The 576,716-nt window shown below is 43.4% G+C and overlaps 1 protein-coding gene across 1 annotated transcript; it reads right to left on the bottom strand.

The window, feature by feature from the left end:
* Positions 1-122,975: 122,975 nt before the first annotated feature.
* GRPR (gastrin releasing peptide receptor) lies at positions 122,976-567,772 on the bottom strand. The gene is made up of 3 exons (XM_078656075.1): positions 566,981-567,772; positions 289,586-289,937; positions 122,976-124,481 (listed from the first exon to the last, which is right to left on the bottom strand). Exons 1-3 carry the CDS (start codon positions 567,388-567,390, stop codon positions 124,089-124,091), a joined length of 1,155 nt encoding a protein of 384 aa, XP_078512201.1. The 5' UTR covers positions 567,391-567,772; the 3' UTR covers positions 122,976-124,088.
* Positions 567,773-576,716: the final 8,944 nt, after the last annotated feature.

Here is a 576,716-nt window from a genome sequence, read left to right as displayed (position 1 = left end):
ATAATCAGCAAAAAGTCGGTTGGGCTCTTGTTGTTTTCTTCTTTAATTCCACCACATTCCAATCCCTTTGTGCCAACACGTTTCGCCGTGGTAGAGTTAACCTAGGGCTTCATCAGGGCTGGAAATAATACAGATTGCACATATGTAATTACATACTGCAGCACTTACATCAGTGCCAAAAGAGCCCACATTATTTCAACCATATGCAAAGGGACTATTCAAACATACAGTGAGTGTGCTATTTTGCAACAATCCTCTACTTTGTTATACCATGTTTTAAGAAATACAATATGATACATGATTTAATATTCAAACTTCCCAATTGTTTTCCATTTTGTTCTCTTTACATCTAGTTCAATGTGACACAGTGATCACTCTACTAAGAACCCTGGATAAACCATAGTGTTGTTATATTAATATAGCCCATGTGAGAATATTTAATACATTTAGCATCAATTGATGCAGGTACCTTAAAGTTTCTCAAGAAATAATCCTGTTAAAACAAAGTAAAATAGAGTACACTGTTATTTCAGAACATGCGAGGCAAGGCTTCATCAATAAGGTGCCTAGTTCATTAACCATCATATATATTTAAATCATATCCTACCTTGCTGAAGAATTTCGTGCGTTGATAATTCTGTCCACATGAATGTGTTATCTTGTGCAGCTTAGTTCCAAATTCACTTTCAAGTTACCACGGACCATGAATAATATGAAATCCAATCAATTCAGGGGGCGAGTTGGGTCTAAAATGAGATTTTCAAAATAGAACCTATAAGCTAACCTTATTTCTACTCCAAAAAAGGGGGACATGATATAGGCAAAGATACCAAAAGAAGGAGTTCATCCATTATACTTTCCTCTTACCTTTCAAACAAACACTATGAATTATATATAGTCCCAAGGTTGCCTGCTTGCCAAAGTGCCCAATTCAAATCGTATCAAAATCCAGACTCTCTGTAGTCTATGTAAAATTCATGCTGCCGCGGTTATTGTGCCTTAGTCTCCTAATAAAAATGAAAGGGGGAAAGGCGAGTTACCCTTATTCCTCTCATTATCAAGTTCTATCTATTTTCACACTTCCCACCGCTCACCCCTCTTACCTTATTTATTTCTTCCCCGGTCTCCCGATAGCGTCTTCCTCAAAACACCCGAGTACAGGCAAACAAACTCTGGCTTCCGGGTTCGTGGTAATTGAAGTGTGCTGGAAAAACTAAAAACGGACTAACTCTAAACAAGTCCCATGTTTGGGCTCCTACTTAGTCTAGTGTTTTGGGACCAGCATCTCACTCCTTTTTGTTTGTGTGGTTAGTTCTCTATTCAATAAACAAATAATTATCATATGTGCCGACCGCTTGCACATATAAATATACTGATCATCTGAACGTAGCAGACGGCAACTATCATTGATAGTTCCGATACTCCCATTAACTCAAGCATCTAGGGTGAGTCTATTTGTGTCATTCCTAGTTGTTATGCTAACAGTATAGTGCCCCATTGTTACCAACAGGATACACTATCTCTTGAGATTCAAGTGGTTTTAAATATTCTTATTAATTCCATCAATACATGTTTATTGTAAATAAATCCAGTTGCTAGAATTGTACACCCTCTCCCTTCAAAATCCACAAACTAGAAAACATCTGAGTTGCCACACTGCTAGCTTCTGAGAGCAGATATGTTCAGATGTTCCCAATACAATATACCTAAAAAAATACTTGATCAGCAACTAGAAGTCCATACTGACTCTGTTACAATTATACCAATAGAGGGGGATCAAAGTCTCAGCTCGCACAACTCTGATCCAAATAGTAACATTCTTCCTGATCAATTCTATATCTCATAATCAGTCACCTAAGAAGTATTGTAGTTCCTGATCAAAATTCAAGCCGTCCTCTACGGCTCTCAAACACGTAATCCACCTTGCCTCGCACCTCCGCAACACAAGCTCCCTATTTCCACCTCGTGGACCAATTTTGATATGTTCTATCCCAAAGAACCTGAAGCTTTTGCTATAATTTTGGGCTGTACAGTTATGCACATGTTCCGCTATTGGATACCTGATATCATTCTGTTTAATTGCTCTTAAATGTTCACCAATACGTTCTTTAAGCATTCGTATTGTACTTCCCACATATATATACTCTGGAACATTTGCATTCGATTACATAGACAACATATTTGGTGCTGCAGGTTATATTTGTTAATATTTCATAAATTTTTCCATTGTTAATCTGAAATTGCTTTGTCTTATCTTTGGCGCATTTGCATACCCCACAATGCCCACATTTAAAGAAACCCTTGGAGTGCTGATCTAACCATGTCTTGGATTATTTCCCCATTGGATAAGTTGGACTTAGCAGTGTTCCTGCCTCTGCGGAATGTAATCTGGGGTTGCACACCAATATTCCCTCTCTAGAGCTTGGTCCAGTTTTAATATGTGCCAATGTTTATTCATACTCTTAAGTAGGGCATTACCAATTGGAGTATAATTAGTAATGACCCTAATTTGTTGCGTACTTACAGTTTTTTTTTTCTGGTTTTAAGGTGGCTATGCGGTTAGTATTCAATGCCCTCTCTTTGGCTGCTTGTACATCTTGTTGGCAATACCCTCTCTGGAGGAATCTCCCCTCCATATCCTTAATACAATCTTCAAAATGTAGGTTCTCACTACAGTTTTTTCTTGCCCTAATCATCTCTCCAAAAGGAATAGCTCTAACTTGGTGTCTTGAATGAGCACTCTTAACATGCAAGATTGAATTACACGAAGTGGGTTTCCGGAACATCCTTCTTTGAATAAGATTCCCCTTCATGTATAGTTCCACATCTAAGAATACTATTTTAGTTGTACTGTGATTCATGGTGAATCTAATGTTTATATCATTATCATTTAGGTAATCATAAAACTCATTTAGTAATTGCTCTGGTCCTGTCCAAATCATAAGGCAGTCATCAATGAACCTCCCCAATACAGGATATGTTCATTCCAATAGCTTGACTTTGGGCTCCAGACAAATACCTCTTCCATCCATCCCATAAAGATGTTTGCGTATGCTGGGGAAAATCTGGAGCCCATAGCTACACCCTGGGTGTGTTTAAACCATTCCTCGTTAAACAGAAAAAAGTTATTAGATAGTATAAACTCTGTCAAAATGTATGGTGTATTTGTTTGATGCTCGATTAGAAATTAATTTTGTTATGATTTGTTCCACTTTTAATTGTTTCCCCTCCTATTGGACCCATATATTATTATTATAGGCTGTGATTTTTGGATTTGTGCTTTTATGAATATTCATTGTATCCGAATAAAGATTTTGAAATGAAAAAAAAATAAATGCGTTTAAGCTTCCTTACGAACACCTTTGATTCTGGCGTTATTAACCCTGGGGAAGTTTTTTAATCTTCCTGTGCTAAACTGCATGTCATTCTTCTTTTTAATATTTAAATAACAATATTGTGATATGATTTGCAGCTTATTCAACTTTGTTGCTCAGGGTCGTACTAGAGAACCAAAATCAGACTGAGCAAAAATTCTCAAACCATAACTTCTCATTTCCTCTTATTGCCCTACCTCTGTCATGCTCTCCATCCATCCATCCATTCTCTTCTCTTCTCTTCTCTTCTCTTCTCTTCTCTTCTCCACCTCTGCCTCTATTCTTCTCTCTTTTTTTCAAAACTATTTTGTTAAACTTTTTAGTAATTCCAATAATGCCTCTCCATGCCTGCAGCAACTAGCTGCAATTAGCTGGTGAAAGTGACAGAGGCACCAGTGGTGGCTTTCCAACCAATCACCAGTGAATAGAGCCCACCAGGGAAATGCCCGATGGAATAAAAGGTCAGTTCGGCCGTGCTATTGTTTATTTGATCCATAATTGTCCTAAGAGCTTGCAACCTCGATTTGTACTGTTGGTATCTCATACAGATTTCCGTAAGCATTCCTCATCTCTTGGACTGTCTCCATGCTTCTAGCTGTTTCTTTTACTATATGCTTGATGCGTGATGAGAGTACGTTGTATTGTACCCATGCCATCTTCTAGTTAAGGTGTAGGTCCACTACTGACTGTGGAACCTGCACCTCCCTCTGAAGGAGAGATTAAGGAATATATTTTAGGATGATCACTAAAACCATGGCTGACTCATTCTGTATATTTTCAAGCAGTAGTCAAAATACTTGGAACAAGAGGTATGGTCTGATAACTTCATTTTTAGTATTTCATTCTCCAGCTCACTTCCTTGGGAGCATAAGCTTGTATTATCTGATATCGACCTCCAAGAAGCTATTTACAACTAGCGTTTCATCAGCCTTTCTATCCAAGTTCCAAGATGTTCTCTCTTACCTGTGCAAGGGTCTCCCCTTCTTAGCAGTGTCATTTTGCATGTCTTGCCTCTTATACAATTCCCCCCTCAGGACCAATAACAGTTGATTCAGATGTTTTCCTCATCCACATCATACATATGTATGGTGCCTCCTAGTGCTCAGGCCACGTACGCAGCCTCACTATTCTTGAAGAAGACACGTTTCTTGCAATTAAAAAACTATGGGGCATATTATCAAGAACGGGCGTTACATTATCGCCGCTTTTACCGGCAGGAAACTGCCGATAAAGCAGCAATAATGGGCTTGATAATATGCTCTATGAATACCAATCGAAGCCCATGTTAAATGTGAAGACATCTAACATGCGCTTCGATTGGAATTCCATAGAGCATATTATCAAGCCCATTATCGCCGCTTTATCGGCAGTTTCCTGCCGATAAAAGCGGCGATAATGTAACGCCCGTTCTTGATAATATGCCCCTATGTTGCTTCAGGTGAGTGGGGCCCTGGAAAATATGAGGCATGGGGCGATAATTAATACATTGCCTCACTTGTGACAGCCCTACCCTCTTTCCCCATTCATAGCGGTTACCTGCCAGCTTTCCTGGCCACATTGCTTCCTCCTGCTGGGGTGGGACTTCAACCCCCGGCCTGCACCAAGCCTAAAGTGGTTCCAGAGTATCCCGGCAGTGCTCTTAAGCGCATCAGCTTTCCACATCAATGGTGTGAGTCACAGAGGTTTCCTGCCCGCTTTCCTGGCTTCATTGCATCCTCTTGCTGGGATGTGACTTTATCCCCCAGCTTGCACCATGCCTGAGGTGAGCCCAGTGTCTCCCGGCAGCGCTCTTAAGCACATCAGCTACCTACCGCATGGGACACACGTGGGGCGCTCTAGTGCAAAGACCAGGCCAAGACAGGCAAGTCTTAGCCCGTCATCGCCCAAAAGAGGCAGGGCCGGGCTTACTTTCTTTAATCTACAGCTCGCTGACCCCACCTTTGATGACCTGAGTCTTCTGGCTGTGCAATTTCTTGGTAGTCGCTGGTTCTAGTGAGCATAGTACTCTTATGTTATTCTTATTTTAAATTTATTTGTGGCCCTTGCACATTGGGGACAAAACCATGGGGACACAGAAAATCCCAGGGGACAGAGGTAGTACTTGTGCCAGCACCTCGGGTGGTACAACACTGGACTCATTACCAGCCCGTGCAATCAATGTTTCTAGGGAAATTGGACTGGCCTAAAGGCGTCTCTCCCAGGACTTTGGAGTTTCCCCTGGTTGTCCGATTGCTTCCCCAGCAGGTCAATCTGAAGGTCTCACCACTGTAGTTCCACCTAGCACAATGGGTCTGAAGCCTTAAATGTCTAAAGGTCAGATGGCTGCCCTGCCTGCTTCTACATCTTCCTGTAATTCGGACTCCTCATAGATCAGTGACAGTGAACTCTGCGCTAAAAGGACGTGAAAAATGAGGTCTGGGGGCAGTGCTAAATCACAACCTAATCTCATTTGCAGTACTAGTCATAAGGAGTCTGTAGACCTCTCCTTGGGCAGGACTCAATCAAGCCTGCAGTTGAGGCAGGTGTACCATCACCTATTGACTGGGATGGCATTTTGGACAGAATTTCATCATCTGTGCATGTATGTTTTTCTCCCTTGTTGGTTAAGATTTGTTCCCTGGAGCATGCTATTAGTCAGTTGATTTCCTCCTTAAATGTTACTCTTGGTAAGGCGATCTCGGCAGAACCGCAGCCAATTACCTCTGTTTGTAATAGCACTCCTCCAATTGTCCCTGTTAAGTTACCGGATAGTGTAGGTCCTAATCTGCCCCCCCCCAAAGCCTGAAGTGATTTATGCCCTGCAAAGTCGGGAGCAGGAGGGGCATGTGGTTCTGCGGTGCAAAACTTAGGATTGGGAGCCCTTGAAAAGTGACTAACATGGATACTCTAGCCTCTCCCCCTATCCTCAGTCTCAACTGAACCTCCCCCTGCCTACTGTCCATAGGGGTAATTTTAACTAGAGTTCCCCCACCTCAGGAATCTGGTGAAGAGCCTTATGAACACCTCAAACATAAAGTTTGATGCCAGTTGACTCGCCTTATGGATTTTAAAATACCTAATAATGATTACATCCTATTGGTAAGGAGGGTTGGCTGGGTGGGTCCATCTCCCAAAAACATTGGAGGGGATTGTGTGGTTATAAATGGTAGGAGCCCTGGTCTGGCCCAGCGATGGGTCAGAAATGGGGCTAGGGCATGTTTGATGAGAGAAGACATTAACCTTGTTCCCCTTGTTTTTTTTATAAGCACTTTGCACCCAGTGTAAGGGTAGGATCTAGGTCCCTGCCTCTTGGCGTTGAAGCTGATGATAGGTTTTCAGTCTCGCCCTCCAATAGATTTTCTCCCCTATATGACTTCAATGGTTTAGACTGATGCCCAGCATTGCTTACTAGCAATAGCAATATTCTGGCAGTTGGGCTAGTGGAACGTAATCTCCCCCTCACCAAGGCGGGGCCATTCCACACTATTCCCATTATTCCCACATGTACTGACCCTATTTCTTTTGAAGAGTAGGCCTCTCCTCATAGTCATCGTAGACCTCCTTGTGTATCCCCCATAGCTTGGTGACTCACATTTGGGGTGAATCTGCCTCACTTTATCCTTCCATACTAAAATCATCTCCTGGAACGTTGCTGGCTAGATGTCTAACCTTGAGGGCCCCAGTTGGGTATTTTTCATAGATAGATTTGATATTTGCCTGTTCCATAAGACTTGGGGGCATATTATCAATGCCAGAAACCGGTCCCCGGAAGCTTGTCTCCTTTCTGGTGAAGAATTGGCTTGGTAGTTTGGTCTGCCCTGTTCCCATGATGCACTGGGCCAGGGACAGACTAATTTGCATATAGCCAGGTTCTGAGCTGGGATGGGGCAGTGAGCTAAATAACGGTGATGGATCAAGCCCTGATCTTTGGACTGGGTAAGAGTGGTCTGCTTAATTCAGACACTCTGTTCATCACCACCCCCTTTTCTGAATCGTTTTTGGCCACTATAGGTGTGGCAGGGTATACTCAAACATGAGTCCCTTGCTCACTGCTCCATCAGGATTCAAGCAAGCCGGGCCGACGACGGCTGAAATGCCAGAAACCGGTCCCCGGAAGCTTGTCTCCTTTCTGGTGAAGAATTGGCTTGGTAGTTTGGTCTGCCCTGTTCCCATGATGCACTGGGCCAAGGACAGACTAATTTGCATATAGCCAGGTTCTGAGCTGGGATGGGGCAGTGAGCTAAATAACGGTGATGGATCAAGTCCTGATCTTTGGACTGGGTAAGAGTGGTCTGCTTAATTCAGACACTCTGTTCATCACCACCCCCTTTTCTGAATCATATTATCAAGGCCAACAACGCCGCTTTAACAGAAGTTTTCGGTCAAAAAGCGGCAATTGAATTACCTCACTATTAGCAATGATACGCTAATAGGCATCAGCTTGTGTTTCCTGGTGTCAGCCGCCGTTTCATTAATGCCTCGCATCGCATCTCTAATGAGATGCAAAGAAGGCGTTCCCTCTGAAAACAACACTGAAAAAGTCGCTAACCGCACATCGCGGTATCAACAAGCTGGACCTGACACCCATAGCGACATAAATATCTGCGCTAACCACGATTAACCCAGTCAGCTAACATCTGCTAAATTTCAGACTTAGCTATGTGTATAAAGAGAGGCAGATTGTCTGCCTACGACCACAATGGCGTATCAACAATGGATTCCCTATTGCTGCAATGTTATCGCTGGATTTCCAGCGAAAAGCCCGCATTTCGCCGCTATCGCTGCATTATTTATCGCCTTGGAGATAAGCGCTGATGATAACGCGATATCTCCGTGATGAAATGCAGAGATAGCAGCCGATATTCAAAACAGCGCTAATCGCGCTCTGCGATGATTATCGCAGCTCCTTGTTGAAATGCCCCATTGTTGGTTGCACCACACACCGAGCAAAGTTTGTTCATTTTTCTCTGGCTGCTTCCATTTCAGGGAGGGGCAGACTTCCGGCAGGGTTATCAGTTTGTCTGCTGAACATCTAAAGAGATTGCATTAGGTAGCACCAGCGCACAGTGTGTTTCCCTTTTCTTCCCATCAGGTCAGGTATATTACTGATATAATGTGTACTGCAGGCATGGGGTAATTGTGTTGAGTTACATATATTTGATTTGATTGGTACACATATGGCTGACTTTTAGAATAGTGGAAGGTGATTTTGATTGCAAATTCTAGCAGGTTGTCTTCTGCTGCACTTTAGCTAAATGCTTTCTCATTTAGCAGTGGTCTCCAGGTGGGTAATGGGAGAACCAAATCTGATCGAAAAGGGAGTCATATGTATTATCCCCCACAGTGTGCTAGCCCTATGGGTATATCTTATTAAATAATAGGCTATGGCAATACTTGGTAAACATGGCAGTAGTCCCCAGGCAGGATAGTGATCATAATGCCTTGGGACTGGCGATGGTACTCTGGATATTACTCTCTTGAATACTCTGTATGAGACACTTGGCAGAAGGTTGGTATCAACCAATAACCGGCGTAGGCTTAAGTGGAGCTTTCTGGCAGGTTCAGAAGTAGCTTGGGGAAATATGTTTGAGGTTGTGTCTATAGACTTGGATGATGTAGCTTCAGAAATGAGGAACTTAGATGGCACAGCTTCATTTCTAAGACTAATCAACATCCACAACCATATGTTTGTCTCACAAAGGATCATATTCTTAGTAGAATCTAAGTCCATTCCCAAGAGGAAGGAAGAGGCCCCCTGGTACACCAAATCCTGCAGACTGGCTAGACACATCCTTTCCCGACCCATTAAATCTGGTTCTAGAGCCGCTATCCAGATAGCCGGGTCTCTCTCTAAAGATTAAATCATTAATGTCAAAAGAAATTGGGTATGTTCAAAATGGATTATTGTTCCTTTTGACACATCATTATCAATAAGGACTCTGGCATCCTTGCCCCATTGGACAGTAGCTTTTATGCTACTGCTTGGGCTGATCATTTCTTCCAGGTATATTTGGGAGTTGTCTACCAGGGATTGCCTCAGGCTGTCCTTCATAATATCCAGGCCACATGGTAAGTGTTAACTACTCCCATGACCTTATAGCTGAACAGTACACTGATCCAGCGACACAAATAGCCCCATATTTCTGGGATTGAGATCTCTAAAGCCTTATACTGGACTATACCAAACAAGGCTCCAGGGCTAGATAAGGACCCTGGTGATCTTTTTAAGTCTTATAGAGACGTATGGTCTTCCTTTTTTCCTATGTCCCCTACTGCTTTAATGAATGGAGCTCCTATGCCTCCCACCTGGGCAGGGGCTGAGATTATCCCAATTTTCAAAAAGTGTCCATGTCCCTACCCTCCAACTATAGACCGACCAACCTCAATCGCAGTTCACAAAAACTGTTTAGGCAGAATATTTTGAATAGATTGAGTGAGTGGATGTCTGACATAAATGTGTTAATTCCCTTGCAGACTGGTTTTAGTGACAACAAAAGAACTAATGACCCTGTGTTTCACTTACAATTGTTTTTTGTTGTTGTGTATGTTTGTCGTCATTTGTCAGTTTATGCTAGGGTATCAAAGAAGATCTTATTGACTACGACAAGGAGTACCGGGTATCTCCAAAAGGGAGGGATGTAATAAACATCCAGAGTCAGCCAAAAGACCTCCTGCCCAGTCGAAAGAGCTGACTCCTCCGTACAGATGCAAATAGATGACCGCAGAAACCATTGCAACCTGTATAGAAAAACAATGCGAGGGGATTCAATTAATAACATGTGACTTAAACCACTCATCTCACAGTTCCCAAAATGTTGTTCTCTTGACCAACTTAATAGCCCGGTCGAGAGTTGCTGGTTTTGTTCCTGATCAGATCCATTCTGCCTCTAAGGAGGGGCAGGGAAGGATCCACTAAATGCACAACTCCCTGTGTGCAAGGACAATTAAAACGAAAATTAGGGCTTTGTTGATTTTAAGGAGACCCCGTTTTCCTTTCTTCCCAAAACCAGCCCAAAAATTGCCAAGCTCACCTTAAAATCTCGACCCAGGATTCCCAAGATGGTATTGCTCACTTTATGCCAGAAGATCTGGATTGAGGGGCACTGCCAGAACATTTGAACATCATTCGCATTTTCTTCTCCTCACTTGGGCCACTACTTTACTGGCCGGTTTCGCATCTTCGGTAGTGTCAGTGGCATCCAGTAGGCCTTATGCACAGTAAAAAGATGGTTCTTCCTTAGTGGAGCAGATTTCACGTATGATCATAAGTAAGACATAGATACTTGCCATAATAATTCAAGATCCTGGTCTGGCAGTTCTCTCCTCCAAATCTCCATCAGAACATTTTGTACTTCTTCCCCGGCCTGAATTAACATCCAGTACCATTCTGTGACTTCTTTCCGCAAAAGGGGTTGTGAGCGTGTCCTAACCTCCAGTTCTGGGTTCCCTTTACCATCATTTCCCAAGGTATTTGCCCAGTTTGCCATTTGGTAATATTTAAATTTGAGACCAAGTCCCTAGAGATCTCCGACAATCGCTGCCACAAGATTAGTATGGTGTCTTCTATAAGCTGACCCCAGTAATAGATACTGCACTCTCACAAAGGAGTTGCTAGTGAATCCAGAAGGCAGTCGGGGTACAGTAGGGATTCTCAAATGGGAGCAGAGCCGCTATAATACGGTATTTGCAAAGAAAGTCTTACTTGATACCAGATCTTAGATGCACCCATGACTTTTAAAAAAAATTGGGGTGGCCAAATTTGAGGAGGAAAAAATCTGCATGGTCTGGGGGTCTGCAGTAAGAGCCCTAAAGAATTGGGACAGGCAAGAGCCACCCGTTAGAAGCTGTAAAAAGTTCTTAAGATGGAAAGAACAGTAAAACTGATAAAGATCAGGTGTAGCAATACCGCCATGTTCTTTCTTTCTTTGTAGCTTCTTCCAGGAAATTCTGGGATTTTTTAGTTCTCCAAATGAAGCTAGTAAACTCTCCTTGCACTTTCTTGAACCAAACTTTGAACAATTCTAGTGGAATAGCATTAAACAGAAAAGTGATCTTCAGAAGGATAAACATTTTCAAAAGGTTAGATCTATCTAGGAACGACAGTGGAAGTGCTACCCAAGCCAACAACTGCTTTTTAACACCTGTGACTAACTTATTGAAGTTCACCTGAGCTATATTCTTCAAGTTATGTACTACTTGGACTCCCAATATTTGTTTTTTTGGCTCTCTAGGTTGCTCCTGTAATGGCTATTCCACTGCATCAAAAGGATAGATGTTCCGGCATACCCTTCGTTTGCAGGCCAATGGCTCAATATAGATGTTAAACAGAAGGGGAGAGAGGTCCCTTTACCACTATTTATTGATTTAGTAAGGTTCCCATTAACCAAGACCTTCGCAGATGGGTTTTTATATAGTGCCTTGACTGCTGCCAAGAAAACGTCTCCTTGGTTGAAACGTTCGATAATCTTATACAGTAATGGCCAGCTAACCTTGTCGAAGGCCTTGGCAGCATTGAAGGTCATCACTGTCATCACTGTCAATGGATTCCCCCATTCCCTCGCCAGGCCGATTGTCCCTATTAATTAATGAGATAACTCATTAAGTTGTCTCCCCTTCATAAAGCCTTTTTGGTCCGTGTGAATTAAAGTACCCACCACCTTATCCAATCGTTTTGTTAAAATCTGAGTGTATATTTTATAGTTACTGTTACGAAGGGAGATGGGTCTGTAGGATTTGCAGGCCCTCAGAATCTTATTTTGTTTTAGAAGTATAGTTATGGTGGAAACGTCCCAAGATGTCGCGGGATTCTGTCTGTAGATAAAAGCAGAGTTAAAGATGTGTCAAAGTATTGGGGCAAGCTTGTCACTCAATATGTTATAAATCTCATTTGGGAGGGGATCCAGGCTAGCAGTTTCCCTTTTTTAGGCAACTGATAATTTGAAGAGTTTCCTCAAGACTAATAGGGCAATTAGGTTGTTTTTCTTTGTCACCTGGAGGGATGGAAGCTTCGAGTTGTTCTTCACCCACCCTCACATCCTCTGTATAAAGGTCTTGGAAAAACTGAGCAAATTCATTCTCCATCTCACCATCGCCGGAGATTATGCCACCTGAGTTTTGACACCTAAGATCTTTAATTTTATTCCTTGTTTAATTGGCCTTGGTCTTCCAAGCAAGCAGTTTGCAAACACCCCTCTCCATATTTGTGGTGCAACAACCTGCTAGAATCCAATTGCCTACTAATAATGACGTCAAGATAATGGGCAAGCTCCGATTTTGCTAATTGCAATTTTTTCCTGATCTGTGACACATTTGGACGTTCAGGGCTTTGTTCGAGTTCCAACTGGTGGATAAGTGATGTGGCTTCAAGCTTTTTAATCTCATCCCTTACTTTACGATTTTGTGCAACAGACAGGCCGTTTAGAATGCCCCTTAAGATGGCCTTATACGTATCCCATACGATATGGAGGGGAGCTGAATCCACGTTAGAGAGAAAAAATCTTTTGTGGCGGTTTTAAGTTTCTCCACTACCTGAGGCTCTAGAAGTAGAGAACAATTTAAAATCCACCTGCGGGAAAGAGGCCTGTTCTAAAGAGTAATCTCTAAGATAACTGTGGAATGGTCACAAAGGTGTTCCAGGGCGTGGGTGACTATAGTGGTGCTTTACTAGTGAATGAGTCCACAGGGAAAAGATCAATCCGGGATCGGTGGCCACATTTTTTATTGTTACAGGTAACCTTTCCCCATACCGTCCCTGCCTTGTCTACCATCAGCCACCAAATATCTGCGAGGCCAATGTCCGCCATCAGTTGTTTCATGGTAGTTCTCATATTGAGGGTCGCAGCAGCTGCCATCTTAGAGGTTGTGTCTTGAGTTGGATCTATGACTACATTAAAATCCACACCTAATAATATAGGGTCATTGATATCAACCAGATGGAGGAGTAGAGCACGTAAAAATGTAGGATTGTCCAAGTTAGGGCCCTAATACCCCACAAAAGTCAGCAGGATCCGTAAATTTTAGCCCTAGCTATTGCCCATCTACCAAGAGGGTCAACCGTATAGTCCCCTAAGGTAGCTTGGATATTTTTTTAAAAAAGAAGTGCAACTCCCTTCGCTGGACATGCTTGGGTAGTACACACACAATGTGTGGTCAACCCACTTTTTTCCTTTATGTATCGCAGCCTAGTCCTCTTTAGATAAGTGAGATTCTTGTATTAAAAACATCTCACTGTCTGAGAAGCTCAAGTACTCTAAGATTTGTTTTCCTTCTAAGGACAACTCTAAGGTCCTTGACATACCAGGATTATATTTTCAGTTGCCCAGACCTATCTGGGTTCATCATAGAGAGGATAGGTAAATATACAATAACCTGATTTGCCTGGGTCAGTTGTGCCTGTCTGGGAGCCTAAAACTTTACCATGGCCAATTTGAGACAATTTAGCAAATGAGAAATTATTTTTTAACCCAAAAGCTCCCCCACCCTGACCCCACCATCCCACCCTTCCCTCCCATGGGAACATTCCCGATATCCAGAGGTATTCCGAATGACTACCTTTAATTTGAGCTCTCTCGCTTCATCACGGTACAAGCAAGTTATTTTGAATGTGAATAATAAATTTAGAAGCGTGGCTAGGTTACACCTTGCGCAAAACCAATATTCAAGTAACAATATGACCAAAATTCTCTCGAAATTGCTTCAGGGAACAAAATGGAAATGGCCACTCACATCCCAAAAATCCTCTGTTACTAAAAGTACACAGTGGATAAACAGTAAACAGAATATCGCTCCCGAGCAGAGAACAAATTAATATTCAAGATTGAACCATATTAAATCATCAGTCCAATAAAATGTCCAAATTCAAGATGTTCTCAAGTACTTTTATTCTCTTTATTTTCTTGATTTCCTAATCATTATCATAAACATAGATGTATTATACATAAATTCATAGTGAGTAAGTTGATGTAGATGACAACACCAAAATGTAGCCAACAGCCGACACGTGTTTCATCTCGGGGAGATTCACCAGACGACTTCCTCAGGGCAAGCGCAAATCTCTGTGAACAAATTCACCACATTTCCAGGTAGAACCTGTATGTGGTCCCATAAAGAAATGGGTCTAAGAGAGATACATACAATACATATCCTTCAGCATTTTGACTAGTTTAATTAATAAATATCTAGTTCGGACTTATAATCTGGTCCAGATTAGTATGTATGAGAAAAATTCATATGGAGGAGAGTACTCCCGCCGTCATCATGGGTTCAAAAGTCAATGAATAAGGATAAAGAAAACAAGAAAATAAAGAGAAGAAAATTACTTGAGAACATCTTTAATTTGGACATTTTATTGGACTGATGATTTAATATAGTTCAATCTTGAATGTTAATTTGTTCTCTGCTCGGGAGCGATATTCTGTTTATTATTTTGAATGTGCTTTAATCTGTTCGATCAGGCTACTAACTTTGTTGGGGTCTCTAATGTTGTGCATTTTATTATTCCACATCACCTTTAGATACGCAGGGAACTGGAGGTTGGCAGTAGCCCCAGCCCTCTCAGCTCTTGAATGAACTTCCCTAACTCCCATTGTCTATCTTTTGAGGTGGTGAGATATCTGATCTGATGCTGAAGGACCCATGTCCTTTCTTGTATGTTCCTGCTTTAAGGGCGCCGGCGAGGATTCTCTCCTTAATGGAGTATGTCTGAAAATGTACCAGAATTCACCTTGGGTTTTCTTTCCTTAGTCTTTTAGTGAGAGGGACCTGGTGGACTCTCTGGATGTCGTCTTCTAGGCTATGCTCCTCAATGTCCATGTTATATTCTTTTAGGAGACTAATTGTAAATCCCCTGATGTCTTCTCCCTCGAGACCCTCCGGGACATTCAGGATCCTGATGTTGTTTCTCCAACAGTTATTTTCAAGAACTTCTAGTTTATCCCGGAGTTCTTTATCACAGTCCTTCAGTTTTGTAATCTCGTTTTTATTGGAGTCCACTTTTTTTGAGAGATCCTCAAGAGAGACCTCCATTGCCCACACTCTATTTTTCAAGTTATTGGTCATGCCTTCCAATACCTCACAGGTGCCCTGAATCTTTTGCTGATTTAGCTCAGAGACAACAAACGTTTCCCTGACTTCTGTTAACAGGGTAGATAGCAGTTTCACTATGCAAGATTGATCGCTCTGACCAGATGATGCAACAGGTGGTTCTCTTTGTACAAGTGGTTGGTTTAAGGTGTTCACAGAACTAGAGTTTCTCTGATCTGATTTCTCATTCTCTGCTGCTGCTAGGGAGCTAAACCTATTTTCTAGACATAAGGTGTTTTCCATGCTTTCCATAGTAGAAATACCCTCCATAGTACACAGAGATCCACAAACTACGGAGGTAAGTATAGACTTGGGGCGTGTAGACGTGGAGGTGGGGGTAGGCTGCACTGTTTGACATTGCACTTTAAAGTAGGAGCGAAGTGAAGGTGTATACATTCAGACATCCTTTTAAGTTGCCCTTCCCCTACACTCAAAAGAGTTTTATCTGTGGGTGGCCTTTTAGTCGTAGTAGATGAAGGGCTGTGCAGGGAAATACAAGAAACCCTTATGTCTAAATTATTCTGAGGGGACAGAGAGGTATTCTTTTTTACTGGAGGCCCAAGAGTATTTTGACCTTTTCTCCAGATATCCCTTTGTCTCAGGTTATACCTTTTTGTGAAGCAGGCAGGGCTTTCACGTAAACCTTCACCCTATGTTAAGGAACCTTCAAACAGCTTAGAAGCCCCATCTAAATCATCTTGGTGCCTTTTCCTCTTCTTTCTCCTTACTGGGGTCATCAGGGGCGTTGAGCAACATCCTCCGGTTTTGCTTTCCTGGTCTCTCCCCAACCGCGCAGAGTAGGTGTTGACCTGGTAGGGAAACACGATCCTGAAAGCAGGCAGCCACTCTGCTGCTCCAGCTGCCCCAGAAACCGATCCTAGCTGTGGTGCGCCGGCCCCAGACGAGCTGTGCTGCCACCTCTGCCCACACACTGCTCTCCGGCTGCACTGCCGTCCTGAGAGCAGGCGGAGCACAACCCTGGGAGTTTTTCCGCTGGAGCTGCAGAAAACAAAAATAAGACCCTCGAGGATTCTCCATAGCAGCCTCAGATTACTGCTGTATCGTCACAAGGACCCCTGACATTCAAACACAGGTAAAGCTTAGTTTCAATTGCAGCATGAGCAAGCAAGCAACCCGCACTAGCTGGCGGCCGCCATGTTCCACCGCTTACAATTGCTGTATTGAAAAATTTTTCACTTGGGGGCTGGAAGACTTTATGCTATTTTTGTGGACTGTAGGTCTGCTTTTCATTTAGTTCCCAGAAAATCACTGTGGAAGGTGTGGACGGAGATGTGGGTCCCTGAATATCTTATAGAAGTTTTAAGTAGATTACATTCAAACTACTCTGCCCAGGTTAGATGCTGGCCTTAGGGCAAATTGACAGACCGCATCCTGGTTAATCTGGGAGTAAGGCAGGGGTGTGTGTTATCTCCTACCCTCTCTTTCTTATACATTAACCCCTTCGATGCTCATGACGGAACGGTTCCGTCATGAGCTACGGTTGAGCTGTGCTCATGACGGAACCGTTCCGTCATGACCACGCCCGTTTTTATTAGGGCCCAGCACCGGAGGGGGAATCGCGGTCGCGCTGAAAAGGTTAATGATTTAGTGTACAGCTTGCTCAACGTGAGGGAAATGGCTCACATCTTGCCAGGGTTAAGAGCTTTTCCCTACTGTTTGCAGATGATACCCTCTGGTTATAAAAAATCTATATTGAGATCCAGCCCCTTCTGGTTTGTTTTGGGTCCTTCTCCAGGCAGCAGGGGCTGGAGAGCAACATCGGCAAGACCAAATATATGTCCAACTATTTGTGCAAACCCGATGCTCAATGGAGTGGCCCTGGAGAGAGTTCAGGTATTCGTTTATCTTGGTGTTATGCTAACAGAACAATTTGATAGGTCTTTCCATATTTGGGTGCATGGGCTCAAACTAGAGCAGCACTGTGGGGGTATTTTTAGGGCTCACCGTAGCTCCTTCTTTTACCCCGTGACTCCAGCATTCGAAGTCTACAAAACGCAGGCTCTGAGAGCTACCCTGTATGGTTGGGAATTTTGAGGCTGTCAAGAGTCTAGGCTCCTAGAAATTATAGAAAATCATTTTGTGAGGAATCTAAGCAGTCTATCAGTTAGTACCCTGATTGTCCCCCTTTATCTAGATTATGGTCTTGGATGTATTAATGACAGCTGGTTGAGATAGCTTTGGCATTGGCGGAGATTATGGGAAAACCAGAGTTCATGCCATTTCGTATGGCCTTAGAGGGCGTACTGGGGTTGTCCAGGGCCAGTAAGATTGCTTGGCTTTTGACAAAGAAAGAACTACTGGGTCAGATTAGATATAAAAATCCGTGGTCTTCCCCTGCAGATGCTGGTTTAGTTTTTAAATCAGTGCTAAATGGTGCCTATTGGTGTTATATTTAAAGCCAAACTAAGGGGTAGATGTATCAAGCTTTTTTCTTGTCACAAACGCTGCGATTCGCAAAATAGCAGCGTTTGCGACAAGAAAAACGGGAAATGAGATGTATCATGCAAAAAGTTTGCAATATTAAGGAATCGCAAATTTTGCGATTCCTTAAAATTGCGCAAGCATTTAAGAAATCGCAAATTGCGATTTCTTAAATGCTATGTATGAAACATTTCATTTTAGCGAATTTTGGCTAGGAAATCGCAAATTACCACCAACTTGTAGTTGGTATTAATTTGCGAATTCTTTTACAAATGCACTTTATGCAATTTGTAAAGGTGCCAAGTGATGCTCATACATGCCCTTAGGGCATGTATGTGCGCCATATGCGCACACTTGTCGTTTTCAGGGGTGCAGCAGGGTGTCCTTGAGACACCCCTGCACCCTTGAAATAATTCTCAATTTGCAATTAGCAAATTGCGAATCTCAAATTGAGAATAATTTCACATTCATTCCTATGGGCCTCCTGGCCCATAGAAATGAATGGGAAATTATTCCTTATTTGCGATTAGCAGTTTGCTAATCGCAAGTAAGGAATTTTAAGAAATCGCTAAAAAATTGCGAATTTCTACATACATGCCATTTTGCAATACCCAAATAGCGATTCCTTAAAAATCGCTATTTGGAAATCGCAAAAGGGTATCTTGATACATCTGGCCCTATGTTCTCTCAGGTCTGGGTCTCTTACTGATGCCCACCTAGAGTTTAAAGTGGATTATTACTTGTAAGCATACTTGGAAGAGATTTAACCCCCTCCTGCAAAGTCTTTATAAGTTAAATTTCCCTTGGGGATTTTGCCTATTCGCACCTTTAAGGCAAAATGCAATTGTCACATCAGCGAGTGTGATAGGTTCTGCCCGTTCTGTTCTCATGTGGCTGAAACTGCTGAGCATGTCAAAAGCATTAGAAGGAAGTGGAGTGTACCTGTTTGTTGTAATCTGGGGTCTAGAAATTTGAGGACTGTATCTAGAATTTTAAGAAGCGATACCAGTCAATGCATTGGGTTTACTGTCTCTCGAGTTTTGATGTATATGTGAAGGCTTAGACAAAACAAAACTCAAGTTAATGGTGTAAGTTTTACCTTGAGCCGTCTCTTTTTAATTGTATTTTTAGCTTGATACTGTTTTTAATTTTGTTAACCTGGTTTTGTATGAAATGCTCTATGTCTGATTGGCTTGATAATTTTTATGAACTGAAGGATGGAAAGCACTATGGTAAGATAACGTGACTGCTCAATGAAATGTCGTTTTTGTACCAAAGTTTTCATTGTTTTATTTCTTAGATTTATGCACAGTGTGGTTAATCTGCTCTTTTATGGCCAGTGTGCCGAAATAAAGATTTTTTGATACTTGATACATTCCCCCATCCTTCTGTACTGGTGTTTGAAGAGAGTACATGTGCTCCCCACATACAATAAATCGGCCTCTAGGGCCCATGTGACCCAGTGCTTATGAACCATGAATAGCTAACAAGACATCCAGTTGTAGCGAAATGCAGAATATGTTAGTTTTTTCCCGTGGAATTAAAAAACTTGAAAAAAAAATACATAAGGCATTTTTCCATTTTATTATGCAGAATATGTTCAACGACTCAAACATAAAATAATGTGCATTGTTCTGTGCCTAAAAGGAAATGAGTCAAACGGAATGTACATTAACATTTATAGAGCACATGAATGAAAGTGATATTGTCTCACTCAGGAAATTTGAAGCTTAAGCATAATTTAGTCCATAGAAGTAAACGTTGCATACAGCTCAATGCAAAATCTAAAGCTTAAGTACAAAGATTCCTTATGATTATTTAAATTGAAAACGAATCAAAGATCATTGTTCTATCTTTCTTTCAAGTGCCCCTTGCTATACGATGCTACATTGTTCTACTGCAGAGTATTGTTTCATATAAGTACATTTGAGCACACTGTAAAGCTAGTGTCTTTTATATATTTGACTGCTAAACAAAGGAAATTTTCTGCCAATAGGGTAATGCATTCAACGTTTTTCGTATGGATAAATGCTGTTTTTATATTTAGAACAAATCAGTGATGAAATGTCATATGAGGTCTAACATCTTTGTAACACAGCATGGGCTATACCCTTTGGAAACCACATGTGATCACTATGTACAATGCTTCAGAATATTTTGGAAAGCTTCTATAAATATCTCTATTAATTTTAATAAATATAATAATACAAGCATTGCACATCACCGCTACCCTACTACCACATAGCTGTCGTGTCAGCGTATAGCAAGATTTGTAGCCACAACTGCGTGTGAACACATCTAGCTCCTGTTGAAAGTAAGGTTAACAACAAAGGCAACAGTTGTGGTGAGTATTACTTCGTTTGGCCACGAAAAGATCTTTCTTTCACTGCCAAAACATTTGAAGCATAATCCGAGATTTACTGTCCTTCACACAAGGGCGTGCTGCTCTGAAAAGGTCAGTGCTGCATTGTGTGTAGGGCAGGAAATAGGGCAGCACCAGATTTAGTAAGACTCGCCTATCATCTTCAGCACTCACACTAAATCTGGCTATTCTGTGCGATGCAGAGCCAGAGCCTCATGCTGAGGTGCTTAGGTAGGTCTGTGCTGCCTAGAATAGCCTTTGAACCGGAAGTACAGCATCCAGTACAAATGTGTATGCGTAGACACAGGCACAATGGTAAGACATGTAAGGGGTGTGCTTCAGTTTAAAATACACATTACTTGTAGGGAATTCAGGCGACACCTGACCCCTTGCTTGCATCTGCTTTTATATGGTATTAAAATTAGGTGGAAAAGATAAATCACGCTATTTTAGTAAATCTGCATTTGCACCAAAACCTAAGGGGCCTTATTTATGAAAAGTGACGCATCGCTGCGTGAAAACAGCGATGCGTCACTTTTCACTGCGCTCTCCCTGCGACATGATTGATGCGTCATATTTATAATATGACGCATCATGTCGCAAGGAGTTACAGATACGTCAGTATTTCTGACGTATCTGTAAGCGCAAAAGTCACGCATTGCTGGGGTGTGTGTCACAAAAGTGACGCAACTCCAGCAATGCGTCCTTTCACATGGGGAAAGCCCCATGTGAAAGGGCTTGCGTCAGTCTTACGCCTGCTGTGAGGCAGGCGCAAGATTTTGACGTAACAGCGTCCTAAAAGTGACGCATAGATTTCACTGCGTCACTATTACGAGGCTTTTTGCGTGTGAACGCCCCCTTTGCATACATTATACCTGACGCAGGTATAATGTAGCGCAGGGGTTTACAAAGTGACGCATCTACCTAGATGCGTCACTTTGTAAATATGGCGCAACAAGGCGCATTGTTTACGCCACTGGTGCGTCACAAAAAGTGACGCACTGGCGGCGTAAAAGGCACGCACGGCCTCATAAATGAGGCCCAAGGTGTTTGTGCTATCTCAGCTAGACTCCCCACCTCCCTTCTTGCATACATTAGCAAGGGAAACGCTCAAAGGGGTTTGGGCTCAGTGTCAGGGTCATCTTTCAGTGCAATATCTTTTGTGCATGAAAGTTGATCCATTTCTCTTACAATAAGTAAGTGGCTACAACTAAATCAAAAAGAGGCGTGTGCATCCTGCATAGTTTTAACAGCCACCCATATATATTTGATAGCAATGTATCATCATTCTTATAGTGAATAGGAATGATGACTATTGAAATTGTGACAAAGAGTTTTCCCAGGTGTTCTATGGGGTCAAATTGATTTCACTGTTGGTGCCTTGAGAAGTATAAATGTGCGATATTGATATCACAAATATGTGTATAAGAAAGATTGCCAATTTGTTGTGGCTGGTAAAGAGTTTCAGAAGGCTTTATCAGGATGAACAAAAGTACATGGTGGCACAAATGAATATAGAGGCATTGAAGCCTTTGATGTTCACCTGGAAGTACCTAACAAGGAAGAAAGACCAACAATTACACATTCCCAATAGCTAACTTGAAGGTCAAAAATACTACGATCTTTAAACTCAATTCAATTGGAACAGCCTAGAGAATTAAGTGTAACAGCATGAATGCACACTAAATGTTATCCCATTACCAATAAGGGTTATAGGAGAGTAATACCTAGAAAATGTTTAGGGACCAATGTTAAATTTAGAGGATGCACACAATTATTTGCATTATTGCATCTGGCGGTGCACTTGCCTGCAACTTGCATCATTGTGTTTCTCTGCAACGGACTGGGGTGGGACTTCGTCCACAGTTGGCAGAGTGGCAGCGAGCAGCCAGAGGGAGAACATCATGTTCTTAAACGCAACACCGATCCCGCAGCGCAGGTTGTATCTGGCTGTTTCCCAGCCCACATCTTGCTTCACTGCGTTTCCCTGCGCGGGAACATGGTGGGACTTTGTCCCCTAGTCGGCTGAGCAGCAGGAGGGATGAGAGGGAGAACATCAAGCTGTTAGCGTTACACCGATCTCGCAGCGTGGGTTGTATCTGGCGGCTATCTGGCCCATATCTTGCTTCATTGTATTTCCCTGCATCGTCTGAGCAGCAGGGCACGGCCAGAGGGAGAACATCATGCTTTTAGGCGCTACATCGATCCCGCAGTACGTGACGCATGGTGGTCACACTCAGGGCCGACCGAAGACTGGCCCATCTTCGCTCATCATTGCCCAGAAGAGGCCGGGCCAGGCCTATTCTCTTTCGCCTGCAATACAGTGATCATTGCTGTAACTCCATTTTCTACTTGGATCATTCAACTACCCTACTTTGGCATTTCTTACCGTTAAATAACTATAGGGAAATGGAAAGCCAGGAAAGCAGAGAAGGTTTTGGTCCACGTGAAATAACCTAGGAAACCTTCAGGGGGAGATTGGGGCCTCCAAAGCCAAGAGTAGTGCCTTCACATTAGATTATATTGATCACCTAATTGAATAGGTAGAGGCACTATTGAACGCAAAGGCACCTGTACCTAAAGACAAATTAACAAAGGTGCCAGACATGTTTGAGAGAACAAAGTGTTCACAAATTAATTTGTACACAAGCACCAAAGACTTAAATTATTATTGTCAGCCATGATACCCTAGTTTAGAAGAAAGGGGTCCCTTGCATGCGAATAACTTGCCAAGGGCAATGAATAATTCAATAACTGTCTAAAACAATATCTTAAGCAAGAGAATGTATGGACAGATTGTGGGCACGGAACACAACAATGATAGCTTAATGAAATGATCAAACAATAACATGTACAGTACAAAACATGTCAGATGCTATGTATTTTTATTTCAAAAGCAGAACAATATTTATTTAGTGCAAATTGTTAGTGGTATCGAAATATCCTATAAAAACATATTCCGCTGACATACTCATATTCACACTTTGTAACATCATGATCTGTTGCTGTTTGATGTCCTTACATTTTGTGTCTAAAGGATACAATAAATATAAATTTGTCTAATATTGGACTATTCAACATAATGTTCAATATTGCTAACAATTCATTATAATATTCCCAATGTGCAATGTTGCTAGTTCATGCATAAGAGGTAACCATAAGACTTGGTACTGGAGGGCTTAGATGTTCCACTACACGCGTTTTGGCGAAATGCCTTCATCAGGAAGACGTCAGGAGAATGTCTGTATGTGGTTAATTATGTTGCTAGATGTAGCTCACTACACGATAGGAGCCGCAAAACTGGTCTGATCAGGGAATAAAAAAGGAGTGCTCAATGGAGGAATCTCAATGTCCGGTACATGTAGACACACAAGATGGGAAGCCTATGGAATCTGTTTTACAATGATTTGACGCTCTGAGGAAATTCAGCAACAATGAACACAGCTGTTGCTGCGGGTGAGGCTAAACACATCCTGGTATGTGTGAGCCCATTGCAGGGTAGGAATGTACTTGTGTAGAGCGGTGCGATGGCCTGTTTCGGCAATGATTATGGGAGCTAAAGGTCCAACTGAGGCTTGAATTTTCCCGGGGAAAGATCCAGCATCTCAGGACGACTCAATACCACTAACAATTTGCATTAAATAAATATTTCTCTATTTTTTATATAAAAAACATAGTATCTGACATATTGTGTGCTGCACATGTTATTGTCAGATCATTTCATTAAGATATCATTGTTGTGTTCTGTGCCCACAATCTGTCCAGACATTATCTTGCTTAAAATATTTTTCAGACATCCTTGATACCCTACACCCTGTGGAAACAGATGAAGCTTGATCCAGTGAACCCTCTAAAAGTGATATTTTGCTTCCACCTTAACATCTGTTACCCCCTAACATTGTAATCATTCTGAACATTCCATATTCTCATAAATTTAGCTACCAATGGGGGCATTGGCAAGCCCCACCCAGAACTAATGGAACCTACTTAACCTAAGGATACATGGCTAATCAATAGTGGCCCTAATGTTTCCTACCAATCACTCCATATTAAGTTGGATCATTTAAAAGATTAAGTCACCCCCTGGTTAATCAAATCTCAACTTTACAAAGCAACAAGTGCTGCAGTGAATGCAAATGCAGCATAGGGACTTTGAGAACTTAGCATACGTCAAACACTGGGCCAAAACTTAATAAGGGTGAATCCTCCAGCCAAAAATACATTTACTGAGCTTGGGCTTAGATTCAATGGCTACCAATCAGTTAGCTCCATTGGGAATGAAGGATTATCCTCCTGTGAAAGCCTCAAGTATGACATTATCTTCGGAGGCTCTTACCTTCCTTCTACCAGGGGCAAGCCATTAACCCACCAGGCCAGCTATCAATCTTCTTTTCCCTTTCAATATATCAATCATTAGCCATTTCAACTGTTGTTAGGCAAGGGTAAACCACCCACTATAAGAAATATGCATTTGCAGCACCAGCATTCCCTGAGGCCCCTAATACAACCATCGCCAATTAAACATGACATCAATCACAAGAGAACTATCTATATCACCCGGTACCTAAATTATCCCCAGGTTGGTTTGAGGACAAACAAAGTTATACATTGGCTGAGGGTGAAACACAATTGTCTTTCGCTAGTTAGATCAGACATTGCTTATGCTTAGAAATGTTCGATTGATACATCTAATTTTGATTATATTCTTGTAACAATGATAACTGACCTGCAGGCTGAGAATGTTATACTTTCTGAATTAGGTACCTGCCAGCGTTTTGGGTTTTTCAAGACTGAAATCAGCCTAAAGGCATTACCCCGGATCAACAGTCTAGTATTAGATTTCTCTAGGAATCCCATTAAACCCTGCTAGCAGAAGTCTAGCCCTTCCAAACAACAAAAGGAGGTGTCCAATCTGAATGATGTCAATTGACTAAACCCCCATGATAATCTAGGTGCTTGTTTTATACAGGGACATTTGCCTAGTCCGGCACTGACACTGGCATAGATCTAACTTCCATCTAGGACACTATTGATGTAAACTTGGGTGGAAGGGTTGGACATATGCCAAGGGTAGTTCCTGGGTAAGTTGTACTTCCATTGAATATTGTCTGTCCCAATGGTGGCTTCGTTTCTCATTCTAGTATAATTATGATGTATTGGAATTTGGCTGGCATTAAGCTAAAGCTAGTCGATTCTGATTGGATGTCTTATATTTGGAAATATGATGTTTGCATGTGCCAGGAGACTTGGGCTATCAATAAAGTGCATTTAAATTGGTTTACAACTTATAGTGTGGAAGATCAGCCCCAGAGAAGTCAGGGAGGGTGATTTGTGGACTTTTAATTTTAATCAAAAATGATCTCTCTTGCTCACGCATTCCACTGAAGGTTGACTGTCCTAACATAATGGGGGATCAAAATTAAACTTCCATCTGGTATTTGTCTGGTATTCAGAAACGTTTGTTCAAGACTTGTATCCGCCAGTAGTGAGTCCCCCATCTTAGCTCTTCTGGATGAGCTAATTGAGTTTTCTCAAATAAATGCCAGGGTAATAGTAGTGGGAGATTGTAATACTTCCTATGATCCTTCCTCATACATTAATGAGATAAAAGATGTAGAGGACGAACAATAGAATAGTCTCCTTTTGATGGGGTGCAATTTTACAGTCACTGCTCTTAAATCAGTGTAGTGATTGAATGTAAAGAATAATAAAACACCATGTAGTTCAAGTTGTAGGTTTATTTGCCACAACATCACATCAGCCCTCTAGTCAACTCCCTCACATTGAATCCCAACTCCATCAACCTGCATTCCATCTTCCATGGAGAAAGCACCAGGAACATGAAAAGTGGAAGTCTAGAGTAGAGAACATCACCACATTAGCTTCTGCAACAGTTGGTAGAAAGCTAAGGGCATACAATGGACGCACCATTTCAGATCCAGGGAGGGCTCCTACTTTTAAGAGGGTCTCCCACTCCAGTGTCATTTACTACGTCCTTTTAGATGAGAGGTTATGGCCATTACTGGTCGACTTGAGAGTTCCATACTTCTTTAATTTTAACCTTCACTGGAGAAGCTCTGAGAATAACAGAGAACGTCTGTTATACCACAGTTCCAGAATTTATTTCAGCCAACAATCTTGGATATGTTTCTTGGCCAAAAATCATATCACATCAGAACTTGTATTCGGAGATCTATGACCTGTTTGTGGCCTTGTTATCTAACTATGAAAGTTTCCCTAGTTCGGCCATTCCCATACTAAACATCCACAGTCAGATGTTTACCAAGATGCACTTTATTCACCATAAGAGAATAAGTAATAAGAAATGTCTCCAGGTAAAGGAGGTAACATGATTTATTGTGAAGTGTAAACTAGCTAAAGAAGCCATAAGAACAGCTGTTAAGGGGTGTAATCAGACAATGATCTCAGAAGCCAGGTACACCTATAAATCTGCCCTCAGTATAGCCAAAAGTAATTGGGACAATAATATCTGGCATGATATGTTTCACACAGCCATAATGAATGACAATTGCTCCTTTTGGCGTATAGCATCGCAGCATCACACTGATATTGTGAGGACATACCATCATCATATCCAGCCGAATAATTGGGTCACCCATTTTACCATGCTGTATGCTACAACAAACTTGAATAAAGTGTTCTCGAGTACTGGACAGGAGATAGATGAACTTGCAATGGATAATGATAAAATAGTTTTCAGCTTAGAAGACACTGCTGGAGCAATTGATCTTCTAAAACCTGCCAAAGTCCCTGGGCCCAACAAAATCCCTGGTGATCGATACAAAAAGAAGCCCCAAGTACAGACGACCTATATGAACATATGATCTAATGCCATTGCGGCTGGTGGGGAAATCCATGACTCATGTAGAGCAGTTGAGGTAATCCTGATCTATGATAAGGGTGATGCCCACGTTCCTTCTAATTATAGGCCAATAAGCCTTAGAGATAATTTACAAACAATCTTTGCAAGGTAAGTCCTGAATAAATTATTTAACTGGGTGGAAGAAGAACAAAATATCCCCCAGATTCATCAAAGTCATGTTTTGCGAGTCCTTAATAGCGAATTTTAAGGATTCGCTATTAAAGACTCGCAAAACGGGATGCATGTAGGAATCGCAATATTTTTTGCAATTTCTACTGATTCCTTATTTGCGATTCGCTAATTGCGAATCACAAATAAGGAATGGCTTTCCCATTCATTCCTATGGGCCTAAAGGCCCATAGGAATGAATGGGGAGTCATTCCTTATTTGCGATTAACAATTAGCGAATCGCAAATAAGGAAGCAATTTCAAGGGTGCCAGGGTGTCCAAAGGACACCCTGTTGCACCCCTGAAATGGTAATGTTCACTGGTGTTGCGCACACACATGTCCCGGGGACATGTGTGTGTAACATACAACTTAGAAAAAAGCACTAAAGTGCATATTTCTAAATTTTTGCTATTTACCACGTAGTTAGACTTCACGGTAAATAGCGGCCCCAGATTGCGAATTTGCAATCTTGGAAAGGTTCATGCATTGCATTTAAGGAATCACAAATTGCGATTCCTTAAATGCAATCGCAATTTGAGAACTCGCAATTATGTGCGAATTCTCAAATTGCGAGTGCATGTACCCTGATGCATCTCTAATGCCATTTTTGCGGGCGCAAACGGCCGAATTTTGCGATTCGCACCGTTTGCGCTCGCAAAAATGCTTGATGCATCTACCTGTATGTCCCTTCTCCAAGCTGGAATCCTCCCAAAGACAAGCACCTCAGATCAGGTTTTTAGATGTGCTATTCTCTATTGGAAATATGCTCGATTATCAGAGCAAAAGCTCTACATGGCCTTTGTAGACCTTAGAACAGCATTTGATCTTATCCCTTGTGACAATCTATGTCGAGTCTTGGCCAATATGGGTGTTCAGAGGAATCTGCTTGATCTTATCATAAGACTCCATACCAAAACTTATGCCCAAGTCTTAAGGGGCAGTACGGGAGAAATAACTGACCGCATACCAATCATGCGAGAAATACGCACAAGGTTAATTCTTGCTCTAAAACTGTTTACTTTATACATGAATGATCTGGAGGATGAACTCCAGGGCTGTAGGAACGACTCCCCCGCTTTAAAGAGCAAAAATGTTCTCATCCTCCTTTTCCCAGAAGACTTGCTCCTGATTTCCAAAACACCTATGGGCTCCAGATTTTCCTTCATACATATTTCAGATTTGTAAGTATAGGGGTTTACAGCTCAACGCAAATAAAACAAAAAGCATGCTATTTTCAAGTTACACCAGTAGGAAATTTGTCATTCGAGCTGGCAAGGAATTACTTGAGAGAGTACATAGGGGCATATTATCAAGGGGGTTTATCTCCGCTTTTTTGGCTTTAAAAGCCAAGAAAGCGGAGATAAAATTATCTCCCTATTACCTAGCTGTCGTTAACACCAGTTAGCGACAGCTAGTAGGAGATAGCGACCATCTTGGGCCCCACTTTGCATGTCAGTGATATTTATCACTAATGACATACAAAGTGGGCGTGCCAAGATGTTAGCGACTGGAAACAGTCGCTAACATCGCTATCTCCTATTACCAACTTTTGGAGATATTCGCGCTAAGAGCGAATATCTCCAAAAACTAACACCTGCCCTGAGCAGTTCTTAGCCATGTTATCCAATGGGAGGTGGATAACATGGCTAAGAGCATTAGCTCGGTAATGCATGAATATCGCTGACTTTTCAGCGATATTCATGCATTGCGGACGTTTTTTATCGCATTTGCGATAAACCTTGATAATAGCAAGGTTTATCTGCGATAATTTCTGACGATGCTTAGCGTTAACAAATTCGTTGCTAAGCATCGTTAGCGATAAATATCGCTTAACGTTGGTAATATGCCCCATAGTTTTGATTATTTTGGGGGTTAAATTAAAAGAAAAATGTAAATGGGAAGCACGACTCACCAAGAGCTCACTGATAATTAAACAAAGAACTAACGCCATCTAAAGCCTGTATAAAAACCTGAGCTCTGGCTCGATATCACAGGCACTGGAAGTTTATCGGGTTAAAGCACAAAGGGGAATATTATCAAGGGGGTTTATCTCCGCTTTTTTGGCTTTAAAAGCCAAGAAGGCGGAGATAAAATTATCTCCCTATTACCTAGCTGTCGCTAACACCAGTTAGCGACAGCTAGTAGGAGATAGCGACCAAATTGGGCCCCACTTTGCATGTCAATGATATTTATCACTAATGACATGCAAAGTGGGCGTGCCAAGATGTTAGCAACTGGAAACAGTCGCTAACATCGCTATCTCCTATTACCAACTTTTGGAGATATTCGCGCTAAGCGCGAATATCTCCAAAAGCTAACACCTGCCCTGAGCAGTTCTTAGCCATGTTATCCAATGGGAGGTGGATAACATGGCTAAGAGCATTAGCTCGGTAATGCATGAATATCGCTGACTTTTCAGCGATATTCATGCATTGCGGCCGTTTTTTATCGCATTTGCGATAAACCTTGGTAATACCAAGGTTTATCTGCGGTAAAAATCGCCGCAGCTCTGCGGTAAAATTTTGTCTCTAACCAAGCAATAGCGATAATTATCGCTATTGCTCGGTAATATGCCCCACAGTGCCTGCGCTTTTTGGGGAGGAGGTCTGGGGTTGTGCTGATGCCTGTCAACTGGCTATTGCAGTGAACAACTTCGCTAGCAAGCTGGTTTCTACACCGGCCAGCACCCCCCTTATCCCATTCTTTTTTAGGTTTGAAACGAATCCCTGATTTGGCTTCACTTAAGCCCTTATTTTATGGGGTTCGTCTTTGGTCTACACTTGAGATAAGTGACTACAGGAACTCCCTTGGGGAATTAGTGAACACCACCTACGCCATTCGGGTGCCCTGGTTGAAATTGTATTTAACTGGTTCCAAAGGTTGTGCTTGCAAAGATTGTGGTACGGCCCAAGATCCCTTACCAAAGCTGAGCGTGGTGGCTTAAGATCCTGCTACTGGACGTATGTCCATGAGCAATATGCAATAAAGGGGGAAAAGAGTCATCTAACGAATACGTTTCTTGCATTCAAGACTACCCCCTTTGTTTGAGACATTTCTGGATGTCATTACTCTGTTGTTATCTAAGAGCTTGTATGTTCGTTTCCACGTTGGCACCCTACCGCAAAGATCATTCACAAGTAAATGAAGAAAAGATATGGTTTCAAATCGGTGTCTAGCTTGTGGTCTGGCTACCGAGACGGAGGAGCGTATCATGTTCTTTTGCCTGGTGTACTTGGGCACGCCTTCAGTGGATACGCCCAAACTGTTTGAATCTGAGGTGACTTGTTATTTTGTGACCCAAAGGATTCTGAAAAGCGATACTTCACCTCCAATTGTTTTGCAGTCAGTCGTTTTTTAGCAAACGTTTGATATAGGCATAGCAAGTTCTTATTACACACAGTCTCTTGAATATTATTGTGTCTAATTAGCATCTTGGATATTTATGTACTGTGGTTACCTGTGTAGTAACCTAATGATACCTGAATACGCATTGAAAATGCATTTCTGCGCACCTTTTTAATAATGTTTACAGCATTGGCACTTTTTTAAATTGTACTATATGCCCTGCATGTTTAATTAACTTTTATACATTATGATTGATTTTATACTAGCGACGCCCATGAATTTGTCATGACCATTACCATTGCAACACAATAACCAATATAATTATAACACATTTTTTATTAGAACAGCTTATATACAATGAGATTGCTTTTTACTAGTATCCTACAAGTATTTTATGTCTACTTTGATGGGTTTTGAATAACCAAATAAAGTATTTCTGAATATATCTATTTGGAATATGAGTTTATGAATGTACATATTATAACGGTATATAATTGCTATTTTGTGCCTTGATTGTACGCCATCAAGCACAAACTGAAAATGAAAACTGGTTTTACAGAATTATGCTTGGACCCTGCAAGTAACCAGCAATCCTTCTCATCAGAGAGTATGGAATACTAGGCTTGAATTTACTCTGGGATTTGCTTTCCCCTTGCGGGAGGGAAAACCATACCTTTCTTATTGCTACAATAGCAGAACTTTGTCCTGGTAAAAGGCGTATAACAACTGATTTATGTCATGCGTAGGAATCATTCTAGAAAACAGTGATACTCTTATATAATTCTACATTTCATGCCAGTCTACTGAGGCGTCAACTTCTGACCCTCTTGGTAATAATGGGGCCCGATGTAAAGAATACTCTTAACGTCAGTAACACACCGTGCAATATTTAATGGACCTTAAATCCAGGCAGTTAATAATGAGAGTCCAAGTGATAATAAAATGGCACCTGCAAGTAAATAAATGTTGCTGTTTAAACTTGTGTTTCATCTACTGACTGCCATTTAAACCTTTCTCACCTATGAGAGCTCTGGCAACATTGTTTATTTACATATTCATTCATTTTCTTTTCCCGAATACATTTTAGAAACTGGCTGTCTTCATTTGTTCTGAGCTCATCAAATCTCAAACTTCCGCAGTCAGCATCTAAACTCTTTATGCTGAGCCAACAGCAGCAGTGCCGGATTCAGACTTGATAAGGCCCTAAGCTATTTGAAATATGGGGCTCTTTATAAGTCCAGATATTCTATGTGACTATGTCAGTGACAATTTTGATTTTCGGATACCTAGAGGGTTAAACTGAAATAAAATTAAGATGTATATTGATAGTGAAATAATAAATCTTTAACTTAAAATCATTTTTATTCATAACAAACTTAAAAATGCAAACTCTGGTAAAAGAAACAAAAGTTATTTTAAAAGGCACAATTTACAAAGGCTTATTATCTAATCTCTTGAAACATGTTATAAGGATAAAGGAATTATATTAAACTAAAATATTTTCTTTCTTGCCTTTGCCAGAGCAAAGTCACTGATGGCATCATCAAATGATAAACTGCGTAGTTTGTCGCTTTCTATGCACATGAGACTGAGGGAACATAATTTATTTTGAGTCATTGTTGTTCTAAATTCATTTTTTATCCTCTTCAGCTAAGAAAAAGATCTTTCTCCAGAGCAATTTGCAACCATCAATACTACGAAACAATCTCAAAATTGCTTCTACATCAGGGAATGCTGATTGGACACGATCGTTAAATATTACCCTATACAGTCCTGATGTGTCAGACTATCTTGTTCCGCTGAACCATGGGCTTGACTATGTCTAACATATTGATGAAAATGCTTGACTTCTCCTACAAGATTCATGTCTACAGCTTCAGGATTAGTTGGGCATAAAGCACTAACTCCTTCATGAATCTCTCCTTCTGTAGCTTCTAGTTTTGTTAAAAATAAAAACTTTTTTGCAGCATCATTGTATACTGAGGCCCTCTGTGCCAGACTTGACTCTAATGCATCCATCACAGGTATAAATGTTTTGATTCTGAACTTGTCTCTTGGCTCAAGGTTCTCTAAAGCATCATCTTCATCATCATTGATATGCCTTCTTCTATATCTTCTTTTCTTGTAATCAACATCAGGCAATTTTTTCTTTGCTTCTTCTTCAAAATGATAGAAAAGATCCCTGGAACCTTTAACAAAATCCAAAAGTAAAGCATACAATTTCCTACATACATCTAGACTAATTTGGGGGTCTTGTAGTGATTGACTAGTCTTGTGAAAATAATCCAGCAAGTAACTCCACAAATATAACAATACCATGAATTCAAACTCCTCTATTTTATTCAAAATGTTTATGGCTTGATTTCTTGTTTTGCCTTTCTCTATAGTATAAATATGCAGCTGATGCAATGCAGAAATTATTCCATCATAACTATCAAGCATTGCACTTGTGGCCATTGAATGTGCTTCCCATCTAGTCTTTGACAAAGACTTTGGAACTTTTGAATCATCTTTGAAGAATGACAACAGTACTGCCCATCTATGTGTAATTGATGAAAAGAAATGATATATTTCTTGAACAATTCCAAAAAAGTTTACTGCATCTAAACAACAGTCAACTGCTGCTATACCAACAAGATTTAGGGAATGACCAGCACATGGAATATACAAAGCATACTTGTTAATCTTCAATAATATTTCTTGCATACCCTTGTATTTGCCAGACATATTGGCAGCATTATCATATGACTGGCCTCGACACTTACTAAAATCTATTGTGCACTCATTTGTAAGGTAGTTGTGCACCATCTTAGCCATACTTTCCCCTGTGTGGCTACCCATCTCTAGGAAAGTTAGAAAACGTTCAATAGGGAGCCCATCATCTGGTGAAACATACCTCACAATAACAGTGAGCTGATTAATATGGGACCGGTCTGGAGTGGAATCTACAAATACACTGAAATACCCTGCAGTTCGTAAATCATCCAAGATTGAGTCTCCTATTTTATGTGCCATAATTTGGATAAATTCATCACATATTGTTTTACAAAGATAAGATGTGACACCTGATCCTTTATTCCCAAATTTTTTTGTTTGGCTTGCTAGAAAAGGATAAAATTTTGCTATAAGTTTGAGTAATCCAAGGAAATTGCCATTGTGAGGAGAACCAAATGTTTCCTTATCTCCTCTGAAAGGTAAACCACGCTCTGCCATAGTAATTATGACTGCCACAACTCGTTCAAGAACATTTTTCCAGTGCTGCCGTTTATTATTTATCTGTTCTACTAGTTGGCAGTCAATTGTTGAGCCACGTTTTCTTGTAAGATGTTACCGAAGCTGTTCCATGGTCTACAGAGTTTTCATGACTTTGAACTAAATAGGTGTTGCGCCAATCACAAAATCCATCAGATGATAATGGTGTAGAAGAATTTGAAAAGAGTTTACACACGAAACAGTATACACGACCAGTTGCTGGCGAATATACTAACCATTCTCTGCAATATTTTTCACCATTAGCCCGTTTGGGATAGAACAAGCTTTTGGAGCAATATCTGTCTTGGTTTGCAAAAAGCTTCTTTGATTTTTCAAATGAGCCATTTGAGTGCTGACATTCTGATGGACCTTTTTCTACCCAGTATAAAATCTCATCTTTACTTAAATCACCCCATACCCCAACATCATTCTGTTTGTTTTTTGATGCTGAATCTTTTGTGCTTGTACTACTCTCTGGTTTATAAATATTAATATTTGTTGCTTCATTCGTTGAAGTAGATTCTATACAACTAGATGTACCAGGCTCTGTACCAGGAATAGGGTGAATATCCCGTGACTGACTCACTGTGGTAGAGGCTTTTGGTTCATCAGGCCCATATCTATCTTCTTCTTTGTTAAGAAACTATCTAATTTTGTTAACTTGCTAAGCTCATCTTCAGCTCTCTGCTTCTTCTCCTCTTTTGAGCTCCACTTTTATAACTTCTGGTTGACATCTTGCAAACTGTGGGCAGAATATTTAATACAACTATAAACATACTACATTTAAAAGTAATATAATGCATGACATTTTTTTTCATTTAAAATTTCCTGTGATATTACCATTACTAACCAGAAAGCAATATTTTTGTAATAAATAAACATGCAAAGAGAAAATTAACAATATCCTCTCAAGTTTTAATATTAGTTTAATTAATTAAATTAACGAAGAAAAAACAATTAACATATACATTAATACTTAATTTAATACAATCAAAACAAAATAATATGTATTTTTTAATGTGCAGTTCTTTCAAATATATATTTAATAATAACAAATTGTAAGTTTATATATTAAACTTACAATTTGTTATTATACTGACAAAAAAAACGTTAAAAATATATATGCTATAAGAGCAGTCAAGCACTTAGGATTTAACACTGTGTTAACGGAAAGTGCCTGGCTGTAAGGACCTTTGATGTGGATGTATGACATCACAACGCATTCTTTTACTCCGCATGCCATTACAACGCAGTTTTTACAACGCAAGTCGTTACAACGACTTGCGTTGGGGGGCGCTGCATAGTGGAATAGTTTAATTTTTTATTCCAACTCCAGTCCCCGTGGATAGTAGGGAAGGTGTTGGATAGAAAATTAAACTATTCCCTATCCTAGAGCGCCCTCCAGCGCAAGTCGTTGTAACGACTTGCGTTGTAATAGCTGCATCGTAATGGTAGTGCGGAGTAAAAGTTGCGTTGTAAAGGATGTTCCCCTTTGATGTTAACCTCTGCTTCCACCATGCGTTATTCCTTAACGCAGATGTAATGCATGGTGGCATGGCAGCCGATGTTAAAATCCAAGGTACTTGCATGCACTGAGCCGGTTTCACCGACTACTACGCAAAGGCAAATTAAAGCGTGGTTAAGTCAGTGAAAGTGGATTAGTGCAGACAACAAACTTGCATTTAACATCGGATGCCCAGTACCTAAAAGGACTTTTAATTTTAACGTTACCTGCCCCTGCTCTCTATTACTGAAGGCAGATCTAAAGTGCAGAGGCAGCCAACGTTAAAATCAAGGGGCCTTTCAGGCATTCCTTCGATTTTATCAACGCTGCTATGGCTGAGTTAAAGGCCCACTTACCTCATAACTGCCCGATTTTAGAGACTCTGCAACTGCTCGATTAGGGGCCCACTTCACTCACAGCTGCTCCGGGAGGCCCAGATCGAAAACAAATGCAAAGTGCGATTCCAGGCTGCGATGTACTGTTTCAGGCTGCAAATCGCGGTGCCAGCCCGGAAATGACAGGTGGCGATGACTAAGAGGAAGAACATCACGTTCTTCAGCCCGCCCTGCCCCAGCTAAGCTCACTTCAGCCAATCGGAGCAGCTGGTTTGTGTGAGGGCGGGCAAGGGCGATGATAGCTGTGAAAGACAATAAAGGATTACAAAATACAATGCATATAAAGCCTTATATGATGTCTCAATAATTAGATAGCAGCGCGAGCTACTCTCAGAGGGTCGGCGAGCTACTACTGGTAGCTTGCGATCGACCGGTTGGAGTTGGAGACCCTGCCCTGCCCTAGGCAAAAAGCGCTTTGTTCTTCGAAAAGATGCGCTAAAAAAATTGGGTGAAGAGTATGGGAAATCCCGGACGTGCATCATTGGGACTAATAATATTTTTGGGGGCCCTCAAGAAAGTGGGGGCCCCAAGCTATAGCCTGTGTATCTTATACGTAAATCCTGCGCACAGCTGCATGAATCTAAATAGCTCACTTCTGCTGTTATACCACATAGTTAAGGGTTTCATTGACTCCTTTACTCATAGTCAGTACTTCAAAGGCGATGTGTTGTGAATGTATTTTAGGGGTTTGCGAAATTCTAATTTCCTCCAGGGTATTAACTAGAAATTTTGGAAAAATTATGTGAAATTGGTGTTAAAATTTTTTTGCATTTAGTGCTATAATTTAGCAAGAAATGCTTCCTCCATTCCATTTCAGGAATGAGAAAGCATTTAATACTAAAAAAGCACAAGCAACGCAATTGCTGTGACCAACAGCCACTTGAGTTGTGCTTGTTTGCATTATACAACAAATGTGCCAACGGATGTTGACAGACATACTGCCAGCTGGATAGTCAATCAGTATGACTTTTTTTGTGGATAATCACTATCAGCATAAACTCGCTCGGTAAGCTTTATGTGACTACCAGCTCCCTGTGTCTTCTTGTGTGCTAGAATGCTCTATCCTTGTGGGCACAGACTTGCCCACACCTCTTTTCCCCCTGTCGAAGGCAGTTTATTTTAACCGCTTATTAGTGTGAGAGGTAAGGCCTGCACAACATGATAGAAGAAAAAAGAAGCTTCTTGGTACCACTGTGCTGCTTCACTACTCTCTTTCTTTTATGTCATTGTGTGCCATTTCCATCCATTGCTCCAAGAGGCAAAATCAAACCGAATACTACAGAGCAGTAGTAAAAATAAGCAAATTGATTTCCTTCCCCAAACTACTTTTATTAATTGATTAGTCTTTCTTTCCCCACAATGAAGCAAGAGTTGGAGACTGCATACAGTGGCATCCAAGGGAGGGTGGCTCTTCGGTGAGCTGTGCATGCTAAAAGAGAGCTGAAGCTCTGTAACAGTGTAAAGAAACTACTATAGGTGGCCACCCAGGATGTGCTGGACTTCCTACTCAACACTCCCAGTGAAAGTCAGCTCCTGTTACCTTTGTGCTTCCATTTTTAGGTTTTGCCTACACTGCACTTGCATTGTGTTTGGGAAAGCTTTTGTATTGAATATATCATAAAGGGGCTTGCACCCCGCTCCCTGGTTTTCATTGATTTTCATTGGTACCTGGGCTTGCCACTTAGTTTTCCTCTATGTCTATTGGCAGTAGCATATTTTCCTGCATTTACCAATACGTTTTCCTCCTGTTGCTTCTCTTATCAGTTTTTCAGCGGCAAAGTACTGAATTCATTCCCTTTTGGGGAACTATTCTCTTATGTTTTTGCCTGCACAGCACTTTCATTTTAAGTGATCACACACAAACACTGGATATAAGTGATGCACAGAAACACTGCAGTGTTCTCAACGTGCTGCTTTTTTCCGCTGTGGAGATCCTCTGACATAATTTTATTGTTTTCCCTGCTCCGGACAAGCGAGCACAACCATGTGTCCCAGGGGCAGAAGCAGGAACATAGTTGAGTGCTTGCAAGCTAGCGTGCACTCAGTAGTCCCTTCAGGGCAACTGAAACTCGAACCGGGATGCCCAGACCCTGAATCAGGAGGGTCCAGCATCTGTGCCACATCCTACAGCCCGATTCTCCAACGCCTTCAGAGGACCATCAGGAGATAAATGGAGCACACAAAGCATAGCACTTTGGTGGCAGACCGGCCCTGTTAGCGTATGATGGGCCATATTATCAAGCCTGGCGATAAAATTATCGCCGCTTTATCGGCAGGAAACTGCCGCTAAAGTGGCGACAATGGGCTTGATAATAGGCTCTATGGAATTCCAATCGAAGCTCATGTTAGATGTACTTCACATCTAACATGGCCTTCGATTGGAACTAACATGGGCTTCGATTGGAATTCCATAGAGCCTATTATCAAGCCCATTATCGCCACTTTAGCAGCAGTTTCCTGCCGATAAAGCGGCGATAATTTTATCTTCAGACAGCAGACTGCAGCTGCCTCTTCCAGTGTGAATTTGTAAGCTGACTTGGTGGCTTTAGAAATCATGTGTCAAACATTGTTGTCTGAAGTGAGATAGTTGAATAGGACGATGAATATAAAATGATTCCCCTTTTTAGATTGCTTAACGTCTTCTTTAATATTCTATCACACGCGGTATGTCCAATTGAAGAGACTTGTGGTGGTCTTTCAATGGAAAACTGCTGTTTTGAAAAATAAGCTCAAACCTTTGTTTTTTAGTCCCGAAAGTATATTTTGATGTGACATTTGACAATTTTTTTGTTTGATGTGAATTGTACATGTCTTAATTGTCGCAAACGTTCATTGAACAAAAGGCTGACTAATGCTTTCAAATCATTGCTGACAGCAAATGAATTTTACATCTGCTCAAATCTTTTGGTAAAACACTTGCTTATAACCGGCATGCTCTTTTTTCGATTTATTGGAGTGAATTTGAGTTAAACTCGTTGTGGGTGAGCCGCGGGAAATGGGGACTCTCATTCTGCCTGTCCATTCTTGTGTGCTCTTCCTGACCAGTCCAGTGTGATTTAAAAGTGGCGTGTTTGCATCAATCAGTTGGTCCTTTGCATGCCAGTCACAATTCTTTTATTCTCTAAATGGTAGGTTAACGTCCTCCCGATGGTCCTCATATGTATGTTCTTGGCTTTCTGACCCTTGCTGGGTCAGAGAGCCCATTTGTCCTTAATACTACCCTGTAGATTCTGAACACTTTTGTACTATTTTAGTTGCAAAGTCCAAAGAAGGAGTCTATAGGAAAAGAGGGAAGGAAGGGACTTTCATTGATTGATTCTTCATTCCGATGTCAGCAGTTTTAATGCACACTAATCCACCACTGGTGTTTCATTTCACAGTCAAGTAAAGAATGCAGTTTGTTTAGAACTATGAGCCAAAAGATCAGAATACTGTTAGGACTGGATAACATTTTGTCAGAGTCTTTGTAAATAGCTGCACAGCAAACATAACGATAATGCAAGTTTTAAGTGGTGGCTATTTTCTGTGTCCCACCTCACCACCAAATGAGAACATACTGATTTCTGTTGTGGTTTCACTTTGTTCTTCGTTGTGAAGTTCAAGGAAGGCGTGGCTTGGAAAGAGATTCAGAAAAGGGGGTGGTGATGAACGCGATTCAGAAAAGGGGGTGGTGATGAACACGATTCAGAAAAGGGGGTGGTGATGAACTTAATTCAGGCACTCTGTTCATCACCACCCCCTTTTCTGGCTTGGAAAGAGAGACTTATTAAAATTATCCATATTTGTCCAACCCTCAGGGCCTCATTTACGAGGTTTTGCCGCAGGGAAGCGCAGCAGGCCTTCCTGCTGCGCATTCCCTACGGCAAAAGATAAGGGCAGAAATGCGCCGTATCTATAAGTTACGGTGCATTCCTCTCCTTTTTCCCTGCGCCAGCGCAGGCACCTTTGCACAATTGTGCAAAGGGGCCGGCCTTAAGGGAGGATTAGTACAGGAAGGGAAATCTCTCTGTGCAAAAATAATCACAAGAGGCTTTTCCTCTTTCACACATAGAAAATGGAAAAACAAGGAGAAATAAAGATATTTCTCCCCGTTGCGCCCCCCCCTTACGCCTCCCCTGAGAAGGCGTAAACTTTTGGCACTGCTCTAGAATTACGATTTCTCGTAAATCTGGGGCAGTGTCAAAAGGCCATGGGTGTTGCTGGGAACGCCCCCAGCAACATCCATTGCACGCCCCTTTAAACGCAGAACACTGCGTTAAAATGGACTGATATTTATCATGCAGCAGTACGCCAAAAAAAGTGGCTTATTGCTGACTGATAAATATCACGAAGGCTTCTGCGCCACGGAACTTCACAAAAAGTGAAGCTCCGATGGCGCAGTTTTCTTCCTTTATATCCATTCTATGATGGGAACCTTCAAATCTCCATTTCACTATATAGATTTCTACAACTTGTGTTCTTAAGTGTGATTAATTAGAGACATAGGAAGTATGTAAGAATAACTCTCATTTTAGTTCACATTCTCAACATTGTCACAGACTTAAAAGCCTTACATTTTCCAGCACTCAGCTACTTCTTGTTATTTCAAGTGCTCAATTTGATGGCATTTAGCATGTTTTAAACTTTTCAACATCAAGATGAAGGTACAGTTTTTAGCAGAGAAGAAAAAGAAACCGAAGTAAAATCTCTTGGCTGATGGGAAAAAAACGACTCAAAATGCAGTATGCCTCACAGGTTGGTTCTGCATTTTAGCATTGTAAGGATTAAAGGCTTACAATGAAATGCTTTTATTTATTGTTCGGTTTCGCCTACACAGCTCTTACAGCTGTGTTTGTGAAAGCTTTTGTATTGAATATATCTTAAAAGGGGTTAGCATCCCGCAACTAAGGAGAAACTGTAAAGTGAAGGACAGTTGTAACAAGAATTGGTAATGCATCTGTTTTGCCTAAGTGATTAATAATTAGCTGGCTTTTGTTGTAAGTTGTGCGATATAAGTTACTGATACATTAACGCTTTCCAGGGCACTGCATTGTAGTTTTTATAGCACCAGTCTATTTGTTGAGAACTATATTCCTCTATACACACTTTCAAACAGATTCACAATTACAATTGGCATGATCTAGTTGACTTATAGTAGTGCACAATATATTGCCTTTGTCCGTAAACAAAATAAATAAATAATAATACTTTAACAGAGTGCTATGGAGTGCGCGCAACAAAATTTGTTTTATTTTTTTATATGTTTACTTACCTTTAAAACTCCGTAATCCATACATTACTACCCCCCACCCTGCCCCTCCCCACATCACTGCCCTGCAGGAACTCCTACTGCCGACCGCGGCTGTGGGGAGGTTCCACCCCAGCGGCAAGTGTTTTGGGGGCGGCGGCCTCCCCCTGGCTCTTACCTGCGGCCGTTGTGGGTGGCAAGGACAGGAATCAGCAAAATTCCCCCCACCCTCCCCCGGCAGTTACAGGCTCCAAACTCAGGGGCGGCCACGGACGTAAAAAGGTCTTGCTATGCCACTGTCTATTGTGCTTGACTGTGGCTCTCCCCTTCTTTATGGTGCTTGTCTGTGGCTCAGCATGATCATTGATAGCACAGTTCATTAACTGCCATTATTGCCTGACTTGGACCCAGTTAGAAACCCGTACATAATGATGAGATTGAGCAATGCATAGAATGCGGCACTTAATGCTGCTATTTATCTACATTCTAAATTTGGTGACAGTATGAAGTGTAAACTGAATCTGACAGCGGCGTTTATTATTCAATCAGTCTGTGTTGGGTGTCATTAGGGTAATGGGTGCTCATAACTTTAATGGCCGAAAATTGTTAGGCATTAGCAGCTATTAATTGCTCATCCCCTTATTATGCGCCACCCACCACATTTAGGTCTATTAATGTACAGTACGCAAGCATAATGAATGCACCAGGCAGAGGCAAACAATGTTAACGTCCTGAGCAATTTGAAATATTGTTTGTTTTCGCCAGAGGTTAAGATGAAGAAATACAATGTGAAATTTAAATAGCATTTGGATAATGCGGCTGAACAACATTTGATAATATTATTTAGTTGCTAAAATAATAGCTCGATTTTTGTAAGGCTGATTTCAGATCTCACCCTCGGCACAGTTTCCAGCGTTTGCAATCTCCTGAATTAACAGACAAAATAGGACACAAATCGTACATTTATTTGTAGTTGTTCAAAATAATCATATGTCATGCAGCATCAAAATAATGTTTTGTCTTACATATCCATTCCATGGGAATATTAAATTTAATTGCACATCAACACCTGTTTGTTAAAAAAAATCTAAATCTAATCCTTTTACGTGAAACGGTTAATGCAGTCATTGTATATGTTTAGCACATCGAAAGCTACGTCACCTAGCACAACACAGAGCAATTTACATTATTTGAAAATGCATCTTTATTTCTCATAACTTTGGCACACACATTTCACTTGTGTCCTGGAACATGAAAAGACATCCGGGTGTGTGTTAACGTCTTTCATCAAACACACCGTGATGGGCGGAGAAAAGATGGCTGACTTCCATTAGATAAACCAACGGGCAGCAAGTGCTAAATGAACACATCTTGAGTAATGCAGCATCTGTGACAAGTGCACTCTGGGGAACAGGGCGTAATCAGTCTCTTAGGGTTCATGCTGTCCCTTAATGATACAATACACACTGGTTTCAATCCTGTGTGTTTTCTTTTGAAAGGAAAGCTTTCTTTAATAAAAACAAAGTGAGACTGTTGTCACAGCGTGGAAATAAAAAAGAAATCAAGCATATTTTTTTATAATACCAAGGAAATATGTCAAAGTGTTATTTGTTACAGAACCTTAAAGAGCCAAAGGAACATGTTTTCATGCTGACATCTCTGTGTTTAAACAGCTTAGATAAACATTGTTTTAAAATGGAACCTATGCTGTACATGTTGATAAAATGTAAGGACAAAAGCAGAATAAACAAATGCAACCCTTTATCCGAGGTACAAGGCTAAGCCAGCACTGCAACATACACTGCAATGGCATAGTAGGCATAATAGCCAAAGTCTGACTATACTATAGAAAGGCATTTCCTGCAAACTGTGATAGAACAACCTAACCGGGATCAGCAAAGCCTATAGGTCAGCTTTAATGTGTCAACGCATGTAAAAAGTGATACTCAGCAAAGCCTATAGGTCAGCTTTAATGTTTCAACGCATGTAAAAAGTGATATTTATAAATGCTGCTTACATGCATCGCACTCACGTATCATATTAAAGCCTATCCTTTTGATTTTCAATACTGGGAATAACTAGCGAAAATGTATGCTTTTGGTGTAAATGTAAATGTAAATGTAAATGTAAATGTATAGGCATTTATATAGCGCACTACTTACCCATAGGGTCCCAAGGCGCTTCGACCGCTGCGAAACCCTTCCTGGCTTCCCTGAGAGATGGTCCCTTAATGGGTATCTCCAGGGTGAGACCAGGCATCCCCGGCGGTCTGGTGGGGCCGTTAGTGAAGATGAGGCAAGCTAATGCCCAGAGTTGCCGAGTGTGATCGCTGATCAGAGTGGGCACCGAGGCGAGAGAATTATCAAGTCCGCTGACCCTGGTCCAGAAACCTGCCGCGCCGGGAATCGAACCCTGGTCCCGGGCCGTCCTCTGCTCTCGGGTCTGCCGCCTCTAACCAGTGAGCCACACTACTTCACTTAGTGTAGTATTCATATAGAAGATACATAATTGAAAGCAACAAACAGTATGGCAATTGGGTGAACTTTTCAGATTTTAAATAGGCACTCATGCATTTGAAAGGAACAGCCTCCTGGAAGGTGGAATGGGACACCAATTAGGCAATAGAACAAAGTGAGAGAGTGGTACTCCCACTCTATGTACATTTTAAAGAAATGGTAACACTAAGGGCATGATTACGAGTTTGGCGGCCCAACTGCCGCAGTGTTGTTGAATTAACTACCACCGACTAAGCAGTCCACCCGCTGTATTATGATGTTGCCGGATTTCTGAATGAAAGACCAACGGAGCATCCATGACACCAACAGCCATTCATCGACGACTGTGGCGTCAGTCAGGGGAAAGCAGCTGCCGTAGGGTGGTACAGAGAGGTTTCTCCGCCATCTGAATTATGAGCTGACTTTCCAATGAGCCGACAGTGGTGGTGGGCCCGCCTGTTTGAGTCATCGAAAACGAGGGATTTGGGGTGCATACCCACCCATTTCCTTTTCTTCCCTTCAGTCTCCGATGTGGATCCCTTCTTCTAGGTCCTGCCTTCACGGCTGCATCTTGACCACGAGGAAAACAACCCTTTCGGTGCCGAGACCCAGGTAAGCCCAATTTTGCAGTATTTACCCATTGACTGGTGCAGGCACATATGGTCCAGACTCCAACAATGGGTAGAAGGTATTTTTTAACATGTGTCATACATATGTGTATATTCAACATTTGTGCAGTCAGAATATACACACATGCATCAACAAATATGAAAAAACATTCTCCGCCATCAGAAAGATCGCTGCTGGCCAATGGGAGACATCGTAATATGGGGGTCGGGTGACTGTTGCTGCAACAGTCTTCTTCGGACCGCTGCGATGGCAGTATTACTGGCAGTCTGCCGAACTCGTAATCAAGCCATATGTCTAGACAGCTGTGCTGTCAAGCCAGACCTAATAGAGCCAGTGGAAAAAGGAGACACATGTGGTGGAAATTAGCTGGGTCGGAATTGCAAATGTATTCTCTTAGTTGCAGGATACCCACACTCTATACAAATAGCTCAGTGGGATAAATATCAATTGATACTCCTGAGATCATGTCCACAGTTTCTCCTTCCAGCATCTGCACCCTAGCACATATCCCTTAACCACCACCTGCCAAGCACAGACAGAATTCCCTGCTGCAGAAACACAGCGTTTACCCTGTCTCCACTGATACAGATGGTGAGATATGAAAGTTACTCTGCCCATCTTTTCTAACTTCTTAATTGCTTCTTGTGTTCCTTTTCCATGTATTCCCTTCAGCTGTGTGCCTTGTATGTTTTTTGTAGTCCTGATTGCGATACCTTCCTTACCTAACCCAAAGACAGATCCTTACAAGCTTCTACAGTGTTTATTCTGATTGTTTTAGTTTGATTTTATTTTTATATGCTGCCAATGGTTTGTGAGACCTTCGAAATAACCAGCACTAACATGTTTTCCTAATTATCCAGGTTTTGCATTCACTTTCTTTGGAAATGTTATCGTCTAGGAGACCTTGCCGAAAAATAATTATATCTACTAATTAGCTTGTAAATCAGCTATTAGCCAATTCATAAGCAGTGAATGTTCCTGTGTGACTTGCTTGGTTGGGGTAGAAGCGGATGTGATTACAGGCAGTTTTTTGACATTCTCCTATTGTACAAGTGATTGGCATGCAAGTTCAGAGATTAGATGCAGTGCTGTGAAGGCAATGAAGAAATGCACATCTTGCTGGTGGATGCAGTAATCATCAGTGCAGCAGGTGCAGTTGCACCTGGATCCAGAGGTGTAGAGGGCTCAATGAACTCCCAGTTATTACTCTCTTTTAAGTGGCTGCTGGAGAATTTTACTTTCTTGCATCGGGCGTGGAGGCAATTGCACCCTTGCTACCCACTGCTTGGCCTTTTCTTCAAGCGCCTCTCTGCTCATATTTTTCTAGTTGTTAGAACAAGTTTAGTTTTATTGAAAATTAGCAGAGAATTGGTTCCTCTCCATAAACGAGTTTTGGTTTACATGAAGGTGGAGTCTTGGCAAGCTTTTTATATTTAATTTCAAGAGGGCGCCACAATAAGAAAAAAAGGCACTCTCTAAGCTTGTCTGCCATATGCTTGCACCAAAAAAGTGAAATAAAAATAAAAATTACTATCACATTCAATTTTAAAAGAACCGTATGGATGCTTCCTACAGACATACATGCTTAGAACTACTGGTGAAGAAGCCTTTATAATTTTAATGAACATCATAGGAAAATATGATTCCTGGTAGCTTTGAGATGTGGTAAATAATAGATATAGTTTAAAAACAAAATGTCGATTAAAAAACCTATGAAGATAAATAATGGAAATGGAAGCATTTCAAAAGTTAGGTATGGACCCACCCGCCCTAGCACTGACATGGGTGAGGCTTGTGTGGACATGTAATCGGGAAGAATGTCATCACTCTCAATGGAAGAGAGCCACTGACTGAAATGAGCTGAGCCATTGCCACATTCTGTATACTGTGGTGGGTGGAACCAAATGTGATTGACAGCTGAACAGCCAAATGTATGATCAGGGTTGGCCCAAAGTCCCTCTATTGCACTATAAATGTCTGTATTTTGTAACTTTTTTTATTACTGGAGACTGGAGAACCTACGAAAGCAGTCTGCAGGACAAATCTAAAAATGATCCAAGTAAATGAACATTGCACCCTGAAGTTACACTGCCCACCCTCTGTGCTGATTAAGATGAGTGAAATAGCATGGAGCAGTTGCACGATGGACTTTTCTGGGGCAATGCAGACCCTAGTGCCTGTTTAATGAACCTGCAGGGCATAGCATGAATTTGCTTTATCTGAGTTAGTGCTTTATTTTCTGATAGTACTGCTTAGAAACAGTTATCAAGGGTTCCCCTTCTCTGTTCCCACAGCTGTAGTTTGTTTATAGGGGCACAGGGGCTATAGCCCCATTCTGCTGTGAGCCAATCCCTCCCAGACTCATTATACAATTTAAATTAGCCCCTTACGTACCTCCAATCATTTTATTTGCTTATGGGCGGGGCTTCAGAACTCTCAGTGGGGTGATGCACCGTTACATCGCAACTTTTACAACGGGAGTCTTTTACAACGGAACTTTTACAACGCAGGATCCATTACATCGGATGCCATTACAACGCATGGCATTACATAGCAGATGCTATTACAACGCATGGCATTACATCGTAAGTATAGGTAAGTATTTAATTTTTTTAAATTTTATTAATATTAATTATAATTAAATATATTTATTTATGTTTTTTAATATTATTAATTTATTATTTATTATATTAATGAAAGTAATTTTTAAAATAAGTACAGGTGTACAGGGGTGTTTTTAGGTTTCAGGGTAGGGTTTGGGTTTTGGGGTACAGGGGTGTTTTTAGGTTTCAGGGCAGGGTTTGGGTTTTGGGGTACAGGGGTGTTTTTAGGTTTCAGGGCAGGGTTTGGGTTTTGGGATACAGGGGTGTTTTTAGGTTTCAGGGCAGGGTTTGGGTTTTGGGGTACAGGGGTGTTTTTAGGTTTCAGGGTAGGGTTTGGGTTTTGGGGTACAGGGGTGTTTTTAGGTTTCAGGGTAGGGTTTGGGTTTTGGGGTACAGGGGTGTTTTTAGGTTTCAGGGCAGGGTTTGGGTTTTGGGGTACAGGGGTGTTTTTAGGTTTCAGGGTAGGGTTTGGGTTTTGGGGTACAGGGGTGTTTTAGGGTTCAGGGTAGGGTTTGGGTTTTGGGGTACAGGGGTGTTTTTAGGTTTCAGGGTAGGGTTTGGGTTTTGGGGTACAGGGGTGTTTTTAGGTTTCAGGGTAGGGTTTGGGTTTTGGGGTACAGGGGTGTTTTTAGGTTTCAGGGCAGGGTTTGGGTTTTGGGGTACAGGGGTGTTTTTAGGTTTCAGGGTAGGGTTTGGGTTTTGGGGTACAGGGGTGTTTTAGGGTTCAGGGTTGGGTTTGTGCTTAGGGCTAATTAAATTATATTTACCATTTATAAATTAATTAAAATATATTTATTAAATTAAATTAATTATATTATATTAATTACATTTTTTAATTAAATTAATTAAATTAAATAAATTATTTTAATTAATTTAATTTAATTACAATTTTAAAAATATTTAAATTAAATTAATTTCATTATATTAATTAATTAAAATTACTTACAATTTTTATTAAAATTAAATTAAATAAATAGATTTAAATTTATTAAATTAAATTAATTACTATTTTAAAATGTATTTTAATTAAATTAATTAAATTAAATTAATTAAATTAACTTAATTACATTTTTTTTAAAAAGGTATACTTACCTATACTTACGATGTAATGCCATGCGTTGTAATAGCATCTGCTATGTAATGCCATGCGTTGTAATGGCATCCGATGTAATGGATCCTGCGTTGTAAAAATTCCGATGTAACGGAATGCGTTGTAAAAAACCGCGTTGTAGTGACACCAATCCCTCAGTGGGTGTGATTAGCAGCTGAAGCTGAAACTGAGCTGCGCATGCCAGATTGGCTGGTATTTTTGCTCGGGCCAGCCTAACATGTGCAGTTCTGGCTTCCACATTGAAGGCCACCATGGACCTGCCTCAGCAAAGACATAGTCCCATTAGTTTTCAATAGAACGTTGTGCTTACATGCTCCAGCCAATCCTAGCACTGCTCATCTGCTGCTTAATATTAAATGCAGCATAAGAGCAGTACTTGGATTGGCTGGGGATCTCTAGCGTATTGTCCCCAGCCCGAAGGAGTGAGAAGTTGTGCAGGGAACTGTCCTAGGCTTCAAAGCCATTTTGAGGAGGCGAACCATGGTCTAAAGAGGCTACATGGTAGTTTTGGCCCAGTGCACGTCGGCACAGCTGCAGCTGTGGTCCAGGTAGGGCATCCCACCCGACTACTAATTTCGGGGATAACCATTGGTAAACATTAGTATGCCACACATACTATTGTTTTTTTGCACATTTTTCCTTTGCATTTACCACAAGTGTTTTGCTGGTGGTAATGGGACATGGTTTTTATGTGTTACAGATGCTGTAAAACCACTTGATATAAGTAGTTTTGCAGCTAAAGTTGTAAAACACAATTGTGTATGTTTAGAAATCTGGTTTCCATACTGACATACTGCTTGCAAAGCCCTATAAATAAGTAACAATTTGTAAGGAGAAACATAAATGGATTCAAGTGCACCTCTTTCCTGTTTCTGATACCCGCACACCCATTTTATCCTGACCCAGGCCAATGTTAGTGCAGGACATCTGTCCCACTGCCGACCTTGTGCCTAATCATCTCCAACTAAAGAAACACTGTAGAGTTGGAAAGATATGGAAGTCTTAAAGACCTTCTTGAAATTCCCAGAAAGACATGTGATGGTTCTGTTTGCTCAGCGCAAAGACTGTGGGGCTTATTTACAAGGCTCTTGCGCTGCCGGTGCGTCACTTATAATATGGGAAAAAGTGACGCACCCACAGTGCAAGGGGCTTGTAAATAAGCCCCTGAATGTTCAGGCCCCTAACATCTGCACTGGCTGCCCGTCAAATTTAGAGTGCAGTTTAAATGTCTCTGTGTGGCCCACAAAGCCATTTTTGGTAAGGCTCCTAAGTATATTAAAGAGCGCTTGAGGAAGTATATTCCAGGGAGAGCCCTACGGTTGGGCAAAGCCTGCAAATTGATTGAACCTAGATTTAAGCTTAAATCCTCTAATAAAAGAGCATTATTTATACCTCTAATAATATTTAATTTGTTTTAGAGTATTCTGTGTGACACCACAAACCTGCAAACATTATGAAATTTGGAAGAAAAATGTTTCTCACATACTTATTTTCCCCTTCAACTTAGTTTTCGCTGTCTCCTTTCTGCTCATACTTCCCTTCATCTCCTCCACTTCTCTCTCTCCTATGCTCAGGAAAATACCCATTCCACTCACCTGTGAGCATAGAATGTCTCTTTTCCGGTGTACATATTTTGACAGCTGTGTGACCTCCTTTACGTGCTTTCACAAAATTGGCATGTTACCATTTTCAAGGTGCTCTGCAGAGAGGCCAATGATTAAATGTACCTGTGGTGTGAACACTTTATGACACACTTAGAGGTGCTCAGCTCCAGAGTTCTCAATACTGCCCTGTTGTAAAGAACCTTGAAACCTTGAACTAACCTTCCATTTTGTCCGTCGGGCTACCTCAATTTGCTCGCTCACTACTTAAAACTCATCCTTAACTTTTAGACCTACCATTTTAAAACGTCACCAACCGCCACTAACTGAGAGAAATATTGGTTAAATGTAGTAATTGTACACCCTGCAGATGCATAAAACTGGTTCCACGCTGCTCTAAAAAAATACCAATCTGGTAGGCCCCTAAAGATTGTTTTGAAATGGAGATGTTTTTATATATCTCCTGTAACACTAAATAATTTAATTTAACTATAGTCAACAGATGCCAGACCTGTTCAAGCTTGTTTCAGTAAACAAAAGTTATGAGGTACTGGATCACACGTTCGGCACGTGTGTGTACTGAGAAGGATAATATTCCAAAGCACAATCACTGCTGTAATCTATCTCAAGGTTGTACTGACCCAGGGCTTCATTTGACTCTACAGAATCTGTGCTCTTGTTGAGCTTAAACAGAATTTGTAGTTTTAGCATGCAACAGCAATATTCATCCCTAACAGTATATCTGATTGGTCCTAAAGGAGCAAGAAAGGGCAGCCTTATGTTACTCGACAGTGGCTCATCCTTCAGAAAGAGCTGCAGCCAAGCCATTCAGAAACCTGGCTGAATCATTCTTGTGTGTGCTCAGCTTTCACTAAAGCAGCACATCATCAAGCCAACAAAATATTTAATATCTAAGATGAAAGCTCCCACAGCTTTCTTATTTACACATAGCCACCTCGAACACCCCCATTTCACCTAGGGAGAACCAAAGCTCATTTAAATATGAACTACTTGACTGACAAATACGATACAATACTCACCTCACTGTACCTGTGGGATTAAGTCTAATGGCACCTCCCAATTATTGTCTTTCAGTCTGCCAAAATGCTCTACCAGGGAAGCATTTGGAAACCAGAAGGCAGCTTGCACTGGTGCAAAGTCACAAAAAGTGACGCAAAATGGTGGTAAGTGTTGGAATTCTATTTTCTTTTCATTGCAAAAATTTTTAAGCACTGGAAAGCCACCTGTATCAGTGCATGGACGTTCCCACGCTACCGCCATGGTTTTTGATGCAAAGCTCTATATACTAACTATGGAAGACAGAACTTTATGCCAAAAATAAATATTTCCTCATGGCAGGCATTACGTTAGAGAATTATTTTTAATTCCTCCAAACTTTTACCATATTGCATATTTGCTATATTTACACCACAAATATGATGTGGAAGACATTGTAAACAATGTCTAGGAATAGTATTTTGTACTGGAAGTGTGTACTTACAGTGAAAACCCTTCACTAGTCAGTGCGCACACAACTTTGCACTATCATGCAGGAGTGGGAGCATTGTGTTAGGCAGACACAAAAATCGCTAGTGATAGGGAAAGAGAGCAGCCATGCCACTTTCTGTAGATATGAATCTGCAATGCTCTCTTTCACAGTGGACTGAAGTGCCTCAAATTTGGACACTGCATTGCGCTCTTGTAAATGTGATAAATGTGCCCTTAAGTTGCAAATATACGAACTTCACAACATAGGCTACCAACATCTTGATCTCACATAGATATGACTCAACAAAAATGTTCACCTACACCCAATCTCAATATCAAGCACTTACCTCCAGAGTCACAATAACAAACTAACCTGTCCTAATATATGTAAGAAGTGAATTTTGCCGGATGTGGGAATGAAATATAAGCTGGAATTATTTTAGAGAGCTATGTACACTTGGTTCAAATTTTGACTATGTTTTGACGATTATGTTGCATAAAAAAGATCATTTGAAGTTTGTTTTTTCAGTGGACAGCAGGCACATTGACAATGACAAAGGTAGGCAGGCATCATCTAACAACTAACAAATGTGTATGCTGCCATACAGTGGTAGTCATATTTTTTTTAACTTGACAAGTTTGTCATGAACATTGCCATACACATCCAAGAATGAAGAAGCTGCTAAGGGATCGAGTGGTGTTGACATATGACTATTTTGATGAAGGACCATTTTGAGTAAATGTTAGAATCCTGGATAGGAGGAAAAAAGTTGCTTGTAATACCGTGTGAGTAATTGAAACTTGCTAAAATAAAATGTAAAAATGCAAAAAATATCCTGGATAGGAGGAAAAAAGTTGCTTGTAATACCGTGTGAGTAATTGAAACTTGCTAAAATAAAATGTAAAAATGCAAAAAATAAAATGAAATATTAAGAAAATATTGGGTCATATTAGTCCGCTTTTAATATCTATTAAGGTACCTTACAAAGTCCTCTTTTTGTTTTTACCATGGCTAGAGCTCGATTCACAGGCTGATCATGGAGTGGAAAAAGCTCTCAGGAATGTTTCAGCATACATGACATCAGATCCAATTCAGGTGGAAGACTCATGACTTTTGAAACCTAAAATTACTTTATTCTAACTGTCTCCCACCTAAAATTGCCTCTGCTTAAAAAGAAGTGAATAGGGAAAATACAATCTCCTGATTTTTCTTTTTTACAAAATCTCCAATTTTCATGTCATAAAATGTTGGCCTGTATGTGACAGATTAGTTAATTTACTCAGGAAGGATGGAAATGGGAGGACGATCAACACAAAAAAATATAAGGATACAGAACTGGGGCCCTGGAGGGTGAGGTGAGAAAAAAATCATAGCAAAATGCAACTATCAAAAAAAGGATATATTTGTTGTATTGATTTTGTCAATATGAATTTGTAAGAGTTGTCGTTTGCCAACTGTGATTTTACCAACACTTACGCGGGATAAAATGTGGTCTAGTGGCTCGATTGCTGATTTTACAACCTATAGATGGTGGCTCTAATCTTGTTTTGACCAATAACCTTGCAATTCAATACCATTTAGTCAGGGATGGGATAACTTCTCAAATATTTACCACAATTATGGCTGACAATGTGAACAAAAGTTGTAATAAATTCTTGGCAGCGAGGAGTATGGAAAAGTGAAATCTTTGAGTAATGTAATGCAAAATGTGTAAAAAAATATGCAGTACACAATCTCAAAATGCCTTACAAGCACATGTTATAGCTTCTCGCACCCAAGTTAAAGTCATGTAGTATTAACACCCTCACATACATGTAATAAGCATTACAACACATGATCAATGAAATAATTCCTTCTACAAATACTTAAAACCTACTGACATCCACTAGTGACACATTCCTAAGCTTGTGTCGAAAGTGAAGAACAAACCTCACATAAACACCAGATAGGAGACATTATAACAATATAGCAGCATAGCAGGGCAGGTACATATTTCTCGTTTGCACAAGACTAAGTGACCAATAAAAACAGACGGGAGAAAAATGGTGATAAGATTTTTTTTAAAAACATAGAAGAGTACTAAAGAAGAGCACACCATGCTATTTAACGAGATTGCACACACATGATGACTTTAAAGGGACGAAGCACAAAATATTTTGAGTGGTGGTAATTAATGTAATTGGATGCAGGTTAAGGCAGTTCTTGGTGCAGACACTTTTTTACCAATCTATGATGAAAACAGTCTTACGAGGCTGTAATGTGTGTCAAGAATGTTTGTGTGTATTTGCTTTGTAGCATTTTGTTGTGATGGTGGTGTGTTCTGTTTTGTATTTCGTTTGCTGCCTTTCTATATTATATGTATTATTGTACTTGTATTTTGTATTTTTGTGTTGTATATATAATGTTGTTTTGTGTTCTGTTTTGACTCTGCAGTTTTTTATGTTTTAAATGTCTTGGTATGTTGTTTTGTATAAGATCTGTTGTTTATTTTAGCTATGATAAACAAATGCTACTATAGTTCCAGCGAAGAGCAGCAAATGCTTTAAAGTTTTTGTGACAAGCAACTATTTACCATTATCTAGGTAGTAAAAAAGCGCTACTCCATTTGTCATTTATTTAAGACACCAATCAGCCTACAACTGTGGGAGAGACCGTTTCCTAAAAAAGCACTTGCTGTGCTCACTTTATAAATGAGAATGTCTTAAGAGGATCCCATTATTTTCAAGATTAAGGAAGGGCTGCTGTAAGAAAATTAGAAATATTGTCAATATATTTGTTGGGAGCCCTGGGTTTCTTTAGCTTCTGTCATTAAGATGGCCCCCTATATTAACCTTCTTGCAGTAGCAACAAGGTCAGACCTATCAATGTTCATATGATAACTCTCTACAAGGATAGGTTTGAGTTATGTCCTTCCTAATGTAAATAGTAAGATTCGAAGAGGCTGGGGAAGTAGGAAAATAAACATCCACAGTCCACACTCTAGGCTTCAATTAAGATTAGTTAGGAAATACTGATTGACCGGTACAAGAGTTAGTGGCAACATCGGGATTCCAAATTGGACAAAATTACCGCACCATCAGGTTTTCCTTAGGCATATTTTGCCAAGTAAAACTAGGTAGAATTTATCTGGGGAAAATTTCCATTCAGATTAATAATTAAATATTCCCATAAATCTTTAATCTAGATTAAAAACGTTCCAAAAATATTATTAAACTATCGTAACTGGTACTGAGTTCACCCACTTAAGAGGGATGAACTGGAGTCAACTTTGTTGGGTTTCCAACCTGCAAAGTGCTGATTATGTGCAGATCTCAACTATGATCTTACCGGCTTACTGTGCTATTGTGCTTTTCAGAAACATCAGCTCACTCATTTATGCCTATTTCCAGACACAGTTGCTCAGATTTATTAACGCTTTGCACCAATACAAAGTCACTAAGGCGCTTATTATGAGTCTGATGGTCCACAGACTCACGGTGGTGGTCTCCCGACCGCCCATTTGCAACTAGGGCAGTCGGGCCGTCCTGGGACCACCATAACCACCAGGGAACCGCTATTTCGTGGCGTTGATCCTGAGGCTTCAATATGGTTGGGGGGACCACAGTAGTCCCACCAAGCATATTACAAGCTTCCTCTCTGCCACAGTTTTCATGGCATCGAGCCTGCCATTAAAACCGTGGTGAAGAGGAATGAAAGGGGGCCCTATGGTGCTGCCAGTGCCTCACGCCATGTGAATGCACACAGGGGGGTACACCATGTGCCCCCTGTGTGCATGCACCCCAGTACCTGCACAGCATGGACTGCAGCAGTCCATGTCATGCAGGTACTGCCTTTGATGTTTCCATTGCGGTGCCTATTTCATAGGGTTTGGTGGTACGCGAGAGGGGCAGTCCTGCTCCCCCGCCACCAAACTGATAATAAGGACCTAAATGTGAAGTAAAGTGTTGATTTGTTACTTACTTTCCAGTGCAAAACTTGTTTTGCTCTGGAAAGTTGGCTAAAAGCAACATAAAGTAGCCTGTTTCGCAGTTCTGTATTACTTTGCATCAAGAGGGCATTCAATGGGTGACACATGGGAATTCCTATGCTACCACTTGTGGTTTTTGATGCAATACTCTTTCTATTAACAATGGTATGCAGTGCCAAAATATTTACACATCCTCAAGGCAGGTGCAAGGTATGAGGATGTTTTTATTTTTCCAAACATTTCACTGTACAACACATACACGAAGTGGGAAAAGATTTCAAGTTAGTCTAAGCATAGTAATTTGTACTGGAAGGCTACCCTTTCAGTGCCAATCACAATCATAAGCTAAATTCACTCACACACCTTTGGATTGTGGTGCACAGGTGTGTGCATGGCACAAGGGCCCTGACTGTGCATCAGTGCTTGGGAAGAGAACAGCAGTGCGAAAACCCGGTAGATATGGAGCTGCCCTGCCCTCTCCTGTTCACCCAGCGCAGCACAGCGGCTTTGATTGCTGCATGCATTGTGTGAATTGACAGCAAATTTCCCCCAAAACTCTTAATAATGCAGTAATACTGCACTCTGAATTAACCACACCCTGTGGGTTCAGGAACTTGAGGTGCAGTATACTGCATCAGAAGTTCAGCCACACCAGTAATGCGGATCCAAACCTCATCTTTGAAAGAAATTGGAGCAGAAATTCTGCTGTTAGGGGCAATGCACAAAGTCAGCACAGCAAAATCATGGCTGGCATTGTCCAATCTTTATGGTTACTCTGCCCATAATCATTAAGTGGTGTTTTGTTTGTGGCAAGTAAATTGCCCCAGTTGAATGAATTAGCAGTAAATAGTGAAAAATTGACTGAGACTCTTTAAACCAGTTAAACAAAATGATATGTAAAAGGCTACATAAGCACCTGGACTAGAAGGAGGTTTTTATTGGTGCCATTTTGTCACTGCATCGATTCATATTTACTACTATGTGACATGCAAGGGAATACAATTCAGGCTTACAAAAATCTTGTGTGTTATAGTGTTATTTTGCTTCAGGTGAAATAATTAGACTAACGCAGCTGAAAACAATTACTTGAAGGTTCAGGTCTGGAGACACAATCTGTATTGAGCTGGAGCTAGCTGGGTCCCTAGTCCTGCAACTTTGATTACCTGTACTTGAAATTGAAGCGCTGTGATAATTTCCTTGAGGAAAGCTGATAATGTGCAAATCAACTCCTCATTTTGTAGAAATTGTTCAGACTCTTTAACATAAAAAAGGCTGAGTTCTGGTGACATATTAGTACATGCTCAGCATTTCAATTATGTAGTACACTATTTTATAAAACCTCAACTAGTACTGCATTTTTGTTACTTTTTTCTTCTTTTCTATATTTTTTATAGCTTTTTTTGCTTTTGTATGTGCAGATGATGTGCAAGTGCATTCATGTGAAGGTTCCAGGTTCATGTGTGATGTGCTGCTCCATTCCAGGTTTTTGCTAGTTTTGGTTATCACATTATAAAACACAAGTCTCAGAATCCAAAGGTAAAAATCTGAACTTGAGCAACAAATCACAAATGGATCTGGGAAACGAGGCAGCTAGGTCAGTGTGTTCATTTGATTGATGTTAATTTCAGCCCTAAGGGCCTTGCCTTAATCCCTTTGTACAGAAAATGGTAACTCTGAGTTAATGGTTACTGTGTGGAGTGAAGGGTATTAATAGTGGGGCACTGAGAATCCCTTTAGAAAAGAGGGATTATGGGGGGAGGTGAAGGGTTTAGTGATGAAGCTGGTGGCTCTCATTACCAGTCCTACAAGAGTTAAGTAGCCCCTTGTAATTGAGGCTAAGTACCAGGAAATTAGTGGATTTCTTAATCACCTCAGCAGTACAGTCACAGTGGTCCTGATTCCTGCACATGGCCGACAACATTGATAATTTATTAAAACGTCACCGTATTGGCTGTTTTTATATATTTTTGTTTCTTTGAAATGAGAATTAGATACAGCTTCTTGTAACCCATTTAACGATGAAGGAATCTTGAATCAGTTGAGCCTCTACAGCAGTAAGGTCCAGTATCAAGGTCAAGCAGCAGGACATCATTTGTTGAGTTAAATCCACTCATGATTCCTACTGATAATGGAGCCAAATCTTGGATTACTGAAATCTGAATAGTAACAGCAAGTTATCTATGGGATATAATAGTAATACGGTTCAGTGAATATTGAAACCATAAATATTGTGATCCCAAAATAGTGTGTAAAAAATATTGATCCGAAAAAAAAAATATTTTTCTATACTTCTAATGGTAAGAACAAAAATATAAAAAGAAATATCGATATACAATAATATCGAAAAAATATATACAAATATATTGTATGTGTGTGTGTATATATATATATTTATAATGTACTATTAATATAATGGAAATTACAAATATACTTATTTAAACACACACATATCTATATATTTATATGTGTATGTTGATGTTCCCATCTCAACTAAAACGTAAATTAAAATATTCATCATAATTTATAATTTAAGTTTATTTGTTTTTATTTACTAACAAATGTATATATATATATGTATATATATATATATATATATATATATTTTCATACAAATATAAATCCAAAATAAAAATTATACCAAATAAAGTAGAAAGCAATCAAAATTACAAAATAATTATACATAAAAAATAACCAATAGGAAAACATTAATTTTTTATTTCTTTAAAATTAAAATAAGACATGTTTTTCTATAAAAATATATAATTAAATACATAAACAAATAATAATTAAACAATACTTACAAAATGAAACAAATAATAATACATAGTTAAACAGTTAAACAAAACTATTACATTTTAGAAAAAATACATATACTATTCCCACTCCAGTCGATGCAACAGGATGAAAAGCATTGGACACAAGAAGGGTAAAAATGTATATTCTCAGTCCAGTCTGTGCAAAAGACGGGAAAGTGCCATATTTCAAAACATGTATTGAACAAAAATGATAACTATTAACATAAAAAAGTTATATATATCTATATATATACACCAGCAATCTTCACCACCTACGAACGAACGAGTGAAATCTATATATATATATATATATATATATATATATATATATATATATATATATATATATATATATATATATATAGGGCATAATCAATAAAAGAAAGAAGATAAAACTTTGAGATTGCAACAACGTAGGCATCTGATGAGACAACCGCCGAAACGCCTCATGCCAATACAAAATAAAGAATTCCTTTGAAACCCTGCCGTGTCCCCTCATCTTTTTCAATGGAGAAGGGTAGCTGTGGATATGTTAGCGTGTGGCCAGTGACACGCAGAGGGGACCCTTCCAGAAGTGTCTTCCGGGAGTGTTTAGGGTTCAGTGGCTATAACCCAGACCGCCCGCACCCGATGGAGGTAGACTTCTTGCTGTCAGCTGGCAGTCCGTGACACGCACGGAGAGACAGAGTTACTTCAACGGCATCTCCAAGCCTCACCAACAGAGGATCTGCGAGGTTGGAAGTGCAGGGGCAGGAATTTACGATCTTCCAACACAGTGTTACAAACTCAAGCCTACCACTCTCCAAACTCAGTCACTCACCGCGAGTAAGAAGAAAAAATCCGACTGTGTGGGAGCATTCGTCCACATTGAGAACCAACTGCATGATGGGATCTGCAGTTCGCATAGCATGAATTGGCCGAGTGCTCCTTAACGAGATGTGGTGCAGGTGAGCCCTACGCTACTTTAGAAGGAGGGGCATAATCAATAAAAGAAAGAAGAAAAAACTTTGAGATTGCAACAACGGAGGCATCTGATGAGGCAACCGCCGAAACGCGTCATGCCAATACAAAATAAAGAAAAAACCCTGCCGTGTCCCCTCATCCTTTTCAATGGAGAAGGGTAGCTGTGGATATATATATATATATATATATATATATATATATATATATATATATACATATACATGTATATATATATATATATGGAAAACAAATTGCCCTTCAGCAACGGGAGGGCACTCAACGGCGCTCTCTGTTGTGTCAGCCTCGCTGCAGCTCGCCTCTCTGTGCCCCTCAATTTTGTGACAAAGCCGACGCGTTTCGAGGCATCACGCCTCTTCTTCTTAGGCAGACTCTGAAACACTGTGGGCTCACCATTGTATTTTCTTTATTACTTTTCTCGCATTAATTAGTGGGCGTGGCAACATTCAGCCCGAATGCATGCTGGGACTTATAGTCCTATGGTGAGTACAAGTGACTGACCTTTAGTGGGTACAATATTTCAAGAGTCAATTTAAGTCCATTTAAATCCTTAGTAGGACGGGATGCAGAGATGCAGGCTTCCTCTTATGCATGGGAGCGACGTGCCTCGTGGTTTTGGCAAAAGTTCCATCCCACAGCCTTTTCATTCCTTTATGAAAATGGTGCTCAATCCCCACGGCACGGGCCGCCGTGAATTTTATGGAAAACAAATTGCCCTTCAGCAACGGGAGGGCACTCAACGGCGCTCTCTGTTGTGTCAGCCTCGCTGCAGCTCGCCTCTCTGTGCCCCTCAATTTTGTGACAAAGCCGACGCGTTTCGAGGCATCACGCCTCTTCTTCTTAGGCAGACTCTGAAACACTGTGGGCTCACCATTGTATTTTCTTTATTACTTTTCTCGCATTAATTAGTGGGCGTGGCAACATTCAGCCCGAATGCATGCTGGGACTTATAGTCCTATGGTGAGTACAAGTGACTGACCTTTAGTGGGTACAATATTTCAAGAGTCAATTTAAGTCCATTTAAATCCTTAGTAGGACGGGATGCAGAGATGCAGGCTTCCTCTTATGCATGGGAGCGACGTGCCTCGTGGTTTTGGCAAAAGTTCCATCCCACAGCCTTTTCATTCCTTTATGAAAATGGTGCTCAATCCCCACGGCACGGGCCGCCGTGAATTTTATGGAAAACAAATTGCCCTTCAGCAACGGGAGGGCACTCAACGGCGCTCTCTGTTGTGTCAGCCTCGCTGCAGCTCGCCTCTCTGTGCCCCTCAATTTTGTGACAAAGCCGACGCGTTTCGAGGCATCACGCCTCTTCTTCTTAGGCAGACTCTGAAACACTGTGGGCTCACCATTGTATTTTCTTTATTACTTTTCTCGCATTAATTAGTGGGCGTGGCAACATTCAGCCCGAATGCATGCTGGGACTTATAGTCCTATGGTGAGTACAAGTGACTGACCTTTAGTGGGTACAATATTTCAAGAGTCAATTTAAGTCCATTTAAATCCTTAGTAGGACGGGATGCAGAGATGCAGGCTTCCTCTTATGCATGGGAGCGACGTGCCTCGTGGTTTTGGCAAAAGTTCCATCCCACAGCCTTTTCATTCCTTTATGAAAATGGTGCTCAATCCCCACGGCACGGGCCGCCGTGAATTTTATGGAAAACAAATTGCCCTTCAGCAACGGGAGGGCACTCAACGGCGCTCTCTGTTGTGTCAGCCTCGCTGCAGCTCGCCTCTCTGTGCCCCTCAATTTTGTGACAAAGCCGACGCGTTTCGAGGCATCACGCCTCTTCTTCTTAGGCAGACTCTGAAACACTGTGGGCTCACCATTGTATTTTCTTTATTACTTTTCTCGCATTAATTAGTGGGCGTGGCAACATTCAGCCCGAATGCATGCTGGGACTTATAGTCCTATGGTGAGTACAAGTGACTGACCTTTAGTGGGTACAATATTTCAAGAGTCAATTTAAGTCCATTTAAATCCTTAGTAGGACGGGATGCAGAGATGCAGGCTTCCTCTTATGCATGGGAGCGACGTGCCTCGTGGTTTTGGCAAAAGTTCCATCCCACAGCCTTTTCATTCCTTTATGAAAATGGTGCTCAATCCCCACGGCACGGGCCGCCGTGAATTTTATGGAAAACAAATTGCCCTTCAGCAACGGGAGGGCACTCAACGGCGCTCTCTGTTGTGTCAGCCTCGCTGCAGCTCGCCTCTCTGTGCCCCTCAATTTTGTGACAAAGCCGACGCGTTTCGAGGCATCACGCCTCTTCTTCTTAGGCAGACTCTGAAACACTGTGGGCTCACCATTGTATTTTCTTTATTACTTTTCTCGCATTAATTAGTGGGCGTGGCAACATTCAGCCCGAATGCATGCTGGGACTTATAGTCCTATGGTGAGTACAAGTGACTGACCTTTAGTGGGTACAATATTTCAAGAGTCAATTTAAGTCCATTTAAATCCTTAGTAGGACGGGATGCAGAGATGCAGGCTTCCTCTTATGCATGGGAGCGACGTGCCTCGTGGTTTTGGCAAAAGTTCCATCCCACAGCCTTTTCATTCCTTTATGAAAATGGTGCTCAATCCCCACGGCACGGGCCGCCGTGAATTTTATGGAAAACAAATTGCCCTTCAGCAACGGGAGGGCACTCAACGGCGCTCTCTGTTGTGTCAGCCTCGCTGCAGCTCGCCTCTCTGTGCCCCTCAATTTTGTGACAAAGCCGACGCGTTTCGAGGCATCACGCCTCTTCTTCTTAGGCAGACTCTGAAACACTGTGGGCTCACCATTGTATTTTCTTTATTACTTTTCTCGCATTAATTAGTGGGCGTGGCAACATTGTTTTCCATAAAATTCACGTCGGCCCGTGCCGTGGGGATTGAGCACCATTTTCATAAAGGAATGAAAAGGCTGTGGGATGGAACTTTTGCCAAAACCACGAGGCACGTCGCTCCCATGCATAAGAGGAAGCCTGCATCTCTGCATCCCGTCCTACTAAGGATTTAAATGGACTTAAATTGACTCTTGAAATATTGTACCCACTAAAGGTCAGTCACTTGTACTCACCATAGGACTATAAGTCCCAGCATGCATTCGGGCTGAATGTTGCCACGCCCACTAATTAATGCGAGAAAAGTAATAAAGAAAATACAATGGTGAGCCCACAGTGTTTCAGAGTCTGCCTAAGAAGAAGAGGCGTGATGCCTCGAAACGCGTCGGCTTTGTCACAAAATTGAGGGGCACAGAGAGGCGAGCTGCAGCGAGGCTGACACAACAGAGAGCGCCGTTGAGTGCCCTCCCGTTGCTGAAGGGCAATTTGTTTTCCATATATATATATATATATATATATATATATATATATGTATATTACCTACTGGCAGTCGCCAGTAGGTAGTTATAGTTAGGACCTAGTTTCCATAGGAAATCCTCAACATTCTATTTGGATTAACTTTGGCCCTGGTAGATGAATCTTTGCGAATTTCTCAAAGAAGATGGCTCTGTCCGCTGCGCTCCTACCCTGAAAGTTTGGGGGGGGATTGGTGAAGTGGGGGCTGAGATAAAAGGGGGGTCCCAAAACGTGTTTTCTCCATGTTATTTTCCATAGGACGTTTAGACACGGCTACAGGTCGAACGGCTGAATGGATTTATAAGAAATTTGGCAAAACTGTAGAGTCCGGCTCGCAGATTACGCTTTTTTTGGAATGGTGTAAATCCGTTCAGTAGTTGATGAGAAAATTAAAGTTAAAGTCAATTATATATCTGTAAGCGCGGACGGGTGCGCGCACTCAAGCGGCTGCGCGCGAGCGGAATTTTTTTTTTGCTGCGTGACGTCTGTTAACGTTCGATTCGAAGGAAATCAGGAAGTGTTGACCGCCATTTTGTAACTGCGAGTAAATATATTGTTCATTTCAAAGCGTTGGAACATGGAAAGGGGAGAAGGTAGAGATTGCTTTGCTGCGTAGATTTTCTCAGGGTGTGCAGTAAGGTCCTTAAAGGCGAAAATATATATATTTTTCTTTTTGAAAAAAGTTGCGGGGTGCGCGCACTCGGGCGCGCACACATATTTACAAGAGTGTGAAAATGGAGATAAATCAGAAGTTTCAGTGCTTGGAAATAAGGTGGCTCTGAAAAGAGCCCTTGTGTTAATTGAGTTTTTTCTGCAATGTATATGTACATAAGCGGTGTACATTTGTGTTCACCCTCGCATTGCTCAGTAGTTGGTTCAGCCCGGACCATTTATTAGAGGTAGACCACCTGGCTCCACCGGAGGACACCCCTAATAAAAAGGACATATATAAAGAAAATGCGGATTAGCCGCTGTATCGTGCTAGCAAATAAAAGAACATAAAAATCGTTAGGAAAAACAAAAGGAATCAAGTAAAATCAGTAGGCCACTGATGGGAACTCTTTTCGACCTCACTGAAATGGAAGCATTAGGAACAACCCCTCAGGAAATATGAAACTAGTAAAACCGAACTCAACGCCATGATGACTGCGAGACAGCTCGGCTTCACCGCCCCACCCCGCCCAATTAACGACAAACCCTAGGCAAATATTAGAAATATACAACACTATAGCAAAGTGACAGGGTGCCGCTCGCAGAGGAGTGCTTGTTCGTATCCTTGCTCTGGGAGACTTTGCCTGCAACAGAGGGAAGCGCCGGTGTGGAGAGACGCTGCACAGAGCAGAAGTGCGGCTGAAAGGGAGTCGGGACTGCGAGGTCCAACAGGCTGTGCGCTCATCATCCAGCACACCTGCAGCCTCTTCCCGGGACTCCTCCTCCTAATCACCTCTTGCCAACAAAACTGTTTCGAGCACGCGTGAGCGGAACGCGTGAGCGGGACGAATCCCGGGATAAAGCCCGGACTAAGGGCGGACCCTCTGAGACCCTCCGAGACACGAGGAGACCGGACCGGGCATATCTCCTAGTTTCAGGTACTGATTGTTGTTTTTATTAAATCATTTTCCCCACCATCGCTATTTGTTTCACCAATCGACCTCTTTCAACAAAACATGGCAACCGTTAATGTTGAGCTGCACGCGCAGGACAAACAGGGTGTGCTACTTAATGGGACTTTGGATAGTTACTTCACCAAATCCTCGCCTGATATTACTAGGGAGTATGTGTTAGCAGAGCGGCGGGCAGACCGCCGCCGTTCAGTGGAAAGCATGAAGAATGGACCAGCTTTGCCATTATCATCTCCCGCGATCGGACCCTCTGTTAATGCTGCTGGGGTACTAACAATCGATTCGACTCCTCTTTTAGACAGTTTACTCCCAGAGGTAGACACGGTTGTTCTTTCACCCGAAACCGTGCCTGGAGTTGACATGATTGATTTGTCCGCATCATTTACTGGAAGTGGCCTGTCGACTCTAAAGGGAGATGCCTTGTCACAACAGCTTGCAGCCCGTGCTAAGGCAAAAAAATTACCAACGACGGGGAAAATTTATGGTCCCCCGCCGAACAAAAAACGACGGAAAAGGAGGGATCCATTGCAACCTAAACTGAGCTGCCGTGACTTTGGCAAAAATTTGTCTATAGTTGTTAAGAATCCTTGTGTTATTCAATCTGATTCTGAGGGGTTGGATATTATTTCTGCATCCCCAGTCCCATCTAATCCCCCTATAGACAAAGAGGTCAATAGGGAGTCAAGCGAGTCAGTCAATGTTCATACTGAGAATAGGGGCCCCGTGTCCCTCCAGGATATTGAGAACTTGATTAGATCATATTCTGTATCTATCTTGGAGAGGTTAACGGAGGTGGAGTGTAGGCTGTCTAAAATTGAGATTGCACTGCCTAAAATAGATCCCGTAGGCCATATAGATGTTAATCAAGCAGACATTCATGCATTTAAGGGTGTATCTCAAGTTTTGTCATCTGTTGTGCAACCTCCTCCCCCTATTGCTGCTTATGTTGTTCCCACCCCTCCCTTAATTTTACCTGTACCAAAACCTCCGGGGAACCCAGTGCCAGCTATTGCTCACCATCAAGCTAATTCTAGATCTTCTCATGAGAAAACTGGTGATCAAATGCTGGGGTCTGTTGTTAGCAAGACCAGTGCTAATACATCTAAAAATTCTGGTAACACAACCAACCTAGCTTTAACAGACCTAACACGGGAAGCGAGGGAAACCAGACGCACCTGGGGGAAACCTAAAAGGGTACCATTGCCTGAACTTCCACCAGAGGCAGTACCCTATGTGGTAGTCCTAACAGGTGTGCCGGCCCTTGAACAAAATAAGAGGGAGGGTTTCTTTCAACTAAAAAATAAGATAACACACTGGTTGAGAACACATAGGCCTATTGCAAACTATGTCAATGGGGACATAGTTCATGTCCGACGCCTCGAATGGTTGGGGGGTAGAACCAAAGATATTGAAGGAGATGTAGTGGTTGTTAATTTTAGGGATCCAAATGCTGTCCACTACATATTGAACTGGCAGACGGGGAGTTCTAATAGTATTATAATCCCTAGACCTCTAACATATTTTTACCCAAGGTCAGTGGTTTTTCCATCTCATCTTCCCCTTTTGCAGGGGTCAATTCAAACCCAGCCACTCAACCGCTCAACTGTACAGAATGTTGGGAACAGTCATTGTTATCAGTATCCCCTGATCTATCAGGGTATGGGAAACATGCCTTGCGCCCCTTGCCCTGCAACGGTCCCAGACCCCTTGGGGTGGTACTCTGTCCCAGCTAGTCATCATAATTCCCAAAGCCTTCAAGACAGAAGGATGGACCATCTGAAACCCTTCACGCCACTTGAGACGTCCAATCGCTTCGATGTCTTCAGTGGCCTGGATGGCTGTGATTGAAGTTTGTTGGGTGGGGGGGTCGAGGGAGGGGACTCAAGGAACCATACTGAAACGAAGGTTGGAACAGAGTGTAATATATTGCCAACTGTTGTATCTCGAGCCTTGGGTAGCAATGTTACACGTTGGGACAACATTCCTGAAGAACGGGCAGGACTAATTCCCACTATAAGTTACCTGCCCTCTGAGGGAATATCTCTGGGAACTCAACAAGTAACATGTACTGGTGATGAAATGTCAAGGGTTAACACTGCTATGTCTTCTGCATTGGGGATTTCGGTTAAGCTTGTTAGCTGGAATGTAGCTGGGGTAGCCAGCAATTTGAGGGACCATGATTGGGCTGCTTTTGTGGAATCCTTTGATTTTTGTCTACTTCAGGAGACCTGGGCAATCGATATTCCACATAGGGTGGGCTTCAAGACTTTTGGTATTGGAGCAATCCCATCCAAAAGTGGTAGGCCGTCTGGGGGCCTCCTGATCTGGACAAGGATCAACTTAAGGGTCGATATAGAGGTGATAGACACAAATTCGGTAGATATCCTAGCATTAAAAATAACCATCCCCAATGGGAAAAAATTAATCCTAATAAACATCTACAATAGGCCAACACCGTCAACAAAGGAATCCCTTATTGTTTCTAAATTGGATTGCTTTTTGAGGGGGTTGAATTCTGGGGAGGATCTTATCATCTTGGCTGGGGATCTAAATTGTGACTATGAACCAGTGTTGGGCATAAGTGAGATTTTTGAGGAGGAAGATCAGGCGAATAAAATCCCCCTCCTCGAGAGTAGTAAATCTGTGAAATGTTCCATTCTGGCTCTGCAACTGATCAAATTATGTACAGAGCATCACCTTAGGGCCTGTAATGGCCGGTTACCGTCCGACACAACAAAAAAACCAACCTTTAGGAGGAACACATATAGGAGTATCTTGGATTTTGTAATAGTTTCTATCCCTCTTTGGTCGTATCTCATTGATCTTGAAATAATGGAGAGGGCCGAAAGTGACCATTTCCCACTTAATTTGTCACTAAATGCTGCAATATTTAGCGACTCCTCCCCTCCTACCTCCTTTGAGGGGGATGCTGGGGACGGTATTGATATTCATATCAGTAACAACAGGAGATCGCTCAAATGGCCATTCATTTTGGATCATGGTGATATTCTAGGTGAAATATATTCACTTTTTGCTGGCACCTTTGTTGCGTACCTAAGCTTAACTCCTGAGGAGGAAGCAAGAACTTCCTTCCAGACCATACATTTGGAGTTTTTCAGAAAACTAAAATTATTGGTAACCAAAATGCCCAAAAAATCCCAGCAGAAGACCCAGAACTTGTCACACAGCAAGCCCTGGTACGACAAACTGTGCAGAGAGTCCAAGAGGGAAATGTTACTCGCTATAAAATCCAAATCGCAACTGGATGTTAAGATAGCTAGAAGTAACTACAAAATTACCCAAAGGACTGCGAAAATTGAGTGGGAGGAAGCAAAGTGGGCGGAATTACTGTCAGCTGCAAGATCACGAGATACTGTATTATTTTGGAAGCTGATAGCTAATGGGAACAAGGTGGGAAGGGTGATTAGAGACACATTCTTAGACGAGCAAACGTGGGTAACCCATTTTACTAATTTGTATATGAAATATGATGATCCTCACACAGCATCTACTGTAGCATGCTATGAATCTCCAGTGGATCCGCTGGTTTTTACCTTGGGGGAAACAGAGCTGGCTATCAGCCAAGTTAAAAATGGGAAAGCCCCAGGTTTGGATAAAATTCCTGGGGATCTTTACAAGCACGACCTGAAAATATGGGCACCATATATCAATTATCTATGCAACGAACTATCTCAAAGTTTGGAATTTCCTGAAAGCTGGAAAGGAGCTGAAATTGTTTTAATATTTAAAAAAAGGGACAGAAAGGACCCCTGCAATTATCGTCCAATAAGCTTAATGGACATCCTTCAGAAAATTTACTCACGCCATATTTTATTTAGAGTGAGTAATTGGTTGGACGAAAATTCATTTTTAACTAAATTTCAAGCCGGGTTCAGAACTAAAGTCAGCACTATAGATCAGTGCTTCAGATTCTGCTGCCTCTACTGGAAGTACGTAATGATAAAGAAGGCCCATTTGTATGTTGCCTTTGTTGATTTAAGGGCAGCATTCGATTTGGTGCCACGTGATCTTCTGTGGAAGACGCTGAGTGCAGCGGGCTTGCCAAACAATATAGTAGCTCAAATCATAAAATTACATGAGGGGAACTTTGCGAGAATTAGATGGGGACAAAACGGCGAACTTTCACGGAAAATCCCAATCGAACGTGGAGTTCGCCAGGGATGCGTTCTGGCCCCCACGTTATTTTCAATTTTCGTGAATGATATACCCTCTTACTTAGATAAATGTAAAAATGATGCACCTAAATTGAATGGCGAAAGGGTAGCATCTCTATTGTTTGCTGACGATACTATTCTGATATCCCAAACTAAAAATGGCTTGCAGATTTTATTGAATACTTTTAATAATTACTGTTGTGAAAAGGGGCTTGAGATTAATGTAAAAAAAACGAAATACATGGCCCTTAACCCAACCAAACCAGACAAGGGTTGTCTATCTTTGAAAGGGATAAAGTTGGAATCAGTGCCTCACTTTTCATACTTAGGGGTGACGCTTGACTGTAACTTTACCTGGAAAGCTCAAATGGAAAAAAGCAAATTGCTATTTGCCCAGAACGTTAAACCAATTCTCAGAGAGCAAAGCTCAAGTACCAGCAAAGCGGTACGTCCCGTTATGGAACTTTTTAAATTTAAGGTTCAGTCCTCAGTGCTATATGGTGCTGAACTGTGGGGGCCAGGCTCCAAGGAGACTTTTAGCATTTACGATAACAACTTTATGCGTAGCTTGGTCAGGGCTCCGAGAGGAACCCCATTAGTACCCCTGCAACTGGACCTTGATTTTAAAAGAACTGACCATCATGTTCTTATTAGGCCGCTCATGCTCTGGGTAAGATTGTGGCACGTTCCTGAGCTTCAGGTATACAGAGAAGGGCTGATAGAGATTGTGGGGTTGGATAGTAACAAAAAAATCCCTTGGCTAACACATGTTAGGACTTGGCTCAATTTTATAGGCCTGAAACACTTTTGGGAGCATCCCGATCAGCTTCCATCTAATCCCAAGTTAGTCCTGAAAAAAGCCTTTTGGTCCTATGTAGCAAATATGGCTGCAAACTCTAGTACTAGTGGTTCATTAGTATCAAAATTTTTAAGTTTTAAGGGTGAACCCCTGTATGAGTCCTTTATGGACGAGATAGAGCCTCCACTTGCCAAGACACTTTTTTTAAAGTTCAGATATGGAAATCTTCGACTGAAATCAACTCTGTCATGTTGGGCAAGGAACCGTGACCCATTGGCTGAGGAATTGGACAAAGTTTGTTCACTTTGCGAACGCAACCAAATTGAGAATGTGCAGCACATTCTCTTTTTTTGTCCCATCTATGCCCATGAGAGGAAAAGATGGATTAAGCCGATATGCCTTTTATTAGGCTTGAGGTCCTGTGATCAGGCTCTGAGAATTTTGACCACTAATACTTCTCAACAGATTATATTCAGTGTCAGCAGATTTTTACTTGCCATTTGCTATCGTAGGAAAAAAATAGGTCTTCAGCTGTAAATTTAACCTCTAATCTCTATCTATATTGTCCTATCTATGGAACTGATTTGTTAAAATAGCATTAACTGCATTAGTCAATTGAATTTGCTTATAGAATTACTGAGGTGTCCTTCCGTCTCATTTGTTTTTTTATTATTGTTATGCTCCATGAATATTCAACTTTTGTTGTATAGTCAAATAGATTGTATTTTACACTTTATCTTTAAATGATTGTCCTAATTTTATTGAACTGTAATTTTTAATGGAATGGAATGTTCAAATTGTTCTTTTATGGCGTAACGCCGAAATAAAGATTTGGAATGAAGGACAGGTTAAAACGTTTTTATTTGAACAAAAATATATTAAACAACTATTTACATAGCAAACGGCTGCAACAACAAACCCACAATGCATTTCGCCGTCTGCTTGACGCCGTTCCTATCCCTCCTTCCCCAAAAGTAGCAATGTTGGGCTACTTTGGGCTACTTTCTAGTAGGTTTTTGGGCATCAGATAGTCTACAAAAGCCGTCGGTGGCGGCCTGGGGTGGAAGACCATTACGCGAATAGTCCAGAGGCGACACCACGTGCCAAGGCCTGCCCCCAGGATGTCCGGAGGAGGCGCGGACGACCCCCCCCTTCCCCCTCCGGGTAGGGGGTCGTCTCCAATGCTAAGATTGCCATTAGCGTTCCACACGACGAGCCCGCGGTTGGCTGACCGGGGGACCCGCTCCTGTGGCCGTGGCGAAGAACGGCTGGCCGCCATTGGCCGGAGAAGTCGTGGGGTGAAGGGCCCGGCCCGGGAATGTACTGGTCCTCCCATTCCCTTCCTCCTCTGACGCCTTGCAGGCCACGGGGGGGGGATGTCTTGCTCATGCCTCCGACCCCCCCCTCTTCTTTCATCGCCTGGTTCGGCCATAACAAATGTCAGCAAGACGCTGTGGGGTGCACTGGGAGGGAGAGGCGGCGCGGACGAGCCTCTCCCGCCTCCCCAGGTGGAGGCCCCTCAGCTGCACCCCCAACGCTCCACACACCCGGCAACGGGTTCGTCCACTCTTGCGGTGCAGCGACAGTCCACGCACCCGGCAAAGGGTTCGTCCACTCTTCCAGTGCAGCGGCGCTCCACTCGCCCAGCGGGGTCTCGTCCACTGTTGTGATGCAGCGACGTTTTGCCCGAACCAGCCGAATTGAGAGATTGGGCCTAGCGTGCAAAGATGGCCTGGTCGCTTGTCAATTAGAAAATGAGTCCCCCATCCAGAAGCGTTCTCCTCAGCTTTGAAGATTCTACGAGAACCGCAGGGGCCCCCGACTCCCGCGGGCCCCCGATGGAGAATGACTGCCATGATTGCCCGCAGAACGACCAAAGCGTAGCCACGAGACGTTGGCGCTCTCATGCTGGCGCCGGCTTCAGTCTGAATGACCAAAAATCCTGCAGACTACTGATTTGATCAGTTCCGGTGGAACACCAGTATGACTCGGTAGGAAAGATTGTGCCCCCTCCCTTTTCTTTGATTGATGGTTCATGTCACCAGTCCCTTCTGTTGCCCCTTAACGAAACTTCTGGACTGCCGAAAGAGGTTCTGGTCCAACCCCGAGTTGGTGGAGACATTTTGACTATACTTGGACCCGTCTGACCCCACCCAAAATGGCACCGGTACAAACAAAACTCGCAACTCCCCGTTGTGTTCCGGATGCTCAGACTTGATATCATGAGATATGTATGCAGTTTTTTTTTAAGCACATGGCGGGAGGGGATGAGTATTGATTGAACATTCGGACAATGATTTGATATTAAGTTCTGACGCGCCATTGATTACAGTATTATTGAAAGGTCGATTTTTCAACACTTATGGTACTTGCCCACAATGAATTTTCGATATGATTCTATTGCACTTATTGTACCTTGATGAAATAAAACAACCACCGACTCAGTTATGTTTTCCTCAAATAAATATGCCCTCATGTACAGTTCCAGTCTGCTCCGTGGCTGGCCCACGTGGTTGTAGGCCTGCATTTGTACGTAAACATTTTTTTAATAAAGATTTTGTGAGAAACAAATATAGTCGTAGCTCTTGGATTGGTCAGTTCGAATACACAGCCATCGTTTCCGAGCTATGTAAAATACAGGCGAAATAAAGCAAGTCGATTACTGAAAGGTTAAAAAGCAAAGTACCCAGAAATATTGAACATGTGAATGGTCCAAGTTTGTTGCGTGTGTTCTTTTTTACTTTTATGCAACGTAAGGCAATCGATAAAGGTCCCGATGTTCTGTTTTACTTTGTATGCCACCTATCTCAGGGAAATTGTTTCAGATGCCCCTAAACCAGACCCGATACCACTGTAGACCACCCCTCCTCCTCGAAGGAGAACACGAGTACACCCCACTTTACACTGACTGCCCTTTTGTTTCGACACCCCCCCTACACAAGATCCGCAACACCACACGTGGGCGATCTATGCAATGTGCAGTCCATCAATGATTATGCCTCCCGCACTACCAGTCCCTCTGGGCTTAAACCGCCGAGATGGAAGGGACTGCACCCGGTGGAGATAGGTCGGATACGTGGTAAGTAAAAGCCTTTTGGGTTTATGCGCGCGGATGTGCCTTAAAACGCTGCCCCCACCCCCTTCTTTTTCCCCTTCTTTCTGCAGGTCACATCGGAACATCGACTAAAGAATGGAGAAGACCTAAGCAACACGACATGGTTTTGCGGGGACAAATGATACATCATCCATGGGGACTGCCCCTGAGGACATGACGACTTGGGTGATGTGAACGCACGCGTGTATGACCGGATGTGTATAACTCGACTGGATATACGTTGCACGCGTTGACTCGATAGGAGAGATGTTTTTGTACGACTTGAATGATGAACGAACGACCGATGGAATGGGGAAAAAGGGGGGTCTGAGCATGGCACCTATACACGACGAGCAATGCAACCATGAATGACGTGCACCTACGAGTAGGTTCATACGGTAACTAAGTAGGGGAAGGTTCAGGACTATTCCAGGGTGAGGTTTAACCTGCGCGCACTCGGTCGAGCACACCTATTTACAAGAGTGTGAAAATGGAGATAAATCAGAAGTTTGAGTGCTTTGATATAAGGTGGCTCTGAAAAGAGCCCTTGTGTTAATTGAGTTTTTTCTGCATTTATAAGTAAGTACCGATGCAGAGTCCTGATGTTGCAGAGGAAGATTCTGTTTCCCTCATCCGTGAAATGAACACCATCTGTCCTATAGATGTCTTGCATGTGGTAACGCAAGTTGTTGTGGTAAATAGAACCCATGCTATAATCTCTGAGGAAAGCAGAAACAGATTTATTAACATGTCTCCTTGCTTTCTCAATTTGTGCACAATGTTGATTGGACTAATTCCATTTCTGTCTTTGGCATATATTGGAATATACCAAGGCAGTTCTGGCTTCGTTATTACGAGCACTAGAAAACAAGACATTCTGGGCAATACCATCCTTGACGCAGCCCTTTATTCTACAAGATGGTGTCTTTCAAAAGCCAGGGGTATAGGAGTATGTAACAAGCGAACCATTTAATTGAAAAAACTAAACGTGACAAACGGTTGCAGGATCAGTGAAGGTTGATTTTTTAATTGAAAGTATAACAGGATCAGTTACAATAAAATCGTCAATACGCATACCATGGGTGAGTATCATGGGTAACATTACTTCGAAACTTTATTAATACAATAATCAATAATGAAAAATCGACATCAATAGGGTTGTCCGTATTCCTAGTCAGTACCCTTCCCCGCCCGCAATGTGCATAAAGACCGCATACATCCCCCATAACGTCAAGGCTAAGTAACTAGAACGTCATAAGGAGTTGCAATTCGCTCCCATACTGGCGCCATTTTGGTCGAAGTCAGGCAGGACCAGAGTATAGTTCAATGTGTCCAATAAGTAGCGGCAGGACCAGAATCCCTTTCAGCAGTTCTGGCTTCGTCATTACGAGCACTAGAAAACAAGACATTCTGGGTAATACCACCCTTGACGCAGCCCTTTATGCTACAAGATGGTGTCTTCCATTCAGAAAATATTGTTGGCAGCATTTTGAAAGGAAAGATAAACGGCCGTTCTCCTAGTGAGTCTCACATTGTTACATTTATGAAGAAAAAGCCTGAAGAATGTACAAACTGAAAACCAGTTTTTGTCTGCATAGCTTCAGCAGCAACACTTGAGTCAGCTTTGTGTGAAGCGGCCATCTTGATGCAATCAATACCGTCCCCCTGCACACATTCAGGGACCAGGCCGCATTGCGAGGGCACCGCAGGACGTGTCTTCAGGTCAAACGGATTGTGGGACAAGGTCCAGAAGACAAGAGTCACCAAAAGGCTAAAAGTCCCGCCGGACCCTGGGAGCCGGCCGCCTATGTCGGGGGCGATCTCAGATGGTGTCTTCCATTCAGAAAATATTGTTGGCAGCATTTTGAAAGGAAAGATAAACGGCCGTTCTCCTAGTGAGTCTCACATTGTTACATTTATGAAGAAAAAGCCTGAAGAATGTACAAACTGAAAACCAGTTTTTGTCTGCATAGCATCAGCAGCAACACTTGAGTCAGCTTTGTGTGAAGCCGCCATCTTGATCCAATCAATACCGTCCCCCTGCACACATTCAGGGACCAGGCCGCATTGGGAGGGCACCTCAGGACGTGTCTTCAGGTCAAACGGATTGTGGGACAAGGTCCAGAAGACAAGAGTCACCAAAAGGCTAAAAGTCCCGCCGGACCCCGGGGGCCGGCCGCCTATGTCGGGGGCGATCTCAGATGGTGTCTTCCATTCAGAAAATATTGTTGGCAGCATTTTGAAAGGAAAGATAAACGGCCGTTCTACTAGTGAGTCTCATATTGTTACATTTATGAAGAAAAAGCCTGAAGAATGTACAAACTGAAAACCAGTTTTTGTCTGCATAGCATCAGCAGCAACACTTGAGTCAGCTTTGTGTGAAGCCGCCATCTTGATCCAATCAATACCGTCCCCCTGCACACATTCAGGGACCAGGCCGCATTGCGAGGGCACCGCAGGAGTGTCTTCAGGTCAAACAGATTGTGGGACAAGGTCCAGAAGACAAGAGTCACCAAAACGCTAAAAGTTCCGCCGGACCCCGGGGGCCGGCCGCCTATGTCGGGGGCGATCTCAGGCCACACCAGGGCAACAAGACTGAGATCAATGTGCTCATACTGATCCATAACGCCCCGGCCTCTCCATGTCGTAGGCCGCAAGAGTGGGCGAAACTCAGCTGGCCGAGCGAGACTTGGGGAGGGCGCAGGAGCCAAGCGCCCCATCCCAGTCCGCGCTACCACACCGTCCCTCGGGGGCCTCCGTTAAGCTGTTCAGGGAGGCATCGCAGGCAGCGGTTCTTTAGATCAGTGGCTCTCACCGGCAAGGCTCCCCTCCGTCAGCAGCGATCGTTGGCGCTGTGGTTGCGGCCGGAGGCTCCGCCTAGTCAACGCCCCGGCCTCTCCATGTCGTAGGTCGCAAGAGTGGGCGAAACTCAGCTGGCCGAGCGAGACTTGGGGAGGGCGCAGGATCCAAGCGACCCTTCTCAGTCCGGGCCACCACACCACACCGCCCCTCGTGGGCCTCCGTCTAGCGGCTCATGGGTACATATGAAAGTGGTCGGAGTCTATTGCTTTCCTAAGTCACAAATGTCACAGAAATCACACTTCTAGGGGAAGTAAATTGAATCATATATGGTCCATGAATGTCACTTAAAACATAGGCAGTCCATACATCCAGTGCATATTTTATTTTAACACTTCTTAAAAGGAAAACTATGTATCGAATAATCAATAGAGTGTCAGATTTGGACAATCCGAATTGAAAACATCACAATTACTTCATTGGTACCGAAATTCAATTAGAAGAGGACACGTTAAAACGAAACAGATACATTTTGGTATATCAACGCGCTCACGGTGCACAGAAATGGAAGTAGTTAGAGGGGATGGGTGTGTTGGGATAGAAGTGGGGACCGGGTAAAGGTGTTGTGACTTTGTTACAATCACAGTGAGGATTGGATGCAGCCTTTACAGTCTGTTTGTAGATCAAAAAGTCCCAAAGGACTCTTAAGCACAGGATCTGTAGTAATCCCTTGTTTGCTCCTATGCTTAGAGAAATACAGTGGGTTGGTTGTCAACGTTTCGACCCCCGGAAAGAAGGGTTGTTCATAACCTCAAGCTGGGGTCTTCATCAGGACACGGAAAAAGAAACTGGAGCGCCTATAAGCAATATAATGACAATGAATGTATCTATTACTGCCAAGCAATATTCATGCACTGGGGATAAATATAGAAATGAAGTTACATACTTAACGTGGGGCCAGTTGATTGGCCGTGGGTTTTGGGACCTTCCTGGCTTCCTACGGTATAGAATTTAGCCTGTAATTGTGTAAATTAATCACGATTACAACAAGATGTCCAAGGAGAAAGCAGGTCTCCAAAGTGAACAATAGTAGTATAGGGGGAGTACTTACTGGGAAGTAGGCGCTTTCCAAATTGGTATTGTTAAGGTCTGTGGCCAGCTAGATGTGCCGGTGCGTGGAGAAATCCGATGGTTTCTAGAAAGGTAATATAAGCGGGTCAGTCTAGTTACTGGATTGTGAAGTCAAGTAAATCTCGCGCCCAAGGCGCAGTGCATGTCCGCGGAGGCAGACTGCTCTAAAATACAATATACGGGTTGGGACCGGTCACCGGATAGGCCCGGTGTGCACAACCGTGACTGGCTTAATCAACACTTCAGGGAATAATGAGGATTGTGTTACGTGGGGCACATCTCTTGGGATATACAATAGGTCCGGACTGTGTGTCAGTGCCGACCGTGTCTAAGACATGAAGAAATCAAGAAATCACGCTAAGGAGATCGTACATTGAATAAAGTCGAAAAATTAGGGAGAGCTCTACGTGGTAAATGTTAGAGGTTGTTGGCGGTCATATGGGCAAGGGACATGGGAAAGGGCATCCGTGTCTTACCTAATCTTCATCAGGATGCGCATAAATCATCTTCTTCCTGCGGCTGCCGGTGCAAGTCTGGGCCCCCTCGAGGTGCAGACGCTGAGTACTGCTCGGGGGCTCGACAACGCGCAGCCAATCAGTGAAAGGATATCTTTAGGGAGCGTGGTAAAAAATGTCGTGTGTTAACCCTTGGGCCAGGGGAACGTACAAAACTACAACAAACGTCTAAGTGAATGTCAGTACGTCTGACTTAGCTCTGCAATCGCGCCTAGACTTGTGGGATGAATAAAGAAAATTATCGCATAGTCGTTCCAGTACAACATTATAAATAACGTCGTAAACTGGGAATTGGTGATGACTCTCTGTTTGGGGAGCAAGAAAGGTCTCATATTTTATAGGTATTGCAAAGGGATATAAACATGGAAGTGTTCCCATGTACATTGCCGCTACAGGTTCACTGCGTTATAATGAGACATTGGTTTAAACACATGTATACATCATCTCAGTGCCTTGATTTTAAAATCCAATTGTAGACCATCGTACAAGTAAATCATTGAACATAAGGTCGTGTATATACATATATAAAAACAGGTGGTCGCCATGCAGGGATGGTGTGGTCTAAACGAAGAGTAACCTATGTGTCTGGCCTGACAGTTAGTTACTAAAGATGTACACTTCTAATGTAGAGGCTATCGTTATGAGTAACTCTGAGTCCACCTGCGTTATAATGAGACATTGGTTTAAAGACATGTATACATCATCTCAGTGCCTTGATTTTAAAATCCAATTGTAGACCATGGTACAAGTAAATCATTGAACATAAGGTTGTGTATATACATATATAACAACAGGTGGTCGCCATGCAGGGATGGTGTGGTCTAAACGAAGAGTAACCCATGTGTCTGGCCTGACAGTTAGTTACTAAAGATGTACACTTCTAATGTAGAGGCTATCGTTATGAGTAACTCTGAGTCCACCTGCACCAAACAGGCCAGGGTAGCCTACAGTTCATTTGAGCCAGGCTAAGCTATGGTTATACACTTAGAATATGGGGCCCATCATTACAAGTCAATCAGGATCTAACAACGCCATCTGGGTGAACGTGGCTTCCAGTTCATTTAGGCCATGCTGAACAGAGTTAAAGGACTGCATCCATTTACATTCCCTTAGATTCAAGATGGAGTTTAGGTTGCCGCCATGTGGGCCTAATGTAATTTTTTTAATGACCACCCACTTCAAAGATTCTGGTGTGTGGGTGTGAGCTAGAAAATGTTCTACCAAGGGGGCTCCTGGTGTTTGGCATCTTATCCTGCTGCAATGTTGCAGCACCCGGTTCTTAATTTTCTGCTTGGTTTGACCTATATAGATGAATCCGCAAGGGCAAAAGATTGCATAAATGACTCCATGACTATTACAGTTCGTAAAGGACTTCAGAGTAACATCAAATTGTTATGTGTTATTATTTTTGTTTCTAAACACAGTGAACATGCTTTACAGTTGCCGCATTTGTAGTTTCCGAGTGTGATGGGTAGGTTCCACATTGTTTGAATGGTGGGAGCCGCTGGGCTGTCAAGTAAGGAACACACTACATAGTCTCTGACACTCTTTGCTTTTTCGAAGGCGTGCATGGGCAGATGGGGCATTTCGATTGCGTCTGCCACTACATTCCAGTGTTTATTCACAATCTTGCGTATTTCATTGCTCTTGCTGCAGTACGTGGTGACACAGATCATCCTGTCTTCCGAGGGTTGTCGATCTTTGGGTACAAGCAAGGATTCTCTGTTGCTGAACCATGCCCTCTTGCGTGCTCTCTTTACAAGTCTTTTGGGATATCCTCTTTCTAAGAGTCGGGAGATGAGTTCATCTGATTCAAGAAAGTAATCATCCTTCAGGGTACAGTTCCTTCGGGTCCTGAGGAACTGGCCAAAGGGTAAGTTGTCCCGCAGGGCCCGTGTGTGATGGCTGGAATACTGTAGCAGCGTATTTCTTTCGGTTGGTTTTCTGTATAGAGTGGTATATAACAGCCCTTCATTATCTTTGATGCTAATATCCAGAAAATCGATTGTTTCATTGCTGCAATTGCTGGTGAATTGGATGTCACATGATTGGGTATTGAGCCACTGAGTAAATGCTTCCAGTTCTTGTTTCTGTCCTGTCCATATGATGAGGATATCGTCTATATAGCGACGGTATTCTAAGATGTTGTCAAAGTACGGATTCATAGGAGAGAGAATACGATGTTGCTCGTACTCATTCATATAAAGGATAGCTAGATCCGGGGCAAAGGCTGCCCCCATAGCTACTCCTTTCATCTGCATGAAGAAATTATCTTGAAATATGAAAAAGTTCTTCGTCATCGCGATCTCCAGTAGGTCAATTATGAATTCCGTTGGGACTTCTGCTGGTTGTGTTCGTGATTCCAAGGCTCTTCGTATTGTTACCAGTGCTGGTTCTTGAGGAATACTTGTGTACAATGACACGATGTCCATGGTTACCAGCAGTTGATTTTCTTTGTCAAACGGACGTTGGTCTATGAGGTTGATTACCTGCATAGTGTCCCTCAGGTAGGTAGGAGTTGCTTCAGCCAGCGGTTTCAGAAAGACATCAATATACTTGCAAAGGGGCTCCAAAAGGGACCCACAGACCGATATGATTGGTCGTCCAGGAGGTTTGGTAGGATTCTTGTGAACCTTGGGTAGGACATAGATCGTGGGGGTGCGTGGTTGATTCACATTTAGATATAGGTATTCTTTTTCAGTTAGAAACCCGGCTTCTTTCCCTTTTTCCGTGATTGCAAGGATATGACGTCTGATCTCATTTGTGGGGTTGGTTGCTATCGGCCGATAGCTCACGTTATCTCTCAACTGCGAATATATCTCTTGTTTGTAGTCGTCAACCTCCATGATTACTATAGCTCCCCCTTTGTCCGCTGGCTTGATGACCAGCGATTTGTTGTTCTTCAAACAATCCAGGGCAGCACGTTCATTCTTCGAAATGTTGTGTCTCACATAGGGGCGTTCTTTCCACATCTTGTGTACATCGTTCAATACAAGACTTTCATAGGTTAGGATTCGATGGTTAATCATGGCAGTATGTGGTGTGAAGGTGGACGGTGGTCGTAGGCTGGTGAATGCTCTAGACGTGGTGAAGGGTTTATGTAGGAAGTAATTTTTCAGACGGATCTTACGGAAGAATTTCGCCAATTCGGTTTTGATGTTGAACAAATTGCCATGTGAAGTCGGGACAAATGAAAGGCCCTTACTCAGGACTCCGATCTCATCTGAGGATAATGTCTGGTTGGATAGATTCATGATAGGGTTTCCTCTGGTTACCAGCGATATGTTTTCCTCCGTGTGCTGATTTCCCCGTGGTTGTCCTGCTGGAATCTCACCTGTTTGCTGTTGTAGCCTTGCTGCCTCTGTCGTGTATTTCTATAGGTTCTGATTCGATCCCCCTATTCCTGACCCTATTCTGGTTAAACTTACTAGCTAGTTAACTAACAGTCAGCCCATGAGGCAAGAAATCCCCCATGATGCAGATACCGTTATCTGACGCAGTCACACTACGGCACAGGAACGTGTTATCTGATTAGGTCATAACGCTTGAGATCTAATTAGACAAGCGATATTCCTCCAGCCCCTGATAAGGCATACGACGTTCTCATAACAAATCAAACCTATGACAACCTGGATAATCCGTGCGGCCATTGTTTTGATTTCACAGAGAACTTTAGTAAAGAATGTGCTAACGAGCAAGTCGTATGACATCTTTATTGACGTACCTATGTCCATCCTTACGTCAATCCCGGCACCTTTAAGGTATAAATATTGCCGACCTTGCCCTATGCAAACACACGCGTGGTGACAAGACGGAGCAGCCATACTTGCCGAAGCCGAGAGCAGAAGCAGACCCCGCAGACAGCAGCCCCGCCTTCCTGACGCGCTGAGAGACGCGCTGCTATCTCAAGCCGAGAGACCCAGCACCGGCGCTTCTGGGCAGCCCTCGCAGGCAGCCTGGAATATCGAGAGCAGAGAAAGAGATACCATTCCTCATTCATCCTAAATTCCAGGTACAGAACTGAATAACCCCTCCTAGAGAATTCTTTAGTTATTCACTTGGCAAAAACAAACTTAAACTAAACTGTAACTTTCTATTCCCGCCCACGCATTTAGACTTAGGTCAGGTACACGGGGTAGGCGTATTTAGAAACACCAGTTGAGTACGTTTAGTCAAATGTATATGTGTATGTAAATATATTTTAATCATTTTAAACATCATATGGCTCAGAAACCATATCAATGTTTTTACAGTATTATTTTATACTATTGCTTCTAATGTATGCACTTTACTTAACTATAAGTATTGCAATAATATCGATCCATTTCTCTTGTACGAGAAAAGAGACTGATCAATAAATAACATCTTTTATTGAACACGCCCGTCTCTTCCTTTTCTCTACATTCTGATGGGACTAAGAATGCACGTACTGACTGAGTAAAATAATTGCCTTGTGCTCACACGACTCTCGAGATTGACTCTTGATTAGGGGAGAGCAAAGTTGTCATGTTCTATGGTTGTCAGAAACTAAATCCCTTCTTGTCTAATCAGGGGAGTTCATCCTTCCTTGAACATTCGAGAAAGTTTCTAGCGAACTCTGAGCTTAGCTGGCAAACCCAAAAATTAAGTCTAGTATCGACAGTAGTAGACCTAGTTAACGTCTGGCCTAGGCCTTTACTGCTGTAGGTACTATTCCAATGCGCAGAGCCTATTGGGAAAATAGGAGCTACACTACATGGCGCCCAACGCGTTTGGAAAGGGCGATAAAACTAACGTAAGACATTTAGAGTAACTCAGTCGTGCTTTCTCACTCAGACCCCTTTTCCCAAAAACTCCAAAGACGTCTGGAGTGGGTGAAAGGTTATTATATCCTCCAAAACCTCGCAGGAGGGAACTCCTATGTATGGTTCTTGGTCTAGTCAACGTTGAAGGATAAAACAGTTCCAAAATATTGTGCATCTAATCTTTGTTCCATAAAGAAACCTGATCTGCAAACAAAAGACATAAGCTTCCTGTCGGTAAAATGGCAGAGAGTGATGAAGAAAGAGAGGCAATTAGATTAGCTACTGAAATAGCAGCAGCTGATACTACAGCACTCGATGCAGACCCGGATATAATACTCATCCAGGTCGCCAAAAGGAGAGCTATAACTCTAAAACTTATAGAAAATGGACTGACACCTAGAGGTGGCACAGTCATATTCGTAATCGAGGCACACGAATATCGGCAGACAGAGGTATACTATACATGGATAAATTTTCCAGCAGCAAATGCTGTAACAAAGTACTTCCACTATTACAAAGTAGAGGAACCTCCTAATGAGTACACTCCTTTCGAGGAGGTGGAAGTACCACTCAAATTCCAAGAGCATTTGCTCTTATTTGATGGCGCCCTAAAACATAATAATCACATTACAAGGCTCGGTCCTTTAGGAAGACCAGGAGCAACGTGGCCGGTCCTAGCCGGATACACACCACATCCAGACATCGAAAGAATGCCTGCAGCAGAGCTGTTAATACAGCTAAAACAACTACTAAAAATTCACAGACAATTAGTTCAGTATGTAATGCGGACTTCAACAATTCAGCCAGCGATTAAACTTCCACAGCTGACCCCTCACCAGGGGAACACAAATAAAATTACACCACAGAACATCCAATCCTGCCTAGGTAAAGTTCCAGCTAAACGGGAACAAATACCATTCTGGTTGGCACAGAAAATCACCCAAATAGAGGCGGTGTTTCCTGACACCACCCCGCTGGAAAAACACAGGATTCTGACTATATGTCTCCCAATGGGAATCGCACCACACATTGAGGACTGTGACACTTGGGGTACGGTCTTTGCTTCAATCTACACAAAAACGCACGGTGTTCCATCCATTTCGGTAATACCAGATGTGCTAAAACAAATTCAAGATGAATACGGTCCAGAACCTGCTTTAACTCTTGGTATGAAATTACTGAAAGACTTCAAGCAGGTCTCGGCTATATTACTAGCCAACATAAAGGGTGAAGCAGCAAACGTGGCGATCCGCCAGAGGTTAAAAGAGACAGATATAGCAGACCAACCAGCTGAAATTGCCAGAATCATAGAAAAATCCTATGAAGAACTAGGCAGAGATAGTCTAGGTGGAATACCAGTAAAACCGCAACTGACTACAGGTCCAGAAAAAATATTTTTTAATAATAATTCACCAAAAAAGAACTGGGATGGAAATAAACAATCCAATCCTAAAGAAAAGAAATTCCAGTCCAGAGGAAGGTCTCCTAGGCGAAGAGAGAAATCTCCAAACCCGAGACAAAGGTCACCTCAGAGTGAACCCTCTGGGAATAGATATAACCTTAGAAATAGGGATAATATTAAAAAACCTGATAGATATCAAGACATTGATACACGTCCGTCTCAATCTTTTCAGAATTCCTCGCAGAAATCGGAAAGAAGAGGACGATCAGAAGAGCACGCCAAGTCCAAAGACAAGGAACCTGCTCAACTGAAAAAGAAATCACAATTTCCAAAAAAGAAGGTAGCCAGTATCAAGGTAGTTAACAATGCCGAGAATACTGAGGACACAACTGAAAAACGGAGAATGGGCTCAGACAATGCTAGACAGCGCAGCAGAGGTGAGCATAGCTCGCAAAGTCCTTATGGATCATCTGGAGACAGTGGACACGAATGAATACCTTCAAGTGGAAACTGCAGATACCAGTGTTAGCAAGCCCCACAAAATATACGAGATAACATTACGTATAGAGGGAGATAAGACTAGGAAAATAAGGGGACTATTTTGGGATAACCTATCCAAGGGCTATGACATCCTTCTAGCTGAAAAAGACTGGCCACCGGAGTTTGTCAGGGAGTGCCCTCATGGCGAAGAAGTAATTATGCCTGCCTTCTCGAATCAAATACCGATTCATAAAAAATATACACTTGCTAGAAAGTGGGCAGTGGCCTTAGCACCTGCTTTATATAAAAATCACGTAGGATGGGATGAGGATTCTCCTCCTCACAAAGTCCAATTAAAATCACAACCTACTGCACAAAGGCAGTACCCAATTAAGCAAGAAGCTAAAAAACAAGTAAATGAAATACTAGATCAGCTAGAATACCAAGGGGTGATTGAAACTTGCACCTCACAAATGAACAATCCTTTGTTTCCGGTCTCCAAACCAGACAATTCATATTGTCTAGTTTTGGATTACCGACACCTTAACACATGTTGCAAAACTTTTGCAGTGCAAAACTCACACAGTGCTGCACTAATGAATAACATAGTGCGCAAAAAATACAAAACAACCTTGGACATCTCCAATGGATTCTTTTGTCAAAACATAGCACCAGAGAGCAGATATTTAACTGCATTTTCAGTAAATGGCACTCAAAAACAATTCTGTCGGTTAGCCCAGGGGTACAAGAACAGCCCGGGGGTATTCTCAGCGAGAGTAACAGAATTACTACAACTATATGATGATGAAGCATTATCTTATGTCGATGACATTTACTTAACAGATGATGACTTGGAAACTCACTTGAAAAGAGTGAACACCATAATACTTGGTTTCGCTGCAGAGGGTTACAAATTCAACTTCAAAAAGTCCAGAATTGCCCATCTGAAAATCCAGTACGGAGGATATGAATTATCAAGTATTGCCTGGTTAACAGTCTTTTAAGAACTAGAAGAATTAAAAAAATCTAAAATATGAAAAAACGTATCCTCTGCCAATCGACATTCTGCCTCTACGACATTACGCCTGTGTAATCTATACAGACGGACATGCTCAACCCTCCGTTTGGGGAGAACATGCATACAATCCCACATGTGAGATTACAAAAGAAGTGTGGCACGGAGGTAAACTAAGACCTCTATTAACAAAATCACACTCAGTAGAAACTAATTCAGAACTACAAACTGAAATATTAGCTTTGAAAATGGCGCTAGATAATGCGGATCGCGAATTCCCGACACTTATAGTGTCAGATTCATATTTCTGCGTCAAAGCATATAACAAGGATTTGCAGACCTGGATTCAGAACGATTACAAAGATGACACGGATGCACCAATAAAGCAGAGACTGCTCTGGGAACAGGTAGCTCTTTTGAAAAAAGAACTACCAAAGACTCACGTGACACACTCACTGAGTCACCAGCGTGATGGCGTTCACGTTGTAGGGAATTCATTGGCTGAAACAGCCGCAGCGGCAGCCAGTAAACCGGCTCCCGTAGATCGAAAAAAGCGTACATTAAAATACATTGACGGCGAAACAGTGCTGGCAGTAAAAACGTCATCAAAAGGCGACTGCTCGGCGTTACCGATCAACTATCCACTCAATTACACATACATCATAGATGCAAACTCCATTCCTTTTGCTCGAATCCCTGGAGTGGGGGATAGAGTGATTCCAAACATGGACAGGAGAAACTTGTTAATCGCAGACGCACACATGGGCGAGGGTCTCAGACACCTTAAATTAAAAGATTCTCTGGAAGAATTACAATCACGGTACTGGTGGCCAGGCATGAGCCTGCACTACACCATGTTTGTAAAAAACTGCCCAAACTGCAACAGAGATCGCAGTGGGGAGAGAAGCAGTTTAATACCTCGTCGTATCAAGGCAGATAACATCACCACTAAAAAGAATGGCTTGCGATTAACATATACAGGCTAGTTCCCACTTATAATGTAGATCCACAGCACTCGGCTGACGTCCGGACTGTTATACAAGATTTGCGAGTCTAAATGGCATATACGCTAAGAGCATGCTACGTTCGACCATTTTTTTTTCTTTTTCTCAGGCAATCCAGCCTGGGGGGGGGAAAGAATGGCCAAATGAGCACAGCCCAGCGGGAATCTTCTCACTTCCTTCCTGAGGGTATGGGATGGTGTAAAGAAAAAACCAAGACAGAAAGCAATCTATAATAGAAAGGATATTAGGTTCGGGAGCTGGGTGGGTCAAACATCTAATAAGTGTCCAACGTAGTCTAAATAACTTGCCAAGAAATTCTCTGAAGGGATTCAGTCCGTACGAATTATTATTCGGAACTAGGATGTTGATCTCTGACCTTGATAGTCAGACTTCAGTGGTAACAGAAAAAAGCTTTGATGTCAAAGACCGTTTGGCTATTTTGCAGGACTTAAACAAAACAAGAAAAGACCTGAGCAACATACAGTTGAAAGAACAGCCAACGACCACTGAAGAATCACCACCTGTCCCAGCAAGACCTGTCTGGATTCCAAAAGTCGGGGATCTAGTCAGGGAGAAGATCGCGGTAAAGAAGGAATTTGGGCCTTCTTACAGAAAAGCAGTTCCTGTATTGTCTGTCAACGGGACAAGATCAGTTGTACTACCGCCACTTGCTGGAAAAAAGGAGAACAGAGTTGTATCCATCGACCTGGTAAAACCACAACATGTGGCCGATAACAAACAGTAGGCCAAGTGGACTCCCAATAAGTAGCAGAACACCAAGGTTTGCTACCAGTACAGAGGTCCTATCAAAGAGGCTCATCACATTCGAAACGCCTACAGAAGAACAACAAGGACTATGCAACAATGCAATAGAACTTAGACCTCTGAAAACCCAAATAAAGACATTTAGCAGAGACACACCAATCTATACAGAAGTACCAAGTGAAAATGCAAGAAACAAAAATCCTGAACCAATTGGAACAATTGACAGAACTGCATCCGGTTACTTCATCAACTTCGATGATTCCTCTGAAGGCTTCAGCGAACAAAAGACACAGCCATCATCAAAATCCTTTAAAGACAAAGCTAAGGAACTTTTGAAACAACTAAAAGAAACATATCTGGTTTCTCCATGGATTGAATTTTGGGTGGGTTTTGGTGCATTTATCCTCATACTTTGGCTCATCATGGTATTTACCTTGGGACGCTTCATTGAGGGAAAATATGCTAAAATGGACACAGCAAGTCAGAACATCAACTTGGTCCTCAAACCACACACATCTTCACACGTCGAGAAAAGAGAACTTTCTTCAGAACTTTCTTCAGCCAACTTCACAGCAATTCCAATATCTGGTGGGGTAGCCTGGGACAACACTGACTATGAAATTTATGGTCCGGTCGAGATCCTGAAATATCCACACCAAATCAAGATCTCCTTGAGTGACTTTGCAAAACCAACTCATTTGCTGATGATTGGGACTTTGAAAGTATAAACAATATGATGTCTGACTTAGTAATGTCTGCTAAATTTACAAAACATGATTATTTGCAGGGTTCTACAAATTATGACAGCATGTACTGCTATAACCATTATGGTAACCATTTCTTGCATAAATCTGCACAAGCTAGAAATGTTTTAAATTATAATCAATGGGAACATTGTGCTACACCTCCAAAAGGGAGCTCTAGAACCGTTTATGACAAATATTCATATTTTTCAGGTTTTAACATAACTAATGCTGAAACATTTTATTACAAATTGTCAAACAAGACAGGGATGAAAACCATGATAACCAACACAAAATTGATTTATTCTGATTCGTTCTTTGAAAAAATGAATACTTTTGGATTTGATTATTGGGACAAAAATGTTGATTTGAAAAGTGTTTGGGGTACAAAAGAATGGCAAGTACAGGGTTTAGAAGCTTTGTTTAGAGCCTGCATGATCCCAGAACAAATGATATTTTTAAATGACACCGTTCAACAAACCACCTGTCTTGGCTTAGCCAAAATCAAAGATTTAAATAACCTGTCTATTCCAAAGCCAACAATGTTTAGCAATAACTCTGAAACAGATGAAGAAATAGACATAAACCATATACTTAACCAAAACAGAACACATCCTGATTGGAAACAATGGTTGATCTGGCCCACAGATACAAATAACTGTCAAGATAGATTCCTGAATAAAACACAGGGTTTCAAAATGAACAGGCCAGACCCTAGATATCCCCAAAGACATCACCCAGGGATAATAACAACCTACAGTGTGGGCAAATTATGCCTTCAATGGCTACAAACTTCCACACTGCCTGAAATTAAGCAACACCTAACTTTACTTACTGATGGTGCTGACTTGCGTGATTTCATACTGGGACCACGCAAACAGCGTCAAAAGCGTTTCATAGCAGCCTCTGTATATGCAGCATACAATGAGGCCTGGAAGGTTACTCAAATTGAGACAGCAGAGAGAATACGTGAAATTGATCGTATTAATTTGGAAAAATCACTTTCTGTAGTGGACAATGGGTTAATGACTCTGTCCTCCAGAATTTTTTCATTGGACAGCATTGTGTCTTCAGCAATCGATATATTATCGCAAGACTTACTGTTATTACAACATGGACAGTCACAATTGCGTTCTATTGTACAGCTTGGCTGGACGTTACAAAATCTGCGTTCAGGCTATGTGCCTTGGCGTTTAATCAACACAACGTCACTATTCCAAATCTTTAACCTTACTGATAGACAAATCGGTATGGCGCAGAAGGGTGCTGATTATACAATCTTGAGCATTGAAAAACTAGAAAGATTACCAATGACAATGTCAGAACGACCTGTCAGTGAATGGATAATCCACGGAATCATAAATATTCCAATCTCAACCTTCAGGTTTCAATACTGCCAAAAATATATACAGGCTGGCATGTACGAGAAATTGGGAAAGGGGTACCTTAAAACAACATGGAACCTGCCCTATTCACATGCATGTGTCAGTAACAAAGGACAGAAAGTGTTTCTTAGTGGCAACAATTGTGCTATGTCACTAAGCGGCACGCTTCTGTGTAACGGTATTAGTTTGCACGGAGCCTGTGAAGGGAATTCATACAACCTTTCATGTCACCAGCAAGGCGCACCTGCAACTGAAATAGAACCATTCTTTCAAAGACTCTATAATGGGAGTTACATTCTTATTGTAGACCGCAGATGTTGTAGTCTTATGCCCGGGACTCCTTATCTCGTCACTACGACGGCGAAGGTCAAGTGCTGTGGACGTTCTTTGTTCCCCAGCTCCTTTCCAGACAGGGAGGCGAGGGCATGGCCCAGTTTGAAAATTACTTCTATTCGAATAGACACTTTAAGCAGAATGAAAACAGTGCTTCTTCAGACGCCTACAAGGCTCACGTCATCTAAAGAAACGTATGATCTACAAGTCGCAAGGACGACTGCAGAGATACATACATTATTATCAACTAATTCCCCCGTACATTTCGCGGAAATCCTGAGCGAAATCTTAAATATTTCTGATACCACAGGGGTCTCAAAGGTATTTAAGACAGTATTTTCGATGGCATTAACACCATTCAAAGCCATACTGGGTATTTTTCCAGACTTCGTCCATTCGATTTTTGGCGGACTTCCCCTGATCCTAGGACTAATTGCAGGAATCCTATTCCTAGTCCTTATTTTTCGTTATGGCAACCCATGTCACAGATCAAACTCTCGCGACAATGGAAGATACGATCCTAGCCATTGGATACCGGGACCGGATATCAAAAATCCTGGGACTATCCCGGCTTAGAGACCTAAACATGACTTGGTTTCTATCATTTCGACCAATGTGGCAAAGGTGTGTTTTACCTGTACTAAGGTGTCTGCTATGCGGAGAAGAATGCGTGTTAGACACCTGTCTGACGCTACAATCGGATGCGCCGGTGGATGCAGATACACTGTTGGTTCCTACCAAGGTTCACGCACTGTGCTGCCCTCAAAGGCTGCCAATTCTGATGACGGCATTCCTGGAATCTTCACCACTGCGATTGAAGAGTAGTGAAGTTCAAGATGAAAGCAGCATCGAACAGGTACGGCCTTCTGTCAGCAATGCAAATCAGAATGTCAATGGAGACAATCATGCGCATGAATGCATGGTTACCCCTATTTCCGACTTAGAGGAACTTTCCCATGAAGCTGTTGACAGTTTTTTCGAAAGCCTGAATGATATGATGTTCTCTCCGGAACAGAAATAGAGACTTTTGAGTAAACTCGCACACGGCGTTCCCTGAATTCGGCCTTCAATTAAAAATAAAGTCACATGAACAATTACAATCCAGTTCACGGACAGCAACTTTTTTCAGCAAGCCCCTAAAATATTTTTCTATATATTTTTTCCCGGGACACTGATTTTCTGCTTAAAGTAAGAGACTATTCCTAGAGAACTAAGATTTCTATTTTAGATACTTTATAGACTTTATAGACTTTAGCTGCCCGCTGGTATGTTCGCAATAGATTTTATGTGATGAAATGGTTTCGACTTTTTTTTCTGTATAGCCATATTAAGAGCCATTTCATGTGTATTTCTCATATACCAACAATCAATAATGCATAACAATGCGTGTTCACTTTTGCATCTAATTCATAGCTTAAGTGCATACAATATATATGACTGCAATTTTTCAGTATATTTGAAAATTTCGAAATACATTTATGTATTTTGGGGTGGTAAGGTATACACTATACTCTATAGTATGTTGTACTATGTTATACTATGCATAGATTAGTAGATATGACCATAGTTAGCGTGGAGTGGGTGTCGTGTATTTCTATAGGTTCTGATTCGATCCCCCTATTCCTGACCCTATTCTGGTTAAACTTACTAGCTAGTTAACTAACAGTCAGCCCATGAGGCAAGAAATCCCCCATGATGCAGATACCGTTATCTGACGCAGTCACACTACGGCACAGGAACGTGTTATCTGATTAGGTCATAACGCTTGAGATCTAATTAGACAAGCGATATTCCTCCAGCCCCTGATAAGGCATACGACGTTCTCATAACAAATCAAACCTATGACAACCTGGATAATCCGTGCGGCCATTGTTTTGATTTCACAGAGAACTTTAGTAAAGAATGTGCTAACGAGCAAGTCGTATGACATCTTTATTGACGTACCTATGTCCATCCTTACGTCAATCCCGGCACCTTTAAGGTATAAATATTGCCGACCTTGCCCTATGCAAACACACGCGTGGTGACAAGACGGAGCAGCCATACTTGCCGAAGCCGAGAGCAGAAGCAGACCCCGCAGACAGCAGCCCCGCCTTCCTGACGCGCTGAGAGACGCGCTGCTATCTCAAGCCGAGAGACCCAGCACCGGCGCTTCTGGGCAGCCCTCGCAGGCAGCCTGGAATATCGAGAGCAGAGAAAGAGATACCATTCCTCATTCATCCTAAATTCCAGGTACAGAACTGAATAACCCCTCCTAGAGAATTCTTTAGTTATTCACTTGGCAAAAACAAACTTAAACTAAACTGTAACTTTCTATTCCCGCCCACGCATTTAGACTTAGGTCAGGTACACGGGGTAGGCGTATTTAGAAACACCAGTTGAGTACGTTTAGTCAAATGTATATGTGTATGTAAATATATTTTAATCATTTTAAACATCATATGGCTCAGAAACCATATCAATGTTTTTACAGTATTATTTTATACTATTGCTTCTAATGTATGCACTTTACTTAACTATAAGTATTGCAATAATATCGATCCATTTCTCTTGTACGAGAAAAGAGACTGATCAATAAATAACATCTTTTATTGAACACGCCCGTCTCTTCCTTTTCTCTACATTCTGATGGGACTAAGAATGCACGTACTGACTGAGTAAAATAATTGCCTTGTGCTCACACGACTCTCGAGATTGACTCTTGATTAGGGGAGAGCAAAGTTGTCATGTTCTATGGTTGTCAGAAACTAAATCCCTTCTTGTCTAATCAGGGGAGTTCATCCTTCCTTGAACATTCGAGAAAGTTTCTAGCGAACTCTGAGCTTAGCTGGCAAACCCAAAAATTAAGTCTAGTATCGACAGTAGTAGACCTAGTTAACGTCTGGCCTAGGCCTTTACTGCTGTAGGTACTATTCCAATGCGCAGAGCCTATTGGGAAAATAGGAGCTACACTACACCTCGAGTCGTCCCAGTTCTGAGGGTTGTGGCCTCTGGACGGCCGTCTGTTCCATCCACCGCCTCTCCCCCGGGGGGGGTCTCCATGTGCTGTCCTCTAAAAAAGGCTGTTGTTGTCTGTTCGGAGGGTCCTGTGGAGGTTGGTACCATTGTTCTTGATTTTGGTAATTACTTGGTCCAGCTGCTTCGTTGTCACTACCTCCGCTGTATGAGGAGTCCGAAAAATTTGTGTACCTTCTTCCACCTCGTTGGCCGCCCCTGTATCCCCCTCTACCTCTGTAGAAAAAACGGCCCTGGTTATCTTGTTTAAAATAGTCCTCGGCCAAATACGGGTAGGTTTTCTTCTTGTTATAATATTGGATATCTTTGGCTAGTTTCTCCAATTTTTTGTTTTGTGTTTCAACATCAAAATCTTTTAATGGGTGTCTTTTGCACTTGCAAAGGCTGAGTGGCTAGTAATTTCCGCCTTGAGTTCCTCTATTTCCTTGCTTAGCTGTTCAACCTGGTCTTGTGCGGTCTCCACACCAAGGACCATCCAATGGCGGGAACAGTTATTTGCCACGAAGCTGAAGCCCTCCTTGAATTTGGGACTGTCCACGAATATGGCCGGCTCGTTGCGGACCTGTAGTCCTGTTGGTATAATGTTGGCCTTGAGATAGCCTGTTAAGAGATGGCCATGTAGTTTAGTGCGTACTAATTTCTTTTCAAGTCGCTCTAATTTGTTGATCTTCTCATTGAGCCAATTTGGAAAGCGCCTACTTCCCAGTAAGTACTCCCCCTATACTACTATTGTTCACTTTGGAGACCTGCTTTCTCCTTGGACATCTTGTTGTAATCGTGATTCATTTACACAATTACAGGCTAAATTCTATACCGTAGGAACCCAGGAAGGTCCCAAAACCCATGGCCAATCAACTGGCCCCACGTTAAGTATGTAACTTCATTTCTATATTTAGTCCCAGTGCATGAATATTGCTTGGCAGTAATAGATACATTCATTGTTATTATATTGCTTATAGGCGTTCCAGTTTCTTTTTCCGTGTCCTGATGAAGACCCCAGCTTGAGGTTATGAACAACCCTTCTTTCCGGGGGTCGAAACGTTGACAACCAACCCACTGTATTTCTCTAAGCATAGGAGCAAACAAGGGATTACTACAGATCCTGTGCTTAAGAGTCCTTTGGAACTTTTTGATCTACAAACAGACTGTAAAGGCTGCATCCAATCCTCACTGTGATTGTAACAAAGTCACAACACCTTTACCCGGTCCCCACTTCTATCCCAACACACCCATCCCCTCTAACTACTTCCATTTCTGTGCACCGTGAGCGCGTTGATATACCAAAATGTATCTGTTTCGTTTTAACGTGTCCTCTTCTAATTGAATTTCATTCCCAATGAAGTAATTGTGATGTTTTCAATTCGGATTGTCCAAATCTGACACTCTATTGATTAATCGATACAGAGTTTTCCTTTTAAGAAGTGTTAAAATAAAATATGCACTGGATTTATGGACTGCCTATGTTTTAAGTGACATTCATGGACCATATATGATTCAATATACTTCCCCTAGAAGTGTGATTTCTGTGACATTTGTGACTTAGGAAAGCAATAGACTCCGACCACTTTCATATGTACCTGATTGACTGACCCAGGTCAGAGAGTTCTTAGGGTCCACCCCGTTGTAACTCATTACTAGCGGCTCATGGGGGCACCGCAGGCAGCGGTTCTTCAGATCAGTGGCTCTCACCGGCAAGGCTCCCCTCCGTCAGCAGCGATCGTTGGCGCTGTGGTTGCGGCCGGAGGTCCCGCCTAGTCAACGCCTCGGCCTCTCCATGTCGTAGGCCGCAAGAGTGATCAGAACTCAGCTGGCCAAGCGAGACTTGGGGACGGGGCAGGAGATAAGCGCCCCCTCCCAGTCCGCGCCACCACACCGCCCCTCGGGGGCCTCCATTAAGCGGTTCTGTGAGGCACCGCAGGCAGCGGTTCTTCAGATCACAACAGAGTCTCATGCTCGATCGATTGAGCTGGCCGAATCAGGCAACATGAAGGTGGGGAGGGGGGGCACCTCTTGCTCAACCACCACCTGAGGAGGTGTGGTTTAGTTCTAAACCAATGAAAAGTGTTACTTTTAGGTCACATGACCTAGCCTTACATCATTAGGAAACCAAAAGTGAAATGAACCAATGAAAAGTTTTATTAACAAGTCACATGACCTGTTATGCTTACGTTACGCGCTTTGCGCCGCGCCCCGGATCGCTTCCGGGAAGCTGCGCTTCGCGCCTCGCTTCGCGCACCGGATGCGCTAACACGGCGCGTCATATGACGCATTACGTGACAACGCGATACTACAGTGTTTCTGGATGTTTCAGACTGAAGCTGGCGTCAGCATGAGAGCACCCCGTGGCTACGTCGTGGCCATTCCGCGAGCAATCATGGCAGTCGCTCCCCACCGGAAGTCTGCGGGAGTCAGGGGCCCCGGTGACTCTTGTAGTATCTTCAAGGCTGAGGGGACGCTTTTGGGAATGGGGCCCATGCCCTAGCAGTCAAGCGTCCGAGTTCCAGGGTTGTCCAGAGCCATCCTTGCAGGCCAGGCCCAAGTCTGTGGAGCCGACCGCCATTTCGTGAGCTCCGTGGCAGCCGCCTGTCGCTGTACCGCAAGAGTGGGTGCAATTCAGCCGGATGGCGGGTGAGACGATGTAATAGCAAGAGCAGGCGCAACTCAGCTGGCCGAGCGAGGTACTGTGCCGCAAGAGCGGGGGCAAATCAGCTGGCCGAGTGAAACGCTGGGGTGCAGCTGAGAAACCTCCACCTGGGGAGGTGGGGGAGGCTCCTTCGCGCCGCCTCTCCCTTCCAGTGCACCCCACGCCGTCTCCTGGCGCAGGTATATGTGATGGTCGGACCAGGGCAACGCAGGACGTGTCTTCAGGTCAAACGGATTGTGGGACAAGGTCCAGAATGGAAGAGTCACCAAAAGGCTAAAAGTTCTGCCGGACCCCGGGAGCCGGCCGCCTATGTGGAGTGAAGCGCTGGGGTGCAGCTGAGAAACCTCCACCTGGGGAGGTGGGGGAGGCTTGTTCGCGCCGCCTCTCCCTTCCAGTGTCACCCACCGCCGTCTCCTGGCGCAAGAGCGGGCACAATTCAGCTGGCCAAGTGAAGCGCTGGGGTGCAGTTGAGAAACCTCCACCTGGGGAGGTGGGGGAGGCTCGTTCGCGCCGCCTCTCCCTTCCAGTGCACCCCACGCCGTCTCCTGGCGCAGGTATATGTGATGGTCGGAGCAGGGCACCGCACGACGTGTCTTCAGGTCAAACGGATTGTGGGACAAGGTCCAGAATGGAAGAGTCACCAAAAGGCTAAAAGTTCCGCCTGACCCCGGGAGACGGCCGCTTATGTCGGGGGCGATCTCAGGCCACACCAGGGCATCAAGACTTGGGGAGGGGGCAGGAGTCAAGCGTCCCCTCCGAGTCCGCGCCACCACATCGCCTCTTGGGGGTCTCCGTCAAGCGGCTCAGGGGGCACCGCAGGCAGCGGTTCTTCAGATCAGTGGTCTCACCGGCAAGGCTCCCCTCCGTCACCAGCGAATGTTGGCGCTGTGGTTGCGGCCGGAGGCCCCGCCTAGTCAACGCCTCGGCCTCTCCATTTCGTAGGCCGCAGAGTAGTTGGGGAGAAATACCGGGAGAGGCGGCATGCATTTGGATCGATGTTGCAGCTGGCTGCCATGTAAATAGTTATTTAATAAAACGTTTTACCCTGTTACTTTGCTGGTGTGTTGTATATATTTATAATATTTGTATAGGGTTTGTCGTTATTTTGGGCGGGGTGGGCGGCGGAGCCGAGCTGTCTTGCAGTCATCATGGCGTCGAGCTCGGTTCCTCTCACTAGTTTCATATTTCTCATGAGGGGTTATTCTTAATGTTTCTATTTTAGCGAGGTCAAAAAGAGATCCCATCAGTGGTCTACTGATTTTGCTTGATTCCTTTTGTTTTTTCTAACGATTTTTCAGTATCTGCAAAGACTAAACAGAGTATTGCGACTCTGTGCTTGTTTATAAATAGAGAATGAACCAAAGAGAACCAATTCCAAAACAGGAAATGCTTGGATAACAATCAATCAAATGGAGAGGGAAGCAGGCACGACGGATTACAACGGGGGCAAAGGCCTGCGTTACCTACCCTTCACTATCTGCAAAGAGAGTATACTCCTAAAAGAAAAGAGGGGGGGGGCAGCGTTCAAAGTACATCAGCGTGCATAAACACGAAAATGTTTTTACCTACCACGTACTTGACATTTTAAAGCTTTTGATATTTGCTATTAAAAAACATTGAAATTCACTGAAAAAACCATAGGTTATAGACCATATATAGTTAGGAATTAGCATTTACAAAACCTTATTTTACTCACACAAAACCATTGAAATTCCATATATAGTTAGTTGCACTAACTATATATTGCGCACCCGCAATCCACTGCTGATGATGTCACATATTACATCATTCATGACATGGTCAGTGACATCACTGATGACATCTCATTTGACATCAATGACCACATCACTGATGATATCATTCATGTGACAATACAATGCATCTCCTCACATTTTAATATAACCTCTGTTACAACCAGTGTTAAATACAGAGTATAATTTTTGAAACCATTGACACACCAATACTAGTTACTACATACGCACTCACTGATTCCTACGTCTACACACACATTCACTCATTCACCCATACAATCATTCATACATACAATCACTCATCTTTACAACACTATCATATGCACTCATACACCTATACAAACATTTACACTCTGCCACTCATCCATGGAGTTACTCACACACCTAGTCAGTCATGCAAAGAATCAATCACACCTCCATTTTCTAATCTATACAGTTAAACATAGAGCACCTTAAATTTTCAAACATATACTAACACATACTTACTCTCTTATACAATCATTGATACAAGTACACATTGATCTGTACAGAGTCACACACCTCCCAGCCAGCCACACACACACTCAGTCTCCCATACAAATACTTGAGCAATCAATCAATAACCCATATAGTTACTCATATAGCTACTGATCAACACATGCAGCAGTTTACAGAACAACAGACATAATGATGCACAAATTAAGACAGTTTAGTCACTAACCCATGCACTCAATGAGACACATTTAATCCCTCACTCATACAGTCAGTCACGCACCTACTAAATCCTTCATCCAGACACTTATACATCCACTCATTCTTCAATATGTAAGACATATTTTAACTTTACAGAAACATGCAGTCACTGGAGAACTGTTGCCGAGAGTGCGCACACCGGGTCCTGCACGAAAGTTTAGAAAGGCTATTTTTATTTACAGACAAATTTTAATGCGTTGAAAAAAAGGCAAGGTACAGACTTTCTAATTCTGTATCGCTTTACAAGGAGTCTCTATGCAACTTGAACAGTGAAGAAAACGGCTTGTTTCAGAAAAAAATATTGCCAGAACTTTATTGACAAAAGTATAGGTTGTATACACGAGATATTTCTGAATTAGCATTTTAAAAACCTATGAAATTCACTGAAAAAACCATAGGTTTTACACACGTTATAGTTAGGAAGTAGCATTTACAAAACCTATGAAATTCACTGAAAAAACCATAGGTTTGACACCAGTTATAGTTAGCTGGAAATTTTACTGATATAAAACCAATGAAATGCCACGTTATAGTTAGTTGGACACACTATAACTTGCGCGTGTAATGCACTGCTGATGACGTCACATATTACATCACTCATGACATCACTGATGACACCATCCTTGTGACACAGTGACAGACCTCCTTTCACTGTAATCTAACCCTTGAAACGCATATTCAAAAATAGAAACTAAAATGTTCAAAAAAATGGAGATACCCATACCAGTTACAACAACCAATTCAATAATTCCACCATCTATATACACATGCACTAATTCACCAACAGTTCCATATAGTCACTCATACATATATTCACTAATCATATGTAGTGATACACCTACACATCCTGTTACACACCGACAGTCATCCAAAAGTTATTCACACACATACTCACACATGCAAATAAACTATTGAACATACATTTATTTGCATAAACAAATATACACACACTACCACTTTACTTCTAAGGAAACTTACACATACTTACTCTCTTAAAAAATCACTTCTAGAAACACATACTAATTTAAACAGGAACTTTTACAATCCCTCACTCTCACATATAGTCACTTATATACATCAATATTCACATATACTACATTAAAACATATGTAGTTACTGATTAAGACACTAATAAGACAGTCATTCACTCACTAACACAGACATATGCACACGAATCCACCCATACAGTCCTGCACATATGCTGTCTTCAAAACACATACAAACAGAGACTCAGTCATTCTTGCATCTATGTAGTAAGTAATACCCCCACCAAACCATGCAAACACTCATACTGATACTAAGAAAAACATCTAATAACCTATATACATACACATGTACCTACTCATCAACCCATGCAGCCACTTATACACAAAGTGAAACACTAATACATATATTTAAATATTTAAGCATTACTCAGTAATATATGTATTCACTAAGATATTCAATAATATATACATATATAACATATTTATTTTTCAGAAAGACACACATTCACTGGATGGTGTCATCAGTGATGTCATGAGTGATGTAATATGTGACGTCATCAGCAGTGCATTACACGCGCAAGTTATAGTGAGTCCAACTAACTATAACGTGGAATTTCATTGGTTTTATATCAGTAAAATTTCCAGCTAACTATAACTGGTGTCAAACCTATGGTTTTTTCAGTGAATTTCATAAGTTTTGTAAATGCTACTTCCTAACTATAACGTGTGTAAAACCTATGGTTTTTTCAGTGAATATATATATATATACACATTTTGAAAACAATGAAACAATTTACACAATATCAAATTTTAAATAATCAATATCAGTCAGTCAGTTAAGCTTTGTTCGATTATAAAATATTCATAGAAGCATATTTATAAAACAGTAAAATCGCATGTTACAGAGAGATGGGCAACCACAAAATTATGGGTTAAGTTATAATGTGAACAAAATCTTACATCAGGATCGTTTTTCTACGCTTCAAAACAGACTTTAAAAACAATAAAACAGATAAAATTACAAATTCTTCCCCAAGGGATTGCATGACTATGAATGCAGGACGGCATTGTCGCAGGCCTAGTTTTCTAAGCAGCGGGAGAATCCACCTTTTTCTCTGGACTGTATAAAATTTACAAAAGAATAGAACATGCATGGTTGATTGTGCTGACATATCATCGCATGGGCAATTAGACAGCTGCCTAGACCAATCGTTAATTACTGGAAAGCTAAGCGACCTATGAACAATGCCCATCCTGAAACATGTTAATAAAAATCTTTCAAAGTCAGAGGATACTAAAGTTAAATACAACTGCATTTTAAAAGTAGTCAGGATGTTTTGGTGAGCAAGAACAGAGATTTTTAATATCTCTATATTTAATCTAATATTTTCAAGATATTGCAAACAGCTAAATTAAAAAACGTTCCTATTTACTTTAGTCAAGGTATTGAGGTTATCAAAATATTCTTGATGTCCTAATTTACAAAAGAATTCCTTGACATACCTGAGCCAACTTATATGTGATACCCCATCTAACCCACAGCAATCAGTAATGATTTGACGATTTAAAATGTTCTTCTCTGAAATCCAAAATGATGCCAGAGGAGAATTGGTCAAATCCCAATGACATCCCCTATATAAGATGTACCTAACTCTGAGTGGCAATTGAAAGTAGAGACACTAACCGGGACGACAAGCAGGTATCTGAGAAATCTGTTTTTGGCCCCCTGTGAGGATGTCACATCTACATGTTCCCAAATATCTGCTCCATAGGTCACTATTGCGTCACATTACGCCTTGTAATTTGAAGTATTTCTGAGGGAGGGCGTCTGTCAAATTTCTTGCTATAATTAACCAGTGCTGCCAGTGACTTTGAGAATAACAGTCTCCTTAGATTAACAGCCAGTGTCCACGTGCCAGTATGATCAAATAAAACCCCCAAGTATGAAAAGGTATTGGCGTAGCATAGACGAACGGGCGACACTTTTTGCTCTCTGGGCCACATTTTAAAATGAATGTTTTGGAGGCATTTACTGTAAGGCCCAAGTTGGACATAAAGTTCACAAAACTAGATAATACCTTCTGTAGACTATTCGGAGTGCGGGCAATAAGCACCGCATCATCCACATACATGAGCACAGGAAGTGGGCACTTCCCTACCGCCGGGAGGTCCTGGCACTCATCTCTCAGAACCCCGTCTAAGTTAATAATATACAAGGTAAAAAGAAAAGGTGCCAGGACACAGCCCTGCCTTACACCTCTTACGACTGTAAAGGAATCAGTGCACTCACCCCCTATCCCGAATCGAACCCGAGCCCTGGCCCCAATATAAAATTGTCTCATTCATTAGACTAGGGATGGTTCCATGTCCAACCTCTCCAAAATCGGCCATAGTTTTTTATGGATGACACAGTCAAAGGCCACAGACAAATCCACAAAGACTAATATCAAAAAACAAATGCCATTAATTGATTATTTAATCAATTTCCCACACTATACTTCCACATACCTAGCAGCCCACATTTAAAATCGATTTCAAATACAAAATTATAACACAATTAACAAATTAAGTAATACATACAATAATTATTATTAAATGAACAATTAATTGGTAATTAACTATTGCATAAATATCCTCCTATTCTATCACCCTAAAAACACAATACACCTAATATATAACATAAAAAATATATTATGTTAAATATATATAAATATATTACACATTTTAACTAAAATGATTCATTAATTAAGATGTAATATTGACTTATTTAACTAAACCTCACAAACCCAGCAAACCACACATAAAATATAACTTCAAATAATTTATAATTACAAAATTTGCATAATTATTTATCAATTAAATAATTCATAATTTAGTAATAATTATTCTGTTATTACTTATTAACTACCAACCATATACCCCTACAAACTCAACAACCTGCACCTAAAACATAACTTAAACAAATAACAATTACACAATTTACATAAGTAATTAGCAAATAAATAATTAATATTAATAAAAAAATATTTACTAATTAATTATTCCTAATTTACTTCCCACCCTGTATCCCTATTGCCCTCACCACCTGCTACGGCACTATAAATTACTATAAAAGATATAGTTAAAATTATAAATAACTTAAACTTACAAACTATATTAAAAACATTAACAACAATTATACAAACAATATATAACATATACAATTACAATATAATTTAAAACACATAACAATTATTAAAAAACAATATATCTACAACAATATTATTGTAAATGATACTAACAACAATATTAACAACAATATTCTTGAAAAGATATTACGTACCTTAAAAATCAATATTTTGTTAACGATAATCCTACATCATGATATTTCTGTGACACAATACTAAAAGCTTGATATTACTGTCACTCAATATTTATGACTCAATGTTTTGACCGAATAGCTGGTAATACTGCTCAGTACCAACAGAATAATGCTGAAGTTGCAGGCAGGTTCTACTTGAGGGAAATTTCATCCAAAGAAGTAGCCTAGCTCATAAATACCATTAGTCTTATCACATGTGAGGGCAGGGCCGGACTGGCTACCGGGCAGTTAGGAATGCTGCCGAGCTGCTGCCTGATTTTACTTCAGTGGAGGCTGATTTCGTCTATGGAGACCTGCGTGCGCTGCCAAATACTGAATGCAAAACGAATTTTGTTTAGCTCACGCAGGTCCCCATTAACAAAATCACCCCCCAGCTCAGCAGCATTCCTAACAGCCCGGTAGCCAGTCCGGCCCTGTGTGAGGGCGATTCTTTCCTGTTTAACGTCATCAAGACTTGTAGTTCACTATTGGCTCAGATGATTACTCAGATCTGCACAACAATTTTGAAAATCATGGATAAGGGACGCCTAGCCATTATGATGCCTCTGGACCTCTATGTGTCTGTTGACACCTTGGACCACAACATAGTGCATCAAAATCTAAGCAGTGTAGCCGGCTGTCAGAGCTGGTGGGAGATCGTTCTCATCAATTCTGGAAAACAGAGAACCCCACATTATACAATAGGATTCCTGTTTAACAATCAAACTAATTCAGTTCAAATGTTTTTTAACATTCAATCATGGTTGATCGAAAGCTGACTTAGCCTAAACAAAAAAAATACAGAAGTTCTGTTGGTAGGGGAAAGATCACTTGAAACAGTTAGTAAGACCAATTTGTTTAATTTGCGCAGATCAAGCGTGGTTCAAGCATGACGCAAATCCCTCATAAATATGTCCCACTGTATTTTATTTTAATGTACTACAAGAGTCAATGTGTTTCTGGGTGGTTTTAATAACTGTCCAAATGATAGAGCAGGTCAAAAACGGGAAAAATCATTAGCACTTCTTTAAACTTGTGGGTTTTTCATTAATTGCTCATTATTTTTGTGGGACAGCCATAAACTAACACAACATCCTTGTAAGATATCACTCCAGGCAGTGATATGAGAATCAAATATCCATCTAAATTTTAGAAGAATTAAAGAAGGGCAGGATGTTAAACTAAGACAAGATACAATGAGGTGAACATTTTTTACTGGAGCTACTATTAGGTGGTCTTAGAGTGAAAAGTCATGTATAGAAAGAGAACAATATTTAACTATAACCTTTGTAACTGACTCTCGGGTTGGGACCCGACGCAACCCTGGCATTAAAACTCATGCTTCATTGCTTTAAACTTAATACTTATTTGAGCCCCAACTGCATTTTTTTTTGTTAATAGCCACCAAATAGTCAGCCACACTTTAGAATACATGACTGTTGTGCTGCCCCAATTAATAATCAGTTCATTTCTCCATATGTTATAGTTAGACATAGCTCCCCTGAATGTTCCAATGGATCAAACATCTTTCACTTTTACCCTTAGCATTACTTTATTTTTTTGACTGCTGCCCATGAACAACTATTACCTTTGATCAGAATGCTAATTAGCAGGCATGTACTTCTGGAATGCCATGAAGCAGCTACCTTCTGGGGAATCTGTTCTTCCCATGCTTTTCAGCTCATTATACCATTAATTTGCCATCTTCTGCCCCCAAAGATTGTTTTAGATATACTGTTCCCTGATTTTGATTTCAGCAACCGTTTGGCTTCCACTTCTTTTACATCAATGCTGTGTTTTTGTTTCAAAGGTACTCTATGGTTCTTACCTATTGGGTCCCTTGAAGGGTTGCACTGGAGGGGCTGCAGGGGAATGCTTCTACCCTGCCTCAAACCTGTTTCAAACTGTGGTTGTAAATTAGAGAGCAAGTGATGATGGTCTTGTAACCTGAAGATGGTATTTAAATTGATAAGCAATCATAGAAAGTAAATATTTGCTGCTTTTTTAGTAAGTGATGTTTAAGGAACATGGACTGTAACCTACTGCTCTTTCACGATTTTTCTTGATTTGTTCCTTCTTCTATTAATGCCAATCATGTTACCACTTTTGATTTGCCTATGGAGCCCATGATGGTTAAACCTTTTTTACGTTTTAAATGGCACATTATTGAAAAGATGTCTACAGCCATCAGTTTGAAACTCATGAAATGAGCATCGTCTGCAGAGTGAGTGCTGTTTTGTAAATTATAGTGCTGTCACAGATCTTTGCAAACTGTACATTGTGAGAACTGTCAGAAAAGAGTGAGAGCTGTCACATCTCAATGCATGGTGTTCCATCAGTTGAGAGGGGGGGTAGCATTGGAAAGATCATTATGAATGCTATCACAGCACTGCTCACTGATTATGACCCTCTCAGAGAATACTGTTTCAGTTGTTTAGTTGCTTAGACTGATGTGTACATGTGTACTTGACGGGGACAGTGGCATATTGTCAGACACCCAACTTACAGCCCAAGAAGCAGAGAAACAAACAAATATGGTTTTGTTTTGAACTGCCCAAAAATGCCCAGTGTAGAAAGACAAGATGGGTACGGAACTAAAAGACTTGAAACACACTACAATCTTCAGAAAGTTAGAAATAACATCTGTAATCACCCTGGTCCTCCGACCTTCCACCGATACAATGCCAGCACCGTCCTCGCCCTCATTACTGGACACCACGCCTAAATAACCACACACTGAGGGTAAAGGCTATACAAATCCGCACCTGACAATATAATATCTGAGTGATGGGTGACAGTGCAAAGAACCAAGAAGCACTTCCCTCTATACTCCTTAATAAGGAATGAGTTCCTATACAAACATCAAAGCAATAGGTTCAGCACTCCATAGTATGTAATCAAAGCAAGTTCAAAGCAGTGAGCACATAAAAGGACTTCCAGACTCCAGTTATTTTTTTTTTGTTCCAAGGCGTTCTTTATTAAATTTTAATTAAAATTCAAAGGACCATAGCCGACGCATTTCGTCTCACAACGTTACTTCTTCAGGGCTCATTAGGGTCACAGTACGTTTTCAAGGCTGATAACTGTTTCATCAGTCCAACATTCAAAAAAGAATCTCATATACTAATTGTTTCCATAATTACGGCTTGGTAACCGGCAGCATGTGCATGCATCTGTTTGAAAGTCCGACTTTGAAACAGATGCACGCACACACCACCGTAATTATGGAAACGATTAGTGTATGAGATTCTTTTTTGAAAGTTAATAAAGAACATCTTGGAGCAAAAATAATCTGGAAGTCCTTTTATGTGCTTACTGCTTTGAACTTGCTTTGATTACATACTATGGAGTGCTGAACCTATTGCTTTGATGACTGGACACCACTTCGCCTGCCCCCTCACGTTGCCAAAGGACACCTAAGGACCTTTTTCCTGCCAATACTGTAGCTGCAACTTCTCCCACCTCCGCACTCCAGCTCCTCCCACCGCACACCAACCAACAGCGGACCCGACCGGCTCAGCTGCATCCTGTTCTACAATTACACCCTCCACAACAGAAATCTGGGACCTCCATGATTGCATCCCTCCCAAAATCGCCTTCCTCATAGAAAACTTGGAAAAACCTTACCTCTAGCCAGAAGACCGCCACTGCCATCCCCAAAGGCTAAAAGATCACCCGCAAGGACCGCACTAATCAACCAGGAGGAGGCATTGTCATCATCCACAAAAACACCCTCCGCCTGACCATCGGACAACTTGACGACACCTACACTCCCACCAGATCCAGACCAATCCCAGCACCACCTTCTACGGCACCCTCATTTAAAGACACTCTGCCCCCTCCCGCTCTTCTCCGACACCATTGTCGACTTCATTGCACCCCAGACTCTCACATCTACCAAATACATCCTACTCTGTGACCTCAACTTCCACCTGGACAACCCCAGCCACCAGAACACCGAATCCCTTCCAGAGAACCTCATCAAAGTAAGACTCAAGCTGCTCTTCACCACTCCAACCCACACAGCAGGACACACGCTAGACCCCATCTTCTCTGCCAGCAGAAATGTCACCTACAGCCACACCACTGACCACTACTGCATTCACTTTGCCTTCACCAAACCCACTGCACACAAGCGGCCTCACCGCCCCCTCGGCTGTAGCTGGAACAAGGTCACTGAAGAACATCTCACTGCTTCACAGCACTACCACACCTCCAACATCCGTCAAAACTAATACCAAAGCATTGAACCTCCACCGATAGATCTCCAACTGCTCCGACACTCTGGCATCCCTCAAGAAGGCACCTGGCAAGCAACACTTCAAGAAAGCCAGTTGGTTCACTCCCACCTTCCATGAGTCCAGACGCACCTGCAGGATACTAGAGAAGAAAAGGATGAACAACAAAACCCTGAAGACCCACACAACCTTCAAAGCCGCAATCACGGCACACTACATCCTCCTCAAAACCACAAAGAAAACAGCCCTCCAAGACAGAATAAATGTCAACGCACACAACAGCAAAGAACTCTTCGCCATCATTAAGGAGTTTGCCTGACCCAACTGTGAGACCACGGATGTCCCACCACCCAAGACCTCTGCAACAAACTCAACACCTTCTTCCACCACAAGATCAGACAGATTTACAACAGCTTCGACACCCAAGACCCTCCTACCAAGCCAGACACTGCACCCAACCATGCCACACCCCAACAGATCCTGCTCAACTGGACCCGACTCACCACAGATAAAATACTCAAGACCATGAAGAGCATCCACTCCAGAGCCCCTTGGACCCATGCCCGTACCTCATCTTTCATAGAGCAGCCACCATCATCACCCGAGCTCTCATCGAAGAAAACCACATCCTGGAAATCTCCCAATCTGACTTCTGAAGAAACCACAGCACCGAGACCGCACTTCTCACTGCCACCGATGACAACCCCTCCTTCCTCGATCGGGTTCAAACCGCAGCCCTCATCCTTCTGGCCCTCTCGGCCACCTTTGACCCTGTACCCTAATCACGAGACTCCATTATGGCGGCATCCAAGACAAGGCCCTGGACTGGATCTACTCCTTCCTCACCGGTCGAATACAGCGAGTCAGACTACCTCAGTTTCTCTCTGAACCAACAGAGATCGACTGCAGAGTATCCTTGGGCTCCTCCCTGAGCCCTACCCTCTTCAATGTCAACATGGCTCCACTCGCGACCATCGTCAGGAACTACTGACTCAACATCTCTTATGCCAATGACATCCAACTGATACTCTCCCTCAGCAACGCACCCACAGCTGCCAGAAACAACTTCCACAGTGAGATGAAGGCCGTTGCCACCTGGACGAAAAACAGGTGCCTCAAACTCAACTAGGACAAGATTGAAGTCCTCATCCTGGGTCCCACCCTCTAAGCTTGGGACGACTCCTGGTGGCCACCACATTGAGAAACGCCGCCCACCCCCATGGATCACACATGAAAATCAGCATCATACTGGACTCCTCGCTCACAAAGAACAGACAGATCAACCCATTCTCCTCATCATGCTGCCTGGCACATGCTTTGCCTGCTTCAAAAGACAGTCAGGTGGATCCCCACTGAATCCATAAAAACGGTCACTCTTGCACTCATAGGCAGCAGACTCGACTAAGACAACGCACTCTATGCCAGCAACACCCAGAAACTCCTCAGGAAACTACAGAACTTTCAAATTGCCGCAGCCGAATTGGTCCTCGACATCCCCTACAACAGCCACATCACTGAACATCTCTGAAAACTCAATTGGCTCCCAGTCAACAAAAGAATCACTTTCACGCTCCTCGTGAACCCCTCAAAGCCCTCCATGATGCAGGACCAGCATAACTGAACCACCGCCCCTCATTCCACGTACCCAATAGACACCTCCCCTCCAACCAACTGGCCCTGGCCACCATCTCTTGTACCACAAGACTAGAACCGGAGGATGATCCTTCTCCTATCTCACCGCCAAGACCTGGAACACCCAGCCTCTCCACTTCTGACGATGCCAGTCATGACCCAGTCAGGAAGAATCTCAAGACCTGGCTCTTTGGCTGAACCCCCAGCGCACAGATGGATCAGCAGTCCCATCTTCTCCCCCCTGGCACCTCGAGACCCTCACAGGTGAGGAGCTGTGCTCTACAAACCCCGATTGATTGAGTGATTGATTGATTATGTGATCATTGCCAAATGTGACTCTTTCCTGTTGGGCGCCACACTTATTAAACTCTTTGGTTCTCAATAGCAGACCGCAAACAGGTGATTTCAAGGCACCCATCAGCACAAACCAATAGAAATAGTAAGGAGCAATGTTTTGACAATGCAAAAAGTGGGGAATCCTGGGACCTGATGTGCAGTTATTTCACTGCAGTATGGATATGTTGAGCGCTCTCCAGGACTCTAAGCTCTAATCCCTTCAAATGGGAACATGAGCAAACCGAAGATCAGTTTTGACATATTTGGATCTTGTCAGTGGGGTATAACTTTAGTCCTGTGGTCCAGCGAGCATGTGGTCCATATATGGGTATCCCCATCACACTTAAGGCATCTACTACAACAAACCACATGATGATTAAAGGAATGCTTAATTGAATCTGAGTGACTGGTGATTGCCGTTTTCCAGACTATTATTTGATACCCTCTATACCACTCCAGACAAAGGACTGCTACATGCAAATAATCTTAGTCCTGCTGCAATGGGAACAGTCCAGTCTACTAGGTCGGGTTTCTTCAGACAGAGACACAATCAATACCCACAAGGCAACACAAGGTTGCTTGTGCTCCCATCTGGAGGGGACCTTGCCTAAAAGTTTGGGTTGGACTTTTCTTATTCATAATGTCCACTTTAGCATAATTTGTGGAGTGAGGAGACTTCGTTGCACTTGTCTGAGAAAGACGCAAACTCCTCAGATAGTGTAAAAAGGCCCTTTATTTACTTGTCAGATTAAATATTTTTTCAAATTATAGTAGTTGGCTCAGCTGCTTCTCCGGTGGGTTTATCCTCCGCATTCGACCCCAAGGATAATATTGCCTTCAAAAAGCCTTGAGATAAAAACCTAGCCAGTCTTAGCTCTTTCACTTTTCCATCCACATATGTGCAAATTGACCTTCTTTGATGCAGAGGTCCCAATGACTCTTCACGAATAGACTTTTATACTTTTTGGGCAATTGTAACCTATTTCTATAGCCTAACATAAAATGGCTGATTGGCATTGCTCCGATGGAAAAAAATTTGAACTTTATTGACCCCTCAATTGATTTTTGACTCTTCGTGCCCTAGTCTTTTATTTTCTTTGTTCTTTTAACTGTATTGAAGACTGCTTTGTTATACATCGCATCTCACACAACTTTTTTTGTGGTGCTTTACATTACTGTTCATTCCAAGCTTCCAAAGGCGAGCCATGGATAGATAACCATAAAGAAATCTGGTTCACCTTGAGTGAACTATGAAAAATTGACAGACAGTACTTATTTAAACAGTAGTTTATTAAAGAAGAGGGGGAACCTCGAATTAAAAATCAACTGAACTCTTTTGACGCAGTTTTACACATGCACGATTATTCACTTTTCCTATGTTATTTTCTGAATTCCTAGGGGCATATTTGTGAGTTCTGGCGCATCTCTGCAAAATAACAGGGATGTGCCAGAACAAAAACGTCACGCAAAACTACCCGTAAGGAATTGACGTAGCAGCGTCGCACAAGTGCCTGCGTGAAATCTTGTAGATTTCACGCAGGCACTTTTGCGAGGCACACCTGCCCCGGAACGCCCACCCTGCACCGGAACGCCCACATGTGGCGCAGGGCTTTACAACGTGACGCACCTGCCTAGATGCGTCACGTTGTAAATGGGTCGTAGGGATGCGCCACGTTTACGCCGCTGTTGCGTGACGCAACAGCGGCGTTAACGTGGCGCAAGTGCCTTGTAAATCTGCCTCCTAGTATCCTTTCCACTAACTTTCCTTATAATAATTTATATTAATTCTATCCATGCTCTTTCTCTTCTCTACAATTATTTCCGTTTTGATATATTTATTTCTCTCTACAAGAAACAATTTATTAGGTCATATCGTGTATTTTATTTTTGCCTGAATATTTAATTGAAATGTGAACAATGTAGACTGCTAGCGGGAGCTTGAGGATTACTTTTGCATGGGAACGGGACAGTAGTCGAAATTATTTGGGAGGAAAATTTGTAGTGGTTTTACGACTTCTAACTATCTAATATAATCATGTTGTTTTTCTGATTGATAGCCTAAATAAATGTGTAAGAAAACCTCAAATGCCTTCAATTCACAGCAGTTTGGTCATAGTTCTCGCACTGGTATTTTAAGTAAGTGCAGCAAATTGGAATTTGAGAACCACCAGTTTATCACTGCTTGAAAAATTTAAGACGTTTGACGTTTGGTGCTGTACTTTTAGAATACCAGCCACATCTGCATTTTAGCAAAGGGATTTGATCATAGCTTAGAGTTCAAACAATTACACTTTTATTATGTGTTGTGAACCATTTCCAAAATACTGCTGATAAATGAAAATCAGTTTTTACCGCCTAAGTTCTATCAGATAAATCCTAGGTCTTTTTTTAAACAAGCTCTGAATTCCTTTAGATGTAGCAACTCAAGCAAGTTATTGTTGAATGTTTATTCTAGATATGGAGGTCAATTTCTTTTTTGCTCCACTTTTTCCCTTAGATATCAGGTCTTGCGTACTTTTGTTTACTTCCTTTGTGTGCTTGAGCCACACGTTATGAAAGGATATAGCCCATTGTTTTACGGGTGCAGTTATGCACTTAACAGATTGAAAGAACATTAGTATATCAAACACCTACTTTAAGAACACAGTGAAGTAATTGCTTTACAAATGCATTAATCATTTAACAAACAGGTTAAAAGTGTAAACGTTAAACGCCATAGGTTTTTCATGGTGAGCACTTTTAATCTAACACAAAAAGCAAGTAATCAATCCCACTTGTTTAATAAGGAGAAAAGTATGCTACTCATACATTAAGGCCCTCATTATGAGGGGTGGTATTCTGCCAGTAGTAATGAGTCCAACTAGAATTCCATCACTTACAATTCTGAGTGATTCCAGGTCAACATTATTTGTTCTGTAAAGTTCTACCAGGGTAATCTCCCGTTTGCAAACTCCCAACCCCAGAATTCCAGCCTCAGAGGCACCCGGAAGAGCACCCGGAGAAACCACTGCAGTGGACAAAGGCTGCTGGAAGTAGCACAGCATAACCTGCACCAAATACTTTCAGCAACACTAAGGACAATAAAATATCCCTAAAACACTCTCCTATCCCACACTTCTGCCCTCCCACTCATCCTCTATGCTGTGAGGTTCCATTAGACCATATGCATAGACCTTAGCCATGGGATTTGGCCTGGGGCTGATAGCCCCCACTACCCTTCCCATTTATGGATTAAAAACATCCCATGCCAAGAGATTTGCAACTGTGTTGGGGGAAGAGCAGTGCCCAGTGCTGTTTCCGCCCATTTCTGCGCTGCCATTTTCTGACATCAACCCCCTACCCTACAACACCTTGACCTTAACCAGTGCTAGTGCTGACAACTTCCACCTGCTCTGAATAGGCAGAAAAATATCACCAAATTTGTCCTTGGAAGAGTGGAAGCATACTCGGCAAAGTAAATGGCATTCTCAGATCTATGTAGTTATTCCCAGTACATAATTTCAGCCAGTGGTTGCTGGTGAGGGCCACGGCACTTATTTTTGAGGACCCACACTTATTTTTCCTCATCAGACACTTACTGAGACCAGAGAGGGAAAACACACAAAGTGCAAAGATGGAGGAAGAGACATATCAGCAGGGATGCGCCATTTATTGTGTGCCATGCCTACGCCACAATAGATGCGCCGCATTTATAATGCGGCGCACCATGAGGCAAAAACAGCACAGATGCGTAAAGTGGCGCATTGCTGGAGTTGCATCCAAGCGCGATGCAGCTCCAGCAAGGCTCGAGGGTGGCCTATCCTTCAAATGCTGCGTCAATCCTTACGCCTGCTTTAAGCAGGCGCAGGGTTTTGACGCAGCATGGGCCCTAAAGAGACTGAGTGAAATCTTGTAGATTTCATTCAGCCACTATTAGGAGACGTTCCTGCGCCGGAACGCCCCCCCTGCGCAGGAACGCCTCCTTCTGGTGCAGGGCTTTACAACGTGACGCATCTCCCAGATGCGTCACGTTGTAAATCCCCTGCACCATGGCGCAACTTTTGCGCCGCCGCTGTGTCACAAAAGTGACGCAATGGTGGCGTAAAAGAGGTGCAAAGTTAAATGTTAAATGTTGAATGTTGTATACTTGTAAAGCGCACAGCTGCCCCAGCAAAGGGGCGTCCCGGCGCTGTATACCGCTGGGGAACCCGTCCTGGCTTTCCCTGTGGGATGGTCCCTACTGGGAATCCCCAAGGTGGAGCCAGGCATCCCCGGCGTTGATGGGGCCGTTGTGGAGATTAGGCAAGCTAATGCCCAGAGTTGCAGAGTGGGACCCCAGGTTAGAGTAGGCACCGAGGCGAGAATTGTCGAGTCCGCTGACCCTGGTCCACGACCCTGCCGCGTCGGGAATTGAACCCTGGTCCAGGGCCGACTTCTGCTCCCGGGTCTGCCGCCTCTAACCAGTGAGCCACACCACTCCACTTATATATATTTTTACACTCCTAGTTGGTTTGGTCTGGACACGTTTTTCTTTCTTCTTTTGAATTTGAATGACTACCAATGATGAGAAAGGGGGCATAATTTGGTAACATCTCCCATCTGCCCCGAGGGTGGTGCGCCCGTGAGGTGTCATTCTTTTCATCACATATTTTTCACAGATATTAAGTGTGGGTGGATGTACTGTCTCAGTGGAGCAGACATCGTATAGTACTCTGTGTGACTGTCTGTTTGAACACCACCAGGAAATTCCCTTATTTTCGCAAAGATTTGTTTTTGGAGGATACACATATAGCACACCCAGCTACATATAGAGGGGGTGCGATACTGGATTTTGACAGTGGGCTTTTCCAGTGCATGAGATGAATAAGATTGACGTGAAGTAATTAGAGCGTTATCCAACGTCCTGGGTACAGGGTTTTTGGTATTGACGCTTGTAAATCTGCCCCTTAGTTTCTAAAACAAAAGAATGCATCTGTGTGCAGTGTCAACCACTGTGAGTAGTGGCATTCATGTCAACAAACTAAAACTATCTAAAATTAAATTTTGAGGTATTATTCATTGAACTAAGTAGCATAGCGAATTCGTTTTAAATTGCTGTTAGGACTAAACCACCAAATACTCCTCATTGGCAAAAGTTCCGTTTTGGTTTATTGGACTAAAAGGATTTACAAGGAGATTTGTGGCCTAATTACAAGCTGCCATCAGTTTCCCTGCTGAAAAATAGCTTTTTATTTCAAGGTCTCATGGGAAGAGGATTTAGCCTGTATTTTAAATGTCAGACTTCTAGGTTTTTGGACGAAACAAAATAATTACTGTATTGGCGGCTCACATCTACAGCAGCATATCTCTGAAGTTGCTTAACTGTGTATGAAACGGAATACCAAAATCTCATAAGGAGAATAGGAACAACATCATATCATTTTTTGAGTAAGCCGCTTCTAGGTAATGGTTAGGCTATTGGAGCAGCATTAATTGTTATTTAGTCACATAAAAAGGAAGTATGAATGAGAAGGTCAATATATGCGAAAAAATGACAAAATGTTTGATATATGTATGTCAATTCCTCACAACTAAATATTATTGGTGCATCAAAAATGTCCCTATGCAAGGGTGGGCGAAATTGATTTTTTAATGCCTAATAAGTGTTAATCTAATGAAAATTTCAGGAGTTATGTCTGTAGTGCAAGGGAGGGCCTCCAATGAAAATCATGAGTGAGATGAATGCTCAAACGATACCAGTCCCAGGGTATGTCTGTCCAGATATTAAAGTCAAGCTGTGAATGCTGCTAGATTAACACATTTAGCTGCAGCACACGTCTAATGTTACATTTTCTGTGCATAGGAAGCTTTGCTCAAGAGCAAGGCACGCAGGGGAACTGAAATTATGAATGCTAAACTCTGCCAAATATTTTGGCTTTCCATGAGATTATATTGGCATAAACACCTTTCACATAAGCCAGGGTCAGACAGAAACAGAAAATAGTCCCGGGCACCAACATGAAAGTGCCCCCTATTAGTAAATTAGGTAGCTAAAAAAGGGGCTCACATTTGCAAATCTGGGACGTTTTGAACTGTCAAAGGCACACTGTATAGTTGTTTTGCAATAATGTGGGAGATTGCATGTATTTGTGCTTGCTGCGGGCAATGTTTGCAGTAATTTTAGGGAAGTCAACAGTAACACTAGCCCAAAAGACCATGAAACAGGCCCACAACCAGCCAAAAAATGGCCCACACACTGACTTGCGAGACCAGCTCTTCTAGCACTGCCAGGTTGCCCTGAGGGCCAATCCGAACTTGGCACAAGACTTTTCCTAACCATATTTAAACAATACTATAGTATCTTGCTATGTTAATGGCAGTTTGGTGCGACCAGAGCCAGCTATCTGTGGTTTAGACAAATACTTTAAAAAAATTTTTTTTACTTTGCAGGACTATAACAATTATAACTTAGTTTTGTATCTATTGACACACTCGCAGGCCATTCTCAAACTACTAACTAAACTTATTGTAGCTGCGTATTCTTCACTTTAAGACACTTGCGCAAATGTTGGATGGAAATATTGTGATATGTTTTCAATTCTCCTTGACACGGATATTCCTTTACCTATAATTGTACATTTATGCATTTATTTATTTATTACATTATATAAAGCGCACAGTGCCCCAAATAGGTACAGTCTGCATTTCACTAAAAAGATGCGGTAGAATCAAATTTCTGGATATAGTTTAACATCTGGCGGCTCGCTAAAGTGCAGGTTTTTACAATTTCGTGATATTGAAGGGATTTAACTTTCTTCTGATCCAAGAGGGGGTTAGTTACAAGCCATAGCTATTAGCAAATTGCCTGGCCTCCTTCTCTGACTCCACTAATGTTCAGCACTCTTAACATATAAAGGGAGGGGGATGGAGTGATCTTGAAAAGGTTTGCTCCATGAATGATAAATTATACCTTTATATCATGCCTGATATATTATCATGATGTGCATGCCTTTTCTGGGATTATGAACTATACACGCATTATGAATTTGAAATAATGAACAATATATATGATTTGTTCAACTGGCTAATAGTTATCATTTCCTAAAGAATGATCTACGTAGGGACCATTTGACCTTTGAGGTTATTGGTGATCTGCTGATGGGTGATGTAGCAAAATATATAATCTGGCAAGTATGATCCCTGGATGAGTTACACAGATATATTGTGACAAACAGGGATGTCTGCTTATGCTGTGCAATACTATTGTGTGTGTTAGAGCTAATTATATCAACAGCACAACCCTCAGGCCGGAAGTAAAATACTGAAAAGATGGTAGGGCAGCACCGAAACCCAGAAAAACACTCATAAAAAATGACATACAGCGAGGCCGATGCAAACAAAACAGCATAAAAGAGAAGGGATGGGCAGTAAACCTAAATTGAAAATGAGGGCAGGGGTAGGACATCGAGTAAAGGAGTTGACAAAACAGAGCCACAAGAGTGGTTATTGGGTTTAAATGGAGTGTTCCACATGTATGCAGAAGGGGAAATGGGTGCGCCACTCATCACATGCCATCTGTGACCAAATGAATCCCCTCCTATTATTCATATATCCCATTATCCTATTATATTCAGAATGGCTAGGATATGGGCTGGTATTTCCCCTCTGCAGAACTTATCGATACCAGGGTCATCCGTTACTCCAGGGTCTGAGAAAATCTGAGCCATTGCATGTTGGACCCTGAAGATCCATTAAAAATGTAGGAAGGACTGGTTGACATTAGTAATTTGAGTACGATTCTCTCCCCATTTACTCATATTGCCCCAGACTTCCACCCAGAGTTTTGTTCTGGTGAAAGACAATAGATTTCAAAGGATCTCAAAAGTGTGGTGGGTCACTAACTGCGATCACCGGCTCCATCGGAATTCAGAGTCCCCTCATGATGTGATCTACTTCCAGCTTCTATGGTGCTGGAGATTTCCACTGTGGAGTATACGTGCTTGCTTTCATTAATACTCACAACCTTCAGTAAGCTTTTTTTAAATGATAAGGTATTAGGTAAAAGACTCGTTGCTCTGATTGGCTTCATTAAGTTTTGTGAACTGGAAGTAAGGCACAAAGACTTGCAATTAAACACAACATGGTCTATGGCACAAACTCATGCAAAGTATCTACTTGTCTGTCTTCCTCGTTCCAGTCCTTACGAAATAGGCTTTGTCTATTTCAATAGACTGTGAAGAAGGAGACTAGAACTTGAGTAATGATTACGTATAATTAATCAGGCATTTTTCGATGGGCAAAAATATTGCGAGGGATTTGCTCCTGTGAATACATTTCTGCGAAAATCGATCTCAGAGTCCATCTTCTTGCCTGAAATTAAACAACAGACTCAGATCTTGGCAATTTTACAAATATTTTTTTTTCTTGTTTTAGAACCCCTAATCTGTTGCAGTTGTTTCTGGCACCTTAATGGCATACCTTGTTTATTTATAACAACACTGTTAGAAATATTAAGCAGGTTCGTGGTGTTAACAATTTGGTTTAAAGAACACTTCTTCTGGGAGGAGTGACTTAACACCTCATCTGTAACTGAAAAGAGATAACTGCTCATGGCAACATTATTTTTTAAAAGAGCAGATTTTAGATTGTAGGAAGACCTTTGAACCTGCATATGGATTGCGATTTTGTTTATCACATGTCTCTCCAAGGTAAAGATAAAGAAATAATCTTCGCCAGTGTGCAGCTGCTGGTGAAGACAGCTGCACATCCAGGCAAAACTTACTAACTCCATGAGTAAGTGCAGACAGAAAACAACAGAAACATGGAAACCGTGCTTAATTTCAGCCGTGATTGCAGGTCGGGGCCAATGGCACTCATTTTTGGGGACTGGTTCTTATTTTTCCTGACTGGACATTACCTGAGAGCAAGAGAGCGAAAAACACACAAAGGGGAAGAAGTAGGAAGAGAAGGATGAAAGAATCGTCTCAAAGGAAGAAGTAAGGCACCTGCAACAGTGAGTTGAAGGGGCAGGGAGTGTCTGACAGTGTATAAAAGAGGCATGATGTGGTTTGAAGACTGCGCAACCTTGGTATTTGGTGCTCTGACATTTAATAACGGGAGATGAGAGTTTCTGAGCATTGCAGCGGTGCAAGAAGAATTTTCCGCTGCTTCACTGCCGCTGAAGAATCAACGCAGTACCTGCTAGCGGCTGAAGAGTCTGCTGTGCGACGAATACTGTGCACCGATCTCTGACGTCCGAGATCGCCGCACCGATTCTGATGCAGACCCGGTTGGGGAAGAGCCAATGCATCGAACAGGATCATCACGCATTGCATCGAAGCGTCAAGTCTATTGCATTGTTGGGGGACGTAGTAAGAACCCGACATATCACCTCCCCATGCAGTTAGAAACCAACGCATCACCTCCTCTCCGGTAAGGAACCAACTCATCACCTCCCCTATGCAGCAGTAAGGAACCGATGCATCACCTCCCCCAGAGTAAGGAACTGACGTATCACCTTCCCTGAGTGTAAGGAATCAACGTATCACCTTCCCTGCGACCCTTTTTGCTTGTGTTTTTCGGGGCATTCAAGGTACTTTGTGTAAAAGTGTAGCATCCCACATTTTCTTTGAACAGAAATATTTTTACCTTTTAAAATTCATATATTGATTACTGTTTTGTGGATTTTTGTCATTTTGGTCTTGTTTGGTTTAGATTAGGATTACTTATTTTTCTAAACTGGTGTGGTGTCCATTTGCAGTGTTTTCACAGTATTACTTTATGTGTGCACAAAGGCTTTACACACTGCCTCTGAGATAAGCCTTTCTGCTCGTGCCAAGCTACCAACGGGGCGAGCACAGGGTATTTTAGAAGTGTATCCCCCTTACCCTGACTAGGAAGAAGGGTCCTACTTGGACAACGGTGCAAACCATTACCAACTAGCAACCCCCATTTCTAACTGTCGCGATAATGAAGAATACTTGACAAATGAAGACACTTACCCTATTGATACCCCATTGTGGAAGTCCTCTAGACCTCAGAGATGAATCTGAAAATAGAACCCCGTAGTGGATATTTCAATTGTGCAATGTTTTAGCTCCTGATTAAGAATTAAGTGGATGAAAGCAGAAAGCAGCACAAGGTAACCATCATGCACCTTTTCACTAAGGGCAATTATCAAGAGCATTTTGTTAGTGATAACAACTATTTTATTTGTTTTTTATCATCTTACTTGGGTCAGTGATGCAGAAACCACAACAACCCCAATTTTTGCACAAAAGTTAAAATCTGTGCAAATAGTGCAATGAGGAGAAATCCAGTTCCATCTTGCAATTGTCTGTTTACGCATTTGTGTAGGTGAGCTTGATAGTCTTTGGTTGCCCAATTTCATAGTTGAAATTGTCTTCAACGTAATATCCTGTCTATCACGTCATTCAGCCACTTTTTTTAATCAGGCATTAATCAGGCATTTTTCGATGGGCAAAAATATTGCGAGGGATTTGCTCCTGTGAATACATTTCTGCGAAAATCGATCTCAGAGTCCATCTTCTTGCCTGAAATTAAACAACAGACTCAGATCTTGGCAATTTTACAAATATTTTTTTTTCTTGTTTTAGAACCCCTAATCTGTTGCAGTTGTTTCTGGCACCTTAATGGCATACCTTGTTTATTTATAACAACACTGTTAGAAATATTAAGCAGGTTCGTGGTGTTAACAATTTGGTTTAAAGAACACTTCTTCTGGGAGGAGTGACTTAACACCTCATCTGTAACTGAAAAGAGATAACTGCTCATGGCAACATTATTTTTTAAAAGAGCAGATTTTAGATTGTAGGAAGACCTTTGAACCTGCATATGGATTGCGATTTTGTTTATCACATGTCTCTCCAAGGTAAAGATAAAGAAATAATCTTCGCCAGTGTGCAGCTGCTGGTGAAGACAGCTGCACATCCAGGCAAAACTTACTAACTCCATGAGTAAGTGCAGACAGAAAACAACAGAAACATGGAAACCGTGCTTAATTTCAGCCGTGATTGCAGGTCGGGGCCAATGGCACTCATTTTTGGGGACTGGTTCTTATTTTTCCTGACTGGACATTACCTGAGAGCAAGAGAGCGAAAAACACACAAAGGGGAAGAAGTAGGAAGAGAAGGATGAAAGAATCGTCTCAAAGGAAGAAGTAAGGCACCTGCAACAGTGAGTTGAAGGGGCAGGGAGTGTCTGACAGTGTATAAAAGAGGCATGATGTGGTTTGAAGACTGCGCAACCTTGGTATTTGGTGCTCTGACATTTAATAACGGGAGATGAGAGTTTCTGAGCATTGCAGCGGTGCAAGAAGAATTTTCCGCTGCTTCACTGCCGCTGAAGAATCAACGCAGTACCTGCTAGCGGCTGAAGAGTCTGCTGTGCGACGAATACTGTGCACCGATCTCTGACGTCCGAGATCGCCGCACCGATTCTGATGCAGACCCGGTTGGGGAAGAGCCAATGCATCGAACAGGATCGTCACGCATTGCATCGAAGCGTCAAGTCTATTGCATTGTTGGGGGACGTAGTAAGAACCCGACATATCACCTCCCCATGCAGTTAGAAACCAACGCATCACCTCCTCTCCGGTAAGGAACCAACTCATCACCTCCCCTATGCAGCAGTAAGGAACCGATGCATCACCTCCCCCAGAGTAAGGAACTGACGTATCACCTTCCCTGAGTGTAAGGAATCAACGTATCACCTTCCCTGCGACCCTTTTTGCTTGTGTTTTTCGGGGCATTCAAGGTACTTTGTGTAAAAGTGTAGCATCCCACATTTTCTTTGAACAGAAATATTTTTACCTTTTAAAATTCATATATTGATTACTGTTTTGTGGATTTTTGTCATTTTGGTCTTGTTTGGTTTAGATTAGGATTACTTATTTTTCTAAACTGGTGTGGTGTCCATTTGCAGTGTTTTCACAGTATTACTTTATGTGTGCACAAAGGCTTTACACACTGCCTCTGAGATAAGCCTTTCTGCTCGTGCCAAGCTACCAACGGGGCGAGCACAGGGTATTTTAGAAGTGTATCCCCCTTACCCTGACTAGGAAGAAGGGTCCTACTTGGACAACGGTGCAAACCATTACCAACTAGCAACCCCCATTTCTAACTGTCGCGATAATGAAGAATACTTGACAAATGAAGACACTTACCCTATTGATACCCCATTGTGGAAGTCCTCTAGACCTCAGAGATGAATCTGAAAATAGAACCCCGTAGTGGATATTTCAATTGTGCAATGTTTTAGCTCCTGATTAAGAATTAAGTGGATGAAAGCAGAAAGCAGCACAAGGTAACCATCATGCACCTTTTCACTAAGGGCAATTATCAAGAGCATTTTGTTAGTGATAACAACTATTTTATTTGTTTTTTATCATCTTACTTGGGTCAGTGATGCAGAAACCACAACAACCCCAATTTTTGCACAAAAGTTAAAATCTGTGCAAATAGTGCAATGAGGAGAAATCCAGTTCCATCTTGCAATTGTCTGTTTACGCATTTGTGTAGGTGAGCTTGATAGTCTTTGGTTGCCCAATTTCATAGTTGAAATTGTCTTCAACGTAATATCCTGTCTATCACGTCATTCAGCCACTTTTCATATGGCAGATTGGTCTTCTTCCTGTTCTGGTTGCATTATCACATATCACAACAAAACCAAAATCACTTTTGGTAACCCATGCTTCTTCTCTAAACGAGTAATGGCAGATATAAGCTGACAAACCAAAGTGCTCCTCTAAATGAAAATGACAAAATAACCAGGACGTGTAAAGCACTGAACGCCTGGCACCATGTTATTAGGAGGTAGTTGTATTAACTTGAAAGGAATACCTCCTGGCTTCACTTCATGGAATCAAATAAGAGATGGTCAATAAAGATCAGAAACTATTTGCTAAACTCGAAAAATAGCACTCTATTGCAAAATGAGCAGACTGAATGGAAATTGTGGCAAAATAATGTGTTGAGTGGAAAAAGCTGCTGAAAAAGTAACACTTTTTTACAGTATTTTGCAACTTCAAAATGACATATATTGTACCTAATATTTCTGGCAAAATTATTCAAGCCTTCATTTGCCATGTTTGTGAAGGCACATACTTTTTTTATTGAAAGCTATTTTGCACCAAAACATAGTTCGAGTGCAGCTCCACACCTAGAAGCATATTTAACAAATAACCATGCAGCACAGCAAGTCACCTTGTTGTGCTACACAGAGTGATAGGGAAAAGGCAACATGGCTGTACTGTACTTTTCATGTCATTTACCAGCACTGGAGCGCAATTTGCTGCCTAACACCAATGCAAGCACCTTTACACAGTGGTGCAAGGGTTCCTGCGTTGTAACAAAGGTGCCCACACAAAAACAATCACCTGGGGCATTTTTTGCAGCACACATAGAAAGAGGAAGTAACAAGGAGAAATAAAGATATTTTTCATTGCTACGCCTCACCTGGGAGGAGTAGCATTTTGACACATTCCCAGGTCTACCACTAATCGTAAATCTAGGAATACACCAAAAACCATGAGTAGATGCATGGGAACAAGCATGCTCCACCCAGGGAATGACTCCTTGGAGCAGAATAACGCAACTCAGCGATTGGTGCTGCGCTATGTTACTCTAGATTTATCAAGCCACACAAGGCCTCGCATGATGGCATTGTGTGGCTTGATGAATCGAACGTAAGAGTTGCGTCGCTGTTGCTTCCTTCTGCGTGGCTCAAGGGTGACACAACTCTTTCATAAACATGCACCTTACTTTGTATCGAGAAGTGCCAAACGCCCATTCGTTAATGGATAGAGGGCATAAAGGAGTGTGAAAAATTCAAACAGCCAAAGGTTTTAATGCAAAGCAAATTAATTAAAATAGTCTTTGCATCCAATCCTATTTCAAAAGGAAACCAGATGCAAACAATGGGTAACAGAATATTTAATGATGTTCCTACATGTAAGATAGGCAACTGGGGGAAATCACACAGCTTTCAAGGTTCACCTCTCTGTGGTTTTCACATTATAATTTGTACTGGAGGCTTTACCTCGAGGGCAAATCGCAAGCCAGGCGCCCCTGAGCCATATATGCACCCTAACACAACACCTAATATCACACTAAAACAGCTTGTTTTGCTTAAACATGGCTGGTGACATCAGTGATGTGTGACTCTTTCTAACTTGTGCAGCACAAATTTTTCTCATTTCGGCAATATGGTGCTGTGGCGAAACATCCTTTACCATGCAACTTTTACCACGCAGTGCTTTTACAACGCAGGTTTTACAATGAAAACCATTACAAAGCATTGCACTGGGGGGGGGCTCTAGGATAAGTAATAGTTTAATTTACTATCCAACACCTTCCCTACTATCCACGAGGACTGGAGTTGGAATAGTAAATTAAACTATTCACTATCCAGCACCCCCCAAAGCAATGCGTTGTAATGGCTTGTGTTGTAAAACGTGCGTTGTAACGGCATGCGTGGTAAAAGCATGCGTTGTAACAACGTACATCTGGTGCTGTGTGGCATGAATGATAGTAAATCCGGGGCTTAAGTTCTAAAACATTGGGCTTTGTGTATTTTATGATGTTACTATTGAAGGAAAGCCACAATAATTATTACAACTCCGTTTTCTTTCTACTTATGGTATGTATTTTGTTTTGGTTAGCACTACAACATCCCCAACTACCAAAATGAAGCATATAAAATAGGAATGAGGATCATCACTTTATTTTAGATGACCATTCCATATTGGAGCTACAACAATAATCTTTGAATATTTTTAAGGACATGTATGCAAAAACTCCTGGACATCTGTAGAATTTGCACAGAGGCTGCTTACATCTCCTGCAATTATTCGAGCTGGAGTTCTTGACTCTAATGCAAATTTTGCATAAAGAATAATTGGTGCTGTTACAAAGTGCACTTGTGAACACACAAATATTACCCTACCAACCATGCTCCCAGGGATGTAGTTAATAATTGTGCAGCAGGTGCCGTGGCACCCGGAGCCAGCGCCTTGAGGGGCCCACTGCTCCCTGGTTGGAGCCTCCTTTTAGTACCCAACCCAGGGCCTGTGAGACATTTTCTGTGCTTAGATGGGGTCCATGGTACCCTTGGTATGCCACTGCACCGTTCATGTGTGCTATGCATTTGAGACGCACTTCACAATCACAACATTGTGCCTCCATCACCTGTTGCATCACTCAAATAGCATTCGTTCAATAGTCAGAAATTCGTAAATGCTAAATGGTTTATTTTCAGATTTGGGAAGGTCAACCTTTCTGCTTAGGAACAGAATGAAAGTTAATTTATGTGCCAAGCTTTTGCTTTGTGATCGGATGTATGACATTACAATGCATGCATTTACATCGCATGCCTTTACAACGTAAGTATTACAACGCAGTCCATTACAACGCATAGTGCTTTGGGGTGCTGGATAGTGAATAGTTTAATTTACTATTCCAACTCCAGTCCCCGTGGACACTAGGGAAGGTTATTGGATAGTAAATTAACCTATTCCCTATCCTAGAGCGCCCCCCAGAGCAATGCGTTGTAATAGTTTGCGTTGTAAAAGTTGCGTTGTAAAGGTAGTGCGTTGTAAAAGTTTTGTTGTAAAGGTTGTTCACATTTTTGATCGTGTAGGGATACAAAAGGGTCACAGATATTTTGATTTCCCTTTCAGGGACGAGGAACTCAGATCACATTCATACAGTCCCTAACAACGGATACATGTGTTCCATATTTGCAAGATAGAGACGCATTTTATCCCCTTAAATCCATGTATTTGAATGGTAGCACCAACCAACCAAGCATTCACATGGAGTTACCCAGATAATCTGGTTATATTTCTTATGAATTATCACCCCATCAGAGCCGAAAGTAGTTTTGAATCCCATTTTACAATAGGAAATAATTTTAATGAGTGATATAATCAGTCATTCTCTCAGATTTATGAACACACTGGATCGCACAGCATTAGTTTCCTTCCACAGCTACATTCTACAGTTTACCCAGGTTGGCATTGTGCAAAGAGTATCACATGTGGCAATGCACCAGGTAGGAGTTATGAGGGCTGGCAATAGCCAGTTTCATGTAGTGAGTCAGTTTGTTTCTTTCATGCCCGTGCAAATATAGTTTCTACCCACTCTAGATTTAGAATATCAAATGCCCTATTATTTATAGTGCCCCGGGGGGGCACAACTGGCATGTTTGCCTGCTTTCTTCACCCCAGGGCACTATTGTATTTCAGTTTTGTGGAACCTTCTGTAATTCTGGTAGTGCTGACTGTCTTGGAGAGGGCACTCTCTTCGGCTTGAGGCATGGCTCAATGCAAATGAGGAAATCACTTCGCCTGTGTGTCAGCACTCTATTACGGATGTGTGCTTAGCGGCAAACATGCCCTCAGGAGTAACACTCATAGTGCACCACAAAAAGGTGGTTATTTTTAATTCACTGCCTGAGGCAGCCCTCTGGAGAGAAAAAGGGACTCACATGGAACTCCCAGAAATTTCCCACATATCTGCCCCCTATTAAAAGTGCCGGTGGTTGCTGCTTGCACTGCGAAACATGGAGCGGCTTGGAAGTAGCTGATCTTTCTTTCCCTGAATGAGTTCCCTCCAGACAGTACATTCATCCTAAGAGGGTACACAGCCCTGATATGTTCCAGACACACTTTGTGAAAGGGGTGATTGGCACAGCCCAGGGCAGTGCACACATTGTGTAATCGTGGCCCAGAATACTTTTTTAACAGCACATAAATAAAGCAGTGGTAAATAGTACATTCTTGGAGCATACTGGATTTCATAATTGAAGATAAAACAGCTGCTTGAATCTTGTTTACAAATAATACAGTCAGGAGTTACTCTCCTTTGGATTGTCTGTACACTGCAAAATTACACACAGGATTTAGGTAAATTCCTTTCTGCTACCTCATTCACATGGCACTGCTCAAATCAAGGAACCAAGGTCCCTGAGTAAACATTACTCTGTGGTACATTACATCAATTTAACACGATGAATAAATATTGTAGTCAATAAAAATAGACATAAATACTTCACATTTCTCTTAAATACTCTACTGCATATTTATATTTTGCAATCAATTCTTCTTGGAATACCATGTTCTATCCTTACTTGGAAACCAACAAATGGCCTGTCCATTGCTCTTTGGAGGATTGATCCATTAAGTTCCACAGATTTCCAAAATATGAATCTCACCAGCCCATATACATGAGTCATACCTCTGTACGCTGTCCATGATCGTCCATAGATTCGAATTCTTTAGCTTACCTTTCCCATAGCATAGGGCATGCTCTAGTGGCAACAAATGTCAAAGTGACATGAATTCTTTTGCAACTCTTTTGAAATTTAAGCACAGCCTTCCTGACACATATGCTTCCCATTGATTAGGCTAAAGCTGGCCACTGAGTGGTTGGTGCTCTTGACGGAAGTCATCCGGGTGGTGCTTCTCCCCATGCTTTGTGATCGCATGAGAATGCGGGTCCTGCAGCAAAAGAGTTGGTTATTGAACTGTTTTCTGAAGCTCTTGCTGAGCATGTAGAGGGCGAAAGGGTTTACGCAGGAGTTGGTAAAGGCGAGGATCCTAGCGCAGATACTGGTCACAAAGTGTAACACAGAGGTGTCCACCTCGGAGTAGTGGTAGGACCGGTACAGATAGATGACATGGTTAGGAAGCCAGCAGAAAGCAAAGAGGCCCACGAATACCAGCACAGTCTTAGCAAGCCGCTTCCGGGATTCAATCTGAAAAAGAAAGAGTAAACCATTTGTGAAATATAAAATGCGAGCAAAGAGCTTCAATCCATGAATTCTCTAGGAACAGTCTGCTATTCTTCTTATTAAAGAATTATAAACTTCAATTGTAGGCAATAATGTCCCTTCCAGGCAATATTGATAACCACTGAAACATATTCTCCCATATCACATTTGAATTTCATAACTCCATTATCTTTGTTCACACTGGAGTTTAATCACTAACGCCCCGAGCTGCAGTATTTACTTTTTTTGTTCAGTGAAATCAAGTACAATTCACTTCGGGTGGGTGAGGAGTCTTAAGGGTAAGGTTCTTCGTTCATTCCAAAACGTTATTCAGTGTTACAAAAGTAGTGTTACTACTTAATTTATATGTCTAACTCTTGACCAACTCCTACAGACCTTTAACACCATTTTAATTGATGATAATTCGTTTTTTCGAAGTCCAAATACAATTTAACTTTTAGAAAGTAGCCTGTTTTTTCAACTGTTCTAACCAGATTTTGTGCAACATAAAATGTTAGGCATGTTTGGTAAAAATAATTATAGATTTGAGGTGATATTTTGTGGGATGGAAAGTTCAAATTCTGTAGTTTAATTTTCTTCAGGTTTTTCATGGTTCAGATTAACATGTCATTAGGGCACTTTCAGGCAACATTTCCCTGAAAGAGGGAAGAAATCAATCATTTCACTCAACCCCAAATAAGTAGGCATCATTGCGTCAGAGTACATCATGTTATCCTCAGACTATTACATTTAGAGCGTATAGGGCTGAATGTCAGATTTCCAAATGTTGACATTTTTCAGTGTCATCTTCGATCATCCTCTTTTATAAAAACAAGTCTAGATTGACTTATTATATATTGTGAAGTTAGCTTAACATAGCCAATCCACATGGTTGGTTCTAAAGAGAAAACAAAAATATGGCACCTGTTTTAGTGGAATTGAACCATTTTATTACGTGACTAATGTCGGGTTACATAAAAATAAAGGCAGAGAATTTGAAAACACACTGCATTAGGGCCTGATTTTAGTTGATGGAGATAAAAATCTATTGTAACGACGATGGATTTGCCTTTCCACCAACATTATGGTCTGTCGGCCTGCTTTAGAGATGTGTGGACAACAGGTTTGACGAAAGTGGAGACTACTTCATCTCCACAGTGGCCAAACCCCTATGACTGCCCAACGGAGCTTTAGGTATATGCCCCCATACCAAAATTAGATTGCCAGACATACATCCGATTTTCAATGCCCATCACCGCCAGGGAAAAACTAATGGTAAGGGGGATTGAAAAATGCTCAATGCCCACCTCACAATGGGAGGAATCTCTCATGGTGAGGTGAGCATTCCATGATGAGGGTTTTTTTTGTTGTTTTTTTTCTTCAAAAAGAAAAGCTCACTTTGGGATTTTCTTTTTGAAAACAAAAAATGTAAGATTGTTGTACAGCTCCGTCATGTTGACAGCGATTCCTGAAAATAAAATAGATTTCCGCAAGTAGAGTACCCTCTTCATGGCAGGAGTACTGTACTCCGCTATGGTGACAGTAATTACTCCATCCACTGATATATAAGTCCACCCCACAGTAATTTGTTAAAAGCTTCAAATTCCAAACCAATATCATACATTTTAGCTTCACCAATTGCATTGCCGATAAAAAGTGCCAATCTGTTAAACATCTTTATGCCAACAATAAAGCAAACACTTCGGAATGCATTTTAGGTGGTAGAGAAAATATTTCTTCAATGTCAACTGCACACTTCCCATCCCTCTTCTACTCGTTATATATTGAGCTTTCGTCAATTGCTTGCTTTTCTGCATCCCTCCCACAGTTAACGAGCACGCCAGGCACTTCCTGTGAGAACGACACCCTGCCAACAAATGAATGCATACAATATATTCAAGGTGAAGAATGAATCATGTAGTCATACAAAAATAACATATGCCTCTTATGATCACACACGTTTGGAATAATGGAAAGAAAATTCATTTCACCACGGTGTGGCCCAGACACCTCTCTCCTTGAAGAGATGCGACAGGACATCTGCGGCATGTTCATCTTTACCTGGCCAGGAAACGCCTCCATTGCTCGCCTGCCAAATATTGCAGTGTACTCTATGCGCCCTCTCGTGCCTTGCGGTTCATTCAGGCGTCTAATTGACAGTATACCTACCAGGCTGGTAACCTATGAACGTGAACTCTACGCTGTGCGTTATTTTTTATGGCATTTGTTTTACCATCTGCTTTGATTGTTTCCTTTCACCCTCTCAGACTTTAGCTGTTCCATGCATTTAATCTCTTTGATTTTTGTTCATAGCTCCTTCCAAATTGGCAAAGAAAGAGAACAAGCTGAACGTACTCTATGGATATCATCAGCTACACAGTCTCTTTATATTCATTCCATGCGGATTTCACATTTCTACAATGGATTTAACGTGTCGAAAAGAAGCCTGCACACACAAAGCAGCACTATTCAGTGAAATACGAGTGCTGCCATTAAATAATACATGCCAACTCGGGATGGTATCTTTTCCTTTTTTATATATTGCATAGGCTTTCTAAATATAATGTTCCTGTTTGCTGAAACTCACGGGGCCTCATTTATGAGGCCTTGCGTCAGTTTTGCGCTTCCGATGCGTCACTTTTTGTGACGCATCCGCGGCGTAAAACATGTCTCCTGTTGCGCACTATTTACAAAGTGACGCATCTAAGCAGATGCGTCGCTTTGTAAACCCCTGCGCTACATTATACCTGCGTCAGGTATAATGTATGCAGAGGGGCGTTTCCCCGTAAAAAGCCTCGTAATAGTGACGCAGTGTAATCTATGAGATTTCACTGCGTCACTTTTAGGATGCTGTTGCGTCAAAATCTTGCGCCTGCCTCACAGCAGGCGTAAGACTGACGCAAGACCTTTCACATGGGGCTTTCCCCATGTGAAAGGATGCATTGCTGAAGTTGCGTCACTTTTGTGACCCACCCCAGCAATGCGTGACTTTTGCGCTTACAGATACGTCAGAAATATTGACGTATCTGTAACTCCTTGCGACATGATGCGTCATACTGTAAATATGACGCATCAATCATGTCGCAAGGAGTGCGCACTGAGAAGTGACGCATCGCTGCTTTCACGCAGCGATGCGTCATATCTCATAAATGAGGCCCACAGTCTTTATGGTTTGTCTTTAGCATGCTAAACAGGCAGGGACAATGTTCATATGTCCAACTGTTTCCCCTTAAATTTCTCATCCCAGCTGGCAATTTTATTCTCCTATCAATATATGATTTCCCCATTAGGCTTCCTTTTATTTTCTGTATTTGCCCACCCTTGCTTTTAATAATACACCCAACAGCAGAGACCATCTCAAAAAGAAGACTTAACCACCTGTATCCTATACAAGCTACCATTGTGGCTTCCAAGACCATCACAGAGTTCAAATACATTATCTTCCACATGGGGCTTTTGCCTCTTTCTCCGGAGCATAAAGATGGCAGTGTCAGTCCATTCTGTGCCATCATTACATGTCCCACTCTTACTGTTCAACAGGGATGAATGTAATCTCTTGCTTTATCCAACATCTTTGTTGTTCTTGAAGGACCTGTTATCCTATTTTTTAAACATTTTATGGTGTAAAACATATGTTAACCATATCGGGCTGTTTGAGCTTCACGTCAATTTCTTTACAAATAAGCTTGTGAAATGGGTTCGTGAGCCTCTCTCCAAGAGCATATGCGCCCTCATTTTGAGAGGGTTAGAACCTGGAACGCCTGGGTTCAGTATAAAGATGTCATATATTGATGCTTTTTGTCTTTTAAGCAAATGTGAATACTTCTGAATTAGAAATGTGGTAATAACATATTTCGGGACTGATAGCCATGCTCTTTAGCACCAGCAACAAATTGCTGCCAAATCGAAACCTTGTAATGTGGGACAAAATTGTAAAATCTCCGGTTTCAAATCATGCTAATCTTTCTTTACTGGTCTTGTAAATTCTAAAAAATGACCTTGATGTTGAGAAAAATATCCACCTCTGTATATGGTAAATCTGAAAAGGCAATGAAGTGGGAACAAGTTTGAGTTCTGACAGGTGTGGGATCGGGTGTTGAGCAATTATTAAATGGATGAGTGGAAGAGAACAGTTCATGTGGTATGAGTAGTTTGATTCAAATTATAATGCACAATATGCCCCATCCAGTATTAGTCTGTCACTATGTGCCCCCTCAATATGGAAACCACAATATCGATGGGACAGAATATCGAAGTCAGAATATCAAAAATAAAATATCGACAGGTAAGTAAGCTTAGATTTTCTATACTGATTTCCATGCATAGGTACTTATGTGGTACATACATCTTCAGGGTACATAGATGAGGAGATAGGAATAGTAAATCTATACTTCCCTATAAGCACTTACCTTTTGACATGTTGTCCCTCTATATTGTCTCCTCGATATACTTGCACCAGTATATTGTTGGTGTAGATATTTAGTAGTACAATAATCAGTGAAGGTTTTCTATAGTATCGATCATTAATTATATTATTTTTTGGTATTTGCATTGAACACATTTTATTTCCACAAATAATCTAGATGGAAAGTAAGAAAATGGGTAATACTTCAGACAAGGTTTTGCAAACTTAGGCCAAGATGACAAGTGGGTCAAATAATTCTGATACCTCTGCAACCCTTGCTTGCCTAATGGAGGCACTTTCCTAATACAGAAGAGGAAGCAGATGATTGTGTGGTTGGTCCATCTCTGGTACCTATTGTGGAGACACACATTTAGTCCCCAAGGAATGTGAACTGCTGTTCCCTCACAAGTGGGGATGTTAGTCTTGGCATCCTTGGCGTGGTTTCCCCTTACTTTTTGCCTCTACCTACTGTATTTTTGATGCAGTGCTGGATTTCGGTTTTGCTGGCTTAAAAGATCTGGGTCCTTTGACAGTGCTGATCCCATGGAGGTCCCGGAGACCGGGAGATATATCTCAGAGCGCTCAACACCCCTCGTGAGGCGTTGCTAGAAAGAAATGAGAGACACATGAGGCCTGTCTACCAGTGGTCACTACTTTTGACCCCCTGTCTCCCAAAATTAGACAGATTGTTAGAAAGCAGTGGACGTTGCAGGACACTATTCAGGCCAAAATGCCTCCCCCAAGGTTTGCGTTTAGAAGAGCACCTAACCTAAGAGACCGGCTGGTCCACACACACTTGAACCCAACATAAAAGAGAATCAGGCATACCATCAGGGCACTTCGCTTGTGGGAGTTGCACAGTGTGTGAACTCACTCAGGCGTCCAAAAATGTCCAGTTGACGGATGGCAGAATCTGGCATCAAAATAAATTTAGCAACTGTAACACCGCAAATGTAATTTACAGACTTACCAGTGCGAGTGAAGTGCATTACATTGGCCTTCATGTCCCGCAAAGGGAAGGTGAGAATACAAGAACATACCGGCACCCTTAAGGCAAGGAAACTGACTACACGACTGGTCCGGCATTAGCAGGAGCAGAAACATAATTTCAGGGATATGAAATAGACAGTGTTGGAGAGAGTAGTGGGAGACATACATAGCGCTGAAGGCATACTGATCAGGAAGGAAGCTTCTTGGATTTTTATGAAAATGGTGGACAAATAGGTTTGAACAACTGTATTGAGTGGAATAAGGTTGGCAGGTTGGAACTTGTCCTGTTTGGGGCACACCTGAGACACTGGCATGTGACGGGCTATGGTGAGAGTAGTACGAATATATGTCCGTACCACATAGGGCTGCCTGGGAAGTATAGGATGTAGTCCCCATCAAGAACAAAAACAGAGGCTCTAATACATGGTGGGCAGGATATGGGTATACACAAATAAACGCCTGCCAGTGTCTGTGTCTGTCTATACTCAGAGCTGAGTATCTAAACTATGACCATTGGGGCATCGGCATGGATCTCAGAGTTATGAGATACATCGCAGTCATATGTTTATGTTATTGTGGGGACTGCATTATAGGGAGGATTTGGATAGACACTGTGTGCGATGCTACACCATACCCCACCTTCGCTCCTGATTACTCGCTTGGGGCATACCACACAGGACACCTAGGGACCTATATGGGTATCAGGGGGTGGTGATCAATCTAATCCTTAGTGGTTAGTGCCCGATATCACAACTCGATAGAGATATACATATTTCTCTCTTTCTTAATTACTATATATTACATCAGGCATCATATAACTGCCTGAGTCGATACACCTTATTTAGGCAAATGTGCCGACTTCCTTCTAAAATACATGAGGGCGACAGACCTACAGTCATTATTTCCCTGTTACGACCCACTGCGTCATCTGAGATCCACTGACACTAGACTACTACTTCTTCTGAGGATAAAAAGAGTAAGATGAAGAGGAAAACGTTTTTCATTCCAAGCAGCCAAATTATGGAACTCCCTCCCCATCCAAATGCGACTCCAGTCTTGCTGCACGCTTTTTAGGAAAATTATAAAAACTTGGCTCTTCACGCAAATCTAATCTTTTTAGGCTGCCCCGGTTCCACATTACCCAGCGCCAAGACGCCCCGTCAATAGTGTGCTCTACAAATATCTTCAGTCAGTCAGTCATGATCTGTACAACAGGCTCTTTATATATAAAAAAAAGGCTTTATGAAATATTGAAATCTTGAGAAAATTGAGAGAGGAATCAAAACATCACAATCCAGGTACCTCTTGTATGTAAATACTACCCCTCAAAGATCGTACCCGTGTGTGAGCAGGATCCGTCCGCATCAGTGTCCTCTCTCACACTACAGGGTGAACGTGAATGCTGATTGAGGTCAGGGGGGGGCGTGCTTCCGGGGACGTGCTTCCTGATGTCCATCCGGGACGCGCTTGTCACTCATTAAGGAGCTCATGAGCACTCTCAGCATCCTGGATAATTGTATGGCAGAGACGACCATTTGTACGGTAATGTTAGGTTACCACGGATGTGCGGAGTGGGGCTGCCCCATAACGATCACTTAACAGCTTGAGACCGACAGTCACAGTAAAGTAGGGTGGGGTGCTGTGGCAATTCAATTGGTAGTTCCCCATAGACTGGAATAGTACACAGTACAGTTAGTTATGCTTTCGTTGTTGTACGAATGTATTGCGAGGCTGCAAGGTTTGGCACAATCCCTATCAGGATAGGCTTACGGATGTGAGGTGGGCACTCATTGATTATGGGGTGATTATGGGTGACCCTCTGGCAACATGGTCAGTGCACATCAATTAAAATGAATGTTGAGGTGTACATATCCAAAGGTTGAAGATCGGCAACTGCTACTTTTTGCAGGGGATGCGCAGCAAAAAATTGTGCGAGCTCCCCTAATGTTGTGTTGCTGGTACGAGACCTGTTATCAACCACTGGGTAATTATGGCATTACCTCGTACAGTTGCATGCATTGATGTCTTGGCAATATTGCCAGTTAAACACAATTTTATTATGTGATTGGATTTTTGGCACCATCTTTCTTTTATTGGTTGTCAATCACCACAGATTATGCTTGAAGTATTGGTGAGTTGGAGACCAGTCCCCAAGCCCTGAAGAAAATTGCCGAAATTAAGCGGCAATGAAGCATGTCGGCCTTTCTAACAGAAATGGTCTAACATATATCATTCTTTTAACCTGAGTGTGATCGCTGCGATCAATAAAGTATGTATAACTGCAAGTGAGTCACAACTCATTTTAGCTTGGAGAAGTAACTTTCTTCTTTCTCACCACGGAGTCCAATTGGCTAGGAGTGACATAAGCATCGACACTGAATTGTTTTTCGGCTTCCATTTCTTCACCTCTTAAAAATGAAGGCACTACTTTTTCTCTTTCTTCACGGTCATGAAAGTTACAATGATGATAGCTTGAGCAAATTGGTGAGTACCAACCAGCAGCTCCTTTGGTGATGCTTAAGTGAGGTACTATCTGACCTCTCACACCTTCTTCTGGTTTTGCTCATGAGATGAGACGATATTTGGTGGATTGGCAAACATATTACATTTGAACACAGGGAACTAGGCAAGACAGGCATTGTGGCGAAGCCAGCTTCTTGGCAGGGACAGTTTCAGACTGCCCGATGTACTCTAAAAAAGTATAGTGTTCCCCCACAATCAGGTCTTTTGTTGTATGGCCAACAGGAAACAGAGCAAACAGTGCAAGAGTTATTGCTCAATACCCGCAGTAGTTTGAAAGATAATATACTGCCTTTTGGTTGGTTTATCAAGTTCAAAAAGTCCCTTCCGAAATGGTTAACCTCAATAAAAGCACGCTTTACCTAAGATTTCTCATACAGTGCTGGGGATAGCGAAGAAGGAGGGCCTGCCCAATCAGCCAAAATAAATTTTAACATACGATCGCCAGTGGATTGAGATCCCTGGGTCACACCTAAGAAAATCCCTGAATATCTGTTAACTAGAAGTTGCCTGGGGGGGGGGACTGATAGAAATTCAGAGCAGCAGAGGAAAAACTTTTAATTGTTCCTTAATATAGGATATGCCTAGTTCTTGGCGACAAACACATTTCGAGCAATAAAGAAGCTGAGATAAAAGTTGCTCACAAAACCGGTCCTCTTCATGTTGAATCAACAAAACATTGCCATGCTCTCAGACTCCAGCACCATAGAGAGCAACAGGAACACATTTTGTTTAATGAATATCTAAAAAAGCTAATATCAGTCCCCCCTACTAATGGGATCAAGTTAAAAGGTGCATCAATATATTCAGTGAATTATTGCCTCCTGGTATTCACATTAGACTGCCAATTACTAGAATAATTAAACCACAACCCCCAAATAAGGAAAGCTAGTTACCTTAGTCAGCTTGTTCTCATTCATTTGGCTCAAATTCTGTCACTTTGGGCCACACACCATGATATGTCACTTAGGGTAATTGATATCCATATCTAGACCAGTCATAAAGTCAGCACAACCAATAACTGGGTTTCTCAGACTCCTAGAGGTGCTTGCCAACAATACAACGCTATCTGCATACAACAAAGCAGGTGTGGCTTACCCATCGATCACAGGGATATCCTGCCCACGTTCAGTCAGAAAGGAACACAAATTTTTAATTTCTATGATAAAAAGAATAGGCATTAGGACACACCTTTGTTTTCTGCACCTCCAATCCAGAAAAAATGATTCTGTACACTTTCCATCGGTGTAACTTTAATATAAAATAGACCACTGCTGGATCCAACTCAACTCAATACCAAGTAACAAAGACCAGAGATTAGACATGTTAACGTGATCAAATGATTCTGTACACTTTCCATTGGTGCCTTATCTGGCTCTGGCGGACAAATTCCTGTGTAACTTTAATATAAAATAGACCACTGCTGGATCCAACTCAATACCAAGTAATAAAGAGATTAGACATGTTAACGTGATCAAATGCTTGTGACACGTCCATGAAGACAAGGTACAAAGAGCAGTGGCTGGCAATGGTATACATTCTAGTTATTTTTTCTTTCAATGAATTTATTTACATTTATATAATTTGATCAGCAGGGTACATATAACAGTTCAAGTATATACAAGCATTATAAGACATTAAAACTAATGTAGCTAGTGATCAACAGGGGTGGTTTCTCCATAGAGGCATGGGGCCATTGACCCCCTTACTGTGAGCCCACCCACATTAAATGAGCTTATTATATTTCCCTCAATACGTCCCCTGTACTGCAGTTCATTTCTTCTCTATTAGGGGCAAGGTTGCAGTGCTCTCTCTCCCACGTTGATAGTGATGACCAGGAGCAGGTGAGGCAGTACTAACTGAACTTTGCATGTCAGATTGGTCAGTGTTTTTGCTGTGGCCAGCCTAACAAGAGCAGTTCAGGCCTGTAGAAGAAATACACCTTGGAGTTTGAACAGCAGAGGTACATCCCTTTTGGATTCCGACGGAGTGTTGTGTTTGGCTGTCCTAGCTAATCCTGGCACTGCTTTTATGCTATTTTACTGTTATAAGCAGCATTAAAGCAGTGCTTGGATTGGCTAGGGCGCTTGGTGCTTACTTTCTATGCAACCAGCAGGCATATATTTACAAGGAGGCAGCATGATGTACAAGAATTGAACACTCAAGAGTTTGCAAAGGCAAGCTGAAGGTAAGATGACTTTGTTTATTTTTGACAGTTAAATGGGAGTAAATGTTTTTTTAAATAGCTCACCTCTGCATTGCAAAATGGAATTCTTAATGCAGAGGTGATTAGGGCACTTTTTATTTATAAAACATTTACCGTCCATTTTAAGAATTTTTAATTTCTACCTGCCTCGCCGCATGCAAAGTCACCAGTCACCACTGATGATTAATACAGAGTCTCGCTATAACATCAAAACCAAAACTCACGGTCAAACTTCTGCCTAGCGGAACTCCCTTTTAGTAGCAGGCGGGCCTTTTCATTTACGCTTATTTGCCCGCAGCCTGTCTACGTGGGGTTTGTTTGTTTCATGTTATCTTTGCTTTGTATATGATTTTCCTTCGTAATTTGACTCACAAAGACACAATTCATTGCTTTTCTTCAGAGGGTCTTATCACTGATTTCCACTGTTTGATGCTAACATTCTTTCGGACTTTGCAGTAGTACCACTATACTCTGTGACATGGAACTATTACAGACGTTAGGATTTACTGATGAACATAGGTAACTAAAGCAATTTTGACCAACAAGCATCTACCAATACCAACTCTGCAAATAATGAAGATATTAACAAATTACTTTCCTTGAAAAAGAAAATTAAAGGAATAGAATTACATGGACAATATATGGTCGAGTACTTAAAGACAGGGGTTATTCCCCAAGGCCTAAGAGTCTGTAACATCCTTGGATTATTTATCCAAGTAAGGCAATCCTTCGAAAAATGGTCTTTAATTGCAAATTGATGTTCCAGTGATTTGATGGTCCTCATAGTGGAGAAAGCTAAAGAGCTTGTGCAGCAGGGGCGTAGCTAGAGCTTGTGGCGCCCGGGGCTATCCCTCAAATTGCCACCCCCGGGGTGGGTGGGGGGGTGCTGGGGAAAAAGGACAGCGAGCACTTGAAACAGGTCAGAGAGACACGTAGTATCGCTGCTGATAGTTACCTCGATCATGCAAGTTACATGCACATACATGACACGGTCCAAGGCTACACAGTTGAATACACTATATAAGGTCTACAGTATGAATTAGCTTCCAGTGTAGTAGTGTGATGTTTAAAATAAATGTCCTCTACTCAATTTGTTTGACACCAGGTTTATATTAATGTAGAGCAGCACAATTGGCCAGGCATTATCTTTGTCACTGCTTGGACCATTTTGTTTCCCAATCTTGCAGCAAAATCAAAGACTGCTGACGAGGACCTTAAGAGCAGATTTTATTTTTATATTAAAAGCGGAGACCATGAACCACAGTAGTCACCTAATACATAGCGGAGATCTCCGTATATATTAATCAACTTAGAAACATAGACAGAGCACAACACAAAATTAAGTAAACAGCTGATTGATCCCAACCAGCGAAATTATTTTAATACAAAATTCATGGAGTAAATTCTGTTCAGCAAACAATCTTCATGATAGTTGTTCTGTGGTTACAACATTAATTCTGCTACAGCCGACACGTTTCGTCGCCATTCGCGACTTTTTCAAGGCTGTTAAGAAGATCATATAGAATATTAATTTGTTGTGATTTATTAGGTTAGATGGAGAGAATGCTGAATTTGTAATACACAATTCAATTTTAAAATTTTAAATTTAGAGTACCCCTAATGTGCTTAATCAAAAAGTTCTTCTCCCTCGTGTTAGAGTGTTCATGCAAAAGAAGTAATCAAGACGAGAAATCTTTTTACTAATTAGTATGTGACTCCACTCAGTCCAAGAAGTGAAATAATCAAGGACAGTGTGTCAAATAAAAAATTGGTAAAAAAAGAAAGTGAAAAAAAAATGATAAAGAAAAAAGAGTGGAGAGAGAAAGAATACGGAGAGAGTGCCCAGAAGAACACCCAAGTCAATGAATCCAGGTAGCAATATTAGAAACAAAAATATATAAATACCTTCTAGAAAAAGCAAAGGAGGATCAAATATTGCATCCAAAATAGATTAATCAAAGCACAAAAGAGTCTGAATACGATAGTCCAGAACCAATAATATGGGCTTGTAATGTAAATCACGTCCACACGTCGGTTTCCTTTGCAGATATGAAAAAGATTGAATCAAAAAATAAGAACCAGAAACTAATGTTGGCCAGAGTATTACAAAATAATTCCTTTTCTAAAACAGTCATAGTGGGCTCTGCTAAATGGTAAAAAGGAAATAGCTTCCATTACATATACAGGTTTTAGCCAATTCAAATGTAAGACCTATTCAAAAACCAGTCTCCAAACGCCTGAGAATTTACCTGATCATAAACGTCAATTGCCCCTACTCATGTATTCTATGAGATCAAAATATCATTAATTGACAATCGTCAGCAGCAAGTATTAAAATCATCATCGATAATCTTTGTTTTACTTACTTCGTTTTTTTAAATTCAATAACCAGAGGTCTGCATCACTGCTGGTAGACGTCCCCGCACCCATCATGCCAGTCATGCTACAGTACAAGCAGCCGCCTCGCCTGTCGCAATCAACCTTGCGGAAGTTTATTCTGCCTGCGACTGGCCTATTCTAGGTGGTGGCGTGGCGCTGCACGCACGCGGCAGGAAGCAGTTTGCACTTTAAACGGCCTGCACGCGCAGCACTGGCGGCCCGTTGCGGTGGCCTTTATGATTTATTTGGGGACACTACTGTAAAGTAGTAGTGTCCCCAAATAAATCATAAAGGCCACCGCAACGGGCCGCCAGTGCCTCGCGGCTGCCGCACCCCCCTCGCCCTCTAGCTACGCGGCTGTTGTGCAGATTTTAATGACAGGAATGATAGCCCTAGAAGATAAGATCAAACAGAGCAACACTCTTGATGAAGCTAAAAGGAAATTAGAGGAAATTAATAAGGAAGTAACATTTTATTCAGACTACTTCCTAAAGGGAAAAACAGACTAACTTCAATCAATCAATCAATCAAAGCATTTGTATAGCGCACTACTCACCCGGAGGGTCTCAAGGCGCTAGGGGAGCGGGGGTCCGCTACTGCTCGAACAGCCAGGTCTTGAGCTGCTTCCTGAAGGCGAGGTGGTCCTGGGTCAGGCGGAGGTGGGTCGGGAGGGAGTTCCAAGTCTTGGCGGCGAGGTAGGAGAAGGACCTTCCCCCTGTGGTGGCTCTTCGGATGCGGGGGACGGCGACTAGGGCGTGGCCGGTCGATCGAAGCTGGCGTTTGAGAGCGTAGAAGTTGAGGCGGCTGTTGAGTTTTCCTGGGCCTTGATTGTGCAGGGCTTTGTGTGCGTGGGTGAGGAGCCGGAAGGTGATTCTCTTGTTGACCGGGAGCCAGTGCAGGTCTCTCAGGTGACCGGAGATGTGGTTGCGATGGGGGATGTCCAGGATGAGTCGTGCTGAGGCGTTCTGGATCCGCTGGAGTCTCTTCTGGAGTTTGGCGGTGGTTCCGGTGTAAAGGGCGTTGCCGTAGTCCAGTCAGCTGGTGACGAGGGCCTGGGTGACCGTCTTCCTGGTCTCGGTGGGGATCCACCGGAAGATCTTGCGTAGCATGCGTAGGATGTCGAAGCACGACGAGGAGACGGTGTTGACTTGTCTGGTCATGGAGAGGGAGGAGTCCAGGATGAAGCCCAGGTTGCGTGCGTGGTCTGTTGGTTTGGGTGCGCTGCCTAGGGCGGGGGGCCACCAGGAGTCGTCCCAGGCGGAGGCTGAGGTTCCCAGGATGAGGACTTCTGTCTTGTCCGAGTTCAGTTTCAGGCGGCTGTTCTTCATCCATTTGGCTACCTCTTTCATCCCTTCGTGTAGGTTGGCTCTGGCAGTGGCGGGGTCGTTGGTGAGGGAGAGGATCAGCTGGGTGTCGTCGGCGTAGGAGATGATGTTGAGGTTGTGCTGGCGTGCGATGGCTGCGAGGGGACTCATGTAGACGTTGAAGAGGGTTGGGCTGAGCGAGGAGCCTTGGGGAACGCCGCAGATGACTTCGGTGGCTTCTGATCTGAACGGGGGGAGGCGGACTCTCTGTGTCCTTCCTGCGAGGAAGGAGGTGATCCACTCCAGTGCCTTCTCCTGGATTCCGACGTTGCTGAGGCGCTGTACTAGGGTACGGTGGCAGACAGTGTCGAAGGCTGCGGAGAGGTCTAGGAGGATGAGGGCCGCTGTTTCTCCGTTGTCGAGCAGGGCGCGGATGTCATCGGTTGCTGCGATCAGGGCGGTCTCGGTGCTGTGGTTGGCCCGGAAGCCAGACTGCGAGAGGTCGAGGGATCCGTTCGTCTCGAGGAAGGCGGCCAGCTGCTTGTTGACGGTCTTCTCGATGACTTTTGCGGGAAACGGGAGCAGTGAGATGGGTCGGTAGTTCTTGAGGTCGGTGGGGTTGGCTGATGGCTTCTTTAGTAGGGCGCTGAGTTTGGCGTGCTTCCAGCTCTCCGGGAAGGTAGCTGTGTGGAAGGAGGTGTTGATGATGTCCCGCAGGTGGGGTGCGATGACAGCGTCGGCCTTGTTGAAGACGTGGTGAGGGCAAGGGTCGGTCGGAGATCCGGAGTGGATGGAGTTCATCGTGCGGATGGTGTCTTCGGTGCTGATCGGGGTCCAGGCGCGGAGGGTGGTGGTGGGGGGCGGTGGTTCGGTCGTGGCGTGCGTCGGTTGAGTGCTGAAGCTGTAGTGTATGTCCGCGATCTTGTTGTGGAAGTAGGAGGCGAGGGAGTTGCAGAGGTCTTGCGAAGGGGTGATGTTGTTGTTTCCGGCGTTGGGGTTGGAGAGCTCTTTAACAATGTTGAAGAGTTCCTTGCTGTTGTGTGCGTTGTTGTCCAGTCGTTCCTTGAATGCAGTTTTCTTGGTGGTGTTGATCAGTTGGTGGTGTTTTTGGGTGGCAAGCTTGAGGGCAGTCATGTTGTCCGGTGTTGGGTCTCTGCGCAGGCTTTCTCAAGGGCTCTGCAGTCCTTCTTGGAGCTCTTGAGTTCGTCGGTGAACCATGGGGCTTTCTTGCTGCCGGGTCTGCCAGGCGGGGTCCTCAGAGGGGCGAGGTCGTATGCGCAGTCGCTGATCCACTTCGTGGTGGCTGCTTGGCTGGGGTTCGTTGCGCTGGTGGGTGGGTTCTTGCTCAGGGAAGTCGCGAGCTGGTCGGCTGTGATCTTGTTCCAGCTTCTGCGTGCAACCTGTTGCTGTTGGTGGTGGATCGTGGTCCTTTTGAAGCTGAAGTGGACGCAGCTGTGGTCCGTCCAGTGGAGTCCGGTGGCGTGGCTGATGGCGATGTCCTTGCTGGATGAGAAGACGGGGTCGAGTGTGTGTCCGGCGTAGTGGGTGGGGGTGGTCACCAGTTGCTTGAGTCCGAGGTTAGCGAGGTTGTCCAGCAGGGTGGTGGTGTTGCGGTCGTTGTTGTTCTCCAGGTGGAAGTTGAGGTCCCCGAGGAGGATGTAGTCAGCGGAGGGGAGGGCATGCGGGCTGACGAAGTCGGCGATGTCCTCGCTGAATTGTGTGCGTGGTCCCGGGGGTCTGTAGACGAGGGTGCCTCTGAGGGTGGTCTTGGGGTTGATGTGGATCTGGAAGTGCAGGTGCTCGGCGGGTGCGAGGGTGTCGTCGGTGTTGGTCGTGATGCGGATGGAGTTCCTGTGGATGATGGCGATGCCTCCTCCTGTCTGGTTGATGCGGTCCCTCTGGATGATCTTGAAGCCGTCCGGGATGGCGATGGCGATGTCGGGCGCTGAGGAGGCGTTCATCCAGGTTTCCGTGAGGAAGGCGACGTCTGGGGCTGTGGTGTCGAGGAGGTTCCAGAGCTCGACGGCGTGTCTGTGGACGGAGCGGGTGTTGAGCAGGATGCACTTCAGGTGGCTGCTGCTGTTGCTCGTCGAGCTCTTGGGCACTGCTGGAGTGGTGCAGGTCCGTATGCAGGTGAACTTGCAGGAGTTGCAGCAGAAGGGCCCGTGGGTGCGTCTCGGGGTGGCTCGGTAGCAACCCGGGAGTCGGCCGGCGTTGAGTGCGTTGAGTTCGGTGGCGGCGTAGGTCCGGCGGGAGGGCTGGTGACTGCGGGAGACAGGCGTCCGGGCGCTGGGCGCGGGCCAGGCGCGGACGGGCGCAGACGGGCTTACCTTTGGAGCGCCTTCGGCGCGCTTAGGGTGCGCCCGCTGCGCGTTTGCCACTCTGCCATATGTGGAGAGTGGGGGGGCGGAGCGAGGGAGGAGCAGCTGGGAGGCGGGAGCGGGGCGGCGAATGGGAAGGGAGCGAGAGGGAAGGGGGCGGGGCCGCAGGGGGGCAGCGCCGGGGAGCGGGCGGGAAGCGCGACCGGGGCTGGAGGGGAAACAACGAGGGAGAACAACGAAAATCAGAGGGCACAACAAGCGTACAGCATAGAAGGTAAAAAATGCACAAAACAAGATACTAAGAGCTGGGGGCAACGCAGGTAGTAAACGAAGGGGAAAACAAACGGGGGGCAACGCTGACACAAGCGACATTGATTACCGCAGCGCAGCAGAGGAACTACCGCTCCAGCAGACCAGGAGCACGGCTGCGGGCAGTGGCGGCAATCGGCAGGGTAAAAAAGACATACAGTTATATACTAAAGAATAGGCATATCCATATTTGAATGAACATTTTTACTCTCAAGGAGAATATTAAGATCCTGATCCATCTAGTAATCTACAACCTAGACAGAAGATAACCACCTTTTCAGACACATCTGATTCAGGCAATGAACACAGTCCCCAACATTTTAGTCATGAGGGTGAAAGACCCATTCATTAATATAATTCTACAACAGGGGGAGACTTTTTCAGGGAGGCGAGGAGCATGACGGGGTCCCTGGAGACCCAGGTACCAACCGAGATACAAGGGCAATTTTAGCCATTGCAACTTTCAACAAAACAATTCTCAATGTCTTGTCACTCTCAATGCCCAGTACTGGAGAACCAAAAAGAAATACCATCTTCTATCTGTCAAAACATCCCCTTGAAACTACCACAACAACTTTGCTTTCCAGAGCTTTATTTTTTGTACCCCATACTGGGGCCAACATCTTTGAATTGTTTCAGGACATTATGGCTTTTTTTTTTAAACATACAGCTAAAGAAATCTTTTGAAGGCACTTCTGCTATTAAAAATAATGAGGAAAATCGTTCTGGTTTATGTCCAGTTTCCACATTTACTCCCACCCTTGACCAAGTGGGCCCAGAGGTAAGAATCTTTGAGAATGTGGTTATGTCTACACTAAAGGCAGCTACTAAATATAATATACGACCATCTCCAAATCTGCAAATAAGTGAGCTTAATGCCCTTTGCAAACTCAAAAAACCCTCAGACATAACCATCGAAAACTGTGACAAAGGGGGAGGAATTGTTGTACTGGATACTGATGAATATTCTAATAAAATGCAAAAACCTCTGAACAACACAGTACTTTACTTACCAGTGAAACTGGACCCCACTGTTAGGGTACAAAGAAAAATATAAGTCCTCACCAACAAGGCCCAAGAACAAGGGACCATATGCCAAAATGAACATGACTTTTTAAATGTCATTCATCCTCGCATGGCAAGTATCTATGGGGTCCCCAAGATACACAACGACAGCAAGAACACCCCATATTGCCCAATAGGTACGACTACAGGGTCAGTCACAGAGTATATTGACTGCATACTACACCCACACATGCCAAAAAACGACTTCCCATATCAAGGACACTAAAGAAATTATCAATAAAGTGGAAGGCCTTCCTTTCATTGCTACCAGAGAGACCCTAGTATCCTTGATATAGAGTCTCTCTACAGCAACATACCTCAATAGGGGGTCCAGGTAGCAGTTGAATGGTTTATCACTCACTACCACATAGACGGTGATCTCATATTCATCTTAGACATTCTCCGTGTGGTCCTAGAAGAAAACACATTTGAGTTCAAGCTCTTTAAAACAAGTAAAATAAGCATGGGAGCCTTATGCACTCGCTCGGTGCCAAACATCAATATGGCCCATTTTGAACAGTCTTTTATTTACAATGAAGTAGCCCCCTTTTTTGAATCCATAAACCATTAGTCTCGATACATCGATGACATGTTTTTTGTGTGGTGAACCAGATGTCCTCACAGAATTTCTGTGGATTAATATTTGCAATGTAAATCTCAGATTCACAGCAAATATGAGCACTCACAAAATAGAATTCCTTGATATTGAAACCAGAGACTGTGATTCCAAATTAGAAGTGGATGTATATGTTAAACCCACAGCAAGAAACACCTTTTTACACTTCGATAGTTACCATGCAAAAAAACAGAAGAAAAGCATCCCTATTGGTCAGTTTTTGCGCCTGAGGCGAAACTGTACTAATCTTAAAGACTATGATCTTAGAGCAGTTGCCATGAAAGCCACATTTATCACCAAAGGCTACCCTAGGAGTTTGGTACCTGAAGCATATAAAAGGGCTTGTGTTTATGACAGAGACCACTTATTACAGACCTCTTGTCCTGTAGGTGATCCTAAACTGGTCTGTTTAATTAGACATTCTGTCTTTAACGAAAAGATACGCCAAATTATAAATGCCCAGTGGCATATTCTAAATGCAAACAGTGACCAGAGTGCCATTTTACCGTGCCCCATGTTTGCACATGGGCGCAATACAAATCTTAGAGACCTTGTGGTACACTCTAGGATGACGACTAAATATAGGATTTTTTACATATCTTAAAATTAATTTAAAACTAATATAATAATAAATATAATTAATTTAAACATACTTAAAATACTTAAATGAACTTAAAATTAATAAATAATTACTGTAACTTTAAAAAAGAAAAAAATATATTTTAAAACATATGTATATATATATATTATTAACAAAAAATATACAATATTTTTTCCGTAGAAGAGCGAGAGGGTTACATTTACTATTCCCACTCCAGAGAGTGCAACAGTAGGGAAAGCGTTGGATAGCGTAGGGGTAAAAATTACTATTCCCACTCCAGAGAGCGCAACAGTAGGAGACTTTTTTAGGGAGGGGAGGAGCATGACGGGGTCCCTGGAGACCCAGGTACCAACCGAGATACAAGGGCAATTTTAGCCATTGCAACTTTCAACGAAACAATTCCCAATGTCTTGTCACTCTCAATGCCCAGTACTGGAGAACGTAAAAGAAATACCAATCTTCTATCTGTCAAAACATCCCCTTGAAACTACCACAACAACTTTGCTTTCCAGAGCTTTATCTTTTGTACCCCATACTGGTGCCAACATCTTTGAATTGTTTGAGGACATTATGGCTTTTTTTTAAACATACGGCTAAAGAAATCTTTTGAAGGCACTTCTGCTATTAAAAATAATGAGGAAAATCGTTCTGGTTTATATCCAGTTTCCACATTTACTCCCACCCTTGACCAAGTGGGCCCAGAGGTAAGAATCTTTGAGAATGTGGTTATGTCTACACTAAAGGCAGCTCTAAATATAATATACGACCATCTCCAAATCTGCAAATAAGTGAGCTTAATGCCCTTTGCAAACTCAAAAACCCCTCAGACATAACCATCAAAAACAATGACAAAGAGGGAGGAATTGTTGTACTGGATACTGATGAATATTCTAATAAAATGCACAAACTTCTGAACAACACAGTACTTTACTTACCAGTGCAACTGGACCCCACTGTTAGGGTACAGAGAAAAATATAAGTCCTCACCAACAAAGCCCAAGAACAAGGGACCATATGCCAAAATGAACATGACTTTTAAAATGTCATTCATCCTCGCATGGCAAGTATCTATGGGGTCCCCAAGATACACAACGACAGCAAGAACCCCCCATATTGCCCAATAGTAACGACTATAGGGTCAGTCACAGAGTATATTGACTGCATACTACACCCACACATACCAAAAAACGACTTCCCATATCAAGGACACTAAAGAAATTATCAATAAAGTGGAAGGCCTTCCTTTCATTGCTACCAGAGAGACCCTAGTACCCCTTTATATAGAGTCTCTCTACAGCAATATACCTCAATAGGGGGTCCAGGTAGCAGTTGATTGGTCATCACTCACTACCACATAGACGGTGATCTCATAGACATTCTCCGTGTGGTCCTAGAAGAAAACACCTTTGAGTTCAAGCTCTTTAAAACAAGTAAAATAAGCATGGGAGCCTTATGCACTCCCTCGGTGCCAAACATCAATATGGCCCATTTTGAACAGTCTTTTATTTACAATGAAGTATCCCCCTTTTTTGAATCCATAAACCATTAGTCTCGATACATCGATGACATGTTTTTTGTGTGGTGAACCAGATGTCCTCACAGAATTTCTGTGGATTAATCTTTGCAATGTAAATCTCAGATTCACTGCAAATATGAGCACTCACAAAATAGAATTCCTTGATATTGAAACAAGAGACTGTGATTCCAAATTTTAAGTGGATGTATATGTTAAACCCACAGCAAGAAACACCTTTTTACACTTCGATAGTTACCATGCAAAAAAACAGAAGAAAAGCATCCCTATGGGTCAGTTTTTGCGCCTGAGGCGAAACTGTACTAATCTTAAAGACTATGATCTTCGAGCAGTTGCCATGAAAGCCACATTTATCACCAAAGGCTACCCTAGGAGGTTGGTACCTGAAGCATATAAAAGGGCTTGTTTTTATGACAGAGACCACTTATTACAGACCTCTTGTCCTGCAGGTGATCCTAAACTGGTCTGTTTAATTAGACATTCTGTCTTTAACGAAAAGATACGCCAAATTATAAATGCCCAGTGGCATATTCTAAATGCAAACAGTGACCAGAGTGCCATTTTACCGTGCCCCATGTTTGCACATGGGCGCAATAAAAATCTTAGAGACCTTGTGGTACACTCTAGGATGACGACTAAATATAGAATTTTTTTAATATCTTAAAATTAATTTAAAACTAATATAATAATAAATATAATTAATTTAAACATACTTAAAGTACTTAAATAAACTTAAAATTAATAAATAATTACTGTAACTTTAAAAAAGAAAAACTAAATATTTTAAAACATATATATATATATATATATATATATATATATATATATATATATATATATATATATATATATATATATATATATATATATATATATATATATATTCACTGAAAAAACCATAGGTTATAGACCATATATAGTTAGGAATTAGCATTTAAAAAACCTTATTTTACTCACACAAAACCATTGAAATTCCATATATAGTTAGTTGCACTAACTATATATTGCGCACCCGCAATCCACTGCTGATGATGTCACATATTACATCATTCATGACATGGTCAGTGACATCACTGATGACATCACTGATGACATCTCAAATGACATCACTGATGACATCACTGATGACAACATCCAGTGACTATGTTTCTGTAAAGTTAAAATATGTCTTACATATTGAAGAATGAGTGGATGTATAAGTGTCTGGACGAAGGATTTAGTAGGTGCATGACTGAATGTATGAGTGAGTGATTAAATGTGTCTCACTGAGTGCATGGGTTAGTGACTAAACTGTCTTAATTTGTGCATCATTATGTCTGTTGTTCTGTAAACTGCTGCATGTGTTGATCAGTAGCTATATGAGTAACTATATGGGTTATTGATTGATTGCCCAAGTATTTGCATGGGAGACTGAGTGTGTGTGTGGCTGGATGGGAGGTGTGTGACTCTGTACAGATCAATGTGTACTTGTATCAATGATTGTATAAGAGAGTAAGTATGTGTTAGTATATGGTTGAAAACGTAAGGTGCTCTATGTTTAACTGTATAGAGTAGAAAATGGAAGTGTGATTGATTCTTTACAGGACTGACTAGGTGTGTGAGTAACTCCATGGATGAGTGGCAGAGTGTGAGTGTCTGTATAGGTGTATGAGTGCATATGATTGTGTTGTAAACATGAGTGATTGTATGTATGAATGATTGTATGGGTGAATGAGTGAATGTGTGTGTAGACGTAGGAATCAGTGAGTACGTATGTAGTAACTAGTATTGGTGTGTCAATGGTTTCCAAAATTATACTCTGTTTTTAACACTGGGTGAAACAGAGGTTATATTAAAATGTGAGGAGATGCATTGTATTGTCACATGAATGATATCATCAGTGATGTGATCATTGATGTCAAGTGAGATGTCATCAGTGATGTCATTTGAGATGTCATCAGTGATGTCATCAGTGATGTCACTGACCATGTCATGAATGATGTAATATGTGACATCATCAGCAGTGGATTGCGGGTGCGCAATATATAGTTAGTGCAACTAACTATATATGGAATTTCAATGGTTTTGTGTGAGTAAAATAAGGTTTTTTAAATGCTAATTCCTAACTATATATGGTCTATAACCTATGGTGTTTTTCAGTGAATTTTCAAGGTTTTGTAAATGCTAATTCCTAACTATATATGGTCTATAACCTATGGTTTTTTCAGTGAATTTCAATGGTTTTTTAATAGCAAATATCATAAGCTGTCGAATGTCAAGTACGTGGTAAGAATTTTTTTTTTCGTGTTTATGCACACTGATCTGCTTTGATTGCTGCCCCCCACCCCTCATTTCTATTAGGAGTACTCTCTCTTTGCAGATAGTGAAGGGTAGTTAACGCAGCCCTTTCCCCCTTTGTAATCCGTCGTGCCTGCTTCTCTCTCCATTTGATTGATTGTTCTCTTTGGTTCATTCTCTATTTACAAACAAGCACAGAGTCGCAATACTCTGTTTAGTCTTTGCAGATAGCGAAAAATCGTGTAAAAAAACAAAAGGAATCGAGCAAAATCAGTAGGCCACTAATGGGATCTCTTTTGACCTCGCTAAAATAGAAACATTAGGAACAACCTGTTGAAAATAGCAATGCGTATGTATATAAGCGGCGTTCATTTGTGTTCACAGTACCCCTTGTTGATTGTTTCAATCGAGCATTGAATTGTTCGAAGTTAATTCTCTTAACGATCTTCTCTACCTGCAAACGAGGAAGAATAGGAATATTCTATCTCCCTTTGCAGATAGTGAAGGGTAGGTAACGCAAGCCTTTAACACGTCGTACCTATTTCATTCCTCATTGATTGATTGATTGTCCGAACATTGACTGTTTGGGAATTAGTTCTTTTTGGAGGTATTCCCTGTTTGCAAATAAACGTAGGAAAATCTTTGCAAGTAGTGAAAGGGTACGTAATGCGGACCTTTCTCCCCCGTTGTAATCTGTCATGCCTATCTACTCCCCACTGATTGATGCACCTGTTTCACCCGGACCATTTACTAGACATACGTCATCTGGCCCGACCAGAGAGCACCCCTAGTGAAAAGGACATATGCAATAATAACGAAGTGATCACTGTATCCTGTTAACAGAAACTTTAGCATGAAACAACCTGGAAAGAAAAGAATAGGAAAACGAAAATCAGTAGGCCACTGATGAACATGAACTTTTATTAAACAACGAACAAAGAAACGATAACATAACGTAATGATAAAACCTATTAATGTCCTAGAAACAAGAAAACGTTAAAATATGCCAGTGGTGAGAGACCAGAAAAACAGTAAGAGAAACCAAATCACCCCTCGCTGTCCCACCGCCTGCCACGCCAAAAAAATCGATAGACTAGGGAAAATGCAAGTCAGTAGAACATCCACCCCCACTCTGGAAACTTCCAAGGTGGGGCAGGGTTCCGGCTACGCCCAGCCGGGAGCAGCCCATATAAGGCAGGTCCTGCTGCCACGCCTCGGCCAGGAGATCCTAACGTAGGGTGTAGCCGGAGGAGAGGCCGAGACCAACGGGACCCGGCCAGGGGATTGCCTTTACAACGCTGAACAGTTGCAGGGGGGGGGAATGTCTCCTCGACCCTCCCCTCTCTCTCCCAGTCCGGCCGCGGTGGCCCTTGAGAGTTGCAGGTAGTCCCGCCACATGCTCTTCCGGTCCGGCCACCAACGGTCGGGGGGCCGAGGCCGACGGAATCCGGCTGCAGCCGATAAACCAAGAAACCCGTTCATGGGGCCAGAACCAGGGGCGTCCGGCCGACATCTACCGGAAGCCCGGCCCGAAGACGGACGGGACACTTCTTCTTTCTTGTATAATTGCTGCAACAACCCTGGGGGGGGATGTCTTGCACATGCCTCCGACCCCCCCCCCTCGTCCTCATCGCCTGGTCCGGCCATAACAAATCTCAAGCGAGACGCCGTGGGGTGCACTGGGAGGGAGAGACGGTGCGAACAGGCCTCTCCCGCCTCCCCAGTGGAGGCTTCCCAGCTGCACCCTCAGCGCTCCAGGCGCCCGGAAAAGAGTTCTTCCACTGTGGCCATGCTGCAACGTCTCGCCCGGCAGGGTGGAGCCCGTCCGCTCATTTGACCCCGCGATCGCCAGTAGCTACCGAACTCTCAAAATGGCGGTCGACCTGGCAAGAGCGGGCCCAGCATAAAGAAATGGCCCGGTCACTGGTTGACTCCACCACCGTAGTCCTCCACGACCTTGAAGATTCTAGAGGAGCCGCGGGAGTCTCCGACCCCCGATGGGGAATGACTGCCATGATCACCCGTGGAGTGACGAAACTGTATCCGCGGGACGTCGGCGCCAGCCTCACTTTGAATTACTAGAATCCTGCAGACCTCACTTCCGGTGAAAGCACAGTGTGACCCGGTAGGAAAAATTGTTGCACCCCCTCCCCTTTTTGACTGATAGTTCAAACCACCGATCCTTTCCTTTGCCCTTTTAACGGAACTTTGGACTGCCTCCCCCTCTTTTACATTTTCTAGAGAAAACAAAACATTAACCACTACATTAGCATAGCAGTTGACACCAGAACTGTTTTCAAATTGAAAACCAACAACATCTTCAACAGAATCCTTTTTGTTTCTGCTGTGACCCTGCTCCAGCACAGGCATTGTCCCCAGCAGTAATTCTGCAATGCCGGTAAGAATAGCTGTGGTGCCTACTGGACTCACTCACCCCCGCGGCGCCCCACGCCGTTATTTGCTGGGCGGCAACTTGCTAGACATCACTTTCGTGCCATCTAGATTTCAGCGCGTTCTGCTGCCTTGGAACTATTCGCACAACAGACCGCTACTGACAAGAATATTTCATTATTGGTGCTGTCAATTTCAATAAATCTATTGGATAATTCAAAAGAAATTGCCACGGTCTCTTCGTTGTTTAAATGTTTTTACTGTTTTTGTTTTGTTGTATATATTTATATGTTATTAAAGTTTTATATTCCTACTACTTTGTTGGAGTGCTATATATTTTTTATGTGACACATAATTGTAAAAACTTTGATGTACAAAGAGTCATTCCTGGAATCTTCCGCTTCAGGCTCGGTCCCCTCCCCAATCACAATACAGGATAGTTTTCAGATAGTAGGAACACGTGTGGTGTGACGGATCTCATCGGGTGTGGGCCTTGATCTACTATAACTCCTTTGAAGAGGGGTGATTCTTTACAGCTGGGGCCATAAACTACATCTGCAGGGCTAGCTGATAGCCTGGACAATCGGACACAGAGGAAGAGGAGTGTCAGAGGGTGCGGTAGTGAATAGGGCGAAAGGGAGGTGTCGGGCGGGCACAGAGTGTGATTCTCAGGGAAGAGCAGCGCAGATGGGGGAAGGTTTATTGCCCATGCATAAGACAGAGAGCGGTGGTGACCAGTGCCTGGGGGAGATGCTTACGAGGGTGAGGAGCCATGCTACGAATCGACAGCGTGCAGAGAGTGGGTCTGGTCAAGACATCTAAAATGGCTGCCGTGCACGACAAAAGTGTGGCATTTCAAAAAAGGCAAGATGGCGCAGACAATGTTTTTCAACACTTCCTCATTTCCTTCGAATCGAACGTTAACAGACGTTGGGGCATATTACCAAAGTTAAGCGATATTTATCGCTAACGATGCTTACCAACCAATTTTTTACCACTAAGCATCGTCAGAAATTATCGAAGATAAACCTTACTATTATCAAGGTTTATCGCAAATGCGATAATAAACGGCCGCAATGCATGAATATCGCTAAAAACTCAGCGATATTCATGCATTACCGAGCTAATACTCTTAGCCATGTTATCCACCTCCCATTGGATAACATGGCTAAGAACTGCTCAGGGCAGGTGTTACTTTTTGGAGATATTCGCGCTTAGCGCGAATATCTCCAAAAGTTGGTAATAGGAGATAGATATCTTGCATGTTGTAATGCAAGTTATTATGGTATATGGAACTCATACCATAATCTCTCAGGAAAGCAGAAACTGATCCTTTTGGGACCGCCTAAAAAGGCCTAGGGGGTGAGGAGTACTCTACTTTGCCCCCTTTTCACGTTCCGAACTATTTTATTTTACTCTCTTCTGTAATTACACAAAATACCAGCGATAAGATGCATCGGAGACACACAGTGAGAGAAAGGAGGCCGGAGATGAAGAAGACATGTCAAATACACATTGGAGATAATATAGTGGCAGAAGGGAAGTAAATATGAGTAAACTTACCATGTAACATAAAAATGTTGCACTCTATACTATAAGTCTCATTTTATACTACAATCACTTCGCTACAACCTCATAAATTAAAAATAAAAATAAATAATGTCTCAAACAATTTTTGATTTCTAAATATAAATTTATTCTTCAGAATTTTCTAAATTTGAAACAACTAGTAACATGTCCTCATCAGTAATTTCCTCTTCAATCATCTCATCTGGAATCTCCTCATTAAAAGTCTGCAATGATGATTCTTGTAACTCTATGGTCTCCAAACACTCGATAAATTCGCCATCAAGAGATTGATCAAAAAAATCATTCAAGTCATCTCCTCCTTCTGACAATATTTCATTATTGGTGCTGTCCATTTCAATCAATGTAGTGGAATCATTCAAGTCATCTCCTCGTGACAATATTTCATTATTGGTGCTCTCAATTTCAATCAATGTAGTGGAATCATTCAAGTCATCTCCTCCTTGTGACAATATTTCATTATTGGTGCTGTCCATTTCAATCAATCTAATGGAATCATACAAGCCATCTCCTCCTTGTGACAATATTTCATTATTGGTGCTCTCAATTTCAATCAATGTAGTGGAATCATTCAAGTCATCTCCTTGTGACAATATTTCATTCTTGGTGCTGTCCATTTCAATCAATCTAATGGAATCATACAAGTCATGTCCTCCTTGTGACAATATTTCATTATTGGTGCTCTCAATTTCAATCAATGTAGTGGACAATTCAAAAGAAATTGCCACGGTCTCTTCATTGTGAGCCATTTTATTTTGAAATTGCTTGCTGTAAATTGCAGAAAAAAATAATCACTTTCATTTATCGTTTTTAGTAATACATAATATAAAACTAACTTCATCAAGTATTTAGTATAACAGAAGGACTGCAAATAAATAACAGAAAACATTTTTCAAATTATCTTCAAGTGTACAACATAGTTCCCCTTACAAATTAACAACTCACCTTTTTAAAAGTAGCAGAAGTGTTAGTACTGTGTAAATCAAACACCAGAAATTCACCACCAAAAATTCCTCACAAATGTACCTCAGACAGTAGTATCACAAAATGGCTGTGGTTTCCTCTCATTTGACATATATACATAACCAATTAACTTTCATCACACACAAATACAAAACCAAAGTAACATTTTAATTGGTTCTAAATTTCAACACTTTCAAATGTGTTTTCCCCATGCAATTTTCCATAGGACATTTACATACGTCTACAGCCTGAATGGCTGAACGGAATTACACCAAACTTGGCAAAATGGTACATCAAACCTAAGAGGTCAGGAAGGATCTACTATGCCCCCTTATGGTCATTTCCCCCTTCGCTTTGGCCTCCTCTTGTCTCTCAATCCTACCGAGAGACAAGATGGCGGCCGCTACGGACTGTTTGGAATGTTGACAGACGCCGGAGAACCAATCAGCTTCGCAAAGCTCCGTAACGCGAAAAGTACGCGAAGCGGAGCGCTGTTACAGATATATATCTTTTTTTGAACGTTAATTTCTCAAAATCCACTGGAGCACATATATTGAGACCTAGCAAAGGCACATCGGGCTACCAGTCCCTAATATTTTACCAAGTTTCGTGCAAATCCATTCAGCCGTTCGATTATTATTATTATTATTTTTTTTTGCCCCGCGGGGCCCTTTTAAAACCTCCACATCAAACCTAGGGGGTCAGCGAGGATCTACTATTCCCCCTTATGGTCATTTGCCCCTTCGCTTTGGCCTCCTCTTGTCTCTCGATCCTACCGAGAGACAAGATGGCGGCCGCTACGGACTGTTTGGAATGTTGACAGACGCCGGAGAACCAATCAGCTTCGCTTCACAAAGCTCCGTTGCGCGAAAAGTACGCGTCCTGGGACGCTGCCCGGTCCGCTGTTACAGATATATATCTTTTTTTAAACGTTAATTTCTCAAAATCCACTGGAGCACATATATTGAGACCTACAAAAGGCACATCGGGCTACCAGTCCCTACAATTTTGCCAAGTTTCGTGCAAATCCATTCAGCCGTTCGGGCTAAAAGTGAGGCCAACCGCCCTATGGAAAACTCAATGTTAAAAACACGTTTTGGGACCCCCCTTTTTTCTCGACCCCCCCTGGACGAAACCCCCCCCAATTTTCAGGGGCTGCTCAGAAACAAAATGTGCCATTTTCCTGAAAATTTCAGCCAATTCCGTCCACAAACGCCAAAGTTATTAGACATAGAATTTTCAAAAAACCCATAGAGAAAAAATCCTAACTATATATACCTACTGGCGACCGCCAGTAGGTAATATATATATATATATATATATTATTACCAAAACATGTACAATATTTTTTCCGTAGGATAGCGAGAGGGTTGAATTTACTATTCCCACTCCAGAGAGTGCAACAGTAGGGAAAGCGTTGGATAGCGTAGGGGTAAAAATTACTATTCCCACTCCAGAGAGCGCAACAGTAGGGAAAGCATTGGATAGCGTAGGGGTAAAAATTACTATTCCCACTCCAGAGAGTGCAACAGTAGAGAAAGAGTTGTATAGCTTAGGGGTAAACATTACTATTCCCACTCCAGTGAGTGCAACAGCAGGGAAAGCGTTGGATAGCGTAAGGATAGAAAATTACTATTCCTACTCCAGAGAGTGCAACAGTAGGGAAAGCGTTAAATAGCGTAGGGAGAAAAATTACTATTCCCACTCCAGTGAGTGCAACAGTAGGGAAAGCGTTGGATAGCGTAGGGGTAAAAATTACTATTCCAACTCCAGAGAGCGCAACAGTAGGGAAAGCGTTGGACAGCGTAGGGATAAAAATCACTATTCCAACTCCAGAGAGTGCAACAGTAGGGAAAGCGTTGGATAGCGTAGGGGTAAATATTACTATTCCCAGTCCAGTGAGTGCAACAGTAGGGAAAGCGTTGGATAGCGTAGGGGTAAAAATTACTATTCCTACTCCAGAGAGTGCACTAGTAGGGAAAGCGTTGGACAGCGCAGGGTTAAAAATTACTATTCCCACTCCAGTGAGTGCAATAGTAGGGAAAGTAAATACATCATATATAAATATAAATAACATAAATATTAATACCAATTACAAATTATTTAAAATATTTTACAATTGTATAAAATATATGAATTAATCAATTAAAATTACAAATAAAAATTAACTAATAATAAAAATTACCTACTAATAATAAGTATTTGCCAATAACCATTAAATTATTTAACAATATAAAAATAATTACAAATTAGACACAAATAAAAATATTTAAAAAATGTAATTACTTACAATTAAATTACTACCCAAACGAATCCCCTATAAACACACAACGCACTACAGAAATAAATTACTACAATTAACATATTTATCAAATAATCAATTAAAATTATTTACCAATTATATTTTAATTAATAACCAATTAATAATTAATTGTCAATTAATTTTTAAATAAATACCAATATATAAAATAACATATTTAATTAATTATAATTAAATTATTTCCCACCCTATTCCCCTATAAACCCACAACCCGCTACAGAAAACAAATTACTAAAATGAACATATTGATCAATTATTCAATTACAATTAATTACCAATTATATTTTAATTAATTACCAATTAATAATTAATTGACAATTAATTTTAAACAAATACCAATAAATAAAATAACATATTTAATTAATTATAATTAAATTACATCCCACCCTATTCCCCTATAAACCCACAACCTGCTACGGAAAACAAATTACTAAAATGCACATATTTATCAATTAATCAATTAAAATTAATTACCAATTATAGTTTAGTTCATTACCAATTAATAAGTAATTGACAATTAATTTTAAATAAATACCAAGAATGACTCTCATCTCACATTTTTAAATCACTTCGAATTTTGATTTTTAAATCACTTCGAATTTTGGCGACTTCACCTATCCATACGGCGTCCATCGCTGCTTGTGTTGTATCCTTTTTACACAACACACATATTGGCTTGAGGCACATCAAATTAGAGACAGAATATACTGAAGTTGCCTGAATCTTTACATCGTCAGCAATGAATAGAAGATATAGTAAGTATGGGCATATTTTATGATGTAGCTCTCATTTCATCTTAAAGTATCTTAACATGAGGTTGCTTCAGACTATTCCTGTGCTGCGATCTAGCATTACTCTTCAAGTGGTTTTCTTCCACTAGTCTTAATGACCTTATTTAAAGAGCACATATTGCCCATAGTCCGTTTTGTTTATCAGGCTTTTTAGGGTAGACATACACTCTGAGGCTACCTTCATTTTTCAAAACATACTGCAGCTAGATTTTTCTGCCATACCTTTGTTAGTCATACTCTCCTTGTGGGCCATGATCTATTCGGGGTTTGAATTAGATCAGACCCACTGGATAATGGTGCTATATTGGCCGTATTAGCTGCTTTATCGGGGCAACTGAAATCTTAGGCTCTATTATCGATAACATAATCTGTCACAATATTAGCACCGTTAAGAAGACCTGTCTGGTAGTTATCAACAATATCTGAATTCTGTCTTTTTGTCCTATTTAGGAACGTTTCCTGACAATCGTTACTATGATGTAAAAAAAAACATAAATTAAACATCTTCTTAGCGGGCCCTGTTCATTCTAATGGTAGATATGCCCTGGTAATCTAATAAGGCTGTTAGAATATAAGTAATTTAAATACAGAATATCTGAAGCTCTTCTATTGCCTTATTCAGAAGACGAGGGTTTTTTCTCCCAATTCCAGCAGTATATCGTTCAGATCCTTGAGAACCCAGGCGGATATTCTCCGTAGTATATGGTAATTAAAGCTTAACAAGCAAAGCATGGTTTAAGAGTAACGCATGTAAGGTTAATTTAAATTATCACTTAGGGTGACGTCTAGGCACTTTTAGCATGCAAATACACTGTTGTCACTTTTATGTTCAAATCTTTACCCTTTCACTACTGGCACGGTGGGGTTATCTTTGCAATTGACCTTTCTTCTCTATCTCTAGAGGTGATGGGTCTTCAAATACGAAGCAATAGTTATATGTTAGATATCCTTTGTGTTTTTATGCCAGGAGGGATGGCAGATATGTTCTTTTGAATTTCTATTTACAGATGTTGCCTTTTCTACTGTGCCTTTTCCTGAAGAAGGCATGTTTATGCCAAAACGAGCGTAGCATACTATCCGGAGTTATAGCAACTCTGTGACACAGACGCCAATTTAGGAATTAAAAGCCTGAATCCATGGTTTATTTGTAAAGAGTGTTTAAATTAATAATTATTATATTGGCAATATATTTTTTAATATGAACTTAATGGATCTAATGATATCTGTTTCAGGGGCTTACTTTGCCGGAGTTGAATTTATATTATGACTGTTTAGTTTGAATGATGACATGGATGTGGTGTGTTTGTGTATTGTTTTGGATTTGTTTTGTATATATATTCATTTACATTTTCAATGAAGAACTAGTTTTTTACTTTCTAATATACACATTTTTGTCCTCGTCCCTCCATATAATAGGAATGTTATAATTTAGTGTTGTATCAAGCTTGAGTTGCCCTAGGAATTTACACTATGTACAAACTTGGGCACACATGCAGAGGTCATCCGGTGTATAAACTGCAATCCTGTTTGTAAATTCAGAAGTGTCTAACACACATCCATCAAGTCTCCTAGCAGAATGCCACAGGTCTCTCAGTCAGCATTCCCAACAAAAGCTCACAGGATAGTTTTCCAGTGATCTGCGAGAGGTTGGTGCCTCAAGTCTCACCATTCCTCATCTCTCAGCGCTGACTCCTCTGCTAGTGCCCAACCCTCGACCTCCCACTTTCACCTACAATGGTGGGGTCTTCGGGTGATCTCCCGTGCATGGCAAGAGACCACCTGACCAGAATCAAGAACAATCCCATGAATCCAGTACCTGCTTCCTTTGTTTTCGATGTAGGGGAACGTCCTAAATGGTCCACTCCCAATTTTAAGATGTCTGTCCAGACAAATGTTTGCTCCAGGTCTGTGGTCACCTTCCGCCAGGAGCAGGCTATCCTGCGGCAGGACCAAGCCATGTGTATGAAATCGGTGTCTAGTTTGTGGCACTAGGACAATGGTTAGCAGCCTTTCTCTGCATTGTGTTAGCTTTGTGCGGAGTAATGCATGTCATATGGAGGTGGTTTAACTGGGTATACCGGAATCTAGTGTTAAGCAATACTATGTGCACCTGCTCTAATGCCCTGGTCCAGTCCTTGTCAGTAAATGTCCCTAACTAGGGCAGACTCCTCCCTCCACCAAATCACCTCCAGATTAGCCTGAGTTTAAAGTAAGGCCGAATTGTACAGCAAGGAAACCAGTTTGTGGCAACCCCAAAACTAAGGTCAATTTGCAACACTTAATGGGTCAGCGTCTCGGTCTGTCCCGCCCTCTGCAGCATATGTATCACTTGGGTTATTGTTGCATACATCAGGAATTGCAAAACCAGTAGGCTGACATCTGTCATTAACATATCCAGCATTTGCAGTCTACCCTCATCATAACAATTTGTCAACTGTAGTCAGGTCCACAGCTGTTGAAGTGGTAAACCTATTTCTCATGAGGAAGCCACCGTGGGAGGTGGGGAGGCCAACCAAGCGGCAGCCTGGGCATAGGGTCGGAAACTTACCACAGACTTAGAACATTACTTACAGCTTTGCAGGGCTATCCATAGTAGTTTAGAGGGTGGACCCAGAGCGAAGCATCCTTCCAGTAAAAGGGATATCAATACTAAAGGAGGTTCTACACCTGCTCCATGTTCTCGTACCATGCTGTCTAAAGTGCTGAACCACGACCAGGGAATCCAGAGAGGGAGGTTCACCAAAATATACAGTACTCTAGACAATAGGATCATCTTTGTAAGTGCTATGCTCATCATTATAGAAAGGTTCAATGGGCACTAGAATGCAATGCTACTCTGCAGCGAACAGAGTAATCCATCAAGGTTGTCCCCTCTGCTATCCTCATCCAAGTGATGAATTTTGGCGCCAATATAATGGAGAACCAAAGGTTCCTGTGGTATACCATGGGATTTTATTGCCCACTGGAATTTTGCCATTGTCTCTGCACACCAGGAAGATGCATGACTTCTCCCAATTTGTGTTTAAGCCCATTATTTCTCCAGAACAGCACAAAATGGATACTCCTAAGAGTGTACCTGACTCCCAGACATGCAGGAATACCAGCATATCATTTTTGCAGAGGGAGATGCTATGTTTCTCGGTCATGCAGTGGTATGCATCAACCTAGGTCCTCCACCCTGACGATACTAACAAAGGGCTCAATAGCACTAAGTATGGGCGGAAAATTCGTTCCGCTCGCGGAATTTTGCGTTTTTTCTGCGATTTCGCAATCCGCGAATCATGCGAAATCGCGGCAAAGTTACAGACACACGGGGTCACTGGAGACAACTCTTCTGGACCTTTACACAGCTGTAGTGCAGGAAAAGCACAATACATTTACCCAATGAGGTAGCACTTACTGCTTTCTCCTCATCTGCTGCGCTGATTGGCCTCTGACCTTTATAAACAATACTCTCAAGTTTTAATATTAGTTTAATTAATACTTAATTTAATACAATCAAAACAAAATAATATGTATTTTTAATGTGCAGTTCTTTCATAATATATATTTAATAATAACAAATTGTAAGTTTATATATTAAACTTACAATTTGTTATTATACTGACAAAAAAAAGTTTAAAATATATATGCTATATAAGAGCAGGCAAGCACTTTGGATTTAACATTGGCGGCCACTGTGCTAACGGAAAGTGCCTGGCTGTAAGGACCTTTGATGTTAACCTCTACTTCCACCATGCTTTATTCCTTAACGCAGATGTAATGCACGGTGGCATGGCAGCCGATGTTAAAATCCAACATACTTGTATGCACTGAGATGATTTCACCGACTACTACGCAAAGGAAAATGAAAGCGTGGTTAAGTCAGTGAAAGCGGATTAGTGCAGGCAAGAAACTTGCATTTAACATCGGATGCCCAGTACCTAAAAGGACTTTTAATTTTAACGTTGCCTGACCCTGCGCTCTATCACTGTAGGCAGATATAAAGCGCAGAGGCAGCCAACATTAAAATCAAGCGGCCTTTCAGGAATTCCTTCGATTTTATCCACGCTGCTACGGCTGAGTTAGAGGCCCACTTACCTCATAACTGCCCGATTTTACAGACTCTGCAACTGCTCGATTAGGGGCCCACTTAACTCACAGCTGCTCCGGGAGGCCCAGATCGAAAACAAATGCGAAGTGCGGTTCCAAGCTGCGATGTACTGTTTCAGGCTGCAAATCACGGTGCCAGCCCGGAAATGACAGGTGGCGCATGACTAAGAGGAAGAACATCACGTTCTTCAGCCCGCCCCACCCCAGCTTAGCTCACTTCAGCCAATCGGAGCAGCTGGTTTGTGTGAGGGCGGGCAAGGGCGATGATAGCTGTGAAAGACAATGAAGGATTACAAAATACAATGCTTATAAAGCCTTATATTACGTCTCAATAATTAGATAGCAGCGCGAGCTAGCTACTCTCAGTGGGTCGGCGAGCTATTACCGGTAGCTCACGATCGGCCGGTTGGAGTTGGAGACCCTGCCCTGCCCTAGGCAAATAGCGCTTTCTTCTTCGAAAAGACGCGCTAAACAAATTGGGTGAAGAGTATGGGACATCCCGGATCCCCGGACTTGCAGCATTGGGACTAATATTATTTTTGGGGGCCCCCAAGAAAGTGAGGCCCCCAAGCTATAGCTTGTGTAGCTTTATACGTAAATCCTGCGCTGCATACGATCTCAACCCAATAGTGAAACAAATCTAGAAATCCCTTTTTTCGTGGGTGTGCAACTACACAATACTGTCTATAAATATGCATCAATCTCTCATAAAATGCATGCACCAATATGGTGACTCAAAACGTACCGCAGAGAGCTGGTTGCACCCACCTGAGTGCTGGATGAGGTGGACTCCGGGGTCGTGACTACAGGGACAACACGCAATAGGCTGCCACCCGCGTGGAGGGCTGAGATGACTGTGGAACCCAGAGATTGTGGTTCACCACTGATGACAAATCTGATGAGTGATGGGCGTAGTGCAGAGGGCTGTGAGGGGCACCGGTCCCTCAGGGGAGCAGGCCCGGGACCCCATAGGTAGTGGGGGCGTCATTAGGGAGTGGACGCTGTAGCCGTGGGGGCACGGAATGCTGGGCTGGGACCGGGTCTGGGGCCGGTGTGTGTCAGAGCCGTCTCCCTTCTAGGTGGAGGAGGAGACCGATGCCTTCCCCGGGCCCGAGGCACCTCTGCATTGGGGGCGGCCCTCCCTCTTGACTTCCTGCTTCACCACCCCCACGGCGGGCTGACCCATGAGCGGAGAGAGGGGAAGAGCCTCACAGAAGGGCAAACAAGGAATTGGGCTGTGCTGGTGCTGCACAATGGTGTAGGCCTGAAATGTGAGGCCTACAAACAGATCGTACTGGCCCCACGCACTGCAACCAAGGTGAACAATACCACTTAATAAAAAGGGAGTGCGAGCGAGGAAAGACAAACTGTGAGAAGGGAATGGGTACTGTTGGACTTGGCCCTTTTGGCAGGTTCACGCCTAAACTTTTTGCCTGGTAATGGGACCTGATATTAGTAGTTTTTGGCCTCTGCGCACTTTAGCACTGGGTCCCAGTGTAAAGTGCGTGCGCACTCTGAGTGCGTGTGGTGAGATTGGCCTGCCCTCCCGTAGGAATGCATTGAGGAAATGTGTGTCCATGGTAATTCCTGGTGTGAGAGGAGTGCAGGGTCTAGGTTAGTATGTGTGAGCTCATGAGAATAAAAGCTGCGCAATGGTGTGCGCAGATTTATTGTGACTGGTGGAGAAGTGCCACTTTTAGATGATGGCATTTCTGTGTGCTGTGTGCCTGCCTGCCTGATGTGGAGTGCATGTCTGGCTTGTGATTGACAGGGGCTGGATGGTGTGCTTGGCTCCAGGAGCCAGGTTGAGTCTGCCCATTGATGAATAGGGAGATATGCATGTAGGTGGGAGGGAGGAGTTGCACCTGGGACCTGAATATGGCTGTGCCCTCCCTCCACAATGCTGGCTCCGCCCCCTGTGATGTGTCTGAGCACTGATGGAGCGAGATAGAAAACAAAATTTTGTTTAAACTCGCAAAGTCACATTTCCATAACATGAATAAAATTATTAATGATTTGTGATATGTCATGCTAATACAACTTAGATTAAACTTTACACGTGGGGGGACTAACATGTGTGCTCATAAACGTGCATATTTGTTGCATCTTTTTGTTCGTGCAAAATAATAAAATAATTATTGTTTTCGTTTTTGTCATTACTAACTGCTGCAAACTTAAATAAGCATGTGCTTGTTTTGCTTTTCCTTGTCTGTGTAATGTCATTTCTACTATTCTAGGTGCATATGGGTCTCATTGAAAAACGGAGACTGGTAAATATAAACGCTGCTTTATTTGTTTGCAATGGCTAGGTAACATTTTGATTAATAGGGTGGGTTAATTAATTAGTAAACCATGGGGTGGATACAGAAAATACTTTATTTCTTACATTAATACTTTTCTTGTGTTTGTTTTATACTAGAATTCATAAGTTGCCTGCTTTTGAGGCCTAGCTATTTGAGCCGCAAAATAAAAGCTGATCTAAAATTCTGCAGAAAATCACGAGACGCCCATTCTGAATTAAAACGTTTATTGAAGCTGCATTCACAAAGCAAAAACTGATGAGCTGACATCATTCTGTCGGACATGGCCAAGGTCGAAAGTGAACTTTTTGTCAGTCCTTAACTTGGCATCCGCGGAAATCGCGCTGAAAGACTATGGAAGCTGCGAGGATGTCTTAATACAAAGTTGCAATCGAAGGAAGCCTCTGGCTTCACGTGGAAGAGACAATGGTCTTTGTAAGACATGATTTTGTGGAACTTTTTAAGAATCGGGTGACTTGTCACTTGTCACTCTCAACCAATGGGACGTCGTAGATTTCTGAAAACTTTCCTTTGCTAGTTTAGTTAGCGTAGAAAGGTATAAAAAGTCATGCCCTTAGGGTTGGGCTGGCTGCTGCTTTCTGACTTTCCGATGAGGGTGATGTGCTGCTGGACTTTGCGTGGAGCACGTAAGAATCCTCAAAGATCTTTACTTTAATTTCTGTCTATTTAGCTCAGTTAGGGAAATAGGTTTTAGAAATGCTAAACTTTATATAATTTCTTTAAATTTAATTCAATTGCTTAAATTGTGTCTTTCCATATTTCTTACCAACATGCTTGCTTTATTGCAAATAAATTTCATTTGTAAAACTTACAACATATATATCATAATTTAGAAAATAAAATCTTACTTTTGACAAACAAGCTGGTCTTGGTTATTTAGAAGTATAGGTTACCATTAGTTAGATCACGTCACCTATGGTGGTCGTTTAAATGGTTGAATTTTATTCTAATGACAATATTCTTTCTGCAAATGTATAAATATGTATATAGTTTGTAGATAATGTGTATATAGATTTATTCTGACCACCTGATTCAGTAGGCCCCAAATATATCAGGTTCATAAATGGGTCCATATTTAATATAGAATTTTGTTTATAGGTTATGAAGTTGGGTAGCGTAGTTTATGATATATTTTCTATAGCCCGCTGGATCAATTATCTGGTAGCAGAGGATGGTTGCTAAGAGGTAACCAAGGTAATATGTTGGTTGCTAAGAGTTACGTCATGGTATGGAAATAGGATCGATGTTTTAACACATGTTAAGTTCGTTTTTCGTGCCTATCTGTAAGCTATACCGGTATAGATTGTGTGGCGAGAAATTAGTCACGCAAGCCATCTGTTCTGTTTGTAGTGATATCGCCGAGTATCACAAGAGGTATCGCCGTGTACCATAGTGTTGTCGCCGAGCAGCACAGTTTTAGGGCTAGGTCTGAATCTTGTATAGTGAGGATTTTCTAAGAAATCAAAGCAGCATGAGAATAGGGACAAAGCGCCTTCCATAAAACTCACTGTGATGAGAGTATTAGTTATATCCGAGCTTGAGTGAAGGGTAAAATTAACGTCGGTGCATGATTATCTATAAACAGGTTAGAGTCCTGTACGGATACATGTTTCATATCTATAAACAGGTGAGAGCCCTGTACGGATAACGTCGTTATTTTGCTAACGGTGCATGAATTCTATAAACAGGTGAGAGTCCTGTACGGATTTCATGTGTGTTTGAATTTAGGGAATTTTCCGTGTAAAAGTGCGAGTTTGAATTGTATTTTATGTTCAAGTGGAACTCTTAGAACTTTCACTTCGCGGTGGGTTCAGAGCAAAGCGAGTTCATAATTATACGTGTTAGAAGGGTGGGGTAAGGTTACTCTACTGACAATTGAATATTATCCTTAGTGTGAATAGCGCCGTCTATTCCGAAGTGTGGATACTTGAATGTATGCAAACTATTCTAATTAGTGAAACGAACAGATGTTGTCTTTATAGTCATTGTTAAGAATTAATTTACACTGAAAAGTGTTCTTAAAATGGCGCTGTGAAAGGATTTTGTGAAGGAGGGGTAAGCGCCAGGAGTGAGAAGCGAGAAACCGCAGCTGCTGTGTACGTCACAGAGCCGCGCTGGGATTGGGTGACCTACGTCACAAGCTGTATTCTGATTGGCTCTTGTGTCTCTGACGGCCTGTGAGTTGATTGGTCGTTGGGAAAATCTCCAAATTTATTGGTTGAGCAGGAAACTGACGTAGCTCAACTGCCATTGGCTTGTTGGTGTGTTTCGCGCACGGATTGGTTGTTTTGCGGAACATCCCGGAAATATTTTACGAACGATTTTGTGAATTAAATTTAACTCTTAAAAATGAGTTATCATTTTAAATATGCTGAAAAAAAGACAACATTATTTCAGAAATTTAAGAATTTATTTTCACCTGATAAGAAAATCGAAACGCGAGGTGGTAAACTACTTCATAAGTATAAAACACCTGCAGCGTACATGGAAGGCGAATACGGATATCATACTGTCTTATGGTTCGACAGTTGGAAACGTTATACTAAAAACGATGGTGTTTTGGCTTGGCCTGATGATGGTTCATTTAATGTAAGAGTTTTAAGAAACTTACGAGAAAAAATGAATGCTCTTGTTCCAAAACCGAGACCAACTCAATTTGAAGCTTTAGTTGAGTGGGAAGATGAGATGTATCAGTTACAAAGAGAAGCTAGTGGAATTAAAAGACCTTCTAAAAATCCATCATGGAAAAGAGAAACTCATGAAGATAGATTGCGAATGTGGAGACAGGGTAACATGAGTGAAGGATTGTATTTAATTCATGAAATGGTAATGGGTTCTCCTACAGGAAAATCTATGGAAAGTGAATCTGAGGATGCAGTTATGGAAGAAATATATACAACTGCTAGAAAGAAACAGCCTAATCAGCCTTTGAGACCTCCTAGATCATGGTCTACTCCGGTGGTTTCTACTGAAACTTCACCGAGTGCACCTCCAATTAGCGAAGCTCCTAAACTTTACCCAAATAATAGTGAAATCACTGAAACTCCTAGAAGACCAGAATTCGAGAATGCTCGAAATGAGGGTAGACATTTTTCAATGACTCCAAGAGCAAGGGAACCTCCAAAAGATTATGCAAGAGAGACAAGGAATGTTGATGATGTCGATTATAATGAATATTTAAGGTCTAAAGAAGAATTAATTAAAAGAATGACAAAAGGCATGGAAGCTGTCACAGTTCCAGTAACAATAGGTCCTGTTCAGCCTGTATTTGATCAAAGAGATACAAACAAAAATGGATTAACTATTCCTTTAAATACAGAAATTCAAAAGCCTGCTGAAAAATTTTATTCAGACTTGACTGAATTAAACACTTCTAGATCGAGAATGCCTGATTTAACCTTTAATGAGGAATTATCTCCAAAAACACCAATGGGTGCTATGTCAGATGTAGGAAGTCCAGAAGTTAGGGTAACCACACCAAAACTTGATGTGGCCAAATTAAAAGCTAATATTGAAGAATTGATAATTGGAACAATTGGCCCAGATAGTTTAAATTACTATCGGGATGATGAACTACTATTCATTTGCAAAAGTATTCAGTGGAAAACGAAAAATAAATATGATCAATTAGAGGATCTAGCTGCAGAACTTGAAATCGATGTAAGTAAACAAAAGAATTTTGCAAAGCATTACAGATTAGACTTTTCAGAAAGTGACATTGAGAGTTTGAACTCAATGGGAAGAATAGTTCACATTAAAGATTTGATTGTCTATATCAAAAAGCTAGGAGAACTGAACAAATGGAGAGTGAAATGGACCAAAAGAAAGGAAGATGAAAGATTGGAAAAATTGTCAAAACAATTTCCAATGAGAGAAGTTGCAGGTGGAGGATATGTTCATGTCCCATGGTCAAGACAGGACATTCTGTTATTCACAAATGACTTTCCAAAATTAAGAGAGAAACCTGTTGAGTGGTACAGGCAAGTCGATAGATTTATCAAAGTGTCAAAAGTTCTGTGGATTGATTTAGATGGATTTTTTGACATTGTAGTTCCATCTGATCTTTGGACAGAATGTAAAATATCTATTAGTTGGCCAAAAGCAGAACCTGAAAGAATTAAAGAAACAGGTGCCCCAAATCCACTTGTAATGGATTTTTATGAGAAAGTAATTGTTTGGATGAAAAACAAAATTCCACCCAAAGAAGTTGATTGGGTTAAAATAGAAAGAACAGAACAGGAAACAAAAGAATCAGTTCATTCTTTTTATGAAAGACTATTGTTAATATTTAAACAATACAGTGGTTATGAAAAATTAGATGAAAAAGACATGAGTCATTTTATCTATAGATTTGTTTATGGACTAAAACCTGAAATTGGAGAAATGATCAGAACTAGTATTGTCGGATGGCAAGCACTATCTGTAGATGATATTCTAAGAAAAGCAAAATATTGTAGTGATGAATTAGAAGTAAAACAAAAGAAGCTGAATGAGAAAGCCATGTGGGCTCAGGTAAAGGTGGCTGAGCAACAGATTGCCAGCATGGGAAACAAGAACACAAATTTTGTTCAAACTGGAAATACAAACCAGATACAAGGAAAGTTTAAAGGTAATAATTTCCCAAAGAAATTTAGCCCAAAGATAGAAGAGCTGAAACAAAGATTACCTTGTTTTAATTGTGGCGAAATTGGACATTGGAGGGACGAGTGTCCTCATCCTCCTAGAAACTCAAAGAATCCCTTATTGAATCCACAGATGCAGAATGGTGTTAACCTGCAGCAACAGCTACAGATGCAACAGGGGTTAAATGAATTTAATATTCAGCGACAGTTACAACAACAGCAACAACAACAGGTGAATAATCGTCAAGATCAATTGCCACAACCACCTTTTCCGAATTGTGGGGGAGTTCAAAAATATAATCCAAACGTGGGATTTCAGGGATGTGAACAGGTAATAAAACCACAAAAACAGCAAAGGCAGCAAAAGGTTCAAATGCAAAATGCTTCACAACAATTTTTATTAACAGAAAGTCAAGACAGTGATTCTGATGATTATTGCTGACGGTGCCCGAGAGAGGAGGAAGAGTGTGTTGTTGGAGCCACTCTTGAGGTTGACCAGTCAGGTCCTTATGTAAACGGGAAAGTTAATGATGTAGACATCACTTTTCTAGTGGACACTGGTGCTACCCGTTCTACTGTTAGATCAGTGGAAATTGAAAACCTACCTCTCTCTGGGGATACCATCCAAGTTGTCGGAGTAAGTAATCAGCAAATTAAAACAGACTTAACTGATCCAGTACCAGTCGAAATTGGAAATTACAGAGATAAACACAGATTTGTGGTTTGTAACAGTAGTCCAGTAAATCTATTAGGCAGAGACATCCTATGTAAAATGAATTGCAGAATATATTGTTCTCCTGATGGAGTTGAGTTACAAACAATGGAGGAAGATGGTTTATACAGAATGACAATGATGATGATGGAAGCAGAAGAAACAAAATTGTTTCCTGCTTTTGAAGAAAAAGATTTACCTGAAGAGCTAAAAGAAACAGTGAAATCTGAAATATGGGATTTTACTGGAAATGAGATGGGTCTAATGAAAAATGTAGATCCTGTAAAAATTGCATTGAAACAGGGAATAGAATTTCCAAATACTCCACAGTATAAAATGAAAACAGAGACAATTGAAGGTATTACACCTATAATTGAAAAGTTAATCAAGCAAGGTGTATTAAAAGAAATGAAGAGTAGCTCTTGTAATTCACCAATTATGGGAGTTAAAAAGGCTAATGGAACATTTAGGATCGTACAAGATTTGAGAAAGGTTAATCAAATTGTCATTCCATGTTGTCCTGTGGTTCCAAATCCAGCAGTAATTCTATTTCAGATTCCACATGATGCTGAATGGTATTCAGTCATTGACCTTTGCAATGCATTCTTTACTGTTCCCTTACATCCAGACAGTTATGAAATCTTTGCTTTCAGATTCCAAGGTAAGACCCTTGGATGGACAAGAATCCCTCAGGGCTATACAGAAAGTCCTTCAATCTTTAATGAACTGTTAAAAAGATCACTAGAAGATTTAGACTTACCAGGTAGGTCTACGATGGTGCAGTATATTGATGATTTGTTAATAGCTGCAAAGACAAGAGAAAATTGTGTAACAGACACAATAATTCTGTTGAATCGCCTTGCAGAAGAAGGACATAAGGTGTCCCCAGCAAAACTACAGTTTTGCAAACAAGAAGTAAAATATCTTGGTCACAGAATTGCAAAGGGAAAAAGACAAGTAACAATAGAGAGAATAAAAATGATTCAAGCAATGTTACCGCCAAGAACACAAAGACAGGTCAGAATGTTCCTGGGAATGGTAGGTTACTGTCGACAATGGATAAGTGGATTTTCAGTAATTGCAAAACCACTACAAAGACTGACCAAATCAGATGTAAAAGATCCAATCATTCTCAATGATGCTGAGATGGAATCTTTTGAGAACCTGAAAAAGAGCTTATGCCAAGCTCCTGCTTTGGGTATGCCAAATTATGAGAAAAATTTTGAACTGTATTGCAGTGAGAGAGAAGGATGTGCATTATCTGTATTAATACAGAGACATGGAAATTTAAAGAAACCTATTGCATACTTCTCTGCAGTTCTTGATCCAATCGCAAAAGCATTACCAGGTTGTTTGAAAGCAGTTGCGGCTACAAGTATCAGCCTTGAACAAAGTGAAGGAATCATTATGGGATTTCCTGTGAAAGTGTTTGTGCCTCATTCAGTTGAAATATTACTGACAAGAGGTAAGACTCAACATTTAACAAGTAGCAGATTGACAAAGTATGAGAAAATCATACTGGGAGCAGATAATGTTTCGATTTCAAGATATCTGAATCTGAATCCTTCTACATTATTGCCTGATTCTGAAATTGTTGATGACATTGAGACAGAACATGAATGTTTAGATGTCATGGAATTCTGCACAAAACCAAGAAAAGACATCAAAGACAGACCTTTGCCTGAATCGGATTTTGTCTACTTTGTAGATGGCTCATGCTTAAGATCCGAAGGAGGTGTCTTGAAAGCTTCATACTCAGTCTGTACAGTCGAAGATGTTGAAGAAGCATCATGTCTTGAAGGAGTTCGTTCAGCACAAGTGGCTGAATTGATTGCTTTAATTCGTGCATGTGAAATATCAAAGGATATAAGAGTTACCATCATTACTGATAGTCAGTATGGGTACGGAGTTGTGCATGATTATGGACAACTCTGGTCACAGAGAGGATACATGACATCAACAGGATCACCAATTAAAAATGCAGTTTTCATTAGAAGATTAATTGAAGCAATACAATTGCCAAAAGAAATTGCCATAGTCAAGTGTGCAGCGCACACTAGAGGAACTGATTATATTTCCAAAGGAAATGCCTTCGCAGATGAGACAGCAAAGTACTGCGCAAGGAAAAATTATTCTTACAATCGGAATAGAAGTACAGAAACTGATTCAAATTCATTAATGCTAACAACTGTTGTAGAAACATGGAATGAGATTAGAGATTTACAAAACAAAGCAGATGATGAAGAAAAAGACCTATGGTTAAGATCAGATTGTAGACCACGTGATGAAGATGGAGTGTGGGTTTACAAAGATGGTAGAGTAGTTTTACCAAATTGTTTGATTTCTGATATGGCCAGATTATATCATGGTCCTGCACATTTAGGGAGAGATTCAATGGTCAGACTTTTTAGAGAAACATGGTTCAATACCAAATTTAGAACCATTGCAGAATCTTTTTGTCAAAGGTGTTTGTCATGCCAACAAATGAATCCAAACAGAAAATCAGTGGTGGGGACAGGAATAATTGGTCGAGAGGGTGGTCCCTTTACCAGGTTACAAATAGATTTCATTGAAATGCCCTTACACAACTGTTTGAAATATGTACTTGTAATTGTATGCTTATTCTCAAGGTGGGTAGAGGCTTTCCCTACACGACATTGTGATTCAATTACAGTAGCAAAACTAATGCTCAGAGAAATCATCCCAAGGTACGGTTTTCCAGTCACTATTGAAAGTGATGGAGGAAGTCATTTTGATAATAAACTGTTGAAGTTAATTTGTGAAGCTATGAGCATTGAGCAGAAGATACACTGTGCATACAGACCAGAGGCATCAGGTGTAGTTGAACAAATAAATGGAACTATCAAAAACAGAATTGGAAAAATGTGTCTAGAGACAGGAGTTAAGTGGACTGATGCTCTTCCACTTGTTTTGATGTCATTAAGAAGTACACCAGATAAAAAGACAGGTCTGAGTCCTCATGAAATTTTAATGGGAAGAGTTATGAGGCAAGCTTTTGTACCTGTAGGTAAACTGTTGAGCATAAATGACAGTGCAATTTTGGATTACTGTAAAAGGTTATCTGATATGGTAACTTCTGTGTCTAATCAGGTGGGAACTGAAGCTCAATCAAATGACAAAGTTTTGACACATGATCTGAGACCTGGAGACTGGGTCAGAACGAAAGTACATCGGAGGAGGAATTGTCTATCTCCTAGATGGCAGAAACCTAGGCAGGTAATCTTGATCACTACTAATGCTGTAAAGTGCAGAGGATTAAAGCGCTGGATTCATCCAAGTCATACTATTCCAATACCAACTCCTGAGAATTCTGATGTTGAAAGTGATACCACAGATGATTCTGATTCTGAAGCAGAAGACAGAACAGAAGGTGAAGTAATTCCAGATTCTGAAGATCGACAAGAAAGTCGACATCTGGAAACTGTGCCAGTGAATGGAAACCTGACAAGAAAAGACTTAGAAATAATTGAAATAGATTCTGAAGGTGAAGAGAATCTGCTAAAAGGAAAGATAACTGAGGATTCGGTTGTCTATATTGAAGACAAAGAAGCTGAACCAAAAGAAGTTTCAGACCAGGAGAGTATCGAAAGGCAGAGAACAAGCTCTGAAGTAAGGAACAAAAATCCGAAATCTGGGAAGCTAGAGGTAATTGAGGAAGAGGAAGAGAACGAATTACCGAGTACCAGTGATGGAAGACAAAGTGAAGTTCCTGAAGGAGTGAAATTGCCGAATAGAGAAGTTCCTGAGTCAATTGAAATTTCAGACTACGAAACTGAAGAAAGTGACGTGGAAGGTGGAAGTGAAAACGGAAAGAAAAGGACTTGGAAGTCAGAATCAAATAATTCTGAACCAAAGAAAAAGTACGTGAGAAAAGCAGACTTCTGGCCTGGTGGAAGATTGAGAGTGAGATTAATCAAAAAGCCAATAGAACAAGTTGAAGAAATAAGTAGTCAAAAGAGTCCTGGAAAAGAAGTTGGAGTTGGAAGAAAAATAGAAGTGATATCGAGAAAAGGGAAGAGAATAATTAGACCAAACCAGAAATACAAGTCTCCTGAGTGGACTTACTTAGTAATTCCACCTGTTATTGACATATATGATAGTAGTGAAGAAGAAAACGAAATCCAAGAAATTAGTGACAATGATTAAAGTACAGAATTATTAAATTGGCAAAGGCTGAAGAAATCCTGTTAGTTGACACAAGGTCGAAGAAAAACTGTTTAGTTAAAGAAAACTTATGTATGACATAAGGTCGAAGAAATCTTGTTTAGGGATATAAAAGAAAAATATATTTTAAAAGGGGGGTGTATATAAATTTTAAAATTTATTTTTATTTTTGAAGCTAAAACTAACCTAAAAATGCCTTACGTTAAGGAGAGCACTTCAAGATGTTCTGTTTTTAAAAGATGCTGTAAGATGACTCTGGTGTGTCTGCTCATTTTAGTTCTGCTCTGGTTGGTACTAGCTGTGATTATACCTTTAGAAATGAATAGAGAATTACACAAAGTTAACATAACAAGCAAAGCTCTGGTTAGCCAAACTAAAAATAGTGCATCTGCAAAAGTAATTGATCATCAGCCTAACATTCATCAAGATAAATCAATAGGTGATTTTTCAAGCAATACATTCACAAAGCTTTTGAGTGAATATGTAAAGGTAATGGATGCAAAGGATTGTTATGTATGCGTTAAATTACCCGCTTCTGTTTCTGAGGGAGTAACATATAATATGCTTCCTCTCACTTATGCTGTTACATGTAGTGTATTAACTAGTTTATTTTATCAAACTGGTCGTTTAGAATATTACTATTCAAATTATGATGAGATTTTTGCTAATGTTAAGATTGATAATGCTTTAAATAAGCATAAGAAAGCTAAACAATTGAGAGAATATTTCCTTGTTACTAACGAACTCACTTATGAGTATGCTTACAAGAATAATCTAACATGTAAATTAAGTGCTGAAGGAAAGACATTTTTGAATATGGTTGAGGAGAGAAGAGCAATTTATAAGAGAAATGAATTAGTCAAGCAGACTAAGTCATCCTTCTGGCAAAAAGAGGATGAGAAATTAAATGGCAAAATGCTTGAAAATATTGCAATTCACATAGACAAACCTGTTAGTGGAAAGCTTTGCATTAGAAGAGATAATACACTTTTTGATAATTATTTTGTAGGTGCGAGCAACTGTGAAGATACTTATCAGATTATGGGAGGTTGGGGATTTAAAGGTGGAAAAGATCCTATCTTCCCTGGAATTTATTTTGTTTGTGGTGACAAAGCTTACTATAACCTTCCAGACCATTGGTATGGAACTTGTTATGTGGGAATTGTTTTTCCTAAAGTATTTCATGTTGACAGAGATTCAGAAGGATTATTTAAAATTCATAATTATGTAAATAGAGCTAAAAGAGAAACTTTTACTGAAGTTCTGGGAGATATTTTTCAAGCTGTAATACCTTTTGTTGGTATAACCCTAAATGCAGGGAGAATCAGAAAATTGTCCACTATAGTTGATAGATTATCAACTGACACTGCTGATGGGTTTCAATTAGTGAATGTTGAAGTTATTGCTATTAGATCCATGGTAATTCAAGATCGTCTTGCTTTAGACATACTCCTAGCAAAAGAGGGAGGAGTCTGTGGCATTTTACATGTCCAACATTGCTGTACATATATACCGGATGAAAGTAAGAATATTGAAATGTATATTAAGAATATTACACAAATGCATTCAGAAATAATTCCTTTAGAAGAAGAAGATTTTACAGGGAAACTTTCAAAAAGGTTTCAAACAATTAAAAACTGGTTTCATAATATCGGAAGTTCAATTCTTGGCAAGATTCTGGCACCTTTGATTATAATAGTATTCATTTTTATTTTGACTAAAGTAGGTTGTTTGTTACATAAAAGAAAGAAGCACTTAAAGGAAAAGAAGAGAATCTATAAACTCAGAAAAGAAGAGGAAAGGGAGATCGAGTTACAGGAGTTACATAGAGAGCGTCATGTTAATTGCAAAGATTATGCTGAAACAGACTTTTAGGTTTACTAATACAAATGAATTTGAATCGATTTCTTAAAAATTTAATTTACCAAAATTTTGAGTGCTGGTGTGGTGATTTGTTAATCACCAGATGAGGGAGTTGATGGAGCGAGATAGAAAACAAAATTTTGTTTAAACTCGCAAAGTCACATTTCCATAACATGAATAAAATTATTAATGATTTGTGATATGTCATGCTAATACAACTTAGATTAAACTTTACACGTGGGGGGACTAACATGTGTGCTCATAAACGTGCATATTTGTTGCATCTTTTTGTTCGTGCAAAATAATAAAATAATTATTGTTTTCGTTTTTGTCATTACTAACTGCTGCAAACTTAAATAAGCATGTGCTTGTTTTGCTTTTCCTTGTCTGTGTAATGTCATTTCTACTATTCTAGGTGCATATGGGTCTCATTGAAAAACGGAGACTGGTAAATATAAACGCTGCTTTATTTGTTTGCAATGGCTAGGTAACATTTTGATTAATAGGGTGGGTTAATTAATTAGTAAACCATGGGGTGGATACAGAAAATACTTTATTTCTTACATTAATACTTTTCTTGTGTTTGTTTTATACTAGAATTCATAAGTTGCCTGCTTTTGAGGCCTAGCTATTTGAGCCGCAAAATAAAAGCTGATCTAAAATTCTGCAGAAAATCACGAGACGCCCATTCTGAATTAAAACGTTTATTGAAGCTGCATTCACAAAGCAAAAACTGATGAGCTGACATCATTCTGTCGGACATGGCCAAGGTCGAAAGTGAACTTTTTGTCAGTCCTTAACTTGGCATCCGCGGAAATCGCGCTGAAAGACTATGGAAGCTGCGAGGATGTCTTAATACAAAGTTGCAATCGAAGGAAGCCTCTGGCTTCACGTGGAAGAGACAATGGTCTTTGTAAGACATGATTTTGTGGAACTTTTTAAGAATCGGGTGACTTGTCACTTGTCACTCTCAACCAATGGGACGTCGTAGATTTCTGAAAACTTTCCTTTGCTAGTTTAGTTAGCGTAGAAAGGTATAAAAAGTCATGCCCTTAGGCTTGGGCTGGCTGCTGCTTTCTGACTTTCCGATGAGGGTGATGTGCTGCTGGACTTTGCGTGGAGCACGTAAGAATCCTCAAAGATCTTTACTTTAATTTCTGTCTATTTAGCTCAGTTAGGGAAATAGGTTTTAGAAATGCTAAACTTTATATAATTTCTTTAAATTTAATTCAATTGCTTAAATTGTGTCTTTCCATATTTCTTACCAACATGCTTGCTTTATTGCAAATAAATTTCATTTGTAAAACTTACAACATATATATCATAATTTAGAAAATAAAATCTTACTTTTGACAAACAAGCTGGTCTTGGTTATTTAGAAGTATAGGTTACCATTAGTTAGATCACGTCACCTATGGTGGTCGTTTAAATGGTTGAATTTTATTCTAATGACAATATTCTTTCTGCAAATGTATAAATATGTATATAGTTTGTAGATAATGTGTATATAGATTTATTCTGACCACCTGATTCAGTAGGCCCCAAATATATCAGGTTCATAAATGGGTCCATATTTAATATAGAATTTTGTTTATAGGTTATGAAGTTGGGTAGCGTAGTTTATGATATATTTTCTATAGCCCGCTGGATCAGCACCTAGCCCCCACTTGACAAAGAGGAGAGGAGCTGAGCACAACAAAGTGCTCCAAAGCTCCTCCAAACCAGTTGCATCTGGTTTTCCCCCAGCCCTGTGCTGTGGAACAAAGGAAACATGTGTATAAAAGAAGGGGCTGTGACCCCATGAAGACGTTCTGTTGTGCTTGTGTTCTTGAGGGTACATGCTGCCAGGAGGAACCGCCGCGGGACCCAGCTGCTGTTTCCTGTGGGTCCCTGCGTGCTGGCCTGCCTGGCTGTGCCTTGGTGGGGTCTCCCCAGCACCAAAGATCCCCTGATTCTGCCTTCCTGGAGACTTTGTGACCCAGCACCTGGGAGCACTTTCATGCAGACCTTGACTCTTTTTAATTGCAGCACGGAGCTGCAAGCATTTTGAAAAGAGGATTACCCCGCTTTTGTGATTTTTTTAATACGGGTGCCCACCCCGCTTTTGTGATCGTTTTAATATGGGTGCCCACCCCACGTTGCTTCCGTATTTCGGCATGTGCCCACCCCGCATGATGGCTGCCCTTTTTTTAGTTAACTCCTACAAGCGGGTGCCCACCCCGCGTTTATGCGCTTTTAGCGCGAGCCCACCCCGATACTGAATTTATTTTATAGAAAGCGGGAACCTACCCCGCAATTACAGATATCCTCGTAGTGGGTGCCCACCCCACATTGCTGCCTTGAAATCACCACTGCAGCCCGGGATTTAGAGGAGGTACTGCCATGGCGTGCAGGAAATCAGGCGGGACAGCCCTGGACGGCCTGCTTGAGGACGGGCCTGAAAGGACTCCAGAAGCCTGCACACGTCGAGCGGGACTCCCATGAGGTGAGGAGAGCCCCGCTGTGCTGGCCCAGGAGAAGTAAGGCAGGGACGTCTCTCCGGGAAGCAGCCTGTCTTGAGGCGGGGCTCCCGTGACCACGGTGAGAGCCCCGTATGCTGCCGACGCCGCCAAGCCTGCCACGGAGATCTGAACAGCGAAGGGAGGAAGATGCTGGATCCGGCAAACTGGTGAGGAAAGGAGCGGAGTCCCAAGAGAGCAGCCCGGTGAGTGAAAAGGGATGGGGGGCTCCGTGTGTGCATTGTTGCAGAGTGACACTGCCCATGTCCTGAGCTGGCCCGCCGTTGCGGGCGCGCCAATGTGGGGGGCCTATTTAGTTAAGAGGCCCCAGTGTGGGCCCTGAGTCAGAGCGGCCCGTCTGTCAGTGGGCCACTCCTACGTGGCCATAATTGTTTAAAGGGCAAGAGGGGCCCGTGTTCTCTCCCCGTGTTGTACCCCACAGAGCCATTGAGTGAGGGCTCTTTGGAATAGAAGGCCCAGAGGGGCACATTCTTTTTCCCCCTGAGGGCCACAGTGCTTGGGGGCCTTAGTTGCCTTCAGAGCCCCGTGGGGCTCCAACGCTCACATATTTAATTCCAGAGCCCCGTGTGGCTCCAACGTTGGGCATATTTGTGTTGAGGGCCATTGAGAGTCCGTTCCTCCTTTTAACATTTCCAGCTACCCAGCAAGTAGTGGGCAGCTGCACCATTTAGGCGCAATGTTCTTTGGGGGCATGGTTGAAGTTAGGAGTGAGACGCACTCCTTCGGCCCCATCCATTCCCAGCTGCCCAGCAAGTAGTGGGCAACTGCCACGTTTAGGCCTGATCTTTTGCTTTGCTGCTTTTGCTGTGTGGACAGCCAGCCCAGACATTCTGGACATCGGGCATTTGAGCCCCTGTGAGAGGCCATTTGGCCTGGGGCCAGGTTTAGTGTGTTGTGCCCCCAATTGGACAACACTGCTTTTATGCTAATCTGTTGCCTAAGGTGTTTATGCCTTTAGTGATTGCATACTGTGTTTTAGGCCTAATGTGATGCTATGGTGCTTATGCATAATGTATTTATGCCCCTGAGGTTTATGCAGGATATATATTATACCTAATGCTAAGGTGATAATGCTCAGGTCATTATTACCCCAGTAATTACTGGTTGTGCACTATGTTTATCATTTGTGCTACAATTAGTATATGTTCTACATTTGCTAATTTCATTTTGTGACTCTTCTGACAGTGGCCCAAGTGGCCCTGTCATGTGTATTTAATCCCCTGTAGATATTGCCCAGTGCCAGTTGGCACAGTGTACATTGTGTGATTATGATCTAATGTGTTTATGGTAATACAAAGGCTATTCTTATATATAACCTTGTGTGGAGTTCTTTTTATGGTGTGCCTAGTATGATGCTACTGTGTGTGTGTGTTGCGCAAACGCTTTATACATTGCCTCCGGGATAGATGTGGCTGCTCATGCCAAGCTACCAAGGGGGTGAGCAGGGGTTATCTTTGGAGTGTAACTCCAAGCCCTGACTAGAGTGGTGGTCTCTGCCTGGCTTTGGCGCAAGCCTTAGCCAACCAGAGATCCCATTTCTAACAGGGACCACCACCTTAGCCAAGGGCTGGTGCGCTGAGGATACCCCCATATGAAATCAGGCAAAGAAATAAGCATGAAGTGGACACTGGCAAGGTATCACCATCCCCTTGGCTGCAACCCAGATAGCCTCAAGCCCCACACCCATAGACACCTAGAGAGGTGACCCACCTGCAAAGTGCGCAAAACCCCACAGCACGGCTCAACTGGGGCCCACTGAAACCACCATGGGTTAAGAGAAAGCCAAGCAATCTAAACTCCATTTCGAGAGCAGGTGGCAAACTCGACAAGAGGAACTCCCCCTTGAGGCGGAGGAACAAGCAACACAACCGGACAATGCAGCCTCTCATGACAATTACCTTTGTTCAATGCTCCTGGAGGTAGAAACCAGCCTGAATACAATCAACTCAAAGTTGGACCAGCTATCAGCCCATCTCGACCAAGTGAAAAAGAGGGTGGGCACCCATGATGCTAAAATCATTCAGCTGGAGGCTAGAGTCTTGGACAATGACAATGCCCTGGCGGAGGGCAAACAACAGATGCTAAATATGGACAAAGTACTTGAACTGACCAAGGCCAAGAATGAGGACCTGGAATCGCATTCAAGAAGGAATAACCTCTGCATCATGGAAATACCGGAATCCACTGCAATATCACTGAGGGAAGATTACATGAAATCATTGCTGCTCAAACTCTTCGGAACAGTCCTCTCCTCAGTATTCACCGTGGATCGAGCGCACAGATCACTAGGGCCCAGACCGCCACCTGGGACCCCCGCTCATCCAATAGGGGCTAAAATGCCTCTACCGGGATGCAGTTTTGCGCTCTGCATGAGAGATGGAGAAGTGAGACACCAGGGGAATGTTTTATCCTTTTTCCCGACGTTCACACTGGCGGTCCAGGCTGCACACTGCCAATTCCTCCCTGCTAAGTGCATTCTCCAAAAACAAAAACTACTGTACACCCTGCTCTACCTGGTCAAATAGCGCACAAAGAGGGGGGGACAATATACCGATTTTCACAGATCCTAAGGCAGCATTAACATTTGCTAAGAAACTAGAGAAAGCACAGCGATCACCCGCGAAGACCCCGGACCAGAATGAAGGAGGCACCACCAGCAATAATGATTAACGAGCCTCCACTGGCAATATAGACTGACTGGTCTAAACATGTGCCAAACCGAGACCTGAACCACATTTGCTGGACTGAAATGCCCCTTGGGCAGGACACCCACTGTAGATGACAGGCGTGACCGAGGGGAAAAGCCATGCCCCCACGGTATAAATCCAGAAGTACTTCTATGGGACCTTGCACATTTGGGAAGAGGAGGAGGGAGGAGGGAGGAGGGAGGGCGTATTGTCACAACCTAATTGGGGGTTGGTGTGGGGGGATGGGGAGGGATGGGGAGTTTGAAGAGTTTGGGATGTTTTCATAATGAGAAATTGTCTTGGGGTAATGTGTGGGAGGGAGGAATTTGCTTGCGAGTTGAGGACAAAGCTTATAGGCCAGCGGGGTCAAAAATGCACTTGATAACATACTTGCTACATATGTGGGGTAAGCGAGCATACCCATGCCCTCGGTGTAACGTCAAATACTCCCCTACACTGCTACATGCCCATGATATGCACTGGCTCACATGGCTAAAATAACTTGGATTATGTGGAATGTCCATGGTATTAATGACTTCCAGAAATCTAGGCTGGTGCATGCTTACCTCGCTACACAGGGGGTGGAAGTGTGACTCCTGCAAGAGACCCACTTAACAGAGACCACTGGGGCCAGACTTTCTAATCTGTATGCTCCAATTATGGATGGGGTGTTGCTATCTTACTTAGGAAAGGGATACCATGGCTTACCACCCACACATTCATAAACAAGGAGGGGAAATATATAATCATTGCAGGGAAGCTCTTTCACAAGCCCATTACACTGGCAGCAGTGAATGAACCAAACCAGGGCGACCTGGAATTCCTTCTGCGGGCCAGGAGGCTGGTGGCAATTCTTGGCCCGGGGGCCGTGTGGGGCAGAGATTTAAATATTGAACCAAATAGCCGGTTGGATCCTTCGGCCGTCAGACAGCATCATCCGCAAGCAGCGGGCCCTCTTAGCACCATAGTTAAAGACAGCAAGCTGCTGGATATCTTGTGACACATACATGGGGAACAGAAAACCGGCACTTGTTACTCTACAAACAACAGCTCTTCGTCATGCATTTATATCTGCTGATGACTAGGGACGCGGTCACTTGGACAGCATCGGTGGATCCCCCAGATGCTCTTGGACCACGACCCGGTACACCTGATGCTGACCATACCCACGAGCATTCTCCTAGTGGCAGCCCCCACATGCCTTATGACTACTTTGCAAATAAAATACACATTTTGGGAGGCTTTTAAGGTTGTGATAAAAGGAGGATGCATTGGGAGACAGGCAGGCGTCCTGTGGGCGATAAGGAGCACCTTGAGCAGGCTGGAGGCCAAAATAGGTAGACTAGAGCTTGAGCAGGCTGTGTACCGTTGCCAAACCACGCTGGCGGACATCAGAGACAAGATATTGGAGTATAACGAAGAGGCAGAGAGGGAGGTGAAATATCTTAGGAAGGAGGCAGCAGCACAATGATATGGGGAGGGAGACAGACCAAGTAAAACCCTGGCGGGACTGTTGCGCAAACCCCATGCCTCGGCCTATGTGGCAGAACTCATAGATTGCAATGACAGGGTGGTCACCTCACTGACCGAATTACTGACTATTATGTCTTCTTTTTATGCCAAATTATACATGGTTAGCCCGACTGTGGGCTAGCTGGCATTGCAAGAATACCTTGAAACTTTTGGACTGCTCTGGCTGGAAACAGGCCATAGGGAATATCTGGATCCTCCGATAACCCCGGAGGAAATAGCTTGAGTTATAGCTGACCTGGCGGCTGGCAAGGCTCCTGGCATGGACGGGCTTAAGCCCGCCTTCTATAAGGAATATGCTGATATATTAATCCACACCTCATCAAAATGTATCCCGAGTCACTGACGGTAGAAAGGCTTCCCCCATCCCTGCACAAGGCCATCATTGTCAAGATCCTCAAGACACAAAAACCACACGGTCAATGTTACATGTATCGTCCCCTCTCTTCCATAAATATCCATGCCAAAATGTATGCAAATCTCTTGGCTAGCCACTTGCTGCCGCTCATACCCCTGATTTCACGCCCGGACCAATCGGCTTTATACCCGTGAGTGGGACTTCACATAACCGGTGTACCGCATTCTCAATCATGCATCACATACACCCGTCGATATCGGCGGTGGTGGCTCTCCTTGATGACACAAAGGCGTTTGATACGCTAGAGTGAACTTTTTTTTCAAGCTGTTGGCTAGATTTAAAATCAGCAACAGATTCATCCAGAAGGTCCAGCTCTTATGCTCTCAGCCCACAGCCCATGTGTGCCTAAATGGGCAAGTATCTGAGCGATTCGAAATCACCAGAGGTACCAGACAGGGCTGCCCCCTGCCCTCTTTTTTTTGCTGTCACCATGGAGCCACTAGCCGCTAGGTTACAACAGCACCACGCGGAGCCTCGAAATTGGATTTACCACCTGAGCGCTGGTGGAATCAATGTATGCAGACAATGATACCCTTTATGTCTGTGACCCTAGTATCAACCTTGCACCTCTGACGCAGAGGTAATTCATTTTGGAGGGCACTCAGGCATACAGATCAACTGGGCCAAATCAGTGCTCTTCCCACTTACTGAGTTAACTGCCACCTGCCCCTTAGACTTTCCATTTTAATGGGCCACTAATCCAGTCAAATACCTAGGAATCGTATACTGGTCTGGACTAGACTGCCGCTGTCCCTTGCTGAATGCATTGTAATAGCAAAGATGGTGGTCCTCCCCAAGTTTCTATATCTTTTCACAAATATTTCGATGCCCCTTAAGGCGCATTTCTTCAAAAGGCTGAGGTCCAATCTGATAACTCTCACTTGGGCAGGTCGACAGCCCAGGGTATGATGCGAGGTGCTGATATTGCTACTGGCAAGCAGCAGGATGGGCGTACCAGACGTGCAGATATATGCCCTTAGTGCACAGGTGAGCTTCCTACAACACTGGCTGTACCCCAATCCCTTTTTTTATAAAGTTTTCTATAGCGCAAACTGCACCCGAGGATATCAGGTATCAGAGCGCTTTACATGAGCACCAGTTTTGTTACAGATGGACACATTAATTTTGCACAGGGAGATTAAGTGATTTGCCCAGAATCACAGGATGTTGAGCGTGGTTGCCGAGACTCGAACCCGGTTCCCCAGTTTCATGGTTGACCGCTTTAGCCGTAAAGGCTACATCCTCTTTAAGCCCCAAGTAGCGGTAGAAAGAGATCGGGCGGCACCTTGGCCGCTAACGGCAGTCTTGTTCGACAAGTACAAAGCATCTCAAGGACAAATATACCCAGTAGAAGTATGTGATGGGCGTGAGATGGACTCCCTACCATCTTGCAGATCGGGGGACCCAACCAACCAGAGTGAGGCATATGCTCCCTCCCTCTGGATGGTGGCATAATAGGGGGTGGACCCACCCCAAGGAAAGGACCCATTGGTCCCACCCTTTACTTACCTGTAACGCTCCTAAATTTAGTATTTAGGGGCAACTCCAAACGTTGCCTCCTCAGACAAGAACCGACTAAGAAGAAAAGAAGAAGGAGGACCGAAGATGCCGTGCCAAAGCTAAGAACAGGAGGACACCCACTGATTTGGCCCGAGCCCTACTAGCTAGTCCCCAACTAGAACCTGCAGAAGCAAAATCCCGGTGGGCCCTGCATCCAGCAACCTCAGAACCCTGAGGACCTGCCCTGCCTTCCACAGAAAATACGCTGTATCCCGTGAGCCCCGGATTTGCTCACCCACAGGCTCTGGCCCCGGCCAAATCTGCGTGTCTGCACGACTCTGCACCCAACACCCATGGCCTGAGTTTGAGTGGCCCAACACCATGAGGAGGTCTCCCCGGTGATCCTGTCCTGAGATCTGGTCATCTCGGACCTACTAGGCATCTCCCAGTGAAGCTTGCGGCCTCTTTCTGGACGATCCCCAGGACTGGGACTGGAGCTGGTAAGGAAAACCCATCTCCTAAAGACACCCCTGCACCCGAAGTCCAACGGTCTTGAGTGGACAGACCGACGGTGTCCCAGCATCCCCAGGCATCCCAACTTACCTCTCCAACTGGTGGTCACCTCCAGAAGATCTTCGCCTGAGCCTGAAGTCTTTGTTGAAACCGGAGAATCCCTATTGAAATCAGCAGGGTACCCGACACCAAACCAGTACCCTGCACCTAGCAGCTCCTGCGCCGCTGTGGGTGTACTTTGGATACTAAAACGGATCCCCCTTTGCACTGAGGTAAACCCCAGGAGCTTTGCTCCCACAACCTTGTAGCCTGCTCGTGAGCAGCCACCAACCGGAGGCCCCCTATCCTCATTGGATAACACAGGGCCTCGGCACTCTGCACCCGGCTACCCTTTTGCCGCTCAGGGTGTTTTGAGAGTGCATCTTTGACCCGAGAGGGAACCCTGGTTCCAACCCCAGGACACTAACATCCACAACACAGTACTTAACTGTTAACCGATAACTTCATTTCTCTGCATAGGAATACATTGACTGTTTTTCCTTGAAAACATTTCCAAGTGTGGAGTTGATTTTGTATTGAACTTTGAAAAACTGCAAAAGAACTAAAAACTGCTTACTTACCTTTTCTCTAGGAAATGTCTCAGTGTGATATCTAGGTGTATCACATTGAGTAGAAAAAGTAATCCAGAAAGTAATCTGCAAAGAATTTCAAAGTAATCTAACAGTAATTTCCACTGTATTGAAAGCATTTACAAACCTGTAACAAAGTCATTTTTATTCAGCTTGCTTGTATTGATCAACCTGCATTTAAAATTATCCTATACACTTACCTGTGTCAGGCTTGCTTGGTTCTAGGAATAAAATACAACTAAATAATATTTTTATACTAATCAATTTGGTATGAGTTCAGTCTTGAGTGCATGACATTATTTGCTGATTGAGTGTGTACAACAAATGCTTAACACCAACCTCTGATAAAGCCTTACTGCTCGCCCACACTACCACAAATAGAGAGCAAGGTGTTATCTACTTTTACCTCTGCCTACCTTTGAGGTTCCACTGGACTCTGTGTGCACTATACCTCATTTGGTATAGTATACACAGAGCCAGCTTTCTAAACAGCCTCCTACAGATGTCTAAATTTTCTGCTCCTCAAAGTTGGACATTTTGAGTGGTGTAGATGAGAGAGTTGAGCAGCGACACATATATCAGTCTTTCCATTGACTGTCTCCATCCTAACTCTCACACTTCTCTGTCACCTCCTCAAATTCCCTTTAAAGCCAAAGCAAGCGAGCCAGATATAGCGTTATCTCCTTCAACAAAACTGTGACATAATCTTTCTACAGGAAATGCATCTGCCTAAATAAGATCACCAACACATTTGCCATCAGAAATACCCGCACCAACACTGGGCTTCCCGTTGTACTAAAACTTCATGAGGTTTCTTGTTGGACAGAAACCCAGCTCCGTTACAAAAAGACCTCTACTTGAAATTGTTCTTTCAAAACAGAAGTTACACCAGACATTCTTAAACGTATAAGCTCCTGATACCGCACAGGTAATTTACATTTCTTCTCTCCTGGAACACCAACTTCAAGCCGCATGTGGGACAATTATAGGAGGGGGTGACTTTAATTTAGCATGAAACCCGTATAGGTGAACACATTCCAAGTTAAGGGTAGCGACGTTTGCGTTCCTTAAAAAGGAGATTACTGAACTAGGTTTGCTTGATGCCTGGCGCCATCTGCATCCAACATAAGGATTATTTATTTTTCTACCATGTTCATTCCACCTACTCACATATAGACTATGCCTTTATCATTCATGAACTTCTCCCCATGTTGAGGGCATGTCCAAGATGGCGGCCGGGGTGACCACGTAAAACAGAGCTCTGAGCCTGGCCTGCTAAAAATCCTGCATTTACTCCATTAATCCTGCCATGCTTTTACAAGTGAAGCTACCCAGGAGCCTCACACAACTCAGAGGCACCACTTGCTGCTTTTCCTCATCAAAGGGGGTGATATCCCGGTGCCTCTACAGACTGAGTGGTGAGGCCTGCTTACAATGCTCAGGTGCTGAGACATGTGCGCCCGTTTGACACTGTGGGTTCTGCTGCCTGATTGTGGTTTCAGGAGGGTGCTCAGAGGATAGAGGTGACCGAACCAGCTGTTGTAATCCACTTTGGAGCTCCTGGGGCATAGCGGTTGCTGGGTGTGGCCTGCCCAGCAACAGAGGCGGCTCACAGGCTGTGGTTCCAACGGCTGTACTGCGCTCAGAACTGCAGAGAGGGATTACACGGCTTTCCATGGTAATCTTGAAGATGCAGATAAGGGTTGTGGACCCCCCTGCCGCTGCTGGCTGAGGCATCCCCGCAAATACCCATCAGCCACCCTTACACCCCCTTGAGGATAGGGCTCGACACTGCGGCACCTTAATCAATTGGATTGCATGAATTGCCCCCTGACCCTCCCCCCTCCCCCCCACTGGGCGTAGTTACCTTGATTACTTGGGACGGGCTGCTGCAGCGCTCCCTATAGTCTGGGTTGGACGGACGTTGCTGCTGTAGTGGTGCACATGCTGTAGGCTGGATTGGGTTGCCCGCAGCACCTGCCCCCCATTTGGGGACCCCGCGGAATTTAGTTGGCTGGACCTTGGATGCAGGAGGTCCATTTGAGCCCCCAATCATAGTACTGCGTTAAGGAGCGCAGGCTGCTACAGGATTTATCCAACTGATTTGCTCTTCAGACATATAGACTTTGTGTCACCCAGTTGCTTGGATGTCCTCGCCTTGGGAGCTGTGTGGTACATTCTTGGTGTCTCAGGCGCCCTACAAGGCTCAGATTTGTGCTTTATGATGTGAAAACTTACTGAGGGGGCCTGCATCCTATTGAAATATCACATATTTATATACTTACCATCTGCACTGAACACATACAATCTCCAGTGTTGATCCACCTTATCCATCAGGTGGGAGAGGCCGAGAACTTGCCCTGAACCACCCCAATCCTATAAGGCCCTTCCCTTTTACTAAATGCAGTTGCTTTGGACACCATTGCTGCGCAGAACCGGACACAACTTGGAATTCTGTTACAACCGGAACTGTATCTACAGACTGGTTTGTGAATAACATTCTGCAGGGTAAAAACTCTTCCTTTTTCTCTCTTGAACGGGCCCACAGGGTACCTGGGAGGCCTCTCTTCAATTACAGAGACAGAGACCACATTCGGCAAGAGATGCAGGCCAAGGGCCCCTGGTCTGTCGATAATGCCCAAGTGCATATTTAAGTTGATCACACTCTGGAAGATCAACATCGCAGATCATCGTTCATGACAGTAAAGAAGAGCCTCCATGACGATGGCATCAAGTATGCTTTGCAGTTCCCTGACACATTTCAGATTGTACACAAGGAAACCACTTCCTTTTGCATGACACAGAATATGCCTGGTCTTGGCTAGAGTACAGAAGCATCACAACCCCCTTTAATGTTAGAAAGTATTCCCCTCCTGAATGGAAAAAGCAAAGGCAGTGAAAAGCCTTGTAGCAGGCGACGCCCACACAGTCCAACTAAAGAACAAGCGGATAAAGAATAGGTTCAAGTGGTGGCGGACATGGGGCGGCACTTGGCGGCCTCCTCCCCTACAAGATCAGAAGCAAAGAACCAACTTGATGACTCCCCAGAAGTGACTGCTTCACAAGTTGGCAAACTATTAGGTGGCAGCCCATTCGTTACACTACAGATGTCTGAGGATTTGATATAGGCTGCAGTCCTAGGGTTTAAAGAGAACTGTAGATGTAAATGTACTACACCTGCGGTGACGAATGTTTGAGTGAGTGATATTACCATTGATGCGATGGCTCAGGGTTGCGCACACGTATAAACCGGTCCACCGATGTTGTCAACTGACCACCTCACTTTTCAAATACCACTGGTATGCAATGTTACCTTTTATTGTTTGTGTTGCATGACAATGCCAATCACTTGTCCCCCATGGGTGAGCTGGCTTTTGGAATGGGAGTTGTAAGTTTCTTTTATTCTTTCTTTATTGTTTCCAGTATGGATCTTTCTTTTCTTTTTTGTGGACAGTGTGACATGCTGTGTGTGATGAGGGGGTGTTCGAAATGGACTCCACATACACATCACAGTGGAGTCCTTACTACTGCTAATGACATGGAATGTGATAGGTTTAGCAAGTTACACAAAGCTATGCTGTGTCTATCAATACCTCCGCAAGGGGAAGATTCAGATAGCACGCCTTCAAGAGACACATCTGATCGCTTCAGACCTACAGACCATGCACAAGCATTGGAGGGGCACACTCATAGGGCAATATATTCCAGATATACCAGGGGAGTCTTAATTTAGGTGGCACTGGGAGTACCCCTATAGGTGTTGCACACCAGAGTTGTCTCGGGTGGACTATACATTTTGCTGGAGGGTTCATTGGATGGTCTCCATCTCTCCCTCATACCACTTTATGAACCCAAAACTAATCAGGCTCCCTTCGTACACTCCTTGTTTCAAGTGCTGCTGCGTAATACGTTGGCACCTAGTTATTGGGGAGGAGATTTTAATTGTACCCCGGACCTAACTTATAACTGGTCCCGCCCCACATTGTGTAGGGCACAATCGATTACACTTACACAGCATTTGCGAAGATGGGCTACCACATTTAGGTGAAGGACGACTTGCACATCTTGAACCCAGAGTCTAGGAAGTTATCACACCACTCGGTTTACATGACATACACATTAGGATTTATCTCATTTACTGCTCTAACAATGCCCTTACTAGAGTAACATGAGTTAAATAGCTCAGACGCATTCTTTGAGATCACTGTCCCCTACAGTTGCGTTGGGGAAGGTGTAGACTGAAAATAAGTAGATGGCACCTTCATTTGGAAGCACACCGCAATGCCGGATTCCGTGCTACGCTCTCAGACAATATGACCTCCTATTTAAAAAATAAAATGAGGGTTCAGCCTCGGAAGCCGGGATTGAGTGGATCGCATTTAAGGCCATACTCTACTGCTATGCAATTAAAGCTGTATAAGGGACCAAATTAACCCCCCACAAGAAAGTTAGAGCCCTGGAAACAGACATACGTTGGCTATGAACTATTATCTCCCACAGGCCAATCAGTAGCAGCCCCCCAGCACAGGCTATATTAGCGCATAGAACAACTTTGGAGATGCCATGAGCCCTATACTATAGGGAACAATTGGCCAAGAAGCTTGTAGAAGGAAATACATCAGGTAGACTGCTAGCACGGCATCTTTGCTCTGACTCTCCTAGGAACCCAATCACAGCTATTAGGGATGGAACAGGATGCATTTGTAACTCACAGGACAGTATTAATGTGACCTTTCATTCATACTATGCTAAATTATATAAGACCCCACAAGGGGAGGACCTGATGTCAATACAATGCTTTCTAGATGGACTGACTCTTCAGTGCATTTTGGCCACACAAAATGGAGAATTGGAAGCCCCAATTATTGACACTGAGATCTGTGATGCAATTAAGCAAATGGCAAGAGGCAAAACCCCCGGGGTGGATGGCTGGTCACGGGAGTTTTACTCCACTTATAATTCACAGGTCATCCCACAACTGCTCAAAACCTACACCGAGGCTTACACAGTGGGAATATTGGCCCCCACTATTAGGGAGGTGATATTGGTAGTTTTGCCCATACCTGAGAGGGATCCACTGCTCCTAGGGTCATATCGTCCTCTCTCCTTGCTGAACTAAGGCTACAAGATTCTTGGATAGGTACTTGCCAACCGACTGATCCCAATAGCGCAGTATGTAGTACATACTTTCCTGAACATGCATCGGCTCTTCAAATTGATGGACTGGGCTCTAGAGTCAGATGTGCACCCTTGGGTTGCATACCTAGATTTCGAGAAGCCTTTTAACAGACTAGGATGGGGTTATCTGATGGAGGTGTTAAATATTGGATGGATTTGTTAGCATGAGCTGAAAGCCATTTTGTATTTCTGGCACGAACTATATTTAGCATCTCCCACCTTCGCACATGCCCAGAAGGGCCTAGCTAGTAGAATGCACCTGTTTCTCTAGTATAACTGTCAGGTTTTTTTCGATGCTGTATGGAGAAGTAACTCTCCTCCCACTTTGTTAAGCAAGCAGGTCTTGTATGCCTATCTTAGTCATTTGTGCATGCTTACATGTGCCCGGACTGCCCCTTGGTCTTATGATGACTATGTAACCCTAAGCATATATAAGGCCTCTGTTTTCTGCACTCCTCAGACAGCCTCATTCAGTTGCTAAGGCTTCTGTGTGATGTAGTCTGACTCATTTGAGGTTAATAAAGATGTAACTTTTATATTTCAGGTTCTGTGCCAATTTCTTCTTTGTTGGTTTGAAAGGACAAAGTATCAGCGGGACCCCTAGGAAGGTTTCTTGTTTTCTTCAAACGGCGCCCAATGTGGGGCTCATCAGAGAAGTGGCTGAGGGAGTGATCTTGTCAGGAGACAGAAATCCACTGAGGACAGGACAGGACTCTACAAAGGAGGTTCTCTGTGCACGGACATTCTGGGGATTCTCTGCCTCTGCAGCCCAGTATATTTCTGCTCTTCCTGATTTTGATCCTCCACATGATGTCACCCCTGACTGAGAACCTTTTTGACGTGAGTATTCTAAAAAGACCGTTAGGTCATTTAGAACTTGGCAGTTAGAATTTGGACAACCATTTGTTTGGTAAGAGTCATTCTGCGGCACTTGCTGTTGGTTTTGATGCCTTTGATTGGTAAGGTAGTTTAGTAACACTTACTGTGGCTTAGATTTGCGTTGGCCAACTTTTGATTAGTATGTATGTAATATGCAAATTGCATTTTATGTAGGCAGGTAATGAGGAGATTTTTCTCTGTTTGACTTTGTTTGAACGGCGCAACGTATGAAGAGTACCTTAAGCAGTACTTTGATTATAATATTTGCATATTTTGCAATATTTTTGGGATGCCTGTTTCAAGCACACATCGAAGAATGTGTTGCTTTTTGGAGGTACCATAGTGAGATGTGAATTAAATTAGTCAGCTCCCTTGAGGGAATAGCTAGATAGGTTTAAGTATAAACATATATTTCTTCCTTGGTGATTCTGTATCCCCATGGAATTCAAATATGGGCAGAATACAGACAAGGATCCTTTTTGTGCGCAATTTTATGAATGGAGATATGCAGAGTGATTTTTTGGTGTTCTGCCAGCCAAAGCTAGTGAATTGAGTGTATTTTGGCTTCTTGGAAATAAAAGTCTGTTAGGCTGTTTTTGCAGTCTTTTGGAACACTATTGAGAAGCGCTTCTTGTAAATATGACTTACAACTAGTATTTACAAATGGTTCGATTTAAGTACAGTCTGTGGGCTGTCATTTGTTTCTGTCTTAAGTGTTGATCTGTGGGTTAAATGTGTGTTTAAATGTCTATGTGGTTCGTGGTTTTACATTGCAACTTCTGTGAGTAAATAGCGATTGCGCTCTTTGTGTAAGGATTGCTAGCCTTAAGCGCGTGGTATTATGTGATTCTGAGTGTATGAACCCTTCTGTATATGTCTGGAATTAGCTCAACGTGTGTGTTTGTGTTTTTTTTGCTGTCATCAGTCTGTTACGCAAAATGTCATTTAATTAATATTAAATAAAAATTAAATACAAATCCAGAAATGAACCATATGATATGCTAAATAACAGTATGTTATTATTAAATTGATAAGAGTAAGCAATTATGCACATGTACAAACTGCCAATGCTTAAAAGATAAAAATAGAATTCACATTCAATAGAAATAAAATAGGCCTCAAAAACGAAATTGTGTGTTTTGTAATAAATAAACAATTATAAAGCATTTTCCTTAGATACACTGTGTTAGATTATAACAGGCAAACACATCATCTGAGTACATTTTTGCTGAACTAAAACAGATATTATAGAACATGCATTGAAATGCCTCAGTTTAAATAGACTGTCCCCAAGCTTACATTTCAACACTAAAAAGCTTTACGACGGCTGTGTTTTTACTGACGCTAAGCAAGCAGCTGTTGTTTTTGTAGGCCACGGAGAGACAGGGATGTTGATTCGGCCAGGATTTTGCAGTGCTAGCATCGTGTAAAATCCTGCATTGCAGACTGCTGTTTTAAAAAGTTACAAAAATCAGGTTCATTATTTTAGATACCAGGAAAACATTTAACGTAGGGATTTCCTTTCTTAAGGCCTTTTTACATAGACACATTCTTGGTTCTGATGTTAAATAATGATTGTCCTTTTTAAAAAAGTGGCGCAAAAACTTTTCATGTTTAAAGTTAGGCTTCTGTGCTTAGGCTTGTAAATGAATGCGTCTAAATATGATAGGCAAGGGATGCAGATTGCTTTTCATGTGGAATTATCAAAAATTATTGGTTTTATAAAAAAACAATTAATAATTATGAAAAAATATTAAAAGAATAAGTGTTTTTAAATTTGTTTTTTAATATTTATAAAGCTTAATACTCATACTGTGACCTCCTAGCATTAAAATTAAATTTAAGTTGTGTTGTACCGCAAAATGAGGATATTTGCATATGGAATTTCACTCTGCGCAGGCATAAAAAACTCATTTTTATAACAGTATATATGATTATATTTGATTTCTCACTACTGGGCTATCTAGAGAACATTTTGAGGATGACTATTATAAACAAAAATTATAGGATATTCATTTTTAAGTGCCCCACATATCAAAGTCGAAATTGGGAAAAATTACCTATTTAAACAATATTTTTTCCATTTAAAGCAGCTTTTAAAGTGCTTTAGGCTTCAGAAAATGCATACATTTAGGTATAATACAAATAGCTGACTACTATATTGTTAGACAAGTATATTGCACACTGCTTACAATTGAAAATATGTATAAAAAATAAGCAGAAGTTATTTTCTTAACTCTAAACTGACAAACAGGGGAATGGGGCTGCATTGGCACACAGAATAGGACAGCTGGGAAGAGTTAAAAGTCAGTTCTAAAGTTAGAGGCCCGGCAGGATTACCAGAGCAAGGTCTGCTTTGAAGTAGTGTGGCTCACTGGTTAGAGGCGGCAGACCCGAGAGCAGAGGACGGCCCGGGACCAGGGTTCGATTCCCGGCGCGGCAGGTTTCTGGACCAGGGTCAGCGGGCTCGATAATTCTCTCGCCTCGGTGCCCACTCTGATCAGCGATCACACTCGGCAACTCTGGGCATTAGCTTGCCTCATCTTCACTAACGGCCCCACCAGACCGCCGGGGATGCCTGGTCTCACCCTGGAGATACCCATTAAGGGACCATCTCTCAGGGAAGCCAGGAAGGGTTTCGCAGCGGTCGAAGCGCCTTGGGACCCTACGGGTAAGTAGTGCGCTATATAAATGCCTATACATTTACATTTACATTTACATTTTGACATCTGAAACTTTTTGAAAGTTAAGATGGCAGCGCAGGGAGAAAAGGAGAGTTTTACTTTTTTTGGGCAAAAAACAAGCACTCTATGCACTCATGTGGTAGCAAACGATATAATGGTATATGTGAACTTTGATTAACAGATAAGCTTTGCCATACTAATACAGCACAAATGCTTAAAAGCTGAGGCAATGAAATTTAGTTCGACTTCATGTGCCCTCATGTTACATTTGTACATTTGCTAAAAAGGATTGGGGTTTGGGTATTCATGTTTTTTTAGCCCTCTCAAAAGTGCTATGTACTTCCTATAACTTTGTTTATGGCCAGTTGCTACAAATAGGGGTTGATAGTGTTGACAGAAGTGAAACCTATTTATGGTTTCCTACTGTCAAAATAGGGGAAGGAGGCTAGCTCCTCTACAAATTAAGGCTAGGTAATATGCATGTTGCTCTCTCCTTTTCTCAATTTTTTTTTAGCCTGTCTAAATTGTCTGTGAAATAGCAATGAGACACTTAATTGGCTATTCAGTAATACTGTTGTAAACATTGTTAGCATTAATAAAATAAATAAAATATATATGTTATGTTACTACCTATCCTGTTTGATGAAATTATGACAGGATCAGTAGTCTAGATTGTTGTTCCCTTATCTGACCTTTAAGGGGAGCTAGATGTGGGTAGTTTTTGTTCTAAAAGTCTTAGGTGATAACACCAATATTGTATGTTATTCCATGCTACATAGTTTTGCAAGGGCATTGCTAGTTTTTTATTAGCTAGTCCGTGTACATAAACTGACAGTCCTTATTAGAGCTGATTTTGCATAGTTTGGATCATGAAAAGTAGATCGTAGGGAAGATGCCCATGTGATCCTTGGCAAAAACATGTGTTGAAGAAAATGTTGTTTTATAGATAAGAAACCCTGTTAAATTAGAAGTTTTAGATGTTCCTGCTGCTCCTATAACATGAGAGCATGGTCCTAAAGCGTACAATGTAGGTATAGCACACAAATCTTTCACACCTATCTCAGTTCTGAGCACTGAAGCTGACTATGATTATAATCATTTACATGTAGGAGTAAGGGTAAGATGTGTTAGTATTTCTCTGCATTTTATGTTGGTTTGTAGACCTTGTATACCCTGTAAAGCACTCTGATACCCTCACGGGTCACATTCACGCTCTATAAGACACTAAAATAAATAAATAAATAAATGAATAAGAAGAATCATTTTAGACGTGTCTTCAGTCCTGTATAAGTAGTTTAAAATCTATGAGCAAAGGTGTAGAACATTTCCTTTTTTTTTTTAGGTTTTTTCAGATTAGCACACAGGAATACACCCATGTAAGGATTTAGGGTATGTCTGTGTTGTTTTTCTCTTTTCCCCTGAGTTTTGTAAATTAATACAGACTTCCTTGGCTGCTTGGGTTTGGGTGATGTTCCTTTTATACTTGCCAATAGGTTCAGGCTGTTGTTTTTTTTACTCTCTCATAGATAAATGAAAGTGGTTCTTGGGTACCTTGCTAATATATGGTTAAAAGAACAGATACCTAGTCTCGGTTTTGTCTTGCTACTTTTTATTTAAGTAGGCTCTGTACCTAAACTACTTGATTCTTAGGCACACATTTTCTTTATACATTTATACCATATTCTTACTGAATTTCAATGTTTCAACATATCCAAGTTTGACACACTACATGAAATTAATTGGTCAACACATTTTAGAACAAATATTAACAATGTGTGTGCACCCAAAGGTGTCAAAAAAATTCAAACCAATAAAATACAAAATAATATACATAAAATTTCATAACAACAGTACACCAGTTCCTTTTTTTCGTAACAACAGTCCTGTCTGATAGTTATATCACACTGTGTTAGGACTGTGCTCACAAGCAATACTTTCCAAGAGGACTTGCTTTACTTTCAGTGAGCACCACTAAGATGCACACTATTGGTTCAATAACCCTTTGTGAGTCCTATACCATGTACTATTTAATGGAGAAAGCCGACGCGTTTCTAAACTCAGTTATGATTTGGCTAAGTTTTCATCAGGGCTGGACTGTGTACCTGTCAAAGAAAAGGAAATAAAATGATTGGGGGGACCTTCTTTTTTCTATCTGTCTAACTAAGTTTTGACCCTTTAAAATAGTTACCTCTGTCTTTTGAAGACACTTTGTCTCTTTATCCATTTGTTTGGCATTATCCCATAACACCTTATAGTCCTACATATTAAAATAGAGACAAGAATTGTCTCAGATTAAATAATTCGGCTTTGTGATTTTGTATCACTCTAATACAATTGTGCAAATACGGCGACAAGGGACTTACTTCTTCCTTGTTCCGCTCTGGTGTAAAACAATCACGCTTGTTTCTGGGTTACAAATCGTTGAATCACGGTCGGGCAGGAATGGCGTTACCTATTGTATAGGACAAGCGAATTCGGCAACTATTTTAATTTCACGTGTCTGCATATAGGATTAACTATTCTGCTTCAGACTTACTTGAGGGAACCGATTGGTGGCATGGTCGTTAATGCTCAATCCTTCAAGTTTGTTTATAAATTAAAGCGCTTCTGCGTTTTGTCTTCGCCTGCTTCTTCAGTCTGTTTGGACAAAATGAACAGTGTGTTGCTAATTTTAACGTCAACCTGCCGGGCGTGTGTTCTCACAACTGTCTTTCCACAGTCTCACCTTCTATTTCACCTAATGATCACCGCCGGTGCCGTTCATAGCCCGTCTCCTGTGCACTCCGCGAGCGTTCAGCAACGCTCTACGGGTCCATGTATTTTCAAACACCTATTCAGGAAATGATGTAAGTAATCACCTGATGAGTGCTAGAGCGCGTATGTGCGCATGGATTGTGGGACTTGTAGTCGCATTGTAGTTAATGCCACGAGATTAGAATATTAAAATCAGGAATGGATCTTATAAATTCGATATTCTGGGTTTAATGAGCCGGACTCTCATTGTTGTGGTTCTGTTGAAAAACAAAGTTGATTATGGCCGTATTGCTGGTTTGTCATTATTAATAAAACTGGGTTGTCAGCACAGGGGACTCATCGGATTGTTTGTTGTAACTCTGACATTTCGTTCAATCCATCGGTCACACAATTTAATTTTTTAATCAGATATGCCTCTCTTTTCAGCGGAATATTTTCTGCATCTCCTCCCCGAGGGAGAATTTTGATGCCAGAAAGCACTGTCCACTTAAAATCTTTTTCTGTATGGTTCTTTTCTTGGAAATGTTAAACCATTGGTGCAGTCAGCACCTTTTGTTTGATTCTCGAGCGATGTTGTGTCAGTCTTTGATTAACTTGTTGGGTAGTCTTTCCAATACATTGTTTGGCGCACGGACAAATTATGGCATACACTAAGTGTCGGCTTTTGAAGTTTGTAAACTCTTTATGGGTCCATTTATTAGAGTTGAATTCGAACACCGATCCTTCAACTAAACTAGCACAAAATGTGCAGGTACCACACTTATGATGTCCTTCCACAGGTTTACGGTTCCATAGGGAATGTAGGTCTCTTTTCACTTTGGAAGTCCCTAAGTCTGCTCTAGTGACTTGCTGGCCGATACTCTTATTTTTCTTGAGAGCAAACAATGGTTTTTCCATGGGCATCTCTAAGTTAGAGATTAAATGCCAATTTCTTAGGATGATGGCTTTGAATTTATTGGTGTGTGGACCATATGTTGACACACATACGAGTTTGTCTAAAGATTTTTTGTCTTTCTCAGTTAGTAATTCCTCCCTAGGTGTGTACCATGCACGTTTTGTTGCGTGTTTTAACATTTTTTTAGGGTAACCCCTAGTTCTCAACTGGTTGCATAGGATTTCAGCATGTACCATAACGTCATCTTTTCTAGAACAGTTGATTTGATTTGATGATTTGTTTGATTTGATTTGATTTGATTTTACATTTTATAAAGCGCAGTGTATGCCCAAGGTCGTCTTGGCGCTAAAAACAGCATAGGATCTAGAATACCAACTCATCCTATTTGTGTGAAACTTAGTTTTTGAACAACCAGGTTTTCAAACGACTTCTGAACAACATCAGGGAGTTACTGTTTTTAATCTCTAAAGGAAGAGAGTTCCAAACCTTAGCCGTCCCGAGATTGAAACTCCTCCCCCCCAGCGTAGCTGCTTGTACCTCGGGACTACCCATAAATGTGCCTGTGCTGATCTTAGGTTTCTGGAAGTGGAGTATTTCCAGAGATGTGTTCTCAGATAAAGAGGCTCCTTCCCCTGTAAAGCCTTAAATGCAAGACACTGGGCCTTGAATATAATTCTCTTCCCCACCGGCAACCAGTGGAGATCGCTCAATCGATTAGTTACTGGTTCATGTTTAGGATTATCCAAGATTAATCTTGCCGCTGCATTCTGCATCCGTTGGAGTCTGAGTAGGAGCTGTGCCTGAAGTCCCACGTATAAAGCATTTCCGTAGTCCGACCGCGATATAGCCAATGCAGTTACCACCGTTTTTAAAGTGTCGGTAGGGATAAATGGACGGATCTTCCTAATGATTTTTAGTATGCCCCAGAAGGTGGAAGTTTGTTAAATTGACCTTCAAATGTCAGTCTTTGGTCGAATATTACCCCCAAGTTTCTAACCTTTGAAACTGGCATTGGGCAATCGCCCAAGTCAGCTGGCCACCACTTTGGGGACCAGAAGGAGGTGTTGGGGCCTAGTAGCAAAACCTCTGTCTTTTCGCCGTTCAATTTGAGGCAATTCTTCAGCATCCATGTGTTTATCTGTAGCATGCAGATATTAAAACAATCAACCGTTTCCTCAATATTGTTTGATACTGAGATCACCACCTGTGTATCATCGGCATATGATATGACCAAGAAACCGTATTGTCTAATGATTGCTGCCAACGGGGCCACATAAATGTTAAAAAGGGTGGGGCTCAGGGATGAGCCCTGAGGCACCCCACATGGCAGCTCGAAAGGTTTAGAAACTCTACCATCCATTTCTATCACAAATGATCTATTTGTTAAAAATGATGTTAGTAATTTGGTGGCGCTGTCTTGAAAACCCAGTTCCTGAAGTCTACCGATCAAGATTTCGTGGTTGACCGTGTCGAAGGCCACCGATAGTTCTAACAAAATCAAGGCGGCCTTCTTTCCTTCATCCAGAGTTTTTCTTAATTATTCTGCTGCCATCACCAAGGCGGTCTCGGTTTGGTGGCCTTCTCTAAAACAATACTGGGAATGATCTAGTAGTTCTCCTTCTGCAATAAATGACATGATCTGCCTATTAATCAGCTTTTCCAGGACTTTGGCGTGGAAGGGAATCCTAGATATTGGCCTATAGCTTTTAGGTTCTCTCGGGTCCATATTGGCTTTCTTTAACACAGGCTGAACCAAAGCCAATTTCCATGATTCTGGAAAGATGCCTGACTGAATTACTTCTAGGAAGACTATTCTGAGTTGCTCACTGATCAGCTCTGGACACAGATGAAAGATTTTTGGAGAACAAGGGTCTGACGGAGCTCCTGCCTTTGTTATCTTTACTACTTGGACGATCTGATCCTCTGTTGGTGGGAGAAAAGAGAAAGTTTTATCAGTGGATGGAAAATAAATCCCTGGTGTTTTTATCTCCACAGGTCTATTTATGCTATCTCTAAAAGTTGTATACACTGCCTCCACTTTGTTATTAAAAATTCTCCAAGAATGTTACAGAAATCTGGATTCGCAATCTTCTGTAGATTCCCTGGGAATTTAGCTAGTTTTTTCACTGTATTAAATAATTCCTTGCTGGAGTTTTTAGATTCAAGGATTTTTTGAGTAAAATATTTACTTTTCTCCTCGACAATCGTTTTTTTGTAGTCTGATAAAGTAGTTGCATATACTTTTTTCCTTGCCTCTGCGTAGTCAATTCTCCATACCCTTTCAAATCTTCTACATACTTTTTTCTGTTCTCTAAGTTTATTGGGGAACCAGGGCTCAGATGGCCTTTTCCCTTTTCGATTGTAGCCTCTTTTTGGGGGCAGCTGAGTCTACCACTGTCTTGTTCCAGGAATTTACCTCATTAACCATATTGTTGACACCTAAATCCAAAATTGGTTTTATCGTTATTAGTTGAGTCTGAAAATTTGAAGAATTGATATTACTCCAGTCCTGATATATAATTGTGCCCGGAGTTATTGATGGTGTCATTGGTTGCAGGGTGTCCCGTATTACAAATATAATAGCTTGGTGATCTGACCAAGTCACCGGGATGACTTCTGACACTTCTATCCTGTTATTGGAAGTGAATATTCCATCCAATGTATGTCCTGCCTTATGTGTCCCTTGTTTAACCATCTGTCTCAGGGAGAAGCTAGCCATTCCATCTATGAATGTAGTAATGTTGTTATCATCTACCTTTTCCAGGTGATAATTAAAATATCCTAAGACTGTGTAGTCTGAGCTATTCATGCTGTCTTCCAAAAAAGGACTACCATTTTCCATCAACAAAGCTTGGGCTTTTGGTGGGCAATATAAAAGAAGCCCTTTAAAAGAGAAGTTATTATTGATTTTATCTGGAAAGGCAGAGATTCACAGTCAGGTGAGCAATTGCTCATGCCTCCCGTTATTCTCATGCCTTCTCTGGCAATAATTGCAAGCCCCCCTCCCCGCTTGTTTGTTCTATCAGCTCTTATCATGCTGTAGTGGGTGGGAAGCGCAAAAAGCAGATCCGGGTCCGATGCTATATCTGCCCAGGTCTCCGTTATGAAAGCGATATCTATCTGATGACTCTATCAACTCCGCTAATTCAACACCATGCTTCACTAATGAACGTGCATTGATTAGTACTACTTTTACCCCAGTGTCCATGTTAGTAGCCATCTTAGTCTTTTTAACATAAGCTTAGATTCCTCGGTAGTTCAAATCTAAAACGTATGTTGCATTTCCCACAAGTCTTAGGTTCTTTCCTTAAATCAAGAGCTGCACAGCAGCAAATGTTTGACTTTTTCCTCAGCATGTGCAATTCCTCTCGTGTATGAGTTATCACATTCTGGGCAGTTGTTGCAAAAAGACCAGGGGTTTGGGCGCTCTGCGCAGATCCGGCGCGGTCGGGCGCAGACGGGTTTGCCTTAGGCACGCCTTTGGCGCTATCCCCATTTTTATCCCCTTGCCTGAACGACTAGCCCGCTCACCGACTCCACCCAAGATGGCGGTGCCGCGACTCGGAGCGGACCCCGGGACAGGAGAACACCTCCAAGGCGTCGCCTCAAGCTTCGCTCCTAGTAAGTGCAATTTGGCAGATTATTATAAAGTTAAAGTGCAATTTGGCAAATTATTATAAAGTTAAAAACATCCAAAGTTAAAATTCGTAGATTTCAAGTTTGAAGTGTAGACGAGTGGTCTCTCCCGGCTCACGCCTCAGGAGGACTCTAGGCTATGCAAAGCCCGCTCATGATCTCCCCACCTTTATCCCCCTGCCTGAACGACTAGCCCGCTCACCGACTCCACCCAAGATGGCGGTCCCGCGACTCGGAGCGGACCCCTGGACAGGAGAGCCCCTCCAAGGCGTCGCCTCAAGCTTCGCTCCTAGTAAGTGCAATTTGGCAGATTATTATAAAGTTAAAGTGCATTTTGGCAAATTATTATGAAATTAAAAACATCCAAAGTTAAAATTCGTAGATTTCAAGTTTCAAGTATAGACAAGTGGTCTCTCCCGGCTCATGCCTCAGGAGGACTCTAGGCTATGTTGCTAAGTTGCGTCTGATTCGTAGCAGTTGACTATAAGGTAAATTTACTTTTAGACTTTGAGGGTGAAAACTCCGGTAATGGAGTATTGTATTTTTATCAATAATTTTTCTGTACAGAGTGGTTGTCAACTTATTTTCGTGTGGAAAGACCTCAACGTCCAGAAATGTCTGACGTGTGCAACTATGGGTGATGCTGAATTTTATATCGGGATGTCTCATATTTAGCCATTCGTGGAACAGGCCAAGCAGTTCCTCAGAACCGTTCCACTGACACCAGATGTCGTCAATGTAACGATATCATGTTGTTATGTGCTGTCGATAGGGATTATTCCGGTATACGAAGCGCTCCTCATACAGGGCCATGAAGAGGACCGCCATCTCCGGAGCATAAGGACACACCATGGCGGTCCCCTTCACCTGCATAGTTCTTCTTCAGTGCTATTTGGGCTACATAAATTATGAATCCGGTAGGGGCTCTTTGTGGCTTGGGTCTAGTTTCAAGGAAAAATTCCATGGCTTCTAAGCCTTCTTCTTGGGGGATCTGGGTATAGAGGGAGGTGACATCAAAGGACACCATCATGTCCTGACCGACGTTAAAGGGAAAACCTTCTATTTTATTAATGAAGTCGGTTGTATCTTTTAAATACAATGTCACCTGGCTCATGAATAGTTTTAAGAACACATCTACATATTTAGCAATGGGCTCTAGGATTGAGTCACACCCCGAGACGATCGGGTCGTCCAGGTGGCTCCGTAAGATTTTGTTTCACAAAGCCGAATTATTTAATCTGAGACACTTCTTGTCTCTCTTTTAAGATATATATATATATATATATATATATATATATATATATATATATATATATATATATATATATATATATATATATATTTCAACTTTTTATTAACAGCTTAAGAACCATTGGTGGTCATCACATTTGAACAATACAGTTGTTACAGTGCACCGTAAAAGATTTACCATCATTCTTAGAGTGACTACTTCAGCTTGGTATAAAAACAACTTACATTACTTCCTCCTCGTCTGTTTGCCGCGGTTGGGGGGGCTCACAGATATTACCCCTGTACTCGTTCCAACTAGACCACACCCCCTCCCACTTCTTGGGGCCCCCCCTTGCTATATATACAGTCTTTTCCTGGAGCATGCACCAATCCATGTCCTTTTTCCAATCGCTGATCTTCGGAGGCGCGACCGCCCCCCACATTCTCGCAATGTTCCGCTTTGCCACTCTTTGCCCCAGCGTGACCCATAACCTCCCTTTCGCTGGTTGATCCGTGGGTTCCCACACATTTAATAGGCATCTCTTAGCCCCCATTCGTAGCTCTACCCCCCACACTTCTTGCATGCAACGAAGCACTCGCTTCCAGTAGGTCTGCAACATTGGGCACTCCCACACTATGTGAATGAAGGTTCCCACATCCCCACATCCCCTCCTGCAGAGACCCTCCTTACTGCGTCCCATCAGCTTCAACCTAGTGCATGAAATGTAAACCCGATGTAGTATCTTGAGCTGGATGAGTCTCAACCTGGACGATAGGGCCACCTCCTTAGGGGAGGCAAGCGCACTCCTCCACTCCTCCTCATCAATCTCTAATCCATCAGCCTCCCACTTCCTTTTGAGGGCCAAAAGCGGGTCTGGGGAGTTGTTTATTAGTTTTTTATATGTGAGGGAAACCGCATGCTCCGGAAGGTGACCATCCAGCAGCCTACCCTCCAGAGTGGAGGCTTTTGGGGTTGTGGTCCCTGGTGGAATGTTCTTCTGACGGGAGTGCCTGACCTGCAGGTATTGAAAATATTCCATTTGCGCGAGTTCGTGTGTGTTTTGGAGTGAGGTAAAGGACTTGACCCCATCCGAACCCCATTGGTCTCTAACTTGGGAGATGCCAATTAGGTCCCAGTTTCGGAACCCCTTGGTGCGGCCAAAGTGGAGTGGCCAGTGTAAGAGTGTTAAACCATCCCAGTTTTCGCTGAACGATGTGCCACAATTGAACCGAGTTCTGAGTTGGTCCCGTGAACATGTACCTACCGGGCTTTGAGTACAACGATGCCTCAAAGTTCCAACCGGGAAGGAGCCACCTGCCATTCCATATCCCGGGTCGGTGCCGTCTCAGTACGTGCCCTGGTTAATGGCCGAGAGGTGTGCGGCCCAGTAGTACTTACGAATATCCAGGAGTGCTATCCCCTTGTCGAACCATCCCAGTGTTCATTTCTGTAGGGATATTTGGGGTGCTCCGGACCAAAGGAGGGCTCTCTGTGCGGCTTCTACGGCTGCAAAATATGACTGCGCGACCAGGTCGGGGTAGTTTTGCAGGGCGTAGAGGAAACGAGGCAACGCCATCATTTTAAAAAGAGCCGCCCGGCCCAGCAGGGACAGCGGGAGTTTTTGCCACGCCGTGGAGTCATGTTTAAGCCGCTGTAGGGGTGGCAGAAGATTCCTCTCGTACATGGTGGTTTTATCTTTGGAAATAAAAATCCCCAGGTATTTGAATCCTTCCGTGACCACCTGAATCGGGCAGTCTCTGGGGATTATTGGGGGGTCTCCGTGGAGGACGTAGAGGAGAGATTTGCTCCAGTTAATGTTGTAGCCTGAGTTCCTCCCAAAGTTAGTGAAGATGTCCAGTGCCACAACGAGGGAATTCCGAGGCCGTGAGAGGTAAAGGAGGATGTCGTCTGCGTACAGCAAGATCCTGTCCTCCACCCGTCAGCCCACCTAAGCCCCTTTAAAGACACATCCTGTCTGATCCACGCGGCTAGTGGCTCAAGAGAAAGGGCGAACAGGAGAGGGGAGAGGGGGCATCCCTGCCGCGTCCCTCTTTCCAGGGCAAAAGCCTCAGAGGTTTTATTATTAACGGTGACTTGGGCCAAAGGCTCTGAGTAGAGGAGACTAACCCATTTGATAAAGCTCGGGCCAAAACCCATTTTTCGAAGCACTGCAATCATGTAGGGCCATTCCAGCGTATCGAACACCATTGTGGCATCAAGTGACACCACTACTGCGTCCTCTTGGATAGTGTGACATCTCCCCATCACTCCATTAAGGCATCGGAGGTTGAGTGCTGTGTTTCGGTGGGGCATGAAGCCCGACTGGTCCGGGTGGACCAGTGTATGCAAGAGTGGCTGGGCCTGTAGGAGGTACAAGTATCTCTCGGTTTCCTTTCTTTTGAGATGGCCAGAATAGTAGCCAAACATTGATCCCGCGGCAATACTCCCTTATCACTGCTCTCCTCGAACATTCGTTTGAGGTAGGGGCTAAGACTGTGGGGCTTGAGCTTGTAAAGCTCGATCGGGAGGCCATTGGGCCCAAGTGCTTTGCCTGGACGAAGATCTTTAATAGCCCGCACTAGCTCTACCGTGGTGAGGGGCTCCTCCAGAGCATGGCGCTCGACTATGGAAAGAGCTGGCATCCGAATATCAGCCAGCAATGCCACGGAGTCCTCCTCCGGGCGGTCAGACCCCCCTACTATATACCTTCTGGAAGTGCCGTGCAAATTTGGTGACTATTTCACGGGGTTCAGTGACATTGGCTCCGGATTCAATCTTGAGTTCGGCCACTACTTTATTTGCCTGCTGTTTCTTGTCGAGCCAGGCAATGAGCTTACCCGCCTTGTCACCTTGGTCGTATATTCTACCCTCCATGTCTCTGGCTATAGTCTTGGCCGCTTCCTGGGCCACATCCCTATACTCCGCCGCCATGAGTTGTAGCCGGTGATGAGTTTCAGGGTCCTCATCAGTCTACCTTGCCTGTTCCAATGCATTGAGGTCGGTCTCAATAGTCTCCATCTGCGCCTCCCTGTCCTTGCGCCGGCCGGCGATTGCCGACAAGGCCTTTCCTCTGAAGACGGTCTTGAAGGCCTCCCACACACCACAGAGGATTCCACAGATCTGTCATTACTCTCGAAGTAGCGGTCTATCGAGAGAGTGAGCGTCATTCTAAGATCTTCATTACGAAGACACAAGGCATTAATAGGCGCAACGCACCCCTCGCGTCTGTTCCCGATCGTGAGGTGGGACAACAGTGGGGAGTGATCCGAGATACCTCCGGCTAAGTGCGTGACGTCCTGAAGTGTGGTGTCTGGGAGAAAGAATGTAGGCTAAACAGGAAAAAGAGCGATATGGGCCTGAAAAGAAGGTGTATTGTTTGTCCGTCGGGTGTTTAAGACGGCAGACATCAACCAGGCCAAATGCCTCTATAAAGTCAGCCAACCATTTGCGCCCTGGTGGTATGTCCCTTGGTAGGTGCCTGTCCAAATCTCCCGAAACAACAGCGTTAAAGTCGCCCCCCACCAGAAGTTGACCGTCGGGGAGGGAAAGGAGAAGCCTGCCCAGGTCCTGGAAGGACTGGGTTTGTAGGCCCGGCGGGATATAGGTTGATACAAGGTTTAGCCTACGTCCCTCCCACTTCCCCGATAGAGCCGCGAAGCGGCCCTGTGGATCAGTGTCTGTGTGGTCAATGAGGAGGGGGAAATTACGACGGAGAAGGATTCCCACCCCCCGGGACCCAGATGTGAAGCCTGAGTGGATCGCCAAGGAGTACCCCCATCTGTTCAGCGCGTGGCACGTGTTACCCAATAAGTGGGTTTCCTGCAGCAATACAGCATCAGGGAGGTGACGTTTGACAAGTTGCAATACAATGGTTCGTTTGAGCTTGTCCCCCAACCCGTTGACATTCCAGCTCAATACCTTGAGGCTCTTATCCCATCTTTTAGCCATAACCACTCCTAACTGAGGAAACAGCCCTGTGCACTCTGGTGCATCTCATGACTCTATACGTACGTTTCTGGTGTGACCAAACCGAACTACCCCCCCACCCCCGCTTTCCCCGAATCCCCCTCCTTTCCCCACATTCTGCAAATAAATGTCCATACATTTCTGATGTGACCATTCCAAGCTGCCCCCCGCCCCCCTCCTTCCCCTCCCCCAACCTCCCGCCCCCCAGTCCCCCCTGACCCCAACAACCGGTGCCCAATCGTTCTTCCTGTCCAACGAGACTCACCTCCCCCTGAACCACGCCTCCCCCCACCCTGCTCCCTGCTATGTAGGCTTCAAACTACCCACAACCCCAATTAGCAGAGCGCCTGTCGCCCAACCCCAACCCGGGAGTGAAGTGAACCGCCCCCTCCCGCAAAAACTCCTGTCGGGGGAAAGTGCGCTGGCCCCAACTCCGGCCGCCGCCTAACCCGGTCCCCCGACTCTTCCAGTTCCCCCTAATCGTGCATTACCCAAGACACTATTAAATAATCAGGAAGATGCTAGGCAGAGGGACATTCAGCTCATTGACAGAGACATGTACCAGCGGTCCCCAAACATTATTATAGTTTACAGTTCAGCAGGGTCCGTATCTTGTGTGCACCGTCCTCAGCGACCTGCATTGTCCCGGAGAGACCCCCACTTGGGGCTGGCCGATCTGGACCGCCATGAACGTTGGCTCTGGATATCCACCTCCGATCTGTCCACCGTGGACCAAGGTGAGGCGACCCGATTTTCCCTCCATGCGCCATTTTCCTGCTGCGATTGCTCGGGTGGTGATGTTCTATCAAGCCAGCTCTGGACCTCCGCTGGCGAGGTGAAGAACATGGATTTGCCTCCCGCGATGACCTTCAGTTTGGCCGTAAAAAACATTATGAATTTGATGCCTCGTTCACGGAGCGCCGCCTTCACTCCCAAAAAGGATCGCCGTTCCTGCTGGACTTGTAGTGTGAAGTCGGGGAAGAAACGGATCACTGCCCCTTCATGTTGTAAGTCGCCTTGCTGCCTTGCCGCTTGGAGGATAGCGTCGCGGTCCCTATAGTTCAGGATTTTAGCGATGATAGTCCTGGGCGGCGCCCCGGCTTGGGTTTAGGGACCGGCGCGCGATGAGCTCGCTCAACTGTGAAGATATTAGACAGACGCTTTGGCTTGAGATGAACAAGGATAAGGTCCTCCAAGAACAGCTCTATGCTGGGCCCCTGCGTTCCCTCCGGCACTCCCACCACTCGAATGTTACTCCGACAGGCCCTTCCTTTCTGGTCCTCGAGCCTGAGAGCCATTTGGCGATGCTGGTGCACCAATTCGTTCACCCGGTTTTCCAATACTTTCGAAGAGGTTTGAAGAGCTTTTATCCCAGATTCGTTGGCTTTGGATCTCTCCGTGGTCTTGCCCAGGTCCGTGCAGAGGAGATTCACTTCTATGGAGATCTTGTCCATTTGGTTTCCAGGTTGGTGCCCAACGCCAGAATCGCCGCCATTATGGATGTCAGGGACGGCTCCTTTTGGCCAGCTTGGTCGTTGGTCGCACTTCCTGCCTGTCCCTGTCCCAATGGTACCGCATACTTGTCCAACTTGTTAGTTTGAGTGTTGGCGCCCCCCCTTAGGTCTCATGGCAGGGGAGTTCGCTATCCTCGTGGTACACCACATGACGTGCCGGATCCCTCAGGAAGCACAACCACAGAGTTTGAATCCCAGCACATGTCTGTCCTCGTCCCCGTGGCACGCAGGGACCCACGACCTCTTTGTAGACCATTCAGCGCCATCAGGGGTGCTCCCGGTGCAGCACCACTGGGCACCCGTATAGCGATACAGTCTGCCCTGTGTCACACTCCTGGACTGGCTGGTAAGGCCGGGGTACCCTCCCATACACGCCGCCACCCAGCTTTGCGCTCCGTTCTGCGCCACTCTCCAGATCCATTGAGCCCCGCCTGGCCCACCATCAACGATGTCGGGGCGGCTTCGCAGACATTAGTTGTGCCACCCTTCTGGAAAATCACGTGGACTTCTCACCGCAAACCGGCACACACACTACCGGCGAGAGCCCACGGGCAGCACTCCCTCACCGGGACACCTCCGCTGCCGCACTGGGCCCAGAGTCTTACCGCCACATGCTCAATGCTTCCACGGGGCTCGTCCATTGTACTGCCGCCCCCTGGGGTCCGTTCTGGGGCTGTGCTTCCGGGCCCCGATGACAAACCAACAATGTGCCCCAGGGAGACCGTCGCCGTTTCTCCAGCCTCGTTGCACGCCCAGGCGGCGCGGCATCCCAGGGCCCCCGACCAGCACCTCACCGAAGCCCAGGCACCTGGTAAGCCCCCCTGCCGAGCAACAGCACACTGGACGCGACTGGCTGCCCAGTCCACCTCCGCATCCGATTGAAGTGCCTCGCAGTCCAGGCCCCGACAGGGGTTTACTACGCAGGCAATGACAGCGGTGCTTTTCTCCCCACCCCCGGCCCCCTTTGCGCCTCCGGGGGACAGGGCCTTTTCTGCTTCCGATGGGACCGATGTGGGCTGACGGGTCACTCACCGCCGGGCTCCCCTGGGGCACCGGAGTTCAAATGGCGCCGCCCCGAATAGGCCCCAGAAGACGCCACCTCCTCTGCAAGGCCTCGAGCCGGGGCCTCAGGTTATTACGCCTCGCGGCTTCCGGGCTCCAGCGCGTTCCTTGCTCTCTCGGCCGCCGCCGTCCCGGGGGGTCTAACTCCGGCCAAGGGGGAGCCGAGACCCAGAAAAAGATCGTGCCTGGAGCGCATCGCTGAGGAGTTCTGGGGCGCCAGATTGGTAGCACCCCGGAGCGGATCTTGAACGGATATCGTTGGGGACAACGTCGGCTTCGGCCGAGTTCTCTCCCTAGGCGGCCATCTTTGTTGGCGCCTGGCCACGCCCCCTCTCTCTTTTAATATTTAGAACTATAAGGTGTTATGGGATAATGCCAAAACAAATGGATAAAGAGACAAAGTGTCTTCAAAAGACAGAGGTAACTATTTTAAAGGGTAAAAACCTAGTAAGACAGATAGAACAAGCATTTGCAATGCAATAGGTCTCGCATTTACACGAGTTTTAAATATTGGCATAGTAAATGACTGCCTTTTATTTAAGTTTTAAAAACAAAGAAAAGGCAGTCATTTACAATGTCAATAGCTCAAACTTGCATAAATGCGAGACCTATTGCATTGCAAATGCTTGTTATAGGTGCTTCTGGGATGAGTTTACATTACAGGACACCCTCTTTGTTGCAGCTCATATCTTTTTCTCATCTTGTAAAGAAAACACCGACCACTCGTCGGAAAAGCGGAACATTTTGCGGACTACATGGCAGACTTTCAAAAAGTGTCACAATTGATGGAGCACGATTTTAGTAAATAAAATAAAATCTGCTCAGAGAAAATCCACCCGTGTGTGCTTTAATAAAGTACTAATGTGTGTGAAATCCCAAGAATACTAAAAACGTGTAAATTCTGGAAATACAACTGGAAAATGTGCAAATGTTCACGAATTTAAAAGTCAGAAAAACACATGTAGTGCAGATGACATAGAGAATACTATCCTGTCTGTTCATTTGTTTTTATGTTTCCCGAAATGCAGGAATAAACAACTGCAAACACGAGAGAACTTTTATTCTTCTTGAAAGTTATGTAGGCCTTAGAAAATGACTTTTCTAAGAAGAAGAAGGGAGGGGAGGCAAAGCGGCGGGTAGAAGAGAGAGGGCTTGAAGGGATCGAAGGCAAGGGAAAGAAAGGGAAGATGGACGAGATTAAGAGGAGCCACAGATGGACTTTAGAACAAAGCAGCGCTGGGAGGGGGGCTGGGCACGAAGGAAGGAGAAATGCGACTGATGGCCTGGCGGCCGTGAAGTGTGAAGTGTGAAGCAGTGGGCGGGGAAGCAGATCCCTTTGAAGCTCTCGGAGGCAGGAGCAAATGGTAAGGGGAGGAGAAATGCTGCTGGAAGGCTCGGGCAAGCTCGTGCACGAGGACGTGCACTTGATGAAAACGCTTTGCTTTAGTTTAGCTCTTGGTTTCACCCCAATAGGGCTCGCCTATTATATCCCTGCGGGATATTAATAGGCGAGCCCTAAAAAGGAAGGTCCCCCCAATCATTTTATTTCCTTTTCTCTGACAGGTACACAGTCCAGCCTTGATGAAAACTCAACCAAATCATAACTGAGTTTAGAAACGCGTCGGCTTTCTCCATTAAAAAGTTCATGGTATAGGACTCACAAAGGGTTCTTAAACCAATAGTGTGCATCTTAGTGGTGCTCACTGAAAGTAAAGCAACTCCTCTTGGAAAGTATTCCTTGTGAGCACAGTCCTAACACAATGTGATATAACTATCAGACAGGACTTTTGTTACGAAAAAAAGGAACTGGTGTACTGTTGTTATGAAATGTTACGTATATTATTTTGTATTTTATTGTTTTGAATTTTTTTGCCACCTTCGGGTGCACACAAATTGTTAATATTTGTTCTAAAATGTGTTGACCTATTCATTTCCTGTAGTGTGTCAAACTTGGACATGTTGAAACATTGAAATTCAGTAAGAATATGGTATAAATGTATAAAGAAATTTTGTGCCTAAGAATCAAGTAGTTTAGGTACAGAGCCTACTTAAATAAAAAGTAGCAAGACAAAACCGAGATCAGGTATCTGTTCTTTTGATCTATTGAAGTTGTCCTACCTGGTCCCGTAAGGACAAGATCCGCCGTTGGTTAATTGCTAATATATGGGGCGTTCCAAGACTAGGAAATATTTTGACACTATCCTCTCTGTTGAAACACTGTTTATGTGCCTTGTCTAAAGACCTTTTGTTCTGTCCATCAATAGATGTTTGCTGCCTTACAACCATTGCCAGAGGGGCCCGGACATCAGATTTAGACTGGGGAGTCAGCGTCAGCATCAGTCTAGCTTGAAGCCAAAGTGAAGATAACCAGCACAGGCATTGCTGACAACTAAGACCTCAGTGAAGGCGGAAGCCCTTTGATCAAATGTGTACCCATGCCACTGTTGTGGGCAAAAGACGGGGTCACAAATCAGAAAGGAGAAATCGTGGATCATGCCCAGCTGAGAGTCACGGACCGACCAAAATGGCGAGGAGGATTTGGTTGAGGTGACCCCTTTTGAAACAAGGTTTGCTCCTTTGTTTGTTGGTCAAGAGATACCTGGGTACACTGGATGCAATGCGTGCCCCCAAACGAATGAGCAGTGCACCAGCAGAGCAACACAGGAGTTAGGGAAGGACTTGAGATTAGGGTACAAGTGCTGTGTCTCTGGTGCCTGTTAGATTGAAGTGAAGAAAACTGGTGCACTGCCTGAGACACTGGACAGGATCGCTAAGAGCATTTGCCTGGTGGGTGACTTCCCTATCCTGAAAGAAGAGACTTTTTCCTTGAAACTGGGCTGTGATTCTTGAGTTGCGAGTTGTGCAGCTCCACCGTGAAAACAACAAGAGCCTGCCTGTGAGGCTCAAACGGACACAGGGAGAAGACTCCCCTCTGGTTGGTTGTACAGCAGCTTCAATTTACCCAAGGACTTCTTCTTTTTGTCAATAATGTACCCTTTTAGTTGTCCCATTTTTGAGGAGGAGCAGCCTTTTGCAGCTCTTTGTCCTAATTCTTATGGCCCTGTGTGGTCCTCCTGGTCCCAGATATGATTGATGCTCCAGCCCTCATAAAAGAAAAATGTAAAAGTAAATTGGAAAATGTGCTGTTGGCTATTCTGAAATTAAAATGAATAGTCACTGACATGCATAGGAGCCCTGAAAATGTTTACTAAATGATTTTAGGATTTGCTTTTGCTTAGGACCAGAAAAATTATAATTCTGTTTCTAATAGTGGTCATTACTCTCTCATACTGTCTGTATGTTAATTGTGACCTGATGCTCCGTTCTCTTTGTATTCCTGCTTATACCCGCTTAATGAAATGTTTAGAATGGAAAATGCCCACCTAGCAATGAATTAGGATATTGATAAATTTATGAAAATTAATGTGCAAATATTTTCTATGTTCCTTCTGAATCATAGGAATGTCTTAAGCTCATGCTAAAAGGAGCATCAAATTAAATATTGGACGGATTTGTTAGCATGAGCTGAAAGCCATTTTGTATTTCTGGCAGCCATTTTGCTTGCCATGTGCTGCCACGTGCTCACCATGTGCTCTGTCCTCCCTCAGTGTTGACTGCTCATGTAATCTGCCTAGAAACGAACTATATTTAGCATCTTCCACCTTCGCACATGCTCAGAAGGGCCTAGCTAGTAGAATGCACCTGCTTCTCTAGTATGCCTGTCAGGCCATTTTTGCTGCTGTATGGAGAAGTAACTCTCCTCCCACTTTGTTGAGCAAGCAGATCTTGTATGCCCATCTTAGTCATTTGTGCATGCTTACATGTGCCAGGACTGCCCCTTGGTCTTATGATGACTATGTAACCCTAAGCATATATAAGGCCTCTGTTTTCTGCACTCCTCAGACTGCCTCATTCAGTTGCTAAGGCTTCTGTGTGACGTAGTCTGACTCATTTGAGGTTAATAAAGATGTAACTTTTATATTTCAGCTTCTGTGCCAATTTCTTATTTGTTGGTTTAAAAGGACCAAGTATCAGTGGGCCCCGTAGGAAGGTTTCTTGTTTTCTTCAGAGGTGCTTAGTAGGTTTGGAATGGGACCTAAATTCCTTAAATGGATCTCTCTCCTGTATAACTCACCCCAAGCCCATGTAGAAATGGGCACTACTTCTCCGATTCCTTCAAAATAGGGCATGGCACCCGACAAGGCTGCCTTTGATCCTCGAATATTTGTGCGCTCGCTCTGAAACTACTGTCTTGCACACTTTGACAGAGCACTTTTGACTGGGGGATACAAGCAGACAATTATTGGCATATAATATCCATGTATGTGGATGATGCCCTAGTGTATTTACGGGAAGATGCCACAGTGCTTCTGAGTCTCATGGCATTGTTGGACCAGTTCAGAAGTGAAGCGCCTTCGGATTAAAGGTGAGTTTAATAAATCCCAGCTGTTCCCAATGATGTCCCTTTCGCCAGATCGACAGTGGGCGCTCCCTTTCACCTGGCTCCCTTGGGCTTGCAATTCTTTTAAGTACTTGGGGATCTGGGTCTATCACTCTGAACAGGACTTACTGGATGGTAAATTGGGCCATGCCATTACCAGTGCCAAATCTTCTCTATCATTCTGGACAGCATTGCCGCTCTACCCTATGGGAAGCATATCCATTTAAAAAAATGTTGGTGCTTACCAGAATATTATATTTCTTGTGGCCCTCCTCATTCTAGTGCCTCAAAAATTCTTTAAAGTACTTCTGGCACTCATGATCACACTAATATGGGGTAATGGCAGGAAGAGAGTGTCAATTATTTAATTATACACCCCTCTCACAGATGGTGGCGTAGGTGCCCCGAATTACGAGCATTATTAAGTAACTACAATGTCCTGCCCGTTGGCTGGCATGGCAGAATATGGCAGAACTGGGCCGCGGGTCAGGCAGGATACACCCACATACGGTGAGTGGTTGCTGGAGTCGGTGAGAGTGATCCCTAAAAGGGCCATGAATATCCTTCTGAGCACAGCCCACTCGGGCTGGAATGCTTATCTAGTCAAAAATACCCCCCCCACACTTTACACCCCTGAATTGTCACTTAGTTCTGGCCTCACGACATGGGGAGAGATCTTCACAGACAAAATCCTTTGCATGTTCTAGAATTTGGTTGATGATTATGGTATTCCACCAGGATCTTTTCTCCTCTATGCTTTGCTAATCCACCATTTACACAAGGTATGGCATAGAACACATGACGATCCAAATATATTCGGACCTCTCCAGGCCATGCTCACACATGGGAATGGTTGCCGCACTATTACACTGCTATATAATTCCCTACGGGTGGATGGGGGGGGATGACCCTCGGTGCCCTCTGTGCCTTTTGGGATGAGGCATTATCCACTATACTTACCGACAAACAATGGGCACAATGCTTAGGGATCCCGAAATACATATCTATGAATACCAGACTTAAATATACCCAATTCAATTACCTTCATCATACGTATCTCACACCTAGAAAATTGGTGAGAATATATATCAGGGGACCTTGGACTCCTGCCCGTGCTGCCATTCTGTCACGGCCAACTTTATCCACATGGTATGCTCAGGTTCCTGCTGGCCCCTTACTGGGACACAGTAACAGAGGTACTCTCCGAAGCTGTAGGCACTACACTACACATAGACGGGCTCCATTACCTCATGGGGATAACTTCCCGTTCAGCTGCGCGTAAAGCTAACAACAAATTATTTGACTTGGCTTTGTCTTGGCTAAGTGTAGAATAGCAATGTGCTGGAAATCGTTGATGCCCCCACCCATTAAATTATGGTTCTCCGACCTGCGTGCTGGCAGTACGGTGGAACAAGCAGGTATACATATTGCAGGGGCAGGGTCCACCTCACCCCACAAATTGTCAGAGATATCTGGAGGTGGTGGAGGCATGACACAAACGAGCCTCATCCTGAATTGCGTGCGTGGAACTAGACACATTGAAGGACCAGGGGGAAACTACCCTAACCCTATCTTGCCCACAGTATGCGTACCACTCCCCCCTGCTCCCCGTCTGCCCTGCAGTGATGGTGGGACAGATTAATCACCCTGAGTTACTGACCTCAACCTTTCCGTGCCCGATTTGTCGCACTACACTAAAGCTTCTAACAGTCACGCAATGTCTCTTCCACACTTTCAACTGTTCTTAGATTGTTTTCAGGTATGTTAAAGAAGGAGTAATTGTAGTATTTGTCACAAAGGACTGTATTCACACATGCTGCAATGCAGTATGTGAACTATGTATAATTTATGCAACGAACTTCCTTCCAGTCCCTCCCAAAACACGTCATCATCAGATATCACCCAACTACAATCTCAAATGCGCTCGTTCATATGGAATAGTAAAAAGCCCATATCTCTAACAAGCGTCTTTTGTTCCCCAGGGATAATAGTTGATTGGACTGTGCAAACGTTTTGGACTACTACTGGACAGCATGCCTCCATTACATTTCCGAATGGGTGGTTAGAGAGAGTGAGAAAAATTGGTCCCACATGGATCGAGTGATAACCTGCTGCATGCTTTGGGATTTAGTCTGGCTCCCTCTGCATGCTTGCCAAAAAGCCCATACATTGCTGCATCAATTAAAAATGTTCTTGAAAAGGGTCTCACAACTTTCATATCCCCAAGCATGCCTATCGCCACAAACCTGGATTGTGCACCAGCTTTAGGCCCTAAGGCCTTTCCTGATTGGGCAAAGGGTGAATGCAGCAATTTAAAATATCGCTTCCATGGGGAATCAATTAAATCGCTTGACCATTGTAAACAGGATTTTCACGACAAGGAAATCTCAATTCCAATGCTGTCATCTTAGACACTGAGCACTACATCGACCTAATCCCTTAGATGCTACAAGGTCACTCGTGCCTTTTAAGAACCTGGTTTTCACGTGTACTGGAACAAAAATTTTAATCTTTACAACATATTGCGACCTTCAACACTCAAAACCTATCCCCTCTAATGCATATCAATCACGATAGACTAAAGATCTTGGTAGGGAATTATCATCCAAGGATTGGAATCAATCATGGTGGGATATGCCTGAAACCTTACAAAGTACTACCCAAAGAGAATCAGCCTACAGAGTTTTGTACCAGGGGCATTTCACCCCACTAATGCTTCACAAAATGTTCCCCGGTGAGATCGCCTCTATGAGCTAAAGGGCAGTCATTTCTTGCATGTATGGTGGTCTTGTGCAACAATTTAGACATTTTGGAAGGAAATTAAGGGGACCCTAGATTACTCGTTTGCAGCGGACCCAGCCATGCTGGCATTAAGATTGCCACTATCAGGTATGCGAGGCATAACTGGCCTGACTGGGCACTTATTCATCATTTGACATGTGCAGGTAAGCAACTCAGAGCTCTCTTTGGAAGAAAAAAATTACCCCACTCTGCACTCTCATTACCCAGAAAATGGCTGGTCCTTGCTATAGAACAAATCACACATAAGCTAGCACCTTGAACAGAACTTCATCCTCAAATGACAGCCCCTCACCGGCTATATGTACAATTTGGAATATCAGTGCTTTACTCCCCAGAGACTTCGAGCACTATAACTTTAATTAGCATATATGGACCAAGACACTTAACCGAATATATGCAAGATGGCTCATATCTTCTACCCATCCTCCCTTTCCAGGCCACGCAAAAGCCAAAATGTTTTACATATCTTCCCAGGCCCTGCACAACTATGTGATGTATGCCCCTAAATGCTAAGCTGACCCTCCAAAACAATGAGTGCTGTACTCTCGCCCTCAGTGACTCACAACCTACATCTGTATTAAACACTGGTTCCCTCCTCAGAAAATATAATCTGCTCCTCGTGATTCCTCTTTGTGTTTGTGTTGTAAATAGAAATCCATTAGCCAGATGTATAAAACAAGATAAGTTTATTCAAGCTTATTTCCAAGGGTAAGTTTAGTAGAAGAAGATAGGTAGATGGAAGTATAACCCCACCAGGAGCAGCCTCCCTGCTGCTCAGCCTGCATCCACAACAACTGACACTCCAGACATAAGTAGGCACCCAAGCATTCCATGACATCATCACACATTCCAACACTCATCCTGGCTGAGCAGTAGGAAAGAAACAGCTAGGGAAGAGGAGTGGCAAAAAGTAATTTATAACAGTTTAGTATCCCCCACGCCCTTCCATTTTTTCCTTTTGGTGATTTCACCTGTTAATCATGGTTTTCTATAGTTATTTTTAATACTACGTTGTCTATGCAGCCGAATCCCATGAAGATTTGCGTTTTCATACAGAAGTGACACAAGTTGTACAAACCCAATAAAAAGATTTCAAACAAAGTTAATGATGATTACAAAACGCAAAAAGTAGTCAATCAGTTAAAATCAAGTAAGGAAACAAAGACAATTCTCTAAGTAGAAACCAAATAAGCAGACTGTAAAGAAGTCTGCCTTCATAGAAGTGAGCAAAAAGTCTGGCACAAGCCCAACACATTTACATTTTATAGCTTCAGAGGAGTAGGAAACAAGGCTTTCTGAACAAAGCGAGGCGGTATCATGGGGCTGAACTAATACAGTTACATGACATAAACCAATCAACATTGTAAAAACTGTGTTATGTAAAGCAGGCTTCTTCAGGGACCGCCTACATTATTAATAAATAATTACCCCACCTTACTCCACAAACAAGGGAAATGACATTGCACTATTGAACAATATACGCCGTTTAAAATGAATAGGCAATACAGTTGTAGCTGCAGGAAGCTACAGCCTTGATTATGGCAACATACGAGACCATACAATGAATTTCCTTTAAAGTACGTCATGAAAAGGTAACGAGGAAAAAACACTTATATAGGAAACTTTTCTGTGCAACTTTAAAAGAATGTTTACTTTAGCTTTCAAAGCAAACAGACAAAAGCCCAGTAAATTAATTTTGCGGCCTAGGTATGCCAACTTAAACACACGTAAATAAAAACCTTATTTCCTAATCAATAAAACGCTGACATCAGTGAATATATTTATTCAATATAACAGTTATTTCTGGTATTTAGCGGAATAAAAGTGCTTGGTGCTCATTTGATCACACAGTGAAAATTACACATATGTGGAAAACAAATGCATATACAGGACTGAAAAAAGGCCATATACCAATGTGAAATGAGTAATGCTGGCTCAACAACAGTTTATATTCGTCCAGCAGTCTTAGTAAAGACAGTGATTAACTAGTCTAATTTCCGGTTGTTTTGATGGCGTTTCAGCCCTCATTTGTGGGTCATTATCACTACAAGGAATTTCTAAGTGAAGCAAGCATTATCTATGAAAATGATAAAAAGGAGGGCTTCTGTTAGAGCTGTGGATGAATGGCATATAATTAGGTAAAAGTAAAAGCAAGGCCAGCCATTATTTAGAGATAGCCTGGGAAACTGTTTTCCAGGAAAAATCTGAGTGAAATGTATTCATGTCGTCAAAGAATGGCACTCAGTAATTAAGCCGCATTGACATGCAATTGACTTTGAATGCAACATGTAAAATACTCAGTCAATAGGGAAGCCCGGAATACAAAGAAAATCTGTGAATGATTGCAAAATTAGATAGAATCAAACAGTAATGTGCAGAGGATTTGATAAAACAAAACGAAAAGAAAGCCGAGTGGCCTACTAACATTGGATTATGCTAATGTTCTGTGTTGTAAAAGAAGACTGTTGGAAAGTGGATTATTGGTAGGAGCAAATGTAGGCCTGCCACTGACAATAAGGCCACTAACACAGTATAGGACTCACAATAGGTCTTAGAAAATTATTCCCATGGTCAACCGTTGGTAGCTTGGCTGTGAGCAGGCAGGCTTAGCTTCAAAGACAGGTATGTAAAGTATTTAAAAACACCAATTCAGTAAATAATTAAGACACAACACATAATAAAAATCCAACTCCAATTTATGAAAATAGGAAATATTTTTATCTTTGAAATGACACCAATACGACTAAAACCCAATGTAGAGAATCGGAGAAATGATTTTTCAAAGATTTAGCATTATATAGCACTTAGAAACATATAGCACCTTATAGGGATATCTGGTTGCGATAGACAGGCTCAAACTCAAAGATTCAGGCCAAACGCAATGGAGCCCTGAGCGGCTACCACTCGCGGTAGATCCTGTCACAGTTTTTACCTTTGGACTTAGAAACTTTTCTGGAGCTTTTCTTCCCGGGGTCCCTCGAAGCTCTCAGCTCTGGATTCGGTGAGGGTTCGCCGGATTGCCTTGCGATGAGTTCCCGGTCCAAGTTATGGAAGTCCGACCTGCAGAGCGTTTCAACAGAGCAAACCCAGGATCCAGGCCGACACGCGGTTGAAGGCAAGCGGCTTGGCTTTCGAGGTTGCCTCCGGTCACCTTTTCATGGTTAGGACTTAGAAACTTTTACGGAGCATTTTCTAGCAGGGTCCCTCCATGCTCTTCACCAGGCAGGATTCGGTGAGGGGTTGCCAGCCTTGGATTTCTTCTACTCCCGGTCAAACTCTGGAAGTGGGAACTACGGAGTTTTTAGCAGGACAAACCTGGATGGCTTGGCCGGCTCAAGGTTGAAGGCAGGCGGCTTGGCTGGCCAGGTTGAGTCGGTCCCCTCATGGAGCTTTTTTTCAAAGTTGCTCCAAAGTTCTCCAAACTTCTGGAACTTCTTCCTGAAGTTCCCCAAAGGGTCCCAAAGTGTCTCAAACTCACTCCAATGGTCTGGAAGCTCGACGATGGTCATAGAAAGTTGAGGACTTCAGTTCCCTCAATCCACTTGGACAAAACTCTTACAAATCCACTGGTATTTCTCCAGGTTGAGGATCCTTGGTGGTGATGGTCCAGGTGAGCTCTGTTAATCTGTAGCTTGCAGGGAGTCCACTGTTTAGTTCTTTAACAGCAAGGTAGTCCACAGGGCTGTAGTTTCATCTGTGCAGTCTTCAGAGGGCAGGCCTTAGAATTTGCACCCCAACTTCTCAGCATTGCAACACCTTGCTTCCTTAAGTTTCAAGCTGCAGATCTGAGAGACTTTGCCCCTCTCATATACTTATTCCAAGATATCTGGGTCAAGCAGGAGGTCACCGCTGACCAATGGGAGCAGGGCAACTCCCCAAGAATATGACCACATCCTGTTGAGTGTGGCAATATTTTGTCCCAGAGGGCACCGAACCCTCCAAATTCCCCTTGCATCTGTGCATTCCTTCCATAAGCCTAGCTCTGCTTGAGGTGTCAAGTTTAGAGTTGTATATGGCACTAAGGCCTCCTCTTCTCTTTGAAGACCACGGTTTATGACTCCTCCCCCTGCTCTGGCATTCCTGCCCTCCCAGCAGAGCTGGTTAATCCCAGGGGCTCTTTATCACCTCTTCAAGGCAGCCTGGCTAATCCACTTAAATCTGGCCAATTAGGACAGACCACTGGAAGGCTGAATCTGGGCTTACAAACAAGAAAGTCATATAACTTCTTGTATGTAGACTTTAGGAGAAATTCAACCATATCATATTCTTGAGTTTATTAATACAATTCGGGGGAGTCTTTGAATGGTACTACTAGCCCATTCCTACCAAGAGTTATTAATTGATATCTTCTGGCCATGTTAACCTATGTGGCATGTGATTTGCAATGGGAAAAGGTCATGCAATTACAGGGGTACCCCCTACCATAGTGTACCCTAGTGTATGTAGGTGTTTTCACTGTCTTCTAAATGTGTCTCTTTCTGCATTGCACTGGCCCTGGGCCTGGTTAGGCAGAGCCCAGGGGTCAGTCAGAGTCAGTTACCACCAGTACCATTCAGCAAAATATTGGGGGGGTGCCTAGGGCACAGTATGACTTTGCAACAAAAACATTCTGCACAGAATGAATGAATTGGAAGCTGAAAAATAGGAGTATGTTATGGTATACACAGCTTGAAGGAAGTACATGGTTAATTGAGTAATTACTGATGGGGAAAGCATAAAATGATGTTGTAGAGGTGTGGTAAAGTGGTACATCGATAACACAAATGATTTTTGCAAAAGTATTGATGGAGGATATGAGACCAGGGTCCCAAGGAGCACCGAATTAGCTAAGGACCACCCTGTTCCACTCTTGTAATGTGTTTAAGCCATTTTGAATAGTGTAGAAATACAATATCAATTTACATTCCATTCTGTCAGGAATCAACTATGAATGACCACTTCTGGTTGGTCTCTCAGCACAGTTGATGATTTACCAGTAGATGTCATTCTTGCAGCAATGGCTCCTCCGCTATGGCCAAGGACCGTTGATCCTCCTGATGGGACCCAGCTGAGGGGCAAAAAAATGATAATGGCACCATTTTATTATCATTTTTTTTCAGCACTTAAACCAGCAAGCCAAGTCTTGGTGCGGCCATGACAAGAGCAGGTGGGGGAGTAGTGCACACTGTAAGTGTGCATGATGGCTTGGCCGGCTGTCTAAGGCTGGCCAAATCATCCTGTGCACTTTGATCTCTCTTCGCCTGAGCTGTGCTGCTCAGCCAGGTGTAAGAGAGGAACAGGCTCCTAAGACCTGAGCGGGCATTAATCATACCCATTCAGGCCAATCACGGCACTGCTCTCATGCTGTATTACCGTGAGAGCAGCGCCATGACTGGTGTCTAGGATCCTGGCAGTGTGCCCCAGCCCCATGGGAATCAGAGTCTGACCGGAGCGGAAGAACCCCCAGACGGCGGCAGGTACGTTTTTTGTTATTAAACCCTCCCCCCACACATCCCGCTCCACGAGCCATTAAGAAAAGCAGCTGCTACTGCATTCTCAGGGCAACTGCTGAACAGAAAGTGCGGGACAAGGGATGTTGTGGTCGCTATCTATCTGACCAAACTTCTGTATTTCCGAATCATAGCCTTAATCTTTTGTTTGATTTTACCTATAAATAGTTGGCCGTAGGGGCACCAAATACTGTAGTCTGTATGGATGAAATAAAAATGTACTAGTTGTATTTCATCTATTTGTAACAAATTCCTCCATCTCTTCTGGGAAGGGATAAGTGACACAGTTGCTGCAGTTCAAACATCCAACCAATTCTGTGCTCCAGACTCACTGAATAGTTTGCTTTTTAGGTTGTTGGTCTTTGGCATGTGCAAAATAACACGTCAGATGAAGACTTTTTGCAAACACTGGTAAACCAGAGGGTATACTTCATGTCATGAGTATGGACCAGTGTTTCATAGTTTTCTTGACCATCTGTGTCTTTCTGGGGTGTGGAATTATTAGATTCTTTATGCTCACTCTGATTAAGGACAATTCCCCTATAATTGGAGGAATCCGTTAGACAAGAGTTTTTGACCTAAAGCATCTGCTTCTCTAAAATAATCCTCCCTCCATTTGCACAGCCACGGTCCGTGCAGGTAACAACGGCGGGGTGGTAAATAAATAATTAATTGTCCCTCGGCATCGTCCCTCGAAATCCCCCCACACGCGGCCCCACCGCTGTTACTTGCACAGACCGCAGCTGCATTTGCAGTTTCTCCGTATCCAGAGGGACTGCCCAAAAGGTAATTCTTCTTTTATAACTTTAAGGTGGTTGCTAGACTATGGCAGTGGAGCGTTGCCGTTTGTTTCTAGCACTTTTCAAAGGTCAGATACTTTATTAAAAATATTTCTTGACCGAAGCACAGTATCCAACTGGGTGAATTCAATCCTAATTGTTGGAGTGTAGGAAATATTTTCTATGGGGTTCTTCAAAGGATCAAATTATAAACGCTTTTATTCAGCAATCCAAAGCCATTTCTAAACACAATATGGTCAATGGAGTCTGCCGTCACAAACCTTTGATCTAACGGCTCATCTGTTATTGGACGGCTAGGTCAAAGTGATGATTGCTGCACCCTATTTAGGGTGAGGTGGCCATCACAATATTTCCCTGCTCTGGCCTACCAAGAGAAAACTCTCTGCCTGAGTTGCATTGACGTAGTTTTTTAACACTAATAAACTCCTCAGAGTCGGGAACCTATTTGTGTTAAATAAACAGAAATGATGAGCAGGCCAACAGACCATGACACCAAATGGCATTTTACTTAGCATACATTGGAGCTGCCATTGATGAAGTTTCACTTTAGCCTTGGAGGAAGACTCACACCCAGAAGGTGGGTATGTCTAAATAGACTTCCTGTTGAGCTGTAACTGTGGCTGATTCCCGAGAGTACTCATATTTGTAAGTGTTTAAGCATAGCGAAATGCACAAGTGGGCATACATGCAAGTGGACTTGTCCCCTTAGAGTGGGGTTGCATTTGGAAGCTTTTGTGTTTGTTTCTCCACGAGGAACCTCTCTTTGCTAAGTAAGACCCTCTACCTTTACATCCCCAACATTTATGGGCTATTTCCTCATTTTTGCCATCCTGAGAAAGGATTTACTCCTGCAATTCTGAGGGAGGAAATTACCTGCAAGTCTTGCGAGTCTCTGGGCATGAATCAACCCTTGCATATTGATTCAGAAATGCTTATATACCAGCAGAAATAAATTAACACTGTCCACAGAAACAAGGGTATTTACACACATTGAGTTTGATTCGCAAAGGAAACTTTCACCTTTTAGTACGTTTACACTTTTGAGTAAGTGTATAACTTTCGCTGTTCACAAACATCGTGCACGATTCAAAAATGTAAACTGAGATGTAAATCTAACTGTACGACTTTTGGTATTCACAAAGGGATTTCATGAGTAGTAAAGTTAAACTTTTGTCTCAGTTTTGGTCTCAGTGAAACTTAAGACCAATACTTACGTTTAACTAAAGCAAAAGTATAACTTTACTACTCGTAAATACCCTTTGTGAATACCAAAAGTCATACAGTTTCACTTTCATCTCAGTTTACTTTTATGAATCAGGGCCTGAGAGTGTACTAAAACAACTGCATTAAGTTCAGAGCTGCACATGGCCCATAACTGGTAATGCAACACCTTCCCATGGAATATATAAAAAAGAACATATTTTTTATTTAATTAGAAAATATTTTAATAACCTATTTTGAATTTAAAAATTCATGTAACAATATTTTTTATAAAAAAATATTACATTGACTGTAAATAATTAAATTCAACACCTTTAATTATAATAATGCGCATTAAAATATTTATTTCTTTGGCTGGGGATTTTTATTTTAATTTAAACTTCAGAAAAAATCATTTTAATGTCTTTTAATATATGTCCATTAGTTAAAGTTTTAATTCAAAATGTATTTACTTGTGCTGTAGCTTAGAAATATTTTAATTTTTCAAATTTATTTTCGAGTTAAATAGGGAGAGACTCCACATTTAATTGGAGATCTCCATGTGGCAAAGTAAGGGGGAAAATAAAAATGTTTTTAGCCCAAAATGAATATTAAAAATATTTTAATGCTCAATATTAATTTTAATAGATTTTCTATATTTACTTGAAACATATAACAAAGGACAAAAATGCAAGGCTCTAAACACCTGTATGAGTGTATTTGCTTGGATGTTGAAGGAGAAACTGCTTGTGACTTTCTACACTCCTTTCTGTACAAGAGATTCTTGATGAAATCAGTGGAAGAGGCTGAGCACAATATTAGGCTGGTAGTTGCTGCACCCAGGCACCCTTATCACATGAGCACTAATGGTGTTCCTAAGGGGCATGGGGGAGGATGCACAAGAAGGGAACAGACAACGAGAAATAAGGTCAACATATGATCTTCTACTACTTCACCTGTGATAGCCAGATATTGGGTATCAGTGCATTACTGCTCCCACCTTTGGGAGCCGGGGGACAATGAGTCATGGGATAATGGCAAAGCCTGGTCACTTTCAGCATTCCACAAGCTTCATACAATAATAGCAAACTTTCACAGGAGACCCTCACTCATAAATAAGTGTTCTCTGTGGCAACTATTTACATTGAATACATCTAAAGACAGCCCTCTGATAGAATCTGCATAACTGCAGAACAGCAAAACTGGGGCCTGTAACTGGTGGCCACGCATAGCCCATTGTTGGCTTGTTTGTCCACCCCCTGCAAGAGTCATACTTAATGAAAGGTGGAGATAATACAGGAATCTAAGAGTAAAGATCCGTTTTGAGAGTAAAACTAAAGCTACTCCCGTGTGTGACAATCATTCTGGTGTTAGAGTATAAATATAGGTAAAACGTCTGTAGCCTAAGGTGGCCACAAATTGCAACACCCTGACAATGCTCCCTCACCCAAATGTGCATGAAGGATCAAGACAATTGTCCTTTTCTGAAGCATTAGCAAATATGAAAAATTCTTCCAAAGATTTCCCTGCTGCAACGATGTCTGACATAGTCCTGCAAACAATCCCGAAAGACATTGCAGAAATCTGTCTCTAAATTACATCAATGGATGATAAGACAATTGAATCTCAAAAAAGCTCAGGTCTATGAGAGCTAACCTCACTTAATTTCAGCTGGTCCTGGGCACAACAAAAAAGACCTATCCACATGAAAGGAAGATTTAATAAAACCTAAATATGTGCAATTTATTGTGGCCTCTAAGCCCAAAGATGGGGAAACGGAAGACCAGTCCCACAGAGCTAATGTCTGTTTTTTGGTGTACCAGTAAAACTGGAGTGGGAACACTATTGGACTTCCTGGCAGAATTTCTCTCTAAACTTAAAGAATTACCTTCTCCCCTCTGCTTGAATGTCAGCGGGTGTACAGGATAAGGCCATGGAATAAGAGCTGGCAGACTACACCAATAATTTCCTGATTTCTGAGACATGTCCAAACCAGGCAGATGATATTGCCAGCAAAGAATATTTATTAGATGGATATAAAATGTACAGCTCAGCCACTTTCTCAAATGAGTTGAATCTGAGGAGGAAATAACGTTTTTCCTTCAACCCCAGATCTGCACATGGCTTTGCAAATGGCATAATAAATATAGACACCTCCAACAATGGTGAATACAGTGGATGGAAAGACCATAGGATTCTAAGATCCGGACTCACTGGGAATCATCCAGAACTCCCTTTACTTGGCATTTCATTTGTCTCCAACACTGGTAAGTAAAGAGAAGTCTTCTGTCGAACTGACACCAAGACTGGTCGGAAAGACCTCCCAGAGACTCTGAAAGACATTCACAGAGGCGTTCTGACAAGGTATATGTGAGAAAGGTCCTTGAAGTTTTGGTAAACGATAGATACAAATCCTGAAATACAGCATCACCTGTGTGTCCTCAAAGACAACTGACAGAATTCTTTGTTTCATCTTTAGCTTAATGTGTGATCCTGAAAAGCTTTCCAACAATGAGACCGTATTCAATTCCAGCCCTGTGCTCTTACACACTGTATAACTGTATTTTATGTATTTCTTATTAGTCAATGCCAGTTACACCACAGCTGCCTAGACCACAGTATCAGTCGTCTAGGTCATTAGTATGTCATTAGTTTGTCTACTGTACTAACTACAGACATGTTCATACCCGTTATATTTTACTTCCCAATGACAAACTGGGTTCCTCAATTCCTAGAGCCCCAGCTCACCACCCAAAGGTAGGTAGATATCTTATTTCCTCTCTCTACTTCCAATACATGTTCATGAACACACCCCGATCCCATCTGATAGTTCATCTTTTGCCCAAAAGTCCTATCTTTCAATCCTTGGACACCCTTCCCCCTTTTCTTCTCTCTCTCTCCTTATCCCTTTATTACATCCTAGGTAGAAAATTACCTCTATAGAAATGATAGCTACCCTATGACTATACAATGTCAACAAACTGATGCCCCAAACCACTGACCCTCTTCTATATGAACATAAATGGTTTGACCCCCTACATTAGATGATAAATGGTCTCGGGCACAATTCTCGGAAATTTGATAAGTAGCGGAAGTTGGAAGTTAGTAAAGTTGAGCAGTTATATTGTTTATTTATTACCAGTGCCTGGAGATGTCATACCTCAATTGTAACAAGGAAATTAGACACAGGCTTTGAGTTATAGCTTTAAAACTTGTTAGAACTACAGTTAGTGGAATGTTTATGTTCAGGCCTCAGGCGGCGTTCCACAGGAAGCAGTCGCTGCTGAGCTGGCCTTCAAGAAATGCTACAGATGTCCTTCTGTAACTAAACTTACTAGAAAGAAGTCTTGATTCCTGCACTCATGCTACATATTTGATGATCAGGATGGGATGGGAAGCAACTCAAGGGAATTGTATTGTCATGAATTTCAAAGATCTAGGAGAGGTCTGGCATGGTCAAGAGACTGTGAACTGTAAAGTATGACTGATTGCATTGTATTTCATGACTATGTATATAGTATGTGTTAAATTTGATTACACAGCAATCATTTGTTTGTTAATTTTTAGGCATATATGTTTGAGGAAAAGGGATGTACTATAGCTTTTAGACTTAATAAAACAATAGTTAGTGGAATGTTTGTGTCAGGCCAAATGCTGGGTTCCCAAGGAATAAAACAACAAGGGTTTTGGCTTGTACACAGTAAGGCTGCGCCAAGATTATAATAAACAAACAAATTGCCAGTACTGTGCAACAATTCAACGGATAGCAAGGAAAATGAGCTAGAAATGACTCATTCCCATAGACCACTCTTTCAGTCAAGATTCAAGTAAAATTAGTTTATTTTAAATCATTGAAACGAGATTATTTTATTATTTTACCATAAATCAAGTTTGAGCATTGACTTTAGTTAAACATGGTTAATTTGTATGACATAAGGGCGGAATGAAAAGGTCTTGAAATTTAAAGAATTGACCATACGGGTTATATGATTCAGAGGTAAGGACAATTGGGGAAGACGCACTTTTTACACTCTAGACATTTTGTTCATGAAACATGAATTGACGACAGACAACAAAGGATGGTGATGGGGAGGGATTAGGTCGGGAAAGTTGTTGTTTTTTATATATTAGGCCCTGCGTGAGTCTTATTTATATTGGCAGGTAAAACCTAGTCCACTAAATGGAAGAATACAACAATATAATTACATTCATAAACTAGACCATCAACAGTTTTCTATTTTCAACACAAATTCAAAATCGATTGGTCTATACACTCAAAAAATAAACCAAGGTCGACGCGTTTTGAATCCTTTTCAAATATAAGGATTCTCTTCAGGACCACACACAATAAATCTGAAAGACATAAATCAAATAACATACTGTCAGTCATCTCATTGAGAAACTCTCAACTTTTACTCGGTTCAGCACACACTCAGGTCCTACCTGTGTCACTTTTTGAGGTCTTCTCTTTCAATATGCTAAAAAAGAGATGACAAAATAGGTCTAAATAACTACAGCTCAGATACAATCTTCTTTCACAAGAAGCCTCTTGTGTTTGTTTTACTCACTTGGATGCTTGTTCGAGCATTCCCAACTGAAGCCGTTGAAGTCCGACTATTTAAAGTCCGTCAAGTCATTTTTTAAAAACCTTGCAGTGTCTCATAATTATTTCTGAAAAAGATTTTGAAAAGGATTTTTCAAAATTCCCCAGTGAATTATTAACAACAATTCTACCGTTAACCAAGAATGCCAAAACATTTAACTACGGGGTATTAATGATGATAGAACGTCGCGCTGCACGTAGTTTAAAGCAGTCCCTCGTCAAAGTCGGCCATGAGTGGTCGCGTTCAAAAAACCATAACTTGTTTGTTATTAATGCAATTAGTCCGATTTAGACTATAAAGAATGAATCTTTAAAAAAAGAGTTTCCGGACTTTGTTGGCAAACTTAAGTTCCGACTGACATTCGAGCTAAACAGTGGGTTTTGATGCCACACGCAACGCATGTTACCTTGGATGAAAACAAGTATCCTCTGATATGCGTCGCCTCCGTGAATGAGAGCGCCGTCACTGGTTCCGGGTCATCGAGTTTATATTGAATCTCGCTTCCGGGTCGACGTTGGAATGTTGCTGGGATTTGTAGTTTTTTGAAAAACAAAAAGCACTATCATTTTAGAATTTATGAAAACTGCTCAAGGTTGAATGAATGTGAAGCTCTGGAAAGGGCGAATATGTGGATGATATTGTTTAGGACTTAATTATCGGATTTGTCAAGCTCACACTTCGTCGTGAAGATATAAATAGGGATTATATGTGGCTCGTGTTGTGATTACAGCATATTAGGAAGTAAGGAATTGTGAGTATATTCATAAGTTGTATAATTCAGACATCTCGTTTAAACCTCGGATGGTAGTATTGAATTTGAGAATAAGCATAGCTTCTCGCTGTCTCAGTTTGGCCTCCACGTCTCCACCTCTCGGGTCATGTTCGATCTTAGTTATTATTGTCCATCTTAGATCATTTTCTCCATGGGATTGATCAATCCAATGTTGGACAAGGGGGGCTGTGAGAACTTTTCTTTTTATCCTGGACTTGTGCTGCGACATCCTTTGCCTAGCTTCCTGGTTTGTCTTCCCTATATAGAGCTTGTCGCATGGGCAAAGTATTCCATAGACAATATTCCGTGTCTTGCAATTTGTGAAATGGTCATGTTTCCATGATATGCCTGAATGTTGGAACAGGTTGCCCTCAATGGTAGAGATGCAACAAAGACATGTGCCGCATTTCCGATGTCCAGTTATTGGTGGAAGATTAACATAGTCACGTAGTGTGGGAACTTTTGTCTTTGGTATAGCTGCTCGAACAATTTGATTCGCTATACTTTTGTCCTTTTTAAAGGCAAAAAGTGGCGCTTCAATGAACTGAACATCAAGATCTTTTAATAAATGCCAGTTTTGATAGTTGTTTTTTTTGAAGAAATTGGATGATGGGCAGAAAGTGGACACGCAGACTGTGCGTTGTTGTTGTTTCTTTTCTTTCTTTTTAAGAAGCTCTTCACGTGGGGTCCACCACGCTCGCTTGATGGATTGCTTAAGTAATTTTGCTGGATAGCCACGGGCCAGTAGTCTCTCTTTTAAAGGGTTGGCATGATTCATATACTCATCCTTGAAGGTACAGTTCCTCTGAATGCGGAGGAACTGTCCCACAGGTAAGTTCTGTTTCAAGCTCCTTGGATGTTTGCTTGAAAAATCAAGTGCTTTATTTCGATCAGATTTTTTCTTATACAGGGTGGTCACTAGTTGTCCATTAGAGCAATAAACTTCCACGTCTAGAAAAGAAAGTCTAGTCCTAGATGTTTGAAGACTGAACTTGATGCCTTTCATCCTATTGTTGAGCCATTCATGGAATTCCATGAGTTGTTCTGAAGTGCCAGACCATGTGAAAAAGACATCATCAATGAACCGGACCCATCTGCCGATCCATTGATGGAACGGGTTGTTGTTGTGGATGTATATGTCCTCGTATTGGCTCATGAACAATATTGCCAGTTCCGGGGCAAAAGGGCAGCCCATAGCGACTCCCTTTATTTGAAAATAAAAGTCGTCCCTAAACTTGAAATAGTTTTTTGTCAAAGCCATTTTGGCTAATCCCAGGATAAATTCCAATGGTATTTTGAATGGGCGCTCCCGCTTGTTCAAAAAGATTTCTAGCACCTCTAGTGCTTGGTCTTGAGGAATTTGAGTATATAAAGACACTATGTCCATGCTGACCAGAAGGTCCTGATTCTCATTGAATGGTACTTTTTGCAATTTATTTAGAAAATCAGTAGTGTCTTGGAGAAAGGATTTGACTGTAAGTGTAAAAGGCTTCAGAAAAAAGTCGATGAATTTAGAAACAGGCTCAAATAATGAGTCGCAACCGGAAATGATGGGTCTGCCTGGGGGTGATTTTTCATTTTTATGTAGTTTTGGAAGCACATAAAACACCGGTATTCGTGGGTGTTTATTTACCAAGTAGTTGTACTCGTTTTTTCCAAGAAACCCTTGTTTCAAGCCACTAGACAAGATTTTAGACAATTCATTTTGAAGTTCAATAGTTGGATCAGTGTTGATTTTACAGTAACATTCAATGTCTGTTAGTTGTCTAGTAGCTTCTGCTACATACTCATTTGTTCCCCAGATGACGATAGAACCGCCTTTATCGGCTTGTTTTACGATAATGTTTTCATCGTTTTTTATAGACAGTAGCGCTTGTTTTTGATCTCGAGATAAATTAGATTTGACAAATCCATTATCCCTTTTTTCCTGAGCGGCAATAGCCGATAGTACTGTTTTTTCAAAATAAATGACCTCTTTTGGTACTTTATGAGTCGGTGGACAGGAACTCGATTTCCTCCTTAATCCGGTAGTTTCTGTTTGTGGCAGCATTTCTTTATCTGAAAAGAATGTAATCAATCGAATTTTTCTACAGAACTCGATGAATTCCAGTTTCAATCGAACAAAATCAGTTGGTTTTGACGGTACGAAAGTAAGTCCTTTTTCCAAGACGCTTATTTCTGATGGGGTGAGGAGTTTGTTAGATAGATTGTAAATTGAGGATTTCTCTAGTTTTGTAGTTCTGTCTCCTCGTAGACATCTCCCATGGTTGTTGAAATCGCGTTTTTCCTCTGGCTTTTTGCTGGCCCTGTGCTAAAAAAGGCTGTTGCTGTTGCTGTTGTTGTTGATTGTTTTGTTGATAGTTTGGTTGATATTGTTGTTGATAGTTGTTTTGATATCCTCCTCTTCGGTTGTATGGGGGACGAGAAGTCCCTTGGTCTGAATCTCTACCTCCTGATGACGAGGTGTCAGAAAAGGTCGAGTATTTAGTTCGCGATCTGCCTTGATTGTCTGGGAGAAAGCGTCGCGCTTCTGGTCGTGAGTAAAAATCTTGTTGAAGATATGGGTAGGCTTTGTCAAAGGTAAAATTACGTTTATCTCTTTCAAAGTTACTGTCTTTTTGTTGTACTGTATAGTCTTTAAATTCCAATATATCTTTTTCAACTTTTTCAAGTAAGTTTTTTGAGTCTTGAATCAGGGGATTTGATTTAATTTCGGCTTCTAACGCCTCAATCTCCTCTAGTTGGATCCTAGATAGACGTTGTGCGGTTTCGATGGTTAAGACCATGAGGTCTCGACTACATTTAGTCTCAATGAAACTGAAGCCTTTTTTGTAGATGTTATCCTCAGTGAATATTACCGGTATATTCTTTAATATCAGTCCTGATGGTATAGTACCTGACCTGAGATGTAGGAGTAAATAGTGGCCATGTAAGTCAGTCCGAATTTGCTTTTTCTTTAGACGAATAAGTTTGTCTGATTCGTTATTTGTCTGAGCGTTACTACTGAGGGTGGCTGAACCAAACAAAGGAGGGTTGCTCAAGAGTTTTTTGATATGTTCTTCGCTATATGCGAACGTTTGATCTTCTGACATGTTAGATAAGTCGTATGATTTTGGGGGGTCGCATTCAACAGATCACACTCACACTATACACTTACTTGCATCCATAAAAAAATAAACAAAAATACACAAACAATTCAGAAAAAATTATAATCGGGAAAAAATCAACAAACACCACAAGTGGTAAGCACAATATCAATTATCGTGACAGAGACGACCTTAACCGTCTCAAAAAACCTCGCGAGCCAGCGCCCGCTAATGAAGCAATAAAACAACAAGGGTTTTTGCTTGTACACAGTAAGGCTGCACCAAGATTATAATAAACAAACAAATTGCCAGTACTGTGCAAAAATTCAACGGATAGCAAGGAAAATGAACTAGAAATTACTCTTTCCCATAGACCACTCTTTCAGTCAAGATTCAAGTAAAATGAGTTTATTTTAAATCATTGAAACGAGATTATTTTATTATTTTACCATAAATCAAGTTTGAGCATTGACTTTAGTTAAACATGGTAATTTGTATGACATAAGGGCGGAATGAAAAGGTCTTGAAATTTAAAGAATTGACCATACGGGTTATGATTCAGAGGTAAGGACAATTGGGGAAGACGCACTTTTTACACTCTAGACATTTTGTTCATGAATCATGAATTGACGACAGACAACAAAGGATGGTGATGGGGAGGGATTAGGTCGGGAAAGTTGTTGTTTTTTATATATTAGGCCCTGCGTGAGTCTTATTTATATTGGCAGGTAAAACCTAGTCCACTAAATGGAAGAATACAACAATATAATTACATTCATAAACTAGACCATCAACAGTTTTCTATTTTCAACACAAATTCAAAATCGATTGGTCTATATACTCAAAAAATAAACCAAGGTCGACGCGTTTCGAATCCTTTTCAAATATAAGGATTCTCTTCAGGACCACACACAATAAATCTGAAAGACATAAATCAAATAACATACTGTCAGTCATCTCATTGAGAAACTCTCAACTTTTACTCAGCTAAGCTAACTATAACTGCTGAATTTCTCTCGTTTTGTACGAGTGAAATGTAAGCCTAACTATAAAGTACCTGTAACCTTTGTTTTTTTCAGTAAAATTCTACAGTTTCTTAATTCTATTTCCTTACTATAACTTCCTTGTTTTTTTCAGTGATTTTTTATATATTTTCCAAGTGCTCCGATTTGAAGCCGCACTCCACTGAAGGTTGGTTAACCAAACCTCTTCGTATCCCAGACTTGCAGTTTCTCACTCCGTTACTAGATCTCCGGCCTTACGCGTTTCGAAGCCTTTGTGCTTCTCATCAGAGGCCCCATGAGGAAAGCGTTTCACATCGACACACCCCCACTGCATGCCTTTATGCATTGTCATTGGCCTCCGGTGTGCCTTCGAACTACAGTCCATTTTATTAAATTGTCAATGCATGCTGGGGTGTGTAGTTTTTTAATTTGTTTCACCTATTTGGTATCTTTCCTCCATGTTACATACAAGATTAAGTTTTTCCCCCTACATTGGGTCCAGAATGAGTTCCTGCATGTCTGCTATTTTTCTCCCTTCAGCGCAAATGTCAAGAGGATGTTGCCTCTCTCCCAGACCTTTCGTTCTTTCTTCGGCGGTGCGTCGCTTCCACGGCTGGAGCCGCCGTGATATTTCTATCATCTCCAAGTGCTCAGATTTGAAGCCGCACTCCACTGAAGGTTGGTTAACCAAACCTCTTCGTATCCCAGACTTGCAGTTTCTCACTCCGTTATTAGATCTCCGGCCTTACGCGTTTCGAAGCCTTTGTGCTTCTCATCAGAGGCCCCATGAGGAAAGCGCTTCACATCGACACACCCCCACTGCATGCCTTTATGCATTGTCATTGGCCTCCGGTGTGCCTTCGAACTACAGTCCGTTTTATTAAATTGTCAATGCATGCTGGGGTGTGTAGTTTTTTAATTTGTTTCACCTATTTGGTATCTTTCCTCCATGTTACATACAAGATTAAGTTTTTCCCCCTACATTGGGTCCAGAATGAGTTCCTGCATGTCTGCTGTTTTTCTCCCTTCAGCGCAAATGTCAAGAGGATGTTGCCTCTCTCCCAGACATTTCGTTCTTTCTTCGGCGGTGCGTCGCTTCCACGGCCGGAGCCGCCGTGATATTTCTATCATCTCCAAGTGCTCAGATTTGAAGCCGCACTCCACTGAAGGTTGGTTAACCAAACCTCTTCGTATCCCAGACTTGCAGTTTCTCACTCCGTTACTAGATCTCCGGCCTTACGCGTTTCGAAGCCTTTGTGCTTCTCATCAGAGGCCCCATGAGGAAAGCGCTTCACATCGACACACCCCCACTGCATGCCTTTATGCATTGTCATTGGCCTCCGGTGTGCCTTCGAACTACAGTCCGTTTTTTTAAATTGTCAATGCATGCTGGGGTGTGTAGTTTTTTAATTTGTTTCACCTATTTGGTATCTTTCCTCCATGTTACATACAAGATTAAGTTTTTCCCCCTACATTGGGTCCAGAATGAGTTCCTGCATGTCTGCTGTTTTTCTCCCTTCAGCGCAAATGTCAAGAGGATGTTGCCTCTCTCCCAGACCTTTCGTTCTTTCTTCGGCGGTGCGTCGCTTCCACGGCCGGAGCCGCCGTGATATTTCTATCATCTCCAAGTGCTCAGATTTGAAGCCGCACTCCACTGAAGGTTGATTAACCAAACCTCTTCGTATCCCAGACTTGCAGTTTCTCACTCCGTTACTAGATCTCCGGCCTTACTCGTTTCGAAGCCTTTGTGCTTCTCATCAGAGGCCCCATGAGGAAAGCGCTTCACATCGACACACCCCCACTGCATGCCTTTATGCATTGTCATTGGCCTCCGGTGTGCCTTCGAACTACAGTCCGTTTTTTTAAATTGTCAATGCATGCTGGGGTGTGTAGTTTTTTAATTTGTTTCACCTATTTGGTATCTTTCCTCCATGTTACATACAAGATTAAGTTTTTCCCCCTACATTGGGTCCAGAATGAGTTCCTGCATGTCTGCTGTTTTTCTCCCTTCAGCGCAAATGTCAAGAGGATGTTGCCTCTCTCCCAGACCTTTCGTTCTTTCTTTGGCGGTGCGTCGCTTCCACGGCCGGAGCCGCCGTGATATTTCTATCATCTCCAAGTGCTCAGATTTGAAGCCGCACTTCACTGAAGGTTGGTTAACCAAACCTCTTCGTATCCCAGACTTGCAGTTTCTCACTCCGTTACTAGATCTCCGGCCTTACGCGTTTCAAAGCCTTTGTGCTTCTCATCAGAGGCCCCATGAGGAAAGCGCTTCACATCGACACCCCCCCACTGCATGCCTTTATGCATTGTCATTGGCCTCCGGTGTGCCTTCGAACTACAGTCCGTTTTATTAAATTGTCAATGCATGCTGGGGTGTGTAGTTTTTTAATTTGTTTCACCTATTTGGTATCTTTCCTCCATGTTACATACAAGATTAAGTTTTTCCCCCTACATTGGGTCCAGAATGAGTTCCTGCATGTCTGCTGTTTTTCTCCCTTCAGCGCAAATGTCAAGAGGATGTTGCCTCTCTCCCAGACCTTTCGTTCTTTCTTCGGCGGTGCGTCGCTTCCACGGCCGGAGCCGCCGTGATATTTCTATCAGCTCCAAGTGCTCAGATTTGAAGCCGCACTCCACTGAAGGTTGATTAACCAAACCTCTTCGTATCCCAGACTTGCAGTTTCTCACTCCGTTACTAGATCTCCGGCCTTACTCGTTTCGAAGCCTTTGTGCTTCTCATCAGAGGCCCCATGAGGAAAGCGCTTCACATCGACACACCCCCACTGCATGCCTTTATGCATTGTCATTGGCCTCCGGTGTGCCTTCGAACTACAGTCCGTTTTTTTAAATTGTCAATGCATGCTGGGGTGTGTAGTTTTTTAATTTGTTTCACCTATTTGGTATCTTTCCTCCATGTTACATACAAGATTAAGTTTTTCCCCCTACATTGGGTCCAGAATGAGTTCCTGCATGTCTGCTGTTTTTCTCCCTTCAGCGCAAATGTCAAGAGGATGTTGCCTCTCTCCCAGACCTTTCGTTCTTTCTTTGGCGGTGCGTCGCTTCCACGGCCGGAGCCGCCGTGATATTTCTATCATCTCCGAGTGCTCAGATTTGAAGCCGCACTTCACTGAAGGTTGGTTAACCAAACCTCTTCGTATCCCAGACTTGCAGTTTCTCACTCCGTTACTAGATCTCCGGCCTTACGCGTTTCAAAGCCTTTGTGCTTCTCATCAGAGGCCCCATGAGGAAAGCGCTTCACATCGACACCCCCCCACTGCATGCCTTTATGCATTGTCATTGGCCTCCGGTGTGCCTTCGAACTACAGTCCGTTTTATTAAATTGTCAATGCATGCTGGGGTGTGTAGTTTTTTAATTTGTTTCACCTATTTGGTATCTTTCCTCCATGTTACATACAAGATTACGTTTTTCCCCCTACATTGGGTCCAGAATGAGTTCCTGCATGTCTGCTGTTTTTCTCCCTTCAGCGCAAATGTCAAGAGGATGTTGCCTCTCTCCCAGACCTTTCGTTCTTTCTTCGGCGGTGCGTCGCTTCCACGGCCGGAGCCGCCGTGATATTTCAATCATCTCCAAGTGCTCAGATTTGAAGCCGCACTCCACTGAAGGTTGGTTAACCAAACCTCTTCGTATCCCAGACTTGCAGTTTCTCACTCCGTTACTAGATCTCCGGCCTTACGCGTTTCGAAGCCTTTGTGCTTCTCATCAGAGGCCCCATGAGGAAAGCGCTCCACATCGACACACCCCCACTGCATGCCTTTATGCATTGTCATTGGCCTCCGGTGTGCCTTCGAACTACAGTCCGTTTTATTAAATTGTCAATGCATGCTGGGGTGTGTAGTTTTTTAATTTGTTTCACCTATTTGGTATCTTTCCTCCATGTTACATACAAGATTAAGTTTTTCCCCCTACATTGGGTCCAGAATGAGTTCCTGCATGTCTGCTGTTTTTCTCCCTTCAGCGCAAATGTCAAGAGGATGTTGCCTCTCTCCCAGACCTTTCGTTCTTTCTTCGGCGGTGCATCGCTTCTACGGCCGGAGCCGCCGTGATATTTCTATCATCTCCAAGTGCTCAGATTTGAAGCCGCACTCCACTGAAGGTTGGTTAACCAAACCTCTTCGTATCCCAGACTTGCAGTTTCTCACTCCGTTACTAGATCTCCGGCCTTACGCGTTTCGAAGCCTTTGTGCTTCTCATCAGAGGCCCCATGAGGAAAGCGCTTCACATCGACACACCCCCACTGCATGCCTTTATGCATTGTCATTGGCCTCCGGTGTGCCTTCGAACTACAGTCCGTTTTTTTAAATTGTCAATGCATGCTGGGGTGTGTAGTTTTTTAATTTGTTTCACCTATTTGGTATCTTTCCTCCATGTTACATACAAGATTAAGTTTTTCCCCCTACATTGGGTCCAGAATGAGTTCCTGCATGTCTGCTGTTTTTCTCCCTTCAGCGCAAATGTCAAGAGGATGTTGCCTCTCTCCCAGACCTTTCGTTCTTTCTTCGGCGGTGCGTCGCTTCCACGGCCGGAGCCGCCGTGATATTTCTATCATCTCCAAGTGCTCAGATTTGAAGCCGCACTCCACTGAATGTTGGTTAACCAAACCTCTTCGTATCCCAGACTTGCAGATTCTCACTACGTTACTAGATCTCCGGCCTTACGCGTTTCGAAGCCTTTGTGCTTCTCATCAGAGGCCCCATGAGGAAAGCGCTTCACACCGACACCCCCCCACTGCATGCCTTTATGCATTGTCATTGGCCTCCGGTGTGCCTTCGAACTACAGTCCGTTTTATTAAATTGTCAATGCATGCTGGGGTGTGTAGTTTTTTAATTTGTTTCGCCTATTTGGTATCTTTCCTCCATGTTACATACAAGATTAAGTTTTTCCCCCTACATTGGGTCCAGAATGAGTTCCTGCATGTCTGCTGTTTTTCTCCCTTCAGCGCAAATGTCAAGAGGATGTTGCCTCTCTCCCAGACATTTCGTTCTTTCTTCGGCGGTGAGTCGCTTCCACGGCCGGAGCCGCCGTGATATTTCTATCATCTCCAAGTGCTCAGATTTGAAGCCGCACTCCACTGAAGGTTGGTTAACCAAACCTCTTCGTATCCCAGACTTGCAGTTTCTCACTCCGTTACTAGATCTCCGGCCTTACGCGCTTCGAAGCCTTTGTGCTTCTCATCAGAGGCCCCATGAGGAAAGCGCTTCACATCGACACACCCCCACTGCATGCCTTTATGCATTGTCATTGGCCTCCGGTGTGCCTTCGAACTACAGTCCGTTTTTTTAAATTGTCAATGCATGCTGGGGTGTGTAGTTTTTTAATTTGTTTCACCTATTTGGTATCTTTCCTCCATGTTAAATACAAGATTAAGTTTTTCCCCCTACATTGGGTCCAGAATGAGTTCCTGCATGTCTGCTGTTTTTCTCCCTTCAGCGCAAATGTCAAGAGGATGTTGCCTCTCTCCCAGACCTTTCGTTCTTTCTTTGGCGGTGCGTCGCTTCCACGGCCGGAGCCGCCGTGATATTTCTATCATCTCCAAGTGCTCAGATTTGAAGCCGCACTTCACTGAAGGTTGGTTAACCAAACCTCTTCGTATCCCAGACTTGCAGTTTCTCACTCCGTTACTAGATCTCCGGCCTTACGCGTTTCGAAGCCTTCGTGCTTCTCATCAGAGGCCCCATGAGGAAAGCGCTTCACATCGACACACCCCCACTGCATGCCTTTATGCATTGTCATTGGCCTCCGGTGTGCCTTCGAACTACAGTCCGTTTTTTTAAATTGTCAATGCATGCTGGGGTGTGTAGTTTTTTAATTTGTTTCACCTATTTGGTATCTTTCCTCCATGTTACATACAAGATTAAGTTTTTCCCCCTACATTGGGTCCAGAATGAGTTCCTGCATGTCTGCTGTTTTTCTCCCTTCAGCGCAAATGTCAAGAGGATGTTGCCTCTCTCCCAGACCTTTCATTCTTTCTTCGGCGGTGCGTCGCTTCCACGGCCGGAGCCGCCGTGATATTTCAATCATCTCCAAGTGCTCAGATTTGAAGCCGCACTCCACTGAAGGTTGGTTAACCAAACCTCTTCGTATCCCAGACTTGCAGTTTCTCACTCCGTTACTAGATCTCCGGCCTTACGCGTTTCGAAGCCTTTGTGCTTCTCATCAGAGGCCCCATGAGGAAAGCGCTTCACATCGACACACCCCCACTGCATGCCTTTATGCATTGTCATTGGCCTCCGGTGTGCCTTCGAACTACAGTCCGTTTTATTAAATTGTCAATGCATGCTGGGGTGTGTAGTTTTTTAATTTGTTTCACCTATTTGGTATCTTTCCTCCATGTTACATACAAGATTAAGTTTTTCCCCCTACATTGGGTCCAGAATGAGTTCCTGCATGTCTGCTGTTTTTCTCCCTTCAGCGCAAATGTCAAGAGGATGTTGCCTCTCTCCCAGACCTTTCGTTCTTTCTTCGGCGGTGCGTCGCTTCCACGGCCGGAGCCGCCGCGATATTTCTATCATCTCCAAGTGCTCAGATTTGAAGCCGCACTCCACTGAAGGTTGGTTAACCAAACCTCTTCGTATCCCAGACTTGCAGTTTCTCACTCCGTTACTAGATCTCCGGCCTTACGCGTTTCGAAGCCTTTGTGCTTCTCATCAGAGGCCCCATGAGGAAAGCGCCTCACATCGACACACCCCCACTGCATGCCTTTATGCATTGTCATTGGCCTCCGGTGTGACTTCGAACTACAGTCCGTTTTATTAAATTGTCAATGCATGCTGGGGTGTGTAGTTTTTTAATTTGTTTCACCTATTTGGTATCTTTCCTCCATATTACATACAAGATTAAGTTTTTCCCCCTACATTGGGTCCAGAATGAGTTCCTGCATGTCTGCTGTTTTTCTCCCTTCAGCGCAAATGTCAAGAGGATGTTGCCTCTCTCCCAGACCTTTCGTTCTTTCTTCGGCGGTGCGTCGCTTCCACGGCCGGAGCCGCCGTGATATTTCTATCATCTCCAAGTGCTCAGATTTGAAGCCGCACTCCACTGAAGGTTGGTTAACCAAACCTCTTCGTATCCCAGACTTGCAGTTTCTCACTCCGTTACTAGATCTCCGGCCTTACGCGTTTCGAAGCCTTTGTGCTTCTCATCAGAGGCCCCATGAGGAAAGCGCTTCACATCGACACCCCCCCACTGCATGCCTTTATGCATTGTCATTGGCCTCCGGTGTGCCTTCGAACTACAGTCCGTTTTATTAAATTGTCAATGCATGCTGGGGTGTGTAGTTTTTTAATTTGTTTCACCTATTTGGTATCTTTCCTCCATGTTACATACAAGATTAAGTTTTTCCCCCTACATTGGGTCCAGAATGAGTTCCTGCATGTCTGCTGTTTTTCTCCCTTCAGCGCAAATGTCAAGAGGATGTTGCCTCTCTCCCAGATCTTTCGATCTTTCTTCGGCGGTGCGTCGCTTCCACGGCCGGAGCCGCCGTGATATTTCTATCATCTCCAAATGCTCAGATTTGAAGCCGCACTCCACTGAAGGTTGGTTAACCAAACCTCTTCGTATCCCAGACTTGCAGTTTCTCACTCCGTTACTAGATCTCCGGCCTTACGCGTTTCGAAGCCTTTGTGCTTCTCTTCAGAGGCCCCATGAGGAAAGCGCTTCACATCGACACACCCCCACTGCATGCCTTTATGCATATTCATTGGCCTCCGGTGTGCCTTCGAACTACAGTCCGTTTTATTAAATTGTCAATGCATGCTGGGGTGTGTAGTTTTTTAATTTGTTTCACCTATTTGGTATCTTTCCTCCATGTTACATACAAGATTAAGTTTTTCACCCTACATGGGGGGCGCTAGAGGGCGCACTGCAGAATGGCCGCCTAAGGGTGAGGCTCCTGCAGCCTGGTTAATAATCCTGCATCTATCCTTGTTGTCCGGTGTCCGAACCTGCTGCAATTGTGCACGTTTATGCAGGATGCCATACTTTGCACTCGTTAGAAGTTTCCGGAAAATCGGACGACGGGAAATGATACTTCGGTGGCTCTGAAACTTCCCCGGGACAAGCGCTGGAGAGCTGTTAGTGACCACTGCTGGGGATTGCGGCTGGGAAATACCGAGGCTGCACACGCGGGCGATAGGCCGCGCCACACTGAGGTCGCCTTGTGGAGGCAGAGACTATCGGCGATTGGGGACTGCCAAGGGTCCCGGAGAAGCGCTTTAAGCTGTGCACCTGCCCGGAGCTGATAAGATATGTGCGATGGGCAGAGGGCGCCCTTGATGCCTGAGGAGATAAGCGATTGGAATGCTGAGGTGGACCCGAGGGCGCCTTTTTGTCCCTTAATGCGGTGGTGAGCTATCGTGCATGGCGGCGGGATTCGGTTCCAATATACGGTCACCTGTTGGGAGGCACCTCGGAGATCCTTGCGGGGCAGCTTATGCAACGGAGAGGTACAGGCTGCACAGTATAAGGCAGGCAATAGAGGCAGTATACTGGTGGATGTGGCGCACTGGCCGGAGCACCGCTACTTTGAATGTTTTTGCACTGCTTCTGGGCTGACCTGCATTCCACGAACTGAGACAAGGAAATTGATGTTTGATCCTCCAGATGGGTGGCTTGATGTTGATAATAATGACCTGATTGAACTGACCTGAGAGCCATAGTGACCGGTGCAGTGACGATCGGTCACAGTGGATTGGTGCTCACAGCCTCCCAGCCTGAGTTAGGTCATGATCACGGCGCAGTGGTGCAGTCTACCCTGATTAATGAATAGATGCACGCTGATCCTTCGCGTATTTACAACCTAGGTGGCAAATTCGACTTGTATCACACTGCGCAGAACTGTGGCACTGGGATTCACAGCGGAATCGCTCTTCCTTCGCTCTTTCTCCTCTACAGTTTAACTTACTGACCCAGGCGTTGACAGACCGCGGGTAGGGTTCTGCATCGCGCTACCCGATAGCCAGTAGAGGTTCTGAAGTGCCTGTAGTGCGCGGTCATCGCTGGTTGCACGAGGAGCCCACTGTGTGCTTATCACGTGTCAGGTTGCAGACATGGGACGTCCGGACTCCCGTCAACCTAAACTCACATTTGACAACTCTAAAAAAGGCTCGACGTCAAGTCAGGACAATGCACAGTCACAGAGGGTTGACCAAACGCCTGCTGGGTCCTCGACTGCGGAGATGAATAACCAGCAACTCTTACAGGAAATCAGGCAAGGCTTTGCCACGGTAGTGGACAAAGTGGATAGAATGTCCTCCCGAATGGACGCCATAGTGTATAAAATGGACCAGCATGAAGAACGCATTGTCGAGACGGAGCGTCGGATATCTGAAAATACTGATATCACAACAGGACACACGACACAGCTACAGAGGATGGAGAACCTACTGCGGGTCATAGCGGCGAAGAACGAGGATTTGGAGGCTCGCAGTAGACGTAATAATATACGCATAACGAATGTACCGGAGTCCACAAATACTGGGCGTATGGAGGAGTATGTGGAGAAACTATTGAAATCTGCGATTGGTGCTGATGTTTTCTCTACTCAATTTATAGTGGAGCGAGCCCACCACTCTCTAGGACCAGTGCCGAAGCCTGGCGCGCCGCCTAGGCCGATCATTGCACGCCTACTGAAATATAGAGATCGAAATGTGGCGTTGCGGGCGGCCCGCACTAAACAAACACTGAGCTATGATGGAGTGTCCTTTTCTATATACCCAGATTTCACTCCGATGGTCCAGGAGGAAAGGCGCAAATTCTTGGAAGTGAAGAGAAAGTTGAGGACTGCGCAAATTGACTATGCTTTGTTATACCCTGCCAAGCTACGGATTACCTATCAAGGGAAACAGAGATTCTTCAATAATCCGCAACAGGTGGAGGATTATCTGCGCTCTCTGAAGCTGGCGAAGCGTGGGCCGACTGATCGAGGTGCAGAAGGTCGGGCGCAACATCCTGAGGACGATGACGAATCTTGAGATTCTGCTGACTGACCGGGGGGTATCCCCCCCCCGTGAAGGCGGCACACTGCTGATAGGCGAGGATTTGCCTAGGTTGCTGGGAAACGGATATTCGGAACACTATTCCAGCTTGCAGGCTCCCGTTATACCGGTGGTAATGTAAACCAGGCCCCCACCTTCCCCTCTCTCATAGGGCCTGGGAATATACTGGGTCGTAGGGCTCGGAGAGGGGAGGTGGCTGTGTTGCCGACTAGTTCTGTCCCCCATCGGGTGATCCCCATTACTACGATCAGTTGATTGGTAGTTGCTAAACTTTTGTATGGCGTTGTGGACTGGGGGGGGATACAATATACAGGAAAGTTGGGGCTGTCTGAGTGGGGGAGGAGGGGGAGGGGGCAGGGGAGCTTACAGTATGGTGGGTTTCCACTGAGTTGTGGTTTCTGTTGTTTGCTGAATGGGAATGAATCGGGGACATTTGGAGTGGAGGGGCGGGCAATGGGGGGGCGCTCTGACAAGGTTGGGGTTTGTCAGTGGGAGGTGGGTGGGGACGGGGTGGGCAGTTACAAAGTTGAGTGGATGGAAGCGCGGATACATGTCTCTATGCAGATGTTTGATGCTGGAAGCGATTATGTGCTAGGTCTTAGGCGAATATTTTGCTTGGATACGATCACTAACGATAATGGTTGATGAAAATGGGGGGAAGGTATTGGTGATGTCCTGGAATGTGCGGGGCTTGAATGACGCTAGAAAATGTAGAAATGTGTTGGCATATTTGGACAGGCATGGTGTGCACATAGCCATGTTACAGGAGACCCATCTACACCCACGCTCCTGTCCCACTTTCGCAGCTAGATGGGCCTCGATTAGGAGATTTCCCTTATACTCTTCATATGCCAGAGGTACGGTGGTGCTAATTAAGGACTCGGTCCATTTTCAGGTCCTTGGGGATATGTTAGATCCTGATGGTCGCTATGTGGTGTTGTGGGGCAGACTTGGCACCGACACGATTACTATTGTCAATTGCTATGCTCCAAATGTGGATACACCTGATTTTTTCACTGCACTGTGGGGAAGGGTTGTCAGCATTGGATCAATGCATGTCCTCTGGGGGGGAGATTTTAATGTGGCATTGAAGTCGGAAGTGGACAGATCGGATGGCAATGCACAATATAATAGGAAAGCCAGGAAGGTGTTGACTGGAATTATAGACGAGGGTGGATTGATAGATGGATGGCGATTTGCGCACCCCATGCGCAAAGAAGGCACACATTTTACGACATATGCCAATACCTGGGCTCGTCTTGATTACTGTCTACTGTCTCGAGGATTGGTTGTAGATATGGGTCCAGCTGCACACCTGGCTAGTACTTATTCGGATCACTGCCCGGTGTTGCTGCAGGTTGCTGTGCCCGGATATAGCAGAACACGACCCCAATGGCGACTTATACCTACGGCACTGCTGGACCAGGTTTTTAGGACTGAGCTTGGTGAAGAGATTGAAGCATTCTTTCCTAGGAACAAGGGCTCCGTCGATAGTGTGGAAGTGATATGGGAGGCTTTTAAGGTCACGGTGAGGGGGTGCTGTATAGCTAAGAGTTGTGGAGTACTGAGAGACATACAGAATACTGTCCGGAAGCTAGAGAAGGACCTGAAGGGGCTTGAACTACTGATGGCGCAAAGCGCAGATGCGGAATTACATAAAATGTTTAGAGATAAATTGTCCCTGTATGAAGAGGAGGCTGCCAGGGAAGCAAAGCTTAGGGGTAAAAACTGGACTGCGAGACGATATTGTGAGGGGGGTAGGCCAGGTAAGGTTTTAGCAGCACTCACGAGACACCCACGAGGTAGTACACACATTTTGGAAGTACACACCGAAGATGGTGGGAGATGTCAGGATACTAGAGGGATACAGGATCTTTTTTTGGCGCACTATGGCCACTTGTACACCACTCAACAACTAGGAGAGGAGAACTACGTGGATTTCTTAGATGACATAGTATTGTGCTGGTTGAGTGATCACCACAGATCATTCCTCGGTGCCCTACTGGAAGTGGATGAAATAAGGGACGCGATAATGTCCTTAAGTAATGGTAAAGCAACCGGACTCTACGGTCTTCCTGTCGAGTTCTATAAATGCTACATTGACATAATGGCACCTGTATTGAAAGAAGTATTTGAGGAATCATTAGAGATGGGTGTGCTGCCTCGCTCAATGCGGGAGGTGGTGATAACTTCACTCTTGAAACCTGGCAAGGACCCTGCGGAGTGTGACTCCTATCGTCCGCTTTCGCTTATTAATTGTGATGCTAAAAAACTGGCAAAAGTCCTTGCGACGCGCTTGACCCTTATAATGCAGAAAATTGTTTTGCCGGATCAAGCCGGTTTTGTCCCGGGTAGGTCCACCAACCATAACTTACGCACTCTTTTTTCTTTAGTCCACACAATAGCTCCAGAATTGCCGTTAGCTGCAGTATTCCTCGACGCTACTAAAGCGTTTGACTCTGTCGAATGGAACTACCTCTTCGCCATATTACATAGGATGGGATTCCCTACGATGTTTATAGCATGGATAAAATTGCTTTATACTGAACCGGTGGCGAGGGTGGTTATTAACGGAGAATTATCTAGGCAGATGTCCATCACAAGGGGCACTAGGCAGGGATGCCCACTATCCCCCTTGCTTTTTGCGATAGCGATTGAGCCTTTGGCGTGTCACATTCGGCAATTACATAAGGAAAGTGCCTTTAGATGTTTTCAACGACAAATAGGAGTGTCACTATATGCGGATGATGTGACCCTGTATGTCGTTAACCCACAAACAAACCTTAACCCTATTTTGCGGGAATTTTTAGTGTTTGGGTGCCTTTCAGGTATACATATCAATTGGAAAAAATCGTTGTTCTTTCCACTCACGCCAGCGGTTACACGATTTCCGCTGGATTACCTGATTGAGTGGTGTGACTCAGACCTGCGCTACCTGGGTATTATAGTGACTCTGGACCGGGAGGAGACTCTTCGATTGAACTATGGCAATGCTATTACCAAATTGGCAGATAATATTACGCGTTGGATGACGATGCCGTTGTCCATGGCGGGTAGAGCGTCTCTCATCAAGATGGTCATACTGCCACGTTTTTTATATCTATTTCAGAACATTCCTTATTTCCCAGGTGCATATTTCTTTAAAAGATTGCGTTCGGAACTCCTTCGATTGTTTTGGGGTGGCAAACAACCGCGGTTGAGGTGGTCCGTCATTACACAACCGTATAGCAAAGGGGGGTTTCATGTCCCAGACTTTGAGATATATTATATGTGTGCACAGGCACAATACGCTTATCATTGGATCAACCCGACGCCGTTTATGCCGCAATTAGCAGTTGAAGACTGGATAGCCAAGCCTCTTCCGCTCCATGGCCTGATTCATGGCTCTATAGATGCACTTGAGACCCCATATACTACGGTGACTTGCACCATTGACGCCTGGAGGAGGGTAGCCAAGGTATTACACGTTGATCTGTTGTATTCACCACGTATGCCGCTTGCCTATCACCCCCGGACAGCTCTTTTGCAGGAAACAGGCTTCCGCTTACTATGCAGGCGCCTCAAGATTACAACATGGGGAGACCTGTTTATTGATGGGCAATTTCGTACACAAGAGCAGTTGTTTCAGGAGTTGCACCCTACACCTTTAGAGATTTTTTATTACATACGATTAAAGCAAGCACTGAAAGAGATATTGCCGCATTATCCGGACGAGCCGGAAATAGTGATGCCACTACATACTATGTTAACACCGACGGGCGGTAGTCATCTGGTTTCTAGACTGTACAATGCTATCAGACTACAACGCACTTGTGTAGAGAACAATGTCTGTCAGTTATGGGGCACTGATTTGGGTAGTGAGATCTCTGACGAGCAGTGGACCTACTGTTGTGGCATTACTGCCAACATCTCATCTAGTTGTGGACTTAAGATGATTCATTACAAGTTTTTGCAGAGGTTTTATTACACGGCTGCCAGGAAACTACGATTCCGCCTTTCTGATAATGACAGGTGCGAAAGATGCCACGCAGAGGGGGCAGGTTTCTTTCACTTGGCTTGGGAGTGTCCAGGGGTATATGACTATTGGACCCAGGTACACGCTGCACTGCAAGTTATGCTTGAGGGGCACTTGGATAAGGACCCCCTCATCATGCTCCTGGGGTACACACTGCATACTCCCCGGCCCACTAGGAAATTTCTTGATATTGTTTTACTGCTGGCGAAACGGAAGATTGAATGTCGATGGGGTAGGGGGGGCTCCGAAATTTAAGGACTGGTTGAAAGACATTATTTATTGTCAGGATCAAAATGCTGTCTATGCAGAGCTACAACCTGTTTGTAGTAGGCCCAAGGATATTTGGGGCCCATTACAGGTTTATCTCCAAAATAATGCCGAAGAGCGAGCAACTGCGGAGCTTATTAATGTTTAGGAGGGGTCACATATATAGCTCCACATGTATTTGGCCTGACACCCGAGGGCCCCTTCTCCTCAATTGTTGTGTCTTAGGTCGGGTACAGAGGGGTTGCACCGGGGGTATGTACTGAGGATTGAGCCCTTTTGAGATAAGATGCTCTATGTACGTTACCGTAATATTGTTTATTACTTTTATGATTTCCAATGATTGATCGCCTCTGGGCTCATGTGTTACCTCCCTGAAGTATTACACTACATGTATTATTGCAGACCTGATCATGTCGCTTCCTTCCAGGTGGATGTCATTTATGAGACTGTGTCCTACATCTGTATTTGAATGTTGAGAAACTGTACTGTTCTTGTTTTCTTATGCCGTAAAAGCAATAAAGAAAGTTAATTAAAAAAAAAAGTTTTTCCCCCTCGATTGGGTCCAGAATGAGTTCCTGCATGTCTGCTGTTTTTCTCCCTTCAGCGCAAATGTCAAGAGGATGTTGCCTTTCTCCCAGACCTTTCGTTCTTTCTTCGGCGGTGCGTCGCTTCCACGGCCGGAGCCGCCGTGATATTTCTATCATCTCCAAGTGCTCATATTTGAAGCCGCACTCCACTGAAGGTTGGTTAACCAAACCTCTTCGTATCCCAGACTTGCAGTTTCTCACTCCGTTACTAGATCTCCGGCCTTACGCGTTTCGAAGCCTTTGTGCTTCTCATCAGAGGCCCCATGAGGAAAGCGCTTCACATCGACACACCCCCACTGCATGCCATTATGCATTGTCATTGGCCTCCGGTGTGCCTTCGAACTACAGTCCGTTTTATTAAATTGTCAATGCATGCTGGGGTGTGTAGTTTCTTAATTTGTTTCACCTATTTGGTATCTTTCCTCCATGTTACATACAAGATTAAGTTTTTCCCCCTCCATTGGGTCCAGAATGAGTTCCTGCATGTCTGCTGTTTTTCTCCCTTCAGCGCAAATGTCAAGAGGATGTTGCCTCTCTCCCAGACCTTTCGTTCTTTCTTCGGCGGTGCGTCGCTTCCACAGCCGGAGCCGTGATATTTCTATCATCTCCAAGTGCTCAGATTTAAAGCCGCACTCCACTGAAGGTTGGTTAACCAAACCTCTTCGTATCCCAGACTTGCAGTTTCTCACTCCGTTACTAGATCTCCGGCCTTACGCGTTTCGAAGTCTTTGTGCTTCTCATCAGAGGCCCCATGAGGAAAGCGCTTCACATCGACACACTCCCACTGCATGCCTTTATGCATTGTCATTGGCCTCCGGTGTGCCTTCGAACTACAGTCATACATGCAGGAACTCATTCTGGACCCAATGTAGGGGGAAAAACTTAATTTTGTATGTATTTAATAAAACAGACTGTAGTTCGAAGGCACACCGGAGGCCAATGACAATGCATAAAGGCATGCAGTGGGGCTGTGTCGATGTGAAGCGCTTTCCTCATGGGGCCTCTGATGAGAAGCACAAAGGCTTCGAAACGCGTAAGGCCGGAGATCTAGTAACGGAGTGAGAAACTGCAAGTCTGGGATACGAAGAGGTTTGGTTAACCAACCTTCAGTGGAGTGCGGCTTCAAATCTGAGCACTTGGAGATGATAGAAATATCACGGCGGCTCCGGCCGTGGAAGCGACGCACAGCCGAAGAAAGAACGAAAGGTCTGGGAGAGAGGCAACATCCTCTTGACATTTGCGCTGAAGGGAGAAAAACAGCAGACATGCAGGAACTCATTCTGGACCCAATGTAGGGGGAAAAACGTAAACTTGTATGTAACATGGAGGAAAGATACCAAATAGGTGAAACAAATTAAAAAACTACACACCCCAGCATGCATTGACAATTTAATAAAACGGACTGTAGTTCGAAGGCACACCGGAGGCCAATGACAATGCATAAAGGCATGCAGTGGGGGGGTGTCGATGTGAAGCGCTTTCCTCATGGGGCCTCTGATGAGAAGCACAAAGGCTTCGAAACGCGTAAGGCTGGAGATCTAGTAACAGAGTGAGAAACTGCAAGTCTGGGATACGAAGAGGTTTGGTTAACCAACCTTCAGTGGAGTGCGGCTTCAAATATGAGCCCTTGGAGATGATATATATATATATATATATATATATATATATATATATATATATATAAAAAAATATATATGTATATATATATATATATATATATATATATATATATTTATATATATTCACTGAAAAAAACCACAGGTTTCAGGGACGTTAGAGTTAGCTGGAAATTTCACTGGTACAAAAGAAGAGAAATATAGCCGTTATAGTTAGTTGAGCTAAATATAACTCGCGCTCCCGCAGTGCACTGCTGATGACATCACATATTATATCACTCATGACATGGTCAGTGACATCACTGATGACATCACTGATGACATCTCTAATGACACCACTTCACTGATGACATCATCCAGAGACTGTGTGATTTTTAAAAGTTTAAGAATGCTATATATAGATATCAAAGGTGTATTGAAGAATTGTTGGGTGTATGAGTGTCTGAATGGATGATTTACTGGGTGCATGACTGACTGTATGATTGAGTGATTAAACGTGTCTTAGTAAATGCATGGGTGAATGACTAATCAGTGTGAACGTCTGTATCAGTCTGTCAGTTGGTATGTAAGTGGCTGCATGGGTTGATGAGAAGCTACATGAGTGTCTATATGGGTTAATGATTGGTTGTATGAGTACCTGTATGGATGCCTGAGTGTCTGTGTGGTGGGTGGGGAGTATAAATCCCTCCATGGATGAGTGACTAGGTGATTCAGGGGGTGTATGGGTTCGTGAGTGCATCTGCGAGGGTCTGTATGGGTGAGTGAGTGTGTGTATGGCTGTGTTGGTGAGTGAAGGGATGTCTCAATGCTATATGTGTGAGTAACTATATATGTGAAAGGCAGTATATGTGAGTGTTGGAGCATATTACTGACTATTTGTGAGAGTGTGTTATTGTGAGAGTGGCTGTATGGATGAGTGTGTGCTTGTGTCAGTGATTGTATAAGAGAGTAAGTATGTGTAAGTATCTGTATGAATAAGTGAGGTGGTGTGTTTATAACTTTATAGGTGAGTAAATGGCAGTGTGACTAACTCTTTGGGAGACTAACTAGGTGTGTGAGTAACTCTATGGGTGAGTGGTGGTGTGTGTGTGTCTGTATGGGTGTATGAGTGTATTCAATAGTGGCTGTATTGATGAATGACTGGCTTTATGAGTGCCTGTATGAATGAGTGAGTGGATGTGTATGTAGACCTATCAATCAGTGAGTTGGTATGAATGTACTGGTATTTTATGTCTACGGTTTCGTGGATGGTAGTAGGTTATATTAGGGTATGAGGAGGTGCATCAAAATTAAGTGGATGATGTAATCTGTGAAGTATTGAGTGATGTCATTTGAGATGTCATCAGGGATGTCACTGACTATGTCATAAGTGATGTAATATGTGATGTCATCAGCAGTGCATTGCGGGGCGCGAGTTATAGTTAGTTCAACTAACTATAACGGACGAATTTCTCTGGTTTTGTATGAGTAAAATTTCCAACTAACTATAACGTACCTGAAACCTGTGGTTTTTTCAGTGAATTTCTAAGGTTTTTTAAATGCTAATTTCTAACTATACAGTCCCTAAAAGGCCTGATTGCTGACAAGACCTGGCCCACGAAGGTGTCCAGTCCTGCGGACTGTCGGGCTCTCCTCCGCGCTCGGCCTTCACTTTGATGCCGGGTAGCTATTTGAATCTATCGGCGCATACAGATAACGTGGAAGATGGCCCACGAGCCATCTGGACGTCGTTCTATGCGCAGGCTGTACTGGAATCATCCCAGGATTTGGCACTACTGCCCGGTCCAGTCCCTGTACTACTATGCGCGTGTTCCCATGTGTCATCCGAGATCTGTAATACTCAGGCAGGAGACTATGTAGTCCTCGCTTAAGATTTCCATTGGGCCTATTCATTTTTCTTTTAACCCTCCCACGGATTGGATGCTAGTTCCCGGGACCTTGCTTACTAGGACAACCGATACTATCTCACATGTGTTGGCTGTCTCTGTCCCATACTGGTTGGTCACTCATCGCCCTGACGAAGGTGTGGCCTAAATAGGCCGGAACACCGAAACGCGCGTTGGCGTTAATTTCCCATCGGGCCAGATCAACATTACCATCTATGACCCAAATATCATCTGTTGTGCCCTTTGCTCACCCTTGTCAATAATTGATTGAATACTGTGACCTGATGTTTCCCACTGATGTAATGAAATGTTTATAGTGTGGTATGAATGTTTGAGTGAATGCTTTATGAAATCACAGCTGTTTGGGATATGACTGTGGCCATGAATATTTTATGAATGTTATGATGTATGGGACTTTCTTGTTTTGTTATTAGCTCCACATGTTATCAATTTATATGTGGCTATTAGAATATAAATATCTAGTGTGACTTTGATTATACCTTATGTTGCTCTTTGTAAATAAATAGGATCCCTTTACGGGACCATGTCTCATTAAGGCGGCAGGGTTTCTGTCCTTGTTCTCGTCTATACAGTCCCTAAAACCTATGGTTTTTTCAGTGAATGTAAGGATATATATGTCTTACCTGTTAAATGTTTACCATGCATATGACTTTCCAATGAAAATTTGTGGTAAAGACTTGCATGGAAATTGAATGTGAGGTAGTGTTGTGGTCGTTGTAATGACCGCAGGATAAATGCATGCATGGTATTGGCATGCGTGGTTCAGTCAAACATATTGGTACTATTCCTACTTAACTCAATGCGTGCGGCGCATTTTCCCGTTGTGCACTGAAGTTTTAAAAAACCCGCGGTTCATGACGAGCTCAGCATGAGCGTACGTTAGGTGTACATCAGGACGAGCTGAGCTCGTCATGAGCGTCGAAGGGGTTAAAACTTTTAAAACGCTTAGCTCCAGTTCCCCTTGTTGGATTTTATCATTTTGGTGTAATTTGTTTGTGAACTTTGACTATTTTCTAGGGTTTGGGATTTTTATTGTTTTGCCACTTGACTTTATTACTGTTTTGGTACTGCACAAATACTTTACACAGTGCCCAAAGTTAAGCCTGTCTGCTCTGTACTACAGCTACCAGGGTACTGAACTAAGGTTGTTTTAAACTTTGAGGGATTACCCTGTCAGGGTTTTGATTATTTCTTGAAGGGGGTAGTTTCCCACATCAAGTAATCCACTTTCTTGCATTGTTGTTTTTGTTTCATTTGTGTTTCATGACGACTGTTGATCACTGCAGCTCCGTGTATTACCACTTCACTTAAGGCGTCTTCTGCAGCTCGTATATGTTACATGTCATGTAGTACCAAATGCTGCTGTAAATATTTTTAAATATGACATTAGTAAAAGTAGTTGGCATAAAAGCAAGACGCAGATTTGCAGTGGAATGCCAGAAGCACGGTATTAGTTGGCTATTTTTGATCTAGACGTTTTCTGTACCTTTCAGAATTGCAGATGTGGTTCTCTTTCATTAAACGTGAGAGTAGAGGTTTACAGGGCACAGGAAGTGAGGTGTTTTCTGAATCCGTTTGTGTTCTTGTTTTTGTCCAATCTCCGCTATTCATTATCAGTTAAAATGTCTCTGGAAGTATTATTTATAAAAGTAATTTTCCATAAACTATTTTCCGTTCCATAGATACCGTTTATACGCTTTCTGAATCCCAACGGGTTTTGTTTTTGCCTACCCGTAACTATTTACCATTACTTAGAATGTTTCAGACATTTAGAAATGCCATTTCTTAGGAGACTGTTTCCTGCTTCGCAGATGCTTTTGCATATATGGAGAGCATTAAATGAATGTCTCATTTAGAATCGGAATATTTCATCAATGTCGGTTTTCCCTTTTAAGCTATCTTTGATTTGAAAAGAAAACTTGAACGTTTAAATAAGTTTTTCTCATTGGGAAGTCTAGACACATTAACATGTATAACTGAGATTTAAAAAAAAAAATAATTACTGCTTTTTATATAGCTCGAACTTGACCCGAGGTATTGGGAATCAGAATGCTTCACACGAGCACCAGTTGCGTACATAAGGACACATTCATTTTTGTTAGGCACGGGGAGAGATTAAGTGATTTGCCCAGAATCACGGGATGTTGCGCGTCCTTGCCAAGGCTCGAACCCGGGTCGACCGCCCTAGCCGTTAGGCCAACTCCTGATGTGACCCTAAGAGTGGGCATTGAAATGCACCCGCATCAAACCTCCCTGGATCAACTTGAGTAGGCCAGCCAAAGGGGGGACCCAGGGAGAGCCAGGCGCGAGCGGGTCTCTCCCTGGGTGCGTTCGCGCGAGAGTCATGGTAACAGGTGGGGACTGATTAGGGGAGTAGATAAAAGGGAGTCAGGCTGGCGGTTGGGAACTGCGTGGCGGGAGGCAAGGGAAGGGAGGTTTTTGTTTTTGCGTCGCGCTGTACCTGGTGATTTTTGTTCATGGAGGAGGCGGCGGAGGTGCGGAGGGCCGTGCAGACTCTCTGTGAGGCCGGGCGAGAGGACCTGCTGCGGCCTGGTGTGCCGGCGGAGGCGTGGGTCGGGCTGTCCTGCCCCCCTCGCAGGGCTTCGGAGGGTGTTTCCAGGGCAGTGTCGGCATGTTTGTCCCCAGGCCCAGCGGAGGAGGAAGACGGCGAGGCGGCCATGCCGGCGGACGGGTCTATGCCGGTTCCGCCCCCCGCAGCTGCGGAGCCCCCGCCGTGTGTCCCGGGCGCCCTCCAGCAGGTATGTGCTTTACCGATATTTAGTGCTGGTCTACGTGGGGCGCCCGGGGGGAGGCGGGGGCGCTCTGTGGGCCGGCAGGCTCAGCGCTCAGGAGGTCTTGCCCCAGGGAAGTCTGGGAAGCCACAGGCGGGTCCCAAAGCAAAGCGGGGGCGGAGCCTGGAATTAAAAGGGCATGCACGGTCTCCTTTCCCTGCTGCAGTGCATGTGGTTACACCAGCTTCAGTGTCTGCCTTGCCGGAGGGGGTTTCCCCGTACCTATGGGTCAATGGGCAATGTTACCTGCTCTCCCCTGCCACGCCGGTGCCTGGCCCTGCCCCCCCCCACACTTTTGGCTCCCCTCTACAGGGATGTGCGGATTTTGGGCCACCCACTGCCGCGCCGCCTGCCTATCCCCCCACTGGGGCTCCTACCCAGGCTACTGTTTTGGACCCAGCGGGTGATGTACCCCACATACTACCCCCCCCGGCCGCCAAGTCTGCGGCCCCCGGTGCGTCTGGCACTCACACTGCGCCCTCACAGCCCCCGGCTCCGGGTGGGTTGGGTCTGGTTCACAGGGGGGCGCCCCTGGTTTCTGGTCAAGCACTGTTCCCGGTCCCACGGGGACGGCCAGGTGTCCTTCAGGGCGGACCTGCGACTGGGTCGGGTGGTGTCTCTGGTCTGGCGTCGGTGGCTCGGTCCTCGAGGGGTGCTTGCGATTCCGCTGTAGGGGAGGATGGTTTTGCGAATTCTTCATTGTCTGGCTTGAGCGGCCGCAGTTTTCAAGCTGCGCCTCCGGCTGGGCGGCTGTTGGCTGGTTCTACGGGCCCGGGAACTGTCCCAACGGCTGTTTCCAGTGGTGGGCTCACAGGGGAGTTATCTGGAGCGGATATCTCTTCTGCAGTTTTGCGTGAGCACAGCTTTCAGAACATTGACTGGCAGTTTTATGATGGGGGTATTGGTGATGGGGCTCTGCCAAGTGGCAGTACGCAAGTTGCATTTTCTGACGAAGCTTTCTATGGGAATTTTCATGATGATGATTTGGAAGAAGGGGAATTGAGAGATAAAGATGTTGGGCTTTTGGCAGCACGGGCCCAGAGGGGCGGGTTGGGGCAACCCCCTGTTTCTCGTGTTTTGCAGGAGTCTCGTGCGGACCATGCAGAAGTGCGAGGGGCAGTGAGGTCTGGACCTTCTCAAGGGGATCGTGTGGCTGTTCAACCACAGTCGGAGCAGTTGCCAAGAGGTAAGGATGGGTGGTGGGCCGTGTGGCAACCAAGGGAGAGTCTCCCTGTTAAGAGTACAAGATCAATTGGTACGGGCGATGGGGTTGTTGGTGAGCGAGTCGCTCTGGCACCGAGGCTTGAGCGGCCGGTGATTTCGAATGTTTCTAGTGTGCGATCTTCAAGGGAAGTTTCTACAGCGGGGACTGGGGGGGCTGCTACCACACCTGTTACGGAGGATAGTATCCTACCTAAAAAACTGCCTTATTCTGGGGTGGGGATGCCTTTGGGGTCCCATTTGTCCGAGAAAACAAAGAATCACATATGGTCTGGTGAATTTGTGGATGTGTTTCGGCTTCTACATAGAGATGTCCAAGCTAAGGAAGGGTCGAAGGAGGAGGAATTAGAATTGGCTCGGAGGCCTCGTGTCCCGAAGTCGATAGAGAACTGGACTTCGGCCTTTCTTATCTATGCCAGCGTTTATTGCCAACGTCATCCGGGTAAGGCGATAGACATGTTTAAATATGCCGATGTCATCCGCAAAGCTCACAGCTATTTTGGAGGCTTTGCCTGGTTGTCGTATGATGAGGAGTTTAGGGCACGTATGAGTGTTTTTCCTGAGCGTTCATGGGGTGAGGTTGATTCAGAATTATGGCTACAGTGGATGGCATCGGCTCACCCGCCCGCTACGACCCACACGGCTAGCGGGCAACCAGTGTATTATCGGCCCTTTCCAGCTCGCCCCGCTCTTTCTGGGGCGGGGGTGTGGGGCAGAGGTCAATCATCCTCCTCTGGCACGTGCTGGCATTTTAACAGGGGTTCCTGTAACCGACCAGCTTGCAGATATAAACATGAGTGTTCGCAGTGTGGGGGACGTCATGCGCTCACCCAGTGTTTTCCCGGACAGCGCTTTGGTGATCAAGGAAGGGGTTCAGGGGGCAGGGGACAACCTCAGCACGCTGTTTATAAGGGCTCCTACTCCTATTAAGCAGGATGTTCTGGATCTCTGGTTGGTGGATTATCCTGATTTTGAGGCTGCTAAGATTTTGTCTTGGGGTTTCAGAATTGGGTTCCGGATTGGGTATCAGGGTCCCAGGGTGGGTAGGTGGTCTGACAATCTGAAGTCTGCGAAGGAGAGTCCTCATGTTGTGCGGAAGAAGCTAGATGCCGAGCTTGCAGCGGGTCGGATTGCTGGTCCTTTCCTGAATTGCCCTCTCCCTGACTTGATCATCTCGCCTCTGGGCGTGGTACCTAAAAAGGCGGTGGGGGAGTTTCGCCTTATCCATCACCTGTCATGGCCCGAGGGTGCATCCATTAACGATTGTATTGATCCAGCTGACTCAACTGTCACTTATGCTTCAGTGGATGATGCCTTGCGGCTCGTTCGCACGGCTGGTGTTGGGGCTTTGCTGGCGAAGTGTGACATTCAGTCGGCTTTCCGGCTCTTGCCCATTCATCCTTGGGATTTCAGTCTTCTGGGCATGCATTTTGATGGTAGTTTCTACGTTGATAAGGTGTTGCCCATGGGCTGTTCAGTGTCATGCTCCCTCTTTGAGACATTCAGTACATTTCTGCAGTGGCGCTTCACTTTTGTCAGTGGCCACGTCCTGGTCTGCCATTACCTTGATGACTTTCTTTTCATTGGTGAGGGTCGCTCTGGGCAGTGTCAGTCGGCTTTGGCAATCTTTCAGGCTCTGGCAGAGGAATTGGGCGTTCCTTTGGCGCCGGATAAGACCGAAGGTCCCTGTACATCCCTGACTTTCTTAGGGATTGAAATTGATACCATGTCTATGAGGGCGAGATTGCCTGCGGCTAAAGTGCAGGAAATGTCGGCGTTCATCCGACTGCTGTTGGGGGAGCGGAAAGTAGTTTTGCGGACTTTCCAGAAGCTTTTGGGGTACCTCAATTTTGCTTGCCGGGTTGTTCGGGCGGGCAGGACGTTCTGTAGACGTCTGGGTCTTTCAATGTCCGGCGCCAGCCTTCCCCATCATCGGGTGCGCATTACAACCGCTGTACGTGCCGATTTGACTGTCTGGCTCCGTTTCCTGCAAGATTTTAATGGCGTGTCCTTGTTTTTTGCGGATGAGGACATGGTGTGGCAAGTGCAGTTGTTCACGGATGCGGCGGGAGCTCACGGATTCGGTGTATTTTGGGAAGGTCGTTGGTGCGCGGCCGGCTGGCCAGTGCACTGGAAGGAACAGGGTCGCAGCATAGCGTTTCTGGAGCTCTTCCCGCTGCTGGTTGCTTTGTATCTCTGGGGGGAGGAGTTTCAGAATCGCTCCGTCTTGTTCCATGTGGACAATATGGCAGTAGTCCACCTTGTTAATCACCAAAAGGCTCGTGACTTGCGTGTTTTGAGGCTCATGCGCGCATTCATGCTGCGGTGTCTACAGTTAAATATTGTCTTTAAAGCTCGGCATGTTCCTGGAACTTCTAATTGCATCGCTGACTCTTTGTCTCGCTTTCAGTGGTCCGAATTCCGCAAATTGGCTCCTGGGGCGGACCTGGAACCAACGGCGATCCCAAAGTACGTATGGGACCTGGGGGATTGAGGGTACACCATTTGGTCGAAAATTCAGTGGCTGACTCCACAAGGCAGGGTTATGTGAAGGCCTGGCATGAGTTTCTGCGGTTTGGTGAGGATCTGGCGGGGCCGATCAGGGCCGGGTTATCCGATGAACAATTCCTCTTGCAGTTTGTGTTACATTTAGCGGACAAGGGCCTCTCTCCCACAACCATTTCTGGCAAGTTGGCTGGGGTTTCTTTTTATGGGCAGCTTTGGTGGGGGAGGGATCCTGTTGGGGGGGTGTTGGTTCGTAAAGTGTTGAAAGGTTTGACTAGGCTTCGGGCTGGTGATCAGCAGCTCCGGCAGCCGGTGACTTTTGATTTGCTCCAGTTGCTTTTACCGGAATTAGAGGTGTGTTGCCATGATGCTTTTGAGTGTTCCAAATTTCGTTTGTGTTTTGTCTGGTTATTCTTTGGGGCATTTCGGGCCTCAGAGTTGTTGGGTTTGCGGGGTAGGGTGGGTATGACCAGCAGTGAGGTGGTGTTGGAACATGACAGAGTGCGGCTGTGGCTGCGGATGTCCAAAACCGATCAGATGGGGAGGGGTAAGTGGGTGTTCCTGGGCAGGAGTGGGGTCTCTGCATGTTGCCCGGTTGGGGAATGGGAAGTTTTTGTGTCCTCCCCAAATTTTTCCCAGGGGACCATTTTTTGTCATGCTGATGGTAGCCCTATAGTTGCACCTCAATTGTTGGCTGTATTACGCAAGGTTTTGTTGCGCCTGGGGAGGGATCCTGCTCAATTTGGTACCCATTCATTCAGGATTGGGGCGGCGATGGAGGCCGCTAGGTTGGGGTGGGATTGGTCACAAATTCGTCGCATTGGACGTTGGCGCTCCAAGTGTTGTGAAAAATATGTGAGAAAATAGTAAATTTTTGCTTGTCTAACATTTCTTTTTCTCCTAGGTCCTTGGCCATCAGTCGCCGGATCCAAAAGGAGGGTGTGGATCCTGGGGCACTCTTTTGTTAAACGGGCAGCTTTAGCCGCTGCAAGTCAGCTTTGTGGGAGATCACTTGGTTTAAACAGCCTGACGCATGAAGTCTCCTGGCATGGAACGGGGGGCATGCGCTGGGGTGGTCTTTTTCCCGCCTTGGCTGCTTTGGTTTCACAGTGTTTTGGGGGCCCTCCGGATCTCCTGGTGCTGCATCTAGGCGAAAATGACTTAGTTTCACTCTCCGGTTTGACTTTGTTGAAATTAATGAAACAAGACCTGGAAGTCATCAAGACCACATGGGTGAGCACCATGCTGATATGGACTGAGTTTGTGCCTCGTTTGCAATGGCGTGGGGCGAGGAGCCATTCCGCCCTGGAAAAGGCTCGACGGAAAGTTAATAGAACAATGCGCCTTTTTTGTCACCATTTAGGTATCTACAGTTTGGATCATTACCATTTAAAAGTCTCAGAACAGCATTTATTCTGTGAGGACGGTGTACATCTGTCTTCATTGGGCATTTCCTTTTACCTTCTGGAGCTCAGGGATTTGATTAGCAAAGTTCTTCAGGTGCAGTTGTGGTGTGCTCCTTCCTTTCCATTTTTAGGTGGGGCAGGAAAACGCTAAAGGTTTTCCTGGGTGGCGGGTTTTGCTAGTGGGGTGGGCAGCCTGGAGCGGGTTGGCCATCCTGAAGGGTAGCTCGTTGGGTAGTACTAGGGGTAGTAGGAAAGAGTTAGTTTCGGGTTTTTGGGAGTTAGGTTTTTGTAGGCTTACTGTAGAGTTGAATTTATGGTAAATAAATAAATAATGAATGTGTTCATGAAATTTATGATGCACCTGTCTTAAAATAAAGTGGCCTTTCTTGCTCCTAAAGAGGTGTGGACAGTGATTTATTGCGCGAGGGGGAACCCAGGGAGAGCCAGGCGCGAGCGGGTCTCTCCCTGGGTGCGTTCGCGCGAGAGTCAGGGTAACAGGTGGGGACTGATTAGGGGAGTAGATAAAAGGGAGTCAGGCTGGCGGTTGGGAACTGCGTGGCGGGAGGCAAGGGAAGGGAGGTTTTTGTTTTTGCCCCACCCACCCTCCCCCTTTTTTTTATTTATTTTGGGTTTTTTATTTTGCGGTGCTCTAGGTGCTGCTTTGGTTTTAGGTTTGCCACTGTTAGGACAGGTGTCTTTGTTCTTTTAGGAGGCGGGTTTTGCTAGTGGGGTGGGCATCCTGGAGCGGGTTGGCCATCCTGAAGGGTAGCTCGTTGGGTAGTACTAGGGGTAGTAGGAAAGAGTTAGTTTCGGGTTTTTGGGAGTTAGGTTTTTGTAGGCTTACTGTAGAGTTGAATTTATGGTAAATAAATAAATAATGAATGTGTTCATGAAATTTATGATGCACCTGTCTTAAAATAAAGTGGCCTTTCTTGCTCCTAAAGAGGTGTGGACAGTGATTTCTTGCGCGAATGCTTCTCCCCCTCGCAGATGTGCACAGTGTCAAATTGCTTATTTTCTTTTCTCGGCTGCCTTCAGTTTGGCTGGCTACTAAAAGGTCACTTGACAATCCTCCCCTTCACGAGAACCCGCCATTAACGCCACCCCAATGTGTGAATCCTCATTTCAGAGATTATCGCTCTTGCGTCTGCGGGTGCCTGTGTGTTTACCTGACCCCAGCAGCTACCGAGTAAGAGAGAAGAAAGCTATTATAACTCGTACTAGGAAGTGGCTGAAGAATAAATGGCCCCATTATTTCCGAGCTGGAAGTTTTTGGCAAATTGGTGTTTGATGGAAATTGGCTCAATGTAGATTTCTCAGTGAAGTAGGTGTTAAGATGTTGAGGCTTGCGAGCCTTTGGCGATGGGATTGGGGAGGAGGGGAGTAATCTCCAGCGGGGACAGGGTCCTCGTATGTCACTCAGGCACCCATCAGCATAAATTATGAGTAAGGTCTGGTAGGGGTGTGGACAGGAATGGGATAAATGTGCTTACCAAGCGCACAAGGCCATGGGATTCTGCACTGCAGGGGCTGAGAAATTGGTACCCAATTTTTCATCTCTCATCATCCTCTCTTCTCACGGAGATCCATACTGGATCCTTGGCAACCATTTTTGCACAAACCATTTCCATCTGGCTAATAATATGTGGCTGCCACACACTGGAGCCGGCTTCCTCTCAGGCGCCACAGGCCGGAATAAGGAGGCAGCCTCAGTCAGTGGCACCGCACTCTCCAATGCACATATATTACAAGCTGGGGACCTCAGTCTGCCCTAATTGGTCACGCAACTTCTTTCCCTTTATTATGGAATATCGCCTAAATGTCGTGTAATGGCAGATAAGGAACATGTGTATTAGTTGTGAAATGTAATATGCAGCCTAAAAATCGGACTGCATCAATTTTGTTGCATTGTTACACCCCCACAATGTATCATCCTCCTGTGCCCAAGTGAGGGGATTCCCTCCCTCTTGCTATCCACAGAAACACTTTCACACAAACTCCCACTTTATGACAGACACTCTTCCTGCGCCCCTTCTCTGGTAGACAGCTCACTCTTACACATACACACGCTCCTACAGGTTGGCTCTCAAACATGCACCACACGCATTTGTATGGCAAGGTACCTGCAGCTTGCCTGACTACGCCATGTGAAGCATCTGGGTGTTGGGTGCTTGCCGCGTGCGTGGCTGCTTCGTGTTGGCACCAGAACCGGTCGGGTGCTTGCCCTCCTGTTGGCCTCTGTGGTGGCCAGCATTGGGCAGGGGCCCAGGTGCCTATTCTATTCTCTGGTGTGGCCAACGCCGGTCTCATGCTGAGGTGAGCTGCATCGGGGGCTTGCCCAGCTGCACTCTGCTGTGGTCAGCCAACACCATGCTCACACTAAGGTACTGCTGTGGCTGGGACTTGGATGCTTGCCCCCCTGCTCTTTGTAGTGGCTAGCACCGGGCTTGCGCTGAGGTGAGCTGCCGCTGTGGTCAGGGCCGGCGCTAGGCATGGGCAGCATGGGCAGCATGGGCAGCTGCCCAGGGCCTCGCAGCCAGGGGGCCTTGCGCTTTCTAATACTTCAGAGTTTGGAGGCCCAGGGGGGCCAGGAGGCCCAAGGGATTTAATCAATAGCTGCCTGCCAGTCCGTCTCTCTTGGCCTAATCGCTGCATCTGCATGAGGATAGCAGCGATTAGACAGGTCATTCAAGAGCCCTCACCGGTGAAGTGCGCCCCGCCCCTGGTTGAATAAGAAGCAGGATAACCTGCAGGGTGCACAACTAAAGATAGAATGAGGGCGCCTCACACTGAAAACCGCTCAGCTCATCCACGACGAGGGAAAGGGGGCACAGAGTGAATGAAAGGGGTACGAAATACGAAATCAAGTGAGAGGGGGCGGGGGGGAGCAGATAGCTGTGAGATAGCAGCCAGACAACAGGTGCAGGAAGAGGAGCACAATCAGAATGTAACATTGGCTGGACTAGGGCTTTCAGTGTGCTAGGTCCCTCGAGTCTTTACCTGGTGGTAAATTAAAATCGACATTGAAACAGGCCCCAATCTCACCCTATATTCATGTCCTTTACTTTACCTACAAAAACAATGATCCTGTATCAGCACAATAATTGTATAACACAGTGGCCGGGTTGGACATTAGGGCAATCAGGCAGTGTGTGATGGTCTAATCTGCCAGGTTAGTATTTAACCTGTTTTTTGGGCTGTTTGTTTGCCTGCTTTATGGTCAGATGAATATATTTTTTATGTTGATTTTCATGATATTAAAACAAACATTGCCTGCAGCAAAATCGAATCTATGCAATCTTCCATACCTTACAAAAAACGTAAACAGCATGTCTTTACAAGTTAAAAACTGCCCTAATTTAGGCACTTTTCTAGCTAACTAATTCACTAATGGGGGCCACTTTTATTTTTGTGCTGGGCCTATTTCCTGACCCAGTCTCACTGCATGATAGGGTAATCTATGACAGCGATTTTGTTCCTGTTTATATTTCACATGCTTTACTTAATCTTGCATTCCACAAGAGTTAGCTATGTCCAGGATGTGTGTTTCTGTATTTCATTTCACAGCATTTTACTCTTGTATGGGGCACACCTCCAGGTGTTTATAACAGGCTACGGTTGAGTGCTTTGGAGTTGAGGCTGAAGGCAGTTCTACTTTCACACTGTGCCTGTCAGTGGGTCAAAAAGGTGTCCAGAATACATGGTCATTCAATACATGGCCACTCTGAAGAGCACACTGAGCAACAGTCCCGTATTCCAGTTGCAGTTGGTATTCTGTAAAAATGTGTGTGAAGGAGGTACTCATTGGTCAAAACAGTTGCAGGGTGAATGTAAAATAATTTATTGTTGTTACTCATTTATCTTAAACAGCCATTGACAAAAAAGCAAAACCCTTGGCTTATTTTAGATGTAAGCCAGTTGTCTTATATTTCTGGATTCAATTACAGAAAGCTGAGGGAAAGATGAGAAAAAGAGTAGAGCATTGAGGGGAAGGTGAATTTAAAAGGGTCATCATCAACAATGGTAAGATGCTTCAGGAGGATGGAAGGGGAGAGGTGAATGTAAATGAAGCAGAACAAGGAAATAAGTAATGAGGCTGGAGGAGAGATGAGAGTTGAAGGGGAGTGTATGGATAAGATGTGTGGTAGAGAGACAGAACCAGCAAGGGAACATAAGCAGAATGGAGAGAGAAGTATTGGTGAGAGATGGATGAAAGAAAGCAGTACCATTGAAAGATGTTAGAGGTTGGGCGGGATGAGACCAGAGGGGAGAGGTGGAAGTTAGAAGGGCCAGAAACAGCAAGAGATATTTGAATCCTAGAAAAAATAAAATAAACTTCCAAATCTCTTTCATAAAACATAATTTACTCATTGACAATGTGCCAGCTTCCGACAAATCTAGGAGTTTGAAGTAGCATTTGTGCTGTATCAGATCATTTGTGGTTGAATCTTGATCGTAGAGTTAGAGCAGCCTTAATACTACTAAAAGTTAGTACCACATTTGACACTGTTTCCCAGCCAGTGCTTATAAATCAACTAGTGCAACCTGGAATTTAAGTATACACTTGGTGTGGTTTACCTGTATCCGATTTGAGAAATCTGAAACAATCCACTCACCACCTATTTCTATTATGTTTCTAACCTCTGTCTTGTGGAATTTATTGGGTCTCCACTGTTCAATCTATATAATCCCCAGTTAGTCTTACTCACACAGTACTTTGGTTTATTGCTGATATCTAGTGCATGTTGATACCCAAACATCACTTCCCTCAGTGACAATATGGTCTTTGCCCAAGAATATGTTTGTACGTGCATGCTAACAGTTGATTTCTGAATGAAGACAAATTCACTAAAACCTTAAAGTGACACATCAAGGGTTCTTATTTTGAAAGGATCTCATAACATATGGTGTTCTCTTTGGTGGCTGGTGTAGCTGGGTCAATCGCCCACATTGGTGGAGATGGCAAAAAAATCTTCGATTCATTTTCCTGCATCTTATCTTTTTTATTCGGAACAGATTAACCATGTTTCACCCACTTGCTTTTACTACATCCATAAGCATTAAAAAAAATCCCTTTTCTCCCCTCTCACTACAGTGAAGCTGTTGTGCAGTCAGTTATCTTCTCATTAGATTATTATGCCCTCTCTCCTGGGCTTCCCGCCTTTTCGCATTCAGTAACCTTCAAATCATTCAGGACAGTGCTAGGCTCCTCATCTGAGACTGCTGCATCGCAATGCTATTTCTTCTCACCTTTCTGCTGTCTGCTGTGTTTTTGATTTGAAACCCTACAACTACAAAGCACTATCCATTTGTCATTGCGCACTGCATTAAAAGGTTCCTTTCTTTCGAAAGCACTCCGTACTGTTTATTCCAGAATCCTATACTCTGTGCCATCCAAACTCCTGTGTCATCCTAAAATTTAGATGGTCCTGATTGGAGACAGAGCCTTCTCCTTTCTAGTTGTGCTGGGCTGAGACTCTATCCCTCTTGAGCTATGACGTGACTCCAATTTTTGGGAAAACACTTAAAACTATTCTTTCTCCACATTTGTAAAGTCTGTACCTCTCCTTTGGAACTCTCTTAGTGCCAGAATTCTCGATTTGCATATCATTTTCATTCATCCCATTCAAGAGAACAATAACTAGGTTAAATTCATTTAATGTATTTCCACTTATGTACGTATTTTATTCGGATTTTTAAAGCTATTTCTAACCATTTTACTTATATCAAAACTAGGTAAGTTGCTTCTTGCAAAGCGGCTTCAAACAATGCCATATAATTAATGTCCAATTGATATTACCTCCTATGAGGTCACTTCCAGTCAGGTTAAATCTTATGCAAATTATAGGGGCCTCGCATGTTCCTATTCTGCCCGGGGCCCCACAAATCCTAGGACCGGCCCTGCCTGTGGTGGCCAGCACCAGTCTCGCGTTGAGGTGAACTACGGTCCTGCTGCCCCTGGGCTTGCACGCTCCTCTCCTGGCTGCACAGGCACTCAGAGCATCCTTCCCGCTGCTGCGGCAAGCACGCCAAGGGGTTAAACTCTTGTTGCTGTGAGAGGGCTCCCTGGTGGTGTCAGTCCGCCCGCTGGAGGGATAGTGAGCAGGGGCCTGTGTTAAGCCCCTGGTGTGCGCTGCTCAGAATGCATGTGGTACAGTAGGGTGCGTGAGTGCTGTACAGTACAGCAGGTGCTTCCCTGATGCTGCTGGCCCTCCTGCCCCAGCGCTTGTGGTGAAACTGGTCTGTGATTGTTGGCTCAGCCAGAATTTTCCTCTGTATTGAGTTACTATATTTAGAAACTCCTAATTGAGTCGCCACAGGCTCTGATCACATCACTCTCTCTCGCTCTCTGCAGTTTCAAAACACCGCTGACTTCTCCAAGCATGCTTAGCATAACCATGTCATTTGGAGCCGTGAAGCAAGGGCAACTTTCCTTTCCCGTCGATGTGCAGGCAGGCAGGTCTCAATGAGGTCTGGAGCACTCGGAGCAGCGTGTGGATAACGTAATGAAGTAGGATCCATGGATACCGGCACCCTGCTCACGAAACTTAGCCCACAAATGAATCCTTGACTTGGGCTTGGAAAGCATCAATGAAAAGAATTAGCGGTCTGCCTGGAGCCAGCGAGCAAGGTGATGCTTGCATTTGTTAGATGCCCATAGTCTCATTTAAGTTATCATTTGTGAATCAGAGTAACGTTTCCTCTGGTTGTCGACAAGATTTTATTGTGCATACTCTGAGGAGACTACGTTGATAAAGGGATGTAAATATAGGCAGGTTCTGCAGGAAATGTGATGGGCAGGCTACTGAGACCTGCCAGATCACATCTCACGTCGCGAGGGAGGGAAAGTTCCTCTGAAAAGGGAAATCGGCTGCTGAGCCGGTGGAAGGCCAGAGGTGCATTTATGCTCGTTAAAGTCGGCGGAGTGATTTAATCGAACTCAGAGATGTAATCCGAGGTCTTTGGGCAGGGGACGGGTCACGGGTGGCTTGGAGCTGGTCTTTAATCCAGAGAGATATTCGACTGAATCAGTGTGAAATAAAAATATCCTGGTTTTGTAACTGTACTTTTCAAAGGACATGTGGCTGCCCCCTTTCGATGTACACAGGACGATTGATGCGTTGTGCATTGCCCGACTGGATGCAGTGTGTCTGTGATGCTGGCTTGAAAATCATTATGCCTGCTGCTTGTTTCTCTTCCTGGGTCGTTGTATGGTACTTCTCATGAAAACTATTGGATGATTGTGCATAACAGTTCAGTTTGCCCCCGCTAATTAACTGGACATCGCCCCCGGGACCGGGCCCACTAGGGGGCTTAAATAAACGAAGCTCGGGAGCCCCCACTTTATTTAAAAATTTGGCTGGATTCGCTCACCCAGCGTGAATGTGGCCAATTTCTTTTTTTTTTAAGTGCTTTTTGAGGCCTTGGGGGACCCTGTTGGACCCCCTGAGCAGGCGTAGGGGTTCAGGGTGTTTCTACCCTGCCCCCTTTACTTCATTTTTAACTTTTTTTGCCTTTTTCTTATGACTCTGTTCTACTGAGTCACAAGATGGCTGCCAACACTTCCTGGTTTGGAGTGTTGAAAGCCAAGCAGAATGAAGCTCGTGCTCAGGAGGGTTCGCAAATCCTCCTCGCTGCTCAGATATCGATATTCTTTATTTTTAAATTTCTTAGGAACTACTGAATGGATTTACACCATTTAAAGCAAAGAGTGCACTCTGGAGCAAGAACTACCTCTCTGCCAAATTTGGTGTAATTCCGTTCCGCAATTCAGGCTGCAGCCGCAACAAAAGTTCCAATGGATATTAACATGGAGAAACTGCATTTTGGGTTCCCCTTTTTTTCTCATCCCCCGCTTGATGAATCACCCCAAATCTTTCAAGGCAGGAGCTGACCGGAGTGGGCCATTAGATTTGCAAATTTGGCAAAGATTCGTCAAACGGCGCCAAAGATATTGGCAAATCAAAAAACGCTTTTCCTATGGAAACTAGGTCCTAACTATAACTACCTACTGGCAAAGGTCAGTAGGTAATATATATATATAAGAGGAACAGTAGTAGGGATGAGGACTTTGAAGACGCAGCAAAAAATTGCATTGAGAGATTCACCCTGAGAGGATATGAAACTCACTCCCTAACTAAAGCGTTGGCAAAAGTAAGGAAGATACCGAGGGCTAGCCTACTACAAACCAAAACTAAGAACAGGGAATCAGATACAGGTGGGGAATTTCGAATGATAACAACTTATTCCACTGAATCATATAATCTGAGAAGAATATTGGCCAAAAATTGGCACATTCTTCTAACTGACCCTGTAATTAAGGAAGACATACCCCCGAAGCCACAAATAACTTATCGTAAAGCCAGATAACTCAGAGATACCCTGGTAAGAAGCCATCTTGAGAAAAAGAAACCTAAGACAAATACTTTGTCTGAAATGAAAGGCTTCTTTCCCTGCGGAAAATGTAAAGCCTGCGCAGGGAGCAAAAGAACACTTTCATATTGGGTTGCGGGGGCAGAGATGGCAAAACCCATAAAGAAGTTCCTAACGTGCAGTACACCTTTTGCCGTATATTGTCTTGTCTGCCCATGCGGCTTAAGATATGTGGGCAGCACAATTCATCCACTTAAAATCAGGATACTGGAGCATCAAAGAGCAATCGACAGGGTAGACCCCTCCTACCCAGTCGCAAGACATTTTGATGAAATACACAATAGAGACAGGAACAAATTACAATATTTTGGACTTGACACCATTCCAGCAAGTGTGAGAGGGGGAGACAGGTTAAAACAACTAAGGCGTCTGGAGTCCAGATACATAATAGATTTGATGACCAAGGCCCCATTAGGGCTTAACAGCGGAGAAGAACTAGCTGTACATTTAGGGAAATAGATAGCTAAGATAGTCACACACGATCTATGACAGATAGCATGCTCAGCGATGACTGATAACCCTTATTGTTTACAGCTATAAATGTGGACATTAGAAGATAGAACCGCTGGGACTAAGATGATTACACATCAAACTTTGAATTTTTGAATTCTGAAATTTTGCAACTTTTGTAATTTTTGTAATTTTGGTAATCACTGTATATCTTCTTTGTATATCTTTTCGGAACTTCTTCCCTATGACTTGGGTTACTCTGATCTTGACCGGGCTGGTCTAGTCACACACACACAGAAAATGAGAAAAAAATGCGTGAAAATGAGACCACAGTCTGAAATACATTTGTATAATTGCAACTGAGATTCTAACTGCGATAGTTTATGAACTAATGTATTATTTTGTTATTTAAGGTAACATAAGAGTCCTTTGAATGAATTGAAACTGAGATTCTTTTGGTCGGGATGGGAAATTAGGGACATAGGCCAGTACAGGGCCTAACAGCCAGAACCATAATCCTAGAGAGGCTGCCGATATGCCATATTCAACCTCTGTGTTAGGTTTAAACAGGGGTTACATGCAGATTCATGGCAATATTTCTGAACAGTGTATAGACATTAGACATTTACATTTATAAAATGTATAAATGTTATAAAATGTGTAAAATATTTCGAGGCATGGCTAGAACTGCGATTACAGGCCGATCCACGGCAATACACACTGGTACATCCTTGCCAAGTTCATTGAAATTGTTAATCACACAAACATTATTATACCTATGAGTTGGTTTCAATTACAATTTTCCCGTTCAAAGATGGCGTGTTTGCTTGCAAGTAAGCTGTAGTCCCTCCTCTATGTAGAGTACCGACCAAACCTTGTGACATTTCCCTTATTTACAATGTTACTATGCGCGCGATAATCGATACTGACGAAGGCTTGCAGCCGAAACGCGTTTGTCAACTCTGTTTAAATAAACAGGAGAGTGATTATCAACTTGCCTACGAGTGCTGTTTTTCCGACAGTAATTTTGAGGATTACGAGCCATATATATATATATATATATATATATATATATATATATAAAAAGAAGCAATCCTAGTCCCGTCCAATAATGGCGGAACCGTGTAGGTCCACACCTCAGAAGCCTCAAGTCCAGCAGTGAAATACAGCCTCAAAAATACCAGGAATCCAAGAATGGATAGCAGGGAAGACGGTTTATTCAAATAAGGATAACGCGTTTCGCTCCACAAGGGAGCTTGTTCACAACCTGGGATACAGGAAACGTTCTCCGTAAGGGAGAAAGGAGATTAACAGTGGGCCTGTGAATTCCCGCCTTGGGGGTGTTGGATCGGGGTCCATACAGTTTGCATAGCAGTGTTACCAGGTAACTGGGGGGACAAAACTGTGGGGGGGAGCATGTAGGCGTTAGCAAGAGCATAGTAGAAGGAAACAGGCGTCGGGTGTCGGGAGGCAAGGGGTTCCCCAGTATGCACTCACAGTGCTGTATTACCATTGGACATAGTTCCAAGTTACAGCTTCGTTGTCTTTTCACACAGCGCCTTGCACCTACTAAGGACCTACCTCATGATTGCTGATCTTAAATGTGCTGAAATTACTGTCGCTCGGAACCCACTAAAGGTGAAGTTAAATTCTCTAGGGACTACACATCCCAGCGTGCACTAGATAAAAGGCGCTGATGCGCGGCATCCCAGGTGCATCTAAATATTTGTGCACGCTGATAAGGAGACCTTCGAGCGACGGAAAAGAAAGCTGCCAGCCCCTGATGAGAGGCAGAACGGCCTCGAAACGCATAGGGTGAACAAAATGTGATCCAATAATTGCAACCTGGAGGAAATGGGGTAGCTGTGTGTGCCTCCTAAAGATCGGACCTTTGTTTAAAAATATTTTACACGCTTTTCCAGGCGTGTGGGAGAGCAACATCGTGAAAAGACAACGAAGCTGTAACTTGGAACTATGTCCAATGGTAATACAGCACAGCGCTTTGCACCTACTAAGGACCTACCTCATGATTGCTGATCTTAAATGTGCTGAAATTACTGTTGCTCGGAACCCACTAAAGGTGAAGTTAAATTCTCTAGGGACTACACATCCCAGCGTGCACTAGATAAAAGGCGCTAATGTGCGGCATCCCAGGTGCATCTAATTAATTGTGCACGCTGATAAAGAGACCTTCGAGTGACGGAAAAGAAAGCTGCCAGCCCCTGATGAGAGGCAAAACGGCCTCGAAACGCGTAGGGCAAACAAAATGTGATCCAATAATTGCAACCTGGAGGAAATGGGGTAGCTGTGTGTGCCTCCTAAAGATCAGACCTTTGTTTAAAAATATTTTACACGCTTGTCCAGGCGTGTGGGAGAGCACCATCGTGAAAAGACAACGAAGCTGTAGCTTGGAACTATGTCCAATGGTAATACAGCACAGCGCCTTGCACCTACTAAGGACCTACCTCATGATTGCTGATCAGAGGCGTAGCTAGAGCTTGTGGCGCCCGGGGCTATCCCTCAGATGGCCGCCCCTGGGGAGGGGGCTGGGGAAAAAGGACCGAGAGACAGGTAGTATTGCCGCTAATAGTTACTTCGATCATGCAAGTTACATGCACATACATGACACGGTCCAAGGCTAAACAGTTAAATACACTGGTGACCGGCAGTACAAAGGAGAACACACAGACTGCCACCATACTAACACTTATGTTTGTGACATTTAATTGTAGCTCTCTCCAGCACCTGCACTGCCACATATGCAGTGCAATTCTTAAATCAAATATTGTAGCGTGAAGAACAAACTGACGACTTAACGTTCACTATAAGACAACACATCTTTGCTAACATGGATTGTATGACTTGGATGCATTTCTCAGAATATGTATGTACAGATTGCAAAATGCTCTGACGTCATCCTGAACATTTCTTTGTAAATATGTATGTTTATTATTTGGACTCATTTCTCACATTTGTTTGGAAAAAAAAATAACTGTACAGTACTTTAACGTCGTCTGCGTTTGGTATACAATTTTAAATAAAGAAATAAAAACATAGAAATTACCAGCATTCGCAGGGTTCTATACTTTATGGAATGTTCGCCGACACCCCACTGTACAACCGGCGGCAATGTCTACGTTTCTGCAGTTGCAGGGCAATGCCTGCAATGTTCAGCTCATGGTTTGTGCATGAGGAGGGGCGCAGCTGGCACCGGAAGTACAGGTAACAACAGCAGGCCGGACATAACATAGCTGCCAAGGTTTCAGATTGCGAAGTGTGACATTTTTATAATGTCAGCATAATTATGAGTAACATTTCAACAACTATGAGTGACACTTTTTTTGCAACGAAGACGAGGGAAACATATAGGGGCAAGGCAGGCAGCTAGGAATGAAGCAAATGTTAGCAGCCATAGCAAGTTACCAACATCAGGCACACTTACTTCAGTTCACACATCATGCAAACATTGTACATCAGGCCCAACCTCTTTCCTGCAATGCTTTCTTTGACAGATCAATTTACTAATGGTAAATGAGTAAATGTGCAGTTTAATTTGTCGTAAAAGTCATAACTTTCTAACAGATATAATAAAGTAGAAATATTTGTAATTCTTGCCAAGATGTGAGGTTTTTAACAAACCTACACAAAGGCTCTGAAAAAATCTCTTTACATCTTCACGCATGGCTGCATGGATCAGTATCACACATCACTGCCTAGCACATTCCTGCTTGAAACAGGGCAGCAGGCCGCTGAAAACGATCAGAATGATTACGCTATTAATTTAAAAGAGAATGTTATTGAGCAGAGAGATATGATTAGGAACTCACTATTCAGTAACGGACTATTCAGTCAAGGTCGTAGTGACTCCCGCGGAAAACACAGCAGTCTGGCATGCTTCTGGCTGGGGCTCAGCGAGGGGGTTAAAACGCTGTAGTGAGATCTGCTGCCATGGGGGGCGTTCAGAGTTTGCCATAAGCGGGGGGGGTCCTAGTGCAGCAGCGTCGCTATTTCCTGGTTCGGTAATGCATCGGAGGGTTATTTATATTTTAATGTTCTTTTGCAAGGGCCAGCCCTGCCCTACATGCTGTAGAAAGACTGCCTGACTTCCGAGTGACTTGACTCAGTCGTGACCACACCACCATGCGTGCAACGTGCCGCGCTGGCCGCCTCCAAAACAGTGCCGCCTGGGGCGGTCCGCCCCCCTCGCCCCCCCCCCCTAGCTACGCGGGTGTTGCTGATCTTAAATGTGCTGAAATTACTGTCGCTCGGAACCCACTAAAGGTGAAGTTAAATTCTCTAGGGACTACACATCCCAGCGTGCACTAGATAAAAGGCGCTGATGCGCGGCATCGCAGGTGCATCTAATTAATTGTGCACGCTGATAAAGAGACCTTCGAGCAACGGAAAAGAAAGCTGCCAGCCCCTGATGAGAGGCAGAACGGCCTCGAAACTCGTAGGGCGAACAAAATGTGATCCAATAATTGCAACCTGGAGGAAATGGGGTAGCTGTGTGTGCCTCGTAAAGATCGGACCTTTGTTTAAAAAAAAATAAAAAAAAAAAAATATATATATATATATATATATATATATATATTCACTTAAAAAACCATAGGTTTCAGGCCTTATATAGTTAGGAATTAGCATTTAAAAAACCATTGTAATTGCTCCTATATAGTTAGTTGTACTAACTATATTTCGCGCACCCGCAATCCACTGCTGATGATGTCACATATTACATCATTCATGACATGGTCAGTGACATTACTGATGACATCACTGAATGGGCCATGCTCCTTCATAGCTTCCGGCAGTTCTTGTACACAGAAGACCCACCTACGCCCCCCCCCTCCCCCACCCGAGTGAGCCCATGATCCTTGACTGTTGCCCTTATTCCCAGTGCCAGATCCCGGTGCTCCACACCCCCTCGTCAATGCCCCGCCCCCATGTCAGCCATCCCACTACTCACATGCACGGGATGCCTCCACCCTCTGGCCGTCATACCTCACTGTGAGTGCATACTGGGGAACCCCTTGCCTCCCGACACCCGACGCCTGTTTCCTTCTACTATGCTCTTGCTAACGCCTACATGCTTCCCCCCGCAGTTTTGTCCCCCCAGTTACCTGGTAACACTGCTATGCGAACTGTATTGACCCCGATCCAACACCCCAAGGCGGGAATTCACAGGCCCACTGTTAATCTCCTTTCTCCCTTACGGAGAACGTTTCCTGTATCCCAGCCTGAATACTTATCTGATAGGTCTGTACTGTTCGATGGAGGAAATGCCAAATTATACAGGTTTATATACAGAAATGTTGCGCGCATGGCTGCCCGTGGCTGAATGTTGACGCCACGCCAGCAGATGATCCACTCTGTACCCTTGTTCGATGATGCAACAATAAAAACAAATTTACAAAAAAAATCACTGATGACATCTCAAATGACATCACTGATGACATCACTGATTTTTTTTTTTTTGCCCTTGGGGGTCCTTTTGGGGCCCCCTGAAAAGGGCTAGAGGGTTGGGGGGTCTCTACTCTACCCCATTTTCGTGTTTTCCACTCTTGTTTTGGGCTCTCTTGTGCCTCAGTTCTCCTGAAAAACAAGATGGTGGCCAACACTTCCTGGTTTGGACAGTTTAGAGTGTTGACAGTTGACTGCCAGCCAATCAGAAACTCGCTCGCGCACGTAAGGGTACGCGCACGTACGCCTACAGTACGCGTACCGTACGCGTACGGTGCGCGCACGGTGAGCGCATATAGATATATAATTTGCCCAAATTCAATTTTCTCAACAACTACTGGAGCGAATTTTCACCAAATATAGAAAAGGCACTACTGCATACCTGTCCCTAACATTTTGCCAAGTTTGGTGTAATTCCGTTTAGCCGTTCAGGCTGTAGCCGTGTCTAAAGGTCCCATGGAAAATGCCATTTGAAAATTTTCAAATTCAATTTTCTCAAGAACTACTGGAGGGATTCTCACCAAACATAGCAAAGGGACATCTGCATACCAGGCCCTACCATTTTGCCAACTTTGGTGTAATTCCATTCAGCTGTTCGGGCTGTAGCCGTGTCTAAAGGTCCCTATGGAAATTAACATGGGGAAAACACGTTTTGGGACCCCCCTTTCGGCCCCCGCATGACGAATCCCCCCAAAACTTTCAGGGAAGGAGCGGAGCGGAGCTAGCCAAAATTCAGGAAAATTACACGCAGATTCCTCAATCGGCGCCAAAGTTATTGCCAATAGAATGTTGAGCGCATATAGATATATAATTTGCTCAAATTCAATTTTCTCAACAAATACTCGAGGGATTTTCACCAAATATAGAAAAGGCACTACTGCATACCTGTCCCTACCATTTTGCCAAGTTTGGTGTAATTCTGTTCAGGCATTCGGGCTATAGCCGTGTCTAAAGGTCCCTTAGAAAATGCCATTTTAAAAATTTCAAATTCAATTTTCTCAAAAACTACTGGAGGGATTTATACCAAACATACAAAAGGCACCGCTGCATACCAGTCCCTATCATTTTGCAAAATCTGGTGTAATTCCTTTCAGCCGTTCGAGCTGTAGCCGTGTCAGAATGTCCCTATGGAAATTAACATGGGGAAAACACGTTTTGGGACCCCCCTTTTTTCTCGGCCCCCGCTTGACGAATCCCCCCGAAACTTTCAGGGAAGGAGCGGAGCGGAGTGAGGCAAGTTTAAGGAAAATTACAAACAGATCCCTCAATCGGCGCCAAAGTTATTCCCAATAGAATGTTCGGAATTTCCTATGGTAACTAGGTCCTAACTATATATACCTACTGGCGACCGCCAGTAGGTAATATATATATATATATATATATGCAGAAGCACGCTTGCCTACAGATGCCCTAGGACCAAGCCCCAGCTTCTGCGATACCATCCCCAAATTCATTGCCCCCAGCAATCAGTTCCAAACATTACAGCTTCCTCAGAGACCTCACCTTCCTCTTCTCTTTGAGGACCACAAGGATGCCAGCTCCACCAACCTTCAGGAAAGCATGAGCAACATCGGCCTTACGCAGCTTGTCACTGACTCCACACACTGCGCAGGACAAACGCTAGACCTGATCGTCACTCCTAGGGACAGAGTCAAATACAGGCAAGTCACCAAACTCACCTGGACCAACCACACCATCGTCAACTTTACCTTTGCAGCATGATCCCCTGCACTACCACCAAGTCCCTCTGGTCAGCCCACTGCAGCTGGAACAAAGGGACCAAGACCCAATGAACTAACACCCTCAACACCACCCAGCCCAACTGCGCAACCAACCTGGAGCAAGCAGTCCAGAACTTCTCCCCCTGGATCACTAACTACGCTGACAGAATCACTGCCATTAAGCCAGCCAAGACCAGGAGAACCCCCTAGCAAGTCAGCTGACACAGACCCAAACTCAGGACCATTAAATGAATTGCAAACAACTTTAAAGAAGGTGGTGCATCCGTAGAGACCCCACAGACTAAGCCACCTTCAAGTCAGCTCTCAACAAATACCACCAACTTCTCAAAGACACAAAAAGACACACCCTAGCACACTGCATTAAAGCAAGCGCCAACAACAGCATGGAACTCTTCAACATCATTAGAGAGTTCTCCTGACCAGCTGCCTTCGAGAACTCGATCCACCCTTTTACAGAAACTCTGTGACACTCTGGTGAACTACTTCCACAACAAGATATCCACCATCTATAGTAACTTCAAACACTAATCCACTGGCCTCGATAACCTCCTCACACCACTGGACATCACCCACCCACTCGCAGCATGGGAACAGCTCACCACACAGAACACTGCAATTATCATGAACTCCATCCACTAAGGAGCAAAGAAATCAGAGTGGTACCCACCTCTATCCTCAACATATCCATCATCATATTCACCTTTCCTGACGCACAAAAACACACAGAACTCAGGCCCCTCCTCAAGAACCTATCACTGATCCCAATGAACTCCAGAACCACCACCCCATCTCGCTCTTTCCTTGCCCCACTAATATGCTCAAGAAAATAATAAACTACTAGCTCACTGAAGACCTGGAGAGAAGCAACCTACTGGACACCTCCTAGTCCTGCTTCTGCACCAACCACAGTACAGAGACCACCGTGATTGCCACCACCGATGACACTACAACCCTCCTTGACCAGGGGGAACAGTGACCCTGATTCTTCCTCACCTCTTAGTGGTGTTTGATACACTACAAGCTCCTCAAGAGACTCCACCATATTCCGGATCCATAGAGTCCTCAAATGGATTGCATCCTTCCTCACAGGTCGCACCAGGAAAATCTGACTACCACCCTTCACCTTTGAGCCCAAAGGCATCATCTGTGGCATCCCTCAAGGTTCATCCCTCAGCCCTACCCTGTTCAACACCTACATGACACTTCTGGCCAACATCGTCGGATCCCAGGGCCTCAACATCATATTCTACGCAGACTCCTCGCAGCTTATCCTCTCGCTCACAGTAGACACCTCCACCACTAGAACCAACTTCCACAAGGCTATGACAAATTTCACAGACTGAATGAATACTAACTACTTGAAGCGCATCACAAACAAAATGGAATTGCTAATCTTTGGGAACAACACCTCCCTGTGGGATGACACCTGGTAGCCCATCAAACTCGGCCCCACCCCAACAGTCCACACGCAAAACCTCAGCATCATCCTGGACAGCAAACTCAACATGAAACGCCAGATCAACGCTGTCTCATCCACCTGCTTCCACACCATCCACATGCTCTGAATGACCTTCAGAAGGATCCCAGTCAGCACCAGGAAAACTGTCATTCAAGCCCTCGTCATCAGCCGCCTGGACTACGGAAACGCACTTCGAGCTGGGATCACCACCCAAATCCTGAATAGACTCCAGACGATACAGAAAGCAGCAGCCAGACTCATCCTAGACCTCCACAAGTGGACCCACTTCACCCCTCACCTCAAGAAACCTCCTCTGGCTCATGGTACATTAAATATGTCAATTTAAGACTTTGACACACGCCTACAATGCCCTCCATTACCAAGTATCAGCATTCATCAACCACTGCCTGAACTTCCACTGATCTTTGAGACCCCTATGCTCCACCTCCCACCCCCTCACACACAGTTACCGCACGCACCAAAGCCACAGTGGAGGCCGCTCCTTCTCCTACCTTGCCACCAAAGCCTGTAATGACCATCTCCATTGAACATCACCTTCTCCCATGGAATTCAGAAAGGGACTCAAGACCTGGCTGTTGGACTGAGTCCAGCAAGACCTCACGACCTGAATATCCTCAAGGGTGATTAGCTGTGCTCGATAAATACCAATTATTTTATATAAATGTATTACGTTCCTAAACAGTTCATCAGTACGAGGAATGGAAGGTGTTCCTTGGATTTTCAAAAACAGAATGTAAACTAGGGCTAATCTAATGTGCTTTCTCCCAAAGGAAATGTAACTGACGATGCTTATATATAAAACTAAATAAAATATATATTTTTTAAAACGCAATCATATTTTTCAACATACTGCTAAAGTATCATCACACCAAGGCAGTGCGTGACCTCAAATGTAGAAGACAATTTCCTGTAGGACTAACACACAATGTTTCAAAGAAGTGGTATCAAGTTTAATAGGATTTTAGAAAATACTGACTGAGTAATATATCAGAAGAGAGGGTGACCATCGCTGGAACTGCCCCATAAAAGGTGTGCAACTTGTTCTGATTACCACCTGAGGACACAATGGAAATACTATGGGAGAAAGATGGTGAGATATTGCTGTAAACACAGAAAGTGGTAGCTATATATACTCCACGTTAAAGCTTTTCACGTCTTTTAACATATTATCCACAAGCTACTTCACTTGCACAGCAGTCCAGCCTTCACCACAGCATCCTGGCTGCCCAACACAATCTCTTCCGCATCACCTCCGAGCTGCATGATGTTTTACGAATACCAGAAGGAGGGCAAGGAACATTAATGCATCAAATGTTGAGGCATAAGATATTAATGGTAAAATCAGTCAATCAGCATGTTTTATCAATAGTAGTATAACTGAGTACAAAACTGCAAAAATAAAATTGACCCACATTAAAGTATACGTCAATTTTAGCCTGAATTTGAAGAACATTTTAGATGCATTAAAGGAATATGTGGCTTATATTAGAGAGATGTATGGGTGTTGGTAATACTTTTAGCTGGTGATTTAACTGCAAAGATATTGGTATCACATCACAAAGAAGACAAAAGAGTAGTTTCTTAGTAGAAATGAGTGCCGGTTGATAAATACCTAACTCAATTGTTTTGGGGAGGGGACTCAGGCTACCACCATGGTATATTAAATTAGGAAACCCTTTCGAATCTAGGTCAGGAAATGCTGCATGTCAGCTATGTAAATGATCAGCATGCAGGATAGACGTTTGTGCCACTAGCTATTCATTTAGTTGTATTTACTTGAATGATTATGCATTAAACAGGTTTGTAGACTCATTTGAATGAATACATTGAGAGGGTAATGATTATTTACCAACAAAAGTGAGCTTAACAGCAAAGAAAGAAGAAACCAACAAGTCTGATCAAGTCATTATACAATGATTATAGTGTTGTAGAGATTTAAAATACAATCTACACAGCAATTCTTTTTCTATGCCGTAAGAAGCATTTATATTAAAACTGTATGAAGAACCCTCCACATTAAGCATACTAATTAAAATAACATTAACTTATGGTAATTTCTTTGATGCTGAATGTAGAACTATGTCCTGTAAATTTAGACAGGTTTTAAGAAATTATTGTACAGAGAAATCATGAAATTTGCCTGTAAAGGATTATGGAAAGCGTATAAACATCAAATAACTGTAAGAAAAAAGAAGCAACCACTAGTGTTTGGAAAAGAATGTTTAAAGTCATTAAAACTTTGGATGTCAGGTAATTAAAAAAATGGTGACAAAAGGGACTCTGATGTCCCACATAAGATGTAAAAGAAGGTAGAACAAAAGAACGCGTACATCCTGCCCTTCAATAGAATGTGAACTCCTAGGGCCTGATTTTGAGTTTGGCAGATAGCATACTCCATCACAAATGTGATGGATACCCAATCCACTTAATAACAGGTTTATATCTCCTTTGACACTTGAAATTCAGCAGACAGGATATCCAAAACATTTTTGACGACAAATCCCACATTTCAAACTCTAAATAGGGTCCATAGTTTGTAATAAAGGAAAGTAAAAAGCTCCCTCCCTATAAGTTTTAGTGAAATTGAGGAATTAACATGAATGTAAAAATGAGCCAGGCAACAGGAACTCACAACATCAGCAGGATAGAGTGTAAGAAAACACTTGATTATGGTCTGGAATTCAGTATCCCTATTTTAAATACATTGCATCGCCAAGTAGTATTCCCAACACAATAAATACTCCTATTTCAAATATAAGGGAGTGTTTGTAAATCCTGCAGGTATCAGATCGATTTACTGTTGGATGCATCCTGCAACATGTTTACAAAGATGCTATTAGAGATTCTAAATAAATTTAGAATTGGGCAGAGAATTAGAAGATGATTCCAAGTGAACAAATTGCAATCTACTTTACATCACATATTTGCTCTGATGAAATAATTCAATAACTAAAATGTTAAGACTAAAAAACACTGAAATTCACCAGTCTTATATATTGCTGAGCTAACTATAACTTGCACCCCCCACCATGCACTTTTTATCACATCACTTATTACAACACTCAGGACATGTTAAATGACATCATTGATTACATCACTGATCACATCTCAAATTCCATCATTTATGACACCACTGATGACATTGCCCAGTCCTTATTACAGAGTCCTATAGGGTTTGTGGCCGCTTTGAAGTAATTCAGCATTCCACACCTGTTGCCAATATTCTATTAACCTTCATGGGATTATTCTCTTAAACAGTTAACTTGACCTGCAATTGTAAATCAAAAGGTTGACAGGTATGCAGTTGCCACTGAAAAGACACCTTTTGCCAGGCCCTATGGAAAACACTCTGTAGTTTGTTCAGACACACAACACATATGCCTGAGATGGGCACAATGACATAGAACCTTGGAGACATGCTTAAAATGTCTTTGCAAGATAAACTACCTCCGAATTGGACACTGCTACATTTGAAATTATTGAACAATCTGTAATGTGACAAATTCTTCAGCAAAGTTCTGGAAATAAGCATCCACAACTTATAAACATCCTCACTACATAGAATTTGTCAATGGCACCGTGAAGAAACTGAGAAGACGGGTAGGCTGGGTAAACAGATGTGAAAGTGGGATGCTGTAAAGCGATGTATCTCTCTTGAGTGCCTAACTTTTATCATGAAGCAAACGTCTTAGTGCTCTAGTTGCTTATTAGAATTCTTTGGTAATGTTGTGGTTGATTACTGGGAGCTAAGTGACACACTGCTGCGGTGATGGAAGAACATGGTACACTCTGCATGTCAGAATGCTTTACTGACAAGGATGAGAAAGATATTTGAGAACTCATAGAAAATGTTTCCTCATTTTAGCTTTTAAGGCCACTAACCATAAATTCTGTAACAAAAATAAACTCCATAATGTGTTCATTTCTAAAGGAATTGCCATAGGCTTTACAACTTTGATTTAATTAAAATGGCTTCAGTGTGCCACAATTTTGTCACAAACATATAATGTAAGCGCTCTAGTTGTTCATTAGACCACTGTGGAAAGATGCAGAAGAACACCAGGAAGTTAACTGACATAGTGCTCCTGGGATTGAAAGCATTGTTTCAGTCATTAGTGGCATGGATTAGAAAGATATTTGAGAACTCATGTAAAATGTGTCCTGGTCTGAGGCGTGCTGCAGTTTTACATAAATACAGAATGTTAGTGATCTAGCTGTTCATTTGAATACCCTGGGAAGGATCAACTCACAGGCTGCTGCTGCTTTTGGAAGTACATGCTTTGCTCACTTTGCCACTGGATTCAAGGTAGCCTGGCTGATGACAGCTGATTAGCCAGAAACCGGTCCCAGGAAGCTTGTTTCCGGTCCAGGGAAGACATGGCTTGGCAGTCCGGGCTGGACTGTTCCCATGAGGCACAGGGCCAGACTGATTTACATATGGCCATGTCTGAACTGGGGTGGTGGAGTGAGCTAAAGAATGATGATGGATTAAACCCAGATCAGTAGACTGGGGGTGAGTGTTTCATTTGCTCAAGCGCTCCGTCCATCATCCCCTTTGGTATCGCTTTGATGAGAATAGCAGTCTCTATTCTCATATGAACATTTATAAAATGTTTATTTATGCGAGAAAACAGTTTTCTATAAAAGACGGTTCATCAAACATCAGCAGGGGTCAGAATGTTTCACGTGGTAACTCACCTTAGAGCTCACCAGAATTTTCAAAATGTAGTTAACATCACCAACAAATGATTTATATTGTGACTAAAATCTGTTATCACCGTTTATATTTTTTTATTTTTGAGACCCTCAAAACCTGGCATTAATCACAATGTGGTTTAAGGAGGATCATTACACAGAGTTCTGTCATGGCTGCTACTGCCCATTGTGCATGTTGTGGCCAGCCAATCATGTGGGTGTCTCTGTGGGACACCTACATATAACCTGTTGTCCATGTTGTGGCCAGTCAATCATGTGGGTGTCCCTTTGGGACACCGCCATATAAGCCTGGGGTCATGGTGGGCTCACACTGCCCCTTATATCTTTTTAAAATTCATTTTCAGGGTGACATATCAGGTGCCTCATTGTGTAATGGCTGCCACAACATATTATTCGTGCTGTTATCAACCAGTTAGGAAGGGCTAGTCAATTTTAAAGTGGCCAATCAGAGCATATCTGGATACCAACAGTCCATATATAGCTACTTTTTTTTACCCCCTCGTGACCACCACATGCACGTCCTTAAATGTAAATTTCTCGAAAATGGTTGAATGGATTTATATAAAACAATGAAAATCACACTTTAGGAGTAAAGTTCAAACGTTCTGTCAAATCTGGTGTAATTTCATTCATCCATTTTTTCTGTATCCTTTCCCAAAATTTCCTAAATGAATTTATGCTGGAAATCTATGTTTTGGGTCCCAGTTTTTCTTGCCCCTCTCCCTTGATGGATAACCCCAACACATTGGCAGAAACAGTGATAACTGACATAATATTGATCCCAACAATATACTGAATCACGAATATCGTGTCAAAAATATTGATTGCAAAAATATAATTTCCCTATGCTTATAATGGTAAGTACAAAAATATTGAGAAAAAATACCATTTTTCACTAATATTGTTAAGAATAATTTAAAAAATATTGATTTTCATTGTATATGTAGTTTAAAATTGTAAATCCTAAATATTTTAACATATAACATTGATATAATGCAAATTAATAACTTAAAATAATATTTAAATATATATATATGTATAAATACTCCAAAAACACACATATATAAAATTAGAATATTTATATATATTATGTTACTACTATAAAAAGCATAAATATAAATATGTATATATATTTAAATGAAAAACATAAAAAATATTAAAACACAAGTACAAAACAATTACATAAATTATCTAATTAATTAAATATAAACATGTTAAACAAATAGTAGAAATATTGCAAAAATTTCAAAACATATCTATATGTAAACAAATATTATAAAATTAAACAAACAAATTATACATATATATATGTACATATTTAAATAATATTGAACATACACATTTAAACATTTAAATAACAAAATAAAGGACACACTATTCCCACTCCAGTCTGTACAACAGTAGTAAAAGAGTTGGACTTTGGAGTAATAAAATCTACAATTCCCTCTCCAGCCTGTGCAACAAGAAAAAACATTGAACGTTGGAGGGGTAACATTTGCTATTGCCACTCCAATCTGTGTAATAGTAGGGAAAATATTAGACTTCGGAGAAGGGTTACATTTACTATTCCCACTCCAGTCTGTGCAACAGTAGGGAAAGAGTTGAACTTCAGAGGGATAAAATTGACTATTTCCACTCCAGTCTGTACAACAGTAGGAAAAGTGTTGGAATTCGGAGGAGTAAACTTTACTATTCCCACTTGAGTCTGTGCAGCACTAGGGAAATCTTTGGACTTCAGAGGGGTAACATGCACTATTCCCACTCCATTCTGTACAACAGTTGGGAAAGTGTTGAAATTCAGAATGATAATGTTTACTATTCTCATGCCAGTTTATGCAGCAGTAGGGAAAAGGTTGAACTTTAGTGGGCTAACATTTATGATTCACACTCCAGTCTGTGCAACACTAGGGAAAGTGTTGGACTTTGGAGGTGCTAAATTAACTGTTCCCACTCCAGTTATGCAACAGTAGAGAGAGTGTTAGAATTTGAAAGGGTTAAATTTACTATTTCCACTATAGTCCATGCAACAGTAGGTTAGGTGATGGACTTTGGAGGGGTTAAATATACTATTCCCACTTCAGTCTTTGCAGCAGTAGGTATAGTTCTTCATTTCAAACACAAAACATATCTTGATAACCCTATTAGCTCACCAGAAATAACAAACTCCTATTAAGAATATTATACATAAACAAATATAAGACAATTAAACAATTTACATGGTGTATTAAAAACATAATAATACTAATAAAAACTAAAAATTGTTATTCATTTATTATTTAGTTAAGTTCTCACGCTATATGCCCACAAACCTAGCACTTGACACTTAGGGGTCGATTCCGATCCGGTAAAAAGCGCTCCAAATTGCCGTTCGGAGCGGTTTTCCCATACGATTCGTAACCTGCAACGTCCACCGTACGAACGACGAAGTGCGATCCGTACCAGGAGCCGTACTCCGTACGAATCGTACAGGGACCGTACGAATGAAATCCCCATACGACTCTCCCTTGGAACCTGCTGTACGCGACATCTGTACGGTTCACGTCCGATTTCTCCGACCCGGCAAGTACGATTCGTGTTGGGTACGCACTGTACGACCCTTTTCCTACGGGAGCTGAAAACAGCCGTAAAAGCGGTGTTCGCCCCGAAACAGGTACGGAACGCCCCCCTCGGGTACGGCACGTACACCCCATGATCGCAGGGGTACGCGCCATACCCCTGCGATCATGGGGGGTACGTGCCGTACACCTAGCGTACATGGGGTACGCACTGTACCCCATGTACGCTGGGTGTACGGTGCGTACCCCATGTACGCTGGGTGTACGGCACGTACCCACATGATCGCAGGGGTACTGCGCGTACCCCTGCGATCATGGGGTGTACGCGCCGTACGGTGTGTATGTGAATGTGCGCTTTTCCGTACGGATCGCCCTTACCTGACGTGGACCGTACAACTCGCGTCCTGGTACACCGGTCGGGATCGTACTCGTCGGGTCGTACGGCGTCTGTACGATTCGTACGGAAACGGCTCCGGATGCGAGTCGTACGGCGGATTTTTTTATCGGATCGGAATCGACCCCTTAGAATGTAACTGAAATAAATAAATAAAACTCAATTAACATAGTTAATAATCAATTAAATAATTATTAATAAGTAAATAATTATGTATTAGTTAAATAACTTCCCACCCGACGCCCCTAAAAAAACAACAACCTGTACCTAATATATAACTTAAAAATATATAATTATTACACAATTTACTTAATTAATAATCAGTTAAATAATTCATAATTTATTAAATAACAGTTAATTAACTATTACTTAATTAACTTCCTACCGTTTACCCCTACATACCCAACAACCTGCACCTAATATATAACTTAGAAAATATAATTATTATAGAATTTACATAATTAACAATCAATTAAATAATTATTATAAAATTAATAAATAATTTGTAATCAATTATTACTCAGGGGCATGCACACCAGTACATTCTCTTTGCAGTGCCTCATTCATAGGCACCGCCGTGGTAACGAAAAAGAATCGTCCGCCAGACAGGAGAAATCTCCTGATCTGGGGGGAAGTTCCTACACAGGTTTGGAGGTGCAGGAGCGGGGCAGTCCTGCTCCTGCACCGCCAAACTTATAATAAGGCCCTTAATTAACTTCCCACCCTGTAGCCTTACAAACCCAACAACCACACTTAATATATATCTTTAAAAACATATCAATGGCACAATTTACAAAAATAATAATCAACTAAATATTTCATAATAAATTATTAATCAGTTATTACTCAATTAACTTCCCCACCTATGCCTCTATAAACCCAGCAACCTGCACCAGATATCTAACTAAAAACATAACTACACAATTTACATAATGAATAATCAGTTCAATAATTAATTGATAATTAAATGCTAATTAATCATACCTAACTACCCAGCCTGTACTCCTACAAATCTCACAACCCCCTATGACACTATAAAGTACTATTAGCAGTTAAATTAAACATTATAATTCACCTAAAATTTCAATCTATATTTAAAAATATTGTCAACTATTACACTCATAATATTTAGCATATACAATTAAAACATGAACTAAAACACATCAAGATAATTAAAATACATGTTTTACAACTATATTATTGAAAATGATATTAACAACACAAACATTTTTGAAAAGGTATTACCTACCTAAATAATTGCTATACTTGGCAATGATTTTTCTGCATCATGATATTTTTTATTCATAATATTTGTTTACAATATTTCTTGATCTCGATATTTAAAACTCAATATTTGGTCCAAACATCAGAAAGAGCTACTGTGGATGAACCTTTTAGGGGAAAATATTGATTGAAGTTAATAGTGTGTACAACTGAGGAAGTGTGATACATCTATCATCTTAAGATATCCCCAGTGCAAACTGATGTCACCAGAGAACATATTTCTACTGGGAGAGATTACAACTTTATTAAATAACTCATTGATTTTTTTCTAATGTTATCACCTGGAGAGTAAGAGATGGGATAACATTTGGTTGCCATATGAATAACAATTATATTACCTCAGGCCATGAAATAGCATGAGTTGGTCATTTATTAGACTCCTACACTTTGAGGATTACTGCTATACCCCCTCCAATCCCCCCTTTCCTGTTGAGGTGACTGATAGAGTAGGTCTGGGTGTAGAGGAGGTCTTTTATTGGGTCAGTGGATTTATAGATGTCAGTTTCCCTAAGAGATATTAGTTGAGGTACTTTTTTGTAGAGGATGGGGGATTGTTCTGCATAAGTAAGGTACATTATTACTTTGTGGTCTGGACCATACATTACATTTAGAGTTGGAACCAGCAAGAGATAATAGGAGTTGGAGTTTCTACATGCTCTTGAGGGATGACAGGGTCAAGTTGATGCATTCAAGATCCTAGGCTAGAGAGCTTAAGTCTAGCCGGAGCTGGTGTTCCCTTTTTAGGTCTCGCCCTGGAATTCGCATCCAAAGGATGCGTCCAGGGTTGGAGACGTATAGTTAGCTGTCTCGAGGGAAGGACGGACGAGAAGGTGCACGAGTTTGTCCAGGCTGGATTGGTGTGCGCGAACGCGCACGTTCCGTCCTGCGCCGCCCTCCCATACTCCCAGCCTACCGCGCATGCATGCATGCACACAGACAGACACAGACACACACACACACACGCGCGCGCACTTACACTTACACAGACACGCAGGCACCCAGACAGGCAACCTCCTCCTCCTCCTCCCCCACAGTCACACACGCATACACACAGACTCCAAGACACACGCACGCTCACACACATACACAGGCCGCCGCCGCGCACGCGCCCACACATGCCCCCCTCCCGCCCTCGCAGGCCAGCCACAAAGCGAAGCCCCACTCACCGGCAGCAGGACTCTTCCTCCATTCTTCGGCACTGGGGCGCAGGGTAGGCTCCTGCCTGCTCCGGTGCTGCAACCAATCGCGGCTCTTCCGGCTCTTCCGTGGGAGGCGGGGTAGGCTCCCGCCCTCCTACTTCCTGTTTCCGGTTGTCGCGCTGGCCTGCCTGACTTCCTGGTCGCAGGCCGGCAAAGTGACGGCGGTGATTTGCGTTATTTATATTTTTAGTTAGTTATGCATTTTTATATAGCGCGGACTTTACCCGAAGGCACGCGGGGTGAATAATTTACTCTGCAGATACAAAGAGATAACTACAGTGCAGTTCAACAGGCAAAGTTTCCAGCTGCAGCGACTGTTTTTTCTGGAGCAAACAAGAACTCATGGAGACCTCTGGAAAAGTAAGCATATAACTAACTTTCAACTGCAAAAAGATAAAATACTTAAAACTAGACTTGTATGTTTGTCTTTATATAAAGAAAACACTTTTAATAATCGAATGCGATTGCGAGGTTGCTAGAGTCCACTTATGCACGGGTAGAACTTCGTGCACAGAGCACTCACTGATACTGATTGTGCGAGTTTGAACTCGCTAGTCAGCTGTGTAATTGCCTTCGGCAGAGTTTGCTTAGTCCTGTATGCCCTAATGACAAGCTCTGCTGGACGTTATGCCTCACTCACTAAATGCTCTGTGATAATCTCACCCTGTCTTCACTCTTCAGCCTCAACTTTGGCTTCTCAAACGTGACCAGAAACAAACACCACGTCACTTCAGCGGAGCGCGCAGTTATAGCAGAAAAAAAACATTCACTCACTGTTGTTTGATGAAATTCACAGTGGCGTAACCGTTCACAGAAAACTGTAACTTTTTGGATGACATTCGCAACAATCGTGTAACCGCTCACAGAATATACTGTAACGGTTTTATAGAAACATATATCCGTCGGTGGCAGGGACTATAACCTTGAGGTATATATCGACTATGATTCAATGCGCTATATCTGTAAAATGTACAAATTACACCCAGCGTTATAAACACCCACCCACAACCTGACTCACACTGATTCCTACAGACGATCCAGGTCACTGTAGGTGCTATTGCATAATATGCTGGGTGAAAAGAAAACTACAGAAAACCCACCATTCTGGAAAGGCTAATGCTCTTGGGAAAGTAAATTACGTTAAAAGTGAAATGTAAACAGAAGCGACCTCGCTGACATAGGCTGTGTGTATTATTGGGACAGCCTTTTAACGATGTGTTGTCCCCAGTAAAGCTTAGGAAAGAATATAGGATCCCATAGTGCCCCGCGCCTCTTTAACTACAGCTACGGAGGGACCCGCCCCACCCAAAGCCCTGCTGGTTGCTGTTTCATTTTACGTGGACTACAACTGTGAAGCAAACGGAAAATAAACTGGAACCTGTTAACTCCGTCTACAGACGAGATCGTAGCGCGGTTCAGGTTCTGCACGGCGAAGTGTGCTTTTATGCATTTCTGCAGCAATGCCCACTTGATTAGTGTAAAGTCAAGGGGCCGAGGCCACATACTTTGGCAATGAGGACACTGTACTTATGGTAACTGGAACTGGCCCTGAGCACCTGCACTCAGGCCCCTTCATTAACTGCCACGTCACTCGTGTTTCCTGTGCTGGATGGGTGTGGGTGACACGAGCTTTTTCAGGCTGGATTCGTGTGCGCGAACACGCACGTTCCGTCCTGCGCCGCCCTCCCATACTCCCAGCCTAACGCGCATGCATGCATGCACACAGACAGACAGACACACACACACACACGCGCGCACTTGCACTTACACATACACAGACACGCAGGCACCCAGACAGGCAACCCCCTCCTCCTCCTCCCCCACAGTTACACACGCATACACAGACTCCAAGACACACGCACACACGCACGCTCACACACATACACAGCCCAGAAGTATTTTATTCACAGTAGCTCATTTCCCCATCCCATTATAATACTTATCACGGCTCAAAAACACAGCTTTAATGATATCACATTCTCTGAGAACTTTTTGGGGATTGCGCCTTAAGCACTATTTTATAGCCTTGCTGCTTTCACATGCATCCTTTCTGCTGCAGATTGCCCTCACAACTTCTATTGTGAACAACAGAATCTGCGCTTACTCTTCCAAGTCACATTACTTGAATGATTTAAGGCAATACATTCAGGTTACATTATAATTTGTAGGTGTTGGTTTCAAATGCCCTTTCTGGCAGCATCTTCCAGTTCTATGTTAGTAAATATGATTTGAAACGCTGCAGAGGGTCTTGTCCAACCATTATGTATTTAACAATTTTATTCAGTTTCAAAAGCTGCTATTTACAATAGTTCGATTTCACTTTTCATTAAAAACAATCTTACTGCGGCTAATACAGATCATGCGTACTCTGCATAATTTTAAGAGGTGTGCCAGCGTAAAGTACTCGAACAACAATGACGCTCCGTCTTATAAATGTCACAAAAAATGTTAATATTTCACTTCTGTTCTTGGGGTTTCGTGAAAATACAACACATATTGCATTACAAATGCTATAGGTGTCACATTTGTGAAAGTTAAAACTATTGGCATTGTAAATGACAAAGCTATTACTTTAGCTATTTTCACAACCAACACATAAATAAAAAAAATGTAATTTACAATACCAATGGCTCAAACTTTCCTAATGCGAGACCTATTGCATTGCAAATGCTTGTTATAGAGGGCGTTAGGTGCTGGGCTCAGACTAGCGCTGCCTATGTCTATTTGATTTAGAACTTTATCAAACCTTACCATCACGCATGTAGGAAGTGCTGATGTCTGAAACTTAAATATGAGGTAAGGTGATCTGCAGGAGACCTACTTGCATGGTCAAGAGGAGATTTAAGGTGCTTTTCAGTTGTGGTTAGGAATTTGCAGAACGTAAAGGAACTATTCAACCTCTTGGAAGAGGTAGTTTTGGTGGGTGGTCTATATATGTAGAGTTGTAGAGTTGGGTAGATAAGGAGTTTGGTTGTGATGACAGAGTTTCATGAGGTAGGTTTTGGAAGCCCATTTGATATTTATAGATAGTGAGGACAGGATAACTTGTAGGACTGTAGAGGGGAGAGTCTGTCCCATGCTTCTTGTGGCAAGACTCAGACACTGATGGAAAAGAGATTAGCTATGTTGTTGTTGAGCTAAGATGTAAACAGTGGGCTTGAGAGTTGTTTTGGTGGCGCTTGGAACTTAGAACGATCAGAAAGTGTCTGTCAAAGGCTCTAAGATTGATGTGTTTGGCTGTTTTGGAGTTATTAAGTTAGGAGGGTAAATGCTCTTGTAGGAAAAAGGAACTGATTTACTGAGTAAAGAACTATATAGTTTTAATAATACAGTACATCTTGGGGTGTTGGTGGGGTTGATGGGGATTACGATCAATTCTGCCTGAGGAAAGAAACACATGGTCTGGTGGGCTTTGAGGGTCTGTCAGTGGAAATTTGCAAGTACTGAACAATAAATATTTTCCAAGGGACATGAAAAAGAGAAGACTACATAAAGGTTGGCCAAATAATCAGTGTATCAAAAATCCAGTTGTCTTAGGTACCTGTATATGCAGAATCACCTCAATACAGTACTTTAAGTATTGAAGATTCAATGATTTCAGATTTATTTTCTGTTGTTCATCGGAGATTAAGAACTAAGGCCATACAAAAGACCCATATAGACCCACTACAAACCTGAAAATATCACAGTTGCACCAATGAACACATGGGGATGTAACACATATGCACAATCAGAATATGCAGTTGTGAGACTGTAGAATGAAAGCACACAAGTTCAGCTGAGTTGAAAGCCTGCAGAAGGAAGACGGTCAAACAGCCTATCAGGCCCACATAAAGGGTTTCCAACTAAACAGAGAAAAATAAAAATATTAGATTGCTGGTTCTGCAAATTAGCTATATTAAACTGATGCTGGAAGACAGGCTCAGGTGCTCATTTGCAAGCAACTATTTTCGGGACTATCGTGGTTAATCAGCATCTTACCATCTTACCCAGAATATGCTTTACCACCAAGAATTGTGGATCTGACAGTGGGTCCTTAATGCCTCTTCCTTTGGCCTACAATGATGTCACATATCTCCGTTCCTTCCCCACAGCACTAGTAATCCCTTTTTGGCAAGCTTTTTTTACAAAGCACAGAACGCTTTTCTTCCAACTGCGTACATGATCCAACCACCTGGTTAATTTTGAAGCAAATACTGCCAAGTTTCAACAAATATATTTTTCCTTTAAAATACACACCACACAATGGTGTTGCAAAACTATTGCTTGTGACTTCAACATTATATATTTCAAAATTCCTGGTAACTGAGAGGACTGAATTCTGATTGTACCCAGGATTTGCGAGAATGATCTATCATTGTACTGCAGGTAGATTTTGGGAAAGTAAATGACAAACACTACATCTAATGCTAATATAAAGAGATCTCTAATATCTGTGTCTTTCTCTTCGTGTAAGATTTCGCCATTCATTTTTGTTGAAATTAACAGGGAGCTGTAAAAATATCAAAATACCTCCAAGGCTTATCCAGCTGACATAAGTAAGAAGTTAATTGAGACACACTACATTACCAATAAACAGTTTTTGTTGTCTGAAAAAAACATAACTTAACATGAATGAGTGACTAATTACGCCCTCCATATACTTTTTTTTAATACTTTTTTGTTTGTATGATCATTTTGTTGGGCATGTAATGTAAGTAATTCTGTACCATCATTTTTCAGAGGAAATTGTTTTAATTTTTGTTCGTGTCTATCTTTATGTATAGGGTTATTGCCAACTCTAAATAGTTTCACTTATTGCTTAAGAAAAAAACAAGTCACTTCATACTAATTGGAACCTCCCCAGGGTATAGTCATTAATAGAAATAAAAGGAACCATACCTGTCTTCTTACATGCACATTCCCTTCAACTGGCATGTTGTAAGCACTGCGGATCAAATTCTTTGCAATGAAATAGTAATACACAGAAATGATGGACAAGGGGATGATGTAAAAGATGAGAAAGGATGTCATTGAATGGATTCTTGGATGCAGTCCATCGGAGTGTGGGTATGGGGCACAGCTGATGAAGGTTTTGTTGGTTCCTTTGTCGTAAAATGGATGCAGATCAGAGAAGACCGCTTCAGGAATGGCGAGTGTCATTGACAGAATCCAGATCAGGGTGGCTTTGATGCAAATCTTCATCAGTGCATTGTTGGCTTGGATGTCCATAGGCCTGACAATAGCTTTGTACCTAGAAGCAGAAAGAAAGAATTACAGATGAAAGAAAGTAATCTGTTTACCCTTAACTACATGAAACAGACTAAGGCTGGCTGCTGTAAGGTTCAACAGGGCCTGCGCTAGATTCTCCATTTTAAACTACACGTTTAAACTTGACATCTTTTTCTAATGGTGACTTTTTAGCTTGCTTTGCATATATATGATAGCATACTTGGAAATGTTTCTGCATACAGTACATTTCCTTGTAGCCATATTATCAGGCTTGCCTGTACATTGGAACGATGTCCTGTCTGATGTATAACAAGTGCAATATATAGCCCATGGAACTTGTAAGACAGCGGATGGGAAATCCATCCCATTTTGACTGAATATCCAGTCCACCAAACTCTAAATAAGGCCTAACAAGGCTTGGACTATTGTAAGTATTTCTGTTAATATTTGTCATTGGCGTATAACTATTGTTAGACATATCAGATGTGTGTACTCGTATCATCCTATTGCCTAATCATGTAACTGATGTACAAATTAAATTGGTAGCAGGTGTGAGTTAAAAACGACGAACCTCTGGATTAGTGCATGACAAATATATTTCTATGAAAGATATGCCCAGTTAGTTGGAGAACGTGAGCTAACATTGTATGGACATCAGGGTGCTACTTTTAAAATGGATAGACACGTGTTGATTTCTCCAGGCGTTCCCTTCCCACAATTAGCACACTGGGATGCCCAAAATCCATTGCATGAAACTGAACATTTTGTTAACTGAAGTATACGCGCTGGTGGTAGCATAAGGTTCATATCATTTACTGAGAGACTAACAGATTGCATATTTGCTTGCTGAAATGCCGTGAAGTGAGTGATTTAGAGGCTGGCAGTAGCAGGACTACCACCAACACGCATTAGCTGTTTTATCTCACAACCTCTCGCATGCTCTGCCTCATGTAGGGGTCAGGTCATTGTTTTTCCACAGTTGAGCTTCCGCCAACTCTACTGTCAGAAAAACCACTACTAGCGGGCGACAGACAGTGTAAATGTAATTAGAAAGCACGCTCTGTTAAAGGTGGGATCTATGAAGCTATATCCACCTACATTTTCCCTGATCCAGCATGCGCAGAAGTAATGACAAGAGTAAACGGAAATGTTTTCCATGCACTTTTATAGAACACTCAAGTACATCAGGAACTTTTCTTCTTTATTTTCCAAAAACAAGTTCCTTCTTTGGGTATTAGTGTTTGGACACAAAAATGATGTTAACAGTCTGACTCGCCGCAGTGGCATCACGGAAAGGCTTTCACATTTTTTTGATTTTGCAAAATAAACAATCTCTGCCAATGGCAATGCTAGCTTTAGTGGGGAAAAAAATACTAAACTAGGAGTGTAATGCAAATGTGAATGTCCAGTCCCAGCTGGAACAGTGAAGGCAAAACCTGGTAGGCCGTTTGGTAGCCTGAAAACCAAGGGGTCCATTACGATGGCGGGCAGACTTTGTCCGCCTGCTACCATAGCGGTACTCGGGACCGACCACCAGAGGTGCAGCGGTCCGGCAATGGCAATCAGGATGCCACCGCCACAGTGGCGGTGGCATCCCGCATATATTGCATTGTGGCGGGCGGTGCTGTAAGCAGCACCCGCCACAATGCAATATATGCATGTTGTACATTGGCATGCACAATGTGACAGGCACTGTGCGGTGTCGGCCACCTTGTCTATGCCAATGTTGAGGAGTACCATAGGTACCCCCCAAGTGCAGCCCCCCACCCTCCTGGGGACCCGCAACGGGCCCTCAAAGCGAAATCCGCATGTCTTTCCATGGCGGAGTCTCCGCCATGGAAAGGAATTGAAAAAGCCGCATACTAATATGGATGGCGGTGCCTGCAAGGCACCACCACTATATTAAGGGCCTTTTCCACCCGGTCGGGAAAAGCGGCGGACGGTCTTTCTGTCTGCCGCTGTGCACCATGCCATATAAATATGGCACGGGTGATACAGGGCATTCTGGCGGGCAGATCGCCACCGCCGGGCCGGAGTTAGCGATACACCCATCATGCTAATGGGCCCGCAAGTTCGAATTAAACCTCTAAATACTGTGTCAGTCAGCCATTATACAGGTGTAATCGGAACTGCTACGGTTTTCATGAACATCCCTATCACTCGTCATTGGAAAGAAAGAGAAGTGTATAATTTCCCCTGCTGCCCCTCTGGAACTGAAGCTAGCAAGGTAAACAAAAAAAACCCTCCATCTAATCTAGTTCACACATTAATTTTTTTCTTTTTTTTCCCTTTAATTTTTTTTTCATTCTTGTCATCTTTATATGGATGGTACATCAGAACGACAACACAAAAATCCACAAATCATGCATTGTAATGAAATGCCTTATACCACCAGGACAAATAGCAGGCAAGCACCCTTACAGACACCTATAGCCAGGACATTCCTGAGACTATTAACAACCCTTCGAGCTTATCCAGCAGCCATTTACAGAGCTAGCACCCTCCCCTGCATAACTGGAGCCAACATTTCTCGCAAATAGTCCGTTGCTGGATTTGCCGAGATGAGAGGCCGCTCCAAGCCACTGATATCTACAAATTGATTCAACCAGCTAGCGGAGATGGCGGATTAAGGTCAAGCAATAGTCGCACAAATGATATTCTAGTCGCAATTATGAAAAATATAATATCATAAAACTTCACGGGAGACAACCTCGAATGCACCAAATATAATTGAATGCAAGCTAGGAAATAACGGCATATGTGTTACCGTAGAGATTTAATCAAACACGCGATTCCAGTTTAGCTATACTACCACAGGTGGAAAAAATATTAACTGTATCGACCACTGGTTCTCCACAGTGACAACATTTCAAGGTCGACAAAAAACCTCACTTTAATAAACGATTAGGCATGTAGTATATGTCATGTAACACTTTAAAAAAAATGCCCCTTCAATTAAAAACGTTCACACACAGATTGTTAGGCCATATTGATTCTAAAATATGAGAGACACCCAACTGGACAGATACATTATGACACCTTTGAGATGCCAACAAACCTAGATTGTCCAACTCATCCGACATTAAAAAAAATGTAGGGGCAGATTTACAAGAAACTGACGCATCGGTAGAGATGCGTCAGTTTCCCTGCACCAGCTTGCGATACCCTTAAACCACCATGATGCGCCATAGTTACAATACGGCGCACCATGGCGCAATGATTGAAAAGTGCGTCAGTAATTCTGACGCACCAGTTGGCCCAAAAGTTACACATTGCTGGAGTTGTGTCGCAAGCACAACGCAACTCCAGCAATGCATGGGGAGGCCTATACTTTAAGGTTTCGACGCAGTGGCGTCCTAGAAGTGGCGAAGTGAAATCTTGTAGATTTCACTGCATCACTTCTACGAGGCTTTCCTGCGTGGGAGCACCCACCCTGCATCCGTTATACCTGACGCAGGTATAATGTGGCACTGGGCTTTAAAACGTGACGCTTCTCCATAGATGCGTCACGTTGTAAATGGCCTGCAACATTTACCCCACTGCTACTGCACAAAAGTGACGCAACTGTGGCGCATAAGTGATGCAATGGGCTTGTAAATATGCCCCATAGAATTTACTAACAGATTAATTGTCTCAAAGCACAAGGAAGAGATGAAATTAGGTCAGATTAACTCTTTCCATCAAAAACATTGAAATTCAAATCCAGCCATTGTTAGAAATGGGGGTCAATAGTTGGAAGGTCTGTAACCTGTCCAAGTAGGGACCCTTCCCTCTAGTCAGGATAAGGTAGTCACTCACCTCAAATAACCCCTGTTCACCCCATTGGTAGCTTGGCACGAGCAGTCAGGCTTATCTCAGAGGCAATGTGTAAAGCATTTGTACATAACACACACATTAACACAGTGAAAACACTACAAATGGACACCACACCAGTGTAGAAAAAATGTATCTTTATTTAAACCAAACAAGACCAAAACTACATAAATTCAACATACACAACTCAAACTATGGATTTTAAAAGGATTTAGCACTTCCGTCCATAGGAAACTATGGATGCAGTGATTTTTAACTCAAAGTACCTTGGGTGCGTCAAAATTACAGGACGAAAAGAGGTGCAGGAAAGGTGATGCGTCGGTTCCTTTCTCACAGGGAAGGTGATGCATTGGTTCCTTGCACCAAGGGAGGTGATACGTCAGTTCCTTACTGCCATTCAGGGAAGGTTATACGCAGATCCTTACTGGAGAGGAGGTGATGTGTCGGTTTTTTACTGCGAGGGGTGGTGATGCGTCGGTTTCCTGCTAAAAGCCCTGCATCAATGTAGATTTGGCACACAGGTGTGATGAGTGAGAATATCCAGGCACTACAGGTTTATTCAGCAGCGATCCAGGCGATCTGTTGATTTCCACAGCCAGAGACAGGTGATGTGTCAATTTTTCCAGGTGCACAGCACGCCAGCTCCGGAGTCGGAGCAGGTGTTTGGAACTTCGAAGAGTTGATGCTCGGAACACGGGCTGCAGTGCTTTCTGTCAGCAGCAGCTTGTGCAGGTAAGATCAGTGTGGCCTGGTGGGGGCAAATTCAATGGACGATGACGAGGGAAAATTAATTATTTATTTAATTTTCCCTTGTCATCGTCCATCAAAATCCCCCCCCCACCCAGCTCCACTGCCTCACCGCTCTTACCTGTATGTGCTGTGGCTGGTTTCTGTGACCTCTGACACGCACTGCGTCAATATTTTCAGCCACACTGAGGCACTGCATGTGTTTTTCAACGGTGGAAAAACAGTGCTTGAAAGGCGATGCATGGATATTCAGCAACTGGAGCATCAAAACAACCTCCAAGGGCACAGAACTGGAGTTGGCACTCCTAGACAGGTCAGAACTCCTACTAGTAGAGTTCAGGGATGCTGCTAGTGAAGTCGTTGTGCCCCTGAGACTTCTTAAAAGGAGGTAAGCTCTACATCAAGCCCTTGGAGAATTTTCTTTAGCAGGATACCAAAGCAAAGTAAAAGTTCAGTCCTTTTCACTGCACACAGAAAGAAGCAGCAACTGTAGGCCAATCCAGCAAAACAACACACAGCAAAGCAGCAGCACTCTTCCTGGCAGCTCTTCCTCTTGGCAGGGTCCTCTTAATCCAGAAGTGTTCTAAAGTTCTGTGGTCAGTGCCCCACTATTTATACTGGCCCAGCCACACTACAGGGGGTGGAGACAACATTGTGAAAGGCAGACACAGCCCTATTCAGGTGTCAGTGAGAACTCCTCCCTCCACACTAGCACAGGCAGACTCATCCGGATATGCAGGACACACCTCAGCACCCTTTGTGTGAGTGTCTGGAGTGCATGAACAAACAGTCCTGTCAGTCTAAACCAGACGTTGATTCCGGAAGCAGGCAGAGGCACACAGAATAGTAAAGCAAGAAAATGCCCACTTTCTAAAAGTGGCATTTTCAAACATACGATTTGAAAACCATCTGCAATTAAAGATGTATTTTTAAATTCTGAGTTCAGAGAGCCTAAACTCCAAATCTCTCGCCTTTCCCAATTGACAGTTACAGTTACACTTGTAAAATATTACAAGTAAGCTCCAGTGAGCTAGTCCTTGCAATAGTGAAAAATGAAATTGGCTGTATTTCACTATCAGGACATGTAAAACACACCAGTACATGTCCTTCCTTTCGCTTACACTGCACCCTGCCCATGAGGGTACTTTAGTCCTTCTGTATGGATGCCTTACGCTCTGTAAAAGGGAAGGTTTGGGCCTGGCAAGTGGGTGCACTTGCCAAGTCGACATGACAGGTGAAAACCGCACTCACAGACACTGCAAAGGCAGACCTGAGACAAGTTTACAGGGATACTCATGTGGGTGGCACAACCAGTGCTGCAGGCGTACTAGTAGCATTTAATTTACAGGCTCATACAGAGCACTTTACCAGGGACTTACTAGTAACTCAATTATGCCAATCACGGATAACCAATCAGAATCACAATTTACACAGGTAGCACTTGCTCTTTAGCACTGATCAACAGTGGTAAAGTGCCCAGAGTACCTCAACAAGCAAAAACGAAATTCAGCATACAATCAAAAATACAGGAGATAGAGACAAAAAGCAGGTGGAAACCATGACAAGGATGCCAGGTCTAACAGCTACAGGTTTTCAGGTTTCAGGTTTTAAAGTCTTTATTTCGATTCATAAAAAATCATAAAAGACAGACATTAACAAACATTGCTTGATTAAAAATACATAACTTTGAGTTCATAAAACTAGTATTAAATAGCAAAAAAGACAAACCTGATGAGAAAATTACTAAAATTAAGCACATAAATAGAAAAAAACGGAAGAATTTACAGTTAGATTCCAAACAATTTTCGATAGCATGAGCAGAAATGAACAGCCTGTTTTGGTAGAGCTCAGTACATCATGGAGGAGCATTTGCATGGTCAGTACAGTAAATGTGCTATGGTTTCGACCTTAATGTCCAAGCCCATCCCAGGTATTTAGCCAGGCACACTGAAATGAACTCAGAGGTGTTAGTTGTTAATACACGAATAGCATCTTCGGATTTTCTTATGGGCATGCGCTGGAACAGTGGCTTTAACCATTTGGCTCTAGGTACTAGATATCTAGGGCAAGCAAACAAGAAGTGTCCTATTGTTTCCTTGTGGCCAGGGCACCATCTACAATAGTCCGTAGTACTCGTTTTCCAACCTTTAGTGAATACATTCACCGGCAATGCACCCACCCGAAACTGATGGTAGAGTTTCCTGTCCAGTGTTTTGGAGATTGAATCCCAATAGAGTTCACGGGACAAGTCCAACTTAAATGACAGGAACCTACCCGTGAGATTGGTGGAGCTTGAGGCATTGACTCTAGCCTGGCGAATCGTGGCCCAGTACAGTTCCTTGAAAGCTAGTTTAGATGGAAAAGTGCTGGTGGAGGAGGATATCCAGATTTGCTCTAGCCCCATATCCGTCAGGATAGATTTTACCATTTTAAACCATTTAATTTTTCCTGAACCCCCAAGTGACCTAACTTCAGCTACCTCATTGGCAAATAGGGTAAGTTCAGGGGTTGTCCACAAACGCCTCCAAAAAGCAACCAATCTAAATCTAGCCATCTCGTTAATTGGGGGGCAACCCATGTCCAAGCAGAGAGGGGTGGAAGGGGTCGACTGTGGCAAACCCACTAGGTTACGCAGGAACTTGCATTGTATTTTAAACAAACCCATCAGATCCATATAACCCCACAAATCTGCACCATATAAAATTGCTGGGTTAATTTTGGCATCATAAATCTTGAGAACCGGACAAACCCGCTTGGTGATAGATCTTTTTTGTTCACTTAATAGACAGCCGGTAAGGCGGGCAAGCTTTAGGTGTTGTGCTTCGACTTGTGCTTTCCATCCCAGACGGCTGTCAAGGGTAACCCCTAGATATACCATATTCTCCACTTGATCCAGTTTAACGCCACCCATACTAACTGTGCACCGGACAGGGCGATTCTTTGTTAGTACCATAAGCTTGGTTTTCCCGACGTTCACCTTGAGGTCGCTGATGACACAAAACTCCCCAAACCGGTCCAACGCCCGCTGTAGGCCAGAGCGTGTCCGGGAAAGGAGGAGGGTGTCATCAGCGAAGATGAGCATCGGGAATCGCTGTCCTGCTAGCATCGGGGCGTCCGTTGGGGTATCCTTAAAAAATTTGACCAATTGGTCAATAAACAATAAAAAAAGGGTTGGTGCCAGAACACACCCCTGGCGGACGCCTCGGGTTACTGGGAAGTGTTCCGTCACTTGCCCCTGGCCGCCCCATCTCACCCTCGCAAAATTGTCTTCATGCAATTTAATTATTAAAACTAATAACTCCTCGGGCATTCCCAAACTCCTCAAGACTCCCCACAGTTTATCCCTCGGGACTAGATCGAACGCGGACTTCAGATCGAGAAACGCAGCGTAGATTGTACCACCGCCAAGCTGGACCACCTTCCAGTAGATCAGACAAAATCTGAACACCTGGTCAATGGTACTCGTTCCCGATCTGAAGCCCGCCTGCATTGGAGATAATATGTCCTCTAGTTCGATCCATCCTTGGACCCTACCTAAGATCATACGTGCAATGAGTTTCTGGGTTGTATCAATGAGGCTAATCGGGCGATAGTTGCCAGGAATTGACCTACTGCCCTTTTTGTAGATGGGTAATATCTCAGCCCCCTTCCAGGATTTTGGTATACTTGCACCAGCGGCTATTGAATTAGCCACTTTAGTAAGGTAGGGTATCCATAGGGCGGGGTTGGTTTTAAACAGGTCGGCTGGTATAAGATCCATGCCCGGTGCTTTCCCTCGCATTGTAAGACCTATAGCCAGCTCGACTTCTTTTTCCGAAAAGGTAATAATCCTAGTTTGCAAGGGTGGCTGGGATACCGTCGCCGTAATGCTGGGGGGATTGGGGTTCTCGGCACAAAACTGGGTCGAATAAAATGTTACCCATTCCACAGGGGACACATGGTTCACAGGGATGCGTGCATCCGGATCTTTCCCCCACTTAACTATTTCCCAAAACTTGATGGGGTTGTTTGAAGTGGTAGCCTCCAATAAATCCGACCAATGCTTATCCTCCCACACCCGCTTAGCTTCCCACTGCGTTTTCTTATAATTTACTCTAGCTTCTTTCACTGAGATCATAACTCTGGACTTAACCGCACTGATAAGTTTGGTATGGGCTTCCCTACATTTATTGTTATACCATTTCTTGGGACAGATCGGTATTTTGGGGTTTGCCTGGGGCCGTGGTTTTGAAAGCAGGGATTTGAGGTCAGCAAAACAACGATTGTGGAGGTTTATAATATTGTTAGCCATTTCGGGATTGTCCCCTTGAAGATCATATGCCAGCATCTCACTATATGTGTTGCTGATTTTTATGTCTACCGTATCCCTTAAAGTAATATCCTCCACAATTTTGGACCATTTTAGTCTCTTCCTATCATTGGTTAGGAAGGCATCCCCAGTCTGTGAAGTGCCAGGGTTCTCAGATCTCACTAAACCTGGTAACTTTAGTTTTAAGGACAAGGGGTTGTGGTCACTTTCTGGGCGGGGGAGAACTGCCATGTCCATCATCAAGGGCCAGTCTCCTAGTTTTAATAGGATATAATCAATACGGCTTTTTCTTAACCCGTTATCGAATGTAAAATTTGCTTCCTGGTCTGATTTGGCGCGGCCATTGACAGCCCGAAAGCCCCTATTGAGGCAAAGAGCCGTCCAATTTACTGCTGCCTCAGTGGCAGTTACTGGTTTACAGGGCAACAGTTCAGGAATACCCCATACTGCATCCTCCGCGTAGCCCCAACTGTCCCCTGAGTCATACAATGGCTCGAAGGTGCAGTTTAGGTCTCCAGCTAGGAGGGTTACAAGATCGCTATCAAGATCATCTAGAATGGGATCCAATGTTTCCAACAGGAGAGGGGAGCGGCCTCCTGGCAAGCCTCGGGCATATACATTAATCAAGATCATATCCCCACAACCAGTCTTACTCAACTTAATGATAAGAAGGTCAGGGTTGTGTACTGTTATTTCTGTGGAGTGAAATCCCAGGGATTGTTTCACCCAGATCAGTAAACCCCCAGAAGCTCTCCCTTTCGGACCTCTAATTGCAGGTTTAAAAAAGTTGATATATCCCTGCCTAAATGTTGGTTCAGTTGCCCAGGTTTCCTGGAGTAGGATAAAATCATATCTATCTATAAACTCCAGCCAGTCATCTGAATCAATACGACTTTTAACCCCCGCAACATTCCAGGAGACAATGGTGAGTAGTTCTGGGGCGTGGGCCACGAGGGGTACCACCGAGTCCAGGACTACTAAAGCATCCGGACTATTCTCAGCATCCCACCCATTTGTGGTACACCCAGGGGTGCTCCGAATTTTCCCTGTCTTCCGGGAGACTTCTACATCCCTTAAAGGTAATATGGTAGCACTTGCTGTTATTGGGGCCCCCATTCGCTCTTCCTCTACAATTACAAACTGCGAAGGCTCGTTGCACGGCCTAGCTGGCAAAGACCCAGGATTTACTATGTGGTCAATTATGCAAGACCGAGAGTAGAGTCAATCATTGGCCTCAAGATCAGATAATGGGCCAAATTGATTGAAAAGAAATGGGAAGAGCGTGGGCTGGGGAGTCCTCATGATGGGGTAACTCCTGATGTTGGGTTGGCCATGTCTGAAACCCGTCAGGATACTACTCTGCCTATGTGGGTAAAAATATGATAGGCTCAGCGTTTGAACATCCCCCTGTCTGGCTAACCTCGCTTTTCTACTAATCATTTCCACCACCCAAGGATCCTTAAACGAAATCAAAATACAATCACCCTCCAGATCTTTTGTGCCATGGCCTACCCAGTCCACCCTTCTCACAAACAAGATTTCAGTTGGCAGAAAGGGGGGTAACGGTCGGTTTTTATTTAACCAAAAGGTCACCTTATTGCGTAGATCATCAAAAGTCTCCCTCTTACCGGGTGGAAGAGGGGCTACACCAGTCAAAACTATTGTGTATAGTGCAGCCTCAGTAGGGAGATCGGCCCGTGGCTTGGTGTGTCTACGATGTTTTTCAACCAGGGGTTTTATCGTGTTACGTTTTTGATTGGCTAAAGGCCCTTTGAAGAGAGGCCGAGGAGTATTCAAACTGGGTTGAGCCACGGAAGGTGGTCTAATTGAGTGGGGTCTAGCGGGGTTTAAGCTATCAGGTTTGGCCTCAGGCTGCTTCTTGTGCATAGGTTGGGATGGGGCCACTGATGTGTTGTTAGGTGCAACCTTAAGATCTCCTCCCCTCATTGGTCTATTAGTTACTACCCCAAGGGGTTTATTATTAAAAGATGAGGGAGTATTGGGTTAGCCCCCCCTTGGCTCAAGCCGGTTAGGGATGCTAGTAGGGCTGAGTTAGTATTTACTACTGCCTCCAGGGATTCGATTTTTTGGGTCATTAACCTGGTCCGCTCTAGAACAGGCAATAAGAGGTTTTTCATCAAGGCCTCAATTTTAACCAACAGTGATTCATCGCTATTTTGACAGGTAGGGCAAGGGTCAGAGGATCCAAGCAAGGTAAGGGAAGGGCAAGGAATATTGGGAAAAGTACTAGGACATTTTTTTTTATCGCCAAGATTACCCATAGCTAGTGATGTAGAATTGCCATGGGAATTATCGGCGGTTTCTTTTACCTTTAATTTGGGCATTTTGCGTTCTCTCCCCCCTAGATAACTCATGTCGTGCTTCCTCTTCCTTGTTACCGTATCAGCGCCAACTGAGTTCATTTGTATCACCCTTTTGGAAACTGTTTTAGAATACTCGGGAGATGAATGGGGCATATCTGAGGTGTAATCTGATTCAAAACTAACTTGAGATGCGGTTTCTCTACTTGCCTCAAGATCATCTAAGTTATGTTCAATATGGGCTGGTGTATGTGCAAGCGAATCAACCCCTTCACTATCTATATGTACTAAAGCCTCAGTAGTTGCTGAATGGATACAGTTAAAAGCTGCATGGGGTTGTGTCACAGGGCTAGGGATCGTAGCCAGCTTACCCAATGAAGAGCGTTTTCCACTAAGAAGGTCAAGTGAAAGACGTTTTTCTACCATAGTAATTTCTTTTTCGAGTATACCTGTGGCACGAGAAATAAACGCATCCAATGGGCCCGAGACCACGCCTTTAGGAGTCTGAACTTGGACAATGCGTGATTTGCCAGAACGTAATGACATATTTTCTAGGTGGAACAGATATGGGAGGTGGCAACTTAACACGCTATTTACACGGATAAGCTATGCTAATAAACTAGCAGCCGCAAGGCGGTGGGCAACCATGAAATATAAATAGTTAAGATAACATACAATATTAAAATACAAATGACAATACTGTGGCCCAGCCCGGCCTCCTGCGGCCCCGGACGGCCACAGACGGTCCCGCCCTTGTCCCGGGCTTCTCCCGCGCGCTCTCCCGCGCTGCGGGAGTACTGATGACTAATAAAGAGTATGCGGACAAGAGGTGGAAGGGGTGGGAGGGGTCGGGGAGAGCGGCCCAGGTGTTGGTGATCCTGGCTGGCGGGCGCTCCTGGGAATTGAAGTCCCAGTCGAGCACACGCACTCGCTCGCAGCCCCGTGGACACACACTTCCCTCAGCGTTCCCTGCAGATGGCAACAACAAAGTCCCCCTTCACGATGCGGGACCCGCGGAGCGGGTTCCGCGAGAAGTAGGAGTAAAGGCTCAGTCCCAGTCGGATGAATTCACAAGCAGCAAAACGTCCCGCTCACCGACCAAAAAGGTGATGGTTTTAAGTTGCTCGGTGGAAGGGTGGGAGGGGTCGGGGAGAGCGGCCCAGGTGTTGGTGATCCTGGCTGGCGGGCGCTCCTGGGAATTGAAGTCCCAGTCGAGCACACGCACTCGCTCGCAGCCCCGTGGACACACACTTCCCTCAGCGTTCCCTGCAGATGGCAACAACAAAGTCCCCCTTCACGATGCGGGACCCGCGGAGCGGGTTCCGCGAGAAGTAGGAGTAAAGGCTCAGTCCCAGTCGGATGAATTCACAAGCAGCAAAACGTCCCGCTCACCGACCAAAAAGGTGATGGTTTTAAGTTGCTCGGTGGAAGGGTGGGAGGGGTCGGGGAGAGCGGCCCAGGTGTTGGTGATCCTGGCTGGCGGGCGCTCCTGGGAATTGAAGTCCCAGTCGAGCACACGCACTTGCTCGCAGCCCCGTGGACACACACTTCCCTCAGCGTTCCCTGCAGATGGCAACAACAAAGTCCCCCTTCACGATGCGGGACCCGCGGAGCGGGTTCCGCGAGAAGTAGGAGTAAAGGCTCAGTCCCAGTCGGATGAATTCACAAGCAGCAAAACGTCCCGCTCACCGACCAAAAAGGTGATGGTTTTAAGTTGCTCGGTGGAAGGGTGGGAGGGGTCGGGGAGAGCGGCCCAGGTGTTGGTGATCCTGGCTGGCGGGCGCTCCTGGGAATTGAAGTCCCAGTCGAGCACACGCACTCGCTCGCAGCCCCGTGGACACACACTTCCCTCAGCGTTCCCTGCAGATGGCAACAACAAAGTCCCCCTTCACGATGCGGGACCCGCGGAGCGGGTTCCGCGAGAAGTAGGAGTAAAGGCTCAGTCCCAGTCGGATGAATTCACAAGCAGCAAAACGTCCCGCTCACCGACCAAAAAGGTGATGGTTTTAAGTTGCTCGGTGGAAGGGTGGGAGGGGTCGGGGAAAGCGGCCCAGGTGTTGGTGATCCTGGCTGGCGGGCGCTCCTGGGAATTGAAGTCCCAGTCGAGCACACGCACTCGCTCGCAGCCCCGTGGACACACACTTCCCTCAGCGTTCCCTGCAGATGGCAACAACAAAGTCCCCCTTCACGATGCGGGACCCGCGGAGCGGGTTCCGCGAGAAGTAGGAGTAAAGGCTCAGTCCCAGTCGGATGAATTCACAAGCAGCAAAACGTCCCGCTCACCGACCAAAAAGGTGATGGTTTTAAGTTGCTCGGTGGAAGGGTGGGAGGGGTCGGGGAGAGCGGCCCAGGTGTTGGTGATCCTGGCTGGCGGGCGCTCCTGGGAATTGAAGTCCCAGTCGAGCACACGCACTCGCTCGCAGCCCCGTGGACACACACTTCCCTCAGCGTTCCCTGCAGATGGCAACAACAAAGTCCCCCTTCACGATGCGGGACCCGCGGAGCGGGTTCCGCGAGAAGTAGGAGTAAAGGCTCAGTCCCAGTCCGATGAATTCACAAGCAGCTACAGACTTTAGTTGCTTGAAACCACCTAGCAAAGGTTTGTGGTTGAGCCACTTTTATATAAAACTGGGTGTAGGTTAGTTTAGGTATATCCTAGAATTAAATCACTTAAAGTTAGAAGAATGCATTAATAGAAATACATTCATACCCATTGTAGTGTGTAACAATGCCACAATGACATCTTGGTCATTCACAACGTGTCCCAGTGTAGCTTTTACCAATGGAGTAGCAAGGTCCCTGCATGCCCCTGAAATATGTACGGTTGGATGCCTGCTTTTTTGTCTTGTTTGCCACATGGTGCTGGAGAATGAAGTGCTTGATGTTCTGTTCAAGTGGAAGCAATAAGATCCCAAGGTTAACAGAGAAGCTAGAGACTCTAGCACACACACCTATAACATTTAGAACGGGTGTCACCTCAACCCTGTTCTTAGTTATGAACAGGAATGTTAAAAAAGACCAGTTTGGCATTTATTGGACTAATGTGCCTGGTGGATAGTGTTATTCTATCCACCGACTGAAGCAGCAGCATATATATTTGAGTAATAATTTTCACCATCGCGTCAAATAATCCCTCTGCATGTGTCAGAGTAACTTACATAGCTCAGTGCTACCAGTGTGTGTCAACTCACTTGATGTATACTTACATTTTTTTATTTAGGGCAACAAACAATTGTGTCAAAGTTATAATAACCAACATAAGAAAGCTTTCAAATAACATATATTATGACCTTGTCATGCTGTATTTATATTCAGTACATAACACCAAAAGTCATCTTCTATTTGTCTTACAATTGTTTCTGACCAGCCAAGTAAGTATGACACAGGTAGGTTCATAGTATAGGTTTTTACCTTTACCTTTATACACATAAGTTTTTTTTTTACATGACATAATTTTTATCTTATTCAAACAAGGGGAATGGTGCAGAAAGTGGTTAACCTTGGTAAGAGTAAGAGTGTGTTGCTCATAGATGAATTTACCTTAAATAAATTAAAAGACAAGAGGTGTTTAGCAAAACAGGAACAAGTTGGTTTAATTAAACACTGTGGCCGGGAGAGCCTGGACAGAGTGCATAATCTCAAAATCTCTCGATGTACAAAGTTTTGGCCAGTAATACAGTTCATGAGGTACAATAAAAAGATCGCTACAGACCTAAAGTGCATCTTAGTCGTAAGTCAATCGAACATGAGCATCTGATTAGGACACAGATGGCTCTCGACCTCGAGGAGAGCTAATGTCGGCCAGTGTGTATGTGTTCAGATGTCCAGCATGAGGAGTGCGTGATCAATGCTTGTGGTGTGCATGTCATGTCCTGATTGGTTGAGTGTACCTATCTACATGTGGTATTTAGCTTTGTGGTATTTCTGTGGAACATGAACCTCTGGCCAAATGTGTTTTATTAAGGCCAATAACCTCAGTCTTGTTTTTGGTGCAACTATGTATCTATCGAACTGATCAGGGTTTTCCCTGTGTGCATGTTTGCCTCTAATTTGTGGAGGACCCCACTTGTGACCTATTACGCAATAGGCGTGGGCACAGGTTGCAGGACCTTCTTGACCATGTATTTCTGACTCTGGGTGAATCCAACAGCAAAGATGTGGTTTGCTTATAACTTTGGTGCCGTTTGCAGTTAATCTTCATTAAACTTTGCAAAACAAATGTTCATCCACCTCAGGTCCTTCCTGGAAAGTTTCACAGTGATCCGTGAAACAAGGGCCAAGAAAAAGAGGAGGCCGCAAATTGTGTTTTCTCCATGCAATTTTACATAGGAAAATTGAAGACGGATGCTCCAAAAACAAATAAATAGAATTGCGCCAAGTTTGGCAGAAAACTAGATATTGGTCCATAAAGTGTGCTTTTTGTGATTTAGTGTAAATCCGTTCAGTAGTTTTGATATACTAAGGCCAAAATGTATGTGTATATCTCACAGTTGAGGATCCCCTGATCTGACAGATCTAAAGAACAAATCATATTGGCTGCCACCACATCAACAATGACACCCGTGATATTTTTACAAGACATAGTCAGCCGTGCGTAGCAGTGGGCGCCCATGGATCTTGGCCGCAGGGTCTGGGTGAAACCCAAGTCCTGCCCCATCCCAGTACCGGGCAAGGTCAGAGGCAGGAGGTTGAGTGCCAAAGGGGTTTGTGCGGACTGTCTGGCCCCAGACCAGACCCTGCCGCCAAACTCACACTATGCGCAGTGATGGGTATTTTACATTATGTTATATAAAAACATTGAAATTCAATGAATAAAACAAAAAGTAAAGTGATGTCATGGCTAGGATCTGTAAACATATCTTACTATACATAAAAAAACTTGGAAATTCACAGGGTTGAAGGGACGGTAAAGGTAGGGAGGATGTCACTTAACCCTTTCGATGCATCAGACTGCCCCCGGCCATCCGACGTTACTGTGGGAGTGTGCGGAGGACAGCCAAGGACCGTTCGAACCACGCCCACCCTTTATTTCACCCGCACCGCGGCGAAATTCCCGCCGCTGTCAACAGGTTGAAACATACAGTTTTGTATGATCAAAACCACTGAAATTCACCAGTTCTAGTTATCTCAGTTAAATATAACTTGTGCCATAAATTAACTATAACTCCTGCCCTCACCATACACTGATAATTACCTCACATATTACATCACTCATGAGATCACTGATGACCACACTGTGCATGGTGATGGCGTGAGACCATTGTTTATTTTCAGTGAATGTATACATATATATCCAATATATATCCTGCTGTCAGTAGGACTGGCGGTGCCTGTGACTGCTCGTACCCTCCGTCAGAAATCCTCAAATTAATCCAATTCCAAAATCAATGTGGCGAAGAAAGGAAGTAGCTCATCAAATAAGCAAACCGATTTATTTGTGCACAAATAAACCTGGTGTTTCACATGAATAATCTGCGCATTTGACTTCACAGAAGCCTTTGTCAAGTTGTATGAATGTGCTCATTCTTGATTAAAATAGCCACATTGTTCATAAATATGGAAGACATACTCCAATATCATTGTGTTGCAATTATTTTTAGTAATCAGTGTGCTCAAAAACAGCATATCAATATATATTTATAAATCGATTGTAGTCATGTCAATGTAAGTAAGTAAATCTTTATTGCTCAGTTAATTAAAACCATTGCAATCAGTAACATGTAATACATAAAATACCAATTAATCTGGTGCCGCCCTTTTTGTAAATAAGATTGTTAAGAAATTATGTAAAAAATATTAAAACAAGTTTCATGAGACTAAAAGGTGCATTGTGGACAGTTTAAGCTTCATTTGCGCTGTACATAGATTAAGATTAGAAAAAGTCATTATATGGCCTAAATTGTGTATGTTAAGATACTTGCGACTGCATGATCTTGGGGCAGGTTTAAGCATCACTGTTGGGTTGGAATGACACTTGGAAGATGGGTGTTCGAGGGAGTCTTATGGCTCATTGCAGATGGCTTCCGCTGTTTTGTAGAGTACAGACTTGCGTTGGGGTGATTGTTCCTTATCCATGCTGAACCGGTAATTAGATTTAATTTGCCATTTGGATTTGCTTCGTCTGGTCCCTCCCTTCTGTCGCTCTGTCTTATTTCGGCTTTTTCCAGAAATTTCACAAAATGGCTTGCTAATTGGATGTTTTTGCCATCGAAGCCTGCTTTTACCGCCTGCCGGCATGTTCTTATTCCTAGCTTCTTTAGGGATGGTATTAGATGATGTCTGTGCTCTTTTTCCAGTCCTTTGCAGATGCATATTAAATAAAGGATGTCCTCTTTTGGGTCCCCACATAAACTGCAGTTTATTGTCGTTTGGGGCCGTTTCCATGGGAGGAGATGGTTTTGTGACGAATATATGCCCAGCCGTAGGCGTATGAACCTCTCCTTTGTGCGGCGTGTAAACCCGACTCCTAGGTAGCTTTGACAGGAGCTGCTGGTATAGTTTTAGATGAGCCCTGTTGGCTAGTCTTGCTTTGTCCTCTATTAGCGAAATTATTCTTACGGATTTATTTACTAGCTGTTTAAAGGTATTATGTGATCCAATGCTTTTCCAGGCTTCTTGTAATTCCAAGAAATCTATTGAGTGCTCTAGATACTTTGCGGCTGCACAATTATTTTTTCTTTCTATCTCCTTCCATAGATGGTAATTCAAGCTTGAGTCTTCGGCTCCCTGGATGTTATGCCAACTTTTGGCATAGTCACCCATTTGTCCTACTCTTTGGTTCCTCAGGCTGAATTCGAGCCTTATTTGTGCCTGCGAGGTGTAATTAGGCAAGTTGAATATCATTCTCAATGCCTTGGCTATTATCTTGTCCATTATCTGCGCGTCCCTCCCTCAGGGGCATTCGCTTCTGTAAGTAATGGCCTGTGTTAGTTTTGCCTGGATCACTTGTAGCAGTGGGGTGAAGCTACGGCCGACTGCTTTCGTTTTGAGATTCCTTAGTGCGATCGCTGTGCTGATTCCTCTCCGTTTTATTGCTTCCTTCTGTTGTTGAAATGACCCTTTTCATTCCACAATTACACCCAAGTACTTGTATTCCTCCACTGTTTCTAGTGTGAAGCCTCCCATTTGCCAGCAAAACTTTGATGTGGATGTCTTAGCATTTATTCTCATAGCTTTTGTTTTTGAGAGATTAATGCTGAGGCTATTCGTGGCCGACTAATTGTATGTCATATTGATTAGGTGTTGTAGCCCTATCGGCGTTCGGCTGATCAACACAATGTCATGAGCATACATCAGGTTTGAGAGGTTAAGACCTCCTAAGCTCGGGAAGTGAGAGTTACTTTCGTCTAGCTTACATAAAGATGTTGAAAAGTGTCGGAGCTAGCACGCACCCTTGTTTGAGGCCCTTCGTCGTCCGTATTTTCCTTGACAGACGGTCTCCTGGTCCTAACTTAACTTGAACCCACGTATCCGTATGTAGTAACATCAATTGTGATAGTAGGGTTGATGGAATTTTCCTGTTTGCCAGCTTCTCCCATAATAGCTTTCTGTTGATGTTATCGAACGCTGAAGTGAAATCAATGAAACATACGTAAATAGGCAGATTGGCTAGTTTAACGGCATCTATTAAAAGTGTTAAGGCCAGAATGTTTGACGTTGTTCCCATTTGTTTAAGAAAACATGTCTGGGTGATGGGGATCACATCATTTTCGTTCTTCCATTCCTTAAGCTCCTCTAGTAAAAGACCAGCATAATATTTGGCCTCGTTGTCAATTAAGTCAACAAGTCTGTAATTTTTTGGGTCATTTGTGTTGCCTTTCTTGTGAATTGGAGCTAATATTGAGCCTTTCCATGAGGCTGGAATTGTTTCGGTGTCTGTAATCTGTTTGTACAGTGGCAATAGTGCCGATGCACAGTATTCCGGGTTTTGTTTGTAGTCATCTCAATAACCACACATAAGTAATTAGTAAATAATTAGAAAATAAAAAAAGTATTTTCAGAAATGTCATCCATATACGTACAAGGCATGATTAGTAATTAATCTAAGTATGACAAAAAATAACTTATTATTGAAAATGGGATCACATGGGTCATAGTTGTCTCAGTCAAGGCAAATAATTCACAAGATTTTGACATCAGCATTTTGGTTTAATAATAACGTAATTGTTCACAATGTCAGTCCACCTCCGGAGTGAGCATATCATCATACAATTGTGAAATATTCCAAAGTGAAAAGTTTTTGGAATATAGAATGCATAAATTACTCAAGTAACATAATGGAAAATGGCATGCAAGAAAGGATCTAATAGAATTATTTTCTATACTGTTTGAACACTTGCAAACACTCTTACAAAAGAATAATTTCTTATCTGTATCAGCAGGCACCAACAGTGTGTGGAATATGTTACGATGTATGTGCAAATTTGCCTAAAATGAGGGAAAGGATACAACAGGCTGCTGATCTTTCCCTATTTATTGAGAACCTGGATATTGAGGACAATGTCATTTAATCAAGTGATAAATCTCCCATTGAATTGTCTTTTAAACACAATTTATCATTATTAGAGAAGTTAGCTAATGAAGAGATGAATAAGTGGTGGAAGATTACCTAATTAACTAACTAGGTACCTGACCAACTACATAGAAGTAGGTTGTGTACCTAGAGGCTTACGTATCTTTCTTATATCCATCTATGAAAACCCTAATCCAGAAATGTAAAAGAAATGGGCCCAGTTTATGGCCAAGACATTCAATGGTATGATGGAACATTTGGTCAAATAGGTCTAAATAGATTTGGAAGCAACTAGATCTGTTAAAGGTATAAGAAGAAATTGATAAACACAAAAAGGAAAGTGGCGCTGTTGAATTTTTGAAAGCCCTGGAAGGGGGAATTAATATTTATCAGGAGGACATGAAATGCAAAGAGCCAGGCAAGTTTATATGAGACAAAAGGGACTATGCATAAGGAAGAATTCTAACCTTTGTCAAATGCTTTGATTCAGTTCAAAGAGATTAAAGAATAACACAACAACAACAAAAACAGGAACTGCTCTCGACTGGATCTAGCTCTGATCTGAGTAGTGAGATTGATGAGTAATTAGGATCGACCCCTTTAGGGAATTTGCCCCTTAACCTTTGTCCAGGAGTTTCAACTCCTGAAACAAAACAGAAACAGTTATTCTGCAACAAACTCAAAGGAAGAGGAAGGGCCGGAAAGAAAACAACAGAACAACCAGGAGGGGCAGTAGGAACAAGCAGAACAGACCGATTTGCTCAATACAAATAGGAATGAATGTAAAAAGGTACCCCAGTTAAGGAGGATAAATCTGTGATTAATTTGTCGACACATGAACTTTCCATGGAAGAAGAGACCATGTTAAAATTAGGATTATCCTTTTATCATGTCATGGATATGAACTACACGAGTACTAGAATAGATTTATTTTTGTTTGTAAGGAAACTAAAATTGATAAAATTGTATAAAATGTAAAAAAATAAAAATAACAATAGACCAAAAACAATACGCAGTTTCCGGTTGATGGGCATCTATTTTGCTACCAGTTACCTCAATTTCCTGATGGGTTGGTGAAAGCAGCAGGTGTCCAGAGGATTGGATGAATTCAATTTGCATATTTTTGTGTGGGTTTGCTATATTCATGACTTGTTCGTGATATGAAAGAGAGACAGGGAACAGGCATCAGAGTTCATCAACATCATGAACAATAACAATTTAAACCTTAAATTTGATGGTGAAATAAGTAGTGAGACTGTGGAATTCTTGAATGGTATGGGGAAGATTGTTAACTGGAAACTAAGCTCCAAACTCCTTAGAAAAAGTACTGCTGGTATCACCTTGCTTTACACACAGAGCACCCACCCAAAGGGGCATATTACCAACAAACTGCGATAAATATCGCAGAGCGCACATAGCGCGACTTTGAATAATGCCGGCTATCGGCGGAATTAATCACCGGGATAATGCGTTATAAACGCTTATCTCCACGGCGATAAAAATTCCGGCAATAGCGGCGTAATGAGGGGAAACATCATTTGCAACGCAGCTGTTACAACAAAGTACCTTTACAGCGCAACCATTACAACGCAACTTTTACAATGACTTGCGCTGGGGGGCGCTCTAGGATAGGGAATAGTTTTAATTTACTACACCTTCCCTACTATCCACGGGGACTGGAGTTGGAATAGTAAATTAAACTATTCACTATCCAGGGCCCCCCAACGCAAGTCGTTGTAACGACTTGCGTTGTAAAACTTGCGTAGTAAAGGCATGCGTTGTAATAGCATGTGTTGTAACGTCATACATCCCGTAATGAGGGAACATCGCTAGAAATCCAGCAATGTAACTACAGCGCAAAGGGAATCCTTGTTAAACGGGAGATGTGTAACAATGAATGAAGACGGGTACTGCACTCATTTAAACAGTGCTTCGAATATTAACACGGTGTGTGTGCTATGTTGGATTAGTGCCTGCTCACTTGTGATACAGAGTATGTGGCCTGGTTCCAAAAGTCACCAGGACTCTAACATGCACTACAAAAAATACAAATTCTCCAATAATTCATTCAAATCATTTTTTGTCCACGTTTCAAAAGTTGAAGTATCACGATTACATTTTATTATCATACATGATTATTTGCAGAGTAAGCAATTATTTCGACATTGCATAATCTTCAATTCAAACAAAATTACACTTCCAATGGAATAAATAAATAAAAAACCCAATGCATTTCGGGGCTAGTGCATGTTAGAGTCCTGGTGACTTTTGGAACCAGGCCACATACTCTTTATCACAAACGGGAGATGTGGACTTAGGCTTAGAATCCACCTCCCATTATAAATATTGCTACGTCTGACATTTTGCAGACGTTAGCTGATTGCGATAACCGTGGTTAGCACCGTTTTTTATGTCGCAATGGGTATCAAGGTCGGGCTTGATGATACTGCGATGTGCGGTTAGTGACTTTTTCAGGGCTCTTTACTGAGGGAACGCCTACTTTGCATGTTATTTGCGATCATTATTGCTGACATGCAAAGCGGCAATGACACGGGTGCTATTGCCAGTAAGCCGTCGCTGACAGCTGTTAGCGACAGCTTGCTGATAGGGCAATAAAAATATCGCCGCTTTAGCGGCAAAAAGTGCCGCTAAAGCGGCGGTTTTGCCCTTGATGATATGCCCCTTAAGAGCTTAATTAACAGCATCCCATTTGGGGAATTCTTAAGGACATGCAGAAACTTCAGCTTGGTGAGACATTCCAGTTAGAATGTAAGACCATGCTAACCAGATTATAGAGAAATGGATTATCAGGTGTCATTACTAAAGTCGGCCTTCACCAAAGCCCAGAAGATGTGTTGAGAGAATCTGTTGATACCTAAGTTAGATCCAAACACCCAGACAGGGAAAAAGGTTAGCTTCATCACTATCTTCAATCAGAAATGTAAGGAAGTCAAAAATCTCTTAAACAAGCACTGGGAGGTCCTTTCTACAGAGAACATCCTCATTAATCTATTAGATGAACATCAGATAATCACCTATGGCAGAGGGTTGCCCCTGAAAGATAGGCTGAGTAGGAATGAGGCAGCAGGGATTGAGACTAGACCTGCAGAAAAAAACTATAGGTCTTCAGAAATGTGGCAAGTGCAATGCTTGCAAGTTCAGCCACAACGTTAAGCAATATTCTTCCCCCTCTTTTAGGGGCAGACAGACAAATCAAAAAATTTTTGGCTGACATTCCGATTTCAATGTGAATGTGTTGGTCTGCCCCTGTAATAAGAACTAGGTAGCCAGCACCACACATCCCATTAAAAAAGGGTCCTGGAACATATGAGGGCTCTCATACATGTAGACCAAGAACATCGTGTGGCACGTCACTTTGGTACACACCACAAAATTGACTGTGACCCTTTACGATTTTATGCCATTTACAGGGTCCCAGCTACAGCAAGGTGGGGTGTAGAGCACACACTCTGAGACAGTTTGAATCTAGGTATATTCCTGAATTAAACACCAAAATCCCTAGATTAAACACAGAGGACTAGATGTATGTACACTTAGGTGATTGATGAACCCATTTGTTGTCATCATTTAGTTTGCATTTAGCTTTTGCTTAGTTCTCTATCAGAGTTACTTTCAAACTTTGTAAACTTGGGACCCAGGGTGTTATGTATGCTACATCATGCATATGTGGTTTTAATGATTTTGTTTTTGTTTTTTATGTTAATACAGGGTTGGGGCCTTGATCCTGATATGGAAAACGTGCTAAGATATCTTTCGTCTAATGGCTGCCAACTGGGCTGGACTGATTTCTTCTTCCATGCCCCTTGGGTCCAGGGAGCGATATGAGACACAAGAGTTCTAAGATATCTATTTTTCTATGTTTCTTTATTTTCTTTCTTTGATCTTCCTCTTTTTCTTTATATACACACTTGGGCCTCATTGTATCAGTATGCTGTACTTTGTGAACTGTCGGTAAACCCATGAGGGATCACAATAAGTCTTGGATCAGTATTGATACTCCAGTCACAAAGACATATGCATTTCTATTTTTCATTGTTATGTATATTTTTCGGTACCTTAGTATATCTTTATGTTCTTTCGATTACCTTTAGGATTTTAACTAAAGGTACTCCCTATTGTTCATAGCCCATTAGGGCCTAATTGTTGTGGCCCCACTATGATGAGGGCTATGATGAGCGGAGACCTATTTTATCTTGGGGTACTACACTGACCATGGGTATACATGTTGAGGTGGACTTGGGGTTGTTATTTCAGGGTACTTTATTCCTACTATACACAGAAAACCCTTAGTTCACAAAAAACAGAGATTATCTCATGATGCTAGTGGGGAAATACCTTTATTAGGACGAGATCCCTCACCCACCGTAGGTGGCATGCTTCATGCTTGGGTTTCTCCTCGTGGTGGGAAAACCGTTTCTGGCCATGGGCTAAAACTCCCTCACTGAGTGGGAGGAGCTCAGGGATGTTTTATTCCTAGTTTTTAGGATATACTAAGTCCTACAATAGATAGAAAGATATCAGGTTGAGTAGTGGGAACAGTGCAAAAACATATATAAACAGTGAGGGTAGTGATATTAAAAATAGCTACCAGGTACGAAAAAAACTTTATTGGCTTGTTCCTGGGGCCAGGATTAAAAACAAAACACAGGCAGGTAATAGAAAAAGACAGGTCTACATGTTTCAGCCTAAAGACGCAGAGAGGTATCACCGCTTTCGTCAGGACCTAGTTTTGCTACTGCTTAACAAACTGTGAAGTGTTGAAAATAATAATGAAACCAAAAGAAATACACATTAATACAACACCAGTGATCCTGCTGATTGTGTGGATGATTCACTGGTCATACCTTTAGAGAGAACACAAGCAACAAGAGAAATCATTGTGACATTTGTCTCTAAACGGCTTCCTTACTTGTCCGGAAACGGATTACCTGGCACCCACCCTGGTTGAAGGAGTGAAAAAGCAGTTGAGGTAATATACCTCTGTTGGACAATTTGCATTGCACATCTTAGTCCCTGCCCCATTGACTCTTGAAGCTGGAGGCTGTGGCAGTAAAGGGGACTCGAGGGGAGACCAAAGTGGGAGGATTCTGCAGTTGGTGTCAACGTGCCTGCCAGTTATTGGGAATGGCGCAAAACAACTTACCTTCTATCCCCGTTATTTTCACCAACCAACTTTGCTGACACACAGCATTGTGGGATTTGCAGTTCCAAGATGGGAAACAACTGCAACAGGTGAATGCGATCATCAAGGGGGAGGGGTGGACCCGTTGGAACTATTCTTTAACTGCAGCAGGACACTCACGGTGATTCTTGGGTCCGGTGCAGGGCGCTGGAGAAGGAAAATGTCCGAAATGCATTCGCCGCCACTGGAGCGGAATTTTGTTCATTAAAGTTTCCTCTACCCGTCCCCCTGGGTTCCTGCTTCTTCCTTACCAGGCAGAATTTACTTGCACATATTCCTGCGTTTGCCAGCAGCGCAGTTCAGGATACCCCTGCCACGCGTTTGGGTCCAGGCTTCTACTGGCACGCCTCACGGCTTCCTTACTTTTCCGGGTGCGGATTTCCTGGCACCCGCCCTGGTTGAAGGAGTGAAAAAGCAGTTGAGGTAATGTACCTCTGTTGGACAATTTGCATTGCGCATTTTAGTCCCTGCCCCATTGGCTCTTGAAGCTGGAGGCTGTGGCAGTAATGGGGACTCGAGGGGAGACCAAAGTGGGAGGATTCTGCAGTTGGTGTCAACGTGCCTGACAGCTATTGGGAACCGCGCAAAACAACTTACCTTCTATCCCCGTTATTTTCACCAACCAACTTTGCTCCCACACAGCATTGTGGGAGTTGCAGTTCCAATATGGGAAACAACTGCAACAGGTGAATGCGATCATCAAGGGGGAGGATTGGACCCGTTGGAACTATTCTTTAACTGCAGCAGGACACTCACGGTGATTCTTGGGTCCGGTGCAGGGCGCTGAAGAAGGAAAATGTCCGAAATGCATTCGCCGCCACTGGAGCAGAATTTTGTTCATTAAAGTTTCCTCTACCCGTCCCCCTGGGTTCCTGCTTCTTCCTTCCCAGGCAGATTTTACTTGCACATATTCCTGTGTTTGCCAGCAGCGCAGTTCAGGATACCCCTGCCACGCGTTTGGGTCCAGGCTTCTACTGGCACGCCTCATGGCTTCCTTACTTGTCCGGATACGGTTTTCCTGGCACCCGCCCTGGTTGAAGGAGTGAAAAAGCAGTTGAGGTAATGTACCTCTGTTGGACAATTTGCATTGCGCATCTTAGTCCCTGCCCCATTGACTCTTGAAGCTGGAGGCTGTGGCAGTAAAGGGGACTCGAGGGGAGACCAAAGTGGGAGGATTCTGCAGTTGGTGTCAACGTGCCTGCCAGCTATTGGGAACCACGCAAAACAACTTACCTTCTATCCCCGTTATTTTCACCAACCAACTTTGTTGCCACACAGCATTGTGGGAGTTGCAGTTCCAAGATGAGAAACAACTGCAACAGGTGAATGCGATCATCAAGTGGGAGGAGCGGACCCGTTGGAACTATTCTTTAACTGCAGCAGGACACTCACGGTGATTCTTGGGTCCGGTGCAGGACGCTGAAGAAGGAAAATGTCCGAAATGCATTCGCCGCCACTGGAGCAGAATTTTGTTCATTAAAGTTTCCTCTACCCGTCCCCCTGGGTTCCTGCTTCTTCCTTCCCAGGCAGAATTTACTTAAACATATATATAAATATATATATATATATATATATATGTATATATATATATATATCTATTCACTGAAAAAAACATAGGTTTCACACATGTTATAGTTAGCTGGACATTTCACTCATTCAAAACCATTGAAATTTCCCTGTTATAGATAGTTCAGCTAACTATAACTCACGCGACCGCAATGCACTGCTGATGACATCACACATTACATCACTCATGACATGGTCAGTGATATCACTCATGACATCACTGATGACATCTCAAATGACATCACTGATGACATCACTGATAACTTCATCCTTGTGATAGAGTGGCTGACCTCCTCTCACCCTAATATCAACTTTGATACACACATTCAAAAATAGAAACTAAAATTTTCAAAACAATGGACATGCCAATACCAGTTACAAAAATCTATTCAGTAATTCCAAGATCTACATACACATCCACGCATTCACCAACAGTCCTATACAGTCACTCATACATGTACTCACTCATCATATGTACTCAAACACCTATACATCATGTTACTCACCAACACTCATCCATAGAGTTACTCACACACATAGACACTCATGCTAATAAAGAATCAAACATCCATTTACTTGCATATACAGTTATACACACACCACCACACTTACTTATACAGAAACTTACATACACTTAATCTCTTAAACAATCACTTATAGAAACACATACTTATTTATACATGAACTCTTCCAAACTCCCACTCTCACATTTAGTCACTTATATACACCAATACTCACATACACTAGTTTAAAACATATGTAATTACTCATAAAGACACTATTGAGACAGTAATTCACTCACTAACACACCCATACACACACACTCATCCACCCATATAGTCCTGCACACATGCTGTCTTCAAAACACATACAAACAGTGAGTCACTCATTCATGCATCTATTTGCTAATATCCCACACCGAACCATACAGACACTCAGACACTCATAGTGATACTCAAAAAACCAACTAATAACCCATATAGACACTCATGTAGCTACTCACCAACCCATGCAGCCAATTATACACAAAGTGAGAGACTGATACAGATATTCACATATTTAAACATTACTCGCTAACCCGTGTATTCACTGAGATACACTTAGTCAGTCAGTTATACGATCAATTTTACAAAAAAACTATCCATTTAGACACTTATTTACCCATTTATTCTTCCATCGACCTTGAGATACACATATATAAAAAATATTTAACTTTCAGAAAGACACACATTCACTGGATGATGTCATCAGTGATGTCATTTGAGATGTCATCAGTGATGTCATGCGTGATGTCACTGACCATGTCATGAGTGATGTAATATGTGACGTCATCAGCAGTGCATTGCGGGCGTGTGAGTTATAGTTAGCTGAACTAACTATAACGTGGAAATTTCAGTGGTTTTGTATGAGTGAAATGTCCAGCTAACTATAAGATGTGTGAAACCTATGTTTTTTTCAGTGAATTTCTAAGGTTTTTTAAATGCTAATTCCTATCTATAACGTGGCTGAAACCTATGGTTTTTTCAATGAATTTCAAAGGTTTTTTTAAATGCTAATTCCTACCTATAACGTGCCTAAAACCTATGGTTTTTTCAGTGATTTTTATAGGTTTTGTAAATGCCAATTGTTAAATGTATTAATTGTTATATTCTTTTTTTATACTAATTTACTACATTTTCTATAATAATTATTTTTAGCTATTTTATTTTTTAAATTACATTACATATTTTTAATGGAAAATAATTAAAAAAATGTTTTTTTTCAATATATGAAAATTAATTTTTATTTAGCACTTTTTTGTGGTGAACATTTGGTACGCGTACCGTCCTCACACACTGCTGCGCAACTGTAATCCTACTGTACGCGTACCCGCGCATACGTCACAGATACTTTAAAGCACTCCATTCCCTAAAGCCTGCCTCACTGCATGAGTACATGCTTACTGAGTGAATGATTACATTAATATAAGTAAAGACACTGATTTAATTCTTAATTGGTTCACTTTTACTTTACTGAATGAATTACAAAAAAGGGAAGTTACTTCTAAAAATATGTCAGAAAAAAAATGGGACTGAATATTAATACTCGTATTAAAAAAAGTAACCTATAGAAATGCTTTAATAAGAAAAAAAGGTTTTAAAAAACATTTTAGAAATTAATCGAAAGTTAAAAAGTATGGAAAAAGGCACGTTTACATAAACACATGACACACTAAAACAGTGGAAATGAGAACACCTGTCAATTGAAAAACGTGCCTTAAAAGTGGGAGGAGCAATAAATTGATCCCATAGACTGTTAAGTAACCAAAAAGTATATAAACCACACCTGTGGGATGATTAGTTTTGTTTCAGAGAATCAATACGGGTGAAGAAACTACGAGCAAGATAATAATTTGGGACTGTAGAAGCATCTAGACAATATCTTTCATTTCCTCAGAGGGAACATATTGTTAATGTATATTAAAAAATACATAAAACATTATGCCCCCTCCAGAGGAGTTGGATGAATTTTGACGGAGGAAGGAAAGAAAATATCGTAGAGAGGTAAATTATCTTAATGGGTATATGTTTTATATATTTAAGAAAGAAAGCAAAAATATTTTAACGATTATAGAATGTGATATGATTACGTTTAAATAGAATATAATAACAAGTTCAGTAAAAAACCATTACAAGAAATATAGGTTATTACAGGAATTACTACATGCAAAGTAATAATTAGAAGCGATGTCATAATCTTCAATTTATCTTTCATTTCCACAGAGGGATCATGTTGTTAATGTATATTTTAATTTATATTTGACTTTTTGATCCTTCAACTGGAGTTGGAAGACTTACAACCGGGAATCTTTTTTTTTTTTAGTATGCACGTATTTCTTAATGATTGAAAAATATAGTATAAATAACCTTTCGAGAAAATACTTAGCAATAAAAGAGAATATTCTTTCACTTCTAGAGTGAAAATGGGGTAAAAGTATTTATATTGAGTAGTGCTTTTAGTAATTTTCACTTGTGAAGAATAAGAGGATAATCTTCGCATGCGCTTTTTTTCAACAATATAATATAATTGTGTCTTCAAATATTAATGTGAATATTAATTCTTTCAATTTTTAAAAATGATTATAAAATGTAATAATGACATAAAATGTACATAAAAAAAGATGAAGTAGTGAGTGAGTGTTTGTCGTAGCACTTCTATTCTACTTTATCTAAAAGTAAAAATAACCCAAACATTTAAAAAAAATGAGGGGGCAACACTTATATCAAATAAACTTAAGAAATGACTGCTTATGATAAAATAAAAGAAATGTGGTCCAATGCGTGATACTAATGAATGAAAAATAAAAATTTGCATTTCACCCATATAATGAATATAAAAGATTCAATAAAAATATTTTAAAAACTTGTGCATATTTTTAAATACCTTTACAGTCAACAAACTCATAAGCAGACTACACATTTTAGGTTAAAAACACCCTACTACAACTAGTTTTTAAAACGCATTGTAAAATAAAGTGCGTCACAGAATGGGCTACATACATGGTGAGTGTATCGTAACGTCACATAGAAAAAAAGCCAATCAAAATTAGAATCAGGAAGGTACACGTAACCACACAAAAGCCAATCAAATGTTTTTCAAAATCTGCGCAAGGAAAGGGATTGGTCGCTAATACATCTTCTCACAATGCTTCACAACCAATCAAAAAGAGGTGTTGAAAGTATCTTTTTTTAACATACGAGCAAATCAGATAACCTTGCAAGTACACACAGCGAGAGGCAATTATTAAAGATGACTTGCTTTCGCAAGACCCCGAAAGACTTCTTCCAGAAGAACTACGCACTTCACTGCCAGACCCCATTTAATGATTATCCAGGCTCTCAAGCCTAAACACGTCACAAATCATCTCTCATCACTTTCTCTTCTTTTTTAGTGTATTGTGGGAGGCAGACTGCGTGTCCCTATGCCTAGAGCCCTCGAAGGCCCTGGACACTGCCACGCCCCAGGGCCAGCTCCTGCAGTGTCCCAGAGCCGCGCGGCCCCCCTCCCAACATTTAAAAGCCCCGGGGGTGGTGGTAAATTAAACGAAGCTGAATAGGTTAGTACAGCCCACTCCACTTACGCTACCAGGAAAACACAACAACACTACATGGCCCAGATTTCCATTGTAGTGATTTCTTACTTCCAGGTCTAGTTGTCAGATCGGCACACACACTCCCTCCTGGCTGGTATACACCCACACATCACCCATCCAGCACATACGTCACTACACACGTGACCCTACCTATAAAAAAGACGGGGCGCACGTGCTGTACGGCATTTTAGAGTTGCTCCGATCACAAGCGCTGTGATGGCCCGTCCTGGTGGTTCACATGCTTCATGTAGGCCCAAATTACCGAACAAAGGGGCCCACTACCACGTGCATGGCCTCTTTGGTCACTGAGTTAGTGGTACCCGAAGCACTGAGCAGGAGAAGAACCTGCGATGATGATGATGGGAGCATGAGTATGTCGTTAGCCATAGAGATATCAAGACTCGGCACCATATGTGAGACTTCTTACTGGCAGAGCAGGACAGTATGATGTAGAAGGTGTCCTAACCACGAAAAGGTGAGCAGTGCGGCCTGGGTACGCATCGAAGGGAGTCGAAGGGCTGTAGCGGACTGGATACAAAAAAAGCGACACAGCGATTTAGAAAAACGCAGTCCTATATAGTGTATCAAATTACATGTATATATATTTTTTCCAATAGCAGGAACGTTTTTATAATCGCTCAAATGTCCGGAATATAAACTATACAAATAGTTCTTATAAATGTGAGAAGGAACGTGTGCGAAAGGGCGATGTTATCCAACTCCACATTAAGATAGTCACAATTACCAATCATAACATCTTTCTTTTACTATCTTTTAGATGTAGAGCTTCAGGGTGCATTATGTCCCAGCACGTGGTGAAAAACACACTGGTGACAGAAAGTTGAGCTGCGAATATTCCTTGCAGTCACTCTGTCACTTCCTCTCTCCTTTGATGAAAAAATTACACACAATGTTAACTTCCTTTGTATCGTACAGGTTGTGTTTCACAAATTGGCGTCCCCCCAACTCTTCTAAAACTCAATGTTCGAGGATACTGCGATGATGCGTTGCCATCGTAACAACTTCTGAGAAAGCTGCTTCGACACGTAGTGCACCCTCTTTGAAGTACGCCAATGGCACAAGGTGAGCAAAGAAGCTTGTTTCCGAAACAATAACAAGTTATCTGTGAAAGGAGAGAGTGGGTAGTGTCCAGCACATTCACTACGTAGAAATATACAATTAACTCCGAGCAGTGACAATAGATAGGTTACAACAGTCTGACGAACTGATCTACAAGCTTCTTGCGCCACTTTTGTGTCACTTTTAACATGGGAAAAGTAGCGCAAGGAGCCTGTAAATCTGCCTCTGACTTCTCAAGAAAAACACTCACCTCCAGACTCTGCGAGTCAATGCGATGCAACAGTCTAGGTACGCAGGGGCAGGCCTACAATAAAGTGCCGCAGCGTGGCACCGTAAGCCCTTTGGCTGCACCACGCTACGGCACTTTCAGAGCGTAGGAATTGAACATATTTAAAAGAATATGTCGCATTCCTGTGCTCTCCCCTCCGCTGGCGCACAAACAGTTGCCATGCGCCGGCACCCGTGCTCCATGGTGCAAGGATGCCTGCGCCAAGGGGAGATTGTTTTGTGCAGGAAGAGGCACCTTCCTGCACAAAAACAATCACTAAAGGCTTTTTCCTCTTTCAATGCATGCGTAGAATGCAGCACGCATTGAAAGAGAAAAAAACCGAGAAATGAAAACATTTGTTATCTTTGCGCCTTGCTACGCCAGGGTGACGTAGCATTCAGACGCATCTCCAGATTTACGATTTCTCATAAATCTGGACAATGTGTCTTGTTCCATGGGTGTTGCGTGGGAACACCGACAGCAACACCCATGAAACGCCCCTTCACCGTAAAGTGCTGCATGTGAAGTGGCCTTATATACAAGGAGAGGAAAAGTCACGCAGGGTGCCTTTTCCTCTCGTAAATATAGAGGACTCCCCTGCGCCACCAGCACGTCACAAAAAATGACGTACTGGTGGCACAGGGAGCTTGTTTATCTGCCCTGCATATCGAGAACTCACCGCTATGCAGTGGGCGTGTATGTAATATACTACTTTGGAAGAAAAACAGCGCACAGACACCTCCTTACAGTGGAAGTTAAAAAAATACATTATCCTGAGTATACAAATAAATAAAGCGAAAATATATGTGTGCAGTTGTATGTACTATGCTAATACAAAGTCTATATTCTATCTTTCAGATCACTAAACTGGAGGGTGCACTATGAACCAGCATGTGCTTAGACACACAACAGAGGCAAAAGGTGAGCTACGAATATTTTCTCCAGTATTAACAGCTCCACGCATAACTTTCTCTCTCCTACGTTTTAATGTTGTTATTTCTCTTTTTCTCTTTCTCATTCTCTCTCACATCATTTCTCTTCCTCTTTTAAAGTTATGGATGCTGCTGTCTACTCTGACGTGTAGAGCCAAAGCTAAGTTGAAGTTGTGAATTCTGCTGGCCACAGTGTTTTCACAGGGTAAGCAGAGCAGCCTAGATATACAATACCTACAATTAAATTCATTACAAATAAAAGAGCTTATTTACAAGCCCCTTGCGCCACTTTTGCGTCACTTTCAACATGAAAAAAGTAACACAAAAGTGTCGCAAGACTCTTGTAAATAAGCCCTAAAGAATATTGTCCTGCATAATGACTTGATCTCTCACCTAATTCTGTCTCATCTCTGAATCATTTTAAAGACCTGTTGATCTGTAATTTAAATCTGACGCAGTAGGCACTTCCATACAGACACCACTTCAACGCGGGCCTATAACACTAGTGAAATGTACCAGGCACACTGCACACGTAAAATCGTAGTGTTACCTTGACTTGTAATGTTTGACCTCATTTAGTCACATCGATCTAATTTTAAACACTAATTTTCTTTTTTGTTTTGCAGATTACCTACCATACGTCTATTGGAGTCCACATCACATTTTGTTTATTATATTGTTTTATTAAAGTTATGGTTCTAGTTCTTTATTGTATTGTTATCTTTAAGTTACGTTTCCAGTTATTTATTGTTGTTTTAATAAAAGTTAATTTTAAAAAATATACGTTTTTTTTGGGGGGGTAGCGGTCCCCAACAGAAATTATATTTATAATTTGAAGTACAATTCTGAGACTAACTCTTTACCAGGTCTGTACCAGAGTCTATAGCTACAACTAACGGTTCCAATCCAAAAGTTTTAAAAGTACAACGCCATTAGCAACATAGTGTGAACTTCTAACCTCTGTGCTCACGTAAGTGTTCCATGAACTGTTACTATGTTAACAGGCAGAAAGCCATTTGAGGGTAGGGTTGAAAGGTACTGGCTGTACAAAAAACATTATATTTACCCTGGATCCTCTACAAGACAGAAAGGAAAGCAAAGTAAAACAAAACACTATACCAGATTTACAACCCCCTTGCCCAATTTCGCGTCCAAGGCCCCCGCCCCCTACAAAATTAAAAGTGTGTGGGCCTCAATGATGCCCCTCAAACCCTGGGAACAAGCAACCACCAGAGATTTCTGTATTGTGTGAGGGGGGCTGCGTGGCCCTCCGCCTGGTGCCCTCGAGAGCCCTGGAGACCGCCAAGCCCAGAGCCGGTTCCTGCAGTGTCCCGGGGTGCCTACCCCTGGGACACTGCTGTTTGCTATGAGAGGGCAGAAGTCTCCCGGCTCCCGCCCTCCCATAACAAACTTAGGGGCCTATTAGGATGGTGGACGGACCTGCGTCTGTCTGCCACCCCCGAGGTGGAGGGACCGTCGCAGGGGCAGCGGCGGTCCCTCCGGTGCAATTAGGATGTGACCGCCACCCTGGCGGACACATCCCGTATCTTTAACCTTGTGGCTGGTGCTGCTTGAAGCAGCACCCGCCGCAAGGTTAAACATGCATGTTTTACATTTACATGCACAAAGCGGCAGGCACCGCGCGGTGCCTGCCGCTTTGTGCATGTAAATGCTGGGGGTAACACAGGTACCCCCCATGTGTACCCCCCACCCCCCGACACCCTGGGGGCCCACAACTGGCCCCCAAACACCAAAGACCACATGCTTTTCCATGGCGGAAAAGCCGCCGTGGAAAAGCATGTTTCAATGCACATCGTAATTTGGCTGACGGTGTCTTGCAGACACCGCCACCAAATAGCCCTCCACACCCCACGGATCAGCGGCGGACGGACCTGCCGTCCGCCGATGGTCCCACCGCAATCCCGCCGCCATCCTAATCTGGAGGTGGGTGTTTTCTGTGGCCGCGGCGGTGAATCTGCATCTTCCAGGCCGGCGGTGGCTTCCGCCAGCCCGGAGGATGCGGATTCACCGCCATCCTAATCGGCCCCGTAGTTTGAATTGTGAAAGACAGAGCAGTGAAATCTGTTCTCACTTTCAAAATCCAAACAAGATTGCATTTCCACATTCAAGTTAGCATCTCCCCATGTGTAAAAGCAATGCCGGCTCCCAAAGAACGCGGAAAGCCGGTTGGACCGTGGGTGCGTAGTGGCTACCCCCATGGTCCCCAACATTTTTTTATAAGATCTGGGGGGTACGATCCCCAGGAATATTTGAAAGTTCTGATAGGAGCTATTTTTTAACAGAAAAAGTAAAAGTTGCGCACCCAGTTCAGTGCGGCCACCTGTTGTGCACGCCCTGGATGCACAACTCATAATCTGTATAGTGCGCAACTCCAGCACCTTTGATGCACAACTTCTACGTATTTGGGAGCCGGCATTACTTTTCCACAGCAGGAACTACTAACATGCAGCTCCCCATGTAGAAAAGCAATCTGATTTAGATTTTGAAAGAGAAAACATAATTCCTTGCTATGGGAGGGCGAGATGGGCACCCCGGGACACTGCAAAATCCGTCCCTCCCACAATACACAAAGCCCCGGGCAGTGGTGGTCCCTGGGGCTTTGAAGAGCGTACCATTTTACCGTAAAAAAAATAGCCCCTATCACTAATTTGTATTATCCCGGGGACCCCATCCCCCGGGGCTTACATGAAACATTGGGTACCGTAGAGGGAGCCCCAATGCCCCCATGGTCCCAGCCAGCCCCCCGCGTCCTTCGGGAGCCGGCATTGCTGTTCCTCAGGGAGAAAAACTAACATGCTGCTCCCCCTGAGAAAAAGCAATCTGCTTTCCTATTTGGAATAAAGAGCAGTTTAACCTGCTCTATCTTCCTAATAGGAAAGCAGTTTCAAATGACAGGGTGGGAGCCGCCAGGCTCCTCCCCTGTCATTGCAAACAGCAGTGTCCCGGGGCTGTGCACCCCGGGACACTGGAGGAGCCGGCCCTAGGGGGTTGCGATCCCCAGGTCCATCTTGGGCTCCAGGAGGTGGGCCACACGGCCCCCCTCCAACACTTTCAAGAAGCCCCAAGGGTCACGGTCCCTGGAGCTGGGGGGCCTCAGAGCCCCCCTCAATTAATATTTTAAAGCCCCGGGGATGTCGCTTCCCGGGACTGGGGGGCCCTCAGAGCCACCCATCAATTAATATTTTAAACCCTCGGAGGGTGGCTCTCCCCGGGGCTGAAGATACCTCAGAGCCCCCCTCAATTAATGTTTTAAAGCCCCGGGGAGTGGTGGCCCCCGGGACTGGGGGGACCTAAGAGCCCCCCACACATATACATTTACTGCTGGGGGGACATGAGCCCCTGCCACACATATATTAAAAAAAAGCCCCAGGGTAGCGATCCCCGGGGCTGAGGGGCCCCACTGGGCTCCCCGTTATAATAAACTACATTGCCCTCGGGACTTGCCCCCCCGGGGGCTAATTAGCACTAAAGCGGGCTTCAGGTTTTCTTTTTTTTTTCTACGCGCATCCCACGATTTAAAAAGAAAATACAAAAAATGTTTAGGCCTTGGGGGTCCTTGTGGGACCCCCTGAGCAGGCCTAGGGGGTCAGGGTGTTTCTACCCTGCCCCCTTTGCGTCTTTTGTGCACTTGTTTTTCAGTTTTCTTGTGCCTCGGTTCTACAGAGACACAAGATGGCTGCAAACACTTCCTGGTTTGGAGTGTTGACAGACAGTTGACAGCCAATTAGCATGCAGCTCGTGCTCGTAAGGGTACGCGTATAATCCTCGGACAGTACTTCGTCCATAGATATATCTATGATTTTACTTTTGATTTTCTCAGGAACTACTGCATGAATTTACACCATTTGCGTCATCTGCGAACCAAACTCTACCTTTTTGCCAAATTTGGTGTAATTCCGTTCAGCAGTTCGGGCTGTAGCCCGCCTCAAAGGTCCCTATGGAAAATTGCATGGGGAAAACCCGTTGTGGGACCCCCAGCGGAATAGAGCAGGCCATCTTCTAGGAGAATTTTGCGAAGATTCGTCCACCGGCTCCAAAGTTATTCCAAATAGACTGTTGCTAATTTTCTATGGAAACTAGGTCCTAACAATAACTACTTACTGGCGACTCCTTATCAAAGCATCTTTTGTTTAAAATATTACAGCAATCCCGGTGGGATTCATGTATTGAGGCACAAAGCATTTCAAACTATTACAGTCCTTGCTCATGGGCCGGTTTAAGACACTCGTAATATGCTGCTATTTTGTAGCTCTTCATTTGCATAATATCAATTAAGCTTTTGTGAGCGTCATAATGACTTGCTGGCTAATGCATTCTGGGACCATGAGTTTGCAGCATGACAATAATCCATTCATTCTGAAATAGGTAAGTATAGTGCCCAACGATAAGCATGTTACCCAGACTGTCTATGCACAACTAGAATTGCAGAAGGTTTCATCAAAGGCTCCAATTCCATGCCTCACGTACCCGCTGCATTCTGCGGTGGTGCTGTCTCCCGGCTGGCACACCAAAATGTTTCAAACTCCGACTCTACCACAGAGAATGGAGACACACTTCCCTTCAAAGTGTCTTTTATTTAAAATATTACAGCAATCCAAGTGTGAGTCATGTATTGAGGCCCAATCTGTTTCAAAATATTACAGTCAGATAATGCAAACTCATGGTCCCAGACGAGGGGCTACAAAAGAGCGGCATTTTACGGGTGTCTTAAAATGGCCCGTAAGCAAGGACTGTAATAGTTTGAAACATGTTGGGCCTCAATACATGAATTGCATATGGATTGCAGTAATACTGCATTGCTGGAAGTAACTGAGGTAATCAAGGAGGTTTTGGACTCTGGGGGAAAAGTGATGTTGGTGATGTTGGATCTCTCGGCGGCTTTTGACACCGTCCCCCACAGCCGTCTCCTTTTAAGACTCTGTGAGATTGGTCTGAGGGGGACGGTGTTCAGCTGGTTTGAGTCCTTTCTAGCTGATCGCCAACAAATGGTCTGGGCCCCCCCGTACTCAGCTGTAGTGCCGCCATTGGAGGTAGGAGTTCCCCAGGGATCAATTTTGAGCCCTACTCTTTTTAATGTCTATATGGCCCCTCTGGCGGCGCTGGCTGAATCCCACGGTGCCCGGATTTTTTCGTACGCCGATGAAACCCAGCTCCTCTTCTCCTGTGATAAGAACTCGGAGTTTAACGGCGAAAGTATCAGGGGTTGTCTCGGGCTGTCTTCGAGTGGTTTCAACTTAATAACCTCAAGTGCAATTCTGATAAGTCAGAGGTGCTTTTCTTCGGCTGCCCTCCCGATGCGGGCTGGAAGTCGTGGTGGCCAGAGGCCATGTTTCTACCTCTAGCCGCCACCTCCGTGGCCAAAAACCTTGGGGTGAAAGTAGACAGTGGTCTCACGTTAAAGCCTCAGATCCTCGGCCTCGTTGGTCAGTGCTTTGGTCTCCTTAAAATGCTTAGAAAGTTCCTGCCATTACTATCTTTTGCCCATAGAAGAACTACTGTCCAAGCACTGATAGGCTCACGTCTGGATTATGCCAATGTGTTATATCTTGGCCTTCCGGAATTCCTGCTATCACGACTGCAAACTGTGCAGAATTCTGCCGCTAGAGCAGTTTTCGGTCTTCATCGGAGATCCAGTGCGAGAGACCTCCTAAAGGCCCTCCACTGGCTTCCAGTTCGGAAGCGTATTATTTTCAAAGCGCTCACTCTAGCATTCAAAGCTCTTCATGGCACAGGTGCCAAATATATTAGGAAAAGACTGAACTTTTATCTGCCTTCTCGGTCACTCAGGTCATCTTCATTGGCCTTGGCTTCCGTTCCGGCAATAACACGAATGCGCATCGGAGGTCGTTCCTTCAAACGTTTGGCGCCACAGCTGTGGAATGCTTTGCCTCTGTCCTTGCGGAAGAACGTCAATCTCTTAGCTTTTAGGAAAGACCTAAAGACTTGGCTTTATGTACAGTAGGTTTGCCATCTCCTCCCACTTCCGTGTCCTCTTTGGTGTCTAAAGCGCCGGGATATTCTTCGGAGTAGCTGAGCTCTATACAAGACACATACTAACATAACATAACATAACATATTTTAAATAAAAGATGCTTTCAAGGGGAGTGCGTCTCTGTTCTCTGTGGCAGAGTTGGGAGTTTGAAAATATTGGTGTGCCAGCCGAAGAGACAGCACCAATGCAGAATGATGCAGGTACGTGAGGCATCGCCGTTCTCTGTAAAGTATAGGGAAAAAAATATGAAACTTAAAAATAAATACAAAACATATTTTTATATTTAATATTATTGTGAATTCATTTTTATATTTGTTTTAAATGTATAACTGAATGTAATAATATTACAGCAGCATTAACTTAATTTTGAAATAAATCTTTATTTGATGGAAATATATTACATTAAAGATATTTTTCTGATTTTTCTACATTTTAAATTAAAAAAATGAGTTCCCAACTGAAGAGAAAAATGTTTTATGTCTTAATAATTATTACACGTGATGTGTGGAATTAAGTAATTCAGTTACATTTTAATAGGAATTGTTACATTAATTTTTAAATAAAAAATAGTGAATTAAAATATTGTATAGGTAAAATAACAAATATACGCTATTTATACATATTTTTAACATTAAACTATACATTTTTATATTTTAGCTAATTTACATAATTTAATGTAATATTATTTCTTAAGGAGGGATTTACTTTATGATCCTACCTCCATTCTTTTCTATAGGAGGGTGTTGCAGTACCAGTTGTTGACCATGTGTGTTGCTGACTTATTACTGTTTTTGTTTTTTGTTTTTTATATTAGTAACCTACACTCGGATTTTTTGAATAAGCAAAAAAAAAATCATACTTACTCAACGGTATGAATTGCCAAAAAGTGTAAGTTTCCTTTGTGTCAGGCCCAATAAATATTGTTGAGCAAGATGCTCTTCGTCGTAAAAAATAAAAGTACTTTATTCACGCACCTAATCATAGTGCTACACGCAACACATATTAATCACTTACACAGTCATTAGACAGGTGCTACTAGGTTCTAAACACATAATCTGCTGACTCATCTCCCCTATCCTTCTATCAGCCAGAGTTGCAGGGCTCAGGAAGTAACAAGGGCACTGCTGCATTCCAAAAGCAGCCTTGTCTCAATGCTTCCACACTATTGTCAGGGTGACACAATCTTTCTAGGGAATGCACCACTACACTTCTACTAACAGTGAAGGCTATACCTCACCCTCCATCTTGCCTTATGTTTTATCAGGGGTATTCTAAATGGATATCACTTGCCTTTACAGCAATATACTCAAAAACAATACAGAGTTCTACTGCCAGTCACTCAACATAGGTATTTGTAAAGTGCAAGTTCACACGACAGGCATCTTGGCGCTGAATAACAGATGTGTATCATCACCAAAATAAATTAACCTTTTCCGTGCGACCGCGTTTCCCCCTCCGGTGCTGGGCCCTAGTAGAAACGGGCGTGGTCATGACGGAACGGTTCCGTCATGAGCACAGCTCAACCGTAGCTCATGATGGAACCGTTCCGTCATGAGCATGGAAGGGGTTAATACTCATTTTATGGAACTTAGAAGGATGAAAGGCTGAGTGAACCCACCGGGATTTGAAACCTGAGACAACGAGGTGAAACACAGGCTTCTGCATTGGACGCATTAGTCCACTAAGCCACCAGACCCAAACACAACACAGAGACAATGTCAGTACAAGGTCGGGGTATTACTTTTAATTAGACTTTACATCTGAACGGTATGTAGGAACCACATTCATTCCTAAACAGCAAAAACATCTCTTTGGTACTATCATTCATAAAAAATGTACTCTGCCACCACCACCACCACCACCCAGTACATGGAGAGTAGTCCCGTGTCAACTAGATAGCACATTTCTTGCGCCCCTACAGAACACCAAGCTTTGCTCTGGGTCTCTGTACCATGATATAAGCCTAGGCCTCAGTGCACATGCAGCATTGTTTTCTCTGCTGGGCAAAAGGAAAATCAGGATACCAGCTAATTTATAGCTGGAGAGATTCAGGGCATGTGTGTAAGCATGTACTGCAGATGAGATTCCTAGCCCAACAATATATTTCTTTCTCAAATCATTTCCTCTTTTCTTTCCATGCCATGTAGTTTCAGAGGCACTGCTTGCGTGTGAATCCTTGTCTTATAAGAGTGGTGACCTTTACTGGTGCTTGCCTCTTGTAATTGAAGACCTGAATACAGAATAGGCTTCTTTCATCCCTGTGAACCAGTGTACAAATTGATACATCATTAAGAGTCAAGTATACAAAATGTTGATGTCACTAATGGTGAGAGGTCAATGTGGGTGATAGTGGGTGCGGCGGCCCGGCTATAAACCCACAGAATATCTTTGCAAATCATTATGCTGAAGCCCACAGAGGTAAAAACGCTTGAGAAATAACAAGCAGAGGCGAATATGACGTGATAAAAGCAAATGAGAAAACTGGCAGAAACGCTGCATTCTGATGCATGTGGTGGATAAAGGGCTTAAAGTTTGAGTTAGTTTATTTGCTTCACAGGAAGCCAGAGCCAACTTGAGTTCATAACATATTATGTTTGCTCTCATGAAATTTCAGTTTGTAGTTAACAAACCTCTGGTAAAACGATTACTTTCAGGAAAAGCGGTCACAAATTGCACACCAACTTCTGTGAATGAAATCTGATTTTTTGAAGAGATCTATGTACAAATAGTTCAGTGTTCAAAATACTGAATCGCAGGTGGTCGTAAACGACATGCCCAAATAATACCAATTAGGTAGGTTGCAATTTAAGAGCCCCTATGATTGGCTACAGTCAAAAGGATGGTGGCCTACTACAAAGTAAGTAGCCCACAATCTCTGTTATTGCTTGCACAATAGAAAACATTTTCGAAGCATCCCGAGTTCCTTAAAAAAGTTTTCTGTTTTGGAAAAACGTGCGTGAGCGAAGGGTCCTGGACATCTGTCTACACAACCAGTACTGCTTCAACAACTTCCACAGGGGGAGGGACCGAAGGAAACCCGTTTATATAGTGAATCGGCTACCACCTCTGGATTAGGTAACAAATAGTTTATATTCAGAACTATGGTCACAAACCATTGATACACTCCGTACCGACATTCAGTTTTGAAGGAATACCCTTAATTCCACTTCCAAATTGCAATTCGGTGTGGCTTTGCTACTGGGAGAAAGTTTTCCAAATCGCAAAATTGGGGCAGGGCATCAGAAACATTGATGTAGCAGTCACAAACTCTGTATTTCAGGGTTTGCAACCACTAAATCACTTTGTATATCAGGACCCTCTTTGCACGAATTAACCCCCGTAAGTCCATTCATTTTCATTACCAACTTTACAGTGACATTGCAAGGGTGCAACAGCCCCTAATGCAAACGAAGGAAACGATCTCCCTCCTTTCAGTTGTGTAGTAAAAGACAGCCATAATTAGCGGCGGTGTACCCTCCGGGACTTCGTGTCACTGCACCTGCTGCTCTGATTATAGCGCACACGTACGTTGGCAGGCTATTAGTCACAATTAGTCATGAATACAAGATGAAAAATTGGATTTCGGGGCGTAACCATCAAAAGGAAAAAGTGTGCATGGCAGCTAATTTATGTGGACAAATATTATCTATTGCCTGCATTCTGATTCTTAGACATGTTAACAGGAATGTTAAAGACGCTATTGATTCACATAGCATGAGCGTAGATAACATGAACTTTGCACATGTGCAGCTATGGAGCAAACATTTTTTACTAGTGAATCGTTTCTTAATTGATGGGACGACAAGCAGACAGAATTTTCACCAGTCGCTACTCCTTTACCCCCAGGTCCCTCCTGTCCTCGTCCCATTCATAACAAAGAGGAGATAATCATCTCCCCACAGAAAAAAGACCAGAGGAATGCTGTGAACCTAACCCAACCCCTCCCACTGGGAGTACATAAGCAGTACTTACCCAGCATTCTGCCTGTTCTTTTCTTCTGTCTGTCGACAGAATTGAAGACATGATGCTGGGGCTACTCCTGCTGAGCTGGATTGGTATTTCTTCTTTGACCCCCGAACGGCTGCCTGGCTGCGTTGGCGGGGTGTTGGGTGTCTGGTGGTCTGCCCCCAGCCTGCCGGGCTTGCTGGGAGGCATGGATGTTCCTGTTCAGCTCTTGCTGGCTGGCCAGCCGTTTGCGGCTGGTGTGACGGCCTTCTGGTTGCTGGGTGCGTCTTCCTGAGGCCTGGCCGGGTGGAAGATGCACGGTGTTTGCTGCTTCCCCTGCCTTCCTGATTCCTCCTGCCCTGGCGTGGTTATGAACCCAATACTGGTCCCAGGATGCTTGTTTCCGGTCCAGGGAAGACATGGCTTGGCAGTTCGGGCTGGACTGTTCCCATGAGACACAGGGTCATACTGATTTGCATATGGCCATGTCTGAACTGGGGTGGCGGAGTGAGCTAAAGAATGATGATGGATTAAAGCCAGATCAGTTGACTGGAGGTGAGTGTTTGCATTGCTCAAACGCTCCGTCCATCATCCTCTTTGGTTTTGCTTTGTTTGCCATAAGTTGGCAGGGTATGCCAAGACGTGGGTCCCTTGCTCACTTTGCCACTGCATTCAAGATAGCCTGCTTGATGAGGGTTATGAACCCGAAACCGGTCCCAGGATGCTTGTTTCCGGTCCAGGGAAGACATGGCTTGGCAGTTCGAGCTGGACTGTTCCCATGAGGCACAGGGTAAAACTGATATGCATATGGCCATGTCTGAACTGGGGTGGCGGAGTGAGCTAAAGAATGATGACGGATTAAAGCCAGATCAGTTGACTGGAGGTGAGTGTTTGCATTGCTCAAATGCTCCATCCATCATCCTCTTTGGTTTTGCTTTGTTTGCCAAAGGTTGGCAGGGTATGCCAAGACGTGGGTCCCTTGCTCTCTTTGCCAGTGGATTCAAGATAGCCTGGCTGATGAGGGTTATGAACCCCAAACCGGTCCCAGGATGCTTGTTTCCGGTCCAGGGAAGACATGGCTTGGCAGTTCGGGCTGGACTGTTCCCATGAGGCACAGGGTCAGACTGATTTGCATATGGCAATGTCTGAACTGGGGTGGCGGAGTGAGCTAAAAAATGGTGATGGATTAAACCAGATCAGTTGACTAGGGCTGACTGTTTGCATTGCTCAAACGCTCAGTCCATCATTCTCTTTGGTTTTGGGGTTGCACTTCAGACTGGCTGGCAGTGATGTGGGGGAGGGCCTTGTTCCTGCCTCCCAGCCCCCTGGGTGAGTCCTGCGTAGCAGTCGGCTATTTTCCCTGCTGTGTGTTTGTGTGTGGGGCTGTTTCTTCACCTTTGCTGTTGGCGTGGTTGTGGCCTGCGGCTGGTGCTCCCGGTGTTCTTGTTGTGTTTGCTGGTTTGAGCCCGCTGTCTGCTCCCCTCCTGGGTTCCCTTGTGTGTGCACGACCTTGGACCATGCCCTTCCTGCCGCGGTGTCTTTCCTTTGCTCGCGTTTGGGGGCTGGGCTGTCCTTCTGGTGTTTGGTACTGATTTTTGCTGTGATGCACAGTTCACGGGTCTGAATCCCTGCTACCTGGTATGAGATCTTGAGTTCGAATCCTGACACGGTCAGGTGGCAGTCAGTTCTAGTACTGTCTGTAGCTGAGTATAGCTAATCTGGGAAGTAATTGCGTCAGTTATTAACATGACACCTGGGGATGCCAGGGTTTTCACACAGGGCCTCTTGCCTACTTAAGTGTGTGCTCTCCCGCTGGGCTCCTTCCCCGCCTTTGGCCTCTCCTTCGCTGCTGTGGGTCGGGTCCTGCAGTGCGGGCAGCTTTCTGCTGACGTTCCTGTCCGTGCTGTCCCTGTTTGCCCGTCTGGTGATGCGGGGGCTCCGTGCTGTGTTGTTTCAGTGTTCCTGTGGTGCTGCTTCCTCCTGCCCTGCTGTGTTCTGGGGGGTGCCCCTTTGGACTGGCTGGGGGGTGGCTGTTTCCAGGTGGGTGCCGCATGTCGGTGTCTGTATCCTCCCTTTGTGCTGCTGCTCTCTGCTGTTGCTCCTCTCCCGTGTTCGCTTCGCTGGTGTGGGCTTAGGTGCCGTTTCTCCTTGGGTTTGTGTTGTACTGCCCTTTTGGAGCCTGTTCTTGTCTGTTTCTGTGGATCAGCGGTCCTTGTTGGTGCCTGATTGGTTGTCCTCCTGGCGCTTCCTTGTGCTGTGGGCTGGTTTTTGCCCTCCTGTTCCTATGTTTGCCTACTCTGCAGGCTTGCTGGGCTGTTGCGTCCCCTGTAGGGGCCTGTGTTTGCCCTCGTGGTCGCTGGTTCGGCTCCAGTAGGGTCCGCTCAGCCTTTCATCCTTCTGGGGTTGGTGTGCGTGCCCTGGTTTTGGGTTCCGCTTGGCCTCTGTTCCTCTGTGCCGTGATGCCCATGGGAGTTCGTGTGCTTTGCTGCTTCCTGTCGCTTCCTTGTCTTTTCTGCCCTGGCATGGCCTCCGGCTTCTGTTCTTATCTGGGTTGGGCCTGGTTGGTACTTGTTTGGGACTCATCCTTGCCTTGCCTCGGTATGCAGACAAAATATCGATATTTAAATATCGATATACAATTATATCAAAGTTTAAATATCGAAGGGACATAATATAGAAGGTAAGTAATATCGATAGATTTAATATCGATATTAGTAATATCGAAGTTTGAAATATCGATGCCAGTAATATCGATGTTAATAATTTCGATGTTACTAATATCGATTTTTAAATTATTTTTGTGTATATTATTATGTATTTGTTATGTTTTTAGTTTTTATTTTTATGTAATTTAATTACATTTTGTATTTTAGTAGTGTAGCGGGTTGTGGGTTTATAGGGGAATAGGGTGGGAAGTAATTTAATTATGTTAAATTAATTATTAATTAGTATGAATTATAAAATAATTTTAATTAATTGGTAAATAATATTAATTAATTGGTAATTAATTTTAATTAATTGATTAATTGATAAATATGTTCTGTAGCGGGTTGTGGGTTTATAGGGGAATAGGGTGAGAAGTAATTTAATTACATTAAATTGATTATTAATTAGTAAGAATTATAAATTAAATTTAATTAATTGATAAATATTTTTAATTAATTGGTAATTAATTTTAATCAATTGATTAATTGATAATTATGTTCTGTAGCGGGTTGTGGGTTTATAGGGGAATAGGGTGGGAAGTAATTTAAATGTAATTAAGTAATAATGTTCTTTAATTAATTGTTTTGTTAATTATATATTTGTTATTTAATTATTAATTGGTAATTAAATATTATTATATGGTATATTTTATTAATTTTTTTGGTTAAAAATATTTTTCTAATCATGTTTTTAATAATTATGTATTGGTATTTGTAAATGGTTTATATTTATTTAATAGTTAATATTTTTATTATTTAAAAAAATACATTTATTTATAAGTTTGTTATTTTTACCCCTACGCTATCCAACACTTTCCCTACTGTTGCACTCTCCGGAGTGGGAATAGTAATTTTTACCACTACGCTATCCAACACTTTCCCTACTGTTGCACTCTCTGGAGTGGGAATAGTAATTTTTACTCCTACACTATCCAACACTTTTTCTACTGTTGCACTCTCTGGAGTGGGAATAGTAATTTTTTACCCCTAAGCTGTCCAACACTTTCCCTACTGCTGCACTCTCTGGAGTTGGAATAGTAATTTTTACTCCTATGCTATCCAACACTTTCCCTATTGTTGCACTCTCTGGAGTTGGAATAGTAATTGTTACCCCTACATTTTTAACTATGTTTATTACATTTATAAGTATTATTTTGTTAATATTACATTGTTTTTTTATTAAAATAAAACGATATTTTCTAAAAAACGATATTTTTTGACATCAATATATTTTTTTCGATATTTTTGTACTTACCTTGTTAGAGATAGGATCTCGATATTATTGCCCTCGATATTTTTGTTGTGATATTTTGGTAGGTAGATATTTTTGTGGTGGATATTTTGTCATAGATTCATCACCTCGTGCTATACACTTGCGTGCCTCTAGTTCCCGGTGGTGCGCAATGTTCAGCCTGGGAGGGGGGGGTGGGGGGGGGCATTGTTCCTGTCTCCCGGCCCCTCCTCCTGGGTGTTTTCCTCTCTGGCTGGGGCATCGGCTCTGTTTTTCCGCTCTTTGGTGGGGGGGCCTGGTTTGGAGTCTGATGGCTCACGCTCCTCTAGGTCCCTGCTGCATTATGGTTTTTGTTGTCCTGGTCGGGTTGACTCCTGTGGCTGTGTATTGTGGCATTTTGCACCTTCTTTCTTCCCAAGGGGGCTGGGTTTGCGGTTTCCTGGCTGTCCCTCTGGTGTGTCGGGGCTCCTCAGCTGGTCTCTTCCCTTGCCGCTCCCCTGCTGCCTTTCCTCTTGTATGGGCTTCCCTCTTGCCGGTCGCTTTTTGTTCGCATTGTATGCCTGGGGCTGTTGCTCTCCGGCGGGTCCTGTGAAGCTGGAAGTTGGAGTGGTTCTGCCGGTGGCGGGCTGTTGGTCTGTTCTTGGGTCTCTGGCCCCTCTTTTGTCTAGTTTTTCCGTGTCCTCCCTGCCTCCGGCTGGGTTGCTTTTGCTGTCCCTTGGTCTGCTCTGGTCTTGGCCTTTTCTGGTCGGCCGGGCCTGGTTGGTGTCTTGCTTGTGCCTGCCTGGGTGGTCGTGGGGCTCCAGCTTCTGCTGCCTGCTGTTCTCCTCTGCCCTCTGGTATTTGGTGGGTCCTCTGTTTCTTTCCTGATTGTGGTCCCCCAGGTCCGAGGCCGTGCCGCTCTTTGTCCTGCCTCTCCTCCATTCTTTTTAGTTTTGGGGCTCCTGGCCCAGCTGTGGTCTTTGGCTGCCATTGTCTCCGCCTGTGGGTGGCTGTTCCCTCGGTGACCATGTCCTGGTCCTTGTGGGGGTGGGGTGGCCCTGTCCTGTGTGACCTTTGCCCCCTTCCGGCTGTAACTGGTCTTTGCCTGGGCGGCCGCTCCTGTTTTCCCAACATGCCTCCCCTTTTGGGCCTGCTCTTGTTGGCCGTGTCTGTTGTTCTGTGCCACCGCACTCCCTCTGGGGGGGGGTGCTCGCGCGTTGTTGGTCTTGTCCCTTGGGTACTTGCCTGTCTGGCTGCTGGGTTCCCGGGGCTTGCTGCTGTGGCCAGGGGGGAGCTTGTGCCTCTCTCTGCTGTGGCCCTTCCTGGCCTTTGCCTGTGCCCTGCTGGGGACTTCCCCGGTTTGGGTTTTCCCCGGGTGTCATTTGGACCTCTGAGTCCTTCTGTTTGGGCGGCTTGCTTGTTTCAGCTCTGGCTTCCCGTCTACTTGGTGCTCTGTTGCCTTGGATCTGCCCTGGAGGTTTCTCCCCTGCACCTGCCTTCCTCGGGTAGTGTTGTGCAAGGCTCTGTGTGTTCCGGTCTTTCTTGGGGCTTCCTATGCGTGGCCCTTGGCTTGCCTTTGCTGCCTCGCCTCCCTTGGTGCTTGCGGGTATGTGGTGTTTTTGGCCTGGGCGGTCTGCTTGGCTTCTGCCCTGGCTTCTGTTGCCTCTCCGCCTTGTGTGGTTTTGGGGGTTCTGTTCCCTCCCCTCGGGGTGGGGGGTTTCCACTACAGCAAGATATTCACATGTGTGCAAAGTGATGAGAAATATCAACACTAATATGTCTTTTCACATTGCATACGTTTACAAACCATGCTAAAAAAACACAGGCATAACAACAACCATGTTGTGACATAGCAGAACATCACAATGCAAAACATCACACAAACTTGCTGTAGTCTCTGCCCAGGAGTACAATGTTATACTGTTTACCATTACAAGTCCAGTGTGGGCAACATTAGGGAATGTCAGATCATACTTTTATCCCATAATACAACAACTCATGTTAGTGACTCCCCTACAGCATGTCAATGTAATTGCTTGTATTTCAATGGACTGCCATGTAACAATGCATTTGTCAGAAGAAACACGTTGCTATTGCATTTGAGGTTACACATGTGATGTCATTGATTGTTCACATTAAAACATTTATCCAAGCAAAATCATCAAATGCTGACTAGGCCTGGGTGGTAAATTCCGTTCCGCTCGCGGAATTTGGGTAATTTCGCGTTCCGCGAAGAACGCGAAATTACCCAAAATTCTGTGTTCCGAGATTTCGCGATCTTGGCTGGCCGTGTCCGCTGCTGGTCGGCAGTCTGCCTGTTCTCTTTGGTGGTTTCTCTGGCTGGCCTGTTCTTTCGGCCGTTTCTGGTCTTGGCTCATCTCATGCTGATGTTGGGGCTTGCCTGGGGTTTCCCTTGCTGTAGTCTTGGGTTCTCTATTCTCTTTGGTCGGCTGGCTGTTCCTTTGAGGGGTCCTTGCGCCTCTTCTCTGTTGGTGGTGTGTGCCTCCTCCTGGATGGTGGCTTCCTGCTCCGGTCGCCCCGGGTTTGTGGTTGGGGTGTTGTGCTGTGGCTGTGTTTTGGTTTGGGGCACACGATCTTGTTCCCCTTTTTGTCTTTGGTTTCCCCTGGTCTTGTTGGCTTTGGTGGTTGGTCTTGTCGGCTCTTGCTGCTCGGGCTTTTCCTGTCAGGCCCTGGTTCAGTGTGGGGCCTTGCTCTGTGGGAGGTGTTTATCCTTCCTGGGGTTCTGGTCTCTGCCGGGCTTGCTCCCTTCTGGCTCTTGGGGCCTTGTTGGGTGGCTTTCCAGGGCTTGATTTAGTGTTTCCCTGGTTTTGTTGGTGTGTGCCTTGGCTTTTCCTCTTGTCGGGTCTCTGGGGTCTGTCTCGCCTTCCTGGCTGGGAGCTTGTCTACTCTGGTGGTTGGTGTTGGCTTTCTTTCCTGGTGCCCGGTACTCTTATGTGGGGTTCCGGGGGCGATTGGATTGGGCCTGGACGTTCTTTCCCCCCTCTTCTGGTTTGGTCTGTGTGGTCCAAACCTTGGTTGGTTCATTGCCTTTGCCCTGTTGGCAGGCCCTGTCCTCTTGCCTTTTTTGGTTGGGACCTGTGTGCCTGCCTTTCCTGGCTTTTTTCCTATGGGCGCCCTTGGTCTTGTCCTGTTGGGGCTTTGTTTTCTCTGGCCCGCTTCAGGACTTCGGGTTGGTTGCTTTGGGGTCTGTTTCCTTTCTGAGGCTTTGCCTTTGGGGTCCCTTTTGGGTGCCTCCTTTCTGGGTGCCCTGGGTTCCCTGTTTTCTGGTTGGCTGCCTCCTTGCTGTGGCTGTCGCCTTCTGTCTTCCTTGGTTCCGGTTTCAGTCCTTGGTTGTTTCCCTGTTGCCCGGTTCTGACTTGCTTGCCTGGTGGGCCCTTGGGGGCCTCCTTCTTGGGGTGGCTTCCTCACTGTTATTTTGTTGTTAGCTGCCCCGGTTGGTTTTTGTTGTCAGTGGTCTTCCCTTCTCTTGTTCACTGGCTCCCGTAGTTTTGGTGTGTGTGTCCTTGCTTTGATGGGGCGCCCTCCTGTCTGGGTGGTTTGCCGAGGGTTTCCGGCAGTTCTCCTTTTGCTTCCCTTGGGTTGCTGCCTTGTGTGGTTTCCTGGGTTTGCTTGTGGGTTTTGGAAGGCTGGGTTTCTGCTTTGGTATTCTCCACTTTGCTATGAATGGGACGAGATCAGGAGGGACCTGGGGGAAATGCTTTTTTACTTACCGGTAATCTTCATTACTCCGAGTCCCATTATCCTCGTTCCATTCATATGCCCCGCCTTCCCTCCCAGAGGGCCAGCCTTCCTCTTGGGGCTTGGTGGTTCAGGCGAAATGCTGGGTAAGTACTGCTTATGTACTCCCAGTGGGAGGGGCAGGATCAGGTTCCCAGCATTCCTCTGGTCTTTTTTTTTGTCGGGAGATGATTATCTCCACTTTGTTATGAATGGGACGGGGACAACGGGACCTGGAGTAATGAAGATTACCGGTAAGTAATAGAGAATCAATGCTATTGCACATAGACAACATTTTTGCTAATTGACATTGCTTTCATTGTAATTGCACGATGATATATGAATGAAGTACAACTTTGCGCACTACAAAAAAGTAAAAGACTTGTGAAAAAATCAGTGTGCTCCGTACCTAATCACGAATGCAGCACAAATAGTGATGTCAGCTCCCTTTTCTGACTAACACCATGGCATGCCCCTTTCACGCAAATACATGCATGATAAGGGACCATATTTACAAAGACATGAAAAGCCATGCAGGGAGCCTTTAGTGTCTTTGTAAATATGGGGTAGCAAAAGGCACCACTGGTGTGTCACAAAAAGTGACATACCGGTGGCGCAGGGGCTTGTAAATAAGCACGATCGTTTTTCAATTATTTCACGATCTGGGGCCGTATTACAGATGACTGCGCCAGCACTAATTGCCGGTCTGCGCCCGAGTATGCGCCCCACCACATTACAGAGGAACGGTCTGTAATGCGCTGTGATGTTGGAGCAGACTTTGAACTCTGTGTTTATGTGCATTTGCGTCGGTGCACATATTGCATTAACGCACAGACGCAAACACACATAAACACATACATACTCTGGCACACAGCGACAATTAGCACCAGCGCAGTTATCTGTAATACGGCCTCTGCTCTGCTCAGTTTTTGGCTGGGCAAAATTGGTTTGCTGTATTTCAGAAAGCACCAGTGGCCAACGAGTTAAAGATTGTTTGCTTAATTTTTCACAAGATAAAAGTGTATGTAATATTGCTTACGTTTCGTATTATTTGCAACTGACCCCACGGAATTTGGCCCTGGGCCAACTTTTCTAGGGATCTACAAATTCAAATATTTTAAACCTATGCCATTTGGTCCATGCTCTCTGTTTCGTGCACTCCCAGAATAGGCTCACTTACTTTCTTTTTCTGAGGAAGTGCAACATTAATGATGCCATTTGGCTGAATATTAATCCTAGTGCTACATAACAAGAACATTTCTAATTATATTTTATGAGGAAATTTTATTACATTTGGACTGCATGCTCATTTTTCATTCATTCTGTTATTTATTATTGATTGCATTCGTTCGTACTTGCCTGTGACTACATTGTGCTGAACGGAGTAGAAGTCTGAAATATTGGAGCTAAGAGTGATATAAATTAACATACCAATCTCTTAAAATATCTGATATAAGCGCACATGTCGTTTAACCACGTAATTAAACTTAACACACTCTTCTTTTTACCATTATTGACACAGACAAATTTGAAATTTATTTGGACCTTTGAGGTTAGAATCATAAATTTAACGCAGTATGTTACTGAACATTGACATTTAAACTCTCATTATGAGTTAGCCATTACCTGATTCAATAATTATTGAGTCCCATAAAAAGTGACACCATGCCTTCAGAATTTAGTGTGAGCAAAATTATCACCGTTGCTGCACCAAAATTTTCATGTTCTGGTAAATGCCTGGCATTTTGCCCCCCAATAAATATCAGCAGGTTTTATGAGCTGATATATTTCACACAACTCATAGACGTGATAACAGAAGCTCACAGATAATGAAGCTTTATTTTCTCACATAATCTTCAATATACGTTGTGAGCTAAAAACAGGGCAATCATTTTTCACCGAGATCCATTCTGATCATCCATCTACCCTGGCTCAAATTCCAAAAATCTCTTTTGCGGCCTGATGCACAGAAGATTTTGTATTCACGAAGCCAGTACAAATGGCAGTGGAAAGTCACAATTCACAAAACTGTATTACGATTAGGGTTCCCGGTTTTATGATACTTATAATTTTGTCATTTTGTCCGTATTTATCCATATTTATTTTTTGCTAATTTTACCTGTATTAATCCATATTTATTTTAGGTTTTGTGAAACAATTACGCTGAAATGTGTATATTTCTGCATTTATTTAACCAGTTAATATACACTCATGCCTCAATGCCTGACAGGTTTCAATGATATATACACAGTCAGATGGTAAAATATGCACTTGTAAGAAAATATGTACATTTTACTATCAAGGTTGTGAAAATTTACTGCTGTTTAAGGCTCTATACTAAAATCCCTATTTTTTTATCCTCTTGCTTGTCAATTCACACAGCAATTGGTCTTTCAATCTTGTTTAACAGCATGTAGAATCAATCAAAATCAGCCCATATTTCCGTTTTCATCCACATTTAAAACTAAATACAGGCAGGAAAATAATGGTTTTCTGTCTGTATTTATCTGTAAAAATCAGTAAAAACGGAAAACAGGGAGCCTTAATTATGATTGATTGGGGCATCACAAAAACCACAATGCAAGCCCCTGGGGAGTGGAAAGGTAATAGGCACAACCAAAGGCTGTTTCTCTGCTTTGGGATGTGCAAGGAAAAGCACAAACAATTTGCAATGTTTTTGCTGATGCAATCCTTGGAATTCGTAGTGTCTGCTGAGGGTAGACTGTACCCATTTGTGATGTACATCTAACAGTATTTAGTTGTGCAAGCTGCAGATATCTGGAGGTGCAAACAGAGGACCCACAGATCAGTGCATGCATTTCCCTATGGCTCATTCTCCCGTATATCTCTGGGGAAGAGATGTGGCCTAATAGCCAGAGCAGCTGAATTTGGAACTGGGGAACCAGGTTGAAGTCCAAGCATCAGTTTAACATGCTGTGATTCAGGGCAGATCACTCAAACCCCCCACCCACCCTGCTGTTCTCTAAGAAAACAAAACATCTAACATTGTATAATGTAATATGGTGCTCATGTAAAGTGCTCCAATGGCCTGGGTCCAATTTTGCGCTACATAATGTTTCAAAACAGACAATGTGACACTGTCATATTTTGACCTCTGCTTCAGTATGGGACACCTGCCACTATACAGGAACATCGTGAATTCAAATGCTAGAATGAGGGACTGCTGTACTACACAGGGTTCCACCACAGCCATCACTTCTTTTTTCCAAAGGAATCAGAATCCAGTGCCTGCTCATGTATCTTCATGAAAAAGAAGCTGTGCAATTTTTTGAGAAATGACCCTTGCAGTGCAAGGGCTTTGAGCATCCCTCACACAGCACAGGAAGGTGGAAGATTTTAGGCTTTTTCTTCAGATGAAAATTCAGACCTTGTGATAGAAGAGGTGAAGATTAGAAATAATGCCCCAACCTCCAGTTATAAAATCAAGTCAAACTGACTCATTCTTTTCCTTGCCAAATACTGAAATTGCAATGGAGCATGTTAACCAGGCCCAGTGCCAGTGCTCCCCCTAAAGCTTACACAGGTGTTGTACCCCAAATTGACAAGGACTTTAGCCCCCATATAAGTCCCTAGTAAGTGGTACCAGTGGTACCCAGGGTATGGGGGATTAAATTGGTCACCAGGGTCTGAAGCACTGTTTGTGCCATCCTGAGTGAGTCAGGTAAACAGATGACAGCATTCCTGCCATTGCAGACTGCATGCGCAGTACAAACTGCTCAAACTCAACTTTGCCCTCATCATGTGTGGCAAGTTCAAAGCACGATTTTTTAATATATCCCACTCACCCCACAGGGCAAGGTGCATTATATTAAAGGCATGGACATATAAGTGCAAGCTTATATGTCTCTATATTTGTCTCTATCCACTAAGGGCTAGTATTAGTGCTCAGCGGGCCATAGGATAACTTGGCTGGCAACCGGGCACCCCGAGGTTGCCAGCTCTATTACGATGTCACTGAAATAGGTCATGCTTGGTATCAAAAAATTTGCCTAATCACCCCTGACATGATTCCAATGTCAGAGTTGATGCGGCTTGCACCCAGATCGCTACCTTAGAGGTGGCCCACTTAGTTGCTCCAGTGTTTCCTGTGTCCTGGCTGATAGCCCGCAGCTGCTGCAGCCAAGACAGGAATCTGACCCCCAGACAGGTAATGTAAACACTCCAAAAAGTTAGAAACAAAGGTCTGGACAAGAAGAAGGTGACATCTCCCTCCCTGACATGATGGCTAGTGAAGTGACACATCAAGGCGGTGAGCTTCATAGCTTACACCATCTCTGATATGCAACCAGGTTGCCTCCCAAATGTGGAAACAGTCCTTCCTCTGCCCCCAGGCACATTTGCACCCAGCAGGTGGGAAAATTATGTAATCAGGCGGCGTACACCCTCAGAAGGATAGCCCCACTCCCAGGGTGGGCTACCTGATCTTTACAGCTAAAGAAGGTTTCTGCCATTTTTAAAAGTGCCAGAAAAGAGGGTACTGTGTAGAAGAAGTGACACGCAGCCCCAAATGTGGTCCACTCAGTGGCAGATTAGCTGCTGAGACTAGTAACCATTGGCTACTTGCACCCACACCCCTACTGCCCCTAAATCTAGGATTTAAGGGGCACCCCTGGCACCATGATCTCACTTCTGACCGATTGTCACTAGTGCTTTTTACCATTGAACGCAATGCTAGTGTTTTGTGGTATTGATTTGCGCTGATTTTGTTTTTTCTAAAATCCATACCTTTGGGTATTCTTATCCTATTCACTTTTGTTTTCATGTCAACATTTATATAAAAATCTGCTTAACTGTTATAAATTGGCGTTGGGTTTCTTTAGAGTTATGTCCATTACTTATCATCCATGTTGGTACTATGAAATGCTTAAAACATATGCCTGACTGCTCTTAGCCACACTACCAGGACTGAGCTAAGAATTTAGTATTGTGAATCCGATGACCATTGTTGGGTATTCTGAGAGTATTACACATTGAAGCCTAACCAGCCTTTCTACATAATACTCCACTTTCCTTCAGAGCACTGCTCAAGAAATAGCAAATAAAAAGGAAAGGACATGCTTCAAGACTTGTATTCCACCATGAAATGCTTCACACATACTGCCCTCCGCAGTTTTAGATAATTTTGCCATAGGGCCTTCACTGTTGCACTCTATGCACCGTGACTTCACCATACCGAAATCTTGGATAAGTAAGGGCTTTCTTCTCTAAGTCCCCAGTTTCTTGCAATTGCTGCTCTTCTTACTCATTGGTGCTCTCCTTCATTGTGTTTGGTGTTGTGGAAGAGCGGTATGCAGGCTAATCAGGAAGTGGTGGGAGACAACCCATAGGCCATACTGATGCCTGTGGCTCATATCTGCCCATGGTCTTTAGTTTTTATTTATAGGGTTTTCCTCCACCCCCGATCTTTTATTTGTTATGTACTGGAGGTGGCCCCTTACTGCTTCTTTCTTTGTGGTTTTTTACTTTTCCCCTGCACACCACTCAGTGTTGTTTACTTTCAGCGCGGTGCAGGTACTGTAATGTCCGTCATCAAAATGACAGCAAAATAAAGGTCACTTACTTACTCTGCACTTAAATATTCCTATCTCCCTGTCACTGACCTCAATAGGAGACTTTCTTTTTCAAGAAAAATAAACGTTGTTAATTCTTGCTCCTCAACATGATGTGTTTTGAAAATGAAAATATATGCTATTTATTGATAATGCATTATCTTTTTGAAATAAAAGTTTCTTTAGCAATCTTTTTTGTCAAAATAATAATATATATCACTACATTTGATTCACTAAATGCGGGGTCCCTAAATCAAATAAAGATAATGCTGTTGTCGAAATATCAACCACAAAAATATTGGGCCTGATTCACAAAGGTTATCCGAGACAAAGGTCTAACTTCACGACTTTCAGTATTCACAATAATAAAGTTAGAATTTTGTCTCAGTTTAATTTAAGTTTAGGTCTTAAGTTTAACTGAGACTACACTCAAGACCAAAACTTAAGTTAAACTCATTTATGATCCATCAGCAGGAAAAATCAACAGATATACCACACTGGGCTCCACTCTCCTTCCAATACAAGTAGTACTTCAAATGTCTGGATAGGACTATCACAACGGTTAGGAAAAACCTAGAAAAGCACTGTGGAACTGTCAATAATTTTTCTGGTAATTCACATAATTTCTTGGTAGGTGGGTAACTATGGTAGTTAGTCTTGGTGCTGACTAATACCCAGAAAACCCTACCAACCTCAGATGTTTCTGAAAGCTACTGGCCCATACAAATCCAGGGTGCTATTTCTTGCACGGATCCCAGTACTTTTCTTACTCAAAATGTCTTGAAAATATCATTACGGTTCCTGAAAACACCCAATTTCCTTTCAATTTCCAACAGCATGGTTAAAGTGCTTAGGCTTGGATCAGCAGCACCCATAGATCTCTCCCAACCCTAGAACTTTCTGATAATTAGAGATCCAGAAAAATCCACTTTGGAGTGACTCCTACGGATTCCAATAGGGTTTTCTACCTATAATACTCTGCAAACAACATAGGTATGTCTAAACAGTCCAAAATGTCCTCTCACTTTCTCTATTTACATGTGAGTGTCTCTACAGTATAAGGCCTAGCACCAGCTGGCTTTCAGAGAAATCCAGTAATCCAGGTATGTGTTGATTGAATGGTTCTCATGTTTTTTCTTACTCAAATTACTCTGCAAAGATAAAAAATAGTATAGATTATAAAATCAATTTCGTCACATTTATATCAGGGAATAATTCTGGAACTTCTTGCCAAAAAGCAAAGACTATACCATACTTTATTCCAACAGTTCCCCCAAAGAATCATTAGTCCACACTAGTGGGTGGGCCTGTTGTATCAGACATTAACTATTCACGGATCACTGACTAAATATCGAGGGACAAAATATAGACTACCCAAAATATAGATTCCAAAATATCGAGAGACAAAATATCGAATTCCTATCTACAAACAGGTAAGTACCAAAATATCGAACCCAAAATATCGTTTATGTATATATACTTTGTAAAAATATCGAATTTCTTAAAAATAATGTAAAATTAAAAAAATATTAAAAATAAATAGCTAAAATATACTTAAAAATACTTAAATTACCTTAAAATTAATAAAGAACTAATTTAACTTATAAAAAAAATTATACAGTCATATCTGTTAAATATATATATATTAACATAATATTTATAAAAAATACACAATATTATTACCGTAGGATAGCGTAGGGGTAAAAATTACTATTCCCACTCCAGAGAGTGCAACAGTAGGGATAGCTTTGGAAAGCGTAGGGGTAAAAATTACTATTCCCACTCCAAAGAGTGCAACAGTAGAGAAAGCGTTGGATAGCGTAGGGGTAAAAATTACTATTCCCACTCCAGAGAGTGCGTGCAACAGTAGAGAAAGCGTTGGATAGCGTAGGGGTAAAAATTACTATTCCCACTCCAGAGAGTGCAACAGTAGGGAAAGCGTTGGATAGCGTACAGGTAACACTTACTATTCCAACTCCAGAGGGGGCAACAGTAGGGTAAGCATTGGATAGCGTAGGGGTAAAAATTACTATTCCCACTCCAGAGAGTGCAACAGTAGTGAAAGTGTTGGATAGCGTAGGGGTGAAAATTACTATTCCCACTCCAGAGAGTGCAACAGTAGGGAAAGCGTTGGATAGCGTACAGGTAACACTTACTATTCCAACTCCAGAGGGGGCAACAGTAGGGTAAGCATTGGATAGCGTAGGGGTAAAAATTACTATTCCCACTCCAGAGAGTGCAACAGTAGTGAAAGTGTTGGATAGCGTAGGGGTGAAAATTACTATTCCCACTCCAGAGAGTGCAACAGTAGGGAAAGCGTTGGATAGCGTAGGGGTAAAAATTACTATTCCCACTCAAAGAGTGCAACAGTAGAGAAAGCGTTGGATAGTGTAGGGGTAAAAATTACTATACCCACTCCAAAGAGTGCAACATTAGGGAAAGCGTTGGATAGCGTAGGGGTAAAAAATACTATTCCCACTCCAGATAGTGCAACAGTAGGGAAAGCGTTGGATAGCGTAGGGGTACAAATTACTATTCCAACTCCAGAGGGGACAACAGTAGGGAAAGCGTTGGATAGCGTAGGGGTAAAAATTACTATTCCCACTCCAGAGAGTGCAAAAGTAGGGAAAGCGTTGGATAGCGTAGGGGTAAAAATTACAATTCCCACTCCAGTGAGTGCAACAGTAGGGAAAGCGTGGGATAGCGTAGGGCTAAAAATTACTATTTCCACTCCAGAGAGTGCAACAGTAGGGAAAGCGTTGGATAGCATAGGGGTAAAAATTACTATTCCCACTCAAGTGAAAATAAATTAATATAATTCACATAATTATCAATTAATCAATTAATAAACATTATTTATCAATTAAGAATTAATTAATTATCAATTACAAATGAATTAACAATTTATTCAAAATAAATACCAATAAATTAATTAACATATTTAATTAATTATAATTAAATTACTTCCCACCCTATTTCCCTATAAACTCACAACCCGCTACAGAAAATAAATTACTTTAATTCACATAATTATCAATTAATCTATTAATAAAAATCAATTATCAATTAAGAATTAATTAATTTCCAATCAAAAATTAATTAACAATTTATTCTAGCGGTAGCTACGGTGGAGTTCCACGCCTCCACGTAGCTCTTGGGCTTCCTGTCTCTGGCTCCTCCCCCCCCTCCCCTCGAGGCTGATGGCGATAGGCTCGTATCGGCGTGCGGCGTGTTCTTGGTGCCGCTGAGTAGCCTCTGAATGCAGCGCCGTTTTTGCTCTGTGCCGTGATGTGCTGAACTGAAACTATCGGCAGAAAAGGAAAATCCTGCGGTGATATGAGGTGAGGTCGGTGACACCGTTCACCAGTTGGATTCTTCTGTTACCGGCAGGGAGGAGTTTGAATACTTTGGAAAAGTGACTATAAAATTAGATACAAACGCTGGATTTTCTGGTTTGAAGCCAACACTCTTGGGACAGTTACTAAACGTTCACCTGCTTCTTCCCTCTTTTCCACATCAATTGCCCTTTTTGCTATCATTATCATCTTGCTGGCAGCCACCCCGCCGCCGTAGCATTGCACATTGCATATTCTGCAACGGCCGCAGTGTGGGTAGGACTACACATTCCAGCATCCTTTGCGGTAGAGACTGACATTGCGTGCCTGCGGGTAGCAGCAGCCGGCGGTCTATGGGAAATCATCGTCTACGTACTTTTGGGTCTGCCTGAGCCTAGTGCGAATTTTGTTTTCTCTTTCCTCGTTACTACAATTGGTTGTACTCTTATACTCCTTAATAGATTTCGGACTAGACTCTGGTTATTACTCAATACATAAATTAAACCATAATTAAGCAGTTACAGCATGGGGAAACTTTTAACTGAATGCGCTAAGGCGAGAATACATCGCCAATAAGCTAAAGAGGAGGCAGAAGCAGCCAAACGTGCCGGTATAGAAGCGGATAAAGAGGACCTTGCTGTGGATATTTCTGAGAACTCTGGTGAAAACGAAGAGGAGTCTCTTTACACCATTTCTACGTTGCCCACTCAATCTAATTCAGACAAGAGCCCTGTACAAGAGATGCCTGGGGAGGCTGAGGACAATTGGGGAGTTTCATTGATAGAATCAATTGAACAGTCTATTCAAAGTGGCCCGCAGGTATCTAATGAAATGATGATGCCGGTGGCCCTTAAAACTCCTAAGACGTTTCCCTTATTTGAGAAAAAATCTACTATTCCAATGGATAACGGTTCAGCCTTGCCTGCTATTAGAGTGACTTCCAGCTCTCTTTCCGGGATACCAGCTGTTTCAGATGCTAAGGCTGACCCCAAGAATTTAGGCTTGACATTGAACTCTGCTGATGCAATTGCAACTAATCCTTTACCCTCTAAAGAAAAGAGTTTACCACCTGCTGGTAAAGGGGTTTATGCCGCAGCTATCACTACAGCACAACATACTGATTTTACATCCCCTGGTATCACCAACTTGTATAGTCCAATTTTGGCGATGGAGACTGAGACGACTGGAGAGTTTCAGATATCAGTTAAAGATATGTTGAACTTGATTTTAGATGAGGTGCGGGAAATGAAGCAATTTCAAAGAACGGAACTGGCTGTTATTAATCAAAGTTTCGATAAAATTGAAGATTCGATCTCTTCTTTCCCCGTCCGTCTCCAAGAAGCAGAGACTAGGATTTCTGGTCTGGAAGACCATATGTCCGAAGTGAAGAAGGAGGTCAAAATCGTTTCCAAAACTTCAAAAGAACTTGAATCTAAACTCGATGACTTGGAAAATTACAACAGGAGGTCGAATCTTAGAATTGTGGGAGTTCCCGAGAAAATTGAGGGCTCAGATATGATACAATGGGTCACTTCTTTCTTCCTGCATGAGGTGATTCCGGGATTTAAAGGGGATTTAACGATCACTCGTGCCCACCGGGTTCCAGCGCAGCCTCTTTCTAATTCCACGCTTCCTCGGACCATTTTGGTGAATTTCTCTGATGTCCGTGTCAAAGAGACAATCCTTTCTAAAGACTTTAAACAAAGACGATTTGCTGCTAATGCCACCACTAAATGCCGGATTTTTACGGACATGTCCGCTGCTGCAGCTAGGAGGAGGAAGGAATTTGTAAAACTTCTTCATCTATTCAAAGATAAAGGTGCCCAAGCCATGATTGCTCAACAATCAAAGCTAAAAGTGCTCATTAAAGGCAAATTTCACATGCTGACCGATGTAGATGAAGCACAAGCGCTACTTGATAAGATCTCAAAAGGACTAGCAGGAATTGATTTGTCCTATTTTTGACCTATTCTTTTTTTTATTTTTTTTATCTGGTTTACTTGGTTATTTGGAAAAGCCCAGTCTTTTCAGTGAACTTATTTGCATTTGTTTTTTCGTTATGATATGTTATGTTACGAAATGGTATGTTTTGGGTCTGGGCCTTCCTATTCAGGGACCTTACGGCAATGCTTATAGATTATCTTAGGTTTTTGTGGGGGGGAGCGGGGTTGGGGTTCAGGGCAGGGGGTCTAGGGTGCAAGGGGTGCAACAACAAGGCACCTCTATGATAGGGGTTTGTACCTTGTTGCCAGCGTGGGAAGATGCAGTAGGAGTGGAACAGGGCCATGGGGTTGGGGTTGGGTCTAAGAGAATGGGAGGGTCGCTGGTGTTGGGGGTGAAAAAAAGAAAAAATGTTGAAGTATTTTGTGTCTTTCTTTTGTATGTGGTGGAAGGTTCTTTTTGCCATATACTATTATCTGGAGGAAATTTATTGGGACAGAGATTGTATATATTTGTTGAAATGCTCATTGTTAACTTTTATAACTTGAAATGTCTAGCAATAGGGGCTTTAAAATAATTACTTTCAATGTTAATGGTCCAAATAATAGGAAAAAAATGAGAGCCATTGAATCATGGATCAAAGCAGAGAATCCTGCGGTAATTATGTTGCAAGAGACCCATATTCCGGCTACAAAAATTGATGATTTCTCTATGTTTAAGACGTGGGCCTCATTTCGGGGGTTTTCGTCCTCTACAGCATCTCAACAGGGTGTCGCCCTTTTCTTAAATCGGAATTTGAAGGCAGAAATTATACAGTCAGGGGAGGGTGGCGCAGGCCGGTGGTGCTGGGTCACATGTTCAGTTTTGAATAGACATAGGCAGATTACTTTTGTCTGCTTTTTTGCTCTAGTGGATGATAACCCTCAGATTTATGAGGATCTGTTTCAATCATTGCTTATGGTGGGAGGCGATATCATCATTGGGGGGGATTTTAATATTCTCATGGATACAAAGTTGGATTCTTCTACGTCTTCTAAAAAACAGCTTAAACCTAAATCACGCAGAGCAATCACTAATAATATGATAATATTTGATCTGTGTGATCCATGGCGTTTACAAAATCCACAAAAAAAAGAGTTTACCTGCTGGTCGGGCAGATTTAAGTCTTCTTCTCGCATTGATTTCTTCTTGGCCACTAGGCAAATAAATTTTTCCTATCAGAGAATCCTTTATAATGGTTTTTCAGATCATGCGATGTTGGTTGTTGAGTTTGATCTGGGAGAAGATACTAGAGCCCCTAAGCAATCGTTATTTAATAAAGCATATTTACAAGATGATGAATGGGTCAATTCCCTTAAAATTGAGATCTCAGATGTTATAGCTCGTAATTTCAGCACTGCTCCTTTGCATATTATCTGGGATACATTGAAAGCTTTTATTCGTGGCATTGTGATAAGTAAGGACGCAGCTCGTTGGTCGGCTATTAGGAAATCTAGAAATTTACTACAACAAAAAAAACAGACCTTAACTTTACAAAGCCAATTTAATCCTTCAAGCTATGTTCAAAATCAATTAAATGAAGCTAAACGTGAACTTAGCTCTAATTTATTTACGCAAAGTGAAGAAATCTTTCACGGTCAATCTAAAAAAATCTACGAGGAAAGCAACTTTACTGCCAAACTCTTAGCCTGGCAGGCTAAAGAGCAAGCCGCCGCGAACCAGATTCATTGCCTAAAATGTCCCGTTAACAATACTGAGATATCACAATCTGAGGCAATTGGCTCTATAATGTTCTCTCATTACCAACAGATTTATGGCAAACATTAAGATATAGACCATTCCAAGCTTTCTAACTTTCTTGGTAGATATTCAATGCCTTTTCTTTCAAACTTTGAGCAGGAGACAATGATGAGTCCATTTACCAAGGCAGAATTGAAAGTGGTGGTTAAGGACTTACCGATCGGTAAGGCTTATGGCCCTGATGGTTTTCCTGAGGAATTTCTAAAAGTTTTTCTCAATTATTTTTCTGATTTATTACTGCAATTGCTAAATTCTATGTTGACTGGTGGGCAAGTTTCAGATTCTTTTCATGAAGGTAAGGTAGTGAGCTTTCTGAAGAAGGGGAAAGATTCTAAAGATCCCAATTCATACAGACCGATTACTTTATTAAATTCCGATTATAAAATTACTACTAAATTACTTTCTATTCGTTTTTATACTATTGCTGCTGATCTTATTCACCCGGATCAAAACGGCTTTATCGCTGGTCGCCAATTAATTACCAATACACACTTTTTGATTGAGGCATTAGATTATTTTCAGATAAGGAATATTCCCACTTTAATTTTATTATTAGACACAGAAAAAGCTTTTGATTTGGTGGTTTCGGCAACACTTTTTACTATTTTAGCGCAATTTGGAGTTCCTTCACAAATTATTAGCTTAATTCAAAATTCATACACAGGTGCTAAAGCCAATATAATTATTAATTCTATTATGGTGGGCTCAGTGTTAGTTCAATGAGGTACTAGGCAAGGTTGTCCTTTGTCACCTATTCTTTTTGCTTTTTTCATTGAGCCACTAGCTACTGCAATTCGGAACTCTGGGAATATTGTTTCTCCGATTATCTCGATGGCCAAAATCAAACTTTACGCGGACGACATTATGTTATTAATTAAACCTGACCTGCAATCTCAGATCCACGTTTTACAGATTTTTGAAGAATTCGAAGCCTTAGGTGGCTATCGGATCAATAAAAAAAAAACTGACATTTTGGTCTGTGGGGGTTCAGATCCAGAATTACATCCAGATTTAGTAGGATGTATCAACCCAAAACCTAAAAGGTATTTGGGAGGTTTGTTTTCCGCTTCAGTACTAGACTTATATACACTCAACTTTGATCCTCTTCTTCAGAAGGTTCGCTCAATGTTTGCTAGAAGGAACTCGCTGCCATTAACCATTTTGGGCCGTGTTGCACTGATTAAAATGTCCGTTCTTCCGCTTTTCAATTTCTTATTTTCAACCATTCCTTGTTTTTTGCCTGGTTATTTTTTCTTAAATGTAGAATCTCTGTTTTCAGGTTTTGTATGGGGTAAAAAGACTCCCCGCTTAGCATTGGGGACACTATGCAGATATAGAGCAAGGAGGTCTTGCGTTACCAAATATTAAAGAGTACTACAATGCAATGCATATTTTGCACAATATTTGGATAGATTTAAAACGGAAATACAAGGTCCAGATCTATTCATCAACTTTTTTGTTGGTCAAATTTGTCGTGAGGCTCAAATCCCTTCCCCCCTCCAAGTGCCTAAATCTCCGAAACTCGTCAGATATAAGATTTTGAATTGGTTTTTCAAAAAAAGGGACGCTATGCTTAAAAGATACTCTCTCCCGCAGTTTAATTTAATGACTCATTTAATGTATGCTTTCATCTATATAGGGATTAAAATTGGATCCGAAATCGTAATTAACTGGTATCGTGCTGGATTCAATACATTATCAGATTTTTTAAGGCATGGAATGTGGATTACACAGGGAGAGATGTCATGATTAATCCACTGAAACGTTTTGTTAATTGGCTCTTATATCTTGATTTATAAAATGCTGTAACAATTGGATCTAAGGTATATTATGACTCCTATAGCAACAAGAAGGGGAACCGTGAGTGGACGATATTTAGCGGGGTCCAGTGTACATGTCCAGGAAACTAGTAGCACAAGAGGGGTACAAAGTTCCCCGATGGGAAATATAAGACACAAGAGTGCGTGCAGCGTAGATGAAGGTAAAAGGGAAAAGGGGCATTTCCCTTTTTGGAACTAAAACCCTCACACACCTAGCAAGCTAGATGTCATGCTTCATCATATGGGTTCTGCTCCTCGTCAGACTGGCGCTGCAATGTCTGACGGGCACCCGTAAAGGGGCTCTTTATCGGAGATTTTTTGTTCCGGCCATATGGTGCATGCGGGTGAGAGGGCGAGTGAAAGTGTAGTTGTGAAGTAGTGGTGAATTAAAAAAGGTGGGTCAGTCCACAGGGAACTTTATCAGAGTGGCTGACACCCTTGGTTAAAATGGGTGGGAGGGGAGATATGTGCTGGAAAAGTTAACAGCAGGACATCTACGACCCTCTGGTCAGGTCAACATGTTTCTTGCCGTCATGGCAATTCTTCAGGACCTAAGTGCTCAGTACTACACAGTGAAAAATGGATATAAATTACAACCTTATTTCAGGAGGTCAATAAGTTGGCAGGCCAGCAGGTCCTGCTGTAACAATGCGACCTAAGGGAAAATATATGTAAAGTGGAAAAATGATCAATGCTATGTTCCATTGTTTCCGGGATCACATGTATTCTACGCTGAAAAAGCACACTGATGGCAATAAAACCAAAAACTATAAACAAATTATGTTAATAGTGACAAGAATCCCCAAGGCGTGGGTATAGCTATGTTAACAAGGCGAAGACGCCTGAACAAATGAAGAATGGGAGGGACGGAGAGACAAACAGATAGGAGCTTACCCTAAGTGAATCCCTAAGGCGCCTCGCAGTCTGCTCCCGTGGGACCTGCACCAATGTGTCAGATATCTAAAGGGAAGAAAATACAAGCAGCAGAAGCGCTGCCTTAGAACCAACTCACACGGAGGCATTGATGTGAGTTGATCGCTATGAGCTCATAGATGGTAACTGTGGGAGATAACCGTCTCAAGATTAGTCCCCTAACACACTGCGAGGTGAGCGTAATCGTCAGGAAGTCAAAGCAAGGGCCCATGAGGCCGTACAATACCCATGGGAGCATCGCGGACACTGAGCTCGCCCTACCCACGTCAAACAACCCCACCAGAGGTGAACAGTATAGCGAGCGTAAGGTCAGGGTCAAGCCCTTGTGCGGACCGCAACCAGCAGGCATGGCACCAATGCCCATACAAACACCGCTCCTTGAACTCAGGACATATGTACTCCACAACACTGGCGAGTAGGAGCTATCTCGATGGTACACGCGCTCCCAGCCCGATACGTCACCTACAATGTAACGGGCTCCAAAATCTCCGAGCCTCGCAACACACTTACCTGATACGCGTGCGGTCTCAACCATCACAACCTACCCCCACGAGCCTGGTCAGGGCGTCAGAGCGACTGGTAGCGTCCACGGGGGATGCCCGCGGTATTAGTAGTAACCGCATTTCCGCATGGTCACGCTCGCGGTGGGCGGGGCTGCAGCAGGAAGGGACTGCGCATGCGCCAGGCACTTGCTACGAGTAGAAACCCAACCGACTTCAACCTCAGTAGACTGCTGCGAGTTGCGGCGGCCATATTGGGAGAACTCGCAGTTTACCGGGTTAGCAATACCCGTGTCAGTCTGTCTTGAGAATGTTAACACAAGTAAACCAGTGAACACCCCGGTTATGCACGCATGGTTAATTGTATCCACAGAGACACAAGATGGTGAGGTAACATGCCAGCAGCCTGATAAGATCTGTGGGTCATTTGGAATGAGTGAGAGGGTCGTGAATCAAGACCCCTTGCATTAAGCGACAGAGGAGGAGACCGCATGCATACTCGTGAACCGTCTCAAGTAATGTGGCCAAAGGGGATCGAAAGGTAACACCTCGCTAGGGAGTGACGCCACCACAAACTACCCCCCCTGTGCCAAGTCATGTGCCCAAAGGAGAGGGTGGTTGCAGGGGAAGTGTAGGTACTCAGAGTGTTCTAGAGAGATCATTATGATTGAGGCAGTCTGCCAATACGCACATGGACCGGTGCCCATTCTATGTAGGCAAGGAAGTGATGTCAGTATGTTGGAGGATGAGGAGTTGATACAAGTGCAGGGACTGGCATAGGCTCATTAATCCATATGAGCTCAAATTAATCCTAATGATACACAGCCGTGTACCAGGTGTTGGGAGCTAGTTATCTGGAAAGGCCATACACCTAGGGATGTGGAGCCGTTAGTGAATGGTCATGGGGGCTGTATGCGTGTAAGCAGATAGTGTGTTAATAGTCTGGCAACCTCCGGGTCACAGCTAGCGTGCCAGCGACACCCATGGCACAGAATCATTTAGACCCATTGTGTCAAGTTTTAACCGGTGGACCCATCTTTGTTCAATTCGAAAGAGGGCCTGCTGTGTAATAGAGGGATGGGACTCTAGAACCAGCCAACGGACACTGTCTGCATGATGGCCCTGTCGTGTATAGTGTTCGTACAGTCTGGTATGTGTCTTTGAGCATCTGATATTGTTTTTATGCTCCATGATTCTTAGTTTAACTTGTCTCATGGTCATCCTGATATAATACTTATTGCAGGGACAGGTCAGCATATAAATGCATCTCGTGCTGTTGCAATTGGTATGTCTCTGGAGATGCCACGTGAACGTGTCAGTGAGACTGATCTCTTTGCACTGATGAGTTTGTGGGCAAACAGCGCACCCCCCACATGGAAAATGACTCCTCACGGGGGGGGGAGGTACCACCAAGTGCTCTGGCTGCTGGTGTTTTGTTTCTTGGGCCGTGTATGGATCAGAGCATCCTTCAAATTGGATGTCCGTTTGAATGCAAAACGGGAGCGGGGGATATCCAGACCACCTGCATTATTGATATTCCAATGTTTGTTTATACTGTTTTTAATGTAAGCCGAGTTTTTTGTTAAACTGGTGACGCAGGTTATCAGTTCTTCTTGCTCTTTAGAGCGAGTTTCCAGTAGTGTTTCTCTGGGGTTATTTAAGGCTCGTTTACATGAGTTGTGGATGAGCCTGGTTGGGTACCCTCTGTCCTGTAACTTGTGTTGTAGAAGGCTTGCTTCTTGCCTAAAATCAGCTTTGTTGGTGCAGTTTCTGCGAACCCTAAGGAACTGTCCAAATGGGAGATTGTCCCTCAGGGCTTTAGGGTGATAGCTGTCGGAGCCCGTTACCTTGTAGGTGACGTATCGGGCTGGGAGCGCGTGTACCATCGAGATAGATCCTACTCGCCAGTGTTGTGGAGTACATATGTCCTGAGTTCAAGGAGCGGTGTTTGTATGGGCATTGGTGCCATGCCTGCTGTTTGCGGTCCGCACACGGGCTTGACCCTGACCTTACGCTCGCTATACTGTTCACCTCTGGTGGGGCTGTTTGACGTGGGTAGGGCGAGCTCAGTGTCCGCGATGCTCCCATGGGTATTGTACGGCCTCATGGGCCCTTGCTTTGACTTCCTGACGATTACGCTCATGTCGCAGTGTGTTAGGGGACTATTCTTGAGACGGTTATCTCCCACAGTTACCATCTATGAACTCATAGCGATCAACTCACATCAATGCCTCCGTGTGAGTTGGTTCTAAGGCAGCGCTTCTGCTGCTTGTATTTTCTTCCCTTTAGGTATCTGACACATTGGTGCAGGTCCCACGGGAGCAGACCGTGAGGCGCCTTAGGGATTCACTTAGGGTAAGTTCCTATCTGTCTGTCTCTCCGTCCCTCCCTTTCTTCATTTGTTCAGGCGTCTTAGCCTTGTTAACATAGCTATACCCACGCCTTGGGGATTCTTGTCACTATTAACATAATTTGTTTATAGTTTTTGGTTTTATTGCCATCAGTGTGCTTTTTCAGCGTAGAATACATGTGATCCCGGAAACAATGGAACATAGCATTGATCATTTTTCCACTTTACATATATTTTCCCTTAGGTCGCATTGTTACAGCAGGACCTGCTGGCCTGCCAACTTATTGACCTCCTGAAATAAGGTTGTAATTTATATCCATTTTGCACTGTGTAGTACTGAGCACTTAGGTCCTGAAGAATTGCCATGATGGCAAGAAACATGTTGACCTGACCAGAGGGTCGTAGATGTCCTGCTGTTAACTTTTCCAGCACATATCTCCCCTCCCACCCATTTTAACCAAGGGTGTCAGCCACTCTAATAAAGTTCCCTGTGGACTGACCCACCTTTTTTAATTCACCACTACTTCACAACTACACTTTCACTCGCCCTCTCACCCGCATGCACCATATGGCCGGAACAAAAGATCTCCGATAAAGAGCCCCTTTACGGGTGCCTGTCAGACATTGCAGCGCCAGTCTGACGAGGAGCAGAACCCATATGATGAAGCATGACATCTAGCTTGCAAGGTGTGTGAGGGTTTTAGTAGCAAAAAGGGAAATTACCCTTTTCCCTTTTACCTTCATCTACGCTGCACGCACTCTTGTGTCTTATATTTCCCATCGGGGAACTTTGTACCCCTCTTGTGCTACTATATTATAACTACTAGCCAGCTTTGGAATGACCTTTTTTTGACCTCACGATCCAGAAATCCGGGGGAATGGAGACGTTGTTTGGCACAGAGTATCGAGAAAGATTTTACTTTAAAAGCAATTACAAAATGGCAGGAACAAGAGAACCATGCATTATCCTTCAATACTTGGAAGACCATGAATAAACTAAATTTTAGTGTATTGAGAGGTTCTAATTGGCGTAGAATGCTATTTTTTAGCAAATGGCTTCTATATCGCACTCCTGCTGTTATCGCTAAAATGTATGTTAATACTTGCGCCAACTGTTTTAGATGTCAACAATTTGCACCAGCTAATTGGTCTCATATAATTGTATATTGCCCTAAAATTTTGCTATTCTGGAATGAAATTTTCGTTTTTCTTCACACCTATTATAAGATCGGGATTACCTATAATGGTTAATTAATGTTGTATGGTTATGATTCCGATCTTGGATTAGTAGACCAGTCGGTCAAATTGCTGTATATAGTAACTGCAGTGGCAAGGTCTCTGATACTACAAAATTGGCAGTCAACACAGGTCCCTCTGTTCCCAGAATGGCTGCAGAAAATGAAGAGAGTTAGAAAGAATGAACTCTTGTATGCACAACGAATAGGAGGGATTAGAAAGTTCGACAACATTTGGAAATGATTTTTTGACTAATTATGGACAGATGTATGGAGATTTAGAAGTATACTTTCTTTGCTTTTGTATCTGCAAGTGTTATATATTTCTAATTTTCTTTTAATTCCCTTTTGTATGTTTTGTTTTTATGACCCTAAAGAACTTCAATAAAAAAGTAAAAAAACAAAAAAAACAATTTATTCTAAATAAATACCAATTAATTAATTAAAATATTTAATTAATTATAATTAAATTATTTCCCACCCTATTCCCCTATAAACCCACAACCCGCTACAGAAAATAAATTAATTTAATTCACATAATTATCAATGAATCAATTAATAAAAATTATTTATCAATTAAGAATTAATTAATTACCAATAAAAAATTAATTAAAAATGTATTCTAAATAAATACCAATTAATGAATTAACATATTTAATTAATTATAATTCAATTACTTCCCACCCTATTCCCCTATAAACCCACAACCCGGTACAGAATTAAATTACGCAAAAATTAAATAACATAAAATTAATTACTTAAAATAAATTACAAAAATATATACACTTTTCACGCATATACTACCATACAAAACACTTTAAAAAATTCGATATTATTAAAAATTCGATATTTTTAATAAACTACATTATGTACTTCGATATTTTGACTGTCTATATTTTTAAAATCGATATTACATTACTTACCTTCAAAACGATATTTTGGATGTCTATAGTCTGTCCATTCGATATTTTGTCCATTCTATATTTTGGAGTCGATATTTAGGTTAGTCTATATTTTGGAATCGATATTTTGACCATTTACCACTATTCACACTTGGGACCTTCTAAAGTCAATGTTGTGTTCATATGGTTATAGTTCTGTTTCATTCCTTTCATGTGTATGCCCACCCGCACATGTGAGGAACAATTGTTTGGGGGAGATATGTGGGAATGAAGGTCAGTAAGACATTTGAAATTGTCTGGCTAGTCCCCACAGCCTGTCTGTGAGTAACGTCTTCTTTTTAATAGGCCCACCTTATTAAGGTCAGTGGCTTAGGGTTGTCACAACTTTTGATATTCATCACGGTGGTCAAAACCTTTCTTCAATTCACATTCACTGCACTTTAAATTAGGCTTATAGTTGCTGCTATCCAAATAATAAGATAGTGACTGTTAGACCTGGCATCCTTGGCATGGGTTTCCTCTGTATTTTTGCCTTTACCTCCTATGTTTTTACTGAGGGTTGGGCCTTTTTTTTGCTAGTCTTGATGCTTTGGACACTTTGCCACTGCTCTTCAGTGCCAAAGTGCAAGTGCTCCCTCTGTAAATTGTTGTCATGGATTAGTATTTCCATAATTGGCTTATCTGGTTTACTGTTAAGTCCCTAGTACAGTGCACTGTGTGTGCCCAGGGCCTGTGAACCAAATGCTGTTAGTGGGCTTGCAGCACTGATTGTGCCACCCACAGAAGCAGCCTTGCAAAAGGGTCTCTGGCTTGCCGTTGCAGTGACTGTGGGCAATCTAGTATTGCCATGTTAACTTGGCAAGTGCACCCACTTGCCAGGCCCTAACCTTCATTTCTCTTACATGTGAGTAACCCCTAAGGTAGGCTCAATGTATCCTTGTGGGACAGGTGCAGTGTATGTGAAAGGTAGGAAATGTCTTGATGTGTGTCAATTGTCCTGATAGTGAAATACTGCTGTGTTTGTTTTTTACTATTGAAGGGCTATCTGCCCCATAGGATAGAATGGTGATTTACTTATAACATCTTATAAGTATAACTGCCTTGGGAATAAGATCGGAAAATGAAATTTAGTATACCTGAACTCAGAAACTAAAGATCTTTTGGTAAGGATGATTTTTACATTCTGGATTTAAAAATACAATTTTTAGAAAGTAAGTATTATCTTGTTTAGCCATCCAGTGTGTCTCTGCTACATTTGTGGATTGACTGACTGTCTTTGGAGTGACAGGGGCTGGGGATGTGCATGGTGTTCAGACAGCCACTTAAGGGTGAGTTGTGTCCTGTCATTCCATGGTGAGTCAGGGATGGACCTAATAGACCTGGGCTCCATTTAGAGTCGGGGAGGAAATTTCCTATGCACTTGAATGGGCCTGGTCTGGCTAGGACAAGAGAGGACAGAACTGGTTTTTGCTGAGCACAGACATCCTCTGCCTCCAGAGAACAAAGGATTGTGTACTATAAAAAGTGTGCCCAATACCTCTGAACTTTAGATCACTTTTGGAATCCCGGAGGAACCTCTACCAAGGAGAAGAGCTAGGAGAAGCTTGAGGAGGAAATGTGTGCTGTCTGGGGTTGGCCTGAAGTAGCTGTTTTCGCCAAGGAGAGGATTTATGTGTGTATCCTGCTTGACAAATTATATCCCTCAGGTAGAGCTTGCCCCTTTTTCAAGAAGTCTCAGGAACAGCAAAGACTTCACCATCCTCCTGGGCACTGTCTCTGGAACCCCTGGTTTCATCCGCTGCAGAAGAAAAGAGCGGCCAACTCTGGCACCGAGTCTGTCTCTGGTTCTGTGTCCTGAAGGCTCCGCAGAAGGCACTGCCACATTTCACACTGCATCCTTGGTCTCACCGACGCCGCTGGGCGACTATCACCGAGCTGTTGCTTGCACCACATCCTGTGGGAACCGCACTCTGCACCGCTTGGCTTCACTCTGCACAGACATCACCGACACCATCACTGCGCGACCCGAACATAGACCAGCTCCGCTGACCTGCACCTTGATCTGCCAGTACCACATCAAGCACCCCCTCACTCCACATCATATGCCTTGGCCTCACTGATGCCATTGTAAGAATGCCACCGAGCCACTGCCTTCACTGTACCATGAGGGCACCGCACACTGCACCGCTTCCACTTCTCATCGCAACTGCGACAGTTGCCCCGACTGGCCCACACCAACGTGTTGGCTGCAACAAGAAAGGTACTGTCTATGAGTCTGTCAATGCATTACATGACCTGTACCGACGCGGTCGGCTGGAACTGTTACACTCTGTCGTTTTCAGCGTCATGGTAGCCCCGGACGGAGCTACCGACTCGGAAAAACTTTGTTTTGCAGCTATTCTTGCAAATTGAACGTTATCTTGCAAAGTAACAATTTTAACAGAAATAAATGTTGATCTTTTGTCGTATTTGGGATTGTTGGTTTAGATAAAGTTTTGCTTATTTTTCTAAACTGGTGTGGTGCCCATTTGTAGTGTTTTCACTGTGTTACTGCACAAATGTGCATGCACAAATGCTTTACACACTGCCTCTGAGATAAGCCTGTCTGCTTGTGCCATGCTACCAAAGGGGTGAGCAGGGGTTATTTTAGAAGTCTATCCCCCTTACCCTGACTAGGAAGAAGGTTCCCTACTTGTACATAGGTGCAAACCCTTGCCAACTTAAGACCCCCATTTCTAACAGACATGCTTAAAACTTTTGGTGTTACAGATGAGGAATATGTCAAGTTGGCAACCAGATGCGATTTAATAATCAAACTAACATCAACTTATCAAGAAATGATTAAATAAATAAACCACTAGTGCTGGCAAAGATCAAAAGGATGGACTCCCATGTACAATTTATATTAGAATATCTGCATGCAGGAGTAAACCACAGGGACTCAGAGTGAGGAACATCCCAGGACTCATTGTACATATATGTACATTTTTGGAGTGATGGTCTATGATACCTAAGCGGTGTTTGAGAGATCTCATGATGTTAATTGTTGAGATGGCCAAGGAACTCGTTAAGGCATTAGTGAGTGAAATGTTAGAACTTGAGGCCCAAATGAAGAGATCAAATGCCCAGGATGAGGCCAAAAAGAAGCTAGAGATGGCCTCATCCACAGATAACTTGGTCAAAAGGAAAAGAGATGAAATTAAAATAGGCATTTGATATTGTACCATGGACAAAACATACCCTTACTTGGCAGAAAATGGTTACAATCAGGGCAATACACTGAGGAAGACCATACGAGACAGAATAGATATACCAATAAGGTGACTACTTTTTCAGATACGTCTGATTCAGACAATTAAGGCAGTTCACACCCTTTTGATCTGGCAGGGAGAAGGATACTGTTTAAACCAGTCTAGCACCAGGACAAACTTTTTCAGCCAGATATGCAGGACTGAGAGACCCATGGAGGCTCAGTTACCAAACCAGATACAGATCGAATTAGCAGCCCAACGACCATTATTAGCTGGAAATCAGGAATGACCAGTATTGGAGACAGAGAACCAAATGCCCATTTTCAATCTCTCTTAGACCCCACAGAATCCTTCAGTTGACTCCTTACTATATAAAGGGCTGTTGTTGGTTCCACATACAAAAGTGAACATGTTTGAATTATTTCAAGATATTATGGCATTCTGTTGCAAGATAAGGTTCTTCTCTGAGCATGATTCCTTTGAACCTAGGCAACATAATCTATCAGGGCTACCTCCCCCTCTACCTTTACGCCCATGTTAGATCAAGTAGGGCTTGAGGTCACCATCTTTGAGAATATTGTGTATCAGCACTTCAAACAAGTCATCTGGTACATCCTGCACCCTCCTTTTAATCGTGATCAGCAGGAATTCTCAATATGTGACTAAGATGACAGATCTTATGAGTAACGCAGATCATTATAAGCAAATACAGATAGATCCTACACATAAAGTTTGTAAAAAGATCTGTCTATTGACTGCACGTGTTTTAGGTATGAGCAAAATCTGTGTTAAAGAACACGATTACCTGAATATCACCAATCCTAGTATAGCCAGAATATACGGGGTACCCAAGATACACAAAAACACTCAGCATCCCCCCTATAGACCCATTGTGATGATTATTGGTTAAGCCACTGAACCTCTCTCCAAATATGTGGATTTGATTCTGCGACCCCATGTCCCCAAGATCAAGTCCTACATCAAGGACACCAAAGACGCCATCAAGGTGTGGCCAGATTACTGATGGAGGTACCAACAAATCAATCAGCCAAACCAGCCCTGAGAAAGCTACACTGGCTACCTGTCTCCAATGGAGTCAAATTCAAAGCCTTGTGCATAGCCCATAGGACTTTTGGAGTAGTGGCCCAGCTATTAACAGAACTCTGATCACCCCTTACTTCCCTCTGAAATGCCTCCGCTCTACCCATCTCCACCAAGCAGTAACCACAAAAATTAATGGGGCAAGAAGCGGAGGCAGGTCGTTTGTTTACAATGTGGCAAGACTGTGGAATACAATGCCCTCCTCCCTGCGAGCTGAATCCCATCTGCTTTACTTCCGAGGACTTCTTAAGACCTAGCTCTTCCAGCAACCGGGTGCATAGCTTACTGGAAACCCTGTCTAGACGCAAGTGCTGGGACGCCTTCAGGTGGCCAAGGGCTATATAAAAGTTAATAATAATAATAAGGTAGTGGAAGTTCTGGCCTACAATCCTGCCCAAGATCTTCTAGTTGCACTAGATATCGAAGCTTTGTACAGTAATATTCCCCAAAAGGAATCTTTGGAGACAGTACAATGGTTCATGGATGAACATTAGATTGAGAGCCCCTGAATTTTTATTTTGGAGTGCCTGCAGATCGTATTAGAGAAAAACATTTTTGAATTGGAAACCAATTGTGTAACCAAGTCAGATGGGTGAGTATGGGAGAGTCTTGTGCTCCTACTGTAGCTAACATCTACAAGGCACAATTTTTAAAACGCTTCTTTTACAATGAGGTAGACCCCTTTTTTTAATTTGTGACTCACTGGACCCACTGCATTGACAATTTCTTTTTTTGAAGGGGTTAGACCACTAGATGAGCTAGATGGATTCTTATTGTGGTTGAATCTGTGCTACGAAAATATGAAATGTACAGTCAACATCAGTCATAGTTAAATTGAGTTACTGGATATACTCATTAGGCATAATAACAGTTATCTTTAAGTGGACCTTTACGTGAAGCCCGCAGCAAGAAACACTTTATTACATTTCAACAGTTGCCATCCTTGAGCATTCCATTCAGACAATTCTTGCGCCTGCACAGAAACTGTACCAACCTTCAGGATCACGACACCTGGGCGAGCACAATGAAAGAAAAAATTATCACCAGAGGGCTCCCCAGAAGATTGGTACTTTAAGCATTCTAAAGAGCTAGGTTCTATGATAGGACCACTTACTGTACCATCAAAAACCAGCAGCGGAACTTAAGATTGTCTGTGTCATTAGGCATTCCGAGCTGAATGAAAAGGTTTGACAAATAATATGTTCCAAGTGGCACATATTAAACAGCAGTGTTGAACAAAACCACAATATCCCAAAGCCATTGTTTGTGCATAGGTGAAATAAAAATATCAAAGACTATGTAGTAAGATCTCGCCTCCAAAATACTAAAACTGTTGTGCGGAAAACCATTAATGGGAGCACCCCCGTTGTTGGGAATTATAAATGCACTCTATGTAAAGCATGCAAGTCAACTATTGAAACACATACCTTTACCTTGAATAGGTACAACATTATCCTGAGGTCATTTACTGAATATAAATACAAAAATCAACGGCCCGTTTCACACAGGAAAACTGAGATGAAAGTCTAACTTTACAACTTTCGGTATTCACAAAGGGCCTTTACGAGTAGTAAAGTTAGACTTTTGGTCTCAGTTAAATGTAAGGCCATAATGTAAGTTTAACTGGAGACAAAACTCTAACTTTACTACTCATAAATGCCCTTTGTTGTGAGACGAAAGTCGTAAAGTTAGCCCTTGTCACCTTGGCTGTCAGCAAAACAGCATACCCCTTACCATACGCTTGAAAGAACATCGCTCGGCCATTCGCCATAGTAAACTCAGGACACCACTAGTTAGACATTATCAAGAGAAAGGTCACCAACTAAAATAAATCAGATGGCCCATCTTAGAAAATATTGAAATCAAACATGGAAGGGATTCCACTGAAATTAGAAAAAGGAGGGAGGCATTTTGCATATTTACCCTAGACACATAGATCCCTCTAGCTAACCTTCAAATCAAACCTTCATGTTACCCTGGGCATAAGCTCTGATGTGTTCTTCTTCTGTCATTTCGATGCTAATCATGCCCTTAACTGAGTTTCTAGCCCCCCTGGTAGAAGAGCACATGGTGACTTTACTTCCTTCATCTAGGTCCAGTCGCATTACTTTGCAATTACATGGCATAGTGTTGGGCAGTTTCAAATTTCTTTAATCCCTGACCGTTTACTCACTGCTCATGATTCATTAGTTATTTTACATCTCAGGACAGGTCATCTTTTCTTCGCAGCAGCTCTGACACATTATGGCTGCTCAATTATATATATATCCGCCATAATCTTTTAGTTTATGAATTATGATAGCTTGAGGGCCACAATTCACACTCCCGCCATTAAGCCTCCTCTTTTTGTCCAGTAGCATATATTTTCTTTTTTCAAATTATATTGAAAGTTAGCATGCAGTGGCGTAGCTAGCCCTTCTGCTGCCACTGATTTTTGTGGCCTGTGGTGGCCGCTTGAAAGAGGGAGGGGATGTGAGGGTTGTCCTGGCGGTTTCTGCGTTGCTGCCCCCACCCCCCTTGCTACGTCACTGTTAGCATGTCCTCTTCTTTTATTATGTAATCAACTGTTCGGCTTTGAGATGGACAGTATGGCGGCTCTTCCTAAACAAGTCTTGAATACCAGAATCAAAAAAACTATCTTAATAATGACTGCATAGCAGGGAGTAGTATTTATAAAAAGACTCAACCTTATGTTTTATGGAATCTCCAACACGGAGTGCGTAGAACTATTTTGCTGCTTAAGCTGAATTTACTCCCCTTAATAATTATAACAGGAGCTTGGAAGGGGCTTGCTAGACATGAAAGACTCTGCCACTTATTTGATTCCTGTGTTCAAGACTTAAATCATGTTCTATTCGTTTGTCCCATATTACAACCATTACGTTATAGATACTTAAGAAATGTTTTCCTAAAGTATAACATTGTCACAGCAGAACAAGTCTGTAATTGTTTGATGCCCCCCCCTTGTGAGCTAGTTTGTTTTAAAATGTTCTCCTTTTTTAAACAATTCTTAAATATATTCTAGAACAGTATTGGTTTATTAAGTACGCATAAATTGAATAGTATTAGTGCCATTGTGGTGTGCTTACTCCTTTTTTGTCTGATGTTCGGAACATCTTTAGACATAATTACATATCAAGTTTCTTATAAACCCGTTATTTGAGCACTTGCACTTTTTTGCTACTCACTATGCTGCTAGTTATCATATGCTATATCTTGATCATAAAACCCTGTTTTTATTATGGGTTTTTAACTGCTACCGCGTTTTCCCGCTGTGCGCTGATTTTTGAAAATCGCGCTGTTTATGACAATGCCAGCTCGTCATCCGCGTAGCGCAGGTAACGCCCATGACGAGCTGGCTTTGTCATCCGCATCGAAGGGGTTAATTCCCATGCACTCTTATATGCTGCTAGCTATTGTGTACTGTACACTGAATCGTAAAACCCTGCTTTCACTATATGTTTTTAATCCTCAAGCATTAATTGTAGTATTGTATATATATGTTTTTGTAATTACCATAAAAGTCTAACTGAAGTTCTCTAAGAATGCCATGGCTGTCAACGTTTTGTTATGGCCCTGCACACTTGACACTTAAAAGGACCTTGGAACGGTTTTTGTACATATGTACCTCCTTTGTTTTTATATGAAACGATGAAGTATATATTGTAAAAATAAGAACATTTTCTTTTATGGGTGGGTTGTGATGACCTTGGATGTATATTTTTTCTTTATGTGGAACTCTTTGGAGTCCCAAATCATAATAAATAAATAAGTTGTGAATATTAGGTATGTACATATTGCCTCTGAATTTACCATGTGCTTTTAGACTTTCCAATTAATGGTGGCCCTTTACATCCTCCATGATCCTTTCACTGTGCTCATCAAACCTACATTCTTGTTCATTTTGCTGCTCATCTTTTGACCAGGCGAGTTGTACCACTTAGGTCAGTACAATTTCAGTTATGTTTGACTGAGTATTTCCCCAATGGGGCAGCATGGGAAGCATGTTCTTTCAGCTTCCCTCTCTCCCCTCTCTTGTGATCACTGCTGTGGTGGCCATCTCAAAGAGGCATGTATCTTGCATTGTGTCACTCTCCACTGCACACATCAAGACCTGATTGGGTCGAAATACCACTTGGTGAAAGTTCTCTAATGGTGAAGGTTTTTGGACCACAAGTCGTCCTCTGTTTTTAATATTGTATATGTATTGTAGCTATTGGGCTCACAAGGTTACTCAACTTGATTGCAGGTACCTAGAATTTTCTTGTGTGAAGGTGGCTTTCCTGAAGAAGGTGTGGATCTGACGAAATGCATGTAGACAGATGACACAGGATGATTGATAGTTCAAAACCACTGATGTTCCACCCACACGGAGTATCAGTTGATATAAATGCATTGTAAAGAGAAAGAGAAAGCAAAATAGGATTTCAAACAAATCAGCAAAAGTATACTATAGGGAAATGTATGATGCAAAACAAATGTTAACATTTCCTTTATTAGGTACAGTTCATTATTTGTGTATGAGTTATACACTCATTAATGATATCCTAAAGGTGAGAGGTATCATTGAAGGCATGAATGTTGTGTTTATGTCAGGATGAAAACTAATCTCCAGCTTGATTGCTGACATTATGAGAGAAAAATCAGATCACAATGACGATTTTTGAACAAATTGTATGTTTTTAATGACTTTTTATAAATATAGATTGTTAGTAACAAAAAACTTTCACTTCACCCTATACATGTCTTCTCTTGAGCCCTATAATGTAGATAGGAAACTAGTTTGTTAACTTGTCAGTTGCCAGGATTGTGGTACATTGTGGTCCGAAGACTTGTGTTGCATAAATATGGGGAAATTGCATTTTTTACTTATACTTTAACACTCAAAGGGCATACTGTGTACGAGTATCTGCTTGGATCAATGCAGGGCACACAAGGCTGGATTTCTCCGGGTCTTTACTTTTCAGAAATGGCAAGACTTGTAGGGTTCCTAAAAATGTGGCTAAGACCAGACCCAAATACTAAGCACAAGATTAGACGAACTTGGGTATTTTTAAGCATATATTTGAGTTTCACAGTGAATTCTGGGTACAAAAAGCTTGTGGGATCCATACAACCTAAACCACCTTTGATTGCCCTACAACCCAAGTTGTCAACAATATATTCCTGCTCTCTAGTGGAATTTCTTCCTCCCTGCATAAGGCAGATTGGGATTTAACATCCTACCACCGCTCACAAAGGCTCAGAAACTCTGCGGGTCCAGCTAGCGCTATATGAAACTTATATCAATAAATAAATAAACATGGCCGTGGATAATGAGGAAGCTATTTCTGCTTTATAGCGGTGTTCACTGATGGGTTGGCCTACATCCAAAGAAGCCTGTCCTACATTGTTTTATTAGATTGATGCTATTAGATTCACTGGAAAATCCTGGACCCTACATACCCACAAATAAGACGCTGGTGCCTACACTATATTTCTCTATCTGGATGGAATCTTAAATATTTCTCAAAATTTCCAGGGCTCCCACAGCTATTAGCTTTGAGGCAATGGGATGGCACGGACATTAGTGTGGTGTCCAGGGACACAAAACACAGTTCACTCGTTTTCAGCGTTTTATTTAATCTCTGGCTGTCTGTCAAAAAGAAACACACTGCACTCTTGCAGAAAGAAAAGGGTTCTTTCTTATTGGCAGATTAGGATTCATGTATACAGGACAGTCCATTAGCATAGGGACAGGAAGATATATCTACACCACAAACTCTTCTTATGTTTGGATAATTGACAAAGAACCCCAGAGACATCTACGGATTCCATATTATCTCTCTCTGTGTGTGTCTCTCTCTCTCTCTCTCTCTTCCACACACACAGTCTCCTACCCCCATTTGGATGAAGGGATACTTCAGATTTCAGACACAATACATATTACTTGAATACAATGTATACAGAAGCCTAAACGCAGTGTCATTTAAATAACAGTCAGTTCTTTTAGGACACCTGACGCTTACAATTTGAAAATGAAATGTTCCTATGAGTAACACAAACAATGACTCAGGCCATGGAGATACGTTGATGTTCATTCATCCATACACGTCAGGCATAACGCTAGCGAGGCATATATTCAGATCTTCCTGCCCTCTGCAAGGAACTTCTGACCAACGCTTTGTTGGTTGATGAAGGCGAATGGCAAATGTGTGTGTGGTTTTTTCTCACGAGTTGTCCTTATATACATTTTCAGCTTTGAAAGGGATTGTGACAATATTTATTTTAAGAAACAACTTAAAAAGTGCGCAAAGGATAAGCTTTTAAAGTGAAACCCCACATGCCGAAAGCCTTAAGAACTATGGCCATAACCAACTATAACTGCAGAAAAATGATTTCCTAAAGCATTTCCGGATATTACTGAAAGAAGTGCCTGTCGGCACTAACTGCTCATTTGCTTCTCTCTAATGTAATACTTTGACAGGTGATTACACTGTTTGTTTTTAGGGATATATCTCGGGCAAGACTGGTATTCATTAATGGCTGAAAAAACACCTAAATGAAGGTTATAAGTCAGTTTATCAGAGTACGTGTGACGTAAAAACTGAACACCCGGCCTAATTGGTGTCAGTCTGCCCTCTCCACTACACACAGAGAAGGGCAGCATTTCGTACTGAGTGGCAGTGCCATGCACTCTCTTTCCCTTGCTCTTTCTCTCTAAATTGCATAGTGTTTTTGTGATATGACAACGGCTCGCATTCTAAATTACGACAAACCCTTTTGAAAAGGTCATTGGAGACTGGCAGGCATGCCACATCGTGTGTTTCTTGGAACACAGGGTCAGAACTTTTCTCATGCTTTGTATTCAAGAGACAGAATGCAAAAACTGGTTGCATATTACCAACGATTAGCGATATTTATCGCTAACGATGCTTAGCAATGAATTTTTTAACGCTAAGCATCGCCGGAAATTATCGCAGAGATAACTTGCTATTAGCAAGGTTTATCTGAGAAGTGATAAAAATCCTCACGCTAACTGCCAAATGAGAGATTATCGCTGGAAAACCAACGATAATCTCTCGAAGTTTGGCGTTAGCTTGATGATAGGGGCTCACAAACTTAGCCATGATATCCACCTTCCATAGGATATCATGGCTAAGTCAGGAAAATACCAGGTGTAAAAAAAGCAGTGCTAACCGCGGTTAACAGGGTTAGCGAAATCCTTGATAATAGGAGAAATGTCGCTTAACAACATTTCTCCTATTATTTTTCTCCGGAACGCCCCCTTTGCATCTCATTAGAGATGCAAGGGGAAGCGTAGAGAAAAAGGGTGCTAACATGCGATTTTGCGTGTTAGCACCCTGTTGCTGATAGGGAGATAATTTTATCTCCGCTTTCTTGGCTTTTAAAGCCAAAAAAGCGGAGATAAATCCCTTGATAATATGCCCCTATGTATTTTAGCTTTGGTATTCTTTTCCCACTTAGATGCAGCATTATTGACAATATAAACCGCACTGGCTTCCTTTTAAGGAAATACGTTCATCAGGCATCCTACAAAAACATGGCAAATAATTTATAGAAGCATTTTATTAATCGCTAACACATTTATACACTTCAAGTGCTGTGTTTTATTTTTATGGATTTGGTTGCGCAGCACAACATAAATACTTCACACTGGGTTTATTATTTAAGCGTGGTGTCTTTTGTGTGTGTGTTATACAGAGACACTATACTAAAATTGCTCAAATTACTACACCAGAAGATTTTACTTCCCTGCCAGGTTGCTGTAAGTATGTAAGTATTTTTGCATGTATGTATTTATGTATGCATGCATATACTTATTTATTTATTTTTCATTTTAGTATAGAGCTGGGAAATCCCAGAGTGGCGGAGTGATTCATTTATTACATCAATCTTTAACAGTAATGCGTGGCGAAACATGTAAAAATTTGGGGGTTTTCACTTCCTACATAAAATAGAATAGTACAACCTTGTGGAAATTCACAGGAGGGACTGAAGCAGATTTGCAATAGTCCAAGGAGTCAAGTCAAGATATCCCCAAAAATTTTGAGAAATCTAAGGGCCTCTTAGAGCTGGCATCTTTGCGGTGTATTTTCCCTGTTTTTTATTTTTTTGCTTCTGACCTCCCATTTATGACTGTGCTGCCTTTAGTTTTTGCTGGTTTTAGAATCTCCGAGTACTTTAACACTGCTGATCAGTGTTAAAATGCAAGTGCTCCCTGAGTAAATTGTGATTATGATTGGTTATCCATGATTGGCATATTTGATTTACTTGTAAGTCCCTAGTAAAGAGCACTGTGTATTCCCAGGGCCTGTAAATCAAATGCTATTAGTGGGCCTGCAGCACTCACTGTGCCACCCACATTAGTAGCCTTGAAAACATACCTCAGACCTGACACTGCAGTGTCTGTGAGTGCTGTTTTAAACTGCCATATCGACCTGGCAAGTCTACCCACTTGCCAGGCCCCAACATTCCCTTTTACTACATGTAAAGCACCCCTAAGGTAGGCCCTAGGTAGCCCTATGGGCAGGGTGAAATGTATTTAAAAACTAGGACATGTGTTTTACATGTCAAGATAGTGAAATACTGCTAATTTCATTTTTAACTATTGCAAGGAATATCTCTCCCATAGTTTATAATTGGAGCTGCCTTGTAACATCTTACAAGTATAACTTCCAATTGGGAAGAGATAGATCTTTGGAGTTTGGGGTCCCTGAACTCACAATTTAAAAATATCAATTCAATTCAATTTCAATTCAAAATATCTTTATTTCGAATATTTCATCATAAAAGCTGTTTCCATAGTAAAATACATCATCATCATAAAAAACATGCAACAATGTTTAAAAAAGTGTTAAGATACATATATAAAAGATGGTTAAAAGACGAGCTAAAATTAATATGTCATTTTTCAATAAAATATAGTCTATGACTATCGAATAAAAGACCATGAGGAACAACTTCGCCACTTGCTACCTGGCCCTTATAATCCACACCCAACCGAGGAACTTGGCTACAGCAATTACAATTGGTTAATTCGTGTCAAACCTCAAAATCCTAAGGGCAGCAGACCCAACCTTTGTGCCCAAATTGCGACAGATAGGTTTTAACCATTTTGCCCGGGGAGCAATGTATGCCGGGCATTCAAAGAATATATGTCCAATTGATTCCTTACGGTCGGGGCCCCAACAATAGAAATCAGACTCCAGACCCTTCCATTTTTTGGTAAACACTCTAGTTGGTAAGCAGCCGACCCTTAGCTGATGGTAAAGTTTCCTATCACTGGACCTTGTGATGGTATCCCAATAGGCTTCTAGGCAGGGATCGCTTTTTAGCTCCAGAAACATACCGGACAGTAAGGTGACCGATGTTTGTCGGATATGTTTCTGGCTTAATAATGACCAGTATAGGCTTTTGAGTGATTTTTTAGGTGGAAAGGGGTTTTTGGCAGGGTCGGTCCACAGGTTTCCCAAACCCATAGACTCCAAAAGCAATCTGATTTGTTTAAACCATGGTATGTTGCCCGCCCCCATGATGCATCTAACGTCCATGATGGCCTTGGCGTATGGAGCAAGTTCAGGGGTGGACCAGATCCTCCTCCATAGAGCCACGGGGTTAAAGCGCGCAACGTCGTCTAATGGCCTCAATGGACTAGAGCAAGGCAGACCTGTTAGATTCCGTAGAAATCTATTCTGGATTTTGACCAGCGAGGAAAGATCCGCAAAGCCCCAGAGGTTCGCGCCGTACAGGATCGCTGAACCAATCCTGGAGTTGTAGATCTTCAACGCAGGACTTATCCTTTTGGTCTGGGACATTCTTTGTTCTTTAACCAGAGTCCCTGAAAGCTGGGCAAACTTGAGGGATAAGGTGTCTATTTGGGGCTTCCAACTCAAATTGCTCTCCAAGATAATCCCCAGATAGGTCATGACATTTGTCTGCTCAAGCTTAGTGTTGTTCATCATGACATGACCAACCACGGGTCTACCTTTAGTGAGAATCATTCATTTTGTTTTGGTAACATTAACCTGTAAATCATGATCCTGGCAAAAATCTTCAAACTTGTTCAGGGCAGCCTGCAGGCCCACCTGTGTCTGTGAAAGTAGCAGGGTGTCGTCCGCATACATAAGTAACGGGAACTTGGTACCACCCAGGGAAGGAGCGTCAGTTGGAAAAGTTGTAAAGTACTGGACAACCCTGTTGATGAATAACAAAAACAGGGTTGGCGCAAGGACGCACCCTTAACTGACACCCCGGGACACTGAGAATCTATTTGTGACCTGCCCTTGCATACCCCAGCGCACTTGTGCAAAATTTGCCTCGTGGAGCTTGACTACAACATACAGTAGTTCCAGGGGCATCCCCATATTTCTCAAAACCCCCCACAGTTTGGCCCCAGGAACTAAGTCGAATGCTGACTTAAGGTCAACAAACGCGGCGTATAAAGTGCCACCACCTAAACTAACTACTTTCCAGTAGATCAGTTGGAACCTAAGGACCTGCTCGATGGTACTAGTGCATGATCTAAACCCGGCCTGTAGAGGGGATAGTATGTCCTCCTGCTCGACCCAGCTCTGAATTCTTGCCAGGACCATCCTGGCAACAATTCCTTTAATGGAGTCGATCAGGCTGATTGGGCGATAGTTGCCCGGGCTAGAACGATCTCCCTTCTTGTATATAGGTAAAATCTCGGCCCGCGCCAAAAATCAGGAATGACAGCCCCCTTAATTATTGCGTTGCTCAAAAATACTATGTAGGGTACCCAATTTGTTTGGTCATGCTTAAAGAGGTCAGCCGGGATCAAATCAATTCCTGGTGCCTTTCCACAGGGAATCTTACTCAATGCTGCCTCGACTTCTCTGCAATCGAATGTTATGTCATGTGAGATAGGCGGGGGACGGAGGACCTGGGTGAGGAACCAGAATTCGATCCGGGCCTAGTAAAGCATGTAGTTAGCATTAATAATTAGCATGGTGTAGCTAATTATAACAATAACGCTTTGAACACTAGTTTGCTGACACACAAAATAGTTTTAGGACTCACATACACTTTTATTGCACGTTATTTTAGCTAATACATGAAAGGTAGTTTGACACGACCAGCGCCATTTTGTATCTCGGCTTCGCCTTCACCATTTAGCATTAACACGACTCTTTTCGTTTACATGCTGGAGATTCATTCCCTTGTGAAATATTACAACTGTAGCAACCTGCTGTCTCTGCGCGTTAGGCCTGTCAAGGTTATAGGTGTGGGTAGGTTGGGCAAGCACATTCCAAAGGAATGTTGTTAGGACTCTCTCGGAGTTAGCAGAAGGGAGTCACCCTCCTCAGGGCCGGCGCTAGGCATGGGCAGTGTGTGCAGCTGCCCAGGGCCTCGCCCTCATGGGGGCCTCGCGCCCCTGTGATAGGTCACACTTTCACAGCCCACTACAGGCCCCCCTGCCTCACCTGATCAAATAAGGGTGGGGGAAGGTACAAACAAGATGGGGGACGGTACAACAGCTGGGCCAGCAACTATGCTGGCTCACAATGTCAGGGGCGGGGTAGAGCCTCTGTTAAGTACTGGCCATCATCAGCGCTGTTTGTGCATTTTGTATCCAGGCAACAGAAGGCCCCCAGCAGCAGCCGGACACAGGTAAGAGTGAGGGTGAGGGGAGGAGGGAGCAGCCAGATCAACTGGCTTTTGTTAACCGTCGAATCTTGGTAGGGCAGTGTCTCTCATCTTAATTGAATACAGCTCAACTTTGGTAATAATAATGCCTGTGACATACCGTGATCAATACATTCTTCCTATCTCGATAGATTAAAAGCAATTCGTTTATGCAGAAACTAGATCTGACTCGTACTGATCTGACACAGGGGGGCAGTATTAAATACAAAACATAAAAGTAATTACCATTATCGTTGCCATCTAAGCTAAAAAGTACAGCTACCACTTTATTTTCTGCTCACAATTGAAGAACACCCCTTCAACTGAGTTTTTTTTTTTGCACTCGGATGAGCTCTCGGCAGTGTCTTGTTACTGTTTGAAGGCCCAGGGGAGGGGGCCCCCCTCCCAGGGCCTCGAAGCACTGGATCAAGCTGCAAGGTCATGGTGTGGGGGCCCCCTTCCCTGGGCCTTGTAGCCATTATGTAGTGTCCAGGTCGGGTTGGGAAGCGAGGTATTCAGCTGGTGCCCGAGGCCCAGTCCCCGAGACTTTATGTGGGCTCTGATGGAGCGCCCTTTCAGCTCTGAAAGCACTGCCACACAGTCATGGATGAAGCCACATCTCATGAAAACACACTAACCTCCTGACTCCCTTTCTCCCAGATCACCCCCAATTTATGCAAGAAATGATGGTGAGTGTAGCAATTTATTTGAATTATATAGCACTAGCTTGAATGCCCGTTCAAGCACTATGTGCAGTTTAGTATAGTGTGAAAGGCTATCCTTGTTGGCAATATTTTAACCTGCTCAGGTGGGCATATCTAAAGTATATGATCTGGATTTTAATTTCTTACATATTTTCATAATACCAGATTTTTTTTGTATCTTTTCACGTGATGTGTAGCACAAGATTACAGCCCTGTTATTCCGTATTCATTATCGTGCCAAAACCCGGAATAAATTACATTGTTGTCGATGTCGTCATCATTTTCGTTTGAGAAAGGCATCTCATTAGGGCTTGAGTAAAAGATTTATGACCCCAAAAAGAGCAATTACCATATGAAATGTTCTGTCTCTGCATAGGAAGGTAATATTATAGACTACAATTTCAAAATAAAAATAACCCATGTTATGGTGTGCAGGCGTTCATGTGTATTTTAAATAAAAGAGGAACATATTCTGTTGACCAGTGGGGCTACCATGTTGTGTTATTGCATTTGATCATTAGGTCACGCATATTTTGTGATAAGAAATATAGTTTATGCTTTCAGGACATGCTTCCTCTATTGTGGCGGTTCAAGATAGTGGGGGTTGAAGTTTTCATCTAAAAAGGGGTCTTTGGGTGGATAAGTCCATCATGGCAACCATTACCGTCTGGTACAGGCCCAGACTTGCGTTCAAATCTCTGAGACAGGCAAGTGTAGAGCTCCCAGTTGCCCCCAATGCAGAAGTGTAAAAAAATATCTTATGGGCACTTGTATCAAAAAAGCAGTGGTAGAGCCAGTTGTTTGCGTTTCTCCTGATTGCTTTATAAGCTGCGGCACCCCACCTGCTTCTTGTTCACTGGAGATTGCTGTATGTGCCTTTATTGACTTATTTGGCTATGAATTTGTGACGTAATTTTTACAGCAGCTTTTCTCAAAACAACTTCTCGCTTCTCTCCACGAGGAAGCAGCAGCTGTGCCAGGCAGTGCACTCTTGGCCATAGTTCGGACACCACTCCAATGCCCCTCACTGAATCCATACTCCTACTACCTTTTCAGGTGCCTCTGACCCTCAAGGCCCATGTCCAACCTCTTTTTCTCAATTGATAACTCCCATGGAGTATCACTTCAGGATTTGTCCTCTACCACTTGTATTTTGTGTCTTTGAACCTTTTTTTTTAGATTCAGGCTGAGAACTGTCCACTTAGCACAGCAGCCAATTCATGGCCGCCGCGCTTCAATGTGATCAAGTACTTCCCTCAAGTGATTGTTGTGGCACACGCTCAATGGACACATCACTTTGCGTGATGTTCTTTTAATTTATGCATGCGCTTATGCTTTTTGGGGTATGCTGCGCTTTGCATGATGATCTTTTCATTTATGCTTTTTGGGGCCCTAGCACCTCCCACTTAGTGAGGCACCTGATTGCTTTTTATTTACATTGATCACTTCTTAGAAGTGCCTGTGCCTTAAAATCCTTCCGCCCGCTTTCTATGAAGCCCCTTTAATTTACAGCCAAGTGATCTGATCAGAGCTGCGCTGAGCAGGCATGATTTTTTGGTGAGTGCCCTTGCTGCTTCTGATGACTTTGACAGTACATTTATTTTGGTTATTGCGGGAAGAGCACACCAAAACTTGAATCCGGTTCCCCACACCTCCGTCCATTTGTCCATCCTTCTCCCCACTGGCCTTCTAACACCCAACTCCCTCCCTTGGTCCACTCACGCACTGTCTTTCCAACAACCATCTACATCCATCTGTCCATTTACCCACCCACTCTCTTTCCAATACCCACCTCCCACCATCCATCTATTTCCCATGCAGGTGTATAATATGCAAATATAGATATGTACCTAATGGGTATTAAAGACAAGTGACATGCATGCACTATATTTGCTAGATGATATACATTTAAATACATGTATCAACATTGTGACTAAACACACTCATACACAAGCAGGCACACACATGTGCAGAAGTCCAGTTGTGTTTAGTGCATTCTGGAGCCAGCACTACAACCTTTTCAGGCTTTGTCATCAGCATATTCTGATGTTGCTGATGCTGAAGTCTGCATATCCTGACGACGGTGTACCTTGCCATTGGCATATTTTGACGTGTGCCTATCTTGACATGGGCATACCATAATGTTGGTGTATCTTGATGTTAGCATATCTTGACATAAGTATATATTGGTGTCTACACATCTTGATATGGACTATCTATTCTGTGCAGCTCTCACTCATATCTATCCACCATGCCACATAATTCCACTGCATGAATCCACTCCACTCCACACCATACAATTCTACCGGTTAGCAATTCCAATTCAACCCAAATAATTACACTCAACACCAAATACATCCACTCTACTCCAAACCAAAACACATGGGTAAAAGACATCATCATTTACAACCCAATAGCGCTAACTATCTCACATGCGAGACCTATTGGCATTGCCAATGCTTGTTAATGTTGAATCTTGGTTCTCCATGTAAAACTTGCATTTGCAGTACAATAGGTCTCACATTTGCGAGAGTTTAAGCTATTAGTATTGTAAATAACAATGCCTTTTATTTATGTTTTGCTTTCTAAAAACATAATTAAAAAGCATTGTCCATTACAATACTAATAGCTTAAACTCACACAAATGCGAGACCTATTGCACCGCAAATGCTTGTTTTTAATGCCCTTTGACCTCTCATTGGTTACTGTGGCAGGTCTGAATGCAGTAACAGAAAACCCACAGAGGCACCAAAATGTTGCATGGGGGCGTGCTGTGAGAAGCAATGTTTTCCTATTTTGTAAAGGCAAATGTTTCAGTGTGCTCTCCTGTCCATCCAAGTTGTGAATGCAGAAGCAATAGCTTTTATAATTAGTAACAAAAATTGTGACTTTAATGGGTGTTATATGATATTTGTGGGTCCACCAAAGTGTAAGAGAAAGTCATATGCACCCTGGAGTTAGATACCCTCTGTTGTTTTAAAATTGTTCATATACAGATTGGTACGTCCAATTAGTTAGCAATTAGCTGAGCAAGGCAATTATTATATTTTATGATAATCAAGGTTCACATGTAACAAGAAAGTGTAGGAACTAAGCTGCAGCGGAAAGTCGTTCAACAGCAGCAACACTGAATGGCCATAGTTGCAGCGTGAGGCAGGAATCACGGCAGTCATTTATGTTAAAGAAACAGCATGAGGACAGGGAATTGTGAATGTAGAAATTTAGAGCACCAAGTTGTGATTTTCTAAGTGGTGCAATTGCACACCCAGTAGTAGATGGTCAAAGAACAAGAAGAACATTCTCTTTACATCTCCAGTAGAGGCAAAACCATTTGCATTACAACAAACACTTCAAGGTTAACTGAAGCGGTGTTTTTCTTGCTTGTAAGGAAGATACCACTGGAGTCAAGCTATCCTGGCTGAAGACGGCTGATAGCCAGAAACCGGTCCTAGGATGCTTGATTCCGGTCCAGGAAAGACATGGCTTGGCAGTTTGGGCTGGACTGTTCCCATGAGGCACAGGGTCAAGGCTGATGTGCATATGGCCATGTCTTGAATTGGGGTGGTGTGGTGAGCAAAAAAACGATGGATTTAGGCCCAGATCTCTGTACTGGGGTGAATGTATGACATTGTTCTGCATTCTGTCCATCAACTGTTGTTTTTGTAAGGAAGATACAACATACATGCTCACCTGTTTTCAATCCCCTCTACTTTTTGTCCATGTTACTGATATCCACATTAGTTTGCTTCAGTGATGCCAAATAAGATCAATAGTCCTGCGATGTCACTTTCTGTGATGTCACTTCTTGTGACGCAATATGTAATTAGGGGGGCCTCACATCTTCCCTTTCGCCCGGGGCCTCAGAAGGCCTAGGAATGGCCCTGACCCTCCTGACCTTGCTATAACAAGCTGAGCTCTATCTGGGGGGTTTTGTGTTCCATATATGGTCTTTCCTTTGCACCAACCTGTACCATCCTGTATTTTTCCATCTTAGGTAACCGTTTCGAAATGTAACAGTATATATGTGATGCATTGACAATGTGCCAGCAGTCTTCTTGGTGGACCTCGTGGGGTTAGGTCGCAAGGAGCTCCTCTGGCAGAGTTTGTTTGTTGTAATAAACGATTGGGCCTTCTACACTGCCAACTGACTGGTTATTGGTAATTGGTACATGGGCTATTCGTAAGTATAGCTCTATTGGGTGGTAATTATATTTTGGTACTTCAGGGGTGAGTTTTCATCGATAAGATTCTGCTCCGAAAACTGAGACTCAAAGTGCTCGACCCAGGTCTCTGCCGGGACGTTGTTTATGGGGGCCTGTGATTCATGGGTGTTGCCCCATTTGACAATGTGCCAGAAATTGGTCAGATCTTTTAGCTTACTGGCAACAAGAAGATCTTCCCAGTGTTGGTTATCCCAATCTATTTTTGCCCGATTTATGGCTTTACGATAGTTTATCCTAGCTGTCCTGATCTCAGTCATAGTTTTAGTTTTAATCGCTAGGGCCAGTTTACCATAAGATATTCGGCATGATTTATTATACCATAGTTTACGCCTTGGTTGGCCGGGGGATTTCTTTGAGTTGCTCGATTTGGAGAAGTGAGATTTTAGGTCATTAAATAGGTCTTCATGGATGTTGGTTATCTCCCTGTTGATATCTTCATGTGTTGGAAGAGAGCTCAAGAGACCTAAAGTCCGTATTACTTTTGAGCTAATGTCTTTAAGTGCCCCGGGGCCGATGGCAATGCTTGACCAACAGACTCTGCGTAAAACGTTGGTAAGCAGAACATCAGCAGTGTCTGACTCAGTTTGAATATTACGCCTACAGACACTGTTTAGGTGTAGACTCACTACAAGAGGATTGTGGTCGCTCTCAAGGTGATCCACAATCACCATGTCCACTAGTGTAAACCAATACTTTATTTTGATGAGAACACAGTCTATTCTACTTTTGTGTATGCCATTGTCAAAGGTTTCCCTGCCCATTTTGTCAGAGACAGACCGGCCATTTGCTGCCCTGAAGCCACGCTTCAGGCAAAGGCCCATCCACTGTAGGGCAGATTCCGTCCACTTCTTGATGGGTTTAAGGTCGAGAGGGGGGATGTTCCATTGGGCATCCTCCTCCGACAGAAGTGTTTCCCCATCAACATTAACAGGCTCAAACGAGCAGTTTAAATCCCCAGCAATTATTATGTTGATGTCGGGCCTGACAGAATCCAAGAAACGATCTAATTTTAGGAAAGTACTAGAACCCCGCCCGCCGGGCTGTCCTCTATTGTACACATTTACAATGAGGATGTCTGATTGGTCTGGCATATGCAGCTTCATTGCAAGGAGATCCAAGCTGTCAACAGCAAGCTCGATGGGTCTACAGTTGACAGCTTGTCTAACCCATATGCATAGGCCCCCTGAAGGTCTGCCTTTAACCCCTCCAACAGCTGCTTTGTACAAATTTAAATACCCGGGTTGAAAAATAGGGTCCAATGCCCACGTCTCCTGGAAGGCCAGTAGGTCATATTTCTCCACCCAATCGTTCCACTCTACTATAGTGGTTTTACTCCTTAGGCCAGCTATATTCTAAGAAACTATGGTGAGCGGGCTTGTATCGCTAGCTAAGATCTTTGATTGGGGGGCATGACCTGTTGTGGGTCTATATCACCGGTATTGCCGGGATTTGGGCGCCGTTTCTCATAGGGCCTTGGGGCCTTATTCTTATGCACTCCCATTTCCATTTGGTCCACCCCTGCTGGCGCCACTACCACATGTTTCATTGACTTTGTACGGGGCAAGATTGGACCATGGGCGCTGGCTATGGGGTCACTGCCAAGTGGAACACCATTTTTTGTTTGGGACAGGTGATGCGCGGGAGGGTCTAAATTTGAGACCATGCAACATACACCGTAAATCCCCCTATTTGGGCTTCTGTTAGTATTTCTCTCCTCCCAAGCTATACATGCGTTTTTCTTTACCCCAACACTGCTCTCTCCCCTTTGTCTAGTGCCCAGTCAGTCTACCCCCTCCAAGCTACATAATGTGTCAAAACGATTTGTCAGAGGAAGGTGGAACTCCTGTCTATGTGCAGTATAGGGGCGTCTTGAAATCATTTCCCACCTGTCTTGCTGAACAGGGGGCGGTCCATGGAAATAACTAGGGTAGAAATAACTCAAATCGAGGGTCTGGATTCCACTAGGATCCCGGATCCCAGAGTCGTAACAGATGTGCCTTACCACTCTAGGGTCCCTAAAATGTATGATTACAGTCTCCCTCTAAGTCCTTAGTTCTGCTTCCCAGCCAGCTTACCCTTCTCACAAGCAAGATTTCTGCATTCGCATGGGCTGGAAGCGATCTATTTCCATTGAGCCAATAAATTACTTTATTCTTAAGCTCTCTGTGGGACTCCATCTTATCAGGTTTAATCCCTGGAACTCCAGCCAAAATTACCGTATATGGGGCTGACACCGTCGGTAAATTAATGCGAGGGAGCTTCGCTGGCTTTCCCTCCTTCCAGGGAGTGTTGTTCCCTCTAGTGTCCATAGCTATGCTGTGGTCTACAGTTACCAACTTCTTACTACCATCTCTAGCTAAGGCGTCAATTCCCTCCCAGATATGATCAGTAACCTGTGGGATTGTAGTGCCATTTACTGCTGCCGTGGGGTTGTTTTGGATGGTTTGTAAAGACGGTGTAGCATGGGGAGTGGCTGATGGGAGGCTCTTTGGGACTACAGCTGAACTGGTGGTTGGGGTGAACAAATGTCCTTGAAGGGACTCTGTAGCTTTTTCCAATAAAACCGAATTTGCCAATACAACACTTTCGAGTTTTCCTATGTTCTCACCGATTTGTTTGACCCTCTCAAGTAAAGGTAGCAACAGTGATTTTAGTAATTGTTCGAGTGTTTCCAACATACCTATGGGGAGTGAGTTTGTTACAGACTGACAGGATACTTGCTTATTGGTCCTGTTTTGAATGACATCAGTGGGTATTTGTTTTTGCACGTTGGGATGGGATGGTTGCGATGGAGTAGTGGTTTTTGGAACTTTAGCACATCTGCCCTGTTGGTTCCTACCCCCGCGTCTTCTTTTGCCAACATTAGGTGTTGGTTTTTTGACCTTTCCCAGGTTTGGTGCATGTAATGCCTTCACAGGGGACTGATTAGGGGAGGTGATAGTGTTAGAATCGGCTTGTCTATTGCCTAGTATAGATATGCTATCAGAAGTTGAGTCCAATGAGGTGCTAGTAATAGACCTATCTGCCCCACCTTCTCCATACTTGTACCCGGGCGACGGTCACAGTTATCCAGGAGCTGCTCTGGGGAAGCAGCTGCCATGATTTTGCCCAAAGAAGATCTCTTTGACAATAACTCTAGGGACAACCTTTTTTCTGTGAGAGCAATTTCATGCTGGAGGACGACTGCTGCTCTAGTAATGAACTGATCCAGCATGCCTGACACAGTCCCCCCTACGCTACCATGTGATATCTTCCTCCCATTCCTTAGGTGAAGCGCCACAACTAGTTTCACCGTATGTGTTTAAGCGTGTGCGAATAAGACAGTAGTTTATACCATGTGACTTTTCACGACCATAACCACAAAGGAGATAGCGTAAAAGAGACAAAAGGAACATATACTGATGTGATTGTCTTACTACGTGCGTCTCAATAAATGGAAAAGGGGTGGCCCAGCCCGGCCTCTACCGGCCTATGAAGGCCGCGGACGGTCCCGCCCTTGTCCCGGGCTTCCCCCAGCGCATCCCGCGCGCGATCCCGCGACGCGGGGGCTGTTGTCAGTTTTATGCGCCTCCAGGCGCTCACCTGGCGTGCACTACTTCCTGCTTCCTGGCGCAGGGGACACTGGGATATGGAGTCCCCCCCTCACTGCGGCCATGCCGGGATCTGAAGAGGCAGCGGCGGCAGGGGGAGACCAGCGACGAAGGCGAAGAGCAAAGGGCACCAGCAAACGGCGGAACAGCCTCCAGGCACCCCCTATGTCCACAAGAGTCAGGTAGGGTAAAAGAGATTTAAAAATATATCTTTTAGTGAAGTTAGGTTGGTTTTTAAATTGCGTGTTTGAAAATCCCACTTTTAAAAAATGTAAAAGGAGCAATTGATGGACTGAATGTTGAACAATGCAAACATTCTCCCCCAGTCACAAGGATCTGTGTTTAATCCATTATTCTTTAGCTCACCACGCCACTCCAGCTTGGACCCAGCCATATGCAAATCAGTCTTGACCCTGTTTCTCATGGGAAAAAGCCAGCCTGAACTGCCAAGCCAGGTTCTTCCTGGACCAGAAATATGCCTCCTGTGGCCTTTTCTGAGGCCTCACCCCTCATCAGTCAGGCTAGCTTAAATCCAGTGGCACAGTAAGCATAGGACCCACGTCTGGGGATAGCTTTCCCTCTTAGGGCTACAAAAGTGAAAGGAATAATTGACGGACGGAATGCTGAACAATGCAAACATTCACCTCACGATTACACGGATCTGGGTTTAATCCATCATTCTTTTGATCACCACCCCAATTAGGACCCAGCCATATGCAAATCAGTCTTTACCCTGCGCCTCATGGGAACAGTCCAGCACGTACTGCCAAGCCAGGTCCTCCCTGGACCAGAAACAAGCATCCCGGGACTGGATTCAGGGTATCACCCCAAATAAGCCAGGCTAGCTTGTATGCAGTAGCACAGTGAGCAAGGGACCCACGTATGGGCATACCCTGCCCACTTAGGGCAGCAAAAGCAAAAGGAATAATTGATGGAGGGAATGCTGAACAATGCAAACATTAATCCCCAGTTACAAGGATTTTGGTTTAATCCATCATTCTTTTGCTTACCACGCCACCCCAGTTAGGACCCAGCCGTATGCAAATCAGTCTTAACCCTGCACCTCATGGGAACAGTACATCACGAACTGCCAAGCCAGGTCCTCCCCGGACCAGAAACAAGCATCCTCTGACTAGTTTCGGGGTATCACCCCCCCCCCATCAGTCAGGCTAGCTTCAATCCAGTGGCACAGTGAGAACGAGACCCACGTCTGGGCATACCCTTCCCTCTTAGGGCAACAAAAGAGAAAGGAACAATTGAACAACGGAATGCTTAACAATGCAAACATTCACCCTCAGTTACGAGGATCTGGGTTTAATCCATCATTCTTTTGCTCATCACGCCACCCCAGTTGGACCAGCAATATGCAAATCAGTCATTACCCAGCGCCTCATGGGAACAGTGCAGCCCAAAATGCCAAACCAGGTCATCCCTGAACCAGAAACAAGCATCCCGGGACTAGTTTCGGGGTTTCACCCCTCATCAGCCAGGCTAGCTTGAATCCAGTGGCTCAGTGAGCACAGAACCCACGCCTGGGCATACCCTTCCCATTTAGGTGCAACTAAAGCAAAAGGAATAATCATTGGATGGATTGCTGAACAATGCAAATGTTCACCCCCTGTCACAAGGATCTGGGTTTAAAAAGCAAAAACAGGGAGAACTAATTGCATTTCTCCTCATTTCGCCAGCTCAGGGCCAGGGGGCATACATTGTGGTGGTGATAGGGCCTTATCCTTATTTACTTAATGTGGCTTAGCGCTGCCTTGTAAATAAGGCCCCCTTTCATGCTATAGTTAGCATGAAAGGGGTGGGCAGTGGGTTTTGCGGTGGGCGTTCATGGTCTTAAGTTGGCGAAATGAGGAGAAATGCCTTATTTATCCTTGTTTTTGCTTTTTCCATGTGTGCTGCCTTAATCTTAAACAAAATAAATTGCCATTTTGTGACTTTTATGTGTGCTCCATTAAGCAATGCCATTTCAGGATTGTTTATGTGCAGGAAGGGACACCTTCCTACACATAAACAATCCTTCCCTGCACGCAGACACCCTTGCACTATGGTATACCTGCTAAGTGTAGCGCCATCGCAGGGGGAAACGCAAGCCTGCACCATATCATTGTAAATGAAGTGGTGGAGTGAGGCGTTAAGCCATGACGGCTAACGCCTCACTCTACCACTTCTATTAAACATATCCCCCGGTTTGGCCTGGTTAGGTCGAGCCTAGATGAAAGCAAAGCGAAGCTTTGCTGTCTAGGGCTCGACAAATTATGTAATCACTTTTGGGGAAATGAGGACAGCAGACTATCACGAGCTTCTCCTGCCGGAGATTTGACCTCGTGAACGCGCACGCTTTCGCGTTGGTGAACAGGCAGGCACACACATGCACGCAGGCAGGCACACACACACACACACACACACACGCGCGCGCAGGCAGGCAGGCACACAGGCACACAGGCACACACACACACACGGAGTCCCCCGTCGGACGCCGCCCCCCGCAGGCCGGAACACAGCACTAGGAGCCTGGGGCTTCCGCGCCACATTACCTCGTTCTTGGAAAGGTGGCAACCCAACCCTACTTTTTCAATTCACATCCTCGAAGCGCATTCCAAGTTTCCTCCAGTTTATGTCGCTTGGCAGCAGATAGTCATGTCTCACTCCGTTCATCCTTTATGTCGATGTCCGTTCTCTTCCCGGTGAAGCAAGAGCGTGAGTTCCAAGCCTCGATGTGACAATTTTAACTGCGTAGTAAGAAACGGATCTTTGATTGGACGAGAGCAAGAAGGGGCTGGGCTTAGGTATCAGCCGGTTTGGTTCAACGTACCCGGGATCCGGAGAAGAGCAGGATGGCAGAGTGGGGTAGAGGTAAGGAAAATAGTTCGCGAAATCGGGGACAAACTTTTCTATGGTGCGTTTTAAAGTACAAAGAAAGGAGAGAGATGTTTTACAGCACTCTGCACGGTAATCGCCTGTACATAAGATCACTCCTCCTGAATATAAATAGGCCTCCTCTCCATACACTTCTCTCAGGCTGAGGCCCACGTGCACATATCCCCAACATTTAGTCACTGTCACCCCCGCCAACCCCGCGATTTTTTTATGATCTCGTCGCTTATAAATAAGACTTTGCGCAACACATGAACTGGGGTTCTTGCGGCATCGTGTTAAAATTGAAAATCCTGGTGTGCCGTTTGGTGTAACGGAACCCTACCAGAGTGTTGTTCCCATCCGAAGTCACGCAGGGCGAACTCTAGTTTCTCCACTGGCGAGGTTGTTGTCTCACCCCTAACCCTCGAGGCATCAATGGACAAGAGGGCAGGTGTGCAGAAAATGGCGTGCTTGCGCGCGGGCAGCAGTAGCGGTCGTGTAGCTAATATTAGAGGGACCCCACGAGGCCACGCTGCACCTGTGGCGCTGGCTCGGGGTAGAAGGAACCATGGTAATAGGAGGATGATAATACCTTGGTTATGGGAAACCTGAAAAAGGGAAAGCTGCAAAATAAAAACACCAGCGGCAGCGATAATTATATACGCAGGACTCCAGGGATACACGTGCTGTTATGTACAGTAAGGACCCCATACATAGGACGCCACATGCACTATAGACAGAAGGATATGAGTGATGTTCTGTGCACTGATAGCGAGAAACTTTAGTCTCCGCGGAGACAGAAATATTGCCTTGTGCGCTATCAAAGGGGGGAGAAATGTTACTCTGTGTAGTGAAAGAGCTAAACACGTGACCCAGCGATAGAAATGTTGACCATTGCAGGGATGAACGTAAAGACATCGCACTGGGGAGCGATGCACAGAGCTGCAGTTTCTATTCATGTCAGGGGGATTTTAGTTTCGCTCATAGTTTGAAGTGATACCGCCCTATAAAAACGTTCATCGCGGGATTTACTTTAATATGAATTAACCAGTCGAGCATCTGCGCCCACACATTTTAGAGATAACATGTTTGCAAGAGACATTTACTTTTTAACCCAACCAATTGTAAATTGTCAATCGTAATATTAAATCTATTTGTCATTTAAAAAAAAAACTCTAAGGTGAACTTCTCAGAGCCTATGCCATGTCTTATTGTATATCTGTTACCATTTCCAAGTGTAAAAATAACAAAATAATACTATCACAAACAGTGCCACATTATGCCGCATAAGATGCCTTTTCTTGTCACATAGTTTAATCAACCCTGTCGCGTAATTTGGCCCTCTCGTTCCGCATAATTACAGTTGTTCTTTCTGTATGCCAGTCCAACCCAGGCTCCATGTATTGTATTATATTGTATTGTAATTGCATTTATATAGCGCTTACTACCCCTGACGAGGCGTCAAAGCGCTTTTTCGGCGAGTAGCACGCTACTCCGGGACCCATAGAGGATTAGTGTTGAATTAGTATAGTGAAACATGCAAGTACATTTTAAGTGGTGGATAGGTTAGTCAGTTAATTGGATTTGGAATGATAGCAGAACGATAGAGGACAAAGGTTTGTATTTATATAGCGCTTGGTGAATTAATATGGTGAAATATGAAGTAATGTCAGTGGTAGATATTAGTCAGGTACTTGGACATTTGTTCACAATTTGCCATGTGCCTTTCGTTTCTGTCTCACTCTCTCCTGCCCCTTCACTGTCTTGGCCTCTCCACTCTTCCTCTATTTCTGTCTCACTCTCTCCTGCCCCTTCACTGTCTTGGCCTCTCCACTCTTCCTCTATTTCTGTCTCACTCTCTTCTGCCCCTTCACTGTCTTGGCCTCTCCACTTTTCCTCTATTTCTGTCTCACTCTCTCCTGCCCCTTCACTGTCTTGGCCTTTCCACTCTTCCTCTATTTCTGTCTCACTCTCTCCTGCCCCTTCACTGTCTTGGCCTCTCCACTCTTCCTCAGTTTCCGTCTCACTCTCTCCTGCCCCTTCACTGTCTTGGCCTCTCCACTCTTCCTCTATTTCTGTCTCACTCTCTCCTGCCCCTTCACTGTCTTGGCCTCTCCACTCTTCCTCAGTTTCTGTCTCACTCTCTCCTGCCCCTTCACTGTCTTGGCCTCTCCACTCTTCCTCTATTTCTGTCTCACTCTCTCCTGCCCCTTCACTGTCTTGGCCTCTCCACTCTTCCTCAGTTTCCGTCTCACTCTCTCCTGCCCCTCCACTGTCTTGGCCTCTCCACTCTTCCTCTATTTCTGTCTCACTCTCTCCTGCCCCTTCCCTGTCTTGGCCTCTCCACTCTTCCTCAGTTTCCGTCTCACTCTCTCCTGCCCCTTCACTGTCTTGGCCTCTCCACTATTCCTCTATTTCTGTCTCACTCTCTCCTGCCCCGTCACTGTCTTGGCCTCTCCACTCTTCCTCAGTTTCCGTCTCACTCTCTCCTGCCCCTTCACTGTCTTGGCCTCTCCACTCTTCCTCTATTTCTGTCTCACTCTCTCCTGCCTCTTCACTGTCTTGGCCTCTCCACTCTTCCTCTATTTCTGTCTCACTCTCCCCTGCCCGTCACTGTCTTGACCTCTCCACTCTTCCTGTATTTCTGTCTCACTCTCTTCTGCCCCTTCCCTGTCTTGGCCTCTCCACTCTTCCTCCATCCCTCGCCCTCCCTCTATCTCTCTCGCCCTCCCTCTATCTCTCTCGCCCTCCCTCTATCTCTCTCGCCCTCCCTCTATCTCTCGTGCCCTCCCTCTATCTATCTCTCGCCCCCCCCTATATCTATCTCTCGCCCCCCCATATCTATCTCTCGCCCCCCTATATCTATCTCTCGCCCTCCCTCTATCTATCTCTCGCCCTCCCTCTATCTATCTCTCGCCCTCCCTCTATCTATCTTTCGCCCTCCCTCTATCTATCTCTCGCCCTCCCTCTATCTATCGCCCTCACTATCTATTGCATCACCACAGCATCACTATGCGCTACCACAGCCTCACTGCATCACTCGTCGCCGCCACAACATCATTCAGAGCCACCACAGCATCAATCTGTGCAACGATTCAACAACAACTGGTTCAAATATGTTCTCTCAATGTTTCAAGCTTTATTACAAATGTCACAAAAAGATGTTGATATTTCACTTCTGTTCTTGGATTTTGTCACAATAAAATACACTGAACATAATCTTCACAAAAGTTAATTCCAAAAGTTTAAGCTATTGCCATTGTAAATTACAATACCTTTAATTTAAGTATTAATTATTTAAAAAAATTAAAAGCCATTATTTGTAATATCAATACATCTAAGTCACTTAAATACAACACATATTGCATTACAAATGCTATAGGTGTCACATTTGCGAAAGTTAAAACTATTGCCATTGTAAATGACAAAGCTAATATTTCGCTATTTTCAAAACCAACACATAAGTAAAAAATGTGTCATTTACAATACCAATAGCTCAAACTTTCCTGATGCGAGACCTATTGCATTGCAAATGCTTGTTATTATAACTTTTCAACATGATGCACAACAGCCACAATGCTCTACAACATAGCCTAAAGTTCTGGCTAAACAGATAGGGTCCCAAAGGTGAGACCTATTGGCTATGCCAATGCTTGTTTTAATTTTGGCGCTGCCTTCGATGTACGCTGCCCTTGTACATAGGGGGCAGCGTCAAAATCAATGGGTGTTCCAGTAGAACACCCACCGCAAACACCCACTGCTCACCCCTTTCACACTCACCATAGCGTGAAACGGAGCCTTATTTACAAGGCAGCGTTAAGCCACGCTAAGTGACTTAAAGCTGCCTTGTTAATAAGGCTAAGCTCCTATCGCCACCGTAACGTCGGTAAAAGGGACGTTGTGGTGGCAATAGGGGCTTGTATATATGCCTCCAAATGTGTAAAACCCTTCGCTAAATCGGGTCTTAAGTACGGCCAACAAGCACAGTGACAGACTAACTGGCAAGGTGTGTTTTGTTTCTTCTACCGCTTTGTATGCATGTAGATTTCAAAAGAAATGGCATATGAAATAATCAGCTGTATTACCTTAAATGTAAGAATTACCTATTCATACATAAAACTTGTTTACTTTAGAAAATGTTAGTCCGATTTTCTGGGTGATTGGGTGCCATTTGTGTTTGCTGCTTTCCTGTCTCTAGTAGCAACTAGGAATGCCAATAATGCACTGTGTCCATATTGTTTTCAAACCTGATTTGCCCTGGTATTGATTTAATGCGACCTTTATCTCCTTCATTAATTTTTCACTTTCATTAGCTAGTGGAAGAAAATTAGCAAGTCAGCATTTTGTTCTTCTATCATATTAATGATGATTGCCTTGACAGACATTTTAGCACAGCACTTTTTCGAGCAAAAATGTGGAAGATTAATGTTGACTGTTGGTCACAATGGGACATACTTATAGACTCTGTAGGCTTCTCTTTGTTTATGTTGTATTAGGATTCTACAAACTTAGGGCCAGATTTACTATTCTTTCCCGTAATGCAATGCAGCTGCATAATTTCCTGCACTGCGTGAAAAGGAGAGAGCAGAAACCTGCTAAGCTATGGCGTCCTTCTGCTATCTTCTTGCCCTGACGCACTTGTGGCTGCCTAGCGCCATTGCAGGCACCTTTTGACACATGGGTGCCTCATTGTGATTAAGATTGTTTTTGTGCATGAAGAGATACCTGTCTGCACAAAAAAATCTTTAGAGGTGTATTCCTGGTAGTATGTGTGCTGTACAATATGCAACGAGGAAGCAATGACAGGAAATTATGCTTCTCTCAGCTAGACGCACAATTTTGGTGCAAAGCCTGGGTTACTGATTTTAGTAAATCTGGGTTGCATTAAAACACATAGGTGGATGCATGGAAACAGTCATGCTCCACCCATGTAAAGCCTCCCTGATGAAGGGTAACGCAAGTCAGCACAAGGTGTTTCATTGAATTACTCTGTGGCTGAAAAGTGACACAAAGCCAAGCAAATCTCGATCTGCGTGGCTTTTTAAATGTCAGTTCGCACTTGCATTGCCTTTTGTCGACTTGCATGATGCAAACACAACTCAAGAGCATAGTATATCTGGCCCTTCAACCGTGCTACCAGCATTTGGTAGACAAAAACATACACTGCAATTTTGCACTTTTTTGCAGCAAATGTATTAGTATTTGTTTCGCTTCGGCTAAACTCAACTGCTGTAAAGATTACATATAAAAAAACTCAAGACTCCATTTTATTTTTATGACTGTTACAGTGTAAGTTGAGTGTTGGGCAGAAACGCCACTATTATTACTACAGCAGGTGCAGTAGTCAGAAGTCGGAGCGTTTTAATGTCCACTGCACCCCAAATATGGCTTTCACTAGCCAACAAGAGGGAAGGAACGTTTGTTTCTCTTCATAGAGTAGGGTCCATAACACCTCATGACATGATTGATGACTAGGCAGTTTTTTTATTTTGAGTTAAAATTAGCTACATCAAACATACGCGCGCGCACACACACACACACACACACACTCATATATATTAAGATAGATTTCTAAAGTGTATAGTCACCCAAGGTATTGATACGCTTTACATGTTAATAACAGCAACACAAGGACTTACATAGAGCAGATAAAGTTGCTGTAAAGAAGAAAAGGTGTTTACAGCAGGGGTACTGGGTCAAGGGTAAAAGGAAGGGAAGAATTTAGGGTAGGTATGGGGTAAAGGAGGCTACGGTTGGGGAAGGAGGATTGCTGGGGAATGAGCAGGGGTAGGATGGTGAGAATGAAAAAAGGCTGAGGACAGCTTGTAGGATATGGGATTGAGAGAGTAACATAATCAATGTACATATTCTACAATTCTCACTGAGTGGGGTTCCAGTTAATCTTGTAAAAGCAAGGGTTACTGGGTTAGATATAGTTTGAGCAGGTGAGCAGTTAGTAGATATCGAAATATGAACATATTACAATTGCTGTTCAAGCAATTGTGTATTTACAGTTAGGTCTGAGCTTCCAAAGGAAAAGCATTTATTTGTTTGGTAATAACTTTGGCGCTGTTGGAATAATCTGCACAATACTCCCTAAAACGGTTGATCCTCTTTGGTTCTTTCAACGAAAGTTTCACACCAATCTGTCAAGTGAGTGCCAAGAAAAAGGGGTGTCCAAAAGTGCGATTTCCCATGTTAATTCCCATACAAATGTTTAATCCCCAATACATGAAATCACCATAACGAAATTACAACAAATTTGGCAAACAGTTAGAACCTCACTATAAAAGCCTGCATTTTTGTTATTTGGCATACAACTATTTAGCTGTTTTTGAGAAATTAGTATTTAAAAAAGTGCTCAAGGTGGGAATAAAGGATTAGCCGCGAGGGAAAATTAACGATATCTCAATGCTGCCCAGATATGCTCTGACTGGCCCTTCTAAAGAGGATTGGTCGGCCCCGATTGGATGGCCAAAACAATATGTTGTAGCGGCCATTATAGAAATGCAATGAAATCCAGCTGCTGAAAGAAAACAAAGTTTAGAGGCCAGGAGCCCTACTAAAATACTCCTGATGGCTAGGGCTCACCAACAGGAGCAGAATGACACCAAAATTGTCCAAAACATCCTAGTGGGATCGGAGAACAGGGAGAAGTTTGGTCCCTGAGGGGACTAATCATAAATAGAGTGTGTAGTTCTCCACTACATTTTCCCATTTACAACTGAGAAGGGAAAGGCCCCAGGGTCAGTGCAAGCAACACATACCCCCCCCCCCACCAAACCTCTAGCTATGCCCAGAGAAGCCCTTATGCCATGAGGGCAGATGCAAAATGGTCCCTGGGACCCCCAGTGCCCTGGGACCAAAAATAAAATGCGAGCACCACGATGCGTGTGGAGAAACAGCTCCCAAGAGGACCAGCTCTGGGAGCACTGCAGTGCCCTGTCAGGAGTGTACCACAATGGAGTACCATCAGTGGCAAATAGTGGGTCTCATGCTCCACCCTGCACTGAGTTTGGTGGACAGAAGAGGTGAGGAAAGAAGCCATGTCCCTCATAGCACACATGAGCTTGCTGGAAGAAATGAGTTTTCAGAAATTGAAGAGGCAGTTGGTTCCCCCATACCCTACAACAAAATAAAAGTTGCACAAGGTGCCTACTTGAGGCCAAGCACTTGAGAAAATAAAATGAAGTCACAGCACAAGTCTGCCTCAAAATAAAATGGAAAGTTGTAGTGGCATGAGGCCATTTCAAACATATTGCTGTGGGCCCTGCAAGTAATGCTCCATAAGCCCAGCAAGAGCTTAAAATTTGCATATTCTTCCTGCTGTACCCCCAGAATGGGCAGGAGCACCACTAATGGTGTTAAAGGCATTTTGAGGTCTGAATTAGGTGCAGCAGCCCCGACAGAAGTCCCCAATAACACATTAGAAATGTCACCCTAAATCTCCCAAGTCATTGCAGATTTGAGCTGAGATGTTTGATGTGTTCTAAACACTTTTGGAACTTGGAGTTTTGTTCAATTAGCTTGCAAGTGGAAGAAACTCCCCGTATACCCTTTCAAACACTTATAAAAATGTGCAATTGTTTCTAGTGCCCAAGAAAGGGCAAGGGCACCAGCAGGGATGATCTATGCATTTTAGGGACTGCAAGAAGTGAATTAGACCCTACAAGAGCTCCCACCATCATCTTGCAAATGATTACCTAATTCTCCCAGGTCATTGTGGACATGACCTGGGGAGGCGTCATCATTAGTTTAAAGTCCTCCCAGCTGTCGAGGCTTTGAGTTCCATAGGCTCCTGAGTATAGTGACCTGGTTGGAAGGTACTGGAGCTGCATTGACGGCAATATAAAAAGAAAAAAGAGACATGCGAACGTGGATTTCAATAGTGCAATTTTATAGTGATAATGATGATGTGGCCACACAAAAATTACATTAAAAGTTTTAATTTTGCTAGTATTGAATGTTTTTGGCATGTCTCTATTTTTATGAATCTAGTAACACCCGGATAATACCAGTAGCCTGACTTTTTATACGTACATGCTGTTATATTGTGTCTATGCCTAGGATTATGATCTGTTAAAGGGTATCATCATAGGTATTTCTGTCTTCCGAGATGGATGTATTTAGAAATTTGTGTGTAGTATTTAGAACTGTGTGTGTGTAAAGTACTTTTCCTTCTTATAAGAAAAATCACTGACTGGACAAGTTGTGTGCAAGTAGACTCGTGAACTAGCCCACCCCTGAGTAGGCCTTGGTCCCCACCCTTGATTGGTTAGCCATGACATGGCTCACAAGTTTAGGTAGAGTTTAGGGCTTGCTGCTCAACGTATTTTCAATAGACTCACTCCTATTCCTCCTCCAGTTGGTCAGTCAGGGGACCGACAATGGAATGTTTACTTAGAGGCCCTGGCCAGGTTAAAGAAGCAGTTTGATGAGTCTCCTAATATCATGCTTGAACGACATAATTTCTATAAAAGAAAACAAAAGGAGGATGAAAAGATAGAAGAATATGTCGCAGCATTAAGGGTTTTAGCTACTTCTTGTGATTTTGGTCCTCTTTTGGACAATTATATTAGGGACCAGTTAGTATTTAATTGTGTCTCGGCCAAAATCAAAGAAAGAATTCTTAGCTGTAAGAACCCTTCCCTGTCAGAGGTAATTGATTTGGCATTAAGCATTGAGAGATCAGTTTTGTCAACCAAAGCAATGTCGTTAGATTCTTCTCCTAAAATTAGTATGGTTTCAGATGGGGTGGAGGAGGATGGTTTATATGCTGTGGGTAATGAGGATAAAACAAAGCCTTTTCAAAATAAAGGTCAGAATTTTTGTTTCAGATGTGGTTTGAAATTCCACATCGGCAACTTTAAAGGCTGTCTTTCTTTGGGCAAGCGTTGTGCAGTCTGTAAAAGGGTAGGTCATTTCCAAAAAGTGTGCAGGTTTCAAAAGAAAAATGTTAAAATTAACAATGTGGATTGGGACGATTGTGCTGAATCTATGGACAATTTACTTCTGATGTTGGATGTGGGGGAGGAGGAAATTAAAGGTCCTTTGTGTTCTTCTAATGTTGATGGAATTCATCTACAGTTGATGGCAGATTCTGGGTCACCAATCACGATTCTGCGGGACTCCACATTCTATGAGAAATGAAGAGTATGGGAAATGGTACAGCACCATCGAGCGAGAGGCTTTGGCCTGTGTATGGGCAGCTCAAAAATACAAAATGTATGTCTGGGGGGAGAAGATTTTTGATGTTATCGGATCACAAGCCACTTTCTTTCATTTTAAGTAGAGTTTCCGAGAATAATAATTTATCTCCTAGGTTGACAAGACTAGTTTCAAAGTTACAGGAGTACAATTTTGAGTTGAGGCATATTCCCGGGGGTAGGAACTTCCGGGCTGATTGTCTGTCTAGGATGTCACTGGACAAGGAGGAAGGGGATGACTTAGTGGATGACGATGTGGAATGTGTGACTTTTGTAGACGCCATTGAAGATTTCAATGTTCCTGTTGCAGAAAAGGATTTGATGAGAGCTGATGAGAGGGATTTGGTACTGTCCAAGGCTATGGAGTTGGCGTCGGGGAAATGGCCAGACGTAAGGAATTTATCTGGCGATCTAAGAGTCAATGTCTTATTGTGGGGGGATAAGGTGGTTCCACCTGCAGAGCTACGGAAGGAAATTATTAGGTTGGCTCATATGGGGCACTTAGGGGTGTCAAAGACTTGCATGAGAATAAGAGCGTATTATTGGTGGCCCGGTTTGGATTCACAGGTTAGATCAGTGGTAAATGATTGTTAAGAGTGTTTACTCTCAGATAAACACTGGTAGTTACCTGCTGTACCTTTGCATCCTACAGTTTTTCCTGATTCAGCTTGGGAGAAAGTAGGTTTAGATTTCTCATATTATCTTACCAGAAGGGATGAGATTTTTGATTTTGGCTGTGGACTACTTTTCAACGTGGTTATATTATAAGTTTGTGGATGCTCCTAATTCGGAAAACACTGTCAAATTTTTAGGGAAACTTTTCATGTTGGAAGGGGCACCCACATTTTTGGTAACGGATAATGGGACGCACTGTGTCTCTGAAACGATTTGTAAGTTCTTAAATGCTCAGGATGTGAAACATCTCAGAGTGGCGCTCTATTCGCCGCCCTCTAATGTTTTAGTGGAGCGTGGCAACAAAGTTGTGAAGGAAGGTATTTAAACGGCTTTAGCCTCTGGGATGGACGTTGGTTCTTTTATCGAGGAAAAAGTTTGGAATTACAATACGTCTCCTCATTGCACTACGGAGGTTACGCCATTGAGTTACTAAGGAGTAGAAAGGTGCATTCAACTCTGTTCCCGGCTTGGTTGGTTAAAAAAATTTTGACGGAAAGAAATGTTCGGATTCCCGGGGTTTTGGAGTAGTAGATTGGGTGATGATTAGGTAACCTTTCAGGGTTTCAAAAGGGAGTTCTGTATTTTCTAATCCTGTGCAGGTTGTTAAAGTTAGTAAAGGAGCAGTTTTCCTAGGGGAAAAAGGTTGGTGGAACATGAGGCAGTTGGTGAAGATGTCTAAGGATCAAGCTCTGGTGGTTAACAGGGCCAAAAGCAGAGGGTCCACGGATTATTGTGGGTGGGCTCATTGGTTATCGCCTGATGCATCTGTTTCAAATCAACCTGCCAGTTCGCTGAATTTAGAAACTTCGTCTTCCTGTCAGCCTTCTTCTTCTTCTTCTGTCATCAGGAAGGGGGGGCTGAGAAAGGCTCCTGCTAGATTTGATGATTTTGTTAGGTATTAGGGGTTTATTTATTTTTTTGATTTGTTGTTTTATTTAGATAAGGGGGAAGGTGATATAATAGTATGTTATAGAATGTTATTATTGTTGATATTCTAGTGATGCCTTTCTGTATCCTTTTGAATGGTTCTAGAGTTCCTGGCTCGAGGTTCACTTGGGGGTTCTCAGTTACTGAGTGAACTCCGAGAGACAGGACGCTTGTGTAATGTGGGTGAATAACTTGGAATAAACTTCTATCTGAATTCAAGGAGTTTCTGCGTTCCTGTTCACTACATCTTTGTATCTCTTCTGAGGTCTGAGACCTTAACCCAAGCCTCATGAGCTCTTTTAAAATGATATACCTTTCTACTCCAAGACCAGCCCATAAAACTGGTTCTGACCTCTTTCTGTATTAAAATACAAGAGTGACTATAGGAGTGTCACAATATTAATAACGAATACAATTCTAAGCTAATGGTAGTGAGCGACACATCTCAAACCTTTATCTGCATGTTGGTTCTTTTTAGCCCAATTTCTAAACATATCTCATTTAGACGAAGATGAGACATGGATGGACTGTAGTAGCTCTTACCTGACCACGTCTGTTAGGGGGATACGCAATTTCACTATTCCTCCTTTTCCTGGGCCTTCTTGTAATAACAGCTTAGATGGAAATTGCCATGCATAAGCCCATTCTGAAATCATATTTTAATTACTTAACTTATTTTTGGTTTTTTTAAACATATGATAGAAAGCTTTTACACACAGAGAAAAATATCAGCAGTTATTTTTCTTGGTTCACCAGCATTCCCATTCACTGCTACTAATAACCATGGTTGACTATTTGCCAGTTTACAGGTTTTTTAGGAGATTATACTTGGGGCCAGATATAAAGGTCTTGCATTGCCCTTGTGGCAATGTGGAACAAGGGCAACGCCAGCCCTTAAGTGAGACTTACTATGCCACACAGAGCCACCTTGCGTGTCTCTGCCTGGCATAGTAAATATGGAGTAACAAGGCAGCGTAAGTCACTGTGTTGTGTTACACTTCCCTAAGAAGGTGTCGCATGGTTAGAAAATGTGTGTTCCCATGCATCCACCCTTGATTTTTGGCACAGTCCCAGATTTACTAACACTAGCAAACCTAGGAAAGTGTCAAAGTGATACGCCTTCCCAGTGAAGCAATAACGAGGAAAATGTTGTTTAATTTTATATTTCTTCTTTTTATTTGTGCTGCATTCTGCTGCTCACATTGAAAGAGGAAACAGCCTCAGAGGATTGTATTTGCCTCTGAGAATTGTTTTTGTGCGGGGAAAGGACACCTTCCTGCACAAAAACAATTCTTATTGTATCGAAGGCAGACTTGCACCATGGTGGAAGGGTGCCTGCGCTGGTGCATGACAACCACAAGTGTGACAGCACAGAGGGAGAACAGGAAAGTGCTATATCTTAGTAGATATGGCACATTCCTGCCCTCTCCATTTGGAGTTGTAATATGAGTCAGCATCAGCTGCGGCTAAATCATTTGCCAACAAACAGCTATGCTTTCACCAGCCCTTTTCAGTTAAGGGTTAAACTAAGACATTCTGGCTATTTTGCTCTATATGATGTCATGCCTCAGTGATACTAGAAAGTGTAAGAATGGATAAATGGTTTTTGAAATCCTACCATGTTGCTTTTTAACACCAAATTGCATGAAAGATATCTACTGTCAAAAAGTATTTTCCAGAACGATACACATATAACTTAATAGCCAAAAGTGGGAGTATAACGTTTTGGATATCTTCACGGATTAGAGTAGGACATCTGTGCCTGTGAAAAACTCAGGATTCCATATAAAAACTCACACCTGAGGAACACTGGAAAAGTCATTTCAATTTTTCAACTTCAACCTTTCTCCCAAGGGCTGGCTACCAGTACTTGAGAAGCGTTAATTCCTTGGCCATATTAAAAAAAACTGTTAATCTTGCACTGTTTGAAACGCCCTGTTAGGGTTTGAACATGCTTCTGGCAGCATGGGTGATTGTGACTAGCTCGTAATTGATAAAAACCTTAAAATAAAATCCACCACCAACCCTGTGTGTTCATCTAAGCTAGCATAGGTTCTTCTTAAATTGGCCTAACAGAGCCCTTTCTCCTGTGCCCTCTTAAGACTTTTATATATGAACTTTGCCATTCTTTGCTTGTTTTATGGCTTGCTGTTCGCGAACAATGGGCTCTTGGGCTACAAAAGTGTGCTAAATGATTTGCATTTCACTTAATTACTTGTAATTTAACCTAATTTTCCCGTAATTTCATGTAATTATGCAAATTTTGCAAACTCTTAGGAAATGATACTTTCGTTATGTATATTTTGTTAGCTGTGTTGCTGCTCATTAACTTAGTTGCATGCAACACCTCTGCACATTTTTACTGAAAAATGTCTGGCTCAGGTCAAGCTAACAAAAGAAATGCATCTTTCCTTTAGTGAAAACCTTTTTACATCTCAGGTTTCTGTGTTTTTTGGTCGGTGTGCATGTGGTACTACTTCCCCTGTGTTTATGTTTCATAAGAGCACTCAATTGATTGCGTACTCTAGAGTATGTTAACTTGAGTCTGATGGAGAAGTATGGGAGGAAGTTGTGACACTGTCAATCGATCCAGAGTCGGCAAAGGATGCATCTACGTTTTTTGCCTCTTTGAACTATTTGGGCTAACTGTGAGACACCAGGAGTTCTTTACAGGCTTTAACTTACCATCTAGAGGTGTCAGTCCTGACACAAAACAAGGAATAGGATAAATACTGTAGTGTCTTTACCACAAAGACACGGACGCAGTATCGGTTTTACTGATCTCCTTTATTTCTCTGCTCCTCTCCTTTCCACTGCTTAATCTCTACTTCCCATATCCCCTTCACGCCCCTCCTCTTCCGGTGTCTCGCCCTCTCGTTACCCATCAGCCGAGGAGGTCCTAGTGTCCTCAGCTAACTACTAAACATTACATCTCCCCCTTTCTTAAAAAATAAATTCAGCAATACTTATTTTGTCACATATCCAAGAAAAATCACTTAACTACAGTTCCTCAATTAGACGGCTCGGTCTCTTGATAGTTCGGCGGGGACGGGTAGAAACGTCTGGACCATCGGACTCTCTTCTATCAGTGGTCGCTCTCGACGTCCGTTCACTGATTTCAGTCTCACTGGGTCTTGTTTCATCACCACCAGGACCAGTGGGCAGTTCTTTAACTTGAGGACTGCATTTTTGAAAGTGCGCCACATTCTGGGTGATTCTCTTCTCATCCGATTCAGCCGTGATCATAGTTCCCTTTTGTTTGGTGACTACTAGTGGAATGTTGTGATAACGACAGTCTGTTTTCCTTTGTTGTTCTTGCCTCACTAGTACCCAATCGCCTTCTTGAATCAGGGAGGTTGCCGCTCGCCGACAGCGATCTGCATAGGACTTTATTTTTTCCTTATTGAGTCGGTCAGTAACAGCTAGGTCCTCTAGATCTGAGTCTTGAGACACTGCTCTTTCCTGTCAGTCAACTATTGGTATTCTGGTGCGCACCGGCCGGCCCCACATTAGGGTTGCGGGGCATTTACCAGTAGTGGAATGGGGCGTGTTCCTGTAAGCTCGCAGAACTTCATTTAAAACCATTTGCGTGTCTTTCCGGGACAGCTCGGCCTGTTGAATGGCTTTCTTTAAGGTTGACATAAATCTTTTCACCAATCCGTTTGCTTGAGGCCACAGAGGTGTAATTTTGCGATGCTTGAAATTGAGATGTTTGGCAAAATCAGTAAAGTCTTGGCTGTTGAATGGAGGCCCATTGTCTGTCTTCACTGTTTTGGGAATGCCCCAGGCGGCAAACACTTCATCCAACACAGGTATTGTGCTGGAAGCCTTTGTGTATGCAATGAGATGGGCAATGGGAAAACGAGAATACTCATCCATGATGACAAGGACATATTGTCCAGATTTGAAGGGCCCAAAGAAGTCTACTGCAACTCGCTGCCACACACCCTCCGGCAGCGGGGACATTTGTAGTGGTGCGGGAGGATCAGGTTAGATGGACCAGTTGACATTGGCGACAGTCCTTTAATGTGCTCTCTACCATTTGGTCCAGTACTGGGAACCAGACCCTCTCCTTCAGTGCTCTTTTGGTCGCTACGATGCCTCGGTGACCTTCGTGTGCCAGATTAATGATGCCTTGCCGTAAGAGTTTTGGAATGGTTTTTTGATTGTCTCGTAAGAGCAAGCCGTTGGTGGCAACCGGCAGTTCCTCCTTAACATGCTTGAAAGCTGCATGTTCCTGTCTGTCAATTGAACTGTCGGGAGGGTTGACATCCAAGAGCCTCCAGTCATTTTGGCATACACGGCGTTTCACATCTTGCAGAGTGGCATCTTTAAGAGTGGCGTCCAGGATGGCTTCTAGTGGGACAGCTGGTGGCCGGGCTTGATCTACCACAAAACATATGTATTTCTCTGCCACGGACAGTCTACACTTGGTTGTCTCTTTGGGGTGTCTTGACATGTAGTCAGCAGGACTTTCTGCTTTTCTGGGTTTGTGCACAATCGTATAGGTGTATTCTTGGAGACGAAGACCCCAGTGTTCTATTCTTGGGGGCATTTTAGCTCTGGGGTTGCCGAAAATAGTAATGAGGGCCTGATGATCGGTGATCAATGTGAAATGTTTTCCATATATGAAAATGTGGAAGTGCTCACAGACCCACACAACAGCCAAGCTTTCCTTCTCAGGCTGTGAATATGCTTTCTCCGTCTCAGTCAGGCTTCTGCTGGCGTAAGCAATTATATACCGCTGGTCGCTTTCAGAGTCATATTGAGCTAGAATGGCTCCTATCCCTACAGGACTGGCATCAACGAAGATCTCTGTTTTCTTCTTAGGATCAAAATACGCCATGTTGTCAGCTGATTCTACCGCCTCTTTTATGTCAGTGAATGCTTGTTCACAGCCCTCCGACCAGTGAAACGTGTGACCTTGCTTTGTTAGTTGTCTCAGGGGATGATTGATGGTCGCATAGTTCTAGATATACCGGGCACAATAACTGGCCATCCCCAGGAAAGAGCGAACATCTCCGGCGTCACGAGGGCTTGGAGTATCTTTCAAGGCAGCCACTTTGTCTGGATCCGGTCTCATCCCCGTCTGTGAGAAGATGTGGCCAAAGAACTTTAGTGTGGACTTATGGAATTCACACTTTGCTTTGTTTAGCGTGAGATTGGTGTCCATTAGGGCATGACAGACCCGTTCGAGAGCCGTGTCATGTTCTTGTGTCGTGGACCCATACACCAGAATGTCATCGCTGTAATTCAAGGCATTGGGGATATGATGGATCGTTTTCCGAATGGCTTCTTGAAAAATTTCAGCAGCGGAGGACACACCAAAACTGAGTCGCTTGTACCTGAAAAGACCAATACGCATTGAAAAAGTTGTAATGTAAAGGGACTGCTCATGTAGTTCTAGTTGATGGTACCCCTTGTTGAGATCCAATTTGGAGAATATTTTCGCTCCATTGAGTGACGCAATCATATCGCTGTTATGTGGTCCAGGGTGTCTTTCCCTCTCAATGGCAAATGTTGGGTGCACTCATGTCGTACTTTGTCAGGCTCATCCTTCTTCGGCTCAACCACCACCGGAGAGACCCAGGGTGTAGCACATCCGTCCGTTCAATAATGTCAGCTTGGAGCAAATCTTGTATTTCCTGTTCGACTGCTTGTTGTAAATGAAAAGGAATCCGTCTATGGTGTTGGGCCACTGGGTTTATTTTTTCATTGATGTGTAATCGAATTTGACACCGTGCCATCTTTCCCAGGCCCGCAAATAACTTTGGAAATTTTTTAATCACGTCCAGTTTGTCTTCCACTTTGTACAGAATGTCCACTAATCTGAGCTGTTCAGCAGTGGGGAGACTCAGAAGACAGTCGGCCTCAGGCCTTTTGATGACATGAATGTATGCAGGAATGGTGCGACCCTGATATGTGAGGTGCGTTAAAAACTTGCCCAAACAAGGTATTGGTTTTTTCGACATCCACGTGTAGACTCTCACATGAGCAGGACTTAGTTGCGGTGGTGACTTCATCCTCTGATATTCCGCTACTGGGATGTAGTTGAGAGACGCACCACTGTCCATCAAAAATTTCGTCCAATGCGTGCCAATTTGAATACTGAGTCTAGGATATTTTTTTAGTCAGTCAGGATCAGCAACCATACATATGTATTTGTCACTGTCTTGTGAGATGGGAGACAGTGACCTTGATTCTGGGGAAGATGTGTGACGAGATCGGTAGCTCCGACGAGATTGGCAGCTAGAGCGGGATGATCCCGTGGATGAGTCTCTGTGATCACGTACTGCTTTAGCATGATGACGCATGCTCGCTGGTCGAGAGGACCTTTCATGATCCCTCGGTTTGTCCTTCCTATAGGTACCACACACGTTCTCAAAATGGTTCTCTCCGCCACACTTCCGACATTTTTGACCCATGGCGGGGCATCCATCTGTGTGAGGAAAGTCATAGCCACAGCGGTAGCATTTGAGTTGTCACTCCCGTCGTCTGTTGTTTCGACTGGAGCTGCAATGTCGTCGGTTTACAGGTCGCGGTTGCATTTTGGGCCGCGATGACCTTGATTTCGCTGGAGAATACCTGCGGGTGTTACGAGATTAAATCCTGAAAGCTTGGTCACGCTTTTCACTTCTCCCTGCTTCCATCTTTTTGGCATGTTCTTCAGCCTGGTCATGCACTCGTGTCATCTACTCAATTTCATCCAGTGAATAGCTTTTCTTTAACAGCTTCCGCCTCAGTGATTCGGACTGACAGCCTTCGATGACCCTCAGACGAAGAGCATCTTCTGTCGAGAACGAGTCAAACTCGCAGTATCGTGCCAGTCGTCTGAGACGTGTGATGAAAGCGCACATAGGCTCCTCTTTTTCTTGAGTAGCGAGGTTAAAAGTGTATCTCTCATAGTCAATATTTCCTTTGTGCAGGAATTTCTGATTCGAGGCTGCACACACATTGGCATAAGATGTTACGTCCGCTGCGGGTAGTTCCTTTATAATTTGGCTGACGTCCTTTCCTATCAGATTCCTTAGCACAATCAACTGTTGACTGGCGTCCGTCACATGCGGACCTTTCATAAAGTCTTCAAAATCTTCGAGCCACTCCTTCCAGCGAAGACCCATGCCTCCTCCCGTTTTGAGAGACAGTGGTTCAGGCGGACGCAAAAATGACACTCCAAACACCCCCATCTGTCCTGCATTGGCGTGCGCTGGACCCGCTTGACGATGAGGCAAGTTAGACATGGTGAGGAGTTGAACTTCTCTCGCGTTTGACCAATGACGGAGACGGCAGCTCCCTCAGTTGCTTCAGTCGCACCACACACCAAATCCCCACTGGGCATGCTTGAACTTGTCTTGATAAAGTTTGACACTATTGCCAGCTCGTGGGCAAGTTTTGACAATGCTTGAAGACTTTTTAAATATTGTCCATTGAGTTTGTCAATGCTTAATGCTTTTCGTTTTATTTTGGAATTACTCAGTTGAATTTGCCAATGCTTGTTGATGTCAGTAAACTTTCCTGGTGCATGTACCAGTGCTTGATGCTTGACAATGCTTGATGATTCTTTTTTTTAGATAATTCCCATTGAATTTGCCAATGCTTGATGTCTTTTTGGAAACATGCAGTTGAATTTGCCAGTGCTTGTTGATATTTTAACTTTCATGGTGCCTTTACCAGTGCTTGATGATGAATTAGCTTCTACGCCTGACCTTAAAATGGCCGCCGGGACTTCCTCGTAGGGGATTGGTGCAGGCGCCTGACGCAAAGATGGCCGCCAAGAACTCTCGCGCAATATTTTGCCTATTTTGCACCGGTAGCTGGCCCTCCAGCCACCAGACTTCTCCCGGTAGATCGCCAACGGCCAGGAGACACTCACCCAGGTAATGGGTGCTGCAACACGCGACTGGGGTAGGCTCCCAGATCGCGTCCACCGGCACAACACCACAGGAACTCTGCGATGCTCCGACGTCGCGGGAGGTCACAGGTGCCACACACGCTTCCTCGCGCCACTGCACCACCGGGGGGGCTCTCACAAACCCGTTCTTCACGGCAAGCCAGACGCGACTGGGGTGGGCACCCAGATCGCTATTTTCTGCAGTGGTTGCGGTCGGGACGAGCTCCCACACCGCGACACGCTGATCCACAGCAGGCACTGCCCGCACTGGCACAGTACTGTCACTGCTCCGCAGGGCAGAAACCCATGCCACGGGGCCAGGACCACCCTCGTCGCCAGTTGTAGTGTCTTTACCACAAAGACACGGACGCAGGATCTATTTTACTGATCTCCTTTATTTCTCTGCTCCTCTCCTTTCCACTGCTTAATCTCTACTTCCCATATCCCCTTCACGCCCCTCCTCTTCCTGTGTCTCGCCCTCTCGTTACCCATCAGCCGAGGAGGTCCTAGTGTCCTCAGCTAACTACTAAACATTACAAATACCACCCCAACATTGTCTAGGGCATGGGTACTCACAAAGATTTTCCCAGGGGCCACAAAGTATGGTCTATTGTGTGTCTGAGGGCCGCACTGGTGCCAGCAGGGTGGCGGTCAAGGGATCTGGGGTTTGTAAGTTGAGTGTAAGTTTATCAAACCATGTACATGTAGTGGCTGAATTGAACAATGCAAAACCAGAAAACCTGGGATCAATCCCGGCTTACCCACTTGACCAAATTGTGTGATCTGAGGATATTATTTGTTATCACTTTGCTTCCTTTTCCTTCTCTTGTGTTTGATTTAATAAACTAAGATGTCCATTTATAATAGCAACACATGACAACTGACTTGCCCCTTAGTTCACTATTGTCATTGTTGTCAGGGTCGGTGGAAGTATGATTGTTTCAAAATTAATGTTTGAAAAACTAACATTTAAAAAACAAACTCTCAATGCACTTATATCATTGGATGTACTACAGTGAGTTCACTAAGGGACCGCATGAAAAGGTTACAAGGGCCGCAAGCGCCCGGGCCGTTTTTTGAGTATCACTGGTCTAGGGTATATTTCAACAAATGTTTAATCTTGTACAGGTAGCAAGAGTGTATTGTAAGATATTGAAAGACAACAGAAGCCAAGCCCCGACCCCATATGAACATACTGTTCCTTCACTTTCATACATCCCCTCAGGGGAAAGACTAATTTGTGACTGATTGTGCACCCTAATATGTTATATTACTGAATATCCCTACTTCGATTAAGCACCGTTATTATTTTAAAAAATCGTGGTTACAGTTGAGGAAGAGAGTGGAGGTTACACATACCGAGTTTCTTCAGCTCTTCCTATTTTGATCTCACCACACTCGATCCGTGCCTTAACCATTTGTTACTTACATATAGTTATGTATGTTGTTGTAGACAGAATTTATTTCTAGGCACAATGTAAGGATAGGATGGTGTCATTATCGAGTTGCCCACACATTCAGGTATACCGTGCCATATTACATTTTCTGTGTTGGTACTAATACTGGGCCCAGTCACTTTAGCAAGAAACCAAAGGATATGGTTGATTATTTTACGTCGGAGCCTTATATAAACAAGAGAGAAAGGAAAGGAGGAAAACAAAAGGCATTCCACACTCTGATCTGCCTTCAGGCCATTAGTATGGACATGCATCTTTGTGTCTGTCATAGGGAGTCCCCGCACTATTAAGCTAACCCAAAGCATCACGCAAGAGGGTTGTGCACAGAAATAATTCAGCCAATGAAATAACATTTTCTGAATTAAGTTGTACTGTCATGCCAAGATTGATATAAAACTATTTAGCAATTTCGAATGTAGCAAAGAAGAAAAGTTCATGAGGACGCTAAAATGGAAATACATCTTTTTTAGCGCCAATTACCTTTTTTTTTCTCCCTTGCACGAGTCTGCACAAAACCTGTCAGGCAAAAACCTAGCCAGTTTTGGTGGTGGGGATGTTTGCATAGTTTGTGCAGGTCATAAAATAATGCCACAGTTATAGGAAAAACAAAAACAGATTTTAAATGGAAAGTGTACCTGCACTTTCAATTGCTGCCTCTGCGCTTTCCATATCCCTTCCACGGGAAAAAGTGCTTTTTGGGTGGTTTGTTTACATTATTTAATGCTTCATACCACTGCCAATATAAAAAAAAACTACGATTTGTGTTAGGGTCCAGGGTGGTTTTTGAAGTGCATTGTTGCAAGGTTGTTATTTGTATGCAACGTTGTTGAGATGAATTCGGTTTGAGAAATGTGGTGGAAGCACAATGTCCCTAATACACATGTACATAAGTATGTAGTGTCCCAGGGTGTTTGAGAACAGGTGTTGTTATGCATGCAGGCAGTAACTAACTTTTCGTGGGTACACTATCAGATGTAGAATCTGCGTTTGATGCGTATTAGGATAAGTGGAGTCATCCAGTATCATCAAGACCCAACCCTATGAAGACACTGCTAAACCTCCAAGGGAGTACTGCTATTGGAAGTGAATCAGTTGGTACCATTAGAGTCCATGGAGTTAGTAGCCTTAAAAGACAGAATCCATTAGAGTCACTGATAAACTGCAACGGGAAAGATATAAGGAGTATGTTTATTAAAAACAGTAAGTAATAAATATACTTGATAATAGTGCTTGTTTTGCTCTACTTAAAAGAATAAAAGTATTCAATTTAGCAAGTTAAAGGTCAGGGTTTTAAAGGGAACTGACTTTGCCTGTACACGTGTGTGACAAATGTACAAGGGGGGGGGGGCAGCCCGTAGAAGAGAAGGACTCGCACTCAGGTATACTAGAGTTTGAGGAGCGCTTTTATTTATAATGTCACAAGTCAGAATGAAATTACCAGGACTCTCTTGGTTTGGAGATGGCAGAACTCTTGGTAGCTCTTGATGCTCTCTCTTCACTGGTCCGGCCGTTTTAGGTGCTCTTGGCGTCAGGGGTCCAAATGGCACTCGAAAGAAGGGAAAAGAGACCCTGGGTTACTAACGTCACCGGGACTCCGGCTATGAAAGAAGGGGGCGGGGAGTGAGGGGATCACCAGGGACCGTTACCATAACACAAAAAAAAAGACGTCAGTGAAAATGCGCTAGTGTGTACTCAAAGAAGGGGGTGCTCAAACACACAGGCACGTCCCGTGACCACCCTCAACCACCCCTACCCGTTCCCTCCCCTTGAAAAGACGAGCCCCCTTAATCTGGCCCGTACCTTGTGGAGCCACACTTCTCCAGAAGCATGGCGGGGCGGAGCGTGGTCTCGTTGGCCTCCCGGCTTTCTCTGCTCCTGGGACGATGCGGCTTCCGAGTCCTCTCTCCTCGGCTCCTGGGGCGACGCAGCTTCCGAGTCCTCTCTCCTCTGGACACCGAATTCCTCTGTAGGCTCTCTGGACGACTTCTCCTCTCCTGTCCCGGTCGCGCTGTTCTCTTCCGGGTGCCGCTCTATCAACTCAACCGCAGCTCCCGATTGAAGGGTGATTGATGATGTCAGCGGCGGAGTTCCATCCTCCGGGAAGGCCCACGCTGCATTAAAGGGACCGTGTCCTTCCTGTACACGGGGCGGAAAGGAATACGGGTTAAAGTCTTCTCCCGGCCCGTGGCAGGCAGGGACCCCCTGACACATCCCTCCCCCGGGATTTCCCCGATCAGGGGAAAGAGGAAATCGGGACAAAAAGTCTGAATTCCCCTGTTCCAGACCTTTGCGATGACGAACCTCAATCTGAATGGGTTGAAGAGCCAGAAACCACCTGAAAATGCGATCATTGTGACCACGGTTTCTTTGAAGCCAAGTCAGAGGGGCATGGTCCGTATACAAAATAAAGGACCTTCCCTCCAGATAGTACCTGAGTTTGTCCACACCCCAGCGGACCACCAAACATTCCTTCTGTATAGTAGAGTAGGCCACTTCTCTGGGGAACAGTTTGCAGCTGATGAAAAGAACCGGTCTTTCCAACCCATCTGAGTCTTCCTGTGAAAGGACCGCCCCAATACCCACTCCTGAGGCATCCATCTGGAGGATGAAGGGTTTTGTGAAGTCCGGGGAGATCAATATAGGTGCCGTGGTAAGGACAGTTTGTAGTGCCTGAAAAGCATTGGTTTCTTTGGGAGTAGGGGCTGGTAACCTAGGAGAGGACTGGGGTTTTTTCAACAGATCCGTAAGAGGTCCGGCCATATCCGCAAACTGAGCGATAAACCTCCTATAGTATCCCACCAGGCCCAGGAATGCTCTCAGATCTCTTTTGGTCTTAGGATAGGGGACTTCTAGGATAGCCGTAACCTTCTCTGTTTGTGGTTCTATCATCCCATTACCTAAGACATACCCTAGATACTTCACCTTCCTGAAGGCGACTCTAGTCTTTTTGGCGTTTATGTGGAACCCGGTTGTTCTCAGACTAGGGAGTATTTTCTCAAGATGTTTCGTATGTTCTTCCCACTTCTTACTGTAAACGACGATATCGTCCAAGTAAGCGGAAGAATATTGTTGGTGGGAAGATAACACTGTATCCATTGCCTTTTGGAACGTCGCCGGAGCGCCGTGCAATCCAAACGGGAGAACAGTGAAATGATAATGGCCAGAGGGCATAGAGAAAGCTGTTTTCTCTTGGTCTGCAGGGTTTAGGGGAATCTGCCAATACCCCTTGATGAGGTCTATAGTGGTGATATACCGAGCTTCACCAAGGCGTTCTAGCAGTTCGTCCACCCGAGGCAGTGGGTAAGCGTCTTGTTTCGATACCCTATTTACTGCTCTGAAATCGATACAAAAGCGAATGCTACCATCCGGTTTGGAAACGAGTACTACTGGAGAACACCAGTTGCTGTGTGAGGGTACTATCACCCCAGAGCGCAACATCTGGTTGATCTCCTCTTGGAAGGCATGTCTTCTGGCTTCGGGGACACGGTAGGGTTTTTGTTTAACCACCGTCCCGGGAGGAGTAGGAATGGAATGCATCGCTATGTCTGTTTTCCCTGGTTGGTCTGAAAATACATCTGAGTAACGGAGAAGAAGAGATAACACTTCTTCTCGTTGTCCTTCTGTTAAGTCTGGGTTTAGGGGAGTGTCATAAACAGTGTGAGTGGCAGTTGTAAGGGTATGGACCGCTTGGGGAGGTTTTCCCAGCCACTTTCTTTTACAAGTTTATGTGGTACATTTGTGTCTTATTGCCCTTAACTTGTAGGAGATACGTGGTTCTACCAATTTTCCTAAGTACCTTAAATGGGCCTTGCCATTCTTTCCTCAATTTATGCGATGATGAAGGCAGCAATACCAGAGCCCAGTCACCAACGTCAAGTTCCCTCCACTTCTTGCCCTTGTCATAAAACGTTTTTTGTTTGATCTGGGCTATGGCCAGGTGATCATGGGCCATGGTTCTAAGTTTATGGAGTCTGGTTTGTAGTTGTCGTGTATAGTCAAGTAAGGTTTCTGCCTCGTGTGCTCCTTCCCTTTCCCAGCTATCTTTAGTAATTTCCAAGAGGGTTCTTGGGGTTCGACCAAATAGCAATTCAAAAGGAGAGGTACCTAAACTGGCTTGTTTTTTGCTCCGAAGGACAAAAAGAGCCAAGGGTAGCAACTGATCCCAGTTCTTACCATCCCCAGACAGAAGTTTCTTTAGGGTGAGCTTTAAGCTTCCATTGTATCGCTCGACCAGTCCATCCGTCTGGGGATGGTAGACAGACGTTTTAATATGAGTGATTCTGAGTTGTTTACAGACCTGTGCCATTAGGCGCGACACAAAAGGTGTTCCTTGGTCTGTAATGATTTCGCGAGGATAGCCCATCCTAGAGAAGACCTCGATGAGCTTTTAGGCAATGGCTGTCGATGTAGCTGCCCAGAGGGGAAATGCCTCTGGGTAGCGAGTGGCATAGTCCACTAAGACTAATGCATACAGATGACCCCTAGCGGACTTAGGCAAAGGGCCTATAAGGTCCATCCCCAACCTATCAAATGGTTTACCTATGATAGGTAATGGATTCAGAGGAACCGCAGGTGGGACATAGGGGTTTCGCCGCTGACAGATGTGACATTCCTGGCAATAGAGTTGTATTTGTGCATACACTCCCGGCCAAAAGAAGTGTTGTAAAATGGCCTGCCCTGTCTTTTCTGCGCCTGAATGTCCCGCAAGTAAATGTGCGTGTGCAAAAAATAGTATTTGGTCTCTAAAGGCTACAGGTACCAGGAGCTGGGGAACTGCATCGGGTTTGGCCAACCTATACAGCAACCCGTTTTTTTTTATGAAAGTGGGATAGGTTCTATGTAAAGGGCCCTGACCTGAACGGGCTATTTGCCCAGCGTTGGTGAGAGAGGCATCGTTTAGTTGTGCGGTCCTGAAATGGGTATCCCTAGCCCATGGTTCGGAGACAAGAAGATTGTCACGTGGAGTACACTGTAAGGCATCAGAAATAAGGGCAATGAAGCCCGGATTATCGGTTCCTATTATCACTGGTTCAGGAAGCATAGCCAAAACCCCAACCACTACTTCTGTTCTAGTTCCTGCGGCAGTACAGAGGCTAATCGTAGCTAACGGATACTCCCTAACGTCCCCATGGACGCACTTTATGTGAACACTTTTCCCTGGCATTAGGCAGGAGGAGGGAACCAATTCTTGTCGTACTACCGAATGCCTACATCCAGAATCAAGTAAAGCTCGAACTACCCTCCCATGAATGTTCACACTCACATAGAACACTGGACCTGTCTCCTGGGCGTTTAGAAGAGAATGTGGGACGTAGCTCACATCCATAGGTTCTTCTTCGTTCTCCTTTTTTTTCGGCAATACCTCGCTATATGGCCCCACTCGCCACAGTCATAACATTGAGGACCAGGGTTGGGCTGGAAGTCTGATTTGGGTAGACATGGTCGTGGAGGGTCTATCGGTACCTTTGGATATTTCTTATCAGGTTTTCCCGGAATATTCTTGTTCGTTTTCTCTGGTTCTCTTAAGGGGGGTCGTCCTTGGGCCCGGGCATAGGAAGTAGCCATTTCGATGGCATGTTCGAGAGTTGGCCCTGCATGTTGCTTCAGCCAGGGCTGTGTCCCATAGGGTAACGCCTCCAGAAACTGTTCAAGATAGATCTTATTCATCACCTCTTCCATGTTCCCTTCTTGTGGTTTGAGCCACAAGTCAGCGGCTGCTTTTAGCTTATAAAAGAGGGTCTTGGGAAGATCTCCTGGGGTTCCGCGTTCCTGTCGAAATTTAAGTCTATGGGTCTCTTCATCCACACCCAGACGGTCGAGGATATACTGTTTCACCACGGCATAAACAGAGGTGCCGTCCTTATTGACCATCTGGTAGGCGGCCTGCGCCTCACCTGTTAAAAGAGGGGCGAGGTAAAAAGGCCACCTGTCACCGGGCCAAGCACTGGCCCTAGCGGCTCTTTCGAAATTTAAAAAGAAAGCCAAAGGATCATCCCCTGGAGTGAACTTCTGTAGAGGGATGACCGTTCTTGGGGGAGGGGCATTTGTTCTCTCTTGTCCCAATACCGCCATGAGCCGGTTTTGACCCCGGCCAAATTTAATAGATTTTCTGACTGAGCTTGTATGACAGTGGTGAATGCTGTGCGGTCTGCTTCAGCCTGGGTGGATGTTTGTCCTATTGCCCATTCAAGTTTATCCTGGCCCTCCTTCATTTGTTGAATGAGGGTCTCCTTCTTGTATCAGAGGACGGTTATGCTCCTATCTGGCTTGCCACTTGTGACAAATGTACAGGGGGGGGGGGCAGCCCGTAGAAGAGAAGGACCCGCACTCAGGTATACTAGAGTTTGAGGAGGGCTTTTATTTGTAATGTCACCAGTCAGAAGGAAATTAACAGGACTCTCTTGGATTCGAGATGGCAGAACTCTTGGTAGCTCTTGATGCTCTCTCTTCACTGGTCCGGCCGTTTTAGCTCCTCTTGGCGTCAGGGGTCCAAATGGCATTCGAAAGAAGGGAAAAGAGACCCTGGGTTACTAACGTTACCGGGACTCCGGCTATGAAAGAAGGGGGGCGGGGAGTGAGGGGATCACCAGGGACCGTTACCATAACACACAAAAAAAACGTCAGTAAAAATGTGCTCATATGTACTCAAAGAGGGGGGTGCTCAAACACACAGGCACGTCCTGTGACCACCCTCAACCAGCCCTACCCGTTCCCTCCCCGTGAAAAGACGAGCCCTCTTAATCTGGCCCGTACGTTGTGGAGCCACACTTCTCCAGAAGCATGGCGGGGCGGAGCGTGGTCTCGTTGGCCTCCCGGCTTTCTCTGCTCCTGGGACGACGTGGCTTCCGAGTCCTCTCTCCTCGGCTCCTGGGGCGACGCAGCTTCCGAGTCGTCTCTCCTCGGCTCCTGGGGCGACGCAGCTTCCGAGTCCTCTCTCCCCTGGAAGGAAAGAAATCAGAATAGAACTTCCTCACATTGCATGAAATACGTGCCATAGATATCTGTGAAATAACATCCTTTGTCTGTGAAATATGAGTTTTGTACCAGTGAATTAAAACACTATATCATGGATGTGTTGGGGTGGTAAGATTGTGTCAAAACATGGGCCTATCATTGATGTAGAGGGAACTCACAAATATAGATTTCTGCAAGATGTACCACACTAGGATTAGAAGGTATTGCCTTTCTGACAGTTACCTGAGCAATTGCCTCCACCTTACTATGAGGTTTAGGCTAGGCCACTATGGGGAAATAGGTACCAGATGACGGACACATTGTAATGATTTCCCATATATCATCTTTAATAAATAATACCATAAGCTCCACCCATGGGTGGAAATAAAATTAATAAGTGACCTTGGAGGCAAACTACCGTTTTCCCAAATAATAGAAGAAGGCGGCTGCTAACCTTTTTCCGAGACACATGGAGCCTGTACATCGCGTAGGGCAGACTATTCCTGAAGGGGAGCAAATAATTGACCTAATTTGACTTAGATGAAGGAAAAAAAATATCTTTCTCTGGAGAGCTCAAAGCACTAGCCAGTTTAACAATTCTAGTCTACCAGGATGCTCTTGCTAACGTGTACCTTATGGGGAGCCTCTCTGTTACTCATTTCCAGTTCTTTGATAGGTTCAGTCTTCTCTGAATGTAAAGTAAAGGTGATGTGATAGAACAAGACAGAAACAAATACGAAACCTAGTTAAAATAGGGAAACCAATTAGGACACTACTTCTGGTGTAGAGAAGATCTTTCCAAGCAAGCTTTCCCGCAGAAGCTGCCAGACCTCAAGAAATTGATCGCTCGTCTCATCAGACAAGAAAGGGGGTTTTAGATTGAGCTCTCGCAAACAGTAGCAGGATGCATATGACCACTCGACCACACATATAAATCATCTAAACCTGGGACTGTTGGACACTTTCATCAATCTCACATCTTACGACCTCAGGCACACACGGATTTATGCATCTAATATTCTGGGGTTCAAACGTGCTTCCAGCCAATCGGAATGCTTTATGAAACAAACTGCAAGCAAAGACACCTTCTTTCATCTATGCAGTATACTCTGATAACACACATCCCCAATGCTTATGTTCAATGTTGAAAGGACCGTTCTATATGGCAAATTTTCAATGAAGTTCTACAAGGGTAGAGGCGCAGAAAACTCCCACATGCGAATGACACAACCCTCGTGCCTTAATACATAACATACAAGTGCATTAATTTACATTCACACACTTCTGTTTAGTAGCTCGGCTAATCGGAACAGAATTATAACATAAAACAAATGTAATCAAGGAAGTGTCCTTGCCCCAACTTTATTTGATATCTGCACACCGGATTTAGCTTAGAACTATATAGAACACCCTGCTTTCCTCATCTGCTTCAGCGCATCGTCCATTTCTTAGTTAGATTAGCAAACAACCTAGGGGCAGAGGTATCAAGCCTTTTGCGATTTGCAAAGGCCGGAATTCTGCGAATTTCGGCCTTTGCAAATCGCAAAAGGCTTATTAGCATTTTTTTGAGTGAGTGAATGGCTTTATTTCGATATAAAAATATCATAAAAGCAGATACAACAATTTTAAGATCATATAAAAACAAATGCATTTATTATTATTATTAGCATTTTTTGACATGTATCAAAATATCGCAAAGTAAGGAATCGCAATAATTTGCGATTTCTTATTTTGCTTAAGCAGTTAAGGAATCGCAAATTTTGCGATTACTTAAATGCGATGTATGTAGGTTTTCGAAATTGCGAATTTGGCTTAAGAAATCGCAAATTACCACCAACTTGTAGTTGGTGGTAATTTGCGATTTCTTTTAAAAATGCCCTATTTGGCATTTGTGAGGGTGGCATGTGACGCACATACATGCCCATAGGGCAATTTTTGTGGTTAGGCAGGGTAGCACACCTAACACCGCTTTCAAGGGTACAGGACCTGTGGGGCACCACTGTGGGAGTTGGAACTTAACCCAGCAGAGGCCAGGTACAAGGTTCATGGTCTATGGAGCTTGTTATGTCACTGCTGCTCTCAGGAGGCCAACCAACTAGCCCTTGGAGTCACTTTGGTAGTTCTGGGTTCCAAGGACTACCAAAGGGACTCCAAGGGCTAATTGGTTGGCCTCCTGTGAGCAAGCAGAAAGCAGGACTCAAGCAGCAGGGTAGTCCTCTGGAAGGCATGGCAGGCGTCTAGCAGCATGACAGTCCTCTTACCTACAGGACAGTCATCTGAGAACAAGGCAGGCCTCAAGCAGCAGAGCAGTCATCTGGGAGTCCAGACAGAACATCTGAAATCTTCCACAAGTCTAGGCGCTCAATGAAGAGTTGGTCTGGAGGCCTTAAAAGTGGGGGAATCTTCTAGGCTACTACATCTGGTTCTGGAAAGTTCTTTCCTTACCGTGTCAAGGTTCCAAGACAAATGAGGTGACAAAACACTAGTGTCAAGCTTCCTTGTGGGTGTGCTGGAGGCAGACCCTTAAGTGGGTTAAGGAATACCTCCCCACCAGCAATCAGGCAGGGTGGTCAATCCTGTCAACACCCAGTCCTCTTTAGCTCACTGTCAGGGACTGTCTTTGACTATGTCAGGAACACAGCCAGGGACTTGGGCAAGGACTGGAGACTGGGTAGAAAACGTACACAGAAAGAGTATTACAGCGCTGCCCATGATCACACAGAAAGTCAGAGGAGAAAGGGGATCCATAGGGGAAGCCTGTACAAGTGAACACAATGGCTAAGACTCAAAGGATGGGGACTCAAGAGGCAATTTAGCATTCAGAATACCTACACCCAGGATGGCTGTGCAGACATATATACACACACACACACAACAACATTAACAATAAAGGGAATGTGGGGTAAAGCACTCGGGACCTCCACAAGGTAAGACTGAAACTCGATAAGTTCCACACCCACAATTGCTGTTACAGATACTGGCTGCAAATACCCACATATAGGAAATGCATGGAAAAGCAGGGTCTGTGGAGCTTATACCTATGGTGATGTTATAAATGTAACTCAAAGACAATGCTCACAGTACACAAGAAACACCAGCTAGGTTGTCAGCTGTGCCCACGGATCCTGGCGATCAAACAGGAACATGCAAGGCAGTAACAGCAAGGAGGTAGAACTAAATACAAGCACAATAGACAAGGAGTTAGCAAGAAGGAGTGCTTAACGGGAAAGGAAGGAAATCACAGGGCACACTTGACAGAAAGCAAGTAACAAGCATACAAGGTAATAGAAGTAAGACAGCAGGAATAGAAAGAATGTAAACTAGGAACTGGAACCAAGGAAATGGGAAGAAAATCAGGGACTGGAAAAGAATATACAGAAGGGGAAGCTACAAGGGTCTACCAGAATAGAGTTGAATCAGGAGTCAAGAAAACACAGTAGCACTGAAGGCTGTGCAGGAGCAGAAACAAGAATTGAGCAAATGCTCAAAAGTCTAGGTAGCTCTGCAGGCAGTGCTAATTCAAGGAAACAGGACATAGCTACAGCTCCGGAAACAAGGAGTCAAGAGTGCACTGCAAGCAGTGTAAATCAGGAACAGGGAAAACAGCAGAAGCTCAGGAACAAGGAATAACTAAACCTCAAGAAACACTAGAAACAAGGATATCAAAAGCTCAGGAAACACTGGAAACAGGTTTTGCTGTGGCCGAGATCTAGTAAAGATAGCGGAAGCAAGATGGTGGCCGAGTGAGTCGGCCATAGGTGGCTCCCAAAGGTGGCGGCATTCACTTTAAAAATATGATGGAGAGATAGAATGACAACCCCCCAGGTGGACTGCGGTGCTGGGTCACGGTGTTGGTGGAGCTGGCCAAGCAGCTGATTACCGGCTTCAGGAGTTACGAGCGGGAGCTGGTCCTCAAGTCAGGGCGGAGTGCAGCGGTCGGTCCCTCAGTCGACATGGGGCCGAGGACAAACGCGAAAGGGCGAGGTTCAACGCAGCATGCAGGCCCCCTGGAGTCCCCGCAGAGGATCGTGGTAGAGTTAGAGGCGGCACCCGCTACAACACAAACAGGACGCAGGCAAAAGACCCAGGCAGAGAATCTCCCTGATGGGAAGGGGAGGGTCACGGGCGTGCAACCCCAGCCACATCGGATCCGCATCACATTGATTGAGATGCTCAAGGGAGCAGGGAGCAGCTCCACAGCTCAGGGAGTGGGACAGCAGATTGAGCGAACCGAGTCCCCGGACCCGGCAAGCGGTCAGTGCACTATCCAGACCGGTAAGTCCCTATTGGGTCTAGGGGAGCCTGAGGGGTCCTTGGAGGCTGAGACATTTAGTGTGCATAGTGCAGGTCTGCCGGAATCTGGGTCCCAGGAGAATCCTGTAGCTGAACAAACACAGCGTGATGGAGAAAAGACCCAGTCCAGGAATCAATGCTGGCAATACCTACTGTGGAAGCCCCGGATAAAACAGATGACAGTGGCAAAATCTTAGACACATTGATATACGGGGAAATAAAGCCAGGCTGGCTGGAAGCAGTTCACCCGGATTATCAACATGTAAAAGATGACCTAACTAAGAAGGGGAAGAACATGGGGGCAAAAAAGGGTCTTAATAAGGGATTGCATGACCCATTAGGGGTATCTGAGCTGAATCCTCCTAACCAGGAGCTACGGGGAAAGCAAAAACCTAGGGGAAACTGCAGGAACCTCAGGATCTCATGCGCTCGTAGCAAAAAGGAAATGGAATCAGAGGCTAAATACTTTTTTTCACTGTTAGATGCCACCTGGTCAGAAGTAGGGTCAGGCACTGGATCCAACTCAGATTCAGGTGAGACAGATAGTGTACCTGGTGCTAGCGGTAAGGATTCTATCGCCACAACTCAGAAGATGAACGCCAGAGTGGGCAGAACAGACAACCAGAGGCAAAGGGACCTGAAGTGGAACTATTCTCTCAGGGAACAACTGGTTGGAGATATCGATAAAACACCCAGTGATGATCAACCCTCGATACCTCCAACACTGGAGTCCATTCTGCAGTGCGTAGTAGCACATCGGGAAGAAGCTTGTCTGGATAGCAGACTTTCACAGACTGCAGCTCCCAAACTTCAGGGGGCGATAAGGACAATCGCAAAACCATGTAACGCCATCAGTGACCGGATGACGGATCAGGAGTCAAGAACAACCCCCTTGGAACTGGACATAGCAGGCTCGAAGGGACAAGTTAAAGCTCATAAAGCGCATTAATGGATATCTAGTGGAAGCTAGAAGAGAATGAAAATCGTCAGAGATTAAATAATTTACAATTTTGGGGAATTCCGGAAGGAAAGGAGGGGTCGGATGCACAAATGTACATGGTTTAACTGTTGCAGAACTCCTTTCCGGAACTAGAAGGCTGCAACTGGTCTCATTAAATTCAAAGGTCACATCAAGAACCCGTTTACTCTACGACAGCCAGTCAGCCCAGATGTCAAGCCACGGGCATTTTGGGTTTATTTTGGAAACTTTTTGCTGAGGCAAAATGTGTTTGAAAATGCAAGACCGGAAGCTCAGCGATCTGCGGATGGGTTTTCATTCTTTTCTAGACCAGATTTTTGCCATATTACAGTTGAGTGCCTTTGGGGCCTGCTCCAAATGATGAAACCCTTTCAGGAGAAAGGTGCACAGGCTTTTCTCCTAATCCCGGCCCGATTGAAAGTAATCTGGAATGATCATACCAGATTCTTCACCTCAGAGATTAAAGCAAAAGAGTGCTTAAATGCAGGTGGGATAAATATGATTTTGTGAGTATCACTTTGACTATGACTTTGAGATTTATATGATTAGCTAGGATAAGCTCTGACTAATTGGCTATCTCTTGTTTAAGTATCAACCCCCAGATGCATCAAGCTCAGATTCTGCGAATTCTAAATTGCGAAAAATACCGAATCGCAAATTAGAATTCGCAGAATGGGATGCATCAATAAAAGCCAACCAAAAAATCGATTTGCAGTCAGCTACAATCGCCGATTGAGATTTCTGCTAAATCCTACAAAAATCGCAGAATCGCCGGTTTCCCCATGAGAAATTGCGATTTCGCAATTACCGAAATCGCAAATTGCGATCTCGCTAACTGCGAGATCGCAAAAACGGGAAGTCGCATTTTGAGCACAATGATGACATCACAACCAGGAAGTAGGCAGTTCCCTCACTCATTCTGAACACAGAGCTTGAGAGTGGAAGAAGCACAGCACAGAGCTCCAACATACACACCCTGCAGCCCCACAACAGGACACACATCCAGATCCAGAATGTCCCAGGAAGCAACAGGAAGCAGTGCACCTGGCAGAAAAAGAAAAATTTAATTTTCTGAACAGGAGCTCGAGTTGCTCATCGAGGGTGTAAGCAGGGACCATGATAGGCTCTTTGGGAAGCAATCCCGGAAGGTCCCTGAAGCAGACAAGAGGCGCATTTGGCAGCGCATCAGGGCTAAGGTCAACTCTGTCGGAGTCACCCAGCGCTCTATTGATGATCTAAAGAAGAGGTGTTACGACCTCAGAGGCCGTGCCAAAGAGCGCATTGCAGAGAGGCTGGGGGAGCAACATGCGACCGGAGGAGGAGACCCCACAGTTGCGCCCAACACACCACTTGAAGACCTGGTGGAGGAGACCATCAACCCTGCAGCCTGCGTGGGGGTCACCCAGCTGGACACCTCCCGACCCACCCAACAATACAAAGGTAAGAGCCATGCAACTGCGACCCCATCCCCTAACAATGCCCATGCCCCCAGAGCTAGCCATCTGAAAACCCCAGTGATGCAGGCCATGCACATCAGAAACGCCATATTGCATTGTGGGACCTGTATTGTGATAATAGTTTCCTGATAGCCACACACAGCCAGACCTGTAAAGTGAAACATGTCCCTAAAGCCAGTCAGGGAATGCAAGCCTGCATGCATGTCGCAACTTCCCATGTGCAAGATTCATATCATTAATCATGCACCCATTTACATCACAGGTGCTGCTGAACCACAGAGCACGGACAGCGAGGCACTCCAAATTGAGGAGAACACAGAGGACACCGAGGGAGAGAGCCATCTTGCCCCACGACCTGGACCTTCCGACACACCTGCACCAGTACCACCACCTCCCCATGCAAACAGGGCCACCCCTGCAAACATAGGAGTAGAGCAACCACCCCATGCATCACACATGGCAGTGGAACAGGCCACACCACCACCCAGGAGGCAGACATGGCGCACAGCCACTGTGCGGTCGCAGTCGAGTTACCGAATGAGGCAGCAGGGCAACGTGGCAACACGGGCTGACCGGGGTCAACATGATCAGGAACAAGGGTTTGGCATTGAACGCCGGATGCTAGCTGTCCACCAGAAGCAGGCACGGCACATGGCAGCCATGCAGCTGCAGCTTTACAAAACAGCGCGCAACGTGAGCCAGCTCACCGAAAGCGTGCAGGTGTTAACGGCTGCAGTGAGGGAGAACAGACAGATCATGGTGTCACAGCAGGACATCACCCGCCGCCGCCACCGCCAGCTTCTGACCCGCCTATCGGCATACACCAGGTCAAACCACCTGATCGGGAATGCTACTTCCCAACTATCACGCCGGTCCCTGGCAATGCAATGTCAGATGGTGCAATGCTGCCAGGATGTTGCTAGGGCGTTGGAACAGGTCACAACTGCTGTCCAGAAACAGCAGGTATGTGGCCATGCCCATGCAAGGGGGGGGATGATGCCAGTGAGGGCACCTCCAGTCTGAGCAGCCTGTCCCTGCCGGTGGTACAAGAACTACGCCGCAGTACCAGGCCCACTGCAGCATCAAGGCCCGATACTGGCAAGGTGGATGTGGAGAGGCGACAGGGTGCGTCCGGCCGGAGGCGCTAGTGATCAACTGACTTTTAGCAGCAGTGCCATGCTAAAGTACAAAGCAGGCCTGCTTCCCAATAATGGGGCTGTATGACTTAATACAGTTTTCGTGTTTTGTGAACCAAAAAATATAAAAGAAAGATCCTGTTTACATTATAATGAGAATTTATTTCAAACGCAAATCATATCTCATGTCATTATTTCATTTGGCATGCATGAGTGCAGTGTTGTGTGAGGGGTATCTGAACACTAAAAATAATTCAGTGTGATGTTGTTGCGGTGCCTGTGTCCTTCAGCAGGATTCTCCCCGCGTGCATGACGCACATGTGCAGGTGGGCGGTTGTCCCCCTCCGACTCACTGCCAGAGATCTCCACAGGTGTCCTCCGCTTGATAGCAATATTGTGAAGTATGGCACACACGGCCACGATGCGGCAGCAGACCTCAGGCTGGTATTTGAGGGCCCCACCAGTCTTATGTAGGATGCAAAATCGGCTCTTTAACATCCCAAATGTCCGTTCAATGACATTCCTGGTGCGAATGTGCGCTGCATTATAACGCCGTTCCTGTGGTGAGGCAGGGTTGACGTATGGGGTGAGGAGATACTCACGGAGGCCATATGCGCTGTCACCTGAAGGAAAGGAGGAGAGGGTCAGTGCCTGTCATGCGCAGCTGCATGTGCTTGATGTACTGTATGTGGGCATGTGTACTTACCTAGGAGGTGTCCTTCGCCAAAGTCACCCCTGGCCAAGTTTGTGTGTAAGCCGCTGTGCCTGAATATGAAAGAATCATGCGTGCTCCCCGGGTATTGGGCCACTATGTCGGTGATGATTGTCTTTGCATTGCAGACCATCTGGATGTTGAGTGAGTGGTAGGACTTGCAGTTCCGGTACATGTATTCTGTCTCAGTGGGTGGGCAGATGTGGATGTGGGTACAGTCAATGCATCCAATTACATGGGGGAATTGTGCAATGTTGTAGAATTTGAAGCTTTGTTTGATTTAAGTCCTGTTGGGTGGTTGGGAAGGTTATGTAATGGTGTATCCGGGTCAGCATGGCGTCCAGGAAACTCTGTAGACAGCGGGACAGTGTGCTCTGGGAGATCCCCCCTGCAACTGCAACTATCCCCTGGAAGCTTTCATAGGCCAGTAGGTGCAGGCAGCACAGGACCTGGACATGGGTGGTCACCGCATTGGTCCTGCCTCGTTGGGTGCTGCATCAGGGGGTCAAGGTCTCGGATGAGCTTGGTTATCATTGCCCCATTCAGCCTGTATTTTGAGTAGATATCCTCTTCAGTCTGGCCCAGGAGTGTGATCCGCAGCCGGAAGATGCGCTCCTGGATCCTGCGTCGGTTCCGGGCTGGAGCCTGGAGCCTTAGCCGCCTTACCACGATGTAGAGTCCTGGCATTGTGAATGTCCTCATGCTCCTACTGTGTCTCCTTAAGTGTGTTTGTTTAGCCCCGCACCTGTATCTTGTTAAGATTTTTCTTTTCCAACTGAACTTTATGGTTACCACCTGGTTTGAGTTCTCCTTAAATTGCGCCTCGCTAATAGCGATTTTGTTTTTTTTCGAAAATTGCGATTATTGATGAATTTGCTTTGCGATTATTTTGCGATTTCGCATATGATTTCGCAGAATCAGTGGAACATCGCTATTACAGAATCGCAAAGGGGGTTCCACGTTGATTCTGCAAATGAAATTGCGAACTCGCAAAAGATTTTTTGCGAATTCGCAATTTGGTGGTTTTTACTATCATGAATTGCGGGAACAGAAATTGCGATCGCAATAGCTGTTTCGCAACTATTGTGCTCGCAATTTTGGTTGATGAATCTATGCCCAAGTCTTTTGCTTGTCTCTCCCCATCTTTTCTTTTCTTTCTTCCAGTAATACTATTTTAATTTAGGAGATTTAAGGGGGAACATTAAGGGCTCCAGTCAGGTAAAAAAAAAAAAACGAAAGGGTGAAGTCATATTCGAATCACTCGGGAGTTTCACATAAGTCACATATATGTCTAATAGATGCCACTATTTGGGAGGGCACCACCGACCATCATTTACAGACCGGAATAGGTCTGTTGCTTCACAGAGCAGGGTGGGTGGGAAAGGAGCAGGAGTGTGAGGGGGTGGGGGGAGTGTGAGCGTGAGGGTAGAGGGGGTAGGAAAAAACTCAGAAAAACAGAATGGTGGTGCAACATAAGGAGAGAGGCAGGAGTAAGTATGTTTAAAGGGTACAATATCCAAGTTTGGTGCCTAGAAAGCTTTAGGGATGGGTAAGTTGACTATTTGTTCTGTAAACACCGAGGGCTTGAATGATAGGAGTAAGAGAGGTAGGGTAAGTGAGGTATTACGATCCTTGGGGGCAGATATTATATGCCAACAAGAACCACATCCATAGGCAAAAGAGAGGGCTCAACGCTATCACGGGGTATACCAAGGTAATATTCTCATCCCAGACTACCACGACTAGAGGCTTCGCAATTCACGTTTCCGACCGGATGCCCCCTATAAAACGTACACTATCCGATAAATGCGGCGGGTGGGCAATCGCCTCAATATCAAGTGGTTTAACACTATGCACGCTCTATGGGTCGAATCTAGATGACCCAGGCTTGCTGGAAGAATTAGAACTAGAGCTGGCTTACTGGCTATCCCCCCTTATTATCTGCGGTGATTTTAATATCCATTTGGATACAAATGGTCCCTTAAGGGAGTAGTATCAGGGGAGAAAGCCACTGGTTTTCAAGGCTCTAAAAGCTCTGGTGGCAAGCCATGGGCTAGTTGATATATGATCTCTTAGAAAGCCAGGAGACTCAGGCTACACATATTTCTCTTGTCCACATAGAAAATATGTTAGGCTTGATCATTTTTATGTCTCTGCCTCTCTTATCAAGGGTGCCACCATTAGGAAACTGCCTAAAGTACTGTTGAATCATAGCCCTCTAATGTAGGAAATCATGGTGCAGGGCCACGATTGACCTTGTACAAAATGGACTTTCGATAGTAAACTATTGGACACTGAAGGATTCATACAAACACATCAGGGGGTGGACCCAGCAGTTCTTTGATATGAATAGGTTCAGCACCTCCAGAAAAATTGTTTGGGATGCGTTTAAGGTGGGGTTAGGGGGGAGATAGTTGGTTTTGTTGGGCAACGTAGGAAGAGACAGAGAGAGGAAATATACCAACTAACGGATTAGTTGTCCAAGTGTGAGGAGAAGCATATAGCAGCTATTGCTCAAAAACAGGTGGAACGACAAACCCAGCTAGAACTAGAAGTATTAGGAACCAAGGCTAAAATTAATGGGTTTTATAATATATCAGTGGCTGGAGCATTTCAAACCCACGCTAGAGATGATTATGAATATGGCGAGACCACAGGGAAACACGTGGCACTTCGGCTGCGGCAAATAATATATTGAGACTATAAGGGAAGGACAGGAATATGGCGACAGACATTCCAGATATGGGGATTTGTATCGGACTAGGGATGAAACTCCAAAGGTAGTATGTTCGTTAACTGATACAACTTCTCCTATCTTGCTGGGGCTAGAGGAAGATATTACAGTCAAAAAGATTATTGAGGCACTCGAGGCAATGGCCTCGGGTAAGGTGGCTGGCACTGATGGGATCCTGATGGAAGTCTAAAAGGCTTTATAGGTAGAGTTAGCCCCTCTTCTTTTAGACTTGTTCCTGGCCGTACAGCAGAAGGGGATCCCGCCTCAATCCTGACAAGAGACTAACATTGTTATCTTCTTGAAGAAGGGTTAGGCGGCAGAGGATCTGCATTCATACAGACCCATCTCTCTGATAAACGCAGATGAGAAATTATACTCTAAAATCCTTGCGCTCAGATTAGCAAGAATTATCGTCTCTCTGGTGAGCCCATGGCAACATCGCTTTATCCTAGGGAGGGGGACTATGGATCATGTTCACCAGGTAATATCATTTTTTGATATAGTGGAAGCCTCAGGGGAACAGATGTCCCTAATCCTGCTTGACACACAAAACGCGTTTGATCAGGTTGAATGGGCATACCTGTGGGGTAATTTAAGAGCTAATGGATTCGAACCACGCATTTTAACTGCCTTAAGGGCCATGTAATGTACAATCTTTCGCAAGGATACAATTGATGGGTAGGGAGTCTGAAAGGATTCCGAAAGCTTGTGGTACAAGACAGGGCTGTCCCTGCTCTTCAATTCTTTTTGCACTATATGTAGATCCACTAATCAGATCACTTTTACAAGATCAGGCAATTAAACCAATAGTGGTCAGGGGTTTTAACACCAAAGTGCTAGCGTATGCTGATTATATAGCTGTCGTCACCCCTGACCCAATTGGAGCAATATAAAGGATCAAAGCCCTGGCCCTGGAATTTGGTAGGCAATCTAGGTATGGCTTGCATACCGACAAGACTACGAATTCTTGTACTAAAACTGCTCCATTTCAGGATGCATGCAAGATGGAGGCTGCTACATACCTTGGGATAAATATCTCTGCGGATGTTGGATCCATATGGGATATTAATTTGGCTCCTCTTAAAGAGAAGATACGTAGAGATCTAAGAAGAATGGATAATTTACATCTGTCTATTATAGGAAGATGCAATGTGCTTAAAATTATAATGTTTCCTAAGATCTTTTATCTATTCCTTTGCATCCCGTTGCATCCCGTTGGAACCAGCAAATGCTTTCTTTAAGAAATTAGGTGGGATTTTCTCACAATTCATTTGGAGCTATAAGAAGATTAGGAGATCGATGAAATTGCTGACTCTACCACAAGACCGGGGGGGTTGGCAGCTCCCAACCTATTATATTATTACTGGGCCGTAACGCTGCAGCAAATGGTTATATTGTTTAAACCCGAAACGTGGGCAGAAACAAGCACAGGAAGTCGGGAATGTGAAACCCCTCCTTCCATCTTTGAACTAGCTATAGGTGGTGCAGCACCAGGGGTCTTATTGAGGCAGCTGGAGGGTAGCTATTACAAGAAACCCCACTTTAGGCCTCTGAGAGCAGCCTGGAATGTCTGGCACAAAGTGTGTAAGCTTCTAGAAATACCCAAGTTTCAGAGATACCTATTATTGTGGTGATCACCAGTTTTTTCGGCACAATGTATGACAAAACAGGTAAAACCTTGGAACAGGCTGGAATTAGAAATTTAGGAGATATCACTGATCGGAATGGAGTTATGTTGTTTGCAGAACTTCAGGAGTGATACAGTGTGGACTCCAGATCGCTCTTTAAGTATGTTCAGCTGAGGGAGACAATTAGACCTGTTATATCACAAATCATTAATATGGATTGAATCCAGTTGTTAGAGTGTATTGTGTACAAGCAGCCTCGAGTCAAGGACTTATATTCCATCCTGACATGTACCAACTCTGATGACATAGTCAGGATTGAAAGTGCCTGGGCAGGCAAACTGGAGAATCAGGATGTTGATCTAAGTAGATCTTTAATGTTGTCTAAGAAGGTGTTTCTATCTGCCAATCTAAAAGTTCAACATTGTAAAAAATATTTAGTTTATACTTTACACCGTCAAAATTATTTTCGTGGGGGTAAGGGAAAATGATCATTGTCCAAGGTGTGGACAGGGCCCTGCAGATATGGTCCATATGTTCTCCGACTGCACTAAACTAAATGCATTGCAACAGGGGATCGAAACCGTTTTGTATCAGGCTTTAGGGCGGGCTGTGTCTCTAACATCAACCATGATGCTACTAGGTTGTGATGAGACCTTTCAGTTGGAATTGACTCAAGTATGCTTTGTTTCATGGTAACAGCAATAACTTGTATAATGATTGCATCAAAATGGAAGGATGTGGATCCTCCAACATTTCAAGCATGGTACGCTAGACTCTTTCATGTATATAACTTGGAGATGGCTTTGTATAAATGTAAAGGTCGGAGAGTGAAGAGAAGGGGCAGTCAAGTTTGAGGTCCATTGATGGATCAATAGAAAGTATGATATCTTGGTGTATTCTCCCTCTTTTTAATGAGGATGGTATTCTGCTAAAATTGGCCTCTTCTTTTTTTTTTCTTTTTTTCTCGTATCATTTCTTTTTCTTTTTTTAAGAACTAGGTATGGTATATATTGTTAGGAATTATTTGGTTGAAATGATATATGTATTATATTTAGAAAAGTTTGTATTGGTTATTTCTCCTTTTTTTATTAATTGATATTACTGTTTTTTCTGAGAAGAAATAATAAAAAAAATAAAAGAGGAAACACTGGAAACAAGGATATCAAAGCTCATGAAACAATGGAAACAAGGGTTGGTCTCACCGGTACACAGCTACAAATACCAACACTGACTGAAGGGAGCTGAGGGCTTAAAAGAGCTCACAGTAATCATATGCATCAGGTGTGAGCAGGCTAGCAGCAGCCAGCCACAGGTGAACTGGATTCCTCCACCCATCCTTGGTCTGCAGGGCTGGAGATGGAGTAGTGAGCAGGGAATTCTAGGTAATGGAGTTTCAGGCACAAGTAGGCTGGCTTTAAGCATGAGCAGGCTGGCTTCCACAAAACCCGGCAAGGATTGGGAATGGATGGCAATTTGCAAGTAGAATCAAATGACTGGAGGTCAGTATATGCATGAAGGGGAGGGTCTGGAAGCTTATTAGAACACTGGAGAGCCACACAATTCAGCCCCCTGGTGGTGGGCACGAGAATGCAGGGAGCGAGTCGTGACTCTCACTATCTGGGAGGAGTACATAAAGCCCAACAGCTAAACCATTAACATTCATGGGGCCCGGGACACTGACAGAGGCACAAAAAGGGTTTGGGCAGGGAAATTTAAAAGTGGCGATTTCAGAATTGTGACTTATATTCTCATTAAAGAGGATTTTAAGATGTAATTAGTTTGAGCCTAAACATAAGATTTCTCCCTGATCCCAATAAAAAGTTAGCACTTATTAACTGCAATAAGGTAACTCAATGTTATCCTATGGGTGAGGTAGGCCTTATAGTAGTGGGAAACAAATGTATGAGTTTTTCACTACCAGGATATGTAAAACTTACAAACACATGTCCTACTTTTTAAATGCAATGCACAGTGCCATATGGGATTTTTGGGACCTTCTTTAGGGTCACTAAAATGTTTTTAAAAGTAAGGTTTAGGCCTAGAGAAAGGTTTATATTGCCATGTCGAATTGGCAGTTTACAAATGCCCCCACAGGCTGCAATGGCAGGCCTGAGACATGTTTTAAAGGGCCAGTGGAGTGGGTGGCACAGAGTGCTGAAAGCCCACTTGTAGCATTTAATTTACAGGCCCTGGATACATGTAGTACCATATACTGGGAACTTACAAGTAAATTGAATGTACTAAGCAGATGTAGGCCAATTCTGTTTGAGGAAGAAAGTGCAAGCAATTTCGCACTGGTTAGCAGTGGTAAAATGCACACAGTCCTAATGCCCAAAAAAACAAAATTCAGAAAACAGGAGAGCTGAAGAAAAAATATGAGAGAAGACCATATCAAAGATGCCAGATCTAACACATATCTACTACTAAGTGCAGAAATAAGGTACATTAAGGATTTCAATATTTTTTTTGAGCTATTTCGTTGATTGTATGTGGTGTATTTGTGCCAATTATGAAACCAGATAAAGACCACAGCATATCGCAACACGGTTTCTTCTGTTTCTATAATTCAATACTGTTGCAGCAAAGCGATGAGCATTAAATTACAACAATTCACAATAAGGAAGTGTTAACCATGCTAAAACATTTAGAATTGACTGGTAGAACTAATTGATGGATATATCATAGATGATAAACATAGCCCCGATTAAGTGAGTTGCTGAGTCTCTTGTTCCATTCAGAGATAATATCACTGTTTATTATTTTCCTATTATGTGTTTAAATGTTGAGCACTCTGTTGACTGCAATATCGTGAACAAGACTTATGGGGGTCGACACTTGTTGTATCCTCTGCTGTTTCTGCACTATAATAAATTGACAAAACACTTCAGGCATGACTCGTTTGTGTCTTGGAATGCTGCCACTTTCTTTAGCTATATACATGCTTTCAGAATGCCCAACATGAGCCCCAATATGGAAGCAGGGAGCTATATATATATATATACGGACCACAGTGTTGGAAGCTATATGATATGGTGCGCCTAGCCATCTTCTGGATACAACTTAGGCAATGTGGAAACTTGGTAGGGGTTCAGCAGCGAGGGGATGTGGGTTGAAGGACATCTAAACAACATGTGTCCGCCGCTATAGAAAGCATTATGTGTTATTGAACACAGCATAACATTGTCCTCTTTGTAGCAGAATGACAGAGGCTAATAAATCTAAAATCAAAATAGTAATTAGTAAATGTTGGAAAGCAATGACCCTGCAATTTTACACTGATTTTAAATGCATACAATAGGAGCTACGGATCTTCACACTCCCAACTTGTTTTGGGAGTGTGAAAACCTAAACGGCAATTATTGAAAGAATGGGCCATTATTCAGGCACAGTTCTAAAGAAATGTTACACATATTAGAGAAATATGCATGGAAAGAAAGAGAAGAAACATTATCAGAGCTAGAGGGTTTGGAAAATCAGAAAGAACAAACAGAAATAAAAACCCTAATGACTACCATCGAAGACAGACAAAAAAATATAAGAAAGCATGTAAAGAATTCTTAAGGATTAAAAAGGATTATGCTCCAGGAAGAGTTGTGTGAGAAAATGTGATAATGCCCAAATGGCTGTAATGAAAGAGTGCACCCTACAACAATTTGAGAAAATACCAGCAATATCTGTATCTGACTTCAGATGTAGATTTTACACAAACTGAGAAACTGCTTATTTCAAAATCAATCAATACATTTACATTTTTAGAAGAGTTTAAGATTCTGCAAGGACAGGGGTAGAATGAGGACAAAAGTGATAAAACTAAGAGGAGGGGCAGAGGAAAAAGAGGAGAAATTGGACTCTCAAACAGAAGCAGAGAAGACCTAAGAACTAACAACACTGCAATGAGAACACGGGGAAGTGGTCTAAAGAAAAAATAATGGTTGAAATTGAAAACTTGATAGTCGTCATCCTATCACAACGTGATTTAATTAAGACTGAAGCTGAACCTTTACAATTGGATCTTACTTTTTGACCTGATAAAGGCTCGGATTATGTACAAAGCAGAATTGCTTTTTAACATTGTATCATAAATTTAAACTGTACAAAACACATCAGCTAAATGAGAAAATACAAACAAAAAACACCTTCTAAGGAAGTTGTAGAGATTTCAAATCGTACTATTGCTGACAACGAATATTCAATACACAAACTTATTGACCACACTATATGATGTACCCATTACACTAAAGAAACCGAGACACCATATGACCCCTTATTTAACATGATGAATCTAGTTAATGAATTTGGTTTTTAAGACCTAAATTGAGAAAAAAAACAGTTACCCAGTTACAGAAATTAAGAGCACAAAATTGCAGACACATAATCTCACCGAGCAATAAGTTTTACATACAATACAACATGATCCAACCATGATCATAAAGCCCTCGGATAATAGTGGTAATACTGTAATCGTGTCCAAAGATATTTCTGTAGCTGAAGGCTAAGACAACTGGTAGGCAATAAATGCTATATGGAAGTAAACAAAACATACTGTCAATTGGGAAGCTAATTGAGACATTAGAAATGTGTATGTCATAATGTTTTAGTTGCTCACACAATATGCCTTAATCGTGCATAACAATGTGAACGTGCTCCTTTCTCTGTATAACCGAAAAGTATTGTGAATTAGTTGAAACTGTCAGGCTTCTGGTCTGTTGTGTCTTTCCATGGCTATCAGATGTTATGTTACAAGGGCAAAGTCTGCAGCGTGTTTTAGCAGAAGTGCATATTTTCTCATATTCTTATGGTTTATGCAGTGCCACCTTCCTGAAGCACGTGCAAGAAAAAGTTGTGAAAAGAAAGGAGTTAATTAAATAAGTCATAGTTATTATAGTGTAGGATCACAGACTATGGTCTGTGATCATAGTCACTTACTGTCATAGCCTGAAAATCAGCAGCCTGTGATCTGTGCAATTCACCTAATTTTCCTGTGCCTAAGAAAAAATGAATGCAACCTTGTGTAATGTGACTGGTGCTCACGTAAAGCGTTTATTGCGCTACATAAAACGGCGTATGCCACTTGACAGTGTAATAGCCAGCCATGAAAAACATAACTCGCACATAAGGTTCAAAATTCATGACCTCACCCTTGATTATACAGATGCAATTACAATCATCATAAGTGACTTACAGGCAACATTACATATCACATTAGTCCATCCTCAGCAAACTGAGCATTTTCCATTACAACATGTTCCTAAATTAGGCCATAAAGTGTCGTTTCATTACTTTAGTACTGTGGTAAAGCAATGCCGCACCAAATATGCTGTACTGTATGGGGGTGTGCACCCAGAACAACGACACCACAATATCATGGACAAAATATTGAACATTCAATTTTACACGTAAGTGTAGATGTTCTCTCCGTAACTCCACATATATGTGCCTTGATTAAATATATCTTCAAGGAGTGTGGGATTAGGAATGGTAACTATAATTACTGCATTCACTTTTCGACATTTTGCCACAGGATATTCTTTTTCCACGATATTCTAGGGGTCGATATTCAGCACTACAGCTTTATATGGAAATATATGTTTAAAGTCAAAGACACTAGCAATATACACCTTTAACATCTGATCAGTGTCTACGTCTCTATTCTAAAGCTGCCAACAGTTCTATGAAGATGGGTGACGTTTTTGGTGAAATTTCAAATTATGTTTTCTGATTCGTGACTCCTACATCCATCAGAGGTATCCATACAATATTAAAACACCACTGTGATCTCAAACAGAACATTAGACAACCTTTCCCCGTCAGGGTACCTTAAATTAAAAAACGTTAACATAGGGATTCTGCATTCATTTTACACTTTCCATGGCTCACAGCACTTAACTATTAATGTAAGTTTCGACAAGCTATTCAAATACATATGCCTTTGATATACTTAATTAATCCACCCACAAGTGCCATGCCATTATGCCTGCCTAAAACCTTTAAACAAGGTTTTGATAAAATATCGTTTAAAAAATCTGAATTAGCAGTCCATCTGTGCGGAATATCAACCATCTGACCAGAAAGTGAAGATAAGCGGCATCCAGGCAGTCACAGTACCTCACGTGAGTCTTCACTTAGCAGCATTATTTGTCACACATGGATCTTTCTTTGCGTTAATTTGATGAGAATAATTGAGTTGAAGTCTACGTTTTTCTCCTTTATGTGCTGCTTGAACAACTATGATTTTGGTCTAAGTTCATAGATTCGGCGTCGGAAACTACATTTAATTCTAACCGTGGGTAATTTCTCTGACGTCGCATAAACTTAGAGAAGTATGAAATGAGTTCATAAAACTTGGGGTATTTTTAGGCGCAAATACTCTTGTGGTTCAACAGGGGAAACACAACACAGGAGGTTTCATGTTGTTCTTTTGCGACAAAAGAGTTCTACTGGGGACGATGCACTAAAGTACAAGGAGAAAACAAAGGGGCATATGTACAAGCCCCTATCGCCACAGGAACGTCACTTTTTGGGACTTATTTACAAGGCAAAGTTAAGCCACTTAACTTGTAAATAAGACCCCTGTTCATGCTATGCTTAGCGTGAAAGGGGTGGGCAGTGGTTGTTGCGTTGGGCGTTCCACCGTAACACCCATTGATTTTGACACTGCCCCCTATTTACAAGGGCAGTTTAAATAAGAGGCAGTGCCAAAATTAAGACCAGGGAAAACCTGATCTTAACTTGGCGAAACGAGGTGAAATACTTTATTTCTCCTAATTTTTGCTTTTTCCATGTGTGCTGCCTTGTGCAGCTCACATGGAAAAAAATAAAATGCCTTGGATTGTTATGTGTAGGAAGGTCATACTTCCTGCACCTAAACAATCCTTTAAAAAAATGAAATTTTGTTACCTCCATGTGTGCTGCATTAAGCAGCACACATAGAAGTGACAAAACGGCATTTAAAGATTGTTTACGTGCAGGAAGGGACACCTTCCTACACATAAACAATCTTCCCCTGCACACAGACTTCCTGGCTCTATGGTGCAAAGGGTGCCTGCGTTGCTGCTACACTGCTAACTGTAGCTCCAGCGCAAGACTGCACCATATCCTTATAAATATGGTGCAAACTTGCATTTCTAAAGTGGCAGAGTGAGGCGTTAAGACAAGACGGATAACGCTTCACTCCGTCACTTCTTTGTAAATATCCCCCAACAGTGAGCTTGAACAACTATATGCGAAAAGTCATAACATTAAAAAATGTGGGAGGTTGGCAGGAAAGTAAAGCACGTAAAATCACGTGTAATTGAAAAGAAAGAACAACAATAAAACAAAGACCAACACAGAGCACAAAGGTCTGACCCCTTATTATTACTATGATACTTCATAGGTGAATGACCACACATTTTCCCCACCCATCTGTTGGCACGCTCCAGTTGTGAAGGCTCTCCAGTCAACCCCTTTGCTTAGAGCGTGGGCTCTAGTTCTGGTCCAGGCAAAGTGGCTTCCAAAATCTGTTCACTGCACTCACTCTCACGTGTGGCACCTGTGGTGATTGACAGCTGCAGCAGTATCCGCCATGACTGTTTACATGGTTCTTAAAGCAGCCATTCTTCTCGTAATAGCTTCTGGCAGTGAGATGGGTGATTATACATGTATCATGTGGATGTTTCATAACCCTAAGTACACCAAGTAAAGGTAAGCTTGTTCTTCCTTCAAACCTGCAATCCCTATTTTTACAGAAAACCAGCTTAAGCAGGCAACAAAAAGCGCACCTTCTGCTCAAAGTGGCTTTCATCGACAGTAGGAGGCACTAGAGAAAGCCAAATCATAAAATCATACTTTAGTGACACTTGTAGTATCTAATTAGTTCCTTTCAGTGTGCATTAGGTTATAGTTCATTATTCTTAGCCCTCCTTACCGTCCTTCACTTTTGGCTCAAAAGCATCAACTCTGACAGTGGACAGTTATCTCTTGATAATGCTAGGTTTGACACTCTCTTATGCTAAGTGCAGCCTTCCAATCCAGGCTCTAAAGTTTGCAATCTAAGCATAAACTTTCATTATAACTTTCTAGGACAGTCTGCATACATCTTTCTCCTAATGAAGCATTGTCACATCCTCACCATTTCCCACACTCAGTCAGCACCATTTTTTTATACTGCTCTTGGAGGATCTGATATTTGCTTGTTTTACATGCAGCACTATCAAATATCAAGGTATGCAATGCAAAATATTTTGTCTAATGCTAAAGTGGGCCAAACAAGAGAACATTTGATACGCTCATACATTTTCACATTGATTCCTCTTAGAAATGGGATTCCTGGTTGGCTGAGGTATGCACCCAGGCCAGGCAGGAACCACCACTCTAGTCAGGGTAAGCTAGATACACACTAAAAGACAACTTGCGCTCACCCTCTGGTAGCTTGTCACAGAGCAGTCAGACTTATCTAAAGAGGCAATGTATAAAGTAGTTGTGCAACACACACACACAGTAACATAATGAATACACCACATAAGGACTCCACACAAGTTTATTAAAATAGATTATTATGTTATGAACTAAACAAGACCATTTGATAGAAATCCAATGTATAGAAGGTGAGATATTGAATTTTAAACGAGTAAATCGCTTAGAAATAGTAGCGCTAAAAAAATTATTTTAGGTTTTGCTGGACCTAGGCAAAGTCAAAGTTCAGGCCGACCACAATGGAATGCCAACTGGTTTCAGGGCCTACGCAGGCCCCAGTGAAAAAAGTACCTTTTCTGGTCACAAACCTTGAGATGCATCGATCTTCTTCAAGCAGTGAAGGCAATGTGTCAGTTCCGAAGATGGGTGCCTGATCGAGAGGAGCTGAGCAACGAGACAGATTTGACCAGGCATAGATCTCACCAAGCTGCAACAGCGGTGATGCACTGTCCGATGCGTCGATCTCTAGAGGTAAAGCACTGGTTCCTATGCGATGTGCCCACTTTACTCCCACGCCCTGGTCGATGCAAAGGTTCTGCTACACGCAGACAGGAGATGCGCAAGTCCACACTGCAAGTATCTGAGTAACTTCAAGGGAGCCAGGCACAGGAGCAGGGGTAGATAACCCAGAGTATCAGTCAACAGGAGGCAAGCCAACAAGCAATTGGAGATCACTTGCAGTGAAGGCGGAGTCCAACTATTCATCAGCAGAGACGGAGAGCAGTAGGGTAACAAACAGAAAAGCAGATCTTCCAGATCAGCAGTCCAGTTGAGACCTTTAAGGAGCACCGCTGTTCTGCTGGCAGAGCTTCAGTACTTATACCCAAAAGTCCCTTTGATGTTGGAGGTGACTTCAGATTAACCCTGGGTGGTAAACTTCGCTCAGTGGGTGGAGATCCTGGAGTTTTTGTCACTCAGTACTCCACTTGGAGGACAGAGTTTGGCAAAAACTCCGCCTACAACGTCTAGCGATGTTTACCATCACCCTCCCATTCGAGGGACAGCAGAAGTTGAAGATTCTGTAAATTTATTTCCAGCAGCATGGCGCACTCGGACGCTTTGCTTTTGTTCTGTCAGCTCATAAAAAGATAGCATTCTAGCTCCTTTCTGAAAGTGTTCGGGCAGTCTCTAAAATATCATCACAGGAGAACTCGTACTGCATGCACAATGGTGCAATCTGCGCGCGTATGCGCTCCCGCCAGCACCAGGTGATGCCTCACCTTCCTCATGACGGAAGTAAGAGTTTGTGTGTGGTTGTCGCGCACAGCACTGGTCAGTCAGCTCCTGTTCTTTGGTTAGCACTGTGATAATGTGTGCCCACCTGGGGAACATCATACAGAGTAAGCACAAGTTGCGACCCAGCTCGGACTGAATCAGGTCTCATGAGCAACCCTGTAGAAGCGTGGATTAGGGAGCGTTGAGTTACAGGTACTACAGACCTGGCTCAACATTTCAAGAGCGGTAAGTTAACTACCTTAGTAGCCACCTCAACGTGCAGCTATGCATTATTTGAACCCAAAGAAAGCCTCGAGATCCTAAGAGGCTAAACATGTTGACTACCAACAGTGGGGTAGATAAGTAACGGGATCTACACATGCACCAACTTGTTTTTAATTTTCCACACCTCCATGTTTCTTTAATAAATGTTCCTCATATGGCATTGGGGGAATTTCAACTCACTTCACTAAGAGCACCAACACTCATATTTTGATCTCTGGACCCTACTGTAACACCAGTTGGTCTACCTCCTGGTGGGGGTCAGCACAACAAACTAAACCCGATTATGATGCTGTCACTGTACTGAAAGGCGGAGAATCAAGATATACCGCCTGACGCCTTTGTACATGTATGAGGGTTTTTAAAGAAGGATCCACAACTGTATAGACCCTTGTTACACAGGACAAGTGGTCCATTTCCCCCTATTGATTTTAGGTCGAACAGTTCCCCGTAAAAAAAGTATTGTAATTCAAATTCATATTTTTTAACAATTATATTCATGCTGTGAAACTCGATTATCTAGTGACCAATCACGGCTGTTTCCCCAATAATTTCTTTGTAAATTCATCCTTCATGGTTCCAATTACCAAACTTCTCAATTTAGGGTAAGCTAATTGTCAGTGAAAGAAGTTCATTACTGAACAAATTGGCAGAAAACAATTCCGCCATCATAGGTCACAACGCATTCCATAGTTTCATAAAATGTTTTAAAGCTATAGAAAACTACCTGCCCGAACAACCTATAAATACATGTACTTGAAATAATGCACAAGTGCAACAATTATTTAAATGCCTGATAAATTTCGTTAACATAAGGCTTTTTCTGAAAACAATTCCAGCCAGAACTATCTGAATGTAACTGTTAATGAGGATATGATGTGCATTATTTATTTATTTTTAAGTATATTCCTTAACATTTTACATCTCTGATTCTATGCTTGTGGTTCTGGGAAAAGATGGCATTTTCATTATCAAGACATAATAAACAATAATTTATAACATTTTTTGAAACAATTCTTAGGTGACAATTGTTTATGTTATGAATGTTGAAATGAATGTACTGGCCAAACATTTTGGGACCAGCTTTAAAGATCCATTAGTTGGCTAAGCACAGCATTTTTTGTTGCATCCACGCTTCAATTGGGGAAAAATGAGCAGTGATCGTTGATCCAGTTAGATGCTTAGAATTGCCTCCGCTACAGATCAGTCTTGCATCCTTTCCTTTCCTCTTTCTCTATCCAGTGCATGATTAATACCTTATTTAGTACTATTGTCTGGGAAACTACGTTAAAATGTTAAAGTTACCAAAGTATTTGTTTAACTTTAAGGTGAAAGTTTATGTGCACTGCAAACTTTAACTCAATGTCAATGGTCTCTGATGTAATAAAATGACTAATTACTTTCAGTTCCAATAGGACCACGAACATTGCATGCTTCCGTTTATTAGTAGGAGTGCTAACCAGCTGTAATATGGTGCCATTAGATTTTTTAGGTCTTTGTTGCTTGTTCTTGTCAAGATTATTTCAGTAAAATGTCTATTATCACCAAGAAGAAACTCTTAGCTGTATGTTAGATAGACTTTTCAGATAAAGTTGCATATACATCTAATACATTGGTATGAAATGACACTGAACACGATCTACACGTGGTTGAATATACTCATTAAAAGACTTTAGCCATTTGAGAAAAGTCGGCATATGAAACTTTCTAAACTATATTATGTATCTAGCACTCTATATCTTTTGGCATGAGCCCATGGAAATAAATATTTAATTTCAGAAGCAGAGGTCTTTGGAACGCCCTTCCTTCGTCATTTAAATCACTCCCTTCCCAGGCCTCCTATGAGAAATATTTAAAATGTAATAATATGTACTTTTCTGTCCTACTGTTCTGCCTTCTGGTGTGTATCCCTCCTTCACTTCCCAATCTTTCCCATTTGCAATGGTCTCCTGCTTTAAAGTATCCTATCACTAGCATGCTGAAGCCATTCCACAGGATGCAATTTTGTGTTAGTGAATACAACAAAGAAAACTAGTCAGCATATAATGTCACAGCCTGCTTGTGAGACGACTACTAACCTGTAATGCAGGACAATACCTCACTATTATACTGTAATAATGTATGCTCAATATGTCTCGAGAAAAAACTTGGACCGCATGATAAGTGACCAGCCACAAAATTGGTAAGAAGAAAATGGAGGGGCAGGGGACGTATCTTTTCTTTTACTTTGGAAGTTTTTGATACAAGAAGAAAGAGCATCTAAAAGATGACTTTCCCTTTAGGAGATTCCTGAGCCTTTCTGACTCTCACGAGAGTGACACAGTTGTCGTCACATGCTGACTTTCTGTGGTTTTATCCAGTCAACCAATCAGCTTTTGGGGGGGTCAAGTTACATATAAAAAATTTCTATTACATATTATACTTGAGTCCTGAGGTCAAAGAGGCTGCAAGGAAGCCCTGTAGTGGTTGAAATGGGCTCTTTGAGCATAATACCAAGTGCCATTTGAACTCTTAAATAAACTGATGACTTTTTACTGAATCTTTAGTGATTATTTTCTCGCTTGCGACAGAGCCATTACCAATAAGGAACCGTTTCTGGGCCACTGTTCAAACCAGAAAATCAGGATTTAAAATTTGACACGTGTTAAAAGTGTTTTGAAACGACCTTATGTACCAGGTCCGAAATGTTTAGTTTGCCAGATAGTATAGAGTGTATTTTTACTTTTATTTCCCCAGTGCGAAGATGTAATCTGCTTTAGGGTCACCGTTAGCACCAGAACAGCTGTGACACCAGTACTGGTTATATACTGAATGAAGGACTATAAAGGGATGGAAGTATTCTCTAGAGTACTGTAAAAATTATATTGCAGGTCATCTTGGGTGTTGTGACCTTTGGCCTCGTGCCTTTGTAAGGGCACACAACTTATCCTTGATTTGCCAGGTCCGTATGATCTTTCAATGCAGGTACTTTATCCTAGAAATCGCTGCTCACTAATCAATGTAATCAATAACTGCCCCGAGAGGATTTAAAGCATCATGGACTAACCCATATCCAGTTTTTGTCAATAAGGAATTTTATTTCATTTCCCCCGATGCAACAAAGACTTTCACTGCAGAAAATACTGACGTTAAGTGCTATGAAACCAACCTAAAAGACAAAGCCACGAATAGCGTGAGTTAGAGACCTCTGGAGGACTCTAAAACCATTATTCAAGTGATTGTCCAATCATCGCTAGCATCGTCTGCGTCTAATCAACAGAAGCGTGCGCAGGGCAACTAATCAACACCAGCAGACGTTGGCTAAATGATGAACTGGTTTGAAAAACAAAGAGAATTTTTGGCACTTAATATATATTAAATTATATTCTATCGCAGATCCACACCTTTACCAACTCTTTTTTGATAAAATATAGGGCTAAATGCTTATTGTCAACCGCATTGAAACAGTCTCTTTTGTCACTGGAAATGTCATTCTAAATATGGATAAACAATGAATAATTCCCTGAAATAGAAAAACAAAAACCACAATTTAAATATTTGTTCCATTTTTGGGGTTATCCAACCCCCTGTCTTCGATAAGTTAAATTTAGTGGAACCACCAGGACTGACTGAAACATGTGAAAAAAGCATTGCGTGAGAGAGTCACTAATGCAGCACGCTTTGCATCCTTAAATTAAGCTGAAACATTATTATCCAGTCCAGTTGAATCCGTACTTATTCGCTTTCAGTAATCAGAAAGTTTTCCTGATCTGTAAAAGTATAAAATTACACGTTGACGTGTTAATCTCCCTTTCGAATTCCACTTTGTGTATAGTGACCTGTCGGAGAACACCCTGATATATGAGATTGAGCATAAGTGAGCGTTGTGCTGTTTCTTGCCAGCGATGCGATCCCCCTGAAGTGCACGGGCACGCAATCATGCGTAAAGGTGATGCGGCTTATGGCGGAGCCATACTGTGTCAATGGCATTGAAGAGTGGGCGTGTAGTGTCTTTCCTGTGCGTCACCTTTTACATCTTAAACTCGTTTTACAGCATGTGGTACTGAATGAGAAAAGAGTATTCTTAAATTATTTCACAGATGGTATGGCTGAGAATGTTGATGAATTGGGAATAAGTCAATAAACTGCAAAAAAGACAGCGCCCTCATCCCACCTCTTATCAATTTGAGTAACAACAACCTCTGATTATTGAGAATAAATGAGATTTGACTCCTTATAATGCAATATTCAGTGCATATAACATTCGACTTTTGGGGACTGGTTAGTGTAGCAGATGCGCTAGCAAACGCCCTATAGAAACGGAATCATTATAAACTCACTTTGTTCATAGAAGCTGCGGCAAATGCAGATGACCTCCTCGTCAGACCTCCCGGTCACAGTCATTACCATATGAGGAATAGCTCCTTCCCAGAACTTCCAAGCAAAACTCCTTAGCCCATCCCTACCCTCCAGGTCACTCCCAGATCCTGTGGCATATAACCCTTGACCCAAGGAAGCACATCCTGTTTTTTTCTCTGCGAACTACTCCTTGCAAACTCCATGCTATTTACAGGTGATTGTGCGGTAGCGTGCTCTAGGGACCGTTGTGTGGGTTTTGGGGGTCAATTCCCTGCTATAGCGGGACTGTGCTTTCGTTTTGCGGCTTACTGCCTCTTGCCCTCGTCGTTCTTTGTGGTTTAATGGTGATTAGGTTGCCCTCTTTCGGGTTCGATCCCCTGCTGTAGCAGGGACCTCCTGGGGAGTGTGGGGCACGTTGCAGCACTTTCTGGCATGCCTGGGGTGTGGCAGGATGGCCCCCTCCTCTGGGAGGGTGGGCTCTGGATTCTGAGCACGGTCCCGATTGCAGCGTGTGCACATTAGGTCTGTGCTTTCGGAGCTGGCTTACTGCGGGCGTCTGCGAAGCACAGCGCAAGGGTTTTGCCTACGGCTCCTTTGCCACGACCGGGTGCTGAGCTGGTCTGTGGGAGGAGGGGTGACCTCCACAGTATTCTGCTGCTGGTACTCTTGGGCAGTGCAGAATGGGGCATTTCGCTGTCCTAGGCGGCAGGTGTGCAATGTCTTGGGCATGGTCCCTGTGGCCCGGTGATTGGGATCTCTGCCTCGTTCGTCTAAGGTGTCTGGTGAGTCTCACTGGCATCGTGGTTACGGTCACAGTCTCATTCCCCAGTGGTTATGTGTTCGTGCCTGGTGTTTCACTGCAGGTCGTGATTTTAGTTTGGCTTATGGTCGTTTTTACATTGTCTCGCTTTTCATGGACAGTGGATGGGCATGGTTGTCCTGCATGGGTGGCATCTGGTGCTCTGCCTGGGGTCTTTAAAGCCTGGGCCTTGTTAGGTCATGGGTTTTTATATGTGTTGGGTGTCCAGGATTGATTGGCTCCTGGGTTGACCTCCAGGCCTGGTGGTATTGGATAGTTTTGCTATGTGCCTGCCTGGAGTTGTCCCTTGCTGGGTCGTATTTTGATTGGTGCTGTCAGTATGTATATATATGTCAGTGTGTGCTCCTTTGGCCATTATGCATCTTAGAAGGGAAGCGGTCAGAGATGAGTGGGATCAAGCAGAAGGAGGTGGTGGTTGCGGGGCCTTCCACAGCCCCTTCCTTATCAGAGGTGCAGCATATGATTGAAGTTGCAGTGGCTGCAGCTTTCTTGCTAGGGTATCCAAGGGACCTAGAAGGCAGAAGTTGGATACCCAGGCTGTCCCGGATCCTTATGAGGATATGCGGGACAATTTGGGGTTCCCAGATCCCTTGGTGGGTGATGAGTCGGTGGACTTTCTTGCCATTTATCAGCATCAGGGCCTGAGTACCTTCCCATGTATCTGTGAAGATTGACTTGGAGGGGGGAGGGAAGAATATTGACATGCATTCTTTTCTCGGTTTTCTGGCTGGGAGCTATCCTTTGCAAGGGTTCTCAGAGGAGTTTCCACCTGTGGTGAAGGTGGAATCCCTGCTGGCGGGCCTTGCATCTCAGAATCTGGTGGTTTCTGGGGATGTGGTTCCCTCTGGTCCTGGGGAATAGCGGGTTGAATGGGCTTTGAAGAAGTCCCTTGCAACCTCTAACCTTGCAGTCATTCTGCGGCTTGCACTAGCTACCTGGTTCTGTCTCTTCTGAAGGATTTCAGGGTGTTTCAGAGCAACTCTTACAAGTGGAGGACTTGTCTATGTTGGAGCAGCTGTGCGCTTCCTGGCTGATTTGTCCTTCGATTCCCTTAGTGCTGCGGCTGCTGCTGGGGCCTCGGTGGCGCCTAGGAGACAGTTGTGGCTTAAGCCTTGAAAAGCAGAGGCAGCGCAGAAGCCTGCCCTCTTGAAAATTCCTTTCACAGGCTCTTAACTGTTCGGGGATCCATTGGAGCCGTTGATTAGAGAGGAAAAAATGTTGTTGTCTTCGGTCTGCTCTTCACAGAAGGGGAAGTTTGCTGAGTACAGGCAGGCTTTGGATGGGCGTTTCATTCTCCATGGCCCCCCAGCCCTTTCATGGTGGGGGACGTGACCGGGGTGTCTCTTCCTTCCACAAATCCAGGGGTTGGCATGGTGTTTCCACTTCTTTGGGGCCTTCCAATGCATGACTATGTGAGTGGTTCGGATGTGACGCCGGTCAGGGGTCGCCTCAGGACTTTTTTTTCGGTCTGGAGGGAGTCCGTTCGTGATCGATGGGTCCTGCGGATTGTCCAACTAGCATATCAGATCAAATTTAGGGTTCCACCAGTGGTTGTGTTCAGGCTACCCCTGTTCCCAGATCTCAGGCCAAGTGTCGGGCTCTGTTGGACGGGGTTCAAGACCTGGTTTCGAAAGGGACTGTGGTGGGGGTGCCTGGGAGTCAACAGGGTCGGGGGTTTACTCGATCCTGTTTGGGATCCAGAAACCCAATGGGGTCTTCCATCCTGTTCTGGTTCTGAAGGCGGTGCATTTGTGCATTCCTCATCGGTCCTTCAAAATGGTGTCACTAAAATGTTCCGGTTCACATGGCTTCACTGAGAGTTCTACGGTTCTGTGTGGGGGTCGGTTGTTTCCAATCCCAGGTATTACCATTTGGCCTGTCTGCCTCTCTTAGGGTGTTTTCCTAAGCTGTTGGCACCCTAGGTAGGGTTTTTGCACGATCAGGGGATCCAGGTATTTTCTTACTTGGATGACTGGTTGATATCTTCCTCTTCTTTCCTTGTGGCTCATTCACATACCCAAGAGGTTTACCGGCTTCTTCAGCAGTTCGGGTGGATTCTGCACTTGGAGAAGTCCGATCTGTGTCCCTCTCTGTGTCGCACTTCATTGCGGGGGGCTTCAACACCAAGGTGGGGCAAGTTTTCCTGTCAGAACCTGCAGGCTGCCTCTTGTGCGTGAACTGAGGAAAGGGTTGGTAGGCTAGTCTTCCATGGCTCGACTGTGGTTCCGGGTTCCGGGGTTGATTGTCTGCTGCCATAATGATTGTTTCTTGGGCCCATTTGCACTTGTACTCCACAGTGACTCCTATTATGTGGCTTTCGTGTCCAGGGTCTCAGGTTTATGAGAAGTTGTTTCCAGAGGGTGTGGAGATTTTCCAGGATTTGTTGTGCTGGCTGGAGTATCAATCCCTCTTGGTGGGGCTCTCACTTTGTATCCCAGGAGTGGTTGGTGCTGCCTACAGTTGCCAGCGGTCTGGGTTAGAGGAATGTGTTGGCCCTGGAGTCTGTTCAAGGGTTCTTTTTGGTCCAGGTGGCAGGATTTCTTCAACTTGGAGAGAATGGAAGGCGGTTCAGTTGTCCTTGGCTCATTTTCTTCCTTGGGTCCTACAGCGGGTTATGCTGGTGTGGACAGTCTACCAGTGGTGGTGTGTTATGTCAACCACCAGGGGAGTGCAAATGTGGCATCCCTCAACTTGCTGGGGCCTCCGATTTGCTGGTGGGCAGAGTTGATTGTGCTGTCTCTGAGGGCGTTACATCTGCCGGAGGTTTTTAACACGGAGGTGGGTCGCCTGAGCGAGGTTTTTTCACTCCCTGTGGAACATGTTCTTGACCCTGGAGGTGTTTGGGGGGCTGATGGAGAGGTTTGGGGTCCCTGTGGTGGTCCTGTTTGCTGCCCCGGGAAACGCCTTGAGGGTGAGGTTGCTCTCTGGTTCAGTGTGACTGAGTTTGGTGAGTGGATGAATTGTCCTTTCGGTGGGAGGGAGCTTGCTGTATGCCTTTCTTCTGACTGTGTTGATTCCGAGGGTCCTTCGGAGGGTTCAGTTGGATCGGGCTTCTGTGATCCTGGAGGCACCTGCTTGGTGCCAGGGGCCTTGGTTCCCTCTGTTGATGAGGTTGGCAGTGGACCCTTGCTGGCCATTGTTGGTTGTTCCTGGTCCCCTGTCGTGTCCTCCTCTGTCCAGGGATTGTCTAGTCTGCTTGCATCTGGCGGGTTGGCTGTTGACTGGATGAACCTCATGGCTATGGGGTATTCTCCTGATGTGGCTCAGTTTCTCCAGCAGTTTTAGCGCCCTTCGACTCTTATGTCCTCTGCTCGGCATTGGGTGTCTTTTCAGGGTTGGTGTATGGCTCAGGCTGGTCTGCTTTGGAGGTGGATCCTATGCGTATCTTAGTTTTCCTGATGGATGGCTTCATCTTGGGTCTGGCTGTGTTCTCATTACAAGATCAGGGGGCAGCTGTGAGTGCCTTTAGAGACTTGGCCTGTGAGCTGATGGTTCTGTTGGTGTCTTGGTTGTTGAGGAATTGTTTCCTCCAGAAGACCATAGTTAAGTCCTTGACTCTTTGTTGGGATCTTCCATTGGTCGTGTGGGCTTTGCAGTCGGCTCCCTTTAAACCTCTGGGTGAGGTGCCTCTGTGTTTTTTGACGATCATGGTGGTTTTTCTGGTCGCTATTGCCTCGGCCCGGAGGGTTGGGGAGCTGGGTTCCTTGCTTTGTTCAGAGCCCTTGTTACCTATTTTTTCCAGATCAGGTTGTTCTCCGGCCTGATCCTTCCTTTGTTCCCCAGGCCCCTTCCTCGTTTCACTTCTCAGAGGATCTGGTTTTGCCTGTGTTCTGTCCTGTTCCTGTTTCGGGGGTTGAGATGCGGCTGCACTGTTTGGATGTTAATCGGGTTCTTGATGTGTATTTGGTGCGAACACTGCCTTTTCGTTTGGTGGATTTGCTTTTTGTGACCTTTGGCTTGGCTTTTGGCGGGGCTGAGGAGGCCAACGGACCACGCACGCAACCTGGGTGTCATCCTGGACTCCTCCCTCGCGATGACCAAGCAAGTGAACGCAGTCTCATCATCCTGATTCAACACCCTGCGCATGCTCCGAATGGATCCCCACCGAGACCAGGAAGACGGTCACCCAGGCCCTCGTCACCAGCCGTCTGGACTATGGAAACACCCTCTACGCTGGAACCACGGGCAAACTCCAGAAAAGACTCCAGCGCATCCAGAACGCCTCAGCACGACTCATCCTGGACATCCCATGCCGCAGCCACATCTCCGCCCACCTGAAAGACCTGCACTGGCTCCCCGTCAACAAGACGATCACGTTCAGACTCCTCACCCACGCACACAAGGCTCTCCACGACTTGGGCCCGAAGTACCTCAACAGCCGCCTGACCTTCTACACACCCACCCGCCAACTCCGATCCGCCAGCCTCGCCCTCGCCTCCGTCTCAAGAATTCGGAAATCCACAGTCGGAGGAAGATCCTTCTCCAACTGGCAGCCAAGACATGGAACTCCCTCCCCACTCACCTACGGCTGACCCAGGATCACCTCTCCCTCAGGAAACTACTCAAGACTTGGCTGTTCGAGCAGTAGCGACCCCCCCCCCCTCAGCGCCTTGAGACCCCTACGGGTGAGTAGCGCGCTATACAAATTTCATGATTGATTGATTGATTGATTGACTGTGGGGCGGCCTATGATGCTTGTGGTGTGATGGCACCCGAATCGGTACAGGGGTGGTCGACTCAGGATGTGGCTGCTTCCTGGGCTGGTTTTCAGTGGGCGTCTTTAGTTGAGATCTGCAAGGCAGCTACTTGGCATGCTCCTCACACCTTCATGTCCCATTATCGTTTGGTGGTGGGTGGGACCGGTCGGCTGGTTTTGGGGACACTGTGTTGCATTCTCTTCAGGTGGTTCTGACTTTCTGCTTGTGTCAGTTAAGTCTGTTTCCTGCTTTCTGTTGAAGCTGATTCTTGCTTTGGTATCTGCTCATATGGTAATGACTGTGATGGGGAGGTCTGACGAGGAGATAATGACTGGTTACTTACAGGTAATATTCATTACTCTGAGTCGTAGACCTCCCCATCACAGTCTAGGTTCCCATCCCTCCCTCCCTGTTCGGCTTCTTGTGCTGGGGGGTACCGGATGTCCTTCCTTGGGTCAAAAGTTATATGCCACAGGATGTGGGAGTGGGCTGGATGGTAGGGATGTGCTACGGAGTTTTGCTTGGAAGTTCTGGGGAGGAGTTATTGTTCATTGGTAATGTCTGTGACGGGGAGGTCTCTATGTGGGCGTGCGTGTATGTGTGCTCGTGTGTGTGCGTGTCTCTGTGTGTGCGCTCGTGAGTGTCTGCTTACATGGAGCTAAAAGGGAGACAGGAGATGGTGAACGCGTGCGCGGCCTGATCCGGTTCCTGAAGCTGCGCGTGCACATCTCTTGTCTCCCTTAGCTCCTTGTAAGCAGAAAAGCAGACAATAGGCCTCGCAGTGACATCGCTTCGCGATGCATCGCAGGTGCGAGACCTAAAAAGCACTGCCAGCAGGTCCCACCTGCGACCACCAGCTCATATTAAGCACTTTAGGAGTTTAACACATCATTTTAAACAGACACGTTTCCAAAGATGCCTATAGACCAATTACAATACATTTTTTGAATGCTTACTCTGCATTCGCTCATTGGCAAAGTGGGTAAAACTGAATTCAGCATTTTTAGTTTTTTAAACAGACCTTAATTGGGATTTTTGTGTTTTTGTCACTCACATATTTTAGAGTGACAAAAAACAACGAATACCTAACATAAATATTAAAAGCTGAGAATGTTCCCAAGAACACAAGTTCACAAAATGCGTTCTTTGAATATTCAGAACGCCTTGCATAATGGCTAAGAAGGATGTGATAGCGCACACCATTCTTTTTCTTTTTCTTTTCTTTTCATAATAATTAAGACACAAACTCGAATCAATCACGACGCACGCCTACGCAGCCATGACATTGTCATGAAAATTAAATGTCACATTGATAATAACACAGAGCAGGAAAAGGTACATATAAAGCACACCTATAACTGTGTAGATATAACAAAGTTCTTACGTTTTTTCCCCGCATATTTTATATAGCGCGAACTCGACCAGAAGGTATTGGAGCGCTTTTACATGAGCACATTTATTTACATTACACATTCAGGCACGGGGAGATTAAGTGATTTGCCCAGACCCCGAGGCTCGAACACTAGTTACCAGCACCAAAGTCGGCAGTCTAGCCGAGGGACCACATCCTTCTTGAATGCATGTCATCTATGTACGAACGTAATCCAAAAATGGAAAAAAAGAACAATTGTACGTATGAAATATTAAATATTGATCCTTCCCCCAATGAGTTTAATGTTGATAAAGTAGGAACCAGTTCAGTCCACAAGCATTGGTGAATATCGATTCAATATTTACGAGAAAGAGTGGTGGTCATTTACAAAAGCATCTACTGTGTCCTATGTATTGGGAGTCATTTCTTAAAAAAGCTTTCTTTTTTTTTTTCATTTCAAAAGTTTTTATTGGCTGTTTCCAAAAAGAACACAAAAGACATGTACATACAAAAAAGAAAACATAGTAGTCAATGATGGGCACAATAAAAATGGCGATCAACTTTGTAAATAAACAGAAATAAATGCCAGGCGATAATAAAATCTAGGGAAACGCATAGGTACTAACAGCACAAGTACATTGCAGAGGTAGTATCAACACAAGTGTATTGTATAGGTAGTATCAACACAAGTGTAGTGACCTGCAGGTGATTACATTTATTGAGGAAGATGGACTTGTTGGTATAACACAAAGAAAGAGTGTAGGGGCAAGGTGTTTTAGAATCATCAAAGAGCAAATGTGATTGTGATGGGATGAATCGGAGGGATAGGTGAGGGCTTCATGGAGGTTTGTGCCTGCTGAAGTAGTTATCAAGAGTGGCCCACATTTTTCTGTGAGGAGGACGTCATGGAGTGTTTTGAAGTGAAATGTTATCAGCCCCTCTTAGGCTGGTAACCCAATTTAACCAGCATTTAAAAGAGGTTTTGCGAGTGTCGTTCCAATTATTAAGAACAGTCTTAACAGCGGCAGTGAGGAGTAAATCTAGTAGGGTCCTATCATTATCTGTGAGAGAGTCGGCTCTTAGAAACCAGAAAACCAAGGTGGATAACACTCTAGTGGTAGAGAAAGGGAAAATATTTGAGAGAAAGGTAAAGACCTTGTCCCAAAAGGGTACTACGCATACACATTGGAGTAATAGGCGTTTCAGATCTCCGACTTTGTCGTTGCAATTCCAGCAAGTTGCATTTTCTCTAATGTTGTGTGAGAAGAGACGCGCCGGGGTACAGAAATCATTATGGAGAAGCCAAAACTTTGTCTGGGAGAGTGTAGGGCTTATTTTGTGTCTCGTAGTCGATTCCCATGTTTTGGACCAATCCAAATCTGAAATTGGTAGAGAGGAGTGAGATTCCCAGAACTGAGTGAGATGTTTATTATATTAAGGTTAGAGTGTTGCGGCCACAGTAATTTATAAAGCCAGGAGACCTGGTGGCCAAGTTTATTGAGATTGACTAGATATTTCAGAAGAGAGGGGGGATTTGTGGATAGTTTTGCTTTAGAGATCGCTGCCTTAATACTCAAAAAGTTGTAGAGCTCCAACGAGTCTAAGTCATAGATGGATTGACGTTCCTTGAAGGAGAGGGGGTAGGAGTCACCAAGTAATTGGTACGGGAAGAAGATACCCTTTTTGATCCAAAGCTCATTGTGTAGCGGTTTCCCTTTGTAGTGTATTGTGCAATTAAACCATAGCGATTCCCATGTAGAATGATTAATGCTACGTTCTAGGAGTTTATCAATTTTTAACAAGGCATTTGTCGTATTCTGAAAGATAGATTTTGAGCAAGAGGCCGTACTGGGGTCAGCAGTTAGGACAGTGGCTGGAGCGAGGTTCCTAAAGAGAGCTTTGTCCACGGCTAGCCACACAGGGGTGTACCCAGTAGGGGGTGACAGGCAGTAGGAGCCTTGCTTGGCAAGGAAGGCCATCTGGTATGTTGAAAAATTACAATTGAATGTTGAGATTAATGATTTGATTCTGAATAGAGATTCTCAATATCAAATGAAATTAATTGAATAAACATGAAAATTTCATGAATAAATACTGAAAAGAGCAAAGTAAAGTTCTTTAAAACCAGAGGAGGAGTTAAGACAAGGATTGCTGTGCGATCGGTAGAGTTGGGATATCTTATCACTAACCATTTGCTCAAATAATTTGAAGTCCGCCAGGTTCATCCCTCCTTGGGATTTATCAAGGCAAAGCTTTTTTATACTACTCCTTGACTTTTTCCCTTTCCATACAACTTAGAATGTAAAGTGTCTAATTTGTGGAGAAAGTCCAGGGACAGGGTGAGAGGTAGCATTGCAATGAGATAGTTTACTAGAGGGGAGATCATCATTTTGATGGTCTCAACCCTTCCCCACCAAGTTATGAAGCGGGGAGACCAGCCATCTAGTTGTGATTTAATTTTTTCCAACGTGATGGATTCGTTGCGGAGAAGGGTCCCAAGAAGGGAGTTGCCAAATTCGATACCTAGATACTTAATAAAGCCGGTCTGCCATGAGAGATCAGAGTTTCCAAGCATGTCTCTGGTGTCAAAGATGTTTAGGGGCTTAACCTCTGATTTGTCCCGGTTCAGTTTGTACCCAGAATGGCTTGAGTACCTTTCTATGGTGTTCATGAGAGCCTCGATGGAAGTCTCTGGGTTCTCCGTAACCACCAGGATATCATCCGCGTATGCCGCAAGTTTCACCCGAGTATTTCCGAAGCCAACTCCCCCAATGTCTTCGCTTTGTTTTATATCTGTTATGGGGGGTTCGAGGGCCAGGAGAAAAAGTGCTGGTGAGAGAGGGCATCCCTGTCTGGTTCCCTGTTCTAATTGAAATGAGTACGACAGAGTACCATTCATGGCGATCGTGGCAGATGGAGAGGAGTAAAGGGCCATTACCATGTCAGTGTAGGGCTTCCCTAGGTTAAAAGCATGAATACAATGTTTTAAAAAAGATCAGGACACCCTGTCAAACGCTTTTTCTGCGTCCAGGGTGATGGCAACAGAGGGGGCGGATGTTATTTTAGCCTTCTCCGGGATATGGCACAAAAGTCTTGTGTTATCATTGGATTGTATTTAAGGAAACCTACTTGTGAATTGTTGATTAATTTGGGGAGGAGAATATTAAGTCTGTTGGCTAATATTTTTGCATAGATTTTGCAATCCAGATTTATGAGTGATATTGGGCGATAGTTTTTCGTTAAGAGGGGGTCTTTACCCTCCTTCGGGATAACGATTATGGTGGCTTCGCCAATTGAATCTGAGACACTGCCTATGTTAGCAATCAAGTTCAATAATTTTAACAATATGGGGTTAAGAGGTTTGTCAAATGCTTTGTAAAAGCTTGCCAAAAAGGCGTCTGGGCCTGGAGCTTTGTTGTTTTTGAGAGATTTAATAGTGGAAGAAATTTCTTTGTCTGTTAAGGGGGACCCTAGTGTTGTGCTATCCTCTTCTGAAAGTTTCGGGAGGTTCAGAGCATCCAGGTATTCAACACAAGCTTCTGGCTCACATGTCAGCTTATTCTTGTAGAGTTCCTCGTAGAAGGCCTGAAAGGTGGCTAGAATTTTGTCTTGTTTGGTGTGGACATTAATGGCAGAATCTTTAATTGAAGATATTGTGAATTGCTTCTGTCTGTGTTTGAGGTAAGACGCTAGCAGTTTCCCTGTTCTGTTCCCCTCACATAATTTAAGTGACTTAAACTTATTGATCCATACCCCGGCGCTTCTACTCACAATCACATTTTATTCATATTTCTTTTTAATAAGTAGTCCAGAGAGTGTTTACTGTCTAAGTTAGTTGAATGGGCAATTTCTAGAGCCTTGATGTCTTTTTCAAGTGTGTCAAGTTCCATGTTGAATTTTGTATTGGTCCGCGCTCTGATACCTATATTGACACCCCTGCTTGTAGCTTTAAGAGCATCCCAAGAGATGGAGGTGTTTGTGTCTGGGGAGTCGTTTAATGTGATATAGTCCCTGATAGCATTTTCTATTTGTCGCTTGTTCCCAGGATCAGATAAAATGTCCTCATTGAAGCACCATCGCTTTGGAGGTAATATGGAATGAGAACCTGTGAGTTTAGTACTGATGCACGAATGTTCAGAAACTAGTTTAGGCGCTATGTCTGTTTCATCTATAAGATGAGTGAAGGGGCTAGAAATTAGGATATAGTTAATTCTCGAGTAAGAATTATGTGGGGCTGAATAGAACGTGTAATCCCTCCCATCAGGGTGTTGGAGGCCCCAGGAATCTTTAACGTTAAATTTGGAGCACATGCGCGTGAGCGCCTCGTGAGAGCGGGATGGTTGGTAAGTGCATTTGGAATGGTGATCTATTAGGGGGTCTAATGGAAGTTTGAAGTCGCCCCCTACAATCAAGAGTTCATCATTTGGAATGCTTTCAATAGAGGATGAGACAGCTTCCCAAAAGTCAGTGTTGTCAGAGTTAGGGCCATATATATTCACCACGTGGATGGGGTCCTCGTCTCTCAACATGTGGGTGATTAGTAGCCTACCGTCTGCATCATGAGTGTGTGAGGTAATGGTGATGTTTGATTTCTTTGAGATTAGGGTGATCACTCATCCCTTCTTGTGTGTGGCCCGGGAGCATAAGGTGTGGGAAACCCAGTTGAGCCTTATAAAACTCATATCCTCCTCTGATAGCTTAGTTTCTTGGAGTAGGATGACGTCCCCTTTTGATTTTACTAGGTAGTCAAAGACCTTCCTATGTTTCACTGGGTGATTGAGGCCCTTGACGTTCAAAGAAACTATGTTGAGATTTCCCAACAGGGATTTATTTTGAGCCATCTAGAGGGTGTTGATCGCTGGGTGGGTGGGTGTCCTAATGGTAGCTATAATCGGGCATCGATGTCTTTGAGTGCCATCCGCTGCATAGTAAGCGCGGCTAAGTACAGGCCTGGTAATTTGTGGACATTCCTTCCTGCAAGGAAAAATGTGATGTCTGAGTAGGAGCCTGCAAATGGTGTGTGACTCGTGTGATACTACAAAAGCGGTATTGTTGTCAACAAAAAATACGGGGCAACAAATAAACAAAAGGGAAACAACCATTAACACATTTACCCTACATCCCACAACTCCCCCCTTCCCCCTCCCTCCCACCCCCCTTCTTCCCCAACCCTCCCATCCCTCCCTACCCAGCCCCTCCCCCACGGAGGATTGGAACACAGGAGCTGCGACGGTAGTACCGTCTGGAGACAGCACAGAGAGGTAAACTGGAACAATGAATCTTCAGGAGATTTATGAGTTGAGAACTATATCACAGCACAGGCATGGTGCTGTCAATAAACACAGGTGGTTTAAAACATACGACTAACATATCTTTTAGATAGGCTATGGCTGAGAGAGAGCTTGGCAAACGTTAATATTGTAATGGAAATATGTAACCATCAAGTCAAATCAAATCAAATCAAGCTTTATTCGGGTGTATAAGAAACAACCATAAAAGCACAATACAAATCATGTACAAAGACATTTATCAATGGTATTCTTCTTCATTAAAAAAAGCCAAGTGATAAAAAACAAGGGTGGACAAACTACAAACGTAAAAAATGTCATGGTGTATATCAAATAATTTCGATTACATATTAAATACAGTTTCACCCGGAGTCAAGCTATATAAACAGAAAAAATAAAAATAAATAGAGGTTTAAAAATTTCTAAAAGTTTATACCATGTAAAGAAATTACAATACTGACAGTCATTAAAAAGAAGCTAGTTAAGGCGGGTAAACAGTCCTAGTTCAGCCCAGATTTTGCCCGTGTTTGATGACTAGCTTCAGAAAAATCGCTACCCTTCTAGCAAAGAATTCAACATCTAGGAATTGAAGAGCATCAAGTCACAGAGCACCTAAGAGGTGATCTAAATCATAGTTCTTAAGCCAAGTCTAGCACGTGAACTAACCTTTTAAAACAGAGTTCTAAACCAGCAACTAGCATGTGGACTAGCCTTTTACAACGGATACGGCTAAATGCAAACTTGGCAATCAGTGAGGTTGTAATGGAAGAACGTAAGCAACAAACCACATGACCTAAAGAGGCGCTCTAAAACACCGTCCACGGAGACCTAGAAAATTCTGGTGAACTGCCCCAGCAGGAGAATGTAATGGCATGAAGTTGGCAAGTTCATACGCCACATTTTATCAACAGGAAACAATATAGAAAGGCACCTGGCTAGGAGGAAGCCAACACGCTAAGCAACTAAAACGACCAACAATACCAGTGGATTGCTCGACCAGGTAGTTCATGAAGTGAGAGAGTCCTGGATCTCCGTTTTCCTCTTGTTTGAAGACCTGCTTTCTGAGTGGATTCCAAATATCTTTAGTGTTAGAACTGGGGGTCTCTAGTTGGCAGAGGTAGGTACTACTGTCCAAATAGGGACCCTTGCTTCTAGTCAGGGTAAGGAGGAAACCCTCTGAGATAACCCCTGCTCACCCCCTTGGTAGCTTGGCAAGAGCAGTCAAGGCTTATCAAAGGCAATGTGTAAAGTCTTTGTACCAAAACTCACAGTAACACAGTGAAAACACCACAAACTGAATCCACAACAGTTTAGAAAAATAAAGGTATTTAATCTAAACTACACAAGACCAAAACGACAAAAATCCAGCATACACAGTTCAAATATTTGGTTTCAGAAGAGTTCTTAAGGTTGCGGTAAAATAATCCACAGTTGCGTGAAAAGTTCACAGTTTGCGTCTCATTTAGCCAATAGTACCTTTAGGTGCGACAAAGTTCCAAAACAGAAGAGGTGCGGTGGAAAACAAGGGATGCGTCACTCCTGAGACACTGGGGAGGTGATGCGACAGCCCCGCTGGATGTAGCGGGCGTGATATGGTGACTCCGGTCTGTATGGGGAGGGATGCGGTACCTTGCGTGGATTCCGGTGCGGATGTTCCATAGTGAAAAAGGTTGCAAAGGCACGATGCGATGATCTTGGGAGTTGCGACGATCTCCGGGGCAACAATGCGTGGACCAGCGGTGATCTCTCTCGCTCGCAGCTCCTCGATGCGATGGCTTCTGCGACAACACTCGCAGCGACGTGATGCGATCCGCAAGCAAGCGTTGTGGTGATCTCACCCAGCGACGACAGGCTCTGCGAGGACACTCGCAGCGGTGGTAGTCTTCCTGCACCGGTCTGGTGCGTCCCACAAACGAAGGATGCAACTGCTCTGGCAGCGACAGCGGCAGGAATTTCCTCGCATTGTCGGGGATGCGCTCCGCACGCGAGCGATGCGACAAAACCTGCAGAAAGTCTTTAAAAGCTTGGTTTCCAGCTTCCCAACACAGGTACAACTTCCAGAGGCACCACAACTGGGCCAAGCACTCCAGGAAGGACAGAGCTCTCTCAGCAGAGTCAGGGAAGCTGGGGGTGAAGTCCTTTTGTTCCTGGGACTTCAAAAACAGGGAGCCAGATCTTCTCAGGCCCTTGGAGATTCCTTCAAGCAAGGGGACACAGCACAAAGCAAAGTCCTTCCCCTCTCATTGGCAGCAAAGCAACAGCAGGTCAGTCCAGCAGAGCAACAGCAAGACAGTCTTCCTTCTTCAGTTTCAGCTTTCTCCTTGGCAAAGGTTCCTTCTTGATTCCAGGATGATCTAATTTTCTGTTGTCAGGGGTCCTGCACTTATACCCCTAAAAGTCTTTCGTCTCTTTGTGCAAGTGGGCCCTGAGCCCGGTCTGAACCAGTTCTGGGTGTTGCTTGAGCTCTTTGTTTTCCTGGCTTATTCTTTCCTTTCAGAGGGAGGGGCAGGGTCGTCAGCCGCCCAGCAGGAGGTGGAGCCAGCATAGTGGAAGGCAGGCACAGCCCTATTCAGGCCCAGGTGCTATCCCCTCCCACCACTCAAGTTGCAAATGTAGTCATTCAACCTAGGGCTGAATCAGCCAGCCTCCTAGGGGGTTAACATCCTTTACAACAAAACGTTTTCCACGCAGTACCTTTACAACGCAGGAATTAGAACGCAAGTTGTTACAACGACTTGCGCTGGAGGGCGCTGTAGGATAGGGAATAGTTTAATTTACTATCCAAAACCTTACCTACTATCCACAGGGACTGGAATTGGAATGGTATATTAAACTATTCACTATCCAGCGCCCCCCAACGCAAGTCGTTGTAACGACTTGCGTTGTAAAACCTGCGTTGTAAAGGCATGCGTGGAAAAAGCATGCGTTGTAACGACATACGTCCCTCCTGGGAAATCCCCAGCCCCTGTCACTCTCAAACCAGACAGTCTATTCACAAACAGGCCAAGGCACACAGAAAAGTTAGACAAGAGAATAGCAACTTTCTAAAAGTGCTGTTCTCAAACACAGGATTTAAAACAAACCTTTCCTAAAAGATGTGTTATTAAATTCTGAGTTCAGGGATACCAGACCTTTATGTCCTATCTTGCTCCTATGGGAAGATATGCTGGTAGCCACTGTAGCCAGCATCCCCCATGATAGCCTATTGACCAAGATAGCCTTGCAATAGTGAAAAACGAAAATGGCTTTAATTCACTACCAGAGCATGTCACCTGCACAAGTACATGCTCTACCTTTCACATACACTGCACCCTGCCCAAGGGGGTACCTTGGGCCTTCCATAGGGGTGACTAATGTGCACAGAAAGGGAATGGTTAGGCCCGGTCAGTGGGGACACTGACCAGGAGGACATGGCAGTTCACAGACTGCACACAGGCACTGCGGTGGCAGGCCTGAGACACCATTTTAGGGCTACTCATGTGGGTGGCACAATCAGTGCTGCAGGCCCACTAATAGTATTTGCATTACCAGCCCTGGCACACTCAGTGCACTTTACTAGGGACTTCTGGGTAACACAAATATGCCAATCATGTATATCCAATCACAATAACAATTTACACAGGGAGCACGTACACTCTGACACTGATCAGCAGTGGCAGAGTGCCCAAAGCATCTAAACCAGCAAAAACAAAATCCAGCAAAGCATCAAAAATACAGAAGGTAGAGTAAAAAAGACAGGGGGAACCACGCCAAAGATGCCAGGTCTAACACGTGTCCCCTCCAGCTGAAAGTGGGAAGAACTGCCCACCCTCTTGGGAGTTCTCTTCACTAAGGCGGAAAAATCTGGACAGACCATCAGCGTTGGCGTGTTCTGTACCAGGGCGGTGTTCCACCGTAAAGTCCATTCCCTGTAGGGAAATGGACCATCTCAATAGTTTTGGGTTCTCTCCCCTCATCTGCATTAACCATCTGTGGAGCCTGTGGTCTGTCTGAACACGGAAGTGAGTCCCAAACAGGTAGGGCTTCAGCTTCTTCAGAGCCTAGACCACAGCAAAAGCTTCCCTTTCAATTGCACTCCACCTCTGTTCACTGGGGAGTAGCCACCTACTAATGAAAGCTACAGGCTGGTCCCAGGCCTCGTCGTTGATCTGTGAGAGTACTGCTTCCACACCATGCTCTGAAGCGTCTGTCTGCACTATGAACTCACTGCGCCTTGAGCACCGGTGCTGTGCACATGGCAGTCTTCAGGGCATCAAAAGCAGTCTGGCAGACTTCGGTCCAATTCACTTTCTTGGGCTGCCTTTTGGAGGTCAGATCTGTCATGGGGGCAACAATGGTGCCATATCCCTTGACAAACCGTCTGTAATACCCGGTGAGTCCTAAGAAGGCTCTCACCCCTGTCTGGGTTTTGGGGGCTCATAAGCCAGAATGGTATCAATCTTTGCCAGTAGGGGCGCCACCTGGCCGCTCCCCACCTGGTGTCCCAAGTACACCACAGATCCCTGCCCTATCTGGCACTTGCTAGCTTTGATAGTGAGGCCTGCTCTTTGCAGAGCCTTCAACACTTCCCAGAGGTGTTGCAAATGCTCCTCCCACGTGGAGCTGAACACAGCAATGTCATCCAGGAATGCGGCGCTGAATTCCTCCAGCCCGGTCAGTACCTGGTTAACCAGTCTCTGGAAGGTGGCAGGGGCATTCTTCAACCCAAAGGGCATGACTCGGAACTGGAAGTGCCCCTCTGGCGTTGAGAATGCTGACCTCTCTTTGGCCCCATCAGTTAAGGCAATCTGCCAGTACCCAGAAGTTAAATCAAACGTACTGAGGTACTGGGCAGCTCCCAACCGATCCACGAGCTCATCAGCTCTGGGGATGGGGTGTGCATCAGTCTTCGTGACCGCATTGAGCCCACGGTAGTCCACACAAAACCTGAGTTCTGGAGTGGCACCGGGCGCAGCAGCTTTTGGTACCAAGACCACTGGGCTAGCCCAGGGGCTGCTGGAGGGCTCAATCACCCCTAGCGCCAACATTTTGGAAACCTCTTCCTTGATGCTGGCCCTGACCATGTCAGCTACCCTGTAAAATTTCTATTTCACAGGTAAACTATCTCCAGTGTCCACATCATGGACGCACCAATTGGTGACTCCTGGGGTCAGGGAGAACAGGGAGGAAAACTGACCCAACACCTGGCGACAGTCCCTCTGCTGTTCTGGGGTCAGGGTGGGCGAGAGGACCACACCATCCACTGACCCGTCTTGCTCCTTAGCTGCCAGGAGGTCAGGGAGAGGATCACTATCCTCTTCCCCACCAGTATCTGTAGCCATGAGCATTGTCAATTCAGACCTCTCAAAGTGTGGTTTGAGGTGGTGCACATGCAAGACTCTCAGGGGCTGCCTGGGGAGTCTTCAGGTTAACCAGGTAGGTTACTTCGCTCTTGTGCTCCACCACCTCATATGGCCCAGTCCATTTGTCTTGGAGCGCACATGGCTCCACTGGCGCCATCACCCACACTTTCTGCCCAGGTTGAAATTCGAACAGAGTGGTATTCTGGTCGTACCATCTTTTCATTTCTTCCTGGCTAGCTTCCAGGTTCTCCTGAGCGAACTTCCTGAAGCGTTGTGTCTGGTTGCGGATGGCCAGCACATAGCTGAACACATCCTGGGGGGTTTTCCCATGGGATTTCTCCCACCCCTCCTTCACCAGTGTGAGAGGTCCTCTAACAGGTTGGCCATACAGGAGTTCAAAGGGACTGAACCCTAAGGACTTCTGAGGCACTTCCCTGTAGGCAAAGAACAGGCATGGTAGAAAGACGTCCCACTTCCGTCTCATGGGCTCCGCTAGGCCCATAATCATACCTTTTCAGGTGCGGTTGACCCTTTCAACCAACCCATTTCCTTGAGGGTGGAAAGGAGTGGTGAACTTATAAGTTACCTCACACTACTCCCACAGAGATTTCAAGTACCTAGAGGTGAAGTTGGTACCCCGGTCGGAGACCACCTCTCTGGGGAACCCCACACGGGAGAAGATCCCCATCAATGCATGGCCCACCACGGGTGCTGTGATTGTCCTGAGAGGGACTGCTTCCGGGTGGCATGGTCCAGCAAGACCAGGATGAACCTGTTGCCTAAGGCTGTCTTGGGGTCCAGGGGCCCCACGATGTTGATGCCCACCCGCTTGAAAGGGGTGCTCACCACAGGAAAGGGTTGGAGGGGTGCCTTGCCCTTCACTCCAGTCTTGCCTCTGGCCTGACATGCTTGGCAAGGCCTGCAAAAGGAACCAACGTGCTTCTTCATCTTGGGCCAGTAGAAGTGGGCGACAAGCCTGTGGTTGGTCTTGTCTTGCCCCAGATGTCCTGCGAGAGGCACTTCATGAGCCAGACCCATTAGGAAGTTCCTGAAGCGCGCGAGTACCACCAGCACACGGGCTGCTCCGGGCTCAGCAAACTTAGGCTTGCTATACAACAACTCACCTTACCAGTAGATGTAGTGCTTTTTGGACCCGAGGCCTGCTGCCTGGTCTACAGCCTGTTGCCGCATACTAGCGAGAAAAGGGCACTCTTTCTGTTCCTTGCAGAATTCCTCCCTGGAGGGCCCACTTTCTTGCTGCCAATGGGTCAGCTCAGGCAGGTCGCCCAGTTCGGCCACCTGTTCCCCTGTAGGTTCCAGGGCATCCCCCTCAGGTTCTGCTCCTTCCTGGACCGTGGGAATGGCTGGAGCTGGTTTCCCGCACCCTCTGCCTCTTATTCGCCTGGCAGGTCTCTGGGCCACCGTTTCAGGCTCCAGTTCTGCTGAATCACCCCTACTGGCTGCCATAGCATGCATGGTCACACAGATCCATGGAGGCAAACCCAACATTTCCAAATGAATTCTGTGTTCGACATCCTTCCATGGAGAACTCTCCAGGTCATTACCTAGCAGACAGACTACAGGCAAGGCATCACTGACAACAACTTCCAAAAGACCAGAGACTCCCCCCCATTCAAAGGTAACACGTGCCACGTTGCAGAGGCGTACTGAACTATCAGCTGCAACTACCGGGCAGAGTACATTGGGGATACACTGCTCTTCAGACACCCACTGACACCTCACGGATGTCACGCTGGCTCCTGTGTCTCTCAGAGCCTCTATCTCTCTCCCATTGACGGTCACCTTCTGCCCGTATTTCTTAGTGTTAAGGGGCAGTAAGGTTTCCTGGACCATCTCTTGGTCTCCTAAAGAGACAAGGGACATAACTGCTAGGCCCTCCTCCCCACTAGAAATCAAATCCCCTCCCAAAGCTACACTTGCTAACCCTGGGGCTGGAGCACCAGTGGGTGCTGGGGGTTTCTTGGGGCACCTGTTGATAACATGTCCCACCTCATTGCAGTGAAAGCAGGTAGGGGGATCCCGATTGTCCCTGTTGTCCCCCCTGCCCTTAGGGGCCATGGTTGTCTAGGTCTGGGGGTTGGGATTCATTTCCCTGGAAACTATTTTGGGGCCCTTGGGAGAACTCCTTTTAGTTACCCTTGTCCCCCCCCACTCTTCTGCTGGGGACCCTGCCCACCTTTGGCTGTGGTACCCACAGTTCCTTTGTGGACCCTGGTACTGGTCCAGCGGTCCGCCTCCTTAGCAAGCTCAATGGGGTCTTTCAGCTTGCTCGTTTGTAGCTTTATTTCGATTTCAATTGATATCTTAAAAGCATTACATAGACATTAAAACAGTTAAAAAAGTGAACAGTACAAAATACATAGCTCTATGGAACACTCTAGGTATTTGACTCAATAAAACAGTACAGCAATATAGGGTGGGCTCAGACAAGATAAGAAAGTCTGTTAAGTCTAATGCGCCATGCCCAGCCTAAAAATTTAGCCATTGCAATAGCGAACAGGGGACGAGGGTCCATTTTAAGAATTCCTAAGGCCTCCCGATGTGACCTAGTCCCAAGTGCTCTACAGAGTGGCTTCAGCCATCTGCTACGGGGTGCTGCATAGGCCACACATTCAAACAGCAGATGGGGAACAGTCTCTAATCTGTGTGAACAGCAAGGGCAATAAGGCGAAGTCTGGGCCGGAACCTTCCAGTTAGCAGTCACAGTTCCCACTGGAAGCACACCTACCCTGAATTTGAAATAGAGGGCCCTATCCCAAGAAACTGTGATGGAGTCCAAATATAGCTCTCGTAAGGGCACAGCTTTTACCAAGAGAAATTCAGTCGATGACCTACACAGGTTAGCATCCATTTTTTTACCCTCAGACACCCAAGACCAGAATAACTTTTTTAGTGTTATCTTTGGCGGAGCAGATCTGTTGTCCCAGTCATCCTCAAGACCCAAGTTAATTAAAAGATGTTTGACTTCCCTTAGCCACTGAATCTTCGCCCAGCCAGGCGATGCAAGTATCTCTTTTAAGCCATCTGCATAGCTGGACAATTCAGGGACTCTCCAGATACGGGCCCATAGGAGGAGCGGACGCAACCTCGCTTGATCACTAATAGAACAAATGCCCATATCTAGTAAGAGGGGTATAGTTGGAGTATTATAAGGAAGGGCCATTAAATCTTTAAGGAATTTGTTTTCGGAGCGGGCCAGGTGGTCCACGTTCTGCACACCCCATAATTCTGCACCATAGAGAGCTGCACTAACACCCCGAGATCTGTAAATATCCAGTGCCGGTGCGATTGGTTTCTGCGAGGAGCCACGGTGTTTCTTGAGAAGGGCACCTGTCACTCTCTTATGGGACAGCAACATCTTTTGGAGATGGGATTTCCAACTCATGGAGTCGCAGATGCGGATGCCGAGATAGTCAAACTCCCTAACCCTCTCCAGTGGGACTAGATCAAGTGTAGGTGGTTTGACTAATTTCCTTGGGGGATTTAAAGCCAGGAACTTCGTCTTCCCCGTGTTTATGACCAGACCTCTTGAGTCACAGAAGGTTTTAAAGCTGTTTAATAGACTCTGTAGGCCCACTGGTGTCTTAGAGATCAGGAGAGTGTCATCTGCAAATAAGATGGTAGGTGTTTTCTTTCCTGCCAGGGAGGGGGCATCCGCTGGATTTTGTAGCAGATGCTCCACCACTCCGTTGATATATAGCGAGAACAGTGTGGGGGCCAACACACAACCCTGGCGGACACCTCTATTTACAGGGATACGTGGAGTCTTTTGTCCGTGGGCTCCCCACCTGATCTGGGCAAAGTTGTCTGCGTGGAATTTTATCAGCATGTCTAGCAGGTAAGGGGGGATGCCCAATGTATCGAGAACACTCCAAAGCTGCTCTCGTGGGACCAGGTCAAAGGCAGTCCTGAGATCTATAAATGCCAAGTATAGGCTGCCTTTGCCCAGTACAACCACTTTCCAGTAGAGCATCAGCAAGCGGAGTGCTTGCTCGATTGTCCCCGTGCCAGTTCTAAAACCTGCTTGGAAGTCTGACAAAACATTGTTCTCTTCAATCCACTGCGTGACTCTTCCTAAGACAACCTTGCGGCCACCTTCTGGGAACTATCGAGGAGGCTTATGGGGCGATAATTAGCAGGGTCGTCCCTGTCTCCTTTCTTAAAGACAGGGACGACCTCAGCTCCCCTCCAAGAATCCGGTAAGGCCGCACCAACCAAACCAGGATTCATAACAGAAGCAATAAGTCTCCCTCACTCGGCCAGGTTAACACGGAGTAAATCCCCTGGCCGGGCCCGCTGCTTTATTTGGGACTTGGCGCTTAATCGCCCATTCTACTTCTTTACATGTAAATTGGGAATCCTCATTGGGCTCCGATTTGCCCGGGGCGTGCTGACCCACCTCATTCGGGGCATGGGGCTTGCTCACTGCATAAAGCTTAGAAAAGTGATCGAGCCAGGCTCCCTCAGTTATATTGCACGTTATGAGCGAGTCCGTAGGTTTGTCCTTTCTTCTTATTACGTCCCAAAAGCATTTAGAATCTTTCCTAAGGCTGGCTGCAAACTTGTTCTCGTATTCAGCCTTAACCTTTGCCAAGATCTTTCTATAGTGACGCCTAGCACAACTAATCTGAGCCCCATCCTTCGCTTTTACCACCCTGATCAATTCTTTTTTGGCGACACTACAGTCGTGCGAATACCAACCCGTATTACGCGTTGGTCTACCATTCGTGCTGCGCCTTGAGCCTGAGGGGTGGGCCACAAAAAGTTCTCCCAGCGCGGTAGTCGCTTCACAAAATAAATTAGGAACCTCAAGGTCACAATCAATGGGTCCTAGTGAGTCTAACCGCGTTGCGATGTTGGTCATTATAGATTTGGCCTCCCAGATCTTGCCATCATTTGCCACAGAGGTGTTCCATTTTAACCATCTGGCGCAGTTAGAGGGGATTACTTCGTTAGTTGTTTTCCAGACGTGAGAAGTTAGGGCAGATAGAGCAACCTCCATGAGGGAAGACAGGTACAAGAGTAGAGGATTATGGTCACTAACGGAGGACTGCATAACTTCCATATCGGTTAGGTGTGCCCAGAGTCTATAGTTCAACAGTATGAAGTCAATTCGTGAAGAATGACCCACTCTATTGTACGTATGAGCTCCTAGCTGGTCTGACTTAGTTCTACCATTGGTGGCCCTAAGGCCATGTTCCAGGCAGAGTACATTGAGGTCAATAGCATTTTGGGACCAGCTTCTGATAGGGGCCAGCGAGAGGGATGGAATAACTCTTCTGGCATCATCCTCCCAAGTGCCCAGTATATCTTCGGTAGCCAGAGGTTCAAATGTGCAGTTAAAGTCCCCTGCAAGTATCACTAAGGCATCGGGCGCACAGGAACTAAGGCCCTCCTCAATACCCGTAGTGGACAGTGTTGATTTTCCACCCTTTGCCCCCTAACATAGATGTTAAAAACTTCGAGGCTACTCCCCCCCTATGGCATTCTAACAGAAATTCTCGGTAGATCCGGTGACTCCTTAACTATGTGTCTAATAGTGAGGCCTAGCGAGATATTTGCCCAAATGAGAAGACCGCCAGAAGGACGGCCTTTCCCTGCTTGCGATTGTGTTGCAGAAACAAAATAAGTGGTAAACCCCACCTTATAACATGGTTCCAGACACCAGGTTTCCTGGAATAGGCACAACCCGAATTGTTCAATAAAGAAATTCCATTCGGGTATGTCTATATTCCGGGCAATGTTACAAAAAGGGGGGTTGGACCCATGCAGTCACGGGGACCTGGGCGCTATGTAGTACATATGTAGAGGGGTCCCCGTAAGGATAGTGTATTGTAAGTCACATACACCAGAGGAGGATTAAAAACATTCAAACAAAAGTTAGAAAACAGTATGGATTGGTATTTGTGATTTATTACCAAACACTGCGTGAATTGCCGATAGTACAATATGAATCAAATTGATAATTAAACAAGCCCCAAGGGGGGGGGAAGAAGGGGAGGGGAAAGAAGGTGCTCAAGGGAGTGATAAAGACATAGAAAAATTGACACAGTATGGAAAGGTAACAAATGTATTACAAAATGGGTGACAGTATAAAAATAATTAAAGTACAGTTGCCAAAGTATAAGGCATAATTCAGAACAATGTCAATGAATCACATTCGACGGTCACATCTGACTGCTAGATAGATCGGGGGTGTGCCGGAATGTCAACAAGGAAAAAGCAGTCGACGTTTCGACCCCTATCAGCAGGCTAATTAAAGTCCTTTCACGGGGTCTTCATCAGGACGTCACACAGGGAGGGGGAGGGGCATTCTGTGTGAAAAAATAATTGAACTTTAATACATAGTGAGGACGACAATTATTCATCCTGTCTCATATATAGACCAAGGAGTGGGTTAAAAACAGAATTTACCATGGAGTACGGCCCGGTTGGGCTCTGTACATGAGAGAGAAAGAAAGACGCCACGCTGAGAATTCGTGGTCAATCAAATGTTGTGGGAGCCTTAACTAAAGAGGAGACAAACAATCAATGAAATATTCAAGAAAAGAAGCAAATCGTCAGAAAACAACCAGCTAAACTGACCGAAATGGGTGTGCTTCAACCCTCTGATGGAGGGTGAGGCATCAGTAGTAATGATGGCCGAACTTATTACCAACATTAGCAAGGGATTAATCACATCAGATTAATAAACCGGGCCATATTATGATGTACCTCTGAGTTCAGGAAAAGGAATTCACCGAGGGTCCACGAATATGGCGTATTATTAAGAAATACTTTCGTCTCCTGTTGTTAGCTGAAGAGAGAACAAAGTGAGGAACACTCAGTGCACGGGAGGGACGAATCTCCTAGTTTGAGGAATTAAATGCAAAGCGGCAATTACTCACAAGAAAATTAAAGCGGACCAGGCCGTCTGCATGAAGCATTCAGTCCAAATCCGTCACGTCTTTGGCGCGGAGTGGGGAGTTCGTGGGTCTCACTCGAAGCGGGAGGCAAATTCCAGCGCTCGTGGTGAACCTGTGATAGATGAGGAAAATGTTTACCTCAAGTCCAGGTTTCTACTTTTAAGTAAAATTATCTGTATTCAAAGTTACTTACAGATCAAAAGTTTACATCGGTCCTGCCATGAAGTCCGCAGCCACTGCAACGCGGAGTTGTGGGAGGAGCTACAACGCGGAGTTGAGGGAGGATCAGACTGATAATGTTGTTCAAGGAAATGGAAAAGTTACTCGCGATTGCCGAGGTGGGCGTTCTGAGTAGGATTTAATGGCCCGAGTCAAGATTGGAAATAAATTTGGGTATAGATTCATGGAACATGTATATAAAGTATACAATTAATTGTTTTCAGGAAAAAAAAAATTGTAAAGACTTTAAGGCACAAGGTCACTGGTGCATCTCTCACACAGGAGGATGTAGACCAGTGGTCAACAGTTATTTTTGAAAGTCAACAAGCCAAAACATTATGGTTGCAAAAATCATAACCCGAGGTCATGGATGGAAAGCATGTGAAAATCACAACAGCACAATGCTCGTGCACTTCTCCAAACATGAGAGTGTAAACTAGTGTGGATAATTGAAGAGCATATTATGATGCGAGGTTAAATTTCTTAACAAATATATATATATAAATATATATATATGAAATTTTTTGTACAGACTTTAAGGCACACGGTCACTGGTGCATCTCTCACACAGGAGGATGTAGACCAGTGGTAAACAGTTATTTTGGAAGTCATGAAGCCAAAACAGTATGGTTGCAAAAATCATAACCCGAGGTCTTGGATGGGAAGCATGTGAAAATCACAACAGCACAACAAATATATATATAATGAGTTTTTAACCCAGTGCTGCCAGTTGTGCAATGCTACTATCCTGCCCATTCAACCCATTCTTGATGGAGTCCAGAAGGGACATCCATTTAGACTCACGTGTGTTTAGTACTGTTATAAGGTTTCCTCCTCTTCTACCAAGGGTAACCTTTTCAATGACAAACCATTGTAAGTCTGTTACTACGTGTCCCGCTGTTAGCCAATGGTCTACCAAGGGTGCCCCTGCTACTTTGCATCTCAACCTACTGCAATGAGAAGAGATCCTGGACTTAATCTTTTGTTGAGTTTGGCCTACATATAACTTGCTACATGGGCACCGGATGATGTAAATGACTCCAGTTGTGTTACAGTTCGTGTAGTGTTTTAGATTATACGTTCTTCCCTCGTGGGCAAATGTTTTGGTCTGAATAGTCGTATCACAAGCGGTGCATGTGCCACACCTGTAATGGCCAACCACCGGGGGCAGATTCCAAAGAGATGTTAAAGTGGGTTGATTCGCTGGCTCTAAGTAAGAATGGACCATCATGTCCCTTATGTTTTTGGCTCTCTTGAAGGAGTGGAGAGGCAGTTCTGTTTGTTTAATGACATCCGCGACCAAAGGCCAGTTTTGATTGATGATCTTTTTTATGTCATTGCTACGTGTTGAAAACGTCGTGACACAAATGACACGGTCAGGTGCGGCACGTGGTAAATTGTCTGTATTGAGTAAAGAGTCGCGGGGGTTATACCACGCCCGTTTTCTAGCTCGTTTTACCATCCTGGAAGGGTACCCCCTAGATATGAGGCGTTCGCTTAAAACCTCGGATTCTTGGAGATAGTCCGCTCTTGTGGAACAATTCCTCCTGATTCGGAGGAATTGCCCAACCGGTAGATTATCCTTGAGGCCCCTTGGGTGATGACTCTGATATTGTAGTAGTGAATTACGTTCTGTTGGCTTCCTAAACAGCGTTGTTTGCAACTGGTCTGTTTCCACATAGATCGAGATGTCTAGGAAGGGTATGGTTTTGTTGCTGGATTCCATCGTGAACTGGATATGGGGGTTCCGAGAGTTCAGCCAGTCGTGGAAGACTTGAAGTTGGTCCCCGTTCCCTTCCCAAATACACAGGACGTCATCAATGTATCTGACCCATAAGGGCAGGTTGGCCTGGAAAGGATTAGTGGATGGGAAGATATGTTGATGTTCAAAATTGTCCATGTAAATTATTGCCAAATTAGGAGCGAAGGTAGCCCCCATCGCTACTCCCCTCGTCTGTAAATAAAAACCTTCTTGAAAAATGAAGAAATTGTGCATCATAGCAATTTCCAGTAACTCAATTATGAATTCTGTAGGGACCTGAACTGGGGCGATTCGGGTATCTAGGGCCTTTCTCATCACTTCCAAAGCATCCTGCTGGGGGATGCTGGTGTAGAGCGATATAATGTCGCAGGTGACTAGGAGTGCACTTTCTGGATTGAATGGTCTTCCATCTATCAGGTTGATGACCTGGGTAGTGTCTCTTAGGTAGGCCTTCGTATTGAGAGCAATGGGTTTAAGAAAAAAGTCCACATATTGGCACAGGGGCTCTAGCAAGGATCCACAGCCAGATACGATAGGTCGTCCTGGAGGCTTGTTAAGGTTCTTGTGCACCTTCGGTAGGGTGTAAATTGTAGCAAGTCTCGGAAATTTTTGGTTGAGGAATTCAAATTCCTGTTTGCTCAGAAAACCAGTGTCCAATCCTTTCTGTGTAATTCTGAGGATGGTACTAGCCAAATCACGCGAGGGGTCACTGGGTAGAAGGCGATAACTGATGCCATCCGACAATTGACTGTAGATTTCTGCCTTGTAATCTGAAAGGTCCTGTACAACAATGGCACCGCCTTTGTCCGCGGGTTTGATGACTACCTCCTTGTTGTTGCGTAAATCAGCCAGGGCCTTCATCTCCGTTTTGGGTAAGTTAAATTTCATGAATTTAGGTTGTTTCAATGATTGATCTACAGAAGAGGTAACAATTTCTTCAAAGGCAAGAATTCGACTGTTCATAGCATATGTGGGTGGAAAGAAAGTTGAGGGTACCCTGAGTCCAGTAACCGAGTTTTGTTGTCTAGATGTTTGATTTCTGAAAAAGTATCGCAGCCTGATCTTCCTGAAGAAGCTGTATAATTCTGTTTTGAGCAGGAATTTGTTCACCTGAGCAGTGGGAACATAAGAGAGTCCTCGGCCGAGGACCTTGAGTTCTTCCTCCTGGAAATTGTGTTTGGAGATATTGATCACCGGACTAATGGTAGTAGGTGTAATATGTGTCTCTACCATCTGTACATGTTCCTGCGGGTCGAGATCTCCCCGTGTACCTCCGGTCGGAATGTCACCCGTTTCTGCTGCTTGCCTCGTCCGCCGTCCCACCCCGCTTGATTCTGTTGTTGTCCTCTTGTTTGACCCCGGGGCCAGTTGTTGCCACGTCCCCGTGGAGGGCGCCATTGGCCCCGACCTTGATCTAAAAAATGAGGTGGAAATTGCGGAGGATACTGTTGGTACGTAGTATCTTGAGGGGGATAGGATGGATAAGAGTATGAGGTACTGGGTCCTGCCTCACCGTCACTTCCGGAACTGTATGAAGAGTCGGAAAAAGTTGTGAAGTTCTTTCTTCCTCTGTACCCCCCGCGTCCGCGGTTGGTAAAACAACCCTGATTGTCCTGTTTGTAATAGTCTGGCTGTAAGTATGGATAGACTAATTTTTTGTCAAACAGTCTAAGGTCACGTGCTAGTTTTTCCAGCTTTTTGGTTTGGGCTGTGGTATCAAAGTCTTTGATAGTGACTTCCAGATTGTCTATAGCTTCCTTAGCTTTGGTGAGTGTGTTATCTCCCAAGATTTCAGCCTTTAAGTCTGCAATTACCTTACTTAGGGAGACTACTTGTTCCGCAGCTGTCTCAACCCCCAGCACCATCCAGTGCCGGGAGCAGTTGTTTGCCACGTAATTAAATCCCTCCTTGAATTTGGGTACATCTACAAAAATTACAGGCTCGATTTTAATTTGCAAACCCACCGGGCCATTACTACTGATGCCTCACCCTCCATCAGAGGGTTGAAGCACACCCATTTCGGTCAGTTTAGCTGGTTGTTTTCTGACGATTTGCTTCTTTTCTTGAATATTTCATTGATTGTTTGTCTCCTCTTTAGTTAAGGCTCCCACAACATTTGATTGACCACGAATTCTCAGCGTGGCGTCTTTCTTTCTCTCTCATGTACAGAGCCCAACCGGGCCGTACTCCATGTTAAATTCTGTTTTTAACCCACTCCTTGGTCTATATATGAGACAGGATGAATAATTGTCGTCCTTACTATGTATTAAAGTTCAATTATTTTTTCACACAGAATGCCCCTCCCCCTCCCTGTGTGACGTCCTGATGAAGACCCCGTGAAAGGACTTTAATTAGCCTGCTGATAGGGGTCGAAACGTCGACTGCTTTTTCCTTGTTGACATTCCGGCACACCCCCGATCTATCTAGCAGTCAGATGTGACCGTCGAATGTGATTCATTGACATTGTTCTGAATTATGCCTTATACTTTGGCAACTGTACTTTAATTATTTTTATACTGTCACCCATTTTGTAATACATTTGTTACCTTTCCATACTGTGTCAATTTTTCTATGTCTTTATCACTCCCTTGAGCACCTTCTTTCCCCTCCCCTTCTTCCCCCCCCCTTGGGGCTTGTTTAATTATCAATTTGATTCATATTGTACTATCGGCAATTCACGCAGTGTTTGGTAATAAATCACAAATACCAATCCATACTGTTTTCTAACTTTTGTTTGAATGTTTTTAATACTCCTCTGGTGTATGTGACTTACAATACACTATCCTTACGGGGACCCCTCTACATATGTACTATATATTCCGGGCAAGGCCTGCTATATTCCAGCTGAGTACCTTGAAACCCTCCCTTGGAACCCTATTTAGGCCATGCACCTGGTCTTTTACGGGGTTGACCAAAACAATACTAGGAGTAGTGATAGGAACAGCAGTGGAGGAATCAGCCGTAGTTGTTACAACAATCTCCGTTACCGGCTCTGCTGCCGAGGAACAGAATAGCTCTCCCCCCTCGGTCAACAGCGGTGATGGAATACGACTGTTGGCCAGTTCGGGTGAAGAAGGTTCTAGGGGAAGGGATCCCTCTAACTGTGGGCAGCCTGTTGCAGGCAACTCCCCGGGAAGGGGATTACACTTGGCGTTGTCGTGAGAAAGGACTACCTGACTTGATTTGTTGCTGGTAAGGCGCTCAAGGATTGTGTCCGCTGATCGGAATTCGGGTGGTCTATCCTCTGTGGACAAAACCCTATTTTCCGGTGCATTATGGTTGTGGTGAATACATCGAGAATGCGCAGCAGTAAGATGCTGGAGAGGTAGGGACAAGTCCTCATGAAAAACTGTGCAAGGCGCATTAATAATGAGTCAATCGATATCTTCAAGGCAACCGTATCTATTGTAGGTAGGTGCCCCATCCCACCTCCCTTGTGTACCCTGCCAACAGTCTACTGCATCATCCCATGCATGTCTTCTAGACAGTGGCCAATTCCCCCCCATTTTTGGGGCGTAAAGGCGGGGGATAGAAATACGTTAGGGATCTTGCTACTATGGTCGAATTCCCCCCATGATCATTCCATGTGCATATGTGGTGTGCTGTATAGAGGTCATCAAAGGAAACAATTATACAGTCATCTGGAATTGATTTGAAAGAGGTGCCTACCCATGGTACCCTCCATACCATGGGAATTTTACTTCTCAGGTGAGCGGGTAACGGCCTATTTTCATTAAGCCAGTGTGTTACCTTATTTCTTAGTGACCCATAGTCTTCCTGCTGATGGTATGCAATTTCTGGGACGCCTGTCAGCACCACCACATAAGGTCTAACATCTGGGGGGAGCTCGACATAGCCCCCACGATGCTTTTCCTTATGGTTTGCCCCCTGCATCTTTGGATAGTAGGACTTTTGTTGTTTTGCCCTTGTAGGTGGTATGGCCTTTGTGGCTGGAACGGTTTGGGCAGGTAGTTGCTTGGGTGACTGCTTTATGCCATTAGTGTTATTGCTTATGGTTGCCTTAGAGCGGGGTTTAGGGATGGGTTTGGTTACAGGGACCAAGGGTATATGGACTGTGGATGGTAATATGGGGTGGACTGGGTCTGGTATACTGCTCGATTTGTGATCAGTTATAGTAAGAGTAGCTACATTTAAAATGCTTTTTTCTGTCTCAAGCAGTTGGTTTTCTATACACGTAAGCCTGACTTCCAGAGGAGCTAGAAGTTTCTTTAGCGTTTCCCAGACAATCGTTAAGAATTCCACATCTCTCCCCCCTATCACACACACAGGGACCCCTTCGTTCTCACCATCAATTACTAGATCCTGCACCCCCTCTGAACCCATCCGACTAGTTTCTACATTGGTTGTACTGTTGGGGGCCACGGGTGGTAGGGATTGGGGAGGAGAGTGGGAGAATATAGTGGGCACCCCTCCTACAATAGGGTTAACATTTGTGAAAATCTGGGCCTTTGCAACCTTCGCCTTCTTCCTAGAAAAGGCAGATGTAGTTTGGCGCTTACGTTTCGAAACAGCAACCTCTTTAGGTGGGGAAGGATTCTTACCTCCCTCTCTCTTAGGATCAGAAGTTATGTCAATAAAGGATCCCTTTACCGGCTCCAACACTCCCAAGGTGGGCGAGCATTTGAGGGACGGAGAAAGTGGTGGCCCCCCATCTGGGCAGGGGGTGGAGAAACCGGGATCTGATGGACAACTGCCTGCGTCAGGGAGGGCGGGAGCAATACCTGTCCTACAATCGGGAGTTTTAGCTAATGCAACTGGACTCCTGGGAAACTGAGTCCAGTTGTCTACACGCTCGCAGCCCTGCTCACACTTGCGCCCAGAACAAGCTTAAGTAACTCTTCCACCCACTGGAGTCCAGCGCCTCGAAGCGGGACCCGCGAAGCGGGTCCGGCGAGAGGTAGCGCTATCAGGGTGAGAGAAGGGCACTCAGGGTTCCACAGCGCCGATGCGCTACAACAGCGTCCAAGGTCCAGTCACAGGCAAAAAGGAAGGACAAATCCCACGATGCAGGCAAGTCCGGTGGTTTTGGCCAAGAGGAGGTGGGCGTGTCCGAGCAGGGAGAGCTGCCCAGGTGACTCTGGCGAGACAACAACAGCAGGGACTCCTGGGAAACTGAGTCCAGTTGTCTACACGCTCGCAGCCCTGCTCACACTTGCGCCCAGAACAAGCTTAAGTAACTCTTCCACCCACTGGAGTCCAGCGCCTCGAAGCGGGACCCGCGAAGCGGGTCCGGCGAGAGGTAGCGCTATCAGGGTGAGAGAAGGGCACTCAGGGTTCCACAGCGCCGATGCGCTACAACAGCGTCCAAGGTCCAGTCACAGGCAAAAAGGAAGGACAAATCCCCTTTCAGCTTGCTGTCTAAAAGATGCTGGCGCAGCTCTGGAACACAAAGACTACTCAAGTGCTCCCAACTGATTAAATGCAACAACCCCTTCAAATCAGTTACTTTGCTGCCCTTCATCCAACCTTCCAGTGCACGTGAGTACAAATCCACACATTCCATCCAAGTCTCAGACTCTCACTTCTTAGAGTTTCTAAACTGCAGTCTATACTGCTCTGGAGTAAGGCCATACCTGAGACATAAGGCCTCCTTCATATTGGGGTAGGTCATGGCACCTGCCATTTCTAAGGGCTCTAGAGCACTCCTCCCAGAAGCCTCAAAATGTTTCCACAGGCCCGCCCCCCAATGCTGTTCAGGCACACCATTCATTCTCAATGCAATATCATAAGAAGTAAACCAGGCATAAATATCCTCACTCCTATGGTAATTCTGTACCAGATCCTTGGGAATATATACTTCACCCCACTGAACTGGCTGTGCGCTGCCACCATTTGAACTGTAATCCCCCTCCTTGGCTTTAAGATCCAGTTCTCTCATGCTAAACTCATGAGCCAAAAGCAATTTCTTTTCTTCCAGGGCTCGGGCATTTTTGCTCTCCTCCGCCGCCCTCTAGATTTTTAACTTCATGACTCACTCTTTGATTCTCCTGTCACTCTTCCTGGGTGAAGCCCCTACTGGAATGGGTGCTGCCAGGCCTTGAGCCTGGTCTGCTGACAGGCAGATCAGTGGGTTGAAAACCATTCCCTGCACTTGCATCATTCTTCTCTTGTGCCTCCCAATGGGCCTTCAAGATGCTCTGCAGATCCTCCTTCCTGAAGCTGTTTTTAAAGGGGCACTCAAACTGGTTGAAGAATTGTTTAAGCTGTGTAACCTTGTAGGAATACAAATCCTCAATGCAAAACTCTAATTGCAGTTTTGCCTCCTCACTGAGTGCCTTTCCATTCACAGACATGATGCTTTGAAGAGTTACTCAAAGATAAAACCAACCCAAAAAAACAGTAGTATGCGGTGGCGTAGTGGTCTGCACTCACTAGTGATGTACACCAATCACTGTGGGTCTAGTACAAATACAAGTTCAAATCCCCAGCGCTGACCAACAATGTTAGAACTGGGGATCTCTAGTTGGCAGAGGTAGGTACCACTGTCCAAATAGGGACCCTTGCTTCTAGTCAGGGTAAGGAGGAAACCCTCTGAGATAACCCCTGCTCACCCCCTTGGCAGCTTGGCAAGAGCAGTCAAGGCTTATCAAAGGCAATGTGTAAAGTATTTATACCAAAACTCACAGTAACACAGTGAAAACACCGCATACTGACTCCACAACCGTTTAGAAAATAAAGGTATTTAATCTAAACTACACAAGACCAAAACGGCAAAAATCCAACATACACAGTTCAAGGATATGGTTTCAGAAGAGTTCTTAAGGTTGCAGTAAAATAATCCACTGTTGCGTGAAAAGTTCACAGTTTGCGTCACGTTTAGCCAACAGTACCTTTAGGTGCGACAAAGTTCCAAAACAGAAGCAGGTGCGGTGGAAAACAAGGGATGCGTCACTCCTGAGACCCTGGGGAGGCTCCGGTCTGTATGGGGAGGGATGTGGTACCTTGCGTAATTCCGGTGCGGACGTTCCGTAGTGAAAAAGGTTGCAAAGGCACAAATGCGATGATCTTGGAAATTGCGACGATCTCCGGGGCAACGATGCGCGAACCAGCGGTGATCTCTTTCTTTCAGCTCCTCGATGCGATGGCTTCTGCGACGACACTCACAGCGACGTGATGCGATCCGCAAGGAAGCAGTGTAGCAATCTCACCCAGCGACGTCAGGCTCTGCGACGACACTCGCAGCGATGGTAGTCTTCCCGTCCCGCAAACGAAGGATGCGACTGCTCTGGCAGCGACAATAGGCGCTGCGACTATCTCGGCGTTCGTAGCGGCGGGGATTTCCTCGCACTGTTGGGGATGTGCTCTGCAAGCGAGAGATGCGACAAAACTTGCAGAAAGTCTTTAAAAACTTGGTTTCCAGCTTCCCAACTCAGGTACAACTTCCAGAGGCACCACAACTGGGCCAAGCACTCCAGGAAGGACAGAGCTCTCTCAGCAGAGCTCAGGGAAGCTGGGGGTGAAGTCCTTTTGTTCCTGGGACTTTAAAAACAGGGAGTCAGCTCTTCTCAAGCCCTTGGAGATTCCTTCAAACAAGGGGACACATCACAAAGCAAGGTCCTTCCCCTCTCCTTGACAGCAAAGCAACAGCAATTCAGTCAAGCAGAGCAACAGCAGGACAGTCTTCCTTCTTCAGTTTCAGCTTTCTCCTTGGCAGAGGTTCCTTCTTAATTCCAGGATGATCTAATTTTCTGTTGTCAGGAGTCCTGTACTTATACCCCTAAAAGCCTTTCTTCTCTTTGTGCAAGTGGGCCCTGAGCCTGGTCTGAACCGGTTCTGGGTGTTCCTTGAGCACTTTGTTTTCCTGGCTTCTTCTTTCCTTTCAGAGTGAGGGGCAGGGTCGTCAGCTGCCCAGCAGGAGGTGGAACCAGCATTGTGGAAGGCAGGCACAGCCCTATTCAGGCCCAGGTGCTATCCCCTCCCACCACTCAAGTTGCAAATGCAGTCATTTAGCCTAGGGCTGACTCAGCCAGCCTCCTGGGGAATCCCCAGCCCCTGTCACTCTCAAACCTGACAGTCAATTCACAAACAGGCCAAGGCACACAGAAAGGTCAGACAAGAGAATAGCAACTTTTCAGAAGTGCTGTTCTCAAACACAGGATTTAAAAACAACCTTTCCTAAAAGATATGTCATTAAATTCTGAGTTCAGGGATACCAGACTTTTATGTCCTATCTTGCTCCTATGGGAAGATATGCTGGTAGCCACTGTAGCCAGCCTTCCCCGTGATAGCCTATGGAGCAAGATAGCCTTACAATAGTGAAAAACGAAACGAAATGAAACGAAAATGGCTGTAATTCACTACCAGAGCATGTCACATGCAAAAGTACATGCTCTACCTTTCACATACACTGCACCCTGCCCAAGGGGGTACCTTGGGCCTTCCATAGGGGTGACCAATGTGCACAGAAAGGGTAGGGTTAGGCCCGGTCAGTGGGGACACTGACCAGGAGGAGATGGTAGTCTTCCCGCACCGGTCTGGTGCGTCCCGCAAACGAAGGATGCGACTGCTCTGGCAGCAACAACAGGCGCTGCGACTATCTCGGCCTTCGTAGCGGTGGGAATTTCCTCACACTGTCGGGGATGCGCTCTGCAAGCGAGCGATGCGACAAAACCTGCAGAAAGTCTTTAAAAACTTGGTTTCCAGCTTCCCAACACAGGTACAACTTCCAGAGGCACCACAACTGGGCCAAACACTCCAGGAAGGACAGAGCTCTCTCAGCAGAGCTCAGGGAAGCTGGGGGTGAAGTCCCTTTGTTCCTGGGACTTCAAAAACATGGAGTCAGCTCTTCTCAGGCCCTTGGAGATTCCTTCAAGCAAGGGGACACAGCACAAAGCAAAGTCCTTCCCCTCTCCTTGGCAGCAAAGCAACAGCAAATTCAGTCCAGTAGAGCAACAGCAGGACAGTCTTCCTTCTTCAGTTTCAGCTTTCTCCTTGGCAGAGGTTCCTTCTTGATTCCAGGATGATCTAATTTTCTGTTGTCAGGAGTCCTGTACTTATACCCCTAAAAGCCTTTCTTCTCTTTGTGCAAGTGGGCCCTGAGACCGGTCTGAACCAGTTCTGGGTGTTCCTTAAGCACTTTGTTTACCTGACTTTTCTTTCCTTTCAGAGTGAGGGGCAGGGTCGTCAGCTGCCCAGCAGGAGGTGGAGCCAGCATTGTGGAAGGCAGGCACAGCCCTATTCAGGCCCAGGTGCTATCCCCTCCCACCACTCAAGTTGCAAATGCAGTCATTCAGCCTAGGGCTGACTCAGCCAGCCTCCTGGGGAATCCCCAGCCCCTGTCACTCTCAAACCTGACAGTCAATTCACAAACAGGCCAAGGCACACAGAAAGGTCAGACAAGAGAATAGCAACTTTTCAAAAGTGCTGTTCTCAAACACAGGTTTTAAAAACAACCTTTCCTAAAAGATGTGTTATTAAATTCTGAGTTCAGGGATACCAGACTTTTATATCCTATCTTGCTCCTATGGGAAAATATGCTGGTAGCCACTGTAGCCAGCATTCCCCATGATGGCCTATGGAGCAAGATAGCCTTACAATAGTGAAAAACGAAAATGGCTGTAATTCACTACCAGATCATGTCAACTGCACAAGTACATGCTCTACCTTTCACATACACTGCACCCTGCCCAAGGGGGTACTTTGGGCCTTCCATAGGGGTGACCAATGTGCACAGAAAGGGAAGGGTTAGGCCCGGTCAGTGGGGACACTGGCCAGGAGGACATGGCAGTTCACAGACTGCACACAGGCACTGTGGTGGCAGGCCTGATTCACCATTTTAGGGCTACTCATGTGGGTGGCACAATCAGTGCTGCAGGCCCACTAGTAGTGTTTGCATTACCATCCCTGGCACACTTAGTGCACTTTACTAGGGACTTCTGGGTAACACAAATATGCCAATCATGTATATCCAATCACAATAACAATTTACACAGGGAGCTCGTACACTCTGACACTGATCAGCAGTGGCAGAGTGTCCAAAGCATCTAAACCAGCAAAAACAAATTCCAGCACAGCATCAAAAATACAGGAGGTAGAGGCAAAAAGAGAGGGGAAACCACGCCAAAGATGCCAGGTCTAACATTTAGGATGAGATGTAGGTGGTAGGGTAGAGGCGTACATTTCTGCACTATTATTACAGTGCATGAGATCTAAAATTCTGTCTGACATTTTAGGTATAGGACCTTTACACCACCAAATTGCCACTCTTCACTTAGTTAAAACACATTCTGCTTCTGTAGGCATCCTTACTATAACCAGGTAAAGGCAATATTAGAGAGGGGGCATCTAGTGATTACTGAGCTTGAAAAGAGTGTTGAATATTTGGATCCAAAAGATCATTATCAGTGGACAGTTCCATGACGGTTGAAAATAATTTGCTCTGCAACCTCGGCATAGGGGGCCAAGATGGATCCACATCCGGTCCCACTGCATGGAGGCATGCGGGCGTACAGTACACTCAATGAAAACATTTAAAATGCACTGATCTGTATCTACTGTTAAGTGAGATTTTCCCAGTTTGTATGCAGCAGTAATACCGTTTTTATAACGGAGCTCCTACCATAAACCTCCTCCCCACTGTATCCTGACATTTGTCTCTGTCACCTTTCATGCCTCAGCCACCAGTGCGTAAAGTTGATTATGCCTCAAATGGATTAGTAAGTTAACAACTGAGTTAAGGTCTGAAAGGGAAGGAAGGTCAACAGATAAGGTAGGAAAACAATGTTTCATGGAATTTGTACCTATAAAGTATAAAAAACTATCAGGAGGAAGTATCACCCCTCTCTTTGGAACAAGCCAATGTTATGAATTCCCCTTCTGTACACATCCATCAATTTGGTGATTGTTAGTCATGTTACCTGTTGCTAAGCTTTTAGCCCTAGCGCAACAGTCAGCATTGGGTTATTGCTATTAAAGTAGTTGAGTACAATCTCTTCATGCCCACAATGCTAGCTATCCAGCTCAAGCTGTACACCGTGCAAGCCGCTGTACTGAACTGTACCTGTGGTTCAAGGCCTAGCTCACACAAAGACAGTGGATAATGGAGTAGAATCCATCTTGTTCTACTTCAAAGGATATTAGCCGGTATTCCATATGATACCACTTAAAACCATATTTAACTTAGTAGCAAAGTCACCTCTTAAGTAGAGGAGTTGTTAGGAATTGGGTTTCTGGTTGGCAGAGATCTGCGTCCTGTCCAAGTAGGTACCACAATTGTAGTCCGGGCAAGTCACAAACACAACCTAAATTAACCTGTGCTCACCCTCTAGTAGCCTGGCAAAGAGCAGTCAGGCTTAACTTGAGAGGCAATGTGCAAAGTATTAGTGCAACACTTCGAACAGTAACACAATAAAAACACCACAAAAGGACTGTACACCGAGTTAAAAGCATAGCTAATAATTATAGGAACAAAACAAGACCAAAAACAAACATCCAATAAGTAGAAATCAAGGTATGAATTTCTAAAGAATAAACTGTTATGTAGTTCTTAGTAACAAATAAGGCAAACTGTGGCTATCTGTTTGCGCAGTTCCGGGTCAAATCCAAAAGTTCAGGCCAACCGCAATGGAGGGCGGGTCAGTCACATGGACCAGCCTTAGAAACAGTACCTTGGATGCATCTACACCAATCCTTTTGCGGAAGTCGATGCATTGGTGCCGAGCTGCGCAGCGTTGAAGATGCATCGAGTGCAAGAAGCACCAAAGCTATGCGTCGAAGTCAAACTGCTGGGTTGCAAGTGATGCGTTGCTGCTGAGACGCCTAATGTCAAAATTGCGTTGAAGCCTCGAGAATAAGTGAGGTTTGTGGTCCGTGCAGCAGCGGTGATGCGTCAGCTTTGAGGGAGATCCACTGGTTCCAATCAACACAACACCACCAATGCGTGGATTTTGGAAATTGCATCACTTTGTACCCACTTGAGAGGGCCCAGGACTGGATTGGCACCACTTGGCAGGGCATTACTTGCTGTAGGGAAAGTCCAGGCGCTGTTGCAGGATGTGTAGAAGTCTTTGAGATCCCTGAGACTTAGAACAGGTGGCAAGACCGCATGCCCTTGGAGTTACTTTGGTTCTTGATTGGAGAGATTCAGGTCCTGTCCTGCTCACTCCCAGGCAAGGAGGCCAGCAGGGCAGCACAGCAGGAGTCCAGCAGAGTGAGAGTTCTTTCAGCAGCTCTTATTCCTGGCAGAATTTACACAGGTTCAGAAGTGTACTGAGTTGGTAGTGTCAGAGGTCCAGCACTTATACCCAGTTGTGCATTTGAAGTAGGAGACATTTCAAAGAGATGCTTTGAAGTGTAAAGAGTCCCTGCTCTTCCCACCCTGGCTCTGGACTGACTACAGAAAGGTACGCAGCCCTTTGAGTGGGGACAGGACACAGCCCTTTCAGGTGTACACGTCAGTTCCTCCCTCCCATCCTGCCCATGTATGCCCATCAGGATGTTGATGGCCCATCAGTCACACCTAAGCTCCCTTTGTGTGTGGCTGTCTAGATGGAGTACTAAATGTCAGCTGTCACCCACCCCAGATGTGACAGCTGACATTTCCTAAACTAGCATTTCCGGAGGTGCAATTCAAAATCCAACTTCACCATCAGTTGTGTTTATAAGTTGTGATTCCAGAGACACCAAATTTGAGGGTCCAGTCTCTTTCTAATTTAAAATTACACTTACAAATTGTGAGAAAGTAATTCCAATGTTATCCTATGAAAAGGATAGGCCTTGCACTATTGAAAAATGGTATACTGTCATAATATCAAGTAAAAAATATAGAATGGGCAAAATATCGAGTTAAAAATATAGAATGGGCAAAATATTGAATGGACAGAATATAGACTACAAAAATATCGAATAGAATAGCAGTAATATCGAATCCAAAATATCGAATGGACAGAATATAGACAACAAAAATATCGATGGACAGAATATAGACAACAAAAAAATCGAATTTTAGGTAAGTAAGTTAATATTTATTTTTTTAATTTTTGCATAATATAATTCTGGAGCGGGTTGTGGGTTTATAGGGGAATAGGGTGGGAAGTAATTTAAATATAATTAATTAATTAAATATTTTTATTTATTTATTGGTATTTATTTTTAATTAATTGTCAGTTATTTGTCAATTATTAATTAATTAATTGTTATTGGTAATTAATTTGTATTAATAGGTAATTATTTTTTGTAATTATTTTTTTAAATTATTTTACATTGATTAATTATTATGATATATTAAATTGGTAATTAATTTAAATTAATTTGTAATTGGTATTAATATTTGATTAATTTTTAATCATGTATGAAGTATTTACTTTCTCTACTGTTGTACTCACTGGAATGGGAATAGTCATTTTTACCCCTACGCTATCCAACACTTTCCCTACTGTTGCACTCTCTGGAGTGGGAATAGTAATTTTTACCCATACGCTATCCAATCCTTTCTGTACTTTTGCACTCTCAGGAGTGGGAATAGTAATTTTTACCTTCTCCCTATCCCACACTTTCCCTACTGTTGCACTCACTGGAGTGGGAATAGTAATTTTTACCCCTACGCTATCCAATGCTTTCCCTACAGTTGCACTCTTTGGAGTGGGAATAGTAATTTGTACACTCCCGCTATCCAAATCTTTCCCTACTGTTGCCCTCCCTGGAGTGGGAATAGTAATTTTTACCCCTACGCTATCCAACGCTTTCCCTACTGTTGCACTCTCTGGAGTGGGAATAGTAATTTTTACCCCTACGCTATCCAGCGCTTTCCCTACTGTTGCACTCTGTGGAGTGGGAATAGTCATGTTTACCCCTACGCTATCCAGCGCTTTCCCTACTGTTGCACTCTCTGGAGTGGGAATAATAATTTTTACCCATACGCTATCCAACGCTTTCCCTACTGTTGCACTCACTGGATTGGGAATAGTAATTTTTACCCTCCCGCTATCCAACGCTTTCCCTACTGTTGCACTCTCTGGAGTGGGAATAGTATTTTTGAACCCTACGCTATCCAACGTTTTCCCTACTGTTGCACTCTCTGGAGTGGGAATAGTAATTTTTACCCTACCACTATCCAACGCTTTCCCTACTGTTGTACTCTCTCGAGTGGGAATAGTAATTTTTACCTCTACGCTATTCAACGCTTTCCCTACTGTTACACTCTCTGGAGTGGGAATAGTAATTTTTACCACTACGCTATCCAACGCTTTTCCTACTGTTGCACTCTCTGGAGTGGGAATAGTAATTTTGACCCCTACGCTATCCAATGCTTTTTCTACTGTTGCACTCTCTGGAGTGGGAATAGTAATTTTTACCCCTACGCTATCCAACGCTTTCCCTACTGTTGCACTCACTGGAGTGGGAATAATAATTTTTACCTTCCCGCTATCCAACGCTTTCCCTACTGTTGCACTTTCTGGAGTGGGAATACTAATTTTGAACCCTCTGCTATCCAACGTTTTCTCTACTGTTGCACTCTCTGGAGTGGGAATAGTAATTTTTACCCTCCTGCTATGCAACCCTTTCCCTACTGTTGTACTCTCTGGAGTGGGAATAGTAATTTTTACCCCTACGCTATCCAACGCTTTCCCTACTGTTGCACTCTCTGGAGTGGGAATAGTAATTTTTACCCTCCCGCTATCCAACGCTTTCCCTACTGTTGTACTCTCTGGAGTGGGAATAGTAATTTTTACCTCTACGCTATCCAACGCTTTCCCTACTGTTACACTCTCTGGAGTGGGAATAGTAATTTTTACCTTCCCGCTATCCAACGCTTTCCCTACTGTTGCACTTTCTGGAGTGGGAATACTAATTTTGAACCCTCTGCTATCCAACGTTTTCTCTACTGTTGCACTCTCTGGAGTGGGAATAGTAATTTTTACCCTCCCGCTATCCAACCCTTTCCCTACTGTTGCACTGTCTGGAGTGGGAATAGTAATTTTTACCCCTACGCTATCCAACGCTTTCCCTACTGTTGCACTCACTGGAGTGGGAATAGTAATTTTTACCTTCCCGCTATCCAACGCTTTCCCTACTGTTGCACTTTCTGGAGTGGGAATACTAATTTTGAACCCTCTGCTATCCAACGTTTTCTCTACTGTTGCACTCTCTGGAGTGGGAATAGTAATTTTTACCCTCCCGCTATCCAACCCTTTCCCTACTGTTGTACTCTCTGGAGTGGGAATAGTAATTTTTACCCCTACGCTATCCAACGCTTTCCCTACTGTTGCACTCACTGGAGTGGGAATTGTAATTTTTACCCTCCCGCTATCCAACGCTTTCCTTACTGTTGAACTCTCTGGAGTTGGAATAGTAAATTTTACCCTTTCCGCTATCCTACGGTAAAAATATTTTATATTTTTTAATAATAATATGTTTATATATATATATATGTATTAATAAAGAAAAATATGTTTTAACTTAATTAATTATGTATTAATTTTAAGGTTATTTAAGTATTTTAAGTATGTTTAAGTTAATTATATTTATTATTTCATTACTTTTACATTACTTTTAAGATATTTTAAAAATTCGATATTTTGACTTACTATATTTTTTACATCGATATTTTTGATTCAATATTTTTGTACTTACCTGTTTGGAGATAGGAAGTCGATATTTTGGTATTCTATATTTTTTACTCGATATTTTGCAACATCGATATTTATGACATCGATATTATGTCAGTGATCCTTGAAAAATGACTTTAAGAGTTTTTCACTACCAGGATGTGTAAAACTTGAAAGTACATGTCCTACTTTTTAAACAGACTGCATCATGCCCTTGGGCTGCCCATGGCCTACCTTACAGGTGACTTCTAAGTATTTAAAAGGAAGGTTTGGACCTGGCAAGAGGGTTGGCTTGCCAGGTCGACATAGCAGTTATAACTGCAACCACGGGCTCTGCAGTGGCAGGCCTGAAGCTACGGGCTACTTGAGTGGGTGGCAGAATCAATGCTGCAGGCTCACCAGTAGCATTTAATTTATAGGCCCTGGGCATGCACATGTATTGTACTTTATTAGGCACTTATACGTACACTAAATATGGCAATTGTGAATAAGCCAATGTTACCATGTTTAAAGCAGAGAGTACATGCACTTTAGCACTGGTCAGATGTGGCAAAGTGCCCAAAGCCCTAAAGCCAGCAATAACAAAGTCAGCAAAAACAGGAGATCTGAAGGCAACAAGTCAGGGGAAATCATGCTATATATGCCATGTCTAAGAGGAGTGTTAAAGTGTCCCAATTTGCTCTAGGTCGTTTACTATCCCAAATAAAATTTCAAGGGCACCGCAGCACCTTAGTAAAACATTACACACCTTTCTCTGTTTTATAGAAGTGAGACACGTCTGCTCATCCTTACGGAAACTGTGTTTTAGAATAAAAGGTTAGTATTCTTCATCAATAATGTAATCTCCTGCTCGGATCATTTACTTTGCAGTCATTTTGTTTTGGAAACTTGTCATCGGTAAGCTGAAGAAAAGCAATCATAGATACCACAAAACAAAATAACTTGAAAAAAAATTAATTGATATGTGCTAATATGAAAACAGGAAAAAATCTGCTGCATTTAACAACTTCACAGTAAGCCATCTTCCCTTCCAGCAATGTAGGAACTATAAAAATGTCATCAAACGTTTAACACACATAAATCTAGCTAGCGCTAACGTGTCTTACAGGCAACTTAGACCTGGCATTCAACAGAAAGTAAACCCTATCACAATTACAATTTCAAGGTTTGGAATCACCAACAGAAGGAGGCAAAATCACAAGGACATTACTAATGAGATAGCTGGTGGGTACAATGTGTGGGTTCTATTAATCTGAAAAGGTAGAAAAAAACTGTTTTTTTTTTATAAGGAACATGGACAATAGACATACAAAAGAAAAAAACTCAGGGTTGAGTTAGGTGAGGGAAGGTGGTTCGGAATGAAGACTGTAAACTATGAAACTTGATAGCACTTACCGATTTCAGTGAATAGTTCTGAAAATGTTAATGTGTTTGATAGATAACAACACCCAATTTAATTGATTTTCATTTTCCACACAAAAATTGATGCACCAGTTGAGGAACTATATTTCTGAAATGAGTAGATAGAAATAAATAATTGGAATATGAATGCATTCATGAATAAATTGAGAATGAAGGGTTACAATTGACCTGGATGAGAAAGTTTGATGCACGTTATATTGAGAATTTCAACTGCCAGCAATAGGCAATTTGGACTACTGCGTACATGTTATTTTCATTTATAAAGGTAGAACAAACTATGGGTGGAGATATTTTAGAAGGGCTGCTAATTTGCTATCTTTATGATACCTTTTATTTCTTGAGCCAAATGTAGCTTTGTTGAAGGGAGATTAAAATTACCCCCTTACAAATATGCGGAACATTGTCTGTTCTGATAAGTACTGAAAAAGACTGCACCGTAATTGGGTGCACCACAACGTATGGATTTTGACATGCTGTTAGTGACGAACCATCTGGACCTAAGGCCCCTTAGTTATTACCTTCTGTGAGACTTTCCGGATTATAGCATAAGTTAGTCACACCTCTTACCAGATCAAGGTACCAAGCCCAGACATGAAATGAAATGAAATGAAATGAAATGTGTATTTATAAAGCGCGGTTGCTGCCCAGGGGCGTCCAAGCGCTAGTGGGAGGTGTAGTTGCTGAACAAAGGGGGTTCGGCCAGGAGATTAGTGATGGACATTAAACAGGAAAGTTTTCAATTGTTTGCGGAAGGAAAGAAGGTTGGGGTTGGACCTGAGTTGGAGGGGAAGGGAGTTCCATAGTTTGGCGCCATTGAGGGAGAACATCCTGCCTCCAGCTCTTGCCCTTTTTATTCTGGGCACTGAAGCCAGAAAAGCCTGATTTGATCGGAGATTTCTGGTGGGGTAGTACTGGGTTATTAATTTGCGGCCGATTACTGGTCCTGTATGCCAGAAAGCCTGATGGGAAATGCACATCGCCTTGAAGGCAATTCTTTGTCATACGGGCAGCCAGTGCAACAGTATACAACGGTTAGCACGCATTTTTTACAACGCGGTACTGTTACCACGCTACTTTTACCACACAAGTCGATACAACGACTTGCGCTGGGGGGCGCTCCAGGATAGTAAATAGATTAATTTACTATCCAGCGCCCCTCCACGCAAGTCGTTGTAACGACTTGCGTGGTAAAAGTAGCGTTGTAACGGTACGTGTTGTAAAAGTACGCGTGGTACCGTCATATATCCCAGTGCAACTTGCTCAGCCCAGGTTTGGCTGATTGTCTGCGGGACAGCTGGAGCAATGCACAGGCTGCGCAGTTCTGCAATATCTGCAGCTTTCATAATGTGTATTACGGGGCACCGAGATACAGGGCATTACTAAAGTCGAGCCAGGATTGAATCAGGCCCTGGACAGCTACCTGTTTGGCCTCCATAGGTAGGAGAGGGAGGACTTTCCTCAACATCCTGAGGAGGCCAAAGCAGGTTGCAGACAGTTTAGTAGCCTGAGTGTTGAAGGAGAGAGCTTTGTCCAGCCAGACCCCCAAGCTCTTTATGTTGTCTTTGGGGGCTGGGGGGGGGGGGGGGTGCCTAGGCAAGGGGGCCAGAGGGAATTGAAGTGTACCGGAGATGTGGGTCCCAGAAGCATCAGCTCAGTTTTATCCCCATTGAGTTTGAGGGAGGATGTCGTCATCCATCCCTTAGCTTCCTCCAGGCATTTCATTAGTCCTGATGATGATGATTGACCGCCCTCCTGCGCCAAAGAGACCACTAGCTGAGTGTCATCCGCGTATGAGATGGATTAAATTGTAACTCCGCTTTTTGTTTGGGCTCAGGTCTCCTTCCCTACTTTGAACATTGCTGATGCAACTCTTGTGTCTTTGGGGAGTTGCAACAATCTTATGTTGTGTCCAAACTCCCTCTGTTGGTGTGCCACAAAAAAGCGGTAGTGTACTTGATTGCTTTATAGGTATATTGCAAAACAAATTGTTATGCCCTACTCCCCCTGGGAAAGTTTCAGTAATCATTCATGGTATGCGCAAGCTTAAAAAAACTCTTCCTGTGCTCCTTCTAGTTGTGCATTTCTGTGTCATTTAGAAATACAATGTCCATAGAAGCAACAATGGATGTCAGTATAACTTTGCTGGTGTTGCTAGCCTTCTGTCCATCTATCAGTGGTTTATTTACTAAGCCAGAAGAGTTCAGCTGACTCTTAAATCCTGCTATAGTTTTTGGGTAAGCACAGCCAGTAAATTGTTATACTGAACTAGGGTATGGTATTCATGCATCTTCATGAATCATTTTTGGTCTACAGGAACAACCAGGAGGATTCCTATGTGTTCAGACACACTGTGGGCATGATATACTGTTATTCAATTTGCAACACGTGGTCACTGACTGAGGAACGACTATTTACCAATGGAATAGGATTCTGCAAACTGATCGATGTACAAAGAGGTTGATGCACAAAATACCAGATTGCAGGGGTGTCAGAACGACCAGCTGACTCAATATTCATTAAGCAGGTCACAATTTGAAACCCCTAGCATTTGGTCACAGTTGCACAGAAGGTGGCATGCACGTGCTAGCAGACCACCATGTTGGTAATACTTATTTTTTAACTACTGCCAGTTTTTCCTAAAGAAAACAGGACTGCCTTAAAAAAGGTACCTGTTTTAAAAGAGAATGTCACTGAGAGTTGGCAGGTGGTCCTATAGACCACTGTCTACTCTCCCTGAAACTTTTTCAAACTAACACAAAGTAATGCCCCAAAAGAGAACCTCCTTCCCCTTTGTGAATCAGTTACCACCCCAACCTAGGAGTCTGTAACTGATCAAAGGTTTGAGACTAAAGTTGCAGTAGCAAACCATTGATGAATCAGGGTATGTAACACAATTTGGAAGTGATGCAAAGAACATGTTTCTCAGTATGATCACCAAAGTGCCCAACAAAGTTAAAGAAAGTGCACAGTTGGGGTTAGATTAATAAACTGAGGAATGCTGGCTGACATTGAGCAAATGTATGTTGTTTGGTTGTAATTGAACGTTATGGCTCATGTTTTTTGTTCAAGTGGTGTTCCTCCTCTGTGAGCCAGGTGCAAGACTACTTTGGCTCTCCCTGTACTGAGAATTGAGGAGACTGCGATATGCTTGATGGGTTATGTCTTTTCAAGTTACATCCACACAGAGGAACATTACATCATACAACAGAATGGGAACCCATTAGGAATCATCATCTTGACACTATTATGTTGACCCTCCACACTGTTTGTTTCTTGAACTATTATGTTACTGCCATTTCCACTTTTCAAATTATTATGCTCTTGCATAATGGTGGGTGGGGCTCCTCTTTATCATATTTGCATGGTGGGCTTGTTCTGTTACAAGTGCTGCCAAAGGCAGGGTTAGACCTGTCAGCCTTAGCGTGGTCTTCTCTCAAATGTTTTGCCTTCGCCCTCCACTTTTTGCTGAAATTCATTTTTGTAGGCATTTGGACTCTGTAACATTTAACACTGATAACATGGCATTTCTTTTGCTCACTCTCTAAAAAATGGTAAAATTGGCTTTCACTTGATTGGCATATTAAAATTACTTATAATGCCCTTGTAGAGTGGTAACCTAATTTCTCACAGCAAACAACAGAAATATTAAATCAAAGTACTGTACAATACGCTATAGGGCCACTGGTAAGTGTTATATGTAGATATCCAACTGCATAATCATTTTGTTAAAGACAGGTTCATATTGGAGATACTTTGAGGCACATGTTGTTAACCAAAATTGACAAATTACTTGAAATATCCAGCAAGGTTTGCATATTCAATGGAAAATAAATACAAATCTGTCTCCAGTGACTTCTGCTCTATTACTTACCGGTAATCATCCTTACTCCGGGTCCTGTTGTCCTTGTACCATTCATTACAAAGTGGAGATAATCATCTCCCAACAGACAAAAAGAACAGAGGAATGCTGGGACCTAACCCCAGCCCCTTCCGAAAGGAGTACTTAAGCAGTTCTTACCCACCATTCCGCCTGAACTACCAAGCCCCAAAAGGAAAGCCGGCTGCCCGGGAGGAAGGGCGGGGTGGGGCATAATGAATGGGACGAGGACAGCAGGATCCGGAGTAATGAAGATTACAGGTAAGTAACAGAGCATTACCCCCCGGTCCCCCTTGTCCTCATCTCATTCATTTCAAAGTGGAGAATACCAAAGCAGAAAACCTGGCCTTCCAAAACCCCAAGCATGCCCCAGAAATCACACCAAAGGCAGAAAACCAAGGAAGCAAAGGGGAAACTGTGAGTAACAACAGGCAGAGCACTCCGATTGGAAAGCACCCCACCAAAGCAGGGACCCCCAAAACCAATGGGAGATGACCAAGCCAAGGAAGAGGACACCCAAAGAGGGCAACCAGCATACATCAGGAGCACCTCCGTGAACAAACAAGGAAGGGGAGGGAACATGTCAAACCGTAAAAAACAACCGAGGCTGCCCACAAAGAAAGGACAGAGAGGAAGCCACACAAAGAAGAAGACCCCCAGTGGCCCAACTGACCAACAAGCCAGAACAGTCCAGCAGAGACACAACCAAGGACCAGAAACTGGAACCAAAGAAAACAGAAGGTGAAAAAGACAGCAAGGAGGCACCCAACCAAACAAATGGGAAACAGAGCGCCTAGGAAAACCCAAGTAAAACTCCAACCCGCCAAGCAGAGGAGAGCACCCCAAAAAGGCGACCAGGCAAAAAAGAAAGCCGACAAGGAGGCACCCAAAAGAGATCCCAAAGGCAAAGCCCCAAAATAGAAACAGGCTCCAAAGCAACCAACACTCAGGAACTCAGTGGACCAGAGAAGAAAAAGCCTCAACCGGACACGACAAAGGGCGTCCACTGGACAAAAGGACCACAATCCCAGCACCACCCTGCAGTCACTCAGTACCCGGCAACAACACAGACACAGAGCAATCCCAGCAAGAACATAAAGGAAGCCCAAACACCCAAACAAACACAGAAGCAACCCCAAAAAGACAAGGGAAGAGAGGAAGGCCCCACTGCCCCCGACGCAACCGGTCATGAATGGCGAAAAGGCCAACCAGAGGACAAAACCCAACACCACTGGACAGCCACACTGGAGAAGACAAAAAAGAAAGAAGCCAGGCAACAGGGCAAAGGCCCAACCTCAAGGACCACCCAAGGTCAGGACCACCGAGACCAAGCACAGGCCAGGCATCAACCCCCATCAGAACAAACTGGCCCCCTGAGAGCCCTTAAGACAAAGGCCCTGTAGCCCCACAGGGGAGGAACAGGCCCCAGGAAAATAAGGCCAGTGCCAACCACCAGAGCCGCCAACCGACAACCACCAAACACCCAGCCAGGGAGGTGGAGCCAAAGCTAGAGCCCAGGAATAGGCCAAGAGCCAGCTAAGGCCAAGACAAACACTAGAAGCCGGGGAAACAGGAACATACCCCTCAGAACACTGCCCCACAAAGCCTACAGAGCCAGAAGGGAGCAGGCCCAAGCACCCAACAGAAGCAGCCAGCAAAAGATCGAAAGACCAACCAGGAGGCCCATACAGCTAAACCCCAAACAAACAGAAAAGGGAAGGATAAGAGTCAGAGACCAGAAACCTAAGAGGCCAAATGCCCCACAGGGAACAAGGCCCCAAATCGGGGCCTGAAACGAAAAGCCAGATCAGCAAAGGCAGTCAAGGACAGCTCACAAGGCCACAAAGATCAGAGCAAACAGAAACGGCAGAAGAACAAGTCAGCCAGAGGCACCCCCCAAATAGACCAGGCAGACAGTCAAACAAACAACAGACAGGACAGCAAAAGACCGGGGTCCAACAATCCAGAATCCGCACAGGCCCAGAAGGGGCGGGACAGGGACAACGGCGACCACCCTGATACCCCCAACCCACGAGGGGAGGCAATGAACCTCCAAAACCAGGCAAGCCAGAGAGGCAACAGAAGCTAGGGCGGAAGCAAAGCAGATCGCCCAGGCCCACAAACTCCATGGCCCAACATACATCAATGGACGGCTGGAGCAGGGGAGAAATCCCCACAGCAGAACCAAGGCAACAGAGCTCCAAGCAGACGGGAATCCTGGGCCGAAGCCAAGCAACCCACCCGAACAGAAGGAACTTGCGGCCCAACCCTCACGCGGGGAAGGCCCAAAACGGGGAAGGCCCCAGCAGGGCACAGGCACAGGCAAAGCAAAGGCCAGGAAAAGCTAGAGCAGCCAGAGGCATAAGACACCCACCTCACCCCTCAAGCCACAGCAGCAAACCCAGGTACGTGTGGAATTCACTGTACGTGGAACATGGGCAAGAGCACAACTCAACACCCAATAAAATTTAAGAGAAACAGTAAACACAAGGAAAACACTCACTTTCAAAATCTGGCTTCAACTAGTCCTTCACCCAAACCCGAAGTTAGGGTGGTACGCGTGGAACACACGTCCACATACAATATATGGCATACAAATAATTGCCCTACACCCAAACCCAAAGTTAGGGCGGTACACGTGAAAGAAACCCCACTTCAAACGAAACATGCAAAAGTGTACAACTCTACACCAACAAAGCAGTAAGAGATAATAGTAATCACCATCTAAAACCCCAAACCGAAAGTTGGGGTGGGATGTGTGGAAAAACACTCCACCCGGAACCTGTAAATGCGCACAACTCTACACCCAATCAAACAGTAAAAAAACAGCACACACTAGCAAAACACACACCCTTTGCAAGTCTGGCTTTAACTCAGCCCTTCACCCAAACCCGAAGTTGGGGTGGTATGTGTGCAAACAACACTCCACACAGTACATGAAGAAGCGCACAACACTACACTCAATAAAGTAAAAAGGAAAAACAATCAACATGAAAAACACTCACTCTTCAACAATCTGTACTACATTGGGTGGTGTTTCTGCACCAACCCACAACCACATGAGAGTGGTAAGCACCAACACAATCAAAAGAGTGGGTGGTAATACTGCATCATCCCTCATGTCAAACGACATGCTCTGAACAAAACAATGGAAGTAGTACCCATAGCAAAAACGTAATACCCATGGCGGCATATTAAAAAGCACTGGACAAAATATACACACAGAGAGCACACTGAAGAAGTCTTCAACATTTTAGAAGAAAAACAACAGTAAATCAATACACCTTTGTTAATAATACAACAACGAAAAATAGTCACAACCACTACAGGGCAAAGCAAGGCAATGAACATAAGAAGAAATAACACAGAGCTGGGTGAAGTGGAAATCTCTGGTAGGCGACTCCTCACCTGAGTAGTACTACTTTGGGCACAGTATAGTCATGCATACCCCAAGACGCCATGTAATGAAACATAAGAAGTACTTTTAACAACTATGCAGCATTTTGCGCGTAATTCAACTCCAGTGGAGATGTGAATACATGTCCAGTCAAAACAACACAAAGTACAGCTTCAAAGGGAGAAGGAGATGCAGTTAGCCAACACTGTAACAGTCTTACCGCAGATAGCAGAAGATGACAGAAAACGAAACTCTCTAACGTTGTGCCAAAATCACAAGAAGTGTGGGCTACATCATGGAATGCATATGCTGAGAATACTCTTGTTGCTGCTGCGAAAACAATAAGGACGTGTGCTCTGCATCTAGCTTGAACAAGAAATGCCACATGATCACTCAAAATGGAGGCACGCTTGAGGCGCTGTGCCGGATGGCTCTCGGCAATATCATTCTCCAAAACGTCCCGTAGCAGTAGAAGAGAAGACGTCAAAGAAGATCCCATGAAGACAAAGCATGACACGGAGGATGGAGGTAAGATTGCGGGCCGTAAACAGCACACATAACATTTGCAAATGGCAAGGCTGCGGTTGAACTGACATCAGACCTAGGGGCTGTTGGCAAAACCACAGTTAAACAAAGTTGACTCATCCTCAAAGGTCCGTCCAAACCGGTAACTGGCAAATCTTCTCCTGTAGTACATCACAATTAGATTAAATAATCACTGTCAAGTATTCATGTTGGAGTCAAGCAAGTGTCAACAAATGCTGCAAACCCTAGAATAAAGCATCAACAGCTTTGTTCCAGTAATTATGCACATGACAAGCAAAAAGAAAATATAATAGACAGCGTGAAGAATTCCTTTAATCTTGTTCTGACGTTACCGAAGTACAGTCATGTAGCATGTGATCCATGTACCTTGTAGAGCAGGAAGCGGTAAACACCAAAAGCAGGTTAATCCATCCAGTTGTAGAAAGTGCCCAAATTAATATAAAAGTAGTGAAGTCTGGGGGCACAAATTTGCAGCTCACTAGCGTTGCTACAGAACCATTAATTCGGGATCTGGCATGCCCAGGTTGAGGCCGACCAGTCTCCTGATCACTGGTTGGGCTCAGGGCTGCCAGAAAGCTGCGAAATACATTATGCTCAAATTCTAAATGAAGTTATGTTATACTGTATTTCTAAAGCGCACAGCTACTCAAAGTGTATATCCTTAAATTTTTTCTCCTTTCTCAGTAGGTTCCTCTGCTTTGTTTCATGTAAATTCAGTTTATTTACATTTTCTCTTTCCATTGACTTGCACTCGTAGATCTTTTTTAAATCATCACCAAAATATGTAGGAAATAAATGATGGTCCAATTCCATGTAGGTTCTCCAAGTAGATTTATTCAGAATAAGATGGTAAGATGTCAAGCAGAGCCCACCAGGAGCAGCCTTCCTGCTGCTCAGTCCATCCACCAACTGATTCACACACTCACCAACATTCTGTCACCACAGTCACACTGGCTGAGCAGCGTGTATAACAATGCCCCTTCTTGAGAAGGTTACCCTTTGGCAGTATGTATAGGAGGCATGTTTTGGGCAGAAGTACAACAGCCTGTTGTGAAGGCAAAGCCTTTTTGTTACCCTTTAATGTTTTATTTGAAACAAAATATATGAGAGAAGTATCTCATTTGTCAATAAAAAATAAATAATTTGGCAAAGTTTTTCCTAACATTATTTTTCATTTATAATTCATTGATTCCAAGAAATGTTAATGATGAAAATGTGATTTTCATATTTTTCTTGCAATTGTTACAGGAAATACAATAGTTTTAATAAATGTCCAATTTGTAAATTCATTATACTAGTAAAGAATTGTTGATACAGGTGTGTGTATTTGAACTTGATAAGTGATATAAACACATATGCATTACACCTTAAAACAATTGAGAGACAGATAAACTGCAATAAGAAACAGAAAATGCACTAGACTAGTGGAAATGTTTCATTAATAACTATATAAACTATTTCAATTGATAACTAACATTGATTTTAGTTATTTCTAAAAAAAATGTCACTTTGTGTAGTGCAATTTCTACATTATATTAAGTTTAAATTATTCCACTAAAGTGTAATGCATATGTTTATAACTTGATAGTTTATGAAAAATAATTAAACACACCTGTATGGACACATTTTGAATTTTTGATCAATTTCAATTTTTCTGTTAATGTACATTATCATGAAGGCAGCTCGCACCAAACTAGAAAATTAAATAAAGTTTTAGAGGTATGTTTCTTTAAATTTCTTAAATGACAACATTACACACATATGCATTACACATTAATAAAATAATGCTTCTAGGAGAGATTTAAAAATGCACAAGTCCAGTGCTAATGTAAACAGACAATTCAAAAGGAAACAAGCAAAACAGAAGTTTACCTTAGTTTCCAGCAACAATGGGGTTGATTTGCTTCGTGGTCAAGTAGCAGCAACAAAGGGAGGACTTGGCCAATCCGGTTCATGGTGGAAAATGAAGTGGGCAAAAATATTATAAGCTTCTGCATAATATACCTTCATAACCACCAACTCAGGTGCTGAGGTTTACCCACCACAGTTACATTGGAGGGAAGCACATCGTACTTGACCCAGTGGAGAAATGGGTAGAACTCCTCCTGACAGGCGCTTTTACCTATGACGCCCTCGATGCGGATGGAAAAATCTGGTGAAGACGGTGGCACTCAGACGGAATGTTGTCCATAGACCCGGCAATGTCTAAATAGAGTGGGCAGACCACCTAGGAGGCAGGTGTGCAATCCAACAGAAAAGTGACAGCGGGACTAGTTCCGTCAGGCTCTAAATCAGACTCCGTGTCTGTTATGTTTACCTAGATAAGAAATTGTGACAACACATTTTCCATTTTCAAACTTTGAAGATGGATAGTGTTGATAAAACAACCAGATAATTTATTGTGTTATTTCATAGGTAACAAATGTAATGCAAATGCAATTTATTTTACTTTTTAATTTTAAATAAGAAATTGGAATTTTCTTTTTAAATCTCTATTAGATGCATGACAAGATCCATAAACAATGAATGCAATTTATAATTATAGCAATGGTTGGACCAGTATTTTTCTCACTTTTGTTCTGGTCCAAAAATGCTTCTGTGATATGGATTGGGGCAAAGTGAATTTGCCCCTTTCTGTTTTACAAAAACAGTAATGTAGGACAGTGTAAATATGCCCTTTCCTTTTTTGCCCCAGTGAATAGGGGCAGTGAAGTTGCAAGGACTTCTTTCTAAATGCTAGGTTGGGAAGACCACTTTTGGCAAGTTAGGATCATGTCAATTGCCGATGACAATAAATGCAAACAATTAGTATATTTATTAAAGAGTAGCATCACCCTTGCGCCTCACAATGTGGTGCAAGAGCGCCACAACTCTTAAGTTAGATTTATCAAACCATGCAAGGCCACCTTGCGTTGCCCTGTGTGGCAGTAATACAACGCAGCACAAATCTCTGTGTTGTGTTACTCTGCCCCAGGAAGGCGTTCTATGGGTAGAGTGTGGGTGTTCCCAAGCATCCACTCATGAATTTTTGCTCATTCCCAGATTTGTCAACGCTGGTAAATCTGGGAGTGCGTCAAAATGCTAGGTCTCACCAGAGGAGGCAAAACGAGGAGAAATATGTCTATTTCTCCTCGTTACTTCCTCTTTCTAGGGCAGCATACAGTACACTTCTGGACCTGTGAATACTCTGCCAGGAAGAAGGACTGTTTATTATGATTAGTAATGTACCCCAATATAGGCCTTTCACCTACATTTACCGTACTATTGTACTACATAACGGGTATGTGCTGACCTTTTACCTAGTTAGATGCTGCATAAATGTTGTGTAGTTTTCTCCGAAAAACTAGCCTCATTTATTATGCATGAGGTTTTGCAGAATCACGGCTGGAGTGCCATTTTCTGCATCTCCTACATAATAACTATGTATAAGGGTCATCCCTATCGTCATTCTCAGCCGACATGACATAGCAAACTAGAACCCCTGAGGGTACTTTTTGTGTATATAAGAACCATGTCTTTGCTGGGACAGGCATAGGAGAAAGACTTCCATGTTGACACACTGACACGAGATGTTGAGGTTTATGCACGCAGCCACTCCAGCACTCAGCAGTCTGACATCTGTTGCAGGGTGTCCATCTCAGGACCAAGACGGGAGTCCTTCATTCTCCCACTTCAGGCAATGGGATTGGCTCCATCCTAGGGGGATTCTTGGCTATACAGCTACACACATGCTAGCTATATTAAGGTGCATCTAGTTAAGGTTAGCATCGTAAGAGTACGCATTATTACTGTCATGGATGTATATGCCTGGATATATTCATTGTTTTAGCACTATGTTAGAATTCTACCATCTATCTACTCTTGGTGCTCAAAACCTTTTATATCTGTTTCTGTCTTATGGTTGTTGCAACACACGTATTTTACACTAGAATAATGCTGGTTCAATAAACGCTTATTGAAACATCCCCATTGTTTATTCTGTGTAGTTCTCCAAGACAAAGTGAGTATGAGGGACTGATCGAAAAGTACTGTACTATTTCCACAATCCCTGAGGGGACAGGGTTATCATGTTCGATAGTTGCCAGAAACTATTCTCTCCTTGGTAAGAGCTCATAGTGGCATACAGGTGAACATATACAGTGGGGGTGTCTGGAATCAGTCTGGACACCAATCCCACAGTTTATGCGCAGATCCTATATGGATTTATAGGAACCAACGACAGCTATGCTACTGCAAGGATTGCCACTGAGCTGGACTTCTGCTCTGAAGTAACTGCTGTCCTGCTGTGCTGACCTGCTACCTGCTGCCCTCTTGTCTGGTGAAGACAAACTGGACCTGCAACTTCATATTTAACCAAGGACCCAAGAATGACTCCAAAGTCTAGTCTGCTGTCCTCCTGATCTGAGCCTCAGGGTCATAAAAGTCGCCCAAAATCCTGGTCGAGCCACTGGAGCCAGCTGCAGTGTGTTCCCCCCCCCCACCCCAAGTGGTGGCTCTGAGACCTCGCAGCTAGCACCGCAAATCAACATGAAGCTCCATCAGCCCAACTATTCACACTGCAGAATCAACAGCTCATGGTAACCGCCAACGCGAAACTCCGGCAATGCCTGCCCGCGACACCTGCCAGCTCTTCGCCCTTATCCAACAGTCTCCCTAGATGCTCCGCTTGCTCCTTGCAACCCTCTTTTATGTGAATAGGACTCTCGGCACAAACTTGAGAAGGTATCCAACCTGGTGACTGTCTGATCTGCGCTCCAATACGATCTGCCTGAAAGTGTGACTTTGACCCAGTTCGGCACGACCAGAAAACCTGAGTTGGCACTTTATGCTTTTTGTCACTATTTTCACTAACTTCTTTTAAAACTCATGTCTCTGATTCTTTTTCATTTAATAAATGCTGCTCTATTTTTCTAACCAGTGGGATCCTTCTATGTGGTGTTTTCACAGTCTTACTGTTTGAAGTGTTGCACAAAAACTTTACACATTGCCTCTAAATTAAGCCTGATTGCTCCATGCCAAGCTACCAGCTGGTTGAGCACAGGATAATTTGTTTTTTGCTGGTGCCTTACCCTACCTGGGATTGTGGTTGCTGCCTAACCAGGGCTTACACAAAAGTCACCCTGTGATCCAATTTTAGACATCAGGGACTGTATGAGTGCATGAATGGATGAATGGGGGAGTGCACAAATGCAGATTGGTTTACACAACTTTTACAAGCTGAGGCCTCTGACAGTAGTAGTGATAACTTTATAATAATTACCACCATTAAGCCATGGAAACACTATGCCAGATGGGTGCGCTATTATATTAAAAATGCTCACAATACATAATTACATCGCAGCATTGTGCAAGGGTATTTCAGCTGGGGCTGTCACCATTATGGCAAAAGTGCCTATAATATTTCAAGAACTACCATGTGAGTGAACATGGCCATCTCTGAAGGGTCACCCAAGATGTTTTGCCTTCCTCTCCTATTTTTCTGATCCTCTTTATGTTGGCTTTAGGATTCTGAGCACTTTACCACTGCTAACCAGTGCTAAAGTGTGCGTGCTCTCCTCTCTAAACATGGTAACATTGGTTTACTCACAAATGGCATATTTAATTTATTTTAAGGTCCTTAGCAAAGTGCACTATTTGTGCCCAGGCCTGCAAATTAAATGCTACTAGTGGGCCTGCAGCACTGATTGTACCACACTCTTAAGAATCCCTTCAAACATGTCTCAGGCCTGCCACTACAGAGTCTGTGTGTGCAGTTTACTGCCACTTTGACTTGGGATTTAAAACTACTTGCCAAGCCTTAAACTCCCCTTTTACTATATATAGGTCACCCCTAAGGTAGGCCCTAGGTAGCCCTAAGAGCAGAGTTCTGGGTAAGAAAAAGGTAGGATATGTAATTCTATGCTTTGCATGTCCTGGTACTGACAAATAGCTACATTTGTTTTTCACTACTGTGAGACTTACCCCTCTCAAAGCCTAGCATTGGGAATTTCTTAATACACTTTTAAACTGTAATTCCTGATCAGAGAGGAGTAGCTTTTCATGTTTCATAGCTTTGAAATGGTAATGATAAATCTTCCTTAATGGTGAAATTGAATTTAACATTTCTTGTGTTAGAAATGCTACTTTTAGAATTCAGACAATTCTCTGTGTTTATAACTCTGTGTGCTTAGCAGCCGGTTTCCAATACACATCTGCACTGGGTGACAGCTACACTTTGTGCATTCTCTCCAGACAGCCACAAGCACAGGAAGGCTACGTGTGGATGAGTACCCATCTACATATATCTGCATTCTGATGGCCCTTCCTGGGCAGGAAGGGGGAAGGGGCTGACAATTACACTTGAATAGACAGTGTCCTGTCCCCACACAAATAGCATGGAAGACAGGACTTGGTTGAAAATGAGGCTTGTGCACTACAGAGAGCTGCTTTTTATTCACAATCACATCAAATGCAATTCTGGGTATATGTACTGGGTTCTGACCCCATCAAATTAGACACCACTGGACTTGTAACTGAAGCTCTGCCTGAAGAACTGCTGTGTAGCTAAATGACTCAACTGGACTGCTGATCTGGATGTGCTGCTTTTATGTTTGTAGCCCTGCTGCCTGTTGCTGCCTGACTCTGCTGAAGGAGTGCTAGACTGCCTTCATTCCAAGTGATCTCCAAGTGCTTGTTGGCTTACCTCTTGTTGCTTAAGACTGAGGGATATCAAAGCATTTACCCATTTTCCTGTGCCAGGCTCACTGGAAGCAGCCCAGATACTTGCAACACATATTGTGATGCATTTCCTGTCTGCGTGAAGCAGAACTTGCAAATTGACTTGGTGGTGGGAGTAAAAAGTGGTGCATCACCTTAGAACCCGCACTTTCCCTCCAAAGATCGATGCATCAGTCAGCATATCACTGCTGAAGCAGCTTGGTGAGACCAATGAATCCCCTTGACTACGTGGAAGAATCTGCTGCATTGCTTGACATCTGTCTTCAGTACTGACGCATTCACTGCATGGAGAAGATTGACGCATCTTGCGGGATTCGACATCAATGCATCATGCAGTCTGAAGCCAGGAAAGGTACTTTGCTCACCAGGGGCTTGCGTGGGTCCTATAGCTGGCCAGCACTCCATCACGGCAGGCTGGAACTTTGACTGTGCCCCAGTCCAGCGTGACCTAAAGATATCAAATTTAGCTCTATATATTTCTAACTGCTTTACTGCATATGTTCTTTTAAAATTCAATATCTCAACCTCTATACGTTCGATTTTTGAGGTTTTGGTATTTTTTGCTCAGAATATAATATTCTATTTTTTAAAATCTTTATCTAGTCTTTTTGTGGTGTATTCCTTGTGTTACTCTGTGAGCTTGTTTCTAGCTTACGCAGACTGGTTTGGTGGTTCCTGAATGGCCTGGGTGAATACCTTAGTCAACCAGGAATCCTAGTTCTACCACCATGTATGCTGCATAATCATTTTGATGCAATAAAGATTACAAAAAAAGAAGCAGAAAGTCCATCTAACTGACCTATAAACAAATGAAAATGTCATATGTAGCATCAATAACTTGAAAAAAATAGCAGAAAATTATCCTGATTGAAATTAGATCTGTGAATGAAATTGGATAGTAGAGTGAATGGGGTACTTTTCTTGATCATCTATTCCTAAATCACGTCTCATCCTTATAGGATCTTCCTTAAGGGGAATGTAGTTTAGATGCTTAGCAAGAAATAAAGATGAACTAAGGGAATCTATTCCATTCATTCACAGACTTAATGTTGCAACATTGATTGTGTAATGCATTTTGAGGAGATAACAGTGCTTTTGTGACTTTTGTGACAGGGTTGTGCATCTGAGTGACTCTGATTGGATTTGGTTTACAAGTACTGTGGTCTATAGTAGGGAGACATACTTTTATGATCTGCTTTCATGAGGGGCCAGCATGGCTGTGCATGCCTGTGTTGGGAGGCCTTTAAGACATGTTTGAACATCTGATCCCATAAATAGACCATTAATATCAGCTTTTCCAAAAGTCGCTATTGTGTTATTGCAACTAAGAATAATCTTTCTCCTTCAAAGTGGCACATGTGCGGTGGTATTTAAACAAGTAATGAAACAAGACATCATGCAGTATTACAGAGAATGTGGTAAAAGAAGGTACGCCTATGCTTTGAATTATCGCTTTGGTTAATTTGTTAAAGCAATTAAGACTCGTGAGTTAACATCTCTCAATAATATATTCTGAGATCAACCTGTTGGCGTATGCAGATGGCATTGTTTTACTAGATCAATCATTGTGAGATTCACAAAGCAAGTGGATGATTATGTGAATGACAATAAATTTGTATAAAAGTTTCCAAAAATGACAACATGTCTTTCTGAAAACATCTGGGCACTGGAAGCTGGAAGAAAATTAAGTGTAATATTCATTTGACCATTGAATTCTGTAATTTACTCTAATAGGCCTCGCACCAGAATGGTGTCACAAAATAATCTGAAAGTTTCCCCCACACGAGAGTCACAGTGCATTGCACATTTGGTCAAAGCTTCAAATGTAGAAAATTTGCACAACTAATAAAGCAGAAATGTGGGTAGAAAAACAAGAAACTTATGTGCAGGCATATGGTCACCCAAGATAAAATCTGAAAATGACATACCCAGTCCGCCCTGTAGCACAGGTCCTGCCTGTCAATGGCAGGGATTCATATAAGTTTGAAAGAATATTTTTTAAATGTCACTTATGTACTTAGTATGTCATATTTTCAATTTCAAGTTTATTCAAGATTGATTTAGGTCCCAACAAAGATCAACAATCCAACTATAAAACTATACATTTCTGGTAATATATCTACAAATAACTCTTTAAAATTAAAATAGATTAAAACACACATTTTCATACGGAGCAGACAGCATAAAATGCAAAAATTCATCCACATTAGTTAAATTATATCTGCAATATACTGGTGTTAAAAACTGCTTTCAAAGTACAACAAGTGCCGGGCAGACAAATACAACATGATTTAAATCCTGACTGCCACTATTGTAGAGTTGACATTTGAAGGGGTCTCTTCCGTGGTCAGTCCATTTAGCTGTATAAGCTTTAAGAGGAAGGGTACCCAACCATAATAGTAGTGCCATCCTTCTTACACTATGATTAAGAGACAGGGACAAATAATCTTACTTCTTATCACAGGATGCTTTGCAGATAAAAGATACATACATTTTGAGGCTACCACATTATTTAATATCTAATGCAACACTTAGGGCCTGGTTGCCAGTTTGGCACTGTGGGTTCTGGCAGCCACGCCCAAGCCCTGATCTAACACCCCCAAAAATGTCCGCACACCACCCGCCAGGTTATTAATTAGTTTGTGGTCTGGTGGGCGATGCTTTGGCGGTTCCACGGCAGTGCCTGTTAGAAACCACGGCAATGGGATCTTCAAAGCAAGTTCCTGCACATCCCAGACTGTGAAGTTCATGCTGTGCAGGAACTGGGGATGCATGCATTCAGGGGGCACTGTTGTGAATCTATCTAGGACCCTAATCAAGATATCCCCGATTCATGCCCTTATGTGGTTACAACAAAACATACCCTTATAAAGGCATAGGAATCATGTCCATATCTAGTCATAGCCCATGCAGTCCAAATACGGCAAGGCTACTCCCATAGACTCCTAGAAAGTACAACGCGTTCTTTAAACAAACCAAGCCTCCAGCAGCCCGGGAAATCCCCCTGCTTTAGTTTTGATTTGCACAAGAACTCCTGGTGTCCAGAAAGAACTGTTAGTTCTTAGTGACGTCTTATGTCCAACTTTACATCAAACCCGGCACCTTTCAGGTATAAATATACCAACAGTTGCCTTAAGCAAACACATGGTGGTTTGGAGCAGAGCGGCCATCTACTTGCCCGACGCCCAGCTGATGCGAGTGCCGAAGGAAGCCGACCCTCCCATTTGACGCACTGAGAGACGCTGTCTTTTCTGAAGCCGAGAAATCCAGCTCTGGTGTTTCCAGTCACCCTTGCGGGTTGCTGGGAGATCGAGTCCTGAGAGAGAGATACAAGACCTCCTACATTCTATTACCAAGGTACGGAGCTGACTAAACCCTTAAGAGAATTCTTGATTCAAATTCTTGGCAAAAAACCAACTTAACTTAAACTGCAACTTACTTACTCCTTTCCACGTATTAGGCTTAGGTCAGGTACACCGGGGTAGGCGTTTCTTAGAAGCACCAGTTGAGTACGTTAGTCAATGTTTTTATGTATATATATATATATATATATATATATATATATATATATATATATATATATATATATATATATATATATATATATTTTATCCATTTTAAAGTATCATATGGCTAAGAAACCATATCAATGCTTTTACAGTATTATTTCATAATACTCCTTTTACTGTACGCACTTTACTTTATGATAAGTATTGCAATTGTGGCAACTCATTTCTCTTGCATGAGAAAGAAGATTGCTCAATAAATAACACCTTTTATTGAAAACTCCCGTCTCTCTATTTCTCTGCACCCCTGGTGAAATTAAGCATGCACGATTGACTGAGTGAAACTGTCTATTGTTTTCACACGACTCTAGAGATATACTCTTTATTCTGAGGGAGCAAAGTTGTCATGTTTATGCGGTTGTCAGAAACTAATCCCTTCTTGTCTATTCAGGAAAGTTAACCCCTTCCTGTTCACTCGAGAAAGTTTCTAGTGACCTCTGAGCTAGCTGGCAAAACTAATTAAGTCTAACATAGTCAGTAGAGACCTAGATGACCTCAGTCCTACGTCTAAACTGCTGTTTATGTTATTCCAATGTGCAGAAATATAGAAACTGCACTACAGCACACCATGTGCACCCCTGCATGCATCAGCTTTCCCAGAGGTAGCTTAGTTTCCTCACCACCATTGTTTTCATGGTGGGCTCACAATTGTGGTTGTGAGGAAACTCATAGTATGCATGGCAGTGCCACAGTGACACTCCTGCCATATTGTTGGGCCTCACCACCATGTCATTGCCAAGGGATCACGGGTCCCCAGCTGTTGCAGCGGTCCTGTGGCGATGGGACTGCCGCCCTCGTAATGCAGCGATCCGACAGCCAGTGCATCAGTTCCCGCCACATTGCTGATAGTTTGACGGTCCGATGGACTGCCAAACTCATAATCAGCCCCATAGTCTTGGACATCCTGTTTTGAATACAGAAGCATCAGTCCAAGGGACCATGAATCCAGCTGAGATAAGTTACAACCTAAGTTTTTTAATGCAAAATGTGAATTCTAAGTAAGGCAGATAAACTTATGTGACAATGACAAAACCACCTGTCTTACAAGTTGCCTGAGTGGTCCTTCATCCACATGCATTAGGATATTTGCTCAGCTTATTAATTTTGCAATTGACATGGCAAATGTACCAGTAAGACCTAATTCTAAGCATAAGGCCTATTCAGGAATTGCAGTGCTAATTGAAAAAGACTTCCTTAGGTTTTTCCACTCATGGAGCTTAAGATGAGACTGCTTTGCTGTAGGTATGTATTCTAGGGCATAAGTAGATGGAATTTTTTATTTTATAGATTTCTTTTTTTTAACACCATCAATGCTACAGGGATTAATCCTCCATGCTGATGATCGATGAATCCCATTGTTCATGACGAGCTGAGCTCGTCATGAGCACACAAGCAGTGTACTGCATGACGAGCTGAGCTCGTCATGAGCATGGAAGGGGTTAAAAACTATTTTATTAAGTTTTTCTGTTTCCAAACAACAAGAAATCAAATATTTTACATATAGCACAGCCACTTGTCTGAGATGCACAAAAGAAACAGAAAAAACATAAGAACACTCCTTTATCACCACAAGAAATGATAAACATAAATTCAAAGTAGATTTGTTTTCAAACATTCTCCTTCCCCCTCATAATAGGTTCCCATATGCGTTTCCCGAGGATTCTACCTTTTTTCCCCTTCCTATCATATATCCCTTTTTCCAAATGATATACTGACAGCAATCTAGCCAACCATTGGTGAAAGGTTAGGGCTACCTTATCCAACCATGCAGTTGCCACGCAAATTCTTAAAACTGACATAGCCATAAATAAAAAAAAATGCAAACTGCATTGCTCATCGCCCCCCCCCCACCCCAAGAATAATCCACGCTGATGTAAGGGTAACATTAATTCCTAAAGTTTTGTCCAAAAAAGATTCAATGGCCCTGTGTAATGATTGAAGTTGAGGACATAATGCAAAGACATGAATAATAGCAGCCTCAACACTATCACACTCGGGCACCTAGTTCCTGTCATCCCCCCCCCCACTGTACAATCCTAGCAGGTGTATGGTACAAGGAGTATATCGTTTTATAGTGTTGGGCCTGCAATGCTGCTGAGCAGAGTATAGTCCGCCCCAACTCAAGAGAGTCCTGAAAACAGTCCTGGTCCACCTGGAGCTTATCTGCCCATTTCCTTCCATATTTTTCCAGATCATCTGTTTTTAGTACAGACAGCTCTGAGTAGAACCTTCTAATAGAACATTCTGCCCCACCCTCAATTACATCCAATATCCTATCTTTACGGAACCCGGCAGATCCACCGTGTTTGTTTGTTAAATAACTCCCAACTTAAAAAAACGTAAAAAAAAATATTACTAGCAATACCATACTTCCCCTGGATATCAGCAAACTGAAGGACGCCCTTAACCCCCATCAGATCCCCCAATTTCTGAATCCCCCGCAGCCCCCATCAACCATAACAGAATCTGCGAATATTTCTCCTGGGAGAGAAACATTCCTTTCAATCCGAGTATAGGCATTTAATCTACCCAGCCCCAGTTAATTACAAAATGATGCCCAGATTTTATAAGATGCCATAATTGTCTTAAATCTGGTTCTTTTAAAATAGCTGGTGTCTGTATATTTCAGAAAGCAATTTTCTGCATCTCGCCAATAAGTATTGCATATATATCTGTTGATCCTGTCTTGACCTGTGGAACTGAGGTATCTCCCCCATCAGCCCACTCATGTACTGAAGGGCTGCTGCCCAATAATACAACTTAAAATCGGGGACCGCCCATCCTCCCCTATACCTAGGGAGAGTTATAAAATGAAGGGTTCTCCTGGTCTTCCCTGGCGCCCAAATAAATCTGTTGTTTGGATGTTCAATTGCAACAAACCATTTACCTTCAAAAATCAGTGGAATTGTCCTAAATAAATAAAGGAACTTAGGCAAAATAATCATTTTCACCACATTGGAGCGCCCTACCAAGGAAAGATGGAGGTTGTGTATTCTATCAAGATCTTTCTTACTTTTGGCCATTATAGGTTCAATATTTTGATCTACGAAGTGATCTGGAATAAGAATGAAGACCTAGGAGAACATGGCGGCCGTGAGGTAAGCGGTCGCTTTCCGCGCCGATAGCTCTCTTGTCTTTGTTCCCGTATGCTGCATTCTGTATATTGCATTCGATGCCTATAGGGCAATGGTAGGGCTTTTTTACGGTACAAAATTTAATTAAAGTACCTGATAGAGGTGCGGAGGGGATGTGTGTCGGTGTCTTGGCGGATCTACCACGCTGCCTGGTTGCTGCTTCGGTCTTGAAGATTCGGCTGGAGATTGGCGGCGCGAGGCCTGCTTCACGGAGGACTTTCCTGGGGTGCTTTCGGGTGTGTGAGTGCAGCGTTAGCACCTGGTGGGCGGCAGGAGCCGCTGCATTCACACTGGAGGCAGAGGTGGTGCCGAGACTCGAGAGGGATGCGGCTGCGATCGGCGAGGATTTGGAGGCCGCCGAAGGTTTGGTGAAAGAGGCGGGTGCGAGGTTTGAGCAGGACGCGGTGGACGAACATTGGCTTACAGGTTTGGCTGAGGTGGAGAATGGAGGTACGGCAGTAAGCGTTTCTGGGGGTCAACGCAGCAAGGGATACATAGGAGTTCCTCTCTTGGGGGGGTCTCTGAGCTTTCATACGATCCCGTACTGCCTGAGACAAAAGGGCACCTCTACCCCTGCGCCAGCCCTCGCCTCAACGAACAATAAGAGAAAGGAGGCAAGGCAGGCTGAGACAGAGGGGGGTGGTGAGCCCAAAGTGATTAATGTGGGTAAAACTGGCAAAATAGGTAGACCGCAAAAATCATTGAAAAAAACAAAAGCTAAAACTGAAAAACCTGAAAAATGTGAGAGAGTGCTAGAGCCTGACTTAGAAGGAGCCCGGGAGGGTGGCATATCAAAAGACACCATAAAAAGATCACTTGGAAATAGAGAGCTACTAGAGAAAAAGTCAGCAGAAAATATAGATGACAGCAGTCTCCCCTACCGTGAATATAAGGGAAAAAGTCCAAAAAATATCAGGAAAAAGGGTCTTCCCTTAGAGCCTAAGGTCAAAGTAACGCCCTCTTTGAAGGCCTACTTTAAGGTTTTGCCCCAGGTCCTGGATGTGGTAAAGCAGGGGAAGTTCTCAGGACGAGTACTGTTCACTCAATTCCGGCGAAGCAGTCCTGTTTCTCCACTAAGATGGCAACAGGGATAGTAACAGAGAGTACATTGCCCTCGCTTGAGCCTTGCCCTCAGCTAAAAATCACCCCTGACACTGTCAAATTTGGGCTTATCTGAAAATTCCTCCAATGTATTAGTGTTAGAGCCACCGCTGCAAGACAAACCGCAGGATGGTCAGCCCTTCGGTCAGAGGAATCAGACGTATTCGGAGCCTCTGGGACGATTGGGTCTGAGGGGACTAATGGAAACTTGTCTGCTTAAATTCCTCCGTCAGGTGTAGAAGACTCCGCTGCTGCGGCCGTTTATGGGGTGATGGATGCAGATGTAAGAGTGGGGGCAGGGGGGAGGGTTGAACCTCTCTCAGATACCTCGCTAGAGTCTTTATTCCTTACGATGGCATCTGACATTAAAAATGGTTTTGCAATCTCCGAGTCAAACCAGGTAAAAATCTGGTTTTTTTTGCGAATCCTTAGAGAAAAAGCTTGATATTTTAAATTCCAGGACGGAAATCTTAGAAAAGTCGGTGGGAGAACTTAAATCAGATCTAGTAGCGGCTAAAGATGATATCTCCTCACTCAGAAAAGAGGAAGCTGTACTCCGAGATCGGATGGAATCTTTGAAGAACTATTCTCATCGCAAAAATCTGCACATTTTGAAGGTGCCTGAAGGTAAAGAAGGGGAGAACTTAAAATCCTTCATAGTGGCCATCATCAAGAAAGCTGTGCAGATCGAGGTATCAGAAGAGGAATTGAGGCGTGATATCCAGAGGATACACAGGGACCCTTTTAGGAGAAATCCTAATAGTACAAAACCAAGGAAGATCTTGATAAATGTTCTCACCTTTGAATCAAAAGAGAGAATATTAACTGCTGCACTTAAATTGAAATCTTTGAAATCAAAGGATTTCTCTTTTGAGATCAGGTCGGATCTTGCACGTGTCACTCTAGATCGCCCATAGGAGCTGGGAAAGAGAATGAATGATTTTAAGAAGTTGGGAGCTGTTGTCCAACTCAAGTTCCCAGCGCAATTGAGGATTATGCTTAATAACAGGATGCATAATGTACGATCTGTGCAGGAGGCAGATGATTTATTAGAGAGCCTAAAATAAAAGAATATAATCTTTTTTACACGATGTTAAAATAGGTACACTGCACAGTCTATTTTCCAGAATTGGGGAGAGGCACCATAGAAGTTGGTTAAGTTTTTTCTCCAATTAGATGAAGATATAGTTAATATACACTGGGTACATATGAGTAAATTCGTTTTTTATTTTTGAAATACATTTTTGCTTTCCACGTTAGCACTATCATAAAATTAAAATAAGGGGAAAATAAATAAATAAATAAATAAATGAATAAGGCAAAGGAGAGTCTACCGGCTAGCAGAACTTGGACGCTCCAGGTAAATAGGGGTTGGGTTCTCCAAGGGGGGGGTGGACTAGAGGGGGGTGGAGCGAGCACGGGTGAGGAAGCAGAGGGGTAAAAAAGAGAAAAAATTTCTCATTTGTCTTATAGTCCCTTTAGGTTTCTTTAGCCACTGTTTTTTGTCAGGTATGGATTTCTTGCAGGATGAGGTTGGGTCAATTGGTGGTTTTCTCAATTCCCCATGAGAACGCTTCAATGTTTATCATGGAATGTAAATGGCCTCCGAGTTAAGAACAGGAGAGAAATCTTTTTACAATATCTGAAAGATTCACCCGCACATATATTCATTCTGCAGGAAACCCCCCTAACTAAAAAAGAAACTACTGAAATTTGTCAGAAGCTTAGGTGGGTGGAACACTGTCTCTGTTCTGATCAATCTGCAAACGTTAGGGGAGTAGCCATATTAATCAAAAAGACAGCAAATGTTAAGCTTTTGGATATGAAGACAGACTCAAGTGGTAGATGGGTCATAGCGACGATAGTGGTGGAGAATGTCCCTATTACCATAGTTGGGTATTACGGTCCTAATCAGGATGATCCTTCCATTTTAAAAATAATTTTTCTGAATTTTTTGGGGCTTCCGGATAGGACAATTTTTGCAGGAGATTTCAATATAGTTTTAAATCCTCTGTGGGATAAATCCCCAAATAGCAGGGCTAATATCGCGTCTAAATCTAGGACCTATCTGAAAACAATGATGAGGCAAAATGCGCTTATTGATATTTGGAGGGAGAGGTCTGGAAACCAGATGGGCGTGTCTTTCTATAACAAAAAGTTCAGGCACAAATCTAGGATAGACTATATTTCAATCAGTAATGATCTAAGAATCAACATCAAAGATATAGGCTATCTGACTCCTCACCTTTCGGATCATGCGGCTGTGTGGAGGGAATGGGATCTTGTAGGAAAAGCTCGGCAGAAGGTTTGGTCGTTTGATCGTACAATCCTTTTAGACAAAGAGCGTATTACTTATCTGACCCAGGAAATTAAATCTTTCCTAGATATCAACATTGGCTCTGCTGAAGTCATGGTGGTTTGGGACAGTCTAAAATCTTTTCTGAGGGGTTTGGCCACAAACAGGACCTCGTATAAAAATAGAAAATATAGGAAGGAAATTTCACTCATTGAGAGACAATTGAAAGAGGTGGAAAACAGCATGGCGAAAGAGACAGATCAGGAGAGAATTCAATCATTAATCGACAAATTAGATTCTCTAAAAGCGCTTCTGGATAGCATAGTTCAGGCTAGAGTCTCCAGCAGGTGGGAGGTGAGCAGGCTGGCTCATTTTAAATATGGAGAGGGGGCCGGCAGATTACTTGCCTGGAAGGCCAAATCAGACAGAGTGCGAAATTTGATTAAGGAAATAGACGTTGAGGGCTTAAACACATCTACAAGTAATGAGCAGGAGATAAGAGATGCCTTCCATTCTTTCTTTAAAGAATTATATGAGGAAAACAGCCTAGACAAAACCATTTCTAGAGATTAGTTAAATTCAGTTCACCTCCCAGCTCTGGAACTTATTGAGCGGCAAAATCTAGAGGTCGAAATCTCGCAGCAGGAGGTTAGGAAGGCTCTCTCCGGTTGTAAAACTGGGAAGGCGGCGGGCCGGATAGCCTTCCGGCCGAAGTCTATAAAGCTATTGGTAAAGTCATAATTCCTTTTATGACCATACTTTTTAATAAGGTTCTAATAGATGGGGTAAAACCGCCTTTATCGTGGGGGGAGGCAAATATCACTTTGGTTTTAAAACAAGGAAAACCCCCTACCAACTGTGGGTCGTGTAGACCAATTTCGCTCCTCAACGCTGACTATAAGGCCTTTACTAGGATTCTTGCTGATAGATTAGGAGCAGTTGCAGGTGACTTACTCCATATTGACCAGAAGGGGTTTATAAAAGGCAGAAATCTTTTTGATCGTACACATGATTTGATAGGCGCGATTGATTTTTCCTCAAATTTTACCCTTCCGCTGGCTGCAATGACGCTCGATGCGACAAAAGCATTCGACAGGGTAAATTGGAATTATCTCGCTGCCGTTTTAGAGAAATTAAACTTTGGGCCAAATTTCTGCCGAACCGTTAAACTCTTATATAGTGATCCGTCGGCAAGGCTGGTGGTTAATGGATATCTGACCGCGCCTTTCAGCATTAAGAGAGGAACAAGGCAGGGTTGCCCTCTTTCCCCCTCCTCTTTGACTTGTATATCGAGCCATTTGCGCAGAGTCTTAGGGAGGAGCGAGCTATATTACCATTCAAGAGCGGCAGATGGGAGAGAAAGGTAGCCCTGTATGTGGATGATATTTTAATCCTGTCATCAGATCTTGAGACGTCTTTTCCTCAAGTTATCAGACTAGCAGAGGAGTTTGGTAGAGTGTCCGGATATGAAGTTAACGCAGGAAAGACTGAAATCATGACCTGGAACTTGCCAAAGGGCAGATATCATACTAAACAGGAGATGAGGTATTTGGGAGTTAAAATCGTTCCTAACACTGAGGAGATAGCTAAGGTAAATCTTTCTAACATCCTTAAGGAGAGCCAAGATCAAATGAGAGCCTGGGCCCACCTCCCCTGAACATTTTAGGCAGGGTAAACCTGATAAAAATGGTAATTCTACCAAGAGTAACTTTTCTTTTTAACTCTATCCCACTACATTTTGAAAAAACATTGATTGACAGATTTCAGCAGGCAATAAATTCATTTGTGTGGGCCTATAAGGCAACCAGGATCTCCTGGAAAAAATTGAGAAGGAGGGGGGAAAAGAGTGGTCTTGCACTCCCGGATGTGCAGTACTATGCGTGGGCATTTCAACGAACCCACTCGAGAATGCTTTTTAAATCCCCAGACTTTTCAGACAGAGGGATAATGTTTAGAGCAATGCTTGAAATGGGAGGGCTTCCCCAGGAAGGTTTTCTTTTTAAATATGGAGACAAACTTTTTTTGACAAAAGTTAGACTTAAAGTCCTATGAGGAGCTCCCAAATATGGGATAGAATCAAAGCATTAACAGGTCTTGAATACTTCTCTAGATTAGCTCCATGGTGGGACAGTCCGGGGTCACCTAGCTGCTTACAGGATATGTTGGCTATACCATTGAAAACAGCGGGCTTAGTAACATGGGGTGATGGTTCCCTCCTTTCTTGGGTATCACTCGACGAGAAATTGGAAGGGGGCATGTCGAGATTTAAGTATATCCAGTTAAAAAGTTGGTCCGAAATTCATAAAAAAACGATTGGACTAGGGAATGATCTTGAAGAACATCTTGTTAAAAAGCCAGCTGGTAATAAGGAGGTAGCTTCTTTCTACTGGGCAATTGGGGAGGCAATAGATGGAGATTTTATGCCAGAGAATTATGGGAAGAATCTATTTTGGAGGAAGATTGTACTGAGATGTGGCAGGTCTCATACAACATTTTGTTCTCAGTTGTGAAGCCAGCATGGCTTAGAAGAAACCATTATTTCACCACGCATAGGGCTTATCTTTCCCCAGCCACACTTTCCAAGATGACCAACGGCCCACCTGCTAAATGTAAAAAATGCGGCATGGAAAGGGCCCCGGACACACACATGTTTCTGGACTTGTCCTGCTATTATGGTTTTTGGGCAAAAGGTGGCTTCTACTATAAAATCAATTTTAGGATATCCAGTACATTTTACTCTTAGTCTAATTGTTTTTGGCATTCAATCAGGCACTACTGGTTACAGTAGGAGTTTCCTCTTTTTTGCCATTTTGTTAGCTAGACGAGAAATTCGCAGGAAATGGGCGGAGGCTTTGCCCCCCACATATTCGGATTGGCTTACATTGGTGTACAAAACATCTAGGATCGACCTGGCCAGATTAAGGAATAGCAAGAAGAGTGCTGTTTGGGGCTGCATGTTAAATTGGTCTTCAGCTCGGACAGAGTTATAACTAACTAATTTGTCTCCGCACTGCATAAGTAAAACCTTCTTCTTTTGTCCTATGATTAGGCCTCATGGGAAGCTCTCAGAGACTGAGGTGGTTTCCCCTTGGTATCACAGGGTCACCAGTTTATAGTGAACCAAGGAGGGGGCTATCTTATACTACAGTCTTTGGTAAACGGTGTAGAGCAGGGGTCTCCAAACCGGTCCTGGAGGGCCGGATCCATGCCAGATTTTTAAAATAACTACATGTATCTAAATGGGGATATGCACAAAATCTGGCATGGATCCGGCCCTCCAGGACCGGTTTGGAGACCCCTGGTGTAGAGCATGACCACCCTCTCATAAACAATGAGAGGTCATACTCAGGTAGGATGTAGGTAAACCATTGGTAGGCGAGAGTTATGGGGATGGAGCAGCACCCCACGAAAATAAAACCTACCTCTCAAAAGTGAGTAACAATGGAAACCTGCGGATCACCAGTTTTTGAGGGTCAGAAGCGAATGAGGATAAATTTTTTTTTAAAAAGAATAATATTTTGATCTACGAACTTATCCAGATCTGCTGAGATGCTAATCCCCAAGTACACGCCCGAATTAACTACCCGTACATCTTCACAGACCACCTGACTATTCTTAATAAACTGTGTCTTGGGGCCATTTAACGCATAGCCTGAAATTTGACTGAATAACGCATTCTCCCTTTCTACTTCCAGAATAGCGCTAATCGGAGAAGGAGTAACTATTGCAACGTCGCCCGCATACACCTGGGTTTTAAAAACTTGGCACTGAATCCTAATCGGGAGGATTTGGTCATTTACTTCCAACTTGCGATGTAATGGGTCCATATATACCACAAATAACAAAGTTGAACATGGACACCGTTGGTGGGTACCCTGTTTAATCAGCACTGCCGAGGTATGCCCTCCGTTGATTCTAAGCCGGGCTGTAGGGGATTGATAGAGTGCCTGGATCGCATTGATAAACCCTTCTCCAATACCACACCAGAGGAAGTCCCAGGAGACCCGATCAAATGCTTTTTCTGCATCCAAGAACATGACCGTCATGAGGTCTCCTGAGGCTTCCGTGGCATCAAGTAAAGTAATACCTTGCGGACATGCTGTGCAGTTCCCCTCCCTGGGATAAAACCATGCTGTGTAGGACTAACCAATTGCCCTATTATCTTACACAACCTAAGAGCCATTGCCTTAGAAAAATTCTTGGCATCCGAGTTCATAAGAGTGATAGGTCTATATGACCCTGGTTCCAAGGGTGATTTACCCTTTTTTGGAATCACAACAATATCGGCGCCTGCCCAGGAACCTGGCACAGATGTTTCTAACTGGGCCCGTAAGATTGTATCAACCAGGTTGAGATGTATTACAGCTTGGAATGTTTTATAAAATTCCATGGGGATCTGATCAGGCCCGGCAGCCTTGCCTGAAGGGAGACTGTTAAGTGCCACGAGAATTTCCTCAGGATTCAAAGGTGCGTCTAGTGCCTCCCTGTCTCCTTTAGAGAGCAGGGGAGCATCAACATCCCCCAAATACCGTTGGATATCTAAGGGGTCCCCAGACTGATCCTCGCTATATAGTTTGGCACAAAACTGTCTAAAACCTCCTCGGAATCAACAACTGTACTTCCTTTACCAGCTGATATTTCTTTAATTTCTCCCGAAGCCAATCTCTGTCTTGTGCGGACCGCGAGGATATGTCCCACACGCTCACTCAATTCGTGGCATTTCTCCTTTTTTGTCAAATAGATCGCAGCTGCCTTAATAGCAAAGCCCTCATTTACCTCTGCTTTAATTCACAACATTTTTAGGAGTGCCGAATCCGGGGAGGCGCCAGACCGGACTGCGAGAATCCGTTCTTCCTCTGCCTCCATGACTGCTTTAACCAGCTTACTGACTCTAATCTCCTCTTGTTTTGGTTTATACATACTATAATTTAATGTCTCACCTCGAATGCCAGCTTTTTTTCATTTCAAAAGAATTTTATTGTTATAAAGAAGCAAATGAGGATACAGATTATAAGTAAAAGTGATACAATTGATAACAGATAAAAAGCAATCAGAAGCTGAAATTCAAAAATGAGTCGTAGCAAATACATCCATAGACAGAAGTAGTCTGCCAAAAACAGAAAAATGAATTAATTAAGATAAATTAAGTAGCTTAGGCAGAGTCCACAACCAAGAGTATCACTATCAGCTGGTATAATCAGGGGAAGAGAGGAAAGGAAAGAAGAAAGAAGAAAGAAAGAGAAAAAGAGGGAAAGAATGGAAAAAGGATAGAAGACAGAGAAGGAGAAGAAGAAAGAAAGAGAGAAGGATTTCCCACGAACTAACCCGACAAACAAGACGCCATTCAACCAGACAAATCGAAGGGATATTGGTCAACCAACCCCTTTGATGACAACTCCATATAGTTATCCAGAGCATTCCAAACCCCACTAGCAATAGATGGAGAAAGGTGAGCATGATCGACCGAGGTATGAGCACTTCGTAAAAAGGAAACCCAAGCCCACCAAGTATGATAAGAAACAGAGGAAAAGGATTTCCATTCCATAAGAATTACTTTCACTGCAATAGTCAATAGGAGATCCAACAGCTGTAATTCCATGGGTTCCAAGGGGAGAGGGACTGGGGCAGCTAATGGACCTAATAAAATTAATGGGAGAGAGAGTGGGCACCTAATACCAAAGATGAGCATGAGGTGTTTGTGAATGAGGTCCCAAAAGGGTTGGAGGAGGGAGCATTCAAAAAACATATGCGGAAAGTCACCTGCCAATAAACCGCAGCTCCAACATAGGTTATCGTCTTTGAGATTGAGCGAATGTAAACGAACAGGAGTCCAATGAAGAAGGTTGACAGAGAAAAATTTAGATTGCATTAACGATGGGGCGATTTTATTGCGAAGAGAAAGTTTACCAATCATCTGCCAAGTGTCTGAAGAAATATGGTCAGTAACACCATGCTCAAAATGGTGCAACCATTTTTGTTGAGCAACCGTATGAGTAGGTAATGAAACAGTTGATAAAAATTTATAGATTTTAGAGGCTACATGACCAGATTTAGTCCATATTTGAAAGAGAGTAATCGTAGGAGAAGTAGGATGAAGACGCACCTTAGCAAGTGCTACTTTGATTTTGAGAAAAGTATAAAAATCCAAATTAGTTAAAGAATGTTGTTGAGCTAAGGAGGAAAAAGGTAGTGGCTCATTATTGGAACCATAAAAATGTTTAACAAGCGAGATCCCCTTAGCAGCCCAATAAGATATCAGAGAAGGATCAATATTAATTTTAATTTTCGAATTCTGCCAAATAGACGACCACCTAGATTTGTGAATTGGAATCGCCACTTTCTTGTCTACCTTCCGGACCGCAGCAAGAGTATCTAAAATAATAGAGCGGGAGAACGGGATGGATAAGGTAGATGCAGTGCAAAAGGAAGCAGTCGGTAATGGAGAAGCCAATTCCTGTTCTATTAGCAGCCAGGAAGGAACATGAAGAGGGGGAAAAGAGAACCATAGAGCACCTTGAGACGCCAAAAAGGCAGTTTGGTATTTTTCCCAATCAGGAAGATTGCATCCTCCCATATCATAAGGCTTCCGCAAGAATTTATAGGCAATTCTAGCCCGTTTATCATTCCATAAAAATTTAGAAGTCAGAACATCAATTTCATGAAAGAAGGAATCCGAGAACTTTACCGGGAGCATAGAGGATACAAAATTAATAATAGGTGTAATCATCATTTTGAGGGTCTGAATGCGACCCCACCAGGAAATGTGTTTCGGAGACCAAGTGTCCAAAAGACGCCGTACTTTAAGAAAAGTCTGGGTTTCATTATAGGCAATTGTAGCCGATAAGGTAGAGCAAAAATAGATACCCAAGTATTTTAATTGCTTAGACTGCCATTTAAAACCAGCAGAGCCCATATGCGTAGAAAAACAGTAGGCATTCAAGGGGAACATCTCAGTCTTATCCTTATTTAAGGTGTACCCTGAAACCTTCGAAAAAAGGGAAATCGTATCCGAGATAGCAGGGATAGCCAAGGCAACATCATCTGAGAAAATAAGGACATCATCCGCGTACGCAGCAGTTTTAATACGATGAGGACCAAAAGGAAAAACCTTTAATGTCTGGGTGTAGCTCAATCAATCTGAGGAGAGGGTCAATGGATAATAAAAGCAAAAGTGGAGATAAAGGACAACCCTGTCGGGTGCCCTGGCGAAGATTAAAAAAGGACGACATAGCACCGTTGACTCTTATGTTAGCTCTAGGTTGAGAGTATAGGGACATGACCATATTAATAAAGGAGTCACCAAGATTATGTGCACACAAGACAGCACGAAGAAAAGGCCAAGAAACCTTGTCAAAGGCTTTTTCAGCATCAAGAGCTAAGGCCACGGCTGGGAGATGAGAACGTTTAGCTGATCCGAGAATATGGCAAAAAGTACGTATATTATCACGCGCAAGACGGCCCTTTACGAAACCCGTTTGAGAGGGATGTACCAGTTTAGGAATGAAGGATTCTAATCTCTTGGCTAAGATTTTAGCAAAAATCTTAGCCTCCATGTTAAGAAGGGAAATAGGACGGAAGTTTTTTGGATCTGAATGATCCTTTCCCTCTTTTGGAATCACTACAATGGTAGCATCAGCCGCCGTGCCAGAAACAGACCCATCCTTAATAAAAGCATCAAAGACAGATTAAAGCTTGGGAACAATCACAGGAAGCAAAGTTTTATAAAACAGAATAGGGTAGCCATCAGGCCCTGGAGCTTTCCCAGACGAGTGGCTTTAATTGCGGCAATAATTTCTTCAGGAGTAATCGGACCATTTAAAAAATTGCTATCTTCCACGGATACCGACTGCACCGGGACAGATTTCAAGAAGTCCTGACACTGCTCAAAAGAGGCCTGATTAGAAGGGGTATATAAATTATTGTAGAAATCACGAAAGACTTCAAGAATTTCCCCAGTCTGAAATTTTTTAGAAGCAAGGTGATCATTAATAGAAGAGATTTGAGAAGACTTAAAGGAAGAATCCTGAAATTTTAGTGTAGCCGCGAGAATCTTCCCAGCTCGATTTTTTAACAATAGCCTTTTGGATTTCTGAGCCTGAACCCCAATATGGGCTCTTTTGGTAACTATAGTATTATATGTGTACTTTAATTGCTTGATTGACTGTAGGCAAGATGTATCCTTAGAATGTCTAAAGGTAGATTCCAGCTTTTTTATTTCAGTTGCCAGATCTGTAAGTTCTTTTTTAATAGCAGCATTCCTTTTTGACATACATTTAATAACCTGGCCACGGAAAGTACATTTAAACGAATCCCAGAGGACAATTGGGGAAGAAACTGAGCCTTCATTCTCAAAGAAAAAGGTTTCGATTGCACTAGAGAACTCATCAATCTGGGCATTATCATGCAAACTTTCTGTATTCAATCTCCAGGAGCGAGCTCTTGATTTAGGAGCAAAGGACAACAATGTAAAAGTAACCGCGGCATGATCAGAAATCAGAATAGGATGAATAAGCGGAGAGGAGGAAGACGAAACAAGAGAGGAGTGAACCAATAAATAATCAATACGAGAAAAGGTAGAATGAGGTGAAGAAAAGTAGGAAAAATCACTACCAGTGGGGTTGTGAAGACGCCATACATCCTGAAGATGAGTTATGGAACACATGTTAAGCATTTGTTTATGGGATTTTGGAGGGCGAAATTGAAAAGCTGAATTCCTATCTAGAATGGGATCCATTGGTAAATTAAAATCCCCACCAACAATAAGATTCCCAGAATGAGGTGTGTCATTTAATTTTTTGGTAACCGTTTTCCAAAAGGACGGATCATCCTTGTTAGGGGCGTAAATGTTCATAACATAAAGATCAGCATTACCATCAGACAACTTAGTTAATAGCCAACGACCCTCAGTATCGTGATCAGAAGAGACTATGGATAGACCTGAATTTTTTTTAAATTAAAGTAATGACTCCATTTCTTTTGCCACAAGCATCGGAACAGACAACATCTGAAACCCATTCCTTCTTCAGGAATAGCGCCTCTCTGGTAGAGACCTTTGTTTCCTGAAAAAGGACTAGATCTGAAGAGAGAGATTTGCAATAATCTAAGATCTTTGACCTTTTCACTGGATGATTTAAACCCTTACCATTAAGGGACAACACATTCAAACCCGGCATGGACAGAAATAGAAAAAGATAACATAATCCATAGATGAAAAATAAAAAACAACGAGCACGAATACAAGCATCCAGACATCAAACATGAACGTCGAAGTGGGAGAATCCATGGGGGAAATCCGAAAAAAGAAAAGAGACAAGAGAGGAGAAAAAAGAAGAGAGAGAAGAACCAGCAGGGGAGGTCTGAAAAAGACCAAATTCATACTAGGGGGAACGTGGGAAGGCGAGCAAGGGGACCGTCACAAGGAATAATTACAATCGATATCAACAACCCCAATACAGTACATAACTGATTGTACTTAATTAGGAGAAAGGAACATCTGAAATATGAACTAATACCATTAGAGTATTACAAAAACAATTCATCACGTAAATCTATAAAGTCAATACGCATATACCAAGTTAATACACAGGTAGCATATAAAGTAACCAAAAAGGAGTGGAATAGGTAGAAGAGAGAGAGACATCTAATAGAATAAATGCAATAGCAAGTCTTAGTTATATATATCTTATTATAAAGAAAGAAAACACCAAAAACATCATAAAAGTAAACGAAGAGTATATAGAACGATGGCGAAACAATCATCATAAATAACAGGAAAGAATAAGTAGGAGAAAACATACTTCTCAAGAAGACTATAGGGTGCAGTATAAAGAAAAGAAATGAGACACAATAAAGAAAGGCACCAGAAAAGGTGGTCAATATAACAATTAATGAAGCACCATGCTGGAGAAATACAAGGAACCATAATATAATGAAGATGAATATGGAAAAACGAAAGATAAGCAATAAATTAACTGTCCTTAAATATAGAGAACTTGTTATAATAATTTGATATGAAAATGCAGGAACATGTCAAATATATAATAATAGAAAGTAGGATAATAGGAGACTATAAAGTGCAATATAAATAGAATAGCTTAGACCTAGTAGAGAGAGGCAATTGATAATAATAGGTAAACAACCAAACAGTGAATTCATCATGAAATAAATATATAACTTAGTTATACAATAAGTAGAATTTAATACTAGATATATAGGTGTAGTTAAGAAGCATCAATGAAACCAGTTATATAACCAATCTATAAAACAATACAGTTAATAATGAATGATGTAGACACTAAAGACCAAACAACATGAGAGAAGCGTCAGGCGAAAGGACCACGTAGAACACACGCCAATAAAAGTAACATTAATTAGAGTTAAAGGAAAAAGAAGATCAAAAGAGGGAAATAAGACCAAGTCTGACACACAAAAGAGAAGGCAATAAAAGAAGCCATAAAATGAGATAATAGAAGAACCAAAACCTGACATGGACAAAGATCAAGCAAAGATCAAGGTAAGCACTAAACGAACAATCAGGATTAAGGGCAACCTAGAAACAAGCAATACCACAAAGAGGTGAGAAGAAACAAAAAGAAGATATACCGAAGATAATGATAGACTACATCATAGAGATACAAAAAGAGAGCAGAGAAGGAAAAGAAGAAAACACACCGTACCACTTAGCTGACAACTGCACACAAAAAATAGCAAAAGAACACCAACAACAGTGGACAAGAAAACCACTACGCAGATCTAAAAAAGATAAACTTAATAGATCTGGAAAAGAGAAAACTCATTGCAGAGATAAGGAACCATCTCAGGTGCCAGAGGAGCCAGGAGCAAGCGAAGCTTCCAGTTGAAGTTCCATCTGCAGCTCCATTTGATTGTCCAAAAAAGAAGCCAAATCAGAAGGTTCATCGAAGATTCTGGAACGACCTTTGAAGGTAATGCGGAATTTTGAAGGACCAGAGAAGGAAAAGGGGATATTCATCTCAGAGAGACGTTTCCGGAGATTAAGAAAACCTTTCCTCCTTATCACCGTGTCTCTGGCAAAGTCCTGAGAAATTGAAATGCGATGGCCATTCCAGGAAACAGCTTTAACCTTCCGCATATGAGCCAAAATTTGTTCCGTATGTTGGTGACGCAGTGGCTTAAAAATTATCGCTCTTGGTTGCGTGGCAGATTTAGAACGAAAGGTGGGGACACGATGTGCCCATTCCAGCTCAAAGTCTTTTTGGAAAGAAATTTGCAGCGTAGAAGGAATCCATTGGTATAAAAAAACAATCATAGAAAGAGCGTCTTTCTCAACTTCTTCAGGAAGGCCAAAAATGCGCAGGTTGGATCTGCGGTTACGATCCTCTTGCTCAGTGAGATCCCTCCGCAATGCCGCCATAGAGAGCTCTAATTGGCAAAGAGATCTAGATTGCTTTTGCATATTATCTTCTGCACCACTAATACGTGTTTCCGTGGCTGAAACACGAAGGGAGAGAGCTTTAAGGTCATTTCTGATGGCTGACACCTCCACTTGCAGCAAATCTGTGTTAGTCTTGGTAGACTGCGCAATGTCATGAACATCATTCAGACGCGTCAGAATAGTCTCCAGAGTGGAGTGGGGGTCCTTTTGAGAAGACTCAGGTGTAGGAGATACTTGTTTGAGTCTCTTAAGAGAGGTTTTGGAGTCCTTTGCGTCTTTTGCATTTGGTGACAAGCCCATATTTGCAGCCATAGAGCACACAGTCACAGAAGAGAAAAAATAAAACCACTTCAGGTAAGTGAGGCCAGCAAAGTCCAGAGGAATTAGGAGGTGCTCACACGAAATGCGAATAAATAACTGAGCAAAAATAACAGAGCGCACTCTCAGCAAGCAAAGCAGAGCAATATGTAATGGCGGACTTACATGGGAAAAAAGAGGAAACTCAACACACCTATAATATGCTCCTGCATATATTAGTAGAACACTTGCATAACTCAGAAGCCTAGAGGTAATGTAGCACTGAGCAGCTGAAGCACATCACAAAAGCAGTGAAAGCCCAATGCATACCTGGCAAGTGTGTAACAGTAGCGCAGCCATCTGAGGAGAAATTCCGATCTTCGTCATCAAAGGAATTCAAGATGGCGGCCACTCGTGAAAAATATCGAGCGTCACTGAAAATCGATAAAATACAGGGAGCAGCAGCTCGAGGAGAAAGGAAAACGCTCTCAAACTGCACACGGCGACTTCATACACCTGGGAGAGGTTTTCCACGTAGAAGGGGCATCTGGAAACCGCTGAAAAACTCTGACGGACCCTGTGCGCCTTAGAGCTCAAGCGCAACCCGCCATCTCAAAGCGGCGCGCAAGCCACGCCCCCCCTCGAATGCCAGCTTTAAAAGCGTCCCAGATTACTCCTGAAGAAGTGCTACCATGATTAATTTCCCAGAAAGTAACTATCTAATTGTTTATATGTTTAAGATAATCATCGTCCTTAAGCAACTTCCTTTCAAAAGTCCATATTCGCGCCCGCCTATCCCCGCCTGTCAATTTTTATGTTAAAACAACCGGATTATGGTCAGAGATCGAATGGGGAAACTTCTCTATCTGACTTTTTGACAATAAAAAATTTGATATAAAAAAATAATCCAATCTGACACAGACCTTATGTGGAGCAGAGTAATAGGTAATGCCATTGTTTAATGGATTCAACCGTACCCATGCATCGATTAAGGAATTATGACGGGCCAGATTAAGTATCCCTCTGCATACTTTTTTCTTCCGGCCCCCATAGCGCTGCCCGTACTCTGTGCCCAGACCCCCAACCCCATTATGTTGGAATCCCCGCCCAAGATGACCGGCTCGGGCCAAGAAGCCAATTCTGAGTCTAAAAATTTGAAAACGTCCGGATCGTCCTCGGTGGATTTGTACACTGACCCTACAGTGACTACTTGGTCGTTTATTTCACATTCCAACAAGACCCATCTACCCCATTGATCTTCCTTCTGTCTATTGACCTTAACATCCCTTCTTTTAGACAGAATAGCCACCCCTCTAGTCTTATTCCCCTGTTTCGAGTTTGCAAAAAAAAACAACTGTTCCATTAAATAACCCCTTGTCCCTTCTACGTGTGTCTCCAGGAGGCAAACAAAATCCAACCACATTAATCTCAGGGCAGCCGCAACACGCTGTCTTTTCAAATGGTCATTCAGCCTACACACATTGAGAGAAGCAATCCTCATACTCATTAAAATACATCGTATGCTTGACCCATCCAGATAACCAGTATGTCATTACATAATTTTCTCATCTCTTGTGAAAAATGTTCCTTCTTTTGCTGAAACATCTCTTATGACTGTTCAACCATCTCCGGCATGGTGCTGTGCTATACCATGCGAACGCCCATCCCACACCCACCCCCACCCCCCAGTTAAAACTACCCCCCAAACCCTCCAACCCCCCTTACAGGCAAATAGGTCACTCATGACCTATGTGTGACAGCTTAGACTGCAGCAGTCGCAACCCCCCCACTTCCCAATCTTCCACCCATGTGTCCCTTAATACCACTTATTCCTACAGGAGATCTCTCTATCTAAAGCACATCTTCCAACAAGCCAAAAGACCCCCATCCCCCCTTCTGCTCCTTTAATTCTGCCAGATATTGTTGGGCCTTGTTTTCAGACAAAAACATTCTAACATGCCCCTCAACAATTACCTTGAGCCTTGCCGGATACAACAAATAGGCCTCATGTCCGAGGCTCTGAAGGGGCGTAATTAACTGCCTGAGCCTCCACCATTTTATTTTTTTACAGTGGCATGGCAGAAATCCGGATGTGCAAAAAAGGTCACCCCGTCAAACGTATGCCCAGCCTCTGGTTTTGCCTTCTCCATAATCCCCTGCCTAAGGAGAACATTTCCGACATAGACAAGAATTGCCCAAGGTCTTACAACCTGAGATGCCCCATAGGATATTTTTTAAATCAATGGGAAGCGGTGTGCTCTCTGGACTTCACTCTCCCAGCTCCAGGACGTCATCTCGGGGAAAGCTCCCTTCAACAGATTAATAACAAATGACCTGACATCCTGCCCTTCAACCCCTTCTGCAACCCCGAAAAGTCTTATGGTATTTTGTCCCTGGCGATTCTCAAAATCCTCCAGTTTCCATTGGACATCCTCTGTCAGCTTCTCCTGCACCTCCTTGAATGAGTGCCATCTACTGACATCGTCTTCCAGCCTTCCCGTTCTTTCCTCGACATGAGCGACCCTATCTGCCATCTCATCGTATAGTTTATTCATCTTCCTCACGGAGCTCTGGATTTTCTTCACCGCCTGCTTAGCTCTCTGGCTCTCTAATCTGGCTTCGCTCTGCATTTGCTTTAGGGTAGTTTATCGAGTGAGGTGGTTTGAGGTGGGCTACTTAAGTTGTCCTAGACCATCTGTGAGTCAGCTACCATACCCTCCTGGTAAAGATGTGAGGTCGCCGAGTAGTCCCAGCAAAGTTTCCTATTTGCCCCAGCGTCTAGTGGGCTGAGAGGGGGTTCTGATTTTGACTTTATCCTTTTTCTGTGCTGAAAACCCCTATGAGTCGCGGGTGCCTTCTGGACTGACGAGCTAACTGCTGAGTCTGAATCAAAACTGCTAACCAAGCTTCCCTTGCTTGACAACAGGGAGTCCATTTCATCATTAAGAGAGAAAAAACATTCCCTATCCGGGGTGTCAGGAATCCCTCTATATTGTATTAACACGTGAGCCTGTCCTGTGGCCCCCATATCAACAAACACCGCAGGGACCCCGAGGGGAATTTTTCAGATCTAGTCAGATTGTCGTTTAGTAAACTCCCCCCCCCCCCCATCGGCACCTGTAGTTTGGGCGAGTTTAGCTTAGCTACCATCATTCACCTCACTGTCAGTCAAACTCGTGCCCGCACCAGGACACTTGCGTTTTGCCATACTCTGTACATCCCGAACTTCAGCTGTTAGCCCAGAAGTGACAGCGATCGAACTACCTTGCATTCGGAAAATGCCTGCAACACTGTTTCCGTTGTTTCTCAGCAATTGTGCCTCCAGCGTCCTCCGGCGCAGCTCCAGCCCCGGCCTTGTTCGCTGCCGTCTCTGGTGCATTCGAGGAAAAGGACTCCTGCAGGGTAGGCTGCCGTAGCACCGGCTCCTTAGGTTTACTCCCATCCATGCCAGCCTCTACCGCGGTTGATTTACAGGTAACTCCATTAAAATCTCCCACCACTGGTCACCGCAAACCCAATGCCGCCGCCATTGCCTCGGGGGTCGTCAGGTTTTTTGGTAATGCCTCTCCGCGGATGTGTTGTGCCTCGCTGGGTAGTACCGAAAGCTGCCGGGTCTTTCTGTGACTCCTTGCGCCACTGTTCTCCTGTTGCTCCTTCTGGGCCATAACATCCTTTGGTTGCTTGGGCCCCCTAGGAGCCATGCCAAATTTGCCACTAAGCCGCCGCAACCACTGGGGAAGCCAATCAAGCTGACAATGCACCAAAGCTGCCCTGATCTGCGGCACCCAGCGAAGTGAACAAAGATCAATTATCTTACAGATTTCTAATAAATGCTTAAAATGTCTTCTCCTCAAAAACATATAGAATGTATTTAATGTGCCTGCATGTGCTAATGCATTACTACCTTTTCAAATGAAATGCTGTGTGCTGTCAGGGTTGTAAGAAAAACTCTGCCAAGAGTGGCGAAAGATTTAACTTGCTCTAATTTCTCACCATCTAAAGACCAGCAATAAGGATTACCTCGTTGTGTCCCCTGAAAGGGAATATCTTAGTTTTAGCATTATTAATTTAAAGATGATGAGTCAAATCAAACCATATCATCAGCATACATCAAAAGATGCAGGATCGTACTTATCAATCTAAGGGGAAAGTTTCTGAGTTTTGTAAATTGCAAGGGAAGATCTTGCAGAAACAGCAAAAATAAGAGTGATGTCATTGGGCTGGATTCGCGGAACTAACTTAAGACAAAATCCTAAACTTACTACCGTTTTGGTGTTCACAGAAGGCACTTACTCATTTTGGTATTCACTGAAGGCACTTACTCATTTTGGTATTCACAGAAGGCATTTAGGAGTCCTAAAGATAAGAGTCCGAACTTTACTACTCCTAAACTGAGAAAAATCCTAACTTTAAGACTTTCGGTATTCACAGAAGGCATTTAGGAGTCCTAAAGTTAGAAACTTTACACCATGTAGAAGTATAGAATGCAATTATTACTCTTAGGTTGGACTTCCCAGATCGACACATTTTTTCCCAAGAATAGGCCTGTAAACTCAGTCAAGGGCCATATTAAAGTCGATAAAAGCAGTAGGAGTTATAGGATATTTTAAATTTGCACATTTATTGATTAATGTTTAAACAACTGCAATATTATCCAATACAGAGTGCTTCGGTCTAAAACCTAATTGTTCTAAAGGAATTATTCTATTTCCATAAGCCCAGTTGTGCAAATGATGTAAAATACTTCTTGCATATATCTTGCCAGTTTAATTGAGTAGTGCAAGTTGCCTGTAGTTGCTTGGAATAGATCTGTATCCTTTTTCAGCAGTGAGATTATAATACTTCCTTTCCATGATTGCATTTTATATTATAGAAAGAATCATATAATGGGGCTAAAGCTGTTCCCCATATTTCTGGGTTAGCTTTCAAGACCTGTACAAGAATCTGATCCGGACACATCTCTCCAGACGATCCGGCTCTTTATATGTATTTAATGATCTGAAGAATTGTTGGAGGTGAGACATCCTTATAATCTTAGGTTGATGTTAAATATAGGTAAAGAGACAGAACATGAACTGGATAATTTACATTTGCAGCACACAATTAAACAATGTAGACAGACCATGTCAATGGAGAAATTAAAGTAACTGAAATAATATTTTTAGACCCGCAGTTAAAAGCCACTAGCCACAGTATTTTCTAGAATTTCTGGTAGCTGCAGGTTGGTGCAAGTCAATCCAGTTTTGATCATGTAATCTCCTTTTGCAAGAGAGGCAAATCTTGACCTTTTTTTCCTTAAAGCCTGATTTCTTTGCTCTGAAGTTCCATTTTGTACAAAAACTGTTTCATTATTAGATTATTAATTTCTTTGGAAAGCTTTGTATCTGTGACATATTTGCTGACACCGTCTCTTCTTTATTGAGGTTTTTCGAGACTCAGTATCTCCTCACCATAGTAATACATTTCTCAAACTCTACAATTATATTGAAATCCTTGTTACTATCTAATACCAAACCTCCTAAATGTTTTCCATTGAACAAATTTATATTTCTAGATTTACAAATAGATTACCCTATTTAGGAACTACATCAACCTGACCCTCACTGAATTCAAGAGGCCAATCCGATGTGTACTTGAATAAGAGCGTAATTCAAACTTTGAAAATTGTATGATCACTATAATTTTGATCAACCCTGCTCAATTCAGGTATTAGACCAAATAAATCACAACTCAATATTATATAATCAATTATTGATGATCCATTTATACCAATTCTAGTAGGTCTTGAGGAACATCTGCTACAATTCTACCATAGATTACGATTCCCCTAATGAATTTTAGGAATTCAAGCAATTGTCTACACCTACTATCAGCTAAACAGTTGTTAGGAAATAAGAATTCTGAGATATCCCAAGCTTCCTCGATCTCTTTATTCCTAAATGTTCTCAGGAGAGTATTAGATATTGCTGCATTAAACGCTTCTACTAGTCATTTTCCTTACTCGGGGGTATATAAAGAGTACATAAAGATTAAATAGAAGAAGTGATTTTGTACAACAGCAATTCTGAATCTGCAATTCATGTTTACTAAGGGTGGGTGCATTTGGTGGAATTTGATGCGTTGGAATTACATTAAAATCCAATGACATTTCTCAGAGTGGGAACTTAGCGCAAAATGCACCCTTGCATCCAAAAATAGATCGAGGATACATTTTGCGCTTTGAAAATAGCACAGCCAAACGCCACTCAGTGCCCTTACATACTTTGCTGTGATTATGGCAGAGTATGTAAGTGTGCCGCCACCAAGTGGTACGCAGTGGTTTCTAAACTTTAGAAACCACTGCATAATACTCTCCCGTGCATACCCCCATGTAAGGGTGCCAAGGGGAATGCACTGCAGTGATTTTTAAAAAGGGCGGGAAGAAGGAGCAGTCGCTCTATTTTTAAAATCAACTGCAGTGCATACACCGCAGCACCCTTTCATTCTCTGCAGTGATTACTGCAGAGTATTTAAAGGTGCTGAGGGGTGTGCACTGCAGTGGTTGTTTGTTTCTAAACAGGGCCACAAGAGGGAGCGACCACTCTATATTTACAAAACACTGCAGATTAAACTTTAATCTTCAGTCATTTTTAAATTTAGAGGGACTGTTCCCTCTTCCAGCCCTCTTAGAAACAAATATAATTGCTTCAGAATAATTCCGCAAAAGTAACATGGAATTACAAAGTTTCTCCAATTGCGCCAGCGGAATCAAATATTCAAACTAGGCCTACTTTTTACACATTTAATATAAATACTCAGTCCTACTAAAGATATAAAGTTCCATCTGTACAATGTCTATAATAATATAGCTAAACCTCCTTTTGGGTAGCCTTGGTTATCAAGTTCTAGTTTGTTTTTCACCAGGTCTCCTGTAAACAAATAAAAAAAGCCTACAGGCTCCTCAGGAAGTACATTTTTTCACCATGCCAGCCTGCTCGATTCCACGATCGAAGCTGGAAGTTATTGTCAAAAAGGAAATTTAAAATCCTTATTTATGTTATTAGCATTTAGCTATACATACAGCCAGGCCCATGATACTTCGTAATTTCCTGCCCACCATGCTCGTTAGTACAAACTCTTCTGCCATCCATGTCAACTTGGATGACCAAAGAGTTAGGCAACTCATAAGCTTTATCATTATTAGATAATGCGGAACTATGAGCTAGGGTATTCATCTCCATTAATGGAGACCTATTTGACTCCAGTCGCACAGAAGGTAGTTTAACTGAAGTGTCACCACATCCCATGTAATAAATTAATATAACTCAAAACTATTGATGGAATTAATGTAGGCCAAATTTCAACCCTTGCAATAAAAGGATCTGATTAGAAAGCAAAAGTGACTAACTTGATTTCAGATGAGGATGATGATTGTATCTGTGAGTATGAGCACAGTAGATATAGAATTACATTTTGAGTTATTTAATGGATTACAATGTGTGCAGAAAATGTCAATGATTTCAGCATTTGATGTAATGGTGCAAGGATTATTATGTAACTGATAAACTAAGACCATTTCTGAACTATTAACTAAGAACTCTTTCACTAGGGAAGAAAAAATTGGTTTAACTAAATGCTGGGATATAAAACTTTGTAGCTAAACGATTGAGGCCATAGCGAGGCTTTTCTAAAGCAAGCGTAGCTAGAGAACCATGAGATTGAAGGGCCTGAGGAATTTATGGACTATTAGAATGCTCAACTTCGGAAGTTTGGGGTTGCTTTATTTACCGAATTTAAATTAAATCTGATATGATAAGAACGTTAGTAAATCTACACTTGTACCTTATCCTTTTACTCTCAGTACTTTTTCTTTGCGGTTTCACTTTACCACCCCACTGTAACTTGTTCAACTCTTCGGACTGACATGATTTCTTTTTAGCTCTAGTAACAATTGGAAAACATGGTACATCAGAACAAGATTGAACATTAAAAGGGATATGTGGCTTTATTGAGTCCTCTGAAAAGAGATTTTTTAAAGAAAACACCTATCCTGATTTGACACTATTGAAGGACTATTCTGTACTAAGCCTGATTTCCCAACATTCTTTTGGTACTTGTCAATATAATGGAATCCGGTAATGGTAAATAACCTACAATTTTGAATGCATTGGTTTCCACTTTTTGTTTTACAATTGGTGCTTGACCATTCCTCAAAAGAATACTTTGGATGCTAAGTTGTTTTAAAATAGAGGCTGGAATTTCAAGAAAGTGTTTTGAATTTAATGTTGTCTTTTCTAGTAGTGATAAAAATGAACTCTGAGATTCTCTGTAAGATTTGTAGACCTTTAGAGAACTGCACATATTCTCATTTAGGATGAGAAAATACAATCAATGGAAAATCTGGAGTATTGGATCATTCATGAATAACCTCAATAGTTGGTGTACTATTAAATGGTTCCAGTGTCTCCTTCACTTCCATTTTCCCTGTAGGAAAGACAACGTTCCAGGACTCGATCTCCGGAAGCGTAAATTCCATTGAAACCAAAGGCAGAGACTTCTCATTTAGTATTTTTGGATTAGTAGTACCTCGTCAATGGGAACAATGTGAAAATTGAGTTCCAGGATTGGATAATTCTTAGATAATAATCAAAGGGAAGTGTTATTGAAAGAAGAAATTACTTCCTTTAGTTTAAATAGATGAAAAGACTCTTTCTCTGGTACTTTTAAGTTTTGAAAAAATGCTGGAATAGGAGGTCAATCAACAAGAGTTTCAACATGTAGAGATATTCTGCTCTACCTTTACCTCTTGTGAAGGCTGCTGTCTCTTTAAATGAATGGTACAATTCCTAAGCTTTTTAATCATTATTCTACCCAACTTTTTCCGAGGAGAGTAGGGCAAAATAGAGTGAGGAGTGGAATCATAGCAAAGTCTAAAATTAAATCTTTCCTATTGAATCAAAGTGTATGGAACATGCTGAAAAAACCCATCAAAACAGTCTACTCCACTCACTTCTCCACAAAGGAGGGGAACATTCTCTGCCGCACCCACACCCACAGGTAGAAATGCAGACTAATAGTGCATAAAACACAGTCCTTCAGTAAAGAAACGCATGTCCTCCTATAGAGCTCTCTCCAAATTGACTTCCTCCTCTTGCTCGCACAACACCAACAACTCCAACCCAGCGGCTGGTGAGGCTGCTCTCCGCCCTGCCACATGTATGACTCTGTCTCCCCATGGTCAGTCACAGTGATGGTTCAGCACACCCATGTCCAGAGGGCACATGAAAGAGGGGTGTATGGGGAACAACAGACTCTGACTGCACCGTCAATCACATCTAAGCAGAAACAAAAATTAACTGCCAGTTCTCAGACCCTGCGTCCAAAGAAAGTATACAGCAGGTATAGGAGCATGCGAAATTCTGGATCTCTTCTTCGACAGCCTCAGGCCTGGTTTTGGGAACATCCAACATGTCCTACGCATCACCACATGACAACAAACACTGACGCAAGGCCTATGTGTGGGCATAATCACAAAAAAGCAAAAAAGCTTCAAAGCACACTAAAGACAATAGAGTTCATTTGTGAATTTATAGCAAACATAATCCCATGTGCTCAACTCAACCCCCTGAATCACAAGCTTCACCAGGGCCATTTTTGCACTAAGACTCTCCTCTGCACTGCACCTTGCGTGGGCGACGCTAACCCAAGGCAATCATACACTCTAAAACTACCTAACCATTCCCTCTGTTCACTTTTCCTCCTCCTGCCTCACCCGCAAAGGGTCAACTAAGCTCAACCCCGACCACACCGTCACCACCACTATCCACAGTAAGTTGTCCACAACACACTCATCAGAGCCACCAAGGATCTCAGTCACCAGTGTGATGCAACACTGAGAAAAGGGACAGGAACCTGGAAGGAACGGTAAATACTGCAGGGACCAGGAAGAAAAAAGAGTAGACTTGACAGTGAGGCCCCCAAAGGGCCAACACTGCACTGCCCATGAGGAAAAGGACCTGAGGCAACCCAAAACAGATTACGCCGGGAGGGAAAACTCCAGGGAGAGGAATGGCAGATGGATTACAGCGGAACGCTGCTGGAAGACTAAACTGAGGATAGTGCCCACCACTCCCACTGGATCTGAGTCTCTAGAAGACTCTAGGAAAACCTGTGCTGGCAGGCAAAAGAAGAAACACCGGCACAAGCACTCCTAGCCATTTCCGCGTTTGAGCCTCAATGCGCAGTGGAAACAACAGGTGTATGGGGGAAGAGCAACTTTTCGTTATTAGTAACCCACACCACCACTCACCATTCAGGGAGAACACGGTCATACATAAAGATTTTCAGCAAATTTGTCATGAGGGAGATCCACAGTACTTAAGTAATAAACATGCATAAGCTTGAGGAATTATAATTACCCATAAATTGTTCTTCCACTCTTGTGGTGCACTCTGTTTGTAATCCATGGGAAAGTCGTTCTTATTAATGCAATTTATAAGTATGAAAACAAGCACTTATTTTAGAAATATGATGATTGTATTTATTTGTTATGGTATTTGTGCATACAGAGTACTTCTCAACCAAAAAGCATCAGCACGCTCTACAGACAACAAAACAGATAGCATCACAAGGAACAAAGTAACAGTATTCAACCACGTACACAGGACTTCATCTCAACGGAACCATGTAAGAATAAATGGAATAGTCAACAAATATTTTTAGAGTAGAGCAAAAAGGGAAATGTAGAGTTTAGAGCAGAGGTGGAAGTTTAGGAGGAGAAAGTACAAACAAACCATGATGAGGTTGATAAACATATGCTAAGAATGAGAGAAGCAAGGGAAGAGATAAACCTTGAAAGTATGGTGGAGGGTGCAAGAAAGATAAATCAGTGAAAAAAGAGAAGACAGACAGGTAAAGAGAAGATAAGAGGCAAATGGGGCAAGAGGTAAGGGGAACCAAATGTAGCAAGTTCAATTGAGAAACAGTTTAAACAGATCAAAGGAGCATTAAGATCTTTGTATATGTAGATCTGTCTAAGAGAAAAGCACATGTGTAAGTTGCTGCATCAAAGGAGATTTGATTTTTCACTTTATGAAATCTGAATTTCTAGTTTGCACCAGATAATTTGAGGGAGGAACGGAGATACTCAGATTTCTGCAGGCATATTAATTTAATGACAAGTTTGAAGGATGGAGAGTGTGTACACCATGAGAGATCAATAGATACTTGTTTGGATTAATATCCGTTCTTAAAAGTCGTCATGCAGAGGCCAGAACTTTTTCAGATTGCAGTGAGACATCTTTATTATTTTATAATGAAACATGGACAGCCGACACGTGTTTCGCCCCCTATTGGCGAGTTGCGCCGGGGCTTCCTCAGGGCTATTTACACAAATACAGCATATATTATTTCATTTCTGATTCCAATTTGACAGAGTCCAAAAGACAAGAGTAAAAATACTCAAAAAGCAGAATTCTTTTTTGAGCTGATAAATGCAGTACGGTCCCTGCTCGTAGCTATCAGGCTGCGGGTTAGTATGTGGGTTAAATCCCGAATTGCTCTACCATAAACCCAGGGCTGTACATCAAGTGCTGCTAGTGGAACTACAGCTCTTTTTGTGCCACCACTTCTTAAAACATCCCCAGGCCCGCCACTGAAACCCGAATACAGTCTTAAGCTGCCAATTTGACTTGGCAATATAACCACCTTATCATGCCCTGAACTCCCCTTTTGTTGCATATAAGCCACCCCTAAAGTAGGCCCTAGGTAGCCCATAGGTGTCGTTTGTATTGTAATTAAAAGGTTGAACATGAGCATGTATGGTTTACATGTCCTGGTAGTGAACAACTCCTTAATTTAATTTTCACAACTGTGAGGCCTTCCCCTTGCATAGGATAAGATTTGCTTGCCTTATTACAATTTATAAGTGCTAAATTTTGATTGGGAACAGGTTAATATTTCATGTTTGGTGTCTGAAAAATTGTAATTTCAAATTATCTTTAATGGTAAAGTTGGATTTTAAGCCATGCCACTGTAATTATGTGATTATGCCACTACAGAGATGTTTGCATAATTATAGATTTGCCCCATTTGTAACATATTTTATCATCTGCTGAAAAATCTTCAGATTTTCAGCAGCTTAAATAAATAAAAACAAAGCGACTTGTGTTGCAGCACAATGGAAGTCCCTTTGTAAAGGTTGACTAGTCACATTTCTGTCACTTATTGCTGTATTTGGGTGTTAAACTGGTATGAATGAGGTGTAACCAATGCATGGACAGTCTTAACAAGTGTAAAAAAGACAAAATATTCAAGTATTAATAGCTCCAAAGCTACCACCTTAAGACACATAATCTGCCTTTTCTTGCAGCATAATTTACTCAACCCGCGTAATTCCAGTGGCCCTGATTTTAAGGTACAATTTTGAAAATGCCACTTTTAGAACGCTGACATATTTCTGCCCTATTTGGTGCCTGCAGCATGTTGATGGGTCCCATGACTGGGTGTAGTTGGCAGTTGGACTTTGCATATTCTTCCCACACATCCCCACAATAGAGGGATAAGGAGTGACTGATAGGCCATTACTGGCAGAATAGGGTGATGGAGCTGGGTACAGCCCCAAATGTAACTGAATAGTCTGGGCTGTGCCTTCAAACAAAAGACTTGTCCCAACTGCATTGTTCATGCAGCAGCCCAGAGGCAGGGGACTCAGGAGACTCAAAGCACTTCGTCGGTCATTCTCTAGAAACTTCAACTATTTCAAAGAAGGAACTAGCTATAAAAATAGGGCCCTCAGACCCATTCTTAAGTTCACCTTCTGGGCCAGCAAAAGGACTCTCAGAGGACAGCCTGCTGCTGTGGCTTGCTGTGTACTTCAGAGGAAAGCTCTGGTGCCTGATGTCTGCCTTGACCACTCACAGGCATGCCCTGCTACTTAAGCACTGTTCCACTGATTGAACTCAGGACTACCAGAGTAACTCCAAGGGTTAGTTGGCTGGCCTCCTGGTCAAAGCCTGAGATAGCAAATGTTCCAACCATCTTGAAACCGCACCTGGGCACAGACTGAGTAGGTCTTAACTCCTGAAGTGGTGCCCCTCCTGTTCTGGACTCTTGGTGATAATGCTAAAGGTGCCTAGATAGCCAAACTCCAAAACTTGGAACTTGTAAATGTTTTGGTTAAAAACTGTTCTGAGAACCGAGAGGAGACTGAGACCAATCTCCTTGTCCATCTGCCAGCTGTGCATCGCTAGTCGACCTGACTTCAATGCAGCACTGATATTTTCTTTTCTGCAGCAGCAAATCCTGTTCAGCGTTCTTCCGCCAAAGGGTATATCCAGCCCTGTGGAACTCTTTTCAGCTACAGCCTCCTAAGTAATCCCGCTGGAGATTTTTGACTTCCAAAAAGGAGACCAAGTCTGAATGTGGAAACCTTCACTGAGACTTTATTCAGCAGTTCCCCAATGATGATTCCTCCTCCTCAGACATTGACTTCAGCCTTGCCCTGCTGAACTTCTTAAATATATTTTGAAGAAATGTATTCTAAGTCCAAAGGAAAGTACCGACTGGGCCCAATCGACTTTGTGTATCCGCCTTTAGCTCCTTCAAGGTTGGCCATATTTTTCTACTTTTATCCTGACTAGAAGCCTGTGGTTGGTTACTTTGATCTTTTAGGCGGTAGATTATACCTCAAACTTTAAAAATTCAAAGCACCAGTTCTACTAATTGTGTTTTTGTCATTACGGTGTCAAATAATTTATAAAAATGGACTGTGTTTTTCCAAATTGGTGTGGGATTTTACTTGTGGTGAGTTTTCACTTCATTACTGTTGGTCTTTTTCTCTCATAGACTCAATAACAACGTTTTGAGCGCTGACCTCTAGGTAACATCATGTGTTACAAAGGCAAGATCTTAGTCAAATGAAACTCCATGGCCTGCTGAGCTGCTTGCCATTTGTTTGAAAAGGTCTGCGATGATAATCTGTGTTGAAAGTTTCTGACAAATGGAGAAAGATGAGGAAGCGAACAGCACCATCATCTTCAATGCAGTACTGTCATCCAGTATTTTGATCTTTCTGTGCTGTAGCCCTTCCCAGATTGGTCAGAGCTAGTAGTGTTGATGAATGTGAGTAGCGAGTCGGATGGCCACACAATTCTTAAGGCTCTTGCCCAGCCAAAGTAGATTTGTTGCTTCTCTGTAATTGGATAACAAATCTAAAGCGTGTGTCTGCATTGAGAAGACATTAAAGTCATCTCATGTTTACAAACAAAGGAGCATATCATCAACAACCGGCGATAATTATCGCTAAGCGCACTTCGCACTAGGATAATTATCGCCGGCTATCGCTTGTTTTTATCTCAGTGATAGCGCGCTATCAGCAACGCTCATCTCCAGATCGATAAAAATACCCGAGTTAACTGCCAAATGTGCAATTATCGCACAACGTTTGGCGCTACATTGTTGATAGGACAGAGCAGACTTAACCATGATATCCACCTTCCATTGGATTTCATGGCTAAGTCAAACATTAAAGCAGGCGTAAGGAAAGTAGTGATAACCGCGGTTAGCGTTACTTTTGTTATTACTATGCTTGTTAGTGTGCCGATTGATAATTGGAGAAATGTCAGTTAGCGACATTTCTCCAGTTATTTTGGGTAGAAACACCCACTTTGCATCTCATTAGAGATGCAAAGGGAGGCGTAGGGAAAAAGGGTGCTAACATGCGAATATGCATGTTAGCACCCTCTTGTTAATGGGGCGATAGTTTTATCTCCGCTTTTTTGGCTTTTAAAGCCAAAAAAGCGGAGATAAAGCCCTTGCTCATATGCCCCTTAGTATTTAAAAACCTTCACCATGTATGAGGCAGTCGTTTTATGCTTTCATCCTACATCAGGTTTATAGCTTCGAACAGGAGAGATTCTGCCACTGATGTGATAGGAATAACACGACTTAACATTTGATAAACTAGTGCTCAAATTGCGAAATGCAGGCAACATGTAAATGCCTTAACCTTGCTTATGACTGTTGATTGCTACATATTTTGTGTAGCTACTGGAAACATTCTACATCAATCAGTGAATATTGCATTTCTTAAAATTTTGATTTTCCCGTGTAATTTATGTTTATATGACTTAGATAATATTTGAGACAGTATGTGTGTGGCTCATTTGTTAAAATATATGATGTGGTTGGAAAAACGAATTACAAATAAAGTCTTCGAATTACATCCCTTTTTTATGTTGGTTACAAAGAGCTTCAGTAGCCACAAGACCTCGTAAAAAAGGTCAATAAAAAGTGCATAAAGAAAGTGAGCTTTGAGTCAGCCCCTTGCAGCCATTGGTATTTAATCATTTTCCATACTTTGCCACCGTGTTTGGACGGGTTCTCTAATCAAACCCATGGAATTCTAAGAATGGTTTTATTGTCTCATTTGCATCTTTACTAAGCTGTGATGATGAAGATCATATAGTCCTTGTTTAGCATACTGATGCAACAGTGTTTGTACCTTCTGATCGAGGACCAGAGTGCCTTTTTGATGTACTTTGCTGGTATGGTGACATTCTAATTGTTGTTTCTTGTCTTTTTACTTAGGATATGCTTGCTGTATGGATGCTTCGATCTGTCAGAACTCAACTATGTTATTCACTAATCACTCTTGTTAGTTGTTTTATTTTACTTGGTGGTCAGGAGAGCACGTTGCTGGATTTACATTTGTTGTTATTGAAGTAAAGGCGTGCACGAACATTCATTTTCTTAAAGATGCAATATGTATACTGCCACTTTGTCAAAACTATCTACTATGAAATATTTTGCATTTCATGCCATCTAAGTCTAGCATTTATAATGCAAACTTTTCAAAGCTCCCTTCTTTGCGTGTACTGCTTACCCTCTAAAAGTCCATGTTGTTGTAGCCAAATATTGTACCTCATTTTTGGATTTTCTTTCAAGAGCAGATGTGGCCAACACACAAACAACTATTTCCAAACACTTCCACTTCCATAAAAGCGGCCTATTAGCTTTGCCAATCTTTGTTTTGTAAGAGATTAAAGCTCCGATTCAGAAGCAATTGTGCTGTGTGTAGCTATCTAGGACAGACCATTGGGAAATTGCAAGATTGTCTCAAAATTCTACTCAATATTTGTATGCTTGAACAAACACGGTCTAAAGTAATACAACCACAGTCATTTACTATAACGACTGCTTTCCATGCCTTTATTTTTTACCATTTAAGAATAACCACGATTTACCTTTGATAAACTATGTTGATCAGAATGATTGTATATATAGGGCGGATAGGCATGAAGTCTTCTGCACACTTCAAGGAGATCGTGCATAAATTGCTCTGCTTCTGTGTAAACCCTCAAGTCGAGATACATTGGCATTCTTCCATGCAGTTAAAAGATTTTATTTGCGGCTCTAAATCACTTATGCTTGGATTGACTGTGGTTCTTATTGATTTTACAATTCATTAATAGATTCGAGTGCGTCTTGATTTGTTATTGTCTTTTCCTTTATCCTTCGATGAATGGATTCTTGCTAAGTATAAACGTTTCTCCTAAGACAGAGTTGAGAAAGTATTTGTAGTCTACAAAATTCCATTCACCTTATCTTGCTTCAGTTTTTGTGACCTTAAGTTTACTCCTATTTTTATTGAACATATTTGCTTTATTGGTTCAAATTCACTTGACAGTATCCATACAAAATATCAAGAAGTCGTATTGTGTGTGCTGAATGAAATAAATTAAAATGCAAAGGTTTTACTGTTCAAATGCAGAAAGTTAGTGTTTGCTCGATTATTCTTTCCACGTGTAATTGATGAGTCTCTGTTTGTCAGCTGTTATTGATAATCTGCCATTCCACTGTATGCTACAAAGGATCCCATTGATCTAATTAAGAACTGGGCAATAACGGCTCTTAATTATCCTCCCTGTAATCATGTGCTCTTGTATAGGACACTGGTCTATAACTGCTCACTGGGTAATGAAACCTGTTATTCCCATGCATTAAGGAAAATAAGGCTATTAGCACCCTGCCCCCCCCCCACAAAAAAAAATCAAAAAAGCAGGGAGCGCTTCAGGAGCTGGTGCTACCTCTTAAATGAAAGACAAGTTGAAAAATAAAAGCCCCATGTACCCAATTTGCTTCCTCTGCCTCTTCTGAAGCAGCCAAATGACACATGGTACTTTGGCTACTGCAAAAACTTTGCTGAGAGGAAAGCCCAACAAGCAGGGCCAGACTGGGAACCAAAACTGGCCCTGGCAAAGTGCTCAGCCGGATCCCCGGAGGGTTGGGGGTACGGCCGAGCTGTTTGCCAGGCATGGTTTTGGCTGATTTTGTTACAGGGGCCGATATTGCAGCTATGCTCCAAAAACAGCCCTGTAACAAAAACGGCCCCCAAGGGGCCCAAAACCACCTCCCCCCACCCACCCTGGAAGCCTACAAGGGAAATGCCCGGTGCCCGCTGTGGCCAGTCTGGCCCTGCCAACAAGCCAAAAAAGTAGAAGTCTGTAAACAAATGTTTTCTACTTTTTCTTTGGCTGATTGGGCTTCCCTTTCTGCAAACTCAGGTGGAGGTGCCTGACTGCCCTGTTTCATCTGGTTGCTTCACAAGAGGTTGAGGGAGATCCACAGAAGAATGCAGTTGTTTTTTCAACCTATCTTTAATCTAAGATGCGGTTACTGCTGCTGCTGGGTTCCCAGGGCTCGCAGCACACCAAATTGATGTTGAAAGCTGGCAGAAAAGAAAGCACCCTTTGCTGGCATATAACAACAGCTATGACAAAGACAGAGAGCCATTCCAGTTAGCTTTACAGGTCTCAACATTGTATCCAGGATATTAATAACTGACAAAGCAATGCTACACTTTTTACCTCTGGAGAAAAGCAGATGGCCTCTATTTGATGTCCTCCAGTTGAGAAACAAGTAACAGCTAAGTGACCACTTCCCCCCCTTCTCACCTCCCCAAAAACTAGGAGTTCGTATGGTAACCATGTATCTATGAAGTACGTGTATTTTTTTTCTAAACTGAACAGTGCTGAAGTGAGCAATATACTACAGTGCCCCAGAAGCAGAGCAATTAGTCCAGTTCTGCTGGTTCATTGACAAAATATAACTTATGAAAATATTGCCATTTCAAAATATTGTGATGTATATCGATGTCAAAAATATCAGCGTCCTATACTCATAAAGTACAAAAATATTGGGGGGTAAATCATTGTCCTTCATATCGTTGTATTAAAAATCATTTTTAAATATATAAATTTAAATATTGCAAATGTTAAATAGTAACATTAATTTTAAAAAAGAAAATCGATTTAATATATTTCAACGGATATAGAAAGTAAACTTCTCTTTAAAGTTAAAGGAACATTATATATATATATATATATATATATATATATATATATTCACTGAAAAAACCATAGGTTATAGACCATATATAGTTAGGAATTAGCATTTACAAAACCTTGAAAATTCACTGAAAAAACCATAGGTTATAGACCATATATAGTTAGGAATTAGCATTTAAAAAACCTTATTTTACTCACACAAAACCATTGAAATTCCATATATAGTTAGTTGCACTAACTATATATCGCGCACCCGCAATCCACTGCTGATGATGTCACATATTACATCATTCATGACATGGTCAGTGACATCACTGATGACATCACTGATGACATCTCAAATGACATCACTGATGACATCATCCAGTGACTGTGTGTTTCTGTAAAGTTTAAATATGTTTTACATATTGAAGAATGAGTAGATGTAGAAGTGTCTGGATGAAGGATTTAGTAGGTGCGTGACTGACTGTATGAGTGAGTGATTAAATGTGTCTCACTGAGTGCATGGGTTAGTGACTAAACTGTCTTAATTTGTGCATCATTATGTCTGTTGTTCTGTAAACTGCTGCATGTGTTGATCAGTAGCTATATGAGTAACTATATGGGTTATTGATTGATTGCCCAAGTATTTGTATGGGAGACTGAGTGTGTGTGTGGCTGGCTGGGAGGTGTGTGACTCTGTGCAGATCAATGTGTACTTGTATCAATGATTGTATAAGAGAGTAATTATGTGTTAGTATATGTTTCAAAATGTAAGGTGCTCTATGTTTAACTGTATAGATTAGAAAATGGAAGTGTGATTGATTCTTTACAGGACTGACTAGGTGTGTGAGTAACTCCATGGATGAGTGACAGAGTGTGAGAGTCTGTATAGGTGTATGAGTGCATATGATAGTGTTGTAAAGATGAGTGATTGTATGTATGAATGATTGTATGGGTAAATGAGTGAATGTGTGTGTAAACATAGGAATCACTGAGTGCGTATGTAGTAACTAGTATTGGTGTGTCAATGGTTTCAAAAATTATACTCTGTATTTAACACTGGGTGTAACAGAGGTTATATTAAAGTGTGAGGAGATGCATTGTATTGTCACATGAATGATATCATCAGTGATGCGGTCATTGATGTCAAATGAGATGTCATCAGTGATGTCATCAGTGATGTCATTTGAGATGTCATCAGTGATGTCATCAGTGATGTCACTGACCATGTCATGAATGATGTAATATGTGACATCATCAGCAGTGGATTGCGGGTGCGCGATATATAGTTAGTGCAACTAACTATATATGGAATTTCAATGGTTTTGTGTGAGTAAAATAAGGTTTTTTAAATGCTAATTCCTAACTATATATGGTCTATAACCTATGGTTTTTTCAGTGAATTTTCAAGGTTTTGTAAATGCTAATTCCTAACTATATATGGTCTATAACCTATGGTTTTTTCAGTGAATTTTCAAGGTTTTGTAAATGCTAATTCCTAACTATATATGGTCTATAACCTATGGTTTTTTCAGTGAATTTCAATGGTTTTTTAATAGCAAATATCATAAGCTGTCGAATGTCAAGTACGTGGTAAGTAAAAACATTTTCGTGTTTATGCACACTGATCTGCTTTGAATGCTGCCCCCCACCCCTCATTTCTATTAGGAGTACTCTCTCTTTGCAGATAGTGAAGGGTAGTTAACGCAGCCCTTTGCCCCCTTTGTAATCCGTCGTGCCTGCTTCTCTCTCCATTTGATTGATTGTTCTCTTTGGTTCATTCTCTATTTACAAACAAGCACAGAGTCGCAATACTCTGTTTAGTCTTTGCAGATAGCGAAAAATCGTGTAAAAAAACAAAAGGAATCGAGCAAAATCAGTAGGCCACTAACGGGATCTCTTTTTGACCTCGCTAAAATAGAAACATTAGGAACAACCTGTTGAAAATAGCAATGCGTATGTATATAAGCGGCGTTCATTTGTGTTCACAGTACCCCTTGTTGATTGTTTCAATCGAGCATTGAATTGTTCGAAGTTAATTCTCTTAAGGATCTTCTCTACCTGCAAACGTGGAAGAATAGGAATATTCTCTCTCCCTTTGCAGATAGTGAAGGGTAGGTAACGCAAGCCTTTAACACGTCGTACCTATTTCATTCCTCATTGATTGATTGATTGTCCGAACATTGACTGTTTGGGAATTAGTTCTTTTTGGAGGTATTCCCTGTTTGCAAATAAACGTAGGAAAATCTTTGCAAGTAGTGAAAGGGTACGTAATGCGGACCGTTCTCCCCCGTTGTAATCTGTCATGCCTATCTACTCCCCACTGATTGATGCACCTTTTTCACCCGGACCATTTACTAGAGATACGTCATCTGGCCCGACCAGAGAGCACCCCTAGTGAAAAGGACATATGCAATAATAACGAAGTGATCACTGTATCCTGTTAACAGAAACTTTACCATGAAACAACCTGGAAAGAAAAAAATAGGAAAACGAAAATCAGTAGGCCACTGATGAACATGAACTTTTATTAAACAACGAACAAAGAAACGATAACATAACGTAATGATAAAACCTATTAATGTCCTAGAAACAAGAAAACGTTAAAATATGCCAGTGGTGAGAGACCAGAAAAACAGTAAGAGAAACCAAATCACCCCTCGCTGTCCCACCGCCTGCCACGCCAAAAAAATCGATAGACTAGGGAAAATGCAAGTCAGTAGAACATCCACCCCCACTCTGGAAACTTCCAAGGTGGGGCAGGGTTCCGGCTACGCCCAGCCGGGAGCAGCCCATATAAGGCAGGTCCTGCTGCCACGCCTCGGCCAGGAGATCCTAACGTAGGGTGTAGCCGGAGGAGAGTCCGAGGCCAGCGGGACCCGGCCAGGGGATTGCCTTTACAACGCTGAACAGTTGCAGGGGGGGGGAATGTCTCCTCGACCCTCCCCTCTCTCTCCCAGTCCGGCCGCGGTGGCCCTTGAGAGTTGCAGGTAGTCCCGCCACATGCTCTTCCGGTCCGACCACCAACGGTCGGGGGGCCGAGGCCGACGGGATCCGGCTGCAGCCGATAAACCAAGAAACCCGTTCATGGGGCCAGAGCCAGGGGCGTCCGGCCGACATCCACCGGAAGCCCGGCCCGAAGACGGACGGGACACTTCTTTCTTTTATAATGGCTGCGACAACACTGGGGGGGATGTCTTGCACATGCCTCCGACCCCCCCCCTCGTCCTCATCGCCTGGTCCGGCCATAACAAATCTCAAGCGAGACGCCGTGGGGTGCACTGGGAGGGAGAGACGGTGCGAACAGGCCTCTCCCGCCTCCCCAGGTGGAGGCTTCCCAGCTGCACCCTCAGCGCTCCAGGCGCCCGGAAAAGGGTTCTTCCACTGTGGCCATGCTGCAACGTCTCGCCCGGCAGGGTGGAGCCCGTCCGCTCATGTGACCCCGCGATCGCCGGTAGCTGCCGAACTCTCAAAATGGCGGTCGACCTGGCAAGAGCGGGCCCAGCATAAAGAAATGGCCCGGTCACTGGTTGACTCCACCACCGTAGTCCTCCACGACCTTGAAGATTCTAGAGGAGCCGCGGGAGTCTCCGACCCCCGATGGGGAATGACTGCCATGATCGCCCGTGGAGTGACAAAACTGTATCCGCGGGACGTCGGCGCTCCCATGCTGGCGCCAGCCTCACTTTGAACTACTAGAATCCTGCAGACCTCAGTTCCGGTGAAAGCACAGTGTGACCCGGTAGGAAAAATTGTTGCACCCCCTCCCCTTTTTGACTGATAGTTCAAACCACCGATCCTTTCCTTTGCCCTTTTAACGGAACTTTGGACTGCCTCCCCCTCTTTTACATTTTCTAGAGAAAACAAAACATTAACCACTACATTAGCATAGCAGTTGACACCAGAACTGTTTTCAAATTGAAAACCAACAACATCTTCAACAGAATCCTTTTTGTTTCTGCTGTGACCCTGCTACAGCACAGGCATTGTCCCCAGCAGTAATTCTGCAATGCCGGTAAGAATAGCTGTGGTGCCTACTGGACTCACTCACCCCCGCGGCGCCCCACGCCGTTTTTTGCTGGGCGGCAACTTACTAGACATCTCTTTCGTGCCATCTAGATTTCAGCGCGTTCTGCTGCCTTGGAACTATTCGCACAACAGACCGCTACTGACAAGAATATTTCATTATTGGTGCTGTCAATTTCAATAAATCTATTGGATAATTCAAAAGAAATTGCCACGGTCTCTTCGTTGTTTAAATGTTTTTACTGTTTTTGTTTTCTTGTATATATTTATATGTTATTAAAGTTTTATATTCCTACTACTTTGTTGGAGTGCTATATATTTTTAATGTGACACATAATTGTAAAAACTTTGATGTACAAAGAGTCATTCCTGGAATCTTCCGCTTCAGGCTCGGTCCCCTCCCCAATCACAATACAGGATGGTTTTCAGATAGTAGGAACACGTGTGGTGTGACGGATCTCATCGGGTGTGGGCCTTGATCTACTATAACTCCTTTGAAGAGGGGTGATTCTTTACAGCTGGGGCCATAAACTACATCTGCAGGGCTAGCTGATAGCCTGGACAATCGGACACAGAGAAAGAGGAGTGTCAGAGGGTGCGGTAGTGAATAGGGCGAAAGGGAGGTGTCGGGCGGGCACAGAGTGTGATTCTCAGGGAAGAACAGCGCAGATGGGGGGAGGTTTATTGCCGATGCATAAGACAGAGAGCGGTGGTGACCAGTGCCTAGGGAAGATGCTTGCGTGGGTGAGGAGCCATGCTACGAATCGACAGCGTGCAGAGAGTGGGTCTGGTCAACACATCTAAAATGGCTGCCGTGCACGACAAAAGTGTGGCATTTCAAAAAAGGCAAGATGGCGCAGACAATGTTTTTCAACACTTCCTCATTTCCTTCGAATCGAACATTAACAGACGTTGGGGCATATTACCAAAGTTAAGCAATATTTATCGCTAACGATGCTTACCAACCAATTTTTTACCACTAAGCATCGTCAGAAATTATCGAAGATAAACCTTGCTATTATCAAGGTTTATCGCAAATGCGATAATAAACGGCCGCAATGCATGAATATCGCTAAAAACTCAGCGATATTCATGCATTACCGAGCTAATGCTCTTAGCCATGTTATCCACCTCCCATTGGATAACATGGCTAAGAACTGCTCAGGGCAGGTGTTACTTTTTGGAGATATTCGCGCTTAGCGCGAATATCTCCAAAAGTTGGTAATAGGAGATAGATATCTTGCATGTTGTAATGCAAGTTATTGTGGTATATGGAACTCATACCATAATCTCTCAGGAAAGCAGAAACTGATCCTTTTGGGACCGCCTAAAAAGGCCTAGGGGGTGAGGAGTACTCTACTTTGCCCCCTTTTCACGTTCCGAACTATTTTATTTTACTCTCTTCTGTAATTACACAAAATAGCAGCGATAAGATGCATCGGAGACACACAGTGAGAGAAAGGAGGCCGGAGATGAAGAAGAGATGTCAAATACACATTGGAGATAATATAGTGGCAGAAGGGAAGTAAATATGAGTAAACTTACCATGTAACATAAAAATGTTGCACTCTATACTATAAGTCTCATTTTATACTACAATCACTTCGCTACAACCTCATAAATTAAAAATAAAAATGAATAATGTCTCAAACAATTTTTGATTTCTAAATATAAATTTATTCTTCAGAATTTTCTAAATTTGAAAGAACTAGTAACATGTCCTCATCAGCAATGTCCTCATTAAAAGTCTCCAATGATGATTCTTGTAACTCTATGGTCTCCAAACACTCGATAAATTCGCCATCAAGAGATTGATCAAAAAAATCATTCAAGTCATCTCCTCCTTGTGACAATATTTCATTATTGGTGCTGTCAATTTCAATCAATGTAGTGGAATCATTCAAGTCATCTCCTCGTGACAATATTTCATTATTGGTGCTCTCAATTTCAATCAATGTAGTGGAATCATTCAAGTCATCTCCTCCTTGTGACAATATTTCATTATTGGTGCTGTCCATTTCAATCAATCTAATGGAATCATACAAGTCATCTCCTCCTTGTGACAATATTTCATTATTGGTGCTCTCAATTTCAATCAATGTAGTGGAATCATTCAAGTCATCTCCTTGTGACAATATTTCATTCTTGGTGCTGTCCATTTCAATCAATCTAATGGAATCATACAAGTCATGTCCTCCTTGTGACAATATTTCATTATTGGTGCTCTCAATTTCAATCAATGTGTTGGACAATTCAAAAGAAATTGCCACGGTCTCTTCATTGTGAGCCATTTTATTTTGAAATTGCTTGCTGTAAATTGCAGAAAAAAATAATCACTTTCATTTATCGTTTTTAGTAATACATAATATAAAACTAACTTTATCAAGTATTTAGTATAACAGAAGGACTGCAAATAAATAACAGAAAACATTTTTCAAATTATCTTCAAGTGTACAACATAGTTCCCCTTACAAATTAACAACTCACCTTTTTAAAAGTAGCAGAAGTGTTAGTACTGTGTAAATCAAACACCAGAAATTCACCACCAAAAATTCCTCACAAATGTACCTCAGACAGTAGTATCACAAAATGGCTGTGGTTTCCTCTCATTTGACATATATACATAACCAATTAACTTTCATCACACACAAATACAAAACCAAAGTAACATTTTAATTGGTTCTAAATTTCAACACTTTCAAATGTGTTTTCCCCATGCAATTTTCCATAGGACATTTACATACGTCTACAGCCTGAATGGCTGAACGGAATTACACCAAACTTGGCAAAATGGTACATCAAACCTAAGAGGTCAGGAAGGATCTACTATGCCCCCTTATGGTCATTTCCCCCTTCGCTTTGGCCTCCTCTTGTCTCTCAATCCTACCGAGAGACAAGATGGCGGCCGCTACGGACTGTTTGGAATGTTGACAGACGCCGGAGAACCAATCAGCTTCGCAAAGCTCCGTAACGCGAAAAGTACGCGAAGCGGAGCGCTGTTACAGATATATATCTTTTTTTGAACGTTAATTTCTCAAAATCCACTGGAGCACATATATTGAGACCTAGCAAAGGCACATCGGGCTACCAGTCCCTAATATTTTGCCAAGTTTCGTGCAAATCCATTCAACCGTTCGATTATTATTATTTTGTTTTTTTTTTGCCCCGCGGGGCCCTTTTAAAACCTCCACATCAAACCTAGGGGGTCAGCGAGGATCTACTATGCCCCCTTATAGTTATTTCCCCCTTTGTTTTGACCTCCTCTTGTCTCTCGATCCTACCGAGAGACAAGATGGCGGCCGCTACGGACTTTTTGGAATGTTGACAGACGCCGGAGAACCAATCAGCTTCGCTTCACAAAGCTCCGTTGCGCGTAAAGTACGCGTCCTGGGACGCTGCCAGGTCCGCTGTTACAGATATATATCTTTTTTTAAACGTTAATTTCTCAAAATCCACTGGAGCACATATATTGAGACCTACAAAAGGCACATCGGGCTACCAGTCCCTACAATTTTGCCAAGTTTCGTGCAAATCCATTCAGCCGTTCGGGCTAAAAGTGAGGCCAACCGCCCTATGGAAAACTCAATGTTAAAAACACGTTTTGGGACCCCCCTTTTTTCTCGGCCCCCCCTTGACGAACCCCCCCCAAATTTTTAAGGGCTGCTCAGAAACAAAATGTGCCATTTTCCTGAAAATTTCAGCCAATTCCGTCCACAAACGCCAAAGTTATTAGACATAGAATTTTCAAAGATCCCATAGAGAAAAAATCCTAACTATATATACCTACTGGCGACCGCCAGTAGGTAATATATATATATATATATATATATATATATATATATATATTTAGATGTATGTTATTGAAACACTATTATTAAACTATTATTAAACTCATAATTTAAATGTATATTTTAAACATTAAAAATAGTAATAACAAGAAAAATCATAATAATATAAATTGTAGAAATATTAAATAAATTGTATAATTTTGCATTTAATACATATCTTATTCCCACTACAACTTAAAGAAAAGTAGGCAAAATGTACTACACAAAATGTATAAAATTTACTACTCCCACTTCACGCAATGCAACAGTAGGAAAACCATTACTTCACACAGGGGTAACATTTACTATTCCCTCTCCGGTCAATACAACAGTAGTGAAAGTGCTGAATTGTGGAGGGTTCAAAATTACGATTCCCCCTCCAGTCAGTGCAACAGTACAGAAACTGTTGGATTGCAGAGGGGTAAAATGTACGATTCCCTCTCCGATGAGTGCAACAGTAGGGAAAGTGTTAGATTGCGGAGGGGTAAAATGTTATAGTCCCACTCCAGTCAGTGCAACAATAGGAAAAGTGCTGGATTGCGGAGTGTAAAAAAACATTTACACTGTTGGATTGCAGAGGGGTAACATTTACTATTCCCTCTCCGGTCAATACAACAGTAGGGAAAGTGTTGGATGGTGGAGGGTTCAAAATTACGATTCCCCCTCCAGTCAGTGCAACAGTACAGAAACTGTTGGATTGCAGAGGGGTAAAATGTACGATTCCCTCTCCGATGAGTGCAACAGTAGGGAAAGTGTTAGATTGTGGAGGGGTAAAATGTTATAGTCCCACTCCAGTCAGTGCAACAATAGGAAAAGTGCTGGATTGCGGAGTGTAAAAAAACATTTACACTGTTGGATTGCAGAGGGGTAATATTTACTATTCCCACTCCAGTCAGTGCAACAGTAGGGAAAGTGTTGGATGGTGGAGGGGTAAAATTTAATATTCCTACTCCAATAAGTACAACAGTATGGAAAGTGTTTTATTGCAGAGGGGTAAAATTTACAATTCCCATTCCAATGAGTGCAACAGTAGGGAAAGTGTTGGATTCTGGAGGGGTCAAATTTACTATTCCCACTCCAGTCAGTGCAACATTGGAAACAAACAAATTCTCTTCCAGACAATAAAATATTTGCAAAAACATAGTAAACAAATAAATATATTTTATATTAGAAACGAAACAAAATAAATATATATTACAATGCTGTTAGAAGGTGGTTCTGACACTATGGGCCGCCCTGATTTTGTTTGCTCTTTGAGCACCTAATTGTTGAGCTTTTACTGTGGGGGAGCTTCATAAGTTGGAACTAACCCACAGTGAACTCAAGATGTAAGAGACTGCATGGGGATTTTACTGGTGTCCCCCTGGCTTTACCAGGCCACTGTGCAGCAGCTGGAGTAAGGGACACCGGGCTGGTAACATGAAGACACATGTGTACATGCGTGTGCCCATGTGTAGGGGCTACACAGGGGAGATTCCTAGCATGTGCAGTCCAGGAGCAGCTGCAATATGAAGGGTGTGGCAGGGCTTGTGCAGAATTGGGTGGTGACATTGAATAGGTTTTATACACTGGGAAGGGACATGCAGGGGAAAGTCAGTGTGTTTTACAGTGTTTTTAACGTCATTATTCCCCTATGGGGATGTGGAGCCCATGTGCCAGATTACCTTTCACAAGGCCCACAGATTCCAGACACGCACTAAAGTCCACTGTAGCGGATGTGAAAAGAAGAATTCTGCAGAGTCAAACGTCATATTTGTACTGCTTTTGGGTCATACAGAACTGTCATATTTCTCTGAGCAGACCCTAGCTGAGGGCTGACCTCAGCAGGATGGATTGATAACCTTTTTTCCACAAGCTAAGGCCTCCTCTCCAGGAAGAGAAGATGGGTGAGGCTACAGGCTCATCCATCACTGGGTGCCAGGCACCAGGCTGCACCGAGGAGGGAAGGCAGCGTGGAGAGACGGGGCTTCATAGACCATGAGGCCAGAGACCGTGGACGACGCCATTTTGAACAAACCCAGAGGCTGAACGAGATGGAGGGAGTTGCGGGAGGGATGTGATGTGTCACTGTTTGATAGGACCAACAGAGACTTCCTGACAGCCCCCAACTCAACTTTTAAAAAGTGCTTGTGCAGAAAGAGAAGCTCTCTCTGGGGTGTGGTCTGCTGAGGCGGAAGGTGCTGGAGCCTGGCAGTGGACAGTTGGAAGGAGACACCCCCTGACTGCCCCCAAGGGCCCTAACAGTGCCAGAAGAAGAGCCCAGGGCCGGTGTGCAGAAGCAGGGCCCTCCGCGCAGGGAGAAGAGAGGCCCAGGAGGATAGCCAGGCAACAGCTTGGCGCAGAGAGCCAGGAAAAACCGCTCCCTACAGAATGCACCTGCTTGGAGACCCGGAGGGTGAAGGAGAGTGCTCCCAGTGGCTGGGGGGCACCACAGGAGCAAGAAGATGCAAAAATGGGGCAGATCGGACCCCCAGGGGCTGAGATATGGCCCCTGGAAGGCAGGCAACCTATGATGCCTAAGAAGACCGACGACGAAGCAAGTGGGGCTCCGTTGCCGGTCTCATAGATGCCCCCATGAAGTGGCCCAGGAAGGGGGCCAGGAGCTCATCCTGGCCCCCGGTGATGTGGGAGGAGGGGGAGCGTCATCGCACCCCCATGAAAATGTGTGCCAGGGGGCCCGGGACCCCATCCACGGGCCCCAAAGCCAAGTCGGGGAGCGCAATCGCACTCTTCGTGAAGATTTCCCAAAGCGGGGCATCAGGAGCCCACCCTGGCACCCGCCGAAATCGCCCAGGATAGGGAGCACCGTCGCGCTCCCTGTAAAGAGGAGGAGGGGCCTGGGACCCCATCTCCGGGCCCCGTAGTGAGCAGGATGGAGGTGAGCACCATCGCGCCCCTGAAGATGTCTGGGGGCCCGCAACCCCATCCCTGGGCCCTGACGAAGAGGAGGCGGTCAGGGGAGTGCCGCTGCACTCCCCCAATGTCCGGACCGGGCCGCAGGAGTCTTCGCATCTGCCTGCCGGAGTGGGCAGACTAGAACTGCTGTGCCGGCTCCCGCGGCAGCACACGAGGGTGCTGGCCGTGCGGGGAGCCGGCGGGGGCAGCCGGGGGTGGGCTCCCCGGGCTGCCCTCCAACGGAACAAGAAAGGCAGGGGTCCCAGGTGGGACCAGGACCCCGGAAGAAGAGTGGGGTCCCAGGTGGGACTGGGACCTCGAAAAGCCACCGATCAACGGGGGAGGGCTCCCCGAGCTGTTACCGTACCTGGGGGTCCGAGTGGGACCTGGCCCCCCACCGAGGCCCAAGAAGCGGCCTGAGGCCCACATCAAGGCTCTCCCAGGAGCAGCGGGAGAGCCGCTCACCAATTATACGGCATAACCCATAATGCCTTGCAGGCCAGGACCGGCCTGCAAGGGTAACCCAGCGTTTTCACGGCTTGTGGTGGCCCCAAGAGAGCGGGGTCACCACAATACATGTTCAAAGGTATTGGGAGATGCTGGAGAAGCGCAGTCTCCCCCCCAGCACGAAGAGAAGTCCCTCCCTAAGTCACATGGGGACTTGAAAGGAATAACCCCTCAAGGGCTCAGTTTGCATTTAACACCTTCTGGGCTGGAACTTTTATTCTACAGCTTTGGGTGCATTGAGAAGTGCATCCAGGAGTGAAGGGCTGAGTCGGGGCTGTCTAGAGAAGGGCAACTCCTGAAGGTGAAAAGGTATAAGTGCCCCAGAAATGCTTTTACTAATGTTGTTTCTTTTAGAGGGACTGAAAGTCACATGTGTAATGTGAAGTACTGGTGTAAGGTGATGTCATAAGCAAAGTGGGGTTATGTTGGCAGACATTCCTGCTAGGGTGTCTGGCTGTGTATGCGTAATCCTGTGATTTCATCTGTGATGTCTTTAGGGGCTGTAATTGCAATGCATTCTAATGATTCACAAATGTGCTGAGTACAGTCAGTCTAAAGCGTGCGTAAACATGTATTCTTGCTGCTCCACTTAGGTGAAGACCCCAGACTGCTAGCCCTTAAGATATAGAGGTGCATACTTAATGGTCAGTAAGAGATGCTCAGTCAGGGTCATGTGTCACCAAGGCAAGTGTACCCATTTTCAATGCTTGTTGAGGTAATGGGGTGGCTAGCCACTGGGATGGTGCCAGTGTGCAGAGCCCACAGCCAGGTTATGTTCAACTAATTGCATTGGGGGCAAGATGATGTGCATACATGGGAGTGGTGGTACTAGAGCCCACCCCCCACGGGAGGGGTGGAGATGTTATGCACTGTCACGAAGTAATTCCAACAGCTTATGTATATTTGTAAATTGGTGCGTAGTATTGAGTAGTGTGTGTGTTTAATAAATGTACTCTTACTTTAATAAAGCAAAGTACAGACTGGACAATCAATTATTGAGTGTTATTTTTGCGCACCTGCAAATGGCGATTACTAGCTCACACCACCTCCCTTGATTAAGCCTCAGACTGCTCTGCAACGCTACCCTCTTAGAATAAGGCGCTACAATTGGGTGTTTGGTTCCCAGTGGAGGACAAATGTAGTCATGCTATATACATATCATAAATAACTACAAATAATAATATCATTAAAATAACAAAGTATTTTTCATTTAATAACCAAAAAATATTTACTAAATCATTTTATTTTAGTTACTTTCCACCCTATACCCCTACGAAACTCACAACCTGCACCTAAAACGTAACTTTAAAAAACTATTTCTTTACATATTAATGTAAATATATATCAATAAATTAATTATTGTTAAATAAAAATTAATTATTACTTAATTATAATTAATTTACTTCCCACAATATACCCCCACAAAACACACAGCACATTCCTAAAATGTAATTTAACAAAACATTATTTACACACATAACATAATAGTCAATGTAATACTTAATAGCAATTGAAATGTGATTACAAATTAATTAAAATTAATTTACTTCCCACCCTATACCCCTACAAAACCCCAAAACCACACCTACAATTTAAGAAAAAAACATTTAATTGCACAATTAACAAACTTAGTCATCAATTAAATAATTATTATTATCTAAAAACTAAATATTAATACTTATAATTAATTTACTTCCAAACCAGTATCCCTAAGAAGCCCACAACCGCACCTAAAATGCAAAGTAAAAAAAAATGTAATTGCAAAAATAACATAATTAATTCCCGGCTTCCCGCCGCTTCTCCCGCCGCTTCTCCCTCATGACTACCAGGTTCTAGCGCCGGGATGCCCCAGGGTTACTGAGCGCTCTACAAAAACCTTAAATAAAAAATAATAATAATTACCAATGAAACAAGCAATATTAATTCAGAACTACTTTTTTATTAATTATAATTAAATGACTTAACACCATGTACCCCTATAAACCCACAACCCGCTGCAGTATTAAAAATCAAAAAAAATAATTAAATTACATTACATAACTACTAAAAATGTAACAACTATATTAAAAAACCTAAACAATAATTACACAAAAAATTCACATCATATACATTTAAAATATATATAACAATACATACCGAAAATCAAAAAACAGTACTATAAACACCTATATCTTTGTAAATGATATTAATGACTTCGATATTTTAAATTTCGATATTTCTTACCTTAAAATCGATATTCTTGACAACGATATTCTTGCAGATGATATTTCTATATGACGATATTTAGGAAACAATATTTAGCTATGACGATATTTTAATTTCGATATTTTGTCTGAATACAAGCTCTGCTAAGAGGAAATTAGTATAAAAACGACACAACTAGGTGAGGTTAAGGTGAGCAAACCCTTTTTAGGGGTCTCAGACCTTCTAGCTAATTTAGATTGAGTTGACCAAGATTCACCGTCAAGCTAAAGAAAAGCCTGGAGAAGAAGACCGAGTTATACTTTAAATGACCAAGAAGAATAAATGTATCAGCTTCTTACTGGAGGAAGCACTATGGGCCATATTATCAAGAAAGGGCGATACATTATCGACGCTTTTATCGGCAGGAAACTGAAGCTAAAGCGGCGATAATGAGCTTGATAATATGCCCTTGTGAATTCCCATAGTAGCCCAGGTTAACACCAGAACCTGGGCTTCTATGGGAATTCAAAAGGGCATATTATCAAACCCATTATCGCCGCTTTAGCGGCAGTTTCCTGCCGAAAAAAGCGGTGATAATGTATCGCCCTTTCTTGATAATATGGCCCTCTGTCCCTATTAGAGAAGCAGCATATATTAACCATGTGCAGCCACATGCCTCCATTTCTTCATTCTAATGTGTTTGACACGCTTTAATCAGACACTTTTATTAAATGATAAATTACAAAGCTCGTTGAAATAAATGGCCTATCTGCTTATAGTGCTATCCACAAACCTTCAGAGAAATATATTTGGCACCAAGAGCGTGCTCTTCTGATAAAAATGGCATTAAAGAATACCAGTTTGAAGAAAGTGTTCTTTAGAGATACCTCTCGGCAGATGCTAATTCTAGGTTGCTGTAGTCTGTCTATGTCCATTATGAAATATTTGAGAAGAGAAACCAGCAAATGACAGAGGACTAGGAAATATGTGCCAAGTAAAACATGTAAAGAGGATTGGGTAAGAGAGGCGAGGGATAAAGTAATCTAAATGGGGGTCAATGATTTAAAAAAAGGAAAAAAGGGGAATGATGACGAATGTTATTAAGGAAAGGGGAAATATGATGAGAGGGTGATTCATGACAATCAAGTATAAAAATGACCAAAAATGTCCCATTAAATTAACAATTGAGTCCTTAACTTTCAGAAAAAAAACAATATATAAAGATAAATTGTCTTGATTTAGAGTGATATAATATAACATAACAGGTGTATTTGTAAAGCGCACGATTACCCGAAGGTGTGCTGGCGCTGAATAACAGATGTTTATTGTTACCCAACTCATTGGTACTCATTTTATCGACCTTAAAGGGATGAAAGGCTGAGCGGACCCGCTGGGATTTGAATCTGTGACAAGGAGGTCGAACACAGGCCTTTGCAGTGGCTGCTTTAGTCCACTGAGCCACCACAACCGGCAATGGAAAATACTCCTCCTATTGAGGAGATACTAAATCCGAGGAAAATCCACCTTAGGAGTTACAACTACTCACAGACCCTATAGTGGGTTTAAATCCAATGGTGAATGTTCCTCTGGTTTCCGGAAATCGTCCAGAACTGAGAGATTTTTTTGAAGTCCCTCAATCAGACCATGAAATATCTCACCCACACAAGCACTGACTGCATTAAATGTCCTCATAATGGCATCAAATGATCTGAAACTCTTCATGAAATGCATCACGTGGCATCCTCACATGACATGTGTCTCTTTATGTTCCTGTTGCCCAGCATGAGAATTAGCCTCTTTAATGAGATCTCGTGTGCAGTAGATTTGGATGGGTAATAGCTTCACCTCAATCCTTTAGTGTAGCGTTTCCCAAACTGTGGTCCGTGGACCCCCAGGGTTCCGTGAGACATTCCCAAGGGGTCCGCAGGACTCGAGTGCCTGTCGTCCTAGTGAAAAATGAAACGCCCATGTGTCCTCATAGCACTCAAGAGCTGTGAATGTTGGCGCAGGGGCGGCGAGACCACAACAATACAATCAGGAGGCGGGGGCAGCGAAGGGGCAGTGGGCAGTCAGGGGGGCGGGCCGCAGGGGGCACAGCGACTTGGGAAACAAGTCGAACAGAAGGCAAAAGGGGCACAAAAACAAGGAAAAAACAAGTGGCACAGAAGGCAGAAGGGCACAAAAAAACAAGTGAAACAGAGGGCAGAAGGGCACAAAAAACGAGGGAAAAATGAGTGGAGCAGAGGGCAGAAAGGCACAAAAAACGAGGGAAAAACGAGTGGCAGGGAGGGCAGAAAGGCACCAAAAAAAGAGGGAAAAACGAGTGGCACAGAGGGCAGAAAGGCACAAAAAATGAGTGGAACAGAAGGCAAAAGGGGCACAAAAACAAGGGAAAAACGAGTGGCACGGAAGGCAGAAGGGCACAAAAAACGAGTGGAACAGAGGGCAGAAGGGCACAAAAAATGAGGGAAAACGAGTGGCACAGAAGGCAGAAGGGCACAAAAAAACGAGTGGAACAGAGGGCAGAAAGGCACAAAAAATTTGGGAAAAACGAGTGCATGGAGGGCAGAAAGGCACAAAAAACGAGGGGAAAACGAGTGGCACAGAGGGCAGAAAGGCACAAAAAACGAGTGGAACAGAAGGCAAAAGGGGCACAAAAACAAGGAAAAAACGAGTGGCACAGAAGGCAGAAGGGCACAAAAAAATGAGTGGAACAGAGGGCAGAAGGGCACAAACAACGAGGGAGAAACGAGTGGAACAGAGGGCAGAAAGGCACAAAAAACGAGGGATAAACGAGTGGCACAGAGGGCAGAAAGGCACAAAAAATGAGGGGAAAACGAGTGGAACAGAGGGCAGAAAGGCCCAAAAAACGAGGGAAAACGAGTGGAACAGAGGGCAGAAAGGCACAAAAAATTAGGGGAAACGAGTGGAACAGAGGGCAGAAAGGCACATAAAACGAATGGAACAGAGGGCAGAAAGACACAAAAAACGAGAGAAAAACGAGTGGAACAGAAGGCTAGGGCACAAAAAACGACTGGAACAGAAGGCAAAAGGGGCACAAAAACTAGGGAAAAATGAGTGGCACAGAGGGCAGAAAAAACGAGTGGCACAGAGGCAAAATACAGAACAGAGAAATACAGGGGCAGCTAAGAACAGAAGGCAGAACAGGCGGAGAGGCAAGGGGGCAGCGAGGGGAACAGAAGGGAAAACCGGACAGAGACACAGGGCAGCGAGGGGTACAGAAAGAAAGACCGGGTAGAGAGAGCACGGGGACAGCGAGTGGAACAGAGGGAAGAAAAAGGGCCACGGACCACGTACAGGCAGCGGGGGAAGACAGACAACAGCAGTCACAGACACAACAATGAAAATACAGGCAATACAATAAAAGCAATAAAGCGTTGAAAGGCACATGTGTATAGGTTACCATTACTTGGCAGGCAGGGAAAAATACAGCCAGGATCAGCAGTAGGATTTTCGTGCTGCTGTCTGATTGCTCACTTTCCACAAGCCCTTAGGTGAACTATGTGTGCTGTCAAGCTTTCATATTCAGACATATCAAGCTCTTATTCTGTGTAGCCTTTGCAGTTTGTTATTGGCAAGGGATGGGGCAGTGGGCATCCTAACAGGAGAGGGTCATGTCAGGTGCCACGCGAGGCCTCTCTGAAATATGCCTTAACTGCACTGTTCACCCCTTGGTGGTAAAATGTTGTTCTGCTGTCTATGACTTAAGATTATGTCTAACAGGGGTTTATGGTAATTGGCATAGTTTTGTTCCATGATCTCGCTGAAACAATATGCCTCCTCTGCAGATATCTTCCTGCCATCTCTTGCACTTCCATGATGAACTCCTAATATAGACCTTGAATATGCTCTGTGCATTGGACTCATCGCTTTGTACACTATCTTGTTAGAATTTTCACAATATTCGTTGCTCCTTGGAGCATGTCTTTATTATAAAATGCTTCATAATTGTATAATATTTTAGACCTTCTTAAACTGTGAATAGGTAAAAATGCTTATAATTCACAATCATTCAACCTGTTGCTGTAAGGAAGGGTCACCACTCCAAGGCTCTGGAATGAGAATGTAGAGGTGCTGCTATGGCTGAAAGCAGGAGACTTGGAGCCCGATGTAGGTAAATCTTTTTTACCACTTCTTAAATACCGAATCGGTATTTAAGAAGTGGTAGAAAAGAGGAGGGGAGATGTAGGTATTTCAGATTCGGTAAATACCGAATCGTTAAGATTCGGTATTTACCGATTCTGTAAATACCGAATCGGTAATGCCCATTGATTCCTATGGGCATTGAAGCCCATAGGAATCAATGGGCATTACCGAATCGGTATTTACAGATTCGGTAAATACCGATTTCAGGAAGGGTGCAGGGGGTGTCACTTTGACACCCTCTGGCACCGCAAAAATAGGCATGTGCGCCATGTGGCACACAGACATGCCCTGGATTCGGTATTTCACCACCCAATTGGATTGGGTGGTAAAATACCGATTCTTAAAGCCCTGTGGCACTCTGACATGTGCCAGCTACATCTGCATTTACAGAATCGGTATTTTACCGAGTCTGTATTTACCTATTCGGTAATTTTACCAAATCGGTAAATACAGAATCGGTAAAATACCGATTCTGTAAATGCATGCCCTACATTTGAAAACCCTAATACCGGTCGGAAACAGCCAAAATCGGCCGTTTCCGACCGGTATTAGGGCTCCTACATCTGGCCCTTGTACCACTAAATAATACATTGCTGTATGCATACATGTGCATGCCAATAGACCCAATTCAGGCTGTCTCCCTCTTGAAATTGCCTCTGCTTCAAAAGGCGTTTTTAAAAAAAAATGTAAATTGTACAAATTGCTTGGGGGTCCAGTAGTGATTCACTGGGGGTCCACAGGAGTCAAAAGTTTGGGAACTACTGCTTTAGTGCATAAAGTAATGGAACTTTGTGTATTTATTAGGAATGTCAGCTACGGCCAATTGAGCACAGCTCAACTTTCTAAACATGCCTGGCAAAAAGCAACACGTGTGAAACGCAAGAAGGAGTGCAAAAAGTAGTTATCTGGGCCTTCATCTAACACAGAAATGGAAGTTATGAGTGACAGATAGAGAAACCTAAGGCACATTGGAAATACTGTCCTTGTTAATAAAAACATGTTATTGTGTTGTCAATGATGTGACCCCCCACTCAGTAAAGTACAAGTTATAAGCTTATAGCAGCGATGCATATTGACAATAATCAGCCCCCTTCAGCCTGGAAGCAGGCTAGTGATCATTCCATTCTGGTAGTAACGAACTCCAATAGCCAGTATACTGTTACAAGTCATAGAAACCAGTATTGCCCTGAATTAGTCCACCTCAAACCCACGACTTAACAAACCTAGCAGTAAATAGTTTTTAGTAGCCACACCAACAGTCAGCATTTGCAGTAATGAATACCTCAAGTACCTTGCCTATTTGTTTTATCTTATCTTCCATCAAACTGTCCAATATAGCAACCACTCACTTTAAATAGTATACACAATGTTCAGCCATTTAATCAGTTTCATGTGTAGTCACTACATCTGTTGCCACCTTCGCCTCCTGGTGCTGTACAGCAGTCAGACTTAGCAGCCATGGGTGTACTGCAGTCACCCTCAGCTGCTGAAGCCTGTGATTTGCCGATTACTCTTCCCTCTGGCTGGGCTGTGCAGCTGTCAGCCTGTATTAACCGGTGCTGTGCTGCTGTCACCCTGCATTACCCAGTACTGTGCATCTTTCACCCTGTATTACCCAGTACTGTGCAGCTGTCAGCCGCATCAGCCAGTGCTCTACAGTAAGTACTTAACATCAGGCAATGGTTTGCAGTACTGAGCCTCGTGAGCTGCTGCTGCACAGGCGCCTGCTGAATCCACTGACCCGTTGCAGAGGTGTTTCCCTCATGAATGAGCGCTTCATGAACCCCTCGCATTGAGTCCAGTGCTCTGTGGAGTCCAGCCTTTTCTTCAAGCTCCGTAGAGGGGGTGCAGCATTCGCATCAGTGTGTGTCGTTCAACATTAACTTGGCAAATGGGTATTCTGCTGTATTCATTCATCGGGTGATGCAGTGAAGTTTCACTCATCGACTGATGCGGATTAATCTTCCTCTCAAGCAGCTCTGCCACAAGCCTCCTCCTTCTCCTGTGCTAAGCACCAGTCAATGCATGGTCCAATATCTGCAGCAGGCTGTCAATCGATCTCTGCTGTCCAGGAGTCACTCGTCTGCCGCTGCTGTTCAGTAAGTACATCGACCGCAGCAGCAGTTGTGGTAGTCGCTGGTTCTGTGTTGAAGTGACCTCATCAGCCAATACTGAGAGGCAAAGACACTGTTAGCCTCATCTTTCGATGCTGGGCATGTTCACGCAAGTAGAAGCTGTTGTGCAGTAATTACCAGAAAATGGAGTCCTGTGCACCAGCTAACGGCACCAGGAAGTGATGTGATGGAATGGGGAAATGTACAGTGGTGTCCACCATCACTCGGTGTTTGGTTGTAGTCACTACAATAGTTAGTTCTCCACTGCTAAGTAGTGACGTCACATGCCATGGACCGGTGGCAATTGTGGGTCTGCTAGTGACTCTTTTAGTCAGTGGTGTGCAGTTTTGACCATACAAGTCCGTTCTTGGCAAACACTGATGCCTCAAGCACTGATCTACAACAATTCTCTATCAGCCAGTTCTAGGTAGTGCTGACCGGATGAGTGACTACTTGAAATAGTGACTCTGTCACCATTTTCTAAGGAGTAGTGAACCCATTACTTGTGGTGAGTCTTGCTCACTTTCTCACCTCCGACTTAATCTGCTTCAAACCACTGGAATTAAGACTCGGATGGAGAGAGGACAACCCTTAAGAGAAGAAGGTTTCAGTGCCCCCTTTGGAGGTAACTTTGTTTATCCATCATGGTAATTTACTGTCACACAATTTCCTTCTGAAAGCACAATCCCTGTGCACATGCCCTTCTCCCATCAGAGAAGGTTCCTTCTGCAGTGTGTCTGCGTCCTTCAAACCTATTCTTCTGCGGGAGTTCTTATTATTGTACAGAAGATATTCTAGGGGATGTGTACTAAGGTTTTACGTTGGGTTTGAGTAACTTTTATGGCACAGCCTTGATGCAAAATCCTTTTTGCCATTTACTAAGTCATGCAAAGCCACCTTGTGTGGCTTTGCAGGGTTTAGAAAATACAAAGTAATGCAAGGCAGCACAAAGAGCTGCCTCGCGTTACTTGCATCAGAGAGGTGTAACGTTGGTGGAGCTTTGGGCGCTCCCATGCATACACCCATAGACTTTGGCGCATTCCAAAATGTATGAAGACTTGTAAACCTAAGAATACATCAAAAAAGCTATGAATCCCTGAGGCAGATGTAACAAGGAGAAATATCTTTATTTTGCCTCATTACTTTGTCTTTCTATGCATGCTGCATTCTGCAGACACCCTTGCCCTAAGGTGCAAGGGTACCTGCATTGGCGCTAGGCAGCCACAAGTGTGCCAGCGCAGGGAGAGGGGGCTGAAGAGGACCATATCTTAGTAGATATCTTAGTAGATATGCGGCTTTTCCACTCTTTACAATTCATGCAATGCAGCGCAGCAACGTCTTGCTGAACTTCATGATGTTTAAGTAAATATGCCTCTGTATGTATAGCAAGCCTTCTCCTGCGCATTATGGTGTTGTGTGAATTGTTATTAAATATACACCAGTATGCATAGCAAACCTTATACTGCGTATCATGGTGTTGTGTGAATTGTAAATAAATATGCCCCCTCTATGTATAACACACCTTCTCCTGCACATCATGGCGTTTTGCGAATTGTATGTAAATATGGCCCTCTATGTATAGCATACCTTCTCCTGATCGTTATGGCATTGTGTGAATTGTAAGTAAATATGCCCCTCTATGCATAGCAGGCCTTTTCTTGTGCGTCATGGAGTTAAGGGAATGTAGAATTCTGATTATGTAGTATCTGAATCTATACTTCTGGATATAAAGATTTCCTATATCCTTTTTCTGGACCCTGTTTTATTTCCTACGCCCTTTTTCTTTGATGACTCCTCTTCTGGAAGGAGGAGTCATCCATCTTTACAATGTACTAACAACTTCTTGCACTGTGAATTGGATGAGCTCAACCAGTCTGTCCATGCTCTGTCAGTATTTCTATAAGGGGAAAGGATACCTGGCCATACCCTGACAACCACTCCCCGGTTTGAAAGAGGTATCTTCACACCTCTTTCACTTAGTGACTGCCTCTCTCGTAGATGAGTGTGTGCATACCAGGAGCTGCTCTGTCTACTGTCAGCATCACTGTGCATAATTGAAATGGGAAACGGCATTACTCATGCGGGCTAAGCCATGTGTGCTGATACCACGCAAGCAGAACACCACTTGGCATAACAACGCATAAGCCTTAACCATGCATATACCTAAACCATGCATATGCCTGAACCATGCATATACCTGAACCATGCATATGCATGGTTAAAGCAGTCAGCAGTAAGCGGTCTAGTTCCAGAGATTCGATGGGCAAGGAGAGTAACAGGAAGGATCGGGAGAGGAAGGATCAGAACGCGGCTTGGTAAGTAGGACTTGGGGGTGAGGAGGTAGTTTTAGGGCTCAGGGCAGAGGGAAGGGGCAGTTTTCAGGGCTGGTGGTCGTTTTAGGACTCAGGGTGCGGGTACAGTGGTTGGGGGAGTTTTGGGAGATGGGGGCTGCTTTCGGGCTTAGGGTAGGGGGCTGAGGTGAGGGTAGTTTTTTGGCCTGGGGGCGTTTTAGAGCTCAGGGCAGGGGTCGGGTCTTTTTTCGAGCTGGGAAGGAGTGCATGGCAGGGCTAGGGGGGCAGTGTTTAGGGCTCAGGGCAGGGGGTCTGGGTAGTGTTTAGGGCTGGGGCGTGGATTGCAGTGCTGGGGGGTGATTTTTAGAGCTCAAGGCAGGGGGTGGGGTGTGATCTTTACCCCATACGTCTTTACCAGTCATGCCTTTACAATGAATAAAGCCATGTGTGGTAAAGACGTGGTAGTGGTTTAAACAGCGTGGTTTAGGCATGCGTTATTCTATCATACAACCAAATGCCCCCCCACTCTTTCTCCTCTTCTCTCTAACCATCTCTCTCGCACTCTGCCTCTCTTCTTCTCTGTCTCCTGCTCACCGTCTGTCTCTCTCTTGCACGCTGTCAAATTGTTTCTCCCTAGCCCTGTGACTGTCTTTTTCCATTCCTTATTACAGCCATCTATTTAGTAGTTCATCTCTGCCTCTCTCGCTCTCTCGTTTCTACTTTTTCTCATACTGCCCTTCTCTGTATATCTCTAGACATCTTGTTGTTGCTTTCTTGCGCTCTCATTTTTCATTCTTACGTTCATTCTTTCTCTCTGGCAAAGTCACTCCAATTTTTCATTCTCATGGAATAAATGAATGAATGCTTGTTTTCGAACACTTCAAATACGCCCTTTACGTCCCAGCACATCTGAGGTCATCTTCAGCACATTGAGGAAGAGTTGTGAATCCACTAATCAGTAGACGAGTCTCTGGTTTCTTCTGTTTGCATCATACTCTGTCTAAACGCCCTGGCAGCTCTAGCTTTAGGGGAACTTCACATAATTTATTTTTTAACATCAAACAATAACTTTCTGCTGAGTAAGGAACTAAAGCATCCCTTGATCACTTATATGTTAACATGTATAAGTAGATGCATGCATATTTGTGTGGGGCAAGTCTCTTACCCTCTCTGTCGTTCCATGCCATCTATAGTCCTCTCTCTCATCTCTCTCTCTCTCTCTCTCTCGCTCGCACTCTCTCTCTCAGCCACACACACAGAAGCAAGCCCACACACTGGTGTAAGCCGACATGTAGGTAGAATAGCCCTTGTTATACTGTTTAGGCAAATTCCTGAAAAGTAGTTTGGTAAGGAATGAACATGTGAATATTTCTTTATAGAAAACCAATATCAATGGGTATTTCTTTCCACTTGGATTCTCGCCTCGCTGAAGACGCAGTTTGCGCTTTTTTTTTCCTTTGAAAAGTACAGCAGCGAGACAGTTAAAGTCCTCATCGCACCCCGTGCTCCTTGATAGATCATATTTATTGTATGCTGAGACAATACAACTGGAATGACATAAGTGGATGTTATGAACGTACACTTGGATTTTGAAGAAAGTTGACATCAATGTGAGTGAACCTCTTTACAAAAATATCACAGGGGTCGTTTTGTGTTAGCACTTCATCAGATGGTGAAGTATACATCTGAAATTAGAATGTTTTTACGTTTGTGCACGAGAAAAGTCTGACTTACGTCATAAACAAGCTGGCTATTTTTGGACAGAAAAGCCTGTACTGCACATTGTAAATTCGCGTCCTGCTAGTTAACTCGTGTGGGCAAGACGTTTGAATGCAAACATGGGATCGTTTAAATACCACTTCAAGTTCTGTCTGTCCTTAAAATATTAGATTAAACTGTAATCGGAGCCCGGGGGTGATTCTGACAGTTTACTGTCCAGAGCATAAACCCTGCTATAAACGTCAGATGTCCTCGTCACATCTTTCTGTGGCTGGCAGAACAAGTGGGCTGTGAAAGTTGGAGCTCAAGGCTGCAGGGTGCTGTGGATAGACTGGCAACACCCGGTGCCTGTGAAAAAAGTCATAAGGTTTTGAGGCAGGGTGGGCACCGTGTTAATCACTTTGAGTGCCCCTTGGCACATATTAGTAGCCGTTCAGCGGCAGATTTCAGGTGTTAGGGCATGGTAGTTACTTCTTCTCCCCCAGAAAAAAGTGGGCGAGAACTCAGTGTGCTCACAATAGACTAATTCTGGTTTTCATCATTCTCTGTGTTAACCAATAGCAAACAATACTCGGTAAAAATAACAAATCAATAATCACATCACAAAAGGTTTTTCCTGTACTGTTGCAGGCAGTTGTGCTGCTGTCTCATTGCTCTAAAAAAAGAGCTTTATACAAATGTATCAATTTATTTTTTAAAGATGTTTATATATTCCTATGGACATATGACATGATATCGGGTCACTCATGATACAGTATACAATGCGTTCGTCATGTATGCCCACCACCGCCAACGAGCTGGACCCAGTATCCATATCATTTACGTAAGGGATTAGTATGCTAAAGAACATTTAATGATTGGTCGCTGTCTCGTGTCTGTGCAGTGTCTGTTTCTATTAGCATTTATCTGGCCAAATTCTTCTTACCGCCAATGTTTACACTACAAATATACATATGCTGCTGCGTAGCGACAGGCATACATTTGTATGGGTTTCCCCGTGTAGATATGATGGGGAGGTAAGCAAATGTCAGTGGGCTAAAGGGAAGTCACTTTGTACTCTTTAGGGCGGGAAAATCATTCCTTTGAAAGAAGAACATATGACACCCTGGGGTTCCATTGCGCTCACCCGTCTGTGGAGTGGCCATTGCTGCACAATTTTGATCTAAATAATTGTGCCAAACAATGGCCAACTGGGTTGCCCCCGAAACCGGGTTGTGTTGTGGTGGTGCAGAGTCCGAAAGGACTGCTTCATGGTATCAGCAAAGGGTCACTTTATCGAAATGGCGGGAGAGGGACAGGTCTGTCTCTAGAGTCAACGGACAGAATAGCTGTGTGTCACCCCACCCTACTCTTCGGCAGGTGCACCAATGTATCGGTCTTATAATACTCTCCAAAGCCACAACCCAAGACCTTTTCGTGGCCAATGGCATTGCACCCTTTCATTTAGGTAATGCCTCATTTGAAACATTTCAGCAGAGTTTCAGTCTATTACACGTGCAATGAGAATATATTTCAATATGACAAAATCGTCAAGGACAACATTATTCTGGGTGTTAGGACTGTGTTCTGTGTGAGCAAGGAGTAGGTGTGTCTTTGTATGTCCATTCCTGGGTGTGCCTGTGTCAATGTGTGTGTATGCATGACTAAGTGGGGGGTATGTGCGTCTGTTTATATTTCTGGGTGGTTGGTCCTGTGTCTACATGAGTTTGCTTTTGTGTGTTCCTGGATGTAATATTGTACCTGTATGTTTGTAGGTGTGTGCAAATGTGAGCTTGTGTGTCAGTCTAGCTCTGTTTATGCCCGTGGGAGTGTGCTTGTACCTGGGTCGTTGTGCATTTGTGTGTATTACATACTTTATATCTGTATGTGTACCTCGAAAATGTATATATCTGTTTGGGTCACAAGGAATGTTTTGTTCTTAAGTATTACGTTTGTTAAACGAAGCAGAACCACTTAACTACGAACTTCAGAAGTGAGTAAACTATATTTGTTTCCAATGGATTCACACGTGGTGGGAAATGTAGTATTGCTATGGGAAAATATATATATATTATACTTGAACGGTATATTCTACACAATAAAACTTCTAAACTCGCTTATTTTTTCTCTTTCTCTGTATAACGTTCGGTGCAGGTTTCAGGAATTACACAGATGCACTTAAACCTGTCCCGCACTGGATTCAACAATTATTAATAGTACATTGCCATCTTAGTTCCTGGATATTCGTAACACCTGAGCTACAAAACATGTATTGGTAAATGTAACTAATACAACCAGTCATTGGCCAATACATTAACTTATTTGTATACTAATTTCACAATCCCCCGAAAAGATTAAATGTGCAGTCGACACTGGGTTTTTCAGACACCTGCCTTCCAACTTGCATGCAGTCTCTACACTGCATGAAAAGGCAGTGTGAAGAGTCCCATCCCACCAGCCGCCCGGTAAAGCGATATTCTAAGTTTTAAATACAGCAGGGAACATTTTTAAATTTTCGTTCGGAATCAAAGTGCCGAATTCCCCACCGTGCATCTCAGGGCAGCACTTTAAATTTAAGGACATGTACTTGCAATTGAATCACGCGTGACATCCGCATTTTGAGATTGAAGCACGCGTGACTCCCGCATTTCCAAACTGAAGCGCGCGTGACTCCCGCCCTGGCGCTTACCTGTCTGCAGAGAGAGCAGTCAGGGTGAAGACGGACACGCCGACCGAGGTGAGCTGGATGAATGCGATGAGCTTGCAGCCCACTCTCCCGAAGAGCCACTTGTCGGCCAGGTAGCGGCTGGCGTCCACGGGGGCGCAGGTCACCAGCAGCAGCAGGTCTCCCAGCGCCAAGCTGGAGATGAACAGGTTCGGGATGCTCCGCATGGACTTCACGGTGCAGAAGATCTTGATCAGAGTAATGTTGCCGATGAGTCCTATCAGGATGATGATGCCGTACACGGTGGGGATGGCGTACAGGAACCCCGGGTAGAAGGACTCGTCGGTCAGGTTGCTGCACGGGCTGACTGAGTCGTTGTAAAGTGCAAAGTTGTCGAGCCCCGTGTCGATGAGGATGCATTCCTCCGGAGTCATGGTCCCAAATTCACTTCTTTGGAAAGTGCAACACTTGCCTCCTTTTCCCGGGGAGGAGGTAGCAGAGTGCAGCCCGGGCTCTCCTATTTATAAGTTACCTCAGCACAGCTGATAATTCCACGAGCCGCCTGCATTTTGTTGTGCGAGGAAAACGAGTGCCTTAGAGACACAATTCACAACTTGAAACCGGGCATGAGTCGGTCAGATTTATTTCACGCTTCTTCCTCCTCTGGTTTGAAAAAGTTATCAGTATGCGTTAAAGTCAGATAAACTCTTGAAAAACCCAATATAAAATAATTATCTTCAGAAAAACAAGCTGGTGTGCAAGTAGTCTGTCACTTCTCTGGGGCAGCAACATCCATAACTTCCCAGGCTCGTGGCTGTGTCCTTTTGGCTGCTGCAGGTGTGTTTCCAGGTTTCCTCCGTCGCCAGAGCTAGCCCGTGGCAGGTTTGAACTTCCCTTTCAAAGCTCGTGCGCAGGAATGTGCAGCGCGTTAGACGTCACTGTGCGGCTGCCAGCGCGCGAGCTGCTCTGCGAGCCCTCTCAGTAGCGCGAGCCCTGTTGATGCTGCCAGAACCGCTGCTGCAGCTTCCCAAGTCTGAGGACCGCAAGCCCCCTACTGGACAATTTAGTAACTGTCTGACCAGCGCGCTGCGAGGCTCCTAGTACCCCAACACCTCTGTCGCCTTAACAATGTAACTCTTAGAAAAATGGCAACCAACCATTTATATTATTCACGCCAACTCAATGCGATTTGTTTCGACATTAAACTGTTACAGAAAAACGTGCTATAATATACCCTTTGTAAATCCAAGCAGTCTGAATAGTCCTTATTCTCTGAAGTTTCCATCTTGTCTTTACTTTCTCTTTAGGGTCATACAAAAATATTGTACACGTTGCATCGTTTCATGCTGCCGGTTAATTAGCACAGTCCGTCAAAGTAAGGGTAGACTCGTGTACTGAAAGCGTGGGCTAAATTTGCATATGTGATGATGTGTTTCCTTTTCATCATGCTCGAGGCTTTTTTCAGGGCCACTGGAATTATGCTGCAATGGAGGGATAAATGAAGTAACGAGATGAATACATTTTGCAGCTATAAAAGAGTCATTAACAAGAATAATGCAGCATATTCTGTGGTATTGGTATTTTATTATCGTTTAATTTTAAACCAAAATGATGTAGCAGCTGTTAGATTATGTGGTAAGTGTGGTAAATTCATAATTATTCGAAAATGATTTCTCATAAATCGCATGGCCCTGTTTACAATGTATTATCATCGCAGACACTTACAATATGCAATTCTGCAACCGTGGCGATTTCCACACCATTATAGATTAGGCACAGGTGTTATCACTCACCATCTGCTGCATATATTGAAGATTCTGCTGTGCAGGGTCTGGTGGCTCAGTGGACAAAAGCAGCCACTGCAGAGGCCTGTGTTCGACCTCATGGTCACAGGTTCAAATTCCAGCGGGTCCACTCAGCCTTTCATCTATTTGAGGTCGACAAAATGAGTACCATTGAGTAGCCTAACGATAAACCTCTGGTGCCTCATTTATGAAAAGTGACGCATCGCTGCGTGAAAACAGCAATGCGTCACTTTTCACTGCGCTCTCCCTGCGACATGATTGATGCATCATATTTATAATATGACGCATTATGTCGCAAGGAGTTACAGATACGTCAGTATTTCTGACGTATCTGTAGGCGCAAAAGTGACGCATTGCTGGAGTGTGTCACAAAAGTGACGCAACTCCAGCAATGCTTCCTTTCACATGGGGAAAGCCCCATGTGAAAGGGCTTGCATCAGTCTTACGCCTGCTGTCAGGCAGGCGCAAGATTTTGACGCAACAGGGTCCTAAAAGTGACGCAGTAAAATCTCATAGATTTCACTGCGTCACTATTACGAGGCTTTTTGCGGGTGAACGCCCCCTCTGCATACATTATACCTGACGCAGGTATAATGTAGCGCAGGGGTTTACAAAGTGACGCATCTGCTTAGATGAGTCACTTTGTAAATAGTGCGCATCAGGAGGCATGTTTTACGCCGCCGATGCGTCACAAAAAGTGACGCATCGGAAGCGCAAAACTCACGCAAGGCCTTATAAATGAGGCCCCTGTTATTCAGCGCCAGGACACCTTCGGGTAATCGTGTGCTTTACAAATATGTATGCTGTGTAGTTTCCACTGTTCAGTAAAGAATAATTTATTTTTAGTTCAAGCAAACCAACTGTGCAGACCTGTTACAACTTAAGTGCCACATACTTTCGCTGGGCACATTTCAGATAACAATTGCTATATGTAGACAATGGACAGATGTATTTTTCCTAGGTGGTGTGAGTTTCAGTTAAGAGGAGGTCTTTTGACTGCAGCAGAAAAACAAAACCCTGTTTCTTTACATGTGGTTTAAATATTTTTTTCCTCTACTTCATCAGCATATTTGTTTCACAGTTCATTCTAATTATGCTTATGTAGCATATACCACGCTCAAGTCAGCAGTTATTTTAAGAAAGTACACTAGGTCCAATTCACAATCAAGCATTGGCAAAGCCTACAGGTAGGTGTTGGCCGCAAGCATTTTAGCTTTTGCAATTCTGTTTTTATTCTTTCATAGTTTTTGCAAACCTTTATAGTTAGGGAAGTTGCCAGGCCATCAATCTAAAAACATCATTGGCTAAAACCATACATATTTTTTGTTTTAAAAAAAGCACACGTTACCATTGCAGTTCCTGAAGCCGAAGAGGACTACTTTGATGTGCTCCTTGTGATAGCTATACCTGACTGATAAGCCCTATTCAGGGCGAAACAAGTCCTGTGTTGCTATTGTTCCATTTCAGGTGGAACCTCGCCTGGCAGTTCAGACTCGGCTGTTCTCATGGCAGTGGGGTAAAGACTGATTTGTCTATGGATGGGTCCATACTGAGATGACATGTTGTGCAGTATAATGATGGACTAGTGGCTGAGATTAATTCGAGCATTCCATCCACCACTTTTTTGTAGGCTCCCTTGTGAAAGGGCAGCATTGACCCTGATACTATAGAATGAACAAAATACTTTGAATAAGAGTACTATAATAGGGATGCCATATGCATCAGTAGGTGCATAGTCTGTGGGTATGTATGAACTTGTGTGTGAATGTATTGGATATATGCTTACAGGAGAATGAGAGCCGTATGTACTCGTCACAGGACATACCTTTCCCTATATGTGGCATCTTTACATGTAATAAACAGACATATAACAATTTCGTTTTTAAATGGGAGAAATTTGAACTGTAGAAAACTTCTTCAAAAATAATCATAATAAAGAACATCGTTCTGCAATTGATGGAACATTTTTCTGCACTTTAAATTTCTCTTAATTAAAAAAAAAAATGGCTGTATTTTTCAGTTACAAATACAGCAGCGTGTCTATCAGCCAGTAGGAGCAAGATGCCTGCAATTTGTAAAACTGACACATTGAAAAGAGAAAATTAAAATGAATAGTTAACGTAATCATTAAGTTAACTCATCATTTTCATTTTCTCTCATTTGAAGAGATTCAGAAATATAATTTTGTTGTCATGCTCCAATGGTGAGTTGAGAGTGACTTTTATTTAAGAGTTAAATACCCCAGTGCTTCAGTTTTGAACCTCTGTGACCCACACAAGTCATAAATCTGAGTGGAGCACTGCTCATAATCAGGCTCTGCTATCTCAAGCCAGATAATAATGTAAAATAAACATAGCCTTTCCTTAACTTTAAAAGGAAAACACAATGCTTTGTTATTGCGGTTCTGAATTAAAAATAAGCTCAAGGATGGGAGCTACTCTGAAGGTTTCTATGAGCTTCTTGAGCGACTGATTGGAGACGCCTGTCATAGACCATGCCAGGATCTCCCTTAGCTGGGAGGTGGACTCAGAAGGCGAGTTGGTGATTCCTGATGGTGGTAGCCATCACTTCCACCAGGTGGAAGTGAGTGGGGCTCTAGTCACTGCTCTGAGGGACACTGGGGCTATCCGGACCATGGTAGTGGAAACACTAGTTTCCCAGAGCAGTACTCCGGCCAAGTGTGTAGGGTAACTCCAGCCATGGGCAGGACTTCTTCCATCCTAGCACATTGGTTTACCTAGAGTATGGTGGGAAGTTTACCCAGACTACGGTCAAAGTTAGTCCCCAGATGCCCATAGACAGCATCCTGGGGAATGAGTTGTCACCAGTCTCAGGGAAACTAGGGGAGGAGCCCACCACAGGTGCCCTAACACTATAATTTTCTGGGGGTACCATTGGCAAGCAGAGGGTACAGGACCCCAAATGGAGGGGCGGGTGAGGGACAACCCCCATTTCATCTGTTCAGCCTTAGGGTACAGACCATGGGTTGAAGGGCCAGTTTTAGGATATAACCCATGAACTAGTGGGGGATGGAGTGGAAAAAGGGTGCAAGGGATCTGGGGCTACTGCTCCCCATTTTGAGAAACCCCAGAGGTCAGACAGCCCTGGATGGCCTGTGGCCTGGCTCTGAACACTGACAGCTGTCCGTGGCCTTTGTTGGGTGCCGCTCGAAGTCGCTTCCTGCCAGGTCCGGGATCATTAATTTGGATACCTGAGAATTTCCCTGAACAGTACAACTTCACGGTTTGCCCTCAGCGGAACTACTCGTGACAGCGGGAGCCGGCATGCTCCATTCCGGGTTTTGATTCACCGTGCTGACTCAGAGGACTATTCCACCGGGGGCGGGACTGCGAGGCCCACAGGTGATTGCGCCAGGCCACCGCGCACACCTGCTGCCTCTTCCCGCCCACTCCTCCTTCTACTTAACCCTGCCCATCTGCGCAAACGCGGGACGCGCGCGGGTGTAGAGCGGGTGAACACCGGGCCAAGAGCGGGTCCGTTTGAGCCGGGTGGAGACCGGACCGGCCCATCCTTCTTCGATTCCGCAAGTACTTTTCGTACTCATAGTACATTGGACCTTTGCATTCAAATGTCGGGCCGTGAACCTAGGAGTGCTACTTCTAAGACTGGCACGCAATTAGTGGGGACTATGGACAACTTCATTGTGCGTGCTAGCTCACTTTTGAACAATGAAAAAACATCCCTGGAGCGTAGACTTTCTCAGGGAATCGAAAATTCTAAACGTTCCTCTCTGGGAAGTATAGCTAAAGCCCTCTCTCCAATTAGGCAGGAAGCTCCCCTGCATATTAATGTACAGATTACTCAACCTAATGTTCACTCAAACAGCGGGGATGATCTTACCGTTCCCGACCCACCTATCCCTCTAACCCACAAAACTACCACAATAGTAGAAGCAGGGGCCCATCCAACACCGATAGATGAAGCCCACAGGCAAGGAGCCATTAAAAAAAGGAAGCTTGGTCCCGAATTAGCATGTGGGATAAAGTCAAAGGTCCCTAAAAAAGATTCACAACAACTTGTCAGAATGGGTAATATGGGTAAAAGGAGGGGCCCGAGCTCCTAAATCACGGTTGGTGGCAGAGAAAGTTCACCAGCCATCGCTCTCTGATAGTTTGATAACTCTCTATAGCACCACAGGGGGGGTGAGGAATCAGGAGGGTGTAGGGACCTAAGTTCACTGATGGAGTCCCTGATAGATCTTCTAGAAGCCAGATTAACTAGGATCGAGGACAGAATCAGCAACATTGTAGAATCTATAGGGGCTGCACATAGCAATCTGAGGGAGGTTACAGTACGCCACGGGAACTCTGAAGATAGGCTGGGTAAAATTGAGGGGTTACTGGGAGAGCTACTTGGCTATGTCAAGGCTGATAAGGCGCAGGAGGAGAATAGAGGTTTGGGTGGAACTTTTGGCACCTCGGGGGCCACTGTAGCGGGGGGGGACAGTAATTAATGCTAATAATAATCCATTCTTACCACCCGACTCAGGTATCCCACCAACCCTTTCTGCCATTACCACAGGTCCACCCTTGGACGGTGGTAATATCCTTCCTGCATCAAACCCCGCCGTCTCCTCGTCATGCTTCAACATCCTACGCATGCTACGGAAGATCTTCTGGTGGATCCCCACCGAGACCAGGAAGACTGTCACCCAGGCCCTCGTCACTAGCCGACTGGACTACGGCAACGCCCTCTATGCCGGAACCACCGCTAAGCTCCAGAAGAGACTCCAGCGGATCCAGAACGCCTCAGCCAGACTCATCCTCGACATCCCATGAAACAGCCACATCTCCGGACATCTGAGAGACCTGCACTGGCTCCCCGTCAACAAAAGAATCACCTTCCGTCTCCTCACCCACGCGCACAAAGCCCTACACGACCAAGGCCCGAGCTACCTCAACAACCGGATCAACTTCTACACTCCCAAGCGCCACCTCAGATCAACCAGCCACGCCCTCGCCGCCGTCCCCCGCATCCGAAGAGCGACAACAGGAGGAAGGTCCTTCTCCTACCTGGCCGCCAAGACCTGGAACTCACTCCCGACCGACCTGCGCCTGACCCAAGACCACCTCTCCTTCAGGAAGAAGCTCAAGACCTGGCTGTTCGAGCAGTAACGGCACCCCCCCCCCCCCCCACCTAGCGCCTTGAGACCCTACGGGTGAGTAGTGCGCTCTATAAATGACTTGATTGATTGATTGATTGATTCATTATACCGCCTCCTATTATTCCCCAAGATCCACTTCCTAACCAAATTAGGGGGAAGGCATCTGACTTGGCACAGCTGCGCCAAGCACAGCGAGGGAAAGATGGAAGCGGAAGTAGGAAAGCAGCACACCTCCCCCCGGGGGCGGCCCCTTATGTAGTCGTCCTCAGTGGTGTACCAGAACTTGAGGAAGCTGTGAGGGAAAACCCAGTTTCTTTAAAGAATAAGGTAATTAGTTGGCTTAATAGATATAGACCATTACCTCTAGGGATGCGCAACGAAATTATCCTTGCAAGGAGAGTTCCCTGGGTTGGCGAGACAACAAAAAGGGGCACCGGGGACTGTGTGTTGGTAAACTTTAGAGACCCGAGGACAGTAAGTTTTATCTGCAATTGGGAAGGTCCATCACCCATGACGTCTATTCAAGCGTTACCCCTGAGGGCATTCTATCCTGACAAACGTGAGCAGTTTGAGGAAGGGGCCAATGAGGGCTGGTCTTGGGTTCCCCCAAGAAGACAACATCGTGCAGTTAGGGCGGGGCCTCACGGGGGAGCCTTTGGGAGGGGAGGTTGGAACTATCCTACCCCCAGTTCCCCTTACTTCCAATTTACCCATCCCAATCGGTTCGGCTGTTTAGATGCAGTGGATTGACAGTTGATGGATTCTAGCGCTGGGGTAAAGCAAACACTTGATAGGGAATCATCTGTCGAAAGTAGGAGTATTACACCACCTCCTCCGGTGGAGTATCAGGTAGACTCCGCCCAGGAACGAGGTATAACTTCACAGAGAGTGGGTCAATCCATATTTGGAGAAAGCAGTGATCTTGGGGGCTTAGTACAACTACAGATCCAGGATAAAAGACCCGATGATAGCAATGTAATAGTGCACCAAAACAGGAGTACCACACCGAACCGGGAGGCGGTCCCAGGCTTGGTGTCTATTCTTTCGTGGAATGTAGCCGGCCTGTCAAACAAACGGGACTCGCCTGAATGGGAGACATTCATAGAGTCTTTTGACATTTGCCTTTTACAAGAAACCTGGGCACGGGGAAGTAATTCCCGACCAGGCTATGCAACATTTTCAGTACCAGCCAAATGGGGGGGGGGGGACGCCCGCCAGGTGGGTTACTGATATGGGTTGCTACCCATTTAGGGTGTAGGGCTAGGGCACTGCAAACGAATTCTGAGGATTTTCAGTGTGTTGTACTAGAGTGGGTGTCTGGCCAATCACTATCGCTGGTTAATGTGTATTCACGACCAGTGGGGCTATCTAGGACCTCGGGCACAATAGAGGAGCTGGCGGTGTTTCTGGATTCCTCCCCCCACTGTTCGCCCTACCTAGTGGGAGGGGATTTCAATAATCAGTTTGAGCCGTTGCCGACCTTTCTGGAGGGCCCCACAATTGATGAGGATGATGCCTGGGGAATCCCACCCCCAGCAGGCCCTGTAGCAAAGGCATGGTCCCCACTGGCTGTGCAGATTACTTCCTTTACTCTGGCCAATTCACTGAGAGCCTGTAACAGGCGTATAAAAGGGGACATACCACCAAGGCCCACTTATAATAAACCAGGGCAAGAGTCGCAAATAGATTATATGTTGGTGGAATCCAGGGACTGGGCGAAAGTTAAGGACTTTCAGGTACTTACCAGAACGGACAGCGACCACAATGCGCTGGCGCTCTGGTTTGAAGTGCAGGGGGTGGTACCCGGGGAACAGGAGTGTACTGCGAACTTAGCCCCAGATCTAATAGCAGCCAGTAACAGGCGGCGAATTAGATGGCCTAAAATAGCGGGGAATTATGATGACATCCAGAGACTGTACACCATACTGCTTCCAAGTTTAGAACAAGTGGAAAAACTACTACCCGGGCTACCGTCCCCGGATGGACACAGAGTACTGGCAGGTATCCACCAGGAGCTGGTCATGAACTTAGCTGAAGTCCGGAACCCCGTAGCGAAAACTAGGAATCCAAGGGGGATGAGCGCTTCATGGTTTAACGCTGAGTGTAGGAGAGCTAAGGCAGATCTCTTAAAGTCCCTTAAAGAGCGGGAAAGTCCTACTAAGATCAGGATCAGGCGAGTAATATATAAAAATCTTATTCATAACGCCAAAATTGAATGGGACTTTGAAAACTGGTCAGATATGAGGAGCGCTATACAATGGAGGGACGCCCGCAAATTCTGGCAAATTGTCCAACATGGGTCAGCTGAACCTACCAAAGCGGTCGAGGCTAATATTGCATCGTCCGTTTGGGAAGAACATTTCGCCTCTCTGTATAGAGCGGCGGATGTGGACCATATGGAAACCATGGAAGTTCCAGAGGGTATAGATCCTGCCCTGGATGCAGCCCCTATGGGTATGTTTACACTGGGAGAGGTCAGCGCAGCAATCCTGGGTCTGTCAGTTGAAAAGGCCCCGGGGTTGGACAAACTTCCCGGGGACCTGTTTAAGCATGAGGTTGACATCTGGGCACCGTATCTCCAGGTGTTCTTTAACGCCATCCTTGAGGGTATGTCGCCCTCCGCCACATGGCTGGGGGCAGAGATAGTCCCAATATTTAAGAAAGGGTGCCCATTGCTCCCAGCTAATTACAGGCCAATTAGTCTCCTGGATGTAACACAGAAACTGTTTTCCCGTCTGGTCCTCGACCGTTTACTAGAATGGGTGGAAGACAATGAAATATTGAGCCCGTTCCAAGCCGCGTTTAGATCCGGGGTCTCTACAATTGACCA

Source organism: Lissotriton helveticus, chromosome 8 (assembly GCF_964261635.1).
Source record: "Lissotriton helveticus chromosome 8, aLisHel1.1, whole genome shotgun sequence".
Classification (NCBI taxonomy): Eukaryota; Metazoa; Chordata; class Amphibia; order Caudata; family Salamandridae; genus Lissotriton; species Lissotriton helveticus.
This window is presented reverse-complemented; position numbering and strand designations above follow the sequence as displayed.

What these genes read in the sequence shown, in the direction of transcription:
- GRPR (XM_078656075.1), bottom strand. Translation starts at nt 567,390, where the DNA reads ATGACTCCGGAGGAATGCATCCTCATCGACACGGGGCTCGACAACTTT. An exon ending in ACTGCTCTCTCTGCAGACAG is followed by an intron (nt 289,938 to 566,980) that starts GTAAGCGCCAGG and finishes TTCTGCTTCTAG; the next exon opens with GTACAAAGCTATTGTCAGGC. An exon ending in ATGTGCATGTAAGAAGACAG is followed by an intron (nt 124,482 to 289,585) that starts GTATGGTTCCTT and finishes TTTCTTTTTCAG; the next exon opens with ATTGAATCCCGGAAGCGGCT.